The 505695-nt window shown below is 36.8% G+C and overlaps 67 protein-coding genes, 1 long non-coding RNA gene, 3 other non-coding genes and 1 pseudogene across 105 annotated transcripts; 33 read left to right on the forward strand and 39 right to left on the reverse strand.

Moving 5' to 3' along the window:
• Positions 1-5832: 5832 nt before the first annotated feature.
• On the reverse strand, positions 5833-6753 carry LOC117791077 (integumentary mucin C.1). Of its 2 annotated transcripts, XM_034630726.1 has the most exons (3): positions 6389-6753; positions 6037-6325; positions 5833-5949 (listed from the first exon to the last, which is right to left on the reverse strand). In XM_034630726.1, the coding sequence occupies exons 1-3, from the start codon at positions 6749-6751 to the stop codon at positions 5870-5872; spliced, it is 732 nt and encodes a 243-aa protein (XP_034486617.1). In that variant the 5' UTR covers positions 6752-6753; the 3' UTR covers positions 5833-5869. The 2 variants fall into 2 exon arrangements, with proteins under 2 accessions (XP_034486617.1, XP_034486615.1); XM_034630724.1 differs by having other exon boundaries at positions 5833-6325.
• Positions 6754-8576: 1823 nt separating this feature from the next.
• On the reverse strand, positions 8577-10482 carry LOC117792410. The gene is made up of 4 exons (XM_034632542.1): positions 10077-10482; positions 9791-10021; positions 9002-9400; positions 8577-8949 (listed from the first exon to the last, which is right to left on the reverse strand). The coding sequence occupies exons 1-4, from the start codon at positions 10446-10448 to the stop codon at positions 8617-8619; spliced, it is 1335 nt and encodes a 444-aa protein (XP_034488433.1). The 5' UTR covers positions 10449-10482; the 3' UTR covers positions 8577-8616.
• A 1910-nt stretch (positions 10483-12392) lies between these two features.
• Positions 12393-29555, forward strand: LOC117792725 (putative uncharacterized protein DDB_G0291608). 5 transcript variants are annotated; one of them, XM_034632967.1, is made up of 9 exons: positions 12393-12462; positions 14116-14663; positions 16259-16655; positions 21279-22611; positions 23117-23467; positions 23534-24762; positions 24841-25025; positions 25089-25201; positions 26005-29555. In XM_034632967.1, exons 3-9 carry the CDS (start codon positions 16372-16374, stop codon positions 26245-26247), a joined length of 3738 nt encoding a protein of 1245 aa, XP_034488858.1. In that variant the 5' UTR covers positions 12393-12462; positions 14116-14663; positions 16259-16371; the 3' UTR covers positions 26248-29555. The 5 variants fall into 5 exon arrangements, with proteins under 5 accessions (XP_034488858.1, XP_034488861.1, XP_034488862.1 ...); XM_034632970.1 differs by having other exon boundaries at positions 22062-22611; XM_034632971.1 differs by having other exon boundaries at positions 22311-22611.
• Positions 29556-31249: 1694 nt separating this feature from the next.
• On the forward strand, positions 31250-48729 carry LOC117791170. The gene is made up of 14 exons (XM_034630848.1): positions 31250-31269; positions 32545-32635; positions 41565-41956; positions 42032-42132; positions 42193-42361; positions 42989-43356; positions 43421-44585; positions 45476-46300; positions 46476-46619; positions 46679-46859; positions 46915-47031; positions 47092-47215; positions 47278-47432; positions 47500-48729. Exons 1-14 carry the CDS (start codon positions 31250-31252, stop codon positions 47722-47724), a joined length of 4077 nt encoding a protein of 1358 aa, XP_034486739.1. The 3' UTR covers positions 47725-48729.
• Positions 48730-52395: 3666 nt separating this feature from the next.
• LOC117792412 (homeobox protein Hox-A7) lies at positions 52396-57053 on the forward strand. Its single transcript, XM_034632557.1, has 2 exons — positions 52396-52858; positions 56507-57053. Exons 1-2 carry the CDS (start codon positions 52396-52398, stop codon positions 56992-56994), a joined length of 951 nt encoding a protein of 316 aa, XP_034488448.1. The 3' UTR covers positions 56995-57053.
• A 901-nt stretch (positions 57054-57954) lies between these two features.
• Positions 57955-64491, reverse strand: LOC117792342 (doublesex- and mab-3-related transcription factor A2). The gene is made up of 4 exons (XM_034632427.1): positions 64143-64491; positions 60523-60781; positions 58211-58753; positions 57955-58150 (listed from the first exon to the last, which is right to left on the reverse strand). The coding sequence occupies exons 1-4, from the start codon at positions 64193-64195 to the stop codon at positions 57989-57991; spliced, it is 1017 nt and encodes a 338-aa protein (XP_034488318.1). The 5' UTR covers positions 64196-64491; the 3' UTR covers positions 57955-57988.
• LOC117792340 (probable serine/threonine-protein kinase MARK-C) lies at positions 62732-81869 on the forward strand. Of its 2 annotated transcripts, none has more exons than XM_034632424.1 (6): positions 62732-63877; positions 77536-77715; positions 77774-78285; positions 78359-78581; positions 78659-78869; positions 79177-81869. In XM_034632424.1, exons 1-6 carry the CDS (start codon positions 63670-63672, stop codon positions 81548-81550), a joined length of 3708 nt encoding a protein of 1235 aa, XP_034488315.1. In that variant the 5' UTR covers positions 62732-63669; the 3' UTR covers positions 81551-81869. The 2 variants fall into 2 exon arrangements, with proteins under 2 accessions (XP_034488315.1, XP_034488316.1); XM_034632425.1 differs by lacking the exon at positions 62732-63877 and adding an exon at positions 69226-69408 and having other exon boundaries at positions 79177-81821.
• Positions 68034-68843, reverse strand: LOC117792345. The gene is made up of 2 exons (XR_004618163.1): positions 68420-68843; positions 68034-68328 (listed from the first exon to the last, which is right to left on the reverse strand). It is a non-coding gene; the product is annotated as an uncharacterized LOC117792345 (long non-coding RNA).
• Positions 81870-84747: 2878 nt separating the features above from the next.
• LOC117792341 (chloride channel protein 2-like) lies at positions 84748-90320 on the reverse strand. The gene is made up of 12 exons (XM_034632426.1): positions 90004-90320; positions 88629-88736; positions 88397-88568; positions 88215-88343; positions 87818-87951; positions 87595-87751; positions 87317-87527; positions 87143-87244; positions 86560-86794; positions 85516-86499; positions 85212-85445; positions 84748-85131 (listed from the first exon to the last, which is right to left on the reverse strand). The coding sequence occupies exons 1-12, from the start codon at positions 90178-90180 to the stop codon at positions 84889-84891; spliced, it is 2886 nt and encodes a 961-aa protein (XP_034488317.1). The 5' UTR covers positions 90181-90320; the 3' UTR covers positions 84748-84888.
• A 1797-nt stretch (positions 90321-92117) lies between these two features.
• LOC117792339 (chloride channel protein 2-like) lies at positions 92118-112252 on the reverse strand. Of its 8 annotated transcripts, XM_034632416.1 has the most exons (16): positions 100164-100817; positions 99188-99295; positions 98582-98747; positions 98379-98507; positions 97615-97748; positions 97332-97488; positions 97061-97271; positions 96893-96994; positions 95975-96209; positions 94811-95917; positions 94050-94094; positions 93910-93954; positions 93324-93710; positions 93094-93129; positions 92754-92987; positions 92118-92685 (listed from the first exon to the last, which is right to left on the reverse strand). In XM_034632416.1, the coding sequence occupies exons 1-16, from the start codon at positions 100428-100430 to the stop codon at positions 92377-92379; spliced, it is 3672 nt and encodes a 1223-aa protein (XP_034488307.1). In that variant the 5' UTR covers positions 100431-100817; the 3' UTR covers positions 92118-92376. The 8 variants fall into 8 exon arrangements, 7 of the variants coding, with proteins under 7 accessions (XP_034488307.1, XP_034488312.1, XP_034488308.1 ...); XM_034632421.1 differs by lacking the exons at positions 93094-93129; positions 93324-93710; positions 93910-93954; positions 94050-94094; positions 100164-100817 and adding exons at positions 108334-109635; positions 112036-112252; XM_034632417.1 differs by lacking the exons at positions 93324-93710; positions 93910-93954; positions 94050-94094; positions 100164-100817 and adding an exon at positions 102326-102658.
• Positions 112253-115227: 2975 nt separating this feature from the next.
• LOC117790053 (loricrin) lies at positions 115228-119653 on the reverse strand. Of its 2 annotated transcripts, XM_034629300.1 has the most exons (8): positions 119514-119653; positions 118842-119252; positions 118646-118777; positions 117692-117836; positions 116999-117138; positions 116649-116921; positions 115910-116403; positions 115228-115856 (listed from the first exon to the last, which is right to left on the reverse strand). In XM_034629300.1, exons 2-8 carry the CDS (start codon positions 119239-119241, stop codon positions 115539-115541), a joined length of 1902 nt encoding a protein of 633 aa, XP_034485191.1. In that variant the 5' UTR covers positions 119242-119252; positions 119514-119653; the 3' UTR covers positions 115228-115538. The 2 variants fall into 2 exon arrangements, 1 of the variants encoding a protein (XP_034485191.1); XR_004617950.1 differs by lacking the exons at positions 115228-115856; positions 115910-116403; positions 117692-117836 and having other exon boundaries at positions 116828-116921; positions 119514-119648.
• Positions 119654-119965: 312 nt separating this feature from the next.
• On the forward strand, positions 119966-120338 carry LOC117790054 (splicing factor 3B subunit 5). The gene has a single exon (XM_034629301.1). The coding sequence runs from the start codon at positions 120041-120043 to the stop codon at positions 120296-120298; it is 258 nt and encodes an 85-aa protein (XP_034485192.1). The 5' UTR covers positions 119966-120040; the 3' UTR covers positions 120299-120338.
• A 705-nt stretch (positions 120339-121043) lies between these two features.
• Positions 121044-126072, forward strand: LOC117789411 (E3 ubiquitin-protein ligase Kcmf1). 2 transcript variants are annotated; one of them, XM_034628427.1, is made up of 8 exons: positions 122280-122297; positions 122362-122589; positions 122754-123000; positions 123067-123491; positions 123890-124150; positions 124279-124548; positions 124613-124863; positions 124929-126072. In XM_034628427.1, exons 3-8 carry the CDS (start codon positions 122985-122987, stop codon positions 125557-125559), a joined length of 1854 nt encoding a protein of 617 aa, XP_034484318.1. In that variant the 5' UTR covers positions 122280-122297; positions 122362-122589; positions 122754-122984; the 3' UTR covers positions 125560-126072. The 2 variants fall into 2 exon arrangements, with proteins under 2 accessions (XP_034484319.1, XP_034484318.1); XM_034628428.1 differs by lacking the exons at positions 122280-122297; positions 122362-122589 and adding an exon at positions 121044-121196.
• A 119-nt stretch (positions 126073-126191) lies between these two features.
• On the reverse strand, positions 126192-127811 carry LOC117789413. Its single transcript, XM_034628431.1, has 3 exons — positions 127593-127811; positions 127347-127538; positions 126192-127283 (listed from the first exon to the last, which is right to left on the reverse strand). The coding sequence occupies exons 1-3, from the start codon at positions 127632-127634 to the stop codon at positions 126324-126326; spliced, it is 1194 nt and encodes a 397-aa protein (XP_034484322.1). The 5' UTR covers positions 127635-127811; the 3' UTR covers positions 126192-126323.
• Positions 127812-128183: 372 nt separating this feature from the next.
• On the reverse strand, positions 128184-129826 carry LOC117789412 (E3 ubiquitin-protein ligase Iruka). Of its 2 annotated transcripts, none has more exons than XM_034628430.1 (2): positions 129623-129826; positions 128184-129546 (listed from the first exon to the last, which is right to left on the reverse strand). In XM_034628430.1, the coding sequence occupies exon 2, from the start codon at positions 129526-129528 to the stop codon at positions 128440-128442; it is 1089 nt and encodes a 362-aa protein (XP_034484321.1). In that variant the 5' UTR covers positions 129529-129546; positions 129623-129826; the 3' UTR covers positions 128184-128439. The 2 variants fall into 2 exon arrangements, with proteins under 2 accessions (XP_034484321.1, XP_034484320.1); XM_034628429.1 differs by having other exon boundaries at positions 128184-129569.
• A 400-nt stretch (positions 129827-130226) lies between these two features.
• Positions 130227-131012, forward strand: LOC117790775 (proteasome subunit beta type-3). The gene has a single exon (XM_034630331.1). It carries the CDS (start codon positions 130325-130327, stop codon positions 130940-130942), a length of 618 nt encoding a protein of 205 aa, XP_034486222.1. The 5' UTR covers positions 130227-130324; the 3' UTR covers positions 130943-131012.
• Positions 130997-132233, reverse strand: LOC117790774 (UPF0160 protein C27H6.8). Its single transcript, XM_034630330.1, has 2 exons — positions 131846-132233; positions 130997-131784 (listed from the first exon to the last, which is right to left on the reverse strand). Exons 1-2 carry the CDS (start codon positions 132226-132228, stop codon positions 131046-131048), a joined length of 1122 nt encoding a protein of 373 aa, XP_034486221.1. The 5' UTR covers positions 132229-132233; the 3' UTR covers positions 130997-131045.
• An 846-nt stretch (positions 132234-133079) lies between these two features.
• On the forward strand, positions 133080-141300 carry LOC117792756 (facilitated trehalose transporter Tret1). Of its 3 annotated transcripts, XM_034633007.1 has the most exons (8): positions 135451-135469; positions 136523-136946; positions 137056-137195; positions 137440-137559; positions 137620-137705; positions 138302-138418; positions 139475-140848; positions 140913-141300. In XM_034633007.1, exons 2-8 carry the CDS (start codon positions 136906-136908, stop codon positions 141180-141182), a joined length of 2148 nt encoding a protein of 715 aa, XP_034488898.1. In that variant the 5' UTR covers positions 135451-135469; positions 136523-136905; the 3' UTR covers positions 141183-141300. The 3 variants fall into 3 exon arrangements, with proteins under 3 accessions (XP_034488896.1, XP_034488898.1, XP_034488899.1); XM_034633005.1 differs by lacking the exons at positions 135451-135469; positions 136523-136946 and adding an exon at positions 133080-133199; XM_034633008.1 differs by lacking the exons at positions 135451-135469; positions 136523-136946 and having other exon boundaries at positions 137056-137167.
• Positions 141301-141621: 321 nt separating this feature from the next.
• LOC117792759 (venom allergen 3) lies at positions 141622-142875 on the reverse strand. Its single transcript, XM_034633011.1, has 2 exons — positions 142307-142875; positions 141622-142236 (listed from the first exon to the last, which is right to left on the reverse strand). The coding sequence occupies exons 1-2, from the start codon at positions 142520-142522 to the stop codon at positions 141688-141690; spliced, it is 765 nt and encodes a 254-aa protein (XP_034488902.1). The 5' UTR covers positions 142523-142875; the 3' UTR covers positions 141622-141687.
• Positions 142876-142975: 100 nt separating this feature from the next.
• Positions 142976-145102, reverse strand: LOC117792758 (WD repeat domain phosphoinositide-interacting protein 3). The gene is made up of 4 exons (XM_034633010.1): positions 144904-145102; positions 144692-144778; positions 143301-144062; positions 142976-143225 (listed from the first exon to the last, which is right to left on the reverse strand). The coding sequence occupies exons 1-4, from the start codon at positions 144968-144970 to the stop codon at positions 143119-143121; spliced, it is 1023 nt and encodes a 340-aa protein (XP_034488901.1). The 5' UTR covers positions 144971-145102; the 3' UTR covers positions 142976-143118.
• Positions 145103-145722: 620 nt separating this feature from the next.
• LOC117792757 (zinc finger protein 891) lies at positions 145723-148053 on the forward strand. Its single transcript, XM_034633009.1, has 4 exons — positions 145723-145992; positions 146046-146868; positions 146934-146981; positions 147397-148053. The coding sequence occupies exons 1-4, from the start codon at positions 145807-145809 to the stop codon at positions 147828-147830; spliced, it is 1491 nt and encodes a 496-aa protein (XP_034488900.1). The 5' UTR covers positions 145723-145806; the 3' UTR covers positions 147831-148053.
• Positions 147976-155376, reverse strand: LOC117792755 (nuclear factor related to kappa-B-binding protein). The gene is made up of 4 exons (XM_034633004.1): positions 153935-155376; positions 150111-152727; positions 148841-149514; positions 147976-148775 (listed from the first exon to the last, which is right to left on the reverse strand). Exons 1-4 carry the CDS (start codon positions 155102-155104, stop codon positions 148239-148241), a joined length of 4998 nt encoding a protein of 1665 aa, XP_034488895.1. The 5' UTR covers positions 155105-155376; the 3' UTR covers positions 147976-148238.
• A 726-nt stretch (positions 155377-156102) lies between these two features.
• On the forward strand, positions 156103-161692 carry LOC117789660 (transcriptional regulator ATRX homolog). Of its 2 annotated transcripts, none has more exons than XM_034628734.1 (4): positions 156103-156330; positions 156750-158848; positions 159186-160070; positions 160139-161692. In XM_034628734.1, exons 2-4 carry the CDS (start codon positions 156790-156792, stop codon positions 161212-161214), a joined length of 4020 nt encoding a protein of 1339 aa, XP_034484625.1. In that variant the 5' UTR covers positions 156103-156330; positions 156750-156789; the 3' UTR covers positions 161215-161692. The 2 variants fall into 2 exon arrangements, with proteins under 2 accessions (XP_034484625.1, XP_034484626.1); XM_034628735.1 differs by lacking the exon at positions 156103-156330 and adding an exon at positions 156357-156502.
• Positions 161693-162500, reverse strand: LOC117789661 (mediator of RNA polymerase II transcription subunit 28). Its single transcript, XM_034628736.1, has one exon. It carries the CDS (start codon positions 162389-162391, stop codon positions 161825-161827), a length of 567 nt encoding a protein of 188 aa, XP_034484627.1. The 5' UTR covers positions 162392-162500; the 3' UTR covers positions 161693-161824.
• A 3746-nt stretch (positions 162501-166246) lies between these two features.
• On the forward strand, positions 166247-167432 carry LOC117791254 (neugrin). The gene has a single exon (XM_034630959.1). The coding sequence runs from the start codon at positions 166291-166293 to the stop codon at positions 167356-167358; it is 1068 nt and encodes a 355-aa protein (XP_034486850.1). The 5' UTR covers positions 166247-166290; the 3' UTR covers positions 167359-167432.
• On the reverse strand, positions 167372-169619 carry LOC117791253 (vacuolar protein sorting-associated protein 33B). Its single transcript, XM_034630958.1, has 4 exons — positions 169494-169619; positions 169324-169424; positions 168946-169273; positions 167372-168889 (listed from the first exon to the last, which is right to left on the reverse strand). The coding sequence occupies exons 1-4, from the start codon at positions 169548-169550 to the stop codon at positions 167438-167440; spliced, it is 1938 nt and encodes a 645-aa protein (XP_034486849.1). The 5' UTR covers positions 169551-169619; the 3' UTR covers positions 167372-167437.
• Positions 169620-171236: 1617 nt separating this feature from the next.
• On the forward strand, positions 171237-172648 carry LOC117792425. Its single transcript, XM_034632576.1, has 3 exons — positions 171237-171791; positions 171853-172381; positions 172437-172648. Exons 1-3 carry the CDS (start codon positions 171237-171239, stop codon positions 172610-172612), a joined length of 1260 nt encoding a protein of 419 aa, XP_034488467.1. The 3' UTR covers positions 172613-172648.
• Positions 172649-173022: 374 nt separating this feature from the next.
• Positions 173023-174539, reverse strand: LOC117791754. The gene is made up of 2 exons (XM_034631627.1): positions 173443-174539; positions 173023-173388 (listed from the first exon to the last, which is right to left on the reverse strand). The coding sequence occupies exons 1-2, from the start codon at positions 174500-174502 to the stop codon at positions 173207-173209; spliced, it is 1242 nt and encodes a 413-aa protein (XP_034487518.1). The 5' UTR covers positions 174503-174539; the 3' UTR covers positions 173023-173206.
• Positions 174540-175334: 795 nt separating this feature from the next.
• Positions 175335-176947, forward strand: LOC117792309 (annotated as a pseudogene).
• A 426-nt stretch (positions 176948-177373) lies between these two features.
• LOC117792307 lies at positions 177374-180035 on the forward strand. Of its 2 annotated transcripts, XM_034632381.1 has the most exons (4): positions 177374-177488; positions 178542-179076; positions 179135-179663; positions 179729-180035. In XM_034632381.1, exons 1-4 carry the CDS (start codon positions 177469-177471, stop codon positions 179905-179907), a joined length of 1263 nt encoding a protein of 420 aa, XP_034488272.1. In that variant the 5' UTR covers positions 177374-177468; the 3' UTR covers positions 179908-180035. The 2 variants fall into 2 exon arrangements, with proteins under 2 accessions (XP_034488272.1, XP_034488271.1); XM_034632380.1 differs by lacking the exon at positions 177374-177488 and having other exon boundaries at positions 178434-179076.
• A 1497-nt stretch (positions 180036-181532) lies between these two features.
• Positions 181533-183239, forward strand: LOC117792308. Its single transcript, XM_034632382.1, has 3 exons — positions 181533-182163; positions 182222-182750; positions 182816-183239. Exons 1-3 carry the CDS (start codon positions 181609-181611, stop codon positions 182992-182994), a joined length of 1263 nt encoding a protein of 420 aa, XP_034488273.1. The 5' UTR covers positions 181533-181608; the 3' UTR covers positions 182995-183239.
• Positions 183240-183663: 424 nt separating this feature from the next.
• LOC117792426 lies at positions 183664-187452 on the reverse strand. The gene is made up of 7 exons (XM_034632577.1): positions 187097-187452; positions 186528-187024; positions 186102-186465; positions 185854-186039; positions 184374-185224; positions 184094-184310; positions 183664-184024 (listed from the first exon to the last, which is right to left on the reverse strand). The coding sequence occupies exons 1-7, from the start codon at positions 187317-187319 to the stop codon at positions 183831-183833; spliced, it is 2532 nt and encodes an 843-aa protein (XP_034488468.1). The 5' UTR covers positions 187320-187452; the 3' UTR covers positions 183664-183830.
• Positions 187453-188462: 1010 nt separating this feature from the next.
• LOC117792306 lies at positions 188463-190050 on the reverse strand. The gene is made up of 4 exons (XM_034632379.1): positions 189781-190050; positions 189216-189718; positions 188787-189156; positions 188463-188722 (listed from the first exon to the last, which is right to left on the reverse strand). Exons 1-4 carry the CDS (start codon positions 189983-189985, stop codon positions 188496-188498), a joined length of 1305 nt encoding a protein of 434 aa, XP_034488270.1. The 5' UTR covers positions 189986-190050; the 3' UTR covers positions 188463-188495.
• Positions 190051-191007: 957 nt separating this feature from the next.
• Positions 191008-192870, reverse strand: LOC117789850. 5 transcript variants are annotated; one of them, XM_034628999.1, is made up of 4 exons: positions 192816-192870; positions 192231-192442; positions 191319-192152; positions 191008-191262 (listed from the first exon to the last, which is right to left on the reverse strand). In XM_034628999.1, the coding sequence occupies exons 2-4, from the start codon at positions 192433-192435 to the stop codon at positions 191075-191077; spliced, it is 1227 nt and encodes a 408-aa protein (XP_034484890.1). In that variant the 5' UTR covers positions 192436-192442; positions 192816-192870; the 3' UTR covers positions 191008-191074. The 5 variants fall into 5 exon arrangements, with proteins under 5 accessions (XP_034484890.1, XP_034484894.1, XP_034484891.1 ...); XM_034629003.1 differs by having other exon boundaries at positions 192231-192438; positions 192839-192865; XM_034629000.1 differs by having other exon boundaries at positions 192787-192840.
• A 1600-nt stretch (positions 192871-194470) lies between these two features.
• LOC117789848 lies at positions 194471-196160 on the reverse strand. Its single transcript, XM_034628997.1, has 3 exons — positions 195747-196160; positions 194833-195681; positions 194471-194770 (listed from the first exon to the last, which is right to left on the reverse strand). Exons 1-3 carry the CDS (start codon positions 195964-195966, stop codon positions 194583-194585), a joined length of 1257 nt encoding a protein of 418 aa, XP_034484888.1. The 5' UTR covers positions 195967-196160; the 3' UTR covers positions 194471-194582.
• A 1080-nt stretch (positions 196161-197240) lies between these two features.
• On the reverse strand, positions 197241-199021 carry LOC117789849. Its single transcript, XM_034628998.1, has 4 exons — positions 198872-199021; positions 198545-198767; positions 197643-198491; positions 197241-197579 (listed from the first exon to the last, which is right to left on the reverse strand). The coding sequence occupies exons 2-4, from the start codon at positions 198762-198764 to the stop codon at positions 197392-197394; spliced, it is 1257 nt and encodes a 418-aa protein (XP_034484889.1). The 5' UTR covers positions 198765-198767; positions 198872-199021; the 3' UTR covers positions 197241-197391.
• A 1807-nt stretch (positions 199022-200828) lies between these two features.
• Positions 200829-203958, reverse strand: LOC117792521. The gene is made up of 5 exons (XM_034632693.1): positions 203800-203958; positions 202192-202397; positions 201645-202135; positions 201218-201584; positions 200829-201163 (listed from the first exon to the last, which is right to left on the reverse strand). The coding sequence occupies exons 2-5, from the start codon at positions 202388-202390 to the stop codon at positions 200976-200978; spliced, it is 1245 nt and encodes a 414-aa protein (XP_034488584.1). The 5' UTR covers positions 202391-202397; positions 203800-203958; the 3' UTR covers positions 200829-200975.
• Positions 203959-205171: 1213 nt separating this feature from the next.
• Positions 205172-206677, reverse strand: LOC117792517. The gene is made up of 3 exons (XM_034632690.1): positions 206424-206677; positions 205486-206361; positions 205172-205425 (listed from the first exon to the last, which is right to left on the reverse strand). The coding sequence occupies exons 1-3, from the start codon at positions 206608-206610 to the stop codon at positions 205211-205213; spliced, it is 1278 nt and encodes a 425-aa protein (XP_034488581.1). The 5' UTR covers positions 206611-206677; the 3' UTR covers positions 205172-205210.
• Positions 206678-207612: 935 nt separating this feature from the next.
• LOC117792520 lies at positions 207613-209443 on the reverse strand. Its single transcript, XM_034632692.1, has 5 exons — positions 209328-209443; positions 209053-209297; positions 208510-208997; positions 208067-208433; positions 207613-207999 (listed from the first exon to the last, which is right to left on the reverse strand). Exons 2-5 carry the CDS (start codon positions 209249-209251, stop codon positions 207806-207808), a joined length of 1248 nt encoding a protein of 415 aa, XP_034488583.1. The 5' UTR covers positions 209252-209297; positions 209328-209443; the 3' UTR covers positions 207613-207805.
• Positions 209444-209745: 302 nt separating this feature from the next.
• On the reverse strand, positions 209746-211513 carry LOC117792519. Its single transcript, XM_034632691.1, has 4 exons — positions 211164-211513; positions 210604-211097; positions 210174-210540; positions 209746-210114 (listed from the first exon to the last, which is right to left on the reverse strand). Exons 1-4 carry the CDS (start codon positions 211360-211362, stop codon positions 209918-209920), a joined length of 1257 nt encoding a protein of 418 aa, XP_034488582.1. The 5' UTR covers positions 211363-211513; the 3' UTR covers positions 209746-209917.
• A 347-nt stretch (positions 211514-211860) lies between these two features.
• LOC117792427 lies at positions 211861-215859 on the reverse strand. Its single transcript, XM_034632578.1, has 8 exons — positions 215635-215859; positions 215073-215572; positions 214649-215012; positions 214388-214572; positions 213265-213454; positions 212706-213199; positions 212270-212636; positions 211861-212200 (listed from the first exon to the last, which is right to left on the reverse strand). The coding sequence occupies exons 1-8, from the start codon at positions 215807-215809 to the stop codon at positions 212004-212006; spliced, it is 2472 nt and encodes an 823-aa protein (XP_034488469.1). The 5' UTR covers positions 215810-215859; the 3' UTR covers positions 211861-212003.
• A 177-nt stretch (positions 215860-216036) lies between these two features.
• Positions 216037-219547, reverse strand: LOC117792002 (zinc finger protein 425). Its single transcript, XM_034631949.1, has 6 exons — positions 219354-219547; positions 218700-219274; positions 218398-218643; positions 217507-218347; positions 216883-217437; positions 216037-216823 (listed from the first exon to the last, which is right to left on the reverse strand). Exons 1-6 carry the CDS (start codon positions 219471-219473, stop codon positions 216296-216298), a joined length of 2865 nt encoding a protein of 954 aa, XP_034487840.1. The 5' UTR covers positions 219474-219547; the 3' UTR covers positions 216037-216295.
• A 176-nt stretch (positions 219548-219723) lies between these two features.
• Positions 219724-224450, forward strand: LOC117790010 (zinc finger protein 91). Its single transcript, XM_034629245.1, has 5 exons — positions 219724-219919; positions 219976-220292; positions 220346-220432; positions 220486-222079; positions 222140-224450. Exons 1-5 carry the CDS (start codon positions 219791-219793, stop codon positions 224393-224395), a joined length of 4383 nt encoding a protein of 1460 aa, XP_034485136.1. The 5' UTR covers positions 219724-219790; the 3' UTR covers positions 224396-224450.
• Positions 224451-225272: 822 nt separating this feature from the next.
• LOC117790011 lies at positions 225273-230220 on the forward strand. Its single transcript, XM_034629246.1, has 6 exons — positions 225273-225626; positions 225843-226303; positions 226361-226429; positions 226488-226836; positions 226898-229805; positions 229866-230220. The coding sequence occupies exons 1-6, from the start codon at positions 225479-225481 to the stop codon at positions 230074-230076; spliced, it is 4146 nt and encodes a 1381-aa protein (XP_034485137.1). The 5' UTR covers positions 225273-225478; the 3' UTR covers positions 230077-230220.
• Positions 230221-230446: 226 nt separating this feature from the next.
• LOC117790538 (myogenesis-regulating glycosidase) lies at positions 230447-232556 on the reverse strand. The gene is made up of 2 exons (XM_034630016.1): positions 230783-232556; positions 230447-230727 (listed from the first exon to the last, which is right to left on the reverse strand). Exons 1-2 carry the CDS (start codon positions 232539-232541, stop codon positions 230528-230530), a joined length of 1959 nt encoding a protein of 652 aa, XP_034485907.1. The 5' UTR covers positions 232542-232556; the 3' UTR covers positions 230447-230527.
• Positions 232557-233858: 1302 nt separating this feature from the next.
• On the reverse strand, positions 233859-394996 carry LOC117789427 (furin-like protease 1). 5 transcript variants are annotated; one of them, XM_034628455.1, is made up of 13 exons: positions 394412-394996; positions 342393-342447; positions 325826-325850; positions 304438-305292; positions 246483-246728; positions 246293-246421; positions 244907-245781; positions 244652-244825; positions 243541-243659; positions 242057-243388; positions 241245-241411; positions 238859-238934; positions 233859-234862 (listed from the first exon to the last, which is right to left on the reverse strand). In XM_034628455.1, exons 4-13 carry the CDS (start codon positions 305104-305106, stop codon positions 234078-234080), a joined length of 4572 nt encoding a protein of 1523 aa, XP_034484346.1. In that variant the 5' UTR covers positions 305107-305292; positions 325826-325850; positions 342393-342447; positions 394412-394996; the 3' UTR covers positions 233859-234077. The 5 variants fall into 5 exon arrangements, with proteins under 5 accessions (XP_034484346.1, XP_034484342.1, XP_034484344.1 ...); XM_034628451.1 differs by lacking the exon at positions 242057-243388; XM_034628453.1 differs by lacking the exons at positions 242057-243388; positions 325826-325850.
• On the forward strand, positions 247081-248841 carry LOC117789429 (NADH-quinone oxidoreductase subunit D). The gene is made up of 2 exons (XM_034628456.1): positions 247081-247307; positions 247368-248841. Exons 1-2 carry the CDS (start codon positions 247106-247108, stop codon positions 248765-248767), a joined length of 1602 nt encoding a protein of 533 aa, XP_034484347.1. The 5' UTR covers positions 247081-247105; the 3' UTR covers positions 248768-248841.
• On the reverse strand, positions 268073-269552 carry LOC117789431 (serine protease grass-like). The gene is made up of 6 exons (XM_034628458.1): positions 269449-269552; positions 269223-269386; positions 268965-269169; positions 268857-268899; positions 268602-268795; positions 268073-268543 (listed from the first exon to the last, which is right to left on the reverse strand). The coding sequence occupies exons 1-6, from the start codon at positions 269522-269524 to the stop codon at positions 268137-268139; spliced, it is 1089 nt and encodes a 362-aa protein (XP_034484349.1). The 5' UTR covers positions 269525-269552; the 3' UTR covers positions 268073-268136.
• Positions 280211-281901, reverse strand: LOC117789430 (toll-like receptor 7). Its single transcript, XM_034628457.1, has one exon. It carries the CDS (start codon positions 281833-281835, stop codon positions 280420-280422), a length of 1416 nt encoding a protein of 471 aa, XP_034484348.1. The 5' UTR covers positions 281836-281901; the 3' UTR covers positions 280211-280419.
• On the forward strand, positions 283322-284136 carry LOC117790056 (SH3-containing GRB2-like protein 3-interacting protein 1; the record flags this gene model as incomplete). The annotated part of the gene is made up of 1 exon (XM_034629302.1): positions 283322-284136. A coding segment is annotated over one exon (783 nt), but the record flags the coding sequence as incomplete, so codon positions are not given.
• On the forward strand, positions 353865-353935 carry Trnag-gcc. The gene has a single exon. It is a non-coding gene; the product is annotated as a tRNA-Gly (tRNA).
• A 591-nt stretch (positions 394997-395587) lies between the features above and the next one.
• Positions 395588-396892, reverse strand: LOC117790515 (adenosine deaminase-like protein). Its single transcript, XM_034629980.1, has one exon. It carries the CDS (start codon positions 396844-396846, stop codon positions 395830-395832), a length of 1017 nt encoding a protein of 338 aa, XP_034485871.1. The 5' UTR covers positions 396847-396892; the 3' UTR covers positions 395588-395829.
• A 779-nt stretch (positions 396893-397671) lies between these two features.
• Positions 397672-399614, forward strand: LOC117791995 (protein Red). The gene is made up of 2 exons (XM_034631943.1): positions 397672-399341; positions 399416-399614. Exons 1-2 carry the CDS (start codon positions 397737-397739, stop codon positions 399512-399514), a joined length of 1704 nt encoding a protein of 567 aa, XP_034487834.1. The 5' UTR covers positions 397672-397736; the 3' UTR covers positions 399515-399614.
• An 846-nt stretch (positions 399615-400460) lies between these two features.
• LOC117790443 (jmjC domain-containing histone demethylation protein 1) lies at positions 400461-412459 on the reverse strand. 2 transcript variants are annotated; one of them, XM_034629897.1, is made up of 6 exons: positions 412377-412459; positions 410663-410960; positions 407528-407688; positions 406055-407448; positions 404117-404865; positions 400461-403701 (listed from the first exon to the last, which is right to left on the reverse strand). In XM_034629897.1, exons 2-6 carry the CDS (start codon positions 410825-410827, stop codon positions 401956-401958), a joined length of 4215 nt encoding a protein of 1404 aa, XP_034485788.1. In that variant the 5' UTR covers positions 410828-410960; positions 412377-412459; the 3' UTR covers positions 400461-401955. The 2 variants fall into 2 exon arrangements, with proteins under 2 accessions (XP_034485788.1, XP_034485789.1); XM_034629898.1 differs by having other exon boundaries at positions 412337-412459.
• A 1063-nt stretch (positions 412460-413522) lies between these two features.
• Positions 413523-414767, reverse strand: LOC117792324. The gene is made up of 3 exons (XM_034632402.1): positions 414616-414767; positions 414307-414552; positions 413523-414243 (listed from the first exon to the last, which is right to left on the reverse strand). Exons 1-3 carry the CDS (start codon positions 414618-414620, stop codon positions 413685-413687), a joined length of 810 nt encoding a protein of 269 aa, XP_034488293.1. The 5' UTR covers positions 414621-414767; the 3' UTR covers positions 413523-413684.
• A 2709-nt stretch (positions 414768-417476) lies between these two features.
• On the forward strand, positions 417477-422571 carry LOC117792429 (nuclear factor NF-kappa-B p110 subunit). Its single transcript, XM_034632580.1, has 4 exons — positions 417477-418930; positions 419000-420993; positions 421403-422190; positions 422258-422571. The coding sequence occupies exons 1-4, from the start codon at positions 418049-418051 to the stop codon at positions 422380-422382; spliced, it is 3789 nt and encodes a 1262-aa protein (XP_034488471.1). The 5' UTR covers positions 417477-418048; the 3' UTR covers positions 422383-422571.
• Positions 422572-422847: 276 nt separating this feature from the next.
• Positions 422848-423708, forward strand: LOC117792325 (acylphosphatase-2). The gene is made up of 5 exons (XM_034632403.1): positions 422848-423015; positions 423077-423093; positions 423166-423275; positions 423352-423461; positions 423586-423708. The coding sequence occupies exons 1-5, from the start codon at positions 422961-422963 to the stop codon at positions 423588-423590; spliced, it is 297 nt and encodes a 98-aa protein (XP_034488294.1). The 5' UTR covers positions 422848-422960; the 3' UTR covers positions 423591-423708.
• A 651-nt stretch (positions 423709-424359) lies between these two features.
• On the forward strand, positions 424360-436242 carry LOC117792499. The gene is made up of 9 exons (XM_034632668.1): positions 424360-424634; positions 425964-427078; positions 427897-429223; positions 429871-430400; positions 431289-431759; positions 432015-432363; positions 432424-432540; positions 433738-434839; positions 434905-436242. The coding sequence occupies exons 2-9, from the start codon at positions 426082-426084 to the stop codon at positions 435580-435582; spliced, it is 5571 nt and encodes a 1856-aa protein (XP_034488559.1). The 5' UTR covers positions 424360-424634; positions 425964-426081; the 3' UTR covers positions 435583-436242.
• A 787-nt stretch (positions 436243-437029) lies between these two features.
• On the forward strand, positions 437030-438309 carry LOC117792430 (angiopoietin-4). Its single transcript, XM_034632581.1, has 3 exons — positions 437030-437035; positions 437092-437527; positions 437618-438309. The coding sequence occupies exons 1-3, from the start codon at positions 437030-437032 to the stop codon at positions 438307-438309; spliced, it is 1134 nt and encodes a 377-aa protein (XP_034488472.1).
• Positions 438310-439293: 984 nt separating this feature from the next.
• LOC117792493 (serine/threonine-protein kinase PAK 2) lies at positions 439294-449267 on the forward strand. The gene is made up of 2 exons (XM_034632660.1): positions 439294-442280; positions 448570-449267. Exon 1 carries the CDS (start codon positions 440215-440217, stop codon positions 441982-441984), a length of 1770 nt encoding a protein of 589 aa, XP_034488551.1. The 5' UTR covers positions 439294-440214; the 3' UTR covers positions 441985-442280; positions 448570-449267.
• Positions 449268-451229: 1962 nt separating this feature from the next.
• On the reverse strand, positions 451230-453280 carry LOC117792494 (methionine synthase reductase). Of its 2 annotated transcripts, none has more exons than XM_034632662.1 (2): positions 453109-453280; positions 451230-453044 (listed from the first exon to the last, which is right to left on the reverse strand). In XM_034632662.1, exons 1-2 carry the CDS (start codon positions 453232-453234, stop codon positions 451779-451781), a joined length of 1392 nt encoding a protein of 463 aa, XP_034488553.1. In that variant the 5' UTR covers positions 453235-453280; the 3' UTR covers positions 451230-451778. The 2 variants fall into 2 exon arrangements, with proteins under 2 accessions (XP_034488553.1, XP_034488552.1); XM_034632661.1 differs by having other exon boundaries at positions 451230-453054; positions 453107-453280.
• A 460-nt stretch (positions 453281-453740) lies between these two features.
• Positions 453741-454831, forward strand: LOC117792495 (tetratricopeptide repeat protein 1). The gene is made up of 2 exons (XM_034632663.1): positions 453741-454406; positions 454467-454831. The coding sequence occupies exons 1-2, from the start codon at positions 453847-453849 to the stop codon at positions 454753-454755; spliced, it is 849 nt and encodes a 282-aa protein (XP_034488554.1). The 5' UTR covers positions 453741-453846; the 3' UTR covers positions 454756-454831.
• Positions 454832-454879: 48 nt separating this feature from the next.
• LOC117792492 (protein CLEC16A homolog) lies at positions 454880-459562 on the forward strand. Of its 2 annotated transcripts, XM_034632657.1 has the most exons (12): positions 454880-455517; positions 455584-455723; positions 455782-455930; positions 455994-456136; positions 456195-456281; positions 456352-457148; positions 457324-457326; positions 457420-457536; positions 457660-458121; positions 458186-458738; positions 458797-459015; positions 459077-459562. In XM_034632657.1, exons 1-12 carry the CDS (start codon positions 455312-455314, stop codon positions 459414-459416), a joined length of 3216 nt encoding a protein of 1071 aa, XP_034488548.1. In that variant the 5' UTR covers positions 454880-455311; the 3' UTR covers positions 459417-459562. The 2 variants fall into 2 exon arrangements, with proteins under 2 accessions (XP_034488548.1, XP_034488549.1); XM_034632658.1 differs by lacking the exon at positions 457324-457326 and having other exon boundaries at positions 455312-455517; positions 459077-459416.
• A 2899-nt stretch (positions 459563-462461) lies between these two features.
• LOC117792497 lies at positions 462462-465578 on the forward strand. Of its 3 annotated transcripts, none has more exons than XM_034632666.1 (2): positions 462462-462866; positions 462937-463349. In XM_034632666.1, the coding sequence occupies exons 1-2, from the start codon at positions 462501-462503 to the stop codon at positions 463156-463158; spliced, it is 588 nt and encodes a 195-aa protein (XP_034488557.1). In that variant the 5' UTR covers positions 462462-462500; the 3' UTR covers positions 463159-463349. The 3 variants fall into 3 exon arrangements, with proteins under 3 accessions (XP_034488557.1, XP_034488558.1, XP_034488556.1); XM_034632667.1 differs by lacking the exon at positions 462937-463349 and adding an exon at positions 465314-465578 and having other exon boundaries at positions 462498-462866; XM_034632665.1 differs by lacking the exons at positions 462462-462866; positions 462937-463349 and adding exons at positions 464831-465243; positions 465314-465578.
• A 651-nt stretch (positions 465579-466229) lies between these two features.
• Positions 466230-468526, forward strand: LOC117792431. Its single transcript, XM_034632582.1, has 3 exons — positions 466230-466266; positions 468013-468191; positions 468262-468526. The coding sequence occupies exons 1-3, from the start codon at positions 466230-466232 to the stop codon at positions 468481-468483; spliced, it is 438 nt and encodes a 145-aa protein (XP_034488473.1). The 3' UTR covers positions 468484-468526.
• Positions 468527-470698: 2172 nt separating this feature from the next.
• Positions 470699-471506, forward strand: LOC117792496. Its single transcript, XM_034632664.1, has 2 exons — positions 470699-471079; positions 471150-471506. The coding sequence occupies exons 1-2, from the start codon at positions 470714-470716 to the stop codon at positions 471444-471446; spliced, it is 663 nt and encodes a 220-aa protein (XP_034488555.1). The 5' UTR covers positions 470699-470713; the 3' UTR covers positions 471447-471506.
• Positions 471507-473398: 1892 nt separating this feature from the next.
• LOC117791535 (28S ribosomal protein S33, mitochondrial) lies at positions 473399-473931 on the forward strand. The gene is made up of 2 exons (XM_034631323.1): positions 473399-473604; positions 473678-473931. The coding sequence occupies exons 1-2, from the start codon at positions 473482-473484 to the stop codon at positions 473897-473899; spliced, it is 345 nt and encodes a 114-aa protein (XP_034487214.1). The 5' UTR covers positions 473399-473481; the 3' UTR covers positions 473900-473931.
• LOC117791536 lies at positions 473923-475076 on the reverse strand. The gene is made up of 4 exons (XM_034631324.1): positions 474919-475076; positions 474690-474857; positions 474425-474633; positions 473923-474336 (listed from the first exon to the last, which is right to left on the reverse strand). The coding sequence occupies exons 1-4, from the start codon at positions 475025-475027 to the stop codon at positions 473950-473952; spliced, it is 873 nt and encodes a 290-aa protein (XP_034487215.1). The 5' UTR covers positions 475028-475076; the 3' UTR covers positions 473923-473949.
• A 408-nt stretch (positions 475077-475484) lies between these two features.
• LOC117792036 (protein farnesyltransferase subunit beta) lies at positions 475485-477136 on the reverse strand. Its single transcript, XM_034631991.1, has 4 exons — positions 476920-477136; positions 476610-476866; positions 475883-476554; positions 475485-475811 (listed from the first exon to the last, which is right to left on the reverse strand). The coding sequence occupies exons 1-4, from the start codon at positions 477016-477018 to the stop codon at positions 475607-475609; spliced, it is 1233 nt and encodes a 410-aa protein (XP_034487882.1). The 5' UTR covers positions 477019-477136; the 3' UTR covers positions 475485-475606.
• Positions 477137-477693: 557 nt separating this feature from the next.
• Positions 477694-479653, reverse strand: LOC117791098. 2 transcript variants are annotated; one of them, XM_034630754.1, is made up of 5 exons: positions 479517-479653; positions 479278-479465; positions 478785-479213; positions 478046-478477; positions 477694-477972 (listed from the first exon to the last, which is right to left on the reverse strand). In XM_034630754.1, the coding sequence occupies exons 1-5, from the start codon at positions 479641-479643 to the stop codon at positions 477763-477765; spliced, it is 1386 nt and encodes a 461-aa protein (XP_034486645.1). In that variant the 5' UTR covers positions 479644-479653; the 3' UTR covers positions 477694-477762. The 2 variants fall into 2 exon arrangements, with proteins under 2 accessions (XP_034486645.1, XP_034486646.1); XM_034630755.1 differs by having other exon boundaries at positions 477884-477948; positions 478023-478477.
• Trnat-agu lies at positions 478547-478620 on the reverse strand. The gene has a single exon. It is a non-coding gene; the product is annotated as a tRNA-Thr (tRNA).
• Positions 479654-485611: 5958 nt separating the features above from the next.
• On the forward strand, positions 485612-485685 carry Trnat-agu. The gene has a single exon. It is a non-coding gene; the product is annotated as a tRNA-Thr (tRNA).
• Positions 485686-505695: the final 20010 nt, after the last annotated feature.

A 505695-nucleotide genomic window follows, 5' to 3' on the forward strand; every position in this document is an offset into this window, starting at 1 on the left:
GGGGGCAGGGGCGTGGTCCGACTGAGCTGGGCGTGCTGTGTAATAAAAGCAAATAAAATATTCTTTAATATGCGACACTCGCCATAGTCAACCTAGCTCTTCACCCCGCCACCTCGCCACCCAGCAACCCTGCATCCTGACAGCCTTTCTGCCTTTCTGTTTTTCTGCCTGCCTGGCGTCGAGGCTGTTTGTGCAATTTGCATATATATTGGCTTGACAAGCATTAATATGTGTAATCCCGTAATTTTTTAATTAAATCAAATTGTTTTTTTTTTTTCTCCTTTTGCCCATCGGCTTTCTCATGGAATGACTATGCGAGAGGGGTGGAAGCTTATAATATTTACAAGAATTTTATTACATTTTATTGTGCATTTACTCTGTTATTACGTAAATGTCGATAGTGTTTCTAAATATTTTTAACGCTAGAGTGGTTAAATTTTCCTGTAAAGAGTAAAAAATAATAGCAAAGTGCTATTTGAATATTGTCTTTACAAAAAATGGATTAAAATCATACACATAACAAAATTTTTCTTTTAGAAAATTCACTCTTTCTTCCATACGAGTATTTTAATTTAAGAAGATTGCATTGCAATAACTGAAAAAAAATTATCCAATTTTGACGGAAATGAAAACATGTACAAGGAAAATGTAAATAAAAAATTAATTATTTTAAATATCTTCTTTGCAGATTGAATTTTTGTAAAATATGCTATTTTAAAGGAGTAAAATTCTTATCGAGCTCCTAATGTGTCAATTGCGTCATTTATTGCACAAATATGTAAGTACCAGACGAATCTATTCCCCAAATATTAAACCATATATATCAATTATATATTAGTAGGGGACTCAGCTATGTTGTGCCCAAATTTCGACCTTCTCGACCTTACCGCATGGGCGCCACGAATATCAGTCAGTAAGTCAGGACAAACAGTTTTATAAATATAGATTTGTAAATTTATTTTTGAGTCCTAAAGTACTTAAAAAAAAACTCTCCTCTGTAAAAGTTGTTAACGTGGTAAGGACTCGATATACTCCCTTATTGTGGCAACCCTTTTTTATAAAGACAAGGAATTGAATACGAGTAGAATGCTTGACATTATATTGGGCCAAGTGCAGAATATTCGCAAGTAAAGTAAGTATTTGATTTCGCCAGATATTTTTCAGATTGTCAAAAGATTGAAAATGTAAAAGAAAATCAACAGTCATTTCATTTTCAACTAGCCCCTATCAATCACGATGCCCCGATGATAACCCCATCAAAGATAAAAAGAAAAAGACAAAGAGAGAGTGAGAGAGAGAGAGAGAAACAGGGAGTTTAAGCTACTATAACTGTAGTCATGCTAACTATGCGTAACTGTAATAATTTTGGTGTAACTGTAACCCAATTGCCATCATTGGTATCATTGGCATCGCCTTCCGGATTTGAAACGATTAAGTGTTTTCGTGCACACTGCATGATAATTGGATTAATATGCGCTGACAGCGATCCCAGCCCAGCTCATCCCCGTTCCGAAGTCAATTCCATAGGATGATGGTCCATGCCACCACCACCATCGGGATGGAGAGTTGTCCAACTGGCGGGGGTGGGTTCTGGTAAACTGTGGGTAATGCCTTTTTTTTTGGAACTGGTTAGGCGGGCTGTTGCTCCGTTGCTCTGTTGCTAAATGGCAAATTATAAGACCACGCACTGGGAGAATGTGCTGGGTTTTTAAGTAGATCAAGTAATGCCAGAGCAAAAGTAATGCTCAGTGCATGCGTGGGTTAAATGCTCTCGTTATCGTCAGCATCTCTGTTACTCTCCCCTATCTTTCTCTCTCTCTCTCTCTCTCTCTCTATTAAGTTCCATTTATTCCATATATCACAAGCATCATCAACTGCTGAAGGGTGAAACGAATGCATAAACAAACTTGCCCTTTCCTTTTGCGTATGAATTTGGGATTGGGGCTTTCCCTTTGGCTACGGGTGGTTAACACCAACCCTCGTCTATTGTTGCTCTTGGTGTAAACCAATTTAAGCATCTTTGACGTGGGAGAAAAAAAACATATTTTAAGCATCACAAGGGTCTTGGCGAATGTTGAAGTTAGAATTATGATTACGATTTGATGAAGTTGCATTGATTTCCTCATTTTCTCAAAAGTCAACGCGGTAAGTCAACTCAATTTGTCTGCCAAATCGGAGGGACATACAAGCAAACAGACGGCAACGGCATTTTGATCAAACAACTGTTCGGCCACTTAGCTTTCCATTACCAATCGCTGCCGCTGGACAAACAAATTAAATTGATTTGGTTTGCTGGGCCACAGAAGCCGCTTCCGAAGTGCCCATCATCGTCATCATATTTGTCGGTGCGATCAAAAAAAAAACCCAAGAAATTATTTGACAATCGAATGGAAGAGGCAACAGTCAACAGTCAACTGTTGGCCAACAGTTAAGCAGCTAAGTGAAGTTCAGTCTCTCTGACTGCCTAATTTATAAAGTAAACCATAAGAAAATTAGCGGCCAGGTTAAAGAGCTTGTTGATCGTTGATCGGTGATCGGTGATCGTTGATCGCTGCTCGTTTGTCTCGTCTGCCGATTTTCTTATGATTAATTTTATTTGCCCAATGCCTGGACCGGGATGCACTCGACCGATCAATTGCCCAAAGGCGGCAACGATTTTAACACCTCCTAAACTGAGCTCATCTCAACTCATCTTATCGGCTGATGATGCCTTTTTTGTATGTATTTGGCTCCTCATTAGTGAACCTGCACTGTCTTTTGAACTGGCCGCAACGCGCATTTTAAACACTTGTTGTCTAATTACCAAAGCCACCCGCAATGGCACGTCCACCTCGCATGGCGTTCTCTTTTTGCCATTTGGAAGTGTGGCACTGGGTGAAATCGTCGCAGTCGCAGTCGAAGCGAAAGCCAAGAGTTTCACTTCGCGCCTGCTTGTTAATCCGCGGTGCTGATGCTTTGATGATACCTGGTGCTTGGTGCTTGGTGCTTGGACTGATCGTGAATCTAATGATTTGCTGTTGCGCTTGTTATACAGTTTTTGGATTCAGCCTCGCATTGTTTTCTTTCCATTCCGAAAAGGTTCAATATGCTCTGAGATAATAATCTCGTGCAATAAAATTGAAATGCGTCTGTTAATCGCTTCAAGATACATAATAATTTTCTGATCAAACATGCCCCAACGATACCAACGAACGACAACGATCTGTGATCGCAGTTCCGATGCTCTTCGCATATCGATCACTTGGCCTGAAGATCCCCGCCTTGCGAACAAAATACGCAAAAATCACAGCGGCAGATCGCAGGTTATTTGGGTTCGGTTCAAACCGAAGCTGAAATGCGCTACAGCTGAAAATTTAAAATGATGTCCGATAATGATAATTCGATATATCTTAAGGTTAAAACTAAAGATACTTTATTATCTCGAGTTGTTAAAATCCCTAAGCCAAAACAAGTGCGATCGTTGTGATCTTTCCGCAATATGTAGAGCATCGAGCATAATAAATCTTAAGCTTGGCGCAATTCCTGCTCTTTATTTCGCTAAGCACAGTCAAATCCAAATGCTAAAGGAGCTATTGTTTGCCAAAAGGGCCGACGAATGGAAGGCAAGCCCAAAAGCGCGGACAAATTCGGTTAACATAGGGTCATGAGAGGGGCAACTGAGGGGTTCTGCTTGATAAGCATCGACGGCGCAAGCTGCGGCTGCGGCTGCGGCTGCTGATCTTAACCGATCCGATCTGAAGCGAGGCGATCCTTTTAACGATCCCACATGCAATATTTATGGCAGTGCTGAAAAATGTCAACCGACTTGTTGTGGAGACTACTCGTAAGACATTTCCAAGACGCGTCTGCTTAGCTAGAAATTAGAGCAATTAGCTGTAGACGGACTACACTTGGCGATCACTTGGCGAGCTGTTCATAAAAAGGCAACTAATCAACCATCAGTTGACATGATGGTCAGTAAAAAAAAAAAACAAATTCAGAAAATACATATAAAAAACAAATGCTGATTGTTGCTGTGACCTTTTGTGTCTCCTCAGCGGCTACTGGGGGCGTGCTGGATGAAAGACGTAGCTTGTAAACAATTTCATTATCAGATGATTACGTAATTTATAGAGTCGAGGGCTACCTGTGCTACCGAGCGTTCTTGATCTGACCGGAGAGATAGTGAACGGGGCATCTGCACACACACACACACACACACACACACACACACACAAAGTATCTCTATGTGCAGCAAACATAAATGTCAAAGGGCATTTAATGAAGTTATTTAACGCTGTGGCCCGAACAGAAGTCGAGAGGCGGGGCAAGACACTACCGAGGACGAGTTAGAGAGCGAGGGCGTATTGAGACTTCGATACAGTACTGAAACGATCATAATCTGTGGAGTATCTACCGCTGTCTGGTTTGCATTGGGCCAAAAACTGGTTGGGCAATAAAAACGCTTGCTATAACGAGCAACAAAATTTGTAACGATTCAATTTAAGGCTATGTACAAGAGTCGGCAAAAGATGAAATAGTCAAATAGACGCAAGTCCCCAAAGGCCTGTGCCCCATTGCCAACTCCCCGCACCTTCTGCCCCATGCCCCATGCCCCAAGCCATGCGGTTCCCCAACCTTGCGGCAGTTGCAGACACGGAGCCGTTTTGTATGTTGGGCGCATGTTGAGGCCCGGCAAGCGGTTCAATTCAATAAAATTTATGAAGACATGACTGGCAATTGTAGTCCCGTCCCGACGTCGGCAAACGACCACAAAACTGAGTAAAACTCGGGGCTCGACGATCGAGACAGCCAGCGTCCTTTTCAAAACAGTTTGACGCCTACTTGCGCATTGAGGATGCTCAACACATGCAACAAACAACCAACATGCAAGTTGCAACTAACAACTCAATTGAGGTAGCTCCTCAACCATCCTTACTTGACATTTTCCCGCAAAATATTTCAAATTAATTAAGCGCAAAATTTGGTAACCTGCAACTGAAGGCGGTAACTCACAAAGGACACAAAGGACGCACTGATTTCTATACCTGCCTGCCATGGGTGTGGCAAGGTCATAAATACCTTTGCGACGTAAGGCAAAGGATTTTTAGGAGACTTTCATTGATATTTGCCCCGATAATCGCCATATCGCAACTATTATCTATTGTCCCCCTCTCTCTCTCCTTATTCCTATCCGAGTGTGTGTTTGTCGTGTGTGGGAAACTTGTTCGTCTTTTGTTGCCGCAAATTGTCGTAAAATTTGACATAAAAAACTAGTTAGTTTTAGTCTCAGTATCGTTCGTATGTGATTTGGGGTGGTCTTCTAAAATTATATAATATATTTGAATAGTTGGTAATAGGTGCATTTACATTTTAAACTCTTAAACTGGTTTTGAAATAGTTTAAAGTACATAGCAAAACAAATAAATATTTTGGTATCTAGCTTCTTTTAAATAATGTGATATGTTAGAATCTTAAAAGCGTTTTTCAATGATTTCCACATTTTTTTAGATATGATACAAATTCCACGATATATCTCCGATTATTGGCTATTAATTAATTAACATTATTGCTTACATATAATGAATGGAAATAAATAAATTATAATTTGTCCTTAATGACAATGGTAAGCATTTTCTCTAGCAATCCAAAGGACTTATTTATGTCAGCGTATAATTGTAGTTTCCTTAGACAGTACAACTTGCTTATATTGACTTAAACTGTCTAAATTTTGGTGTACGCATATAGTTTGCATTTTTATGAATAAACCTAAGAGAGCAACTTGGCTTAGTTGTTTTTTTTTAGTAAACCTATTATTGGTATTATGATTGGTTAGTATATAAAAGCCATCAATTTTATTTGAGCATATTTATTTATTATTTAATAATGATTACATTCTTGGAGGAGGAGGAGGACCATATATAGCAGTGGTAGAAGTAAACCAATCGCCTGTATTATAAGTAGGACGGGGTGTAGTAGTACGAGGTGTAGTAGTAGGAGATGATCTAGGAGTAGTAGGAGTACTAAACCAATCGCCTGTATTATATGTAGGACGTGGTGTAGTAGTACGAGGTGTAGTAGTAGGAGCTCGTTTAGTAGTAGTAGTAGGATAGGTAGTATAACGAGGAGTATAATTGGGTGTTGTCGAATGTGGTGAAACGTTGCCCATAAGGCAGGTGTGCAGTTGCTCGTAGTCTTTTGTAGCACTCTCAACATAAGTCCTCTCAGCATTGTTGATGCAGATTGTCTTTGTGGTTTCAATCAGCTGGTAGTATTCTCTCATTTCCGTAGCCAGTTGAAGGGCATTCGCAGATAGAGTGTACATTGCCCTGGATTGCTCAGCACCCTTTAAAGTAATTTCGTTCACTGTTAGATTTTGTTGTGTCTGATATGCACATGGAACACTTACCATCTGGGCGTAGCACTCGAAAGCTTCCACGTAGCCCACAATTGCGGAGCAGTCGGTAAGCGCGCGACAAGCCGAAACTGCATTCTCATCCAACTGAGAGTAACGAGTCTGCCACTTTAAATCCTCTAGAGCATTCTGCTCAGCAAATTCGGAGTTGCAGCTTGTGTACTCAACCTCATACTGTGTTGAGATACTATCCAGTTTTGGTCTGTAGACGGAAAAGCAAGCGGGACCATTTTTAGGATTCTGTTCGCTCAGCAACTGTGTCTGCTGTTTCAGGTGCTTGATCTTGGGTACTTCTAGACTTCCCGTTACCACAATAACCAGGCCCAAGAGCAGTACAACAGAGCACTTCGAAGACATTGCAAAGCGTTAAGTAAACTTCAATTGGTTTAACTTTAGAACGCACAAGCTTTTATAAGGCCCAGAAGTTAATTGTTTCCTAATGATAATGTTGACAATTGAACTATCTTCTTTCAGCGGAATTACATATGTTATAGATTACTTTGTTAATTACTCGTTAATTGGTCGTTGTATCGTAGCTGTGCCTAGGAGTAATTTATGATAATTGTTTTTTTATTGCAATGTAAACATGCCAAATGATTTTCTTTATCTCGACATATCCGTTATTTTTTAGTTACAGGAAATTGGAGGAATTTTTTTAGAATTAGATGATTATATTTTCAATTTAGAAGTCATTATATCCACTGTCCGTCTGTATGAACACCTAGATCTCAGAGACAATTAGAGCTAGAGACACCAAACTTGGTATGTAGGCTTCTCTATATTGCAAGCAGATCCAGTTTGTTTCAGAATTTGACCACGCCCCCTTTACCGCCTAAAAATTGACATAGAAAATTTCATAACCAAATTATAAGAACAATTTAAGAGCTAGTGACACCAAACTTGGAATGTAGACTCCTCTGTATTGCAAGTCAAGTCTTAGTATGAAAAACTTTTTTGTTTTTCGAGATATCGTAATAAAACTGATACATATGAATCTAACTTGGTTTTACATACCCTGACCAAAGTTGGTTCAAATCGGACACCTATATCATATAGCTGTCATATGACCGAATGGTCGAAAATCAAGTCTTAGTATGAAAAACTTTTATGTTTTTCAAGATATCGTAACCAAACTGATACAATAAGTATCTAACTTGGTTTTATATATCCTGATTAAAGTTGGTTCAAATCGGACCCCTATATCATATAGCTGTCATAGGGCCGAGAATGCATTTGTGATACTTTTCCACTTTTTTTTTTCTATATCTATGTATATAAGTAAAAATTTTGGAGCTCCAGAGGTTAATAAAAATGAAAACACCTGTTCAATATTCACAAAAAAAAACAACGAGCTCAATATATTTATTAAGTAACTGGTATAATGACGTCTACGTAGGTCAGTTGTTCATAAACGATAAGATTAGGGGATTCTATTTCATTAAACAGTTGTGCCTAACTAAAACAAAGAAAAAACTTTAATAACCTCTAAAAATAACATTTTAGTACGCGTACTACTTTTTAAAAATTGACAAATTGGTATGAATAAATATCGGTTCCGGTTTCTTTTGCGGTACACCATAAAACAACTATTTTGGTAACGCGTTCCATTTTGTTGATGTTCTTTCAGTTCTTGTGTTGGAACAAATAGGTACAGTTACAAGCAAACAATATTTATAATTTTAATTTGTTAAAAAATAACAAAAATATATTAGCATATATGTACATAAGTATATAAATATGTATTTTGTCGAATAAACCTAGTTTAAATTGAAATAAATTTTTTTAAATATGGAAACATTATAAACATTCAGAAAAAATCAATTTTTAGTTGTTCAACAAGATTTTGTTTCGGTTCTGGTTAGTTTCGGTACACAGTTTCGGTACCGGCTCCTATATTTTTTCCTATTTTCATTAGCGACTAGTCAATGCTGTACTGACATCTCAAGATTTTCATGTAGAATCTGTAGATTATATTCTAATACAAATATTGAAAAATTAGAAGATGTTTTGAGTAAATACAGGTAATATCTTTCGTTGCCGTCCTACGAATGCCAGAGATAGAATAAAATACTGCAATAGTTGCTGATAAGTTAATATTTTATTTTTGTTGAGTCGATCGAAGCGTAGGATTATTTATCAATCGTATCTTATCGCATTCGGGAATGATTACAATATTTATAGGCATGTGCGAATAGTATTGTTTTATTGTAATTTAGTTTCTATTACCCACTAGTTGGGGGTTGGGGGATTTTCGGACCATCTGGAACGGGGATTTCAGGAGCGACGCCCGGACTATATGGCCCCTTTGGTGGGGCGTTAACTTCAACGATAGGATAATCTGACACTAAAGTTGGTGGCCCAATTGGCTGGTTGCTAACCAGACAGGCATTCAATTGTTCATAGACTTTGGAGGTATTTTCAACGAATTTCCTTTCAGCCTCGTTTACGCAGAAGTCCTTTGTGGTCTCCACTTTACGATAGTCCGATTTGCTCTTAGCAGCAGCATCTTTAGCGTTTGCAGAAATTTCATAAAAGATCTTGGCATCGTCAGAAGCCTAGAAAAACATATGGTTTAAAAAGCTTTCATCAATTGTTTAAAATACAAACCCTGGCAGCGGCACACTCGATCTCACCGAAGAGTGTCTTAGATGACCTGTCGCAGTACTTCAAGGATTGGCAGGAGCTGTAGGCTTTTTTCTCCATTTCGACCCGAGCATCCTTATAAGTTTTGTCAACCGATTTGGTGGAAGCTTCGTAGGCACTAATACAACTATCATACTCTACTTCGAACTGATCCGAAATGGAGTTTAATTGAGGATTGTATATGGGAAAGCATTTCGATGAGATATCCTTATGCTCCTCAGCCAACACCATGCTATCTCTTTGGAGCTTATCGATCTCCTCGTCTGATTTCAAGGACAATTGTGGCCTGTAGGCCATTGCCATGCCTAGGCCCATCAGGAGTAAGGACAACTTCAGGCACATCTTTACTAGAATAATAACGGACTATCGTGTATCTGTATCGATTCGTCACAGCGAATTCTGTTTTAAAACTCTGGCAATTCTAGCTCTATTTATATCCATTCCATTCGAAACTTCATCAGTCTTCAGACAAACATTTATCTTTTAATTACAGTTGTCGCTGTTAACATAATTCGATACAGCGAAGTCATGAAAGTAATTTTTCTTACCACTAAGACATATTTTGTATGTGTGTCTAATCTCAGAAACTATAAGAGTTAGAGTTATCAAATTATATCGGTCGATTCCACAGAAAGTTGATAAAAACTGTTTTTCTTTTTAGATTGATTTGCAGTATTTCATATAATTTATTAAGAATGTTTTATATAAAGTTATATGAACGTTGGGCTATTTTTTTTATATATATATGATTTAATTAATAATGGCCGTTGGTGGCAAAGTAGGCGGGGGCGTGACTATATTGCCTTCGAGACACTTGCTCATCTCATCAAAAGTATCCGCGTAATTCTTCTGATAGGTATTTTGGGCTGTTATAAAGCAGCCATCACGAGTGCTCGCAACGGTAAAATATTTTACCTTAATACTTGCAGCTGCTAGATTAGAGCGGCCTGACATGCCTTGCAGAATCAAAGATTGAGTAGAGCCCTAAATAAAGCAATTAGTGAGTATGTATCTTGTAGAATTTGGTTTATTCACTTACTGTACTTCCGAAACACTCGAAGGCTTCGATATAGCTTTCGATACCATCACACTTTTGCAGAGATTGGCATGATTCCTTCGAAATTGCAGTAGCGTTTTGGCGTTCTTTTGTATACTCGGAGTCAATTTGTTTCACAGAAAAGTCGTAGACTTCTTGGCAACTTTTATACTCAGCTTCAAAGTCAGCCGTATGCTTATTTATGATCGGCACGTAACGATTGAAGCAATACTGCTGGACTGCCGGGTCAGTAGAAGCGGACGCCAACATCATGAAGTCCATCAGAGTGCGCTCAGTCTGCATCCTGGTCTCCATTGGAATCCCAGCCAAGGCTGTGCCAATGGTCAGCAACAAAGGTAGTGCTTTCAACAACATTATTCTTTCTCGAACTACTAACTTGGTATGTCTTGTCCAAGTCTTACCCATTGCTATTTATTTAGAAAACTCAATTCTGATATGCTTGATTTACGGTCGACGACTTATTCTGATTACCGCTTTGTTTATCAATTCAAACCTAAAGGTGCTTTTTGTTATATTGTTATCAAAACTGCACACTCTATCGCGATTGATTTACTCATGGGCGGAAATAAGCAGAAAAAAAAGTCTCTTCCTAGGAAATCTATAAAATGAAAGGTTTTTAGGCTCTTAATTTAGAGGTTAAGCAATTAAAGAGTATTAACCCTGTTATCTTACTTGATTCTATTATTAGTCTCACGATGGGTAAAAATAATATTTGTCTGGACAATTCTTAGGAACTTGATTAAATTATAAATATATTATAAAATATTTTCGCAACACCCCATCCAACAGAATTGAACCTTTTAAGTTCTATTTACTTTATTATTTACAGAATAAAGTAAGCGTAATTTTTTTCAAAGGGTTGTGTTTATCTTAGTATTTTTATTTATATGTATATAAAACATGCATAAATTATTTATATAATAGCTAAAATATAGTGCCCTTCAACATTCTAAAGAAGTCTTTTCCACCAATATGTTAACAAATTTAATAAAAAAAAAATCCCAACTCCTTTTCGCATTAAAAACTCTACATATTCAAATTAGGTACACAAGTAATTGAAATATTTGATAACCATTTTTATTTTTTATATTATTAATAGAGCCTGCTATCAGGGTAACTACATTAATTTTTACGTCATTTGGTCAAGTTTGGATTGTAAATCATGTAGAAAGAAGTCCCCGGCCAAGAAATTCGACTAATATTCTTGGAATCAATTATCAGCATTTCACGAATTCCATGTTTCTGATAATCAATATATGTTCTAAGTTCATTTCTACATGGCCGTTAAACATTTCACTTTTGAACACAATTAGAAAATTTCTAGATATTATTACTATTTACATATTTAATATAATAATATTTACATTTTGGCTTATATCATTATTTAGTACAATGGGAGTTCCAAAATTCAATGATATTCTTGTTAAATCATTGCCCACACAAACTCATTTCGAAGATAATTCCAGTCGAAATCCGCACCAAACTTATAAGCTTAAGCCGTTGCTTAGGATAAGAAAGTTGCATAATTTTTTTATTTTTTATCCTCCCATGTAATGTAATTTATTAAATTATTAACCAGTATTTTAAACTGTAACGGTTGCACAACGACGACACCTATCGGATAACTTTTGTACTAAGACGGGGCTAGCCGATGTATCGATAATGCAAATACAGGGCTGCTTTAATATTCGACATTGATATCGAAGACTTAAATATAAAAATCAGTTAGGCGCACAATATAAATTTAATATTAAATTTTTAATCAATTGCTAAAATTAGAACTGAATTTTAATTTTAGATTATAGCATCATATGTAAAGGTGATAATATTTATGAAAATTGGGTGCTTATCGGCTTTGGAGGGGTGTAATTAAATTAATTAGTTCTAATGAAAAAAATTATAAATTCAACCAAAAAGTCAAACCAAAGTCAAAGTTCAAGTTTTAAATTAAAATTTCAATGTACACTTTTAATTCGAAATAAAATAATATAAAGGGTTTAATTAAACCCGAATATTTAACAAAAATAATATGCATATTATGCGCTTTTGAGAATTGCCAGGTTGTGTGCACTTTTATTGAATGGAAAGGCTGCCAGACGTTCAAACTATCGGTAACTGCAATTTGATTTGAAGTTATATATATTAAATGAATTTAATTAATTTAAAAAAATTTTACAAAATTCTAACACAATGTATGCAACAGATTCTGGTACATTTCGGAAATTGATCACAATATACAAATGGGCATGAATCTGCAGGCCTGCCAGCCCGTTTTTAGTTGCTACATGACTATTAAAACAATCTGGCAGCACTGATACACATACACATACAGACAGCGCTTTTGTCAGGTCGAGCGAGAGTCGCAGAGGTAAACTCCCATAAAAAAAATTCATATATATTTAAAACCTAGTGTAATTGTTATCTAAAATGTAATTTTCTTTGAGCTTTCGTCTAATACGAATTGTGTTCGTCGAAACTAATGCATTTACGTTGTCGAATTATATAAAACGCAATTGTTTAATGCCAGTTTTTATCTGGATGGTGACGAAGTGGTTGTCATTGTGAATTCATATACATTTGTATGTGCGTATGTATGTTGCATGTGTACACACACGTACACATATATGTGAACTTGTGTTGACTTTAAATGCGCTATGACCAAAGGGGAGCGGTTTCAAGCCTCTGTGGGGCAGAGAGTTTCGATTTTTTTTATCCATATCTATGTATACTCGCAACGAATTTACAATTGATACGATTTGGTTCCCCACACAAAGAGATGGAGAGACATAGAGAGAGTGAGAGAGTAAGAAGAGATGTTTGGTGAGAGTTCAAGCAAACGGGGGAGCAACTAAATGGTCTTGTCTGAGCATTATACCACACTACCTCTTTGTCTGTTCAACCGAGCTCTCGTGCTGGTATTTTTCTCGCTCGCGTTGCTGTGTAAAATTATTTATTTTTCGTCGTTTTATTTTGCAATCGTTGGTGCCTGTGTAAGTGAGTTAGTGTGAATAATATTAACATATATACAACGCGATATTTTGGAGCGTAATTATGTGTACAAATATATGTTTATACAGTTAACAAGGCAAGAAACAATTTTATAGTATACATATTCATATAATCGATGTGTGTACATACATATGTAGATATATATGTAAGCATGTGTTGTGTGTGTGTGTGTATAAAGAGCAATCGTCGTTGAAGCCCGACTACCATGACTACGCAATAGCAACAACAAGAGACATTGAGACTCGAGACTTCGTTAGGTGGGTTTTGGTTTTCTCTTTTGCTTATCGTCGTTACTCTCGTTTAGCTGTGTGTTTGTCCGTCTGTTTGTTTTACATTATCTCTCGCTCTCTTTCTCTCTTTGATTATATATGGCTTTGAACTGTCGAGAGTAAAAGGCAAGTGATGTAAATATGTATATGCATATATTTACATATTATAGACTTACATACATATTTTCTTTTGATAATTTATTGTTTTAATTTTGAGAGGGTGGCAAAATGTGTTCAACTTTTTATGAGTTCCTGGCCCTCAGGCAAACACAAAGATACTAGCACACAAATACAACATAAGTGTGATATCTTTACATACATACATACGTACGTACATATATATGTACAAATGAAAGTATTTTGATTGTTGGACGTGTTTAACGATTCCTGAAAGCAAAATTGAGTCGCAGTTACAACCAAACATCTAATTGTTTATTTGCCGAACATACATGCATACGTACATATCTATACATATTTTTAACTGCCTGCTTAACTTAGACATTATATACACATATGTAAACAAATAATTTATTTTTATATAACGTGCATTATATTGGCAATTAAAACCACGCTTTTTAAACACATATATGTACTTGCGTCCAAACACTTATTACATACATACATTATAATAAAAACCTATTACTAATACAACACATACACAGCAAATTAACTAAGTAATTTAGTCTCAAAACTATGAATGTAATTGCAAATGTTTCTTTTACTTTTATTTTCTTTGTTTTTAGCATACATACAAATATTTTATTGCTGGTTTTGGTGGTAAATTTGCATTTGTTAATGGCCGTGGCCAGACGTGCCCGCTTTTTAACTCAAACAAACAAATAAACAAACACACGTCTCTCAATGAAAATCGATCATCAAGATACAGTGTTTTTCTATTAACTACTTGTATAAATCAAAACAAAAACAACAACAAAAGAATAAACAAAACAATGTACTGAAACTAAACCGAAATGTATACTAAGTACGATAACGATACCACATAAGATTGCCATTGCCGCGCGTGTATCTTGTATCTGTATCTTGTATCTGTATCTGTATCTCACTGACCAACTACTGCAAGCGCAAACTGCACACACCTCAACCTCAGCCTCAACGTCAAGCTCATGTTAAGAGCACTATCGCTCGCTCGCTCGCCTCCATATGCCAACTTATATATCTATAGTATTATTCCTCGTACCGCCTATCAACTACTACCAACAACCACAACAACAACAACTACAACAAGAACCATCAACATTCTGCAACTTGGCAACAATCTCGGCTTTAGTTTGTAAGCTTGTTTTTTTTTCTTTTTGTAAATTTGTTAAAACATACTATACTATCTAAAATATGTACTATTTTATTTAAGGTATGCGAAATGCAAAACGAACACTTGTCACATTTCTCGCATTCTCATAAAGTTATTATGTTATGGTCAAAGTTTTATAGAAATTGTTCGTCTTCCATTGCGCATATCTACTATTTAATCTCACTTGTAATATTTTGTATTTGTTCTACGTTCTTTGGTTTCAAAACAATGCTCTAACCCCATACCATTCAACTACAACAACACACTCATTGTTTGTTTTTGCACACACACATGCATATATGTATATTGATATTACAGTACAACTTTGATATATATTGTAACCTGAATCAGTAACCGAAAACGTAGAAATGAAATGAATATCTTGACAAAATATGAAATTTAAGAGATTAGATCGTACTGATAAGCATAGACATTATTGAGAGAATATTGTTGATAGTCCAAAGACGATGACTGATAAGTTCAGTACATTGAACCGCTTTATTTATTTTTTTAACCCTTTCATTTATCTTTTTTACTCAATTGTGAAACTAATTCTTGGGTTTTTTCACCTTTAAAAATTATACATTATTTTACACTGTAAAAAATAATATAAGAGAAAAGAGCTGTGCCATATATTCTATTAGTTATAAAAAATTTATTTAAATTATTTCTATTAAATTAACAATTAAGTATATGATCTAATATTAAAAGAACTAACTTCATAAAATTTGTGTGCTTACGATACTGAGAAAGTTTGTTGATACTGTGATAACTTCTGTGATAATTGAAAACCTATTGTACTAGCTTTACAATATCAAAGTTGGACTGTCGCATATATGTACATGTACGATAAGTGTTATTCTCCCCAATTAAAATTCTAGATAGTACTAACTTCCTCACTAAAACTGATAAGTACTTCTGTAATCTTTCTTTTCCAAAAAGAATATTTACTAATAATATTGTGTTTTGTTTATATTATTATATTATCATGTTTACATATACACAAACACACATACACATACAGCAAGCATATGAATATTATAACTATTAGCCATACATATCTGTATGATTATATATCTTTCCACATAAATATACCTTAAATCATATCACTTAGGCATATTGTATTCTCTATAAACTATAGTTCCCAGAGACTAACCATGCACGAATCTCATTCAGTTCCATTTATTATTGACAATCTATTAAAGCTACACTGTTACAACAAAACTGAAAATTGTTGCTGTTTTATTTATTACAAGAATATTATATTTCCTATCTACATAATACACCCACAAATACAAACACACACACATACATATACATTTATACATTTATTTCCCCCCTAAGTAAGTACATATGTATCTGCCTACTAGAGAATCCCATAAATGTTTTGTTTCGTTTGGTTTTATCATTAGTACTCTTTTTATTCTAATTTTTTGAGCATGTTGGCTTGTTGGTTGTTTTGCTTTCTGTTCTGGAACGCGGGCGCGGCTTTAAAGTACGAGTAACTTTAACATGGTTAAAACCCGCAACTTTTTAAAAACGCAAACGTTTCCATTTCCCTCTTGTATAACTTGCAGCTAAATGATTAAAACAAAACAGTTTGAATAACTAAGCCATATAAACAGCAAACAGTAAGTTTCAAGTTCGCCAAGTTTCCCTGAGCTCTGAGGGCAACAGCCGCAACCGCAACATGCTGAACTCCAATGCCAATCATTCTGGCAACAGCCGGCGGCCGTTTTCACGTAATTCCTCATCGGTTCGTTCCCATCGTGGCCGTATGCTCTACTCCCCGCATCCTCACGGGCAACAGCAGCAGCAACAACAACAACAGCAGCGGAACAACAACAACAACGGCCTTGTACCGGGTCATAGTCCCTGGTGCAATGTCAATCTCAATCGCCACAATAATGACAACGGCAACAACAACAACAACAATGCCAATAAAGATGCAATCGATGGCAGAAATTTAAATTGGTAAGAGCTGAGCTGTCTTTGGTATTTTCAAAGAGAAACAAAAAGCAGCCGAAAACAAAAAAAGAAACGTACAAATACAAATTACGTTAGATTTAAGTGACATAAAAGCGAATTTGAAGTACCCTACCAAAACCCAGAGACCCAAATCCCGCCGTAATCCTACACCGAACTTTGCCTCGATCTGCCATAATATATAACAACAACATCCTTGTAACTCGTTCCAATGCTCCCCACGACAAACTATAGAACAGTTTTATCTACTTTCTATCTTATCTGTCTCTCAATCAATATCTATCTATCTCGTAACTACACCTCAAAAGAATGATAATCGCTTTTAGGTTAAAGGGAGAATTTTGTAATTAATCGCGTCAATTTGAAAAGGATATGAAAAACAAAACGCAGCCAAAACTTTTAATTGGCCCCTTAACCGTTGAATTTTCGAAGCACTCAAACTTGCATCAGCATCAAAGCAGTTGCATTCTGCAGCTGGCAATCTCTTTAGAGCGAGCTTTTCTTCTCTTACACTTTCTGCCTCTTCGGATAATTATGAACATTCACAGTGTGGTTGCAGCTGCTTTGATGTTTACATTTTATATTCGTTTTCATTTGTAATTTTCGTTCTCTTTCATATTGTACATTATTTTTATGTTTGTTCTTGTCAATTGGCACATATGTATACCTTTACCTACTAATTATCGTTGTATCTATTATCTTTGCATTTACATTACATGAATACTTATTGAAAAATAATAAAACACAAATTTCTTTTTGCTCCAAAAATACATTGCTAAATGTATTGTATGTAAATTTTCAAAACGCTTCAATTACAAACATGTATGTATGTATACATAAAAGGCGAAAGTCCGTAGTAGATATTTACATCTAACAGAAATCAATTATCAGAATTTCTTAATTTTTAACCATAATAACTTTAAAGTTCCAAAAAAAAAAAAAAAAAAACTAAATTCTAAACCAATGAAATGCATGAAGAGCACTTGAAAATGGCGATCAAACTTTATACGTAGCAAATGTCCTAAGTTTTTGTAGTTGTTTTTTGTCTAAAAGCTTCTTAATTTACATACTTACTAAGTACTACTACATACATACTACTCGTACATATGTAAAGCGCGCTTAACGGATTTACCAAGCATGCCCATCATCAAACAACATTCTCAAATTGACCAGCCTATGTTTTGAAGATGGCCAAATTTGTTGCCCCGCTGGATTCAATGGCGAAAATCTAGCCAATCTCAAATCTGTGTATTCGTACTTGTAGATGGTAAAAAAAATTCTCGTACTCTTACAATTGCAATTGCATAAACCTTTTTTGCTTTGTTTAAAATAGTTTAATGCTACGTGTGTATGTAATTCTATTGTATACTTTTAACGGTTTTGGTTATAAATATTCAATCATTTGAAGAACCTTTGCAGAGCTACACGTATTGAAGCCATATGAACCAATCATTATTTTCGCTATTGACAACTTGTGGAAATTAATTGCTGTGATATAAAAGTAAGCCGACTTTGTTTATAAAATTAAACATCTTTATTTTTTTTTACAAATAAATCTTATATTTAATATAATCTCCGATCGACAAAATTGGCTTATGCCAACGCTTCTCCAATCCTCGAAACTTTCAGAACTCTTTTTTTTTTTTGGTAAAAGCCTTAAGAACGTTTGTCGATTTTTCTTTCCTCAATCATGAGGAAACGGTGTTTACGGAGCGACCTCTTGAATTTCTTATAGAGCCAGTTTTTGGCTTAAAAACACCTGCAATCGAATAACTCGAAGAATTCACTTTTGGTTGTTTCTGAAAGATGCAATTGTATAACATTCATTTTTACAGTGAGTCAATTAATTAATTTGACTAAGAATTCCTCATTTGTATATCCTTTTTTGTATTTGTTCCAAGAACCCTAACAATCTATTACCAAACAAGCCAAAGTTAATAAATAAAATAATATTCAACAAAAGGGTTAAATTTCAAAGTCTCCTTACATTTTGATCACAGTATGTAAATTTAAATAAATATTACAATTATGATACATGTGTACAATTTATTCACATCTACACTAAGTGACCAGTGTCATTTAACCATTTGCTAATACTACAAAAAAACATTTCAACACAATAGGTGGATTTTTATCCGTTCGCAATGCAGCACGAATAGTTTGCAGAATCGAGAAATAGGGGACTCCACAGCCAAAGTGCTTTTCATGCATATTTTCATATGAAGCTAATGCTCTACTAGTGATAAATTGATAATAACATTTGCACTGCATATTCAGTCGAATTGTGTTAGTTCCACTTGAAACTCAAACTTACTCTACTGTGAGTAACACGAACTAGATTTTCGAGTCCGTTAATGTATAAATGATAAAGCTCTTTTGGGCTGCTCTTTGAATTTTATTGTTTAAATTTATATATATATTTATCAATCTGTTTCTTTATTTTTTTCGCATTGTTTTGCTTCACATTTATGCTACATAAACTTAAAAAAAAAAAAACGAATCAAATAAACCAAATAATGCGATGTTAATCCATGTGAAAATAATGCAACCGTCAAAGTGCAAGCCAAGTATAAAATTTAGTTACAAAATTTCCTCTTTATCCAAACCGTACAGTAAAAACTTAGTTGTAATTTTTTCGATTTAACATTTAATGAATGATAATGCATTTTAGTTGAGTTTATTGATTATTATTCAATTGACATACATTTATAGATAGATTGGTGTATTTGTATTTTCGCTTAACTGCATTCTTGGTGCCGGAATTTATTCTAAAATAAAAAAATCTTGACAACAAAATAAAAAAATTTATGCCTAATGATCAAGAAACTCAGCTTAATGTTTTACTTATTTATTTGCATTATGCACACTGCGGCTTAGAATGTTTAATAAACAGTTTTAATGTACCTAACTAGAAATTCCAAAATGATAAAAAAAAAACAAAAAAAGAAAGCTTCTAAATATAAGTTCAACTCTTTACATATAGTAAATGCGTTCCTATATTTCCGAATATTTCTGTTTTGTTATCATAAATATTTTTAATACTAAAATTCAATATAGTGCATAGTATGTACATATATGTGTGCTTGAAGTAATGGCAATCATAATCTAAGCAAATCCAAATACAGTTAGTCAAGTAATTGTTTTGACAATGATATATATTTATATATTTTATTTTTACGTTGAAAATGTTGTTTCTTTCGCTTGGAAAAAGAAAGTCTGTCGAAATAAACACTTTACTAGCTGTATACATTTTTTGAACTTTGTCACACTCTTGAAATTTTAAATAGTAACCTACTTAGTATATGATTTGTCCTATTTGGTTTAGACACCACTGTTAAACGTTAACGTTTTTTGGCGCTTTGACACGCCCACCAACTGATTCCAACGTTTGTGTATATACATATATATGTATGTATGTTTCTATATATTATAATATGATGTATCCCAGCTTGATCACTTCATCGATCTGTCACGCAAAAATATTATCAAAGCTTTGTATTCGCATGCTGTTGAGCTTACGTTTAACGTTAGCGATTACGTCGTGCGTTGCGTGGTAAAGCTGATTCTTCAGAGCGCAACATTCACATGCTCAGGTCCGGTATTGACAAGCTTTAAAGTGCATTCTCCTATTTAAATAACGGTTTACGTTTTTGCGTTCTCTTTTGTATATTTTTGAGCATGTCCAGCACTTTCTATCTCTCTCTCTTTCTATTAATTTACTACATATATCTCTCTATTTCTCATGTTTAGCTAGTGAACGCGTTACGTTACAAAAAGTGTCCATAAAACAGAGATACTCGCATTTGTTGATAAATCCTTTTTTTTTGTTTGTTTTGTAAGCGTAGTGTGCATTAAAGCGAAAGCCAAACAAATAAATAAATAAAATAGCAAACTAACAACAATTTCTATTTAAAATGCATAAGTACAACAAAAGCAATAAGATCAAAAACAAAAAATATTATGTGCAAAATTAGTACGTATTTGTTTCTACTAAATGCATATTGTATATGTGTGTATATGTAGTCAAAATAGTTCATAATAATAATAATAACAGCAACAGCAAAAACCAAATCCAAAAAAAAAAACAATGAAATTAAGTAATAGCAACCAAAAATGTTCGCTACATATACACGCATTGCCATTATATTATTATATACTATATATGTGTGTATATATTGATATTATATAATTATATATATATATCTATATTAAACTAATAATCTAATTATTGCATTTTGCCATTTACATATATATTATTTTTATCTTTTTCGTTTTTCTTTCTTCTTCATATACAAAATAAAAAAAAAACCGAAAAAACTGCAAAATAAAAAAACTATATAAATAACGTATATGTGTGGCTACCACTCTGCATATATACACTACTACTACTACTACCTACTACCTGTACATGTATATGCATACAAAATAACTATATATGGGTTGTGTTTATACTACCACCACACTGCTACTGCATTGATTTGATTGAACAATTTTCAAATGTATCTCGTAAACCGAATATATATTTATACGTATATATTATATGTATTACATATTATCTAAAAACCAAAAAAAAAAAAAAAACGCAAATGCAATCCTAAATCGAAAATCCAGCGATGTACAAACAAGTAATTCTAGCGGAACTTGTATTTATAATAACAATAGCAAAACGCATCATCACAACAACAGCCTTAACCTTAATCACAGTCAAGAAGTCCACAGTCATCATTATCCACAAGTCCATTCCCATTCACAGTATAACAGTAACATTAACAGTAACAATAACAGTAACATTAACACTAACATTAACATTAACATTAACAGTAACAGTAACAATAGGTATCATCATCATCCAATCACAAACATTGCACACATCAACAATTGCAATGATAGCATTAGTAGTAATTTGAGTAATATGCGTACATCACAACAACATCACAATGAAAACCACAATCCCAATGCCAATTCGAATTCGAGTTCGAATCACAGTCACAGCTATCACAGCTATTATGATATTTGTCACAGTGCGCCATCTTCGCCAGCTTTTGGTTCCATGTCCGTGTCCGTTGTCAGAGTGAATCCAGCACGCTTATGTTTAACTGTTGCCACCCCCTCCTCGCAGCAGCGCCGATCCCCCCTCGTAGTGTCCTTTCCTACCAATCACAACAACAACCAGAACAACCTACATTATTACAGCCAATACCAAAGTTACAATCATAATCATCAATATCACAGCACCCATCATAACCAAAACTACCATCACCAACACCAACAACCACAGCAATTGCTACAACAACAACAACAACCGACTAATCGCCAATCCCTCCCGCTAACACGTACGAATTCAAATTCAACAACCGCAACAACTTTAAATTCAACCAATACAACAACAAATAGTAACCCTACTGATGTTGTGAATGTAAATTCTTGTACCGATATAATTCCTCATGGGTCGACTGTGCCACAACCTCAACACCAACAACTACAACAACAACAACACCAACAACAAATGTGTTCACAACGACAACAACAACAACAACAACGACGATCTCAAAATCATCAATTGTCGCCGTCGCTTCTTATGATAAACTACAACCAAATGACTGATTTTCATATTAACAATGCATCCAATGCACCTATCAATAGCCATAACCAGTGCCCCACTGGCCCCCAGCAGGGACCGAGTCACGGACACCACAATCAGCGTAGCTACAACAACAACAACAACAACAATCGCGGCAACAACACCATTAACAGTGCAAATGGCAACGGAATTGGAAATGGTAACCCTAATGGCAACCCTACGGATTATATGAATTACCGTCGAGCCTGTCAACACCACAATAATAACAACAACAACAATGGCAACAACAATAACAGTACAGGCAACGGCCACAACAACAACCGTCGTCACAATGGCAGCTACGATAGGAATTCCAACAATAATGTGAGTAACAAGTCAGTTCATTATTCAAATACCCTATAAAAATATCCTTTTACCAGTGCTGTCAACTTTTTAGGGGAAAATAGCTGTTTCTGGTAAAGAAGCATCAAACAAAAAGCTAACATTGCGAAATATGTATTTATAAAACTTCCAATAAAACTTCTACAGAAATAATATTAACAGCAAAACATAGCTAAAAATATGTTTATTTAAAATATTCAGATTTAATTTTTTTAAATAGTTAAAACTAGCTGTATAATAGCTAAATAGGCAACAGTGGTCAACACTGCTGCAGGAATTTGACCGTTAAAAAGCTACATTTGCAAAACGTAATATAAAGAAAGTAGCTTATAATAAAATAAAAAATGATTAAAAAAAGCGTAAGCAGCAATGCAGCCAAGTCAAAACAAATTTTTGATTTAAAAAGTTTGCTTGAATTTAAAAAAGAATATTGTATATTTCTGAATGCATAGCTACATACATAGTTATTTTATTGTAACTCTTGCAGCATTTTGGCAACGGCAGCTCGGAACAAGGTCTAGATCATAGATCTGATGGCGGCTATAATTTTACGCGCAATGGAGGAGGCGGATATGGTCGAAATGGATCCCATTATCAGCACATGGGCAATGGCTATAGCAACAACAATGGTGCATCCACATCCTCTGGTGGCCCGGGCTTAATGGGTGACATGCCCTCGGGCTCTGGGTTATCGGGTTCGACACTCTCGCTAAACAATGGACCCGGTCCCAACGGTCTCAACTCGGACAGTCCATCGCGCAAGCGTCGCCGCATTTCCGGAAGACCCAGCCAATCACCGCCCGCCATTTGGGAACCAAGACGCTCACAGCGTGTCATGGTAAGTTGAACAGACAGTAGTGAAAACCCAAAGTGTCATTCAATTTCAATCTATTATACGTTTAAGATGCAACAGGGAAGTCCACCGCTGCGTCGACCACGCCTACGTGATGTGGCCACATCCACACAGCAGCAGCATCAGCACCAGCAATATGCAGCTCAGCAACACCACTCGCAGCAGCAGCAACAACAACAACAACAACAGCAGCAGCAGCAACAGCCGCCCAGCTATCATCAAATGCATCACCATCAGCCACAGCCGCATTTTGTGTCGCAGCAACAGCAGGGTCCACATCCCCATGCCCATGCCCATCGATCGCCCTGGGATTTGACAGGCAATGGCTCGGCTGTGGGCAATGCCGGCGGCAACGGTGGCGGCCCGTCGTCCAGCAGCACAGTTGGTGCCTTGCTGCAGCAGGTGCAGGCGCCGCCACAAGCGCCAACTCATCAGCAGACCGTGGCTGCAGGACCACCGCCACCTCCACCCACCTCTCTAATGGTTGATCTAAATCTCAACCAGGTGCCAGTTAGTCTGGCTTTGCGTCACGAACCCATTTGGGCCTCCTTCTGCACGTATCCAACACACGTATCTTTGCCAGCTCAGGCGCGTCTGGCACCTTGTCATCTGCACGGCATCTACACGCAACCCTTGTCGGCGGCACCCGCCGGCTTGGCGGCCGCACCGCTCCAGGTGGCCCAAGTGCCCACACCAACGCAGGTGGCGGCAGCTGCTGCCGCGGCACAGCACATGATACAGCAGGCAACAATCACAGCACAGCAGCAGCAACGTGACGTGGCCGCATTTGCGGTAGCCAATTTAACACTGGAACCGCCGACACATCACTTGGATGGCCATCAGGCAGCCGCTGCAGCAGCGGCGGCAGCAGCAGCAGCTGCAGCTACAGCGCCAGTGGGCGCCCAAGCACCTCATCCACATCCTCATTCACACGCACATCCGCATCCACATCCACATCCGCATCAGCTGCCGGCGAGTCATATACACATCGCTTCGATGAGTGCCGCCGCAGCGGCAGCGACACAGCATCTACATTCCACGGCGGCAGCAGCGGCAGCTGCCGCACACGTGACCCAGATGTCGGCTGCACCACAGCAGATCATCATATCGTCGGAACGACGCACATTCCCGCCACATAGGCGCATACCGCGCTTCTGGCCGGCAAATCATGGACCTCATCGGCATGTGCTGCCGCCGCAATCGCTGGCCGCTCATCAGGCACCAGTGCAGATCCAAACCACCGCTGGCATCATCAATCCGGGCTTTTTGCTTAATTTCCTGTAAGTCAGACGACCTGGTATTGATTGTATTGTCCTGCTTCCTATCATAAACAATCTCTTCCTCTCCATCTGTTGTAGTGCCATGTTCCCGCTTTCGCCCTACAATCAACACGATCTTAACTCCGCGGACACCAATGAGACGGAGAACTATGAGGCGCTTCTCAGCCTGGCTGAGCGTCTGGGCGAGGCCAAACCGCGCGGCCTTACCCGCAATGAAATTGATCAACTACCAAGCTACAAGTACAATCCGGAAGCGCACAATGGTATACAATGCATCATCTGTTCCACTTCTGTGTTAGTTTTAACCCATGTCTTCCTCTTGCCAGGCGATCAATCTTCCTGCGTCGTCTGCATGTGCGACTTCGAATTGCGCCAACTCCTGCGCGTTTTGCCCTGCTCCCATGAATTCCATGCCAAATGTGTGGACAAATGGCTGCGCGTAAGTGAAACTATAATATTATGTTTAAGGCATATACGGGTTTATTCTTCAGAATTATAAATATGGCACAGTAAAGTATTCATCTTTATTAAAAGCATATAGGCATCTAGACTTCTATGAACAGAGATAAAAAATAATCAGTGCAGAGTCACATATCATATTTATTTTTTTTAATTTTTTTTTTTTCTGATAAGGTATCCTTTTTTGATAGTGCACATTCTCTTTAAATATAATTATAAGAAATTATTTCACTTATTTTCATCAAGATCGAAATTATAATACGATAGTTGCGGATGAATTTTTAACAGGGATTAAGACCGCAAACTTTATCCGGTATTAACCGATTAATATTGGTAACCGTAACTGAAACCCTAATCGAAACCGAAATAACCTATAAGTAATCGATTTATCATAGTTTTCTCAACTATATTTTGATTTTAAATTTATATATTGCTATTAAAGTTTAATAATTATACAGATCTTTTTATTGTAATAAAAATTTTTTTTTTAGTTATTAACACTTTTTTAATATTTTTACGAATATTTTTCGAACTTAAATCTTACCGGTATCTTAAAAGCTAAACAAACAAAAAACCAGTAAACGCTGCACACCGAAGATAATTAAATAATTTTCATAATAATAGCTATTAATTAATATTTTCATGTTATTTCAGTCTAATGCAATAAAAAAAAAACATTTGTAAATAATAAGACATATATTTAAATTTTGTAAGGAGTAATTTTACTTTGAATAATTTCCATAATAATAGTTATTATTTAACGTTTTATCCATGTTATTTCAGTCCAATCGCACATGCCCCATTTGCCGTGGCAATGCCTCGGATTACTTTGACAGCGCCGATCATCAGCAGGTACAAGCGCAGGCACAGGCGGCTACGCAGACGCAGGGAGTTGCCACCACAGCTGGTACAAGCAGCAGTATTGTTGGCAATAGTGCCACTGCCACTGTCAACACTGTCAATCCGGCGGTGGCAGCCACAGTGCCTGTTACAGGCGCCACTCAGCAGCAGAGTCAGGCAGCTTAAAGTGTTTGGCAACAAGCAATATCAACAATTATAGCAACAACAAAAACACAAACACTAGCTTTTGCCACAACGTCCAGAAGTACCCAGGATTGGAGCACCTATACATATAAACACACACACACACACACACACACACACACACACACATACAGAGTTTGCCTACATGAATAATTGATATAACGCGCAACGAATCCAACTGCCAAAATAGCTTCCCTTTTAACCAGGCCACTTCAATAGCTTGTTGTAGAATTTAATTAGGCGGTAGTTGTATGTAAGTAATGGTAACAGTAACAGTAAAAGTAATAGTAACGGTAACGGTAACAAACAATATCGTAACGATTAACTTGTAATCATAATCAAATATTCATACCACCAAGATTTCATATATTAAGTGTGCTAAAAATGAATGAGCAAAAAAACGAAACAAAAAAAAAACGTTAAAATTATCACTGTTGTTTTTTTAAGCCGTTCTGTGCAAAAGAGTCATTAAAATCAATTGTTGAACACATTGTGAGCACAACTGCCGCCTGTGCTTCTAGTTTCCTTGCATTACATGTAACAACTCCATAAAGAAACATAATGAGTGCATACTAAGTATATATGTACAAACATACCTATACTAAATGGTGTATTTTAAAATGTTGCTGTCCACACACACACATGCATACTACATACATATTATTAACGCTATATATGCAAATGAATAGAAAAAACAAAAAAATGAAAAAGAAATATCAAATATATTTGTACTTGTTTATGCTTTACGTTTTCTTATATATACATACATACACACACATATATATATATATAATATTTGCATTTCATTTTAATTTTTATACTTAACAAAATGTGTATATTATACGAGCTGAACCCACTGAAGAAGTTTTTCTTCTTTTGCACTAAGCAAACAAAACAAAAACAAACAAGAAAAAAATGGAAAATAATAATATGTACTAAAAGTGAATATCAAACTCTTTTCTATTTTGCGTTTCAACTGTTTAAACATTTTTAATTACTATACATAACTACATATATAATGAAAGCAACTAACTTTGAAACATATAAGCAATCTTTGAAATCGACTTAAACCACAAAACAAATGGGAATCGTATAGGAACAACCTACTACACACACACATACATACATCATGATATAAATTTAGTATAATACATACTACATAGTACATATGTACACACATAGATACATACAAACATACATACATAATATGTATGCTTATTGGTGGGCTTATTTAACTGTATTGTCGTAGAGGTGTGCGTTATTATGAAATTGCTAAAAAAAACTTGTATGTTTATCGTACATAAGTACACAACCAGCATTAACCAATATAGTGTGTCATATTCTTATATATTTACCCGGACACAAGATGCAACTCTTGATTAAGGGCTGGGTAGCTCCGGTAGCTCCAGTTCCGTAGTTTTATGCCTTTTCAATACAGTATGTAACGTGTTTATCGTGCTCTACTTAGACACACACACACACACACATACACACATCTAAAACCTCCTTGAATTTGAATCAATGTGACTTGTCTATTAAAAGTAGCACGCTGGCCGAGCATCAGATGCATATATATACATACATACATATATACATACACATATATATATATATATATACATATATCGATCTATATAGAGTTTTCTTCTATTATTATGGTGTATGCACTTAACTAGCCTATAAATCCGTACGTTTTTAACAATATACATTAAAATTAACAATAACTATGATAAACAATGACAAGTAACGTGTTAATATGTACGAATATACTTACAAACTTCAACAAAAACAAGTAAATTGAAATGATTCCTGCCCTCCATTCGTATCAAACCATTAAAACTAACTCAAAAAACAAAAGAAAAGTTTTTTATAGCATATATAGCATTGATTTTTTTGTAAAATGCATATATATATATATATTGAGCATAAATGCATACAATTATAAAATAAACTAAAATAGAGTAGCATTTTCAAAAAGTACATAATATCTACTATCACATGAGCCTAGAAGATGAGTTGCTTTTAGTGAGAACTTTTCCTGTATTGTGAGATAAATCTTTTAACTTCTACACAGCTCTACATTTTCCGGTACCCACCCAAAAAAAAGGTTTGCATTGCTATTGGGTCCGCTAAGCGGCTGACTTTAACAAGTATTCAAAAACAAGATGAAGAAGAACAACAACGATGAGCACGTTCTGATTGCCCAAATAACTACAATAATGTTTTCAATTCTTATTAAATGCTATGCATAAAGTGAAGAAATATAAATTCTTGATACCTAGTATATAATTATACATATATATATATACATATATGTATGTAAAATGTGTGTGTATTTATTTTTAATCTACATAAATGTAAATGGTATTTCCAAAAGACCATTATAAAGGTGTTGTGCTTTTCTAGAATTTTATTAGTAGAAGAAAATGTTTATTTTTTGTCACAATAAATACAAAAACTAAAATAATAAAACGTTATAATGCATAAAACAAAATGGTAAAAGCAAAAAATAAATTTAAAAAATATATATATATACATATATACATGGATATGAATTGAATACCTTTTATACGTGCACTGACATACTTACCTACAAGTATATAAATATATACATATATATATTTACAAAAAAAATTCAATCAACCAACTAAGAAGCAAACAGCTAATTAAACAGTTTCAAAATTATTTCTTTATAAAAATAATTTCAGTTTATCTTTTCCTCCTCCTTTGGTTTATTGCCACATTTTTCTGAACATCTCAATAATAAGGTCATGAATAAATGTGCCTAGTTTTTCTAACTTTTAATGGTATATAATTTCAAACACTTAAAAAGTCAAATGCTTATCATAAAGTGTAAAAAAAAAATAATAATATAAAGTTTTGCTGTGATTCGTGATGTAGATGTACGTTATATATATTTAATTATATAAAATGCAATAAAATTTCAAGCATATAAAAGCATAATTATTCCAAATTATTACAAAAACAAAAAAAAAATCAAAACATTTACGCATGACAAATTTTCAAACAATATGTACGTCATACTCTAACATCATTATTGTCTAGAATTGTGCAATTTTAAATGTGACTCTTATTTTACATTTTTGTAGACACAAACAGAGACACTCTTCTAGTAATTGTAAAATCAGTTAACCATAGTCTTAAACAAATCTTTTTCAATGACATTATAATGGTGAGCGGGCGTTTTTAATGTTTATTGCAATAATTTCAGTTTTCGTTTTTGTATTAACTCGCAAAATTTCAATAAAATTTGATGAACGTAAAATATAAAAAGATATTGTGTTTTATTGTTATTAAAAGTTTAGTGATTGTAAAGTTGGATTTCAACGTACATCAAATTTGCTTTGTCTCTTAAACACTGATGCCAATTTTGCTACTTAATGGCTAGTTCTGACGTTTTTCAGAGTTCGTTTCCTAGAAAATTTTCGAAATTGAAAATCTGTCTAATATGCGAGCCAATATGAACACTTCACTAAAACACAATTGCCTATCGGCAAATTTGACTTTATTCCCTATCATAATGTAGGGGATAGGTTTATTATTAAAGTTCCCGCCATTTAATTTCGAAATTTAATTTATTCATCTTATTGAAATTGAACAAAAACGAGCTTTGGTGCGGCTTCTTAAGAGCCAAAGAGCTGCCAGCCTGCGAAATTTTCAGATCTGCCAACATGTACCCTTTTGGATACAATGTAAAAATTTTATTTTTTTAACATTTCTAAATTTTGAAGCTATAACTTTTTAAATTTTTGCAGAGTTTTTGTTAGTAATTTGTGCGGTTTTTGATATTTTTTTTAGAATTAAATTTGTAACTTTTCTCCCCTTGGGGTGACGAGCTTCAAACCTTCATTAACATATTTTCCTTAATTTTATCTAATTTCAATCTTTAAAGTTTGATCAAATTAATTATTTATTAAATTTTTATAGCATATTGAATTTTGAGCTACTTAAAATTTACCATTTACCAGTGTGGCCGCACGTGACCAATAGCGTTCTTAATAATACTGATTCAGTATTTTTTATCGACTATGTACTCCTCATTATCAATTTACTCCTCACGCATCTGTAATCGCGCGCAGCTTAATTTTTTTAAACGTTTTTTATAATTTGTTGGGGGGATGATGCTAAAATGTTGACTAGTATTTTAGCTATTTTGCGTTTTAATTTCAGCTATTTTCGGATGTTCTCCAGCGAGAAACAGCTAATTTTGCCTTTTAAAAGTTGGCAACAGTGCTCTTAAATCAAAGCAATCGGTTGCGACTTTTAATTATTCATGATATAATCAATGCAAATCAATATCAAGCTTTGATAAGCCAATATTAACAATACAAGATTTTGTTTAATCTGTATGAATTCGAAGATAAAAAAATGGCAAGGATTTTTGGGTTATCGGTGACTTAACTGCTGTTAACAAACGAAACAGCTGATGACTGCTGTTAGTTAAAAGCTAACATCGATTGGAAATGTTATTCGATTTAATATGCTAATCGATTGTCTTCTCAATCGGGAACAGCTGACGTTTACAGTTTGTTAACAGCGTCGGCGGCGTGTGAATGCAAGGCGGATGAATTATTTTTTAATTATAAACACGAGCACATAAATAATTAAAAAGAAAATGCATTTGTGCAAGCGGAAAGCAAAGCGAAAATATGGCCTGTAAATTATATCATAAATGTGAAAGTATTGACCACGCGTCTGTGGCAAAAGCAAAGTGAAAAGGAGTGTGAGTGGGAGAAAAATCAATTGTAAAAGAAAAATTGCATTTCGCTGCCAGCCCCGAATCGGAAAATATAAGTGTAGTCGTAGTAGTGGAATATATAAAGTAGTTCGTGTGTTTGTGTTGTGCGCGAGTTTAGTGGGGTGCATGTGAAGAAGACAAGAAGAAGCAGCAGCTGCAGAAATAGCAAAAGGAGACAGCGACCGACGACAGCCAAAGCGGCCAGCGTAATAAAGCGTAGAAAAAATGAGTTCAAGTTGTGAAAGGTGTGTGCCGTTACACTCTATACCAGCACTGGAAACAATAACAACAAACACAGCAAACTAAGCAAAATTTTGAAATGTGTATACAATTTGTTAAGAAAAAAACCATCAACTAAAATAGCAACAACAAAAACAACAACAAGGCGCATTGTAATTTGTTTTGCTTAAGAGATTGCGTTGAAACAGAGCATACGACTGTCTGATTGTATGTGTGTGTGTGTGGGGGGGCGGGAAGTGCGAAAATTTGTAAGCAATGCAATTGAGTAGAGAGAGTGGAGCAGGAGCCCCTCCCCTTTAAGGCGAGCCCCATGAAGACAACGCAACTCGCAGCTGTCTATGTATGTGCGTGTGTGTGAGTGAGCGCCGTATGCGTGAGTGTGTGCGTATGGGTTGTATTGCTCCTGTTCCTGTTTAATGCATTTAAATCTATAGCTTAATTAAATTCTAGTTGGCTCGCAAATTTATGCATTTTGGTGTTTTTGCAACTGTCTGCAAAATCGATTTTCTTCCAAGGCGCGGCAACAAGCGTCGTTTTTGTTTGGCCCCTGCGACCCTTCATATACTCATACGAAAATAGAGAGAGAGCGAGAGAACGAGAGAACGCGCCCGTTCTCTGGATGTGGCATGCGTACATACATATGGATGAGCGCGTGTGTGTGTAAGGACAGCGTTCTGAACTGCAACTTCAAATAAGGAAAAACCGGAAAATGTTTGACAAATATATTCAAATATATATATGTATGTGTATGTGTGTGTGTGTGTTAAGAGAAAAGCCCAAAACATGCAATTAATGGGGGAAAACCAACTACTCACACAAATCCATACATACATACATACCTAAGGAGGGCGACAACTCACGCACTAGGCAATTTGGGTGGTATTTTTGTATTTTTGTGGGTGGTATTTTTTTTTGGGCGTTTTTTTTTTTGCAGCTTTTTGGCTGTGTGGTTGTGCATTAATGAATGAATGAAACATTGAATGAAATTCGTTTGCTTGTGCGCCAATTCTTTAAGTTCTTTAAGCTAATGCTGTGTCTGTTGTTGTTGTTGTTGCTGTTATTGTATTGTTGTTGTTGTTGTTTTTGCTGTTTTTTCTTGGTGCTCCCACAAAATGTGTTGTTGGGTGTAGTTTTGTACAGTGCGTGTGCTGCATTCCAAAGATGCCTTTTAACTTTAAAATAGCAGCACTCGCATCTAGCATTTTAATATCTTTATTTATGTTGAGTTCTCTTAGTCTTTCTCTATTGCTGACTATATATCTCTCTCATTTGACTTACAGAATAGAATGGGTGGAAATTATCGAGCCGCGCACCAAGGAGCATATGTACGCCAATCTAACAACTGGCGAGTGCGTCTGGGATCCACCCGAAGTAAGTTTGAACAGTTTTCGATATTAAAATAAACTATTTATTTACTCAGCCATATGCATATTATGCACACATACAGTTAGTCAACAAAGTGGTTTGACCAAATCAAAAGTTTACAAAATTTCTTTTGCTAATCTTAAATATTTTGCAGTGATTTTTAAGATAAAAATAATCATTTTTCATAGCATATAATTATTTAAAAACAAATAAATGAATTGTTATTTTTTTAAAACACTCTTGATTAACAGTATATTAACACTCGAACGTTAATTTCCAAATGTCGCAATTGATAATATAAAGGCTAATGAACCTATTCGATTCATCGTGTTTATTATACCCTTTGTAGGGTACATACAGTTCGTTAAGTAATAATATTGACAAAAACAAAAAATATCATTCAGCAAATCAAGAAACGGTCTTAAAATAAAAATCATATATGGATTCATTTTTTTTTTAATATATTTTTTTAATGGTTGATTTTTTCTTACTCCATGAAGCATAAAAATCATTAATAAACTAAAAAAAATAAGAAAAAAAATGTTATATTTTTGAAATAAAATATTTAAATCTGTCAAAGGAAAACAAATTGCATTTTATTATAATTCGTAAAAATAGAAGAACCCAACATATATCATAAACGAATATAAAAAACAAGATACAGAATTGTATATTGTTTTTTAGAGCATAATAAAATATGTAAATTTTTGTCTTTGTCAAAGCAATTACACGACTAGCTGGTCAATTGTTATACACGTATGATCACAAATATCAACAAAAGTTATTAAGGGCTTGTATAAAATATATTAAAATTTTTAAAGATATCAAATTTCTAGTTTAATCGGACTTCTATATGTATTATAATTTAATAGTTCCAACAAACCATTTGATTTGCAACTGCAACTTTAAGAATGCTTGTCGAATCGTAATAATTAATAATTCAACAAGGGTATTTAACATTCGGCATTGAAGTACTTAGTGTTGTCTTCTGCCTAATTGACATGGGTCACTTGTTTTGCAAATTTTACAACAAAATATACAACATGTCTACATACGAATATATGGCAAATTGTTTGACCCAGTTCATCAATGGCGTGAACAATGTTAATTAATTGTATTAAAAAAAATTGTGGAATTTTTGCGTAACATTTGTTAGGCTTGTCATAGGGCATGGGTCTATAAAATAGATTAATGGCAAATATAAATACGTTAATTAATACGTTAATTTATAAATAGCATTCAATTTTCATTAAATGAAACTTACAAATGGGCAATAAATGTTGTTAATTGAAAGTACGAGTATTTATGTATAGATTAATCAATAACATTGTCATGCATTTCTGCAATGGGATTTTTAAAAATGCTGACTTGCCTTAATCTAAAAAAAACTTTAAAAATCTGCTTAAAATCTGGACAAAAGTAAAATAGAGTGCTCTAAATAATTTCCATGTTTTTCCTATAAACACAACTTTTGCTTTCTGAGCAAATATGTTTGTATGTAAGTACATTTATATACATGAGACTGCTGCCAGTTGTGTGCACAGTTCCTTTGACTGTTTTGTCCATTCTCCTCGTCGCATGTGGCATGTTGGGCTAATGCGGCAAGACCAAAAGGTGTCGCAGACTAATAACTTTTGACGCCTTAACGACTGGCTAGGAAAAGCTCAAAGACAAACAGAGTCAACGCCAGCTCACGCTGCATCCTAACAAAAGCTCCTTTATATTCATAAGCTCAGTGCATGCTTTGCCTCTGCATTGCTTTGTTGCTTTTTCTGTTCGAGGTAACGGAAGTAGTGAAAATTTCATTGATTTTGTTGCTGCCCTGCAGTGTCCTCGACTGCGTCCTCGTTTCGATGTTTGCGTGTGTGCCAATGTATGTACATATGTATGTGCATGTGAGTGTCCTTAATGAAAAGGTTGGCATGCCCAGAGCATGAAAAACACGGCGCTTGCTTGAATTGCTTGAATTAGCTCGACTTGGGTGTTATTGTCCATTTTACGCGGTGATTTATTGCGACCCCTTTTTATGTAGGTATGTACATACGTACATATGTAACGTCAAGCAGTTCCACAGTGAAGCCTTCTTTATGCACTCTCTTTGAATGCGATCGTGTATGTGTGCATGTCTGTGAGCAGTGCGTGTTTAAGTTGCCGGTGCCAGTGTACGTGTGTGTGTGTGTGGTTTGTGCCTGCCAGCCATTTCGGTTTTTGTCACTCTCGCTCTCTTTTGACTCATCGCCTACACTTAACACACTCTCCCCCTGTTGAGTGACCGCGTGGCTCTGCAGGAAGTGAGCGTCAAACAAATTGACACTTGAACAGGTCGCAGACTTAATACTCCGTAAATTTAGTTGATTGATTTAAAGATTAATCCGTGATATTTATATAAAACAGTATGTTCGATAAAGTTAAATGAATTTTTAATTAACTTAATACATACATACATAGTTACGGATTTTCCTAACTCAAGTACTCAAGTAAAATACATGTAAGCACGATTTTTCTTAGCTATATTTAGGTTTTCGGGGTTCTGTAAGCTTTTTTTTAATTTGATCAAAGCCTTTTTTTGATTTTTCAAAGTCGTTGCCATTTTATCCACATATTGTCTTAATTTATCATCAACTGATTGCAGCAATACTGAGTACATGCTAAAAAAATGCATGCTAAAACTAAGAATCAATAATTTCCAACTTGAAATTGAGTGTGAGTTTATATTCATTCCATACTCTCCGTTACAGACCATTAGGTAAAAACGAATATTCCCTCCCTGATTCCAACTAGGGAGAGCATAGCCCTAACACATGCCCTAAATTCAACTGCAGCAGAGGCAGCAGCAGTGACGCAGCAGTCGGCGCCGACGCAGATGTCGTTACAGTTGTTGTCAAGTTGCTATGAGGAAGTGAATGAGGAATCCTTTTAGCTGCACTACATAATCTATTCATTTTATGCAGTAAAACGTGCAAAGGCAGTACAACAAAAGGAGTAATCTCTCTCTCTCTCTCTCTCTCTCTCTCTCTGTCTCCCCTCTAACCCTCGCACCATCCAGTCTCTCTTGGGACACCCACTTGCAAACGCGCTTTAAATTAGCAACAAATTTCTTTTATGTTTTTTTTTGCCCTCGCAGTTTTTTGTTTTAATAATGACGTCGTCGTTGCGCTTCTTTTACTTTGTTCTTCGTGCTTCTGCTGCTGCTCTTTTTTGGTGTCACCGGCAACAACAACAACTATGAAGACAAAGACAACAACAACTGCTGCGTTCATTGTACGTGATTTGAAATTTATGCGCAGCATGTTATACCCTGTACTGCAATTGTCACAAGGCATTTCGTTTATTAAAAATAATGGATAACTGGTTGCAGGATATGTGCATAATTCTATCTATGATACTTTTAAAACACATAAGTTTATCACATTTATTGTCGATTTATTCAAGCACAAGCCTTTGAATTATTCAATAAACCTTTAGGCATTACATTGAAATTAATTATTCACCTGCAGGGTATTTCATTGTATATTTTAGTGGATTAAATTGTATTAAAACTTTTTATTGTAACTCTTTGCTAACTTCCCCTCAAATGTTCGTTGGTGTGCTGCTTTTTCATACTTTTTGCTCATTTGCCTTTGTAAAACTTCCGGTTAAGAAAGAAACAAAAAAGCAAGACAGAAAAGTTGCCCACACGCTCGTTTAGTGTTACAAAACTTGCAGACGGGGAGAAGGAGGCGACGTTAATGTTTACGTGCGTCCGCCAGGCGATCCAACGGCCAACAAAGCCGGCGACGTTGAAAGGCTTTTGCTGTGGTACCCCAATGATAGGGTGGCTCTGGTGGTTTGGTGTCTATGGTTCGGGGCCATGCTATCGTCAAAAAATTTCAAATTGTTTTTACATTTTCTTTATATTGCTTACTATCGCTTAGTTATCGACAATGCCTTTTCGGGAGGTGAAGCTTCCTGTATTTTGCAAAGTGGGTTATTGCCTCTTGAAGTTGTTTTAGTTGTTGCATGGAGTGCATAAATTTGTTGGTAATTACAATGGCAATTAGACGCGTATAAATACCGTTAATGGATTTCGGTTATTAGAGGTAGTTTTCGGAGTTGGTAATAAATCAGTTACAGGCAATTTAATGACTTGTTGAATAAATATTAAGTATGATTAAAGTATGAACATAACTCGAGTATTGCAAAAAGCACTAGAAAATCTTCCTCACATGAAGAAAGAATTCAAGAATGACAAACAAAGCAAAATGCTATTGAACAAGTCATTTGTCATTCAAATTCGATTGCAACAGCACCCAATTCTCAGTTCCCATTTCCTTAAGCTAAATCAATGAATTGGTTTCGTATGTGAGGAAAGCTTACGACAGATTGAAACTGTATATGAGGGCAATGAGGTCTTAAAAAACCCATTCTATATAGTATGTAATAATGTAATAGTTCCATGGAAGCTTGGCCGGCTTTAATATTAAATTGTTTGCATGATGCACTGGGAATTCGTAAATTTTGAATCTATATTTAGCTTTCGATTTGTTGATTCCTTGATTCCAGGAAATTAAAATAAAACCAATAATAGTAATAATATTCCCTTCTTGATGCATTATTTTTATTAAATGTGCCCGTCTTTCAGTTACCCTTTAAAAAGGCAGTCAGGCAGTAAAGGTAAAAAAATGATCTAAAAATTAATAAACTAAACAGAAAATTATAAATATTATAAAAATCTTTATTTAAAACCTAAAATTAGAAGTAGAAATATCATAATTTTGAATGCTTGTAGTGTCATATTATTTATGTATAATTCTTTTAGTCAACACAATTATAATAAAAAAACCGAGTCATAAATCAAAAATAGTTTCTGAATTATATTCTGTCCTTATAACATATTTATCAGTAGCTCTTGTTAAGGCAGAGACCGATTAAATATTCACCTTAAACTGCATTTACATTTACTTGTGGATTTTATTACTGTAGCTTTTCTGTAAAAACATGAAATTCTTTGTAAGCTAAATATCCCCACTGATGACACATTTTAAATTAAATTTGCAATTTTCTTCAAATATGTAGATTATTCTTAATTTTGTCACAGTCAGATGTTATCGCCCATAGTTATTTTTGGTTTACGCGCATATTGGTTTTTTATTGTTTAATATAGATGATGACATAATTTTAAGAAAATCCACATTAACAAAAACCAGCAACAAATTGTTCATGAACATTTCATTACTATGTATCTATCTCACATAATGTATGTTATTTGGTTTGAGCATGATTCAGATGATGGGGATGAGGGAAGGGGGACTCCATTACTGACCTCGGCAATAGGCATCCCTGATAGGAAACCAGCTCTATTCACTGATTAGAATTGTGCGTGCCACGGCGTTCAACCTATATTTTCCACTGATTAAATGCCAAATTGTTTTTCTATAAGCAATGTAAAAAAGAAACAAGAGAGAACAATGCGATCTATAATAACCAATTTAATGAATTTATAATGACTATGGGAGCTTTATCCATAAGCCATCGCATTTGTGGCAAATAGATTTTTGGTAGCAAATGGAGTAATGGAATTTGAGCAGTTTTATTTATGCTTCAGTCATAAACCTCAGCTCTAAAAATAGTTTACAATTGAATTTATTGAAGCTTTACGAAATAAAGCATATACATACATTGTACTGTGGATTCGAAACTGATATTTAAGGTTTTAAATTTGAAATGTTTATGGGAATTAAATGATAATATTATTTTTCAGCGTAGAAAATTTAAAATATAGTTGAAATTCTTTCAATTCCTATAAGGATCTCATATCAAAGACGTATGCCTTGAAATGTATATATATCTTGTTCATCGGCTTTTGACTCATGTATATTTATGTGACGAAAAGAATATTCGTAATCACATGACTAATAATTATAAATATTGCCAGTTTCTCATATTTTTGCTCTATACATAAATAAATATAATTCATGTATATTATGTTTGACAGATTTTCTTCAAACATTTAGCCAATGTGCGCTGCTCTAATTTCATTTTCATAAATGGAGGCAACACAAATTCCATCAATGAGATAAAGATGTAGCCTCATTGTTTCTATTGCTGTTGTTGCTTTTCCATAATTACAAAATATTCAGTATATCGCACAAGGCCGAAATGAGGACGTGTCAGAGGCAGAGTACGGAGACATTGCCATCAGTCGATATATTTATTTATTATACTCTTACCTAAACGGGGGTATTATACATTTGTTGTAAAAGTAAAACCTTTGTTTTAATTTTTCTTTTACTGATTATTATTATTATATATCTTATATATCTTTCTTTATTTACTTCTTTTAGTTTAGTAATTAAAATAAAATCGAGAAAATAACATTTTAACTTACCAATTATTATATTATTTTATATTAAATCTAAAATAATAAAAAATATGAAAAGTTTTTAATTGATTTAACCAAGAATTGGTCAAATACTAGAAAAACTCAACCAATCAGAAACCAATAAAAATGGAGAGCATCATTAGCATCTACGTTATTATAATACTATTATTAAATAATTTGTATATTGTTAATGTTAATCAATTCCGACATGCAATTTATCAAAATTTGTACGACATTTATTCAGAAAGAGTATGCAGACTTTGCTATGCTAAATTAAGGGTTCTTGTTTGTGTTACTTGTGATGTGGCTTCTTCGTTTTGCTGCAGCATGTGGCACGCGCTGCAAATTAAAGGGGAAGAAACGGGCTAGGAGGGGATTTAAAGTGGAGGCCTCGCAGTGAAAATAGGCACATAGGCACATTTATTGTGGAATCTCTCTTTATCTGACTGTCCGGCTCAATGGATGAATGCATCCATGGCTGAATGGTTGACTGAATGAATGAATGACTGACTGACTGACTGACTGACTGACTGTCAGTAGCAGACGCAACAATGCAAAAAGCGTAACGATGTTGATGGCGCTGCTTTCAGCCTTGTCCCAATCCACGCTCTGCTCTGGGTGCGCCCACAAATTATGCAACTTGCTACGTAGTTGAAGCTCGATATGGAAATGGAAATGAAAACCAGAAATGAAAAGCAGCAGAGCTGAAAGCTTTCAACGTACATAGTTGCATTTGTGGGAGAGGGTGGGCGGACTGGCTTGTATTGTTACTTTTACTCTTATCAGACCACAAACACTAACAGCAACAACAACAACAATGTCACAGATTAAAAGAGAGAAAAATAGAAAGAAAAAAACAGCCTGGGTCAGGGCCTGTCTCGGCCCGTTACAACTGCAACACACAGAGTGTGGGCAATTTCCTGGGCGCAGCTGCAGCAAAAGTTCAAGGTCAGCGCAAAAATAACCCTGACTTCGCTATGTGACAGACAGAGAAAAGTAGTTGGCAAATCGAAAGAGATAACACGCCTGCGACGAGTTAGCTGGTGAATTAAGAACACGCGCGCTTGCAACTGCAACTGAGCCCGGGCAAGAGTAAACTTGAGTTTTTTCAAGCACTTTTCACAGATGATGACACACGATTATGGCCAAAAGATGAAGCTGATTGCTGGGACAGATTGCTGATTAAGCTAAAATCAAAGAAACGCCTCAATGTAAAGCCAAATACAATCTTTTACATATAGGAAGAACACAGTAAATATAACTCAAAACAAAAGAGATATTCTTTTGAGAGATTTCTTAATAAATTTCAGATATTGTAGAGTAATTTTACACTATAATATAATATAACATTTGTGTGTTAATGGCTGTAACTATCGCCACGATAACGCCATTGGTCATTTACTGCATATTAAAAAACTAGAAAATTTGTTAAATTACGCCAGGTGTTGAGCTATTAAGTATTGCTGCATATAACCAATTCAAACTAAATTAATATTTAATTTTTTATCTATGTTAGCAAATTCAATAGCTCTAGCTCTAATAGCCTCTGAAAACTTGGACGGTTGTTGATGCTGTGTGTCGTAGATTCCGCCTTCTGTCTGTTACGCCCATTTCCCTTTTGACACCTAGATACTTTTTAATTACATTAATTTGAAATGTTCTTTGTCGAAGACAAGACCTTTTGCTGTATCTTTTGGTGAAAACAACACTTAACTGAATTTCTTAAGTCCAAAGAGTAAATAAACCAGAAAACAGATCGCAAGGGAGACGGCACATTTACGTTATTTCTGTTGAAATCTAATATCGATATTTTTAAAGTAGAGAATCGCTTGAGAGACTTGCAAACGTGCCCATATCCAGAGATAACGGGTGCACCAACAAATATGCTTATATTCTGTATGCTGATGCTGAAAGTGCTATATGATATTTATATAGCTTAAAATTACATTCAACTCCCAAGAAATCAAATTATTGCGAAAAATTAATGTGTTTGGAAACAAATTTCAATTATAATGCATTTGTTGTGATATTTTCAAGGTTTGAAGATGGACAAATCCGGAATAAGCTGTGCTAGAGAGGCATGAAAGATTTCCACAATTGAATAGAATACTTATTTATGTACGATAATATAGAAAACATATATATAAACTCTTTTCTATAGTGTGTAAGAAGCAAAAAAATAGTAAATTAGTTTCAGTAGAAAAGATATTAAATGGAATAAACTGGAGTATTTCAATGTATAATTAAAAATATTGCTTTCGTTAAAATAATAAATAATGTAGATTCAACTGTCAATTAATTAGAATTAAAGAGAATATCTAACTGGCAATAAATTCTAATCTCCTTTGTATTCATAAACCAATATGAATAATTGCATGAATTATCTGTACTAGACGAATTAAAGTAAGCGCATAATGCAAACACTTGACAATTTCAACACACATAATTATTCCGAACACCTCCCACACACACACACACACACATGCAGACCGGCTGAGAGTTGATAAACCCACTTATATGGTATGATTTACTCATGATTTGCTCGTTTGGATTCGGTTCCATTTCTCGTTACAGGATGTGCCAATTAAGCGCACCGACTCATCACAGTGGTGGGAACTGTTTGATACAAATACACAACGCTTCTATTACTATAATGCGGCGACACAGAAGACCGTGTGGCATCGGCCGAGCAAGTGTGATATCATTCCGCTGGCCAAACTCCAGACGCTCAAACAGAATACCGATCCCAGTGAGCGACGGGAGCAGACAACGCCACAGAAGCAATCGTCGCTGCAAAAACATCCACAGCAACAGCTACAACAACAACAACAAGGTTCGCCCATGTCAGCGGCCAACAAAAAAGGGCGTGGCCAGCGAGCAAGTGGCGGCAATGGCCAAGTTGCCAGCTCTGAGGAGAAACTGAGCACCGATATGATCTCTAGTCCACGAGGCCGACAAAGTTTTCGGTAAGCACTTGTGTTTCTGTTTATAATTCGGCATTATTTATTTGTTTATATTCCACTTGGGGGCATCTTTTGCAGCGTCGGCACGGGTGACTCATCCCGTTCCATGGACATGCAACAATCGCCGCAACAACAGCAACAACAACATCAGCAGGGTTATGCCTGTCGACGTTCCCAAGGTAAGCATCTGACGTCATAGTCTTGTTCTCCTTCTTGACTCATCAACATTTAATTTGCAGACTCGTGCAATCACTACAAGGAATCTGGAAAGTCAAGCGATTCCAGTCTGTCCAGCGCTCATGGATATCGTCGCTTCAATGATGCCTCCAATGGTGCACCTTTGCCGAATGATGCACTGCGTCTGGGATCTTTGCAGAAACAACAACGCTCTGGCAAGGATAACGGCGCGTAAGTTTAATTAATTACATCATGGCAAAAGATTTTATTAAGGTTTTGTATTGCGCTTGAACAACGCTGCGTATGTGTAATATTTCCTAGAAATCTGCCGTGCTTATGGCTACATTCATGTTGTAGAAAGCTTAAGTTAGGAGTTATTTTTTGGAAATCGCAATAGCTCAAAAAAAGAATAAATTATTAATTTGGGTTCATTTAATAGTTGACAGTAATTTTTTTTCAATTGATAGTAAAATTTATCATTATTTTAAATTGACATTTCTTGCATAATTGAATTGTTCAATTCATAATTTAATAGTGTTTAAAAACGGAAAGTAATTAATGTAAGCTTTGTTGTAAAATATTGTCTTAAAGGTTTCATTTTAATGAATTATATTACATCTTTTTTTTATGAGTAAGAGTATTTTAGTGACACAGTTAAATCTTTAGGAAATTAACTTCTGCTAGGATTATATTTTTCACACTCTCACACATTTGCACACATACACACTCGCTTTTATGGCTTACATTACACGCCCACATGCTCAAAAACATTCACTTACTCTTTAAAAAGCCACCTCACATAATTATTCCATCTCTTTCTACCCTTATTTGGTGTCTCTCTCGCGATCTCGAAATCAGCTTTGAAATGTTGCAAGAAAGCACAAGCTCACATAATTTACCGCATGGTTCGTCCTCCTCTTCATCCTATGTTGGTGGTAGTGTCGTCGGTGACAGCAATAAGTACTTTGATCATCAGCTTCTGCCCAGCCACATGCAGGGCTATTGCTCCTCCAAGTCATCCGATATTGCCTCACCCACTCATTCGATACAGACGCCGCAGGCGCAGAAGAAGAAAATCTCTCCAGATGCCGAACGTCAGTACAATTACGCACAACAGCAACAACAACAGCAGCAGCAGCAACAACAACGCAATGCACAACGTTCGGCTGGAGGCGGCAGCGGAAGTGTCGCAGCTTCTGGCAAATCCTATGGTGCACCTATTGCAGGTGAGTTATACATACATTTATTCAAACGTTTCACCTTTTAATCAATTCAAATTTTCGATTACAGATCGCGAGTACAAGGTATCCTTGGCTCGCTCCGGTAGCTTTATGTCCTCGTCCATTAATCCTGCTGCTGCGGGACATCACAGCAAATCTTATCGCAAGAGTAGCGCTGAGGCAAACGGCAGCAGCGGCGGTGCTGGTGGTGGTGCGGCCAGCGATGATTCAATGCACGAAAAGTACTTTAAGTCTGTGGAGAATACTCCGCTGTCTCGACGACGTCACACAACCAATGCTAAGGGTCATGGTAATGGCGGTGGTGGTGGTGGCGGTGGCGGTGCAAGTGGCAGTAATACAGCCACCAGCACCGCCGGCAGTGGCAGCAGTAGCCACAAGAAACACTCAAGCGACTCCAGTCCGCAGAGTCCAATCAGTCCGCAGACGAAAAGTTCACGTCAGGCCAAAACCAGCGCCACAAATCCACCGCCGCAGCTGCAGCTTCAGCATTCACCTCGCATACAGGATCCCAATTGTGGTTCAGATCTTCTCAGTCTGGAGCGCATGTCACTTGTCAAGGCAGCACCAATTTCACCAAGCGGCTGTTCCGATAATCTTGGCATGATGACGCACTCATCTCGTGGGTCGAATGATTCAGCGGCTAGGCGTCAAAAGTCCAATAGCTCTACGGCAAATCGTTCGCAGTCTCATCACTTTCCTGGTCAGGGCTCTTTGAAACACAGTGCCAGCTCAAGTTTGGATAAACGTGGCTATTATCCACTTCAAAGTGGCAGTGGTGGTGGCGAGAAGCGTGATTCGAGACGCTCCAAGACGCATCATCATCATCAGCAGCATCTACAGCCGGACAACAGCGATGTAGAATATGATAATGGCAACATTTCACCATTGTACAGCAACTGTGGCCAGGAGATGCCCCATCTTCTGCCGCTCAAGCATTACATCATCGAGCAGGCCAAGCTCTTTAATCGCTATGATTATGGCGCTGATGGAGAAGGCGCTGGCGACTCGGATTCTTATCACTCGGATAGTCAGTCAGAGCATTCGCTATCTGGCCATGAGCCGGATAATGAGGACTCCGATGGCGGCTCCGATACGCATGGCGGTTACTTGGAGCACAACTATGGCATGATCGATGACTATGCTAACATGGGCGACAGCGTCTCCTACTATGCCTATCAGTATCCGCCCTACGATCCAGCAGGACGTGAGGATATGTAAGTATAACCTGTATATAGGTATTTTCACATTTATTATTCGAAATAGTCGCAAATAAGAGTAATGAGTTTAAAAAATGTTAAAATAAAATAAAAGATTTTTTCTTTAAATTTCAATGATATAAATTAATTTCTCTCATAAAATAATAATTTAATATTAATTTTTATTTAAAAATCATAAATGCATCTTCATTGTATATGCGAAACAAATAGGCAAGAACTGAACAGGAAATACCGACGGTGTTTCATTTCAGCAACAGTATGAACAACAATACAAAGATGAGATCAGGTTTTGAGCTTTTTGTTAAATTTGTTTCTTAAAATTTTTAACTGGCTCTAGCGGTAGACGGGTGACATTAAGCTTACTGATAATAGAGACTGACCTCTATTAAAACAGTTTTAAACCAAGCTCTGCTCCTAGCAATTGCAAATTTGTTTGGTTTTTTCACTATTTACCTTATTTATTCACGCTATTTAATTTTGATACTGTGCAACTTCAACTAGTTAACTGATAATATTGGCGGTGCTTTAACTCAGTAACAGCGACAACATAACTTGTCAATAATCAGTTTTTTCTTTCATCTTCGTTTTGTATGATTAAAATTTTATTTTATTAGTCTACTTCACCAACTCAAAATCTTCTTCTTACATATGTAAGACTCCACGAATAGATCAACCACCGCTTAAAAGGGCTATACAAATTGATATGCGCTCTTTTTAACGGAGAAATAGATGATTAAATATGAAAATATTAATGAAAACAGACAAAATTTCAGATAATAAACAATAATATGTGAATTTTTAAACAATTTTAAATTTTTTAATCACGGTGAAAATGTTAATTTCTATAATTGAAAAAGCCCTGCTAATTATATGTTTGCAATTTACAGTTCCGACAACGTGGAGGCTGTGCTGGAAGGTATTGGTGGCAACACGGAGCCAGCTTCAGTGCCCAAACCGAAGCCACGCTATCAGATCTCATACTATGACACCGTCTCGCACAGTCCATCATCATCAGTGGGTCAGGGGCATCAGTACAACCAGCATAATCAACAGCTGTATTCGAATACGCCATCATATCCGTTTGCCAGTCATGGACATGGCTTGGGTCAGCCACCGGCACCACCGCATCAGCAGCAGTTACATTTGGATCCCAGCGATGCGTCCACAGCCAAGCAGAAACAATCACAAACGTTGCCCTCGCCCAATCGTCAAATCTCTCGCCTAGTCGCCGGTCAGTTAACCAAAGAGGATACCAATCAACAGCAGCAGCAGCAGCAACAACAGTTGCCGTCTGCAAATGCAGCCCACTCGGCAGTCATCAGCAGTCTCAGCCGAGGTGGGAATCACAAACTGACACCGCCAACTCTTAAACCCACCATTCAGCAGATCTTTCCGCCCAGCGAGCGTGCACCGGCAACAACGCTGGCCTGCATGAAGGAATGTGATATTGAGAAGTTCGCTGCGGACAATCTGAATCTTCATTCGAAGGGAATCTTTCGTAAGAAGGCTTCCGTGCGCGATATGCTCAGCTGGACGGCGGAGGCGATTGGTAGGCCCATGTTAGCCCTATCACGTGACAAGGCAGACAAGAAGAAGGCCATTGATATGTTTAAGCTGGTGCAAATCTACATGGCTGATCGCAAGGCGCGCTTGGGCATGAACCTCAACTCGGTGGCCATAGACATAATCACCGCATCACTTCCCCAACAGCAGTAAGTAAACAAAAATACCACAAACACAAAAGTAACAAGAAAGAAAGCTAATCTTCAAAACGTGAAAGATTTAGTACTATTGATAAAGTTCTTGATCGTACAATATTTATGAATGCATTTCCCTTAATTCTGTGCAAATTTTAACACCTAGTTATATAAACTATTTTCCTTTTAGATTAAGAGATGAGCTGTATGTGCAGTTGTGCCGACAAACAACAGAGAATCCAAAGCGAGAGTCGTTAATTCGTGGATGGGAGCTAATGGCCATTTGTCTGTCATTTGTGCCGCCTTCGCCAACGTTTCAGCCCACGTTGCTCAAGTGAGAAAAACCAATTGTTTGCTTTTGGCCAGATGCAACTTAATAATTTAACATTGCAGCTATGTAAATCGTCATCGTGATCCCTCGTTTGCCACCGGCTTCATGGAGGTTTGCAAATGGCCCATACATGTGCAAATTTCGCACTATGCAACTGTTTGCTGTCGTCGCTTGGATCGCATTGGCAGCAGCGGTCGCCGTTTGGCCAAGAAACCGACCGTGGATGAAGTGGAACAGGCGCGGGTAAGTGATGGCATCCTGAATTTGAATTAATTGATTAATCAATCTATTTTTTTAGCACCAAATCCTGCACAATAGTATGTTTGGCAATACACTTTCCGAAGTGATGGAACTGCAAAAGGACAAATTTCCGTTTCGAAAGCTGCCCTGGATACAAACCACGCTATCGGAGCATGTAAATGTTGCAAAATTAATGCTAGACAATTTGTTTTTAAACATATTTTATATTTTGTAGGTACTTTTGCTCAATGGAAAACAAACAGAGGGCATTTTTCGTGTGTCCGCCGATTTGGATGAAGTCAATTGCATGAAGAATCGCTTGGACTATTGGGATGTTCCTGATTATAAGAACACAATGGGTGTGTTTGAATTTCTAAGAAAGATATATGCAATATACTAATGTCGCTTTACTTGTCTGTAGTTGATGCCCATACTCCTGCTAGTCTACTTAAGCTTTGGTATCGTGAACTGTACGATCCGCTTATACCCGATGATTATTACGAGGATTGCGTGAATACTGAGGATCCCGATAAAGCCAAAGAAATAGTTAATAAGTTGCCTCAAATAAATCAACTGGTGAGTATGCTAAAACGAAAGCAACATGTGCAAATTAATCTCGTTAATCTTTGATAATGCTTACCAGGTCCTAACGTATTTAATACACTTTCTGCAACAATTCTCCAATCCGGAGGTGGTTAGTTGCACCAAAATGGATTCATCGAATCTGGCCATGGTGTTTGCGCCAAATTGCTTGCGCTGCACTTCAGATGATCCCAAGGTGATACTGGAGAATGCGCGCAAGGAAATGTCCTTCATACACGTTTTAATACAAAACATGGACACGGCACATGTGACCAATCTGGTTTAAAGCTTTGACAGCTGCAGCTTAGGTGTAAACAAATTAACCAAAAACCAATGGAAAAACCCCTAAACATATGTAAACGTTATTAACCTATCCTAACTTACTTAATTACTTACCTATGCAATTTAACTTGACCTTAAATTTGTATTTATACAAATGAAATAATGTATTTATGTCAAATGAGTATCAAAGAGCTCCTAACTAACTCCTAAATTTAACTCAAATAATTTTGCTGCTCGAATTTTCTCACAAACTGCTTCGAAATTAATAAATTATTTTTTTATATATCTAGGCCGCTTATTTTTTTAACAACTAATACTCAGAATTGTAACGTGTAGTGCTTTTCAAACCAAAAAGATGAATCCAATACAGAGAAATGAATTTGTAATTGTTCAAGTCAAGTTAAAGTTAATAACTTGTAAACTTATTGTGTGCATGCCTAGTTACGTGTGAAATTGTAGTTTAATTTATTTATTTCGCATTTTAATTTATGGTATTTCACGCAGGAAAACAGCAAAATACTCAAACTCAAAGTAACTCTCAAAAATAAAGCATTGAACAACTTGTGAAAGATATAAATATTTAAATATATATACATTATAAATATAAATAAATGTACTGTAAGCAAATGCAATAACTGAATAAAAATTATTAAATAAATCTGCTTATAAATTACTTGCAGCAACTTAGTGCTATATATATATTTATATATACCTATAAATACAAAAATTTATTCGTATGCATTAAATATTTAATGAATAACAATAAAATTATTTATAAATTCGAAAGCTGCGCAACAATTTAATTAATTAGTAAACAAGTGTTATACTATAGTATTACACATATTCAAACTATAAGAACCAGCAGAGATATTTAAAAAGTTGAAGCGAAAACCCAATTGAACATATATAAATATGTACGTATGTATGTAAAACCCTATGGATATTGAGATATGAAACACGAGAATGAATAAAGTTATATAAATAAAGAGCCAAAATATTAATTTCTAAATATTAATGATTTGAACTTTGATGTATTGGGCACTTCCCTTCTTTCCCGATCGTCCAAAATGGAAAACAAGCCAATTATCATAGCATGTCCATCAATATTGTATGTCTGACGCTTCTTATCACACATGCCCAGCTCAAAATTGAGACATATAATAAATTGAAAGAGCTCTTCTTTTCCAACATGATTATTGGACTGCAAATGTATGCCCAATTTTAAAGTCGTTACGAACCGTTCGTCTCTGATAATTGCTAATAATTTAGTGTCACTTGACGATCTTAAGCTACCCTCTGACAAAACATTATCATTTATTTGCCAACTATTTGGGACACTGACAACGATCCATTCCCCGAATCGAGTGCATTTATCACGCCCCAATGTTTACTCGACTTCGTCGAATTTCGGTTTCATTCGATTCGATACAATTTACTCAGTTTTTTCTTTTAGTTTTTATCAAGGTTCATTATTTGGTAATTTGTTTAAGTACAATTTTGGGGCAATCTTGAAGGCAACGATTGTCATACCATTCAATGCCCATAATCACATTAAATATTAATTGTGATTCATGCGCTTCGAAAACAAAATGGCACCGTGAGCAAAATTGAGATTAATTTTCTTTTAATGAGATTTTCATTACCTGTTGAAATTTGTTAAATACATATGTGGAGTAGTTGCACAATTTATTCTATTTTTTTTTTTTCATCAATCCTTGTAAACTTGAAGACTGTATTTATCTAAATTTGTACAAGTATACAAACTTTTAACGACTAAAGCCATTTCATACTTTTCTGTTTGTAAATTTCTTTGGGAATTATTTAGTTTTGATATCACTGAAGCATATTATCATTGACATACTCGCATTCATTCATATCGTTAAGTATTCCACAATGAAATTATCATGCTTATAAGCCGAAATGCCAACAATTTCAATACAGGTACATACATTTGTTTATGAGTATTTATCATATTGTCAAATGAGCTGTTTATTAACTTAAATCATTAGGTTTTATTATTGTTCTACGAAGCAGGGAACAAAAAAATACCGAAAGCCTAGGGTCATTCAAAGAAAATCATTAGTTGATTTTTATAGTGCGAGTTTTATTTTATTATTGAGCACATTTGCTTTTATTATTTATGGGAACTAGAAGCTTATCGGGCTTGCTATTAATTGATTTGCAAAGACCCATCCAAAATATGACTCCTCTTTCGCACGTTAGTGTGACCATTTTTAAAAATTCAAAAAGAAGGTAAATATTTTAGATAATTGTTAGTTTAAAATTGACTACACTCATACAAAAAAATTTTAAATTTAAGATTTAGGTCTCAAAATTAAGAGTTTTCGTCTAAAAAACTTAAATTTCTTTCAACTAGAGAAGCTATATTGATGTGAAGCCCACTCTAGAAAACAATAAATTATTATTTACATATGTTTCGATTCTACAATATTGTAGATACAAATTCTAAGCTAAACTATATTTTTTGTTAATTTAGTCTTATTTTAGGGAAATTAATATTCAAGTCAAGTGTTCTCCATTTTGGAATACGTTTATGTATTCTGTTTATTTATTTAATTAATACACTACTTAATGCAGACGGCAAAGTAAAAAGAAATAAGACTAAAAATTATATTAATAATTAAATTATTATAATATTAAATACAAATTTTGAACTGAAACGAAAAAAAATTAAAATTACATCTGGGGTATGCAAAAATTATAAATGATCCAACATGTACAATCGAAACAATAAATATCAAGAATATTTCGTAGAAAGAAAATTTAAATGCACTCTATAGACGGAATAAATCGTAGGCATGTTCATGCATATTTGTTCCATGTTAGAGGTAAGTTCATAAGCCCAATTTATGTTAAACCTATTTGTATCGAAACCAACTCTCTTACGAAAGATCAATTTTCACTATTGGAAAGCACCCCCAAATTACTTGTATATCTAAAAAGATATAACGGCGACCTGAAAACAATATTAAACTCAGGTACCAAGTAAACAACAATAACAACAATTAGGCGCATTTATTTTGTATATTTTATCGCATACGCATTGCCCAAAATCAAAAGTAATCCATCATCTCAAAGGCTTTAAGGGGACCCCGAGTACGGCTGATAACAGACTGCTACTTCCTCAAGCCCCCCAAAATGCCCTCACCTCAGTTAAATCAGTTGTACAAACGCATAAATTGTTTCGAAAGTCCCCACGGCCAAAAATTGGTAAAAATGGTAACCAGAGGCTCAAATCATAACACCAACTCGATTACTCAATCAAAGCGTTGGTGATGACAACATTTCTGGATCGCGGCGGGGCGGAAAGTTTTGCGGGGCTGCGGTGATTCCTGCAAGCCAGTGAGAGCCTATTGGTGATTTTAATTTGTTTACAACTACAATAAATGAAAACGAGTAGAAATGTTTGTGCATTTAGTTGTTTGAATAGCAGATACCCTCAAGTATGTGTAATCAGTTAAAAATATCTTGAAGGATGTTAATTTTAAAGAAATGGTTTATGATCTATAGAAAACTGAGTAATATTTTAATACATAAGAAAAATGTAACAGTTTAAAAAAAATTACATTATATTATTAATTTGATTAAGATTATTTATTTTATAATATGCAGATACTCTACACAAAGTAAACATTCAATTAAGCAGAAAATGAATATCTTAATAATAATATACATTTTTTTTTTAAATTTACACAAATCAGTCTTAAAGATTACTTAGAAAACAAAAGAAATGCCTATTTTAGAAAATATTTTTATTCAATTAAAATTGTTAAAAATAATAATTATGGACTCTTTACGATAAAGATATATTTTTGATATTTATTAAGATTAAATATTTCAAAAACCATTGAAAAAATTTCATACAATTAAATTCCAAATTTTATATACTTAACATCTATTCTTAAGTCTATACATAGTGAATTGAGAATAAAGCGAACAGTAGTGGAATGTGGAGAAAGACGAGGATGATGAGAAGCAACAACGGCAACAACTCAAACGACAACAACGACGTCCGAGCGATACCGATAAGCGGGTGATTAACAATTACTCGATCAAAAGTACCGACACTGTGCGAGCGAGATGGCGCTAGCTTCTCCGTATATAGCGGTTACCCAGTGCTGTCTGGGTAGCTGTTAGCAATGTGTTTAATAAGCCCGGAGTGTTTTGATTTATATGACTGGTGGATCGGCGATTGGGCTGCAACGACAGCGACGTCGACAGCGCCAGCGACGCAGACGTCGACGTTGACAGCAAACCAACCGATTTGAAATTGGGAATTGGAAATTTGGAGAGCCATCGTACTGGATCGGAGCGCCTGGTTGACAGGCTGTTATAGTGGAGGGGCGACGGCGACGGTAGCGGTGAAGACCTTATCGATGATAGTAGCTCATTCATTATCTATGTACATTCATATCTACATATACCGCCGTTATATTATTGTTAATATAGATATCTTACCCATTAGCACAACATTATATGTATATGTACAATCTATTATATTCTGTGAAATCTGATTTAGTACAATTTATTGAGCCCTGCGACCAGCCAGCAATTAGTTCACCGTCTGCGCCCGTCGAAGTCGCATCGTTACCTTCCTCAGTTCGCTAACGTTTCCCGGCGCGTCTTGGGATCGTCGTGTGATCAGCCCACAAATATGGATAACAACAATACGATTAAAGCTAACAAATCATCATTCTCCATTGACAACATATTGGAGCATAAGTCACAAGCTAACGATACCAAGAGACAAACACCACAATCCCATGGTTCCCAGTCAAGTCCTGGCATTAGCACCTCACCATCCATTGGTCCAGGAACAGCCTTTGCCTCCACATCTACCTCACCATCCATCTATGATTTATCCCGCGAGGCGTTAGCTGCACAATATGCTCTTAAGAATCTGGAGCCCAGCTCGGGAACACTTTTGTCGCCGACAACACTGCGCTTCAATCCAGTTTACTCAGATCCCGCCTCTTTATTCTATCAGCAAATGCTAAATCTACACAAGAATTCTTCTCTCTTTATGCCACACTTTCAAGCTGCGGCTGTGGCAGCTGCAGCGGCCGCTCAACCAGCCGCATATTGTGATCAGTACAGCCCGTTTCTAGATTGTGAAGGTGAGATACTCATTTAAGATAATGAAGAAAAAATATATTCGGGATTCCGGGCTATAGGCTTCTTTGAGCGCATGTCATTTTATCCCAATATTGTCTGACTGTAGTTTTAAGGATTATTGCATTTGGTTCACAATTTCGTATTCTTTAGGACTTTTTAATTAAATTGAGATACTACCCATTGCATCATTATCATAAATTAAATTAAAACGAATTTTATTCTTTTAAAGTTAAACATAAATTAAAAGAGAGTTTCATTAATAATCGTTGAGCAACACCTTTCTATTTTCATCAATTATCCTTATGAGAAATATATAAAATGATTTATTAGCTATAATGTCATTCATATATTTTATTACGTAATTTACTTGTATAAAAGTATCAGAGTCTATGTTTTAATGGCGCTAATTATGCTGTCAACGAAAAGTATCATTTGATCATGCATAGTTACGAAATACCGGATGCGTCATACATAATGAACGAGCGATATAAATACAATCATTATTAATTAAGTACTCAACTCATAGGTAAAAGTCCAAACTAGAGGTTCAACAAAAGATTTGCACTTTGAAATTTAATCATTTGATGATATTCGAAAATAACTTGAATCAAAGGAATATAAAAGAGCTTAAATGTGATGGCTGGGCTTAGACTTTTAAGATAGTTTTAAAATCACAACAGATTTTATATCTTATATATATATTTTTTTTTTTAATTTATAAGCTATAGATATCTTGGTATCTAATGGGAACGATTTTTCATAGCTCATTCATTAATTAATAGTTTCTTAGCTTCATAGGTTCAATATTGCGATTTTATTTTGATCAAATAATATTCCTTCTGTTAAATTAGAGTATCGACGTTTATTTCCGAAGAGTTTTCTACTCTGTATGATATTTTATAAGTCTACAGAACGGCATTAAAGTCAATGAACTTGATATACAAATTTTAAGCTCTAGGGATCGTCTGTAAATCTAAAAAATTAAATGAATGACGACCTTGTTCTATGAACATTAATGTGAATATCCATATTCAAATATTACATCCAACAATTTCCAAGACTGAATATGCAGTGATCCCCAACATGATTAATGTGCATTGATGTTTGTCAAAGTCAAGTGTTGGCGCCAATGCCACTTGAAATCTCTTCTCACCTCCCATATTCCCCCTACACCCTTGTGTGCATTTCCAGTGCAATGTAACGGTAGATTAGCCCCTACATAAAAATGGTATATTAGAGTTAAGCAATGGTCCGATCCCATGAAATACCCAATAACCGAAAACCCAGAACCCCGAGTCGCTGTCGTTCTCACATAACACACGCATTATTTTCGGGGGCTCTTATCAAAATGACAAATATTTGAAATTTAGGTGAGAGCCTACGCTGGGGACTTGGAGTTAAAGGTATGTTGGTTTTGAAGTAAGGTCTGCGACATGGGAAAGAAACTAGTACATGGAAATGGATTATATTTCTCTTAAGCTACATTACTTAATTCCTGAGTCTATAAAAATTAAGAATTGACTACTAAGAAGTGTGAGAATACAGTTGAATGTTGTTTTCTATCTTGCTATAAAAATTCCGATTGATAAAATAATACCTTTATAGTTTAAACTTTAAAGCTAAACGTAATTTTAAGTTATTGAACTACAACTAATTTTAAACTGAAAAGTATTTTAACAATTTCAATGTGTCTGAAAGAAGCAATTATGATGATTGAATTAAAAATTATTTATACTTTAAAACTAAATCTAACGTTTGTTTATAACTTTCTAAACACTTGTATTCATCGAATTGAAAAAAAAAACACACAAACTAAAAAAAAGAAGATTTTAATTTTTGTAATTCAAGTTTTACTTTAATATAATATCCAATAAAATATCCAATGTTAAAGCATGGCATTTAATAGTCTAGAGCAGATTTGGGTAAAGAGCATGCCAAGTTCGTTAAGCAATCTTCAATTATATTTTAAGGCTTATCTCAACGAAAAATGCTATTAGTGGCGATTAATAAGCGCTGTCCATCATCTTCAGGCGACAATTGCCATTCGATTCAGATTGAGATAAGCTCGTCCGATGTCGAGCATTGGAACACTACTCGACACCTCAGTAGTGTCGGTTATGATGGGTACAGGTGTTGTCGCCTCTTCATTCAATATTTGAACGATTAACACCAAATTGTTCTCAAGTACAACAATCAAAAAAATAAAGAAAAAACAAAAATGAAAACAAAAAAGTAAAATAAAACTTAAACTGGTGGAGGTGAGAAGTGAGGGGAGATTCGATTTTGAGGCTTATCGCACAATACGCCACTTAATAAAAATAACCGTTAATAATTGTATTTGTACAATTTAAATTATGACATTAAATCGCGAGCGTTATTAATTTTTATGATACGAATAGCGAGCCATTTATTTATAATTATTTTATATTCTTGGATTTTTTGATTATTTCATACATGATGTCAGTCGCTCCCAGAATGAACAGTTATTTCAACGCATTTCCCCATAAATCGAATGTTCTTTTTTTTTTTTTATTAATATGACAAATCAGCGTAATTTGAATTGTTCCACTAAGTGCGAATTTCCGCTGCCAAATAGCTTCAGTGGTGCAGTAGTGTGGTTATTCGGTGGTTTGGTGGTTTCGCACTGCGAACCTTATCACTCGATCCACTCGACACTCATTTTTTTTATGAGCAGAGACCTATACTACAATCGAATTACTTGTTGACCAGCTAACTGATAACAATTGTGGCAATTGATTCCAACTCGATTGCCGTTCGCCAACTCTCAGCCCACAACCCGCCGAATGGGCGTTAACATTTGTCGTGATATGCATACGAAATATGTGCAGATGAGAGAGCGATACAGAGATAGCCACTGACACACGCCTGCCAAAAAGAGACACACAATCCAACTCGACCAATCAGAATTGAGCAGCAGAACTTTTACTTGCAATATTACGAGTAGTTATGATGTCAGTATCTGAGAGACTTTGGCATTTCATTTGGGGTTTCATGTTGTCATACTTGTAGTTTTTGGTATTTATGGAAAAGTTCAGATTTAGGCAGATATTTAAAGCATCATGTTAAAAATATCAAAATATGTTTAAAGGGAAATTGTGTATTTAAGAGATTTGAACTTATAAAAGTTGCATTTACTTTTATTTTGAACTTGTAAGCTCAGGAATACGGAGTTAGGATGAAAGTACAGCGTAATAGTCGAATTCAATATGTAAGAGCATGTGGTAATGCAATAGGTTTAATTATCTGAAAGTCTGAAAAGTATCTAAAAGATAATGAAACTTGCGTTTGTTTATATTATGGAAAAATCTTTAGATTTTAATATAAACATGAAAAATTAGTTGAATTTTTAATAAAAAACATTTAAATTTTACATTAAAAAAGCTATGAGTATATTTACAATCATTTGTCATTTTAGTTCATAAAAATTGTTTGAATTTGGAAATACTTTAAACAGCATTGCCAAAGTAATAAAAATATATTTTCGTATATTGATTGTCTTAAGAAAATTAACAAAATTCATCACAAATTTAAATAGTATTATACTGTACCGTAAATAAATAATCCAGAAATGGCATTTATGTTAAGACTGCAGAAAAATATAATCCTTCATACTATATTTTTATTCCCAGGTTTCAACAATCCGGCAACAGCTGCCGCGGCACTTTACTGCAATGCCGCTTATCCGGCGGCCAGTTTCTACATGTCCAACTTTGGGGTTAAGCGCAAAGGAGGCCAAATTCGTTTCACATCGCAACAGACGAAAAATCTCGAAAATCGTTTCTCCAGCTCCAAGTATCTGTCGCCAGAGGAGCGTCGCCATTTGGCGCTGCAGCTGAAACTGACCGATCGCCAGGTGAAAACATGGTTTCAGAATCGACGTGCCAAATGGAGGCGTGCAAATCAAACCAAACGGAGTGGAGCTGGCAATGCCGCAGCCACGCCCAGCAGCAGTAGTTCCGCCTATGGAGCGGGGAGCAATCAGAATGTGGCCAACAGAAATGGCCGAAATATGCAGCAGGCTCAAAGCGATGATGAGGATCGCATGTATCTGTCAGACGATGAAGAGGACGATGACGAGGATGATGCCGAGCGATCAGAAGATCCAGTCATAAGTTAATTTTATTATTTAGCTCATTACACATAGTTAGTTTAAATAAATTCAATAATTTTTATTTATTTTTAGCTAATCTTTTATTTCAAGAACTTACAAACAAAATATTAAATAATATTACAAATCAACACTTAAATTCAAATCAAAAATTTGTCTGTAAGCTGCTTCTTCAGCCAATATTCCAGAAAGTAAGTACAATTTGTATTTATTGAATTGAATCACAAACAAGGTTACATATAAGTGTTTTCCGAGAATTCTCCGGCCATGGCCAAAATTCTAAATTATTAGGCATATATTACAATGCAAAAAGTAAATCCATTATCCAATGCTTTCAAATAATAATAGAGGTATTTATTGACAGTTATTAAATCAAAAATTTCTTAAATTAAAGCCAAATTATGTCGTACAATGCATTTAACATAAATTTATTTATTTGTAGAATAAACAAATAGTTAGGGGCAGATTTTCAATTTCTAGTTAACTGATAACTACATATATCGGAGATATTTGGACGTTTAATGTATAGAAATTATTGACAAATTTGTAAGAATCCATTTTATAAATTTTAAGGAGACATTGTAAGAACGGCCCTTAGTGTTGTAAATCAACCTTACATCGAAAAAAAAATACAATTGTCGATTAATCGACAAAAAAAATGAATTTTTCAAATTTCATGCATAATCAAATTGGTAAAAAATTAATAAAAATTTACAATACACAAGAAATCGATTAAGTTGCTAGATCTTTCAAAATTAGTTTAAAGCAAATAGGATAATCCAATAAACATGCTATGATTATTATAATGAGTAACCTTACAAACCCGCTAATAAATATATAAAAAAAAATCAAAACTGGCCCAATCATCCACAATAGTTTTTCACCGATTTTCCCCACATCCGATGGGAAAATCCTATTCTTGTCTGTTAAGTCAGTCGGTCAATCAGTCAGTGTAAAGAGCTTTATATATATTTAGATGGGGAATAATAGTTTATTGGCTTGGCTAATGAAATTGGTAGCTCTCCAGGCAATTGCAATTAGGCAGCGTGCAACGTGGCGCCAGATTCGAAAGATGGCCCATGGTAACGGGAAAGGAGAGGGGCACAAACCACTTGGGATAGGCGCAAATGGCAGCCGGTGGTGCAGCGGATGATTTCTCGGCATACTGTAAGGACAGACACTAGTGATTCGTCTTAAGGCCCAATCTCGAAATGCTGCTGCTCACCTGCTCGGTTATAACCGGTCTAAAGGCGCTGCTACGTGGTGGCATGGTCAGCTGCAGGGTTTGTGGCAGTGTTGGCGGCAACAGCGGCAACTGCGGCAGCGGGGGAGGTAGCAACAATTCTTTTGCGGTCTGCTCAGCCGGCGGAGAAACATTCTCGATGGCCCGTATGAGATCCAGATCACAGCGTTTGAGCACCAACTCCAGCACGGATCGCTTACGCTGCGGGAATAGCTGAGAGAGCATATCGATGGCCGTTTGCGAGACATGCTCACGCCTTGGAGCACTCAGATCCTGTGGCACAGCCAGGGCTTCAGGCTCTACTTGTGCTTTGTGCTTCTCCTGCTGCTGCAGTTGCTCCTCACGTGTCTCCTCCTCGGTGGACTGCTGTGGACTCTGTGATTCTGCTAACTGCTCTCTGGGCTGTGTTACCGTTAACCCAAAGATGCTACCCGGCGGCAGGGTATCGATTTTACGTCCCGTCTTATTGGCCACCAGACGCAGTGCAATCGCATCCTCCACCGCCTGCTGACGCTTCAGGGCAACCTGCAAATGGCAATGCCAATTGAAATTAATATGCGACAAGTGTTGGTCGACTTTTCAGACACACTGTTTGACTTTGCCCCCACACAAAGCACACAGAGAAGACCAACTGCAATTCCTTTGGGTATCATTCATTGACGGATGAACTGTGTTCCAAATATCCAAATCGCCCAAAAATGGTTAAGAATTTTATGAGACAAATAACCATTATAATTATTTTTTATATTATACTCAATTTTTTTGTTATATATATTTAATACATAGAATGTTGTATTTATTGCAAGCTAACAAAATAGTTCAAAAATCAAAAAAAAAAAAAAAATCAAAACAAATTTTAAAAGAAATTTAAAGATTTTTAATATCAAACTCACATGCGCTGAATAGTCGCTAATTAAATAAATTAAAATGATTTGAGTTATTTCCATTTTTTTAATTGAGTCAAACTTTAACAACAGTTTTAAATTCTCTATAATTGAAAGTGAAGCGAAAGTTAAAGCGAAGTTAAATTAATTAATATGCCTTGATACACTTATTAAAAGTAATAATAATTAAAAATTAATAAAAACAATTAAATGTGCAAATATAAGATGTAACTAACTAATAGTTATTTTAGCTACAATCCTAATAAACATCAAAGTAGGAAAAAGGAATGTTGAAATTCAAAAACAACGGCGATTTCAAACCTCCAATTTAAAAGCAATCGGGAACACGCCAATAGTCGCAGTTCAGTTCCCAATCCCCGTATGTAATGCGAGTCCTGGCAACACTTGTGTAAACATTTGGTAAGCGGATATTTTTGGTCGATTTGTTGCTACGCTTTGACAACTTTCCATCATCATCGTCGTCCTCATCATTATTTTCATCGGTGTAGGCATTAACCCCGCCAAAGACCACAAATCTGAACACGACTTCGAATTTCATTTGCTTACATAGTCCACACCCGGAAGGGGGGCGATTGTGGAGAGAGAGTTACAAGGGAGTTGGTAAGTTGCCCAAAGGATGTTTGTCTTTCGAATAAGAACAATGCAGGAGGTTTATCTAAAGACAATACTAACCACAAAAAGCTACGAATATTATTTTCTTGGAAAGACCTCAACATTTCCGTATCAGTTTCACTAAATAAAAGGATGGTTTATGAATAATAACAGCCTTTCTTTGAAAGATTCATAAAATAATTTATTTTTAAGAAAATTTACAAAAACCTATATTTTGTAAAAAAAAAAAAAAAAACTAAGAATCACCTATCTTCTTTTTCCTAAATACAAGCAAATTTTTAGTAAATAATATCAGGGTATCAAACCGAAACGAATATCGGACTCAATTACGGTTTCGGTTATGTTTTCTATTTGTTTTTCGGTTATCGGCTACTCAACATCTTCGTTCGGTATCGGTTTCATAACGGGTACCGTTTTTTTTTGTAAGTTTAGGTTTACAAAATCAAATTAGATATAAAAATTTAAAAAATATGTTAGTTTTTAATGCAAAAACGTTTTTTAGTTCAAAATATAAGTTATTTTTAATGAGATCAAAATTTAACGATAATAATTGAAGTACTCTTGGTATTCGTGTAAAACATCATTATCTATCATTATCTATGTTGAATCATAGAAATAGTAGGGAACGATAGTAAATAGCCCTTTGTCATACTTTTGCAAAAAGTTAATAAGTAAAGTATGACTGAACATCAATTTGTGAAATATACTGCTTTACAAAAAGATAACTTTTTTCTTTTGAGTATTATTGCTGGGTTACTTTTATTTTCCCGGACTTACCTGAGCAGCCATAATGCGTTGACGCTCGAAAATCAGCACACATTTGGCACACTTGCAGATCTTGTAGGTGCAGAGCTTTTTATGACCACGTAATTCGGAAATGATTCCATGGTTGCGGCATCGTGCACATTTGGGAACTCTATTCGAAGATTTGGGCTGTTGATTGTCAACTGATTTGCCCATTTTGTTGTTGGCTGTTAGACGGGCCCGCTTTGCAGTAAGTTGACTGTCGACAGTATCATTGGCCATAGCTGGGAAACTGCAGAAAAGATTCAATTTAAACTGATAATTAATAAAAAGTTGCCGACGTTATCGTAGCTAATAGTTGCACTGTATTTGCCCAGTGGAAAGAAACTAAATTTTAGAAACACTTGACTGCATCCAGTCAATTGTTTCAAAGCTGACTTCTATTGAACTTTGTTGACATACGCAAGCGTATTGGCCAGCAGCCATTGACGCAAGTGCTCAACAATGCGATTGGTGGTTGTCTAAAGTAAGGCTCCACCTAAGAGGCGTGTCTACAATTGCGAGAATAAAAAAGCAAACATTCATAATTAATAAATTGTACGTTATATGTATTATACTATTGTATTTAAATATAAATATGAAAACAGCAAAAATAATCATGGCCGATTATTAAATGGAAAAAGCGTTATGTCCAATATAACGCACATTCCACTAAAACACTATCTATCGCCAATCCTCCTCTTAATTGTAAATATATCCCCTTTCAGAATTTAGGGTATTAATTTATTTTTTAATTGAAAAATCAAATTAAATTTGTTAAAATTGTCTCCTTATTTCCAACGCGTCTTATACCGAAGGGCTGCCAGAAAAAAGTTGTGAGTCCCAGAAAACAGTTTTCGTTCTGGCAAGCCGTTCCGTTCCATATTAGGTAATAAGCTAAAAATTACTATTTTGGAAAAAAAATATCTTTTTTAAATTTATTTTAATTTAAAAGCTAGAATTTTTAAGTATTTTCAGATTTTTTGTTAGAATTTGTTGATTTTCTGCTATTTATTGCATAGCTATTGCGTTTTGCAGTTTGCATTACCTAAAATTTAAATTTAATGTTAATGTGTCTGTTAATAACAGTCATGAAAATGGCACTCCTCATAATAACTCAGAATAACTTACATAATCTACTCCTCATTATCTATAATAAACTTATGACTTAATTAAAGAATATGCCTCAGTAGTGTTGAAGAACATTTATTTGGTAACAAAACTAATCTGTGAAACATGTCCAATTATACTCATTTAAAAATAAAATAACACAAGTTATTCATATATCAATTGCTGTAAATTAAATTTTAGTGAGATGTTAACATACATGTTTTCTGTTAATCGGCTGCAGAGTTGTTAACGCAGTTTTGTGACATTTTTGGTCGAAATCATCTGCAAAAAGTTCCAACAAGAATTATTTTTTTTTAAATTTTGAGTATAACAAATTATTTATTCATGAATTGAATTGTTATTTAAATAAAATGTTAACACTTTCTTTGGTCTGTTAAGTATATACAGAGTTCTGAACGCAAATTGTGTTCCCTTTTAGTATATTTTATTGGACAAATTATGAAATGGCTATGCAAAATAGCTGAGATACTAGCCAACTTTTTAGCACATACCTCTCGGCAAATTATTTATAAAAAAATAAAACATTTAAGCTGCCCGCTTTTGCTGATGTTAAGTGAGGAGCATATTGCTAATGAGGAGTAACGTCATTAAATTGTATATCTAAAATACACCAAAACATCTGGTAACTAATAAATACTGAATAGTTTTGTAAATTGAAATTTTAAAATTTAAAAATATCAAAAAATTTTAGCTTAAAAATTAAGAAATTGTTTTAAAAAGGTATACGATTTTTAAGTTACCATTTTTGTGCATTGTTCCCAAAATGGTGCATGTTGCCAGATCGGAAAATATTGCAAAGCTAAAACAGTGTATCCACACCAGTACTGCCAAGATTTTAGGGGAACAAAATCTGTTTCTGGCTGGAAAGCTTTTAAAATTGTTCTTGTGGGCACTTTTGCACAGTTTAACCAAAAATATTAACACCAAAACTTAGGTGAATATATATTTAAAATAACCAGATTTCCAGCTAACAGCAATTTTGAAATTTTTCTAGCAAACGAGCTCTGAAAATAGCCAGAACTAGCTATAAAATAGCTAACTTGGCAACAGTGGAATTCAACAGCAAAGTTTTGCTCAGTCGGAAATCTTCTTCGAACGTTAAAAGATGGATCGGTAGCTAAAAGAGATAATTTAAAGCGAAAAACGCAAAGAAAACGGCTTTTGTCCGCTATTTCAGCGATTTTTTTTGTGTTGTAATCAGCAGAAAAATTTTTACCAACAGCTACAACGACCAAACACCACCAGTTAGTCCCAGGCAATAACCTACAGCAATTTTACAATATCTATTAAATTTTACTGCAACTACACACACAAACCAACAATCAAGCCCAATAGATAGCCACACAAAGGAAAGGTGAAAAGCGAATTAGAAAATTATTTAAAACGGCAAAAAATAAAGAATATTTAAATTTTTGCTCGCTTTTCCAATGTGATGAGAAAAATCCGAAGCCAACAGCAACAACTACAGCCACCACCACTACCACTACCAATATCCGACCGACAGAGCAGCGCAGCCATCGTCAGCAGAGCAGCTGCCGAAAAGTATTTATGAGAGTTGTATTGGCCAAGTAAATTTCCTGCGACAATTTTTGATGCTGCTGCGCAATTTGCGACAACACCGACTGCACTTACAGCTACAACAACATCAAGAATTCAAATCACACAACTAAATTTCTTGGCAGAGCGGCAGCAGCGCAACAAAAAATCTTTAAACAGCCACCATTTTGAATGAGCGCAACAACAGCTAGCGCCACTCACAGCAGTAGAAAGAGCGAGAGCACAACGCCGCAGCAGCAGAAGTAGCAGCAGCGACGTTGACGTCAACGTTGTTTCTTATTAGCGCTGCGGAAACGAGACGCAGGAGACTAAGCATTGCAGCTGTTTGACCGGAAAAATTCTCAAAAGCTGCGTGCGTTTGTTTTTGTTGTAAGGAGCGTGAAGCAAATAGACTGTGTGAGTGCCTAATTCCAATTGCCAAAAAACAAAAAAAGTCGTACGCAAACGCCAAAAATGATGGTCGAACGCATTTTGGAGGAGAAAAATTCCAGCACAGCTGGTGAAAAAGAGCAGTTTGAGTCGCTGCGCCTCAACGCCGGCAGCGGTGGCAGTGGCAGTAGCAACAACAACAACAACGCTAGCGGCTCAGCAGACAGCGGCGTAGGCGGCAGCAATGTCTCTTGCAGCAACACCGACAACAGCTGCAGTCGAAGTCAATCAGGTGAGTGCTCAATTTCAAGTTTTTACTCCTTTCGTTCTTCTTTCTGACTCTCTTTCGCTCTCTCGCTCGTTCACTCTTTTGTCGTTTGCTTTCGCTACGTAAAAAGTTTTCATTGAATTCAAAACAGTTGTTGCCCCACTGTGCGAGCTGTGTGCATTGAGACTTTTTTGCAGCTGCCGCACACGCATAATAAAAAAAAAGAGAGAGAGAAAGAGAAGGAGACATAGACAGACTCAGCTATAGGCATCGCCCTTCATCCCTTTACCTTGTGGCTTGATGTCCTTCCAAATGCGTTCTCTGCTTCTTTATCTTTGACATTTCTTGCCCATCTCTGTTTTCGTGTTTTTATGTTCTGGAAGCGAACATTTAATAGCAATAATAGCTATGCACTTGCATCACTGTGCGCTCGCCTTTTCATTTCCATGTATTTTTAGTGATTCGGCCAAACAGCTGGCAGCCTGGCAACAATTCCGTCTATATTGCCCACATATTCCTAGAACTCTTACATGTGTCTGCTTTGGGTATCCCTCGAGGTCTTCGACATTATAAATCACATACTCAAATATACATACAATACAGTTAGTCAAGTAATAGTTTTGACAAGTAAAACAAAACAACTTGATTAATTTTTTATATTTTAGTTGAAAGTAAAGAAATCTTTTATGGTTTTCCCATTATTTGTAAATAAATTACAAATATCTCATTTTTAGTTAATCAAAACAAATACTCGGCTAACTGTATGTACATACATATGTATGAAACTAACAGATACACAGCGTGTGTTTATACAATTTTGGGATCATGTTGTTTGGTAATCAATTTAATACACGTCAAGTATTGATTTTCACACTCCAGACACGATAAAAATTCCCCACAGTGGGTTTCTAGAGGGAACATTCAAAAAGTCAAAACAAGTGTTTGCAACAGTAGAAAATAATTAAACCAGTAGTTTTCAAAGGTTTCTTTGATTTTCTATATATTCAAAGAACACAAAATTGTAACTAAGTTTATATTTGTATTTTGGTTTTTTTCCATACAAAGTGGGTTGTAATCTTTTCGTATTCCGTCTCAAGTGTTGCATTTGGATAATCTTAATTTGTATTTATCATCAGCTCTTTGGACTTTTCACTGAATTGAAATTGTCTCTTTTTTAATTTAGATTCTCAAGCGCAAGTATGAGTATATCTAAAAATGATTGGGTTATCTTGAAACGAATATATAGAAAAGTGTTAATGATAAGATATGAGAGCGCATTCCCCCTTTACAAAACATCTGGAAGCAAAAGCGCTCTCCCTCCCACCTATTATAAACAGCTGTCCAGATGAACCGAGAAACTTTCCCAGAATGTCTTCCAAGTCTACTCCTACGAATGGGATGGGGAAGAGGGGCGACTGATTCAGCGACGTGGGCAGCAGCGTGAAATGAATTATTGTTGTTGTTGCTACTCGTATGCTTGGGCAAGCTGCTCGTCGAGGCTTATTTCCGGAATCGACAAATTGACGAAATATATTTGCATTTATTATTCAAAGAGCGCGTAAAGGAGCAAGGGAGACACAAGCTATCTCAGTAGAAATTGTTAGAGCGAGACAGGCATGCATACGTATGTACGTATCTAACAGCTAACTTAGTTGAGTGAGCAGGCAATTAATACAAAAGTGATTCATTTGAGTTTTTTAAACTTTGTGCTGTTCGCAAAAGTAGAGAAATAAATGCAATGAACGAAACGGAGCATAGTGTTAATAAACTGCAAGCGAAACTAGTGCTGCAGCTGCAACAGCGACGCCGACAGCGCTGCGGCAGCATATAACCTTGATGACGTTTATTGCACTTTGGCGCTGCAGCAACAGCACCAACAACAACAACAGCAACAAAGCTGCAGTGCAACCCAAAATAGAACGACTGCCAAAGCAAGCGAGCAAACAAAATGAACGAACGTGCGAACAAAGACAAAGCGATGAGCGCGGCCGCCCGCTCTCTGTCCTCACCACCCCCGCTACGCTCCACTCTACTCCAACGCTGACCGAGTTCGAGCCAGCGTCTGCTGACGTGTTGCGACTGAGCAGCTGACTGCGCTGCCACTAGTGCAGCAGAAACAGCAACAGCAGCAGAGCATGATGATGACAAACCTAAAAAAAAATTGCAAGAGTGCTTTTAAAAGATTTGGCTGACTATGAAATACCCTGTTAACCAAATCTGAAATACACTACTTTGTAAATAAATACCTAGATAATGAAATAGATGCCACCATAGTACTAGCACGTTAAACCCCTTATTAAAACTATATTGAATGGTAGTTTGTACAGGGTATAAAAATTTGTTAGTAAATATCACGTTTACTAAGGTGAATGCATATAAATTGAAGCACAATGTGCATGGTGGGGGGAGGGGGGGTTTATATAGCAATTTACAGCTGTCCGCTGAATACACGCGCCTTGTCAAAATGGCCTGCGAAACGGGATTGGGATTTGGGAGTGGGATTGGGGCGAAGGCGTCGCTCTGTCAATAATTTATTTAGCAATTTTCTTGCCTGCAACAATGAAAGTTTGTCGTAGCACTGTTATAATAAACAGTTAGGCAACAAAGTGTTTTGACAAAATCCAAAAATGAACACAACAAATATTTTATTTTATACATTTTTATTTTAATTCTTAATTTGTTAACTTGTTTTAAACCAAGTTAAAAAATAAAGAAAAATAATTTTAATGAAACTTAACTTGTATTTTTAAAAAAATAAAAAACAAAAATTCTGAATTTGTATTTTGTCAAAACACTTTTTCTTGACTTACTGTACACAAGCATTAGTAAATACTATATTTGATACATATACAAACATGACGAAAGCTTTGTGGGTGGCTACTTGGCTAATTGCCACCATGCGTTGGTCTCTGCAAGAATTGATGAGCGTGGCAGACGGTATGGCAACGGCAACAACAAAATATAAAAAAGTAATAGTGTATCATCATTATTATCAGCCTCATGCACAGTGGTTGTCATTTTAACGTTTTAAGTAAACCATAAAATCAAATGTGTGTACGTGCAGCCGCAGCCTCACACACGCACACAATACTTTGCCCTCCCACATCATGGTATGGAAATTTATTTAACTCTGCCCTGAGCGCAACGTTTTTCTCGCATATGGCAACGCTGTCCGACATGCAGTGTAAAAAGAAAAAGAAATCCAAGTCGCACTCAAACACATTTCTTACGTTCAGACAACATACATATGTATGTATGTATGTGGATATTCGAAAACAACGCTCCATCAAAGTAATGTTTGTTTTTGTTTTTTCTTTTCATTTTGCCCTTCCACTTATTTGTTTTTGAACGCAATTCGCATATCAGGCGATGATGTTTTTGCATGTTTGTATATTTGTATTGTACTTGTGTTTGTGTCGATGTTTGCGTTAACCTCGTTTTTCACGCTGCCCTCCACAAAAGCACGTCAGCAGCCTACGTGATGTTGGGCTTGTATATGTGCCTCACACTTACAGTCAGGTATACAAGACAGAGAGAGAGAGAGAGAGAGAGACTAGCAGCCCCTTGTCTGTTTGTTCGGATTTGTCTTTTGTTCGTTCATTCGTTGGCGCTCTCTGTCGATGGCTGTTGCTTTTGCTGTCTGCTTTTTTGCGTGGTCATACCGGTCTTTTTCAATGCGCAGCCCAATGACTGTTTCATAGCCGCTCTCGGCTCTCTGGCAGTCGTCCCTCTCTCTAACTGTGGTGGGCCACCACTTGTCGCTTTTGTTGTTATTATGCTCATGTTGTTTTTGTTTAAAGCTGCAGCGACAAAGCGGGCTGTCAGTTTTTACTCAGCTGGTTATAGCTCTGCTCGTTTATGTTGTGACTACTTTCGCTCTTTCTTTCTCTCTCACTGTGTTTCGCTCATGTGTTTACTCGGGAGGCCAAAATAAAATCAAAATAACATGCTTAGCGATTATGTCAGTCTCCATCGATTCGTCTGTTATCGTCTGTTTTTCTCTCGTTCTCTTCCTTACGCTCTTTTTGTTGTTCTGCCAAACCTCGCTCTATGAATTTGTAATGTTGATTTCATTATTTTTAATAGAACGCAATTTAAATTTGTTAAACATTAAACAAAAGCCTCATGCATCTTCCGCTTCAACTTCACGCCCGATATTGTTAAAAAATGTTATTCGCTCTGCGGTTTCTCTTTATTTTTATTTTGTTATTATTTATATATACACACTATGTACACATATCTGACCCCACATCGGTTCTTTTAATTGAATCAAATTAAAAACTTTCCATGGCAGAACACATGCTTAGCTCTCAATTGTTATTGTTGACCCAAACTAGCGGGAGGTTAATCATATGATATAAAAACAAAACAACTGGCTTTTTTATTTGTTAAAATATACAATTTGCGATTATTCAAAATTTGGAATTTGGAAACCTGCTTCATTTCCGTTTGCTTATTTTGCTTCCAGTTGCATACTGAAGTTGGAAAAACAAACAAAATGAATATTAATTGCATAAATAAACTGATATCAATATATTTCTACATTTATGCATATTTATTCCATACCTTAAGCATTATCATGTGTTAAAAAGTCACGTAAGCACAAAATATGCACAAACATTTGCGACGTCAGCGTTTGTAAGCTTACATTCTCTTTGGCACGTGTAAAGAGCGCACAGCATAAAAAGTAAAACTTTCCTCCCCTCGCTCGCCCGCATACAAGACAATACAACAGCCTGGCGATAGTTCCAACTCTGCCCACACAGTAAATATCGCTCACATCGCTACCGCGACCTCCCCGTGCGATTGGACGTTTCACTCTTATTAGAAATGCGTTTGGCACTTCTCTATTCTGTTCTGTTTGTGCTTTTGTGCTTTAGCTCTCTTTCACAGGTTCTCTCTTCTCTTGACGCTCTCCCTCTCTTGTTACGTTAGTTTTTCGGCTGCTGCTGCTGCTGCCTGGCCGGGGCTGAGGCTGACACTGTTGGCTGTTCGGCAACGCGTGTTTGTTTCTTTCCTCGTTTGCGCGGCGCGACGATAGTCCGGCTACATTTTGTCCGTGTTTAAAGAATTGTTCTGTTTTAAATTTTTGTACTATTCGGTTTTATCATTCGCACACATGTACATGTAATGTGTACATATTTTCCGCAGTCGCCGCAGCACAAAACTCCACGTCGTCCGTCGTTACACACTTACAATTTCTAGAGAGTTTCCGCGTGTTTATTGGCAACGTTCGTTCCGTTTATTCATACATCGGACGATTCTAAATTGTTTACTGTTGTGTTTAAGATGACGGCTGCCTTTTTGCGCATTTAATCCAACACTTAGTCAAAATAAATATCAAAAACTATAAGCAATATAAAATATAATCACAAAAAGAGGGAACCGTTTTTATAAAAGCGTTTCTAAAAAAAACAAATAAAATTACCAAAAACGTGTCGGGCGTTAGCAGCGACGCCATCATCAACGTCGACTGAGAAGCGGGCATTGCTTAGACAAATTGCGTTGCGGTTAAAAGCAAAGCACAAATACAACAACAACCACAAACATGTTGGGTAAATACAAATACAAATACAAATAGAATGCAGCAACAACAATTGCCTATTATAGAAGCTTTAAGCTCAAATGTGCGATATCCCATAACCATATATTTATTATAAAGTGTGTGCTATAAAACTGAATCGATTTAAATGCCGGTTTTGCATTTGTTTTGCCTCTTAATTCATTTACTGCCTTTCCGCTATTTTTGTCACTGTGTGTGTGTGCGTCTCATTTGGCATTTACTTTGTTGTTGCTCATATAACATGTATTGCATTTCCTTGTTGCTGTTATGTTCTTTCACCTCCCATTGTTTCAGGAAAGAAAAAAAATAAAATAAAAAACAACAACAAATGGCATGTAATATTCTCTTAAATGCATATGCATGAGCAAAGCCAACGGTAAACAAGTTTTGCAATTCCAATTAGAACACAACAACTATAACAATTACCTGAGCATATTATAGTACATGCATTCCTATAAGCTAAAACAAGACAACCATCCTACCTACCAAGTCTAATAGGCAAGACGAATGAATACCTTAAGTATTTATTTTTGATTTTCTAACCTAACATGATCGTTTATATTTACAGTAGAATTCAAAATATCAACCAATAACTTTATTGAAAAACAAATACTAATATATTGTTAGAATTTTCATCTTAAATTTAAGTATGAACAGTAGGGTGTGTCGATTTGCATATCCAATTTCTTAATCTACGGTGAATATTAAGATGTTTTCAACAAGAAACCATAGTTCGGCGGTGCGAACAATAGAGCAAGACATCGGTTCGGTTCGCAAATTAGTTTGGGTTCGAACCTTGGTACAATTTCATGCAAAAAATATTTGTATTGTTATATGTACATTTTTCTCTACTTTTTGAATTAATAAATTTTTTTTTTTAAATTAATAAAATTCTGATGATAATTTAAATTTAATTGACTTATATGACTTTTTTAATCCGAAGTCTCAAATAATTACGTAATATTAGAAAGCCATCAAATTCATGTAATTTTTTGTTCTTTTAAACCGAAACCTTTTATTTTAGGAATCGGTTCGGTTTAGGTTCGGGCTCGCAAAGTAAATAATTTGAAGGGTTCTTCTACGTTGTTCTATGGGATCAATTTGTTTCTGAGACTAAAGAGCATGTCAAGGACTTGGTTTTTATTTACACCAACATGGCACACATTACATTGTTTCTTGTATTTTGATTTGTGTGTGACTACGTGCCGACTGAAATCCATGGAATCCAATTTACTCTATTCTTGCGCATCCCCATTATTTAGTCAAAGCATCTAGTCAGTAAAAATACAGAGAGATGGTCAGTTCCAATTAGAATATGCGTTGTAGCAAACAGGCTCAATGAGTGTGTAGTTGAGAGTGGGAATGGTGGTGTGAATATGTGAATGGAGTATCACTCTCCGCACACACCCACAAAATGCCCACCATGCACCTTTTCCCCCTCCCCCTAAGATTGACTAACGACGACCTTGAGCGCCAGCGTCGACAGGCCTATTCACAAATACACGCACAATACACTCATCACTGTACTGTGTGTACATACAATGTACATATGCATGTGTGTATGGTTTTGTTATTCATATTATAATTATGCATTTTGGTTTGTTGTTGCTTTTGTTTTTACACTCACGCGTTCATTTGTATTACCGCTTACCCTGCCGGGCGGCTTAGCTGCTGCTATTGCTGTAGCTGCTCTTGTTGGTTCGCCATTTTTATTCAACTTTTGCTTTTACAATTTCATTCGGCGGCGCAATAATTTTCTTCTTCTTAGGCGGTGTGGGTTTGTTGTTGTTCGTTCGGTATGAAGTAACAGCAAGAGATTAAGAGTCGGGCGGAAAGAGCGGCAGAAAAAGAGATTGTGTCGGCATGCCGTATGCTCGGTCTCTCTTTATAAATACTCTTTGCAGCCTTGCTCTCGATTTACCCGAATGTGTCGCATGTTTTCTTCTTGCTATTTTTCTTTATTAGCTTTTTTTTTATCGGCTTTACTTTTATTAAATTTGAGCAAAATTTTAAACATTTTAATTTGTTTGCTTCTGCGTATTTCGTTTTGTTTCCTGGTACGCCTCTTTTAATTTCACCTCAGCCAGGCTTTTCTAATCTTTAACAACTTATGTACGTACGTTGTTCATACATATGTACATATATTCTTCTCTTTTACTCTTTATGTTCCTCTGTCAGTTAGTGCTACTACTTAATTATTGCTATTACTGTTTATGACACTTGAATGTTTTGTTGTTGGATTTAACAAAATGTTTCAAGGTTGCTCTTGTTGTTATTTTCTTGAATGTTTATTATCATTTCATAGTGTACTGTTTTCTTTGATTGTTGCTTTGCTATCGGTTTCGTCGTTTGTGATACGAGGGTTAATTGATAAGAGGTGAAGAAGGTAAAGCTTCAATTACAAATTGGCACTGGGAGCTTTGGCAATAAACAGATAAACGAATCCGTTCAAATAAATCGTCTGAAAGGTTCAATTTCACTTTTAATCTATTGATTTGTTTGTTTTTTTTTTATTTTTATGTAAGGGACTTATGTTCTAATTTTCGTCTTGTTTTGCTTAAACAAATATTATAAATATAAAAAATTAAATACACGGAAAAGTGGAAAATAACTTAAATAAATTTTAAAAATTTCAAAAGGGATGTTGCTTTGATTCTCATATACATAAATATAATCGGGTTGTCCCAGAAATCCCTTTTGTCCAAGTTTCTCTTGAGTACCAAATTGTTTTGAGTTAAGACATCAATATTAAGATAGTCAACGAATTTGGTTAACAAAAAACTTACACCTTTGCTAGTCAAGTGAACGAAAAATGAAATCCCTACTTTATCTGTGTCCCGGGATATTTAACTAGGGTAAAATAGTGATTTTGCTGTGAGACCCCAAAATGATTGGGTTTAGGAAGATAATTCATCTTAAAAATATATGCAGATCGTAGCTGGTATTGACCAATAATCGAGTTTTTACATCATATGCATGAAAATTCCATCCTTTAATAATTTTCTTAAAAGCATTTCTTAACGGCTTACAGCTAATTTTTTATTTAACGGCACACATATTATGCGACCTATCCTAAGCTTGACTGTAATGCATATTATATACGCTTGGCTCTTAACTGAATCGCGAACTCCAAATTGTTCTAGACGTGTTGCATCATCAGAAGGAACAGCGGGCGGGCTTTACCAACAACTGTTTCAGTTGGCAAGTAGTCAGTCTTGGCAAACACATGACAGCAATTGTGCTGTTATGTTAAAGCGTATTTATGGCGTTGTTTAAACACTCGCATATCTGAAACGCAGTTTATTATTTCTTGCATTTTATGAACACAATCTCTGTGCAAATATTTGTTGCATAGTTTTGTTTATAGAGTTGTTCTGGCAATTTAATGCAACACGAATAAAAATAATAAACAGCAGTAAAAACATTATTTATTTTCGGTGGGTCTTTTATTAATCAAACAGTCGGAAAAATTTGCATACTCTTACAAAAAAAAAATAGCTGAGGGTAATACATATCTGTAAACAACTTAAAACGAGTTGAAAAAGATAATTTTTTCTTCAAATATAAATAAAAAAAATATTTTTGAAATCGATTAAAAATATTTAAATTACTTAACTAAATAATTAGAAATATGTAATAGGATAACGCTTATGGTATCTTGAAGTCGATCATAATGCTGTTTACTCCTGTCCGCTTTCATTTGTATTTGTGTAAACATTTACACAAATTACGCGATGCAATGATGCCTCCAGTGACTTATTCTCGCTATTTGCCCGTCATTTTGGGTTGCTTGTGTCATTCTCAAACTTTTGGTTATTCTTTGCCAAATATTTTGACTTGCTTATGTGCTTCTTCTCCTTCGACTTGGGAGAAAGAGAATGAAGTACGACGCAATTAATTTAAATGAGCCACAGCCCGTGACAAATGTCAAGTCGCGCCATCGAACCAGAACCTGATAGTGGTTAAAGCCGCAATCCGCTGGAAATCTCATTTGACCGGCCGGCAAACACGTCAACGCTAATCTGACTCAAAGCTAAAGCTCATGAGTTTTTTTTTTGTTATTTGTTTTGTTTACACTTTTTCAAACACAAAAAAAGCAACAACAAAAAGAAAACTATTTTTAAGCTTGTTTTGGTTTCAGTTTTCTACGGCTTCCAATTGGCGTTTAAGGGAAAAATATTAAGTGATTAGGAGATACCCTGTTGCTTTTAAAGATTTTAATTGTCAGATCGTTATGAAATTTATGTGCTAATAAATAGTTGTCCTTGAGATCGACTTTGCTATTTTGATTATTTTGCTATGAATGATTACGCCTTCTTGGTATTGTCATACCCATTTTCAACAGGTGCAGGGTAGACAAAATAACAGGCTTTTTTTTCCAATGTTTTCACAGTGCGGTCTATTATATAGTATTAGGAGGCGTGTGCTGTGTAATACTGTGAAACACAATCTCACAATCAAGTTGATTCGGTAATAGTAACATGAGAATTTGAAAACAAAACTGTAATGGCAACAACACTTCTCATCTGACTTAGATAGATAAGCTAATCCAATCATGGAATTCACTGTATTTAAGCTTCATTTACGCAAAATAGACAAATAATATAATGGACACTTTTGAGGGAAATATGATGATGAAATAATCATCAGATATTTCCATTTGCGTCTGTATTTAAAATAATTATGGTATCAGGAGATTAGTTGAGTTATGACTTCTGAAATGTCAAAGGTTACAAAATTTAATGAAAATGTATAAGAGTGAATGACGAAACATACTTGTAACGATTTTAGCAATTGTTTTAACTTTCTACATTGCAATATTCTTCACTTAACAAAAGTCACATATGATTTGTCAATATTTTGACTCTGTTTTTATCGCCACAACAAATTGCCCGCAATTAATCATAATTAATTTCTTGCGACAGCAAACTCTGAAACAATTTTGAGAAAAATCTAGAACAACAAAAGAATGTATTGAATAAACGAAATGATTTGCAAAAATCTATAAAAGAGATGCGCAAAAAATATCGTAAGAGGCGCCAAAAAGCAGACGGCAGATGCCTAACACAAACAAATTAAAGCAATAAAAATAAATGAAAATCCAAAATGGATATTTATATTTTTTGTTTTTGCTGCACGCTTCTTTGTTTCTTTTAAATTTTAATTTACGTAAGTGATAAGAAAATAAAAGAGACGCACTAAATAGGCCAAATTTAAATTTAGATAAGAGGGAGTGTGTGTGTGTGTGTATGTGTAAGAGAGACTGGGTGGGCGTAGAAACGTGTGCGAATCTGAGGCGTGGCGAAGGATGACGCGTTGCGGGTGGTGGGCTGTTGGCCAAAAATTCTTCGAGCCATTTAAAAAACCAAAACAAAAACAACGTTGAGAATTTTATATTGAAAATGTGTGCGAGCAACAAATGACGTCTGCACAAGATGATAAAGTATAGGATGGGGCTGCAGAGGTTCGAGATTGTTACTTGCACCGGAACCAAAAAGAACCCAAAATTAAATCGAAATCTTGTCTAAACATTTAATACGATAGTGTGTGTTTGTGTGTCTGAGTGTGTGTATTTGTTTATCAATCTCCGAATTGCGTTCTTAAGAAATACCCAGTTGTGTTGCCAGAAGGCGGAAGAATACAACAAATGTCTAGAGAAAATGGGTCAACGAAGAAATTATGTGATTGGCAAGTGGATTATAAAAGCATTTAGAATACATAGATAACGACTGATTGATCGCTTTCAGTTAGTACAAAAACGACTTTGTTTATTCGTTTTAATAATAATCCAGATATGTTAAAATGAACAAAGGCAGCAACTTTTAAAATTATCTGTCTCTCCTTTCCTCAAATACATATGTATGTAATTTTAAAACAATGGAAATTATAAGTTCTTAAGATATTATCTTCAGGAAACATGATTAAATTTAATGATGATACAGATTTCTAATTATAGAAAGATTTCTTAATTTATATTTATGATTAATTGTTTTTTTATTTTAAATTTTATTTAAAGATCAATCAACTAAATCTTCTCTTTTCTGTTAAGCACGAATTATGTACTGAACTTGGTTAATAATATGAATTATTTGTTACATTTCTATTGTTCGATGCTGATCATGTGATTCTCCACATTGTTGTGTCTATTATACTTGAATAGATTGTCTAGTCCGTCGTTGATTTATTTTATTTTATTATGCGTATCATTGCAAGCCATTCTCATCAGTTGACCAGAGGCCAATTACCTCTCGCTGAAAGTCCAACAAGTGCAACGATGCATATCAGCATTAGATTTATTACAGACAAGGCTCCTCGTCCCCACTTCTCTTGGTTCTACAGCACTCTCTCCCGCGCCTAAAAACTCCACTATACTTTGTTCCACTCGACTCTACGCTATTCTACTGCAATATGGGATTGACTGTCTGTCTGTCTGTCTTTATTGACTGATTACGGCGTTGCATTTGCAATTTGCAGCAGAGCCAACTTCGATTGGCGATTGGGTGGGCCAGCGATCTGCTCCAGGCTGGTCGAATGCTTTCGAGTAGTCGGACCGAAAAACATACAAACAAACGGAGAGACAGACTTGTAAGTCCAATGGGTTCTATAAATAGCTGGGTATACTCGCCCGTGCCTGGTTTATGACAACAATTAAAAGATACAATAATACGTATACGCTTGTGTGTGCTGTCGTCGTCATCATGATGATCATTATTATGATGATCATTGTCGGGCTTCAATCGCTTCAGGGCGCTCTCTCAGCCCGTCTTTCAGTCAGTGCCCTCTCCTCATCGGTTCTTCTCCTTCACGGAGCATTTCCACAATAAACTTTTAAATTAATATGTGTGTGTGGACTTGCATATACTCGTACATATTTTATTTTTACATATTTTATTCAACTTACTCGTTTTTGCATTGGGGCGACTTGTTTACGACACGCGATTTGCTTTCTACGCAGTTGAGCTAAATTATGTGCTCGGTTCACACACATGTACATATTTCGTATCTGAATGTTTGTGTGTGTGATCGTGTATATTTATATTATTATTATTATTGTTTTTTTATGCATTGATAAAAGTTGAAAATAGGCATACAAATATGGCAAGTGGTCGCCGATAAATGTGCGCAAATATTTATTGTGTTGAAGCATAAAGCCAAAGGTTCAGTTCTTTTGTAGATCGTACGAATCTTGGAGGGCGTCTTATACTTGGAGTCACTCGATAAGCATTGGCTGCTGTTGTTTTATTTGTTTAACACTCTGTTGAGTTTCCAATTATCGCCAGCATATGAAATTGAAGGCTGACAAATAATCTTCTAAGCAAAGAATTAAATTATCACGCTATCAAATTTGAAGATTTGTTGATTTGAATGGACAACAGCAACAGCTATGGGTAAAATTTCACTAGGTTTCACTAAGCTATATTAAAGTAAAATATACACATAAGATTTGATTTGGATTGGGTGTATTTTACCATATAACAAATAAGGGGAGCTGTATTTGGTTAACTAAACCGCTTTCTTCTTGACTGATTTTTGATTCCTTGATGTACTTTTTCATATTGCAGATGTAAATCAACACTAAAATTGTGCAATTTCCTATTTAATATTTTATCATAAAGCTGTGAGAGATTGCATCAGTAATTGTAAGCAGCTGACGATCCAAGTGTTGAGTAGAAATACCTTACCGTGACTCACACGATTTAAAACACACTTCTAACTGACGACATGTTTATACGACCGTTAATATTATGATTATTAAAAGTTACTCACGATAGAATAAAGCTTTCAAATTTAATTATAAATTACAATAAGAACATAAAATGTTAAACTTTAATTTAACTCTTTAGCAATAATTTTTTTTAGTAATATGTATCATGGTATAAACTGTGTTCAATAAATTCTTTGTTTGGGGTTATTGTTGCCAATAGTTGTGAAAATGGTTCAGTTCGCTTCCATACGTTGTCCAAAACAGTTGCTCCTAAAAATATTCAATTTCTATTTTCTAACAGGAGCCAATAACTATTGCTCTATAATTTCATCATATTTTTCACCATTGCACCGCAATGTTTGTTAATTTAAAAAATCTATCAGCATAATAATAACAAATTGTTTTGTTTTGCAGACGGTCAGAATGAATTGACACGCTACAGCAGCGAAGATGTGTCTGGAAACGAGTCGAGCGAGGCGCCCAACATGACCGAGGTGGAGCGTCAGGCGGAGCTCAATCGGCACAAGGAGGAGATGCAAAAGAAGCGACGCAAGAAACGCATCAGCTCATCGCTGCATTCGTCAACTTTTCAAGGTATTTCATAAATTATACATTGATTTCCATATGTATATTAATAATGCCTGCATTTTAGAACTGTACAAGTTAACTGGCGAAATACTTGGCGAGGGTGCGTACGCTTCGGTGCAGACGTGTGTGAACATTTACACCGATCTGGAATATGCTGTGAAGGTTATCGATAAGATACCGGGACATGCGCGTGCGCGTGTCTTTCGCGAAGTGGAGACATTCCATCACTGTCAGGGACATCCGGGCATCTTGCAACTGATTGAATTCTTCGAAGATGATGAGAAATTCTATTTGGTGTTTGAGAAAATCAATGGCGGCCCATTGCTTACCCGCATCCAGGAGCACATCTGTTTCTCGGAGCACGAGGCGGCGCAGATCATTAAGGAAATTGCGTCCGGATTGGATTTTCTGCACAAGAAGGGCATTGCTCATCGTGATCTCAAGCCGGAGAATATATTGTGTGTCAAAACGGATTCGCTGTGCCCCATTAAGATATGTGATTTTGACTTGGGATCCGGCATTAAGTTCACCACGGACATCTCATCACCAGCCGCAACGCCGCAGCTTCTGACACCAGTAAGTCTAATTGGAAGATTGCAAAGAATTTGGCCTAGATTATTAATGGTAAATGTATTGCTTGTAATTGCAGGTCGGCAGCGCCGAGTTCATGGCCCCCGAAGTTGTTGATCTATTTGTGGGCGAGGCGAATTATTATGATAAGCGCTGCGATTTATGGTCCCTGGGCATTATTGCGTACATTTTGCTGTGTGGCTATCCGCCCTTTTCCGGCAACTGCGGTGAGGATTGCGGCTGGAATCGTGGTGAAAACTGTCGCACTTGCCAGGAGCTGCTCTTCGAGTCCATTCAAGAGGGTAGGCATTCAAATTGATTAGACTTAAATTTTAAATAAATCCATCTTATATTTTTATTATTTATTTTCTTTGCCTAGGACGTTTTTCATTTCCGGAGGCTGAGTGGCATGATGTGAGCGATGAGGCCAAAGATTTAATATGCCGTCTGCTGGTAAAGGAGGCATCCAAGCGTCTAAGTGCCGAGGCAGTGCTTAATCATAACTGGATACGGATGTGCGAGCAGGAACCGCCAACCAACAAGCAAGCGCGCCGTCACAAGGCGCTACAAACCCCAAACAACATTCGCCGGTAAGTGTACGGGCATTTAGAGATGGGCACGACGTCGTCTGGAAAAAAGTAGAATAATGTTGTCTGCTAATTAAACTGATCCTTACGATCCTTAAAAATTGTATCTTTCTATTCAGTAAAAAATTATAATTGAATACATTAAGGTACCCTTACAAATTGAAGCAAAGAAAACTAATTGAATTTTGTTTTTCCCTTTTTGCTAAATTAAATTTGAAACCCTGCTACAAAAAGACTAGTGCATGCCCATCTCTAATATCATTAGCTAATGTTAGTTAACTTTAACTTATTTCATTCCTACAATTTGCAGCAATCATCAGTCGGCCCGTGAGATATCACAGTTTGCCGAATCAGCAATGGCCGTGAAACGTGTGATCCTGCAACATTTCTCGATGCGCTATGATTATATGAAGGAGCGTCCGAATATTTATCAGCCCTCGCAGGCGTACATGGATGCATATAGCGATGAGAATTACAATCCAAAGCCACCGGCACATTTTACACGCAGCCGGTCCCAGCGCACGGCAGCCGCAGCCTCAACCAGCTACGGCGGACGCTTGTCAACGGCTCAAATGCAACGGAATGCCAGCACTCAGAGTCGTCAATCTTCGCGAAATGCCTCGAGCATTTTTAATAATAGCGGTGGCTTCAAGACGCTTAATGTGCACGAGGAGGACGATGACGATGAGGCTCTGGAGGCATTTGGTCGCTTGGATGAAGGTGTTGACGATGAGTGGGCGCAAGCGACGCGTCGCTATGAACAGGCACGGGAGCAACAACAGCAGGAACATCATCGAGCAGCCAATAGCAGCTTAAGCGAGGCTGAGAATGAAGATGATAATGGTGATGGTGATGATGAAATGGGGGGAAGAGAGGCCGAGGATTATCAGCACTATAAGCATTATTGGCGCGAGCTGGACGAGGATGAGGGAGACGATTACTTGTATGAACAGCAACAGCAGCGTGAGGATGATATTGCCGAAGAAGATGAATACGACGAGGAGGAGGAGGAGAAAGAAGAGAAGATGGGAGAGGAGAAGGATGAAAGGGAGGAGAATAACGAAGCCGACAATCGAAACAAACAATTGAAAGCTAAAGTTGAACAATTTGGCGTTGAGAAGGCCATGAATGGGGAGCAAAAGGTAGAGTGGGAAGACGAAATGGAGGATGTGGAGAATAAGACGAAGGAAAAGGAAAAACTTATTATTGATAATATGGAAAAGTCAAAGCAAAGCGAATTTGCTAAACCAACAACAACCATGCGCAAAAATGCGCAGGAGATGGAGATAGAAAATGTTAAGATGGATGAGGCGGATCAGCAGAAGAATGAAGAGAATGACGATGTTGATGGGGCTCTAAAGCAACGACCAACATCAAGTGATATTAGTGCTACCACAATCACCAATACCAACAACAGCATCAACACCAATAAAATGCAAACAACACCAGTTACAACTGCAACACAAATTAATGGCAACAATGGCGATCAGCAAACTGGCGATGATAAGGATAACGATTATGATAACAATGTTAATGATGATGATGTTAATCTATTGGATAGTATTAGTGATTTAAATGAAAAGCTACCTGAAATTTATGAGACTGCAAAAATTGTTGTCAACTCAGCGGCAGTGCAAGCAACCACAACAACAACAACAGCAGCAGCAGCAGAAACAACTACAACATCAAGTGCAACAACGTGCCCACCAAATGATAAAGTAATTGATAACGAAAATGAAGAAGATGATTTAAATGCGTTGAAGAACGCACCGACAACTGCAGCTGAGGAGACAACAATGCGAACGACTTTTGGCAAACAACAGCAACAACAGCAACAGCAGCCACAACAACTGGCACCTAATAATAATAAGCAGCAACGCAATGTTTACTTTGCATTGGATGTATATCAGAATGACGAGGACGCCGACATAGACGAGGAGGATGACAACTACGATGATTACGATGAGCCTGAGAATGGGATAAAGCTATCGGAGAATGGATTTAAGCAACCGACGCCGGCAATATGCAATGCGTATACACGCAAGCAACGCAAGCAGCAGCAGCAACGCTACATTGCGCCGCGTGGAGATTCCATGGAGAATTGGCGCTATCGTAGCCATCAATCCGAACAGCCGCAACAGCATTCAATAGCTACCGGCGGATATCGGAAATATCGTCCGCCTTTTAGCACTGGCGGCGGTGGTGGCCACTATGGCAATCAGCAGCGCAACTATTTGGGCAGCTTCTCACACAGCGGCGGTGCCGCTGGCTACAAGGTGGCACCGCCACCGTCATATCCTCTGCCAATGCTTAAACAGCAACAGCAGAAGCGTCACAATAGTGCTGGCAGCAGCAGCAGTGGCAGCGGCGGTTCGCCGCCATCCGATGAGCAATCGACATTGCCCGGAACGCAGATACGCAATTGGCGTCAGGATAGCGTTTATCAGCCAATGCGCAGCGATGGCGTGAGTCAACCGAGAGGCATACACCGCTCACTCCATCAACAACAGCCAACCCAGGGTCGCATTGGCTCCGGTCGCTTTGTGCACTCATCGCAGGTGCCACCGCATTTGTTGGAGGAGGCACCCAAGCTGGGCATTGGCCTGTCGTCGCCCAGCGAGAGTCTGTTGCTGCAGCGGCGCATGCGCCAGCAGCAACTACCCGGTGAGGTGGCAAGTGGCTAATCAGTCCGATTGTAGCGAGTATAACCACAGCAGCTGTGAGCAGACGCCTCAGCAAAGCTAACAGATTGTTTTGGCCAACAAAATATGAGCCAATCATGGAGAATTCTTGCGCTTGCGGCGTCCTGGCCAATAACGATTACAAAAATGTTTCCTTTTTTTTTGTATAATTTTTTATATATACACACATATACACACACATACACCACAATCATAAGCAAACTATAAATCATAATTTGCAAAAATTGTCTCATTTGATACACTTACAAAAAAACTGTAAACGCAAAGAAACTACTTAAAATTCCGTCTTATTTATAATGCAGATAAAACATTGTGTAAAAAGGTTATGAATGAAGATGCTGTTAAAATAACAACAACAACAACAAATACCAAACAGTCGTTCGAAAACAAACAAAAACCTTTTTTTATAAAAAAGATTTAAAAAAGAAAACATGTAATTAATCGCTATAATTTTTTATTACGAAAATAAAAACAAAAGTATGAAAGGAAAGAAAATTGTGTTATAAGCAAGTTACATACTCGTGTTAAAAAGAAACTAAAAATTATATTTTTGGATAAACTGAAATTGCAAAGAGAATTTCTTGAGCAAAAGTTAATTCAGCAACAGTTGCCGCCAAAAATGTGTCTTTTTTTGTGCTTTTCTGTTAACTAAGTCAAAACCAAGTTGTTGCATGTTTTTTTTGGCTAAATATCAATTAATAATTTAAACAATAAGGAATTTTGCATACCGAAAAACCAAAATGTACAACAAAAAGAAAAACTGTTGAGAAATCGCATTATTTGATTAATTTAAATTAACAGAAATTGTTACAAAAAAGAATTTAAAAAAATGAAACAATGTAATGATCAAGTACAGAAAGTTGGACCCAAAGTGAAAACCGGGTCAATAACATAAAAAACACACTTAAGCACACACACTTTATACACAATGTGTGTTTCAGTTGGTCCAAAGAAAATTTCTTCTATTTGTTAAGCAATTGAAATTCAAACAACAATTGATACATTTTAATTGTAATTGGAATTGTAATTGCATAACAAATACTTGGTAATTTTTTAAAACTTCTTAAACACATTTACTCAATGTGCGTTTAATATTTATGTTAAACAAATTAACTTCTCATTCCTTTTTCATAAATGTTAAGCACATATTGAGAGTTCTAGCCTTAAACTGTCAACTAAAATTCTCTTCGCTTTCATTTCGTAACTTCTTGCTAATCAACTTTTCAAATATACACAGATACACTCCCACTTTTCTTAAAAAGCAGAGAGAATTCTTGACATTACACATTGCTCAACAAAATTTCTTGCTGGGCGTAAATATATGAAAATTAAAAGAAAAGTGAATGGGTTAATAAGAACATAAAAATAATAATAATTATAATAATAACAAGAAAAATTGTGATATAAAATGTAAATGTAAACTGCACCTGAAGAAAACTATCAACTGACGCTGTGCCATCAACAACAACAACAACCGCAACTACAACAAGTTACAACAACTACATAACATTAATAATAAAACCGACTACAATCAATCGAAGTTGTAGTAGCCGGAAGAAGAGTCTAAAGAAATTCGTTTTATTATTATTATTATACATTTCTTTTTGTTTGTTTGTTTACGCCCCACAAAATCAAATGTCAGAATGCTTTGCGCCTAAACATATTGAATACATACGTACATAAAACATACTTCTATTTTTCCAACAAGCAAAACTAACAAAAAATATAAAAAAAACCTGAGATAAAAACAATAAAAAAAAACTAAACAAATACAATTTAAATACTTCCACGTAAAGAAAATATAAAAGAGAAACTATTGCTATGCATAGAATAAAAAAAGAAAAGAAAAAACTACAACCTAATTATATCTAAATTCTAATAAATGGAAAACATCCAGAGACACAACATTTAAGTGCGAGACCCAGATAATTTAAATTTAATTTTTACGAATATGTATTCCTACGACAAAACAATACTTTTGTTTGCATTGTAAACAGGAACTCAATCATATAATGGCAAAACTAAGGAACGCTCTTGTTTTAATTTGTAAAACTGTGAGAAATGTTTCGCAACGAAACAAAAAAAAAACATTTATAAGATGTGAACTAAGAAAGAAAAAGTAGAAGCAAAAGAGAGAGAGAGAACTTGTTAATCAAGCAGCGCTCCAAAAAGAATCGTATACTTCACACACTTCTTTTTACTACACTATACACACACACTTCTACACACATATATATATGTATTTATATATGTAATCTATAAGTAAACTTTAGTTTTTTGCAATGATCGTTAAAACTTGCGAGTAATCTAAGCCGTAAAATTTATTGAAAAACGAGCTGATTTACTCGGAAAGACAACGAGAGAGAAAGTGTGAATATCAAACGAGAGTTCGAGAGCGTTGTGTAAGATCTGTAACGAATGCAAATACTGTTTCACATAATCCGACAAATATGTTTGTATGACAAAATTGTTTTTAAATTATCAACCACAGCAAATAAGAAAACAATCGAAACGATGCGAAAACAAAAAACTAAAAAACCAAACAAAAAAAATAAAGATGAGATATTGTTTTATACATAAAAACGAAAAAAAAGTCAATAAAAATGCAAAATATACAAAATGTTAAACTGCTCGACTTTTATTTAACTTAGCTTGTATCCCTATTTATATCTAATTTGAAGCAAAACTCTATAACTTAAACGGGGATAATTGGAAAGCATTATCTCGATCTGCTGCGGCATGATTCCTATTAATCAGGTCCATCAATTAAACTAACCACATTTTGAATATGGAATTAAAAGTCTTCAGACGGAAGTTTTTAAAGTTCAGATGAAGTACAAAAAAGATGTTGCATACTACCAGGGGTGGCAACTTTGACTAAGAATCGTCAAATTGTATATCATAAGTAAATTATAATTTGAAATTTGATTCTTTAAAATATTAGCAATTTTTTTAATAAAACAATTTTATTGACATAATCATTCAAAAAAAAGAAAACAATTAAGAATACAACATTTTTTTTTATAAATTTAAACCAAGGTTCAAGCATCAAAGCTGTAGGTTCAGCTTTCCGCTTTCGAGAGTATTTATAAAATTTCCATCTTAGTACTCACTTTTAGTATATAATATTTTGAAACAGTTCTTAAAAATTTCGCTTACTAGATAATGTCATGGTGTACATGAGGTATTATTATTATTTTTAGTTTCTATAGATTTTGTATTCCAGACAAATGTTTATTGAGTCCTGCTCTATGCTACTATTTAAAGCACCAAAATAAAACTGTTAATTATAGCATTTTAAGCTGTAAAAGATTGTAAACCTATTTTGTTTTTACGTGCTCCTCAGTTTGGTCAATGATAACATTAGTGTGAGCATCTTGGGGAGCTGTGTTGCTTCCTTGTGCTATTTTAAGAGCAGATGCCATTGAGTTGACGGAAGTAATGGTGCTATTAACGCCTTCGTCACTGGAACTGGCTGCTAGCAAGGGCTTCACATCAGCGGGTTGTTGCTGAGCTGATTCATCAAAGCTCTGACTGTTGATGTCCTCGATAGCCTGACGCAGCTATAAAACACGAGAAGGAAAAATAGTTTAAATATAAATGCTTGTAGTTGTTGGTTTGGAGATGAAGATGGCTAACTCACCTCTTTTAGGCTGACAACACCCACAAGGCGACCGATTCTGGTCACATATGCATGATTAACTCCCATCATGGAGAACATGGAGTGTACTCTTAAAAGAGATGTGCGTTCGACCAGCTGGAACGGTGAGGGATCAATGCAACATGCTACTGCCCTAAAGTCAATGGGTTTCGCCAACTGATCGAGCTCCCATTGTTTCTTGCCCTCAGGTGACATGTCCACAACACGATCGCCGCACTGAAAGTTGGCAAAGTATTAAGTAATTAAATACTTGACCACCTCATTAATATCTCTAAGCAAGATTTACCAAATGAACCCTTTTCGAGACACTCGTCGTTGGCTGCAGATCTTCATTGGAGCCCGATTCCAGATCAAGCTCTGGATCTGATGATTTCTTGAACGCATTTTGGAACGCTGAACGAAGACGCCACTCCGAATTGCTGTTGGTGCTGTTCAGTGAATCGTTCGATTGCTCTCGAAGACTGAGGGAACTCTTCTTTAAAATGGACTTGTGCTGCTCCAGAGCATCAGCTCGACGCTCTGAGGGCAACATTTCCTCACTTGCCATATGACGCAGACTTAAGGCTTCTTGTGCTGGAATAACCTCAAAGCGGGATGGACGTCGGCCGGCCTCTTGCTCCTTCAATTCCTCTTCGCGCCATCTCACCGCCATCTCCATACGCTTCTCACGTCCAATTTGCTGCTCAATCAATTTGACCAACTCCTGACGCTGCACAGATCCCAAGAGTATCAGGTTCTCTGGACTCTCTACCAAGGGAAGTGAGCGTAGCTTTCCATTTTTTCTCAACACCTCCTTCAGTTTCTTGTAGGAGATTCCCTGCCAAATGTATTTGACATCTCGAACCATAAAGTCCTCCACACATTTCTTGTATAAGCCCGAGTTTGTGTAGAGAAGATCGGGCAAATAGGGCAGCTTCTTGATCTGGATGACGCTCTCGTACATGGAAGGCTGTAGAAGTGAAGACACCGCATTGGCCACCAACACCGCCACCAGGACGGGAACCACAAAGGCTATTTGTCCTGTTATCTCGAATACCACAACCGCAACGGAAATGGAGTGGGTCACCGATCCGGAGAAGGCAGCGGCACCTACAATAGCATATGCAGCCGGCATAATGGGTGACATGCAATCCCCATACCGTACTCCTAGAGGAAATGTCCAGGCAACAAATTCACCAACCAAGCGTCCAAAGCCACTACCAATCTTAAGGGCTGGTATAAACATGCCGTGTGGTACGGCCATTGTGGAGCCAATGATGGAGAAGAAGAACTAAATGGAAGTGGGTTAAATGACTAGGGTGTAAGCTAGCTAAGATCATGGGCTACCTACATGGAAAAGCGTGTAGCAAATGAGATTGCCAAAGATGCTGCTATATTTGGTCTTCCAATGCGAGACGATTTCAGTTTGTTCTACATTCAGATCTTTGCTTGTCCAGGTAAAGTTACTAAAAAGATGCGTCAATTGCTTTTCAGTTTCCAAATCACCACCGAAAAACATTCCGGTGCCCAATGGAAAGGTGAGTGTTGATATAATAAGCGCCAGAATTCCAGGGTACAATAGAAGACTGTAAAAGAAATTGATATGTTAATTGTTTATAAGGTAATTGAACTATCAGGTGTGTTCCAGAAATCTCTAGAGATTTTAAAGTGAAATGTTTTAAAAAAAAAAAACAAGAATTTTTTAGACATTTTATAGCAATGAGTTCTTTTTTTCAGGAAAACCAACAATTGCTTTTGTGTTGCTTTAGCGCTGTTAAAAATTTGTAGAGCAGCATGTTTAAGATTTGAATTTTCTATTCCTTACCACCCTAAAAATTATAAATAAAAAGAAGAAATAAGAAGAGAAGGGCCTAATTTCAAGTTTTGGGTTCGTGTTTTTGCTCACGACTAGAGATTTCTTACTGCATACTCACTTTTTTTGAAGGAATTTATTCAGAGCTTTGCTGGAGCGTATGAAAAGAACATAATGCCGATGAATCCAGACAAAGGAGGCGCCAAGCATACCACATAGAGCGCTGAAAGAATAAAGGATATACATAGCATATAAAAATCAAGAATTTAAATGTGATGGTAGTCCGCCGGTTTACCCCGTTAAGGCAAAGAATACGAGTTCCCTGGAATCGAATGGAAATTCCGTGGCGATGTTGGTGGGATACACAGCGTGTACTGTATCTGCACCCTGGAACCACACGGCTATAAGTCGCACCGCCGACGCACCCACCACACAACCAAAGAAACCACGCCAATAATTGCGAACCGCAAAGTATGTTGTGGTCACCTCAATACTGAATAGAACGGCTGGCAAATAAATTAAGTACATTAATTATTTGATTCTTTAAGATCATTAATTTGTCATCATTCTCACCTCCAATGGGAGCTGCAAAGCAGGTGCCCAATCCCAAGGCACAGGCAGCTGCCAACATTTCAGTGTTGCGGGACTCATTTTGATAGATGCTACGAAATGGAGCTGCCATCTTGCTTAGAAGACTCGCCACAATGCTAGCTATATGCACATAGGGACCCTATCGAAAGTAGACATGTGTAAACTAGTTGCGAATTGTAATTTCAAGATAATTTTTAGTACTCACTTCCTTGCCCAAGGGCATGCCACTGCCTAATATGAATGTTAGGCCGAGCACCTTGGCCACCAAGGTCTTAAATGTTAGATAGTTCTTCAACGTAACGCCACGCAGAATTGTCTTCATTTCGGGTATTCCAGAACCTGAAATAGGAAGGGGTACAAATGAAATATAGGACTGAATTGCAAAGAGACAGACTTTTAATTTTACACTCGAAAAAATAACATTGTATAAAAGTGTTTAAAGATTTACCGAAATCTACCTACTGAAGAATTTCAGTCTCTTTATAACCTCATTACGTTTAAAAATATTTTATATGGACAGAGATGTATATGTATTTCCCCAAATGTAAATGTAAATGTACAATTATTTCTAAGAGTTTTTTTTAGAAAATTCTTTGATTTACCTGCAGCTTGTGGAGATATACGATGTACAAAGAATGCCGTAAATACGACCATGCAAACCGGCAGTAAGACCCACATGAAATACTGCACAAATGCATCTGAAGTGATGTTCTTGTAGAACCAGAAACGAACTGTAACAAACATGTTTAGCATTTAAAGAGTTTAAAGGGCTTTAAGGACTCACGTTCAGTCAGCAAGCGAATGCCTTCATCCATTCCAAAGGAGATTAGAGCCATTATGATTCCGCAGACAGTGAGAAAGATCCAATCCTTGCCCAAGCGATTGGCAACATGATGGCAGGCCCAGGATGAGATGCACTGCAGTCTCGTGGGTTCATTATTCTCCAGTTCCAATAGCTAAATAACATAGACAGTGTGTTAACTAAGAATTCCTTGGGTCTATTCCATTTATCAAACCTTGCTCCTAAGTTTGTCCTCTTGTTTGCGCAGTTTGGCAAGTTTGCGCAATCTTCGGGCTTCATCGCCTGCAAACTGCTGAAGATCCCTCGAATATCGGCCATACATCTGTGTGTATAAATGAATATAATACTCAGTTAAAAGTGTGAGTCATAAGCCATTTTTAAGATGGAAGGACAAATGTACATACAGACAGACAAACACATACAAATTGTCACATGTCTGCAACAGATGTGCTAAAAAATTAACATATTTAGATTGTCGTTCAATTCGTGTCATATCTCCCAGTTTGACTTGTGCCACACGAATTTATATGAACAGGTATGGGTGTCTGTATCTGCATCTGTATGTAAACAACGTATATAGAACTCGAATTCGTAACCAAAATAATAGAATTGTAAATAAAAGAGTCACATTTTTTTCACATGCGCAGCGAATTAAACACTTTAAGCAATGCTAATTAGGTTCAATTAACGCAGCTCCCCGGAAAATAATCGCAAAAATAAAGGTAAAAAAATCCCCAACAACAACAACAAAAAAAGATACAAATACATATAAAAAAGGCGTCAACCGAGCGGTGACATTAATCAAAGCAAAAAATATTTGCATAACTAAAAAGCAAGGCAAACAATTTCAATTCAAACCTAGACCTGCTGCTGGTCCGAACTTATGTCATTATGGTATCAAATATTAGACTAGATAACTGACAAATTATCACCACATATTTGCCAATTAGTTGTTCAATCCTAAGCTCTCATTCCACAACAAAAAAAAAAGTAAAATGCCCTGAGCACAAATAATTGCCTATGTAATTTATAATTTATTGTAAATTGTAATCTAATTAATTTTTACTAAGCATTTAAATTCTTTGTTAGATTTGGCGCTTATGATTCAAATTAGCTTATTAAAAGCGTTTATTTCAAGTTGAAAGCTTCCAACTGGTTTGTGTCTTTGCTTAATGTAAATTTTATATTGATCTTTGACGCACTGAGTTTTTGGGAATAATTAGCTGTTAGTTAATTAAGTTTTCCTAAAAAAGAACTATTATAAGGAGTTATTAATGATACACTGAAAAAATTTTTTTCGTTTAATACGAATACTCTTGATTAGTAAAAGGTCTATTTTTTCAGTCTACAGCCATTTTGATAAAAACTGACCAGTTTAACACTAATAATAATTATTAATTAATTTCTGATATGCTAAATAAAATAGTAGTGAATAATGTATGGGCAAATAAATCAAAACTTTTTTCAATGTGTACAACTCCAATTTTGTTGTTTATTGTTATCGCCAGGACTTAAGAAATCATTGCTTTAAATTCCTAAGCCAATTTCCTATTTATTGCTCATTTTAGATGCACTTGCTCAAATCTCACCAGAGTGTGCGTATAACCCAAATCCTCTTGATCCTCGCCAGAGATTTCGCGTTTCTCTTGCTCCTGTCGCATATTAGAGCCATTGGAATAATTATCAGCCGATTGAATGCTGGGTGCGGCCTGCCGCGAGGATGACACAATAGGTTCCGAGTCCTCAGCATTACTGTGGAGTTTCATTGCGCAAGAACTTAACTTATTTAATAATTTAACTTTAGATTTTCACTTTTGTTAATTGCTTTAATTTGTAATTTTATTTAATAAGTCCTTCTAAATTTTTATAGTCAATACTGAATTCACTAGCGGGAGACATCCGTGCACCACCGCAATCAAAATGGGTTTATCAATCTAAGCCAATAAATGTGATGGAGTTGCCGCAGCTGCTGCCCTCACGCTGCCGACTGCGACTGCGGCTGTTTTCGCAGTCGACTCAGAAGCAGATTATAATCGTGAGAGTCAACTGGCCAATAAGCCTACTAACTGCTGCTCTCTTTTTCCACTAAGTTGCGATCGTAGTAGTTTGTAATTAAATGTCCACAGAATTTGTTTTTATTAGCCAGAGAACAGTAGCTTTTACTAAACTAAATAAATTAATCTTGGCGGAGTAGTTGCTAGTCTTCAAATGTATAACTCAGCATACACAAGGGCTAAAGAACTGTTAACACGCTTTAATATATCTAGATTCTAGAATGTTAGTGCAAGTTTGCTTTACAGCTACTGTTAGTTAAATCAAATGTATCTTTACAGCTACTGTTAAATTTACATTTTCTTCGCATATGCTGTTTGTTGAGCTGAAATGCTGTAGAATAAATTTAACAGTGCTAATCAGTATGTCTGTAAATCTCGTACTTAGCCTGTAAAAGGCGCTTTATACCTTGCATAGATCAACTAAATTAATTCTGAATTTGTAATGATGGAAAATAACAATTTCAATATAATGATAAATCCAGATTTAAACTCTTTTAATATAAATACTAAATATAATTATGCTTCGATTTGGCTTGTTTAGTTCGATTAGAGTATAACAGGATTTAGGAAAAATAGTATTCCAGAAGTTTATTATATCGAATAGGTGGTCCTTGTACACTTTGTTAAATATGCACAAATATTTTTACAAAAATTTAATGTTTTATCATGCAAATCTCGTCTTGTAAGAAAATATAAGTAAGAGAAGTAAAATGCCGATAGCAATCATAGACCAACTTATTGAATCACCAAGGAAATGAGCGCAGCTAGCTTTATCGTAGTATTGAGTCAAGTTTCTCTGCATGAGTCTATCTATCATTTGATTATAATGCGGGTAGCTAAGTATCGTCTGTCTGGCAGACACGCCATATTTTCTTGTGCATTCTTCGACAATTTCCTTCGTAAAGCGAAATTTGTATGGTAGACATGTCATGGCAGATATTGATTCTATGATCGTATTAGAGCCTGGTACCGCAAATTGTCCTCTATTGGTGAGCTCCACTCGTTGTTGGCCCATGATTGGACTATCTCCCATAGATACTAAGAACTGGTCAGCATCCCCTTGAAATATAACATATCTTTCGCCTAGCATAACCAATGGATTGCCAAATCTAAAATGAATATCAAGTGAGTATTCTCCACTGCAAATTTTGGTCCATGTTTTGCCTTCAAAGAATTTACAACGATCACCCATCAAACCCATGACTTATTTTAATTTTAAAATAGTTTAAGTATTTGATTTTTATAATATTTCCAAAAATATGACTTATAACTCAGAAATATCTCGATATTACCTGTAGACATTAGATTAAGGTTGTTTACAGTTTGAAGTATTTGTCCATCTGTGACTCAAAATGTCTTGATCCCCTTATTAGCTTGTTCAAAATATAAGTGGGCCATAAATTGATTTTTATCATTAGAAATATTTTATAACGCTCGAATAATTTAAGCAAGAATTTGGCTTGGTTTAGTTTACTTGAAATTGATTGATTGGTGAAAAGTCGATTATAAAACAAATTTCACTCATTGATAAATATCAAATGTTGTCAAAAAATCCAATTAACAGCAATATTAGATGTTATGTTCACTAAATGTGTAAACAAAAGTTAATCACTTAATTAGAGCAAAGTTCAAGTTTACGAAAGGGTCGATTGGCAATGTACAATTTTAAACTTTTATTTCGCATTGATTTCAACTTAAATATAGATCACGATATCTTTGACTTTATGCACTAAAGAGATATACATATATATAAATACATAACAACTTGATATTCTAATTAAAATTATGACATAACTTAGATAAGTATTAACTGATCTTTACAGACTAGCGACAACTAAAAATATGCAAGTGTTGTCCAAACTAACGAATCGATATACATATAGTACAAACATAAGATTGATGCCTATTTTAAACACTTTTGTTTATATTCTGTGTATTTTTTGTGTCTGTTGTTGTATTTGTTTCTATAGGCGGCATTGTGAGCGTTACTTCCGGCGTATCCAATGACTTAATGTGTTCCATTTCAATATCGGAGCAATTGTCCGAATTCGACAGCGCCGAGTCCATCGAAGTGATTGTAATATTCACGGCCTTGTCACTGGCGCTGGGTGAGAGTAGAGGCTTCTCCACAGCTGGCTTAGTATCGCCATCGATCTCATCGTCACATGTATGTGCCACAAAGCTATTGCTGTTGATGTCCTCGATGGCCTTGCGCAACTGTTAATTCGATTAAGATACTTTTTAATAAAAACACAAACTATTTAAATAATGAGTGATAATCGAACCTCTTTGAGTCCCACAACACCGACAAGTCTGCCAATCTTCGTAACATAGGCATGATTTATGCCCACCATCGAGAACAACGAGTGCACCTTGAGTATGGAGGTGCGTTCGACCAGCTGAAATGGTGAGGGATCAATGTGAATCTGTGCCTTTTCCAAATCGATCGGTTTCAGCATTTCCTCCAGTTCCCATTGCTTTTGATCCTCTGGTGACATGTCAATAACACGTTCCCTGGGCTAAAAGATGCATTGTAATAAAAGATAAAATACAACATTTATTTAAATTTTGCATTTTCTTGTAAATTTAAACTATCAATAGATATTTCAATTCGTTTCTACATACCAATTGCACCGATTTCGTCTTTTTAATGGTCGTATTCTGTTTAATGGATGTGTTTTTGTGTGTGTGCATATAGATGTGGATATATGTATGTACATATTAACAAGAACAGGGTACGTTTGGACAAGAGAAAATAGAAAATGTTATTGTTAAATGTCTTCTAAAAACATTAGTTCGATTAGTATGTGTTATAGTACAGTACACAGAATAGATATAGAGACAACTTCACTTACCCCGTCTGAACTTTCTTCAGGGTCAACATTATTGGATTTACTCGTATCATCGACATCTTCTATCGTATAACCCATTTCATTTGCCTCTGACTGCTTGTCGCAAATCCTATCCAACGTATAGCTATGATTTGGCGAATCTTTAACTTTCACATCGCTGCTGAATTTTATTTTTTTCTTTGGCCTTTTCTGCATGTCTACGTGATTCTCGTTAACGATGGCAAGAACTGCAGGTTCGTGTATCTCATTAAAATGGGGCTGTCTATTAATATCTGAAACTTTATTTGTTTTGTATTTAATGCAGGGCTTATCAGTATTGGCTTCGGAGAGCAGCATTTTATTTGGTTTACGCGAATCTGTGTTATCTGTTATTGTATCATCTTTGTCATCCTTAGCAGGCGGCATTTACAAAAGCGTTAAATGTATAGACACACAAATATTAAACAAATAAAGAATCACCTGATTTTGAATCTTTAAACAAGCACAAAAGCAAACCAATTACACTCAAAAGCCTGGCAAAGTACAGTAAAGTCTCAAAACAACTACGAATACTACGATTATATTGATTAATCAAGTTAAGAATTATTACCATTTGTATTGTGGTTTCCACGTCCGTTGAAATTGGGTTTACTTGCTTGCAGATATGGAATGGGATTAGTGATATGCCACACACAAAGATCCATTAGTACCAAATTGGATTGTGATATGCGATTTGAATGAACTACTTACCAGCATGATTTGATCGGTTACAAAATTCCAATTGTTTTGTGCTTGCTTGGAAAGCCAATGTTAACAAATAAGAAAGCGTTTAGTCGAAATTTCCGACATTGAGATACCATGCGCCCAGGAGCTTAGAAACCCAAAGGCTAAATCCTCTTAACACTACACTTAAAAAAAACTAAGGAAAAGTTTTAAAAAATACAAAATAATATGGGAAGGAAGAAAGGAAAAACTCTCTATTATTAATCAAATACTTTTGATTTTTAATCAATTTTTCAATTTTTTTTCCAATTTCCGCCATCCTAATTTATTCTTATAACACTATTTTTTATTTTGGTCTCCAAATTACTGCCTTCCTAGTTTTATTTTCCCAATTTTGATATTCTGAGAAATTTTTGTCAAAATTTTAAAAGGGATCCTTATATGCACATTTGGACATAAATACATGGATTTTTATTAGGGTGCTACCAAACTTTTGTAGCTAAGCCTTATAGTAAATTTTTCTTAAGACTTTCGATTTTCTGTCTTTATACATAATTTGGTGATTTCTGTTCAAACAGACAGACGCACTCGACTCTTGATGCTGATCACTTTCTTTCTGCCCATTACTTTGCACAGATTTCATGTAACCTCGGCACAGGGTATAAATGTATGTAATCCCAACATAGAAAGCACAAAGAGGAGCTTAACTCCATTAGTTGTTAAGTTAAGTAAAGCCCCATTGACTTGGAATGTGATCATAGTGTATAAGGATGGAACCGAAAACTTACCAGCTGAACCTTCTTGGAAATGCCAGGTGTACTGGGCACACTAGGTGCACGCTGCACTTGTACCTCACTGTCGCTGGCCACAGCCGAGATGGAGCCCATCTCCGGATCGGGTTGGACGTCCTGCAGGGTTGTGGACTTTTTGAAGATGGCCTCGAAGGCGGAGCGTATACGAAACTCGGAGTTGCCGGTGATTGTTGTGTAGGGTGTAATGCTGGGGCTGTGTGGTGAGGCGGGAGTGTAGGTCTTTAAATTGAAGGAGTTGGTCTTCTTGAGTATGGATTTGCGTGGTGTCAGCGAGCTGTGCATTGTTTCTGCCCTCTTTTTGGGAGGCAGCATCTCGTCATTGGCAATTTGCCGTAGACTCAATATATCCGGAGCAGGCAGCACCTCGAAGCGGGAGGGACGACGCTGCTTTAGTTCCGCTTCCATCTTCTTCTTCTCCTCCTCTAGGGCACGCTCCTCGGCCTCCTTGTGCCACTTTTGGGCCACCTCCATACGTTTCTCGCGTCCTATGTGCTTCTCAATAATCTTGATCAGCTCGTAGCGCTGCACGGATCCCAGAAGTATCATGTTCTCCGGACTATCCACTAATGGCAGCGAGCGCAGCGTCTTGTTAATCTTCAAGACCTCCTTGAGTTTCTGATAGGAGATGCCATGCCAAATGTACTTGACATCCCGCACCATAAAGTCCTCCACAAAGATGCTATACATGCCGGAGCTTGAGGGCAATAGATCCGGCAGATAGGGCAACTTCTTTATCAGTATAATACTGTCGTAGATCGAGGGCTGCAGCAGTGCGGCCACCGCATTGGCCACCAGCACGGCTATCATCACGGGCACCACGTGTGTTATCTGGCCCGTCATCTCAAAGATAATCACGGCCACGGACACAGTGTGCGTCACCGATCCGGAAAAGGCGGCTGCTCCCACAACAGCATATCCACCTGGCATAATGGGTGACAGTCGTCCGCCGTAGCGTACGCCATGGGGAAACCAGGAGGCCATCAACTCACCCACCAAGCGACCAAAGGCGGCACCTATCTTAAAGACAGGAATAAACATGCCCGAGGGCACGGGTATCGTGGACGCAATGATCGAGAAGAAGAACTGCAAGCAATGATTTTAATTATAAAATGACTTTGTATAATTTACTTAAACACTCACTGTAAATATCGTATAGCACACGAGATTACCAAACACGCTGGTTAAGTTGGTCGTCCAGTGTGTTACAACCGCCGCCTGTTCCACGGTCAAATCTTCACGGGACCAGGTGAAGTTGCTGAAGAGCTGTGTCACCTGCTCATGAGTGCTGAGCTCACCTGCCAGGAACTGACCCGTTCCCAAGGGAAATGAAATGCTGGAGACCAATAGTGCCAGAAATCCAGGATACAAAAAGCGACTGCCAACAAAATGAGAATATCAAGTTTAATTATAACAATTTTTAAATTTATAAGTGTTACGAGAGTGATTTTAAAAGGTAAAAAATGCTTATTTTTTACATGGAAATTAATGAAAAAAACATTTTTTATCCTCACTCAAAGTTAAAACTGGTGCTTATTATTTCAGAAGAAGGACAAGTAATAAGCAATTTATGCAATAAAAAAGAAGTAGTTCTTGATAAGAAACACGATGAAGAAATACAGTCTAAAGGTGTTCTTCGGGTTCCATCGGTAATACTTATAGTGAAACCGTTGAAACCGTCAGTTTGGACAATCATAACTGTAATTAAAATATTGATCTAAATAAATCAGGCACCATAACATTCATACTTTCTTAAAAAAAATAGTTTAATAAGAAATTTTTTTTAAATTTGTAAAAAAAAAAAATAAATAAATAAAGAAATAATTAAATTTTTATTATAATTCAGAAATCATAGAATAACTCATTTTTGAAATACTTTAATCAACACCGGCTTTAATATAATGAAATTGTAAATCTTAAGAAGCCATCATCTGATGGGATACACTATAAAATAAAATAATAATTTATTTAATAAAAAAGATGCGTTTCGTACTTGGGACTTATCAGCACATCCTTGTACATCAAATGTACCTATCGAATTTAATTGGAAATTTTACTCACTTTTTCTGAAGAAATTTGTTCATGCGTTTGTTGGAGCGCATGAAGAGCACATAACGGCGATGTACCCAGACATAGGTGGCGCCACCCAAACCACAAACGAATCTGAATAAAATTGAAATATGTGTTAATTAATGAACCACATATGCAGATAACTATTTTTTAAATTACCCGATCAATGCGAAAACAAACAACTCCTGCGGATCGAAGGGGAATTCGGTGGTGAAATTGGTAAGGAAGAGCGCACGCACAGTATCGGCATTTTGGAACCACACGGCAAGCAAACGAAATACCGTTGCACCACACACGGCGGCAAAGAAGCCACGCCAGTAATTGCGCACCGCAAAGTAGGTGGTGGTGACCTCAATGCTGAACAGGACGCCTGCAAAGGATTGTGGCTCTCTTCAAGCAATCAACTAGATGCGGATCAAGGTACACTCACCTCCAACAGGCGCTGCAAAACAGGCGCCTACACCGACCGCACAGGCAGCCGCGAGCATTTCAGAGTTGCGGGATTCATTCTCATAGATGCCTTGGAATGATGTGACGAGTTTACTTAATAATTGTGCTACAATACTTGCTATATGTACGAAAGGACCCTAAAGATAAAACGTTTATGGTTTTGATTTTTTTTTTCTTTTTCGTTTTAGAGTTTTCCAAAATTGTGATTGTGTCTGTGTGTGTGTGTGTGTGTGTGTGATTTGGCATCAATTTTTCATACTTACTTCCTTTCCTAATGGCATACCGCTGCCCAGAGTTGCCGTTAAACCAATTACCTTGGCCACTAATGTCTTAAATGTGAGATACTCTTTCAGTGCAACGCCACGCAGTATGGTCTTCATTTCAGGTATACCGGAACCTAAACACAGTTGGTATATAATACAATATGTATGTACTTATTTAGATTGATGCATTGAGCATACGCGTCAGGCATTGGGTTAGTATATAACTAAATTTGTTTGTTTTTTAAACGAGTATATAACATATAGACACAATGTGTTAGAATATAGTATATTGGAGGTGCCAAGTGCGCTTGGTGCGGGCAGCTGCCGGAGTGCAGTGGTACAATCAAGTGTGGGATAATCAAATGGAAATTATTAAGTATAATCGAAATAATTAATTTGTTGTTTAGGAGTTCTTAGTCCTCAATTTAAGCCCTTTGCAATGCTTCATCTGAAGATCTTTGTAAGCTATCTAATCCCTGATTTGATGTCAATTACTTCCTAAACAACCATCGAAGTAAGTAAGTAAGTAAAAAAATTAATTTATTTTTATGTTGTGGAATTCTTTTTGCTTTGGAAAACTCAAACATCTACTTTAATGATAGTTAAAACTACAAAAACAATAACAAAGGTACTTGACTATTGTACACTATATAGTTCAATACTTTAAAAGTCAACATTATTAAAGTTAGGGTTAGTTATAGGGATAAACAGGTACACATACATTCTACACATAATATAATATAATAAATTTTTCTTTCTCTTACCTATACTTTGCGGTGCGATGAGATGAACAAAGCCGGCTGAGAATAATATTAAGCAGACCGGCAATGAGACCCAAGCAATATATTGTATGAAGGGCTGTGAGGTAAGGTCGCGATAGAGCCATATACGAGCTGGAATAATACATATAATGTCGATATTAAAACAATATACAGTAAAATGGATCATAGTTTTGGAATGAGTTTACCATTTGTACATATCGATATGCCTTTGTCCATGATGAAGGAGAGAAGGGCCATTATGATGCCCAATAGGGCGAGGAACACCCAATCCTCGCCCAGCCGAGCCAACGTATGCCTCCAGATCCATGATGAGATGCGTTTTATTCGCGTCGCTCGTTTCCCAAGCAATTCCTGTAAATATTTCCCAGCACTGCTGCTTTATAAACCGATGCGTTCAAAATTCACAAAACATCTCAAAATTCTCTCAACATTTGCTACTTTTAAATAACATACACGTACTCGTATTTATGTACAGTGCAGACTGTCTATGAAAGACCACAAAAGAAAGACAATGCTATTGACAATGGGATTGGGATCTATGCCAAATATTTTTGCAAATCAAAAATGGCGAGCAAAAGTGTATGAATACGAGTACTCTGCATAATTTGTTGCCATTGAACATGAATAGCAGCATTTGATGTCAAGTGAATTTCATTCGGATTTCATTTGAATTCTTTACCTTAAATATGTATATTTTTTTCTCATTACGTTTGCATTAAATGTATATATAAATAAAATAGTTTGTCATATGATTATCAATGTGTATTGTTGAAAACACTATTCAAATTTACCTTATTCCTTTGTTTATCTTCCTGCTTTCGTCGCTTTTCGAGTAGCTTGAGCTTTCTGGCTTCATCTTTGGCAAATTCTCCTAGATCTTTTGTATAACGACCATACATCTACAAATAAAGAGAAATACATTTAATAATATGTATTTATTATGGTGCAGTTATCACTTCTCTTACATGAATATTACTTTTTTAAAATTTCTTATATTGCCCCTGTTTTACATATAGAAACTTAGCATGAATATAAAAAATAAATAAACTTTGTCCACCATCCACGTAGAAGACAAAACACTTACTGATGTCTTCGCTTCACTTGTTGATCTCATGGCATCGGCCACAAGTCCAATATTCATTATAAATATAAATAACATAAAAAAAACTCATCTTTTAAAATAAACAAAACAAAATAAGAAAATATATAATAAAATAAAAGAAAAACAATTATTCCAACAGGCAACAGTTTTCACGCCTGAGATTTTTCGTCATGAAACGATTTTTTTATATACGGAAATTCCCAAAATATTTATAGATAGGTGCAAAAAGCGACAAGAATTCGGAGCATAGCAACGAAATAAAAGCATAAATAACATATCAAAACAAATGGTATAAAGTTGTCAAAAAAAAAAAAACAACATGCGAATTGAAATAGAAAATGAAAAGCTGTCAATGCGGAAGCTTAAAAGTGTTTACTTTTTAAAATAAAACCAATATATATGTTAATGAAACTTAATTTTATTATTTTTCATTAAAACTAATATTCAATATTCCCTGAGAAAAACGTATTGAAAAGAAAAACGTGTCACGGTCAAAACAAAGAAATATATAAATAAGTACAAATTTTTCATTTATGTGAAGGGGCAAAAAAATCAAAAGGAAATGCTAAAGACAATAAGACACAAGCCAAGAGCAGGGTTAATTTCCCAGAGGTCTGGGCAAAGGTCTGTGACGGTGTTGGGGTCGGTGTTTTTCTTTTGCTTACATAGTAGAAAGCCTCGATTTCGAATTCAATCTGATTTTTGTCATCGTCTTGGCTGGTATTGTCGGCATTGGCTTTGCGTTTCTGCTTCTGTTGTTGTTGCTTCTGTTTGGCAATGGCCTCATCCCAGCGAAGACGGACGGGGGTAGAGGGTATCTTGTGGGCACGCTCCTCCTCGCGTAGATATTCCTCGCGATTGATCAGTAGCTCCGGCTCGAATGCGTATTCGCGAATGAACTCATCCTGATGAGTGCGACTGTTATTGAACATGAAGCAAGCGATTTGTAACTTAGACAGCGATTCGACTCGTCTGCGATTTGTTTCGATTCAATTTCAATTGATTCGATTTGATTGTCTTTGATAGTTAAGCAGCCGTACTCCGTGTCAGTCGCATAAATCCGTATTACGGCCTTTGACATGCCTGCGCCTGTTGGCCGAATTTCTGTTTCGCATTTTGTTGCCAATTATTTTTAGTTTTCGGCCGTGTTGCTCTCGTTGTTGTCGTTGTTGTTGTTTGTCATTGCAAGACGTAATTACATGTCGCTGCCCTTGAGACCCGTCTCGTCAGCACAACAGTTGTAAATATCATTGCAATTTATTTATAACTTTCTACACCGCTGCACGGCCTTTATCACAATTATTTTAAAATAATTTCAAATATTTTAGTCATCTACAAATCAAAATCACAGCACACATTTTTTTAAACATTTTTCTATTCTTTTCACATAGGTTATAATTTCTAACGATTTTAGATGTTTATTGATTTTTTCAACATTTCTCCGACACTGACACAACGTTCTAATCTTTGCAAAAACTTTTTTAAACTAAAACCGACGCTGTCGAGCTTTCAGTTTGTGTGAAAAATTATTGAAATTTTCTTTCGTTTAGGCCAACGACGCTCTATACACTGGCCAGGGTAACCAGCTGTGCCGAATTCAACCAATTGCCGATTTGGCCAACATATAGAAAAATCGCTTAATGTGTTTTAAAAGCTTTCAGAGATCTTGCCAACTGCTAAATGGCCGAGGTTAAAAAATCTCAATTAAAATGCAATAAATTTTAAATCGGATATGGCAAAAAAAATATACTAATCAAATTATGTATTTTCAAATTTAGAATCTAAAAAAAAACTTGAAAGTATAACATCATTTAATTTGATATCGACTCATATTCAAAGATGTATACATTTTATTCTCAATGTTCTTAAAGTTTTCAAAAAAAAAAAACCATTTCCTTTATACAATAGTAAAAATTCTTTGATCAACTTGATTACCCTTTTCTTTGCAGCCTACTACCTTCTTCAAAGAAATAATTTCTTAACTTATAATAAACACTAAATACCATTCATTATAATCCGATTAAAAATAGAAAACAATTTTTTCCTCACTTGGCTATTTACACACTGTTTCTTATTGTTTTTACACCGGAAAGGGAAAAGGAACAAGAATAAAAACACTAAACAAAACATGAAATAATGAAATAAAATTTATTTTTGATAACTGTGAGCTATATACCCTACATCTTAAATATACATAAATTTAAAAAGCTCTTGGATTACCGAGATAGTAAAAAACATATTTATTTTTAAGATTATTTTTTATAGGAAACTATCTCCAACAAAATAAATAACTTGTATTTGATGGCAATAACTTTTCATAGAATAAATTAGACATTCAGTTTAAAATTTACAAAATAGTTCTTTATTCTCATTCATCTATTTATGTTAATCTCAAAAAATAAGATAAGAGTAATTTACATTTTTGGCTATTACTGTATGTATGTAAATTTTAATTTGAATATAATAAATAACCAGAAATCAAAATCAATCTCTGAACAAGGAAATTATGGTTCTCTGCTTTATACATAAATTCCGATAAGAGAATTATACAAATCGCTTAATTGGAAAGTTGATGAGATCAATAAAATAGCTAAAATCAATAACCAGACATTTTTGGTAATAGGTTTTTACGATCTATTGGTCATTCATGTCAGATATAAAGATAATGCTGTCGTTGAGCGCGTTACCAAGTCACATATGTATGTGAGTGTGGAAAGAAATCTTATCAATAAAATAGATTATTACCAAAGTACTCTCAGTGCTCTATTTGGTAAACTAACTAACTAACATTGTAAATAAATATATTTGTATAGACTTTTTTGCTTACAAGTGTGTCGATATATCCAAATGGATCGTCATCGTCGGATGAGTCAGAATCAGGTCCATTTTCCGTTGCAGGGCAGGGATAAAAGGCCTGTGATTTGACTTTTGGATGTCGCTGGACATGGCGCAGTTCCACCTCCATTGATATGTTGCTGCTGCGTCTTTGGCGCAACTGACGAATGAACTTCTCGAAATCGGCCCACTCGGAGTCGACCAGCTCGACATTCTCTTCGCCAAACTCTTCATCGTGTATGATCCGTTCGACTTTTTGTTTGGCTTTCCCATTGCGATCACGATTATCGCGGCTGGCAAAGTACACCATTGTGCGTTTTATAAAAGGGAATCCAGTGAGAGCGCGGCACGACCAAAAACCGATCAATATCTATACGAATACGTTAAGAACTTATTCTCGCTGTTATTGACTTTGGTTTTGCCAACTATCAAACACAATTTGACTTTGCAATTGCCATGGCTAATCAATGTTTGATTTTTGGCTAGACGAGAGCTAAGTCGAGCATCTAAATTCTGATTTATGCAATTGAATTAATTAAGCTCTTCCTTTGTCTTAGTAAAATCAACTGCACTTGCTTGTATCCGCGAGATGCTTTCCTGCGTGCGACTCGCGCAAAGTTTTAAGCTCAACTGAAAATGTAAGACACTCGAATTGTCGTATGCATAGACCGATATTGTCTCGTTTAAGCTGAAGATTCTATAAAATTTAGTACACCAATACCAAGACAGATGTCTGTGACCCGGGTTCTCATCCATTCACAAGTGCTTAGATACTTTATAAACACACACACACACACACACAGACAACCATCAACACTCGAGCGGTCAAAGTTTGTGTGTAAAACATCAATAAAATTTCATAAATTTAATAATTTGCCGCCTGTTCTAGAGAAAAAGTGAAAATGCTCGTCGCTTGGTTGACAACAAGCACAGTGAACAGTGTGACAAGTACTATTGACTAAGCAAAGTTAATATGTCGCACGGTGCACAGTGTCACTTTGATTGACTTGCCCCACTGTGCCGTGTCACTTAAGCAACTCAATTTGAGCCAGCTTTTTGACGACATCATCTTACTTTAATCTCTTTAAGTGATTTCTGTGTGTGATTGTGTGTGTACTGTGTGTGGAGGTGGGAGGAACATGCTCACGGCACAGAGTCACATGTTTGAGGATCTATATGCAGCATTTCTAAGATACAAATGTATATTTTTTTCGCCTTTGCTTTCTAACTGGGCAAAGTTTCACTTTGATTGGATTGCTCAATTTAGGCATTCGACGCCTTTCCAAATGACGGCATTAATATCATTTGGCCCAATACTTAAGCCTAAATTGGTTTAATATACTGACGGTGATTTGTGGCTTATCAATTTCGATTGAATAATCAAAGCTAACAAATTGAAGTCATTCTTCAAATAGCTAATGAAAAAAATATAAGGATATAGAACAAAAAAAAATTTTAAGATGCAAAAAATACTACCGAAACCGTTAATTCTTTCAATCAAATAAAGTAAACTACGGAAGTACTTGTTTAGAAAGTACGGATACTTTTATTTGTTTCGGTATTAATCGCTGATTTAAAAAAAATGTATAAAGATATAGAAAAAAAGAATGGGAGAGATCGAAAAATATAGAGCTCAGATAGATAATAAAGCTATAACTAAGACATGGTTACTCAAGAAATTACCTATAATAATGATACATTTCACCGTAGTTCCCCATGAATTCAAGTCATTATTCTAGAGTACTTAAGTTTCGGTTTGTGCACACTGTCGCATCGTCATAAATTTAGATTAAGCGGGTTAAAATTGAATAGCCTGTCATTTCTGTTACATGGATAAATCAACTTGTGCTCATATCAAACACATAATGTACACAACCCACAAGATTTTTTCATTTGATGGGTTAATGAATATATGAATAATTCATAATACTTAAATTAATGTATATTAATGATAATAACATAGATTGAAACAATGTTCTTATTGCTAAAAATCCTATGCCTTCGCTGCAGCTAAATACTAAACATTTCCTAAAGTAAGAGAGCACAAATACCGATGAAGAGCGCAATTCTGCAAATTTTATTGATAAGAAATTCAAGAGAGAACGATAATGTGTAGTAGTTTAACGCTCACTTCAAAATAATTCTTTAAATGATGAGAGGCATAGGCAACTTATTTATCATGATATACTCAAACACGTACTTATCTATACATTTAGCATGTCTACAGATGTCTATAAACTTAAGAGAGAATTTTAAGAAATAGCAAGACGCGTTCTCTTATCTTAATCACAGTGAGAAAAAAAGTTAGCTTTTTAGAAATAAAGTAGACTTAATAAGTAGATACAATTAATATTGTGATAGTTTAAATAATAAAAACAAAAAAGTCGTGACCGAACTCTACCCCTATTTTACAGGCTGGGAATCGAAATGCATTGTTACCTTTTTAAGCTATGTATAATAATGGTTTCATACAACATTTATTTTAAAGTTTTTAAAGAAGCCTACTTTTTCTATGGTCTGGATGATATTGTGTTCCTTTGGCTAAACATATTGACAAAATCAAATTTTTAATAATATTGACTACGTTACAAAAAATCATAGAAAATTTTTAGAACTTCACGTATACGTATGTAGTAGAAAATAATGGGTTTTATTTTATCGAATTCTAAAATAGTATTTAAATCACACTCAGTTGAGATTTCTTTCCATATTCTAATATAAGATTTAAAGAATACATTTACAAACCTTAAGATTTCGTTTATACATAATACAACTTTTGTGTGTTAAACTTTTATACGTGCCTTTTAAAGTATAAAATATGGCGAAAAGACAATACGAACTTGGCAACAATTCCAGGGCAACTGAGGATCGCAGCATCAACAGCCACAGCGTCAGAACCAACCCCAGACAACTTTAGCACCCCAAAATCTGGCCAAGATAATGGCGTGAATTATAGCAACAATAATAACAACACCTGTTGGACTGTGCAAAAGTCTAAGAGGCGAGACAACATGATTCGGCAAGTACAAGAGAGTGAATAAGAAAGAAAATTAATTAAAATTCAATGAAATCGCTGTGCAAATATCGAATGCCTGTAATATTTGCATAGATTCCACAGATAAATTTCAAATAGGGAATTATGTAAGAGCAAATAGCACGCAATTAAACAAATAGATGATTGTCTTAAATACAATTCATTTCTATAACCCGACCAACTGTTTGGAATCCGAAACGAACCAAAACAGTTTTAGCTGTCGGCAACTTTTAAGGCCCATAATAAAACGCATTGTTAATTGTATTAAACAATAAACCAACCATAAACATTCATAATCAACGAGTGCTACCAATCGGGTCCTCAATTCAAAGCCAGAAATCAAATCGAATAGGATTTTTCGCTTATCTGCGCCACTAAATCAAAGTGATTGGCGATAGCGAAGCCCCTTTGATTGATGGATCATTCCTCCACTCGATAAGCCGGTAATCAAGTCTATCGACTCAAGTTACCTCTATTCAATTATACCGCTTATGGAAACGAGTTTAGGCCTCGCATAACTCATAATTGCATATTCACAATATTACAAGGCTTTCACTTCGGATATTTTGATAAAGGTGCAAATAAGCGAGTATTTACATGTATATATAGCTGAAAATATTTATACTGTTCACAACAGGTGCTAATTACATATGTATCTCTTTTTGTGTTTTTATTTGAATGTATCTTGTATACCCCTTAAATATATGTGAAATATACTGTCAATAATGTGTTCGAATTTTTACAACAGACAATCGAAGGAGATTTATAATCAAACCATTTTGCTGGAAATGTCACTATCCAGATATGCTGGAGTTTGAAATATTTACCTTAAACATGTTAAAACCTATTTAACGTTGTCAGATTTTAAGACGAATCTACCGATTACTTGAATATTACTCATACGCCCAGTGAGTTTGAGCATTTACTGAACTGCACTTTGAAATAGTAAGTAGTTAAATGGGATGTTTTACAATTCTATTTTCTTCCAATAGAAATTAAAACAAAAGTAACTTATTTAAACAGCTTTTAGACCTGATCATAATAACAAAAAACAGTTGAAGCTCATTAAAGCGCTTGTTGTTTGTCGGCAAAATTGAAAGAAGCGTTTAATGCCAAATAGAAACGATATCAGAGTGAGTCAGAATATATATAATTCCAGAAAAACTAGAGTCATTTCAGAACAATTGAACACCAATTTGGGTTTTTCAATTAATTCACTGACTTTAACTGAATTAATGACAAATGAGCTTCTGTTATCATTTGTGCTTATAACAAATAATATATAAATATTTGTTTATGGCTTTAGTTTGATTGCATGACTGCTAATTGGAAGCCCGGTAAAGAGTTTTGTTAGTTCATTGTAGTTTTCAAGGTAACAGCAAAGTAAATTTGGCTAATTTAGTTTATCAAAAAGTGATGAATATAAAATATCAGTCATTCGCTTAAAGCGATCAATCATTTGCAAATCAATCGGTAGGCATTATAAATTAATGAAAATGATTAAAAACAACACCACAGAGCTTGTGCTCTTTGAGTAGCTAAAAACATATGCATTTTATAGTGCAAAATGTGTGAACTGAAAGTCTAAAGACTTATTTCTTGTTTATTTATATTTTTAATACAATTCTGTAATATGACATTTTTATAATATCACATTAAACAAGATTAAGCCACGAAATGTGAGTAGATATATGAAGATACCAGTTATCTTTCAGTTAGCTCGTGCCACTTTATCTATGAGTATATTAACATATCTGCCTCAGCTGACAGTGAAAACATCTTGAAATGCCTTTGAACTGTAATGTAGAGCACTGGCAGCTTTCAAGAACCATCAAAGATGGTTTAAGACCTTGCGTAAATGTTTGCATTTAAAATATTGTGGGGTTTAGGGCAAATCTCACATGCTAATTGCTTCTTATCACACGCAAAACACTCAAGAATAATTCTTGAGCAAACAGATAAATTTGTGACCCACTCACATTTATAACAAACAGAAGCTGCAAAGGTCAAGCAACTTCAAAGCGGCGCACACAAGCATTTAAAATTGATAAGAAAATAATGTATACTTTTCACTTACAGTTGGTTCGATGACGCAAATTGAAAGGTATATAAAATAGGGCAGATACCCTGTAATCATACGCAAATGTTCTTGATTTTCATTAAAGTAAGTTTAAAGCGTAAGAGATTTAAAAAATTTTAATGTACCCTTCTAGGAAATTTCAAGAGTATACAAGTAAAACTAAGGGGTGACTGCGAAGCTGGCAGCTTGTAGAAGAAAAATGCCGCAAGATCTAAAATATCAACAACAAAATCAGCGAAACCTTCCGTTGATCAGACTTAACGTTAGACAGAGACAAATTTTATTTTAATTTGTTTTGTTTTGCTGGGGAGTTCCCCTGTAAATCCAAAACAAAATTAAAATTTGAATCATTGCGCATTGAGTTTTTATTAATAAAGCCTATTAACAGGTATGTAGTCGAAACCAGACTGTCAAACCGCAAAAAAAAAAAAAACGCAGATCTGCCCACACCTGTCGCAGTAGATGCATACTACACATAGAGATTTGATCCAACTGGTTGGCCTGCGGGTCTAGCCTGATCATGTGTACAATCTGTGATTAAACATATGATCAGGTAGTCATGTGATACTCGTGTGCGATTTACAAATTGGTGTAACAAAAAAAAACCAACGAAAAATCAATCACAAAATAAGATTGCAATTAATTAATTATTTGTATACTGCATATAAGGAACATTGAGCCCGCCTAATAAACAGATGTCGGAATACTCAGATACTCGGAAACAGGAATGCTTTTATAATATAATATAGTTATTAAGAGGTTGATTATCTATCTATATTTGTGATAGAAAATCAATACTTTTTTGTTTAATTAATCTCTAGCCAAAGAACTATTTTTAACACTAGTAATAACTGCTATTCCCTTTACTTTCCCACATTTAACTTACCAGTGTGTGTGTATAGCCGAGACCCTCCTCGGCATCGTCGGTATTGTCGTGATCGTGACCCATATTGAAGCGCAGCGAGGACGCGTTGGAGCACGTGCGCACTGGAAACGTGTGATTCGGCGAGGGCACGAGGAGCAGAGATTCGCGTCCATTTTTGTTTATCTTCATGTTGATTTCTTTTTTTTTTAATTTTTTTGCTTAACAAGTTGCAATATCACAATAATTAGCTGATGACTTGAATATTAAATGGCTCTTTAATATATTTATTTACATATACATATGCATATTTTGTTTATTTAGTGTTATTTATTGTGTTGTTGTTTGCTTTGTAATTTAAGTATAATTTTGCTTGTCTTTCACTTAAGTCGCGCTTATTATGCGATTACTGTTGCTTCGATTGTCACTTGCACTTTTCCGCATTGCTTTCGCCTCCGCTAGGTACTTGTACTTTGTATGCGTCACATGTAAAAATGAAATCAAATTCCTTTTGCTTGTGCATTAAATTCAATTAGCTGCACTTTTGTTGCACCAAGTCACAAGACTGACTTCCTTTCCAGCAGCCGCGACAGCAGCAGCAGTCACAACGATGATTATGATGATAACGACGCCAACGTCAACGCCAACGCCACTCTCTCAATGTCCAGCAAACACATCCCAAAGATGCTTGATTTAAAGTATAGGTGAAGTTGGAGCAACGCGGGAGTGTGGAAGATGTCCAAGCGCAGTCGCAGTCACGTTTATGACAAAAACAAAATATGCGTTGCTGCTGCGTTCAAAGCTGACTGCGACTGTGACTGCGACGACAGCAGCGACGCGTTGCGACGGCAGCGCTGTTTATGCTTGGGAAATCTGCTGAAAGCTCTGCTGCTCTGCTCCTACCGCTGATAACTTCGTCAATGTACAATTGTTACTATTTTTGTTCTTCCTTCTCTTCTTCTTACTGCTCTTTTTATATGTGTTGGCACTTTCGGCTGAGCAGCACGATAGTGGAGTGGGTGTCTGTGTGGAAGGTGGAAGGTGGGAAAAGCGCGAGAATGAATGTGTGTACTTTTTCAAGTGGCGCACTTGAGCGTGTGAAGGCTTAATTAACAACAGCGACAACAAAATCGCGAATGTATCACAGTTTCATTATCGGCTCTATCTATTTATGTATACTTGTATAGACACACACACACACACAGTCTGACGTTGGATTAACTGTAAATACTCCGAAATTAGCACCTGTTTTCCACGGCGATCTCCAAACTAATTAACTACGCTCAATATTTGGTTCTCACAGCGGAAATTTATTTATTGCGGTGCCTGAAATTAAGTAAAATATATAACCGTTATAAATAACTGAATATGAGTTGCTTTATTAGCTAAGCTAATTAAATTATGCATGAACAATCCCCACCGCAATTCAAGCCACGCAACAACAACAACCATACACCCACGTGGCGTCCATAGTATGTGAATGAAAACAGGATGCAAAACAAGTTTGGCGTTAGTTGGTGTGAGATGCATATACTGGGAGAGCATTTCATTGAAGGTCGCCACGCAAATGGAGCTCCCAACAACAGAATGTCTCATTTCTCTCAAGTGTGTTTATCTAGGAGACGTGCAATGATAAACAGGATGATCTATTAAAACCACAAAGATATTTAGAGTAAATACAGATGACAGACAGTCGCAGGAGTACTGTTGAGTAAGAGAGACTGAGATGCAGTTTGGATTTAAGTGTAAGAGTTCGGTTGTGCAAGGAGTATGGATTATTATCCCTAATTAAAGATTTATTATACTTTTTCTTGCATTTTAATATCTAAACTACATTTTAGTTTATTTTCAAAAGCCGAGGAATAATAATAAATTTAACATCATTTTCATTATCATTATCAAATATAAAATCATTATCTCAATTCTTAAAATGTTGGGAACTCTTTTATTCTTACTACATAATTTTATAGCTATAGTCGAGAAAAATCTAAACACTCAGTTTTCAGAAAACTTTCTTAAAAGACCGGAAAGATACAGTACAACACATACGAAAACTCATCAGTTAAATTCCGCAATTAGCTTTGTACATAATATTTTGGTTTGAGGGCCATTTTAAACTCCCGAAATTCTTATCATAATGCCAAGGCTGAGTAACCTAGAAACCCCCAAGAAAAGCTCTCTAATGCGATCTAATTTATGTATTTATTACGACAGAGTTGGTTCGTACGAGGGACACCTTCACTTTATACGATTTATTAATTTATTTTAATCTCATGTCAGAATTATGGCGCCGATTCGAAAAGATTTATGAAACTAGCGTTTTATTTTTGCAATGATAAACACATTTACTCATATTTACACTTATCAGAGAAACTTTCGTTAGCGAGGAATTTGCATATACAAATTCTTATAGAGTTACAACAAAAACCTAGTCAATAGCGGTTTTAGCCGGTTTTTTGTTTTTCAGTTCAGCCATGCTCTGATAATGAACCGCATACTCGTATTATATTCGATTGTTTTGCTATGGATGTACTATATACTCGTCAGCACATAACTTAAGCAAGAAAGCTGCATTATTCAATTTATAATCTGTACATAAACGTATATGTAAGCGTTATTATTGTTTTGGCGAATTCGCGATTCCATTAAGTTTTTATTGCACTGCAAATTAACGCTTTTAAATCGCTCCCTAATTATAATTGGCTATCTGTTCCATTTCTTTTCAGTTTTTTCCCGTGTAACAAGGTGCTAAATTTAGTTATTTTGATGGTCTTCACTGCAAATCTTTCCATTTACTCGGTTTATTTTTGTACCGAAATGTGTCACAGTTATTCTGAACACACCCTTAAAATGAAAATTATTGTTTTTAATTCAGTAATCTGTAGAATATTAATGAATTTCTTTTGGTATTAACTGCAATGTTAATGTTAATTTTTATGAAAGCCTGTTCTTTTTATGTATAGTCTTCCCAGATAACTAAGTAGGTGAGTGCTTGCTTAAGTATTTCTGTGGCTTATTAAAGTTCTCTATAATTGTATATGCCTCCATTTAGCCACTTCTTAACTAAATCGAATTTTAAGAGGCAAGCTTTGTACTATTAAGTACTTTTACAAGTTAAGTGTTTGATTAATAACGTAAAGAGCTGGGTTATAAGTTTGTTATACTGAATTTTGTTACTTCGAGTTTCTACTGTAGATGCGAGAATGTACATAAAAAACACATTACTAAGCACAAACACAAATGCGAAACACAAAGGCTGCCAAAAATACATATTTTCGAAATAATTCACAAATGAAAGTGCAAACAAAAATTGAATAAGTGAAATATTTGTTTTCGTTATTCTAAACAATGTATGAATACACTCAAAAATACACGTTCATTAAATTGTGTATATTCATTACTGCTATTGGTATTCCATTAATTACATATATGCTTATTTGATTATAGTAATTGCGATATTTAAATTCAAACGTTTAAATAGGTTGAAAATGGCAACAAAAAGAATTTTAAAAAAAATTTGAATAAATGACAAATACACGATTTAAATTCAAAAGAGAACAAAAAGACGGCTAAAAAGAATGGAACACCTTCGCCCCGCCGACGCTTTGACACGTCGCGACGGCAGGTGCGCCCGCCACCTGTTTCACTGTGCACTCACACACTCTGAGCGCGTGTTTTGATTTGCTTGTTACGGTTGTTGTTGTTGTTGTCACTGTTGTCACTCACACTTCTAGTTGTTGTTCGGATCGAATGTTGTTGCTTGATTGATCCAAGTATTTAAGTTTGATTGACGCTTTGATTGACTCGTTTGCCGTTCCTTTACCGCATCAATTGCAACGTATACTCCAAATATGTGAATTAACTACAAGGCGGGCAACTGAAGAGCGATTCTAGAGCAGCTCCGTTGTCAACGCGGCCGCTTCGCGTTCTGCCATTGACTGTTGGCGCCGTCGTCGTTGCCGTTGCCGTTGTAGCTGTCGTTGTCGTTGTCGCTGTAGCTGTCGCTGTTGCTGTTGTTAGGTGTTTGGAGCTCCGGACCCGGTTATCACCTTCGGTCAGCGTCAGCTATGTTCCGTTCCGTTCCGATTGATGACGTCGACCAACTAAACGGGAGCTTTTCGCTCGCCACGATCAGCTGATTTGCATTTTTCAGTTGTGCCGCATCAAAGATAGATTTGATTTCTGATTTAGTTTCAGAGTGCGTCGCAAATTTCTCTGTTTTACTGCAAATTTCCATTGGCATTGGCCAATTCTATGGTTATTGTTTTTACGATCAATTTTAATTTGCTTATAAATAAAAGATGCTGATCTTTTGCATGGTAGACCACTTAATTATAAATGTGACATTAGGGGAATTTTTAGCCAGTATTTAATAATAGCAACAATTTCACACTGTCGTTATTAATAATGCGCAGTTACATTTAGTTTATCCATAAATTACCATACGTATTACCTCATTTTCCAGCGCAATTATAATTTGAAAATCAAAAAGTACTCGTAGATATTTTTTTTGCACATTTTATATTTTATATCATGACACATTCACGCCTGTTATGTAAACATTCAACAATTTTACTGTAATTATTGCCATAATAAATAAATAACTACCGTACGTGAATTTCATTAGCACCTTGCAAATCGTATTAATGGCGATGAAAAAATCAATTTAAATTAATGTTAAGTTTTATGAATATTTCGATCGACAAATTTTAATTTTCCTAAATAACTGCAGCTATTAGTAGAACCAAAAATTCGTAAATAGATCGTTTAACTAAGAAAAAACTCTATTAATCTTAAATTTGTAGAAATTTCGTATACTAAAATAATGATTTACATATTAGTTGATTAAAGCACACGGCTTCTGTTTGCAAAATACAACATCGTGCTTCCACATATTTAGTAAAATTGCAAATTTAAACACGATATGATTTGATTTATAAATTACGAGCACTTTCATAAATAATTTCCACACACGCCGACGCAATCAGATTAAAGTCAACGCAAAATTCAAATTTTAAAAACATTGTTGAACTATGATCTACCCTGTACTGAGATACCATAATACAATGTTTCACCTACATATCTAAGCACAAATAATATAACAAGTATATTTAAGCTTAAAGTTCAAATTCTATAATGATGGAATTTAATAAAAATCAAAAAACCTATATAATTAGCTATTCTAATTAAATTGATTGACTCTAACACTCGCACCTGCCGACCTGTATCAACTTATAATATCTATTTTACGCTTTATATACCCCTTACAGGGTATTAAACAGCACAACTCATACCAGTTGTAAATTTTTCCGTTGTTTTCTCACTGAGAAGTGAATAAATAGCTCAACAAATAGGTGCAACTGATTAGAACGATATAATTTTTGACTCGCGTAAAGATCTTTTGTGATTTGAGAGCCTAGCGGTATATATCTTTCAAAAAGTCATGATAATTTATTATGCCCACAACTTAAATGGGACCCATCCCTCAGACTTTTGTTCTATGTACTTATTATACTCGAATAAGATTGAGAAAATGGTATACAAAATTTATAGACGCCTTAAAACCGATTTTACGTAATAATAATGTGACACCATCATTATCTATTTTGGGCATGTTCTACAATATGTATTTTATTGGCATAATTAGAAAGAATTATCATTGTCATCCAAAACTTATCTATCAGAGAGAGAAAGAGAGAGACAAAACCTGTCGATTTGCTTTTGAAGGAAAGTGAAATGTAAAACCTGTCAATGCCTTATGACAGAAATGCCTACTTTATAAGATGTATGTTCATAAAACAATCCCAATTGACTCTTGCTATTTATGTAATCGTAAATTATGGCATAGATGATGACAGCAATTTTAAAACAATTATCAAAGTTATAAATAACTTTAGAACGATTGAAAATTACACCAGTTGATGGATATAGTGAATTTTAGTGAATGGGAATGAGTTTTATTAACTTAATTTACAATTTCACAGGAAATATTGATAGACCGATATTATGGGAAATTTTTAGGTAACATATATTTCAGAAATTACGTACTAACATATACGAAGTCATTATATTCTGTTATTTAAATAAGCACCTGTAACTACCTCAAGACTTTCGGTTTAACACTTCGATTCTGTTATGTTAACCAGTTTCACGCTCAGATAGCGAAAAACAACCGATCTGAATTCACACATTGTCGAAGTGCAAACAATGTAACGATAAATATTCTATATTTATCAAATATTCCACACAATGTGCATTAGGTAAACTTTTGCAGTTTAAGCTATTGTTTTTACTTGATCGCAACTAATTCCAGAGCTGCTTTTAACAAAATTAAAATCTATCACCTCACCTCACCACAACACTCCCTATTCCATTCAACCATCCATAAACTTAACTTCCACAAATAAATATACATTTGCGGAATTTGCGCGCGTTCATCACAGAAACAAAAACAATAATGCAACTGTGATGGCGTCTGTTGACCAAGTCTATAGTATTGTATGTATATCTATTGCTGATCTAGACGTCTATATAGTATAACCCTATAATTAGTATTGTCCGGAAAGTACAGGCAGCTTGAAGTCGGTCGTGGACTGTGAAAGCCCCAAGCACATTTGGATCTACTCGATTCAATTATGAGAGAATACTGTGAATTAATAATTCAACGATATTGCATACTTACATATCGAGTCTAAGAAAAAATTTATATACTCGCAAATCGAAAGTTTGATTACTACAGACAATTGTTTGAAAAGACAATGCTCATTTCGTCCAGAAATCTAATAATAAATCTAATAAAATCAAATATTTTACATCGCATCCTGTTATTATTCTTTATTATATTATTAATGCTTACAATTTTTGTTTTGTCATGTCTTGGTTGTATTTGAAATAAAGAAAATTGACGCTGCATACATGTATATTATTCTGGTTTTTCTGGCCAATAAAGTTCTTTACATTTGCGATTTCCATAAGTACAAGTGTAAGCCGTTTGAATTAAGTGATACAATTTTGCTTAAATTAAATAAAGTATTTATTTATGCGTTATATGTATTTTTTTATGCGTTCAAAATGTTTTATTCTAAGCACTATCGACATTGTCAATCTCTGTCTCGTATCTGTAGGTGAGGTGTGCTACTCGACGGATGTGGATGTGGTCCACAAACTTATGAAATACTTGCGTTTACATTAACGTATGTGAATGTAAGGAATTAAAATGAAGGATGCGCTCAAATGCGACGTGAGAAACCTCCCCCGCCGCCGCCGCCATTGTTGCCGCCACCGACTCCAACTCCACCACCAACGCCGCCGCCGACGCCACCGCCACCACCTCCATTACCTCCTCCACCGCCGCCGATGTTCACACCGCCACGCGTCTTGCCATCATAGAATAGCTCAATATAGCGGGAGCCCATCTGCTCGCGGTGGCGCTTCATTGCAAGCTGTGAATCCTCAAATGTATCAAAGTAGGCGTCAGCTGTGCCACTGTGCAGGCCTTTTTTATTGTAATTGATGCGCACGTTTGCAGGGCGAATGGGATCAAAGAACTGCAAGGGAAACGATTGAAGATTGCGAAATAGATTTGCACATCTCTACTCACCTTGAACACATCGTTTTCAAATGAGTTATAGGGAAGACCTCGCATGTGGATCGTACAGTACTCGACATCATTGTTTCGACCGCCACCAATTGGACCGAAATTTCCGCCCGCCGATCCAAAATTGCCTCCGCCATTATTAAAACTTCCTCCACCATTGTTGAAGCCACCGCCGCCACCTCCTCCGTTGTTAAAACCACCGCCGCCGTTATTGAAGCCACTGCCGCCTCCACCATTGTTAAAGCCGCTGTTGCTAAAGCCTCCTCCGCCGCCGCCGGAGTTGTTGCCAAAGTTTCCGAAGCCTCCTCCGTTACCACCATTGTTAAAGCCTCCACCGGAGCCACCACCATTATTGAAACCACCGCCACTTCCTCCATTATTGAAGCCTCCGGAGCCCCCGCCGTTGTTAAAGCCACCACCTCCACTGCCGGAGTTGTTACCAAAGTTGCCAAAGCCACTTCCACCACCGCCGTTGTTACCAAAGTTTCCAGGCATATCTGCAAAAACAGAGAAAAGTTTTTTATTCCAAGGGATAGAATTAATTGAATAGTTTAAAATCAGAGCGATTGTCGAGAAATGTCAAATAGATAGTGAGTTACTCTGATCCTAGCTTCATCCGTAGCACCTTCTGCCCCTAATGCTTGATATATATTTGAACCCGCCAATAAAACTCGTACGGAATTGCTTGATTGGAGGTACTTGGTTTCACTTCTCTTAAGAGCGGGGTGGTGTTGCCACTTACCGAAGTTGTTGCCATTGTTGTTGTTGCGATTGTTTCCGAAATTGTTAAAATCGCCAAAATCATTGCCAAAATTGCCAAAATTACCAGAGTTTTGACCAAAATTACCATTGTTGCCATTGCCATTGCCACTGTTGCCGCCGCCACCACTTCCACCGCCGCCTCCTCCTCCACCCGAATTATTGCCGAAATTACCCGAGTTCATTAAACTGGGCAAGTTATTAAAGCCCAACATATTGTTTGCGCCCACACCAAAGTTGCTGTTGTTGCCCCAGTCTGCAAAGAGATGTTCCAGGTTGATAATCAGTGATTGACAATCATTTAGAATCGATGGTTCTACCAAGATCACTCACCATTTCGTCCGCCGAAATCGTTGCCTCCACGATTAGCGCCACGATCACGTATATCATACGGTCCCGGACGTCCACCGCCCCCTCCGCCGCCTGTGGCACGTTTCATCTCAGCAATTGAGCTGCGGAAGATTTCAATGTACCTAGGAGCAAAGCAGAGGACAAGAGCATAAATTATTACTAGGTGCGCTTTTTAAGAAATTAACATCCTTATTGTGAGGGATGCTTATGGCCAGCGGCGTTTGATTTATGGTTTAATTACACAATAATCCACAATAATGTGTATCCTTGGTTAGATTAACAAACAAACAGTCAATTCAGAGACTTTTGTTAAGAATATAATAAGGTTAAAGTTAATGCGTGTTTATATAGAAGTTATCAAAAGGTTTTCTTCTGTGGTTAATATGCAATTCAATCGCTTGAAGCACCCAACCAGACCCATAGCCTGTGCTATTATATACTTATTTGGACAATTAAATTGTTGCTTAATAAATCAATTGATCGATTACTGAAATAGGAATGTAAATATAAGTTAGCTTTGTTTTAATATGATATGTACTAGTTTACTAATATAACAGCAACAATTTAAAAGTATATTGATATTTTGTTTGTATTCATTTTACCATTGAATGTTGAATGTTTGGCTTGGCTGATGTTGTAGCTTGTAGCTGTAAATATGATGTGTAAGAGACCCACCTGTGCCCAATTTTTTCCCGATTTCGGCCCAAGGCTTGCTCAGTGTCGTCCTGGCTTTCGAACTGAACAAAAGCTTCCCCAGTAGCACGACCCCTTCTGTCCATAACAAAAAGTATGCCCTCCCGATCCGTTTTGATTTCCAACCCTGCCCATGACGATAACCAACAAAGATTTATACAAATATATAGAGACATATATATATATATATAGATATATAATGCAAGGTTAAGGATAGATACAGAGAAAGAAAGGTCGATATTGATATATATATATATATTTATATAGAAAGGTTGTAGTGTTTAATTGTCGTATTGTTGTTCCTGCTGTTCGCAAAGAATTGCAACACAATTTCAGAACGCCACCTACTTTCAAATCTTACACAAGACTTCCAATAACAACCATGAAATAAATAATGTTTGTAATGATTTTCAAGGTAATGTGTACATTTTAGGATTATAAATAAAAAATCAAATTCATCTTTAATTTCTATTTAAATAAAAATGGTATGTAAGAACAAGGAGATAGATTGAAAGAAAATAATAATTTGCAGATACAAATTTATACTTTAATTTGTAATATGCAATGCATATCTATAATTATTAACAATCCAAAATACAACAAAGAAATATGAATATACTTTGTTAGAAAAAAATAAAATTAGAATAGTGTGTGTGTGTGTACGTGTTGCAAATGATTTGATAATGCGCTTTGTGAGAGCATATTTGAGTGACAGCGATATCAAGCCCTGGTCTTTGGATGCAACAAACCCAGACGTGGGTCACTCAACACAAACGGAGCCCAAGACTAACACTCACATTGTAGTATAGTAATTAAGCGCTCAATATGAGTTTTAACATGCATTCGAATCGGTACAAACAATGGGATTTTCCTTTGCCCGCTAAATACGTTTAAATTGAATAGACACACACACACAAGGGCAGTCAATTGACTTACCGGCAAAGAACTCCTCGATTTGTTGCTCCGTAACCGCATAGGGAAGACCGCGCAGCTTAACAACAAACGCTTGACCGTGACCGCCGGTTTTACGCATGGCTTCCTTAGCCTCCTTTGGTGTGGCTGTGAACACTGTAAACACAAATTTTATGTTAAATTTATGGCTTTCCGTTTGAGGATCTGTTATAAAAGTTACCCTCGATGTAGCGATGACCCATGCTAGCCCTGTTAAGTTTGCGTGCCTCCTCGACGTCTTCCTGGCTAGACACCTCAACATATGCCTCGCCGGTGTTTTTGCCATCCACACGACTGGTAACCAGATGAATGCCTTGCGACCCATTGATGACTTCAACATTGACTAAAAAGTCGAGAATTTCCTTGTGTGTGGCCGACCACGGAAGACCGCGCAACCGAATGAATTTAGGACTCTCGCCGACGCTGCCGATCTTCACATTGGAGTCATCATCGCCATCGTTCTGATCATTATCGTACTGCTCGTCGTCGTCCTGCTGCTGATCATTGTCATCGTTATAGTCATCATTGTTGTCCTGCGACTGAACAAAGCCCTGATTGTACTGCACGTCCGCGTTCGACATTCTCGTTGTTGCTAATTGTGGATTAAAATAAAACAATAATTGCCTGTTTCCATATTTAAATTGACCACCAAAAACCAATATGGATTTAAGTTTGAATTGATTTTATTTAAGCCGCTACGTTTTGTTTTTTTTTTCGCCGCTTACGCCATTTTGGTTTTTGGTGCAGTCTCATTTTCATGTAGGCGGCAGACTTTTAACACAATATTTACCCAATTTTTACAGTAAAGATTCGATTGGGTACCAAACACGAAAACGCAGAGATTGTAAATTACCTATTTGGAGTGTTTAGAATTTGTATTGAATTCTTTATTAGTTTGTTTTCGCACTTTTTGCACAAATTTTCTATATGAGCGCAGCACGCGTCAAATAATCGTTCAGAACAAGTTCATTTAATGAACTTCATTAGAAAGACTCACTTTGCTGGTCGAACAGTGTTGGAAAAGCATCCCAACAATAGCCAAATTTCACCAAAAAAAAAAATAGCCAACTTTTTTATAAAATGTATAATATTTCGTTTAATCCGACAAAATGAATATATCGATGTATAATCAAAATTCTGCCAAAATTTTTAAATATTCTAGCTTTAAAATTATGAAATTGTTAAAAAAAAAGAAGGTAGACAAATTTTAAGTTACCAATTTTGACAATTGACCCAAAATTGTACATATTGCCAGATCGGAGAATATGACAGGTTGGCAGCTTTTCGAGCGGGTGGCAATATTTGGTCCAGGTGGCCAATTAACCGCAAACGTTCTAAGCAAAAAGTAATAGCAAATAAAAAATAAATTTAAAAAAAACAATGGGTGAACGTTATAACATACACAGTCAATTGGAGCATCTGCAGAGCAAGTATATTGGCACTGGACATGCGGATACCACCAAATTCGAGTGGCTGACAAATCAACACCGCGATTCACTGGCCAGCTATATGGGACATTATGACATGCTAAATTATTTCGCCATAGCCGAGAACGAATCGAAAGCAAGAGTACGGTTTAATCTCATGGAACGCATGTTGCAGCCTTGTGGACCACCGCCAGAAAAATTAGAAGATTGAAACAATAAATATTAAAATATAGGCATTTTCTATATGAAAACAGAGTTGTTTATTTCATTAGAGATGGGAAGCATTTTGGGCTTATCACGATTATTTTAATGCGATAGCCATATTTATCCTTATGCAGCAGCACTGCTGCCAACTTAGCTAGTTCTGTCTATTTTCTGACCGCGTGCGGCCACCCTGAAAAAATGTAAATTTAAGTTATTGCTAACTTCAAAATGCATTAACTTAGCAAAAAATTAGTAATTTGATGAATATTTAAAACTCAAAATTGGATCAAAGGTTGGTAGTGCGTCACTCCATGGGGAGAGAAATTAAATATTCAATTCTAAAAAAATTTTAAAAAAACTCTAGTAAAAATTCTGCAAAAATTTATAAAATTCTATCTTCAATATTAAGAAAAATTACAAAATAAAAGAGAATTTTCGTAGTTTCAACTGTACATTTGATTTTTGGTACATGTTGCTAGATCGAAAAATTTTGCAGGGTGGCAACCGTTGGATCGGGTGGCAGCTTTTCCCACCAGTGCTGCCAAGCTTATAGCAGTTGCTGGCTGGAAAGCATCTGCATTTGTTTTTGTGTGCATTTTTGCACAGTTTTACCAAAAATTTTAATAGCAAAACTTACCTAAAAATGTGATTTAATTGCCAGATTTCCAGCTAATAGCAATTTGAAATTTGTCTAGTAAGCGAACTCTGAAAATGGCAAGAACTAGCTATAAAATAGCTAAGTTGGCAACAGTGGTCGCACTGCCGATGCAGTCGGGAAAAGCTTTCAACTCGATATAACTTATTTTCATTTCAATTATATATTAATTTGAGTACTACTAGTGTTTTATTTAAATAGTTAATAACAAAAAACAAATTAGTCAATGTTGCAGCACAACAGATAATATGTACGTGTTCCACCAAAGTGATGTTAACAATTTAAGTGAAATGACAAATTAAAAGAGAACGTGTAAAATGTATATATTCGAATGAATGTATGCATGTATGCACAAGCATGCGTCAGTGTGTAATGCGAATTTGCTATAAAGTGCAATAGGAACAACAAAAAATCTACGTCGACTGAGCAACGTATTTTTATATATACAACAATGAAAATTTGCGGCGAACAAAGATTTCATCTGAAATCATTTGCAATTGCGTAGATTGTATACATATGTACAAATGTTATACATACACTCATATAAATTTACATAAAGATGAATGTGCGCCGATGAATGCATCATAAAACGCAAAATGCTTAAAAATATCGCAAAATCCTACAACAAAACGACATTCATAGCCGCGAAAGCTGTGAGTGTGTAAATGTCATGGTTATTTAACATACTAAAAAGTATAACAATTTCTTGACATCTGGACAACTGAATTTTCACCTATGATTGCACATGCAGAAATAGTCGAACGAGCCCAGCACCCCCTGTCATAACTGTGTTTCGAACACTGCAAGTCATCCAAATAAGTAAAGTGCGTTTATCAGCTGCCAATCAGCTTGTCAGCCCATCCGAATTTAGCTCGCAGTTCCTATTTTAATATCGAGCATCGCTAGTGCTATACGAGAAAACAGCAAAAAGCTTTTGCATTTGGATTTAGCGTTGCCACGTTTTGGCATATGAATGGCAACGCCAGTATGAAACACAGATGCGATAGCATGCATATATTGCGCTGAATGAAAATAAAATAATAAAAGTGATACAAATGTTTACAATCAATTTGTTTATGCATACTACAAAGAGCAGCTGATGTGTCTTGGTAAATTCAACTTTGATTGTTGCACCATCTTTTTGGCAAATGTGGCAGCACTTGGCATAGCATTAGTAAGAAAAGCAAGTGGGGGAGGGGGACAGCGCAGCGACACACAAAAGCACACGACGACGACGGGTCGAATGAGTTGAAAATTTTCGCGAATCGAAAAAGTTAAAAATAAATGTTTACTGTGCATGGTTAAAATATGTAATATATAGTGCTAAAATATTATTGTGCACTGTGTTTATGTATGTATCATATTATACTGCCCGTTTGCCTTCAATTGTATTGAAAAATTTTATTGCTCTTAAGTTTGTGGTAGTGTGCGCTGTCAATATATGGTTGGAGAAGGAGGTGGGGAAGAGTGCGATTTATACCTTCTGCCTGTTTCTATGCATTTCATTTTCGGGCGACAAACGCGAAAGGTAACACCAAAGAGAAAGAACCGTAATCGTCTTCTGTGAGCTTTGCAAAGAAAGGCGAAAAGAAAATCGTAAAGAAGAAAAAAAAACTTTGCATCTGCGAGGGCGGGCTGCATTCGTGAGTGTATATATATATATGTGTGTATGTATGTGATTGTGCATTAGTATGTGAGTGGTGCGTATGCGTGTTAGGCTTGTTACTTAATTTCGCCGTTTTCTCCTTTGTCGTCATCTGTTTACATTTGGTGATTGTCAATGTCTTTTTTCCATTTCGCCTTACAGCTCTTTTTTTTGCATTCTACACATGTGTACATAGAAATCTCCAACACAAAACAAAGTGCGAAAAACGAATAAATACTAAAAGCTCATCCGAAAATTTATTAAAATCAAATCAAAACGAAATCTCCAGTCATCTCGTCAACGGTAGATTGCTCCTAAAAGGGAACGGAGTCTATCGAGTGGACGTGAAGACGTCGTTGCTGCTGCCTCTGCTGCTGCCGCTGCTGCTAAATAATGAGTCGTCATGAAGGTAATTCGCAACGTTTTTATAAAAATTGATTTACTTTTATTACATATTTGTATTTTCATATTTCAGGTGTGAGCTGCGATTCATGTCTAAAAAGTAACTTTAATGGACGTCGATACAAGTGCTTAATCTGTTATGATTATGATCTGTGCGCCGATTGCTATGAGGATGGCGTCACCTCCACTCGCCATCTGGTCGAGCATCCCATGCAATGCATACTTACCCGTTCTGATATTGAATTATATTTTGGCGGTGAGATGCTAACAACGGATCAGCCCCAATCATTTACGTGTCCTTATTGCAAAAAGATGGGCTTCAGTGATGCAACCTTATTGGAGCATGTGTCCGCTGAACATACGGAGACTAGCTTGGAGGTCGTCTGTCCCGTTTGCGCCGGATTGCCAGGCGGTGAGCCGAACCTAGTCACAGATGATTTTGCTGGTCATCTAACATTGGAGCATCGGCAAGGACCACGAGAGTTAATATCCTTTTTGATATCCATTCTAAAACACACACAGAACATTTTCTATGTTGATTCTATTTCAGTTATTCGTTAACAAAACAACATTTATAAAAGTTGGGAACACAAAAGATATTCCAAAGAAGTTTGAATAGATAAACAAAATCAAATTGCTTGAACTTTAGTAATAGGAGTATCAAGACAATCTTAAATATTCAACATCTATTCATAAATCGATTAATTTGCTTATTTGAAACTTGACAATCTATACATAAAATTGGCAGGTGCTAGCTTACTTTGAAATTCATTATAAGGTGTTGTTTTTAGAGCGTAGAAAGAGAGTATATGAATCTTCTGGCTCTCTTCGTTAACTAATGACATTATTGTATGATAAACAATAGATTTGGGATTGCCTTAACCTTTAGACTATACGATGAGCCCTCAGCCATACGGCATGGAGGTGGAGTGCGTCGCATACCTGGACGCACATTGGGTGGACCTCGAACACGACGCTCCAATATGCACTTCAGCTCGTCGAGCGGTCTGTCGGCGTTGTCGCCATCGGGCCGCGAGTCTGTCGATCCCATTGCGGAGCTGCTCTCACAGCTGTCCGGCGTTAGACGTGGCGGACCACCAACATCGCAATTGCAACAATTGCAGATGCAAATGCAAATGGATCGACAGCAGGCAACGGTAAGAAGCGATTATTGCTTAGTTTGTTTGTTTTGGTTTTCTGATCATGGTGTATGGTGTATATGCATTGTATAAGGGAAACTATTTTACAATTTTGCTTCTACGATTTAACGTTTTCGCTATTTTAGGCATCGCGCCAAATTGATCGACTGCCAAGACGCACGCATCCCATAGTCTCAACATCGAATTCGAATGCCACCATGGCCGAGGTGATCAGCGGTGCAGGTGGAGGTGGCGTTGCAGTTGGCAATGGTGGTGGCATGAATGCCAGTGGTGTGAGTGGACATCCCAACCTGCGCACTAGCGATTGGCCGGTGGGCACAAGCTTTGCATCGACCAGTAGCCATCAGCAGACACAGTCGAGCAGCCTGGCCGCCAATACCCTCAACGCCAGAGAAGTATTGACGATGTATTTCGATCATTAAATGAATATCTCAAATTGATATCTGATCTTTCTTGCAGGCGGTCGGCAACAGTTGCATCAGCAGTGGCAGCGGAGTCAGTAACAATGCCCTGGGCATTAGCGTCGGCTCTGGCACTGTCGGCGCTTCAACGGCCAATGGCAGCAGCAGCAGTGGTGCCTTGGCTAGCCAAGCTGGCGGCCAAGCTGCAGCTGGCGAGTCATCACAATCCCAGTACTTGCTGGCCAAATTTATGCAGCCCACGCTGACAGATGCCGAGTGGGCGGATGTTGAGCGTAAACGCGCCAACCGGTAAGTTTGATAGAGTGAGAGTTTTCCATGGCATACATTTTATGAATTCTCATTTCTGTGGCCAGCTCCACGTTTGTGCAGTCGCTGCTCTTATCGTTGCTCTGCACGGAGGAGCTGGACTTGAATGCGGCCAATGATGATGGTGAATGCTTGGCCAAGAGTGATAATGTAAATAAGGAGCAGAATAGTGGCGATAGCCAAAAGCAACAGCAGCAGCAGGAAGAACAGGAGACGCTGCTTAACAACAATGCAGATGAGCAGCAGCAGCAACAACAGCAACAGCAACGTGCTGTGGTACGACAGGTGAATCAAATGCAACAGACCTCACCAGAGGACTTCGTATGCGATGAATATCGCTACAAAAATAAAAAGGCCAACAATACATCAGCAACAACACAAACGAGTGGCACGGCAGCAACAGGAGGCACTGTTGGTGGTGGTGGTGGTGGTGTCGGTGGTGGTATGGTTGGTGCAGGAGGTGGAACTGTAGCAGTAGCGGCAGCTGCAAGTGCAGCTGGTGCTGGCGGCAGGCCAATAGCAGCTGATCGAGGTGGCATCGAAAGACGAGGCCGGCCACAACCAGCAGAGACTGCCACGGGTTCACAGCAGCAGCAGCAGCAGCAACAACAAAAATACAAACAAAATGCAAATGCGAATGCGGCGGCAAACACAAATCAAATACCCGATACTAGGTAGTGTCTCAGTTGCTATACAACGGCAAAAAAAACCACAACAACAAAAAGAACAACCACAACAACAAGAAGTTGCAGCTGCTGCAGACTAAATAAAATCAGCAATATGTCAACACCAGTAGCAACAACAACAACTGGAACACAATACCAATCACAACAACAACCACAATACCACATTGTCCACCAACACCACAGCAGCAACAACAACAAACACAGCCGTAAGAGTAACAACAACAACAAAAGTAGCCGCAGCCGCCGCCGCAATTTCGTCAAAAACTATATTATATGTATCGTTTATTAAATATATTAAAATTTATATAATTATAAAAAAAAAAAACATGAACAGAGATGTGCGGAGAGCTAAAATTATTGTAATCATTGAATTAATTATAATTTAAACAAACAAAATGCAAAATAATCGCTAGTGTTCTATTGATGTAGCACAATCAATTCGAATTGATTGAATCATTTTTATCGAAACCAATCCTAACCAATTATAGTAACAAATCTGCACGAACTCTACAATTATTAAACTACAGGTGAAACTAGACATTCTATTTGGTTATATTTATACGTAACATTCTGAATCTTTTGGATCGATTCGTTCTTTTTTTTTAAGTATACAGTAGATTGGAATTACTGGGAATTATACTTAAAACTTTATTGCTTATCGTGGATACAATACTATTTCGTAATGTTAACTAATTTATTGTAAAGATCTCTAAAATGATAGGAATAATTGGATTTGCAGGCATAAGATGACCTCACTCAGCTATCAAATCTATCAACAAACACTGATGGCAGAAATTCGAGATCATTTTCGCTTTGAATACCTTTGGGTTGAATGCAGAACATTTGTTCGACGGCCTGTTTTACCTGCCGTTCACTGGCATATGGATTGACCAGGACAATATTATTGGCAAGCATTTTAGCCAGCTTTTTGAATAGAAATCGATTAGCGATTAGACCCTCTTGCAGTGGACGCATCAAATAATGCACAATCCAAGGTCGTATACGTAATATGCAGCTGGCCAGCAGCACCTCATCGACTAGATCAATGCTTGGACTAGATATGTGCGTTGCAAACTCATCATCACTGTCCTCCCCAAATAGCATATTGAATTTATATCGCAGGGCATCCTCACAGCGCCAATCCGCATCCAACAGACGCACCAAACAGGCGCTAAGACGACGTCGTTGAGCATACAACTCACAGGGCCAGCGACTATGCCTAAGATCTGTCTTGTTTTCGTTGTGGAGAACCGGCTGAGTTATAGACGGCGATGTTATTGGCTTTAGTTGTTTTGCTTCTGCGCAGGTAAAGTCTGGATGAATATCCATGGCTGAAGTGGTTTCAATGCCAAACAAAGCATTCAAATCGGTTGGTTCATCGTCAAATAACTTGGCCAACTCCTGAGCTACTGCATCTTCAGTGCTAGACTCGGGAGTTGTTGCCTGCTGCTTGACATGGACTTCAGTTTCGCGCTCCGATTCATGCTCAGCGAGTCTGGTCTGAAACAAATCGATTTTTTGGCCCAGCGTGTAGTTTGTATAATTGTCACTATGCTTCCCATTTGCCGTTGATGTTTGTGTGAATTTATCCGCAAACTGTGGGGAAGAGACGGCGTCAATTGATGCTGCATCCTCGACCAATTGCTGTCGCTGCATGTGGTCGAAAAGAGCATCAGCCAGTCGGCATTCCTGTGTGTTACGTCTAACGGCGGCTATCTGTATAATCATCAACATCATTAAATAACTGACTGGGAATATACGTTATATACAATACGTTACCATCTTGACCATGGCACGTTGATATAGTTGTGCAGCCTGACAGGCTTTAATCGCCCGCATCTCTAGAGCTTCCAAGCTATGGGCAATGCATGCCCAAGCTGTGGCCTTGTGATGATTCCTGGAAGTGGACGCCCACATGGCAACATTCTCCTCCAGCTGGCGCTCCAGATAGCGAACATATTGATCTCGCACCTGTGTGTCTATTATAGATTATTGAAGTTAACGTTCAACATTTTTGGTTCTTACCACATCTGTGAGCAAAACAATATCGCTAACTGCAGTTGCCATGCTCTCTAATCACGCTTAATTACTCCAATTTCTTCTGCTGTCTATAGCATTCTTTGCTCTCGGCTATAAATAACTTGGTTGGCTTAAAAGTTGCGCCTTTGTATAACAACAACTACACGCACACCGACAACAATAAAAACTTTGCTTATGGCGTTGCCACACTGTTCCGAATGATTTCAGCTGACTAATTTTTGTTTTTATTTCTTTTAATATTATTGTTATTATAACATACATATTTAAATGTTTAGCGTAGCTAAAAATATTAAATTATACCATCATTTTACTAAATAATTAATTGTTGTGATTTATGATTTTCAGCACTAGTATCTAGTTGCATTTTGTTTAGTTATTAATAATTATAAATTGTATGCAAAACAACTTTTATACATATATTAAGTTAAGCGCAAGTACAGTGTTTATATTTCAGATTTTTGGAACAATAAATATTTAATTGAAGATATTTATACATTATTTTTTTTATAATATCCTATAAAAATGGGTAATAGTATTACTACTTTTACAAAATTTTTATTGAAGGAGCCAAAAGAATGAGTAACAATTTATATATATTGTTTACCAGCCCTTATTGAACAACATAAGAAAAGCGTGTGTCTACATTATTGTATTCCTCTTGTTTTGTTATTATTTTTTTTTTTTGTTTATGTAAATTTATATAAATATTTTGCAACTGCTTTGATTTTGTGTGCTAATAGCTCAACGCTTAAGATGCGTGGGCTTTTTGAATTTTGAATATGCAGGTTAAACCAAGTTAAGCCATGTCCCGTTTCGTATCCACCTCGCTAAATTAGTCCAAAAACATATTGTCATCGTCAAAGGTGAAGACGTTGTTGCGAGACGAGGGTGCAGCTGTTGTTGTTGTTGTTGGCTCATTAGTTGGCTGTGTTGTTGCCGATTGACTAGATGCATTAGTGGGTGCAGCAGTCCTTGATGTGTTGGTACTGCTGCCATGTCCCCCGATGCTGCCATTCCCTTCTACAAATCTGTTAAGGAGCACAAAGTCCTCATCGACATCGTCGTTGTCATCATCGCTGGCCAGCGATTTGCGACAGATGGGACAGGTGCTGTGTAGATTCAGCCATGGCACAATACAATTCTCGTGATACAGATGTGAACAGGGCAATTTGCGCACGGTTTCATCCAGTTTGAAGTCATCCCAACAAACGGAGCATTGCATTTTGCGTTCCACTTCTTCGGCGGTGATTTTTACATTTGGTATTTCATTGATACGCTGCGAGGACAATGGCGGAGGACCCGATGTCTCCATTTGATTGAGCATCTGGGTGACAATCGTATCGAGACCCTCTCGACCCCACGCATAATCGCCGGGATTACCCATAAAGAACATATGAGAGTTTCCGCCGGTGCCGGGACCAGTTACAATTTCGGTGGATGCACCGGCCAGCGGCAAGCTCTGAAGGAAATCATACAGCACATTGTCCAAGCGATCTAGATTTGCCGGTCGCACACGTCCTCCGGCAATGTTGCCGGCTCCAGTCATTGGGGTGCCGGGAGCACCCAGATGCATTACACTGGTGTGTCGTCGATTCGGCTCAATGGTGATCTCCAAGTTGGGCACATTTCGCATGCTAAGCAGCGATACAATATCATTCCGTAATGATTCCACATTAAGGAGTCCACTGCCACCGGCTCCACTGCTGCTGGAGCTAGTGCTAGCATTGGCCGTATCATTGGATCCACTGCTGGTGGACGCTGTCAGCTCGGGTGCATTCGCTGGCAGCTCCTCGACAAAACCGTTCGAGCACAAGGGGCAAGTGTAGTCCGTGTTCGGAATGTTGATCTCCACATTGCACATGTGACAGAAAAAACGTTTGGGCGCTGTGGAACGCTCCTCCACGACCATTGCCTCAGCCATTTGAATGTTGCTTGGACTCTGTGTGTGCGATATTTGTTGCACTGGAAATTTTCACTAATTCACTATTGTTGTTGTGCAAGCTTAGTCGGCTTACCTATCGCTTTAGTGGTTGCTTCTTTATTTATCTTTTGCAATAGTATTAAGCGCGAGCAATGGAACAATGTTTGCACAACAGTCGCTACTTCAAACATTTAGTGTTGTTGTTTTTTTTTATGTAGAATTTTATAATTTTAAGAGGACATCGTGCTGCTGTATATTACTCGATTGTAATGACAGTCGTCGATATACACTTATCGATGTCGATAATAGTTCTTAAAATAGTGTCGGCTATTTCAATGACCAATTTCCTAGTTGAATTTGTATATTTTACTCTATAAATATCTTTTTTAGTTTCAAATTGGGTTTAATTTTAATTTCTAATAAAAAAATATTGCGGCAATTATAAAAGTTGAAAATACCATAAATACAAAATTGAATCAGTTATGAAATTAACGAGTTGCTTAGCAAAAATAAATAGCTGCTTACTAATTTAAAAAAAAAACATATGAAATCAATTCAGGATTTTCTATATTTTTTTTTTTATTACTTTTTAAGTTATCTACGTCATTTCGATAACTTTTTTCAGTGTTACCAGTCGAGCCCTAAATTTGTCGTTTTCGTTAGTGCAATTTAGAAAAAGCTGTCTGGCAACTTTGACCGTACTGGCAGAAACAAAAAGTCATCTTCGAAGCGGCGTTTAGCATTTTCCGAATTTTATTCACGTTAAATCGTTATTAAACATTAACGCAAAGTAAGAATGTCTATTCTGGCATATAATGGTGGTTGCGTTGTTGCCATGCGTGGCAAGGACTGTGTGGCCATTGCAACGGATCATCGCTTTGGTGTGCAGGCACAGACCATTTCCACAGACTTCAAGAAGGTGTTTCACATTGCCCCTCGCATGTTCCTGGGACTAACTGGACTGCAGACGGATATATTGACGGTACGCGATCGTTTAATGTTCCGCAAAAATATATATGAAACAAAAGAGAATCGTGAAATGGCGCCCAAACCGTTCTCTGCCATGTTGTCCAGTTTCCTGTACGAGCATCGCTTTGGACCGTACTTCATTGAGCCTGTGGTTGCGGGTCTGGATCCCAAGACCATGAAACCGTTCATCTGTAATATGGATCTCATTGGTTGCCCCAATGAGCCCGATGACTTTGTGGTTGCGGGCACCTGTGCTGAGCAATTATACGGCATGTGCGAGACACTATGGCGCCCTGATCTGGAGCCGGATCAGCTGTTTGAGGTGATTGCCCAGTCTATGGTGAATGCTTTTGACCGTGACGCAATGAGTGGTTGGGGTGCCACCGTCTACATTATTGAAGCGGACAAGATTACAGAGCGATCGTTGAAGACTCGCATGGATTAGGTACATTTTGTAAAAAATATTCAACAAATCGTAACAAGAAAGAAACAAATAAAATTTGTAAGGTCCCAAACGATTGCTATTTATTATGCACATATCTAAAGTATTACTCGTCAGTGAACTCGATGCTTTTTAGAGCCATGGCTAATGAAGCCTCTTTGGTCTTTGCACCGCCAATGAATCCAGTGTGATGCACAAATATCAGGCCTTCAATACCCGCTATTTTACTCAGCTCTTCATCTCGTAGTCCGCGCCATGGTGTGGGCAAGAACTTGCGACCAAGATAGCTACTTGGCGTTACAGGAACGCCGGCAACACGCCAACTGGAGCCATCATTGAATACAACCAACTTGGGCACACCTTCGAGCTTATATTCCTTTTCCAAATCGAACAAATGTGCTTTCCAGGGGCAAAAGGTGTCCAGTAACAGAATTTCTCCACTAGGATGAATGGTTTTTGCCTGCTCCAAGGCCTTTCGCACATGATCCCGTGCAGCAATCCAGGAACAAGCAACTTCGATGACATTCTCGACAAACTCATTGCCCGCAATGGCCATGGCTTTATGGAACCGTTGATCCGTTTCAGAATTGGAGTCCTGCCACGATGGATTCAGCTTGCCAATGCGCGCCGAGAGATGCGTTGATATCTTATAGCGTGGCTCGCCACCCTCAAACATTTGGACACCATTGTCGATGGCATCGAGTTCGCTTATAAAATTGCGATAGATTTGCAGAAAAGCCAATTTCAAATTTGATGGCGATAATTGCACATTTCGTTCGCGTTTCAAAATACTTTGAATCACCCGTTCGCCATAATAACAGTAAATGAGGCCAGCACTGCTCAGTCTGCAATTAATTAATAATAATTATAAACTATTTAATTCATTCTTTCGATCATACAACTCACCTAATATCAAATTTCTCTGCGAATTCCGGCCGCAACGTGTTGAACGTATCCTGGAAAGTCAGTTGATGATGATCATACCATTTCTTGGCATGATCAAATTCACTTCCAACATCCACTATGATATCGCATTTCTCACGCAGTGCTTTATCATCACGACTGCGAAAAATATCAGAATTCTCGTATTCCGGCAACTGCTTTAACATAAAACAAGCAACAACCTCGTCACAGTGGAATGTGCCGTTGTGAGTTCCAATTGTGGGTGGCGTACTGCGCTTTGCCGGTGTTGGTTCTACATTTCCAGTGCTCATCCTAAGCTGGTTAATTTCGACAAAGTTTGTGAAGACTTTTGGTAAAAAACGCGGTAAGAATAATCGTGTTACCATCACTGTTGCCAACTTAGCTATTTTATAGCTACATCTGGCTATTTTCAGATTTCGTTTGCTAGAAAAATTTTAAAATGGTTATTAGCTCGAAACTTGTCAATTTAAATATATTTTCAGCAAAGTTTTTCTATTAATATTTTTGTTAAAACTGTGAAAAGTGCCTACAATAACAAATTTAGATGCTTTCCAGACAGAAACAGCTATTGCTCACCCTAAAAACTTGGCAGAAATGGTGTAGAAGGCTGCCATCTGGTCCAAAGATTGCCATTTTATCTTATTTCGAATTTTAAATTTTCGTCAAATTATAAATTTATTTCAAAGTTATTGCATTTTGAAATTTGCAATAACTGAATTTAAATTTCCAATGTAGCCACACGAGACCAATAACGCGTTCTAATTAATTCAGTATTTATAATTACCAGGTGTTCTGGTATATTTTAGGTATACAATTTAACGACGTTGCTCCTCATTAGCAATTGCTCCTCACTTACACATAGTTACACACTTCATGTAACTATTGTGAATTGATTTTTTGCATCTGGTAGCACTGTGGATTAAAAATGGGCGCTAAATTTAAAATGTAATTTTTGTAGCTATTTCAATTTGCTGATGCATTTATATTTAATTAAAGTGCACTAAAATGATGATTTATACTCTGAAAATATATTACATTAGCTAAAATAATAATGGTAAGCTCCGCTACGTCACAAAACACCATCTCCGCAACTCTGTACGTGCGTTGGTATTCTTCTGTGCAATTAACAGTTTGTAGCTAATTTGTTATACAAAAAACTTTATTGGTTCACATAATGCGATTTTTGGCCGGTATTCCAATATCTTACAGCTATTCAGTTCGCCGTGGAAGTTCAAGAGCGACGTATGGATATTCTTCACTTTTAAAAATCTAAAATCTAAAAAAAAATGGCGGAAGCTCGACTGCGTAGAAATATTAGTCGGCAAGCTCCCATGATGTACGTAAATAAGCACTTATATAAGATTACATTACTACAATAAACTGAAAGTCATGCCAAAATTGTCTATTGGCAATTAGGTACCTACAACATTACTACAAAAAATTTAACTGCGGGTGCTAGCTTATATAATCGGCTGCTGCCTTAAATTATTTAAATTTCGCATTTCCGTTAATTGTCCAGTGGGAAAATTTATCATTTTAAAAGTGTGATTGATAAAGCATCACACAATTAAAAAAACACACTGATTTTGTCTCAATAGCACACATGCTAATGCAAACATAAATCACAGCGAATGATCACGTGTGTGCCGTATCAAAAAACGTTTATTTGAAATTACTTGCATATTTGTTAAATATGTACGAATATACATGCTTATAGTGTTTTTTGTGTCTCCCATGACCATCGATTTGCATGCCAGTTTGAAAATTGACAGCGATTTGACACGTTTGTATAGAAAATATGTGTGTAAGGTGCAAATAAAAAAAGACAACAAAAAATGATGCACCTGGCTTGCAAGTTGCATGCAAACCCGTTTCAAACACTTTTGTAATTGGAAGCAAAGCGCAAAACATCTTTCTAATTCCGAAGGCAACGATGAGATTTTAATTTGGATAGTAATATTAGTCGATTTCTTTTTTTGATTTGGCATCTACATGTTAAAACAAATAACTGCACTAAACACCTTTAACATTTTAGCTATGCCCATATTTATCTCAAATTAGCAAAAGGGTATTAAAACTGAACTACCCAATAATTACTTAAAATAATGTGTCAATACAGATGCGACGCAGACCAAATAAGTAAGCAAGTTATTAAAAACGGAATGTTAATAACTTTTAGTTAAGTTTTACAGAAGTTACGAGTCAACTTCGCTTCCAGTTTACTGCTTTTTAGATCGAACTGTGTATGAGCTTTTAAATTAGATAGAATCCGGTTTAAATTTCTCGCGTTCGATGTCTCTTCTCTCTCTTTATAATAGCAATTGAATTCTTAACATGAAGTTTTATTTGTAGATAATTGACCATTTTGAATCTGTTAGTTTGCGTCAGTTTGGCAGCATTGTCTGTGGCTGTCACGTCAAAGCTGCGCTGCTTTGTTAAACAACAATAACATAATACATACTATATGTATGTGTATCTTTAGAAGTGGTTGTATGAAGAATGTGTTGTAATCGTAGCTTTAATTGATTTTATTTTTTTGATTCTATGTTTAAATGGGATAAGTTTCCGTCTATTTGCAGCGCTATACAACTGGTCAACTAATTTTTGGACAAGAAAAATCACATATTTTATTTTTTACTTTTATAAATAGCTTTCCCAGTGGATCTCAATAATAATTTTTTTTAACTTTATGGTATAATAAAAAATCAAGATATTTGTTTTGTTGTCAACACAATGGCTTGACTAACTGTATGAATTTACGAACAGTTTTGACATTTGCAGTTGCATGCATTGTACTTTTATAGCTGATCATAAAAGCAAACAACAAATCGCTCTAAAGTACTGCTGTAAGTGCAGCAAAAAAGCTGTCTTAGGTTTATACTAGTAACTAACTATCAAGGTGAATTAAATCTGATTCTTTTGTTGGAATCCCATTAATTAGAACTGCACAAGTCACAATAAAAGCTTTTCAGTGATAGCAATTACAATTTAAATTAAAGTGAAATAAATTGGATTTACATGTGGAGAGCTCTTTATATTTATACATTATATTTATTTATTCAGTTGTACAATTTTATCCTAACGTTTTCGAGTAATATTATGTTTATCTTATATTTAGTCAAAATATGCTTGTTCCTTATACTTATCCTTTTATATATTTTTTACATTCACGAGGCAATTTATTAAGTATCTTTCATTACTTTCATAGCACTTCAAGTGGATTAAATTCCTGCATGCCTGTACTTAGTATTAGAATTATACTAATACTAGAAAGTTTTGTGCACAAACTAGTTTCGTTAACCAATTCACAATAAGTGCGAGGCAAGCAGCGCTGCCGGCAGCATATGAGTATCGTCGACAGCTGCGACTGTAGAGAGTGAACGAGACTGCGGAATTGTTTTGTAAGCTGCGTTTGAAGCAAACATATTTGTTTTTGTTTTTATTTATTTTTATTTTGTATTTTTGCTTTTCGCGTTTGCTGTAACTGACGAGTCGAGTCGAGCTTCGGGCTCGTTTGGTTTTGGTTTTAGGTTTCCGTTTTCAGTTGGGTTTGACCGTGCGTCGCGTAAAGATGTTGGCTTAAAGCGAAGCGCACAAAATATCGGCGTGAATAAAGCGTTAAAATTAGAATATAACGGCACATTAAAAACAAGTGCAAAAAACTGTGAAATGTGTTACACCGATTGGAAACTTAATAATTTGAAATCAAAGTGTAACAGAAAAATATTAATTAAATTAAACTATGACAAATTTTATAACAGTTCAAAGGGTTCCAAAGAGTTTTGCTTCCTCTATTTGCATTGTGGCTTAAATATGTGACTTCAAGGTTTCTTTTGTAGTTAGAAGTATACTTACAATTCCGGTTGCGGATTATGACATTTGCATTTTGAATTCACTTTGCATTCCCGTTTGAGCACGTATGTACATACAATCATGTACTTTTGTCCAGGTCCGAATGATGGTCAATTTGTCGGTTCAAGTATCTGCAACTCTCCCTAAGACAATTTATACAAACAAAATACGCATCAGTTACAAACCAGTTTTGATAGTCAATAAGAGAAAATGTGAATATTGAGTAATTTTGCTCACTCTTCTTTCGATCACTTCAGATAGCGCCAACACCTCAGGGTTCGTGTCAACTGGTGCAAAGTACCATAAATAGCTATCAAAATATCCCGGCGGCTTTAGAAAGAAATGAAAAAAAAATATACAAAATACTTGAACCCGTGATTTACTCGAAGTTAACTGGTAAACATCTCCTAAATGGTTGCCTGCTCAAGATGGGTCACAATTAAGGTTGGCTTTCTTCCTGACCTATAAATTATTTACTTTATAGGATTCACTTAGAGAGTTCGAGATAGAGCTGGTTCTACAACCTGATTTTATTGTCCTAAGTACGACGAACTTGCGATATTAACAGGTTTAAAAAAAACAAACAACTGATTTAAGTATCACGCAATGTGCTGAGCTGCTGATATAATATATATACATACATATATGCAAATTTTCTTTGTTTCTCAAAAAAGTTACCGCTGTTTAATGACGCGCAGTGAAATGTATAAACAAAATTTGTATGGTATATTGCAAGTTTTCTTTAATTAATATCAAGTCTTAATTAATTAATTGATTCATATAATATTCAACGCCTACAAGCCTTAGAGCATTGAATTGGTAAAAAGAAATTAAGACAATTTAAACATATTAACACGTACTCGAAGCAATAAATTGTGTCAAAAAATTCGACGCTCCCAAGCGAATACTAAAATAAAACAAAAAAAAAAAAATATGCGAAAGAAAGTTAACAACATCAAGAGCATAATAACAATATCAGTGACGAACCCTTTTGAATTTTGAGTAATTAGCTCTCGAAAATACGACAAATCAAAATATTGCGTTAAGTTTGATGTGTTAAATTGGGGACATTAAGTTGAAGAAAATGTTATCTTTTTGGTTAGTTGTATGAAACAAAAAAAAAAAACAATCGTTAACAATAAAACAAAAACATAGAGAATATTTTTCAAACAAATCAAGTATACGCCACGATGTTCAATGGCAAGACAGCAGTGCCGCCTGAGAAAAATGGGTAAACATAGCTTATATAAAAACTTGAAAATTAATATAAAAAGTGAATAAGTAAAGATAATTATCTATGAATAATTATAATTGCTCTTTTTTATTATTATCATTGATAGCGCGCTGAACGACCGTCCATTATTTATGCAAAATGGTAACAACCGACGCATTTCCGGTGTCATCGATGTGGAAGTGAGCAACTTTCGACGGGCCCTGCCACAGTTTCTAGCTGTTAGTATTAAGAACATATTGCTATTCGGTAAATAAATTGTAATACTTTAATTTGGAATGTATTTAAAGTTATATCCAAAATTTGTAAGCAAGCTATGAAGTTGGATAGCTTAAGAAATTTTGAAATTTTTTTTTTCAATACGATAAAATATTGAAACTTTGGTTAGAACAAATTTAAATTATTCTGAAAACTACTGACTTCATTCCTTGCCTTTGGGAACTAGACAAACTATGGCGAACCTAATGATAAATCTCTTCATTTTCCTTTATAGGTTATGGCATGACTTTGGGCTTCCCCACAATTGTAATACCCGCCATACAGGGCGGCGAAGGACGCAGCGATTCTCACAATGGCGAAATAGTGCTTAACAAAGACGAAATATCATGGTTCAGTAAGTTAAGGTCAGCAAAATTTAAAAAATTATATTATTAAAATTTTAAATTTTGCAAAGGTTCGATTAATTTAATCTGCGTACCGCTGGGTTGCCTCTTCTCGGGCCTACTAACTCAACCGCTGGGCAAGCGTCGAGCTATGCAGGTGCGTATTCCCTAAAAAACTTGATTAAACAATTGAACAGGTGTTTTATAAAAATATTTAGCTTTTAACGGTCTTTTATTTCATAACTATACAAACTTGTAGTCCGGTTTTAACCAAATTTGAAAGAATGTATACCATTGTACACACAATTTGTGGGAGATATCTCAAGAATAAAAAATGTTGTCATAGTATACTTTGATTCTCGACCATAAAACTATTTGATTAAGTAATTTGATCCGTCGCGAACAACGTATAAATTATCTGATGTGAAAAACGGATCTAAATATAATCAACGTAGCTTTTCAACTGAGTTAAAATTGAATGGAAACTTACTGATCAAGAATATTAATACTGCTTACCGCTCCTTAATGCGTTACTCGTTTTATTGCCTTCACTAAAAAGTTAAAATATTGTAGCTACATCTGGATAACATACCTATCACCAATAATAACATTGACATACTGAACTGGAAAACCAAACAAAGTCATTTCATGCGATTTGTGGGATGCGGTATTCCGCGTGATCTCTTGTTATTATTATGTATCCACAAATATGAATGAATCTGTATCTGTATCGTTTTGTGGTATCACTTTCAGTTTGTCAACCTGCCCATACTGGCTGCATGGCTAATGTTTCACTTTTCAACGCGCACGGAGCATCTGTATGCAGCTTTATGCTTGGCTGGTCTTGGCGGCGGTTTGATGGAGGCACCAGTAAGTGATCATAATAAGCTAACAATAAGCTAACCCACAATCAGCTAGACAACTAACAAGCTAACCAACTTAACAATTAATTGTATATTTTGTGGCATATCTGAAGTCGACCTTGCCGAATGCAATCTATCCGATTTGTAATTCTTCCCCTGTCACCCTTTTGCCGTGAGAAACAAATTTTTTTAAGCTCAACGTGACTCATAAAATCAAATTAGTCAAACATCTTCTTATATACTATTGCTGTATTTCAATCTATTCTCCTAAAAAGTCCCATTCAGTTAGTTCATTGTAAACACAGAAAAAATGTGTACTTTTTCTCAACTATTCAATTGATTTGTGCCGATTAGCACAAAATTTACATATTTCCCAGAAAATCTTTATTTAATTACGGATTTCCTTTTTAAGTCGTTTTATATCTGTTGGACAAACAAATATTCGAATGTTAAAAACAGGGAATATTGCCAGGAAACACGTTAACCGAAACCTACTGTTACGTTACATAAATTTTTTATTAGAACCGAAAAGTTTCGGTTACGGTTACGGTTTCGGTAAATATTTTTAAAAATAATTTATTGTTTTCTACATGTACTATACATAGTTAAGCTTAATATTAAAAAAAACCTTAAAATGTAAGTTAGGCTTATCTTGATAAAACATGCATTAAATGTAAAATGTACATATTTGTTAATAGGTATGTTTTTGATTTAATTAACCATAATGTGATTAAACCTTAAGGCTTTGAGTACATGTTGCACAAAATGGCTCGCAGAATGTTAATCAAAATTAACTTAATGAACTCCTACCTACGTGCTTATAATGGAAAAATGTAAAAATATCTTAACTAACGAAACTTGCATCTTTATTGATCCAATCACTTACTAAGAGTATCTTTAGATACTCGGGGCTTTAGATATGTAATATGATCTTTGATCCAGTTGCTAAAAAGTATCTTATTCCTATTATGTATATATGCAACGCTTGTACGTGTTTTTTAACAAAAAAAAAAAAAACAAAGAAAAATAGTAGTAAATGTCAGATGCTCTTAACCTTTTGCAGGTGCTCACATATGTGGCTGAGATCACAGAACCAAAGTATCGGGGCATCTTGTCAGCACTTGGAACCACGTGTGTGATCACAGGCGTTTTTGTGCAGTTCATACTTGGCTCTCTGATGGATTGGAGGAGTGTGGCAGCTGTGAGTGCAGCCTTTCCGGTGTTAACTATTGTGATGCTGTGCTTTGTGCCCGAGAGTCCCATTTGGCTGATACGGGAGCATCGTTTCCACGAGGCGGTTAAATCACTGCAATGGTTACGTGGTTGGGTCCCGGAGCACATGATTGAAGCGGAGTTCAATCAGCTGTACGATGAGCTCATCACACAAAAGGCCATCGAGGAGGCTTCCGATGGAGGAGCAACGTCACCAAGTCTGTGCAGCAGGCTTAAGAGGCGTCTGCGCATGTGGCGTAAGCGCACATTTTTGGCACCATTCCTGCTGGTCTCCTTCACCTTCTTTACGGGTCACTTTTCCGGTAAGACGCCGCTGCAAACGTACGCCGTACAGATCTTTCATACGCTGAAGGCTCCCATGAATAAATACCATGCCACCATACTGCTTGGAGTGGCAGAGATGATATCCACTATACTGGGTGTAATCCTGATACATTTTACGGGCAAGCGGCCATTGGTTCTGGTATCCACAGTGGGCACAGGACTTTGCTTCCTCGGCACAGCGACATATGCCCATTTTCTTAACGAAGTGCCTGGTTTTGGGGTTAACAATGTGGTGATCAATGCCTCGGCGATTGTTCCCAAGGAGAGCATCATATCGCAGGCAAACATATCAAAAATATTCGAGAATCAACGCCAGGATGAGCAGCAACAGAAGCAACAACAGTTGACGACCATGTGGCCAGAGCTGGAGTTGGAGTTGGACACAACAGAGTCATGGAATCGTAGCAAACGTGAGCTGGACACCACCTTACAGCCAATAGAGGAACAGGAACTGGAGATCACAACGTTGCTGCCAGTTCCGGCTGCAATTCCAGCATCAACAGTTCGTAGCGAACTGATGCCCTCGAAGCCGCCAATAGTGGAGGATCTGCTGCTGACAGTTCCCAAGCAGGAGACCAACTATTTAGTCTGGGTGCCTCTGATACTCTTGCTGCTGTCAGCCTTCTTCTCGCATCTGGGCATACGCATGATACCCTGGGTACTCATTGGCGAGGTCTTTCCCGCTGACATACGCAGCAGCGCTTCAGGATTTTCCGGTGGCGTTGGTTATGTCTTTGGCTTTTTGGCCAATAAACTTTTCCTTTTCATGCTGACGACATTGACGTTGCCGGGCACATTTGCTTTCTATGCCACCGTCGCCTTCATTGGCACCATTGTCCTCTACTTTACTCTCCCCGAGACCGAGGGTCGCACACTGGGCGTAAGTCAAGACACACACATTAATCCATAGATTGTTATTCATATTTCATACAAATTTGTTGCAGGAAATCGAGGCACATTTCTCAAAGAAATCGGACATGAATCTACTGCGCAAGCAGCCATCACCAAAAGAAATCGAAAAGCAACAGCAACCGAATCAGTCCAATGCTATACACCTGGATAACCTACAGAACCTCCATGTGCCGATCAGCTCGCAACAGCAATCAAAGATAATCCATCTGCAGCAAAGCGACTTTGCGCCTCAAACAAACCGTTCTCTCAGCGGTACCGCCAATCTCGCCTTCGAGGAAAGCAGTAATACTACGCATCTATAATTAGAGTACTTTAGACACATTTGTAATTTGCAACTTTCACCCTTTCACTTAACTACTTGACAATCCAGTGATATTTATAAGCAACAAAGCAATACAATACCAAAAAATTTAATTTGAATTGAACCTTTTTTTCATATCATGTCTTAAGTGTTACAAGCTTATGCAATTTGGTCACTTACACTGATTGGCAACTTTCAGAGAAAAACAAAGATATTTCTGGCTGGAAAGCATACGAAAAGTAACTGAAATGCGATGCTGAACCGCGATCGTTTAGTTAGCCGAAAACTTGATATAGCGATGTAATGGTTTTTAGACCTTAAATCACACTAAGTAGGACCTCCCAGTTTCCCTTAGTTACCTTACAATGAATTACTAATGCTTAAAAGAAACAAAAGCCAATTCTTTAATATATTTAATGGTAAACTTAAATACGAAAGTGTACAAAGGACATTTGAATAATTTATTCAGATTTGAATTATACTAATATACATTCATGCGTGATTCTTTACACAATTTCGTACAGTTTTTGTCCAGGCTTGACACTTTCATTGAACAGACAGGTAAAATAAAAAGCCTTATCCTTGCCAGACCCTTGAACTAACATGCCGCAGCCGACATACATAACATTTTTATTAATTAAATTTGCTAATGCATAGTCCTTAATTGAAGCACTTGTTGGAAAACTAGTTACGAACGTTGGCTCTACAGTGGCAGAATGATTAAACCATAAGTCTCTGATCACATGCACCACAAAAGAGCTCGCGGACATTGTAACCGCCTCAGATTTCAATGAACTCCTCCCAACATTTAAAAAACGTGCCGTGTTTGCACATTCACTGACTTTGTCGTCATTGCAGAAGTTTGTTATCCGCATCGCCAGAATGGAGAGTTCATGATCCCAGCTTACCTTGGGCAAGGGCTTGGCTCGTGGTAAATTTTTAAAGTACGCTGGCTTAGATAAAAGATTTCGCAGATTGTTAAAAAGATCAGTGATTGAAATTTTTAATTTATCCATGTTAACGCCTTCCCGTGGTTTCATACACTGTGGTCCCCACTTGATAAGCGATTGATTAATTGATTGTATTGAATTGATTAATATGATTGAAATAATCTTTTTAACTTACAAACGGATTCTTACAGGCGATGTGGTTCACACCTGGCGGACAAAGTCCTCTGCGGCAATAGTCCTCCGGTGGACTAGGCGTACGCAATTCCCCACGCATTATATATCGTGGCCTTTTTGTCCTAAACATTGCTTCATTGAAGGATGTCGCATACAAGTATAACATGCTCATTATAATTGAAAACTGTAGGAATATCTTAACTAACGAAACTTGCATCTTTAGTGTTTCAATCACTTACTAAGAGTATTTTTAGATAAACGGCGACAATCCTTGTTAGATATGCAATTCGATCCATGTTCCACGTGCTGAAAATTATTTAATTGGCGGCACTAATTTTTAATGAAAGAGTTTCTCTATAAGCTACTTTTATTATCAAAGCTGCGGGCTGGCTCTGAACCGAACTCTCAGGTTTTATGTAACACACTGCACCCATTTAAAAATCGCAAATATAAGCCTTCACCGAATCTGTTCGTCTTTATAATCGCTTTGATCGGTCTACAATGTGGTAAAGACTCCAATGTTCGAATTTTACTGGCAAAGATGATATCAACCATACTGGGCCGTTGGTTGTGGTATCTATAGTGAGCACAGGTCTGTGATTCCCCGGCACAGCGACCTATACGATGCGACGAAGTATCCGGTATTGGGGTCAACAATGGTGGTGATTAATGCCTTGACAAGAGCTTTCGACTTGTAACGTATTTATGTTTAAAGCATGCTTAAGTATAATTTTGTATAACACATTTTTTCATATATATAGATATTAATATGCATATACAGGACAAACCGTCACAGAGTAAAATTGTTCAACTTTAAGTTTCGTCATCCTGGAGCTCCAGGAACTGCGTGCAAACATCGCGACTGCATTCGCCCTTGTTATTGAATAGGAATTTATAGTAATGACCATCAGCGCAAATGGCTAAAAACGGAAAGAAAAAAAAAAAAATTAAATATTAGTCTGTTATTAAATGTGTGTGTGTGTTTGTGAACTTACCCACAACCGAATTGGAATCGGCGCCAAAGGCACATATACAGCGAGGTCCTTGTGGTATGGAGAATTTCACAAAGCTCCATTGACTTGAGAAATACTTGGGTAAAATCGGAAGCGATGATTGCTGCTGCTTGTTGCCCTCCAAATTGAAGACGTGTATGGTGCCATGATCAGAGGCCACAACAATCATAGTCGATTGATGATTGAAATTAATGCAAAATATGTTGGCATGATTGCTGCCACGTCGCAGCTCTGACACCTTTTTCCCGTTCTCCGTATCGAATATGCGTATAAGTGTGCCCTTTTCACCGGCGGTTGCCAATCGGGTGCCCTGCAAATTTAATGCAATGCAACTTATTGCCGCCTCATGAGCAATCACCTCCAATGGTGCACGCTCCGTATTGGCAAGATCAACGATTTGTACATGACCGGTTCGTCGACCCGGGAATGCAAGTAGACTTTTATTGCTATGTGGACATAGCACACATAGTCCGTTCGGATTGGCGCTTGTCTCAAACACATGCAACTGTTGTGGCTGCTGTGTGAATGTGTACACCTTGATTACACCCTCGAGCACAACGACAATTCGATCCCGTCTCAGGCGAACAGCGCGCACCGGCTGATTAAAGTCCAATGAAATGGCCGGCGACTTCTTTAAATCGTCCCAGACAATCACTTTATTGGGCGGATACAGGGGTCGAATACCTCCACCAACAAGCGCCAGATAATTGCAGCGAAAGAGCATTTCCACATGGCTGAGACCACCTGTAAAGTGCAAAAACAATGCAAAAGTGAAATATTGTAATTGGAACGTGGAAATAGTCACTCATTGTTAATATGTGACCATACATGAAATATTTCAATAAGCACATTTCTTTTTCAAAATTCACATCAAAAACGAGAGCGTGGAAGACTACAGCAAAACTAGACTATTTTAAACATTAACGGTCGCTTTGATAATCAATAATAACATCTCTAATCTTAACGTTTGTACAACATTAATCACTGTTCGATAACAAATTCATCTCACTGAGACCAATAAAGAAGAACTGCATTTAAGTGAATGTCTGTATATAGAAATATTTATAATAGAGGCTGTGCAATATAATTAAAACTTCATGCAAATACGTGTAAATTTACATATATTAATTTGATAACAGGTTGAGTGCTGCTTGCTGTCAACAAACAGATTTACATGCATGCTAATACATATATTGAATACACATTTTTTGTAAATCAAATATTGCTTATTCATATAACTATAATAAATTTAAATAAATTGTAAAAGAATAAGTATAGTAAATCATATTTAGAGAATTTTTTGAAAGTTGTGCGATAAATATGCAGGCAGACAGCAAGTAAATAGCTTTACACACACAAACGCACACACTCACCTTCAGGAAAGTATTGACGTTCCTTTTCCTTCAGCGGATCGCAATTGTACACCCGAAATCCGGTATCTGTGGCACAGGCAAAGCATCCTGCGGCGCAATTAGATTATTAATCATCCCATTGAATTAATATATAGTATATTAAAAACACGTTGAATATTCATGTTATTGAATATGTAAACAACAAACAAAGTACATACATATATTATACATACCCTGGTCCTGGTTAAAGCCAGCATAGAGCAGGCCGTTTCCGTACGGATTTTGATCCGTTAAATTCATATTTAATTGTTCGAACTCACTTCCTCAATTCTTTACAATTTGTTCACGCCTTTTTAACACCCAAATTTTTATCTGCGTGATGATTCTATTTATTTTTTGTACATTTGTACCAGGGCTGCTGAAGGTTGCCCATCCAATAAAATTTCCGATCTGGTTCGATTGTTTTTACCTAAAAAAAATACGTACATTTCCGAAAAAAGGTATTCTAAATTCTTGAACAATTTTTCAAATTTTTTTTAAGCTAGTTTTTTAAATTTTTGCCGAATTTTGGTAGAAATTTCACGATTTTTAATATGTTTTAATTAAATTAAATTTTGAAACTTTATCCTCGAGGGCTGACAAACTTCAAACCTTCATTAAAATGTTTACCTTAATTTTGTCTAATTTCGTATTCTAAATTTTCATCACAGTTATTCAATTTTTATTGAGTTATTGGATTTTTTTGTACATTTGTACCAGCGCTGTCATCTACAAGTAATCCCGTCTGTTATTAAAATACCAGTTAAATAAAAGGGCGAAGCGCGCAATTTAAATATTTTATTAAGCAAATGATAAGAATCATTAACTTTAAATCACTCAATTTTAATTTAAAATTCTAACTTCAAAAATGTCCTAAAGATGCTTATTTTTCCCAAAAATATACTTTTGGAATTCCAAGCTCTGGCAACATTCAAATAAACGTTGACTTTTCTTCTACCATGTGGCAGCGCCTTGATTAAATGCAACTCTAATATGCAATAATCGAAGCGTTGTGAATTTACTTTTTTTTTTAGAATTTCCGAATTTATACTGATGTATTTGTTGTATTCAATGCCCTAGGAATTAAAAGCAGTAATATGGATTGCACAGATCTAAATGCTTTCGAAGATGACAACAACATTGAGCCTTGTCGTGCGTGTGGCATTTTTTTCATATCAGATGATGCTATTATTCAGCCAATATTTACAAAAGTTGGAGCCGGCGAAAATTGCATTGGAAACATGCCAGAAATAGTGAAACTTATGAACGAATGGAGCCTTCAGGTCAGTGTGAAAATAGTTTGAGAGATTGCATTTTAATACATTCAAAATTGCAGGTGGAAGAGAATGACGGACGACCTCAGAACATGTGCAGATCCTGCATAGCTGAGTTCCAGAAAATTCTTAAGTTCAAGCGAAGCTGCTTGGAGACGCAGGAACAATTCAATGTCCTTGATTACAAACGAGCTCACAATGGTATTATAATTAAGAAGGAAATTGAGCCAGAGCAGACATTTTGCGGATTCATTTATCTCGATACAGACGATGAAGATGGTAGTGAAGAAGACGGCAGTAGACGAGTCTGTGCTCCCTTGGATATACCACATGTGCCCATTAAGCTGGAGCACACAGCTCGAGTACCACAAGATCCACCATATCAGACAGCAGCAGATCAAGTTGCCAATAATCTGCCAGAGGAGGCGACATTTTCCCAAGTCAAGCCACAGGACTTGGCCGTTGAAAATGGCTTAAGTTCCACACTATTTGAGAGTTCGCATAATGAGAGCCAAGATAGTGAAGATGAAGTCATAAAATTTACTTATGACGATGACTGCGATGGCGAAGAGCTAACCACGTTGCCAACGCCAACTCAGGAGGATGGTGTCTACTGCAAGCTATGCGGACATGCGTCTCTCACCCAGGAGAAGCACACGGAGCACATGAATCGTATGCATATGCTTAAGGATTGCGAGTGTCATATATGCGGTAAGAAGTTCACTAATGCCCACGAATCCCGTTTACGCTTCCATATGAAATGGCACAAGCTGCAAAAGCATCTCAAGTGTCCTATCTGCGGCTTCTTCTGCAACTCCAAGGATACACTCAAGGAGCACAAGCTCGCGGTGCACACACGGGCCAAGTGTGAATTCTGTGGCAAACGTAAGTTGCTTTCAAGCTGCTCTATCCCAAATAATTAATTTCTTTTTTTATTCTTCAATTGACAGAAATGAAGCAGCAGCAGCTGCAAGCGCACTTAAATCGGCATCTTAAAGGTAAATCTAATCGATAGTATAACAATTGGGGTATTCCTGAAACAGATTTTGGCATATCAGTTCACTTTACGACACTGCACACTGATTTGAATAGGGAAACTGGAAAATACTGAAAAAAAAAGTGTGAAAACATAATTACTCTAAGACTTTTAAATAGTATATTGATTGCAGAATAGTATTTTTTTAGACTCAATTCTTGTCTAATCTGTTTCATGCTTTAGCTTTGTCACATTAAAAGATTTAATAAATTTATCTATCTAAATCTTTTAGCCTGATCAGATTTCCCACACCTTTTTTATGAAGTAGCTGTGAACAACCGAACGCGAAATCTAAAGCTAATCTATATGTGTTTCAGGATTATCCCATGTTTACATGTAACTAATTGTGGATTTATTTTGTATCTTTATCTGTTCAGAACGCGAAGAGGAGCTGGCGCTCAAGTTAAGATCCATGCAGACTACAGAAACGGTGGAAACGACAAACACAATCCAAGAATCTTGCTTAATACAGTGCGCCTTTTGCGAGCTCACCTTTAACGATGCCGAGCAGCTGGAAGGTCATGTCCGGGAGACGCACACAACATCGCCAGCGGCGGCGTCTCCAGTGGAGCCCGATCCAGATCCTGAGCTGCATGAAATTGTTGATGTGTCAACAATTTTTCCAGACACTTTCAGCACGCTACTCTCCAGCACAAATCCAATTCAAGATAGTTCCAATATCAGCATACATTCCGACACATCGAATCGTCACAGCGTGGTCATGTACAAGTGTCCGTTTTGTGCTAAATCATTCAATTTGAAGATCAAGCTAAATCGTCATCTTCAGCTGCATACTAAGGACTCGTTTTGAGACACAGTTCAACTGGACAGGAAGCACCCACAGAAGCCATGCCAATACAATATGATATAATTGTTAAAGTTAATTTCATCTTTTCCCTCGCTCTAAACTGCAATCGTTGAAGCGGTGCAGTAAATAAAACGAATATAGCTATAAGTTTTGGTACAATTCGACTCATTATGTTTGTTTCGATGATATAATATTAGATTTCCAATAAATTCATCAATTCATCTAATTTATAAGAAGCAAAATATTTATGTTAAACTTTTTGCTTAAATTACTAATATATATATAAAGTTATATGTATAAATGATAATGTTAAATCCAAACAACTGATAAAGTAAACAACGTAGTTAACAAGCCTCTGCCTCCTCTGCCTCTACCTCTTCCTCCTTCGTCTTCGATTCCTGCTCTTTGCATCTAATTGCCATGACCTCCACTTGCCGTTTTAAGCACAGCTGTGGGCAACAATTTGGTGTTCAATGTTGCTGTGGTTGTTGCCACATTATTCAATTTAACGCCGCTGTTGACGGCAACTGTTGATGCCGACGACGACATGGGTATCACTTTCATGCTGGACAGTGGTTTTAAGTTGACGCCCTGCAGTCCGGGTGAGAAGAACAATTGCCCTCCATTGCCCTGGACAGCAAATACAAGATTATTGGCAGGTGTTGCAGTTGTTGTCACTGCTGTTGCTGTTGTTGTCGTGGATGCAACATTGCTGGTAGCCAGCAGCACATTCTTGCCAAGACGCAACGTCTGTGCCGCTCCTGCGTTAATGAGCAGCGTTTTGGGTGAACTCGCAATTCCGCTCGATGTGCTGGGCAGGCTATTACTGCTGGTTGTTGTGCTATTGGTGTTGTTGTTGCTGCTGCTGCTTGTGGCCAGTCGGAGCAGCTGGTTGCCCATGATGACAGTCTGAACGGGTGCACCTGCCGCATTGCGCGCTGGAATGGTCTGTAACACAAATTCAAATGACATTTAATTGAGTTCTCAAATTGGATATTCTTCTAAACACTTACCGCTCCCTGAATTTTCATCGTTTGACCTCCAATTACAATACTTTGTGGCGTTGTCTTCATGGCGCCTGTGGCCAGCGTTGTCGCCGCCGTCGTTTGTGTAGTTGCCCCCGAATTGCTGCCCAGTTTCAGGGTCTTGGCATGCAGCAGCAACGGCTTACCAGGTACAACTGTTGTCTTACCAATGATCTTTGGCACCATTGTCGTAGCATGTCCGGTGGTCACAATCCGCGCCGTCGCTGGCAGCTGCTTGGACAGCTGCTGCTGTGTTTGACCATTGGGCGACATCGTGATGACATTGCCAGTGGCTGTCGATGTGGCCAGCTGGATGATGTTGTTGCTGCCAGCGGTTAACAGTTTACCCGGCATTGATTTCTGCAACAAACTGTCCAGTGTTATTATGTGACCGCCTTGTGTCGTGACTGTGGGCGTGGCACCGGATGTTGTTGTCGTTGACACTGGCGTTGTCCGTATGATTCGCGTTGTTGTCTGCGAGGCAGCAGCTGCTGTTGCCGCCGGCTGCTTGAAGCTTTGCAGCACAATCCGCTGCTGCTGCGGCGAGAGATTCGCGGTGGCCAACGGCTTGGCCTGACCCGGCATGCTGCTGAGTATTTTGGGCGCCGCTTTTGGCAGCGCCTGGAACACAATATTTTTGTTCGACGATATTGCCGTGTTGCCTGCAGACGAAAGAAATTCAAATAAATTAATAATGTGCATAAATTGAAGCGCGCTCCCAGAAACACACACACACGCACTGAAAAAGCGTAAGAGCTGCTTTGATCGAATGAGCGCGCTCTTTGTGATGTTTGTGTATAAAAGCTTTTGCATGCTCTCATCAGAAAGAGTGCGAGAGTTAGAGGCTGCGACGCGCGCTGCAGTCAGTGCCTAAACGTGTATGTGTGTGCGTAGGCAGAAGAGCAAGGGTAAAGAGAGCGCTCCTCCGTAAGGTAAGAAACGAGTAATTGGTAGAAATAGAGAGGCCTCCGTGAGCAGCTGCAACAGAATTACCCCGCTCTTTCACATGCTCTTGTCAAAAGAAGTGCGAGAGTGAGAGTCAGCAAAGAGCGCTGCAGTGCTGCCGAAGCGTGTATATGTGTGCGTGGGAGAGTGAAAGCTGAAGCAAGACAAAGAATTCATTCACAGCAGTCGGCAGTTGTACGCAAAGCGAAGTTGACCTGCGAATTGATTCATTCACCTACTATTTGTGGCTTATACTCATCTAAAGCTGTTATAGCATTTACTCTTATACTATTAAATTGATATCTTGACTTACCCACGAGTATCCGCTGTTGCTGTTGTTGATTCTGGGCGGGATTAGCTTGATTCGCCTTTTGCTTGAGCTGCTGCTGTTGCAGTTTTGCAAATGCCTGCGGGGACATCTTAACGATGGTGCCGCTTCCGGTGCCGCTTCCGACTGTGGCATTGACAATGGGACTGCCACCGATCGTTGCCTTGTTGTTGCTCACAATGGAGACGGCGCCAATCTTCTGATGCAACGGACGCACTGTGGTCTGAGCGAGCATGCGAGGTCCAAGGATTTGCACAGTGGATGCAGTCGGTTTAGTGGCAACTGTGTGTGGCAGCTGTACAACGGATGGCTTCGTTGCCACCGTGGTAGTTGATGATGCAGTGCCTCCTCCAGCTGGCAACAATCGTATAATATTTTTGGGCATTTGTTGTCGAACTGGCGATATCTTGTTTCCAATTGAATGCAGTTGTGGCTGCTGCTGCTGCTGCTGTTGCTCCAGTGGCACAATAAAGCTGCCACCAGTTGCTGATCCTACTGCTGCTCCTACTCCTGATCCAGCTGCAGATCCCAATGAGGAGGGTGTTTGTGAGGGGGAATTGATAACAATGGGCTTCTTGATAGCCAGCTTCTTGTTGGGCGTTGCTGCCACATGCACCGTTTGCAGACCACTTGGAGTGGACACCAAAATGGGCGTGGTATTGCGGGTTGAACTAAAGTTGTGTCCCAACTGCGGTTGTGGTTGTTGTTGTTGCTGCTTTGGTGAAGTTTTCATCAGTTGCACAGTTGCTGTGGCAGCGACTGAAGCTACTGAAGCTGTCGAGGATCTGTCCACAATAGTGACAACACCGCTACGCTGTGTGGACTTCAGCAGCGATTTCTGGTGGGGCATGACTGTAGTAGGAGTAGGAGTTGGAATTGAAGTTGCAGCTGGCGGTGTCCCGATATTGTTGGGAGGTATGTGATACTTGAGCGGCGGCACTGGCGGGCACTTGACCTGCAGCATCTGAGGATGCTTCTTAATAAGTGTACCAGTTGCAACTGGCGTTGGAGTTGGTGTTGGAGTGGCCACAACCAGAGCTGGCAGCTCTTGTCCCGCCTCGCCTGCTTCGTCCTTCTTTGGCTTGTTGTTATTGTGCCTGCGCTGTTGTTGCTTCTGCTTGACCATCGATTGATTCTGTCGATGCATCCGCTCAAAGTCCGCCTCATTGCGATTGCGATGCAAATAGATCCAGATCTTGCGGCGTGCATCATAGCGCACACATGGATCCACACCGCCATGCATCCGATCCAAGGCCCCGCTCACAATCGTCTGCAACACATTCTCCGCCGCCTGCCGATTGATGAACTGTGAGCACTTCAACAGCTCGGATATTTCCGAGCGTGTTCCCTCGCCGTTGGGCAGCCGGGCGGTGGCATCCCGCACTAGCGTCAATATGGTCACATACGGTGGTCGATCGTCCACCATGACAGCATGACCACGTGCCTTGTTCAGCGCCAGACTCTGCGTGTAGATGCCCTTGACGGGTCCGACGACACTCTCGTATCCGTGCATCCGGTACGTAAAGGGTCGATGTGGTTGCTCGAAGCGCAAACGCTCCTGTCGCTGGAACTCCAGCATTTCCTCCTGTGTCGCCACACGCACTGTCCAACTGGTGGGGCAACGGGGCGCGGGTGTGGGCGTGGCATCCACAGCAGCAATTAACGGGCTCAACTGTTGCTGTTGTTGTAGCAGCTGTTGTTGTTGCTGCTGTTGCAGTTGTTGTACTCCAATCTCCTCCTTGCGCCGCTGCAACCAATACTGACACAACGTTTGGAGACGCGCATCGGAATCCCGGCCAGCTCCAATCCATTGATAAATGCCCAACTGCGTCTTGTGCTCAATATACGGCACATATTCCGCTGGCAGCGTAACAAAGTCGCCGGACAGGAAGTTGACGGCGGATTGCAGCATCTGCGTCCAGTCGGCAGGCAATAGACGCAGCCAATCTGGCAAGCCCGACTGGCAACTCTCTGCCCTCCACTTGACCAGTTGCGTCTGCAGCTCCGGATAGGTTAATCGATGCTGTGGCGTCGCCACAAATTGATCCCGCAACAAGGAAAAGTAACAGGCATGGACACGTGGCGTTGATGTCGATGTTGCTGTTGTTGTTGGTGTGGATATCGATGGCGATGACGATGTCGTTGTTAGATCCCTGGTCGGACTGCCTGTGATATGTGCGCCAGCTTTGACCAGCGCTTTGGGTGAGCTGCTAATCACCGTTCGCGCCGCAAACGGTTCCAGTTTGGGCAACTCAACGATTCCTGTTGTGGGCGCAATTATCTTTACCGCCTCCACCCTCGCTCCTGCCACCGCCACCGCCCCCGCCTGCTCCTGCAGCTCTCGTTCCAGCTCCTCCTCGTCTGGCTCCAGGGCAGCGCGGCCGTACAGCTGCTGTGGCTCATCCGTAAGCAGTTCCGCCATTGGTTCCACTTTAGCTGCATTGCCGCCAATGGGAACCAAAGCCGGCAACTCATTAACACTATGATTCAAGCGCGCTGTGAGCGCCTTCGGTTTCCGTCCCGGCTTGAAGTTGCCCACGAACTGGGCTCGAGTGCAAATATCCCGCAGTCGAATGTCAGCCGTGTCAAAGTCCGGCAATTGCTAAAAATAAATACAATTATTATATTATTTATCGGTTTTTATTTATTCTAAAAAAAAAGACTGTGCCAGGAATCAAATTAGTTTACCAACCGGTATAAGTATCGATAATAGTGATGTGAGCAAGCAAGTGATGCAACATCGAATCTTAAAATCGACAATGGGAAATCGGTCTCAAAAAAGGCAAATTGAAATGTTTGGCATTCAAATTGAAACATTTATGTATTGAAAATATATTACATGCGACAATATTAGGAAAAAGTCCTGCTCGTATCTGCAATTGATTTTTGTTTGATAAGAAATTAATACAAATTATGATTACATGTAATATTATTTTTTTCAGTCAAATATTGTAAATTGATTACTGTCAGACTTTTAAAAATATTACTCAAAAGTAATCAGTATCATTGTTAAAACCCCATAAAATCTTTTACTTGTATCTTTCGTCCATGTCGTTGATTTTTTGATTTAAAAATAAAAACGAAAATCATCGTTATTTGTTACACCTGATGATTTTACAGCACTGTGGAACAAATCAAAACATGTCCAGCTTCCGATATATCGTCGCAACTATTTTTATTTGGCGACTTTTAAATTCGATTATTCAATAAATCGATCTTTTGCGTGGACAATACTAATTATTAATCAATAAAATTTTAATAATGATCAATGTAAACAAAGGAATGTCAAAATATTAAAACTTACTTTAACAGTTGTTTTAACACAGACAAAATTCATTTGTTTTTAGTTTTTTAAAACAGCTTGACCAAGTTGGTCTCATAATAATTTACATACATATATGTTCTAAGAACCAGAAGACACATAAGTAAAAAAAAAAGAAGAAAAGGGTAGTTACTTAAAAACAAAAAAAAATTTGAGTTTTTCTAAATTATGATTTAACTTTGAAGAATGACGGACAGTTGGAAATCTATTTTTTTTTCGATTTTGTTGGATTTTCTCGACATTCAATATAAAAAGGTAATACATTTGGACTTCACTTTATAAAATGACTGAGTAGGCCAGAAATTTTACAAATATTTGTATAGTAGGCTTTGAGCCTGTCTAAATTATTTTGTAACTTTGGAAGAATGACGGACAGTTGGAAATCTATTTTTTTTTTTTAGATTCTGTTGGATTTTTTTGCCATAAGTATACGAAAAATTACAAATTCCAGAATATCTTGATATTTTTATAAGTTGGTTGTACTCACCGGTTGCTGCAGTTTCCGTCGTTTGTAGTCTCTTAAGTATTTCTTGAAATTCCTCTCGTTGAGGGGCTGCATCTTATCCGCCTGCATGCTGCGCAGGACGAGTTCATCCTCGAGGCCAGGACGACGCTTGAAGAAGGTACTGTAAATGCATTTCTTGTCAGCCGCATTTGATGGTCGAGTGGTTGTATCCATTTTCAGCTGCTGCTCCTCTGCAATGATTGCCAACTGTGCCGCTTCCTCGTCGTGCTCATCAGCACTTATATCGCCGGGCTGCAGCTGCAGATCCCGTGTCAGCTCCACAAGCTCCTGGCAGTAGCGTTTACGTGCACGCTCCACACAGAACTTGTTCTCCCTGTGCAGAGTGGGCGTCTTCCGTTTACGTGAGCGTGACTGCACCTTAAACCTATCGAAGCCGGCGGCATTCGGCGGCGGTGCCATGGCATAGACCTGCTGCAGCATCTGTTCCCGGGAGAGAAACAACTCCTTGGCCAGACGACTGAGACGTTCAGCATGTTGGAAGCGACGTTCCCGCCGCTGTGATCGCTCAATGCTGAGACGCAGCTGGAGTACATCTGGTCGCAGACTGCCCTCCTCCAGCTGATGCTGCAGCCGGAGTAAAGGTGACTGTCCAAAGCGTTGGAGTCCACCATTAAAGAGTTGCAGCAAGGTGCGCTGCTGCTCAGCTGCTGCCTGCGGGGGACTGAGGAATGCGGCATAGCTGGGTAACAACGGCTGCAGTTGGGCCTGCATGTTGTTGGGCAACAGTTGCCAGGTCTCCACGGAGAAGAATTCGTGGAATATGCTCGCACTCTCGCAGAGACCACGAGGCAGCCGAAATAGGTGACTACTATTGAGCTGAGCCAACTCCAACTCGTCCGATTGCGTGGTGGTGCCATCATCCGTATCGGAATCCGTACGCATGTCCTGATCAGAGGCATCCTCGTCAGCATCCTCATCCCCGTCGTCGTCATCGTCGCTCGAGTTGGAGCTGCTGGAACTGCTTGCCGTTTTGCCGCTGCTACTGGAGGCGCTGCTGTTGCTGCTGCTGCAGTCGCTCAACTGGTTACCATTTTCATTGATGTTGTAAGACCCGCTGAGCTCCTCCTCCTCTTCCTCGAATTCCGGGTATAGCATGCTGCTGCTGTTATTGTTGTTGTTGCTGCTGTTCATTGCTTATTGAGCTTTATCCCCTTTTTACTCAATTAATGAATGCAACGTTGCCTCTCTTCGCACACTGGGCAAATTTTTTCTCTACACTAATTTATAATTTTTGTCTCTTCCGCTGCCTCGTTATATCAAACATATTTGCTGCTTGTTTTCCTCTTTTTTTTATTGCTTTTGCTTCTTCGTAGAGTTGTATTGAATCGTTCAGATTAAGTTCGTTTGAACTATTTACGAACTAAATCTCTGATTGTAGGTCATTTAGTTCAGTCGTTCAGTTCATTTGCTCACTTTAGCCAGTTTAGCTATTTTACAGCTAGTTCTAGTATTTTTACAATTTGATTGCTACAAAAATTCCGGGAATTTAACTATTTTCACCGATTCTTTTTTGATTAAAATGAGCAACTTCAAGAAGTCGATTGGAAAAGCTGAACTTTATGACGTATTAAAAATAAAAATAACTGACGATAATTCAAATATGACCTTTAAATTCATGAATTCTAAATTATTACCATTAAGAATTCTTAAAATTCATAAAAGTAAAAATTAAATAATTAAATACAACTGAGCAAAAAAGGAAAAACTGAGCAAAACAGAGCAACAGAGCAAAAAAAAGAAAGTGAGCAATAAAGAACAACTTGGAAGGAACATGTTCACTTGCTCACTTCAGTAAGCACTGGGGTGACCAAATGGCGCAAATAATTAAAATAAATGAAAACGAATAAAATATAAGCATGAATTCCAATTTCAAATTATTTTTGGCTAACTAAATTTTTTCAATTGATAAAAAAAAATTTGTAGAACGATATTGGGCATTCCGAAATCTCAGTAGTATTTGACTAAAGCGTAAGTAATTTTTAAAACTATTTGAAATTAAAGTGTTTTTTTTTTTTTTGGAACTAAATAAAAAGGTTTCTTAATTTACTTTCGTGTTTATCACAATTTATTTAATTATTTTTCAATCTATCCCAGTAACATGTAAGCTTACATTGCACATCTCTAGTGTCGGCGCTAGAGTTGCCTTTGCCATTAACAACATCTGTGTGCTTGTGTGCTGTGTATACCAGCAAATAAAATTTTAAGCGGCGGCGAAGGCAGCGAGCGGCGCGCTGCTTCTGGTTTTTTAAATGTATTATTCTTATGTTAACATACTTATCAGATATAATTAATAAATGTAAAGTCAGTACAGTGCAACTGCTTGGCGAAATGAAAACGCAAATGAAAAATCGCAATAGGTGAGTGGCACATCTGTATGTGTATGTAAATGCGTGCATATGTACATATGTATGCGTGTGTGAGTGAGTGGTACGCGTCTGTGCCAAAAAGCGCGGCGGTGGAATGTTGAAAAATTAACTAATTTAAAGTGATTTAATGTTGAGCACATAAATTATAACATAATTAATGAAAGTAAGTGTTGTAATATACTTAATTTTGGCTAATATCCAATGGCCGATAGCATACAAATAACGCCGTAGCATTTTGCGAAAAATCCTCGGAAAGAAGAAGAGCGCAACAAAAAAGCCGAAAAACGAACGCGCGGCGAATACACCTCAAAAAGAGGGAAGATAGTTGTAACTAGAAGACAAAATACAGAAAACAAAGATAAATTAATGAAAATTTGTGCTTCCCTATTTTTTTAAATGTTATTTTTTAGTTTTGTTTGAAATTGGGTCGCGGCGCAAACAAGCACGTATATGCTGTTACCTATGGGAGAGGAAAAGACGGAATCTCGGGAGACAATTGCTGCAACTTCTTTGATCAATCAAGTGGACGCCAACGCCGACTACGACGACAGCAATAGCAGTAAAAGCGACGTCGACGGCAAAAAGATCAAGCGTACAACAAGAAGACAAACTAAGCAACCAGAGACAAACGAAGAAGAAGAATGTAACAATGTCAAAGAGAATTCAAGAAAAACAAACGATACAGCTATTGATGGAAACAGCACAGGTACAAAAAATAGTGACGACATTAATGGAAACGGAGATGCAGCCAATTCACTAACCGAAGCTGGTAGCTCTGATGATCAAACCGTTGCAGGGAAGCCGGCATTCAAAATAAGTATTGTGCCCCTGGAGAAACTGTTGGCCCAGCCAGACAATAACAGCAACAACACGAGAGCAACAAGAAACTCGAACAACGCTAAAATTCAAGCAAAAACTTCAAATTTACGAACTGTCTCTGCTCGATCGTCGTTAAGAAGCCGGAACAATAACGTTTCCATAGTCGAACTCAGCGATAGTGAGCAGGACACTGACGAAGAGGATATTATAGTGCGAAATCCAATTCGCAAAGCACGTATCAATTCATCATCATCGTCCCACTCCCTTCAGGAGAAATTGAAAGGGCGTCCAGAGAAGCAGCCAATTAAAAATAGTTTGCTTTCCAAGCTTCTAATTGATAGCGATAGCACTGTTAACGAGGATCCAATCAAGAAGGTTCGTCGTTGTGTCGTTCGTGTAAAGCGTGCTAAGCTGCCCGCAACAGCAAGAACAAAAACTACAACAAAGTCAACAGCAAAATCTGCCGAAAAATCGACAACTGCTGCAAACGACATAAAAGTGGAAAAGAAACGAAAGATGAGCAGCGACTCTGAGAAAATGGAAAAAGCGAGCACTTCGAAGCGAAGCCGGCGCAATAAAAGCGAAAGCGAGAGCGATAGCGATTACAAAGATGCCGTTGAAGAAGCGGAATCGGAAAAGGAACAAAGTGATAACAAATCGGATGCCGAAGCTCAGGAGGATGCCCATAGCAGCGGCAGTGAGGTGATGCCACAACGAAAGCGTCGCAGTTTTGTGGGCAAAAAGAATGCGGGATCGGCAAACGATTCGTCCGATTTTGAGCCGGACGATAAGAAGAAAAAGAAACGGCGACGCATTAAAAAGAATTCCAGCGGCGACAGTGATGATGATGAGAAGAACAAGAACAAGCGAAAACACATTCGTAAAATAATCAAGACTAAAGATTTAGACTTGACCACCAAGGAGGCCGCCAAAGAGGAAGATGATCGACGCAAACGTATCGAGGAGCGTCAGAAGCTCTATAATCGGATCTTTGAGAAATCCGAGAGCGTTGAAATTAGGGAGCTGGTGTTGGACTTTGATGAGGACTCGAAGAAGGCGCTGCTGCAGGTGGACAAAGGATTGCTGAAGAAGCTAAAGCCACATCAGGTGGAGGGCGTCAAGTTTATGTGGGATGCCTGCTTTGAAACGATAAAAGAGAGTGAAAAGAGCGCCGGATCCGGTTGCATTTTGGCCCATTGCATGGGTCTGGGCAAGACACTACAAGTGGTGACCTTATCGCACACATTGCTGACCAACTCTCGACGCACGGGCGTGGAACGTGTGTTGGTCATATCGCCACTTAGTACCGTCAACAATTGGGCACGTGAGTTTGTCCACTGGATGGCATTTGCCCATCGCCGGGACATTGAGGTCTATGACATTTCACGCTACAAGGACAAACCGACGCGCATCTTCAAGCTGAACGAATGGTTCGAAGAAGGCGGCGTCTGTATCTTGGGCTACGATATGTATCGAATTCTGGCCAATGACAAGGCCAAAGGTTTGCGCAAAAAGCAACGGGAGCAACTGCAGCAAGCCCTCGTCGATCCAGGCGCCGATCTAGTCGTCTGCGACGAAGGACACTTGCTAAAGAACGAGAAGACATCCATCAGCAAGGCTGTCACCCGTATGCGGAGCAAGCGACGCATTGTGCTCACTGGCACACCGCTTCAAAACAATCTCAAAGAATGTAAGTGGTTGATTGGATAATAATAATTATTATAATAAGTAGTACTAACATATATTAGGATCATTGTTAGAATTTTTCTAAATAATGTACAATTTTAAGCTAACATTTACATTGTCAATCATATATCTATAATTGAATTTTCCAAATGCATTTAAAAAGCAACCACTTTTTATGCTATACTATGAAATATTATCTAGCAACATTGTTGAACTTTCAGTTTGATTAATCTCTCTTAAACTAGTTCCAAAATTAGTCAAGTTTAGAGTTATATGTATCTTAAGAAAATGTCATCACACCATATAGACTGCTTTGTAATCGATTGTTTTTAATTTCCCAGACTATTGCATGATACAATTTGTGAAGCCAAATCTGCTGGGCACATATAAGGAATATATGAATCGGTTTGTCAATCCAATTAGCAACGGACAGTACACGGACTCCACAGATCGCGATTTGCGTTTGATGAAGCATCGTTCGCATATTCTACACAAGTTACTTGAGGGCTGCATCCAACGTCGGGATTACTCGGTGCTGGCACCCTATTTGCCGCCCAAGCATGAGTATGTTGTGTACACCACATTGTCGGAGCTGCAACAGCAGCTGTATGGCTATTATATGACAACGCATCGGGATCAGGCCAGCTCCGATATCTGCGGCAAGGGGGCACGTCTGTTTCAGGATTTTCAGGACTTGCGACGGATTTGGACGCATCCAATGAATCTGCGCGTCAATAGCGACAATGTCATTGCCAAGCGCTTGCTCAGCAACGATGACTCTGATGAAATGGAAGGTTTCATATGTGATGAGTCCGACGAGGAGGAGGCCGCATCTAATTCATCGGATAGCGCTGAATCATTCAAATCGGATGCTAGCTTAACTCTCGCATCAACAGATGCCGCTGGCGGCAGCAAAGTTAAAAGTCGCAAGACACGCAATGGCGTACGCTCTGGATTGGTGGATAGCGATTCGGATGTTGAACTTCTGAGTGGTCCATCAGTGCAGAAGGATGATCCCTCCGAATGGTGGAAACCGTTTGTCGAGGAAAAGGAGCTAAACAACGTTAATCATTCCCCCAAGCTGCTCATGCTGCTGCGATTACTGCAACAGTGTGAGGCCATTGGTGATAAGCTGCTCGTCTTCTCGCAGTCTCTACAATCCCTGGATGTCATCGAGCATTTTCTCTCTTTGGTTGACAGCAATACCAAGGGCTATGAATTTGAAGGTAAGTCTAAGAGTAGGATCTCTAAATTTTTTTATTAAAGTAATCATATTTGTTTCCTTTTCCATCAGGCGATGTTGGCAACTTCAAGGGCTGCTGGTCACCGGGCGAGGATTATTTTCGTTTGGATGGCTCCTGCAGCGTGGAGCAGCGTGAAGCCATGTGCAAGAAGTTTAATAATGCCACCAATTTGCGTGCAAGACTCTTTCTCATCTCGACACGTGCTGGCGGATTGGGCATTAATCTGGTGGCAGCCAATCGTGTGGTCATCTTTGATGTCTCATGGAATCCCTCGCACGACACTCAAAGTATCTTTCGTGTTTATCGCTTTGGACAGGTTAAACCATGCTACATATACCGCTTAATTGCCATGGGCACCATGGAGCAAAAGGTTTATGAGCGTCAGGTGGCCAAGCAGGCAACTGCCAAGCGTGTCATCGATGAGCAGCAGATCTCTAGGCATTACAATCAAACGGACTTAATGGAATTGTACACGTATGAGCTAAAACCGAGCGCTGAGCGTGAGATGCCGCTGTTGCCCAAGGATCGCCTTTTTGCCGAATTGTTGACGGAGCATGAGAAGCTGATATTTAAATACCACGAGCATGACTCATTGCTCGAACAGGAGGAGCACGAGAATCTTTCCGAAGAGGAGCGTAAATCCGCCTGGGCTGAGTACGAGGCGGAAAAGACGCGTGCTGTTCAAGCGTCTCAGTACATGAGCTACGATCGGAACGCTTTTGGTGCGCAGGTGGCCAGCCAGTTTGGCAATGCCTCTGGAAGTGTTACATCAAATAAGATCTTTGGCTTCCGCTCGGATATTTTGCTGCAGTTGCTCAACATGAAAATATCCAAAGATCATCCGGAGCTAACACAGAATCAGGTCATACAGCTGGTACCCAACTATCTGCAGCAGCTATACAATGAGATGAACAATGGTGATCCGACCATGTACAAGGATCTACTTCAGCTCCACACGCACATTGTGCATCCCAGCGGCCTGTACATGAATCCCTTGCTCTATGCCAATCAAAATCCCTCGGCAGCGGGTTACAATCAAGCCACCGGACAGCCGGCAGATGGCGCTGCCGTGCCCAATGCCAATCCACCAGGTTTTGAAGCGGATAAGGTATACGAGATTGACTAGATCAAACGAACTTGTGTGGAAATCCATCATGCGCACACTGTGACTGGTGAGAGAGAATTGAATGGATCGTGAACGAGATATCGATGGCCTCATCCACATAAATATATATGTGTTTTATTTCAATTCGGATTTAATGTTAGTTAATTGATAACTTATTTTTTCATTGGAATCAAAGTGACGACTTAATCGTTTCGATTTCTCACATTTATACATAAATATAGCCCAAGCATAAGTTTATATAGTTTTTATGCCTGAATTAAATTTAAAACTGTCCTAATACATTTAGAATTACTCTAGATACCGATACCAATACCAACTTACAGACAAAATGAAATAAACACACAAGCAAACATATATTGAGTTATATATACATAGATATACAGTAGCTATTATACGTGATCTTTCTCATTAAAGGTCTACAAAATCTAACTACACACGCAGAAAAATAACAATAAATGGCACAGAATACGATAAAAAATATTGCTGTCTTGATGTTTTATTCATTATTATCATTAAATATACCATAACGCATATTAATCTTCGATATCTTGAGGGTTTATTTATAAAATATGTTAATCTTAGGAGTTGGTTATTATATACTATCTGGACGTCACTTGGGCGGCAGTTTGCCCATCATCCTCAGTTGTTGCATTTGCTGGGCCTGCAATAAATGTTGTTGTCCTGCTGGTAGTTGACCCACAGGTGGCATTCCTCCTGGTGGCATACCGCCCATTAGGCCAGGACGCGGTCCAGGGCCACCCATTGGCTGCATGCCGGAGGGACACGGACCTGCCAGCATTGGTGGTGTGGGCCGATTGTGTACTCCCTGCTGTATATCTGATAAACACGCTTTCCACTCTTCCAAACGATTATAGTGCTTTTGCAACAACGCCTCCTTCCGTTGAATCTCAATGCTGAGGTCTTGGTTTTCATCCTTAATAAGCATGTAAGGCTTCAGTGTTGAAACTAGAAACCGTTTTTGCAGAAAGAACGCTTCCATTTGTCGAGCAACGTCGATAAAACGATTTGTTGTCTTTTGAACCTCCAATTCGATTTCCTCCTTGTTGGTGCCGGAATTTGGTTCCTGTTTGGTAAGTGAGAGCAGACAGGCCTGAAATGCTTCTTCGAATTCATCCATTAAATTGCCACTGCCGGCTTCGTTATTAGGTGTCGACATGTTTTTATTTAAATTACTTTATTACGCGTACTTTATCAATTGTAAACAATTCTATAAACTCGCGAAGGCGTCGTGCAGTTAAGAAAGTTACATACCACTGTTGCCAGCTTAGCTAATTAAAAGCTAGATCTGGCTATTTTCAAAGTTGGTTTGTTAGAAAAATTTCTAAATTGGTATTAGCTCAAAATGTGACAATTTAAATATATTTTCAGCAAAGTTTTGCTATTAATATTTTTGGTAAAACTGTGCAAAAGTTCATACAATGACTAATTTATATGCTTGCCAGCCAGAAACAGCTATTGATCCCCTAAAAACTTGCCAGCACTGGTGTGAAAGGCTGCCACCCGGTCCAAGGACTGCTACCCTGCACAATAACCCTATCTGGCAACTTGTACCATGTGAATCAAATTGCAAATTTGGTTGCACTACTAAGCAAATAAGCTATTATTCGGATGCTTTCCAGCCAGAAATAGCTGTTAATTTCCCATAGTTACTCAATTATCGATAAATTGAACGGTAACGTCAAATGCTATTCGTTCTACATTTATTAAAATACTTCAATGTTTGAATGATATATGCGTAAAATGAACAATTCCATAAATATAAAAAGCGAGATATCGACTTCTATAAACGGTGACGACGAGAACACTCCTTTGCGTGAAGAAAGGGAGTATTCACCAGAGTTAGAAGTTTGCGGTAATTTGGACGCTGGATGGAATAGCGATGACGATAATCAGGCCACTCCTCCAAGATCCCCGGCTGAACCTACGCCGACACCCCCGCCAGATAAGATTTTTAAGGAAGAGCCACAGGATAATATTGAAATGGATTTTCTCGATGAGATTTCGTATGAAGAACTTGAAGCCCTTGCAAATGTCCAACACCAAACGGCGCCTGGGGTCACAGCGGAGCCAGAATCGACAGCAAACGAACGGAAAATTCAAGAAACCCAACCAATAGATGAAGAAATGCAAAGCTTTATTAAACCTCAGAAAAATCGCGAAGTTCGTCAAAGTCGCCCAAAGAATGAGTCCTTCAGCAGTTGTGACTCCCCATCTACAATCAATGTTAAGCCCGGTGAGCTCGACAATGTGATATCAGAGGACCAAGTGGTAACCGGCCAACAAAGTAATGTTAAGGTGCACCCTGTCATTATCTCCAACGTTGAGGATGCCGACAGCATTATCCAGAAGGCAATAGAAGCAGTGGGTCGTGGAGCCTTTACTACCAGTGTCACTCAAGGAAATGGCATCCGCTTTCAATGTTCTACGAAGGAAACACGTGGCGCTCTTTTAAAACTCTTTATGGACCTATTGCCCAGTGTCCGCACCGAGTGGGATAAGAGCAAGTATAGGTTTAGCATTGTCATCAAAGGACTTCACTACTCCACGTCGAAGGACTGGATATCTCGGCAGCTGGCCAGTCTCGGTCACATCGTCTGTCATGCGGTAAACGTAATCGGTAGCATTTCTGAGCTTCCAACAAGTTGCTTCAAAGTGGACCTGCTGGCAAGGAAAAATAATCACGATGTACTGAATGTCACCATGTTGGACACATACAAAGTCACTATTGAACAATCTATTGAGCAACCTACCAAACTTTACCAGTGCTACAGATGTCAACGTTTTGGCCACATATCTGTAAACTGTGATTTTCAGGGTTTTATCTGCTTCAAGTGTGCTGGATCCCACTACTATACTGATTGCCCCAAGCCGAAGGAGGCAATGGGCAAATGCGCAAATTGCCAAGGGAATCATGTGGCCAGCTATAAGAGCTGCCCTGCCTATAAGGATGCTCTGCGGAAACTAAAATTGAACAGCTTGCCTAAAAGTGCTGCCCAGGATCCGCCAACAAATGAAAAGGAAGGCAAAGATGTTGATGAAGAGATGCAAAATCGTAGCAAAAAACGGAATATACACAAAACATATCACAGTCAAAGTGAAAGTCTTACTGCAGAACCAGTTCGAAAGCAACGGTGCGTTGAAGGATCTTCCAACAGCTGTGTGTCCACACCCACAGTAAGAGAAAACCCCGGAGAGCTCAACTACGCACCAACGGAGGTGCTAACGTCTCCCGCCCAACAAAGCCAGGCTAAGGTGCCTCCTATCTTCATCCCTGACGTAGAGGACGACAACAGTATTATTCAAAAGGCTATAGAAGCAGTGGGTCGTGGAGCCTTTACTACTAGTGCAACTGCTGGAAGGGGCATCTGTTTTCAATGCTCTACGATTGAAAACCATAGAGATCTTTTAAATCTCTTTTTTGACCTAAATTACAGTGTTTGCTCTCAGAGCGATAAGAGCAATTTTAAGTTCAGGATTGTCATCAAAGGACTCCGCTCCTCCACGTCGCCGGACTGGATCTCACGACAACTGACTAGTCTTGGCCATACCGTCTGCAACGTGGTTAACGTCATCGGAAGCATCTCTGGGCTTCCTACAAATTCTTTCAAAGCGGACCTCCTCCCAAATAATAATAATGAAGATATACTGAAAATCACCAAGCTGGACACATACCAAGTCAGAATTGAGCAATCGGGGGTTTACCAGTGTCACAGATGTCAAAAATTTGACCACAGTTATGAGAATTGTAAGCTTCAGGGATTTATCTGCTTCAAGTGCGCTGGATCCCATTATTATACTAAATGCCCCAAGCCGAAGAAGGCAAGCGGTAAATGTGCAAATTGCCAGGGAAATCATGTGGCCAGTTATAAGGGCTGCCCTGTCTATAAGGAGGCATTGCAAAAGCATTGGACAGTGAACAGATTGAATGAACCGGTATTAAATGACTCCCTTCGACATGAATCGAGTAAGGTCAGCTATGATCGGATGCGTATGCTGAAAAACCGCCAATTACCATCCAAAAATCCTATCACGGAGACTGCACAACCTCCAACTCAACCCTTTCAGTTAAGAGCTCCCAGGAATGCGACTGTTGCACCTTTTAATCGCCTATAAGCCAAAACAATTCTATTGTACCTACAAGCAAACGTCATAAATACCTTGTTATACATATCTTTTGTGATAACCTCACTTAACAAACCACTAACAATACTCACCATGAGACTGAGTAAAACTATCAAGTATTAATTAAAGTATATTTACTACGCCATGACGGCTGTGTCGACTTTGTTTGACTCCATTTTATTTATTGCCATTAACCTTATACTAGCGTACCAGAAAAGACATATTTTTCCAAATTTATGGCTTTTAACATGATTTTATTAAAAAGGACCAGATTTTACAATTTGAAAATTTAAAAGTGTGTCATCGATGTATCGATACTAATTCTTATGCATATCGATGTATCGATACTAAACGCCAAAAATAATGATCTTATTTAAAATGCCATTTCATATTTAAACGGCAATAGTTTTTTATTGTCCAATTTATTTCAGTTTAATTTGTGATTTTTAAATGTATATATTTAATGCAACGACATTTAAATAGTTGGAAAACCAAATTCTGTCACTTATCGATAACATAACTAAAAAAAAGCATTATCAAATATTTATCATTTAGTCATTTAGTTCAGTTGTTTATGAACGATGAGCGATGAATGGGTTGTTATATTCAGTTATTAAATCGTTTTGTGTAGAGATCAGTGGACTTGTTTAACAAAAAATTTATTTATAGTAAGCTTTTGATAGGAATGAATGGCGAATGATAACAAGTTTTAGGATTTTCTTTTTTTGAATTAATTATTCAAAATAATTAAAACTCGAATAACAATGTGGCACTTCATTGATATTTGTAATAAAATAATACAATATTAATACGGAACAAAACGAATGATATAGTTCATGAAGTAATATATAAGTTCATTCGTTCACTTTGATGATCCGTTCAATTGAGCTTATTCACAACGAAACGACTCAACTCTATTAAATAACAAGTATAATGAGTGGTGCAGGACTCATTATACGGAGTATATGCACAGCGCATTGGGGTCTCCTGGCTCGAGCGCCACGACGTGCCAATCCGGGCATGGGCTATCAACTTCAGGTGCTGCAACAACAGGGTGCCGATGCCCGGGAGGATTATGCTGACATGGAAGCGGACTTTATGTCCGTTAATCGAACACATCGTCAGCACGAGGCTGAATCCAAGCAGAGCCGTGATCGCGTGCGCCAGTTCATGATCAAGCACAAATACTTTCGGGATGCCAAATTGCCAAACTTGCTGCTGTACGCGGAGAAGGAGCAAATGCGCCTGCTACATGAACGCGATGCCGATGAATGGACCATTGAGAGATTGGCTGAGAGTTTTCCGGCCACACCGGACATTGTGCAGAAGGTGTTGCGTTCCAAGTGGCGGCCACAGAGTGTTGAACGCATCCGTTCTCACGATGCCAGCGTTATGCGCAACTGGACGCAGCTGCAGGCTGGCAAATTTTCGGATATATCGCCGGAGATGTTGCAGCACCTGCAAAAGTTCGCCCAGCGTCAGTCCCAGGATCTCCAGCAGTTGAAGCCAGAGAAATGGCCGACGCGACCGGAGCTACCAGTGCCTCAAAGAAATGAGTTTCGCGCTTTGCTTGGCACCTCTTCCAACAAGCAACTGGCGATAGGAATGCCCGCACAGCGGCCAGAGAGACAACTACCACAGCCGGTGGGGGATGAGGAAACCTATTTGCTGGACAAAGTGAAAAACAAGCGAAAAATGCGTTTGCAGGAGCTGAAGGAGTTGCAACTGGTGCCGGAGCAAAACCAAGAGCTGGAAAGGCCATTGCCCAATCCCGGTGGCACTGGAGTGCTGCCCAGTTTTGTGCAGAAATTCGAGCGTACTGAAATCGTGGTGAGTGCAGCTGATCAGCGGAAATATGAGATGACCAAGGTGAAGGATCGTATAGTTATCCCGCGCAAATTGTACCGCACCGGAGCCACCTATAAAGTGGAGGACGCTTATTACGATGACGACGGGGAGTTTCTGTATCGCGTGCCGGGTATGACAGGCACGGATAGATAGTGAAACGGTCAGGTTAATTTAAATTATCAATATTTTATTATACAAAATATTAAAATATATGTTTTGATTTGTTATGGATTCAGTTATTGAAAGCAGCTGCGATTAGATCGCTGCCAGCTAGAAGTGCATCGGAGGCGACAGTTATTTGGGAATTTGTTAGCTTGGCCACGAAATCGCAGGCGGCAATCTCCGCATAGTTGGCACCGCCCACCACAAACACAAACAAGTTGCGGAGTCGCAGAGGAAAGAGATCGGGAATTTCAGTTGATCCTGTTTTGAGCTGTGCCGCATAAGCTTTGGGTGTGGTGGACTGTCCGCCTACATGCACCTGCAAGCCCTCGATCATAGCCAGCTTGGTGGCCAATTGGTCGGCACTATTGGCATTTAGCAGAATGGAACATAATTGGGCTGCCAGCGGTATGTATGTCCCGTTGAATACAAAGCTGGGACAGGACTTTAAGGCAGAATTACTACTGGAGTCAGCAGCAGCAGCTTGTTCCGCGTCTGCACAGGAGGTCAACAGCTTGAGACGGTTGGCGTTGGCCTGAAATTCGGTTTGCTGGAATTTGGGCAACGGCAGATTGGACAGCAGCTTGGCGGAACTCTTGCGCTCCGGCTGCAGTGCAGGCAACAGGCCCGCCTGTGCCAGCTGCTGGAATACGCACAGCTCCCGATGCCCAAACATGTTGCAGTAATTCCGGGCAAAGTTTTGCAGCTCATCTGGCGCAACACCGGCGCACAAGTGCAACAGACAGAGTAGGCGCAGTGTGTTAAAGCGTTGTCCGTCCGTTGTCAGCAGCTCATCGATCTCCGAGAGCAAGCGTTTGCGGGATACATTATTCAAGATGTCCTCTTCCAGTGTTTGCAGATGGCGAAAGTTTCCAAGCATTTGTATGACAATCTCTGAGGCATTTAAATGACGCAACACTTTGGCCTTCAACTCCGTTAACTTGGGCAACTTGCGTGCCACATAGTCGTGCATTTCCTCCAGCTTCAGGTCATTGAGCTTCTGCAGCTCCAAACTCAATGCCTTCACCTGGCCACGCACAAAACTGCTGGCCTGTGCGAAGTGTTTATAGCGATTGCCAGCGTAGATTTCATCACAGGCGGAGTTGAGGCGGATGCAGCTTGGCTTACTGTTGGACGTGCTTGATTTTGGTGTGTACTCGGACTTTCCCTGGAGTAACTGCAGCTTTTGGCTGCGTATTTTGTTGTTCGCATTGTCAATTACAATTTCCCCGGCACGTAGCTGAAACACTTCCAAGAGCAAGCCCGCATAAATGGCGGGAGTGAGCAACGACGAGGCGTAATCCTTGTCCCGGTCAATTATTAGCCAGGCTCCAAAGTCTGTCGGGCTGTTGGACTCTGGCACGGGTCCCAGTGCCTGCATTACTTGACATAACTGCGCTGCGTGGCCGCCAAAGGTGAGGATCAGTGAGGGCTGACCGCAAATCATTTGCAGTAGACGCAAACTCTGGGCCATAGCAGGCAACGCTGAAGTATTCCCCTCCAGATAAAGGCACTCGTACAACTAGACACATACAAATATATAGACATGCCTAGAGAGTCCTGCTAATGCGTACTCACATTTGGTAACTCTAGACTGAGCACGCCATGATCGAGATAAATGAAATCCCAGTTGTAGTGATGCAGCTGAACGACGCCCCATAGACCAGCCTGCTCGAGATGAGCATGGAAATAGGCATAGCAGCTGGGCACGCAGATAATATGGAACATGCGAAGGGCAAGATCAGGTGACTCACTTGGCGTTGACACTGCCAGAGGCTGCAATTGGCGCAACAGTGTTTGGAATGTGCTCAGCACACTGCGAATCATGTAGATGTGCACCTGATCCGGAGCACGGGGCAAACGTTGTTTTGCATCATGCTTGTAAATCCGCTGGATTCCCTTTAACCTGAAAGAGCATTCGCTTAATAATTGTTCACCCATTGGATTTACACTCACTTTAGCCAGGAGGCGGTGCAAACATGTTCCAGCGGCTTGATAAGGTCCGGCTCCAAGATTAGCTCCTTTTTCCCCGGTATTGAGCATAATATGGCCTGCAACTGCAGTAGACAAACAACATTGGGCAATTTGTATTGTTAATTAATTAATGCTCACACACACTCACACACCTTTTCCTGGGCCACCAGTTGAAATCCTTGTAACTTCTTGTCCAGCGTCACATCCATTTGATACGATACTTATTATTTCAAGAGTATCGATTAATGCATCGTGTCGATGACAGTTGCCGATATATCGATTACAGCAATAAAACACAAAGTACGTTTTCTGACCAGATATTCTTAAGTTAGTTTTTTTTTCTTGGTGTAGCACAAAATTATTTGATTTATTTATTAACACAATACAGTAACACACATTAAAATATTTCAAAGACACAGGCGAATCATCCAGCGATCGCTTGAAGATTGAAGACTTAAAGCGTCTTGAGGGCATTCAAGATACGATCACAATCCTCATTCTTGCGCAGACCAATCTTCTCGATAAGATCAATATGGGATTTCTCAAATTTATCCAGATTTCTCTCGAGGCCAATCGTGAGCAGGACTTCCTGGCATGATTCATGACAGCTGTGGTTTGTTCCACTGTCAGCGATGTTTCAATGTTGGCAATTCTTGAATCAACCAAGAAGTTATCCAAACTGTGATTGTTGTCCTCTTCCTTAGGCGGCATCTTCTCGCCAGACACTTTAATCATCGGTGGCGCCACCTGTTGCTGTTGCATCTTCTCTAAAGGCTTCCTAAAGCTCATCGGCGAGACGGGACTTTTTAAGCTCCGCATATTCATAATGGGTGCCAAATTGGGCGAACGAAATTCACCAAGAATCGGCGTTAATCAACGCACATTAATGGAGTTAACGTTGACCATGTTAAAACGATCTCCTTCTTCACCTTCGGAAAGCGAATAAAGCTTAGTTTGCGCCGATTAATTGGAGTGCGATTAAAGCACAGTTTGCGCCGATTTGTTTGAGTGTGTCATTCCGCAATTATAATTAAATAAATTTTCACAAAAAAATAAATATATATACGTGTATCTCTTAAACAATAAACTAGACACGTTTTTCACAAATCTTATCATTATTGCGGGTATAAAAACAGATGAGAAGTCTGGTTCGTACCGACTAAATAGCAAGGGAAAAGCCATGAACAAAAATATATGTGGTTGTATCATTTTAGAAATTTTTGGCTTCTATCAGATCAGGAATTAAAGGCCTTATCTCAAAAATAATTTCCTTAGATACCTTATCAGAAATAAGTGATTACGACCATTTTTGATTTGGTATAATATAAAATGCATAATCAAACACGAAACATAACGTATTAGCAATTAATATTATTTTTTTAGGTGATATAACAAAAAAAAAAATATGAGCACGATTCTAGCCTCAGAAAATTAATATCTTTTTGATGAGTAAAGTACCATGTCGGAATATCTCTAGATATTCCATAATACACAAAATTAATAAATACTGTCTACTATAAAATATCACTATACTTCTAATGAAGGATTACCTATACAATATTTACGGATAAACTAATGAAACTTTTAATAAACCGGAATATCATAGTGATTAAAGATTTTATGACTTTTCTCCCATATTACAAGATATATGTATTTATTAAATTCGGAGTCAATATCATATGTCATATGTCAGACACCCCATTCTATTATTTTATTTTCACAATAAACAAAATATTTTTTATCAGCTAAATGGTAATTGATAAAGATGACGCACACATGTATAGTATTAAAATCGTATAAATATTCGGGTACTCAGAAGGAGCCTTCATAACAAGTCGAATCTCCGCATTGACTTCTTCGTTAACTCTTAGGACCATTAAAGAATACGATTTAAGATGGATTCGGAATCGAAAAACGACAAATATAATGCCGATGAGCTTGTAGTACCAAATTGGTTAAACGGTGAATTCTTTCGCGAAGTACTCAGTAATGTTGAAAAGGAACCAAATATAAGGATTATTGATATTCAGATGTCTCCAGCTACTGCCAAGGGCGATCACTATGCAAGTATCATGTTTCGCTCAAAGATTTCGTATGAAACTCGAAAAGGAAAGTTCTTCAAGTCATTGATTATCAAGACAATGCCCGAACAGGAGGGTCACAAGAAAGAAATGTTGAGTAATTCCCCCATCTTTGAGACCGAGATTGGCATGTATACCAAGGCATTGCCTAAGTTTCAGGAGATATTGCGAAAGTCGGGCGATAATACAAGGCTATGTGTACCCTGTTTGTATCACAGCTTGGAGCCCCGACAGGTAATGATCTTCGAAGATCTTGTTGAGAAAGGCTACACAGTCATAAGGAATCGTGGTGGTACCATAGAGGAACTAAAGGCAGCCTATGCCAAGCTGGCTAAAATGCAAGCGGTTAGCTTTCATATTCTACACGAAGTAAGTAGTGAACAAACGTTAATCTTATTTAATGACTGTTAACAAGACTCATGACTTCCAGAATCCTGAGTATCTTCAAGAATTTAAGAATGGTATAAATGCTATGCCTAATTTAATGAATGATCCTTTTATGACAACGGGAGTAACTAATCTCCTGGAACTTATTGAGACAGTTCCAGAGTTATCAAAGTATAAACCGTATTTTAAAAGCATTGAACAAAATTATTTAAAAAGCTTTGTAGACATAATGGAAGAGTATCGTTTAAATCGACGAACCGATGGATATTACGTCTTGTGTCATGGGGACTATCATCTGCGAAACATTATGGTCAAGCATAACCCAGCTGATGGAAGCTTGGAAGATTGTATGTTACTGGATTTCCAAATGAGCCACGTTTGCCCCATATCTACTGATTTGCTCTATTCGATTTACTTGCTCATGGATGCCGAGCAACGTCGACACAACTACAAGGAATTAATAAAATTTTATTTCTCCACTTTCGTGGAGGCTTTAGAAAAAATTGGATTTAATGGGGAATTACCGAATTGTGTGGACTTTTGGAGGCAGTTGCACCGTCATAAGATTTTTGGTAAGTTTTATAAATTTATGATATAAAATGATATCTTTACTATATATACTTTCAGATATATTTTATCTTACAATACTGCCAATGGTTTTTGCAATTGAGTCGAATGCTTTTGACATCGGTGACGTGGTAGCAAACCATGAAATTCGTAAAAAGCTCTTCTTTCAAGATAAATACATCGATGAACTTAAGTATTTGTTACCCAGATTTGAAAAATTGGGATACTTTAACTAAATTAATAATAAAATTTTAAATTTGATAATACATGTATACAGGGGTATCATAAAAACGGAGAAAATCCACTTTATTTATTTTGTTATTTCATGATGAGATGCAGTTTTTCAAGGCAATAAACTTTTCTAAACTAACTAGGATTTTTGCCTATCATCTACACTATCTTTTTATTATTAAGATAAGATTAATAAGTTTTAGTTGGGATGTTTACTCACCGATAGCTAATCTTAACAATCGTAGCTATGCGCCCTCCACTCTGAAAGATAACATTCGAAATAATAACTTACATTTAATGTATGATGAAGTATTGCAGATTCTTTATTAATTAAAATCTTACATACTTGATTGAAGCTTTATATGGCCTTTACTCAGTATATAAAAATGAATGTTAGAGAATATCAATTAAGAAATTGTGATTCTCGATACTAATTGAGCATTTGTCTGAACTCTATAGCCTAATTCTCATTAAGATGCAACTCAGCAGCAATTACAACACTCACTGAATCAGCTACAAAAATTACTAAAAGGTATGCTAATTATATGTGTATATATATAGTTATGCAAGCATCCAAACAGCTTATTTACAATGGAATTTTATAGATGCTCAAAGTAACCTAGATGCAGCATTCTGGGTAAAATATATTCCAATTCCTTTAGCAAATCTTTCTGATAACACAATTGACTCATTTGTTGCGTATCCTCTACAATGTCTGCAACGTCTTCTCCATTTCGCATATAAATTATGGCAGGAAGAAACGTGGTGAGCAGAAAGAAGTCTAAAAAATTAAAATAGTTATAACCTTTTACATTTATTATATTGATAAGTTTACCATTATATCTTTTATCAAACAGCTGTCGTCTAAACTCTATCAGACTTGGTATCTTTCCCACGAATCCAATATTTTCGAGTGTTTCTAAAAAGGTTTTAAAGTAGTGGTAGATGAGTTCATTACTTTGTTCTCCGAGCTTGTCGGATCCAAAGAGCATGTAAATGGCATAAATGATATCATTGGCCATGGATCCCACGTATGACATCTGAAAGTCAAGGAGCATGCAGTCCAGGCCCTTGAACATCATGTTTCGAAGGTGAAAGTCTCCGTGACAGAGCACGTAGTATCCATTTTGTTGACGATTTTCTCTGAATTCTCGTATTATGTCGATCCAGCGATTATTTAACTTTCCGCGCATCGACTCAAAGTATTTTTGATAGGGTTTTAAGCTTTCTACATTTCCAAGCATGTCAATAAAGTTTGGCAGGGATGTGAACATAAAATCCTGCTCTAAAAAGTTCGGCAATGTGGTTATATCATATTGTAACTTTTCAAATAGTTCGGGTTGATCCAACAACAACTTGTGGCTTACTGCATGCCACTTGGCTAGCTTCTCCAGGCCAGATTTGAGCTCCTCTATGCTGGCCGATCTATTGCGAATGACGACGTAACCCTTGGTTACCAAATCCTCAAAAATCATTACCTGACGTGGCTGCAAGCTGTGATAAATGCAGGGTACACAGAATGTTGTTTCATCACCCACCTCTCTGAGTATAGCCTCGAACTTGGGCAATATTTCCGTGTACATGGCAATCTCTGTCTTAAAGATATGAGAATTATCTAGCAATTGCTTTTTGTGACCCTCCTGTTCCGGCATTGTTTTGATGATAAGCGAAATCGTGGATTTTCCAATTTTTTGCGTTGTATACTCAACGGCAGCTCGGAACATGACACTGGCATAGTGATCTCCCTTGGCACTCGCCGGGGATAGTTTAATTTTGTGTACTTTTAGTCCTGGTTCCTTCAGATAACCATCTAACACTTCCGTGAAGAATTGCGCGCTCAGCCATTGTGGAGCTTCTAACTCATCTGAGTTGCAACTGTCATTGTTGGACGACATGCTTGATCTGTAAGGCCTTTCGGTACTAACTGAAAACTATTATAGTCAAGCTCCCAATATATACAAACTGGCCTCTAAAATGTTGAGCTTTCAGAGGTTATAATGTGATAAGTGAGAGTAAGAGAGGTGCTCTCTTTGGAGAACTTAGTATCAGTTGCTTTAGTTGCTCGGTGCACTCAACTATACATAAATGTATGCAAAACGCGTGCAATGATGATAGAAAACAAAACAAAAGCTAGGGAAACTTAACAAGCTGAATGAGTACAATCTGTTGAAGGACCACAATGTAGATCTCAGTGTTTGTCATTTTACGAGAATTTGCGAATCAACGTAACTATTTGCATTCATAGTACACAGAAAGAAAATAAGGGCTTACTCAAATAAGAAATGTATTAATTTTAGCTGTGTACCTTAAATCTGAATGGTATTAAAATCACTGCCTTTTTTGAGGCGCCGAAAAAGTTAATCCAGTCTAACTACAATTATATTTATACGGTCTTTAAATATATAAATAAAATAAAATAAAATTACAAAATAAAATAAATATATCTTTAGAACTTTTGTGTGTGATTTTTTTTGAATGTAAAAAGCTTTAAATAACACCATAACACACTTTACTTTTTGTTTTTTTTTATTAACAACTTTTAAAAGCGATTTAAAGAAACTGAACGAAATTATTACTGGTAGTTTCAAATACATAGATAACATTTTTTTATTGGGTCTAAATATAAATTCACAAAGAAAAAAATTGTCGTCGTCATATACAAATTTTCTGAGCATATTGAGCTTTTAAAAGCTTGAAAGCTTGGCCCAATAAAATAAATAGTTGACCATAGAAAAGAGTATATTCAGTAAGCTGTGATCCGTTGAAGAGTTTACATTCAACTTCACTGACAGTACAACTAATTAATTTAACTAATTTAATCAAAATGGAACCGACTGCAAATAACGATAAGTTTAACGCTGATGAGCTTGAGGCACCCGACTGGTTAAGTGAGCAGTTCTTTGCGGAAGTACTCAGTCGTCATGAAAAGGCGCCAGATCTCAAAGTCATTGAAGTCAAGATGTCCCCAGCAAGTGCCAAGGGAGATCATTATGCGAGTGTCATGTTTAGAGGGGAACATCACGTATACAACAAGCAAAGGGAAATTCTCCAAATCGTTGATCGTCAAGACAATGCCCGAAGAAGATGGTCATAAAAAAGAAATGCTCGGAGACTCGAAAATCTTTGAGACGGAAATTGGAATGTACACCAAAGTCTTACCCAAGTTTGAGGAGATATTGCGTGAGGCGGGCGATGAGACTAGGTTGTATGTACCGTGTTTATATCATAGCTTGAAGCCGCGACAGGTGATGATCTTTGAAGATCTGGTGCCACAGGGCTATTCCGTTATAAGGGATCGTGAGGCAACAAAGGAGGAAATGCAGGCAGCATTGACAAAACTGGCTAAATGGCATGCAGTTAGCTTTCACTTGATAAATGAGGTATGCTTTCAATATCAGTGCCAATATGACAGTTCTTAAAACATGTTATACTTTTTAGAAACCAGATTACCTTGAGGAGTTTAAGCATGGATTATTCGATATTCCGAATTTTGCTGATGATCCCTTTGTGACATGTGGAATGAGTTCATTTATGGCCATGCTAGATAAAGTTCCTGAGTTGTCAAAATACAAACCGCAGTTCAAGAAGTTGGAAAATGATTATTTGGACCGCTTGAGGGATGTTATGCAGGAGTATCGTGAAAATCGTCAGCCTGATGGTTATTACGTCCTGTCTCATGGGGACTTTCACTTGCGCAACATGATGTTTAAGCACAGTCCAACTAATGGAGCTTTCGAAGATTGCATGTTACTTGATTTCCAAATTAGCAATATTTGTCCTATTACTGTCGACTTGATCTATGCCATTTATATGCTGATGGGACCTGAGGATCGTAAGAATAACTATAAGGAACTTATTGACTATTACTTCACCAGTTTTGTCGACACGGTTAAAAAAATTGGCTTTAAGGGGGAAATTACCAAGTTTAGCAGAGTTATGGAATCAAATTTCGAAACATAAATCCTATGGTAAGTGTCAGATATAGTGTACTTGTAATATATATCAAAAATTACTAATGCGCTAATATTTGCAGATATATTCTTGCTAACCACCTTTTTGCCAATGATGTGTGCACTTGAATCGAATGTTTTTGATCCTACTGAGGCTCTAACAAATGCTGAAACACGTCAGAAGCTGTACTTCTTAGATAATTTTGTGGAGGAAGTCAAGTATTTGTTGCCCAGATTTGAGGAGCAAGGCTACCTTGAGTAAATTCTAAGTGTTTTTTATATGTCTTCGTAAGTTATAATTAACGATTTAAAGATTTGACCCAAAAATGATCGCTTACTTTCAGATAGCATTAAATTTATTTTCAAATTGGGAAATAATTTTTAAACAGATCTGCTGTCTATTATTTTTCTTTAAAAAGGGTATTGAATATATCAATAATTTCTTGAATTACAATGACAATGACAATATGGCTTGTAAGCCAAATAAATGCAGTGTATTTATATATGCAACAAACTGAAATCATGAATTTAATCTGTTTTCAAAAATGTTCTCTCAATATGCTGGGGTGTGCGATCTTTTAATCAACATCCGGATACACAATTGTAACCTCCTTTAAATTGAATTTGCCTTTATAGAAGTCCTTGCATTTGCTTTAACTGAACTTCGTTGTTACTCAGGAAATAACCAGTAACCATACAATTGCATTTGTAAAAAGATGAATTGCGTTGTCAATGACATCTTATCATACATGAGCGAAATGAGCTTTCAAAAGCTTGAAAGTTTTAACCAATAGAATATATTTTTGATAATAGACAAGAGAGCATTGTCAGTAACCAGTGTTCCGTTATTGTGTTTACATACAAATTATCTAGCAGTTAATTGAGTGTTTAATAAAACTAATTTTAATAATATGGAACCGACGACAAATACCGACAAGTTTAACGCCGATGAGCTTAAGGCACCGGACTGATTACAAAAAAACTTCACATTCATTATGCATGAGCCAATATGATCATTCGGATTTTGTACTAAAATAAAGTCGACATTCGGGCCAAATGATGAAAATGGCGTCGAATGAGCCAAATGTGCTGTCGTGGAAATAGGCTATTAGTATCAGTTGTTTTTTTTGCTCGGTGCACTTAACTATGCATAAATGTATGCAAAACGCTTGCAATGATGATAGAAAACAAAACAAAAACTAGGGGAACTTAACAAGCTGAATGAGTACAATCTGTTGAAGGACCACAATGTAGATCTCAGTGCTTGTAATTTTACGAGAAATTGCGAATCAACGTAACTATTTGCATTAATAGTACACAGAAAGAAAATAAGGGCTTACTCAAATAAGAAATGTATTAATTTTAGCTATGTAATTTAAATCTCAACGGTATTAAAATCACTGCCTTTTTTGAGGCGCCGAAAAAGTGAATCCAGTCCAACTACAATTATATTTATATGGTCTTTAAGTTGGATAGTTGGTTATAATAAATAAAATAAAATAAAATAGCAAAATAAAATAAATATATCTTAAGATCTTTTTTGTGTGATTATTTACGGATGTAAAAAGCTTTAAATGGTAAAATAAAAAAAAAATTTTATTTTTACTTTTTGTATTTTTTTATTAACAACTTTTAAAAGCGATTTAAAGAAACTAAATTTGATTACGAATTTAAAAGCATATTCAGTGAGCAGCACTTTGTGAACTAAATTATTACTGATAGTTTCAAATAGATAGATAACATTTTGTTATTGGGTCTAAATACAATTTCACAAAGAAATGAATTGCCGTCGTCATAAACAAATTTTCTGAGCATATTGAGCTTTTAAAAGCTTGAAAGCTTGGCCCAATCAAATAAATAGTTGACCATATAATAGAGTATATTCAGTAAGCTGAGATCCGTTGAAGTGTTTACATTCAACTTTACTGACAGTACAACTAATTAATTTAACTAATTTAATCAAAATGGAACCGACTGCAAATAACGATAAGTTTAACGCCGATGAGCTTGAGGCACCCGACTGGTTAAGTGCGCAGTTCTTTGCGGAAGTACTCAGTCGTCATGAAAAGGCGCCAGATCTCAAAGTCATTGAAGTCAAGATGTCCCCAGCAAGTGCCAAGGGAGATCATTATGCGAGTGTCATGTTTAGAGGGAACATCACGTATACAACAAGCAAAGGGAAATTCTCCAAATCGTTGATCGTCAAGACAATGCCCGAAGAAGATGGTCATAAAAAAGAAATGCTCGGAGACTCGAAAATCTTTGAGACGGAAATTGGAATGTACACCAAAGTCTTACCCAAGTTTGAGGAGATATTGCGTGAGGCGGGCGATGAGACTAGGTTGTATGTACCGTGTTTATATCATAGCTTGAAGCCGCGACAGGTGATGATCTTTGAAGATCTTGTGCCACAGGGCTATTCCGTTATAAGGGATCGTGAGGCAACAAAGGAGGAAATGCAAGTAGCTTTAAAGAAACTGGCCAAATGGCAGGCTGTTAGCTTTCACTTGATAAATGAGGTATGTTTTCAATATCAGTGCCAATTTGACAACTCTTAAAATATGTTATACTTTTTAGAAACCAGATTACCTTGAGGAATTTAAGCATGGATTGTTCGATATTCCGAATTTTGCTGATGATCCCTTTGTGACATGTGGGATGAGTTCATTTATGTCCATGCTAGATAAAATTCCTGAGCTGTCGAAATACAAACCGCAGTTCAAGAAGTTGGAAAATGATTATCTGGACCGCTTGAGGGATGTTATGCAGGAGTATCGTGAAAATCGTCAGCCTGATGGTTATTACGTCCTGTCTCATGGGGACTTTCACTTGCGCAACATGATGTTTAAGCACAGTCCAACTAATGGAGCTTTCGAAGATTGCATGTTACTTGATTTCCAAATTAGCAATATTTGTCCTATTACTGTCGACTTGATCTATGCCATTTATATGCTGATGGGACCTGAGGATCGTAAGAATAACTATAAGGAACTTATTGACTATTACTTCACCAGTTTTGTCGACACGGTTAAAAAAATTGGCTTTAAGGGGAAATTACCAAGTTTAGCAGAGTTATGGAATCAAATTTCGAAACATAAATCCTATGGTAAGTGTCAGATATAGTGTACTTGTAATATATATCAAAAATTACTAATGCGCTAATATTTGCAGATATATTCTTGCTAACCACCTTTTTGCCAATGATGTGTGCACTTGAATCGAATGTTTTTGATCCTACTGAGGCTCTAACAAATGCTGAAACACGTCAGAAGCTGTACTTCTTAGATAATTTTGTGGAGGAAGTCAAGTATTTGTTGCCCAGATTTGAGGAGCAAGGCTACCTTGAGTAAATTCTAAGTGTTTTTTATATGTCTTCGTAAGTTATAATTAACGATTTAAAGATTTGACCCAAAAATGATCGCTTACTTTCAGATAGCATTAAATTTATTTTCAAATTGGGAAATAATTTTTAAACAGATCTGCTGTCTATTATTTTTCTTTAAAAAGGGTATTGAATATATCAATAATTTCTTGAATTACAATGACAATGACAATATGGCTTGTAAGCCAAATAAATGCAGTGTATTTATATATGCAACAAACTGAAATCATGAATTTAATCTGTTTTCAAAATGTTCTCTCAATATGCTGGGGTGTGCGATCTTTTAATCAACATCCGGATACACAATTGTAACCTCCTTTAAATTGAATTTGCCTTTATAGAAGTCCTTGCATTTGCTTTAACTGAACTTCGTTGTTACTCAGGAAATAACCAGTAACCATACAATTGCATTTGTAAAAAGATGAATTGCGTTGTCAATGACATCTTATCATACATGAGCGAAATGAGCTTTCAAAAGCTTGAAAGTTTTAACCAATAGAATATATTTTTGATAATAGACAAGAGAGCATTGTCAGTAACCAGTGTTCCGTTATTGTGTTTACATACAAATTATCTAGCAGTTAATTGAGTGTTTAATAAAACTAATTTTAATAATATGGAACCGACGACAAATACCGACAAGTTTAACGCCGATGAGCTTAAGGCACCGGACTGATTACAAAAAAACTTCACATTCATTATGCATGAGCCAATATGATCATTCGGATTTTGTACTAAAATAAAGTCGACATTCGGGCCAAATGATGAAAATGGCGTCGAATGAGCCAAATGTGCTGTCGTGGAAATAGGCTATTAGTATCAGTTGTTTTTTTTGCTCGGTGCACTTAACTATGCATAAATGTATGCAAAACGCTTGCAATGATGATAGAAAACAAAACAAAAACTAGGGGAACTTAACAAGCTGAATGAGTACAATCTGTTGAAGGACCACAATGTAGATCTCAGTGCTTGTAATTTTACGAGAAATTGCGAATCAACGTAACTATTTGCATTCATAGTACACAGAAAGAAAATAAGGGCTTACTCAAATAAGAAATGTATTAATTTTAGCTGTGTAATTTAAATCTCAACGGTATTAAAATCACTGCCTTTTTTGAGGCGCCGAAAAAGTGAATCCAGTCCAACTACAATTATATTTATATGGTCTTTAAGTTGGATAGTTGGTTATAATAAATAAAATAAAATAAAATAGCAAAATAAAATAAATATATCTTAAGATCTTTTTTGTGTGATTATTTACGGATGTAAAAAGCTTTAAATGGTAAAATAAAAAAAAAATTTTATTTTTACTTTTTGTATTTTTTTATTAACAACTTTTAAAAGCGATTTAAAGAAACTAAATTTGATTACGAATTTAAAAGCATATTCAGTGAGCAGCACTTTGTGAACTAAATTATTACTGATAGTTTCAAATAGATAGATAACATTTTGTTATTGGGTCTAAATACAATTTCACAAAGAAATGAATTGCCGTCGTCATAAACAAATTTTCTGAGCATATTGAGCTTTTAAAAGCTTGAAAGCTTGGCCCAATCAAATAAATAGTTGACCATATAATAGAGTATATTCAGTAAGCTGAGATCCGTTGAAGTGTTTACATTCAACTTTACTGACAGTACAACTAATTAATTTAACTAATTTAATCAAAATGGAACCGACTGCAAATAACGATAAGTTTAACGCCGATGAGCTTGAGGCACCCGACTGGTTAAGTGAGCAGTTCTTTGCGGAAGTACTCAGTCGTCATGAAAAGGCGCCAGATCTCAAAGTCATTGAAGTCAAGATGTCCCCAGCAAGTGCCAAGGGAGATCATTATGCGAGTGTCATGTTTAGAGGGAACATCACGTATACAACAAGCAAAGGAAAATTCTCCAAATCGTTGATCGTCAAGACAATGCCCGAAGAAGATGGTCATAAAAAAGAAATGCTCGGAGACTCGAAAATCTTTGAGACGGAAATTGGAATGTACACCAAAGTCTTACCCAAGTTTGAGGAGATATTGCGTGAGGCGGGCGATGAGACTAGATTGTATGTACCGTGTTTATATCATAGCTTGAAGCCGCGACAGGTGATGATCTTTGAAGATCTGGTGCCACAGGGCTATTCCGTTATAAGGGATCGTGAGGCAACAAAGGAGGAAATGCAGGCAGCATTGACAAAACTGGCTAAATGGCATGCAGTTAGCTTTCACTTGATAAATGAGGTATGTTTTCAATATCAGTGCCAATTTGACAACTCTTAAAATATGTTATACTTTTTAGAAACCAGATTACCTTGAGGAGTTTAAGCATGGATTATTCGATATTCCGAATTTTGCTGATGATCCCTTTGTGACATGTGGGATGAGTTCATTTATGTCCATGCTAGATAAAATTCCTGAGCTGTCGAAATACAAACCGCAGTTCAAGAAGTTGGAAAAGGATTATTTGGAGCGCTTGAGGGATGTTATGCAGGAGTATCGTGAAAATCGTCAGCCTGATGGATATTACGTTCTGTGTCATGGAGATTTTCATTTGCGCAACATGATGTTTAAGCACAGTCCAACTAATGGAGCTTTCGAAGATTGCATGTTACTTGATTTCCAAATTAGCAATATTTGTCCTATTACAATCGACTTGATCTACGCCATTTATATGCTGATGGGACCTGAGGATCGTAAGAACAACTATAAGGAACTTATTGACTATTACTTCACCAGTTTTGTCGATACGTTAAAAAAAATTGGGTTTAAGGGGAAATTACCTTGTTCAGCTGAGTTATGGAATCAAATTTCAAAACATAAATCCTATGGTAAGTGTCTGGTAAAATATACTCGTAATGTATATAAAAAGTTACTAATGCGCTAATATTTGCAGATATATTCTTGTTAACCACATTTTTGCCAATGATGTGTGCACTTAAAACGAATGTTTTTGATCCTGCTGAGATTTTAACAAATGCGGAAACACGTCAGAAGCTGTACTTCTTAGATAATTTTGTGGAGGAAGTCAAGTATTTGTTGCCCAGATTTGAGGAGCAAGGCTACCTTGATTAAATTCTAAGTGTTTTTATATGTCTTCGTTAGTTAAAATTAACGATTTAAAGATTTGTCCAAAAATTATCGCTTACTTTCAGATAGCATTAAATTTATTTTCAAATTGGGAAATAATTTTTAAACAGATCTGCTGTCTATTATTTTTCTTTAAAAAGGGTATTGAATATATCAATAATTTCTTGAATAACAATGACAATATGGCTTGTGAGCCAAATAAATGCAGTGTATTTATATATTCAACAAACTGAAATCATTAATTTATTCTGTTTTCAGAAATGTTCTCTCAATATGCTGGGGTATGCGATCTTTTAATCAACATCTGGAAACACAATTGTAACCTCCTTTAAATTTAATTTGCCTTTATAGAAGTCCTTGCATTTGCTTTAACTGAACTTCGTTACTCAGGAAATAACCAGTAACCATATTTGTAAAAAATGAATCTGGAATGAGTTCATTTATTGCTATGATGGATAAGATTACTAAACTGTCACGGTACAAAGCTCTGTTTAAGATATGGGAAAATAATTATCTGGACCGCTTGAGGAATGTTATGCAGGAGTATCGTGAAAATCGTCAGCCTGATGAATATTACGTCCTGTGTCATGGAGACTTGTCAAATGGTCGCTAGCTATCAGTAAGCATACTATTTTTCTATAATAATGCTTTAACTATGTTTTAATCGATATAACAAACGGAAATCAAGTATTTATTTGTTCTCTCTTTATACTTATTTAAATTAACGGCTGTAAACTCAAATTTTATATCTTTTAATACTAATTTGTCGGTTTGGAAGCCCTCGCATTTGATCGAACTGAACTGTATTATTTCTAAGAAAATTATGTGTCCAAAAAACCAGATAGTTCAAACTCCTTGACGGTACGTTGTAAAAATGCCCGATATTTGGGATTTTCAACGTTTTCACGTCGAAAACGATCGCCAGTCTCAGTGCGAGAGTTCAAATCCTCTAGGTTGTCAAAACCAGCCCCTTCCCTGAATATCAGGGGAGTTAGGCAAGTTGCTCCAATGACACCTAAGGAAAATATGAAATTTTTGTTTAACCTCTATGGAAGGGAATATCAATCAAAGACAAACAACTTACCAATTAGGCTGTTCTTGATCAGGTCAATATGGATCTCTTTAAGTGTGGGAATGTGTCCCTGGTACTTTAATTTTTCTAGGGTTTGTTGGAGCACCCTGTGGTACTGGTGTATAACATACTTATAATGCACCTTGCGAACATTTTCATTGAATGAGCCAAAAAGGAAGTAGTTAAGGTCGACAGCTGGAGAACCCACATAGGCTAACTGGAAGTCCAACTGGAAAAGATTCAATGATTATAATATCATGTAACATCTGATCATAAATATATGTTTACTTACGGCAACAACGTTGTCGGGCTCTTTCGTTTCGTTGTTGATGTGAAACATTAGATTGTTAATCCAAATATCTGCCATGCTAAAGACCTTGAAGCTCTTCTGCTGCTCCTCGTACATGCTGATTGCACTCTGGAGAACATTTTCGGCCAGCTTGAACATTTTCTCGGTGATCTCTTCGAAGCCCTTCCAGTGAGCAATCTCCTCAGCAACGCAGCGAATGTTTACCGGGAAGAAACTGAGAAAGTCACGTCTATCGGGGTTGCGAGAAATGGGCGCCTCGTTAAAGAACTCAAGCACTTCTGGATTCTCTTTGGCAATGACGGCACTGCAGGCATGTAACTTGGCCAGCTTCTCGATGGTGGGCAGCACATAATCCAAGTTGAGCAGACGACCACGTTCAAAGTTCTCAAATCCACTTAACTGCATGTCCTCCAATATGAGAAAGGGCTCCGGACTCTCCGTTGTATAATAACACTTGGGAGCGATTTGCGTCTTGTCGCCAATTGACTCGAGCAGTGACTGAACTCTGGGTAGCACCTCTTTATAGGCTAATATTTCGCGTTTGAAGAGCTTGCTTCGCAATGCAATGGCACCCGTCTGACCCTTTGGATGATCCTTGACGAACACCGAAAACTTACTCTTGACATCTCCACGCTGCAGATTGAAACACGCCCGATGCATTTCGCTCGCAAATCCGACGACGACATCTCCCACATTGGCACTCTTCACCAGCAAATCGCTCACCGTCAGCTGCTCCTCTTTGAAGTGCTCCTTAAGTACATCTTGCAGGAACTCTGCTGTCAGCCACTCGGGTGCCACATAGTTCACATTCTTACCAGTGCCCATTTCAATTTCTCAATTTTTTTTTAATTTTTTAAGTCAGCTGACTATGGAAAAAAACCGCAGCTGAGCAGCTAAGCGCTTTCAACTGTTGTGTTCGTAAGTTAAACGGAGAGTGACGTTCCGTGAGAGAGGCACCCGCATGAAAAGCTTTAGCTGCCATCTGCTCACGTGCCTTTAGCATAAGCTACGAGTGTGTGTATGTGTGTGTAAAAAGCTCTCTCTGTTTTTAGCTTTTGAGTGTCAAGCTTATCAACTGACCGCCTCGCTGGCGGTTTGAATGAGACGTGACAAGTGTGCATTGATAAGAAGGTAAATATTCCGGCTAGTGTACTATGAAATACCCTAGATCGCATTAATGTAAAAAGAAAATTAACTATGTAATACCCTAAATGAAAAAGCTGTTTATTTGTACATGTTTATTTGTTTCTGATGTTAGAGATGTGAGAAAGTACACTTATAAGTACAAGTATAAATATAGTATAAATCAGATCTGTTTAGGGTATTTCTTGGCTTATCAGTTTTGACTCGGACGTTTTGACTTTGCCGCAGCGTAACAAAAGATAATCATTTAGATAGTCAAACTCACTGATATTTACAGAAGGAGGAAATTCGTGAACAGGTAAGTCAACAATCTAGAATTCTAGAAGGCCACGCCGATGCAGAAACGGGAATATGCTAAGGGCAGCGCGTACATATAGGGGATTTGTATATACCTTGGCGCGAACTCGATCCCCATCCTCACCAGGTTGCATGAGTTTTGGCAGACTGGCATCCTTGTCCACAGGCAACAGAATGAGCACCAGATGCGTAAATGTAGTAAAGTATCCTAGAAGGCAGGGAATACATATGAGTTGGTAAATAGATTAGTTGATGCCAGAACGCACTCACCCCAAAATCCATATTTGATCATACTCATGTGCAGTTCCTTGAGTAATGGCAGAGGTTTGGCATAGTTGAGTAGTTTAAGACTTTGGATAAGATGAGTGTGATAGATTCTAATGAAGTAATCAAACTGTTTAATTCGAATACCGTGATGGGAGGAACAGATTATAAGTTCCCAAAGATCTTGGGCGGGAGAACCCCATCTACAGCGCTGGAAGTCAACAAAGCGTAGATCGTTGATATCGCAGGCTAAAGAGGCATTTAGTAGAATATTTCCAGACCAAAAATCTCCATGATTAAGTACTTTGAATTCCTGAGGATCGCTGTTAAAGCAACTTGCTGCGCATTGCACAAACTGATCCGCTGTGGGCTATGGACCAAGTGGCAGATATATAAGTTAATGATAATAAATAGGTACTTGAGTTTACTTACAATACGACTGGCATATTGCTCAGGATTCGTAAAGCCCCAGGAAGACATTGCTGTCTTATAGCTCTGAATACGGGCCTGATAAGTCTTGGATTTATTATAGTTTGCTGGCAAATAAACACGCTGAAAGTCCTCAGGAAAAGAACCATAGAGTTGATGCCACACAGCACTTGCTGCATGAAATTCAGCTAGTTTTTCCAGAACACGCTGCATTTGCTTCAAATTGAAACCCTTAAGGCGATTGATATTGACAAACTTTTTGGTTCTTAAATCCTCCAACACAAGAGTGATGCGTCCATTTACATTCTCCGCCAAGTGACATTTGGGTCCAAACTTGACAGTCCTGCCATGCTGCTGATAGAGCTGCTCCAGTTGGGGTATGATCAGCTCGTACATCTGTTTCTCTTTGGGAAAGATGTTCAAGGTATTGATAAACCCAATGCCCTCGGCATCAGTCAACATTGTTTTCAAAATGTATGACTTCTGTTGTGTGAATCCATCTATAGAATCAGTACATAACAGGGATTAGGTCAGCTTGGTTAACATATACCCTGCTATTTACCTTTGCTCACCTTTCATTTCGATGTCGATGATAATGCGCATTAACAACGACGTGGAGGTGGAGCACTCACTCTCGCCCGGAGACGTTGCTGGTATTATCGAGAGATTCAAAATTTTGCGAAAATCGCTGAGTTCACGTTTGAGCAACTTTTTTAAGTATGCCTCATTGATCCATCCCGGTATGTTTACGCGTATATCATTTGATTCACAAAATTTGTTACTGTTATCGGGCATTCTGGCAAGAGATCATTAATTCAATTCGTTCTGTTATACACTGTGCTATATTGTTCAATTCTATTATATGAACAATCGTACTCTGTTCTATTCGGTTTCCTCAGTTCTGTTCTGTTCGAAACGAACAACGAGTCGCAACTGTTTGCATTCTTATCAAGCACAATTTAAGGCCCCTGTTTCTTGGCTCCGTTGCACGCATAATAGTATATATACTTAATATTCTCGTTAAGGTGTCACTGCGACTACCAGGGAGGGAGGGAGTTAGCGGCTCCCACTTAAAATCTTATCACGTATTTCTCGCTGAACGAGTTATCATTCGTTCAGCTCAATCGTTTCGTCAAGTGTTTGCTTAATTGGTTAATATTAATAAGAGAGCGGAAGAGCATGAGAATGCTTAAGAGAGCAAGAGAGAGATACAGGGACGGAGGCGGAGAGTGTGTGAGCGAAAGGGAGCATCTTCAAATCTATCTAACTATTGATGAGCACGATAATTCAATGTATGTACATACTACATCGTTCAAAAAGTCCCCGGATTGACACATAGGGAATGCCACAAAAATTATGAAATAAATTTCTTTTGACAGACTGCTGTCAAAATTTGAACGCAATCGGACTTTTCGTTATCGAGTTAGAATTTTTATTGTGGTGTATCATTTTAATTTTTTTGAAAAATGGTAAAAGCTGAATTTCGTGTTTTTATTAAACACTGTTTTTTGATGCATATACCTATTTATGAATTCCCTAAAAGCTGTTCTCTATTATTAACTTCCCAGGGGAATTCTAGTTATGTAGCAATATATTTAGTCTGGCGGTAACGATCTCATAAATTATATATGTACATTTGCATTTCAACCATCTGCCTTTTGGTCACTTTAAATGTTACAAAGCTAATAAAAATCACTATATTAATTTGCTAATTATATTACATACATATTAAAGGCGCATTTTTCTTTAATTTTACTTGCCATTTCTATTTCCTGGTAAAAACAAGTTAAAACTGGATTCAATATAATCATGATGATGATGTTTACATGCTCTAAGAATAGTTGGTACTCTGTTTTATTCGATTTTGATAAGACCTGTAAATTAGTTATTAAAGTTATTTTTATTGGAATTTATTTTATATACAATTATTTTATATAAAATGTATAGAATTATATATAGATTTATCGGTTATCATGAATTAATATTTTTAATTTCATTATAGTCTTCGAAATTCAACAATCCGCGATTATAGAAAAATGGATATAAATCTTTCATGACTTTTCCATAATTGGGATTTGACGTAATGCGAAGTCGTAAGTTTTCAGCCTCTTTGGTGTCCGCCATTAATGAGTGAAGATTGCTATCCTTATCGCTTGGGAACAAAATGACAGGCAGATGATTCATCAGCGCAAAGAAAGCTAAATATATGCAATGACAAGAGTTAAATAATATTTTGTTAATAATACCGTTAATTAACCATACCGTAGAAAGAGTTGTTCTTCTTATATAGGGAAGTCTGCAGATCCCTTAATTGGGGCACGGGCTTTTTGTAATTTAAAAGTTTCAAGCACTCTATTAAACGCTCCCAATAAATGCAAATGAAGTAATCGAAGTCCTTCAGGCGTATATCATGAGCAGCCGATAGCGTGATAAAAAATAACAGATCTATGGCGGGACTTCCCCACTTACAGATCTGAAAGTCGACCAATATTAGTTGATCTACTTTTCCATTGGGCAGATAGTTGCACATTAAGTTGCTTGACCAAAAATCTCCATGGGTTAAGGTATTAAAGTCCTTAGGATCAACATCTAAGGAGTTGACGCACTGGTTCCAATACTGATCTTCAGTTGGCTAAATAAAGCATAGATTATTAATAGAATTTTTTGTTTATTATCAAACATTTAACTTACGAAATTGTTGATATACTTCTCGGCATTCCTCATGCCCCATGTTGCCATTGATTTTTTGAAAGATTCCTCTTTAATCCTAAAGATATCTTTAAGAAACTTATCCGCTTTCAGTGTCACAAATCCCTCATCGAATTCAGAAGGGTAAGGTCCGTGTTGCTCTTGATAAACAGAGCCGGCTGCATGGAACTCGGCCAGCTTCTGTAGGGCACATTTCATGTGGTCCATGTCTAAGCCCTTTATGCGATCCACATTTTGAAACTTTTTCACCGCCAGATCTTCGAAGATGAAGTGAATCTTACCCTCACGCTCCTCTGTATGCAGACACTTGGGTGCGAGTTGCACCTCCTCACCGGCTTCCTTATAGAGGGCCTCAAAGGCCGGGAGATAAGTATTGTACATTATCATTTCCTTTGGGAATAATCCATACAAATCGATCTCTTCGCCACCTCTATCATTGGGTAGCACTGTCTTGAATATGTAGGTCTTTGACTTTGAACTACCATCTAATGATACAGACAGTCTTTAGTCAGAATCGAAATCAGTTATCGGGAATATAATTCCGTACCTTTCATTTCCAAATCGATATGTATCCGTAGCATTACAGATGTAAAGTTCTCGCCGGGTGGAATCGCCGCGACAGGAGTAAACTTGAGCACTTTAACATGATTCGGTTCATCCTTGTCGAGCACTGATTTGAAATACTTTTCTGTTATCCAATCGGGAATAATTAGATGTTCATTTGGGTTCACAATCTCAATTGAGTCGGACATTCTAATATTACTTCTGCTCCGGAAAACGACTGATCTACAGAGCGTCTACCTTGGCACTGAATTCCAATTTGTGCGACTAAAAAACGTTGTTCAACTGATTAGCCTATTTTTTATCAGCCCATTCAAGTGTGTTACCTACCAGTATATATACACATGTAGTCATTTACGAATATGTCTTATTAGTTTTTATATTATAGTTTTTATGTCTTGTGCGGAATTTAGTCAGTCATATTTAAAATATGCGATTTTCCTCTAATTTTTTTTTATCTCGTATACTTTTAGTAAAATAGATTAAAGTATACGTATTTCATAGCTATTAAAATTAAGAACAGGCATGTGTTTGTAAAAGCTTTACCTATTTTCTCGTCAAACATATTAAACAGTAAACCCTTTTGGTGTTGTAACTATAATAACGTAATATAAAGTTTTATTGTTTTATTTAAGACGCAAGATAGTCTTAGTGTGCGATCTGTATGAGTTGCAGTAATATCGCTGTGTATATCTTATAGAATACTGACGGTTACTGTGCACTCTTAATGTGTTAAATCTCTGATAAGATAACACATATAAATTCGAAGAGATTCTAATTCTGTTAATTTAAGTATTAATGTTAAGTATTAACTAGAGAATGACATTTAAAAAACAAGATTTTAAATAAAAATAAAATTTAAAATTTGAATAACTTACAAATTCTATCTAAAACTGTAAAGCTTAAAAACAAAACATGTAGATAGTGTTTTCAGCTGTTGATGCTGATAAAGAATATAAATATTTATTTCTGGGCTCTGACACGAGTCGTTCTGTCTGTCACATACTTTTTTTTTGTAAATTTAATAGATCACTTGTTACTTTTTAAATACTAAGTCTAAAAAGTCAAAGATCTAGAAATTTGTTAAAGTTTTTGCATTACGCTGGAAGATAAATTACAGTATCTAATATTATATTTACTGCTTACAGTGTTCTTAATAATGAGGTTATTGAATTTCGGAAATTTACCTCTCAAAATGTGGTACAGAAAACAATTGGAGGATATAGAAAACTTGTTTATTCAGTTTGACAGTTTAAATCTCGTTTTTAGTTTTCACGCATTCATAGAAGACCTTTGTTATAAAAGAAAGGTAACAGTTGGACCATAGTTTTGATGTAGTAGGGATTAACGAACATCTTATACCGAACAGCGTCGCCTTCTAAGCTCAGTGCCCATACCATATCTAAATTGACATCCGTATCAGGGGGCATAAGTACGACACTTAAAACACCAGTCGCCGTCATTAGACCTGAAAAAATTATGTTTATACTTAAGCTGAAAAATGTCAATAAACGATTAACTTACCCCAATCGCCGTATTTGATCATCAAAACGTGCAATTCCCTCAGTGTGGGAATGACCTTGGAATACTTAAGCAATTTTAAACATTCTACCAAGCGTGTATGATAGATTTGAATAAAATGATCGAATTCCTTGACCTTAATGTCTAGCGATGGCGATGTGGTTATAATATACCAAAGATCCTGGGCGGGAGATCCCCACCTTCCAAGTTGGAAATCAACGAACAGAGTCCGATCTTCAGAGAACATGATATTATTACACCAAAGATCACCATGATTAAGGCAATTAAATTCGTTTTCATCCACATTGTTCAGTGCCAGTCCGGTATCGAAATACTCTTTTGGAGAGCGAACTTTCGCAATAAATTTCTCCACATCCGGAAGTTGCCATTCTCGCATTGCCTTTAAGTACTGAACGTTTCTTGCTGCAAACACTTCCTCGAATATGGGACGACTGCTTTCTTTATACAGGGTTTGAGAGTACATCTCGTCATAGGGTCCATTCTGCTCGTAGGTTACCGCAGATGCGGCATGCAACTCTGCAACCTTACGTAGCACACGACACATATGTTCCATATCAAATCCCTTCAAGCGATCAACATTCTCGAATTTTTCGTGTTTCAGATCCTTTAGCACAAGGGTTATGCTATCCGGACTTTCGTCAATATGAACACATTTGGGTGCTAGTTCAATGTCCACGCCTGCCTCCTTATAGAGCCTAATGAAGTTGGGTATGTGATCCTGGTACATCTGCTTTTCTTTGGGAAACAAACCTTTGTTTCCTTTATTCTTCTCGAACATCGTCTTCAAAATGTAGAACACGCTTTGTTCACTGCCATCTAAAAAACAATTGTCCAATTGAAGTTAGTTAGGTTAAGTTGAAGAGGAGAGTCTCCTCAGGAGACTATCTAATTTACCTTTGAGTTCTATGTCCAAGATCACCCTCACCATAACTGAGGCGAAGTTATCACCTGGTTGTGTTGCTGCTACGGATGTAAACTTCTTAATGCTTGCAAACTCCTGTACATCTTTTTGGACTATAGGATGAAAATAGTCTTCATTTATCCACTTGGGTATGCAATTCTCAGATTTAGCTGAGTCATTATTGTATTTGGAAGACATTTTCTAACTAAAAAAACACGAAATAAATATTTGTACTATTGATCAATTGTTCAACATAAATTACAGATTTATTAAATGTTGTCGTGTTAAAATAAAGTCCTTCACATTGTATTCAGAGGTACACAGCAGAAAAAGTTTTCCGATGTTTTCTGTGACAGCTCACCGCTTAGTGCGAAGTGTAGTTATACCACTAAGCAAATAACTTATAGAGTTTTCATTAATACAACGAAAGTGTTGTACATCTGGTTTAAAGTTTCAGAGTGCGTAAACATATATCGATAGTTTTTGAAAGTATTATAAGTAGGTTATGTTTTATTCAAATAATTTAAAAGAAAATAAAATATTGCGCACTCTATTGTAAACTTAATTTATATAAAAACTTTTATGAACAGCTGATACTGACGTGCTAAGCGTTCATTGAGTACTGAATGTAGACCAATTCTCAATGTTCGATATCCAAGAGAACGAAAGCTTTCCTCAGTTTGTGAAGAGAACGATGATAACATTTGCTGTGAGTATTTTTGGCTTTAGTTCAATAAAAGCTCTCATTTGAGTTTTTAACAACTTAACACTGTAGCGTTAAAATTTAAAGCTCCATTTAAATATGTGTGAGTGAAGCTTTTTCACATTTGATCTCTCTGAGAAAAAAAATGCTGAAAATATTACATACACACACATCCGATTCTCATCTTCTTATATCAACAGCAGTACTTTATTGTATATTGGATACAAAATAAAAACGATTTGACACATATCCACAAGAGTTTATTTACGCTTTGTAGCTTGTCCGACCTTGATTTTGCGATAAACAATTATAATATAATAATTATAATTTATATTTACTACGATAAAGTAATTATCAGATCCCAAAATATCAAATTATACCTAATTTGAAAGGAATAAAGCTAAATAAAGTTTTGTGTTAGGAATAAATTATAGTACCAACAGTGATGAAATGCGTCAAGTGAAACCCGAATAGCATAGACCCATTGATAGTATGCGTAGCGATAAGAATTTATAATCATTGTGATTCAAGGCATTATATTCAACAAAACCTCGTGCCTAACATATTTTGCAAGTCATCCTTATTATTATTTTTTTTTTTTTAAGTTTTGTTTGGCTATATAGTAAACAGGTTAATTACGTTTGTATGAGAATAAATAACGTCAATCTTTGTACGATCATAGAACATAGAACAAAAGCGGAATCACTTTCTGTATGTGCTCGAATTTGCCGAATGTTTTTCATATAATGCGCTGAATATATACAACTTTGCAGTTTTCTGATTCACAAACAATTATTTTTATTTTACCTAATCGATGCAGATAACATTTATGAATAAAATATAATAATAAAACACCAATGCATATGTAATATGCCAACTTTTTTGTAAACTAACAAAATATACAAATTATCTTCGGTACGCCAAAGATTTGATACACTGCCAATACTTTTAGAAAGAGAATATGGGAACTAACACATAAAAACGAAATGTGTCAAGCAATAATCTAAACCATTGACGTCATAAATAATCACAAGTCATTAAAAACTGAAAGTCACAATTACCTAGTTAATAGACCACCTAATTCTGATATAGCTAAAATATTTTTTTTTTTACATCACGTTTTAATAAATTATGCTTAGATGCAATTTAATTGCGTTTATTAAATTTGTAGCATATCGTTGCGTTGTCACTTTATATTTATTTAAAGAATCAGCCGATTTTTTTTATAAATTCCAAGGTGATAAGCGTTGTTTATATTACAAAGATAACTACAACTATGAAATAGTATGTAGTATAAGTTAAGGATTTAGTAATTAACACATAAAACCAATTTATTTTAATTCATACACTTAAACAAATTAATTGGTTTTTCCAATTAAAACATGTTTCTACAAAATTTTAATAGTCTTCCCATGAGGTGTATGTATCGATTGGCCGCATATACTATTATTATCTGTGGGCTTAAAATGCCAGTCATCGTTAATACCTGTTTTGAACGATTTGTTTGAATTTATAATTAAAACAAGTTTATTTAAACAGACAATTTGTTATATTTGATTCAGATGATATAATATGACATTAATATGTACAATGTTAAGTTAATGAAATCGAAAATAAATTGTAACAGTCGTATACTATACTTTTATACAAGACCTTTGTTTCTAAGGAAAGGATATAATTGGAGCATAGCCTTGACATAATATGGATTAGTCATAACCTTATAACGAAAAGCGTCACCTTCAGGTCCCGGTGCCAGCATCATGTTTATATTGGAATCTTTATCAGATGGCATCAGTACGACTTCTAATACACCTGATGCCGTTATTGTACCTTAAATGGAATTTATTATTTTAATCATACTGATTTTTCAATGTGAAGTAGTACTAATTTACCCCAATCGCCGTATTTAATCATCATGACGTGCAGTTCTCTCAAAGTGGGAATAGGCTTGGAGTACTTCAGCAATTTCAGACATTCTACCAAGCGTGTATGATAGATTTGAATAAAATGATCGAATTCCTTGACCTTAATGTCCAGCGATGGCGATGTTGTTATCATATACCAAAGATCTTGGGCGGGTGTTCCCCATTTTCCAACTTGCAAATCGACAAGCAGAGTCCGATCTTTAGAGAACATTATATTGTTACACCATAGATCTCCATGATTTAAGCAATTAAACTCGTCTTCGTCGACTTTGTTTAGATTAATTCCTTTATCGAAAAATTCTGTTGGCGATGGAAGATTTGCAATATATTCCTCCACATCCGGAAGTTGCCATTCGCGCATTGCCTTAATGTACTGCTCTTGTCTCATTTCACCCATTCCCTCGAATAATTTGCGATTGCTTTCTGTATGCATGGATTGATAGTACATCTCGTCATAGGGTCCATTTTGCTCGTAGGTCACGGCAGATGCGGCATGCAATTCAGCAACTTTACGAATCACACGACGCATATGCTCCATATCGAATCCTTTGAGACGATCAACATTCTCAAAATTCTGCCGTTTCAAATCTTCCAACACGAGGGTTATGCCTTCAGGACTTTCATCAATATGAACACATTTGGGTGCTAGTTCAATGTCCACGCCTGCCTCCTTGTAGAGCCTGACAAAGTTGGGTATGTGCACCTGGTACATCTGCTTTTCCTTGGGAAACAAATTCATTCCAGCTATAAGATCACCTCCCTTATCTGATTCCAACATCGTCTTTAGAATGTAGGAAAGCTTCTGCTCACTGCCATCTAATAAAACATTTATCAATTGAATATTTTTTGTATTTCGATGAACAGGAAGTTCCCCGACTTGCCTTTGGTCTCTATATCCACAAACACACGAACCATGACAGATGTGTAGTTATCACCTGGATGAGTTGCAGCGATGGGTGTAAAATTCTTAATGCTCACAAAGTCCATTACATCTTTCTCAATAATAGGACGAAAATATTCTTCATTTATCCACTTTGGAATGGCGAGAAACTCGTTAGGATTTTCAGGCTTATTTGAAATACCGTTGTTGTTGGGTGACATTATCTGAAGTAAACACAAAACTTATATTTGTATTCTTGATCTTATATTTCTTAATTCAACACGAAAATTAATTTAGACGATTTATGTTTATGTCGAGCTCGATTGCAATTACGAATAAAACCAGTAACTGATATCTTTAAAAAAATTTTAATTACCACGAGCGAAACGAATCAACAACTGGTCTCTTCGATCACTATAAATTTACTAAGCACCTGTGGCTGTTGAAGATATACTACGAACCTATTGCAAATGTGCTCGCATATAAAGCAACTGATAGTACCTGAAAGTATGAGTATTTCAAAGAGGTATGTCCGTATGTCGTCATATAAGGCCAAGTGATAAGGGGAACGCTGTATAAGAGCTGCTTTCATAGGAATTCTTTTATATAATAAACTTTAGTGAAATGAATGTTGTAAACTCCATTAATGTGGCATTAATTATAATAAAAAAAAATTTTACCAAAAGACTCCAACAGCCCCATTAGCTGCAATAATTAAAATTTTTCCCCTCCCACTTACACCCCCGTATTTCATGACCCAAGTTGGTTAGAAAAAGTTTTAGTATGCTATTTTGTAAGTTAAGACTAAACCTTTCGATCGGTATATAACTCGATCTGATCGGACAGTCGTAGCAAATTTTCCAACTAAGCTGTATATATAGTTAGTCGCCTTTCGCACCCTTCGTGATGCTTTCGTCACTAACGCGAACTGCCGTCCGCAGTGATACATTAATATAACTAAAACCTCTAAGACTGATTTGTGTTTATTTGTGGGGCTTAGTTGAATAACATCTTTACATGGTATTTAAAAACATTTAGAAAATTAAGCATATTTTTTTTGAATTAAAATCAGGGACCATAACTGTTCGCACGCCATGACACTTTCCGGTCCCAGTGCTCTTTACGTTAGACTTTGGCAATTACGCCAAATAGACACACAAACACACGAGTGCACAGGTTTATGGAGTGCTGTTGCCACTTAGAGGCAAAAGCTGAACCTCAAAATAATCACATTCTACAACGGGATCGCATTTTTGTGGTCAACGGGTTATTTACTGCGTATTAGAAATTGTTTTTGAGTATGAAAAATAATAAATGATGCTGAGATAAACACAAAACGTTTATAACAATAAAATAAGCAATAGGACTTCGGAACTTGAAGTTACATAGGTCAGTATATACATAGGTACATATGTACATATGTACATTCATACAAGTGTAAGCCCGCGTCAATAAACCACATAACCACAACCACAGTCATAAATTATTTCATCGGTCTATTTTGCCTGTCATCGTTAAAGTTTATTTTTATCGAATTGTTTGCAGTTAAAAAGACGTTTGGTTATATTTGATTCGGATTATATAATATCACATATGTACAATGAAAACTTAATATATACGTGTTATATTATACAATTTTGATGTCCTTATATAATACCCTTGTTTTTAAAGAAAGGATAGAGTTGAACCATAGCCTTGACGTAGTAGGGATTAATAAAAGTCTTATAACGAAAAGCGTCACCTTCTGGTCCCGGTGCCATCATCATATTTATACTGGAATCCTTATCAGATGGCATCAATACGGCTACCAACACTCCTGACATCGTTATTGGTCCTGAAAGCGGAATTTATTCTCGTATTATTTCCAGTTCCGGAACTTAAATTGTTACTAACTTACCCCAATCGCCGTATTTAATCATCATGACGTGTATTTCTCTCAAAGTGGGAATGGACTTGGAATATTTCAGCAATTTCAGACATTCTACCAAGCGTGTATGATAGATTTGAATAAAATGATCGAATTCCTTGACCTTAATGTCCAGCGAAGGCGATGTGGTTATCATATACCAAAGATCCTGGGCGGGAGATCCCCATCTTCCGACTTGCAAGTCGACAAACAGAGTCCGATCTTCAGAGAACATTATATTGTTACACCATAGATCTCCATGATTTAAGCAGTTAAACTCGTTTTCGTCCACACTGTTTAGCTTAATTCCTTTATCGAAAAACTCTGTTGGCGATGGAAGATTTGCAATATATTCCTCCACATCCGGAAGTGGCCACTCGCGCATTGCCTTAATGTACTGCTGGTGTCTCATTTTACCTAATCCCTCAAACATGTGACGATTGCTCTCTGAATACAAAGATCGAGAGTACATCTCGTCATAGGGTCCATTTTGCTCGTAGGTCACGGCAGATGCGGCATGCAATTCTGCAACTTTACGAATTACACGACGCATATGCTCCATATCGAATCCTTTGAGACGATCAACATTCTCAAAATTCTGCTGTTTCAAATCTTCCAACACGAGGGTTATGCCTTCAGGACTTTCATCAATATGAACACATTTTGGTGCTAGTTCAATGTCCACGCCTGCCTCCTTGTAGAGCCTGACGAAGTTGGGTATGTGCACCTGGTACATCTGCTTTTCCTTGGGAAACAAATTCATTCCAGCTACAAGGTCACCCCCCTTGTCCATTTCTAGCGTTGTCTTCAATATGTATGAAACTTGTTGTTCGCTGGAATCTAATAAGCAGTTGATGAGTTTGAAATTTTTGGGAGAAAGTTGATAAACCAACCTTTGAGCTCTATATCAACAATCACACGAACCATGACAGATGTGTAGTTATCACCTGGCTGTGTGGCAGCGATCGGCGTAAAGTTTTTGATGCTTCGAAAGTCTTTCACATCTTTTTCGATTATAGGACGAAAATAGTCTTCATTTATCCACTTAGGAATGACGAGAAACTCGTTGGGATTCTCGAGTTTTCTTGATTCGTTGCTGTTATTGGGTGGCATTTTCTATAGAAGACAACAGTTCAGCTTCCATTATTATTTCATAAATTTGATTTGTATTGTTGATTACAGACAAATCAGTCTTCCTCCTTTAAAAGGTATTCACTTACGGCTATAATTTGTTTTTTAGGAGTTTATAATTAAAATTTCGACTGAAGCGCTCAACAACCAGTGTACGGCGTTTTCAAACGCGAAACTAACACTGAGCGATCGCGTCAGAAGTCAAAGTATATGTATGGAGAATACTACGGACCGAGACTTAGATTTGCGACTCGCGTATAGAGAAAACTAGTTATGGCTCTGAATGTGAATATTTCATATGTGTATACATACATGTGCATGTGAATATGTACATATTCATGTAAATTTGTATACACATAATAGCTTAACTGATAGTATCTATTGTGTACAAAAGCTTTTTCCATATATAGTTATTCTAAAGAGTGTGTGGGTAAGTTTCGGATGGGGCAAGGGTGATCGTCGCCCCAGTTTATCAATTGGGCGCGCACGGAATTATTTGTGGTCTGTCGATTTATTGATAATTACATTTAATTAATGTGCTTGTGTATATATATATGTATAACGTAACATTTAAATTGCTAAGGTCATAATTCTCTAATAAAGTACAAGGCGGACCTCAACTGAAAATTATAATGCATTATAAACACAATTTGATAAACAAACCTACGAATACCGACAGATTAAATAGACTTGACAATTCTATTAAGTCAGCCCTTTAAATTGCAGTTTATAATACTTCTGCTAATATTATGTATGGAAATTAGCGTATTTTACACGTGATAACAAGAAGAATTATATAGTCACACTATTTTATTTATCTATAAAATATTCTGTAACCCGGGCATCACACAAATTTATTGATTCTTAAATTCGGTCATATTAACGTGTTTGTATGTAAGAATAGAATAAAAGTATAATAGTAAATAAATTGCAAGTGAAATTATTTCAACTGCAGTTTCTGTCACTAAAGAGCATAGGGTCGTTTTTTCAATATTGGGTTTATTCGGCAGGTTTTTTAATCAGTAATCCCTTCTTGACTTCTGATGGATCAGTAATCAGTAGCTGCTAAATGGCATGATACCTTCTTATACATTTGTACTACTACGTTTTTCACCGTTCTTACGAAGCAATTATAATCAGTTATCAATTAATTGAGAAGAATTTACAATTTTTTGTTGTTGGAAAATTTCTTAATGTTATAAGTGGCAACAAATTTATATAATATAATATTTTTTGTAAAAGAAACGAATAATTGTATTTGGCAATGAGGACAGGAGGTTACATACTTAACGATAGCACAGATTTTTCTATAAATGTACATTAGTGAGGACAGGGCACAACAATACGATTACACATACATATGTTGCATAATGAAACTCAAAGAAATTAAAATTACTAGTTCTAATTTACTACTGTATTTAATTTTTGGTTGCATGGCGCCAATTTGAAATTACCACCATTTTCAGTATTTGCCGCGATCAGCGCACAATATTTAAAATCTCTGTAATATCGATAATCGTATTTTAAGCCAGCAATAACTATTGCAACGTTCCTGTTTTATTTACAAGATAAACATTTTTAAATTTTCTTTATGGAGAAAATGAGTCTTTTCACAGCAGGGAAAATTGGGCATTTTGTTCTTTACCTGCTCGACTGAACTTTAACTAATTTTTTCAATTGGAATGGTCACGGAAATGCTTTATTACATCATCGCAATGCCCGAACGTAATAAGTATTTTCATTAAGCACATAACCTAGAGAGAACTTATTTCATACAACGAAAACATTAGAAAGTGATAAAAGTATTAGAAATAAAGAGTTAACGAATTATATAATTTATTATGCGGGTAAGTAAATTATTCAAATATAAATAGTATATATTATGATATAACAATTTAATGACAACGAAAAGAAGGTACTGCTTTGTCAAAATAACTTTAACGTCCAGTGTACTTCTGTACCTACATATTTAAAAAAAAAAAAATTCGAATGTATAATTTATAATATATCATTTTTTGGGAAATCATAATAAAAACTCACTGAAAGTTTGATTGACATTTTTCCACACATTTATTTCGTATAGTGATATAATGATATACATATAGCGTGACCAGAACTGAAGTTCATTAATAAAGTTTGAATACGTAAAAATAAAATTCATATTCATTTGCTCTTGATGGGGGTAATTAGCATTTACTTCCAGTCGAGTAGACCGCGATTATCCAACCATGGCAACAGGTCTGTCATTATCTGAACATATTTCTGATTCGTGTACATCGCAGCCTTCACTTTGGAGTCATCGTTTTGACAGTTCTCCAGATTGCCATTGTCGGTCTTCTCTAGCATAACAACTGGGAGTACCTTAGAGACAACCATGTAGGCTGAATAGGAGATATTTAGTAAATTTGACATTGGAAAATTATTTGAATTATTACCAGCCAATCCATTGCGCAATAAGGCCGCATGTAGGTTCTTCAATTTTGGCAATGGACGATGGTATTGCAATAGCTTAAGATTGTCGATCAAATGATCAAAATAGTATCGCACGAGATAATCAAACTTGGCTATTTTAATATCTGGAGCTGCCGAGGAAAGAATCAGATAATACAAATCATTCGCTGGGGAGCCATATTTGCCAACTTGAAAGTCAACAAAGAGCGTTTCCTTAATCTTGCCAAACGCATCATATTGAAACATGATGTTATAGTTCCAACAGTCGCCATGGTTGAGTACATTGAACTCTTTCATCGAAACCTGCTGATTCTGCAGCAGACGATCCACCAAATACTCATCACTATTGGCCTACAAGAAATTACGATTAAGAGATGGATTGATAAATACATAACAACAACATGTGCTTACCAGCTTATCGTAGATCTTTTCGGCATTTTTCCACTTCTTGAGCTGCGCTAGAAATGCTCCCGAAGCATTAAACTCCTGCAGCAGCTGTCGGTTGGTCTCACTGAAGACACCCACTGTGAAATCCTCACTGAACATACCATAATGCTCCACATAGCAAGCAGAGGCAGCATGGAAGGCAGCCAACTTCTCCAGCACCTGCTGCATATGCTCCAGATTCAATCCAGCCAAGCGATTGCCGTTCTTAAAACTTTTTGGATGCAAATCCTCGAGCAACACGTAGTCTTCGCCCAAATCTTGATCAATCTTAAAGGCTTTTGGAGCAAACTGAATGGTTTTGCCCGCATCCGCATAGAGTTTCTCGAATTTGGGCAATATGTTATGGTACATTTGCTCCTCCTTCTGGAAGAGTTTGAGCTTATTAAGTATGGCGGCCATTACCTCATTGTTATGTTGAGTCTTCAAAACAAAAGACACACTCTTTGCGCTGTGATCTGTGGGGGTATTCCAAGAATTACTAAAAAAACCGTCATGTAGTGATTCTACATACCGATCAGCTCGACTTCCACTAGCAAACGGATCATCAGTGTGGAGTAGTTGTCACCAGCACTGCTGCACTGAGGCGTTACGGAGAGTATCTTCTCAAAGTCGCCAATTTGGGCGCGGACAGCATTCTCCAACGAAATTCTAGGCAACCAAGGCGGCAGATTTGAGTCCTTTGACTCGACGTTTCCATTTGCTTGCGACATTTTGGTTCTGCAAAACCCGAAATGAAAATGAAATCAAATCTCTAAAACTAACCTAACTTAATCTCTTGCCATAAATTATTGTCTTTTTCAATTGTGACTAATATTCTGTCGCGATAATCAAACACTTAAAGTATTCAATGCGACAAAATTGGCAGAAAAGTTTGTAAATAATCAGTTCTATCAAATGGGTTACTCAAAAGAAGCGATAAGTAGTAACACTCTTTATATCTTTCTCTCTCCCTCACTCTCTATTTTCTACTCTCTGAGTTTTACTTATTTGTCAAAGTCTCTATCTACGGATCTATCCCAGTGCATACAAATATGTCACACCCTTATGTTATTTAAATAAATCTTGTGTTTGACATTCGGCTCCACCCATTTTTACTGTACTAAAGGAATTTTTATGATCTACCAAGACGTCAAAATGTTTATGATCTGTTATTTACGAAGAGCATTCAAATCTATATAATTAAGGTCCCCGCCTACTTTCATTATAGTAGATATACCGATTTTTTGACAATGGAATACACTTACAGACGTTTAGAATAATAAATATTGATTTCAATACTTAACTTTACCACTTTTTAATTTGTAATTATTAAAAGACAATTGATAATGTCAATCATAAATAAAATATAAACATATAAGTTTTATTGTAAGTAGCTTCAATTAAAGATTATATGAGCTTAAAGCTTCAACTAAAAAGTTTAGAATCATTGTCATAGTTATATATTCATCAACGTATTTCTCGGATCTTATTAATGCGCTAGCCTCTTCTTAGAACAATCCCAAGTAACCTGTATGGGGTATCTCTATTTGAACTTACTCGACTAAATTATCTTACTTGTTTATTCCATATTATTTTAAGTTTAAAGTTTAAACTTTAAACTCTTATTAAGTTTCCAGATTTGTATCCCAAAATTCCAAGAATTTGTTTCCAAGCCAAAAGGGGAATTTCGGGCTGTCGTTATTATTAATTGGGTTCACAAATCATCGAGTATTGATACGGTCATTATCGATGTGTTTGCCAATGCCACATAATTATATCGGACACGAATGTATAAGTTAAGTCACATGTCAGATATTACAACATTGCAATTGAAATCAAACAAATATAAAATTATAAATTTAAAATAATAATAATAAATAATAAAATTAATTAATATACCGAAATTGCAGCTGTTCTATAAAAAAGTTTATAACGAATTTGACTTATCAAAGTGATCTTTTAGTTAAGTTTTATAAGCATTTTTCTCTTGGAACCCAATTATTTTTTTATTTTGAAATATTTCGCCTTCATAATAAGAACCGACACAGAACATCACTAACTAAACAAAGTAACTGAATATATCTTAAGTTCAAGCCATACGCGCCGACATGTTCATATACTTGTTGAATGTGAGACAAACCTTTTTACTTAATTGACAATAAGAGACTGAGGCTCAAATTGATTGAACTTGTGCGAACGGTTGAATGCAGTTCGGTCAACGATTAATTTCAAATGATGGCAGGTGTGATACGTGTGACTTTCTGCTGTCCCGATTTGGTATTAGCCACCGAGAAAATTCTTATCGCTTATGTTCAATTAAAGTTTATTTTGTAATTTTATTCGCCAAAACCGGCAAAAAGCGTCACTCACACACGAAAGTAAACTCTGCGAGAATGAGTTTTAAATAAACATTTGATACGTACCGTCGACAATTGTTGTCCATTGATAAGGTTGGGTAGGAGGGTAGGGTTTCTTCCGTGACACCTTCCATATGAGTACTCGAAGTACTCGTTCTTTTGTTATTTTCCTTTGCGCTCTAATTATTGTGTGATTCTTTATTAATTGCTTCTGCTCGTGTCGCCACTGTGATTCACCTGGTCATGTGATAGACAACAATATACAAAATATTGAAAATTTATCTAGAACACGAAAAAACAGCCAAGAGAGAATTTTTAGATTTTAAACTTTTTAAAGACAATAACAACTTTTAATTTTTAAAGATTAAGCTTATATCGTGATGAGATAATTTTTTAGATAGGGGTTAGTAAAGCTAGATTTTATTTTTGACCCACTTGAGAAAACGTCTCTAAATTAGAACATCAATTGGTATCATTTTCTCCTGGGACATCGTATATATCAAATATATTTAAAATATTTTTAAGCTTACCACCGCCGAACTACAAAAGTGAAGAGTGTTTCTTGAGCAAAAAATATTTTGCATCGCCCACATGGGCACTTTAACATTAGCTTTCTCTGCCATTATGAGTTTCATTATTTTTTTCTAATTATCTTTCCAAATGTGCAAAGTTTTAATTATTTCCTGAATATAATAACGTTCGAGTGACTTGTATTTTTAACTTGTTTATTCTCTAAAGCTTTCGAAGCATAGAGTATAAGATATTTGGAGCTTTTAAAAGCTATAATGTGCTCTCGCGACTGACATAAAAGATAACTGATTTCTCTTTTTTTCTGAACGTTGAATTTGGATTTCACCATAAGAGCAAATGAAAGTGAATTGAAATATTATTATATTCTATTCTCATATTAGGCAATGAAACAATATATATAATCGCAGCTTATATTAAATAGCAAATGATGATTCTAAATGATTCTAATTTACAAACGCATGCTAGACATGTGAATGATTAGTTTATTAACTATAATTGTGTTTATGATTCGTTAAGTAAAAGTGAAGAGTGCGAATTTTACAATTATTTTAAAAATTTAGTTAGGAAAATATTTACCACAAATTAAATTTGTTCTTAATTTTTTTTATTAGTATTTAAATTAAGCTAGAAAATTTGTTTATTTGTTAAATCCATCTTATATTTTTAAGTGGAACCATTCGTAATACGTAGTTGGAGTGCTCCTCTATTGTGAAGCCAGGGCATGATTACCTTAAGATGCTCTTTATAAATTTTGCCATTGAATAACAGTGTTCTGAACTCATCTCCAGCTTGCGTATCGACTAATAAATTTTCAAAGCTTGCAGTTTCCGTATTTTCCAACAGACAGCCCGTTAGGACACCACACGAAGTAACATATCCTGTAAATGTACGAAATTTAATGAAAAAAATTATAGGTCACTAATTCAATTTATACGCACCCCAAATGCCGTTCTTCAAGATGGAAGTATGTATGTCAATAAGACTGGGCAGTTTTTGAGTATAATTCAATAATCTCAGATGTTTTATCAGTTGATCGTGATACTGTTTAATGAAGAATTCAAACTTGTTTAGTTTGAGTTCCAATTTAGGTGATGATAGTAAAAAATACAGCAGGTCAATTGCTACGCTGCCATATTTACACATTTGATAGTCGACCAGGCATAATTCCAATAATTTGCCCGTTTTCTTATCGTGAAGGAACATCATATTGTTAATCCAACAATCGGCGTGATTCAACACATTGAACTCATTGGGATCAACAGCTCCGACTTGCACAGCATTCTCCATAATGTGTCCTTCCATATTTTTAACATCATCGTAGTAGGCCTCGTGTCCCTCGATCGTTGATAGAGATTTTAGGACGTATCCTATTAAGCCATCAGTAATTTTTTCCATGAAGAGTTTGCCATCCTCAGAGAAAAGTCCTTCCATCTTCTGTGTAGGATAGGGACCAATTGTGGCAACCCGGACTGCCGATGCCGCATGCCATTGGGCCAATTTCTTGAGCACAGCTAGAGTATGCTCCTCATCGAGACCAGATAGACGATGTTCCGACTGGACTGGTTGAAAACCTTTCGGCTTGAGATCTTCTAGCAATACGTGCTCATACGGAACATCTAACTTATAGCACTTCGCGCCAAAATTTACTTCCAAGCCAACTTCGCGATAAAGTGTCTTAAACTCTTCCACATATATCGTAAACATGTCGCGTTCCAAATCAAATATGTTGTTCTTGTTATTCCCCAAGGTTTCTTGATATGCCGCAGAATTGTGAGGTATTTTCAACATGTACGATATAGACTCTGATGTATTATCTATAAGTATTAACAGTAAGAATTACAAATCGTTTCATATCATACCATATTTTCTTAAATACCTTTCAGCTCGATTTCCAGCTCAACTCGAAGCATAATCGTAGCATAATTGTCTCCTGGTTTTGTGCCTGGCATTGCCTTGAATGTTTTTATTTCCTTAAAATTCTTATAGGTATCTTTAAGTACCTTTTCAAATATATCTGCTTTCAGCCAATGAGGCAATCTACAGTTTTCATCGCTTGTAGACATTGTCACTAAGATTATCTTGAACAAATAACTTAATTGTCTTCAAGTTGGTTTTCCTCATACAACTGCTAAAACGTACCCAAAATACCGGTATATATAGCTTTTGACTTTACTCAAAACAGCTATCAGAAAGCTTTTCCCACTTGTGTGTATTTCATAAAAATATTAAATAGCACGATGTAAGAAAAAGACGGCAATATCAAAACCAGTAAATTTTGCTATAGGGTATCTAGCTAGCAGTTCATGCAATTCATAATCTCAAATCGAGCTAATGTCATTTAATATATTAGAGTCAAGTCAACATAACGTGTTACTTTCAGTCGTTCATCAGTCGGAAATTTTTCTTTAAATTATTCTTGAATATATTTTATTATTCGTCGCAATGAAACTCTCAAAAAAAACTATACTACACGTATACTATATTATATAAAAAGAGTATTCTGTAGCGAGTAAGCTTCAATAAATATTTTTTTATTGTTTGTTTTGATATGGTGATTCCGATTCTTAGAAATCATATATGTATATACACTAGGGCGTAGGCAGATGGGAGGACAGCACTTGCCCCCCCTACACTCTGGCTAACAAAGCACAATTGAAACTCTGGATCTTTCATTGATTGAAAGTTGAAAGAATGAAAGCAATGCTTTCAAATACCAAAAATATTTTTGAGAAATTAAGGTAAATTGAATGAAATGTATTTTGAATTATTTTATTAATTGTATAAAACATACCTAAAATAACACTTATATAACTCGGAAATTTTCAAACAGTTTGTTTAAAAATCTCCATAGGTTTTAGACAGGGTTTGTGGTGATATTATAAAAAAAATTTGTTTGGCCCCCCTTTCGCTCAAAGCTGAATGCGCCCTTGTATATTCATATTTATGTTCTCTGTTCAGCTCTCAGTCTTTCCTTCTTTTCTGATGCCTTCAACAAACTTCGTTGGCTATAGGAAATAAATTGTATAGATTTTGATGGTGTGACTGAACTTAAAATAATCAACGCATTGAACAGTCTATCGCTTGTTTATTTATTTATTCCCCAGCAAATAAATTCGTTATCATCTTCAATGCAGTCTACACGTAACATTAGCTTATTAATACTTGTGAAAATAATCTTGAAGTGATAATAAAGTGTTTGATTAGGTTTTGCGCTACCAACATTTGGAGCATAAAAGCGTATAAACAAATTTAACTTATTTACGGTTCCAGAGCACCACGGTTTAACAGCCATGGCAGGACGGCTTGGATATGCTTGCGATAACGAGGATTGGAGTAGAGCAAAGTCTTGAAATCGTTGCTCTCACTGGAGTCACTAAGAAAGTGGTCAACCGAGGCATCTTCAGTGGGATCCAGTAAAATGCCGCTCATTACACTTGTTGCAGTCATATAGCCTGCAAGTAGTTTGAAATAAAATTGATTAATATAAAATTAAAGAATTGATACAGATGAGGTACTAACCCCAAAGGCCATGTTTGAAGAGCGATAGGTGAATGTCACGAAGAGTGGGTATAGTTTTTGGATACTTGAGTAGTTTTAGATGTTGTGTAAGGTTTTCGTGATAAAACTTGATGTAATAGTCAAATTTTGTCAGTTTATCCTCGAACTTGGTCGATGACAGCAAGAAATAGTACAAATCTTGAGCTACAGTTCCATATTTGGGCAGTTGAAAGTCCACCAAATAAATCTCTTTGATTTTCCCAAAAGAATCATGAGAATACATCATGTTGTTACTCCAAAAATCACCATGATTAAGTACATTAAATTCATTTGGATCGACCTTAACCAATTTAAGGACTTCATCATTAAATTTGAGTTGAAGAGCTTTCTAATTTAAATCACAGAAAAGAAATGGATATTTTTTAGTATTACAATCGATTAAATGAATTCTAGAAGAGACTCACCACTTGCTCAATGTATTCCTCATTGCCCTCATACGTCGCACAGCACTTAACAAAATTCTGTCCCAATTGTTTGTTTACCTCGACCATCATAGCGCGGTTCTCCTCCTTATAAAATCCAAAAATAAGATGATCTGGATAGGCCCCTTTTGTGGCCACACGCACAGCGGAGGCTGCATGCCATTGGGACAACTTTCGCAATGCCGATTCAGTATGAACCTGATCCAGACCTTCTATTCGATTGCTGTTCTTGAAACCCTTGGGAGCCAGATCCTCCAGAAGTATATATTCAGTTGTAGCACCCTTCAATTCATAGATCTGGGCACCAAATTTCACCTCCACGCCGGCATCGCGATACAATTGTTCCATCTCAGGAACAACTGTCTTATACATACTACGCTCCGCAGTAAATATATCATTTTCCATCTTTTGAAACATTTCCAGTTGATGTGGAACCTTCAGCATATAAGATACAGACTTTTCCTTTCCATCTACAGAAGATTGTGGGTTAGCTGAATCTACAATTCAGTATATAAAGTCACTTACCCTCCAGTTCAACATCTATAGTGACTCTCAGCATGATCGTTGCATAGTTTTCGCCTGTTGCCGATCCGCTGTTGGTCTTAAAGCTCTTGATTTTCGAGAATCCCTTGACAGACTCTTTCAACACATCTAAAAAGAGCTCAGCCTGCACCCAATTGGGCACTTTGCTGGCAGGTGAATCTATTTTTGCCTCGGTCTCCATAATAATTTAAGAAATCAAAAATTTAAATAAAATTAACAACACTCGTGCTTTCTATTTAAATAGTTGGCTGGTTGGTTTGACGTGCTATTCGCGATTGTCAACTAGCTTCTAATGGCTCTCCAGCTTTTTCAGCTCTAGAAATTAAATTTCAAATGAAAAAAGCTTTTAAAGTTCTCTCAGAGTTAGCTTTCTAGCGTTATGCTTCAAAAAGCTTACTGTCTCTTAGTCTGTCTCTTATGTGATTCGCAGAGAAATTGTTAGATATGTTGGGTGTGTAAGCTGGGTTATTTAAAAACTTTACTTAGAGAATCTACAAATTAAGATAGCTCCAGTCTACTGAAAATCGCTGTTTAAAAATTTCATCATTAGCAAAGTTACATTTGCTGCAGTTTCAAAATAATTTAAAATGCACTGCAATTTTACTTAATTCACTCTTCATTTTGAAAATGGAATATATATTCCATCCTTCCCCCAACAATAAAAATCAGTTTTCCTGTTTTCAAAATCATTTTAATGCTTATAACACTTGAACATATTTATCTTATCGTTATTAAACTATTAGTTTCGCTATTGAACTTATCAAGTATGACGCATCAGAACTGATAATGATAAAAACTTATCAACAATATACTTGTGTACCTGAAAATATGAAATTCATTGTGAATGTTAAAGATCTTCCAAAACACCACGATTTAATAACCAGGGCATGATGATACTTATATGCTTCTGATATCGAGGATTGGAGTAAAGCATCGTCTTGAATTCGTTGCCCTCAGCTGAGTTACTAATAAAGTTTTCCATACAAGCATTTTCTGTGGGATCTACCAGAACTGCGCTCATGACACCTGTTGCGGTAATGTACGCTGCGAACAAACAAAAAGGTAATCAAATATAAAGCCATTAAGAAACGTTCCCTTCTTACCCCAGAAACCATATTTGATAAGTAAAATATGAATTTGTCTTAGAGTTGGCAATGCATTTGCATACTTCAGAAGTTTCAGATGTTCCACAAGATTTTCATGATAGAACTTGACATAATAATCAAACTTATTCACCTTATCCTCTAACTTGGTGGATGTCATCAAAAAATAGTACAAATCCTGGGCTACACTTCCGTACTTTGGAATCTGGAAATCTACCATATATATATCTTTTATGTTTCCAAATGAATCATGTGAAAACATCATATTGTTACTCCAGAAGTCGCCATGATTTAATACATTGATGTCAGAGATATCTAGTTCGGACATTTTAATAACCTGATCGGTGACCTTGGATTCTACCGCTTTCTAAACGATAGGTAAAACAGAGATAATCTAGAAGTCTGCTTAAGGAGTGCGATATACACTTACCACTTGCTCGATGTATTCCTCGTTACCCTCGAATTTTGCACAGCATTTCAAAAAATTATCTTGTAGCCCTTTATTCATCTCTGTTATCATCGGACGGTTTTTCTCCGTAAAAAATCCAGCAATATAATTATCTGGATATGGTCCTTTAGTTGCCACGCGCACAACGGAGGCTGCATGCCATTGGGACAACTTTCGTAGTGCTGATTCAGTGTGAGCCTGGTCCAGTCCTTCTATCCGATTCATGTTCTTAAATCCCTGGGGAGTCAGATCCTCCAGGAGGACATATTCCGTCCTGGCATCCTTCAGTTTATATGACTTAGCGCCAAATTTGACCTCAACTCCGACATCACGGTACATTTGCTCCATTTCGGGAATAGTTGCATCATACACATTGCGCTCTACCTCAAAGATATTATTATGCTCCAACATTTGTCGATACATTTCCGACTGATGCGGAAGTTTTAACATAAAGGAAACAGATTTGTCTTTGCCATCTAAAAATTCGTATAGTTGTTTGTAACAGATAAATAACTTCATGACGATAACAATGACCAAATTACCTTCCAGTTCAACTTCTATATTCACTCTCAGCATGATCGTCGCATAGTTTTCACCTGCTGACGTTCCGCTGTTGGCCTTGAAGTCCTTGATTTTAGAGAACCCTTTAACAGATTCTTTTAACACATCTAAAAAGAGATCGGCCTGCACCCAATCGGGCACTTTGCTGGCAGGTGAATCTATGTTTGCTTCATTCTCCATAATAATTTAATAAATGGAAAATAATATAATTTATAATTGACCGTTTGGTGTTGATGTGCTTCTTGTAGTCGTCAACTGGCTTCTAATGGTTCTCCAGCTTTTTCAGCTTTATAAACCTAGATACATATGAAAAGCTCAATTGCAATATGCTCTTCAGAGCTTACTGTCTCTTATTCTATCTGTTTCATCATTAATGAGCTTTGCACACGAAGAGAATTTGTTGGACTTCAGCTTTTAATTAAATTTTTAAAAAAATTTACATATTATTGTAGTTTTTGTCTGCTAACACTTTAAATTATCGATCGCTATTAATAAATTGATTAGTTATTTAAATTTTTTAAAATTTAATTAATTGTAATATTATAATATTTACGATGCACTTTCGGAAAAAATCACTCTTTTTCTTGAGGGCGCACTCAGTATTCGTTCATTCCACCCACAATAATAAATCATTTCGCAATTTCTAAACTCAAAATTAAATTAACAACACCTCAACAGTTTTCTGTTATCGGTTTGAAACTATTGGTCACGCTATTGAACATCACATTAAATTTATCAGGTATGACACAACAGAACTGATAATGCCAAACATTAATCAATATTTATTTGTATACTTAAATATATGAATTTCATTGTGCAATTTAAAGGTCCTCAAATACGCCTCGATTTAGTAGCCAGGGCAAGATGATACTTATATGTTTCCGATATCGAGAATTGGAGTAGAGCAACGACTTGAATTCGTTACCCTCAGCTGAGTCGCTTATAAAGTTGTCAAAACTAGCGGATTCCGTAGGATCTAACAGAACAGCGCTCATGACACCTGTTGCGGTAAGGTAACCTAAAAGCAATAAAAAAAAAAAATAATCAAATATAAGTCCATTAGGATTAAGAGTTATTTCCTTCTTACCCCAAAAACCATATTTAATAAGCAGAATATGAATTTGGCGTAGAGTTGGCAATGCCTTTGCATACTTCAGAAGTTTCAGATGTTCCACAAGATTTTCATGATAGAACTTGATATAATAATCAAACTTATTCACTTTATCCTCTAACTTGGTGGATGACATTATGAAGTAGTACAAATCCTGAGCTACACTTCCGTACTTTGGAATCTGGAAATCTACCATGTAAATATCCTTTATGTTTCCAAATGAATCGTGTGAAAACATCATGTTGTTACTCCAGAAGTCGCCATGATTGAGGACATTAAAGTCAGAAGCATCGATTGTGGCCATTTTGAAACACTGATCGGTGACCTTTGACTCGACCGCTTTCTAAATGATAAATAAAAAAAAAAAAAGTGATTAATGCCTAAGGATATTGTGATATTTGAGTACACTTACCACTTGATTTATATATTCTTCGTTACCCTCAAATTTCTCACAGCATTTAATGAAGTTCTGTTGTAAACCTTTATTCATCTCCTTTACTATCTGACGGCTTTCCTCTGTGAAAAACCCTACAACATATTTTTCTGGATATTCTCCTTTAGTGGCCACACGCACAACGGAGGCTGCATGCCATTGGGACAACTTTCGTAGCGCTGATTCAGTGTGAACCTGGTCCAGTCCTTCTATCCGATTCATATTCTTAAATCCCTGGGGAGCCAGATCCTCCAGAAGGACATACTCCGTCTTGGCATCCTTCAGTTTATATGACTTAGCGCCAAATTTCACGTTAACTCCGACATCATGGTACATTTGCTCCATTTCGGGAATAGTTATATCATACATATTGCGCTCTACTTCGAAGATATTATTTCGCTCCAACATTTGTCGATACATTTCCGACTGATGAGGAAGTTTCAACATAAAGGAAACAGATTTGTCTTTGCCATCTAAAAATTCGTGTAAATCTTGTTACAGATTAATTACTTCATAACAATGACAGTGGTCAAATTACCTTCCAGTTCAACTTCTATATTCACTCTCAGCATGATCGTCGCATAGTTTTCACCTGCAGCCGATCCGCTGTTGGCCTTGAAGCTCTTAATTTTAGAGAAACCCTTAACGGATTCTTTTAACACATCAACAAAGATCTCGGCCTGAACCCAATCGGGAACTTTGCTGTTTAATGCATCGGTCGCCATTATAAATTATTAATTTTTATTCAATCAATTAAAATGACTTTCACAGTTATTGTTGATGTGTTTCTCGCGATTGCCAACACGATTCTAATGTATCATGGGCTTTTCCACTATATTTATTTATACTCATCGGTCAGCCAACAATATTCGGAAATCTCTTTAAAAGCCCTAGAGCTTTGTGGGTCTCTCTGTAAATGGTGAAATATGCAAGCTCAATGAGCTTTCTAGCTGATTAAACTCTTGCTGAGAATTGTCAGTCTTCAAATAGTGACTGGTAGTTGTTAAATATCGAAGCATATAGAAACTTCAATATTCTTGTTGCACTTGGCTAAAAATGCAAATAATTATTTTAAAACCTTTGAATAAGTATAAACAGCAAAGAAGATTTTATTTCACAATATTAAATTTATAATCTCGATTAGACTTGGTAATTAGTTACGACCATACCATATTTGGATAGTTTTTTGATTTGATAAGCAAGTTTAAACTTCAGTTTTTTAGTCGCTTATTGAGTTCAGTAGAGCTTTCTGTCATCAGCTGGAAACCCAGTCAAGAGTTTGTTTTGTCAACAACGCAGCTTTTCTTTTTAGCCACATCCTCTCCCATTATACCATATATGGTATATAAATGGGTACAAGTATTGAAAAGAAAACAAAAGCGTTATTGGCTGTTCTCTTTTTTAAAATTACTCACTGTTGTTATATTTGTGTTTCTCTCGTCGCTCTCAAAATAGCTAAATTACTCTCTACGAAGCAAAAAACCAAAACAAAAAATGAATATAATGAATGATAGATAATTTAATAAGAAATTCATATGGTAGATATCTCATCTATTTTTCTTTTGTATTTTTTATTTAGAATATATTTTATTGTTCACATTTCATAAAACCTTTAAACTTTTTCAAAAAATTTGTTGTTTTTTTTTGAGATATAATCAGTTTATATAGCCTCTCTCAATAAGCCAGGGTAATATTAGTTTAATTTGCTTAACATAAGTTGGATTCATTAGAATGTTACGCTTAAATTCCATCGCCTTATCCGAATCTCCCATGAAATTCTCTATATTGGAATCCGAGCTGACAGGGTAAAGTGACACGGGCAGCATTCTCTGAGCGCATACGAATGCTAGAATTAACAGAACGAAATGATGAAATCATTCAGTGTCATAGTATAGAAATAAATATTAATGTGCCGAACCTACCCCACAGACCATGTTTATGAAGATTCGTGTGCAATTCTGATAGTGTTGGTATTTTGCGCTCATATTTAAGTAGCTGGAGATGATATACAAGTTGTTGATGATAATACTCAATGAAATTATCGAATTTCTCCAATTTAATTTGAATATTTGGTGTTGTCATCAACAAGCACAACAAATCATGGGCTGGAGTGCCATATTTGGGAAGTTGATAGTCCACAAAGCAGACGTCTTCAATCTGCCCCGCATTCAATTTGAAAAGAAAATTGTTACACCAAAAATCTCCATGATTAAGTACTGAAAAATCAGTTTTATCTATTCGACCGAATTCCATATACAATTCTGTCATACGAGATGTATAATTGGTCTGAAAATACATATTTTAATATAATTAATTACACGTAACTCTCTGTATGAATATTCTTACTATCAATTGCTGTTGTCCCGGATCAAGATCGTAATGCTGCATACAGTCCATGAAGGGTACATTGAATGTAATATTCGATTGCTCTATCCATTTGTAGTGCTCGGGGCAAATATAACTCTTCTGATAGTGTTCCTCATAGTCTCCCAAATCGGAGACCCTTCGAGCGGAGGCAGCATGCCACTGGGCCAATTTTTTGAGTACGGCATTCATTTCTGTTTGTCCCAGTCCGAACATACGATCCAGATTCCTGTAGCCCTTGGAGCGTAGATCCTCCATCAATATGTAGTCACAATTGGGCGCAGATTCAGTGAACTTCAGGTGCAACGGCTTAAACCTCACCGAGATTGATGCATGCTTCTCATACAGGTTTTCCAGTTCTGGCACTAGACGATCGTACATATCAGCCTCCGTTACAAATAAATCGTGAAAGTCGTGCTCATCCCCACGATCGTTCACCAACGGGATCTTTAATATGTAACTAATCTCTTTGTTGCTCTTATCTGTTGAACAAAGCCCAAGTAATCTCTTTCTCTCCGTAAATACGTGTCACAGACAAACCCACCTTTCATTTGCATTTCGATTTCAATGCGCAGCACAATTGTCAGATAGTTTTCTCCTCCACTGATCGCCGCTGCACAACAAAACTTTTTGATTGTTTCAAAATTATCATAATTGTGCTTGAGTAATCCAGTAAATAGCTGTTTATTAACCCAATCCGGTGCATTAACAGTCGTCATTTTGCGAACTACGATCCGTTGCCAGTGAACGCGGGTGTCGTATCCAGAGTGATAAATGCAACTGAGCGAAAGTTCAAGCTTTGAGTCTCTACATCTAGTAAAAGCTCATAAAGCTTGAAAGATACATTGTATATTCGTACTTACACTTATACACTATGGTATTATGTTTGTATTCGAATTCATCAATCTCAAATTAACTGTATCTCAGTTATATCCTAAGTGTCTAATTTGCTGATCAAATTAAAGAAACTTTATTCCAAGTTTTAGTTGTGAGTTGAGCTAACAAATTGGTAAACTGGTTTGCAATGTTTAATGATCAGATAATTGTAATGTCTGAGAAGATCTACGAACTATGCTTATCTCGCAACTAACCCAACTCTAGCCTAGACAGCACGGAAAACACTTGAACATTGAACCAAGTTAGTAAATTTTTGCATACAATGGTTTTTCTATATTAGATACATTTTTCTACGAGTTTGTCTTAATTTAACGTTTAACGCTGTGCATGTAAACGTGCCGTCTAAGCTTATCCGGACGTGCGAAATCCTTTGCACAGAAAGTACATTGATAGGGTCGTTCGCCTGTATGTTTTCGACGATGAACCTTTAGTTCATAGTAAACTGTGAAGGACATGTCACAAAGATCGCATTTAAATGGTTTCTCGCCGTTGTGACGACGCATGTGGATGTTGAGCTTGTTGGGTGTGAGCGATTCCAGGCCGCATAATGAGCAGAGATATTTCTTGCCGGGATTCTTTTTGGCCACATGCATGTCGCGTATGTGCTTGTCCAGACTGGGTTGCACCACAAAGGAACGCCAGCAATGCGGACACTGATATCTAAAACGTCGACTTCGCTTGGTCGCTACGGGTGTCTGGTTAGATGATTTGGAATGCTGGCTGGCCATATGCTGTTCCAGATTTTCATTCCACATAAATTTGTAACCACAACGCAAACACTTGAATTTCTTCTCCTGGTTTAGGCACTGTGTGCGCAAATGATGCTCCAGCATGTTCTGAAATAGTCGGAACTATAATAAGACTACATTTGTCAACGTGGATGATATTTACTCACCTTATCAACTGTCTTGTAGATGCAATGCTCACAGGAATATGGTAGTTTATCGAATGTGTGCAAGGAATACTGATGTTCGCTCATGTCCCTACGACGCTGAAAGGCCATTTCGCATAGATCACACCTGTAGGACCTGCCAGCAGATCCAGTGGTCTCATCATCGCTATCGTCCGTCTCGTCTAGCTGCAGTTCGAATCCATCCTCTGTGCTTATCATATAATTGCGAAACTCATCGCTATGTGCCTGCATTGAAATATGTCTTCGCAAATCGGCAACACTAACGAAATGCATATCGCATAGCTTGCAAATAATCGTCTTTGGTCCGGATGATTTGGCGGCATCCGCCAGCAGTGTCTCAGCCAAGGGCAGATCCTCTCCACTGAAGCCATGACGCTTTACATGCTTATGAAGCAGGGCTGGGCGATAGAAGGTCCGTGTGCACCAGCGACAAGGTATCAGCTCATTGCCGACATCGTGGTGCATGAGTTTGTGTTTCGTCACGGCACTTTTATCCTGAAAACTGCGAGAACACTGATCGCATGGGTAATTTTCTTGCTGAAAATATTAAAGAGTTATAGTTATTAAGCTTTTTCATTGGTCAACATAAAGAAAAGGATGTCCCACCTTGTTTTTATGCTCCACGAGATGTGCACGAAGATTACGACGCCAAAAGAACCGTTGCGGACACTTGTCGCACATGAAACGCTTTAGGGTATTCTGGCAGAGCTTCTGAGTATGATGGTCGAGCAGCTGGGCGCTCAGAAAACGGGAATCACAACGCTGACAGACGTAGGGCGCCTCCAGCCAAGTATGTTGCTGACGATGATGCTCATGCAGCTGAAATTTACGTGACCAAATGGCGGAGGGCGAGTCACATAATTCGCAGGCATAACTACGACGCTCAACAACACCTGCCTCGCCATCACTATCCGTGTCCGAGCTGTCCAGATTCATCTCGTAACGCGCCTCATTGGTTATGGAATAATAGCGGCCATACATGCCAATCTTGAGATCATTTAAAATGCGCATTTTCAAACCGACAGCCGTTGATTCCACAGCGGTCCGGTAAAAGCCTTCAGCAATTCGTTCAATGGGCTCAGCGTGGGAGTCGAATGTAAAATCTCTGGGATGTGCTCTGAGATGATCACGCAGCTCTCTCAGTTTAACAAATCTTCGCAGGCAGATCATGCATTGAATCTCTTTGGAACCATTTGGCTTGCAGCGATGCAAATCGAAGCCCTTGACCCTTCGATCGATGCGGGAAGGCTTTGACATTGAAGCTGTCGCTGTAGCATATGTCGATGAAGATGCTTCGTCCTCATCCTCATCGGAATCCTTGTACTCATTGTGCTCCTTATGTTTGTGCTTAATGAGACTCACAATATATTTGTAGGACTTGTCACATTGATCGCACTTGTAATAGTTGTCGGCACCTGTGTTATCTGGGTCATCCTCCTCAGGTGTTCTATAGAAAACCAACAAATAATTAATAGTCTACTGTGAATATTAACTTACTTTATCTCTTTGATTAAACTATGCACCAAAGAATCTGTGCTGGGGACTTTTAAGCGCTGACGCTGAGTTGTTCTCACATTAGATGTTTGCTCTGAACTCGATTCGCTCCCTCGAATTGGCCTTGGCTCTGCTGGCAACTGGTTGGCCCCGTGAGCCTTGTGCTTATGCTTAATCAGAAGCATTATGTACTTGTAGGATTTGTCGCATTGATCACATTTATAGTAGTTGTCAGCTTCATTGTCCATGCTGAAAATGGTTCAGAGTCATTTTATGTTAATCTCTTAAGTGCACTTTACACTTACTCGGAGTTGGCGCTGCTTCGGTCCACCGTCGAACTCTTTATAAGGTTGTGCAGAAACGGCACTGAGCGCTCAGCACCCGCATTTGCCACTCCTGATTTGATCTTTGGCTTGCATGGAACAGGACTGTGATCTCGCTGCTTGTGCCTGAAGAGATTTGTAACATACTTAAAGGCTTTGTCGCATCTATTGCATTGGTGAAGCATTGACAATTTGGCGTGTTGTGCTTTGCGTTGTTTCAGCGGCACATCGTCATCGTCATCGCTAGCATCATCCATATGCTTCTTAATTAAAGGATCAACAGAAATTGCTGGGTCGGCTGGGGGCATGGCTGGCTCGGATGGCTCTTCCATTTTAATTGTCACTCCCTCAATCTCCAGCAATTGTATTGGTGTCTCTCGCAGGCATTCTAAAGTGCCCTTTTCAGCATCATCCAGAGCTGCTTCTGTTCCCATTTTCTGAATCCAAAGCTCATGAGTTTTACGCGCTTGCATGACAAAATCATATGCATTTTCCAACCTTTGAGCACAGCTGCGACAAAGCCAGGGCGGAAACCTGTCGGCCTGATCCAAAGCGACCTGAAAGCAATTGATTGTCTCTTATCATTTTGTCTTTTTGCAATAGTGCAACTGCGGTTGGGGGTGGGAGTGTGCACACCTCAAGTCTGGTTAGTTCTAACAGCAGTTGGTTGAATGTTTTCTCTGCGTATTTATCGACAGGCGTCTCAATCCAATAGCGTCCATCTGCGCCACCGCAGATTCTGCATGTCCTTGTCATTGTTCAATTAGATTTAAAAAGTAAAATCTAATTTTCAATCGACTCCCCAGACGTCAATCAATTTACCAAGTACACAAAACAGAGCTAGTATTTCTGTGTGGTCACACTGTACACGCAACAGCTGTTCGATGCACAGCTGTGCTAAACTCTATCGATAGTAATCAATGGTACAATATCTGTGGGGTTACACTGTTCAAACAACAGCTGTTACACTGGTCTATCGATATTTTTGTAAGTTTATGATAATTGGTTCGCGTTTGTAGTGCAGAAAATGTTTGGCAATTAAAAAGATTATTTAAAATAAAGCCTTTAGCAAAATGTTGCCGACCGATATCTGCCGAACATGTGCATTACATGATGTAAACTTGTTAGCGCTCTCCACGCGTACTGGCAAATATGCAAATAAAAGTTTTCATGACATGTTGCATGAGTTAACACAAAACGATGTAGGTGTGTGAAATATGAAGTCAAAACTCTAATGTCTCATTAATATTATTTTTAGCCCTTAATGGAACAATCCGAGGATAGTCTGCCTCAGTATTTGTGTACCGACTGCATTTGTAAGCTGGAAGATGCCTACGCATTTGTGTTGCAAGCACGTCAGGTGCAGGAGCAACTGTTGCACAAAGTTCGCAAAGGATTGCAGTGTCTAGATGAGACACCTATAGACATTGCCCCGCAGCACATAAAGACGGAAGCAGACATTGCCTTGGTGCAAACCAAGGACGTCGACGATGATAAAGTTGCTACTGGGACTGTTGCAGCTCTAAAGATGCAACCGGAGAGTGAGACCGACAGTAGCCAGGAAGAAGGGGCTGAGTGAGTAGTTAATTTGTATGAGCTATTTTGGCCTATACTGATTCAATTTCCAGTGATGATGTGTTAGACTTTAAGCCCACACAGCTGAGACGTAGCTCTCGGAAGACCAAATTTGGCACAGACAGCGAAAATGAAGTACAGTAAGTAACTAAATTAATTTTATATTTTGAATAAATAAGAATTTTTGTTGCAGCTCTGAAAAAGTAAACGCATTGCCTCCCAAGCGTCGTCGCGGCCGCCCTGCGCGAATTCCCAAACAGGAAACCATCAACAAGGACGGACGTCATGCCTGTGGGGTGTGTGGCAAGACGTTTTCCTGGCATCGCGACATGCAACGTCACGCTCGTGTCCACTTTGAACAGGCTTGCTACGTGTGCGACAGCTGTGGCAAGGGATTCCTCCGCAAGGACAAGTACATGTTCCATTTGCGTTCGCACGAGAAGCGCCAAGCCAAACGGCAGGCTTTGCAGCTGGGCAACGAATGGCGCTTTGCGGAACGCCTGTACAGTTCAGGACGCCTCAAGCGTGTCGAGTGTAAGTTGTGCGGCTTGAAGTGTCAGCGGATTCAGGAACTTCGTGAGCATCTGTCCATGCATGTCAGCATTGAAACATTGTCGAATCTCAGCGCTAATAGCGATGTTATCGTGGAACAGTTTACCAGCCAGTCAATGGACTTGATGCAGATTAAGCAACAGGTGTGTGAGGACATAGCCAAAGGACGTAAACATCTGGATAAATACTGTGTGGTAATCAATGCACATGGCTACGAACTCTGTCTAAGCGACTCGGACGAAGAGATACCAGGAATGCCGCCTCCATACCGATGCCTAGCTTGTAACACTGTGTTCTCGCGCAAACATCGCCTGATGCGGCACACGTTGGAGGAGCACACTCAACCTAAAGCTGAGACAACTCCCTGGCAACGTTGCAACTACTGCCATATTGGCTTTGTGTGCGTTAAGCTGTTGGAGCAGCATCAGCGCACACAGTGTCACAATCAGCTGAAACGTTATAGTTGCCCCACTTGTCCAGGCAAATTTATTTGGCGGCAGAATCTTAAGCATCACACGTGCTCCCATCGCACGAGATCTTCAGAGGCCAGAGATCAGGAGAGAAGTCTAGGACGACAGATACAGTGCTGCCTTTGCGATGAGCAACTGGAAAGTATGTCAACACTACGTGCTCATCTAGTCACACATTGCGATGGAGTAAGCGGCATTGATCCAGAGCGAGGATCAACCTTCTTTCGTTGTAATTATCCAGAGGGTTCTACCTGCAACCAGACGGAGCTCAGCACACGAATTGCAAGTGATTTCGCGGCAGAGGATTACGGTCGCTACTTTAATGCCTGCACAGACAGCGGCCAAGAACTGGATTTCTTTGACTCAGATACGGAACTAAGCGATCAGTCAGCCGCTGCTGTGCATTCGTGTGCTTTGTGTGGCCTGAGCACAATACGTCTTGCCCAACTCCTGAAGCATCAGCAGAATCATCACAGTGAGGTGATTGACACATTGCCTCATGTGTGCGACAAGTGTGGATTGGGATTTGTAGCTGAATTGCTGCTTCAGCAGCATCGTCGACGCATCTGTGCGAAGCGGCATGCAAAGTATCATTGTCAACATTGCAATCTACACTTTATCTGGCAGTCCAACTACGAGCGACACATGGAACTACAGCACGAGGCGGAAGCAGAGACAGATGATGTCTCCGACCTTGTGCCCATCACCAGGCTAAGGAGCAAACGTCAACAAGCGGCTAAATTGCAGTGCAATGAATGTGAAAAGGTGCTTCTAGACATTGTCGATAAACTTCAAATTATATTTAACAATATATTGTATTTACAGGTCTTCATCTGGCCAAAGGATCTGACGCGTCATAAGCGCATTCATCAGCCGCAGGCATCGGCACAGTACGAATGCAGCTACTGTGAGCGCAAGTTCCATCGCAAGGATGGCCTCAAGTCCCATATGCGTGTTCATGGAGAGTCGCATTTGGATGCGACGGCTATGACCAACAGCGATCCGGATCCGTCGATGCTACAGCGAATGCCAATGGTGTTGACGCAATTGTGCCAACCGAATGGATGCAAACTGATTCAGTGCATGATTTGTCTATCGCAGCACTCGAAGATCTCTGACCTACGCACGCATTTGGAGAAGCACCAGTTTATTGTGGAGTTTGCGGAGGAGCGAGCGAAGCCGGAGAGCATTGTGAGTATTTGTCGGGCCCTATATCCGGAGCAGGTTACTCCTCTGGATAAGCAGCAATTGATTGAACGCATCCAGAGAGATGTGGGTATGGGCACTGAGTTGGAACGATTCATTTCGATTACCAACGAGGCAGCCATTGAGCTGAGCCTTGATAGCAGCGAAACTGAAACTGATTCGGACTCAGCCGAGATGGAAAGGATCAGCAGTGGACGACAATACAATTGTGATCTTTGCAAGTTGAAGCTACCGCGTAAATATCAACTCTATGCTCATCAGTTGGAGCAGCATACATGGCAACAGGCCACCCACATTTGCACCCACTGCCAGGCCCGATTCATCAATGACCAGTTGCTGGAGCACCACTATCGAAGTCTCTGTCGCAATGTACACAAGCGTTTCCTTTGTCGGAAGTGCCCATTACGCTTTCGCTGGCGTGACAACCTCAAGCTGCATACAGACGTGGCACATCAGGAAGCCACTGTAGAGCAGACGAGCTTGGGTATCCAATTGAATGGGGCAAGTATTGTTCCTGTTGTCAGCTACGATTGCAGCGAGTGTAATCGCAGCTTTAAAATGCAAAAGGATCTCACACGGCACACGCTGATGCATGCCCAGGAGTCGAGCATTTATCGGTGTCGTTGGTGTGCCCGTCGCTTCTATCGCCAGGCTAATCTCCTGCAGCACATTGAGCGTCATGGCATCAATGCCGCACAGCTACCCTATGCCGAGTCCCTGCTCAATGCCAGCCGTCATCCAAATGGTCAGAAGTGTGTCCAATGCAAGGTGTGTGATATACGCTTTCCCACAATTGCCGCACTGCGTTCCCATTTGGCGTCCATACCGAGCGGGAGTCATCATGAGATTGGATCGATGCTCAACTACTCGATTACCAATCAGCTGGGCTATGAACTGCACTTGGAAGACTCGGAAACGGATGAGGAGACCAAGCCGCCTGGTGTACCCTCACACTACACCTGCGGCATGTGCCAGCTGCGTTGTGTGCGTAAGTATGAGCTGCATCAGCATCAGCAGGCCATGCATCGATTGGAACGGATTACTGAGGGCTGTGATCAGTGCATCTTTAAGAGCGTATGCCCGGATCTTATCGCCTATCATCAGCGTGTGCAGTGTTGCAACACGGAGAAGCAATTCAAATGCGACAACTGTGGCTACAAGTTCATGTGGGAGTCGAATCTATTACAGCACATTCAACTTCAGCACCCTGGCAACAAAGATCAGGAGGCGATGGCAGCGGGGCCACCACCGGAAACAGCCGCTGTGGAGTGCCAGATCTTTCAGTGTGGTCAGTGCCCACGCAAATACAATCGCAAGGATCGACTGACGGCCCATGTAAAGAAGTGTCATGCACCAGGTGCAGTTGGTCCTGCTGAGTGTCCAACGAGAACATCAACGTCTTCAAGCGTCGCCAAACAACAGAAAAGTTTTCTCTGCGCCTTTTGCGGCAAGGCGGTGAGCTCCTCCTCTAATCTCATCATACACATACGTCGTCATACTGGCGAGAAGCCCTTCAAATGCGACTATTGCGACATGGCTTTTCCCCGTTCATCCGATCTGCAGTGCCATCGACGCACCCACACTGGCGAACGGCCTCATGTTTGCACCGTGTGCCAAAAAGGATTCGCCCGCTCCTACAAGCTCCAGCAACATATGCGAATCCATAATGGCGAACGTCCCTACAAGTGCACATACTGCGACAAAAGCTTCACCCAGTCCAATGACCTGACACTCCACATAAGGCGACACACCGGCGAGCGACCCTATCAATGTGACACCTGCGGGGAACGTTTCATTCAGGGCACTGCCCTCAAGAATCATCGACTACAGAATGGGCATTACGAGGCAGCGGATGGCCCAGCAAAAGTTAATTAACTAAGACTACAAGTTGTATTAAATTAATAATAAATATTTATGTACATCAACTTAATGAACGATATTGAATTTAATACTGCTAACTAAAATATCTGTTTTGCGTGTCAATTTATTCAAGCAAGGCGTCACTCTGAGATCGTCTATCAATTCGGAATTGCTTTTAATTCAGTTAAAATAATTATCAAATTCGTAACCCTGTAAAATCCTAAATCGAGTTCAGTTATTCATTTATACTTGGCTAAAGATGTTGGCCCTGACTTCGCCTAATTGTGTGCACATTTTTAACGAGCTGTTACTATTGCTGCTTGAAACATTCTATACTTATTCAATCTTCTTGAAGCCTGGATTTTCTCAAATAAATTATCTCAACGATGTCGTTCAAAATGTAATTAGTACAAACATTGGATTCAAGTGGATTATCAGAAACTCATGGCATTTATTCCCAAACAAAGTCCAACAGACAGTCAGGATAATGCCTCGTTATCTTTGGAAGACTTAAAATGGTTATGGAAATTAATTGGATTATCTTACTTGTCTGCTGGATTATTATTTGTTGTAGAAATGTGTATAGCTTGTTTTAACATATTTACTACAGTTGTCATTGTACATTAATAAAAATAATAATCACAGATTATTCTTTTAAACAATTGAAATTAACGATTTATTTACTTATACATTCTAATACTTTCCGAAATTTTTGCTACACTGCTCCATTATTGGGATTATAAATATTAGTTTAGAAGGGTTTCGAATTACGAAAATATTCCTTTTTGGATAGGCATATCGAATACTTATCAAGTATCGATGCTTTTACACATCACTAAAAAATACTGTTGCCATGGTAACATTTTTGTATCATAAACAAAGTAAGCCGGGTGTTTTTAGTACATGGTAAAGAATATATGTGAAGCGACGCAAGAAAAACAATATAAGCAGTCTTAAGTTATAAATTATAGATCAGCAGCAAACACATAAATATAAGTTAAATTCCAATCAAAGTTGAGTGCATTGTTAAAAGTTTTGTTTTAAGTTTGAAATTGTTTAGTTAATTGGTACAGTGCAAATTTCACGAATCTTTTAAACATGGTCAAAACCAATAAGCAGCAGCAGCAGCAACAACAACAACAACAACAGCAGCAGCGTTCTGTGGCTGTCACAGATCGGAGCAGTACGAACGCCAGTGCCAATTATGGGGATAACACATTTTGTGTGGTCCTCCATGTAGTGGAAGGTGAGTCTTTAACTAGACATTAATCAGATAAATAATTGAACAAAAATAAAAAATACAAAATAATATAAGCAAGTATAAAATAAATATATGAAAATATGTGTAACTTATATATACACATAGTAATTTAAGGGCTGAACAATAGTTTATTAAAGTTTAATTGTGACAAGGAAGAAAGATATTAAAACGTAATTAAATTTTTAATTTCTGAAATTACAGCAATTAATTTCTATGGCCGCGAGATGAGAGAAGGTGAGCGGGATCAGATTATAATGAATGCCGCACTTAACACGGTGGACTTTGAAGTGGAGGGCACACCCTCAGTAACAACCGAAACGATCATATTCAATAGCAACTGTATCTGGGAGTGCGATATGGCGGGCATCAAGCGGATCAAGACCGATCATCGGCCCGTCAAGATCACCTTCTTTGCCTGTAACAGCGGCAGCTCGCAGAGGAAGACAATTGGCTCGTTGCTGTTGCCGGTTCGAGGAATTCCTGTGCTGGGCATGGGCGGTAACAACAGTGCATTGCAGTTGAAAATGTTCTGGCACAAATTGATCTGCATTAGCAATGAGTTTCGATCCCACAAGCCGGAAGTATTGCTCATGCTGACCATAATCAAGAAAACCCTGTTGCATACCAAAGAATTCAAACATTTAATGGTCTTCAACAGCGCAGTAAGTAGCTATCTTAATCCTTATATTGATCCTTAATTAAAACATGTCCCGCAGGAGAAGCAACCGCGTGTGCCGCCCCTGCAATCGCCTGGCCATTCGATCACTGCCAACATGTTGCAGTCGCAGGTAAGAAAATAAATGTGATTCGATTAACCTGAAACTAACAACTCTTTGCTGCCTGCAGGCCAATGTCTATGTACAGTCCTTGGTTCAGTTGGGCTTGCTGCAGGTGGGCAATAATCCTCTGGTCGACTGTGACATCATTGAGGTGGTGCTGCAGTTCAAGCAGCTCAAGAATCTCAACAGGTTTGTCAAATCTCTCTTTCACGGCAAGGAGGTAAATGTTGTGCTCCTTATGTTCGACTTTGTTGGCAACGTAACGAACATTGAATTGAAACTTAATGATTCCGATTGCTATAAGCTGGACGATGTTCTCGGATTGCGCTTCAAGTCATCCCTTCGCAGTATTCGTCTCTATTTCCAGCGAATATTCTATTTGCCCATCAACATGTATATAAATGGCACCTCAATTGGTAAGAATCGAATTCTATAACCACACAAATCATAATATATCTATGCTCTATCTTGAAACAGCCAACTATCGAATGGATTTTGGTAAATTGTTGCCCTCGGATAGATACTTTGCCGAGAATCGAAAATTTACTCAAAGCGGATCTTTTGCCTTTGAACGCTTTGGTCGAATGGGAAGCGCAAGGGAGCTAAAGCCAATAATGGAATACACATTCACAGTGGACATCCAGGAAGTGTGTTGGCACCAGCAGGAGAAGACATCCGATGTGTCACAGGTGTCGCATCAACAGCAGCAGCAGCAGGAGATTCAGGATCAGCTCAGTCTGAATTGTGTGGGCAGCAAAGCTGTTATACATGAAGTGCCCAAGGATCGGGTCAATGAGAGCGTCGGCGATTGGTCAGAACTCAACCCGAATGAGGATTGCAAGGCGGAGAACGTCTCCATCAACAGCTTAAATGTTGGTGCCGAGTTGTCCGACTCAGATGAACGCGAAAGCGTTGTAGAATCGCACCTTAGTGATGCCCCTGACTCTGATGCTGAAGGAGCTGATCAAAAATTCCATGTGCGCCGTAAGAAGTTCACCAGACTTTTGGAAATGGAGCAGCAGGATGCCGAACTACATAATTTGCTAGAGGATGCCGAGTCCGAGGCTGAGCTGTTAGGTATCTATAATAATAGCAAATTCTGTCGAGATAACTCAAATGCTGACGATGATAACACAGACCATAAAACTAAGCAATATTCCCAAAAAATTGTCGAAGACTCCATAGAAATAGTTCAAGTGAATCGTAAACAGAGATCAGCAAGAGAAAACAATTCAAACGATCCTGTTATGGAAAGACAATCTCTCAAATTGATTAGTAATCGCAGTAGAAACAATCACAATATTCCTGTCAACTATGACCAAATAGACGAAGTGCCGGCTAAGGAATGTATACCTAAAAAAAGCGATAGAAAGTCAATAGTCAATGCAGATGTTGATTATGAAGGAAATGTTGATGACTCATGTTATCACCTAGAGCCGGATGATGAAGATTTATCTCAATTAACCAAGAATCGCTCCAAACGTATAGATAAAGAAACAACAGCTCATGTAGAACCTAAACCTATATCTAAAACGCGTAAATCCAAAATATTGGCAGCTTATGAGATGGATCCTAATTTACATGAATTTTCAGAACAAGACAAAAAAGGACAAAGAAAAATTCTTCCGACAGTTAATTCATTAGTTGTTGAATCGAAGGTTATCGACAAGAAGAAGGGTGTATCAAAAAATAAGGAATTTGAGCTTCTGGAAGCCGAAGAGATGGCAAAAATCATAAGGAAATCTGAGAATGTTTCAAATTCAATAACTCAAAATAGATATCTGATGACAGATGATAGTTTTGTAGAGGCTGAGAATAATATTGAGCTTGAACTTCAGGCACAGAAATCTGTAAAAAAGCCAAGAAAGAGAATTGTTGAAGAACCTGCTGAAGATATGGATACCACAACTGATACGGAGAAGCAGGAGAAGTCGAATGCTCGAAAGAATAAATCAAAGCTTCTTCTTCATGTAGAAGCTGCTGAAGTTTGTGAGACAGTCATAGTTAAAAAACCACAAAAATCGAAGAAAATTGCAATGTCGAAAACTGATCTCTGTTTAAGTGCTCGGTGGGTTGAGGTTAACAGGAGTCAAGCCAATGCCTTGCAAGAGACTGAAAAGTTTATTGATGAAACATGTGGAGGAGGCCAGAATCTATATGAATCCTCATACGAAAAACAATTGTCAGACAGCTCCAGAAGATCCTCCAGGCAAAAAGTGGAGCGTATTAATGCAGATGTTAGCTCGAAAATAGATAATGATGATTCGTTTATAGAAGAGCAAGCAAGGGAATCAAAAGTGGAGCGGAGAACACCTAAAAAGAACAAAGTAACCAAAGAGGTATTGGATGAAGTAGAGCCTCGTGCAACGAAACAGTTAAGGACAAAAACTAGAATAACTAAGGCAGTTGAACATTTTGAGAATGTTCTGTCTGCAGAAAGCGAAATTACAGAGCACGAAGAATCCAGTTTAGTTCAAAGTCCTGCAATAAAGTCAAGGCGAGTTACGAAGAAATCTTCAGCACAGGATACACTGGAGCTGAGGCACATATATGATGCAACTGCCTGGGAAAAGCCCGAGGAGAAGAGATCAGTGAGGACAGCAGCACATTACCAACAATCAGATGCAGACTCCAGTGAACTGGAGGCACGACGGAAACCACTTAAAAAGAAATTGCCTAAAGCAGCAGCTAAGACAGAGGACGAGACAATAATTAAGAATCTTAATAGTAAATCACAGTTGGATTTGGATGCACAGGTCTCCCGCTTGGAGGTCACTGTCCACATGTATGACCAATCGAAAGCAACTGAAGGGGAAGCAACTACTAAATGTACGGATACCAGCAATATGGATGAGAGTATTAAACAGATACTGGCAGTTAGTATGGAGCTGAAGGATGATATGCAGTTGAAGGCGTTGGAGTACCTGCGCAGTCTTGGCCAGGGAAAAGTGCCGACTCCACTGGATAAGAAATCGCCAAGTGAAGCTAAGCAATCGATCAATGTGGATGCCAATTATGAGTTTAAGTTTAATGAACTGGAACAGCACATAGTTGTGCTAGAGGATCATTTGCGTCAATTCGAAAGCCGCACGCTGGAAATGCAGGAGGAGAACTCCAAGCTGGCGCAAGAGAAGATGCAGCTGAAGCAACGCATCAGTCACATGGAACAGCAAATCTTAGAGCTCCGCCAGCACACAACCAATGAAGGTGAGTTTAAGCAGGTGCTCACCGAGATGCGGCAACAGAATGTGCGTTATCACGACATGTCCAAGGCCAGGGATCGCTACAAGAAGCAATGGAGACGAGCTGCCAAGCGCATCCATGCCTTGAAACTGGCCATGTATGAGAAGAATGTGCAGCATGAGTATCAGAGCGTGGAATCCAAGTAAGTCTCTTCCCCACTCCAATTTAACCCAACTGAAAATCCAACTTCGTTCATTTGCAGCGTTCTTAATCTAAAGAGTATACTAACCAAGGATGCCGATGAGTTTGAGCGTGAATATGGACGCTTCCGTAAACCAAACTCTGCGATTAGTTTTTCCGGATCTGGAGATTCCTCGGAGCCGCTGCTCAAGGATTATCTGCGCGTATTGTCTAACCAAACACTGGATAAGCACAAGCCAGTAAATTCCGTTGACAGCACTCGAATGCATTAGTTATTTTCTGTTTGGCGAAATTAGCTGTGATATTTACAAATATTTCAATCATTTTTGCCCTAATCAGTTTTAATTTATTATGTTTTGTTATGTTTTTTTTTTGGTTTGCAAATAAAATTTCTGTTTGATGAAAACATCTTGTGATTCTGATTCGTAGTTTGCTTTTTCTTAGGCTCTACTCTTATATGGAGCATCTTTAGATTTATTAGAAGCCACATGGTTAAGTGGGCTTTAAGATTCTTAAATGATTGAATCTTTAGTATAATCTTCTGGGATTTCAATGATCTAGCTTTTATCTAACGATTAAATTCTGTAGTCATAGAGGTTTAGGAATATTCTACTCTGATCTCATTGATTTAGCATAAAAATATTTATTTGTGTGATGATAAACTGATTTTAATAATCTTTAAAGTCTTTAAACTTAAATGTTTTGAAATGATAATTATGTAAACTAATCCAACTGGAAGCCAACACGCACAAAGTAAGGCAGCGTGTCCAGCGGTGCAGGGTACTCCATGAGCCACACATGACCTGTATAGACATCATTGCCATTGCCATCAGTCCACTGTCCCTCCGGCAGATAAATGTCACGCTTGGTGGCACCTTCTGTAACAATAGGCGCCGCAATGATGTCGTCGCCCAGTAGGAACTCTGCAAAAAGAATACCAGTTAAAGAGTGCAATTGAGATCGTATTGGTTAGTCTACCATCGTAGATGCTTTGAGCAACTGCATCATTGGGGGCAATCCACCAGAGTGGTGCATTGACGGGTTCGCCGGTTGCCGTGGCCCGTTTGAAGAGCTTCATGATATAAGGCGTATAATCGGCATGCAACTTGGTGAATGTCTTGCTTATCTCGATGGTTTCAGTGTCAAAATTCCAGGGCACAAAGGAGAATTGCAGGCTGGGCATGAAGACGTTGGCCTGCAGCCAACGGAGAAAGAGTTCCTTGTTGGGCGGCCTCTCGTTGTAGCCATTGCCTCCGATCATGTCCGGCAGCACAAATGGGTAACCATTCAGATTCATCTGCAGCAGCGATGTGATTAGCGTGACGAGACCATTGTTCCAACCCCACTCGGAATCCTTGTCCACAATGCGCACAAAGATGGGTAAATCCTGTGTGCTTTGGGCAGAGCGCACCTCAACCACATCTCCAAATGCAGCCACCGTGCGCACATAGTCGCCAGAGATCTGGAGCGGAGTCTGATGGGCATCACCTTGGAGCACGGGATCAGTGGGCAACCAACTGGTTTCACCGGCATCAAACTTGAAGCTATCAATGCCATCTTCCGTCTGAAGACGCTTCAATCGTGTGGTGAACCACTCCTGCACCGCCGTCTTTGTAAAGTCCAGATAGGCGGCATCCTTTGGCTTGCTGTTCCACCACTGAGTGTCAGCACTGCCCTCATGATCCACCACAAGGTAACCCAGTTGCTTGGCCGTCTCATAGATGGCCGTGCAGTTGTTGTTGATGAACGGATGGATCCAAAGAGTTACCCGAAAGCCCAGTGCCTTGAGGTCATCAGTCAGCTTCTTGGTATCCGGAAACTTATTCTTGCGGAAAGTGAGTGCACCATAGCAGTCCTCCCAGTCATCATCAATCTCCAGCTGACTGTTCTCAAAACCATTGTCGATGATTTGTTGGGCAAAATCGCGGACGACCTGATCGGTGACCTCCGCCTTGTACAACGCCCACGTCGACCATACGGGATGCTGGACCATTCGCTCGTCGGGATAGCCAGTTGGCTTTCCCAGCAGCGTCTGCACCGCGTACATGTGCGCCGCCTTTGCATCCTTGGCAAATGCCAGTTGATAGCTGAACTTGGCATAGGACAGGCGTGGATCATAGGGCAGTACACTGAGTGCACTAATGCATAGTTGATCCTCATATCCGACTGCATTCTGATCGATGAACAGTGGCGTGGTGTTATCCACGTACAGGAAGAATCCATCACTGTTCACCCAGTAGCGCTCGGCCACGCCCATGTTGCCCAGCTCCTTGGGAACATATGAGAAATTGCTATAACGCTGTCGCTCCACAGGCCAATAATGCTCCTTCTGTTCCGCACCTCCATACCAATGAGTGCGACCTGTATTCAGTGCCAAGCAATCCCTGGGCTGTGTGCCCTTCACCACCTGATCACGTGCCACACGGATGTGGGTGACACTTGTGGTGGACTTGACCAGTGAGAACTCAATGCTCGTTGTGCCATCGCTCAACTTGTAACTGCCCGTTGTGGTGGCCTCCAAATTGCTGCTGGTCACAAAGTTATCCAATGTGACCGTCTGCAGACTACGACTTCCTTTCATCACCTCGTACTGCAACTTATCCCCGCGTCGCAGCCTTATGTAAATGTCACTGTTATCAAACTTGAAGCGCTGCTCGATAGCCTGACACGCCTGTCCCGTTTGCCAGAGGCAGCCGAAGCCGAAGACGGCTAGAATCAGTGTTAAACCCGGTTGCATTTTGTGGAAAATACTGTTTGACGAGCTACCAAAGCGCCGCACTTATATAGTCACAAATAAGGCCCTTGACCATTGTCAATAATTCCCGCTATGTACACTTATATGCACTTCACGAACCCACATGATAAGCACCTGATAAGCCTCAATTTTTTTAAGCTAACCATACATGTATATAGTCACAGGAGAGCGGGACTCGTTTGTTGATGAGAGCTCCTTGAATTATCAGTTCTACTTACGAGAACTACGTACGTACACGTACTTGTACTCGTAATAACAATAATAGTTCAATGATTATTTCATTATTTAATAACATTGTTTACCAAATTACTGACAACTTACAATATTTGCGGAAGAACTTCAAAAAATTGAACACCAATACACCAAATTGAACAATAATACAATAATTTATTGCAGCTATGAGTACTAGCTACTACATCATCGACTAAAATTGCAAATATACTGATTAAAAATGCATATGCAAACAATTAATTTATTTAAAGCACGCCACATGCTAATTAAAGCACTCTCGTGACAGTGCAGATCTATGAAATGTAACTAAATTGGTCTAGCAACGGTTTCAATCGTATTGAAAAGAAAATAATTAAATAAAAAAATAAAAAAGCTGCTATTCAGGGGTGCTTCAAAATTACAAAACAACTAAAATCCAACCATAAAACCTTTTTTTTTTTTTTGCCTATTTTTCATTTGTTTTACATTTCTGGAGCATCTCTGATTGTATATGAAGGAACATTTAAGGTCGTATTTTCAATATTTTATCAAGTATATTTGCTAGACAATCTGTCAAATAGAGGTGGGAAATTCCCTAATTCTCTATCATATAGGGTTTTATAATATCGACGCTTATAGAGCTTCGAAAGTTTTGAACAAAACGTGATGAACTTGGCGGATTACGATTTAGCAATATCCTTTTGTATGCAATGCACATTGACAAATGATTTTACGTGACTTCCTAAAAGTATGCAATGATTTCTACACTGAATCTTTTTAATTTCATTTGCAGCCCCAAAGTATACAATAACTTTACCAAAGTGTTCAGGAAATGTATCAAACTATACTCGCAGTAGTGTATAAATACCCTAAAAGATATATAAGTGCACGTAGTCATAACGGTTTTTAAAAGTTTTTTTTGATTTATATAATTTTCATATTTTTTGATAGGTTCTTATGGTTCTTAAAACATGGTAGAAAAAAAATATAAAACTCAATGTGTTTACAACTTGTCGTACTGTAATTAAAATACAAAGTTTAAGTGATTCAACACAGAACACACAACAGAAAATATAAGTTATAGGCATTTGTATTTTATTTGATTCTTGTTTGCTTAAAACTAGGATAAATACATTTTAAAAACAATTTTACAAAAATCGAAATAATTTAAATGCTTGTAATCGCAGCAAATGTTATGAAATCTTGAATGACCTTTAAATAAAATCAAGAATATCGAACTAATTAATATTCATCCGAATTTAAATTGTTGGGTTGAGCCGTAATCAATGAGATATATCTAATTGTTTTTTAAGAATGCGTTAATTTCTCCTCATTTGCATTACTGTGATCGTTCGGATCGAGGACCTCACTGGGCTCCCGTGGCCAATAGTCGTGATATTCAACCACATCGAAGGGAGATTTCGTACGAGCCGTAAATATGTCCACTTCGTGATCCTCATCGCTCTCGTCTTCGGCCATGAGCGACACACGAGTGTACGACTCGTCCTTTGTAGCTTGTCGATGGTAGATCATGGCGCCGGCGACAGCCACGCCCACTAAGGAAACGATCACGGCAATCACAAGCAATGCTGTGGTCCACTGCATGTATTGCATCTTGTAATTACCCTCCTGCTGTTCATTATCTGACAGGTTGGAGCCATCAATAGTACTGCGTACAACGTAGGCATAGCAATAGGTCTCGTTGGTCTGGGACAACTTGCGGAGTTGGCTACCTGGAGGACAGGTGCTGCACTGGGAGACATTTGGTCCATAGCACCGCAAGCAACTTGGATCGCAGCTGGCGCAGATTTGATTGTGCTGTGGTGTCAGCGACAAGATCGAGCTCGGTTTTAGAGTGGATTCAGTGCGACGTCGACGTTCCGATGCCTGCAGTGGATCGTCCTTGTCTATGAGACCACTGCCATTGCTAGGAAGTTCATTGGTGGAATCTGGCGAAGAACTGGCTTCAAGAGTCCCCAACTCGTTGTCAGCATCGAATTCATCCAGTATATCTGTATTAACCTTGGCGTATGTACGCTGTGGGCACTCGTCGTAGCAGAAATCCTTGTAGAAGTAACTGGACTCCCGGCACTCTGTGGAGCAAATGTGGAATGATTTTAAAATAATTTAACAAATACATTTTTGATAAATCTACAGCTACAAAGAGGAGAAACCATTTACCTCCAAAAAAACAGAGTCGAGAAATGGAAAAAGAGTTTAAAATTACGATTAGTTAGTAGAGTAATAGACAGATAAAAAATAAATGTTATACAAAGTGTAACAAAACAAAGGCAACAAAAGAATTTCTGTTTATTTGTTTACTTTTGTTTTTCTCAATTTTCTTTATTGAATAAAATGAAAATCTTGAATCAATAGTCAAGTCTCAACTGAAACTGAAACCGATCTATTAACAACAAAAAGTTCAAAATATTTATAAATATTTAGTCAAGCGCAGTAGTCCAAAAAACATGCTCGAAAAGAAAAGAACAAAAAAATAAAATAGTCAGTGGATGTGCATGGGTGTGTACTATACCGCAACCAGTGTTGGAAAGCAAACATGGCATAAGGATGAACAGTGTGCGATGTACGATGTGTGCGACGTATTGAAATCGAGTGTGGGTTAAATAAAAAATGTTACAAGAAGACCAATTACATGTTGTTAATATCAATCACACAGCAACCATAGATCAAAACTAATTATAGAAGTACGAAATGTACTTGGGTTAAAACAAAGCAAAAGATACGAGTATACAAGACAAATGGTAAATACTTTACTTAGAAATTGCATAATTTGTTTAGCTAAACTCACCTTTTATTTAAGTTACTTCTACGAGATATGCGAGTGTGCGAGTATTTGAGGGAAATTCAGTTTTGAATTTGGAACTGTCTAAAATGTTTTTGGACCACATTTGACTTGCTGCTCTACTTGTTGTTGTTGCATAAAGAAGTTTCAGCTCGATTTGTAAATATGTTTTCAATGCATTTATTTATTACTCATAGATAGTTCATATTGATAGATATAGATATATATGTATATATACACAAAACATACATAAAAAATTGTTTGATCTGAAAGAGCGGCCATCGAATCTCATTTACAGTACTAAGACTTAAGTTTTTCTCATTTCATTTTTTATACATTTAAAAAGTTGATGTTTCGCACAAATATACTTCCTAGTCACGAAATTTTTGAAATTTTTATAGGTTTACTTTTATTTTAAGTGTAATTTTAATTGTAATTTTTAATAGCTACCCCAGGCCCTAGTACCAGTTGTTCTTTTATTGTAAATTTATATATCATTATTGTATAGACTTAAATATTAATTTGGCTTTACTCTTTTAATTAGGTTTTTGAAAAATATTTAAGCATAAGTACCGCAGCCAGCACTGAGAGAGGGTTAGATTTAATTATAAATTGAAAATCATAAAAATAATTTACTTTATTCGAAAAAACGAATGGAAAATCTTTAGATTGATTGAAAAATATTGCTGCTACTATATTTATGGTAAGTGTATGCTTGAAGACTTTTAGTTTTTCAGTGTCTAATTTATTATAATTTTTTTTATTTTTTTATTCTTTTCGTTTCGATTATGTTTTTTAAGAGAGTTTGCTAAGTACAACAACAACAAAAAAAAAAACAAAACAAATAAATTATATTTTCTATGAGTAAGTTAGTGTTTTAATTTCAGTATTTAATCTTCTTTTGTTTTGTTTATTTTGCCTTTACGATATGATTATTCATTTCAACAAAACAAATCAAATTGTTGACCAATCAAATTTGTACCAAGTTTTTAATTAAAAAACGAAAGTTTATACAAAATGATATGTTACTTAAACCAACGAATTATTATTGTTGTTTTGTAATTGTTGTTGCTTATGTTGCAGTGTGAGATAATTAGAATTTATTATTGCACTCGAGTTGCCGTTTGATTTTTTCTTCTTGTTTATTTCTAATACAAACACAATGAATTAACAAAAGCTTAAAAACTAAGTTGGAATTTTGAATACGATTGGTAATTTTCTGCCAACCATTTTTTGGGTCGATAAACCTTGTAAAATAGCGTAATTATTTATGCATTGCGGATAATAATAAACAACAAATATTGTAACAAAGATATGTGTGTGCGTGTATTTTTCCTTTTTATAAAACGGTTCGATATGGAAATTAACTAAATCTTTATTTTTTGAATTTGTATTTATAAAATAGTTTCTTTATTTTATTTTGCTCTTATTTTTTGGTTTTTATTTATAATTATTATTCTTGCTTGTTTTTTTTCATGTAGCGCACAAAATAATAATATTATGACTAGAAGCTTGTTGCTCACTTCTGGCATTTGTTTAAACTTTTATATATTTTGTGCGCTGGTTAATTGTTCATAATTGTTCAGTTATTTCCTAAGCTCACTAGAAAATTATCTAAATTAATTTTTTTTTTTTGGTTTTTTTTTATTTTATGTATTTTTGAAATGTTTGCTTTAGTTATATTGCAACTTTGTTCAAAACTGCAGGAACTGTTTCTATATAAATTGTTACACTTATTGAATTTTTATTTTTTTTGTTAATTATTTTTTTCTTCTTGCTGCTGTCTAATTTAATACTACTCGTACTCGTACCCTACACCCTAGAGCTTCGTTTTCGTTTATTTTTGCTTTTATTGTATTTTTTTTTATTATTATAATCATTGTTATATTTCTGTTAGTTACAGTTACAAGTACAGTTACAGTTGCAGTTTAAATACAAAAATTTGTCTGCTTTTGCTTTGACGCCTTAACAATACGAATTTAATGCAATTTTTCCATTATGCTGCACGCTAAGTTTTAAATTTTTTCGTTTTGGTTTTTTTTTCAGTTATTCATTAAGATTTAAGTTTAAAATTACGAAACAGTCTTTTACTATGAATTCTAAACTGTTGGGTTGTTATCAAACTGCGAACGCGGCATTTAAATTAAAAGAAACGCGATAAAATTAATAAGTTTTTTTTTACAAAATTATAATAAAAATTTGAAATTGAAGCAGGCAGTGCTACTCAAACTGTGGCTATTTCGCTGGTCTGGCAAGAGAATCTGAAATGCATATAGTACACAGCACATAAGTTTCATGGAAGCATTTAAAACCAACGCATGCAATCATTGCCAAACTGTCAGAATAAGCTTGCGGCAGATAGGCAGTGCTATGAAAACTGTAGCTAATTGTTGAACCAACAACTGTGACAACTGTTTAAAATGCATAAGGTATCAAAACGGTTTAGAAGGCTCTGCAAAAATGATTTGATGTATTTCAAACTGCATTTGACAGGCAATACTTTTACAAGCAATGCCAAGGCGCAGTGCATGCAAAACTTTGAAAATGACTTTGGCACGGGAATTTTGATCGAATTTCAAATGTTATAAAAAAAATGTATAAACAAAAGAAAAACAAACGAAAACAATGAATTACATGTAATTAAAAACAAATTCAACTAATTTCTTAACAACTAAAGTATATGTAAATTTATATATTAAATTATTGCTGTTGTTTGTGCGAATCAAAAAGTTGAAATGTGCTAACAGTTTTTTTAAACAACCATAGATTTTTGTATTTTTTAATTTGTTCGTTAATTTTCTGCCACGCCTACTTCTCTTCTCCGTGTGTGTAATACTACATTTAACTACAAAAAGTTTTAGTATATATATTTTTTGGACTTGCAGTGTTTTTGTATTGTTTCTTTCCTATTTGTTGTTAATAATTATATTTTTTTTTTGCTATTGTTGTTGTGTTTGTTGCTTATTTAGCTATTGTTCAATTGTTTTGTTTGTCAGCTTAAAAAATGCTTAAATAAAGCATTCCAATGCGTTTTTTTTTCTTATTGTTGCTGTTGCTTTTGTTTGTTTATCTTTAAATTGGAATTGTAGTTTTCATTATTTTTTAGATATTAGTTTTTTTACAGATATTCTTATTGTTGTTGTTGTTTTCATTTTAAAATAGTATTTGTTGAATTATCTAAAGCTTTTGTTGTTGTTGTTGCCCTTGTTGTTGTTGTTGTTGTCGATGGCGTGTTTAAAGTTTAGATAGAAGATTTGTGTTATGAGTAGAAAGATTAAAGACAAACCTAAACATTTCTGATCATTCCACTTGAGGCATGCGGCAGAATTTCTACGATCCTGGGTTACGCCCACTTCGCCCACCTGCAATGACAAACGAAGATTGTTAATGATTAATAAATATGCTACCCTGCGTATGCGCAATATTTATATTATTAATACGACTAATCGAACAAAGAAGTAATTTTTAGGTAAATCACATATTAATCTTAATTAAAATTTGAATACTTCAATGGACTTTCGTTAGCAAATCTTAATTTAGATGAAGACACAGCATGCAACATTTTAGAGGCATTGGTTAGGCCTTTTTTTATCCTGTGCTCAGGGTATAAGAAGTTGGTGAAAATGTATGTGAGAGGCAGAAGCCTTTAGGTTTTCTGGGCGCAGGGTATTTCGTAGTCGGTCACGCTCTGAAAAAGCTGTCTTACTTGCTTGAGTTCAAGACATGGTTTACAAAGCTTTGGTATAGGCAATTTCAAAGAGTCAAAGTTCTATGTGTATTTATTTCTCTCTTTTTCTCTCTCTCTCTCCTTGTCTCCCTCACTCCCTCAGTTTGTCTGACATCCGCTGCGGTTCATTGCATGTTGCCGCGCTGTCTGGTATTTTTGGGCAAAAGTACTTAAGCATGTATGTAAAGTTGTTTGAATGTGTGTGTGTTTATTTATAGCTGCCCTTACCAAAAAGTGTCTGTCTATAACTTTGTGATGTAAAGTCTCTCTTTCGTCCATGTTCTTTACTCTATATACGCTTCTCTCTCTCACTCTCTCTGTCCATCTATTTCTCCATCTAACAGTTGTTTCACATGCGATGACGTCGCGTGTTGCCAGCCAAGAGCCAAAAAAAAAAATTGTTGTTATGCAAAAAGTTTGCTGGCAGTACTACAAAAAAACTAAGGTCGTTGCACTTTAAGTTTATTACACGGAGTACGAGAAAATGAGAGCGAAAGAGACAGGGGGAGAAGGATTACTTGTAGAGATTTCCAAATAAAAGCGAGTGAGAGGCGCAGAGTGAAGAAAAAGTGTTTCAGGTCATGCAGAGACTTTTAAGGCAACAATAGGTGCCAAAAGTCGCGCCAAAACAGGCGCAAAAGTGCACTTGAAAAATGACAACAGTTGCAGGAGCATTGAATCTCAAACTGTGCATGCAAAAACGGCAATGGCTGCATTTAAGTAATGCACCACTCTGCAGCTGACAAGGACAAAGAAGAGAAAATAAAACAGAAAAAGAGAAAGGAGTCAGTAGTTTGAAATTTTGGCACATTGCCCGCTCGTTGAGTGCCAAAAATTGAATTCGGCAAAGTGCAAATCGGACATTTTATATGACTTTATGCTAAGTAAGGGAAAATTTATGGGCAGCATTAAATCTGTCTTAGTTAGTTGAGCTAAAAATGAAACGAAATGAAACAAAATCATAATAAAAACCCAAGCATGCCAAAAATAAACTCAATTTGTAAGTCTACCTACGCCCAGCTAACAGTTTGCAAAGCACTGATCGAAAGCATTTGCATGTGGTACGACTAGTTAGGAGGTGAATGGCCTTATCTTATCATTCGCATCATCTGTTATCATTCACGTATCACACAACTCAAGCTAGCCACATGCAAGCACGCGACGAGCCGTCGCCATTTTGACGCTGACGCAGATGGACCCGGACACTGCTAATGTCCTCGTCAATACCATCATCGCCCTCGCTCTCTGGCAAGCCGCTTGCGAAGCACTGCAAACACCCAAAGATTACAATTGAAAATAGTACAATCAAAATAAAAAAATCATACAAACACAAATTTGTATATTACACTTTTAAACTTAATATTTAGTTTGTGTGGAATCGCTTAATGTGTAATAAATGATAATCCTAAGTATAGTACTTAGACATACATCCATATTTAATAAATCTAAGGTAACTGAGTGCTTGTCATATTAGGATTATAGTACTATGCACAACTACAGATTGAAAATAACTTTAAGCTTCTCACTCGATATGAATCTCGCAACGTTTTTGACTTCGCTCTTACCAAGAGCTTCAAAAGCTTTTGCTATGTTTCTCAATACGATTTTTTTTTACATTTCGTTGCTTTTCTTACTTTTTAGGGATAAAGCTTTCAAATAAAATAGCAATCTTGTAATAATTTCCAAATTTCGATTTATAAGTTACGAAATAATTCATATTTTTTTTATTTTCTATTTAAAAGTTAAGAAATAAGAGTTTTATTTTAAAAATCAAAAATAAAATGTTTATTGAATATCCTTTAAACACTTGGTGCATTACCAAAATCAATACCTTTCATTAAGATGCTTCACATGTCCCTTAAGGACAAAAAGCAGGATACAATACTTATTTATATATAAAATGATATGTTGATGTGTTTGATTTGTTATTAGAAATTCAACTCACTTGCTGCATGTTGCGCCATTGGCCGCTGGCATCGTGCTCGATATCATTGTGGGCCATTTCGTCGCCATATAATTGGAACTGGGATGGTTGATTGGCATGGGCCTCGTCATCGGGTTGGGCGGGTGTATCAGTACCATAGAGAATCATGTCCCATTGTGTAATTTGAGCTGTAAGGCATCGAAATCGAAATCACATTAGATAAGAGTGCAAATGTTTCAAAATCAAAATCAAAATCGAAATGAAATTCCAAATCAATATCAAAATCAAAATTCAAAAGCCAAAAAGGAGAGTAAACAACCGAAAATGTTAACACTTTTGATTCATGGCGTTGGGTAAACAAGGCAAGTGAAGAGCCAATAAATCTGCCAGAGGAGAGATGAAATAAAACAAATGATGTGACAAAAAGCTAAACAAAATTTCCACTTCCGACGCCATAAACAAAGATAAAAAAGAAAAGTGCAACAGCAAAATGAAAGATGTGCTGCAATATTTTTGGATGCTGACAAACAACAAAAATGAAAACAAGGATTTCTTGTAGCACGTTGCACTTTGTAGCTTGATTAATGAAAGCGTGACAAACTTTCGAAAGAAAATCATAAGCAAATGTTAAGGCTGAGCACACAACACTGCACAACAAATTGCGACCAAGTTTGAGTAATATAAAAAAATGGTAGGTGCAATTTGTTAGTTGCTTTCTGCAGGCTTAAATCAATAATGAAAACTGCACCATTAATTACAATTTTCAATGCGCAATTTTGTAGTGCAGTGTCACAGTGTGTATTTTTGTTGTTGTTGCACCAAAAAAAGGCTACCATTTGGTCTGTTGGTCTGTCGAAAAGTGCCCGCTGCAGCCAGTTCCAAGTGCTCCACATCCTCATCGTCATCATCATCATTGCCATTAGCAATATCATCATCATCATGAACATTAACATCATCGGCAGCAAGCACACCAGCGGCGGCCATCAACAGTTGCTGCTTTTTAAGTATACGCTGATCGGGCAGAAAACTGCTGCCGCCCGCGGGCAATGCCGGCAGTGGTATGAGTGGTTGCGATGGCGGCGGCGGTGCAGATGGTGACTTTTTGGTATTGCCAGGCTTGCTGTTGCCACCGCTAGTGGCACTGCTCATACTGGAGATGGGCTTAAACAGTTCCACCTCAAATTGTTTGCCCTGTTTGCGAGATTGCTGTGTTTGCTGTGATTGCTGGGATTGCTGTGATTGCTTTGACTTGGCCATATTGCTGCTACTGCTGGTCTCGTAAGGCTCCAACTCTGGGAATATGGCCTGTATTTTCTCGTAGCGCTCAAATAACTTGGGTATGCGTGAGTCTGAGTTGTTCTCTTTCACCTGTTTCGTTGCTTTTATGGGCAGACGTTGTACTGCCGAGTTGTTGTTGTTACTGCGATTGTTGTTGCTGTTTTTGTTGTTGTTTGAAATATCACCAATTACTTTGCGCGTTTTTTCATCGTAGAACTTTTCGCCTGAATTGATCTTGGGGCGTGGCGTTTTCAGTTCATTTGACTGCCCCTTGGACTTGCCACCACCTCCACCTCCACCGCCTCCTCCTGCCTGTTGTTGTTGTTGCGATATGCGATAGTATTTGTTCTTATTTGTGGTGGTGCTGCTGGTGGTGCTCTGTGTGGTTTGCTCCTTTTTATTGGCCTTGCCGTTGCCATTTTTATTACCATTTTCTCCCGCTTTATTCGATTTGTTAGCCTTGTTGTTGCCCTTGTTGTTGGCCTTACTGTTGTTGTTATTGTTATTGTTATTGTTGTGAGTCTTGCCCAAAATGACACCATATGTGGCTGAGATTTGTTGATATCCCTGCTTGGCTGGTGGTGCTGGTGGCGGTGGCAACATTGGATTGTTGGTAACAAAACTTGATTTATTTGGTGATGTTTTGCCAAGTGGCAATTTAGCACCACCCGACGGTGTATTGGCAAAATTATTGGGCGAGATGCGTGGATACTGTGGTGAATAGAATTGATGTAGATTGCTGGTGGTGCTGCCAGTGTTGCTGCTACTTGAATTTGGTGTGGTTGCCTCGGCGCTATTCGAGCGTGGCACAGAAATGGGATCATTGGGATCAATACTTAATGTGGTGCCATAGAAGATTAACGACCATTCCCGTAATAAAGCATGGCCTGAGTTTTAGGTAATAATTAGTATATTTTAAAGTGTAATTTGCAACAGGTGAGTCAATGATTCGATTGGTGTACAGTTCCACAAAAGCGCAGCATGTTAAACGTTTGGTTTTCTTAGTTGTAGTTAAAATTCTTGCAAAATTTCGACTTACCCATATATCGACCCTCGTTATGTATCTCCAGCTGCCAATTGCCGTGCGGCGATTCTCCCCAGGTGTGCACCGACATAAAAGGCCATTGATTAAATCCAGAACGTGAGTTATCATGTATGCTGTGGGGAAATGGAAAAGAAGTCAAAATATTAATGACAGTATCAATTATAATTAATACATACTTCTCCCATAAATAATATCCCTATTTTTTATTAATTTTCTATATAGCTCATCTTATACTTATACAATAAGCATAATTTTTTGCCTAATATTTTAAAATCAATTCCATGCTGATTCGATTAACTCCAGTTGCTCATAAAAGTATGCTTTAGTTTAAACATGAAATTTTTGTATAATTTTATTACTTTGAGAATGAACTTTAATAAATTAGAGTTCAATCGGAAAAAATATAAATGAGCTCAAGTGATATTAACTGACTAAAATGAGCATTTTCAGTAGTGATGTAACTTTAGATCGAGTTTTTTATCGAAATAGAAAATCGCAAAAAAATAAGTATCGAGTATCGAGACATCGAGACATCGGAAAATAGTAGATAGAGTTGCAAACATCGAGCTTTCTAAAAAAAAAAATTTGTAATCAATCGGTTTCATACCTAATTCAGACTTTGACAATTTAGTAGTTTATTTACTGCGTACGTTCATCAAAAATTGAACGACTAAACTTAATTCTGCAAATTAACTACGATGAACAAGCCCCAGTTAGTTGTCGATTTTTCATGTAAATCGATCAAATCAACTCGATAGATCGTCAAAAAAATCATCGAGTTAAAGTACTCGATAAACGTTTCCGTGAAAATCGAGTTGTCGATATTTCGATATATTTTTACATCACTAATTTTCAGTTTTCCGTTTACAAAATGCATGCTCCAACCGTAATCTGTATATAAACTATTTAAAAACCGAACTGAATTCAATGTTATTTTTTCCGTGAAATGATTTCAAGGGATCTCTGATTATTAAAATAGATGCCATTTAAATATAGTAATTTTTCTTTTATACTATTCATAAATAAAAAATATTAAATATTTTAACCAGTGGAAATGTATTGTTAATTTCTTGAAAGCTTTGTCACATTCCAAAGCTGAACTTACCGCGAGGTGAGTAACGTGACTTTGGTGTTGGCTGGTGACTTCAAGTAGAGTTGTATATCGCCGCGTCGCTGTGAGGTGAGTGTGATCTTAGCCTGCACATGCTCCAGATAGTTGACCGAGAGGCAATGATTGACTGTGAGCTGGAGCGTTATATGAGTGCGAGGGGGAATGACTCTACAGTAGAAGAGAGATGGAGAAAGAAAGGAAGAGAGAGTTAAACAATTAATATCCAGCAAAAATTGATGTGGTACTCACTTATCGACATGTGGCGCATTAATCTCGCATCGCTGCTGTTCGGGCACAGCTTTCCAGTTGCGGGCAACTTGAACCATTTCGGCGGCATCCATGAGACCATAGCCAAAGGAATGGCTCACACGTCGGCCCACACCGTTGCGCGACCAAGTGGAATCTCTAAGATTCGCTGGCTTTGCGGTGCGCACCACAATGTGCTGCAGATCGCGCCAGGTGAGATTCTGATTCGACTGCAGCACCAGGGCTGCAATGCCCGCGGCGAGCGGTGCCGAGGCCGAGGTGCCCGTATGCGATACGGTGCATGAATGATGCAAATCTGTGGTGACCACCTGCTTCTCGCTCTGCCCGCCGCTGCTGTAGGTGGTGGCCAGCGTGGAGCTACATTTCTCCGAATACCACGGCACATGGCCCTCCTCGGTGGCACTCGATATGGACAGAGTCCATATCGAATTCGTATAGCCATCGCAATTGCAATTGTCCATCTCTCGCCCACCATTACCCGATGCCCAGATGAAGATGCTGCCCTTACCGCCGCGCCCCTTTGTCGTGCCCTCGATAAAGGCACGCGATGCCAACTCACCGGGGCCATCCACAGTTTTACCATCATCGTCGGGACCCCACGACGCACTATAGATGTCAATGTGCTGCGGATTGAGCGAGAGCGAACGCGCCTCCACAGCATCAGTCACATCACCATCGAGCATCCGCACACCGCCCACACTTGCCCCATATGCGATGCCCACCGCACAGAACGTGTTGTTCGCCGTGGCAGCCACTTCGCCGGCACATCGTGTTCCATGTCGATTCGAGTCAGTCAGGTCGTAGTGCGGCATGGGATCGTCATCATGGCTGTTCACATCATACGACGCTCTCGGATCCTGTTCATAAAAGATCACTTTCGATTAAGACTTGATCTGAAATCACGACTCTAAGCCTCTTTTCTCCATAATTCACATACATATTCTAGTTTTCTGTCTGTCTGTTTTGTATTTTCCAATATCAAATCTACATTTAACGTGAGTCAATCGGCCTGAACCAATTTAAAATTGTTTAATATATTATAAATACAAATTTTTAATTTATTGAATTAAATTAAATATAAATTTGATTAATATTCGATTGTTTTGCATTTTTAAAATAAGATATAAATGTAATTAAAATTTAATTTTTGTATGATTTCAAATTGTAAAAAGAATATTGTGAATTGTGTTTTTTAAAACATCTTAATTATTTTTAAAATCGTAATTTAAATCTTTTTTCTTACTAATAAAATTATTTTAGCAATTTAATAACAAAATATATCTCAATATTGCAGAAAAAGACAGAAAAATAGAGAAATATGCGAATAGTTGCCGTAGCGGAAAGAGGCAATAAGTTAATATCACTTACATAATTCTGCTCGATGTCTGGATGATCTGATTCCAGACCATCGTCCAGGATGGTAACCACAACACCTTTGCCAGTTATTCCCTGCTTCCAAGCGGGTATCACATTCATGTCAAGGCCACTACCACGATTCTAAATAAGATTATGAACATAGATAAATTCTATTGAATGGAGTTTACTTTTTAGCACTTACCAGATACCACATTTGTGACCATTTGGGATCATCGAAGGCCACCGAATCCATCCGCGACATGACACGCGATGAAGTGCGGGATGGACGCATGCTAATAAAGTCACGCTTGGAACGCGACTTGGCCCGTTGCTGTTTGGCCCAATGGACTCGCTCGTCCAAGTCGAGGCGGGTCTGATGATGTGAGGCGGGCTGCAGTGAACGCTTCGACACCTTGTGATGCGCAAAATGATAATGATCATCGAAGATCTAAAATGGTAAGAAAAAGTGAAATGATTAGCTATACTATTATTATATTATATTTAAAAAAAAATCAATAAACAAATTTTACAAAATATTGTAAAGTAAAATAATAACATTTTTATATACATTAATTTTGTTTATATTAAATAATAAATATAAATCTATGTTAGTCTGGGTGCCCATTGTAAGGCCTTATTTAGATTTACTTAAGTAAAGAGCTGATTCAATCAAAAACTCAACATTGATTGCAGTTTCTTCATTGAAAACTACTTGGATCTCAATATAGCCGTGTGACAAACTTCATTTATATTTGATATATATATTTTATAACATCCAAAACATTTATAAAGTCATCAGGTTGAAAGAGAAATTTTAATTTAAAAATGTCGCGTCCTATGGAAAAAGTTCGTCAACTGGCCGGAAAATTGTTTACCGAATCGGAAATAAGTCGGTTCAATGCCTTTCGACATAATTTTCGTAATAAGTATTTCAAATTGGATGCATACAGCTTCAGAATGCCCTTTAAGAGGCCCACATTAACCAAGTGGATGGGTGGACGTTACTTTTCAGCTGGCGATTGTGAAAGTGCGTCTACTAATACTATTATAAACTTTGTTATTTAAATGGTACTCCCTTTTATTATAGAAACCTGCGAAGAGTGCTGTAAAGAGCGGCCGGATCATTTGCAGCCCAATTGTGATATCGATTGGGATTCATTAAAGCCACCAGGAGAGCCTTACGAGCCAAGGAACACACACTATTGGAATCCGGATCCGGAATTTTATAAGCAATTTGAGAATGTTATCATGATGCCACCGGGCAAAGAATGGGAGCATCGACCCATTTCAAATGGTCGATTATTTCCCCCAGTCGATCGAACATTTCGCACGAAATTCATTAACTTTGGACCGGCACATCCTGCGGCACATGGTGTGCTCCGGATGATCCTTGAGCTGGACAATGAGACGGTACTGTCAGCCGATCCTCATATTGGTCTCTTGCATCGCGGTACCGAGAAACTGATCGAGTACAAAACTTATATCCAGGCATTGCCATATTTTGATCGACTCGATTATGTTTCCTGCATGGTCTGTGAGCAGGCTTACAGTTTGGCCGTGGAGAAGTTGCTGAATATTGAGGTGCCACCACGGGGCAAGTACATACGAACCATGTGCTCGGAGCTAATGCGTCTGACCAATCATACAATGGCCATAGCCACATCTGTGCTCGATTGTGGCGCCATTACGCCGCTCTTCTGGCTCTTCGAGGAGCGTGAGAAGCTTTATGAGTTTTCCGAACGCTTGTCGGGAGCACGATTGCATGCAGCCTATATAAGACCTGGTGGCGTCTCCTTGGACATGCCACTGGGCTACTCCGATGACTTGTACAACTTTCTCGTTCAGTTTAAGGAACGCCTCGAGGAGGTCGAAGATGTTGTCACCGACAATCGCATTTGGCGTATGCGTAACATTGGCATTGGCAAAATCTCGGCTCATGATGCACTCAACATGGGTTGCACGGGTCCTGTTCTGCGTGCCACAGGCATTAAATGGGATCTACGCAAGCAACAACCCTACGAGGCCTACGCAGACATGGATTTCGATGTTGTCATCGGCTCTCAAGGAGATTGCTATGATCGTTATTTAGTGCGTTTCGGTGAAATGCGTCAATCGATAAGTATTATACAACAGTGTCTCGATCGCATGCCTCCAGGTGAGGTCAAGACTGATGATCGCAAAATAAGTCCACCTCGACGTGCCAAAATGAAAACTGACATGGAGGATCTAATACATCACTTTAAGCACTTCTCTCAGGGCATCTTTGTGCCCCCCGGACAGACTTATACGGCCATTGAGGGACCCAAGGGTGAATTTGGCGTCTATCTGGTGTCGGATGGTACCAGTCGACCCTATCGCTGCAAGATTCGACCCGCTTCGTATGCCCATCTCGCTCTCATGTCCAAACTGGCTCCACAATTCCTATTAGCAGACATTGTGGCTATCATTGGATCTCTCGATATTGTATTCGGTGAGATCGATCGTTAGTTATTTCAATTGTAATCATAACTCTAATAAAAAAGCAACTGAGAGCCTTTGTGACTCTCAAACCTTCAGAATGTGATGTGATGGAGAGCCTACGATCTTCCGATATTATTTCGAGAGAGATAACCACAATTTTAATAAAATTAATCAACTGATCGTTAGTTGACATTTCACTCAAGCTAAAGCGAGTCTGTGCTCACAATCTCTAGATATTATTTAGGGTGATATCGATATTAATTTGTTGATAAAGTTTCCGGTGAGATCGAACATTAGTTCTTACATTTCCAATCATATTTCTATTACAAAGACACATGTTATTTTCTATCTTTCAGTGTGTTGCTAACAAACTCACAGGATTTTCAGTGTACGCATGTAGCTTGTCAAATGTGAAATACTCTTTGACATTTGATTACACGCACAAACAACAACAGTTGAAGGCTAAAATGCAAACAACATAAACTATAAATAGCAACAATAGCAACAGCTAAAGCCCATAATTACAATAATAGCACGTCATTTCAATTAAGCAAACAAATTGAAAGCAACATTTTGGGTGACTGTTTTAAATAACTACACACGCACACACACACACACTCACACTTACACACACATACACACACACACTCACACTTACACACACATACACACACACGCACGCACACGAGCACTCACGTCTATGTGACAAATTGTGTGTGCTTGTTTGTAATTATATTTTGTGTTCATTATGTTTGAAAGTTATGTTATTTTCACGCACGTTTACTCCTGTGACTCTCAAACTGTAATCTCTGAGAGAGTTACCACTCGCACACACACAGGCATACGGCGAGCCTGTGTGTGCGAGTTTACTCATAATTAAATTTCATTGTGTTAAATTCTTTGGCAAATTACAATTTAAATGCTGAAAGCCAACTATTTTGCAATTACTTTTCGTTATGCTCCAAGAATTTCTTGGCCCTGTGTCAACTGGAATTTTTGTGGTCAATTTATTTGTTTGTTGTGGTCTATGGATTCAGCATAGTAGTATAAAATTACAACATTTATATACATATACACATAATTACACATATATGTACAAATAAAAAGTAAAGTTTTAATTGCGGTTTTCAAAGGATTTACTACAATATTATAGCACTTGGCTAAATTTTTGGGGTGAGCATTGTCTTAATATTCAATTAAATTTAAGTTGCAGTTTGACATCAAAATGGCAACACACTGTAAGTTAATAGCCTTATAAACTCTTATAGAAACTCTTGCAGTTTCAAGGATATTACTACAATATTCTTGCAATTGATTTATTTATTAATTTTTTATACCCTGAGCCCATTGAAAATGGGCAAAAAAGGGTGTAATGTGTTTGGCAGAATGCATGTAACAGGCAGAAGGGAGTATATATATTCTTGCTCAGGATCAACAGCCGAGTCGATTGAGCCATGCCCGTTTGTCTGTCCATCTGTCCGTCTGTTTGAACGCGTCAATCTCAGAGACCATAAGAGCTAGAGACTTCAAACTTGGTAGGTATCAAGTTTTTTTTTTTTTTTTGTATCGGACCAATATATCATATAGCTGCCATAGGAACAATAGATCGAAAATGAAGTTTTAGTATGGAAAACTTCTTGGTCTTTTGAGATATATCAACCAATCTAACACAATGTACATCTGTGAGGGTAATATACATCCTGATCAAATTTGGTTCAAATCGGCCTACTATATCGTATAGCTGCCGTAGAGACTCTCAGTCAAAAATCCAGTTTTAGTAAGAATTTTTTTTTTTTTTTTTTGAGATATTTAACTAAACTAATATAATATGTATATATAAGTTGGTGTTATATATCCTGGCCAAATTTGGTTCAGATCGGTTCACTATATCATATAGCTGACATAGGAACAATCAATCGAAAATCAACTTTCAGTACAGAGTACCTGGGCACAGGGTATCCTACTGTCGAGCGTGCTCGACTGTAACCGCCCACTTGTTTTTTTTTTTTTTTTGATGAGGATTACTTAATATTCAATTTAACTTTAGTTCTACAATAAAGTTTGTGTTAATATTTAACTAAATTTTATTTGCTTGTAATAAACATAAAAAGGAGTGTGTATATGTAATTAAAGTAAAACTTTTCTGACCAACTTTTGATCACATGTCTTTAGTCAAATTATGACAAAATTGTTTCTATTTTTTTTTTTTTGCATGAACAGAAAAAGCTTTTAACTGCTAAACATAAACTTGGCAACCCTGCCAAGTTTCTATTGTGTTTCACAGTGTTGACATTTTTTTTCAAAGGCAAATTACGCGCGCTCGTGTGTGTGTGTGTTTGAATGTGTGTAACATACGCTTTGTTCGCATGCCAAAAACTTGTACATGGACGCAGCTTGATTGTTATGTGAAAAAGCCTTTGGATGTGTGTGGTGTGTACAGAGACAGACGCACACACTTACACGCATCATTAAGCGCTTTACAAATATTACCAGTGACCAAAAGTCCTGCGCGCAGGTACAGCACACGCATAAAAGTATGCAACACAATTTATTTATGCCCACAGCAGGATGTCGCTTTCGATTTGCAGCTCTGCGGAAGCGGTTCCTCTCTGGGTGTGTTCGTATACTATATGTTTGCACGGAAATTTGAGTACTTGAACATCGGACGTACGTGTCACCAACGATTCGCCTACTACAACTATACACTGAGAAAAAAAATGGTATATCGTACTTGAATTGCAATGCTTTCGTACTTCGTATTCATTTCTGAAATGCTGGATCTTGATTCAGGAATCCTTTTTTTATTGAAATTATTAGAAACTATTCAAGGAATTATCATTTTTATCTTCGTATTCATTTCTGAAAAGCTAGAAATTGATTCTGGATTCCTTTTTTTATTGATATTATTAGAAATTGGTCAAGGAATTATTATTTTTATCTTATTCAGGATTTCTTTTTTTTAATTGATATTATTAGAAATTGAACAAGGAATTATTATTTTTATCTTCGTATTCATTTCTGAAAAGCTAGATCTTGATTCAGGATTCCTTTTTTATTTGATATTATTAGAAATTGAACAAGGAATTATTATTTTTATCTTCTGTCATTCGAAGTTAACTCAAATATGAATACTAAGAAAAACGAATACCTTATTCGAGATCATTTGAACTTAATTTTAGTACACCTTTTTCATCTCTGTGAACATTTTTGCTTTCTCCTATGCTTCCTTCTCTATCCCCTCTTGGGGGCTCGTTGGGAGAGTACTAAAATTTTAATTGCAGCCACTCTCCGCGTACGTGTCGACCAGTGTTGAAACCTCGTTTAGTTTTTATACAGCCTGCTCCTCCTGCTCCTAGTCCCACACTCACTCGCCTGCCGGCTGCTGCTTTGGCAGCTCTATCAAGTTTATTAATTTATGCAGCACAGACAACAGGATATACATACTAGTTAAAGAAAGTCCCTAGCATAGGGTGGAAAGCATACATATGCAGTTTTTATTCAACATTTTAATTGAGTTTGGTGTCAAAGTTAAGTTTATACCCAACAGTAAAAGCCAGTTCGAGCATGTCCCTATGAACCGGGCTTAGTTTTAATTGTTTTGTTGCGGTTTCAATTAAAATTGACTTATATGCAGACTCCACTCTCTCTCTATCTCTCGCCATGAACCATAAAATTTAAGTGCTAATGCGCCGGACGTTGATGGATTAATGGGTATTCCGTGTTGTGTGTCGTGATGTGGCACTACTATGTACATATATATAAGCCATTAAATGTAGGCGACTCGTAAATGTAAATGAGAGTTTCGAATGTTTATTTATATGAGATACTTTCAGTCTGCCGGAATGTTAACTAAAGTATCTATAGCAATTAATAGTTATATCTACTAATTGCTGAAAAATTTATTAGTTTTTATAAAATATGCCACATGTAAATTACTGGAAATTTCATAAAGTACAACTTGATAATCCATTTTGCAATTACTCAGTTATTTATTAATTTAATCCATCATCCACATCAAATAGTTAAGTTTCAGCTTTTATTTTTGCAACAAAATTTGAAGAAAAAAAATGACTCCATTTGCGTACATTTTCATAGATGAATTCCCACAAATTTTCCGGTTCTCTTTTTCAAATGCAAAAGAAGCCAATTTTCTAGTGCATTTGTCACATAGAACAAAATGGACGACACAAAAGCAACAGCAATAAAACCGCAACAAATTACAAAAGCAACAAGAGTAAAAAGCGAGCTTAAAAGAGAAAGTGTGCGTGTGTGGGAGAGAGATACATAGAGAGTAATATGTTAAGCTGTGAATAATGCGAAATGTAGAGGGTAGGAGGTAGGCAGGAAGAGCAGCAGCAGCAACACGAGGCAAGCTTTTAAAATTGTCAACAATTTAATTAATCAACATGGATGTGTGTAAACGAAGGGTAAGGGTAGGGGGATGAACTGGAGTAGGGATTGCAGCAGCAGTTGATAAATGTAGAGAGGGTGTGAGGGAGGTGACAGATTAGCCATTGGCTGACTCTGAATGTGGGTTTCAATAGCTCGCTCGCCACGTCTGCCTCGCTCAATTGCCACCTCAACTGGTAAATTTTTAAGCCGGGACTGCCAGACAAGGTGGCAACGCCACGTAAAAGGGAAGTCCAATATAAATATGTGCACCGTTTAATTAGCTAATAATTAATTAAGCTCTAAGGTAGACGCTCAGCATCTGCGCATTGTCTTTACCCTCGCTTGTGGGTTTTAGATGTTGCATGCAACTTTGATATTCAATTAAGTGAGTGGCATTTAAGGTAGATTACACCTTAATATCCTGCAGTCATTGGCCTGCTTCTCCAAAATCCTTCCAATGCATACATTGATATCATTAAGGAGAATTAGAAAGACAAATTGAGGCATATTAATAGCTAAAAAAACAATGCAATAAACTCTGTAATCATCAATCGGATTATTCCCGTAGCTAATAATGCCAAATATATTCAAATTAAATTATGAAAACGTGTATTTGTTTAAACAAGGCTTTATCAAATATTTTATTCTTAAATCTCTTAAATCTAAAACCGCAAACAGTGTGACAGAATTCTGTGTTTATTTTTGTAAAGTAAATTTTTTTTCATTCATAGATTTATACATAGATTTTAAAACGAACCCCACATATTCGCTTGACCTGCGACACATATCATGTACCATGGTTGGAGAAAAAAATGAAAAACAAAATTGTTAACTTTGGCTTTTCTGAAAATGTGTGACAGGTGCAAGACTTTTGACGCGGAAAAGCTGTGAAATGTGGCACAAAAAGTTGCGTAAGATGTCAACTGCAGTTGACAGTTTGCATTTTTGTTGCAAATTTCATACGGAATTCGTAACAGAATTTACACTTGCTGCTAAAAAATAGGTGGTAAAAATCTATACAAAATGTAAGCAAAATGTAAAAACTTAAAGCTTTAACTTAAGTTGATATGATTATGTTTGAATACATAATTATGATTTATAATTGACCGCCTATATAAGCTTTTAGTTATTTCTTGAACTTCTGATAAATCTTAACATATTTTAAATGATTTTCAAAGATCTTTCCATAGAAATTTTCCGACGCTCTTAACAAATATTAAATTATTTTTTTGGCCTTGTTTACTAGCCTGTTTCTTTTTTATGTGAAAGCGATAAAAATAAAAATTGTTTATTTTTCTTGCACATTTAGTTTCTCTTTTGTTTTGGCTAACATATTTATAGAAACTGGAAATGTTTGACCCACCAGAGTTTTCAGGCACCCACATGAAACCACAAAAAGGCGCAAAAACTTTGCATGCATGTTTATGGCTTTTTGACTTTTTATTTGCAAAAAGAAAATAATAGATTGAGTTTATTTATGCTTGACCACGCCCACTTGCCTCAATATTTTTAGAAAATTTTCGTTTTATTCTTCGTTTACAAACGAAATTCATTGGCATTGAGTTGGGTAATAAACTAATTTCTAGGCACAGCTAATAAATAGTCTGGGCATAGCCTTAAGCTAGTTTTATGAAAGATAAACAAGACTATGCTCCAGAGCTGTGCATATGCCAGCTTTCCACAAGCAAACTTCTTAGCCCGAGGGAAGGAAAATCTACCCTTATCTGCAGTCGCTTAGAAACAACATAATTGTTTATATGGAAGCCACGCTTGGACTGGGATTTTTTGCAATCAGGTAGGCTGGCTTACCCTCAAGACAACGCACAGGTCTGAGCAACCCTTGGCCTAGCAAATGCATGTCAAACTGTCCCCTGTGGGTAGCGAGTAGCGTATCATGAGGGTAACACAAAGGCAAAAATTTAATAAACCAAAAGATCAGCTGCTGTAAATTTGGCTTGGGTTTCGTCTGAGGTTCTATTTTATGGCAATTGGGGAGCAATATCTTAGCAAACGTGTCTTGCATCTCTTTTGAGGGTTGTTTAGGGTTCACTTTTGCCAAAATAACGAAGCTATCTTAGAGCTTAACCTTTTTGATAATGGTATGAGCTGGGTTACAACGCGAAAAAAATCACATTTTTACTCAAATAACCTCAAACTACTCGTACTTGAAAGTTAAGTTAAAACAGCATCAATTTATTCATTTGCTAAACTTGTCATTTATGCTTTAAGCTAAACATATTTAATATTATTACATTGTATGAGGTTGCTGCTTTTATATAATAGTTTATCTAAAGTTTTTACTTGAACAATTAGAAATGAAAAATAATAATAATGCTAATAATTTTGAAAATATATCAGGGCTAATTTATTTTACAAAATTTGTGTTCAAATCCATATACACTGCAAATTAAAATTCGAAATCCAATGAGAAATTCATATTGTTACTCGTAGTTTGTACGTGAATTATTATCGCAAATTATTCACATTTTACTTTTATAGAAAATAATTCAAGTCCATATGCAAAATGCTTTTTATAAACAGTCAAAACCCCTTCCTCCCTTTAGGCCTCTGAATATAACCGATGCTACTGGAAATTATAATTGAAAATTTGTTAAAAATGAAATTACATATTTAATTCATGTAGTGTCGTAAAATATGAATGACAACAGGAGCAGCTAGAAAAAATGACTGACGAGAAGTTACTTCGCAATATAACTGAAATCCTTCATACCTCTGAGCATTATAAATTAAATACAATGCAGAATATAATGGTATCGGCGTTGATTAAGCAAATTAATATTGCATTTGTACATTTTTATTGATATTATATTTTGATTAGTATAGTTCTCAAAATTAGGTATGTTGTATATAGGATAAGCGCGAATAAAATATATGTCGCATGTGTTGCATTTAAATTTCAATTGATTGAAGGTAATCAATTCAAACCACATAATTTTACAATTAACGATCCATCGAGGAGACTTTTGTGTGAATTTAAATCATTTATTTCGGCCCTCAATTATAGCCCTGACTGAATTTCAACAATGTATTCATATTTATATTCATATTTGTACGCATATAGGAAAATGAATATACAAAATGCAATTGTAATTTCATACGCAATTAATTGCAATGCATTCAATTTTCCATACGACTGTCGCATGTGTAATCATTAATTATGGTAAGGTCTTTTGCCCTGTATTCTTTTATCAAATTAAACTGCACACAGGGGAGCTGTAAATGTCACATCGTCGCGCACTATTAAAGCAACCCTCGCTGTGGCCTTGCCTCTCGTTGGAAACTCGATATGGAAACAATTTAATGGCAAATCATTTGAAATGGGTCTGTCATGCATGGCCCTTAGTTCAACAGCCAGTCAACAACTTTGACACTATTTGGACTCAAGCTCGAAGGCTCCCGTTCTTGGCTTTGAATCATCAAACACACATCAGTCAATCGTCCACTGAGCACTTGTCAAAATTGGCTAAGCAAAAGAGTCCCCAGTTCAGATACTGACCCGGGTAAAGCGACAGCTGCGCAAAAATGATTTACGAGCACAATTTTGACAATCATTTTTGGCAAAGCAGCAGCTCTTCTCGAGTCCAAACAAAATCGAAATAAAATCATTTTTAAAGTGCATTTTCATTGGCGATCCTGAAGTTATACGCATATGCAGACTTAATAGGCTGCATATAGGATGTAAAAATAGTTGAAATGAGACATTCATTTTTGTTGGATTAACTGCGGGTATTTGCGTTGCTCACTCGTCTGGTCATTTGTTGGATTGCCCTTTGCCCTTTTATTACGCAGGCTACTGGCATTCGGCACACACAGTTGCCGCATGTGTGTGGAGACATCGCATGAAATGAAATTTATTGACTTTTGAAATGGCTGCACCTTTGCACAGGTTGTTTTATTATTTGACCTGAAAGTCAATATGACTGCAAAAGTTACGCTGGTTGAGAAAAGAATATAAATTTAATGTGAAACTTTTGAAAAAAAAACGGAAACAATAGCGATTTTAAGAAATTTTAACATATGTATTTTAAAAGCATTATATATAAAATAGTTGTATCGTTTTAATTCCTCAATTACTTAATTAATTAGATATAATATAAAGGCGATATAAAATTTTGAAGTAAGTAATAGTATTCGGGATTTAACCCTCAATAGTAATAATAGTAATATAGTTGATAAAGCAGGAAAGTATATAACTTAATTAAATTGATTTCAATAACAATTTAGGTTCCATTTTGAATACCTTAAGTTCGTTTTCGTAAACTGAAGCCCTAAAACGTGTTCCAATTATTTTCTTTTACTGCCTTGAATGAAACGTCGAATGATTTAATGCACATTTTCATGGTGCTGTACGGAAATATGCACAAATATTACGCATACGCAATGTGTGCCTTACCGAGATGCAAATGTATTGAAGTTTGCCATGAGCATTGAAGCGAAAATAAGAGCAATGAAGCAAAGTAAGCTAACCAAAAACGAACCCGTATCCAACCATATCGAAGCATGCTGCAATGAACCCCAAAGGGAGGAGGTAGAAGGGAGGTGGTTGCTACTTCAGTAACAATAAGAAAACCACTTAACCAAATACTGTTATGCCTGCCACAAGACTATATCTACTTGCATCGAGGGAATGCTTCATGTATTCGCCTATATACATATATACAATATATATGCTTGAATTCTTTTGTATTACTCGCAATATGCTGATCATTCTTCTCATTAGCCGCAAGTGCATCAAGTTTGTTGTTCATCATCCGCATTCTCATGCTCATCCTCGTCGTTATCATCATCAGTTTGTTCGGCTGTGTTAAATGCCAACGCATCGCATCGGCTGCATTTTGGGGCATGCCTCTTGTTGCCTGGCAAGTTCCATGCAAATTTCCAAATATTTTTGCATTTCAATTACCAGCATCAGCATCAGGCACGTAATTTTCACCCACAATGCAGTTGCATCAACTGATAGGAGCAGCCCAGCGAATGCTGTTGAGGGTTGAGGGTTAAGGGGTGATGGGTGATGGGGGTGGCCTAGTCGTTTGCTTCGTTTTGTGGCCGGGCCAAATTGATTGCACTTGTTGTCTGCTTGGAGATTGCAATGTCTATGCCTGGCTCTTACTTGATGCTGGTTGCTTCATTGGTTCTATGGGTGTGGTCCTGGACTTTGGGCCATCGTCAATGGTTCATCTCATCGATGCTTTTGCTGATGATGACCCCATTTGCTTGAGTAATGATGCCACTTGCTTTCGGGTGTGTCTGGGTCTGCTCCAGTCTTTGTACTTAAGTCGCTTTTCATGGCGTTTAATGCTTGCAAACACAAATCGATTTAACTTGCTCTCTCTCTCTGTCTATCAATCGAAAAACCTCGCACTTAAATTATCTGGCATATTTAGATGATTTTTGGGTTTTGTCATGAAGTGCAAAACTTTGCTGCCGTCGTTTCGCTTTTGAAACTGCAATTGCAATTGTCTTATTCAGCGTATTTTGTAGATAGTTTGGAGTTTAACCTGCTCAGCCTTTTCTTTGCTCTTAGTTTTTATTGTCTCGGTCTCTACTCTCACTCTGTCTCTCTTTGTGTCTCTTTTGGCAATCGAAATTGATTCGTTAGGTTTGGCAATCTGTCGCTTGTTAGTCACAATTGATTGAAATTCGGTTTAGTTTCCTTTGTTGCCGCATTAGAATTTGTTCTGTAATTGGATGTTGTATGCGGGTTAAGCTCATTAGAGTTGTCGCTCTCTCTCTCTCCCTCTTTTCAAATAAAAAATAGATAATACTCTTAAGCATTCTTGATTAGTTGCATAAGCAAATGCATTTCGTAAGAGCAGTAGTCTTTGTTGGATCACATTTTATTCAAGTGTTTGGAGAACTGTTAATGTGAAGCACATAAATTGTTAAGCAGCAGCAGCAGCCGGCAACTGACACTTTTGTGTCAAGCGCTTTAAGTTATGCAATAAAATACGATATTGTGATGGCATGCAAGAAATGTTGCATACTTCAAGGCGCACACATGACATCACATAACGCACAGTGTGGAACGTGAAACACGCAACAAACAACAATAAGGCATAGATGATATCAAAAATGCCTTCGAGCTAGCAAAAGAGCAAAGCGGCATTTGGTATGGGGCATGCCATTCATAAAAGAAAAGTGTGCAAATGAAAAGCTAGCATGTCAGCACGATAAATTTCCAAATAATGTGCACAAAAAGTTTGCCAAAGAAGAGTAGAGGAAGGCAAAGAAAGTGTGTGAGTCACATATTATGAGTGTGTGAGTGTGTGTGTGTGTTGTTGTTGCCTCCAGCAACGGAAACTTGACTCGGAAGCTGCCTATGCCGCAACTCAATGCATTTTCAATTTCCGTTTGTGGCGTTCGCTGTGTAATTGCCAGCACGTGTGAACTGCTACGCGATAAGGAAAATCCGCCAATCCCCCCTACGCACACCCTCACTCACACACACACCCATGTAGTTGCATTTCCTGTTGAGCTTTTTTGAGTGGCGTCTCCGAAACGGCAATGGCATCCATTTGATGACCGTGACACAAATTGACTGCAACTGGCAGAAGAGGTTGAAGAGAGGGAGTGGGGTAGTTGCAAGGCAGATGGGAAAGGCAATAACTGGTGCATGGGTGAGCAATTTATATGCACATACAATAACAATAAACATTAATAAACAACGCTTAAGCATTCAAGACATCTGCCTATAAAGAATAAAAAATATAATTTTTTATTTAACCTGTTTCATTTTTTCATTAACTCACTTTGAACTGTCTTTTATAATGTCAAAATATGTCGATTAATTAAAAACTTTTTAATAATTGTTTGCAGCTAAATTTCAATCAACAATTACTTTAAAATTTAACAGCAAAAAATTGTGTAAGTTCTTTACCTTATTCCAAAAAACTTCATACTAATCCCATATTCTTAAGCTGGCTATCACAATTCTAGCAGAAAACTTATATTATTTCTTAAAATCGTAGCTTAGCAACTTTTGTTATATTCTTTCTCCCTTCTATTCTATTTCCTTTTGCTATATTTCAGCAATAATTTTTTCAAGTAATTTGCACTTGATTAAACTTTTTAGTTTATAAGTTGAGCACCAGCAATTTTATAACGATTAAAAAATGCTGCTTAAAATGTTGCATTAAAAACTTTGCAAGTTTTTAATTTTAAATGCATTTTTTCTATAGATCAAAAGAATGAAAACTCGCCAAAAAGTTAAATTACGTAAAACTTATGCACGACGTAACAGGAGAAAGAAATAAAACTATAATGAAAACTTTTTAACAGAAGGCCAAAATTCAAAGAAAGGAATCGAGAAGTAAAGTATGAGAGAAGCTGAAATATAAGTTTCTTTAAAGGTATATTTAATAAATTTTTTCAATTAAAATAAAATGCCTTTTTCAATTTATCTCAATCATATGCTTAAATGCAATTTAGCAACATGATTTGTGCAAAATAAAGGAAATCCATAACAAATTTCAGTTTTAGTTTGATATTTTGATTCGTTAGAGAAATAAACAGACGTTTGGAGTATATTGCAACTCATGTAGCACGAGCAACATTTTCATCCCTCGACTCTTTGTATTGCCCGTGGCAACATCAGCAGCACATCAAATGAAAGCATTAAAGTGCAAATGTGAAACGAATTGCGAATTGGCAGCTGAAAGATGAAAGATGCTGAAAAGGGGAATGGGAATGGGAAGGGAGCAACGAGGCAACGACTCAACGAAACACGAAGTGACTTGGCACAAGCATCAGAAAAAACAACAGCAACAATAAAATTATTATTGAAATGCATTAATCAACAATTTTCGAGGTGTGTGTTTATTTCTTTTCCCACTTCCCCTTGGGGGTAGTTTCTAATCTAGAGGGTACAATAACTCAAAATATAAATGCAATTTGAAAAAAAAAAACCGTGATTAAGGCTGACAGTTGTGGGTGGTTGGAAAAGCTGCACTTAGGGGCTGCTTTTATTTTATATTTCATAATTAGAAATATGAAACTATTCAAATAGTTTAAAATTTTTGGAAAATTTTTATTGGTTTCTTAGATATTGCATATTCCGGGTCCCCCCCTCACCACAGTTCTCTTCTCTAATATCAGCTTAAGCATTTTCTTGGATTCTCAATGCGCTCAATTTCGATTTCTATTCATGTGAAGCTTTTAAGTTTATGGGTTCTATTGAGGGAACTCGGAAAAATCGCTACCACATCACATAAATTTGGGCTTAATGTTGTTGGCGTAATTTAAAGCCCACGCGGCAATCACTTAATACCTTTCAGCCAACTCAACCGACAGTAAATGCGAGTGAACCCAACAGTTAATCATGTTGCCGTGTATTAATTTGATAGCGACTACAACCAAAAATAGTGTTAAGCTATAAGCGAGTAAGCGAAGGAAAGGTAGCCAAAGATTTATGAGATACAAATGTATCTACAAGTACGTTTAGCTGTGTTCTAGCTCAACGTTTCGAATGCAAAGTAGGTTTAGCTGAAGCTAAGGTCGTTGCCATAACGAAGCCTTTACACGCACACACACACACACATACACACACACACATTGCATGCATATCATGCATAGCATATGAACTAATTTCGCGTCAGAGTTTTTCGCTCGTCTGTCTGTTTGTCTCCTCCGCTCAGAGCTCGCGGCGACGACAGACGGCGGCTTCTGTTTTAATTTCCTAAAATAATAAAAAATTAAAATGCCTGGGAAATTCAATTTGAAAAATGAAAATGGCATGCACGTGTCAGAGGAGGAAGGAGGAGCGCATCTATGTGATGTGAGGAGTGATGGATTCGTTTGGGAATCTTTACGCTTTCCGCCGGCGGAAATTTAAGCACAAACATCCGGCAAAATGGAAAACTTAAAAAGAGCTCAAGCGATACATAAAAAGAATAGCTCGACTAAAAGATACTCTGATAAAACACGCTGACTTAAGAGAATATGAAAATTGCATTTGAAATATAAGCATTCGCCTCATCATAAATATAAAAAACTTAAAATCATCGTGGAATCGATATAAATTTACCAACCAAGCTTAACTTAGGTCAACATGCAAACGACAGGCTGAACTAAAAGACTTTCGACTTTGGCTTGTTTTATGACCGACTTACAAGATGCAGTCTTTCCCATTTCGATAGTTGCAAACTAAACAGGGGAAGGAAGTGAGGAAGGGGACTTATTATGTGGAAGTCTTGGGACTTTAAGCATAGGAAACATAGAGTGAAAAAGAAAGAGAAAAACTAAATTGTTGCATACTTACAGGCTCTGATGTCAGACTAAGCTGAAGTGAAAGTTGTGCGTGCTTTGCAAAGCTGTGACACGTTGCAGGTTGCAAGATGTGTGTGTGTGTGTGTGTACGTGTGCGTGTCTGCAACTCTCACTTCACAGACAGTTAGTGAGTGGGTTACTTTGCACTTACTTAGGGTGACAACAACTGAGTCAGAATTGTTGGGTTAAAGCACTCGTTGCTTTCAGACAACACAGGTTAAATAGCTTTAAATGTTTCGGTCTGGAATGTAAAGAACTTGCCAGCCGCAACGTTCTTTCAACAGTCATCGAATAGTACATAGGAGGCCAACACTTAAGGACTTTACATGTCAAGTTCTTGGCAAACGCCGATTGAAACAAGCTTAATGCAATTGTTTAGTTAGCAACGAGCGAGCTCAAGACTCAATTAAAACAGGTGCCCTTAAATTTTTTAATTAGTTTTATTTTATATGCTGTTGCATCAAATTATCTTACTGAATCGCAGCGAGATAGGACAAGTAGAACGGCAGTAATAGCTAACCAAAGTTATTATTTATTAAGGAAATACAAGCACCCAAAAGTATATATATTCAAATAAGTAACGGGTATTCTATGGTCGGAATCTCGACTATAGCCTTTCCGACTAGTTTTTATTTGTTTATTAAAATTTTCACTAGTCACTATACAAAGTTAAGAATGTTTCTTATACTTATTTAAAGGAAAAAAATAAAGGATAAGAAATGAAACACAATTTAGAAGATGAAATTGTATTTTGTATAAAACTGAACCGAAATTCGAGCTTTCCAGAATGTTAAAATTGCACAGACTCTATTCTGATTCTTGGTTGCAGCTCTTCAATCGGATCTTCACTACTTTAATCAGATTTTACTCACTCTTTTGTGAATGCCAATTCAATTGTCTGTGCATTGCATAGCTAAACGCGTCCGTTCGCCCAAGGCTCATTTGGCCTTCCAATTTTCCGTTTTATGAAGGTGTGAAAAACGTGTGCTGGTTCATTCAAAATCCCCTCTTAGGAAAAAGAAAGATACGAAAAACACTGCTGCGGATCGTTGAAATGTATTCAACGAAAATGCAATGCTACCCAGTTTCCCTATTGTGTGCTATACACACACACACACACACACACACACACACATAGTCACGCAGTTGGTTGCACAAATTTTAGCGTGTCATATTTTGTGGCGCTTGAAATTTTTATGGCAATTTGCCAAGCAAGCGATGCTTGAACAGCGGGAAAAACTGTAGCAAAAGTGTGTTGCAACGAAATTGTTGCGCTTAAATGCGGTCACAAACGCACTAAAAAGTGGAAGAAATCTGCTGAGAAAGAGATGGAGAAGGAAAGACAGAGAGTAAGAAAAAGTGTTGGTTAGGGGTTGCACGCGTTTACCTGTTTCTAGTCTTAACGTGCTTGATACCGACTTTATGTTGTGGCTTTCGCCTTGGACACACATTTTTCACACATGTTAAGTCGCATTCTCTGTTTTTCTTCTCACTCTATCTCGCTATTTTACTCCCAATCTCGATTTTATTCTGTATACTAAAATTACTGATGAAAAGCAATTTCCCCTGTTGCCCGTTTTGTTGTTAAACAGAAAGATCTTTTTGCTTTTAACTCTTTTACTTTCTTTGTGTCCATAAAAATACCCCAAAATGTTGCATAGATGTTGCGGCTTCTTCTCCTATTACTTTTTGGGCAAACGTTGGATGTATCAAAAAACATTTCATGTGTTTTTTACGGCACTTTTCACTCAACTCTTTGCACAGGCATAATTTGATGGCAAATTGTTGTACCGAGTACGAGGTTTTGACGAGGGGCGGGGAACTGCGGTGGCAGTGCTCATGCAAAATGTTGCACATACTTTGTTGCATACATGAAGCATCCTTCGAGGGCTGACCAGCAGCATAAGCAGACTTTCCATTTGGCTACTTTTAATCGCTTAAAAACTTGACTCGAAATAATGCTACAAACTTTATGGTTTGTGATTAAGCGGAGCGAAGGGGCATTTTATCTATTTCTCTTTCTCTTTCTCCGTCTCTGTCTCTCTTCGTGAGTGTGTGTTGCAAAAATGAGCTTAGTGCTTTGTAGCATGTTATCAAATCTTTTAATTCACACAATTTTAAAATAAATCTTAAGCCGGATTGGCTGCTGGGCTGTTGGCATAAAACTAGTTGAGCAAATGAATGCCATTATATCATTAGATTTAAGTCATGTGGTCCCGTTTTGTGGTTTATGCAATTGTGGTTAAGCAAAGGTATTATGAGAAAAATTTTGTGCAAATGAATAGTTTAGGTGTAGCCTTTCAACTCAATTAGTTATTGCGATTCCTCTTTGTGAGCTATTTTTAAGATATGATTTCATGTAATTTACTATCCTTACGACTTGAAAAAGAAAGTTAAATTTTCTTAACTTATAGATAATTTTACAGTCCCGTACTTAAAAAAAGTACAGGGGTGTATTTGTTTTAACAGGCAGAAGGAGGCGTGGCAGACCAGCTAAAGTATATATATTCTTGTTCAGCATCAATAGCCGAGTCGATATAGCAATGTCCGTCTGTCTGTCCGTCGGTATGAACAGCTAGATCTCAGAGACTATAAGAGCTAGAGACACCAAACTTGGTATGTAGGTTCCTCTATATTGCAAGTAGATTAAGTCTTTTTCAGAATTTGGCCACGCCCCCTTTATCCACCTAAAAATCGACATATTAAATTTCATATCCAAATTATAAGAACAATTTTAAAGCTCGTGACACCAAACTTGGTATGTAGATTTAGGTAAATATCTATATTAAAAAAATTTGGAAACGTTTTTAAAGCTTATTTTTTTCTGTCTAACTGACTGCTTGCCAGTTTTAGCTGGTTATGACGTAAATTCACTTCATGAGCTGGAAATTCTTAAAGTATCACTATTTTTGCGTTTGCCTGCTGTGTTCACATGTAAGCTTAACAGATTGCACTGAGCGAATCAATTGTATCTCGTATCTTGTTTCTCCTATCTGCATCCACCTGCAGTTTGAATGCCCACAAGGACTTTCAGACAATTTCAACTAACTCAACAACTCTCGTCACAGTTTGGGTTCAGTTCTCGCCTCGGGGGAACACCACTGAGTGGGTCAGCTTGCTGGAGGGCTTATTCCATTTATTTCACAACGTGCAGCGGCATTTCGGTTAACCAAAAGTTACGTGTTTTCATATTTTCCATTTTTTTTCTTTTTTTTTTGTTTTGCATTTTGATTTTTACTGGTAAAGTATAAGGGTATATTGTTTTCGTTGCATAGTTTGTCAAATAGTACAGAGGTGTGACAGATTCTGTAAGTTATGTATATTTTTTATTTGCCGAACTAATCTAATTTTATAGCGATTTTATAAAATATAGAAACTAAATTTTCTAACTAAAGTTGTGGTTCAACAAAATTTGATACTTAGATTTCTATGAATCTTAGTTTGTTTTAATTTTTTGACACACGTTTTTCAGCTCCCGCAGTTTAATAACATGTCTAGTATCTGATGATGCAAAAACATCGCCTAATAAAAAAAATGTTCTTTTATAATTTAAGCCCCACTTTGGCGTATAAATCACTAAAATCAATCGATATTTTTTTAAATGTTGCTCTTGTAGCGGTGAGATCATTATTTATTCGCCCTACGACTTCCTACGTCGGATAAAAATTCCACCATGCCCACATTTTATAATATTGAAAGCTCTCTTTGTTGTAAACCGATTTTATAATAAAATAAATATTTTTAGGAATCGATGTATGGTAGGCAATAGTTTTGATAAAGCTAGAGCTTAAAAAATAATCAGAGAGTCAATTTATATGTTATTAAATGAAGTATCTCACAGTCGGGGAGTCGACTATAGCAAATTACTTGCTCTTGAGTTTTTTTTAGTTGTACTTAGTTCTTGCTTTTGGCCATGAAACAATTTTGAGTGGCGCCTCGGCGGATCGCAGGCGCCGCAAAGCATGCAACACACATTATTTGCCTTGTATTAGCGCATGTCCTTGCGCTCCTGGCTGCCTGAGTGTCCCCACAATGTCATATAAATTAGCGGCAATGAAGAAACTGCAAAATTTATGAGTCTCCCAGGAACAGGCGAGAAACGTAGCTACATGAGAGAGAGAGTGAGAGACAGAGGAAAAAAACGAAACAATCGCGTGAATTTCGTCCTTTTTTAGTTGAAAGTCTTTTTTTTTTTTTGGTTTGAAATGTCTGGCGGCCATTCAGCCAAAACTGAACTTTCGCTACATATATATTTATATATCTATATATATGTGTATTTGTGCGTGAAAGGGACCAGACCAATGTGTACCATTTTTTGGCCTGTGGCTTGGCTCGTTATGGCCTGTTAAGCTTCACTGAATTGAGTTGTGTGTCCAAGAACGTGTTTACTTGTATATTTTGCTAGGCTTGTGTGTGTATTCCTGTGTGTGTGCCAAGTGTTGTTGTTTCGAGGCTGTGTCTGTTTTCCCTCTTTTTGTGTGTGTGTGAGTGTCTTATAATATCTCTCTTTGAGTTTGGTCTTAATTGAAAGTCACATTTAACAGCTATCACTTTTTCTGCTTCATCGGCGACACTTTTTGGGGACTTTTCAGCTGAGCAGTAATCAAAGTATGATCTCTTAATAGTTATGAATAAAGTGATAAAGCATTGCATTGAACATTGATACAGAATAAAATTAGTTTTGGTTGACAATTGACTTGAATTTGTATTTTTGGCTACTCACATTTATAATTAAATATTCCTTTTAATAACTTAAGTTATTTATGTATACATAAATAAATTTATATACATAAATATTGTATTAAGGTTGCTAAGGGAAATACACTTGCCTTGAAGTTCTTGTCCTACTTTATGTAATGGCATTAATTTGCCTGTGCTTAGTTCGGTCCTTAACATCCCATGCAAGTCAATTAAGCGACTTACGACTATGCCTAGTTACCTGAACTGTCCAGGACAGAAATTCCCCATGCCCTCGCATATACATTTATTAATTTCCATTAGCGTGGCCTATATATATATACACACTTTGCTCTGCTAGGGAAAAAGGTTTATGATACTTACGTTTTATGCCTTCAAATAGAATGAAGCCGCTTCCTTCACACTCCAAAATTGTTTCACCAATTTTGACACAGAGAAAGTTGAGAGGGGCAAGTGGCCAAGTGGCAAATCTAATTAAGCAGCCATGTAGCTTTCTACGAAATTCTACGGCATTAACGACAAGAGCCATAAAATGGCACCCAACGCATGGTGGAATGACAATGACCGGGTTCAATTGGCTTTTTGTTCATTAGGCTTGACGAAAGCGTAAGCAAAGTTTTTACGACCGCCCCCCAAAAACATGCACTTAAATGTTTCAAAACGTATGCCGACAAAGTTGCAAGCGAGCATATTAAGTATACCACATGTTGTGCTCAGCTCTAAGCAATGCAATAAAATTTACAACGCCCAGCAATTCTTCTACACGCCACTCGCTTAATATAAAGCTAAAGCAGTGCAAATTGTAATTAAATATCCTCTTATACTTATTTTTCTTACTGCCGTTCTCAAAATTAAAAAAAAATTGTGTTTAAATTTATTATATTTGTCCAACAAAAAGTTGAAATTATTTTGTTTTAACCCATATAAATATATTATAAAAAAAAAAAAACAGAGGGATTCAGCTAAAATTGCATGCATTATACATTTATTGTCGAAATAACATATATATTTACAACTCAAGCTATTTGGTAGCTATTTTATAGGCAATCCAGGGAATGTAGCTACCAACATTAGCATACACACCTGGGGTACCATCGCCACAATGCCCTGAACCATAACTGACGATTCCAAATTGTACAAAGCGCTGTTGTCCATTATATATATCAACAAATTGCAATGGACCACCAGAGTCACCATTACAGGAATCCTTTCCGGGGTCACCAGCGCATATTTGAGTTGGCACTATTTTACGTTCGTAGGATTCTTGACAGATTGTACGATTCTTAGCAGTAACAACTGTTTCTAGTGGAACTAGAGACCCATTTGTGGTTTCGGTGTATCCCCAGCCAGTTACAAGGAATCTTGGCATTGTTTCCACATTTTGCTGAAGAGTTTCGTTTACTGGCAAGCAAATAGGCTTAATGTTAGCTGTAATTAGTAAAAAAGTTTTAAATTTGGCTGTAACTCCAATCAACATTCATCTTACGTATGAATTCTGCGTCGCTTTTGAGTTTCACTAAAGCAATATCATTGTGACGAGATTCCTGTGAGTATTGTTCGTGTACATACACCCGATCAACTTCAAAATCCTGAGCTTGCGGTGCACATACTACCTGCCCCTTTGTGAATTGACAATACATTGGCAAGAGTATGTTGTGTTCTCCCAAACGCACTGATAGCCTTTGGCAGTAAAATATACGTAGAATTGGAAAAGAAGATTTTACAGTCAGATTCTACTCACAATTGTTGGCCAAAGAAGCAATGAGCCGCGCTTAGTACATAGCCTTTTGGTATATAGAAATGCGATATGGAATTAGTTATCAAATAAATAGTTGTTTTATTAACTTACGTTTGTGTATCAGAGTCCCACCACATGTAAACCCTTCTTTGCCGTCATCTCTTCGGAATTTAAGCAGAGCCATCCAGGGTCTTGACATTATCTTAATTTCTTTACCTCCAACCACTTTATCTACTTCAAACTTACCACAATCCTGCGACGGCAATTCCTGAATTCCTTGCAACACTTTATCTTTACCTTCACAGCACACATATCCCTGAGAAATGTATGTATTTAGTATAATAAGCTTAACTCATCAAATCACTCAACTTTCTCGTGAACGGGGCATTTTGAATTCCTAATGTAAGTTATTTCATCAGAAGAAAGTGAAATTCCTTGACTTTGTCGCGCAATCATATTGGAAATAGCTGAACAGTTACGTAGATGCACACAGTATCCTGTTTTTCCATCGTTTCTGATACAAATTTCATCCGCTAAACAATATCATTGCTTAGTATATTGTGGATGAAACAATTTTACGGATTTTATACTCTACCATTTTTTTCAATTGGGATAATTGTGAGAGCTGAACCCAGGCTCAGAGTCAAGATTAATAAAATTATTCTGTACATTGCGAGTAAAGTTGTGAAATGGTACTGAGGGCCAAGATCAGATGCATGCGTATTTTATAGCGTTGCAATATATAGGGTGTTTACATAATGGTGCATGTATTTGTATAAATTTACTAGAAATGATAACACCCATTTTTGCTTTATAAATTTACTACGAAAAATCATTGCAAATCTATAAATCTTTACAGATGTTGATAATGTTAGTCAAGTAATCTTTATAAAAACAAAAACAAGATCGAAAATGCTGAATGTACTATATTCTTTATATTAAATAAGTTTTTTTATCTATCATTAATTTGTTTTGTATTTTATATTTTGTTTGAAATAAATATTATTTTTGAAATTCTTTAAAATTATTGATAGGAAACTAAATTAGTCTAATACCAATCTTTCATATAGGTCACCACTTATTTTCGCGGTTTTTTTCGTATGCTTAGTGCATATTGTACATTGAAAATTAAAGTTGTACTAATGCTCCATTTGCGATACTCGAGATGTCCATTAGTACATCAAGGTGGGAATACGAGGTACATAGATTATCTAAATCTATGTTATCTTGTTGTCGTGCCCTCTCAACTAGACCGCGCTTACTTGGTATAGTTTTTTTTTTTTGCTTTAGGCCGCGATCCAGCTAATTTCCACATCTGTAATAGTGCGGGAATACGAGCTAGGTTATCGAACGGCCTGACCGCTGGTTATCTCTTTATACAAAGTGATTAAGTGACTAACCATATAAAATATATAGATCTTCTTAGAAGAATAATATAAAAATGTTATTTAAATTAAACAAGTATTTTAAGTGCTGCAATTTAGATTATTATTAATGTTGACAGAAAGGTGAACCCGTTTCTAGGGAAGTGTTTTTACTGGTAAATTTAGTTTTGCAAGCCGACAGTGACTAGCTGATAGCTATATTTATATAGGAGTTTTTCATAACAAAAAGATTGAAAATATTTCCCGGTCTATATTATTCATTGTATTGAAATTAAGATTCTTAACGCTTTGATACCAACAAACAAGCAAGGGAACTGACTTGTTATCTAATTTGGGAAGGCTATAATTAATTTTATATTCGAATATCTTTCGAACCAGTTGTTTATTTGGGATGATCGAGGTATCAATCGATGCGTTTTTTACAATAATTCTAAACGAACTAAATTAGTTTTTTTATCAGCTTTCTTAATTGGGGTTCTTTGGTTTACCTACAAAATGTATAATTCATAAGTTTACATATTATTATTCCCATTCTGGTTTATTTGGTTTGTTTTGAGCATAATAATGAACATGCAAATGAAAATTAGTGCCTTTTATATTTTATAATGCAACTTTTTTGATAGTTGCCAGCAAGCTGAAAGCAAGTCAGTAATAAGTTTGGTCAACAGTTTTAATAACATGTACTTATGATTTGCGAAAGTGAGAGAAAAAAATGTTTATCACGCTCTTAATGCCATTAGATGAAACCATTAATACTGGTCATCAAAAATGTCACATGTGAAGTAATTTAATTAGCTTTTTGCCAGCCCAAAAATCGACTCCCAAAAGGTTTTCCAGCAACTTTTGGCTAAAACAATGAAGCCAGAATAAAAAGGAAAAGAACGCAACATAATTCAATTTATGTGGAACAAATTGACTGTCAGAGAGAAGGAACCTAAAAGTTGAATTCCCAAGTGGACTCAAAAAAAGGCCAAGCAAACTGGAATGAATGTGTAGTTGGGAGTGTGTGTGTGCGTGTGTGTGACAAGTGTGTGAAGCATATGCAAATTGAGAAATCGCTTATGGAAGTACTTTTTGTGTGGGTGAAAGTAACTGGCTCTTGAATAATTTCTGCGACATGTGAGAATTGGGTGAGTATACTCTAAGTAAATCATAAAGATATTTGCAAATTTCTGAAACTCAAACATTGCGCATTTGGCAACTGAACTTAGCATATTAATTTAAACATACAAATGATGCCTGGCAGTTGCAGTCTAACATTAATAAAAATTTAAAGCTAAGAGCTGGTTTTTGCTGGAAAGACCACAATCTAAAAGAGAGAGTGCAAATGCCCACAAATCAGTTGACCCCCTACAACAAAAGCATCTAAATGTAGGCTTGGAAAAAAGCTACAACAATACCAAATGGTTGCGTGTCTGTGTGCTGAATTATTTATGCGCGCACGACAACAAAAATAATATAAAGAAACAATAGAGGCACAACAACAATGAAAGCAGTAACAATATGGCCAAAGGGAGGAATAGGTTAAACAAGGAACCGTGTAAAGGGACAAATAAACGCAGACAGCAGACAGATAATAACAGAAAATGCTGCACTTTAATATACTCTGTAGTGACAGTTATTATCGATAGTATGATCAATATTTCTAATGTGTTTTCCACAAGATATTTAAAATATTTACATATTTACATATGTACAAAGAAATTAAATTGAGAATTAATATAAACACTTTCTAAACATTCACCGTTTTCGTGTTATATTGAATACAAAATTTTTTAAAACTTATAGGGTTCATCAAATACAAATAAAGTTTCTATATTTTCAGCACTCCGTTGAAGCAAAAATATTTTTAAATGCAAAAAGCATTTTTTAACCACATGTAATATCATGGGTGCCACAGAAAACGAAACCAGCAGAAAATCACTCAAATCTCCATACATTTTTGGAAGATTTTTGGTTGCTTTCGATTTCTGTTGCAACCCTGTATATACCGGTTTTATGTGGACTGCATATTATATTATGTTAGCTGAAAAAAATTTTCAATCGCAATACATATCGCAAAACTTCTCACTCTTTAAAAGGACCAACTTTTAAAGAAACTTTCTTTCCAGGTAAAGCTCTGTTTTTGTATGCCAGAAATTTGAAATTTATTGTATCAACAGATACACAGAAATCAAAATGATTAACTTTAAGAACTTGATAGATTTGACAAGGGATGCCTTGCACTGACATTTATTTTACAGGGTATTCGAGAGACGCACACACACACACACACACACGTTTGTTACACCCACTCACATACAAAGTCATACAGAGATACACTCGCACATTCGCATACATCCGTAATGGCCACATGGCGCGACTGTAACAAAAGCCAGTTTAGTTTTTGACTTTTGCCTGCCGCATTTTGTTGTTCGTCTTGTTTCAATTCTTTCTCTTTTTTGCCCTTTGGATTTTCCTTAGTGCTGTTACCCCTTTTTCCGCCCTGTTGGCTGAACAACGCCAAGGGGGCGTGTCGCCGACAACGCCACGCTGTCTGGCTCAAGCTTTGCGTTTGGTTTCTTCTCTCTCATTTTCTTTATTTTTTTTTTGTTCGAGCTTGGCATTTGGGCGACTTATAAATTATGAACAAAATGCCGAGTTGGTCTTTGGGAATGGTTTCTCCCCCCTTCTTTCACAACATAATTGCTTGTCTGAGTATGTCTGTGTGTGTGCGTGTTTGACTGTAAATGTTAAATGTAATATGTGAGTGTGCGTGTGCTTGGTGTACTGGGACAAGTGCTTGTGGCATCTTTGGAGTGGCATATACTTAATATAAATGGACTTGAAGACTTCTTTTCGATTGTCAGTTGCCTCCAGTTACTCGGGTTACAAAATGAAAGCATTCAGTTTAGCGACAACTCACCTGAAATGAAATGGAAAATAGAAAAAGGGGATTCACATTAATATCAATTTTAGATTGACAACTTACTTAGACAGTAAATTTACTCAGTTCTTAACGGCGAAAGCAAAAAGACCAAAAGACGGCCCTATCCAACACAATCAGTGTCAATTGCAGAGCCAGTTGAAGAAGAGGAAGACAAATAAGTGGCAATGGACAGTTTGATTTTAATATGGCAAATGCATGTGCAAGTTGTTGCACTGAAAATATTTCTATTCAACTAGTCTTTTGGTTTAAATAGTAAAATATTTTGTATATAATTTCGATAATAATTTAAGATTGTTATGTTTCGTTATTTTTAACTATATTTTAGTTATCTATAATTGTTGATTTTGAGCAGTGAATTATTCATATATAACTTTTTTTCATGTTAAGATTTTTTTGTATTTATTAACCTAATTTACTTAATAAATACCATTTTTTCCTCTAAGTAGATATGCGCATATCTGTCGATAGACTGAGAATAAATCTGTGTAACAAGTTTAATTTAAATTTTAGATAATTTTAAAGAGAAATGTACTTTAGTAGCATTTCAAATTTAGTAGCTTAACATCAAATAAAATATTTACTTTTATGTCAGTTTTTCATGTTTTAATCAACATAAGCATAAAATATTTTTACGATTATTCACAATTTAGTAGTTCGAGGTGTTTACAATTGTATATTAAATATATTATAAATATCTATTTGCATTTTTTCTTAGTGTAAGCTCAGTGATTGGTCAATGTACTCAATATCCGCTCTGTGCGCCTTGATGTTTATCGTTAAATTCAATTTGCAATTTATAAGATTTCATGCAACAAGGCAATGCTTGTTATCATACACACACACACACACACTCTTTAGTCGGCCCCATGGCACCTATAGATATGCAATAAATTGTGCAAGGCAGTGGACAAACAGCAGCTGCGCGCATTCCATCTGAATGCAGCACAATGCGGGAATAATACAAGCTAAGTCTTGTACGGGATTGAGAAATGGAGAATGGGGAACGGGTTTGATAGCAAGCATTGTCCATTGAACTGAAATGTATATATACTCGTAAATGTGGCTTGGTCAGATGCCATTGACTTATTGACATATTCACAAGAGGTAAGTTGAAATTCAACTAAACAGAGAAAAAAAATGTTAATATGTAGATTATTATCTAATCTTTGTACTTTTATCATGTCGAGTGCAGAAATGGTTTTCAAATGCTATCGCAGCATGGCAAAATAAGTCATGTTAGCGATAGTTTATGTTGAGATTCCTATACTTAAAAAAGACAGAATGAAAATAGAAATTCAGTCGAGATATGCAAAGCAAGAGAAAGCCAATGTCAATTCAAATGCATTCTGTTCTTTCTTTATTGTCAAGGGAACCGAACCAAATGCCAATTTGAATACTCATACGAGAACTCGTCGAATATCCTCCCTATAATGTTAGTCGTTTCCGTCATCCGTTTTTCGTTTCCCATTTTTCGTTTTTCCTCTCTGTCTGTTTCATTTGCTTAAAGAGTTTCATTACTTCTGTAGATTTCATTGATTTTATATGCTGACTAAGTTTTTCTTTAATGTAACAGTTTGATTTCTACCAAAAAATTAAACAACTGAAGTCGAAAAGTTGTTTAAGAATTCTTGTTTTCAAAAGTTAATTTAATTTAATTTAATGTATTTCAATAATTCCCAGTGTTACAAGTATTTTGTAACTTATAATTTATCGCTCTAGTCACTACAATAAAAGTATAATGATAACTAAGCCTATTCACAAAGATTGCTTAATCCCTAATTATAAAAATTGATTTTTGTATTCATTATTATAAATTGTGTTAGTTTAAGTTTAATTTTAGTTTTTAATTTTATTGATTTAATTATTATTAATATATAAGGGTTACATTTTATATTTTTTATTATTATTTTTTTTTTACTTAATATTAATTAAATAATAGGTGTTAACTTTAAATTAAAAGCCAAATTAAAATAAATCCAAGACTTATTTGAATATCAAATCGACTTTGAAGGCGGACAGTCAAGAAATATGTTTAATGAGGTATCTGTAAGCTCTTACGCGGCAAAATGAAACTTACTATTGTTTATCTACTGAATTTACTTATAATTAAAAATTTCACATTTCTAATTTCTAGATTTTGAATAAAACTAAAATTATAATAAGCTTTCTAAAAGTTTTAAAGGTAGTAAACATTTTTTTCTAGCGAGTGTAACACAGCTGTTTGAATGAAAATTTAAAAAATGTGTGTGTGGCACATACATAGATGCTTGCATCCTAATGCCATTAGGTTGCGTCAAGCAGTGTGTGCATTGTGTTGCGTACTTATGCGATTTTACTACTTAGTTAAACAATTTGGCTAAAAGTTGAAAAGCACACACACTTGGACGGATGTTGCCAGTGGAAGCGTGCGTGCAACACAAGCAACAATCAACGGCTTGAGAGCCGAATGATTCCCACAGCGATGGCGAAGACACGTACGTAAAATGTGCTATAAAATGGGTGTAGTTACCTGGTAAAATGGGGTTTGAGCTCCTGCAGATGGAGGAGTTGTTGTTGTGGCAACTTAATTGCGTCAAAAAGCCAGTTAATAAGGCAGTGGAAATCACAAACGTGGCGGCGCATGGCCAGAATTAAATTTGCTCAAAGTAGTCAAAAATAATTTCAACATTTTCACAAACGTTTCTTTTGACTGCCACAGAGTAAATTTTACCTGTCTGCCCACTCACACATACATAAATTAAATAACACATTTAAGCAAGTTGCCAGCCAACACTAATTAGTCCCGCTTACCGCCTAATACCCATATACATATATCTATGTAGGTTGGGCGTGTCTGCTTGTTGCTAATTAAGCGTGAATTTATGCATATACATGTTGCGCATACGCCTCGTTTGCCGTAAACTAGCGACATTTTCGAAGCATTCAAACACATAACTACAACCACATTCATATACCCATTTACAAACACACACACGCACACATACACACATATATTATTCATGTTGCCCAATCATGAGTCCTACAAATGCTGAGAAACCATTGAGTTTTAATGCAGAAAGCACATTACGAGTAATATTAAGTTAGACAGAATGTGGTCTGGCAACTCATTGTAATAGTTTTACATAGTGGTGTAAAAATATATCGAAATATCGACAACTTGACTTTCGCGGAATCGATTATACTTCAACTCGATGATTTTTATGACCATCTATCGAGCTGATTAGATCGATTTCCATGAAAAATCGACAACTCACAGGGGATTGTTTATAGTAGTTAATTTGTAGTATTGAGTTTGGTCGTTCAATTTTTGTTCAACGACCGTAATAAATAACCTACCAAAAAATTTTTTTTTGAAAAAAACTCGATATTTCCAATTTGATCTACTATTTTTCGATATATCGACAACTTGATACTTATTTTTAGCGATTTTCTATTTCAATATAAAACTCGATCTAAAGTTTGGATTTACATCACTAGTTTTACAATACTAAACAATATTATTAGAATTTAAAGTGTTGTAACTATGTTTATTGGATATTTCATAGTCGCACTTCTTCATCTTCACTTTTGTTTTTAGTTTAACTGAACGGCAAAGCAGCTGTTTTTTTGCGGTCATTAAATTTAATTTATGTGCTTAAACAAAACGCCTAAGAGCCAGCGTAATACATAATATAAGAGAAAAAGAGAAACGAATGCTAATGTGCACATAATTGCATGCGGTATGCAACTGAGCAGAAAATGTCATATAATTTGTGAACCCATTAAAAACATCCTTAGCAGCTTAAAATAAACAATCCAATTGTTTATGCTGTAAATACATTTTCTTTTCGCCGTTATTCTTCGTTTTGAGAGTACCTAAACAAGCTTATTTAAGCATCAATTACTTTCGCATCTTATAAGCCATAATAACGTAATACGAGTTTATTTATGAGTCAGAGTAAACATTTCAACAAATAAATAAACAAACACTTTATTCCTCGGGTTGCTCTTGAGCTCCTTGAAGGACAAGAATAAGTATATAATATAATAGAATTTATGGCGAATTAGATCAACATTGAAAGGGTATTGACAATGTAATAGTATAAATAGATTGATTTGTTGGCTGTCGTTTTTTTTTTTATAATATTCATAGAATCTTCCGATTGCCAACAAACTATGTAATTCACTTGACAGTTGAAGTTTTGCTGGAAAATTGAGCTTCCACTGCATTAGACCAAGTCAAAGTGACTTAAATTACATAAGCATGTCCTTAAGAACAAGCAGCTTTGCCATTTATGAAATGTGACCTTTGGTCTTGAAGCTATTAGGAACAACTTTAAGTTTAAACTCTTGAGTCCACCTGCATTCGAGCTGAGAGCTGGCAGTTTTCGCCACAAGTTTATCCAGCATAAAGTGTGGTCAACAGCTGTTGCCAGTAACACGGCGACTTGTAAAACAATATAATTAATAATTCAAAAGCGCAAAAGTTCAATAAATGTTGAACAGGGCCAGACCATAATCCTTATAAGAGACCTACAGACAGAGTGAGTGAGAGAGGGGAGGAACTAAGCGTACTTGTAAAATTTCGGGTAATAAAATCAACTTAATTATAACAATGGCAATAAGCACACGAAGAACAAGACAAAGGAGTGCTCGATATGGTAAATACCCTGCATTCAATAATTATTTTCAATCGTATTAAGCTTTAATAGTTTCACAACTCCTGTCGTATGCTTTATAAATACCCTGCATTCTGTAGGTCGAGTTTGACATGCTGCTACCCTTTGTCGCTGCCCTTCTACGATTTTCAGTTGCCGTTTATTATACCTTCAAGTTTTTTTCTTCTTCTTCTAAGGTGTAGGGTATTACAATTAAGTGGAAGCGAAGTACTGAAACTTTTGTGTGCAGCTTTTGTTTTCCTAATGAGCTGAGACAGCAGCCAAATAAAATCAACAACGACAACAACAACAACGACAACCATAATAATAACAACAATAACAACATTTTCATAAACTTGCCAAAATGAATTTCGTTGAAGACGCACACAAGACGATGCGACATGAGGATGTCTGTTGGGGTATCTGCAGGAGGATAAATTGTTGCGCATATGTTGCATAACGTAACGCACGTTAACGTTGTTGAGGCAACGCCAAATTTAACTGGGTAAGCAGCTGCCACAGTTGCCACAGTTGCAACAATGCCAAAAACAAACCATGTCGACGATGTAGACGCGTCGGATAACGGAAACGGAAGTTGCTTACAAGCGTTTCTACTAAAACCTAACAGACTGAGAGTCAGAAAGCAGACGGACAAGGACGAACACAGCGAACAATGGCGAATATCAAGGCGAATCGCGTTCTCATTCTAATAGCATAAGCTTTAAAATCTGCTTTATACTTTATGGCGCTTTCAGTTTAAAATTTCTTTTGCATTTAAATTGTTGAAAGTTGCAAAAGACTCCCTATCTCATTCTTTGTAGAATACTTTGATTAAGACAAATAAATGGTTTGTATTTTCAGCTCAAGCATAAAATGTGAAAATCTAGTTTAGCAAAGAGAAAGAGAGAATATTTTAAAACTCATAATAAAAGACTCTGCAGACTCTCAAGGGTGTTTGCCAAATACAATTTTGAAAATCAAGTCGTATATCTTTTCAAATAAATAAATATTTCGAAAGCTAATTAAAGAAAATCATATTGAGATTTGTTGAACTAAAGCAGCACATTTATGCATTTTATTCCGAGTTTTGAACTTGAAATCTATAAATATTTATTTATAAGTTTGGAAGCTCGATTATATGTTACTATTGAAACCGTTTAAATACCACAAAATAAATATTACACGAGTATCATCTGAGTGTCATCATAGCCTGCAGCTTATAAAAAATGTGATATTAATATTTCTTGTTTATATTTAAAGCAGAATTTCGTCTCTGTGGAGGTGTGTGTGTGTGTATGTGTATTGTGTGTGTCTGCATTTAATTAAGTTTCATCGGTTTTTACTGTCACATGCCCACTTTAAATCTCTCTCTCTCTCTCTCTCTTTTCTACCCCATCTCCCTCTTTCTCTCTGTCTCTATATATGCGATTATCTCTGTCTTTCATTAAACATTTTTTTTTTGCGTTATGGCCAAGTGTTTTTTGTTTTAAATGCTCGTAAAATATTTATGGTGCATTCAATTGAGCGTCTGCAAATTTTTATACTCTTTCAGAGAATATTTTACGAGAGTCATGCGACATGTTATTTTATTATTTGAGTAATTCTTTTATATAGGTACTGCTTAAAAAACACAGAGTCTTTGATCCAAATTGAAATAGTGAATCTAAAAACAAAAATCGACTTTAAATTAAGTTGATTTTGAAAGGAAATTAATGTCTTACAGATCTCTTAAAATTAGTTGAATTGTCTAAGCGATCTGTTAGAGTATTCAGCCATCGGTTAGCTGCAAATTATCCATTTTTATTTTATTGCAGTTTGTTATAACGTTTTGCGTAAAATATTTGGCATGATAAGCTTTTTTAAAGCTTATGTTGTGTCTGTCTCTTTGTTTCTCTCTACATGTGTGTGTGTGCCAGTATATGAAAAATTTTTGAAATGTTCATAGAGTTCTTTTTTAAAGGATATTAATTCAATATGATATTTACAAAATATTATCACTTTGCAAAAGAATGTACTTTTTGGGTTCATCTAATATTAAAAAGGAAAAAAACGGAAAAACCAGCAAGTTAATGCGAGAGAATTGAGAGTTAAAGGATTTTTTGGTTGGTCATTTAGCGAAGTATTAAAACGTTTCATTAGTTATGCATATCTTTTCAAATCAAATTTATAAATTTAAAGTTATTTTTTAAGAAGATACAATGTATCAATTGCAAAGAATAGAAGTTGAAGCCAAATTCAAATAAACAGAATATTTTTTTATGAAGACAAAGGCAATCGAGCTCATTAAAGTTTCTAATGAAATTAAAACCAGAGTAGAATTGAAAGAATTTTATAAAATTGATCAGCTTACATATTTCAGCGAAATCTAAACCAAGATCAGTAGATTGAATTAAAGATTCAAAGAAATTTGGTTGCCAAAGTGTGCTTTGCGCTTTATTATAAGTTGTAACATTAATTAAAATATCTATCGGTTGCTTGCTTGTGTCAATTAATTCTAGTTCTTAATGCGATTAAATATATAGGATAGACATTATGCGATCTATCCATAAGATATATAGATTATTTAGTTTGAATACATATTGTTTGATAATATTTTGAAATATTAGTAATATTGCTTAGAGTTTCAGCTTCATTTCATCCAGCATGCGATAGACTTTAATAAATTTCTTTTCGACGAGCTCCGTGAAGGCTTTAATCTCGTTCCGCACTATGGATAGCTCGAGAGCCGAGTCTGAGTTTCCTGTACTTCCGCCATCGCACTTCTTCGAAGGCTTATTGCTCTCGTACCAACAGGCAATGCCATCGACATAATCATCAACGAGTTCCGGTGCAGTTATATCTTCCATAAAGGAAATATCGCGACGCTTCACAAAGGAACTCATCAGCAGTTGAAGAAAATCGCAGTTCCAATTGTTTTGCTGAAAGTAGAAATACTGCAACGCCTTGAGACTATCGAACATGGTGATCTTTAGAGAGTATATGCCATTGGCCGATATGTCCAGCATTTGGAGTTGGGTTTGCTTCTTGAAGAGACCTTCGGCTAGCTCTTGAGTGTTGGTCGATGAAAGATTCAGACGCATCAGCGCTGTAAAACGCCTGAAAGGATTTCCCTGCAAATTGCCCAAGGGATTTTGAGATATATCCAAGCTGGTCACATTACTAGCCACTGGAATGTGTGGAATATCCAATAGCGAATTATTATGCACATCCAAATCCTTGACGATCCCGTAGACGGTCACACGACGCAGATCGCAGCTGTGTGCCACGGCTTGTTCCAACAGTGAAAAGTTCAGTGTCAATTCTGGCATAATGTTGCCAGAAATGTCCAAAAGCATTAGATGTGACTGCAACTTCAACAGCTCCGACTCAAAGGTCACAAAACGATTTTCCGCCAGATTGATGCGTGTTAAATTCAAATTTTTATCGAATATGCCACGTGGTAGTGCTTGCAATCGATTCCCAGCCAGATTTAGGTCCACCAACTTGCGCAGACCTGAAAACACGCCTAGCGGCAATTGTTCCAACTGATTGCCTGCCAGCGAGAGCTCCTTGAGCTCCTTTAGAGCATGGAAGCTGAGGTTGTGCAGCACCTTAAGCAGATTATTCTGCAAATGCAATGTGGCCAGATTATCAGCACCGAGGAATATATTCTTCGGTATATCCTTCAAACGATTGTAACCCAAAAAGAGGCTCATCAAATTGCTGGCACCCTCGAATTGCGGTTTCTCAAATGTGTCCAGCGAGCAGTTCTCCATGCGTAGCAGCTGAAGATCCGGAAATGTGTCAAACATTAGATGCGGTATTTTGGCAATGCTTGAATTGATAAACGTCAGCATCAATTGCTTGGCAATGGGTGCCTGTGACAAAATGACATAATCATTGCGTGAAATCTCAACGCCAGTGCAAATGCCGGCGTTGCAATGATCCTGCAACCAAATGCGACGCAATTGACCCGCACTGGGTGCAACAGAGCCACCACAGACAATAACTGAGCACGCTACAAGCGTAAGTAGCAACTGCGGCTGCCACATCCCGAACCGAGGACTCGAATTCGGATTCGAAAAGTATTCGAGAAGGCGACAAGCGCCCAACGACGCGCACGCCACGGCGCAACTAGCTCAACTGTTTGCAACTCAAAATTCAGATCATTTTAGTGGACACACAAGTGGCACTTTGGGATGCGGGCTGTTGCCAGTTCAATTATTCCACACCACGGCAACCCCAAGCTGTGCTTCATTCATCTATCCAAACCATTGCTCATCCTATTCTTCCAACTCGTTAATTCAATTCAATTAAATGCATGGCACTTTTTTCTGTTTTTCTCTTTCTTTTTTTTGATTTTTGTTTTAAGTGTTTGCCTAGTTTCACATATATATATAATACTTTTAAATATATGCATATATGTAAATTATATGTACGGCTTCGAGTTGATAAGTAGTACAGTAATCTCATCTCGTTTGAACTTTCAGTTTCATTGCCTGACTATTTCACTATATTCACATTGTATTTTTTTTCTATTCCATTTCTGTTTTATTATTATTTTTTTTTTTTTTGTTTTTTTAGTTGTCTGCCTGATGAAAATGAATGCTTTTTAAAGTAGGAAATGCCAAAATACTAAAGGGGTGACCATTGCAGCGTTTTGATTCCATTTCAAATTAAGCTCAAAAGGTATATTTATAGTTATCAACTCTTATTTAATATGTCTTCAATTATTCAGAACTTTGCACAAAATTTTTTTTGGGTTGAATAACTTCCGCACAATTCTATATTATATTCTTTTCAATATTAATTTGTTGAAGAATTAAATGGTTTTAAAGTGATTTGTGAAATCTGACAACAAAAGATGATCTACAAAAGAACTTCATTTGCAGGGAAAGAAAATATTATTTAATATATGAATTAATTTTTTTTTTTTCTATGTCGATATTTTTTATCTATACCTACATATACGAAAAATATCAATTTTTAAGCACTATGTACTCTAGTATTCTTAAAATTTAAAGTCATTGAAGAATGTCGCCGCTCTATGACCTTTTTTCTTAAGATACGAATCAGAAAACATAAAAAATTCTAAAACAAGCTCAATGAAGCTAGAGGGCTTCTAGTTAAATGCCACTCCCGTGGATCACTAGAAAGATTAGCAATTGGATAAAGTTAACTAAACTAAACTGGGCATTGACACAAGTGGAACCCGTTTGTGACTAGTGTTCTGACCCAGTTATCAACTGCTTTGTTAGGCAGTTGAAATTGATTAATTTTTGACTGAATAAAGAGTTTACTGAACTAAGACACAACAACACAACAAATTAATGTGAGCGCAAAAACTGGGAACCCTTTCTGAGAATCAATCACTTAATGTGATTATTATCATTAAAGGAATTTTGGTATAAAAGACGAGAGTTAATCTACTATTAGCACAGTTAGCTAAAATGACAGGCAGTGTTAAGATACTTGGTGAGAACTCTTTATAAAAATACCTGCGGAGAGTTTTAAATTAAAAATTTCTTCTTTCTCCAAATTCTAGGAATACTTCTTGGCCTTGTTTGCCTTACTCAGGCGCATATTCCTGGACTGCGTCGAGTTCAAAACATGGCTCGCAGCACAAACTCAGATGTAGACGAGGCAGCTACTCCCCAATTGGTAATTTATACTCCTGGTGAGCAGGTCAAGACAAATAATGAGAATGAGGCGAGTATCCATGAGCCACAGATAGTTGAATCGGAGCCCGATAAGGATGGCAGAAAGGTGCCCGATTATTTGTACTCGAATACGATTCCCATGTTGAATGAACAAAACATCAAATATCAGTTACCTCAGTTAACTGCCCTGCCTGTGGCCTATGGCCCACAGATCATTTCCAGCTCAAACAGAATTTCCAACAATAACAATGTTGGGTCAAATAACTTGCCATATGTGGTAGTGCCACGCGTCCAACTCGGCTTTAATGTTCAGGGTCAAACGGGCATTAACTGGCCGGGCTTCAATCTGTTGCCCGAGAATTCAATTTCACAGAAGGAGGATTCGCAAACTACTTACATACCGATACCAGTGCCAGGTCCACCCGGACCACCCGGACCACCAGGACCACCAGGACCCCCCGGACCACGGGGATATACCGGAGCAACTGGACCACGTGGTAGAGATGGTCCACGCGGCCCATCCGGTATTACAACAACGGGCATTACAAACACAGCGCAGAGTCCCCAGACAATTTGGTATGCCCAAAGCAACGGCAACAGCAACAGCAACAGCAACAATAAGCCACAATATGAACATTTTTCGAATGGTTATCACAACTGAGAACATTAAAAATTAACAGAAATTTAATCACAGTCGAAAGTTGAATTTAATTTAGAATGGTTAATGTGACTTAAGTGCGAAATTTACTATAAATGCTAAGCATTTGTAATTCCCAAACGCACATCACATATCTTCATATAACATATAATCGAAAGCTATCTGCTCGTAAAATAAATGTTATAGCTTTCTAATATTAAGGCAAATATCAGACAATATTAAGTTCAGTTTTTCAAAAAATGTTCAATTCATCAAAATTAGAAGCATTTTCTGAAATCAGTGAACGTGAAGAAATTATTATTCAGTCATAAGTTCCTTCCGTTTTTTACTCACTCAATTTAAGTAAAATCTCACTTCAATATAACGAAAATAATAACACGTATGTAGATACTTTATGAACATTTGTACATATGTGTATATAATACATATAATATGGCATGTTGTATATTTAAGAGCATAGTGTTTGGTGTCATTTTATGGCATACACACACGTAGACACACTAACACATATTATGATGATTGTATGTAATTTACATAGATTTTGATACGCGCTTGATGGAAGCTACAGTTCTTATTTTTTTTTTTGTTCTTTTTTTGGGGTGCCCCATTGACGGGCATTCAATTGGCGACAGTTTACGGTTGTTACTGTTGTTGTTTTTGTTGCTGTTGTTGTTATCGTGATTGTTGTTGTTTTCTGAGTGACACCTGAGAACGACAATGTTTTTCTCTACTTTTCTCTCTCACTATTACTTTCTGCTATATTCTAACTATGTGACACACACGTAAATGGTATCACATTTACACACTATACAGGCACACACACACAAACAACACTCACAACTGTGTTTCTCATGTTTCATTCGTTTGGCATTTTGGGGTCTGCGACTGTTGCCTCGTTGATGGCAACAATCTGTGGCACAGTCTCTGATCTTATTGTTGCAGTCGTTAGTTTTTATTGCTCTTTACACTACACAGCATTTACAATAGTTATACTATGTTGCTGACTTGTATTATTGTCACTATTGTTGTTGTTATTGTCATTGTTGTTGTTGTCGCTCCTCTGTGCTGCAGTTGCTTGCCCCGTTTTACTTAAATTGATACGCAGCACGCATTTGTTTCAATTAAATGAAAATGTTTTATCTGCTTCGTGTCACATTTACAACTGTAAAACACAGGAAGGGCACTTTAGAAAATGTCTCTGTATCTGTGTGTGTGAAAGAATTATGTGTTTCTAATTGTATAAAATAGTTGAAGGGCTTAGTTGCTTTATTCGCTCTGTAAATCACTAAGAGCTTAACTAATCCTTTGCTCTTTTCCCTCTTAAATATTTCATCTCTAAAGATCAACTATTATATGATTAAAAATCCAAGTATGCTATAAAACTGTATCAAGAAACGTTCATCGTTAAATTCATCTGATCACAACTTCAAAGATTTAATTTATGTATGATTGGCATTTAACCAAAAGCTTGTTATGAAAAAATTGGATTGAGAAAATCCACGACCTCGGCAGAAAAACGAGGATTAAAGTCGAGTTAATCTTACGAATCTTAAAGAACTTAATTTAAAATATTTCGGAGTGCCTTTACCTTTAAACTTCCATCCACCTTGGTATCTGCAAAGCACATTTCTTATCTGTTAATGTGATGCAAACACAGGTCTTTAGCCAGAAAAAAATATAAGTGAAGGAGCCTTGGAAAAGACATGGAAAAACATGATGTACAAAATGAAGGCAGGGCAAAGTTGCGGCTATGCATAAAGATCAAAATATCTAATGCAAATAAAAAAAAAAAATCTTAAAAGTGGCATGAATATCTGCCTGTTTATAAAATGTATAAAAGTGAAGAAGAAACATGTGTTCAAGAAATATGAGAATTAAGTGAGTTTGCAGAAATGCATGTGTGTGTTAAATGCGAATACCCTTACCAACAATTATCAAACTGTGCAAAATTTTCAAAACGTATAGTGTGCTAAAGCTAAAGGATATATAACTAGGTAAAGAAACCATAAGTATAAAACTTGACACTTACGAATACCATCAGACTTTGATATTGGCTACAGTTTTATGTTATTGCTCTGCTAACATCAAAACCAATGTCAAAAAATTTTTTTGTTACTGTTGTTTTACGTGTTGGTTTTCATATCGTGTTAAATGTGTGATTAAGTTAAAATGTTAATAAATATAATTAGCGTGTCGCTTTTCTTGCTGTTGCCTCGTTGCCATTAACATGATTACATATTTCATTAAATAATAAAGTGTTGTCCCCCACTTTTCCCGTGCCACATGAAACCTCGAAAAGGTCGTTTTTATTTCTCCACTCATTTTATGAAAATTTAAGAATATCTACACTTTGGGAGTGAATTTAATAATCGAACTTTGAAATGAGTCTGCCACGTGGCGTATGCGTAATATGAAACATTGAAAAGTCCGTTCACTAAATAAAAGATAAAAAATTGGTCGTGTGCTTTACATCGAGATACCCTCTATCTGGACAATCTAAAAAATAAATTAACAACTTTTTTGTTGCACAACTCTATACATGGTTAATGAAAAGAACTTTTCTCAAATAGTCTAGAGAATTAAAATGTAATAATATACTAACTATGTCGACTGTGGGTGCTGGGTGGGAAGGGGAGAGTCGCATTAGAACAAAAGTTGTCTGTAATTTGCAAACAACAAGTTAGCCAAGTCAGCGAAATGAACACTGGACGGAACTGTGCCGTTTTGCGTGCAAAACTAAACAATGTTACAAAAAATAAATTTAAAAGAAAGATGGAGAGAAAAATTTATAAATAATTCAGAGAAATGTTGGGGAAAGATAATAGGATAAGACAGGCGGTCGCACCGACAGACATCAGGCAACAGTCGGCAGGCAGTCGGGTTGGACATTGCAACAAGAAACGTCGCCATTTTCATGCCAGCTTTTTTCTTCAACTTGCATATTTCATGACTCATTCAAACAGAGCACGAAAATTGCTGAAAATGAGCGAACCATTTGCCATCTCACAATTCTTAGGGTTTAAAACGAATGAGAACTCAATTCCCCTTTGAATTCAATTCGAATCGATGTAAGTCGAAAAACAGAAAGTATTTGTCATTTAAATGTAACTTATTCATTTCCATTCGTTGTATTCATTGTACAACTTGGCACAGTTTCAGCATCCATTATAATAAAGTGAGCGCTATTTATTAATTTTTTATGACAAACTTAACAAAATGCTGTCGTTGTACACTTCAGAGAGCTTAAATGTTTAATGAAACTCGCTAAATAACTATGGCATACTTTTGAGCGCCTCTGTTTTCAACTCTTCTCACTTTACCATACGGCCTCTTGGTTTATTAAGTTGATTTATGGCTCAGGCATTGCGTTACGACACCAGTTGAACGAGTTTCATTTTGAGCACTCATTAAATTTTTATCTTAATAACATCTAAATACTTACAGAATACGCTGTTAGGTGACTTTTGTTTATAAATTGAGAAGAACATGTTGCTTACCTGGTAAAGAAAAGAAAGATTAGGTATAAGTATATTATAATTAAATGTATATTGAAGGAGGAGCCTCATTTTTATAGCTAATTCTATGAGAATTTTTATGCAATAAAATAGGCCTTGAAGCTATACAAAATTATAACAAACGTATGGGCTTCTCAAAAAAACTAGAAATCCATTTAAAAAATAATTTTATATGGGAACATTATTTTAAAATCATAAATAATTGAAATATTTCAGAAAATTCGAATCATCTTTTTTTAATAAAATTGCTGCAAGGTTCGAACCATTGATTTGGGTTGAGGTATTGAACATATTTAAATAAAAAAGTTTAATTATATCAGTTTAAAATTCCCTTTTTACTTTGCTACTCTATGCAGCAGTGTTCAAAGATTTGAAATATTGCCTGGTATAATGTCAAGTAGACAAACCCCAGTTGTATTTCCAATTATGTTCATTTAACCTGACGCTTTTCTATGAAAATTTCTCGTATCTTTTAACTGATTTCTCCCTCTTACAATTACTGGCATCTGTAAGCCACGTTTATACCGCTTGGCATTTCGTTTAGCTGCAATTATGGCGCACACTGATGACTTTTAATTAACTCTCGAGATTTGTATACCGAACGCACATGAGGCATAATGCTTTTCCTTTTCTTATCTCTAGACTTGTGGCTCAGGCTAATACCTAGTTACCTTTATGAGTCTGTGTATGTGTATGTGTGTGTGTGTGTGTCTGTGTAAGGACAGCAGACGCTTTTGCCATTTCATTGCACAGCTTTGGACATAAAAATAGCCCAAAGCGGCGCCATTTCAAATGCAGCCAGAACTTGCCTAAGCCAAAGTCCAAAGCTTAATTACGATAGTCCACACACACACACACACACCCCCACACACACACTGACATACACATTTAGAGTTGGCCATTGTTGTTGTCGTGATTATTCATAACTTGGCAGACACTCGCTTTTATTTATGTGGCCATTTACTATACACAACTGCCTCGTTGACTTTTCCTGCTTTTCCTGCCATTTCCTACTTTTCTTGTGTGTGTGTTTCCCACCGTGTGTTATGTTCCTAATAGGTGTTAATGCATTGAATTGTGTATGTGTGATTCTGCTCTCAAGGCTAACAAACTGAAGTATAAGCCAGAACAAGAAAAAATTAACTTATTTTCTGTGTTGCCTGACACGAGTGTTAATAAAATTCTATGGAACTGAGATCTCTGCGGATGTGTGTAGCTGTGTGTAAGTAGCATGTGTGGTAACTGTGAGCTTAGCAATTACAACAAAAAAGGCCAATGATAATGCTATTGATACATGCAGGTGATTGTGCTGATTGTGTGAATGAAAATGTAATTGGCACTTGCTTAAATAAAATATTTAGCATCATTCTTCAATGTCTAGTCATAAACTCAATTAGATAATTGTACATAAAATGTGTAAATTAAGCATTGGATTTAAAAGTTTTTGAAATATTTTAGGCGAAATCAAAAAATATTAAATAACAGAAAAGATAAAATGTATACATAAAATATTAATAAATAAAAATTTTGAATATTAAATTTAAATTGTGTAAATACTTAAAAAAAAAAAAAAAAAATGCAGAAAAATACAGAGTCAGATGTAATACAGTCAAGAAATATTGCAACATTAATTTCTGAAGTTTCAAGATAAAACCAAAAAAGAGAAGACACATATTAAAATCAATGAATAAGAATATAAGGCTATAGTCTGACTGTGTTATTCACTAATTGCATAATTTACTACTCATTGAAACAATATAAAAATTAATAATATGAAGAATTTTAAGAATAAAAAGTCTATAACATTACTTAACTATATTTATAGCTATTTATTTGTTTTCCTGGGAAGTTTAATATCATTGTTGTAATTTTAATAACTTTTATTGAAATATGTATTATTTGGTGGCAACCATTATATCTTGAAATCTGGTCACACTTAAGTTTACCTCTTCTGCATTGTTCTTATTCTTTTATGTATACACTTGAACTCTCTCTCTCGCGATCGTCGCTTTGAATAAGACGCACACGCGTATAATAAATGTAAGCCTAAAAAACCATTGCTTGTTTTACTTTACACAAGCTTCCTGAAATCTAACAGGTTATGGGCCCAGGGCCTTGTGTGTGAAAAGTAATATTAATTTAAAATAACAATCATGAATGGACACGGGCAATATGCCATCGATAAGTTGGATGGTGAAAACTATGCGGTGTGGTCGGTGCAAATGAAAAGCGTCTTGGTGCAGAACGATTTGTGGTCAGTGGTATGCGGCAGACTCATTAAAAACGAAGGTGACACTGAGAAGCAGAAAGCTGAGTTTGATAAACGTGACGAAAAGGCATTAGCAAGTATATTGCTGGGTGTAAAGGCGTCACAAATCAACTTTATAAAAAACAGTGTAACAGCAAAAGCAGCTTAGAAGCTCGCAGCTGTGTACCAACCGCGTGGACCTGCAAGAAAAATATCGTTGTTCAAAAGATTACTTCGCTTAAGCTTATCTGAAGAATCGGGTGAAAGAATACGTGAATCAGTTTTCGGATTTGGTCGATAAGCTGAAAGAAATTGACATGGAAATTTCTGAAGACATTCTCTCAATTTTGTTGCTGTCGGGGCTCAGCAAATCGTTTGAAGGTTTTGTTGTAGCCATAGAAACTAGGGAAGAGTTGCCGTCCTTGTCTGATCTGAAGATCAAAATTATTGAGGAAGGAGAGAGACAAAAAGTGAGCAACGATGCAACGGGCAACAGTGTACAGCAAGTTTTTGTGTCGCGCACGAAGAACACGGGCAAAAAGAATTCGCAAGAAAAGAAAAATTCAAAAAAGTGTTATAGATGTGGCCGCGAAGGTCATTTTATTGCGCAGTGTAAAGAGAAGGAAAAGAATGAAGAAGGCAAGGATAAAAGTGCTGAAAAGAAACAATCGTTTGCTATTCTCGCGAATGTGCCGAAAAATGACAATATGACAAAATCAATGTGGTGTCTAGACAGTGGTGCCACTGCTCACATGTGTTGTGTAAGGTCATGGTTTGTGGATTTTAAAGAGCACAAAGAGAAAATATTGCTTGCTGGAGAGAACTTCATATTTGCCGACGGTATTGGCACAGTGTGCTTTAATTCGGGAAATTATTGCATTGAACTAAAGAATGTGTTGTATGTTAAAGAGCTGCAAGCTAACTTTGTGTCAATATCAAAAGCTGTTGAAAAAGGTTTCAAAGTGATATTTGACAAAGAATGTGCTGTAATAAAGAACGGCCAAGACAATAAAATACTGCAGGCAAAGAAACGTAGTGATCTGTTTATTGTTGACGCGAGCATGAACCGTTGTATGTTCTCAAACGCACAGAGCGGTGATTTGTGGAAGTGGCATTATCGTTTTGGCCACTTAAACATGGCAAGTTTAAGAAAAATGGCAAATGAAAATATCGTGTATGGGCTAAAATCGATCAATAAAAGTATTGACTTGAAAGGCGATATTTGTGAAACTTGTGCGAAAAGTAAACTGAGTGTTAAGCCATTCCCAAAAGCCGCGGAGAATCGTGAGAATGAAGTATTGAGTTTAATACATACAGACATTTGTGGACCAATGAATAAACAATCAGCTGGAGGAGCGCGTTACTTCGCTACATTTATTGATGACTATTCGCGATATACATTTGTGTATTTTTTAAAAACACGGGACCAAATATTGAATGCGTTCAAAGATTTTGTTGTGTTCGCGGAGAGGCAATGCGGAAAAAAGATAAAAGCAGTTCGAAGCGACAATGGCCGCGAATATGTGAGTCGCGATTTTGAGAATTTTATGTCAGAGAACGGTATAAAAAGACAACTGACAGTACCTTACACCCCGCAACAAAACGGCGTTGCTGAACGTGCAAACCGCACACTGGTAGAAATGGCCAGAAGTATGCTCGTGCACTCTGGAACTAACGAATCACTTTGGGGTGAGGCAGTACGCACGGCAGCGTACTTACGGAATCGGTCAGAGACAAAGGCATTAAACTGCAAAACGCCGTATGAAGTTTGGACTGGCAAAAAACCAATTGTGTCACATTTACGCATTTTTGGCTCTAAGGCAATTGCTCTAAATAAAGCGCACAAAATGAAATTTAGAGCAAAGGGTACCGAGTACGTTATGATTGGTTATTCGATGACAGCAAAGGCATATCGACTATACTGTCCAGAGTCAAAGAAAGTGATCGAAAGCAGAGATGTCGTTTTTCTGGAGAATGATTATGGTGGCTGCGCAAGCGACGTAAAGGATATGTTCCTAATTGATGAAAGTGAGTCAGTTCGTCCGCAGCAGACAGTCGATGAGGGTCACGAGGACGTCGAAGAAGAGGATGTTCAGCAAGAGTCAGAAGCTGAGGTCAACGAAGAAGATTGCATCACTGAAGGTACCGATACCGAGCACTATGAGAGTGCTGTGAGCGATGAAGCAGAGCCATCTACACCAAGTGAAGCTCGTGGTCGAGGACGCCCAAAGATGATTAAAACCGGCAAGCCTGGTCGACCCCGTAAGAAATTCAACATGCTGAACTTGTTGAAGGCAGAGGACGTCGTAATCCCAGCAACTATAAATGATGTTAACAAGTCCAAGATGAAACAGGAGTGGTCAGCCTCAATCCAGAAGGAGATCGACGCACTTGAAGCCAATAAAACATGGGAGCTTGTTGACTTGCCAGAGGGCAAGAAACCTATAGGCTGCAAATGGGTATTTGGCATAAAGGTTGACAAAGGCGGTTATGTGGAGCGCTTCAAATCCAGATTGGTGGCTAAGGGGTGCACAACTTTATGGTGTCGACTATTTTGAAACATTTTCTCCAGTTGTGAGATACTCGTCCGTAAGAATGATCATGGCACTGGCTGTGAAGAATAAATTGTTTCTGCATCAAATGGACGTGTCATCTGCTTACCTAAATAGTGAGCTCTCGGAGGATGTATATATGAAGCAGCCAGATGGATTCGTGAGTGACGAATACCCAAATAAAGTTTTGAAGCTGAAGAAATCTCTATATGGGCTAAAGCAGAGCGGTAGAGAGTGGAACGTTAAACTTGATTCAGTCCTGACAAAACTGGGATTTGTTCCATGTGTCAGCGAGCCCTGTGTTTATACGCGCAATGGGCAAGGTAACTTTAATATAATTGCTATATATGTCGACGATCTTTTAATTGCTAGCTCAACCAAAGAAGACCTACTGGACATCAAGGCGTCAATTGCAAACGAATTTGACGTAGTCGATGGAGGCCAGCTCAATCATTTCTTGGGCATAGAAGTTGATCGTGAAGGCGAGACGGGCAACATAAGCATTGGTCACAAACAGTACGTCGAGCAGATGCTACATGCTTGGGGCATGTCAACGTGTAAGCCTGTAGCTACACCTCTGGAGGCCGATCATCAAGTCAAGTGTGATGACCCCAATTGCGAGACTGTTAATGAAAAGAGTTACCAGTCATTAATAGGCTCTTTGATGTATTTGGCAATAACCACTAGGCCAGATATACTACACTCTGTTGGTAAGCTGGCGCAGCGAAACGCCAATCCACACAAGGAGCATGAAGTTGCAGCAAAGCGCGTGCTGCGATACTTGAAAGGCACAGCTGATCTGAAGATTCACTACCAGGATAATGGAAAGCCGCTGCACTGTTACGTCGACGCAGACTGGGCAAACGATTCTACAGACCGGAAATCGTACAGTGGTTACGTGTTTCTTGAAGCAGGCGGAGCTATTTCGTGGAGTCAAAAAACAAAGTCTGGTGGCCTTAAGCAGCACAGAAGCTGAGTATATTGCCTTATCTACTGCAGCGAAGGAAGCAACATACCTGAAGAAATTGTTACATGAAATGGGTTTTGATAAAATTAAGACAGTCATATTATACTGCGATAATCAAAGTGCACAATGTATAGCTAAGAATCCAACTTTGCATAATCGCAGCAAACACATTGATATAAAGTATCATCACGTAAGAGAACTTTATTCTAAAATGAAATTGATATTCAATATATTTGTACTAATGATATGACTTCCGATGTATTAACTAAGAACTTGCAGAAAATCAAACATGTTAAATGTATAACAGAAATGAATTGTTTTAGTACGTAATGAAGTATATAATTGTTGAGAAGGAGTATTGAAATATGTATTATTTGGTGGCAACCATTATATCTTGAAATCTGGTCACACTTAAGTTTACCTCTTCTGCATTGTTCTTATTCTTTTATGTATACACTTGAACTCTCTCTCTCGCGATCGTCGCTTTGAATAAGACGCACACGCGTATAATAAATGTAAGCCTAAAAACCATTGCTTGTTTTACTTTACACAAGCTTCCTGAAATCTAACAACTTTAATAACTAAACTTTAGTCTAATAAAAGACGTGTCTTTCAAAGTGAGTATAAAATTATCTTGATGCACCTTTTAAATTCTATTTCCATGCACTTTTCACTCAGTTTATAATCTTAAATTCATACGAAATATGTTTGTGTGTGTTGTCCGAGATTTGTGAACTATAAATGTGCAGACAAGTGTCAGATGTCGCACACACTAAAACTAACCAAGTGCAATGCTGCATCTCTCTCCCTCTCTCACATGTATGTTCTTTCTCTGTCTGTCTATCTTTATGCATGTGTTTGTGCTTGTGGCAGCAAATGCTTTCATTACGGTTCAAGTGCAACACCGAGTGGGCCACTTGATGTTGACGTTGAACGGCTGACTTTGCTCTGCTTGGCTCGACCATGAACGAGATGCACACGTGATGCGGCAGAGGCAAAGGCAGCGGCAGAGGCAGCGGCAGAGGCGGCGGCAGACTCAGCGACAGCAGCCTAAAAATATGCAACACATTTTTCTTCTTATTTCTCCTGAAGTGCCACTAACAAGTAAATGGCGAAACATGTAAGCGCGTTCTAGTCAAAAGTGCTCGACTGCGAGATACCCTGGCTCGGTGGTGTAAATCGCTAACGTTCCGAACGTAAATCAATGTTAATTTTAAATAACATTGTATTTACTGCATTATTCGCAATTTTCTTAAATGATCATTTTAAAGCGTTGCCTTCTGATCTTATCCTAAGATATTTAGTTTAACTTAGTTATGTTTTCGGCTCAAATAAAAATAGCAAGTCAGTGTTTAAATTGAATTTAAATATTATTATCCAAACACGTGTCCAAGATCTAAAGTCGACTCCAACAGCCTGCACATAAAAAAAACGAATACAATATACCCTTCCACGCTATGAGTACCTGGTATAATGACTGCAAGCGTATTTCATTCTGAGTGTATATATGTGTGTGTGAAGCAAAAATCAGGCTAAGGTCATAGGCTAAGTTCAATACACACAAACACACACACACACACACACATAATTGCAACGGTGATTGGCAACCTTTTTCAGCTTTTCAATGCCAGGCAACAGCATGAAAAGCTTTTGTGCTGTCAATTTTTTTTGAAAGCTTGCCAAATGCCCAAACAAGGCTTTTAGTGTGTCAAAAACAATAATATAATTTCTAGCCAGATTTACAGAAACCTTTTCAAATGCCATCGTCAAATTGATTACAAATTGAAAATGTTGGCAAAATTTGTAACCTAAATAAAAGTGTATGAATAGAAAATACAATACTGTTATGCCAAAATTTTGCATCGATTACACATATAATTTTAAAAATTATTTTTGAATTGGGTCTGTTGATCAAGGAAATTGTATATTGATATGATTGCCAAATCAATGCATTGCATGCAAGACTCATAAATCAATTTTATTACTTAGAATGCAGTTGATGTTATTTCAGTGTAATTGCAAAAGTAACACAAAAGGATGTTGTAGCCTGCAAATGCCTTTAATTTGTGAAAACGTCAATCCAAAGTCAGATTTCAATTCAGTATAAAACTAGACGATAGATAAAATGAATTATTATTGCAGTTCTTGTTCTTGTTGTTAGGTGTTGACAATGAATTTTGTTGCATCTTCTTCCTGTTCTTAACTGATTCATAATCTCGTGAGAGAATCAACTCTATTATAAAATTTTAATATGTAAATCCAAACAAGCAAAATAAATATATTTATGGAATTTTATTTGACTATGAGTAACATAATTTTCCATTGTAAATGTGTACTTTAAAATTGTGTTAATTATATATATTACTCTGAGTGCTCGTAAAAGTTATTCAAAGTCTCATTCAGATCACACTTTTCTTCATTTTACAAGTAGTTCAGTATCAAGTGGGAATTTCAATTGCAGAGGCAATTAAAATGTCAATCCATTCTCAAGAAGCCATGATATATGAGTGTGGGTCTAATAACTCAGTGAAATATTCAAACTGGTATTTCACTCTCTCTCTCTCTCTCTCTTTCTTTGTCACTATACCCCTCCTCTACTCTGTCTGTTTCTGTATAGATTTCTCATTCTGTGTGCATTGCCAGAGGTACTCAATGATTTATGGTCACATTATGCTTGGCTGACACCTCGTCGTCAGACAGAGCACTGAACATTCTGACGATTCTCCTTCTGTTTGTTTGCTGACCAAAAACACAATTTGCAATTGAAGCTCCTGAGAATGTTGTGGTCAATTAATTGTAATTTAATTACATCGAAGCTACAATAAAGCAAAGGCAATATGAAACATGTATTAAAGAGCACACACGGCGTATGCTCATTAATATCGACAAAATGTCAAGTATACGCAGCGCCAGATTTGTCATAAAGATAGTGCCAAGAATTTATGTGAAAGGCAGCTGACAACTTAAACATTAACATTTTATGGAGAGTGTGTGTAATTACTATTCCGACATCGTTTAAAGTTGACTGGAACATGCCTTATAACAAAAAATTACTTAATGTCCTTAAATATTTCCTGCACATTTACTGATAGCTTTAATCGTTTAAATTGTCCAACTTTTAATTAGTTTTTATCGCACATTTTTATGAACATTTTTATCACATTGATTAGTTTTATTGACCATTTTGGTTCATAAATTTTAATTGTTTTAAATGCATGCAAAAATTTGATTTGAAATTCGACATCATTTATACATAATTGATAACGGTAGCTTGTGGCAAGTACGACATTCCGTTAATCAAGCGTAAAGCGATGATTTGATTGCGCAATCATCGGTTCAGATTTTCAAGCTAAAAAAAATACTATAGTCGCTAACGATTTGTTTGACTAAGCGCAAAAAATACAATAAGAAAAACAAATACAAATGTTCTACTTGAATATGCTCAGCTAGAAAATACCCTGTAAGCAGGACTAGCGAATAAAATTCCAGCAGATTTTGGTGAAATAAAACGAATGCTGCGCGACAATAGTTTTGCATACCCCATAGGCCATTGGAGTACAGGGTGTACAAATATGGCCAATATTTATGCAGTCAAAATATTTGCAACAAATTTTCCAAATTTTCACTTTGACTTGTTGTGTGCAATAAAGCTGTCACGCTTGATTGAGCACTGCATAAATTTCCCCATTCAGCTTGATTTTCATTTTCTTTTCCTTTTACAATTTTTCTGTTTTTTTTTTTTTCGATTGGGAGTCAATTAAAGCGGCCCTAAAATCAACTGAGCTTTGACTTTGCCAAATGGTTCGATATTATGTGCACTCACTGTAACTGGACTGGCGTAGCTCTGGACTTTGGGTCTTTTAATTAAAATCACAGAGCGGCAATTTACTGGCGCAGGCACTGTCACAATTTTAAATGGAAATAAGGGGAAGTGTTGGCCATTGGCAAAGCTTTGCGTAAGGCCGACGCCGCCTATTGACCATTAGCAATTTTTCACTTGAATTGAGCCGACAGCGAAAGGGAGGATATTATCAACGCGCCTGTAGTAATCGGCGTGGTCAAAGAAGAAGAAAAAAAGGAAGAAGAAGAATATAAAAAAGAAAACACAGCAAAGTTGCTTCTAAACTAAGCGAGCTAAAAGGAGTTTGAGGCACTTGCAAAATGCAACGAAATGTTAAAATAATCTTGCACGTATCTCAGTTAGACGCCCATTTATTTTGCTTAGACTTTTGGGCGGGGCCAACGCACAACATTTTTATTATTTTGCCATTTTCCATTTTACGGAAAAAGCTTAAAAAGAAGTCTGTCAGTGCTTAAAACAAAGAAGAAATGGAAGCTAAGTAAAAACCCAAAAACAAAAGGAATGTTTAAAGGAACAAATTGTAGGTAAAATTTCAGTCATACAAGGATATCGTCTTAATGATACCCTGTGAAACATTTCTAGTCAGCAGTATTCAATGACTGCCGCTAAAGCTGTGGCGAATATAATACGAATAGTCGTTCAGTCCCTGAGTTAAATAGAACATATAATACTTTTAGGGTATACGACAAAATATTGAAGGCATTTTACGAGGCGTTATTCATGTTCTGTTAGTCTGTTAGACTTTCCTTAATTTCTGTTATTTTTGTTTTATCAAGAATGCAACATCTTGGACTATGCATTAAAAAATGCTCAAATCGTACTCCTTTTTTTTTCTTTTCCATATTTCACCTTCAGCATTTACGTCTATAAGCTGAAGCAGCTTCTATCAAATTGGTTGCATTCTAGTTAAGTATCAGAAAAGCAATAAAATCGAGTAATTTAAAATGTATTATTGAAACTAAAATTTTCTGTGTATATGTGAAGCTTTTAGTTTCACTTCAATTTAATTTAGCATCTGACAACTCGTCCGTCTGTTAAAAGATAACTTAAAACTGTAGCATCTTTTTTAAATTATATTAATTTATATTTTTTGGACATATCTTTTGTAAGTGTTTTGAATCTAGTTTGAATAGCTGTCAATTAACAATAGGGCATATCGCTGTATCAAACTCTAAACCAAATTCCATAACTTTCCGAAATTTGAGAATAGCTAATTAATTGAACAACCTGTTTGTCCAAATTTCTTTCTTGCATAAGCAATGTCTTCATTTTTAGCATGATTATTATCATTATCAACTGGACGAAGATGGTCGCTATCAAATAACAACAATGAAAACGGTGTCATCAGGCTGTGCAAATTAATTTACAAATCGCAATTTATGGAAATTGTTATGGACGGAAGTGGGCCATCAAATGAGAGTTGACCAAGTTAATTGAGCACTTTCGCCCCAGTGGCTGTCAAGCTGAAACAGTTTCAGATTTTTGTTCACAAAATAATTTTAAGTAAAATGGTTGGCGCTAAAGTTGAAATGAATTTTTGAAATATTTATTAGGCAACTGCAACTTTTGCCAATTGGCCATGCAAAAAGTTAGCCCACATACATGCAAGTATTCGTAATATATTCGACCTGCCTGTGGGTACATTCCCTCATTGATTCACTCATTCATTTGTGCCACAAAAGTAGTAAACTTAATTTTGTGCCAAAGTAAAAAATTTCTTAGCTCTTCGATTGAGTTTCATTTGTACAAAACTTTTCCCTCTGCCAAAAATTCAGTTGCTTCAGACTTTTCTATTATATAGGCATGGGTGTGCGTGTGTATTTGTGTGTGAGTGGATGTGAGTCACTCATTTCACACTCAATCGCATTTCGGGTTTACATATTCAATTAGGTACAAGGCTCAATAGAACTTGCCAGCAAATTGCACTGAAAACTTTGACATCGTCAACCAAGTCATGGATCAATGACAGAAAATAGAAAAACTTGTGATATTTCTCTACATGACATGTGATTAAAGTTTTACATGCCCCGCCGACTACACTCTTTGTCATTTCCTAGGCATTTGACAAAACGCAGAGTAAGCAAAAATCCTTTTTACTATTTGCATAAGCGAAGGATCCAAGTTTTCGTACAATTCTGAATGCCAGCCTTACAGAGCACAAAAGCCGCTCCAGCTTCGGTGAAATATAAATGCCATTGCATCTATATGAGTGTCTATGGCTGTGTGTGTGTATGTTAGTGTATAAGTGTGTACGTGTGTTTGTCAGTTGGCGTGCGTGTTGCTTTGTTACTAAACAAAAGTTAAGTCATAAATATTTTCCGAGTTTTTGACTTGAAATTTATCAACGATATCCGCCACACACACCCACACACACATACAAACCTCACACAGATACTAAGCCCACACGACAGCAAGCTCGTATGCAACTACAGCTACAACACACACACATTTGTATATATACTCTCTCAACTTTTGTTTAACTTTGCCACATGCAAAAAAATAAATAAAACAAGAAATTATATAAAAAGTGTCACAATTTCTCGGTTTTGCATATGTCCCAAGATAGCTCAGTGATGCTCAAACTGCAAAAGTATATAATTTATTGCAATATCTGTAGCTTATTTAAATGTCAATTAATTAATTATTTCTATTGAAATTTTACATTAACTTAAAGGAGCACTTTAAGCATTTAATATATACAATATTTAAAATAAAAATACAATTTTGTTTTAATAGCAATATATCAATTTTTAAGTGTGGATATTTGTTTTCAATAATTCAATGGCTCTAAAGCTTCGTGATAGTCTTGACATTGACAATGATTCTTAAACTGTAACACATAAGCTCTATTAAAAAGTACTTTCCTAATTAACCTAGCTCAAAACAGGCAAGTGGAAAGCTGTAGTGCTGTTTGTGCTGCTGCTTAAGATGTCCCAGCTTTTTCGTCCTTTGACATGCAATCCTCGTCGTTAATGAGCTGTTGACCTTTATCAACATGCCAAAAAGGTAATATCCGAGAAGCCAAACCTTTTGTCAGGCAAAAAACGTAATTTATCAGCGAAGGAAAGACAAAGTGGGAGGATGAACTGGAATGCGAGGGACAAGGATAGTCGATTTCTTGCTTAACACATCATTGACTGTGATTTTAATTATTGGAATGCAATAAAAGTGACCAAAAGAAGGCAATGACTGAAAATTGCAGTTCTGCTGTGAAAGGAAAAAGCCCATCAGGACTTTCAATAATCAAAGAAGCGGCAAAGTTAACCCGACGATAAGTTTAAGAACCGACAAAGGAAAAAATGAGGAAAATTAATTAAAAAGCGAAATAAAGGCAGAAAGCCGATGGAAAATAACAAAGTGAAAGCACCGACGAGTCCAAGAGGCTTTTCAATTAAAGTGATGAGTGGAGCTAAAGGCAGGCAGATCCTACCAGACAGACAATGATAACATTTATCACGACACAAACAATAGAGACGAGAGAGAATGGAATGGAAAGAAGGAACTATATGGCTGCCGTGTTATGTAAATACGTCTATACACAAAAGCCACGTGCAGACCTCACTCCTACACATACAATGGCCTAAAGAAAGCTGCCGGCTTGCAGACACTGATAAGCAATGACAAACAGCAGCTGCCGGGATGGAGAAGGAAGCTCAGCTTTACTCAAGGAGCTCAGCTGGGAGAACACGCTGCAACTGACAGGGAGACGCACGGTATAACCCTGGGACAGGACTGGGGAATATTCTTGCTTGTATCCTGTTGGGTGTGGGGCAAATTAATGCAGCGCATAAATTGCCATTCTCTTATCTTTTAAACTTGTGCGCCAAAAATGCATTTGTCAGAAGTTAGTTAAAAGCACGACCATCCGCCATTTTTCTCTCACTCCTCTGCCTTCCTCCAGTCAGCGAGAGTGTTCGCATTTAATTGGCAACTCAAATAATGCCATGATGACATTGGCCAAAAGCGCGAGCAGATTAATCTTACAGTAGAGCAAAGAAGTACTTAGTCGAGATTTCGCTTTTAACTAAATTAATTTACAACAATTAAACTTAACTCTAGTTGTTATTTTATTAAAAGCAGTGTATCAGAAATATTTCTTAAATATGTATAATTATCTAATGTTATTATCTAGGCTGCAAGAAAAGTTCCAGCTTGATGAGTTGACCCATTTCTCATTTATTTCGTCAAATTTAACACTTTTTTTTTTTGAAAAAAACCTTATTTTATTTATAAAATTTATATATGAACAGTATACAACTTAAGCAATTTTTGTTTTTTCTAAATTTGTAAAATGTGTTATTATTAAAAAAAACTTAATATTATAAGCAAACTAGTCGTTGTTAATTTTGGAAAAATTGTGCAAATCCAGCTTATATGGTTGTTATTATTAAAACGGAAGTGCATTCCTTTGCTTAGTTTGGGAATAAAAACTTTTGATGCTCCCTGTGTTATCATCATAATTGCAGCGCAAAAAGTTTATACACTATATACACACACATCCACACTATGCTACATAAACAAACACTCTATAGAATTCATTAAAACTTTGAGCACAACATCAGATGAAAGCGCCGTGTGTTTGACAGAGTTGGTTGTGCAGATAGTGTTGGAAAACATCACAAGTTGCTAGTCTTATGGCACGCCCAGTGATAACTAAGTGTAACAAAAACAGAAAACAAAAAGACAAACAACAGAAATATTCGCAACAGGGAGTCGCAATTCACAGCAAAAGGTAAAAAGTCGCGGATGTGGCGAATTAATTAATTTGTTTTGTTGTTTTCCTGTTCTTGTTGTTGCTGTTGTAAGCTAGTACTAATGTTTCACTTGTAACTTGTTTGAACAGTTAGTTGGGTTTAGTTCTGCACTGTATGTCAAAAGGAATTTGCAGCAAAAATAGGAATAAAAAAAATAGTCAACACCAGAAACATAAATAGTACTAATATTTACAGAAAATTTCCTCTTTTCGTCATTTTTCTTCTACAATTCAATATTTCGACTGGACTTGAAGTTAATCAATGTAGTCCATTTAATTATTTATTCTACTAATATTCTATAAACAGGCGTTATATATTTGTGCTATAACCGTAATGAATTAGTTATGCAAAGTCACCTATAGCTGTGGTCAAGTGATTTTATATATAGTACATTTGTAGCAGATAAAATGTAGCACTTCAGCTCTAGTTTCCGCTGTCCGGACAAATCGTTACAATTTTACAGTCATTTGACGTTGTCTAATTATGTAAATGTGCCATTTATTTGAACACCAGCTACCGAGCGTTGGAAAAGGGAAGTGATACCCATGAACAATGCTATTTAAAATTAATTTTCAATTAACTTGCTGCCAGCTCAGCTGTTACAGAAGAGAAAAGGAACTTCAATAGAAATTCCGGTTTCCAAAGTAAAAAGATGCTAAATGAGTTGGCCAACAGAGAAAGATAGAAAAGTTTTACCCGAGTGCACAATAAATTAAGTTTTGGGCTTAAGGTATCCAGGCAATGAATACAATGGGATCTGTCAATGGGCCTATTGTGAATGATACTAATTTCATTTTGAGTACGCAACTTAAGTAAGTTTCGAAGACAATAGATTCCGTGACAATTTCGCCACCTGAGTTCGAGTTTCAATTGAAAACTCAAATGCCAATTAACCAATTTTACAAGTTAATCCACAAAAGTATCTGTCAAAGCGTATTCAAATTTTAAATGTACATCTACAGATATACTACATATATTTTTATGTATATTATTATTGACTGAAACAGAACTCTGTTTTCGATTTGTGTGTAACCTGACAGATGCCTTAGTGGTTTTCTAATTGTGGGTTAAGGCGCTTCGCAGTCTTATGGCTTGACTGATATCATAATAAAGTTCGCCGAAGCAGTTGAAGTAGTTGCAACACCTGCGGCTCTTTCTACTGTCCAGACTTGCCTCATAAAATTACAGTAACCAGTAAAAAAGACATTTGTTGAATTCCCGACTTTAAGATACCCATTACTCAATTTTATATTGAATCTATGAAATTTGATCTGCAACGGTGTACAAAATATAGCAGAGATTTAGACGATCGCGTTAATTGCAAACTTAAAACACAACTACGGTTATATTTAGCCGATATAGAATAAATCAAGTAGGATGATTGAAAATTATAAAATGAAGTATTTCCGATTCTTAAAAATGTGGGTGTAGTTTTTTTTTCCATTTGTTAATTTGTTAAACTCATCCTTTCTTTCATTATATCCTAAAAACTGTGTGTGTAGTGCTTTTTTTTCATTTATCTATTCCTTAAACTCATTCTTACTTCAAATACTACTGCATTGTCTAATTTCTGTCATTTAAATTCATTCAATTTTATTCAATGTGAGTAAGCAGACAGATAGATGGATTACGAGACAAAAATGACTCCAAACTAAAAATATATATTTAATAATATTACATCTGATTCAGCCGTTTAGGATTACCCATGAAAATGTATATACCCCTCATCAATTAGTATAGAGTAATAAAAATTAAAGTTTGTCAAGAATACACCAGGAACTCTTATATTTACTGCAAATACCGAGTGTTACAGCTGGATTCCCATAGCGAGAAAGTTACTCAAAATGTGCTTCGAATAGATTTCCATTTGTGTGTGTCTGGGACAAAGTTTTAATAGTCACACATTTGAGTGTCCTAATGATATGCTAAACTGACAAACGGCAGGTCCAGGCCCTGCATCTCCCTCTTTGTCGTTCTTATCGCACATGTGGACCAAATTGTTGAAAATTCAAAAGTTCGGCATCCACTCAAACGGGACTGCATTCAGTACCTATACAAGAGTGGGACTGAAGGTTGACTGACAAGGCTATTTACTCTATCAACCAAAACTAAAATGGCTTGTGGGCAATGTCTAAAAAGTGCTCAACGCGTACTTCAGTTGTCAATGCTAACGTTGAGGTGTCAAATCTATTAAAAGAGTCTCACGTGTTTCTAATTGCGACTGAAACAATTTAATAGAATTTATTTATTTTCTCTATTAAATCGAAAAGAGTTTTAATTAAATAGCAGACAAATTATTCTTATTGAAATATATGGTTAAAGTTCACTCCATAAATCAAGCTTCAAGTATTAACGTATCTCTAATTTAACTCAATTTAAAATTAGATATTAAGTTAAGAAATGTATTTAAACTGAAAATTACAATTTGGAGTACTCACCTTGCCCAAATTGACGAAACCGTGTTCCTTGGCAACGGCATCAACGATGCCATTGTTATCACCATTTGGTATGTGGACCGCCCAGGTGTGCGTGTAATGGCCAGAATCTCCGCCAGCGCCAGATGAGCGTCCACTGTTAGCGGTTAACTGGGCGCTGCTGCTGCTGCCGCTGGAGGTTTCATAGTCCAGGACGTAGGGTGGCAACAGTGGCGACTGTGCGTGGCCGGTTTCCACTTTGGGAGCAACACTGGCGACCGCGAAACCGATATTAATATTACATAAAAAAACTACGAAACTAAGTTGCAAAATAAGCAGCAATGTAGTCGACGCAGACGTTGACGTCGCCGTCGCTGTCAACGTTTTAGAATGTCTGCTGCGATTGCATTTCGTTTTGTTGCGTTGCGTTAAAAATCTAGTTTTGAATAAATTGCAATCGAAATTTAAATTTGTTGTAATATCACATTCAATGATTGTTTGTTGTTGTTGTTGCTGTTGCCACATTGTTTCAGCAACAAGTGTTGCTTTTGGTTGACAAGTTCTTTTGCTAGCAACATGTTGATTCAATTGTGCGTTGCGTTTCCGTTGACTGTGTTTTGTGCTGTTGCTTTTATTGTTGCTGATGTTGTTGCTATTTGGCTGTCTGCTCCATCGCACGACGTCGTTTTTCATTGTGCGTTCGATTTGTGTATTATTGTATTGAAGGTGTGGCAGTGCTGTTTATGTGTGTGTGTTTGTCTGCCTGTGTGTATATGTGTGTTGTAATGTTCTTGGTATATAGACTCCTTACTGCTGCCGTCGCCAACTTTGATCCTGACGTTGAGTAGCTGTTGTAATCGCTTTAGTGTCGCATCGGAGCTGCAAATAGGACACATGATTGAGATTTACATTAGCATTTCATGTAATTGATTTAATGTTAAATGCTTAACAAGTATTGTTTGCGAAAGGAAGAAAAAATGGAAATTCCCTGTCAGCAGTTGTATAAATAAGACGAATGAAGATATGCAGATACGAAGATGTTATTATGACTTCAAAGTAATACAAATAATCAACTGCCTACAAATGTGAACTACAAATATGAACAGTTAATATATTGCACATTTTTTTATTATTACTATTAATAATAAAATGTGTTCAAGAGATAAATAATAAGCAGATGTAGATAATTAGTAATCTACAAGTATTGCATATAAATGCTTTAAAAATACTAGTAACAGAATAGTAGCAGAATATGTAGTTGTTCCTGGCAGTAATAGTAGTAGTAATAGTAGTAGTGGTAGAAATCGTATTGAAAATAATATTAGTAACAGCATTAATAGTAGTAGTAAAATTGTTAAGTAGTAGTAATTAATTTGTAGAGAATATTAATATTTAGCAAAGCCCAAACAGCATGTTGCTAACACAAGCTTAAAGGATACCTGAAGTAATTATTCATTAATATACCCATCTCATCTATTTATTGCATACAGGGTATACAAAGTTAATTGCCTGCAAATGACACATCCGATTTGTTAGCAAATGGTCCGAAAAGAACTCAAAGTCAAGCGAAATAGCTCAACAAACAGTTCCAACGAAACTGTCCTCATTAGCAGCTGTCGTCCAAGAAAGAAATGAATGAAATGAAAAAAGAAGGCATCAATTTAGAAAGAGCCTCGGTTATGGCAATAGAATGAAAGCCATTTCAATTGGTTGGTGGCAAATCAAAGCTCATGGCAAAAGTTGTCAGGCAGTTCCGACAGATTTTTGGCATTGGCAACCGTTTAGCTGGCGGGCCAAATCGCATTGTTTGTCGCCCGAGCAAACAAGTTCGCATTGCAAATGAGGCTTAGAGATGGGGGCAACTGGCTTTTGACTAATGCCATTGTCAAAATATGCCCATGACTGATGATGCCCAGAGGCTAGCAACAACAACAACAACAACTAACACAGACAGCCATATTTCAATGCTATTGATTGAGTATTTCTGGATTTGCAGTAGGCGCGTAATTAATACCAAATGGGAGATATCGGAAATGCCCAGCAGCAGTCACAGTACAGCAAGGACAGATCGGAAGTTCTGACTCACAGTGTGCAATGTTGGGGCATGGTAATCAATAGCCAAGTGAATAGGAAATTGAATTTTCATACGACAATGGCATTATGCTGAGCTTAATAGCATGGCCTGACAATCAGATTCCCCTTTAAATAACTCCTTTAACCCGGCCATTGCTCGTGTGTAATTTTTTTCCATTTCCCACCCTATGAGGGTGCAGTTTTAAAACTAGTCACAGGTCGATTCTATTTTGAAATAGATCTTTGAATGAAAGTCTATTCGCAGCAAAGTTTGCAAGATTGGAGAAAGTCCCCAGATTGTGATTGATTGATCTATGTCGAAAATTAACACGTGGCTTTTAACTCTTAAGCTTATACTAGTAACTCTCAGCTTACTTTTACTTGTTATAACTATAGTTAAGGACATGGTGGGTTAAATAAGCTGCAAATGTTTTGTGCTTTTGTTTTCACACTTGCGGATATATTAGAATTATTAAAAAATTTATTATTTCCAGGCATGTGTATATTCCACACTTACAATCTAATCCTTTTCCCTATATCGGACTTAAACTCACTAACGTATTTATTCAAAAAATAAATGAGAACTGTTTTCACTTTCGATAAATCTAGCCGAAAGTGAGAACCGGAACAGGTGATAGTGAATGATTTGAATTGTTATCTGAGATAAATTGAGACCGAATTTATATATATACATCTGTCTTAATTGCTGCACTCCAGTTTCAATTAGACAATTCTTAAAGTTGTGCGACAAATTAGACTAAAATTGGTATGTGGCTGTTGGCAATAAATAAAGTTTGGCCTTTTAAAGAAGTCATTAAGGACTTGAGCAAAAAGTTTTTGGGGCCAACTCGAGAAGCAGTCAAAGCCCAATTTCCAATGCTCTCTTATCGGTTGCAATGCACATGAATGCACACAGACACACACATGCACACACGCACACACGTTTACACAAATACACACTCTTAATCCAAAAAGGATCTATTGAGTTTTACGTGCAGATTGCATCGCTTGCGTCTTTTGTGCGCGACTTCCGCATTGGAGAAATCGTTGTCATGGGCAACAGTCAGACCAACCCTCGTACATACAACTTACTGCTGACTGACACGACTTTTGCTTCCATCTACAGCTGGTAAACTTTCGACATTGACTGACGGCATTTGTCAGCGGCAGACACAAAGTAATCATTACTTGGCGAGCGCATTACGTCTGCACTTCACTTCCATTTCCACAGTGTGCAGTTCACGGGCCAACTAAGCGTATACTTAATAATAAGAAAATAAGTGCCTGTCAAAGCGGGTGGCACCCAACATGTTAGTGATGGAACATTCAACACGCCCATCGCACCCTCACATGCCAACGAAAAGTGCAAAACGGTGTCAAAGTCAACGACAAAAGGGGAGGAAAAAGGAATTCAAGGGAAAGGCAGAGGCAACTGCAACTGGCGATGACGTCGCAGCGTCTGCAACACTCCAAGTGTAAAGTGTTTCAACGTTAACTTGACAACTTGAGACAAATTGAGACGTTGTTTTCCTTTTTTGCATGAGAAGGACGCAGACAGAATTGATGCGGTCTTCCACTTACAGCATTATAAATATATATATATTGGAAAAACTTATTCCTCTAGTTTTGTGTGTCTATTTTCCCTAATTTTTTAATAGCTAATCGATGCGGTAACACAATTTCAATACTTAATTAGGGCTTTACTAATAAACAAGGTAGAAACAGGCTGGCTTTAAATACTTAAGCTAAAATGGACAGCTAAAAATACACTACGATGTAAAGTCCATGAAACTTAAAAGTCAGTAAAGGGTGCAAGTTATGAATAAGATAGGACTTGGAAGTTGTTGATTAAAAACTAAGACACTTGGCCTATCAATTGAGCATTCACCAATACCATCATACCATAACATTATCTGACCCATAACAACAATCAAATCGGACACAATTCAAATCCCAATTATGCCAAGTGTAAGCTTTCTACAAAAAAAAAATACACCCAAAGAACTGTATAAAAAAAGTAGTTAAAACAAGACAAGAAAGATGGTAACGAGAATAAGAACGAAATGAAGGAGAAGAATCAAATGTTGAACTGGTAAGAGCTGCAGGCAGTTCTGGTGAACACAGTCTGACACTTGGTTGCTTTTGTGGTTGCCAAAGGCTTTGTGGGCCAACACACAAGCCGGTGATGTCAAATACAGAATGCAAAAGCTTTGGCTAGGGACTCGACAACCTGCACTTTGAAAACCGATGCCAGAACACATTAAGCTTATGCCTTTTGAAGACGCCTGCAGCGGCAGTTAGCAGCTTAAAAAGGCAACAAGAGTCAAAAGCCAGTAGTTAAAAAAAAAATAAAAATAGAAACAACGGGGGAATAGAAGAAAGTGGAGCAGAAGAGAGAGAGAGAGAGAGAGAGATTGCAACGCCTTTTGTTGATGTGTTTGCTGTGTTTTTCTTAGCATTGCTTTTTAGTGTATATGGTGCTCTTAACCGACAGCATCCTCGTGTGGTCGCTTTACTTGCTTAATGATAGTTTCCACAAAGCCAAATAAGCAGTTTTCTAACGCAAGAGGCTGCCATTTTTTGTTTTTTTTTGGTTGAGTTTGGCTTGAGCCAAGCCACAATCGCGGCTGCTGCAACTGGAGCACAAAGTCAACAACAAACGAGCCCGGTTAACGCCCGCAGAAAAGCGGCTATATCTTTTTTCACTCTCTCTCTCTTTCTTTCTCTCAGTGAATAGGCAGGAACGAACATTAAGAAGAAAAGTGCAGCTGTGGTGGAGGGTCAGGGGAAAACAAACAGCATTCACGCAAAGTGTCAGCACAGCAACAAGAAGAGATGCAGCAAACGCCAAACAAAACGACAATTTCTAGTATACCCAGTACACAAAATTTAATGTGTATACCACATACCTATCCTATACCCTTATTAAAATGATTAAACAAGTCTGCACATTTTATTAAAATACTTTTTTTAAATAAATACAAGAAGCATATTTAAGCAGTTTCCTCAACAATAACTTTAGGGTATTTCATAGTTGTGTAATATTTAGTTTTATTTTGTGCTTAAGTGCTTCCATACAAACGAGAAACAAAAACTGCTGCATACTTTTGTGCGTGACTGTAAAGAGACTATACATTGCAAAATGCCTAAGCAAATCAGCTAATGGTTAACCTAAAAGCGAAAATGATTTATTGTTGTTTCCTTGAAAGAAAGTTTATAATATGAAATATAATGTAGTATATTTAAGTTTTCGTATCTGACCGAATTCTTTCAGTTCAAAGAAATGTCATTATTTGTACACTATTTTAGGTGCATAAATATATACCTAGATATTTTTATATTGAATCTCGAGTAACTTCATAAAAATTAATATATTTCCATTTATAAATACATTCGTTCAGCTTAAAAAAATTCTAAAGATTGTCTTCGATTTAATAACAATTTATTTATTAATTGTGCATATGTTAATGAATTCTGCAATATGAAACTGCATTAAGGATTTCATCGTTCTCGTCCCAATGATCAACAGAAATGTAATTATTCGCCCACAAGCTTCACTCAGTGCATATATGAAATCAACTGAGCTCAGTCTGTATATATCCAGATTATATTGTTAAGCATCTCGAGTAATTTCATTGAAATGAATATTTTCATTCGGCGTGGATTTCTCTTTTAATTTGCAAACGCATTTAATGATAAACAAAAAAAAAAAAAAAATCAAAGGAAAGGAAAGTAAAATAACAATGGAAAAGAAATGAAATTTTTGTGGAGGGCAGGGTTTCTCCCTGGAAACAGGAAAATATGCAATGCCACGCAAGAGAGCTTAATTGAATTTCCATGGTCAGGCATAAAATGAATGAAAAACAACGTGCAATGTTTTACAAGTATAAAATGAAACCGAAAGAATTGGAGAAATGTACCCAAAATGGGAGAAAGGTAAAGAACGTTCTTTCATTTGCTAAATTAACTCCAAAGATGGTCGACAGTTACTGTTAGTACGTTGCATAACGCTTAATGCAAGTCTTTACAATAATGTATGCAAAACAAAGCCAGCGCCATCAACAATAAGAACAACAACAGCATCTGCTCCTCTTTGCCTCAAGTGCAACCTGCAAAGAGCCTCTCAACATCCATCACTCAACTTTACTTCAACTCGTTGCTCACATACAACAAAAGCAGCATAATTATTACTTGACTTCCTTTTTTTACAATTTAACGCTAAAAGCCTAGTATAGAAGCGAATCTTAACGGGACAAGAAGTTTCAAAAATACTCTATCTTTAAGATAAATGGGTGACATAAAATATACATTTCTAAATTAAAGACTATTCGACTTAAAAATATATAAAATGTATGCAATTATTGCAATACATAACTATTTCTCACAGTTTGTACTTAAACAAATATTAATTAGATAATTTGTAAGATCATCAACTGCATAAGAAAGCTCAGAGGCCTTCATTAACAGGGTAAAAATGTCTCTCGTAGGAAATGTCGTTGTCAAGTTCACGTTGCGAGTTGCATGAAGCAAGCTGGAATGGCTCTGAAAATAAAAAACAGTCACTTGCTGCTTCTACTTGCCACTCTCTACCTTCCACCTGCCACTTGATGCAGGTGACGCGTTATGGCACTTTGGGTGCTTGTGGCATTGAGGAGCCGACACTTGGCAGCTTTTTTGACTTTCACGTGCAACATAAAACGTGACAATCAAAATTAATATGTTGTCAGTTGACGTTGCATTAATTAGGTTTGCCACACAAAATCTAAACCAAAATCTAACAAAATACTCTAATTTTCTACATCATACAACACAAATCACATTTCTTATGGCACTCATTTTGCGGCATTTTTTGTGAACGAAATGTAAATCAACAAATCAACAACTTAATATGCGCACATTTTGTGTCAGCAACAACAACAACCATAGCAACAGTAATAGCATCAGCAGAGCATCAGTTACCAGCGCAAAAACCAAAGCTCAAGACACACAAACGATGCACGACTGTGGCATATCCTGTATTCGAATTGAATGCCATATAACATTCTTAGAATGTACATTTCTACAGTATACTTTTTGGCGCTTCTTTTATATCAGCAAGATAATTCAGCAACTGTTTACATTTGTAGCACCTACAGGGTATATTTTGCATGGCAACACTGACAAAAAAAGTAGCAAAGTTATTAGTATGCACAGCATGCTGCATACTACTATGGGGCCCCATGAGTTGTTTGGCTGAAATTTATGCGTTTCTATTCATTGCTTGCTCTAGCTGCCATTCAATTTTCCAGTTTTTTTTCTATCTCTCTCCTTCGCTCCTGCTCCGTTTTTTCTGTGGCAATTTACACCTAGCAGAGTTTTTGTGGCGCCCCGCGTCTTTCTTTCAATCATTTTTTTTTCGCTTCTCTGTTCGATGCACTTTGACAAAGCTGCGCTGATTTTTCAAAAACTTGCGACTAGTGCATTGAATTAGAATTATGTGTAGGCTGTTGAGCCACGATGAGGAATTTAATAAATAAAAAATACATATAAAGTATATTCTAAATATTTATAATGCCTAGTTGCATATAAATTGCCAAATGAGCTTGCATCTCATATATTACATTACTTCCCCTCTACATATCAATATCAATCAATGAATGAAGTAAGCAAAATTAAAAAAATTATTTTAATTCAAATTTAATTTGTTGGTTTTTTATAAAAATTCAAAATGTAAATAAAAGTTTTTAATAAACAAATTAATTCTAATTTAAAAATCAAATAATAACTAAATCTGCATTCCAAAAGTACAGCTAACTGCATTATAGGTATTTTTTGTATTTTTTTTTTTTGTGTTTTTGTATGTTTTGTGATTTTTGACATTTTAATTACATTATTATTTTCAATTTTAATATTATAAGTTATAAAAATTGGAAAAAAAAAAATTATATTTGTATTAAATGCAGTTTATTGATCCAAAATACTATAGCTCAAGCTAAATTAGTTAACAAATTATTCATAAATATATGAAATATTTTATTTAATAGCACCGACGAAATCTAACTAAAAAGTTTTGATTGGTTTTGAAGTTTTATCTTACCCGTCGAAATACCACAATCGAATTGTCATAAAGTTTATACCGTTGGCTTTTCGAGTTTGCAACGTCAATAAAAACTCAACCGAAAAGCCAAAAAGCCTCGTGTAAGGTTGCGCCACAACACAACACATACGCAAACACTCACACACAGAGAGGTGTGTGCCTCTGTGGGTGTGTGTGTGTATAATTTAAACAATTAGAAAGTTGGTGCTTGGTTTGCTGTTTGCTTCATAGTTCAGAATGTTGCACAAACTTTTCGTGTTGCTTGCTGTAATATTTGCATGACAAATTGTTGTTGCTGTTCTTGTGGCAACCTGTTTAGCGATGGCAACAACTATTGAGAAAGTTGCTCTTGTTGACATTTTGACAAGCAACTCTGTTGTTGCCCTCACTCTGTGTGCATGCAGGTCTATGGCAATGTTTAGCTGTTAATGAGTTGCATGCCACATTGCCACACCGCTCCACCACCCACCTCCCAGCTCCCACTCTCTACAATCTAACTCCACTCATTCAGTTGCTCTTCAGTCACATATTTGCACAAAGCCTCATAAGCAGCTGCATCCTGCTGCTGATGCAGCACAATGCACAACTCAACCCTCCCCCTCTCCGCCCTCTTGGTCACTCTTTCCCTTTTGGTCCTTAACCCTTAAGCTCGTTCGAGTGCAAAGCTTAGCGTCGCCATGTTGCATGAATCTACTCGTCCTGGCACATACAGTTAGCGTTGCAGCCTGACATATCCTGTCGTGTACAGTAGAACCTCATCCATATGCAAAAATCCTAAATTCACATTTTGCTCACTTCGTGTGACGCAAATTACACTAGTCAACAACTTTGAAGCTTATTTTAACAATGCAACAAAAAATCCCCATTCCCTATTCACAGGTTTATATTCAAATAACAACAAATGTATGCTGACAAAAATTGAAATATTCAATGTACTACTTATTTATACCCTAGTATTGCAATTGCTCAGTTATTTCAGTTTTTTCGTTATTCATATTGTAAGGTTACAGCTTACAGCGTATCTGCGTATTTGACTACTCTCATCTTTTTTTTATCCTTTCATTTGTCCGCCAATTTTCCTTTAAATTCCCATGTTTTTTACATTTTTTTTATAGGATTTTTTGTTGTTGTGGAATTTGGAATCCCCACTGACAGCATAAAATACTAGTTTTCGGTTATTAGTAGAATGTCAAAACAAATGACAGCGACAGACAGAATTATTCAGTTTTACTTTATTCCACATGCATTCCAGTCTGCATTTAAATATTTATTCAAAATATTTTTACTGTGTAGCTGCTTAATAGGTTTTCACGAAAAACAATTTATTTTTTTAATTTTTTAATGAAAATGTTTTTGTAATATTCAATGCAAATTTAAATGTTTTGTTTAAAGCTAACAAAAATAATAATATTATTAATTTTCATGCATAATTATTTATTAAAATCAGTTCACCAAATAAAAAGATTGATCGAAAGGTCTGATGCCTAAGAAAAGAAAATTACAAGTTTAATTGGAAGCTCCAATTCTACCGAAACAGAATCATAAATATCCCTTTCTACAGCAAATGTTAAGTAAAACTGGAAATTAAAAAGCTATCAAATCTTAGCAAGAGCTAAACAAAACTATATGAAAAGCTTTTCAACGGGAAAATTAAAACGCGACCAGAAAATATTACTCGTTAGGCCAAATATATTTTGAAAATATTTTTTTTAATTTATGATAATGCCATGAATTCTATAAATCAAAGCAAATTTTAGATACGAAATCTTTTGCCTTCTGCCGCCATTTGTCATCACGTTAAGCACACCAGCAATAGAAAGAAAATAATAATGGGCAATAAACAAGTCAGCAAAATGTTTGAAAATATTTAATGAAAAAAAAAAACATTGGCTAAGGCCGAATCGGAGAAATTTGTGAGCAGACGTACAATAACACAAAAATAACAGTGCAAATTACACACAATGCACAAAGCACTCAGCGCCGAAAAGTATGCAACGACATTTGCAAAGAGCTGCAAATGCAGCGGAGCTTTAAATGAAACGAATGAAACAAATTGATATGCAAATGTGCGCGCGGCGAGTGCCGCACAAAAAGAAATCGTAATAATAAAATATACTAAGCGACAGCCAAGGCAACAACGAGCTGAACGAGGGAGGTGCAAAGGTGCAGAGGATGGGGCGATAGAGAAAGCTGCTTGGATAAGCGACTTCCACTTCCGTTAGCTATTGTGTGTGTGCACTCGCCTTCACCCAGCCTTTTTCTTTCCCTCTCTCTCACCCTCTGGCAGACTGACAACTGCAACTGGCAGACAGCTGGCAAAACATTCGGCTGCAAATCAGGTTCATAATGTTTCCGGTACAGCTGCTACAAAAAATATTACGTATACGCCTACGACGCGCTATCAATAATTTTACAGCAGTTTATGGTTACCCCCAATAAAATCAAATTCAATTTCAGTTTGCTTAAAAAAATAAAACTGAAAAATACACTGTTTCAAAGTGTACGGCCAACAGCTACCCTATAAATATATTACGTATACGAAGTGGAATTTATTACGCATTTGTTGAGAGCTCAACGAGTACATGCCCTATAATTCTATGTTTATAAAAAGCAAAAAGCAGATCAAGGAATATTCTTTTCTGGGATTAGCAGAAGTGTCTTTAGATATTCATCGGACCCATAACATTATTATGCTAACAGTGTAGGGTATACGAAAGTGAAGACGTTGAAAGCAAAACGAATGCAAAAATTTTCTGGCCAGAACAAAAAGCGTAAAACTTTTGCACGAAATTCAATTTGGCGTAACTTTTCGCTCGCCTTTTTCCATCATCATCTGGAGGACTTTTTAGTATGCGGCCGAAAGTTTTTACATTGATTGAAATGTGACGGCAGCATACAGGCACACACACACATACACACACCAGCTTACATAAATACACTTATATATATCTAAGATATTAGGGTGTGCAAATTCAGTTGTTGAACTAATGAGCAGCAGTCGCCCTCGAGTTCAAAATGCTGGAAAATGCTTGAAAGTCGTGACAGCCATAAGAAAACTTTAAATGATTTTCCGGGGTCTCAAACTCGCCAAATGTTGTGGAAGTTTTCACAAAGCATTTGAACTGAACTTAAACTGGCCCACGTTCAAAGCGTGGCATAAAATGTGCATAATGAGGCGTATCAAATGTCAGTTGAAAAGGTTGGTCAGTCCAAAGATAAAAGCAAAAAAAAAATGAGTCAAAAACTGTTTTCAATGATCTATATTATATCAAGACATAAATTACTAATTACTAAATAATGTATGTTTATATTTATGATATCTCCACTGTGAAGAATACTTACAAATCTCGAATTTCATTCGAAGCAGCAAAGGAATGATTTGTGAACTTGTTGGCACTTTGGTGATTGTGGCTCAAAAAACGACATCAATGAGGCGTAAATGGCTTCAAATGCGAAAAATTGAACTCGAAACGATTTGCTACACTCAAAAATGCACAAAAGCAATCAATGAATGGGGCAGAAGCAAAGAATGAATGAACAACAAGGTAAACAGCAGGCATTAAAATGCCCAGAAAAAAATCAACAAGCAGGACAGCTATAACAATGACGATGATGATGATGATGTCGATGTTGATGATGCTGACGTTGATGATGATGTTCGAGATATGAATGTGTGTGACTCTGCGAGGGATCAAGCGTTCAATTTTTTTTTTATTTATTTATTTTTCTGTGTTTTCCTTCTTTCTGAATGGGCTGCCATTCAGCATCATGACTTAATAAATACGAGGACAGGTGAAGCGAATGGACAGCTTGGCTAGGTGTTAGCTGCCTGCTTCAGCTGAAACAGAAGCATTTGCGCTTGATTGCTCACGAAATCGACAAAAATGAAGTTGAAAATCTATTGAAGCCATTTGGTCCTTCTTTCTACCATCGTCCGTCACATCCACACGCAAAACTGATTGATGCTTCTGATTGAATGAAACTCCCGAGTCGAGCACAGACAATATAACGGATATAAAAAGACCCCAAATTGTGTTCACAGCTGAAGCAATCTTTTCTCCTTTTTCGGAATTTTTTTTTTTTTATAACACGCTCACAACAATCACAATAAAAGGCATGGGCACCTCCTGTCTGCTGATTTCCGAAGCCTGCCTGTCGCCTATTCTTCCAGTTCATCCTTTGCAGCCTTTCCGCTTTAAACAGTTTGCCGGCATGCACAAACATGTCTGCGCCGCCGCCATTTTTATTTGCCATTAAAACATGTCTGCCACACCGCTGTGGCAACAATGGCGAAATATGTTTCTAATTGCCATGGCAAAAAAAAAGAATAGCTGGGCAAATAACTTTTCCACATTTTCATGTTGTACTTTTTCGAAAAGACGTGCCATGATTTTTAGTGTCAGTTTTCTCTTGCGTTTTTTCATTTTTAATTTTTGAATTGGTATAAAAGATGAGTGTAATCACATTCAACTGAAACTCATGTTATGCATATTGATAAGCTCTTCTCCGACAGATGTTGAAATTGATATGTGCATAAGGGAAATGAATTCAATTGTTTTAGGGTTTGGATATTACCTGGTTTTATTATAATAATAATTTTGTAAGATCAATGATGCCTACCTGAAAAGAAAATATATTGAAAAAAGTTGATTAATACGTTTTCAAGTGCAAGTAAGTAAGATTAAGTTCCTTACTTTTAAATATTTTTTTAATAGAAAAAATAATTCTTCTTCTAGAATGTACATTCTACTGAAGTAAAAAAAACAATGATCTTCCGCGAAATTAAAGAAAAATATTACCGATTTAGACATAACATAAAATTTCCAGTTTGAAATGAAAAATTCAAATTGGAAATCAAGTTGACAGTTAATGGAACTTCAATGGGAAATAAATATTTGCATAGCAAATGACAGGCAGAGACAGAGGGAAGAATACATAAAATTATTTAAATAAACCAATAAACGGCAATAGATTTGCATTTGGAAAGGCTTACGACTATGTTAAACAGTAGTTCGAATGCTAAAGGACAACGCAACAGCAACCGGCATTGCGCATACGCCGTGTGGTGTACATTCAATTACAAGCTAGCTTTAACAGCTTTCCACGCCCACAAAACAACGTGAATAAGAATGAGAATCCGCATAAGAATGCGATGGAGAAGCACTGATGACGCCCCTGGCATTAAGAGGCGCAACTTTTGGCGCTCAAAAAGATAAGTATTGATTTAGTCAGGGTTTTTTTGTGCCTCTTGCCAATGGATTTCTCAGCTAATGCTTTGTCATTGCTGGGGATTTCGGCCAGTAGACGCTTATTGAAATGTCAAATGTCACTGTGTCTTATTTATTTATTTTATTTTGTTTTTTTGTATTGCCATATCATCTACATTTAGATAATATACAAACTCGCATGCCAAACTCGTTTGCATCACAAAGTGCTGAGCTGTCAAGCTTGAAGTCTTATATTCCTTTCAACTTTTTTTTGGTATACATACCCTATGGGTGCACAAATTGATTAAGGGGTAGTTCTAACATCTGGTTTTTATTTGTGTATAACAAAATTGACAAAGAAAGTACTTTATACAGAGCTGCGATTAGGGTATGCACAAGTTAAACCATCTCGTGACTATATGAGTACAGGGTAGTCGCGTGTACAGCACAACATTCTTATTTGTTTGTCTTTGTCTTTGCTTTGCTTTGCTCTGCCCTGGGGCCCTTTTTCAATTTCGCCTGCTCCTCTGAGTTTGTGCTCGCTCTCTTTCTTCTATTTCTTCATCCTCCTTTCCTGTGTCTCCTTTTCACCATCTCTTTTCGTATTGATATTTGTCTTTTGCCGTTTGCCACTAATTCAACTGAACTTGTATGTCTTTCCACTCCATTAATTAAATGCCTAACATTTCGTTTGAGTTTTACTTTGCAGCCATATTGTGGGTTCAGGTTGAGTTTTAATTTTGTGTGTTTGTGTTTTACCTCCTGCAGCAAATCTGTTTTGATTTCTTCTTCGTTCTGCAAATTGTAAATTTATCACTGCGGACGGCAGAATCAATTAAGAGACCAAATAATGATCAATACGCATGAAAATCGGGCTACTTTTGACAAAGTTATGCATGTAAATTTTCTCAAAATTTTGCCAGAATGTGTCGAGTATTTCACTTGCGGCTTCTTGTAGAATAACCCACTTAATTGAGCTGAAAAATTACCACAACCGCAAAATGATTAACTGAAGCAATCCCGCCCGGCACCGTTCTGAAGGAGAAATGTTAAATATCTCATGTTTCCGCTGGAAAGGCAATAATTGAAAATAATTTCCTGGTTGGTAAAGCGAAAATCATTTTAAATAATGCATGAAAAAGCGTTAAGGCAGACACCTTTAACCCAGAGGATAAAAAACAATAAACCTTGAATTACTCCCCTCGGGTGTACCATTTTCCACGCAGCCGTATGAACAATAATGTCACCTCGCATTACTTACTTTGCCTCATGGTTGCCCACATAAAACACAACTTGTTTATTTTATGTCTGAGCAAAAAATTATATAATAAATTATAAAAAATAAAAAACAGAAGAACATACAGACAGTTCTGTTAAACTCGCTAATGAAATAAACGCCGTAACTTAATAAAAATCCAATGACAAAACGATTACGAATACAGTACACAGAAAAAGTGCAAAATACGCTCTCGCAAGAGAACAAACGCACTATAATTGCTTAACCTGTTTAATTATAAGTCGATTTCGGGGCGAAAACGTAATACGGAACACTGGAAATTGGTTGACGCACAAAGTGCTACAACAGCAAAGACACGAGACCCAATTTCACATAAACACACGCACGCACAGACATACTATCATATATGGATGTACATATACATAAAGTGATAAGCAGCCGCAGGGTCGACGGCAATGTCGTTGTCTGTCTGGTATGCAAATAAAATTGCGTATACGCCATGTGTTTTGCCCTGGCCCTGCGTTTTGTTTTCAGCTTTGTGTGTGTCTGCGGCTGTCGCCTTCAGCTCAAGTGTGTGTGCGTGTCTGGGACTGTGTGTTATGTTTGTGTTTGCATACTTTTTGGCGATAATATGTATATAGGAAATTGTATCTCGCAAAATTGTTTTTTAAAATGTTGCGTGCCTGGCGGCTGAAATAAAAATATAAGGAAACCAAAAGAAAATTTATATGCGTAGGTAATAAAAATGCAATATAATTCCAATAAAAACGTTTCAAGTTTTGAAACAGAGAGAGCTGGAGTTAATCTCAAAGTTTGGATTGCAGCAAGTCGGGTCGGTTTAGAAAAGCGTATCAGAAACAAATTGTTGTATAAAATTTATTTCAACAAAGCTAGGGGTAAATTTGTTCACAAAATAACAAAAATTTAAGCTTGACAAATATTCAAATTGAAATAGCTAAATCTTCATTTGAATTTTATTTATTTGCATTGGCAAATAAATGAATATTGGTTTTGAATGAATCAAATAAATTAGTTTAGCTCAAATCAATCTAGTTTTATTTAAGGGTGTGTTGTCTTCGACCACTCCATTCATTTCCAGTAATTTTCCCCCTCTCCTTCACCACCGCCTGTTTATTACTCTCTTCCCTTGAATATAAACATTTTGGAATGAGGTTGCATATGCTTGAAGCTGATAAACTTTAACGATATCTGAAGCTCTGCATGTTTTTCATATTTTGTGCTATTAAAAGACCAACGCAAAACTTCGCATCGACATCGTTAAAATATTTGCGTTATGAATATTAACTGACTGACACACACATTAACTGAGTGAGTGTGTGGGTGTATGTGTGCTGGCAAGCTGTTATTAATTTATTTTTATGCTTAATAACAAGTGCTATGCAAAGCTCGACGCGTTCAAGTGGCGCCAATGTGATAACCATAACAATATCGTCAATGGGGTAATAAATTGTACAAAAAAATATAACACAACTTGATTTTGATCCAACAACTAAAGTCATATCCCACACACACATTTGCAATGTGTACACATACGGTTATCGCATAATATTTTCGTACAAAAGCTGAACTCTTATGAACTTTTGTTTAAGTCGGCAAGGTTTCTGCCTTGAAGGATACAACTTAAAGCAATTAACGTTTGTGGGAAAGGGCTTAATGATATGAAGCGTACTGTGTTTTCCCACACAATTTCGCACATTTCCTCATTTACGAATTGTGGTTGCTTAATTAATAGCAATCTGATTAATTAGTGTTTGTGGCAAGAAATCCAATATCGAATGCCTCGTTTAAATTGTGCAGCAATCCATTAAATTATATCATTCAATGTACAAAAGATTTTATTGCACATGAGTATATCACATTATGTAAAAAAAAGCCAAAGAACCACAGTGCTAGTATTGATAATTTTTTATTTTTTTTAATTTCTTACGTTAATAAAAAGCACGAAAAATGTTATTTTTTACCATCTTGTTTTAAAGAGGAATAGCTTCAAAAGTTTTTTCTTTAACGACTAATAAATAGTATCATTTAAAGGTTTCTATTCATCATCTCACATATTATTTATAATACCGTGGCTTTCATCACAAGATATTCGGAGGATACAAAGAAATTCAAAGCCTTGTCAATTTAATTAAGTAATTATGACATGAAGTCTTTTACAAATATTTCCCTTCATTTCGATATACAGACTGTATCAGATTATTAGTTTATAAGTAGCTTGACAGTAAAGTAATACCCATTTGTGGTCGTGCCAAGCTCAAGTAAACAAAATTCTCATTTATTTTAATTAATTTATTACTGTCGTGCACATAAAATCAATAAATGGACACAAGACTTGGGAAATAAGCGACCCAACTATCCCAAAAATACCATAACTGCAACCCATCCTACCCATTTCACATAACTAGGAATACTATCGATGCCATCACTTAATTAGACTTATTCGGGCCAGAAGAGTTGCTTTAAAATAAGAAATATTTGCTAGTAACTGTCTGGCATTCTAAAATACCAACCAAAAACAACATAAGTGGATATGATGGACTGAAATATACCCTCTGAATACATTGATTTAAATCCAAAAATTGTTTAAGCAATATACGTTTCTGTCTTTACATACTATGATATATATTTTATAATTTGTGCTGCTAAAATTTTGAAATAATACTTAGGGCCATTTTTAAAGTGTCTAGTTAAGGGGTTGTATAACTATAAAAGAGATATTTTGAGGCATTATTATTAGAAATTGTGTTAATGCGAAATTTTAAAATATCTCATTGAAAATGTTTAACTGAACTCTAAAAAAAACCGCCTTTAACTTTTCTTTCTGTTATTTTTATTTAATCTCAAATAACAGGGTATAAAATTTCAGGAGAAGTTTTCAATATGGAAAAAATATGATAGCATTCAGTTGGCATGTGTGGCAAAAAGGTTAGAAAATAATAACAATTTCATTCGTTGTATTCATTCTGTGTTCTCATAGCCATATTTGTGTGGTGCACACTTGTGGAAATTGTTGGGCATCAAATGGGCCCACCCTCAAACTCGGAAATTTACCAAAAATGTCAACGATGCAAATTGGAAAAAGCGAAGGGTAACCTTGTGAGCTATATGCATAGATACATACATTCAAGCAATTGTGTGTGCGTCGGGTGAAAGAGGAGCATTTGAATAAATGCAAATGAAATGTGAAACTGATAAATTTTCAATTAAATTGCTGCTTGTTGCACAAGAGCCAAGTCAAGTGGCAAGTCCGGAAAGACAGGATGCAGGGTCAAAACACTGAGGGAAATATACATACATTCAACTGATCATTCAATTACGAAATTAAATTTTTGGAGTGCCAAATCCAATGAATTAATACTAAATGGAAAAGCTTACTCCAATGCTCAGGCTCTATGCAATTCGATAGACACCTGAAGTAAAAAACAAACTCACAAGTTGTATGCATTCTCAAATATATTCAATTAAAATTGTTGAAAATACCTCTATCGAGAATTGTCCCAAATTAGGTTCTGCTTATAAATAAATAAGAAATATGCTATATTAGAAATTATTCGTTTTGTAAATAAGCTTTACCAGTTATAATTTTATGCAATGACCTTATCAAACAACAAATTAATACTAATTCGAATCAAAAATTAATAATATTAGGCCTACCAACATTCACAATAATAAGTACAATAATATTTTAAGTGATCAGCCTAAGAGTATGCCCCCAAAACTGTATCAGTATTTTGAAATATGTTCATTTTAAATTGGAAATTGACAACTGGAGTTAATTTCTAATTTATCGGACGGTTGACAGCATTTAATTAGCAATCTACCTGATTACTGTCCCCTTTCCCGCTTTTCCTCTTTTTAATCTTTCCCGCTGGCAATCAATTTTGATTGGAAACTATAAAACGCATCGATTTTAAAAGTCAATCAGGCATTGAAAACGAAACAGAGGACGGAGAGAGAGAAATTGAAAAAATGCAGAAACTAATTTATGATAAGGGGTCGAAATTCAGTTACCTTCTCCCGCCCCTCAGCACACCTCTCCTTTTCTCGTTCCGCGCTCAATTGTGCGTAAAAATTATAAAATTTAATCAACGCATGGAAATTGAACCGCTAAAAGGGGTTGAGCAGCAACAAGTTGCACGATGGGATTGGCGATTTCACCGGGTAAAATGGGGGCTGGCGCTGGGAACATCCTGGCATTGGGTAACCTTTTTATGCAAATTAAATCACAGCACCTTTAAAGTGTTGGCATTTCGGTTGAGTCCAAATATGATGAGGAAGAGTTCGTAGGCAGATGGAAACGTGTAGCCAACGTATCTGTAAAGCGGCAACAATTTAACTGACAATTGTGACCAGTACTTAAATGGGCATCTATCCACAAAGCACCCTTTTCAGTGGACTGCACCACAGCCACTTCCTCGGACATCCCCCCGTCAAAAGCACAGCAAGGCACATCAATTTATGCGTGGTTGCGTCAAAATTTTAACTGCCCATTTGTGGGTTTGCTCTAAGGGAGAGGGGACGCTGGGACTTGGAACATATTGTGACTGATTATACAGAGGAAAGGCACTGTATACATAATTTAAATCAATTAAATTAGCAGCGATATATACAAGCTCAACCACACAAACATGAAAATGCTAATTTTATTTAATTGAAGTGCTGCCAATATTATCAATGGATTGAATATTTGTAACTTAAATATTAAAATAAACATGTTAACAAAAATGACTACGAACAACGATAGTGGCAGAAATTAAATTACGGAATCAAAATTATAGAAATTCGTTCAAAATGACACGAGCTGCTCTAAAACTTTGAAACATGTTTGCTAAAGCTTTCAAATATTTCTAAAATAGCAAGCATTCGTTCGTTGAAATTTGCACATTAAAGCATCTATTGATTAACCTTTCCAACAATGTCAGTTAGTTAGGCCTACTGCGAATTTCTTGGCCAATGCTCAATGCACCATTTGCAATCAGGCAATGTGAATCAGCAAAAAAATGTTCATGTTCATCTTCTAATCGAATAAGCAAATACCACAACGTTGCACTTGCAGCTCGGAATTTTCAATGCAGGCTACCCAAACACATACACACACACACATAAACATTTACGCAATCAAAGACACACACACACACAGAAACACAGATCAACATATATATCAATGTTATCACGCTCACAAACGCATTAATTACTTGCTTGAATGCGAAACACAAACTGCAGCTGTACCGAGCACTTTAGGTGTAGGTGAATTTATCCGTGTGCATGTGTGTGTGTGTGCGTAAAAGTGCTTGTAAGAGCTGTTCGTTTGGTGCAAGTGGGCAGGGAAGCGACGGCAACAAGGCAAGACAGAATTAACGCTCGTTGAGCTGCCACTTGCAACGCAGTTCGTGGCAAACAAGTGCCACAGATATCGAGTGTCGTTTCCTTTCACCTGCTGAAATCTCATGCACCTCCTCGCCAACATTCCCCCTTGCATAATTGGCGCCAAACAAAAGCGGAATTTGATGCAGCCCACGAAAGTATGCAATGAAAAATTCGCGTTAGGCGATTCAGCTGCCTTCTCTCTCTCTCTCTCTCTCTCTCTCTCTCTTTTCCAGTCTGCCTCCCATTCTGTTTTCCGTTACCGTCTTATTTTTTCGTTGTAGGAGTACTTAATAAAGTTATGATCAACTATTTGAACAGTTAATTAAGCTTTTATGAAGCTATATTCGATATATAAAGTTTTGTCACCTGTCAAGAACCATATGCGATTTATTGATTTTGCTTTGAAAATTTTGTCAATGCCAAAAATCCAATCAAAAGTTGGCTATCAATTGCGTTAGCAAAATTTTTGGTGTTTAATCAGCGAGCATGCAAATGATATGCGCTCCAAAATAGTCCAGAGACTGCTGATATTAAAATTTTAAATACCCTGATGTGATTTAATTGTAAGACATATTTATATATCTGCATTAAGCTATTAAATTGTTTTTTGAACAGCTTTCACAAATAAGTTAATATTAAATATTAAAGCAGTTTAACACAATAATGCACATTATTTTAATTAGATAAATAATGTTAAGTTTATCATTATGCACCAGAATGCAATTTTTGAATTGGAATCTACTTTTGGACTTTTGGAAACTTTTTTAAAAACATATAGTTTAAACCGTATTTTAAAAATAATCAAACTGCATTCAAAATTTATAATACCCCTTTTATGGGGTATAAAATTTGTAGAAAATTGCCCGACACCGTGACAGAAAAAAGTTCGAAATTACATTTCGTTTTGCGCTTGACGCTGCGTTTTCTTAGCAAGCGGTTGCAAGGTTAGGAACCGTGTGGCATGCTTCATTGGGCAGACAAATTTAGTGTCAGGCAGCTGCAATTAGACGGAAAAGCGTTGCATATTCTGTGGCGTTTAATTTCGTGTGCAATTAAAATGGTTAGGGCAAGAAATAATTCGTGCTAGTTTTATGTACTGTGCCTGAGAGTGTTAGAGGGTAAAAGAGTAAGACAGGCAATTTTTAGCCACGTTAATGAGTTGGTGGCTTACTGCGGCCGCACTAAATGGCACAAAACTTTTTGAAACTCTGCCATACATTTAGCATGAAATCTTCTTCTTCTTCCTCAAATCGCTTTATTTTATATTTGCCACTTCTACTGCTCTGCTAAAATTTAAGAAATGGAAGTCTTTCTAAAATTTTATTACCTTAAGAAAAAATAACGTAAGATTTAAGTTAACTGACTTTCAATAAGCAAAATAATCTGAGGACTTAATTAAAATTAATTAATTACAATTTGAGATCCACTTACCTACAACAATTTCAATTAATTGGTTCTGAAATGTATAAGGAAAAGAGAAAACTTCATTAAAATTTAGTCGTCATATTAAAAATGCATAAGAAAAATTTTTCTGGCACACAAAAAACATATTTGACTCAGCCATTAAATTATGCAGTCGTCCTGCTCTTCATTCTTCTTTTCTTTTTGAAATTTCCCAACAGAGTGGAAAACAACTTAACATTTTAAGTACATTTTTTTATGCATTTTTTAAGAGCATAATTACGAAACTGTTTTGCAGGGATACAAAAACCGACAGACAAAATGTCAAATGGCCGCCCCAAATTGGGCAACCATTTTATGGCTAATGGCAGTCGAATGGCATATAAAACGGGGCAGCCCGAAAGCCGCATTTCTCCCATCTCTCCCACATTGAAATATGCGCCCAAATATGCCGCACAAAGTGACAAAAAGTATCCCAATACCCGTGTATCTATGGAAAATGTCGTGCATATTAAAAATGACAGCAAAACAAAGCAAAAGAACGCGGACAAGAAAAAACAAAAAGGAAGACATATATTAATGATGGAGTCGAATGCTGCATATCCTTTGAATGTGATTCACAGCATGGTAATACGATATAGTCATAGGCTTTAGTACAAATATATAGAGTATATATTACGATATATTTTTAAAAGAGAAAAAGTATGTTAAAAATACAATACGATCTTATCATAACACAATTAATGCAATATATAAAGAAGCGACATTGTCAAAACAAACTGAATCATAATGCATAAAATCGATATAGTCATGGGAATTAGTGAAACAAGAGTCAAAATCCTAGTAAGTCAAATGAAATACTATATTTTGATTCAATTTTTTACTAAGAAAAGATAAGGTATAAAGAAGAAAATTGTATTACTACGATATTGCAATGTAATAAGCCATAACTAATAAAAATTGAATAGCTTTATAATATAGTAATCTGATTCATAGAAAATATAATTAATTCGGTATTAAATATTGAATGCTTTACAAAATACTAATATTTTCCATCTTTATCATAGCTTAACTTATTTTTCACAAATAAGATTACAGCTTATTTTAAAATTCAAAAAATATTCATGATGCCAACAATGCATTCCGTTAGAGTATTAAAATTTGGCAGCCAAAAAAGCGCTGACAATCCAAACAGAATTCATCAATGACATCTTGAAGGATGCAACGGATATGATGTTGATCTGACATGTTGTATCCCCCGCTGGATGATGGGTGAATGTTGCTGATGTTTTGGCGACAGTGAGGAGGAAAAAAGTGTCACTACCTTCATTTTTATTCACAACTTATCCATTAACGTTCATGGAAATAAGGGGAGAGGAAAAAACATCGTGATCGATGCTATTCATAGTCAGCTGCAGGTAACTTATTTTTTGCGACGGCAATTGCTTTTGAATATAACAAAAATAATTGATTATTCGCACTTTTTGTCGAAGTTCCTTTAGTGTTACAGAGACATCGGCGCTCTGAATGATTTCAACTACTGTACAGAAAGCATAAAAGCACTTCAATTCAACAACACATATGATATAAATAAGTATTTAATACAGGATTCTCAGCACATTTTTACTATCCACATTTAAGTATATAGTTCCATATGATTTAACCGATGTAACCACAGATCACGGATAACATGGTCAGTCAACTCAAACAGAAAGTTTGGCTTTGGCTATGGCAGAACAAAGGAGTGCAGGATATGCTGCTTATAAATGTCATACACTTTCAGTTTAGTTTTGAAAATATAAAAAGTCAATAATCTGGTATGACGCGGCATTGCCTCTGTTATATTCTTTTTGTGGGGTGGCTTTTTCAAATTCCAAAATTTGATTAGATTACTTACACTGGAAAAATTAATTTACTAAATAACGAATAAATATCTAACTGGATAGTTAATAAGTCTTGCGTTTGTGAATTTTCTTATTTCGCTCTGCGTACAAATTTATATGTGTTGTTGTATTATAAATTTTGTTTGTCATAATTTACTACTTTAGTAAAGTCTTGTTTGTTGTAGATTATGCTATGCTTCAACGTAAGGCAGTCAATTAAGCTTCACGTTTTGTCTTGAGCTAAAACAGTCTTACAATTGGCCCATTCATATTCCAGCTGCCCCCCATTAAACATCCCCAATTTCAATTGCCTTAATTTTATATTAAGCATTTCACTTCCACTTCCCGTTGTGCCACCCACTGGGGCGAGCAATTTGGCCTGATGTTTGCGTTAATGTCACACATGCATCATAACCGCGGGGTGTATGTCATTCACCACAATTGCACCCTTAAGTGGTGAGGGGAAGGGAACAGTCTGCAGGTCGGCTAAGCTTTGGCTAATTATGCATGCAAATTCATTTAAATGCCATTGTTAAAATGATATTTGCCACGAGGTATTGTCATGCTGATAGCACAAACAGGTGGTACATGGGAATAAGAGGGAAAATGGACAAAGTGGGGAATTCACATACATATCACAAATGATAAAACTTAATGGATTGCAAAAGAAGATCATTGAGCAAAGTGTTTTGTTTAGCTGCGGGACAGTTGCCTTCGAGCATTAAACTCTCTTTAGCTCTTTAGTACCATTAAATTTAAATGCTGTTAATTCCTTTATTTTTTTTTAATTGTTTTATTTTAGACCTATTTATTTGGTACAAGGGAACATGGGCTAGTATTTATTGTTTTATCTTATTATTCTATTTTGTCTTATTTTTATACCGTTTCCTTTCGTTTACTGAAAAAGACATATATTAATGAATGTTTTCAACTTAAAATATACGATTAAATATAGCTTAAGATTTCCAAAAAGAACACTTATGCAAATCTACCTTTTGTGGTACTTTGATCTCTTTTCGTATCATTTTATTAATAAATTTGCATGGAAAAAAAAAATAAAAACACAAAATGCAATAAATCTTCTAGTTATTGCTTCACGACCCGCTTTCAGCCGAAATCCTTGACAATAAAAGTTTAGAGCGAGGGAGGATTGAGAATTTCAATTTCTTTCTTATACCTTGTATGGGAGCACAATTTAAACTGATTTTTCAAGTGTTTGGCCACTTCAAAATGTTTCAACATTTACTCCAAAAAAGGTAACGAAGCATTAAATTAAAACCTCGAAAGCCCACTCACATCTAAACCTCCCCTTGACCTGCTCCGCCGTTTTCCATTAGCAACAAAAAAAAAGTTACCTTAGCTTCAGCTTCACTTATTTTTACTGTATTATTTGCTTAAACTTTTGCTAAAGCATTATTATTATTATTATTTTGTTCGCATTGTTTCTGGCTGTTAGGGAGCGGCGGGCTTTAAAATATGGCACAGGTAAAAGCGTTGAAAACAACTTCAACAAAATATTTCACAAAAAACATTATGCACGACTAGATGATGCTCTCTACCTAGTTGTAAAGATTTCTCGAAATTATTTGTACAAGAAAATACGTGCACTTAAAGCAAATATATCTTATCGCAGAACTTTCGTACTTTTTAGTCTATAATAACCCTCAGTACATTCAGCCAATGACAGGGTGTACAGAAAAAAAGTTAAAATGAGTCAAAGTTACAACATCATTTTTACGAGCCACAAAACTTCTAGTAAGTTGGGGTAATATTTTCCAAGAACGTCCGTCAGCATGTCTTTCACATATTTAAATAAATATATCTGCTTTAATTGAGCATTAAAATGCAATGCCTAAGGCATCTGTCAGCGGCCAAAACTTAAACGGACGGAAAGACAGTTTCAGCTGTGGCCAAAACACAGAAACCAATGACAAAATTGACAAAGGCAAAGCCACAGGCAATTATGCTGGCATTTCTCGGATTGCTCGACCAGCACAAAATACATGGCTCGTCTAAATAATTATTTACTGTTGCCTAATTTTCAGAGTAAAAGCGCATAAGCCTCAACAAACCTTTCGAGTACAACTTAATATCGAGACCTCCTTCATTGAGGGGCTTTATTAAATCTGCTTACTGTGTTTACTTTCGACAGTGGACAACCACATTGACCAACGAGCCAGAAGCTGCAGCTGCCACACACCCCAACAAGTAATAATAATAGTAATAGTTATAATTTACTACGAGAGAGATTCAATTCCACAACCTTGTTGTTGCTGAACAAGACAAAGTTGCTGGACCAGAATGCAACCCCTTCATTAAAGTCCTTAAAACAAAAACCTCCAACTCCAACTAGACCTTAAAAATGTTGACTAATTAGCTGCAGTCGTTTTCTTGTTATTCTTTTTGTTGCAAGGCAGATGGTTATATTAAAGTAGTTTGTTTTGACAAATATTTGCGGGAAATGTAGTTGCATTTTTATATATTGAAATAAACTTTTAAAATGTGTTAGTTTAACCAGTTTTGAGAAACAAATTTATTTATACCAGTAATGCTTATTATTTTGAAATTAAAAATAATCAAACGTAAATTAATTAATATAACACAAATTAAAAAAATATTTTTTGTATCTAACTAAATAAATTAGAAAACAGTAGTTTAACATAAATGTTTCCTTCATAACTCTTGCAATCGCTGATTTCTTTAAAAAATTGTCAATAGATTTTGAACTAATTGTGTTTCATACTTTTACCACATACAAGTTTTCAATTAAGCTATTCATTTTCCAAATATTTCTTATGATTATTATGGAACTAGTTTCAATTTGAACATGTTCATTAGGATAAGGCAGAGACCGCAACGAAATTCTCACTTTATATCACAGAGAAAACTATGCAGGAAGTTCAATTAAATGCCACCCGACAGCCTAAATCATGAATTTGCCACAGCGAGCGATATGTGGCAGGCAGCATGTGGCATGCAGCATGTAGCATGCAACCAACAAGCAAGTCATGGCCTGACATAACTACACGGACAGTCAAGTCAACTTAAATTTGATTATGTGCACAGCAATGCAACCTCAAAACGACACGATACAACACATACACACCCACTCTTACTCGCACTTACACGCACACACACACATGCAAATCTGTTGACGACGAGTTGAAAATGATGCTGCATAGTTTTAGGCGTCGTTTTGCTGGCAGCTGCTGCTCAGGCAATTTTCTTGCATCTCATGCAAACAAACCAACTAAACGAAGAGTTCATACCACCTCCCCCACCTCCTTGCAACAGTGCTCTCTCGTAGCCCTTCAACGTAGCCAACAGTTAAATGTTTTAATTTTCATGCCTTCATGGCTTCTTCTTTAGCCCCCTCAATGCATTTTGCCGCAGTGTTTATGACAAGCAGCGCAAACATACAAAATTTATTTAATTAAAATCTCTGTGCGTGCCTAAGTATTTTTCTGTTGGTGTGAGAGTGTGACTGAGTATATGACTGTGTGTGTGTGCTGCACTCGTTTTGGGCTATAATTGAATTGCTGGCAGTGTCGGAATGAGTAGACTAATGTGTGTCTATGCACTTCTTCTTCGGCTTCTACAACTGGCATCCAGCAGTATCTGCAACTGCAGCAAGTGTCAGGTGCTCGCGCCACGAATTATGCAATGCAAATTCTTTTCATTTTAATTAAAAACTTCCGTATCTTTCTTTTGTTTTGATGCAAACAACTAACTGACAGCAACAGCAAGCAGATTGTGATAGAGTAAAAGACACTAATGATATGCAAAACAAAAAAAAACAAAAAACTAAAAAAACAATAACAATAACAAATAAATCCCCCGAGCCGAGTCTGCTCAACTTTGAGATACCCTGTTACACACATATGTACATACGGGCCAAAAGATATTACTACGTACAAAAGTTTTTTGATTTTATGTCACCGACTGAGAAACATTCTGGACTTATTTTGAATAATAGTCAACAATGGTAAAAATAAAATATAATGCAGCCATCCAACATCCCATATTTAGAATATAAACAACTATACTCCCGTTACTCATTTGTTTTATACATTTATTATTTTATCTATTAATTTTAAACTCCGAAAGTATACAAATTATTGCATACATTTCGCTCAATGCGTGACTTACAAACTAAAAAAAGCTATAACAACCGTTTTATTAGCCAATATTGATTCTATTAACTAGGATTTTCCAAAATATTGAAAGACAACGTCTATTATCAAAAATAACATTTTATATTTAAGTCTTTAAGTCATTCACCATACAATTGTGCCCTACGATTAACAGGTATAAAAACAAAAAAAAATATTATAAATAAGAATAAAGCGTGTTGGAATCGCATAAATGTATTTTTAACGATTTGCATACACACACATACAAACATGGAGAATTTTATGCTATTTTTCTTGGCAACAGCTGTCAATTAAAAATTGGTGTTATTTTGTTATTATTGCATCGGTCATTTAAATGCAAACGATAACAAAGTGACACATTTCAATGACAATGACACTATCAATTACAAAATATTTTACATATTGCAATGCAACATGGCGCCAGGAATTTAATTAGTATTTACATGGAAGTACACTGGACTAACAAAAGTGATTGACAGTTGAAAGCTATGCACAAATGTTAGAGTGCTCTGCCAACAAATACATACCTATGTATATGAACTCATTTTCAAGGTAGACTCTAAAATAAACATAGTCCTTGTGTGGAAAACAACGTCTTAATAGATATCTGCATATTCTGCAGAAAGAGAACGAGATCATCATATGCCTAATATATTTATATACGACTTCTAAATTTCGATTATGCAATCGAAATTAGACCATCGATTTTGTTTTGAGCTCTACTTGGCAAGTAGTACTTGCTGAATTACTTTTCTTTTTAACCGCAAAATAACATTTTTATGAAATTTTCGAACTCATTTGTTAAGAATCTTATGTAGAGTATGAGGAAATTTCGGAATATAATACAACTGACATGACTGAGACACCTTTCAGGTTTCATTGCAGACGCAAAGTGAAAATAAGTTTTTTTTTATTTAAAAACATCCTTGCGTTGCATACATTAAGTCTGACACAAGTTTCACTAGGCAGACGACAGCTAGACTGACAGGCAGACGGACAGGAGGACTGTGCCTGGCCAGTTGAGGCGTACAGTTCTACAGTAGGCAGGAGGCGGCGAGTGGGCGTGGTCAGTCTGCTTAGGCAAACAAAATACCAGCAATGCATGCATAAAGAATTTCAATTTGTGCGTCATTCCATTGTCTGACTGAATCTTCCCTTTTTCTCATTCTCTAAGAGATTCTCTTTCTGTGGCGTTGCCTGTGCAAAAATATTGTTGCATACATTTAGGTGTTGCAGGCACGTACGCATGCAGCAACGCCCTCAAAGCACATAGTACAGTACACACTATTTATGTTTAAATGGAGGCAAAACAAAGAGAGAAAGAGAGACAAGCTACTGCAACTAAAGTCCTGCAGATTAATGTCGAGTCACGCAGCCTTCTGACCAGACCGGCAATCCGGAAAGGCCGCCCAACCCGACTCATGATTTTATTTTTATTTAATTTTTAAGATACAACCAAGCTCATCAGATTTCCGGTTTCCAACAGATGATCCAAAGGCTTGCCAAGCTTTCATACATTACTTGAATAGTTTTTATTTCAATTAATATGACATATTTTATGGTTCTATGTAATTCACCCATTTGAGAGCCATTTCTGAAGCCATTTTGAACAATATTAAACTCACAAGTTTTTTATTTAAATGTACAGGGTATCTCAGTGTGAAACACATTTGTTCTTAGTTATCTCTTAGTACTTTATATGCAACGCGTGCGCCATTTTAACGATAAGCGTAAAAAGAAACAGGAAAAAAAAGGAGAGTATGATAAATTGTTAAAGGATAAGAATGAAATCATTAATTGCTGTACAATTTTCTCATTACGTGCATGGCACTCAACCACAATGGGGTATGCTTGATAATAACTTTAATGAATTCAGAACTCCAACTTCGATTAGATATAGATGTCGATAAAACTGTGGAAAAATCTCATCAACTGCTCATTACATTCATGATACAGTGTGAAAATTTAAAATAATGTGTGTTGTAAATGGGGGTGTTTATTGCTCTGGCTGGGAAAAGTCTTCGGACCGTGTCAGCAGGTGAAGCTATTTACGTGCAAACTGCAGTGTAAAGCCATTTTTATGATGATTGCCCAGAGAAAATAGGGTGTTCCAACAAGTAAAAAATTTGACTGTAAAGATGGAAGTAGAATTAGTTTTAAACTAGTGACGAAAGCAGCACGAAGGGTGTATCAATAACTAGAAAAAGCTCAGTAAATTGATAAAAAATAATAATTTGAGCACCCCTTTTGTTAAACAAATATTCTCTTCATGCTGAGTAAGAGATTGAGAGAGAAAGAGAGCGAGATAGACAAAATTAAGTTCAAAGAAATAAGGTCAACAGTCCGACGGTAAAGCGAGATAAAGGTAAATGTAAAAATATGACTAAGAGATAAGCATAAATCAGCGTATAACGCAATTACGTGAACTGAGCAATAAGTGGAAGTCAGCGACAGTTGGCCAAGTTAGCACTGAAACACTGGACGACCAAAACCAGACAGAGACAGGATGAAATCGTGCCAAGTGCCAACATTAATGAGACTACTCAGCAGCATATTATGATTGATAAACGGTAGAAGGACTGTAGGGGCAACAACAAATTGCTGCAATATTCGCTTTAACAAAATTGTGACAAATCTAAGCGAATGAGGGACAGAGAAACAACATACAGAATGAGAGAGAGTGGAAAAAAAGAGCATAATGTGCATGTCAGCGTTAGATAAGAAACAAAGTCTGGAAGTTCCTTACCACGCGGCAGCATCGGGAGAAAAAAATGAATGTAGCAACTGGAATGGAATTGTTTTTGCCCAAAGTCATAACCAACAGAGAAATGAGTAAGTTATTCAATTATTTATGATTCTGCAGAGCGTAAAATGCTTTACTTACTCATTTTAATGCCACATCGTGTAGCCTAATTGGAAATTATGTGCGGCAAGTTAAAGACTGCGACGCAACAATTCAACAATGGGCAACCACAATGAAGATAGATGCCAGATTATGGATATACCCTGTAACTAAGATATGTAAATTCCTTGTAGACTGTAAAAGTTAGGTGCACATAAATCTATTAACATAATTATTCTTATCATGGATGAGACCTGTAGCTAAGTTTTCGACCGGCAAGAAATTCTCAATGATCAAGTGTATATTACGCAAGTTTTTTTTATAATATTTTGACATTTTAATGACAAATGAATGAATTTTAAAAACCTATAAAAAAGTATTATTATACTAATATATTTTATTATAATACATTTCATAGCAACTGACAATGCTTTGTGGGCGAAATTGTCATACATGTCAAACAAAATTCGTTGCTGTAGCAAAGTTTATGCCCAAAAAAAATATTTATTTCAATGTAATGTCTAAATAATTTATATCGTGTTAAAAAATATTAGCTTTAAATTGTCCGAAATTTTTTTGGCTAATTCAAAGCAAAGTGTTTACTGTAAAATTTGGTTATTGACAACTCACATCTTATTTGTCGTATTATTCTATTCCATCCCTCAATGTCCTTTCTCACGCATTCCGAGGGTATTTATTAATGCAGTAGGGCCGTAAATAAAGTAATTTAAATATACGAGTAAATATTCAAAGTATCTTGATTAAATGTCGAATACAAGCTAATTGAGTGCAAAATTTGGGAATTAATTTAAAACTTCAGGAATTTATGGCTACCCATCATCTAACACTGGACCGTTGCGATTCCTGACCTTCTTCCCTCCTCGATCCTGCGGTTCCCTATGCCATTTACCATGGCTTTACTTAACATTTTCAGCTTGTCATGCGGTCAAGGTTTGCAGAGCAATAAAGGCTGTTCATAATTTAGCAGTTGAGTTGTATGCTTAAGATGAAAGTGTTTGGTTGGGTGGTTACGTGGTTCGGTGGTTCAGTGGTTCAGCTGTCAAGTATAGAACAAAGTGCTTGCTAAGACCGCAAAGTGTTGAAGTGGGTTCGGGGTCCGTAGTGTGACATGTTATTGAAAAGGCAAAATGCTTATAAATTATGCTATAGAGTGTCTTATGTATAAAGATCTTAGAACACTTTAAAAATTTGTTTAAGTCCAAGATATTTTAGTTTAAAGTAAAAAATAACATAAATTATTGGTCATTTTTTATTTTGCTTTCACCCGAAAGTATCTATTTTCCGAAATAGCAATTCAATTTACTGGTCAAACAAAAAAAATAGTTCGCAAAATTCTCTCGACAAAACCTGTGCCAGTTGTGATAAATTGTTTTGCTCACCTTTTAAAACAAAGCGCGACAGTAAAAAATATAATCTTTACAGCCTGAAAAAATAAGTCATTTCAATAAAGGAATAAATGAAGAGAATGAGTACAAAATTTCATCAAACACATCAACCAATGACATCGACGACAAATAGTGCAATTTTTGTACGTACGCAGCAATAAAAGTTGAGGGCCGAGGGCCGAGGCCGAAACGCAATTTGTTAATGGAAGCTCAATTGAAATGAAAAACTAAAAAAACACGCATTTGCCAACTGCCCACGCACACAGTTAAATAAATAAACGCCAAACGAGCGCATCAAATAAATAATAAAACATATATAAAAACCATTTTCTTGTTTACTCCACTTTAATTTGTATATCCTGTATTCTAGCACTATTGAGTATGCACGATTATCTACATATAGCCCCAACTCAAAAGAATTTTGAAGCTTCGTCAAAATTATTTTTTTATGCTTGCTGTATGGCATCTTATAAGTCCATTAGTTTGCAATAAGAAATACTCCACTTGTTATAAATTGGTATTCATCGTTCTTTTTAACTTGCAGCTAATATCTCAATTGATTTGTAACAACAAAGTTTTATCCTATTCCTTTATAATCGTTTTATTAACAGAGTTGCCATTAGCTAAGCTCAAAGCAACTGCACTGTGAGTAATAGTATAATATATTTGTTTAATTTGTATTTATTTATCTATCGGCGAATATACAAATTCGGAACATTTTTTTCAACGGGTTTATGCAAATAGCCAAAATGTTCCGAAATGCGATACACATTGAGCATTTACGCATTCATTCACAATCCAATGCATCAAGTGAACCTCGATTCGTCAGAGTAACATACACCAACATATTTATCCAATAAAGTAAACCTTCATCTTAAATTCGTGCTTATGTTTACTTTCCACACAAAGAAAAAAAACCACTTCAGTCAGTCATTCAATCAGTCAGTCGATCAATAGAAGTAAGCAGCAGCTGCCTTCGGGAAACTAAAAGGATACTCAGCAAAATTTCGTGTGACTTTTTCTATTGCTATTGTTGTTGGACCAATACTTTTCAATAACTCTTACAGTAAAACGAATTTTATATGATAAATACACATACATATAGTCATACTCATGCATATTGGCTTGCACAAAATGCATTCCGTTTTACCAATACCATAAAACTCGTTTATTCTTTATATTTTTTCAAGAAATTGTTGATTGTTATTGTTTTTATTGTTGTGGCAAATAAATAGTTGTTGCCATTGTAGTGCTCACGTAGTCGTCAAGAGTAAAGCCTTCAGCCACTTGCGATAATAACTATAAGGCAATAAATAAAGCCAAATTGTGAATACCCTTAACGAAAACAAGGCCAGAAACCAATAAGAATTTATTTATTAATTTCACGTACAAAAATCATTTTACTTTCAAAATAAAAAAACATCTTGAACAAATAAATAACAACTAGGGGAGTTCCAAAAATGTAACACATCTGAATATTATATTTTTTTTTTAAAGTTTAAGTAATTTTTATTAAGACCTCGTCTCACCGCAGCTGTTAGTAATTTCTCTGCAGTTCTGCCATTTTTGGTATTTCATTTTATTTGTATATCGTTCAGAAAGCCGCAATCTTTCGTATAGTCTTTCAACTCGTACAATACAATATTTTATTTATTTGCCAGCACGTTTGAACTATGAAATAACCACGAGAATGTTTGCCATTTCGTGGTCAATATATGGTTGACCCACATGGCAATCGCAACGAGGTCGCAACAAGGTACAACCATACAGAAGGAGATGGTTGCCAACCAGAATGTCAGCTAGTTGCCATATTTTTTGTTATTGTATAGTAGTGCACAACAAAATGGCCGTCAGTATTTGTGCTTGTTTTACCTTTGAGTTCACAGTGTCTGGCAGCAAACCAGAGGTTGTTTAATTATACCCAATTAAAGTGCAAACCCAGGTATGAAAATCATACATCAAACTAACACCAGACCCACAAATATTTGACTTAGGACGTTTGCTTAACGACATCAAACACAGAATCCGATCTTCAATCAATTATGCAAATTAAATTTAACGAATGGTTGATTGGCAAAAATAAATCAGAAAGTGCTTCACTAAAAAAAAAAAAAAATACGAACACATATTTTACCTTAGGAACTGGAAAAGAATGTAAATCAGAAAGTAATTATATAATTATCTATTTAGAAAATCAGAATTATATTCGTTTAGTTTAATAGTTATGCTACCTCATGTACAGGGTATAAAAAACACTACACTGATAGAAAAAATGTTCTAAAAACAAGATTTTGGTCTCAGAACTAAGATTTTCGGTCTAAAAAATGCGTCGAGAACATCAAATTCTTGAATTAAGAGAACACATCTTGATTTTAAGAACATTTTAAATAAGACCAAGTTCTTATTTTAAGAATATATGTTCTTAAAATTAAAATCAAAAAATAAAATAAATTAAACTTATTTTTTTATATTTATATTTTTTTTTATTTTTAAATTTTGATTTATTTATATTTTATTCTGTTTTAGTAATTTTATAAATGTTTTTTTAATTTTTTACGAGGGGGATTCGAACCGCCGCCTACTGCTTCACAACTGAAGCGGTCTCTCTAACCAGAGCGCCACGGTGCCATAATTTGTTTGATGCGAAATAGTACCTATTTATACTTTCCTAACAATTTAAGATTTTTATTCTTATATTAAGATTTTAAGATTTTTTAGATTAATAATCTTAGTTTTAGTAATTTGGTCTTGATATAATCTTATTTTAAGAACAAAATATTTAAGATGAATGTTCTTGATTTTAGAACTTGGTCTTTTTTTTCAGTGTATATACACAAATCTATCCGATGAGATGCGTGCCACACAAACGTCAACAAAAAGTATAAACACAAAATACGAAAATAAAGGAATGACAACATCTAGCTTCTCAACTAGCTCGGCCGACTGACTGCAGCTTAACATCCTTTGAAATTCCTCATGTCTTGTTTCTATGCTTTCTATATTTGCTGAGAAAACATTTATGTAAACTTTATTTTATTATAAAAATCGCATTGGCAGAGCATTCTGCATTGCATTCTACATTTTTATTTTGTTTTTGCAACAGTTGCAAGCATACAACATTTGCCAATAGATTTGCAGGTTCAGAGTTGCCGAGCTAGGTTCTGGCTTTCCTTCTCGCCTTATCTTGGCCACACAATTTGTGTGTCGTCGATTGAATTGCCTTTTATTCGCCTGCTGTGTCGCTTTCAAGTTTATCGTTCCTCCCGCTCTTTCCTTCCAAGGTTCCATTACAATATGTTTTTTTTTCTTTCTGCACTTAGAAATGTATTTGCTTGGTCTTAAACTTGGCTATAGTAGTATGAAGTTGTTGTCATTATTTTATTTAAATATAGATCTATAAAATAACTATTTTACTTTTAATGCATTTCACATTTGATTTGAAATCTTTTATGCTTTGCATATTGTATCTGCAGGCAATTCACATTATATCTTTTTTCAATTCCAATTGCTCTCTGACTTTATCAGTAATTTTTGTGGTCCGCACAGACTACAAATCTCTTCTGGGTTAATTTCCATAACAGCCTTTTCAAACAAACAGTGCGGCCTGTTTGCAACTATCCAGAAAATTATTGGGCTGCTCTGTGCAAGGATTTCCATAACAAACATCAACCTGGGACAATTTTTAGCATAGGTTTGCCATTTTCATGTGCTCAAAACCCCAGGACTGTCTAAAATTTATTGATAAGCCTGATGTGCCCCAGTTGGCAGTATGCAAGGTACACCGTCAACATCACCACACAATGCCACCACACCACCACACAGCACCACCACATTACAGAGAACCACGATATTCCCGTTGCCTGCTGCCAAGTTAACTTTTTTGGCCATTTCACCTGGCCCTGGCTAGATGGCTGAATGGGTGGATGGCTGGCTGGCTTCAACCAACAAAATATGTGGCCAATTATAGCAAAAACAGACGTTTTTACGTGCAGTTTGTTTCGGTTCGGTTCGACTATGGTTTTCTCTCTCCAATGTTTTGTGTGAGGACCAACCTACTAACTGGCTAATTTATGGCTAGAAACTGCTGCGGGCACTCTTTTAAAGAAGGGCAAGAGATGGGCCTTTGTTGTTTTGTCTAATCATTTGCCATTATTCAGTAGCGATACGCTTAATCGCTGTCGGGTTTGCCTTCTTGAAATATTACGTATACGTAACATTTGCTTTCTAAATTATATTTCAAGCCGAAGGGCCGCAATGAATCAACGTAGAAAAATATCATCTATTACATTCTTGTATTTATGCTCGCAAGAGAGCATTCGATTTTGGAAATTTCTCCTTTTAAGCCATTCGTAAACGTTGCTTTCTTACATTTTTTTTAAATCCACTTTCAATTTCAACACGAATAATGTCACCGACATTGGCATAATTGAATCTATATAAATTTATTGACATTGTGATATACTAAAGCCAAAACCTAAGAAAATAATGCATTTATAATGTGACAAAAGGGGATTTACGCATTACGTGATGCTGAAAGTAAAACAAAAGCCCTTAATGGCACATACTTTTAGTATAGCAATCTATAAGTTTACAACCCATGACTAAAAAGATACCCTATAATCAGAAGCTGATAATGACAATCGAAGATTCACTTAGATACCCTTTTAATTTGTTTAAGTAATCATTATCTTGAGCATTGGTCTTACTTCTGCCGTTCTGCTAAAAATTAAGGATCTTTTCAACCATTTCCAAATATATTACGAGTCAATTGTTGATGGCAATATGAAGTTGTAGTAATCTTGAATTTCATTGGTCCACTTTAGTCATTTTACAGGGTATATAACAGGCAATAACAACCGCAGTGCAAACGCGTTGGCGGAAAGACAAAAAACTAAAAATCGCATTTTCATGTTTATTGTCAAACAAACGAACATCACAGACATGGAGGGACAGAAAAGATAGACAGAACAGACAGACAGATAAACAACAAAATGTCAAATGTTGTTGTTGGTTGCCATCGTACGTTTCTTGGCCTTCGCTGTCAACGCCATCGTTATTGTTATCGTTATCGTTGTTGTTGTCGTTGAAGGCAAATATTTGTGCAGCCAAAAATATAAGCAAAATAAATTGTCGGAAAAAGGAATTTGATTTGAAATTGAAGCTGGTTGGCTGTCAGTCTGACATGGCAAAAATATGTACCTCTTGGTCTCCAATATGAATATAATTTAGCCTTATCCAAGACCAAAGCAGCCTTTTACATATATATTTAAATGTATTTCCAACTATATATATATATATTTTTTTTTTATGATGTGTTTATCAACTGTCAGGCAAACACTAACAATAAGCCAAATGGCTTTGAGGCTGGCCAACGTAATACTGAAAATAGTTCACTTTATTTGCATTTTTATGTAAATCAAGCACAAATAAGTTGATGTAGTCCTGCGAAAATCCCCCACTCAATCTGAGCGTGAGATCCTTTAGCGTAAAAAATGTGCACATTATGCATAATGAAATGGATTTCTAAGGTCTAAAATGATAAGGACACTTTACATTTTTCACTTTTTTCTTATTTATTCCCCCAACAATTTATATTTTGCTTTGATTTGCTTTTAGTTGACAGATATTAAATGCGTCGACTGACAAAGCGTTTTAATAAATGGAAATCATCATAAATATGTGTGTTTAAATTTATTCTGTAAATCAATATTAACCTAAGAATACAATTATTTATGTGAAGTTTTCTGATTGGATTTAGTTCAAGAGTTTTCAATATACCGTATAAATATAAACGTTTAATCTGAAGTCGATTTCGAAAGAATATAAATCAAACTCAATTAAATGCAGTCAAGTCAAAAATTACAAAAAAAATTGGGATTTCACAGAGATAAATAACGGAAAAAAACTGAAATTAATTAATTTAATCAGATTAATGAAGGAACGGAGAAGCATTTCATTTTACCGCAATAGTTATATAAATATTCTTGCAAGCTATTTTCTATGGAATTTGTATGCATTGAATTATTTGAATTTACAAATGTAATTCAGATTTAGTGATAGAAACTTGATTATCTGCTTAGCATCAGCCTGCTCATTAATCTTTAGTTTCTTGTTTCTTTATGTCAATCAAATGGAATTCCCGTGCCTAGATTCGAAATGGCATAGAATATTGGCGTGTCCAAATGTACAAATGCTCATTGAATAAACATCCCTTAAGTCTATATACCAGATATACAAATACATATACATTTATTTGCTTTTTATGTGTGGTCCAACGCCAAAAAGTATGCTAGAGCATAAATTAACACTCACATTTTATGTGAACTTTGCAGACTTCAGAAACCAAGAATCCAGACGCCAGACTTAACTGTAAAGATAATAGATACAAATAGAAATAAGTACGTAGTATATAAGAGAAGGGAGAGTGAAGTGTTACAGCGGAAAGTAAAGCTAAATAGGAGAGACTCAATTAGGTATATTTGTGCTTTGCTGTGTTCTGAGTTCAAGCCCAAAGGCGCCGCCAATGAGGCAACTGAGTGCGTCGTTGTGTCCCTTCAAAAAGTTAATGTTTATTTTGATTGAGATTTGCCAGATATTCAGGATATTTCAAGCTGAAATTAACGCACACATTTCGAGAATTAGTTTGTCGGTCTATTTGCCTTCCTGTTTGTTTGTTTATTTGTTTATCGGTTTACTATCAACTCAATGTAGTTTAGCACTTAATTTGTGTGTAGATTTTGGGCACATCACCAATGTATTTTCACCGAACTCCAACTTATTTTTATATTTTTTTGTAAAACCTTTTGATCAAAGTTTTAAATGAAATGCAGTCAAAACGTGACGACAGACGGCACAAGAGAATTTTGTATCAAGAACATGGACTTAAAGCTTTCAAAGTTTTGTACCAAAAGCCCGGCTACACTCAATAAGCCGCAGTCGCTTAGAATTTAAATGCCAAACATAAACAAGAACAAGTAAGAACGCTTTGGGTTAAGACAACTCGTTAAACTGATATCCTACATATTTCGCACTGAAGTTGCTGGTTTTCAGCTTTTTGTTAAAATTATTCTGTGATTCCGATAAACTTATATGAGACAAAAATATATTTTATACCAAAAACAAACTTTCAACAAATAAATTGAATATTTTATTTTAATCCGCCAATATTTCAAGTTTACATTATTATGTAGATCTAGAATTCAACTATTTCGTGGTAAATAACCTCTCTATTATTTAAAGGGTATACAAAAGGGCGAGAAACCAAGTCGAAATCTGTGCCAAAACCAAAAAAATAAAATGCACTAGTTTGCGGTGAACGATTTTATCTGCAGCTTGGAAAATCCTTTTTGCTCAGTCCAAATAAAAAAAAGGTGTTGCCCGCAACCGGAACGCGACAGACGAACGCCAAGAGCACCACAGACCAGCTCACACCCAACATTAAGTTCTCACCCAAACCCTTGCGCATTGTTGACTTGCCGTCTTCAGAGAGCGAGAATGGGAGGGAGAGCGAGAGAGGGTGAGGGAGGGAAGAAGGCATCCTTACGATTATGTGTGTCAAGTGGACACCGCTTGGTTGCACCCGCACCAGAGCATTCGGGTTCGGTTACCTACTTGCCCCCAAGTTGCTTCTCCGTCCCTCTGTCTGCCTGTCATTCATTTGGTTCGTCGTGTGCCAGGTCAAAAGCAAATCGCTAAAGTTTACGCTGTGCGTGGTTAAGTCCTCGGTGGATGTTTTAAATAAACACAGAGCTAAAGGTTTTCAACGAAAGGGATAGACAGACACACAGTCAGACAGAAAGCAGCAAGGAGAAGCATGTTTTGAATATGATTTAATTACTGCTAATTGCTGCCTATACTAATTAGTAAAACTCAACTCCTTCTCATATTGTGTTCATCCTCTCATCATGTTGTTGTTTTGTTAAATGAAATTAGGCATGAATTGAATAGCTGATGCGCCTAAAGCGGAGACTTTGAATTAAAGCATACACACATAACGGCTATACTATAAGGTTCCGCAATTGCTTTTGGACTATGACACGATTTCACTTTAGATGAATTCAGTTTCAAGTCAATTAAACCAAACTCTATTGAAGGCTCAATTACAAAATCATCCTAATTATTGTCGGCTTATGAGTTTGAATATATCATAAGACTTATTAATTTTGATTCTTGTTGTCAGAAAATATGCTTTCCTGCTGCATATTTGTTTATTCTTATTGATTTCATATGATGACAACTTCACATCTGGCAATGGGATACAAACTAAACTTGATTCAAACTCTTGTTGTCACAAAAAATGCTTCCTTCATTCATATTCTTAAATTAGTGGCAACATGGCGTATGATTAATATACTACAAAAAAACAGTTTTGTGGCATGATTACTGGAGAAGCATGCAATCAGACACGTATTTTGGTTAATTTATAATCCCCGTAATATTTCCTGAATGCTCACCAACCCTTATCATACTTATCCCGGCAATTTGGCCAAAAGGTTAATAAATCACCATCGTGTTCTGTTTGTGCGCTTAGCACATTAACGATAAAAAAAGTAACTGTATGTATGAATAGAATAGAGAAACGGGAACCAAAACCAACGACACATGCTGACAGGAAGATTGTCAGAGTGAAAAGTTATCCAGGTGGCATCAACAACAATCAAACAACAAAAACAACAATAGGAGCCACACTTTATGGCTGAGCATGTGGAAAACAATAAATCTCCATTAAGCTGAGCGCCTTTCATTAACGGTTTTAGGCACTACGATACTATATGCATAAAAATACGTATACGTATATTACGTATACGTACTGCTATAACTACATATGACAAGTTGACACTAATACACACACTGCACACACTCATACACACATTCGCACTTTGAGCGTTTCATGCACCTGTCATATAAATATTTGCGCACAATATTTTAAGCCGCATTTTGATAAAGGACTTTGCCTGGTCTGGTCTAGTCCAACAGCTCCCCTATCTCCTGAAAACTGCTGGCGGTCCACAGGACATCGGGACTCTGTAAATATGACAGCCATTGTTACAGTGACCCTGGGCATGGAGCTTATCTCAGTTCGGGCCTCGACAACTCTGTTGTTATCTAAACAAATAAGTAAAGCCCGCTGCTAAAATGGATTATGCAAAAATGTTGCAACAAATGTGTCCCACAAAATAGTGGCAAAATATCAAAATTGTGTGTGGTTGGCTTTTAGGAACAGCAACCACATGGGAAACTATAAAATCATAATACTCGTAACAACAATTGCAACACATTTCGCAGCCAAATTTTAATCAATTTTGTTAAATATTTATAAAGTTATTGACGATTAAAGTAGATTAAAAAAGTGGTAAAGATAGTAAAAATAGTAATGAACAATACTAAATAAATATTTCATACTTTGCTAATTTATCAAGCTAATTAAATATTTTTAATAGGCTAACATAATTTAAAGTGTTTGTGTCCTCCGTGTTCATATGTATTAAGACTTTCACTGATACCAACACAGTTTTAAGATATTAAAATATTGTTAAATACTATATATAAATAATTGTAAATTTTAATAAATTAATATTTTGTCATTCGTTTCAATTTCTTGCTTTCCATGGCTTTAAGTGATATTGTAATTAAGCAGATCATGCATTTTTAATAAGCTATAGAAATGTATCTGAATTAGCAAATCATTTACAAAATGCCATGTTCAAGTCTCAACCCATGTTTATTAAGATACCAAAGTACTTGAATGGAATGATAAGTATGTCGAATCTATAGTCCGCATTCTAAGCCCCAAAAGATTGAATGACAAGTGAGAAGTGCCGCACAAGTTTAAACATGTCAACGATTCCTGGTGATTATGGAAATAACACCCTCTCACTCATTCTGTCTCTTTCTCTCTCTCTCTATCACTCTTAGTAACTCTCTTCAAACAAATAAATGGTCTGGCCAATGCATATGCAATTGACAAACCAATTGACATGGCACTTAATTGTGACATTAACCGCAAAACATTTTAGCATTAAAGTGCAGCAACAGTCAGTGCAACATGGTGATGGGTCATCAGTGGTAAAAGGGTGTAAAAAGGGGGTAAAAAGGAGTACAAGGGTTACAAAATACAAGCCAACCCCATTTTGAATCCCACACGGAAATTCACATTAAGAGCATTTCTTTCGAAGAGTGAAATAACAATTAGGTGAGTCGAAAAGGAAATTTCTTACAGGGGGTTGAAATTAAGTAGGCCGGAATGGGGGGTGTAAAACTGCCTGCGACACAATTATAGGATTTATGCATGTTTGTTGATTGACAAACAATTGAATTTGGCTTTAGGGCACAAGTTAAGGCCACTTGGTATCGTCCAGCCAAATGCATTCAATGCAATTCTGGCCCAAATTACCCCCTATGGGGAGAGGGTGAATAAGAGTTGAGGTTTAGCCTGTTGTTGTTGTTGCTGTTGTGTTTCGGTAATTGCTTCACACATTTCCACATGTATGCTAATTTGCCAGCCTGGCGAATGAGATTTTTTGGTTTAGTCATTGTCCATTTGTATTCGTTGCCAACGCCAGCACATTACAAAAATTTTTGGATTGGGTTGAGTTAAGTTGAGTTTGGTCTATGTCTGCGTCTGGTTTGGTTTGGAGTTTGGTTTCAGTTGGGGGACAGCCGTTATTAGAAAGCAGCATTGTGTATTGTGTAACTGCGTTGAAAATTTGGCACGCATTATTTTCATATGTCTGTCATTGGGAATGAATTTGCGGCCATTTTTGGGGCTCCTTTGGTTTTGTCTGTTGTGGCTTTTATGCGAAATTGCTTTTTTGCCTCTCAGAGCGTATGAGTTTATTGTGTGCGACAACAAAGTACGGATCCTGTGGCAGCATAACAACAAATGGATGTGGGTGTGTGTATGTAACTGCAGTAACCTTATCAACAGCAAGCTATAACTCCATTTTAACAACACATAATCGCTGGACAAGATATGAAGTTTCATTTGTGGTGCGTATCTTATTTACCCAGACTTAGTGAGCGCCACACAACAGTTTCATGAAAACCCATTTCAATTTATCTATTTAACAATGTGGCAGGATTATTATCTCAATATGATTGGAACTTTCTTTTTAATTGTTTCAATATTAAGATAGGGAGTTCTTCAATATAATAGAATTTGGCCAAATTAAACGTTTTATTATCAATTGTTATTAGCTTTTTAAATAGTCTTGAGGCAGGTTTAATTTAAATGAAACTTTAAACCATAAACCGCTTAACCGATTCTCTTCCGCACAGAGAGCCTGCATTTTTAAAATTCATATTAAATTTTTCTCTTTCAAATTTTGAACTTAAATTTTCGATAAAAAGTTTAAAACTCCAATAGGATGCAACTAATTTTAAGGTTCAACAATTTAATCATTTATTTGCGAGTTTTGCATTACAAGACCAAAAGTGAAAGTTAAATTTATTTCGACACTTCATTGACAGATGAAACTCCCAGAGCTTCAATTGAACATGGCAATCTTACAGCTTGTATGATTGCCAATTGAGTGCAAGTCAAAGAGTCTGCTGCATTTGACTAACAGAATGGCAAGACTCGGTCACTGTAACACCTGAAGTGCTCAAATTTTCATTACATTTCACCTGAGAATAGGCCAAAGAAATAAAGGGAGAGAAAGAGAGAGAAAATGGCATGATGAGGGATTGTGTGTGATAAAAGTGCAAAAATCGAACTCAAATGAAGGCATCAAAGGCAAGCAAAAATTAGAAATCAAGCACACAGGCAGGTTGCACAAACTAAGCTCGTTGGCCGCATTTACAACATGCCACATGCTACATCCCCATGCCACATGACTTATGCATGGCTTAGGTGTTCATAAACTCATCTGTTATACATATGTATGTTCGTTATGCCACCAACACCAACCCCAACCTCAACTCGATTAAACATCGTTCAGAATCGAGACACAAAGTAAAGCAGGTCATATGGAAATATCTGAGACTGGTATTCGTTTGGTTCTATTTCAAATTCATTTCTGGTTTATTCCATGTTTCTTTTAATAGGTTTTTTTTTATTCGATTTAATGCAATTTTTCAGCTCAATGTACTCGGCATATTTAAGGAATTCTAATAATAATCAATTTTATTCTTTACATGTTGTATTTCAGAACTCATTTATTTTATTTGAAATTAAAAATAATTATTGAAAACTAAATATTTTAAATTCAATACAATGGAATTATAGAAATATATAATAAAACAAATAAGACAACTTTATTAGCTTCACTAGCTGCTTCAATCAAGAGGTAAATCGACATTGCTTTTGGAAATCAATAAAAATTAAAAAAAAAAAAACAAATTTTCATGTGATCGTCTTAAATCTAAGTACAAATTACTAAGTACAAGTAAATTAAATGAACAACATGTTCTCATGTGCAGCTGAAGAACTAAGATCTGGGCACTCGAGAAATTTATGTTCTGTGATTAGTCAAAAGATCAAAGGCTATGGTCGATGGCTACTTTAGACAGTCAATGAACACAACTCAAAGAAATACCGACAAGACGAGTATAATTTGACTCAGTCAACTTCAAAAAGCCAACAAACATCTTGAGAAGCTTCGAGTTGCCATGAGGTTTGTTTTAATTATATTTAAACATTTTCAAGTTACACAATACAATTGAGAGAGACAGACCCACTCAATAGCTGACCTTTCAACATGCTCATATAAACAATATATATATAGGAACTATAACTATCCAAGTGGCATCAGTTTTCAGTGAGTTGTGACGTTGGCACTTGAGTTTTATGTACAGTTTCATTTGCATGTTCATTGACATTGAAATAAGTTTCATGGTCCGCTCACTTCTTCACTGAGTTTAATTATTCTCGATTTCAGTGAGCGCATCGAATTTATTTAATTTAAAATTTAAAAACTTAATACAATAACAAATAACAACCATTTCGACACTTCGATTGCCAAAAATAAACTTAACATCATTGAAGTGATAACCTTGAATTGTTCAACATTTTGCGTGGTATTTTTAATATAAGTTTCCAATTGATTGTCAAGTGGCACGTGTCCAAAAGCGGAAGTTGTGTCTTATTTGTATCTTTGCCTTCTTTAATATTCCTTTTTTCATTTTAGTTTCTCGCAATATAATTGTTTTCATAGAGAATTTTATAAAATTTATGTAAATTTTATAAAATACATACCCATAAGTATCAAATATAGTGATCTATTTATAAATTGAAGAAAATTAAGAGGTCTTCTAAGCTAGTAAACAAAATTATTAAAGCTTTATATAAGCCGCTTTAAATGCAAGTTTTGCTTTGATATGTTCCTTCATATTAATAAGAACTTTATGTAGTTTCTAGTTGTTACTCACTTCATTTATTTGGGTCAATGAAACGGAAATGGTTCTAGGCCTAAAGTGCAAAATAAACACAACAAAAATATTTTTGTATTCTTGAGAAATTTGTGCTGAGCTTTAAAAATGAGTTGCCCTTTTTTTGTTTATAACATCTACACGTAGATCATACTTAAGTTAAAAGTACATTATAAACTTTTTTATACTTTTATTTACTTTATTCATTGCCTTGAGCCCTAATGCTACTAATTAGCCGAACCCGTTAATATATATTTATATTTTGTTACATATAACTTGTGTTTTTGCCAAAAGCTGTATCAAAAATTTACCCTTAACTATAGGCAAACCGTCAGAGCGAATCAATGCACAACTGAGTTCAGCAATAAATGTCGACTGAAATAATTTAAGTTATTTATATTTATAAAATTTCCTGGAACATTGGAGCATTCTGAACAACAATAGAATTTCCCGATAATCAATTGTATTTAATGTGGAATTTGATGCTATTGAAGCACGATTGAAACCAAAGAAACTATACCCTGGGGTCATTACGTAATCGGGTAAAGCCCCGTGCAAAAAAAAAAAATATATATATATAATTATAGTCAGTAAACATGTCCACAGATCTGAGGCCCAGTAAATTGCAACTGTACGGTTATATATACAATACATTTTCATAACAACAGCTGTGCAGTTTATCTATTTTATTATAAAACCTGTTAAGGCATTTAATGCCATCGTTTAATTGCACTTAACTAGAGAACATCTAAGCTTATCTGATTTTTTGTCTGATGAGCTAAAAAATCAACCAAAAAGATAAACAATTGTGCAATTCAAACTGTTGTTGTTTTTATACAGAAGTATACCCAAGCTTATATATCCAAAAAAAAAAAATTTTACTATCTTAAACTGAATTTGGGTTTCCTTTTTCAGTGGGTAATAACAAAATACACTCAAAACTCAAAAAATACACACAAATATGACTTAATTAACTATATCGGTTTGCAAATTTCATCGCTGAACAATAACTGTACTACACACCACTTTTCTGTAGATTATAATAAGTAGTTTACATATTCTTTGGGTTGCTGAACTTTCTGAAATCGTGCAACGAATGTTGTAATCAGTGCAATTAACACAGTTATTCATACAGACTGGAAGCTGAAAATACGTGAAATATTTACGGTAGGCCCATTGACCAAACACTTTAGCGTAATGCTAATGAAAAACACAAATTATCACCGGTCGCTTGGTTTAATTTAGCTGCAGGTGAACTTAAGTGTCAGGTGCAAAAAGTATCTTATAGATACAACAAATAACACACAATCAATTGACTAAAAAGAAAAATATTCAATTTACGCGCAAATGACTTGCTAATGAGCCATATTACGTTCGAGATTTATGGATAATGATTCTGAAAAGACCATGTCAAATGCAGGAAGAAACAACCTTATGAATCTGGGAGAGTTTCGATTTATTTTTTTTTTTTTTTATAAAACTGGAGCAATTCAATTAACAGGTGCCACGCTCATCAACAGTTATGTGCACTCAATTGAACGCTAATCGAAACAGTTTTTTATACCCTAACACAGTGTAAAAAAAAACAACCAACTGACTGACAGACTGACCTTTTTGTGTTTAAAAAAATTGTCAGCTCAGTTAATTTGCACTTACTGTAAACATTGTCAAGAAGAGTATTTTATATTCGTCATTTCCTCTTCTATTTGTTTTATCGATATTGCGCACTCATCTGTTGAATACACTAGGAAATAATGTGCGACTTATATTTTTTGTATGTATAATTACCGCTGGGGAAATTATCACATAGCAGCTAAGTTGTTTTGAGCGTGACTACAGACTCTTACTCCTCTACATTTTACAGTTACGACACATTTATCATAGAACGTAACAACAACGCATTTCAATATGGGCTTAGAATCAGTTCGATATAATTATATATGCTTACACATATTTCTATGGAACGGGCCAACAAGTCTTGTGACGAATTTGATAAGCTAACAGCCTTGCATGTATTTGATGTACTTATTACGTATTTATAGAAGCAAAAACACTAAGAAGCAATAAGCTTACTCAATGAATTACATTAGTTATTAAATTGAAAAAAATTTTAAGGTTCTTGTGTGTTTTGGTTTAATATTCTGTATATATTATTATCAGTAAATTTTGTTTAATCTTACTCAATTCCTTCGATTTCTTAATCGTGGAAATTTAATTTTCAATCTAAAGTTATATTTCTTTTAAAAGTCTCTTAGTTTTTTAAATGGTTTTTTAAAATGGTCATACTTTCAAATATATTCCAATTTAATTACGGCTTTGTCAGTATTACTCCCCACACTATAAATAAAATAGTAAGATTAAAAATTACCCTTGACAGTTTAGCTGCTATGAAAGGTTATCTGTCACATTCAATTTACCTGTAAATAAAACAAAAGTTTAATATAATTAAGTTTTAAATTAATCATCGATGCAAAATAGGCTTTCAATGTTATACCTATTAAGACATTAATTTAATTTAAATCCGAATAAATATAAAATATTAATATAAATGCCAAGCCTTTAACAAGAGAAAGCACTGATAATTTCTGTAAATACTGTGACTTATTTAGTGTACTTGTTTAGTGGGTTCTCTTAATTACATGTGCACCAAACTCATCCGTTGAGTGGTGCAGCTCTTTAGTTGAGTGCACTCTCTGTCATTCTGTCGTTTCCAATCTCAGAATGAAAACTGCAAATGGTAATGACAAACAGCATCTAAGGGTCCATTACTAAAACTAAATTACGTCGAAATATAAAAGATAGACTTGACTATAAAATACCTCTTCTCTATGCATTTGACAGTAATTTATATGTAGATTTTTAAAAATAAAATTAATGTTTAGTGTGAAAAACACAAAAAATTATTAAGATAGCAGCACTTTTAATAGCACTTATTTAAAGATTATTAAGCGACAGTTATTCAACTATAGCTAAATTCAGCACAGCTATTGTGTTCATAACTCAAGATACTTTCCAATACCCTACTATATATACCCAGACTTGCTTTTAGATAAGGGTATAATTATGAATTACTATATGTATATGCAAGTTGCTGCATACATTGACAAAGAGTGACTCAGGTTTCAATTTAAGCTCCAGCTCGGGCTTGTTTTCAATTCATTTTGCTGATGCATTTGAAGATTTTAATAGATTCCCCTAGACTAATTTCAATTAGACTGAGTGCAGTTCTACAGATGGGGTTATTCTCTATCTGTTTGATATGCTTACGATTGTTAATTACCCAATTGACCTAACAACAACGACAACAACACTTGAGCTAGTTGTTGTTCTCTTTGCTGTTAGCCTTTTTGGCTTTGACAACCAATTTGGATTACAAGTCTGGGGACAAACAGACAACTAAACGAGGATTACGTATACGTAATATGTACATATGTGATAATGATAGGACATCTGTCATTATTACGCAGATTTCAGTAGCAAATTTTTGATTTGATATTTAGGCCAGACCGCAAACATTTTGTATAATCACCAAATGTGATCCGAAACTTGTTGGCCAGTCGTCCATCGAACTAATTAAAAAGTCACATACAAATTAGCAAAAACAATTTTGATGAATACAAAGAGATTTCTTCCCACTAGCACTGTTGTGTTATCCATTTGTCCTCATTTACATTTAAATTAAATTCTTTTGTTTGCATTTATTTCTTTAATTTTGTTGTTGCTGTAATTCACTTTCATGTTTTTATTAATTTATTTGGTCGGAATTTAATTACTTTAATCTTTGTTCTCTTGCATTTTTCTTTGCATTTTTGTTTTATACGTTACCCGTCTCTACGACTGTTTCCTTGTCAGATTCATTCTCTTTCTCAGCTTCTTATTATAATTCTTGCAATTAAGTTGATTTTTCGTTGTTGTGCAACATCTGTCGATAATATTAGCGAAATTCATTTTAAATAGGATAAACGTGCGCAAAATGATAAATTTTTAAATATTTTTGTTTAGTACGAATTCAAAAGTATCAAAATTCTGAAAATGCTGTTAGTTTCTGCATATAATAAAGTAAATCACACCCAAAAAATAATTAATGAGCACAACATTCAAATACTGAAAGTCAACATTATAATCATGATATTCTGAATGTATTAACTCCAGCTGTTTATTGAATTCTCTTAGAACCATATGCAAACAACGGTCAAGCTTATCAATTTATTTATTTTTTAGCACAGATCTGATGTGCTCGTCTGACCGCTAGCTGACTTATCTTATCAGCTTACTTACTTTATATACTTGGAAATATGATTTGATTATTATAAATATAAGTTGTCCAAAGACAACCAGTTTGTCGCCAATCCTAAAACAAACTAATCAAGTGAAAGACAATACTTATTTATGCTTTTCAAACTGGAAGTCAACACAGCATCGGTGGTTCAGTGGTAGAATGCTCGCCTGCCACGCGGGCGGCCCGGGTTCGATTCCCGGCCGATGCAGAACCAACTTTTTTTTTATTGTGGTATAATGCTTTTACATTATTTTATTTACTACAATCGACACAACAATTGAAAAAAAACATGGGGACACATTTTTAATATATAAAATTATGAGGCTATAAACTTTTTTATTAGCTAATAAATCTCCTAAGTTTAGCTACATTGATAAAATAAGAAAGGTATTAAAATCAGAACTAAGAATTTTGATTTAAAATAAACATAAAATTCTTAAATTTAAAAAGCGTATCTTAGTTTCAATAATATTTCAAATTAAAACAAGTTCTTATTAAACGAATCAAAATTTCTTATGCTTTGAAGAACACATATGTTCTTCAATACCCATGACAAGAAAAAAAAAAGATTTTACATTTCTAATGTTTTTTGTGAAGAATGTTCTTAATTTTAGAAGTTGGTCTTTTTTTCAGTGTTTAAAGTGAAGAGTCAAGTGGATTGTTGTTGTTATTGTTGATGTTGTTGCTGCTGTACGTTTCGTTGTGGCTTATCGCTTGCTGTTGTCTAATTGCTTTTGGTTCGCTGGCTTCTTTGCTTACCCATGCTTCCACAAAAAAAAAAAAAAAAAGATTACAATAATATCCCAGACAAACCCCCAGACAAATGTACCTTATATCAGTGGACCCAAACAATGCAAGTGTGTAACATGTTTCCTCCAGAGTGATAACCAGTTATGAATTCCAACGCATGTGTGAATTTAACTCTTGTTATCCTCCCAAAAATAAAAAGCAAGCAATAAAAGGAACTCTCAAGGGTGAAATTAATTTCATGTTGTCAACAATATTTTTGCATACTCCGAAACACACACTAAAAAGACATCAGAAATGTGGCAAGAGAATAAAGGAAATGTGAAAAATGGGAGAGATTTCCCTCCATATTTGGGGTTGTAACTTTTAATTAGAATCCCCTGCCAGCTGAGGTCTTTAGGCGTTCTTTCTGTCTCCCCCTCTTTTCCATCTCACTGTAACGTTTTGGTCAGGTTTAATTTGTGTAATCGTTATTTATGTCGTCTTTGCGACTGTCTAACTGCTTTTATATGACTGTCTGTAGTCATTATATCATTTGACCTGATAGTTTTATGTTGTTCATTGCCCAGTAAGGTGTGGGTCAAGTGTGTGTGTAAATGTCTTTAAATGTTTTTAGTGAGTCTCTAAAGGCTATGTCAAAGTTCACAAAACTACAAAAGTTTAGCCCACAATGAAAGCAGATATTTTCATGTGTGCGTATATGTGTTTAGTAAATTATCATAAAGTTAGAGGTGAGAATTTCGGTATTTGGAAGAAATTTGTAAAGTTTGTTAAATTGTTAAACAATTTGAGTTAAAAAGTTTGATCTTTTGTAAAATGTTTTTGTTTTTTAAATGATTTGTTCCTCTCCTGTTAGACGAATAACTGCGACAGAAAGGAAATGTTTGAATTAATGCTTAAATTAAAAGAAACTAAACTTATGAAATTCTAATATAACAACTTCCCCACAATCTTAGATAAATAATAAAAAATGATGAAGTGAGTTTTAGCCCAGTACTGTGCATCTCTGCGCTACAAAGTGTTGCAAGCAGTCAACCAGCCGAAAGCGCTTTAAATTGGCACTGGCCGCGTTTTAATTACGAAACTTTTGTCATGGAACTTGCACATCTTCCGCAGGAGGACCTACCAAAAAGGACAGTCCCAAATGAACAGAGACCAGAGAAGGATGACCAAATTTAGAGAGCAATTCGTTGCGGCAGTTTGTCGTTGTACTCGTATTTATTTAAGCTTCGATGCTTCAATGCTTCTTCTTAGCCCATCAGCACACTCTTTTTTATACGTTTTCACAGCCCCCTAAACTTTTTTTTTTTTTACTCTCCCCTCTTATCCCGTTGAAGTCTACTTTTAGTGTTTTGGGGGCACATCAAACAATCATTAGCATCAAGAGCAGACGAGAAAGTTTTCGGCAATTTCCCATACCGAGAAATGGGTTAGCGTGCTTTTGACACTGGTAAAGTCGAGAAGGAAGAAAGTTCATTTGGCGGGAAAAAAAAATTTTAAATAATTAAAAAAAAATAAATAAAATAAAATTAAATTAATAAGAATTCTAAAGAAATAGAGCGTACATCTCAAAGATGTTCTACATAAAAAGGCAATTTTCGCTGTACGAAATTGATCGCAAGCTGCAGCTCAAAGCTTTTTGTCAATTTTTTATTTGTTTGTCAACATTTTTAATGTAGTGCTCTTAATTAATCTAAAAGTCCAGCTATAAGTTGAAATGGCTTTCTTACATTTGTTTTAAATATTGCAAGGTCTGCTGCTCCACTAAGAGCAGTCGCAAAGTTAAAGACGGGTTATTTTATATACTTTTAATATTTTAACATAAATAGTATTTAGTATTCGAATTGTTTCTCTTCAATGCTGTCTCTTTAGCACATGCAAATAATCTGATTACCCTCAGATTTGTCTGACCTTCGTTATGAGATTCATTTACATTGTTATTAGCACATTTATTTTTAGCCTGGTTTTATATTCAACTTTGTTTTATGTATATGTATTTTACTGGCATCTATTGATAACCCCGACGACACTTTTCCCTCCTGTTTTATATTATTTATCACACTAATGACAATTAAATTTGCATTTCTGGATTTTATTGCATTTCATTAGCAGCAATTAGGTTTGTTATTCAAATGTATGAAATGCGGCGTAATAATTTGACTTTGCTATTTGTGTATTCGCATTTTGAATTGTAATTATTTGCTGTGCTCATGCGATATCATATCAATTTGCATTCGAGAATGTTTATAGTATTTGCAAAATATCTATAACTAATTGAAGTTTAATATGCAAATAATTATGCGCACAATTTCTTGTAATTAATTTTAAACACAAAAATTTAATTGATAAATTACACGGTTTATTGGTTAAATCAATAAAAAAAAATCGTTTAAATTCTAAATAATAATTTCTTTAGAAATATTGCAATAATATGGAAATTATAATATACCTATATGAAAACAATAATATAAATTATTTTTATTATCCATAATTGTCCCCAAATTGGTAAATATTGTAAAGAAAACCTTTTACAAAAGCTGGTATAATAAGTTTCTGCAATTCCTTGCCATTTTTGACCCTTCCCATTACTCTCCAACTGTAACCTTTTTCTTTTCAATTGCATGACACTTTTTTAGCAAGGCAACAGGCCCATCTCTCAGACAATTTAGCCGGTTTAAAAACCCTAGCCTTTTCATAAATCCTTATGAGCATTAATAATCATTAGTTTATACATACATATTACTCGGTTGTATTTCTTTCTATTTTCATGGGTCATGTGTGTGCTCAAAGCTGTCCCAAATGTTTTCTCTTTCTTTTTTTTGTCCATTTCCCTTTGGCTTGTGCCATTTTACGATTTGTCAAATTCACTCAGCTGTATGACCAAAATACTCACACACCCACACATACCCATAAAAGTAAGAGAAATATGAAGTTGAAACAGAAACAGAAACCGAGAAGCCCAAGATGAAGGCTAAGGCTTAAGCCTAGTCCAGATCCAGAGACTGGCTTCAGTTTTCAGAGCCTTCAGCCAAATAAACATAAAAAGCAAACTTAGAATTGCACATTTTTCACATTTCCCACATCATTTTTGCTATTTTTCTGTATTTATCATTACCCTATGAAGTTGTTAGAACGGGTAAGAAAACTATTGTACATGAAATAAATAAGATTGAAACTAGATTACTTTTCTCGTTAACTTAATAACAGAATTACGAAAAATCTTCACTTTTATTTTAAAATTTAAGAAAAAGGGTTTGTTAGAACAAATTAATATATACTAAACAACATTGTTTTGTATGTTATGACTGGTTAATAAACCTAGAAATTATTTTAAATAAAATAACAAGGGAGAAAAGAAAGCGAGAAAAAGTGAATATCTGTTATTCTGGATGGATATATATGGTATCTACTAAAACAGCACAGGAGAATTTTTCCTACAGCACATTTTACTTGCTTTGTAATACATTCCTTGCCTACACTAAACAACAAAATTAGGGTCACTTTTGAGGCTAATATGGAAGTGTGGGTGTGTGAAATATGCGTATTGTGACTTTTTTCGCTCTGCCATTTTTATGGCGGTGTGTCGCTTGTAATTCTTAACCCTTATCAAATACATTTTTTTGGTCTACTGATTGCAATATTATTTTACGTTTTTGCGAGAGTCTGAGTGTAATTTATGAGTCTGTGTGTGTGTGTGTATTGTTGCAGCAATGCCCCCCACTTTTAACCTTCGATCTTTTTGTTTCTGTTCCATGCTCATGAGGGAATTTCATTTTTGTGTTTTTTTTCTGGTTTGTCGCAGTCACAACTCAGCAAACGATTTGCAATCTTTCGTATTTTTTCTCAATTTGCATAAGAATGTGTTTGGGTTTTGCTAATTTCATCGGGCATAAGCTACAAAATAAATCCCAATTTAAATGTAATTTGACTATATATTTATTCCTATTTTCTTTGTGTAAGTTTGTTTGTATCTGAATTTGTCTGACATTTCCTTTTCCTTGTGGTTTATCTGCTTCCCCGAAGTCACGAGTGCACTTATTTATGTCAAAGTGGAAGAAAAAGTTTTTCGCATGCGCTTGAAGCACCTGGTGCAAAGGATTTCCAACTCGTTCAACTCGACAGATTGCCCTAACTCCCCTCACTTTGCTTGGTGGTTAATTAATATCAAGCCCGAAAGAAGAAATAGTAGTAGGAACCACACAGATACAGATACATTCGCATCTATCAATGGACTTTGCTGAGAACTTTCAATTGAACTGAATGAAACTTTTAAGTTGCATTTTATTGCACTTTATCTTTGAGTTATTTGCATAGGCCCTGTAGTGATTTATTCTCTTCAATCAATTGAAGCTTAAGCGGGTTAGAATTTTTTAAAGAGGGTTTCTTATTTGATGTATCAGTCTCTTTAAGCAATACTACTTTTAGTAATAGTACTTAAAAGGACCTTTTCAACTAAAAGTTTTATCCTCACATATTTATAAACATTTGCATTTTATTATTTAAGTAAAGTAGCTAATCCATTTTGTTGATATTTTATTTAACTAAACAGTTTGTTGGTATATGTTTTCAACACTTTCTGTGCATTACAGACTAATTTCAAGTGTTAATCTATATGTTTATTGCCCATAACCTATTAAATGTAAGCTGTTAATTGAGATGAGCTACCATAAATGTCACATGCTAATGATTCTATTGAATTCTCAGTCTCTGTCGCAGTTAATGGGACGATGATGCCCAACGGCTTCCAAAAACACAAACAAAACCAAGACTCTGAAATAAATAAATAAACAAACATTTCAATACGTAAGGCGAACACACACACACACACACACAAAACGCATTAAGTTCACCCTATTCCAATGAAAATCCCATGAAATACAGCAAGAGATAGAACAATAAAACAGTTAAGTAAATATATGTACAAAAGAAAATTACCGCCTTTCATTTGCGGGACAGGCGGCATTAAAAAAATCTTACAATCAGTGCAACAATTTAATAAATAACAGAGTAAATTGCTAGACAGAAAGGGCAAGGGGAAATGCGAGAGAATTGGCTAGCCAACTATCCAAGTCTGTGTGTGTGCTTGTGTGTGTGTGTGTGTTTTAAGGGGCGTGGGAGGCAGTTGCCGAGGATGGGGATGTTTGTCTGCTGCTACTGAAAATGACAAGTCTATGTACACAGTGTTGGCATGTGATCAACATTAATGTTGCAGAGGGAAAAGCTGCTGCATGCTGCATGCTGCATGCAACGACCACAGTTACCAGACGAATACATGCACATATGTATGTATCACGTATGTATGTGTTCACGACACAAACAACATCCCAGCAGTACTCAAAACTAATGAGGAACTACTAAGAATCGAGTGACTTCCGCATAATATAGTAAGCGTCAGTTGTTTGCTTTGGTAATTCGTCTTTAGCTCTCTCTCTCTCTCTCTCTTTTGCATTCGTTTCTTAATCTCTTAAAAAAAAAATGCGTTTCTCTTTTTGTCAATCTGTTGACTTATTGTCATGGTATTTGATCTCTTTCTATTACGTTTTTAACCCACATATCTATCTCTACTCTCTCATTTCTCTTTTTGCTTCATATGCCGTATCCAGTATTTATACAAATATACCTTACTCGTCGGTCTCTGTTATCATTTTCTTACTTTTTCTGCACACTCGCTTTTCGAACATAAGTGAATCATTTATAAATACCGAAATTTGTTCTCCAAAAATGAAATAACTCTCTTTCATGATGATATATTTGAAAAATAATCCAAATCTTTTCAGAGTGCGTACTGCAGGGCTTAAAATCGATACAAGGCATACACGCACAAATACATACATATATTGCCACCCACACACACGAGCTAGTTGAGTAAACAGCTGCAGCAGCCACATTTGCAGGATCAACAGCAGCAGAAGCAGCAGCAGCAGCAGCATCATCATCATCAGCTGCAACTGCAACATGAGCTGGTTGCTCCATCACTAGCAACATGATTACAAACATGCGCTTGGCATTGTGGTTAAGGCTATGCACCCAATATCTGACACACCCTTCTCCCCATCTCAATTCTTGCCGCTTTGCAGCAGCAGCTGCTGCTGACGCCAACCGCCACTTGTCTGACTGACATTAATAAATCGCTTTTATAGCATCAGCTCAGACTCTACTCAGTGTCTGCGAGCCGAGTAAACTGCAGTCTCAACTGGAAGCATTTCCACGCCCCTACCCTCTCACTCTAACTCTCTCTTTCACTCTGACACTCACATGTGTCTGTATTTGTTGTTGTCACTTGTTTGTTCTACGCTTTATTAATTCCACATCACTGCTGGCGCTTGGACGCACAGTTCAATGAGTTCATCTGTCTCTCTATCTCTCTCTCTCTCAGTCTCTCTCGCTCTCTCAGCCTTACTAAGTCTCTGCTCCCTCTCTCTCTTTTCCCCGACTCTGGTTGTTTTTCCTGTATATTTTGGTTGTGTGACCCATAAAAAACACATACAAAAGCTGCAACCGTTTCATTGTTTACATGCCAGGTCTAAACACACAAACACAGAGGCGAACACACACCCACACACCGAGATTTTTGGAAAATCTCGTAATCGCTGCAAATGTCAAATTTAACCATAAAAGTGATGACAGCTCAACGGCAAATGGTCATGATCTTCAATTGATGCCAGACATGAGATGAAGACATAATGGATTAGGTTTCATTACGAGTGGCCTCTGTACAGAAGTGACTATATAAATGCAATTGCAGCAATATCTTAGAAGATTGAGATGGGCCGAGATATACAAAAAAGTATCAATGACAATTAATTACTATAATAAGACGAAGAAAAAAGACTAGAAGTCAAGATTCATAAATAAACTGTATTAATGAAAAAAATTAATGATTTAAAGTAACGATAGCTCTGCAAATCGCGCATAGAGTTTTATAATTTTAATGCAAATTCAAATTGGTAGTCAAATAATGATAACAATTAAACTCCGCAAGAAAATCAGAATTTGTCAAAGTTAAAGGCAAGTTGAGATTTTCATCTCAATAAAAGTATATGCTCAATGAAGACTATTCTTGATGTAAATTTAACGAGTAGTAGTATTACAACGAGAAGGATCAACGCCTATGAACTAATAACAAGTGGAGCTAATGTGTATAAATAACAAGTTGTAGCAACCAGTCATAGTAACTTAAAGTATTATTTTTAGCTTTAAAGCTATTTGTAACTAATTGATTATATTTGATCTCGGATTTTCCATAAACAGACCACCCGTCATTTAATATTATTATTAATTTCATTTTATTAATTTATGTTTGTACGCAAATACGAGTAACATGCAGCCGTCACATGATGTGTTTGTGTTGTTCAGAACTTGGTGACGCTATGCAACAACCGCAAGCTAACAATGTACACACATTCATAACACACACTCACAACACAACAAACCACATAGCCAGATGACAAGGCCGATCTATTGAAAGCACACTTGGGAGTTTTTGGTTTTCATTAATCTCTGAGGCGTCGCCGCATTGTGGAATACATTAAATTGTGAACTCGCATTAACATTTAAATTTGTTTTCAATTTTGTCAACCAAGATTTATCATTATTATGTAGATAGGATAGGTCCCACATTCGACTCGTTTCAAGTGAATTTGGCACCTCTAGAGACAACAAACCCATACAGTTTGAGTTTATTATGTAAATTAACCAAACTCAGTTACTCGTCTGCCACCGTTGTCTGATGGCAGCTAATTTCTTGATGCCTTTCTAAATGCATAAATCTCTTGTGGTTATAGATTGGGTCAATAATACAAGTTCCAGTTGATGTTGTTGCTATTGTGATGGTACTTTTAGCCTAAACGGTGTTAAAAAGTGGTAAACAGAAATTCCGAGGTAAGTCAATTTGAAGCAAACATAAGGACATTGAAGACAACAGAAATTTATCTAAATTACTACTAGTATTGAATTAATTTAAAAAGCAGAAAGTTATTTACACAAAAATCAGATTAATTTTAAATAAATTATATTTTTAAATAAAATTGAACTATTGTAGTTATAAAGAATTACAATACAGGGTTCAGCTTAAATTTATACAGTTGAAAAACAATGAGAAATATTTACTTAAAAAAATAACAACCATTACAAAATTAAAACAAAATGTAAGCCTTAGAAATACTATCACACTCTTCTCAAATCAATACTGTTTTTAATCGATTTTTTTTCATAACACTTGAAACCGTTTTAAAATTGATCCGATTAACTACTCGATAATCTTAACTTCCGACACATTAAATTAATTTTTTTTTCTCGTCATGAGCTTCTCGTTAAAATTGCGGTTGCATCATTTCATATATATAAATCGCATTCCATTTGGTCGACAGCTGGTGCCGATTTTTAACTCAGCTGACTCACCGGATTTTAGTTTTCACACGGTTTTTGTTTGATGAAGAATTGAAATTCGAACATCGCACTTATGTTAATGAAACGAACCGAATGACACAAATATGCACAAAGATATGACGACAATTGACGACTTTTGTTCGCGCTTTTTCAACTGGGTCAAGTTCAGTTTGCAATTTTCATTCTGGCGCTATCTAAATTTTAAGAGCATTACAAAACGTAAATGCGAATTTTGTTATATTCAAGCTGGTATAAAAATAAAATATATAAATAAAATAAATAAATTATATAAATATATAAAAAAAAAAAATACAACAAATGACTATAAATTTGTTTTATTTATATACTTAAAATTTAATAAAGGGAAAAGAAGGGGTATTTTCTAGTCCCGTATTGCTTTATGGTCTGCTAATCTCAAGAAACAAACTCTAACAAATAAATTTGTTATTTATTCAATCTGCAACCAACAAATGTATAGTATTTGTACAATTCTTTTGCTTTTCTCGTATTTATGACGAAAATACAAATTTCAATATTTATTTGCTCAAATGGTAACCTTCCCCTCGCCCAGAAAACAGATAAATATTCGAATGTGCTTTTATACTTACGCATTGACAATTGTGAATGAAAAAGTATCAACAGAACCGTACATACCTGCAAGTATACAATGAAATAAACTTGGTAAATAAAATAAAATGGTAATTGCTCGACAAATATTTGATTTGAGTGAGTGAAAAATGTTTGTTTTTTCTTTTTGGTTTCAATTTGACTCTTGATAAAGTGTAGATTGTCAATAATAAATGAATGTTGATTTTTATAGAGATCACTATACAAACAAATTTCTTCACCTTTATTCTATTTATATTCAATTTAAACTAATTGCCAATCGGAACTGGACATTTTATTATAAGCTAACTCTAGTTAAATCTGATTTTCAAATGTGTTATATTTACAAATATATTTTTTAATTGCCACTTTGTTGTAATACCCGTTATTTAAAATATAAGTAAAAGGGTATATTGTGTTCGTTGGAGTGTATGTAACAGGGAGAAAGAGGCATCTCCGACCATATGAAGTATATATATTATTCATCAGATAGAGATACCAAACTTTCACACGCAGATTTCTATAAACGCTACGCAGGTCAAGTTTGTTTTTTTAATTTTTGACACGCCCCCTTCCTCCTCCGCAAACCTCGAAAAAAAAAACGTCTGTTCGTCTGTTTAAACAAAAGGATCTCAGAGACTAAAAGAGATAGAGTAATCAAAATTGGCCCACAGATTTCTTTAAGCCCCACGCAGATCAAGTTTGTTTCATATTTAAGCCACGCCACCCTCCGCCCCCGCAAATTGCTAAAAACCACCACACTCACAGTTTTTAAGATAATACGTTTTTTATGAAAATTAACATTATCTAGCAATATAATCTATTAGCTCACTTAACCGCAGCAAGATTGGACAAGTAGAATGGCAGTAATAGCTAACCAAAGTTATTAATAATTAATTCAATACAATCACCTAAAAGTATGCAGTAGTTTTTATTAGGTAGCAAATTTTATAAAGTGCTTTAATATATATTGAAATAAGTAACGGGTATCCTATGGTCGGGATCTCGACTATAGAATTTTCGATTTGTTTTTTTATTTAATTTTTGAGAAATGTGAGAAAATTAAGCACAAGTTTAGACTAAAGATTTATATAAATTTAGTTTAAAGTTTGTATTTCAATTCAATAAATTTAAATTAGGTCTTGAATCGCTTGATATTTAAAATTAATTCAAATATAAATGTATTTACAGAATCTATAGTCTCTTTGTTCTTTAAGAGGGACTTCCTCAAGCTGTTCTCTAATTTCATATCTGTTTTGGTCAGTTAATTAGCAATAATTCTAAATTACTTTTCCATTTAAGCAGCAGCACATTCATCTTCTATCAACTGCAGTATTGATAAACAATTGAAAATGCAAGTGGAAAAGCAATTAACAGTTGCACAATGGTCACAAAATTTGACAGCAATTACAAAGTCGGCAAATGCGATTTAAAGTCAAATGCTGAAAACTAATCAGTAAGTTTGCAGCAACCACAGAAAATTTCTGTTACATTGTTGTGGCAATTCAAAGGTGTTGGCTGTGGTGCACGCTGAGCAAACGGTAAAATCAATTAAAATGGCCAAAAAGGTTGCTAGTCAGGCTGCGTGGCAGGGTGATTGGGCCGTGTGGCAAACGACACGGCCACTGCAATTGGCACCCGACAAACGTGAGGCAATAAGCTTAGTGCAACTGCAGCACAAAATTGTTGAAAGGCCAAAGGCGGCAGGTGCTGGGCAGTAGGAGCCACATGGAACGTGGCAATGCCAGCAAATTGTAAAGCACTACGCACATTATGCCGACTCTTGCGGGCTGTTGCAATGTCATGGATATGTTGCAGCTGCACGTGCGTCAATGGAAACTGACCAAACATCAACTTGAGGCGAAGGCACCATAAAAAGTTGCAACAACATTTTGAACGCCACAGTGGCAACAGTTATTAGTGCCACATGTTGCAAGCGTCGATGCCGCTGACGATGCGCATTGTTGCCATAAAAAGCAGTCAGCAGCAGCAGTTGTGCACCAAAACATAACTGTTAAGAATCCATGGCACAATTAAGGATTACTGTTGCATATGCCACAGCAAATACACTGAGAGAAAACCGATCTAGACTTAATTGACTTACAGGGTATTTTAAAAATTAAGCCAATTACCATAACTTCACCATAATATTTTTAGAAAACAAAAAAAATAAGGATCACATTTTACTTAAGTGTATACAAAACCTTTTTTGCTTTGTGTATCAGCAAAGAGTTTCAATATAGACGTTGTTAAACGCTGGCAAAACAGTTTTTTAATTACCAATAAATGTAACACTTGGCTTTTAAGGACTTTCAGCTATATTAACGCTTCAAAATATACAACGTCATTAAAACCATCAACAAAAAGTAAACTTTGCATTGACAAAGGTATTTGTTTTTGTTGATTTTTCAGCTTATGATGTTGTCAGGCTATTAAAAATCACTTAACTACCCGTTTAAAATGGCAAGCGAAAAGTAAACTCAAACATTTATAGAAATATTAAGGCATACATTACATTACGATAATTTTATGACGTCGTCGTACCTTTAATACTAAACTAAATAGTTGAAATATATTTATAAATACTGTCGCCGTTTCGAAAACAATACGATAGAGCCCGCATAGCACACATTCTCACATTATTCTGTAATTACCTTAAAAACCTTGATGTATTCTACGAAAAAAAAAAAAAAAAGGGAATACTAAGTACTACAAGTACGGGCGTTAGCTTAAAAAAAAATAGCAACCCGCAATGCAAACTGGGAAGGGAAGGGCTTTCCAACAAAGGCAATGGCCCAGTCTAAACCGAGCTGAGTTACGCTCTACTAATTTCCAGCTTAATTATTTTCAATTTTGCACAAAGTAACCGCGACAGCGACAACAACAGCAGCAGCAACAACGTCAACAAACATGCACTTGACAAGTAGAGAAGCAAATGTGCAATTCAAGTGCAGGCGGCAAAAAGTGTACGTGTCAATGGATAAGCGAGTGACAGAGAGAGAGAGAGAGAGAGAGAGCGAGAGACCGGGGGAAAGAGAGAGAAGGCAAATTGCATGAAATTACTAATTACGCTTAAAGTAATTATGCAAACATTTCAAACTTAACAACAATAAGAGTAGGTAAATAAATTTAGTAGAAAATAATTAAAATGGTTATTAAAATGCTTAGTACTTAATAGGTCTGTGCATGTATTAGTAAGCTTTTTAAAGCTCTGTATATGTTAAGGCAATGTTAATTACAAAACAGCATAGTTGCAAATCAACATAATTATGTATATTATTTATTTATTTATATTTTTTTAAAAATACTTAATTTTATAATAAATATTTGTATATCTGTATATTTCTGAATAAACCTTAAGCTTAACGTGCATCTATAAAATCTGAAAACGGCTTACTATTTAAAAGTTGCGAGTAGTTATAGAGAGTATCCTTAGGTTTAAATAGAGCACATGACTATAAATGTTCTCTTTTGGAAATTTCTACATACAAGAATGTTTCCTGGATTAAAAGTCCTTATGCCAAGCCATTTCAAGACTATCCCTTAATATAATTAAGCCTTAGTAACTATCATTATTTACACACAAAATTTTATTTTTATCAGTTCTCGGATCATTTACAAAACTCTAAGCGAACCTTATACTTAAACTTATAACACTTTCCTCTATTAACTTCCAAGCTACACTTCAAATATCTGAGAACGTTTCTTGACTTCAAAGATTCCCCAGTTCTGAATAAATCGTTATACATATAATATCCAAGTTGTTATGCCAAATGTCAACTATTGTTACGGGAACTTTGAGGACTATGTTTTTATAGTTTCTAGCACATTTTTTTGGTTGAGTAAGTTAGGTGTAGAGTGCGAGTGTAGCATGTGGTGCAGAATGTTGTAGTAACAATCCAATTGGGTTTTACTGCAATGTACGCGACATTTACAAGAGGGCGTCATCAGGTGTGTGCATACATACAGACACCACACATTCTGACACACACCCAAATGTAAACAAACAGAAATGTGTGTGTGTGTCTGTGTTTGGCCAATCGTGCGCTCGTGGTGCAATAAAAACAATTTATGTAATTGTATTTGCTTTGCAACTTAAATTAATTAAAACCAGACATGAGTAAAATAATGAAAATAATAATGAAAATAGAAAACACATAAAAATTGGCAGACATAAGCAGCAAATGGGACACAACACAACAAGCCAATTAGCTGGCAATTATCAATTCGTGTTAAATAATTAATAATAGTGTTTAATAAACTTTTATATTTACTATGGAAACAAAATGTGCAAGCTTATTAATTATATTATCGATGAGACTGCTGGCTGGGTGGAGCAGGTGATTGGCTCAGGTAGTGCACACACATGATCTTATCTTATCTCAGCTATTGGTCACAACATGTGAAATCAATTGAAAAGCGGAACCTGCTGACAACTAAGTAAAATGATCATGACTCAGTGCAGACACATAACTCAGTTGACGTGTCGGAAGACGCCAACAGGAACCACTTTAAAACCACTCGAGACTTGCTGAGCTGTGAGCCTTGGTGGTTTGGTTTGGTGGTTGGATAGGTAGGTGGGTGGGTGGTTAAAACAACCCTTCAAGACTTCAAGCTAATTAAGTTAGGGGTAAGATTGTTTCTGTTCGTTGCAAGTGCAACACATAAAAATCAGTTGTTAAAAGTCTCCCTTTCCAAATGACAATGAATATAATGAAAATGACAAGAAACAACAACAACAAAAAGCAAGCCAGCCAGACACGTAAGCATCATTAATCAAATGTCCAGACAAGTGTAAAGTATAAACAGGCGCACGACAACTCCTGGCCAAGAGGAACACGTCCAGGACCCTCGCCTGGTCGGCATCATTTCTGTGAATGAAGTGCCACGCCCAACCATCCGAAAGCCTGTCCAGGTGGGGCAGGTGATGGTGGTGCTGCACACGCACAGCTTAAACGTTCAACTGGCTGACTTGGACTTGGAATGGCGCCTAGGCAAGGAAACACGTACAATCTTCAAGTGGTTTGTGCCCCTAAGCTCCATGACCCACTCGACAAGCACTTGAGGCTACCAACTCTGCCTGTTGACAATAAACATTGCGCTTGCCATAAGACGACGAGGACATTTTCAGAACACGCACAACCTGGAATCTTCCTCTCTCTTTTTCTATCTATTTCTACCTATTTCACGCTCCCTCTTTCTCTCTCCCTCTCTCAATTTCTTCTGTATGGCCCAAATCTAATATTAAGCGTCTGAACAAACCGCATTGTTGACATGGATGACAGTGCTGACATTTTAGTTCCCAGGTGTGATTAATTTCAACCATTGTTGTCAAACTCCGCCACACGCCGTTTGCTTCTTGGTTCTACATTCTGCTATTATTTTTTCTGTTCTTTTTTGACACTTGAAAATGGGTAATGGAATTTGTGGAATTTCTCCTCTAAATGACTATCCACTCGACAGCAGTACAACACATGTGGCTCATTGTGATTTTAAATTTTGTTGAAAACTATTCCAAGTGTAGTTTAAATATACTCGAAAATCATCGAACTAAAATTGAATTTAAATGAATAGTGACTCTAATTCAAGCATTTATAAATGGTATATAAGTGGGCATGTGATTCAATCAATTACCAACACTATATATAAAATTATCTTATATTTTTGATAAACAAATGATTTTTTTTTAAAGGGCTCACATAAATTATCAAAACTCATTATGATTATATACTTTCTATATTGAAAACCAATCGCTTTAAAATTATATTACATAAAAAACTGTTTTTTAGTTATGTCTTCAATGCGTATTTAAGCCTCGAAATTGTAAATGATTTAAGCCCAGAGCCAAACCCAAGGTAAACCATCTTATCGTATACGATTATAAAGTCATTCCACATTTGGAGGCACCGAAACAAAAACCAAAGAAAAGAAAACAAACAACAAGTGGCGCCCATAAAATTGATAGGCACAAGTGTTAGATCAACAATGAAACTTTATATAAAAAAAAAAAAAAATAACAAAAAAACAAAAATAGATTCAAATATTGTGTATACATAAGCACAATGCATGTAAAGAAATAAGTGTGATATAGTCGAATTTACCCATCATCATGCAAGGCACAAATCATGTCAAGGTTTTTTAGAGAGATCCGACTCGAACCACAAATGATTTAGTTATCACATTTCATTCGTGTTTACACTGATAAGCAAGGCCTTCACTTATCACTCAAACGTAACCCAATCGAGTAATTAATTCAATATTAGATAACGCATTGTATTTTTATTTCTCTCTCTCCCTCTCTCTCTTGCCTCCCAAGGAAACTATGTTTAATATCAAGCAAACACCTACAATTTAAAATGATAGATCATAAACGATCACAGTTTCAATGAGAAATATATATAAAGAAAACCAAACAAGTCAAATGCAGTTGTATGTACTGCTTCTCTGTTCATTCATGCAGTCAAAAGTGAAAAATCAATTTCGTTGAAAGCAAAATGAAAAAATAAAAACATCGGAGATTTCACGACATAAGTGGATAAAATGCAAGTAAAAAATATTTTAAAGTATGATTGCAAGGGGAGATTAAAGATTTAATTCTATAAATTTTGGAATATGAATTTAATAAATTTTTCTTATATTCAGCTCGCAATAAATAAAAAGCTGTATACATTTTACTGAAATTAATAAGCCTGCTTCATTGATATAATGTTTCTCAAGTATACTCAATAAATTCAAAGAGATTTCTCGCAATTTGCTTTATATTGCTTTCAAAACAATTGAAGCATGTTTCCAGGCGCCTCATTCTAATACCCCATAAACTGATCCATATCCATGAAACTTTTAGTCGGCAAAAAACCAAATGAAAAGACGAAAAAGAAAATGCCGCTCATTACGCACGTCAGAATCCAATTTGTTGGCACATTTTGATGAACATAAAAAAAGAAACGAAATGAAACGAAACCTAAGGAAATCAGAGCGCGTTGTGAAACACGCAATTTCAAAGATTAAATCCCGAACATTACATCAAATAGCTGGGGCTATCCTTATCCTTTTTATTATACTCAATCGCAGCTCCCGTTGCTTCTGGCTTTTTCTTTTTTTTTATATATAGTATATCTTCTGACCAGTTCATCTTTATCACATAACAAAATAACATGAGCTGCCTTCGTTGTCATCGTCGCTGGGCAGCCAACAACTTTCGACATAATAATAAAAATTTCATGCCTGCAAAGTAAAGTAGAGTCGAGGACATTCCCTTAACCATAACAACACCCCCACAAGACAAACAACCCAAATTCCCACTACCTAAACGCGTAATGCAAGGGAAAAATGAAGAAAGGAAAAAAGCTGAAATAATATTAAAGCTGCTTAAATTCATGATTGCATTACATAATATGAAATGACAATGTCAATAATGGTTCGCTGCTCATATGTCTATACTTATAGAAACCACAACAATGGAGTAACACTATCAACAATATAAAACATTATATTAAGAATGTGCTGGATGAAGTGCGAAGTGTTGACAAAATTACAATGAACATTTTGATGCACGAGAACGAGCTCAGCATACTCTAACTCGAAACTATTTTTCCGTTTACAAAACTGTCATAATTGAAATCAGATTCATACATCTAAGATATACAACAAGCTGATGTACTGTTATTCTCTATATAATTTCCATTTCTGAATCTGTGATTAATGTTTATCTATGTAAATAAATGAATATGTATGTATTCAAATCTATATCTTTTTTTTAGCAACTTTTTTTGTTCATAAAACAAAATGGCATACGTTCTAAAAATATTAACATTCATTTTAACAGCAGTCAATTGAAGTTGTCATGCTTACTAGATATACTCTGTAGGTACAAGTATTAATACCAATATTATTATTAGGGAATTTCCGATAGCTGAAAAAATCAAAATTATTCGGCTTATCAAGTTGTGTTCCCAACTATTAATTTAATTGATGACTTTGCTATACTCTACTAATCTCTCACATGCGCAACCAACTTGATAAAATTATATACTTAAATTCAAAAGTAAATGTGTGCGTTAAATGATATCAAAACGAGTGCTGGGAGCTGGCCAACAGACGACCCGAAAAGTCTAAGCAATTATTGGTTTAATATTGTCAAAGTTTTGGATCAACATCGCAAAGAGTTAACGTAACTTGGTATACGAGTATCGTATATCAGTTGACGTTATACACATATGTACATTCATATGAGAGTATTTATTTATACGAACTGCTTTCGAGCTAGCTAGCTTGGCTTTATTGTCCGTTGACCCGGTTATCGCATTTGTTATGCCATTTCAGATATTGTTGTTGCTTTTGTTTTAGTTATTTATTCGCATATGCGAAAGTTAAATTGCGTAGAAATTCAAGTCGCGTCATCTTTGGCTCTTATCCTCATACTTTTCCTCCATTTTCTACTTCTCCACTTGCTCTCAGCTAATCTTAAGTCTATATAGTTATTTTATGATGTGCATGTTGTTGGTTTTTATTTTTATTATACAATATACAGATACAGCCCCCTTGGGTTAAGTGGACTAAAGTCTGTCTCTAAAACCGTCGTCTGTCTGTTTGCTCGGAATAAATTTCGAGTATTGCCCATAAATTACGTTATTTTTCACAATTTCTTCTCAGTTTTATTTGGCCAAATTAGTCGAGATCTTTAAAAGAAGAAGAAACAAAATCAAACTCATGGTTGAGGTTGCATATAAAACAGTTTCATCGGCATCTTTTGTTGCTTAAAGGATTTTGTAGTTGCCTCTTTTTTACGGGATTACAAATTAATTTTAAGCGTGATTTTGTGATTTTCTTTTGGATTTCGTATAAGTTAAAGCATGCTTAGAATCTTTAATGAGTTGCCCACTGACAAGTTGCTTTATGTGAATCATTTACATTCGTAATATTTTAAGATGATTCAATGTGAAATGAAAGTTGTTTGGAGACATAACTTAAATAGTTGTTGAACTAATGATATGAAGATACATTTCCACTTTTTTCTATCATACCTCTAATTAATATGAACTAGTATTCTGATTGACAACCAAACATAATTGGTTCTTGCTACAAAAATTTTATAGTAATTAGCAAAACAAGCCCAACCCACGTTTCCTACATGCGTGATAAATCTTTATCATTCCATTATTTTTCTTGCAGCTGTTACACTTCATTTGTTAAACGAACTTCTCCACTTTTTCTCTATCTTGATGAGAGACTAATCAAAGGGACAAACGATTAGGCGAAGTATCCATCAGTAGGACATCAAAAAACCAAATAGAACCCTGGCAATTTCAATCAAACAATCCACACCCACACACTCGTACTCGCACTCAAACTCGCACACACCCTGATAACTGTCTGAGTCGCAAGTTCCGCTCTTACTCGTCCAACAATTGTAGTGGCAAATTGTGCAGGGCTTTTCTTTTTGGCACGCAAAATCCTTAATTACATCCGTTTGCAGTCAGCGCGTGTATCCGGCATACTAGCTGGTGGAAAAGCGTTGGGAAAACCGCAACGAATAACACGTGGATAGTCGAACCACAGTTGGCATCTAGTCACGTTGCCAACTAACCAGCCAGACGCAACCACCCGCTCGCCCGCCAACCTTCCCCTCTTCCTTATCCACCTACACCCTCATTTCGTTCCTCAACAACAATTGCGCTTGTCACCAGCTGTCCACAGTTTTTCCACATTTTCTTCTGCTACATTTTTCGCACGTATTGTCCGGACTTTGAGTGGCTGCTGCTCGTCTCAGAGTCGTGAAAAGAAGAGAATCAACCCCGTACCGCACCCCCGCATTTATGTTGTGCCCACTCATCCCCTGAACACCACTCACACAATGCTGTTTTTGTCACCTTGTACTCATTGCTGGTCAACGTTATGACTGGGGATTGTTCTGAGGGATGACAAGGGAATAAAGAAGAAAGATAGCGACAGGGAAAGAGAAAGAGACAGAGAGCGAAAGGTTAGTGCACTCGATCCAACTATCCGCACTGTTGTTAACTATCCACAAGGGCCCACTGACTTCATATGATTAAATTGCTTAATTAGAATGCACCCGGATGGACAGTATGAAAATGGTTTTATGGGGTTCTTCCGTTGCTCTGTCGCGCAATTCGTTAGTTTCATAAATTTTATTCCATTGTTATCAAAATCGATAGTTAATTGAATTTGCTGATAACTAAATGACATTTTGATGTATTTTTTGCGTCAATGGGCTTGTTCTTATCAACTAGAATTGCATGTAAATTTCGCATACACGACAGATATGTCAACCTGATCAAGCATGTATATGTAAATACTATATATATTAAGTACATGGAATTCAAAATGTCCCTTGACAGCTATTGTAACAATACAAAATTTAATGATTTTGTAATAAATTTCTATTACTGATTACCACATTAATTATTTAAAATAATCTGAAATGTGTTAAGTTCACATTTATTTGCTATATGTAAATTTTTCGCCAAGTTATTAAAATATTTGTCTTTTACTGAGATTTATCCATGTGATACCAGCATAAATCACAAACCCAAATAAATAATGACAACATATAATAATAATTATACATACATGTTTATAAAAGTGGGTACATTAATTCGAAATCTGTTTGCTTGCTTTAAAAACAATGAATTGATCTTAGCTTTGAGTTATTTGTAAGATCAACATAGCTTTAAAGGTTTTTATAAATTAATATTAAATAAAATATTAAAAATAATATTGTTCCTTTTTTTTCACTATTAAATTATCGGCTAAGGGATACCCTCTTCCTAATGTGAATATAATAATAATGATTGCATTTATATTTAATTATGTAAATAGAATCGAAAGCTTTACAATGTTCAAGCGCATTCAATTTAACTAATTTTTTGAGGCAATAAATATCCAAATCAATTTCATTGATTAATGAACACAAAAAAATGGAATATTATAAACAATGACAAATAAAACAAATTAATAAAGTTAACGGAAGATTATGGAAAGTAAAAATAAAACTAGTTTTACTTATTATTGTTGAGCACATGCACATTTTCCGGTTAAGAGTTGGCAGTTCATTAATTAAATTAAAGCAGGGGAAAAACTTTTGCAACAAGCAAACAAAACAAACAAAACTGACAAACCAAAAGCAAAAACAACAAAAAAAAAACTTACCAAAAGCCACATAAATTAAGCAACGACCCGCAATGAACCCGCTAAGCGACCCCACGCCGACCCCGTTCATATGATTTACAGGCCAGCCTGACAAGTCTCACTGACCTCCTCCTCCCTCGACAGTTACCCCATCCTCAAACTCTCGAGAAATGGGTTGTTTCTGATACAGAGAACTTGCGTCTGAAACTGGGCACGGTGAATGGAACGAGGAATGCGTTGAGTTGCCGACGGCTGTTGATGTTTTCATAAAACCTAATAAAGCTTTCATTAAAATTTTTGTGGCTAACTTTATTTTGAGTTGTGCATATTAATAATGTGCCAAGGAAATGCGCCAGACAACCCGACGCGCTGTTGCCATCCCATAGATGCTGATTATAATTATACCCTGCGACAATTAGGTGCATCCACTGGGTATGACTGTTCATCTATCTATCTATTGTATGTTATAAATATATTCCAGGTAGCATACATATATTTAGATAAGAACTTTGTATAGACAGATTATATAATCCGATTATTGTTCAAAGTGTAAAGAGTATCTTTGAGTTGTGCACCCCCGACAATAATATACTTGCTGGTATTAATACAAACGGTGATGATAATGATAATGATGATGCATTTGATGTTGCTGCCTGTGAGCGAACATCTAAAGTCCAAAACGGGAAGCAGAGTCACGTTATTAATTTTGTCTATTTGTTTTTGTGGCCTTTGAAAATTTTCCAACTGCCAACAAATCGCTGGCAATTAATGGCAAGCGGAAACGCTAACGTAATTAAAGTTGACCAGAGTTGCCAGCTGTGATTTCAATGTTTCTATATTTTCGTTAATTTCGCATCATTATCAATACCGCAACTTTTACTGCCGATAAGTGCAATTGTCAAGTGCAAAAATGTTCACATATAATTAATTTTAACGAGCGGAAAATTATCATATACATATGCAAATTATTCTATAGTAGAGATTATAAAAGATTTGAGGAAGACTAATTAATCGAACAGTTTAAAAGAGTTTCGCCTTTGTTATTTAATTTTAAACAGTTCGCTTAGCTTTTATTGAAGAATAAAATTATTTTAGTAAAAGTAATTTGAAATATTAAATAGCTAGAAAGATTTTTGCAAAAAAAGATAGGAAAGAGACTCAAGCCTTGTCTTAGCTGTATTTAATTTAAGTTTAGCTTAGCATTAACAAAATTTGTGTTAATCGAAGTTAGGAAATTGTAACGTCTTCATCAAAAAGGCAGTTTGTTTCTGTCTAAGTAAATTGACCGGAAAAAGTAAAAAGCTATATTTTTCTATATTATTAAATTTCCTCTTAATATCATGTTTTTGTAACGCTAGCCCCTAAATTAAAAAGACTACCTGACTTTTTCAATTACTTAACAAATTGTTACCGTGTGTGCTGGAGCTTATCGCCAGATTTCATTGTCTTTATAATTTATCTCTTCTGACCTTCGCCTTGCCATTGTGTTTAGCTAAAGAGTACAAATTATTAAAACAACCAAAAGCCAAGTTGAGCTAGTAAATTATATGGTCCAAAGAAACAGGTATTTTTGGAGCGCATTCAACTTGACTAGATCTGTGTGTGTATGTAAAGAGATATATAATATTTTCATGATATGTGGTTACTTAGCAGCCATATGTTAATTGCTACTGCCTGATCACAAGTTGACTTGCGGCATTTTACAAACTGACAACCGGTAAACGTCTCGAAGAGTCGCCTTTAACGTTAACTGATTGCATTATCTGGTGAATGGAGTTCAATAGCATCATTTATTTTTGACATGGGACAAGAAATCAAGTGCGATATTTGACACGTATTTTTCTCTCTCTCTCTCTCTTCTCTCTCCATCTGTCGCTTTCTCGGCAAGTTAATGACTCCCTCAGCTAAGATTGCTGATGTTAATGATTTTGCAGTTTCACAGATTTCTTTGCAGTTTGCAGGCAAACAAATTGCTTCTTTTTGCATAAAACATAAAGGAAGTTGGAGTGGGTGTGCGTGTGTGTGGACACACAACATTTTAAACCAAGTAGAACAAATATCATTTACAGCTTTTGACCCACTTTTATTTTGAGGCTGCCTTTTCATATAGCCTACAGCCAGCGGCATCTCTTCGCGACGTGTGCAACCATTTTTGTTGCCTATGAATATAATAGTTAAAGTGAATGAGGTTCTTGCTTCTTCTTCCTTTTTTTGATTCTGCTCCTGACTCAGACAGCTCCCACAGCTTGTCAGCGCCGCGGGCAAACCACAGCCTCAGCCGTTGGCGGCTTTTTGCAACTATTTCTTTTATGACGTTGCCTCTTGTGGCATGGAAACTGCGGCTGTCGTCGTGGCTATTAAATTTCAATTATTGTTACATTTTTCACACACTGACTGCAACGCAGGCGAGAACAACCGCCATGCGAAATGTGAAATGGCAATGGGAAACGGAAAATGGCGAAAATTGTGGAAATGGGAAATGGAGCAAATGTCGTTCGGTTAACGCGAATGTCATAAAGTTTAAATTCATTGATGACTTTTGACATTTGCATATCGTTGTCACTTTGACATTTGTTGCATGTGTTACTCACATATGCCAACGGTTCGGGGGTGTGAGAAGGAAGAGAAGGGGGGCGTCTATTTTGTTGCAAACTAAAAGAAAAAATATGTTAGCGCTTAACAAGCTGCTAATAAAGAAAGCTTCTTTAATTGGTGAAACGTGTTGGAATGCAATTACCATTAAAGTGCAACAATCGTTAATCGAGTAATTATCGAATGTGTTTATCGCTTTAACGCTTATTAGTAACGGTTATCACGTAAACAAAATGTCAATTTATTGAGAAGGGTATATTAAATTCGTGCAACTGTATTTAATCGATAGAACAAAAGCATTTGCGACCCTTTAATTTATTTACCCAATATTGTAAAGAGTATCTTCAAGTCAAGCACATAAATACTAATAAATACTAAAATTTAAAATAATTTAAAAAAAAAAACTAAAAGAGTATTTCAAATTTGAATGCAGAATAATTAAATCAGCGGACTTTCGAATATAATTTGATAGATCATCGCTGGAAAAGAATGAACAGCTAAAAACTTGTTCAAACAACTTTTGTTGCTCACTGTCTTTGAAAGTAACATGGCCCAGACCATTAGCTCATTAAAGCCAGTTGCCAAGAAACAAAACACAAAAGCTAAAGCATCAACAAACAGAACACCTCAATGGCATTTTAATTGCAAAACTTTAACGACAACAATAGTAGCAACAACAATAGCAATAAGAACAACATCAAATCAGTGGGCCAAGCTGACCGCTAGTTTCCGTTTTGGCCAACTCTTTTGCTAGCTTTTGCTTCAACTTCTACTTCTGCTTCTACTTCTGCTTCTACTTCTGCTTCTACTTCTGCTTCTACTTTTGCATCTACTTTTGCATCTACTTCTGCTTCTACTTCTGCTTATGGCTTATTGTTGAGCTTGAAATTGATTTGCTGTGTAAAGATAAGTCAATATTTTATTGTTTTATTTGATGTTGCTGAAGTACGAAAAAAGGCTGAGCTTATTTCACATTTATTGTTTCGCCAGACGAGCGTCTTGTTCTCAGTTACCTTCCTTATTGCATCGCCTCGTCTCGTTTCTAAAGTTCTTCTTCGTGTTGTTGTTAACCGATCGAGCGTAAAAAGGTGAAGTCAGCCAAAGCCAAAGTCATAGTAAAAAGCAGTTAACCTATAAAACGAATACTTGAACATGTCATCTACATCTATATACATATAATATATATATATATATATATCTACTCGAAGAGTCATACAATAGCAGCAACTGCCGCCCGAAATGCAACTGAAAACTTGCTGACATTTCGCTTAACCAATTGACGACGATGCAGTTGCCGGTTTAGCATGGATTTTTTCTCTTTTTCTCTCGTTATTTTATTCTTGATGGTTGCCTCATATGGTCAGAAATTGAACGCTAAAGAAGTTGAAAATTTTTACGAGGACTCTGGAAAAGGTCTTCAAATGCATTGCAAAATTAAATCCAAGTTTTTATTGCTTGTGCTCAGAATATTCAAAAGTCTGATTGACCAGTTATTTTTATGACCTGTAATAAATGAATTGATTTTAAGTAACTTTCAAAAATTATCATTGAATTACAAGTAGAAAAGTTCAAGTATTTCATTTATGGTATTTTCCCAATCATTGTTCCCCAATTAAAGCTTATGTAATATTAATTTATCTACTATATTTGCATACCAGTTAAGTCAATCAGTTTAATAAACAATTAGTTGTTTATCATGTTCTTCAATAACTTGTGGGCTTGTTCAATTTAGTTAACCCTTTACTCATTTTCATAATCTGCATTATCGTGAATTACAGAATTTATCGGAGGATGCGATAACATAAAGCTCAAGTTGAAGTTAAAAATGAAGAGCTGACAAGCACCCAACAATTTGAAATGAAAACACTTAAAAACTTCTTAGAAAGGTAAATATTTACCTAGTTAAAAAAGATGTTACAGCCAGTGCTTAAAAAACTGCCGTAAGTTTCATTTCATTGATTATGCTTCTGCTTGCAGCTTGCAACTTGCGCTGTCCAAAGGAAATTGTTTGCTCACCTGTAAAGAAAAACCAAAAAATATAAAAGTAAGAAAAGTGCTTTTAATGCCAGTCGTATAATTTCAGATAGTGATAAAATATTGAGGCGTAGGCAAAACCTGATTGCCTAATTATGTACGTTGCTAAATCTTCACAGTGATTTTCTTGGAAAACCACACCAGCAACAATACACACAGACACAAACAACTAATTAGTTTAAAGAGGCAACTTCAAGTTGCAGTTGCAGGAGCTCTGATGCTGGATTGGATGGATTCTCGGATTGAATTGGAGTCTTGATCGTCTGGCGAAGCTTATCGCGAACATGTAATTTAACTAAATATGGATGCATGAATAAATTCAATGGCATAATAAAGATAAACGCACAAAACCAGGACGCCAAGATGATGCCAAACGAAGCAACAACAAAGCCAAACAACAGAGAAGTAGTTTAAGCTTTTAAGTGTCATTGCCAGACGTCCAAATGCCCTATAAACAGAACCACATAAATTTCATTTAGTAGAAACAATTGTTAATGCTTCAATTGCAATTGTATTTAGCAGGAAATAAATAAAGAAATTAAAATAATTTTTTCAATCTTTAAAAAAATTTGAAATTAAATTTTGAGATAAAATAAAAATAGACAACAGAAGTTTGTTCTGTTTCAGGAAAATTTATTCAATAATCTAAGACTTTGCTATTCATAGAGATCATTTTTTTCAGATTTGATATTTTTACACTCATAGCTTTTATTTGCAACCTCTGGTATTTAAATTCGAATATAAAAAACTACACCACATCTTAAGCTTTTCTAAATTAAATTCCATTGTAAGTATACCCATTGTTAAGTTTAGCTTCGGCAGGGTACATAAATAACAAAAACAAGAACCATAAAGTGGCAGGCCAAAAGATTATCGTGGAACGCAGACGATGGGCTGAACTGGCGGCAACTTTTGGCCACGACAAGCTCATTTGAGCTGAAAATCCAAACAAAGGCATATTTAAATGTTTGGCAACATTTCGAGCGAAGGGGACAACAACACGCAATGCAGCAGCAGGAGTCGAAGAACAACATCAGAAGCAGCAACATCCTCAACTTGCAACAGCTCAAGTGTGTGTGTGTGTGTGTGTGTGTTGCAAACTCCTTTTCGCTGTTAATTTGCCAAACAATTGGCAGATAGCCAAGGCAAGCAGGACGACCCTAACCAAAAAAGAAATAACAAACTAAAATGCAACAACAACAAAAACAACTAACAAGTCAACCAAAACATTGCTAGACGGAATGACGACGCGCCCCAAGGCGATTTTGCCCCATTGTTGCAAGTTGTTGTAGTTGCTGGAGCTGCTGCTGTTGCGGTTCTTGTTGCAGTTGCATATTTTGGCGTGCACGTTTTGCTTGTTGACTGTTTTTGTTGCTGTTGCAGTTGTTGGCCAACAAATATGCCAAGCAGCAAGGCAACAAGACAGCCAGAACCAACCTCAAGACCAAAAACGAGTTGCGCCACGTCCCGCTGAATAACAAACATCGCAGCGCCAACAACTTCCAAAGCTGCAAACTTGATTTACAAAAACAAGAAAATTCCACTAAAACTATGCAAAAGTCGAACGCTTAATGCTCTGCAAAGGTCAGACTTAATAATATTTAATATTCTTTCTGAAAGTTCATCTGCAAAAAAAAGAAAGCATGAATACGTACCGTGAAATTTCTTAATTGAAAGCAATAAACATTTTATTGAATCTTGTACATGACATCCAAAAAATACAATGAATTCTTGAAAAGGCTAATTAAATAAAATATTTTTAGATATTTTTGTTACGAACAGTCAAATTTTTAGTTTTTGTTTTATATTTATGACTAGTGAGAAAGAATAGATAGACTTGACCTACTTCACATTATTTTTAAATTTTTCTGTAATATTTATTTGTGTGAGTATTTCTAAATACTTATGCCTTTTTTTAATATTGTTTTAAAAGTAAATGTATATTTCAAATAATTAAAGTTAACTTTGAACTAGGAACCTTTGTCAAGAAAATCACTTAGTCTCTTCATTAAATAGATAACAAAGTTTTTGACTACTTCCCCTATGTATCTTTATATTTTGAGTGGGGAAACTACACTCTACTGTTTTCTGCTAATGAATTAGCGTGTCATAGTGCTATGTCGAGGGTATCAACAAAAACAAACGATAGTACAAGTATTCCATTTGCCGGCGCTCCAAAAGAAACTGGTTCCCCTTTCGTGGTTAATCCCGGCATTCTTTTTGGCCAGTTCGTGATTAACTGTGGACAGTTAAAGGCAGAAGGAGTTGAAGGAGTTGAAGTTGAATGTGGCTGCTGCGTCGATCTCCACAGATTTGCTACATGTAACTCAATCGCTGGCGCTGATCATTAGGCTTTTATGTTGCGGCTGTTTGCTTGCCTGCCTGATTCTGGCCAAGTTAACTGCCTGTGTGCCTGTTTGCCCGCCTGCCTGCCTGCTGTGTATTCTGCTGTTCTGGTCTGCCTGACTGTTTAAAAGTCGATTTCAAGTTCAGACAATGGCAATGCTGATTGATGCGACTCATCAGGCAGACACAGAGCCAAGAGCCAAGAAACTGAGTCAGAGTCAAAAGCAGGCACAGAATTGTGGCGCTATTGCAGTTTAAACAATGCCACATTCACGTCTCAACGGAACTCAACTCGAACATACTCCGCAGTATACGGTCCTACTAACTTGGCTATTTAGTTTGATTCGTGGTCATGAACTTTACGCCATACACGTATAAGAATTCCAATTTTTTGGCTTTTGTTTTCTTGTTTATGTTCTTTTTTTTTTTTTTGGCTTGCCAAAACTAATGACTACAATTTTTTGGGGCGTTTTCCATTTTGATGGGTCGAAGAGAGACAAAGATTGATTTTTCGGGTTTTGTGGAGTAGCAAAATAAACCTTTTGGCATGGCGCCGCTACTATATTATATGGAACGTTGAACGACGAAGTTGATTTGATTATTTACTTGCCACAAAAATCAATTTGATGGCGAGGGCAATTTTTGAATTTTGTACGTGACTCTAAAGCCGAAAGAAAGATAGGTTAGTTAAGACAAGGCTTAAAGATGTCCGGGGTGTAAATGCGGAGGAAGTTGCCAATTTTAGTTTTAATAAGAAAAACTGACGAAAATATATAGAAAGAGATTATTCGATATTTTAGTCATGGTGATGGATTTTTCATGTTGTAACATCATTTTTTTAATATTAATATTAATTGAACTTTATTTAAACGAAAAAAAAATGTATATACAACAGTTGTCAAGCCATTTTTCCCTAAAGTGATTCAAATCTCGCATGCAATCAGTAACAGTTTTTAATGTTTTCAATGATAAAAGATTCGTACATTCGTACAACAAAATATAACATAAATCAGGAAAAAGCTACATTTTTTAAAAGTTTTTTTATATTTAAGCAGCAACTCAGTTGGACTATATATAGAAAAAAAAAGATGAAAACAGCCGACCTTTCCAATTAAAAGATATAGGCAAAAATATGCGGCGACGTTACGTTACAAAAATATAAGTTGATTTTGAGTTGGAATTGAAAACCCAAGACTCTCCGAAATGGGAAACCTTTTTGCATACAATTTTTTTAATATCTTTTGAAATAATTTATTGCATTTAGATTAGTTTTTGTAGCTGCGAGAGACATTTTGTCAAATAATCGGTAAAATACATACTCTCCATTTTAAAAGTAATTTTTTAAGGGAAAGGGCAATAGTATAGAAAAACTTAATTTATTCGATTACGCAAAATGTGGAAATGTCCATATTCAAATTTAAAGCCCAAGTTAATGACAACGTTAAAACTAACAATGACAAATTACAGGAAGTTCAACAAACCCCCAAAAAAAATTTAAATTAAATGTACACCCAACAACAAAAAACTTAATCCATAAAGAGAACCACAACAAAAACATACATCGAAATAAAAATAATGCACATGAGAAGATATAGAAAGAGAGGTTTTTTTATTGTATACTTTCTGGTTTTTACTTTTTGGAAAAGCACGTGGAAATTGCTGACCAGGGACCGTAAAGAGAGCCAAGAGATACTCGTATCTGAAATGGGAACTGCTCTGTCCATGCTAGGTATGAACAAGGTAAATCACTGACGCGCAAACAGAAAACAAGCAACGCAACAAATTTAACACATGGAGCTCCAAAAAAGAGAATTAAAAAAATGTTAAAAAAAAACAATCTGTAAGTGGGGTCAACAGAGCGGGTCACAGTCTGTGGCAACTACTCGTACTTAAAATATTTTGTTTGGTTGAGTTTCAACATTACTTCCGTCATGCGAAGAAGGAGGAGTAGGTGAATTGGGAGGATCCAACGAACCCAAAACTCTTTCGGAATCAACTAAAATTGCTTATGACTTCTTCATAATTATGTGTAATTATGTTGATGCATACAAATTAATGACACTTCAATTAGACAGCAGCAACAATAAAAGCGACAACCGCAAAAAGCAATTTTATAAAGCTTCCACAACAACAACAGCAACGTGATTAACTCCAATTAAATGCAGCAGGAAAAGAGTGCAATAACAATGAATTTATTACTAAAGCATCGAAACAATTCGAAATTTTAATACTCTTTTCACCCCATCTTTTCAGAGTAAGAAGAAAACTTTCAAGTATATGGAATGCAACTTAACTTGCAATTCGTAAATATTTTCATGTTTAAAATATAATCGAAATTTACCTTTATAAGAAAAAAATTATTTATTAAATCTATTTTTCTATTTATTTAATTATTTAACTAGTAAATTATTTTAATATTTTACTTATATATTTCTTTAAAAGTTAAAAATAAAATTTTGATCTAGATTCTAGAAAACCCATTTTGAAATATTAAAAATACAAAAATAGATTATTTAGAATAACAATCTTTCAAAATAATCATTTTTTAACTAACTTTAACTCATACAGAGAGAAAATTGTCAAATTTTAAATACATTTTTCGGTGCGGCAAACATAATAAGTGAAGCGAATATCTCAATTTTTGAAAGAGTAATAAAAACTATAAGCAAAAAAGCCGACAAAGTGGCAAAAGACATGTCAACTGACAGGCCTCCAAACAAGAAAAACAGCAAAGAGGCTGAACCCAAACATTGAATATGTAACATATACACAGAGGTGGTTTTCAGAAAGTCATGTTGTTCGTCATGAGTCGAATTGTCACTTAATATTAACTAAAAAAAAAAATAAGGATATTTATTTAAATATTTTTTATATCTGCGAATTTTTAAATTCATGTTATATATTATATTTGATTTTGAACAATGACCCTGTTCCTGTTGTGAGTGTATACAAGAACGATCAACTCTATATTTACAAAAATAAAAAAATTAAAAAAAAAAAAACTGACAGCTCTGTTGCCGTTGGGAGTACAGAAAAAGGGTCAGACTGTCATAAAAACGTTGCGAGTAAGTTGAATTTTCCTTCTTTCTCTCTTTTTACAAACTTTCCTTTCATTGTTGCAGTTTTGCTATTATATAATTTTTGCAAGTGTTAAGGCAGTCTTTTGTTGTTGCTTTTACTTCATCTTTGAAGCACATTATCGTTCATTATAATCGACTTGGTTAAAGTTTTGTCACAGAATGTCGCATTAATGTCAATAACTGAGCACTCCATTTTTATAGTCATATCACAAGCACAAAAATGCTATTAGAAATGTTTAAATTGCTTGAGGAACTTAACGGTTCATTTACTTTAGAACGCTCTATAAAAAATCAAAGATACAGCAACAAAAAAACTGTCTGTAACCACTTGAACTTTTCTTGAAATAGGAACTAAAGAGTTAAACTTATTTTAAGAAAAATCAAACAGTTAACTGTAATGTTTATTACTTAGAAAGTATTTTTAATCTGAGGTAATTAAAGTAATTGATTGCAACTGTTTTTAAATAATGCAAGAATACTAAGTCTACTTTCAATTCATTCTAAAAGTAATTATACCAAGCACTCTTAATAATGTCAAGAACGCTTCTAAGTGAAAACAACTTGGAAAACAACTCGGAAAATTTAACAATCTGCCATATTTCAACTTGGTATTTTTAAAATACTGACACATGCAGTGAAAACTATTTGTCTTAGTCATCAGCTCTCAAAGTTCTCGCGCTTTTGCCCCCATCGTTAGCCTAAATACGTGAAGGAAAAACTCATCAGAGATTTTCAACACTTGAAAATCGAACTGCCCCCACCCACTTCCACCACCTTATACTCACGCCTGACGCTTTACAATGGGCATTTTTCAAGTTTATTACTTGAACATTTATCATTGTATAGCCCTAACAAAATGTGAAGAGAAATGAATTGAAATGCACTCAAGTATTTCAGGAAAAATATATAAAAGAAAACATCTACATCTAAGTGTGCTATGAGATACCCTGTGATTCCTTATGATAATGCAATCTTGTATAGCTTTTCTGTTCAACAACCGATCGGTTTTGAAAATATTCAGGACAAAAAAGTGTTTTACGCAAATTCAAAATTTATTTTTTAATTATTTTTATGTAATTTTAAATATAAGTTTAACATCTTAATTTATAGTGCTTATTGAAATAAATATTTAAGTTAAATTGATCTGTGTATGAATGTAGGTTATTTCATATTAAATTTAATATCTCGAGGGTCTAGGATTTGTTTTAAAAATATTCAGGACAAAAAAGTTTTTTACGCAAATTCAAAAATTCTTTTTTGATTATTTTTATATAATTTTAAATATTTGTTTAACATCTTAATTTATAGTACTAATTTAAATAAATATTTAATATTAAATTGATCTGCGTATGAAATAGAGGTTATTTTATATTAAATTTAATATTTCTAGGGTCTATACATGCTGAAGTTGATGAAAACTATTATTTATAGTGACGCACAATTGTACAAACCTATGAAACCAATATTAATAAGAGTACAGGGCATCCATTCGTAAAGACATATGCCCCAAAACGGAATACCACAAACAAAATAGAATTCTAAGTTCAATAAGAGCAACAAGAACAAACCAAGTGGTTTTTCAATAATATTGCAAATGGGCTGTCTACAAGAGAGTACGGGGGGAGAGGGGCTCACTGGTCGGACTCTTTGATTGTAAACTACAACAAAATCAGTGTAAACAATTCGCACACAAACACACAACACAAGCACAACAAAGGTGTGGGTGAGGGTAAAGCTAGGGGTAAGGAGTAAGGGTGTTTCGATATGTAAGCGAAAACTAAGAACAATGTCATGCAATCAACTTTAGGCCAAGTGCAGTCAGCCAAGCAACAAGAAGAAAAACAGCAACAATAACTCAACCAACAATCAGAAACTAAAACTGAGCAAAAATAAAAATCCAAAGCAACAAAAAATATTGTAAAATGGGAGAAAAGAATAAAACTAAAAAAAAAAAAAAATAATATGAAAAAAAAAAACAAACAGTATAATGAAAAATGTTCGTTGAGAGCTTTTGTATTTTGTACAACGTCATAAGGTGCTCAATTTATTGTTGCACATTGTACGTTGCACTTTTTCTCGCTTCGCACACATTTTGAGATATTTATTCGTGTTTCCGTTTACACTCCACCCGCCCCGCTTTTTATCGATTTAAGTCACGAGATTAATACGTATTATGTGAGTGTTTTGCCCCAAGTTTCGTAATGCAATATGTCGATTGTTGGGTGGATTTCCCCGTGTGGTTTTCTCTCTGTGGTTGCTTTGTCTATGTCAGTAAGTAGCTTTAGTCAAGGTTACTTAGCGTTGGGATACGATAGCGTGAGGTAATGCTAAAGACTGAGGTATCAGTTAGTAAACTTGCAATATATAATCTACATGTATTGATCATTTTAAGGAGTATCCATGTATTCACAATCTTTTTCGATTTTTAAAATAAGATATTATAGCTGAAAATCAATTAAAATGTCATCACTATATCGATATTAGCAATTTTAATTGGCTTGGAAAAGGTTCAGTTTGTTAATTTACAATAACGATATTCTTTTTATTAATACTAAAGATGACATTATTTTTTTTATTAGTAACACTATCGATAAAATTCATTAGTGTGTCACATTTAAATTTATCATTATCAGTCACAGAATATTGATAAATAAGATATTCCGTTTAATTTTTATAGAGCATATAAGTAGAAACTCAATCAAACAGCGCATAAAATGTTCTCAACTTTTCGCAAAAGTAATTCGATTACATTTTCCATGCCAGTAGGCTACACTCTAATTAATTACATGTATCTGTGTTTGTGTGGCATGTCTGTGCGTATACATATGAAAAGATACTTTATATGTGCTAGATACAATTCCAATGTTTTGCATTTCGCGTCACTTTGCCTTTTTTCCATGCCCAATTTTCACTTTCTCTGCTGTTGTCAATCGAGTTTTGCATCTAGCACAGATTTTTTTGTTTTTCTATTTTATCGCTTTTATAGCTTTGTCTGAGAATTCATCTAATTTAAGGTATGTATGTGTACTCAGATGTGTGCAGCTTTTGTGGTTTATTGGTTATGGATTGAACACAGATACACATACAGACAACCCATAAAAGCGGTGCCATGCAATTTTTTTTCAACAACAATATTTTTTGGTTGGATTTCTTTTGTTGAGCAACTGAAATTGACTAACGGGTCAAGGTTGACAGAACGCGCAATGCTTTTATTTATAAAACCATACATGAACGCACACATATAGTACATACATATATACAGTACAGTAATACCACGGTAGGAAAAATCATTTTTCCTCATATTGCACTTTCTTGACATTTTAAGCCAGTTGCCAAAATGTACTGAACAGCAAATATTAACTATGACATTTATGACACACTTTTCTTTCAACTTGGCTGCAAAATTACATAGAACTTGCAAGTAAGTTTAAGCAAAAGAAGTTGAAATAACAACAGCAACAACAACAACAAATCAACAGCAGTGCAAGCAACAACAATTTATTGTCACGTGCCAAAAAGTACACACAGCATATAAAACACAGTGTATAACTTTGCCAAACAAGCAAAGTAAGTGCAAAGCGAGAAAGCCGAGAACAGCTTCTTTTATTCTCAATGCTGAATTATAAATACTCTATTAAAAATGTAAAAGACACAATTTTTAATACACCTAATTATTTATTAAAATAATATTAATAATATTTTTATAAACTAACTTTTAAGCAGGAGACTACAATAATAATGTCAAACAATATACTGATAATTTAAAAAAATATATTTGTCTAAATTCATAGGGCATTTGATCGATATTTTTAATTTATCCTGCTTAAGGATTTTTACCATTTTTATAATTATATTCGTATCGACAGTTGACCATTTCAATTATCCAAGCTTAAAAAATATAAATATAATATATATAGAAAGAGCATTTATATATTATCTTATATACAAATATGAAACTTTTTGGCATTGCTCACAAAAGTTGTTCATCCAAAATAAAAATGAAAGGAGAAGACAGGGAAAATACATGTAAGAAAGGAGGCAAAAGACGTCACTGAAAATGCCATAAATTTTGTGATTTCACATAAATTTTCACACTTTCCCCCCTTAACCCTTCATCCGAAGTTTGCATTGTTCATATTTGCATATCAAATCAAGTGTTATAATGCAGAAGCTTTCGTATTTCACATTTTGTGCAACGTTTCTTTGAAAAGGTATCGAGTGAAAGAAAAGTTGATGCGAAGGGAATGAAAGGGAAGGAAAGGGGTGTCGACTGTTTGTGGAGTTTGTGTAAATAAACAAAATGTTACAACCCTATATTAACGTGAATGTGTGAGTATATTTAGTAGCAAATGTGAACATGCATCGATTGATTTTTACATCTTGTTGCTTGTTCTTTTTTATTTCCTATACTCTATATAAATAAGGCATATTTAAATAGCCAATAAGCCATTAATATTAAAGAATTGGAGAGATTAAATCCAAATGTCAAAAATAACTCAACTTTGGTAGCTTCCAAATATTTTATTTTATATATTATATATATATTTTATTTATAGAAAGATTTGACAACATTGTATATCAATTTAATAACAACTAAAAAATTTATTGAAATTTGCAAAATATTTATGATAGCCATTTATTTGACTCCGAAAATATATTCGAACAATTATATTTTTGAAATATCAGGATTTTGCTTCATTTCGTTTCCAAAGTTAATTATTAAGTATTTATGTAATTTTTCTGTGTACAGGGAATCTCAAAGTCGATTTAAACATTCTTATTTGTGCTTCATATTATTTTTTCGACTCAGTTGCTTGCCGGTTAACTTTTGTGTTTGGCAACTCAATTGAAGATGTTTCCATGATGTGAATAAGGCACTTTTAAAGTTCCTCTTGTGCCACAGATTGTCAAAACTGATTGTCGATATGCTAAAAGTCAAGAGAGGAAAACACAACAAAAATTTTGAAAAGTGACGAAAGATAACAAAAAATTGTGGCATAACTTTTACTTTAAGTCTGTGTTCAAAGTTAAAAAAACTGCATTAAATTAATGGACATGCATAAGTACATTTAAGAATGACTACAACATTTTTAAGTACATTTTGTATTATTGCCAAAGTGAAAACGAATATTTCCACTACACGTTACTTAAAAGCATTTCATTTGCATGAATGATTATCAAATGTTACTCCTTTGAAACAATTCCTAAGCTATTTCTCTTGTTATCCCTTTGACATGGTCTTCACATCGTTGCAAAGTGTGAAGAACTTCAAAGGAAATTTCAAGAAAATTGCTAAAGAGCAAAATTTGCAATATCCGGTAATTTAGATGAACAGTTTCTAATTTTGTTTCATTAGCTTTTTTTCCAGTTGCTCAACAAAAGAAATTGCTGCGTCATCGCGTCTTTTCGCTTTCTCATCCTCAAAAGAGACTTGAAACTAGACTAACTAACTAAATATGTATGCATGTATGTATGTACGTACAATATGTACATAGTTGAGTTCCGTTTTTGGGAACTGCCAAAGGCAAACAATGGCGATGTCAGACAGTTTTCCGGCTTTTCCATTGCTTTGCTATGCACCGCACGTCGAGGACAGCTCAAAGAAAAGCCGCCAAACGTTGGCAAAAACGAAAAAAAAAAAATAAATAAATAAAACAAAAAACAAATAGTAGGAGATGCTAAGAAGGTGAGTTTAAAAAGGCAGGGCGATTGTTTGAATGAAAGATTGAAAACATTTTTGTAATTTGCCGTCTGACTGAGAAGTGAACGTGAAAAGACGTCGAGACGTTGGCTCAGTTTGTTTGTCAATGTCGCGTGCGTGACGCATTCCATGCCGAGAAAAAAGAGAGAGGCAGAAAGAGGCCACAAAGTTGTCCAAATGAATAAGCCATAGTTAAAATTAAATAAGAAAACGAGATCGAACGAATGTTCGCCACGCTGAAGATTTTATATTCTTTTCTTTAATCTCCTAATGATCGTTCCTATGGCAGCTAGTAGTTAGATGTTTAGAAAATATTATCAGGATGCAAGGATATAAAAAGCTATCTAAATGACTAAAATATATCTAATCTATCTCATACGTATAGATACAAGCATTTCATGTACATGTAACAATTGCTTATTTACATTTACTTATTTGCTCTGCCAGCGCCTGCTTTTTGCCATTTAGTTGGCCACGTGCCAAAACTAAGCGCGCCCCTTTAGGCCGATGAGGGCGAAGGCAGGGAAACGTCTACAGTCACGCCCCAATCCCGGCCAGAGGCCTCTTTCAGTCTTTCAGCTAAAAGCAAACAGCACACAAATGTCTTCCACATCCCGTCGGTTCACATTTTTGTTGGTCAAGTCAACAGACAAATGCAAGAGGAAAAAAGTAACAAAACGAACAAAGATGTTGCCTGCTGAAGTGGCAACAGAATCTATTAATTTTTACTGGAACAAAAAGCGAAATGTTTACGAATAAAACACAAAAAAGTATTGACAAAATTCCACTCACAATAGAGAGGAAGAGAAAAAAAGTTTTATTAGTTTCCATCATATTGTACTACAAGATCTAAATGGATTGTCCAATATTTAAGGTTACCTAATTTCCTAAGTAAAATATCTTCTAAAGACCAAGAGTTAACCATTAAACTTTTATATACTGCACTTAACCTTTTATCACACATGTGCATAAATTTAATCAATTAATTGACGGCCTTAACTTCATTTCATAATGATTTAATTCCAAGAAATGTTTGTTTTTTCCCACTTGGCAACGATGCCTCAACCTCAAGTGCGCTGAAAAAACGCAGCTGGTCAATAAAATATAGTATTATATACGCTTTTCTTGGTCAGCAATAGCACATACATAATAATTTATTTGAAAAATTGAAGAGCATGTGCATACAAAATAAACAGTACAATTTTAAATCAGACAGGTGCACAGCAGGAGATTTGCGAATTTCCCTATTGCCTGTACTCGTAAAATGGCTAAGGTATGAAGAAAGTTCAAACTATATAATCATCAGATATCCCGGATTGCCATAATTGCGTTAATTTTACAACTGCTTACAGGGTATCTACAAGCCAAGCACTCGCGGTATAAGCTTGTTTAAGCAGGAAATTTGTGTGATGGCCAAAACTAAACAAAAGTTTATACAAAAATTCAAATAAACATATATTCTTTAGCAAATTTCCAGCATGTTAAAAACACTGCAAGAAAAATCATTGACGCCTTCTTTTGATTTTTGTGGAGGCGTGTGAAATTTTTATTGGCTTGGTTTCTATTTTCTAATTACACATTTAAAATTGAATATTTACTTATATATAAAATGTTTCTTTAAGTTAGGTTAAACTAAATTTATATATGTATTGTTGTACTGTATTTAGCAAATGTGTAAGTACATAAATATAAATACATATCTAAATTTACTTTTTCAATTAGCTCGTTTTTTTCATGGGTTCTCATCACTTATTGTTGACAATAACAAATTTATATAGAGCTTTTCTTTAGCTAAAAGTGTATCTTTTTTCAAAAGATTCCCATATATGGGATTAGAATGTTTCAGAATTAGCTCGTTACTTCCATGTATTAAATATTATTACTTCTATTTTTTTCATTGAGATCTTTAAGGATTTTTATATCAAAAACAACCTAAATTATGGGCATCAATTCCTCCAAATTGATTGGCAATAAATTTCAGTTGTTTATACTCAAGTCAAGTATTAGAAAAACGAGAAACTATTAATAGAACAGTTCTCTTTTACTTTTACTTTTTTTCGCACATTTTAATGTCTATTTTTGCTGTTTGTGAACAATTTCTGCTTCTCATCGAGACACACAATATGTTTAATATACTTATAATTGGACATGATTTATGTGTCTATGTATTCCAGCTCGATGGAAGTCTCGAGAGTCTAAATGCTGCGGCTTCACGTCAAATTACTCAATGCTAAAAAATAAATAATTCTTTTGTTATGTTTTCGTTTATTGCACACATTCTGTAAGCAGAGTATAAGCTCTCAATTATTTACACAATATTGTCGGGTTACTGAAGTATATGTTTATACTTAATGCTTACAAGTCACGTTCATTATTATTGTTGTCTAATGTCATTTAATTCTCAGAATATTAAGTCTTATTCAACGTTTACCTTTGCTTATAATGGAATTTCTTGATTATATTCATTAAATCGAATGAACCCCATGGAAATTCTATAGAATTATAAAGCAAAGATTTATGAAAGTCTTGATTTGCATTTTCTATTATCAGAATATAAATATTGCAAATTTTATCGCTCTTACAGTATATTTTTATTTATACTTATAATAAAAAATAGTATTGCGGCAATTCCTGGATGATAAGTAGACATTATTATTCATATATAAATACATCATATTTTTTACATACAAACAGGTCAAAAATATTTTATGAATTTTGCCTTTTTTAGCATTTTATCAGAGTTTCGTCCAGAGGAAAACGACAATGTTTATACAAAAGAAAAACAATGGAAAAAATTTTCATCTGCTTGATTTTCTCAAATCGTTTAAGGGATTCCAGAACAAAAAGAAACAAAAAAAATTCAGAACAAAAGCAAAATCTTTATAAAATTGTTAAAATTGGCAAACGATTTCAACAACAAATGGGAACAAATCTTCTGAAAGCTTTAAAAAATTCATTAACAAAGTTTAACAGCCTTGGCAACAACAATAAAATACGTATTTTAAAATATACAAAATGTGAAACAAATAAATATGTATAAGAAAAAATACCAGAAGAATGAAGTGCCCGAACAAGAAATGAAAATGAACTTTTAATAGGCGGGCAAAAGCCAAGGCGAACGCAGAAATCAGAAATCAGATTAATAATTGCTGAGAGCAAATAAAACATAATTAAGACAATGCAGAGGAGAAAAACCAACAAAATCAAAGTAACAGCAAGAGCAACAACAACATGAGCGGTGAATACGCACAGAAGCACAGAAAAGAAATCTAAAAGTAAACTATGAGCACCAACTACCTGTACAGCAACAAAAACAAAAACAACAACAATATCTAGAGAGAGAGAAGAGCGCGTGTTTCAGCTGAGAGCAGGAAGAAGAGAAGGAGGAGAGAGAGCAAAACCGGTATCACAAACAAACAAAGAAAAGCAAAGAAGACAACCAAATACCCAAGCATGCATACACCATCATATGTTTACTTGTATGTGTGCGTATAAGAAAATGATGCAGCACGGCATAATAAAACGACGCTGACGTCGACGTCGCGTTGGCGCATGCAAAAGCAACAACAACAAGAATAACAACAGCAAAGGGGGCAAACCAACCAAAAAAATGCAACAATGAGAAGACACACAAAAACGCAAAAGCAACAGAAAATGTGCACGCTGACAGGTTCAAGCAAAACTGGCGACGAAAATGAAATGAAAACGGGAGCTAAATTGTCGTCGCCGTCGGCACCAACGACACTCGATGCAATGTGATGCGAGTTGTGTTGCATTCAACAAGCGGCGGCAGCAGCAACATCAACGTATTTTTACCCATTAGCGCAAATATTTGAATGATTTTTTCTGCTTCTGACGACCGCAATTCGAGTTATTTAGCAAAAGTAAAAGCAAAACAATAACAAAAAACAAAAACAAACTCAAATGCGCGCGCTCTCTTACACCCACACACATTTACACAATCACACAGTCTCAGTCACACACGCATGAAACGGTACTTTTATCATTTTGTGATTTCTCAACATTTTCTTGCATTACTCACCTTTTATCTGTAAATGGTGGCGACTTTTTTTATTATTATGATTCTGTACTTTAGCGTAATTTCATTTGTTTATGTTGAAATATTAAATTATTTATATTTGTTGTGGAATGGGAGGGAAGTAACAATAACATGAAATCACAAGCACATGCTCTTTCGCACGCACACACACATTCACATACACTAATACACACACGCCTACACTAGCGGTAATAAAGCACTTGTGTGCACTTTGTGCTTTTCGACTTTTCGATTTAGATTTCTTTGTTGTTGATGTTGCTTTTGTTGTTGTTGTTGTTGTTGATATTGCACCGTTGCTTTAGCACGCAAATAAACACAAGCAATAATATTTGCTATCAAAGCGCCACACAAATATATATAACGCTATATATATTCATAAGTATGTAACGACATACATATATATATTTGAAAGACGTTTAATTGCTTTGGCTCATTATAATTTTGTTGCTGATTTTAAAATTGTTTGACACTTTACCATTATTTACGAACACACAGGCAACGAAACAAAACACCAGCAAACAAACCGACACAGCGACGCGTCCACACGCACGGACAAGAGAAATAGTACTGGTCAGAAACGCTGTTAACTTTTCTTATAAGAGCGCATTGTTAACATAACAGAGATGAGAGCGTGTACCAAAATACCACGACAAATAGTACGCAAATATCATAACACTCATAATGTGTATAACAACGTAATTAAAATAGGAAATGTATCACAGAAATGTTTAGAAATTTGTAAGATTCCGTTTTTTAGTTAATAATTGAGGTAATACGATCAAATATCCAGCTGGAAATTTTGTGTAATTTCTCGTGCACAACACGAATGAAATCACGCATGCATCTTTGGGGCAGAGCCTGTTATTTAACATAGTTCTGATTTTTATTTAACAGTGCAGTTTCAACTAGAGATGGACCCTTTTTTGAACGTGGCTGAAACAATAATTGTAAAACTATAAATTAGTATATTATTGCTTAGCCATAAAAAAAACTTAAAAGTACATATTTAATTTAATTTCGGACTAAAAATTGTGTTAGTCGAGCAATTTAAGTAAACAATTTTTAAATAGTTTTAAAATAAGTTAAAAGTGTAGGTATATTTTGAAAATACTCTTTACATTATGCTATAAATTTATAATCGGTATCCAAGTTAAATAAAATATATATATTAAAAAAATAACAAACTGTTAATTTAACAGGCATTAAGTTAACATGTTGGAGAAACAACATTCAAAGAGAAATAGCTTTGCTCTTCAGCTGTTAAACAAGCAGTTAAATATCAAGAGAGAATGATGCCCGCTAATTTATTCTATTTAAATTGGAAGTTTTGGCTACTTTATTTATAAATTAATTTATAACAAATTAAATGCTGAGAGCTGGTAAAATTAGTTAAAATTAATTTAATTCTCATGACGTCGGGTGTATGAATAAAGCTGCATTTTCATCTTTAGCTTCTCTTGTGGTGTGGCAAATGAATGCTGAATCGCCTCCATGGTCAGACCAATGCATTGACTCTTGGTCAGCCCAAAAGTTTCATTTGCCAATATAAATTCGTCGGATAATGTTGTATCGAAAACGCCACAATCATCGGTACAAAGAACTTTGGGAACATCAGCCTCCATAAGCTCCTTTAGGTGATGGGCACTAACAGTGGACACAGTGCCAGATTTTACGTTGCTCGTGAGGCAACATTCAATGGGTATATTGTGATCCTTCATATGGGCAAAGCCGGAGCTACTGAGGAATGTGCCATGACCACAGCGTGACATTCCAAATTTAAGCATCTCTCGAATTTCTGTTGGATTATCAATTTCCGCACAATGCACGGCAAGTTTTAGGCCATGTTTTCGTGCCAATTCCAGTGCAGGCATGAAATCGGAAAACTTGCCTTGACTTGGATTGCCACTAAAATCGATGCCAACAACAATATCGGGATCATTTTGGCACAACTCTAGCGACAATGCGACAGTTTCTTCAGCAACTTCCACCGGCTCACTGCGATTTATGGAGGGCAATAGTTTTACTGTTATCGCATACTGGTTACAAGCATTTTTTATAGACTCCACAACTGTTTCCAGATAATCCCGTCGAGACATATTGGCGTTTGACTTTGGTGTAGTTCGCAGTTCCAGATACATGACATTATCCTTGGCAAAATCGCGTACGGCCAATTCGGTGGCATACTGGAGTCCTTTGCGTGTCGATGTCAGTTCGTGGACAAATCCAAACTTTTCAAAACATTCATTCAGTTTGGCGCCCTTCTCAAATGTTATAAAGCGTTCACACATCGCTGTAAACTCCTCCGCCTGCTTTCCATAGACATTCTCCGCCAGTTCCCTTATGCTGTCGATGCATAGGCTGCCATTCAAGTGCGCATGCAGCTCAACTTTAGGTAATTCACGCAAGAACTTAATCATTTTGTAAAAATATTTATGTTTTAAATTATTTGTGACTATCTCGGCGAGACAGCTGATTTATAAATATAGAGCTGCAAACATGATTTAATAGTCATGTCACAACAAAAAAACAGGCTGGCAGGCTTTTCCATTTTCATATTGTGATCAATTCTTGAAAAGTATGAAAATATACAACTTCTTATAATTGTAAAGCTAGAATTGGGAAAATTGTTGCACATCTTTTTTTTTTTTAATTTTGCCAAATTTTTGCTTAAAAACTAACAATATTTAAATTGTTCGCCGTTCATATTATAATAATGTTATGTGAGGAGCAAATTGCTAATAGTGAGTAGAGTGGTCGCGAATCTGACACTAGATGGCGCTGCGTAGCTGTTAGGCTTACAGCTTATATCGAAGGGCTGCCACCAAAGGTTTCTTGCCAAAAATATTAACATGAAAAAAATAGCTTTTTTGTAATATTTCTTAAATTTTCAGCTAGAATTTTTTAAATTTTTGTAGAAGTTTTGTTAGAATTTCTTTCCGTTTTTTGGTATTTTTTTAGAATTAAATTTTTAACGTCACCCAAGGGTTGATTAACTTCAAACCTCCATTTAAATGTTGATATATTTGCATGTAATTTCGAACTATACATTTTTTTCAATTGTAAATTGTAGTAGCTAAATAATTTTCGGAAAATGCTAGATTATTGCTAATAGCAATTCAACAATTTTTCTAGCTTTTGCTATTGAAAAAGTTCTTAATCTAGCAATAAAATTGCTAAAATGGCAACACTGCTGTTACCGACATAGTTTATATCGATAATATCGATTAGTAAACAACTGTTATCGGGCTGTAGAGAAAAGAAAAAACTTTGTTTTTAACAATTTCAGCTGAGTTAATTTGTAATTGCCATGTCGGAGGCGCATTTGGAGGCGCCAGCGTCGGTGCGCCTAACCAACGATGACTTCCGCAAGCTGCTCGCCACACCACGTGGCCCGCCTCCGGGCTCCTCGACCAGCAGCGGCGGCGGCGGAGGCAGCGGTTACTTGGCCACGGCGCAGTTTGCGACGCCTGCGGCAGCGAGCGGCGAGAAGAAGAAGAGCCAAGGAGGCAGCAGTGAACGCACCGATTTGCGCCGCAAGAAGAAGAACTTCTATGCGGCACTGAAGAAGCAGGAAGATGTCAAGCTGCAGGAGCTGTCGGAGAAATACAGAGATCGCGCCCGGGAACGACGCGATAATGCGAATCCCGACTATCAGAATGCCAGCAGCAGCACACCTGGTCATGGCAGCAGCACGAATGCATATCGTGCCGTGGCGCCCGATATGAAATCTGGCATTGATGCCGCCGAACGCAGGCGTCGTATTATACAGGAATCCAAGTTCTTGGGTGGTGACATGAAGCATACGCATTTGGTCAAGGGTCTCGATTATGCGCTGCTGCAGAAAGTACGCTCCGAGCTGCACTCCAAGGAGGCGGAGGAGGAGGAAATTGCCGCTGCATTGGCGCGCGAGAAGCTGGCGGAAGCAGCTGCTGCCGCCGAGCAACTGGAGGCGGAGCGTCGCGAGGCGGAGGACATAAATGCGATTAATGGTCAAATGGCGCGCAACATTTACAATCTGATACAGGCACGTCGCTCCAAGGAGGTGGCTCGCAATGAACTCTTTGCGCCCGGCCGCATGGCCTATGTCATTGATATGGAGGATGAGATGGACATGGACATACCGACGACACTGAAGCGCTCCAAATTCGAGGTGCCTGTGGCACGCGAAGACATTGCCACCTTGACCACCAATGATATTGTCATCAATAAACTATCACAGATCCTCAGCTACCTGCGTGCCGGTGGACGCAACAAGAAGAACAAGAAGCGGGACAAGGATAAGCCGCTTTTCTACGACAAGGAAGTGGAGCATGTCCGTGGTCAGCAGCATAACAACAGCAGTGGAGGCGGCGGAGGAGGAGGAGCAGCAGGCGGAGGAGGAGGTGGAGCTGACACTACTGCTGCTGGCAATAAATCCAGCAAAGCCATGGGTGACAGCATCTACGATGACGTTGGCGACTATCAACCGAGCGCCACGCGCGGCGATCGTCATCCGTCCAAGCCCGCCAGTCAATCGTACTTTGGTGATGCTGCTCCAGAGGCTGCGGAGCCGGTGATAACCAGCATACCGCCACCACCAAAGATATCCAAGGCAATGGCCTCCCGTTTTGCCAATGAACCCGAAGGCTATGCCGAGTGCTATCCGGGTCTGGAGGAGATGAACGATGCCATTGATGATTCCGATGACGAGGTCGACTATACCAAAATGGATTTGGGCAATAAGAAGGGACCCATTGGTCGCTGGGACTTTGACACACAAGAGGAGTACTCCGACTACATGAGCACCAAGGAGGCGCTGCCCAAAGCCGCCTTCCAGTACGGCGTCAAAATGCAGGATGGCCGCAAGACGCGCAAAAACAAAACCGAAAAGAATGAAAAAGCAGAACTCGATCGAGAGTGGCAAAAGATTCAGGTGCACTTTCACATATCACAAAACCTACCAAATTTTAAAGCTGATACTAATTCCAATCATTCCTCATTTTACAGACTATCATACAGAAGCGTAAGTTGCCCAAGGATGGCGGAGGAGGAGGAGGAGGATCTGGAGGCGGCGATGAACCTGACTATAAATCTGCTAAATATTAAAATGAATCAAATGAACATGCAAATAATTTTAATTATGCGCTTGGCAATACAAACTCTAACCATAATTTTCATTAAATAAAGTTCAATTAGTTAAATAAATATAGATTTATGGTTTACCTCTTAAAATAGGTCGGTCTAGAAAATATATACATATGTCCTTAATCAACAGAATGAGCTATACTGATACATTTTGTTTGTCAATCTAATTTTCAATTTATAAATTTAGAAGCTATTTGGTTAAAAAAAAAAACATTCTTGTCAGAACGAACCACTAAAACAAAGGTAAGAAGATCATTTAAAAAATGGGCTTTTGTTCAAAAGAAACCTTCGTCTTTGCATATATTTCGTTATAGAATTTATGAAACTAAAGCACATTCGGTTTAGATTCAATTTTTTTCAGCACTTATAATTTCCATAATTCCAACTCTAATAAACTTTGCAGAACTCTATAAATTATTATTTAAGGTTCAGATTTTAAACATTGCATTTAAAGTATTTCGATTATTTTCGTATTTACACCTTCCATTATTTCAAAGTCTTCGAACTATAATATTTTTTTTAAAAACATTTGATATCGAAAAACTGTCTTTTAAACATTATATGTCCTCAAAATTCGTTTATCATCTACATTGCGTACACATTGTTTTAACAAAACTTAGTAAATTTCGCCAATCTATATTGATTTATTGTTGAAAAATAAAATAATATAACCAGGTTGTTAATTTTCCCATTTTCATTAAAAATTCCAAAAGATTTTTTTTTTATATATATATTTTAAACGTTAATCGCTATTTAATATAATTTTTGTAAAACATTAAATATAATTATGTATGTATTGTAGGTGTACCATGTATAATTCTTAATTTGCTCACACAACTATTCATATATAATATATATATTTATTTTAGCCACGTTATCACTATGCTTATATTTTCTTTTCATTTCATTTGTTGCCATAAATGTGCCAGATTTTTGAGCTTCTACTGGGAATTGCGGGGGAATTACGAGCCATGGAACGGAGTCGGGGGGCGGACTTATCGATAGATTTAAAAGAGATTTGTATTTAGGTTTTAACTCTTATAATGCGTAATGGTTAAATAAATACACACAAATCAAATCAGTAGAAAACTAAACATATGCAGCAATACAAGAATTAAATAACACTAAGCTATTGTTAATTCCCTGCTCTAAGTATCTCTAGGTGCTATGTGTGCTATCTCTCTCTTTTTTCTCTCTCTACGAGATTGCCTATATATGTTAGTATGTATATGACACACTGATGCCTGGGGGAATGCTAAATACTTACGTATTCGTATCTATTTAAGTGTGCATGCATGTATATATATATATAATGTAAGTGTATCAACTATCACTTCATATTGACAAATATGTTATGCATATAAGAAACGACAAAAATATATATATACACATATGTATGTATCTATATTATCAGGATTCAATATTCGGCTACACCGAAATCTCTTAATACCCTTCGCATCTACTTTTAATATAATATTCCAGATCAGTTATGTGGCTGGTCAGATAAATTGCACGTATTTCGGATGCTGCCAAACATCCTCATAGGTCACTGATGCCACAAATGCGGACACTCAGACAAATCAAACAGCAAATTAAAAAGGCTCAAATATTCCTTAATCATGCAGAACAAAAAAAATAAGTGCAGATTTTTCAATGTCATCTTAAATTTTATCAAATAGATATTTACAAATTTCACATAAATTTCTATACGTTTTACTTCAAAATATCTCTGATATAGTTATCAAACCCCTTTACTAGCGATTGAAAAACCGGTCCTTAACGTTTTAAAAGTCAACTGTGCTCTATATATTTATGAAGGTAAAATTATTTAAACTTAAAGTGTACAAATAAATGTTTGTGCTGATTAAGGTAAGTAAATACACTTTTCTCTTTGCAACTTATGGACTTTAAAATTACAAGAAGGAGACTCAACAATAATTTTAAACTTTAGGAAATAACTTGATGGCTTAAAAAGTCACAATCTTTGAATAAAAGCGCCTTATCAGGATAAACATACGATTAAAAAGCATCGTATAAACGTCAGATTACTGCTATATATGCTATATAGTATCTTCTAACTGATGCGAAGGGCAAACTCTCATTTGACTGATGATAGAAACAGATATTCTTTGGTTTTGTAAACGGGCTATTAGTGCATCTTGTGGATACGAATTCCGACTGAGTTTTGGGAGGAGAATTGTGGCGAAATTGCAATTGGGAACAGAGCTTAAATTAAAGAGTGTTATTTTTAGTGCGTCTGTGACTTAAGAACTAAACGAGACAAGTGTTGTGTGTGTTTGTGTGTGTGATTGCCGCTGCTTTCTTCGTCGTCGTCGTCGAGGATTAAGGGGAGTAGAAGGCGGAGTGGGAGGAGGAGAAGCTGTTGCTGTTGTTGTCGATTCTCAGTCATGCCAGTTATTGGTCATCGAGAGGCGACGTCGCTCCACCAGTTTAATGTCCTTGACGCACAGATCATGCTTGGAATTGCTGGCAAAGCGTATTACGGACTGTGTGCTCACTTGTGGCACATGCCGCAAATCCAACCACACGAGACTCTCGCACTTGGACAGATGCTCCAATGAGTTCTCCGAGACCAAACGACATGCGCTCAAATTGAGCTCAGCAAGGCGACCAATTGCCGTTGGTGAGGTGCCAATTTGGGCAACGCCCGCGTCCGTAATCCGCTGGCACGATGAGAGATCCAAGTGTTTGAGATGTGGCAACGATTGCATTATGTAACGCACAGCCACATCCGAGATATCGGTGCCGGCGAGCTTCAACATCTTGAGGTCACGCAATCGCGTCTTGGAATCACTTAAGCCCGGACGCGAATCCTTTGGCGGCGACAGAATGTCCCGAATGGCGGCATCATTCAAGCCGCGCACAAAGCTCAAGTCGAGTATCTGAAGTGGGGGGCAGAGGCATGTGTGCAGCGCCAGCACCGCCTGTATGGGACAATTCTGCAGCGAGAGATTCTTCAGAGCCGGCAGACGGGCGACCAGCCAGGCCAATTGCCGTTTGGCCAACTGCGTCCAGTCCAATATCAAATGCTCCGGCTGCCGGCGCACAATTGCTGTCAAAAGGGATGCGGATATTTTGAGTTCGGCGCAATTCATGCGCTTCCAGAGATCGGGATCAACAGCAACATTGGACCATGCCTTGCACACCGAACAACATGTCACGAGCGTCTCATGGGGCAAGTAACGGAAGATGATCTTCAAGATGGTCGGATCCAATGCGAGATTATGTGAGCTACTGCTGCTGCTATTGTGATGCACGTGATGGTGCTGATGATGATGATGATGCGGCTGCTGCTGATGATGATGATGATTATTGTGGTGTCCATTGGCTCCATTGCTGGGCAGCGTAACGCCGCCAGTTGCAACTGTTCCCACTCCCGTGCCGGAGTTAGATCCATTATTGATGCCATTGCTGGCGCCATTGCTAACACCTGATCCGCCCACAGAAGAGGAGCCCGTTGTTGGCATCGGACGCACCACATACTGTGGCTTCTTCAGCACACGTGTCGATGAATTGAGCATCTGTTGTGCCAGCTGGGAGCGTATTGAGTTCTTCTTGCGTGAACCACCACCACCACCACCGGCACCGCCAGCACCACCACCGTGTCCAGTGGCTGTTGCATTTGCACCACCACCTCCACCAGCTCCGCCTCCTCCTGCGGTGCCACACTCCATGGAACTGGAGCAGGGGGCATCGTTACTCTCCTGCATGCTGCTGCTAACACTGGTGCCATCATCGCTCTTGCGACGCTTCACCTTGTCACCCATGAGACCATGATGATGATGATGATGATGATGATGACCAGCTGCTGCATTCGGCGATATTCCTGGCGAGGGAGTGTCACAGCTGTTGTTGCGCTCCGTCTTCACCTCCAGCTGATGATGACGCTTCAGGCCGTGCTTCCAGTGTGTCGTATGCATGCCACTGCTGCCCGTCTCCATTTCCGATTCGCTGGTAAACACAAAGTCATTATATTGTCCCACCGGTGGTGGTAACAAATTTCCTCCTCCACCTGATGCAGAGCCTCCACCTCCGGCAGTGTCGTGACCCTCACCAGCATTGTTGCCATGCGACACCGAAACGCGTCGTACTTCCGATGACTTTTGACGTGCTCGGAAATGCCGTGGCTGCAAAATATACGAGAGGAAAATCAATTATTTTAAAGGAAATTCAATTGCACTTTCATTAACATTGCTATGTTATGCTAAAAGAACCAACAGCACGCTGCTAATAACATTCGCATATAAAGAAAGAGCATTTCAAGCGCTGTTAATAACATTCGCATATAAAGAGAGAGAGGACTTCAAGCGCTGTTAATAGCATAATAACGTGAGCATAGCCAATTAAAGACACTTGCTCACTGTTCATAACATTTAATGGTAAATTTAACAGCTGCTGCAATTTGTACAACTGCACCAAAACTGGGTACATAATTTACTTGCTGTTACAATAAATAGCTTGAGTCATGCAGTCTGTAATGATTACAGCTAATAAAGCAATGTTATTAACATTTGGATGTCTGATGATGTTAATGTTACTCACTTTGTAGTCATAGTTTTTGCCAGAGCGACAGCAACTGGGACACTCCCAGCTATTGGGTAGATCCTCATTGACAATACCCTTGGCATCGGCTGCATCCTCGGTGCCATCCAGCTGCGAGAGAGCGCAGTCGGGATGGGCAATCTCATAGCAAACGGAGCACTCCATCAACGCGGAGGGACCTTCGAGTGAGGCGAGTTGTTTGGTTTGTGGCGACACTGGCGTCTGTCGCCAACCATCCAAATGACAGTAGACACACTGTGCCGTCACTGGGAGCATCGGCGACAGGCATTGTCGCATCATGCACGTCTGTTTGGCACGCCCGGGACCACCGAACTTCACCATGTCCATGCAGAAGGGGCAGGTGCCACAATCGGAGCGTTGACATGCCGCACAATTCTTGCAACGCGTTCGCCGTCGCCTCGGCTGTCCAGTTCCCGTCAAATGTGGTGACAACTTGGCACCAGCTTCACCTGGCGACGGACAATTGTCCAGATTGGCAGCCATGCCACTGCCACTTCCACTGCCTGCGGCATCCACAAAACCAGAGCCGGAGCTCGAACTGGAGCATGTGGCAATCACACTGACAGCATTCGGATTGCCAACATTTGTGGGACTGTTGCTGTTGTTGTTGCTACTGTTGTTGTTGCAGTTGCTGCTGCTGCTGGCGGCAGCTGCCACAGCATTTGCCAGGTGCATCTTCTTTGGCGGACGATACTTAAGTGTGTCCGTGGGCAGCACAAACGTGGCTTCTGTGGAACCAAGAGGCGAAGGGTTAATAACGCAATCTACGGCACAACAATAATTAATAAGAGCTTGGATAGGTAATTAAATTAAAACAATATATATATATATATATGTATCTTTCTTTTTGGTGGAGTTTTTTCAACAATAAACAATTATTTAATGTTTCCAACAAATTATTGGTTGTCTTCTGTATTATAAGGAAGGAACCTATTTTTTTCTCAGCAACAGCGTCTCTATGGCAGCTATATAACATAGTGCACCGATTAAAACCAAATTTGATTGATTTATATAAATATATTTTTAAAAACAAAAAAACTTTTTCATACTAAAATATGATTTTCGACTGAGCATTTCTATGGCAGCTATATGATATAGTGGTCCGATTGGAACCAAATTTGGTCAGGATGTATAATACCAGCCTAGATGTATATTGTGCTAGATTGGTTGAGATAACTTAAAACATCAAGAAGTTTTTCATACAAAAATTTATTTTCAAACTATCTTTCTTATTGCAGCTATATAATATAGAGATCCGATCCTCAAATAAAAACCTACATACCAAGTTTTAAGTCTCTAGCTGTTATAGTCTCTGAGATCGACGCGTTCAAACAGACGAACAGACAGACAGACAGACGGACATGGCTAAATCAACTCGGCGGTTGATCCTGAGCAAGAATATATATACTTTATGGGGTCTGCCACGCCCCCTTCTGTCTGTTACATTCACTCTGCTAAACATATAATTCCCTTTTTGCACATATTTAATGGGCACAGGGTATAAAAAGATTAGTTTCCAATTCCAATTTGACCCACCCTATGTTATGTTAAATTTTCGCTATATATTTAAAAATTACTATAAATTTAAGTTTGGCTTATCTCGATAATATAAAACACGTACACTCATATCTGTAAATATATTTGTTTCTTAACATTTTAAAATGTCTAAATATTTAAATTTTGTACCAAATGCAAGTCTTTTACCGAAATCGGAACGTACCGAAACTAAAAATGGAACCACTATTTGTTTCGGTTTGTATTCGCTGATTTTATTTGCTTAAATTTTATCTCAACTAATTTGAATTTTTTGAATTTTAGTTGATTTTTTTAATAAATTTAGAAATAAAATTTAGTTAATTTTTTAATATATTTTTTCTGCCAGTAAAATTGTAGCTGAAATGTTTGAATTGGACTCACCTGGTTGCGTTCCATGTGCAGTTGAGGTGCCATTCTCCAGCTGCTCCTTCTTGAGCACTCCATTGCTATACTCCACACCTGGTCCGCTGTTGTTGTAACTGTTGTTATTGTTGTTGCCAGTGTTGTTGCTGTTGCTGTTGCTAGTGGGCAGAGCATCAGATTCGGCCTCCCTGGCGGCCTCCAGTTGCTGTTGCTCCCGTATGACCTCAGCATTCTTGCGTGCAATCTCCTGTTTGATCTCCTGCTTGACCCGCGTCCGATCGTACAGTTGAAATTGTTGCGGATGCTCGGTGGCGGGCCGGAGCACGGACATGCCAGTTACAGCCATGTCCTGTTGATCCTTGCAATGCCGTTCGACCAATGTGCGCACATCCTTGATCAGCGCAACGGGATCGAGCACCAGACTTGGTACATTCTTCTTTTGTGGCTGCAAATCGTACAGATACATGACAATCTCCTTGAGACCAAATAGCTCATAGTGTGTGAGATGAGTGTGTGGACGGGCGGCCATTTCAGCCTCACTGGCCGATGGTTCACCATCCAGATGCGAGTGTCCCAGCAGTGTGTACACATATCGGGCAAGGACATACCACAGCATCTCCGTGAAGAAGGGATAACGAAACTTTTGCGGCACCTTTGTATTGTCCTCCACACTTGCCGTCTTCAATTGCTTGACAATGCCAAAGGAGTGCAGAAAATTGCCGCCAAAGACAAGGGATTGGGTGGGTGTATAGACGGCATGTATCCAGCCGGTGGGTATAAAGAACGTATTCCCAGCTGTCAGATAGACACGTGCACACTTCTCAACCGTATCGCCAAAGAAGACATCCGCCTGTTTGCCGGACAGCACCCATTTCTCGTACAGCTGCAGATTGCGATCGGTGGGTGGAATTAGCCAAAAGACCTTGCTACCCTTCAGTATGTGATACCACACGGATGTGCCACCGAAATCAATATGGAAATCTGTATAGCAATTCTTCACCGACATTAAACAATATTTTTGCACTTTGGGATACATCATGCCGCCGAGAAGATTTGTGCCCTCCTTTTGTGCATCCTTCAGTTGTTTGGGCCAAACAACATCGACCCAATCGATTTGTCGCACTATCTCTGGACTCTGGACAAAGTGATCGAGTCGTGTGTGCGAGAATTCCAATGATATAACATTCAGCAATCGATCCTTTTGTGGATTATCATAGTACTGTTGCCATTCCTTCATTGTCATTTGTAGATTCTTCTGTGTGTTGACATCCATGACATCCAAGAGGCGACGCGATCCAACGCATAATCTCACATCGTTCACTGTGAACTCTTGTGGATCTGGCATCCGTAATCCCAAGCCGCTTTTCTCCCTAAACAGCAACGGTATATTGAATCCGTGCTGCTGCAGGAAGCTGGAATTTATCGATGGATTGTTAGATTGTTAGATCAATCGATTGATAGTTATTCAATTTATTTTTTTTTTATACTTACGCGACTGTGAGATCGCTGCCGCGCATTTCCCGCACCATTCCAGCCTGTGCGAACTTGGAGGACTCGAGCTTTTCGGCAACACTGAAGCCGCGCGTCCCCTCCCCATCATCATCACCCAGTGTCCATTCCTCAAGGTAAAGTTTGCGCTGCTTGCGCTCGCGCTGTAACAGTGAAGAGAGTGGAAGAAACAGAGAGAGAGAGAGAGAGAGAAAGGGAACACATTAGTAAACGGCTTGCCGGGAGACGGAACATCGGATAAATGCCTAAAAATATACACAGAGGGCGGCGTCAACGCTGCTGCTTCTTGCGCAGCTAACGTCGCTGCTGCTGCTTTTGCTGATGCCATCAAATGAATCACAGTATATTGCTGGCTCATGCTCGCTCTATTCACCACAGCAGCAGCAGCAGCAGCAGGCTGTCACTCGTATTCACCACTACGACTAGCACTCTCTCACTGCCGCTCTTACTCTCGCGCACCTTTCGTCAGACGATTGGGGCTCGCCCCACTCGTTTAAAGTTCAACGTTTATATCATTTCGTTTTCATTCGCTCGCACGCCGCTGATGGCGACGCATTTGCTGGGCAGTCCGATGCGTTGCTGCGGCGTTTTTAGTCTCATGGTCGTATTTTTTCTGGTGATTTCGGCGGTAAAGCTAAACAACCACCACCCGGTCACAATTGATGAGTGCGCCTTGAGGGGCAGCAGCTTTTGCATGCACTTTGTAAAAGGGCAATTGGATTCGTGTTGTCGGCAGAGTCAGCTCCTGTTGCTGTCTCCTTTCTGTGCGCATGCACCGGCCTTGCACTTTGAATATTGTATGATTTGCATGCGTCTGAGTGTGAGTGTTTGTACATATGTGTGAGATGTTGCAGCGCCGGCTGGCGGGTGGTAGCCAAAACGACTGTTGCGTTTTATGCTCAACTCCATCATCTCATTAACAAGAACAACGACAACAACAACAACAAGAACAATTGCAAATGCAGATACATCTGTGCATGTGTGAGTGTGTGTATGTGTTTGTCTCCTGCTTTGAGTTATTTTCGCATTTCTGGCCGTGCTGTAAATCTCAGCTGTGGTGGACTTGTATCGAAAAAATCTATAAACGTAATATGCACATATAAGTATGTGTGTTTGCGCGTCTCTCTTTTTGTGGGCTGTCCTCATTTAGTTGCTTGTGTTTGTGCATTTGTGTGTGTTCTGTTTGTTTTATATCCTTTTTAAGCGACTTGTCTCTTTTCCCCCTGTGATCGCGTTCCACAAATGCAGAAACTTGTTTGGCGTGTTCTAAATGATTTTTTTTGTTCAATGGTGTTGTTTTTGTTGTTGTTCTTGTGTTGTTGTTGCTGTTGCTGTTGTCGGGGCAAGTAGGCAGAAAAAGCTTGTTTTGGCTGTCAAACGTCTGGCAACGCCAAAAGACAATCGACAGGTAGAAAAAACAAAAACAAAATAAAATAAATGACAACGCAGCATAAAAGTGCGTGTCTCTGTATCTGTGTGTGCGTGGCTGTGTGACTGTATTGGTGAGTAAAGACGGCAGTCAAGTGATTCGATATGTTGTTATTGTTATTGTTTTTGTTGTATTTGGTGTGGCGTCACCGCGTAACGTTAACCGGCTGCCAGATTGCCGTTCACGTAAGCTTAATGTATTCTATTAAGGTGCTAATTGCGAACGGCTGCCACTGTCAACTGCGGAAGGGGGTAAAGAAGGAGGGGGTGCCTTTTTAAAGCGGTGTGCTACAATTCGCTTTTGCTATGACAAGCATGCATACACACACACATACATATACACACACTGAATTAATAACAATCTGCGATAATTGTGCGTTACCAGCGGAATGCTCTGTGTGGACTCTGTTAGTCATTTCATTTAGTTATTCATTTTTCATAAGCTACAAAAGTTTCAACTTAAATTCGAGCTAGAGATGGGTGTGATGCGTGCTTTTAAATATCGTGCCAGCAAGTATCGTAAGACATAATTACAACTTGTGAGACTTTGATTTTGACTATATATTTTAAATGACATTCGTATTTATATATTTCATGTTTAATTAAGCCTACTTTTGCTAAATAGATAGATACCATATAATTGAACAAATAATAAATCTATTTAAATTCGCAAATATTTTGTAAATATTAAATACTATCCATAAACCGATTACAATCCGGAAATGTAGCGCTGTAAGCTCCTATCGCCGCATCTCTTTAAACTCTTCTCCTCTTTTCCTGCCTAAATGAGAGAGTGAGAGAGCAGCGTAGATTTAGATATGCGCTACTGAAATATTCATGAATGTGTATGTCTGTATGTGGATGTGGATGTGTATGACATTGCCAATGGACATAATGTGGCAGATGTGTGTGTGTGGGGGGGGGAGAGAATGGTGGTCACCAAGCCCATCAATTGTTGTTGGCCTGGCCAACGACGAGCAGCAACAGCTGCTGTCCCAATTTGGTGCTAATCAAATGCACAAGCCATGTGAATGTGAGATACAAAAGCACACACAAAAAGAAGTACTCAAATAATCACTAGAAATGTAGTGTGACCGTCAGCACACACACACACACTCACACGGTCACAAACACGTATGTAAATATGCTACGGCTGTTATCTGCAACGATACCAGCTTTACACACACACAGAGAACTCACACGCATATACAAATTATGAAAAGCAAATTGAAAACGAAATGCGAACAGCAACAACAAACAAAATGGCAAGAAACTGCTTTTGGTCATGCGGCGGGCATCAGTTGAGCTTGAGTGCTCAACGGGCGCAGTGTTGCTGCACGCTCTCTGTGCTTTAGTGAGTGAGCTTATATGCAAGAGAGTTAGTGTGAGTGCGAGTGCGAGTGTGACTGTGATTGTGTAGGAGAGGTAGAACTTGAGCTTGAGAGAGCGAGTGAGCGAGAGTGAGCGAGCGAGTGAGTGAGTGAGCGTGCATTTATTTATATAGATTGCTAATGATGATTTACGCTTGCCAATCACAATGACAACGACAATAATCGACTGTCGACAGTTAACGGCCTCCAATCGCTGTTCTAAGGGCTTATCAATTTTACTTCGTGTTGTTGTTGTTGTATCTCTTGTCAATATTAGTTAAATAAATACACATGTACATATGTAGGTTGATTTACTTACCAATTGCCGACGCTGCACACCTTTCGGATTCACATTGCCGCTGCCTGCAGTGACGCTGTTGCCGTTGCCGTTGCCATTGTTGGTGCTGTTACTGTTGCTGTTGTTGTTGTTGCTGCTACTGTTGTTGCTTTTGCCAGGCGACGACCCCGTTTCCGCGGTGGACATCGCCACAAAATCGGTTATATTTGCACTTGTACTTGTAGACGCTCTAATCAGAGCTGCTTTTTGATTACTATTAATATTATTATTGTTGTTGTTCTTCTTCTTCACTTTGCGTCGTTTCACTTTTAATTATTTGCTGTAATCAGACAGAAATCAACTTAAGGATGCATAAAGAAAACTTGCAGTCAGTGCACTTGTTTGTTTATGTTTATATATTTATTTCTCTTTCGCTATAACAGCGCGCACTAAAATACTAATTGCAGACAGCGTTTATTACTTCAGACAAATTGAGAAGCCAGCGAAAATGTACATACACACACACTCACACACACTTATATACAGATACAGAAGCGCACGCAAAGTTACGGGCGCTAAGAGCGCACTGCGGAGCACGCGTTTAACAGTTGTGTTCACTCCCACACACGACGAAGAAGACTAAACGAGCGACAGCGTCAGAGCCGCAAGCAGAGCGTGCAGCCAAGGCAAAACCGAATGGAATTCAACAGAGCTCTTGTTATTATGTGTAAAATTCACCACGATTCTGCCTGCCTGCTTGCTGCCTTGCCTGACTGCTTGACAGGCAACTAATGTGCTACGTCAGGGGCTTGGCTTCAATCTCGTTGGGGGTTTCGACTAGTGCCCACGTGTGTGCGCAGCTACGCCACTGTGCTGCTGCTGCTGCTATTATTTCACAGGTCAACGAAAAGAAAAAAACAGTGGTGTGCTCAGTCGCAGCGCAGCGTCGGGCTTGTTACCTGCTTGCATAAAATTATGCGGATGTGGGTTGCATCTATTTGACGTATTTTTTTTTGTCATACGACAGCAACAAAAAGCTTACTTATCACATTTCCCCTCCAGACGCGGACGCAAACGCACACACACATGCACACCCACATCTCGCGTATTTGTCATTTCACATTACTTTCCCATGAACTTGTAATAAATATTCTAAATTTGCACTTGAGCATTTCGTACCGAAAGATACGCGTTCGCTTTGTAGATACTTTTTGTGTTGCCTATCTTGCGTTTGTGTGTTTCATATTATTGTTGTCGTTGTTGTTTTTGTTGTTGTTGTTGGTGACTATACCTCTGGTTAGTTTTATTTTTTGTTCTGTGTAAGCGTCACCACGCGACACTGAGACTCTCAGCCGAAGCCGACACTATCGTTTCGGTTGCGCCTCTTTAGTTTTGCGTCTTCAAATTACATTCATTTTGCCTAATTATAATTAATAAATAAATATTCTGTCATGTACCTATGTACCTATATAAATATATATATAGGCATATACACAACGACCCGGCCGTACATATGTACATCATACATATGCCCCGCACTGTTCACATACACGCACACACATATCTACACTCGTTCATGTGCCATACATATGCATCATGCATGTATGTATGTATGTACTTATGTACATATGTGGCTTATAATTAATTAAATCTGTAAACAGTGGCACTCAATTTGTATAAACGTAACGTATCTACAGCTATAAATTCAATTTTTACACTTGGCCAAATTCGATGAGACGACAGATTATATTTTTACCCATTTTTAGCACTTATCGAAGTTTTTAATACGTAGTCGCAACACGTCCGCAAAACACACCCGCACCTGATGAAAAATGAACTGCTACTAAGTAGTGTGGCCCACTGTTGCCAACTTAGCTATTTTATAGCTAGCTCTGGCTATTTTCAGAGTTTGCTTGCTAAAAAATTTTAAAATTTCTATTCTGAATATCTGCGATTTTAAATATATTTTCAGCTAAGTTTTGCTATTAATATTTTTGGTAAAGCTGTGCAAAAGAGTCCACAAAGACAAATTTTAATGCTTTCCAGCCTATTTCTGGCTATTGTTCCCCCAAAAATCTTGGCAGCAATAGTGTGGAGACACTGTTTTGGACCAAAGGCTGCCAGCCTGCAAAATTTTTACGACTTGGCAACATTTTGATCAAATTGTATAAACAGTTGCAACCTAGAAAATTTACGTTTAATTTTTAATTTTTCTTAATATTGGAGATTGATTTTTTATTAATTTTTTTCTGCATTTTTGTAAGAATTTGGATTTTCATCAAATAATTAATTTATTGCAAAGTAATTACATTTTAAAACTTAAATTTACATTTATTATTCCAATTAATACTGATTTAGTATTTATCAATTACCAGATGTTCTGGTATGTTTTTGGTATAAAATTTAACGACATCACTCCTCATTGGCAATTTGCTCCTACCTGCAAACGCGATCAGTTTAAATTTATTTTAGTTTTTAGCAACAATTTGCCGGTGGTTGGCTAGTATTTTAGCTATTTTACATCGAAATTTAATTTATTTTTTTTATGCCTTGCAGCCATAAACCACTATTTTTTCCTCTAAAAAGTTGGCAGCATTGCACAAAATACTCTGTTACTTATTTATACGTGAGAGCCCGTTATTATTTGACTTTATTAAACTCACTTTTTTTTTGTAGTTTTAAGCTTGAAAAAAATTTTATCCACCAATTAGATTTATTTGTAGGTCGCCCTTTCTGATAAAAAATAAAGTTGAATACGATCAGTTGATTACGCTATTTCGTGTTATATCAGATAGCTTTTGATACCGTGCCCAAAAACAAAAAATCGCGTTAAGAAAAAATTAATTTGATAATTATACTGTGGAAACAAAAGTCCCAAAAGCTTCAAGTAAAACCAAATGAATATATTAACATTATTTTTAATGTGAATTAAGTGAAAACCCATGCATACAAATGAGTACATATGAATATAATCGTTATGTAGAATTAATAAAATGATAAATCGACATGCTGTCGCCTTCTGCTCCTCATTCTCCCACTTTGTCTCCTAGTTCCTAACTTAGCGCTACAGGTCTTCATCCATTTGCTCATCAGACTTATTTAAATTCACATTGCATGTATTATTATTCTCAAAGAACTGCAGGTCATCATCATAATCATCGAGATCCACAGCAGCAGCAGCGTTAGAAACACCTGATGACTGTGGAGCTCGCGGTCGAGGCTGCTCTTTGGGTAGCGGGATCTGGAGCGGAGATGGCTGCCATGGCACGAGGGCGGTGCATGGCCTTGGGATTGACTTTAGAAGCCACTCCGGTGGTATGGCACCCGCAACTGGGACTGGACTGACGCCCTGCTTTAATTCATCACAGATCACAATACGATTCGCATTGCGTAGTTTCTGTTCCAATTCCATGGCTGCCATTTGATAGGCTGGATTCGGATGATGCGTTTTTCCAGTGCTAGTCGAGGGTATATCATCTGTGGCCAATCCTCCGTTCACATTTGTCACACTGTTGTTGTTCCCAGCACTTCGACCAGCGCCGACGCCATTCGCATCTCCAGAAATTTGCAGGCCACTGAAATGCGCAGTTATCCGCTCCTCGGTTATCAGCTGTTTTGGCGGACTGCATAAGCGTAAGATTATCAACATTACAATTTTGATTAATCGATTCAGGATTCAGACTTACAGTCCAGATGCCTGTTGCTCCAATGATTTGCGCTTTTGCTGCCACTTGCCGCATTGCACCTCAGATTCATTATTATAGTTGGCATTTGAGCCGAATTGCATGACACCGCCCGGCTGTGGGGCATTTGTTGTGGCCAGCATCCAGGGCATCCCATCGAGCAGCCAGGGATGCGTCGCTGGATGTGCAAAGACCGCTCGTTGCTCCGACTTGTGAAGGTGGCTCTGGTCAGCGGGGCCACCGTACGACCTGCAAACATCAAGCATTCAATTCGTTCAATACCTTAACAACACGAAAATATTTCTAACTCACTGCATTTCACTTCAACCAGCGAGCTGAACTACAATTTTTACAATTTTCTCTCCTGTTGCTAAAAGTTTTCCGCAGTATTGTTTTCTTTTTGTAATGGTTGCCCATCCAGAAAAAATTGACGATCTGGTTCGATTTGTATTCGTTTTGTGATGGTGCTGCCACACGTGTGCACGATAATATGTTATCGATGGTCGTTTTGCTACTCAAGTCGAACTATCGTCACAGAATGTGCTAAAAAATACCACAGCTGGCATTATAAAAAGCGCGCTGACGATACGTTTTTTAAATATTTAACATTTAAAGCGACCAGTGATCAAGTGAAATAATTGTGCTCAAGCAAACACTTTAAATAAAACCGAAATAAATAAAAAGTTTAATTGTTTTTACCATACAAGTAAAAAAGCTACACCTTCAAAATGCGATTCACAAGGTAAGACCATTAATTCTCAACTTCATTCCTAAGATATATTAAAAAAAAAATACATTGATAAAATATCAATAATTTATATTATACTATTTAATTAACAAAAAAAAATGTGAGGATACTTTAAAGTTTTCTTTCGATTAAAGATAATGCAAAACTATAATAAAAATTTAAAAGAACATTTTCCCAGAAAGTGAAATGATAAAGATATATAGCTTGTTATTTAATTTGTTCGTCTATTTTGATACTGCTTCGGGGGGATCTTTATTTTATTGTTTGAATGTACTAGCATCAAGAAAATTGAAAAATCAAATGACTGAAAAACACGGGCCCTAATGCTTTTCCAGTTTTTTTCCATGCATCATCATCAACTGACATTTTTTCAATATATATACCACTCACACTTTCCTGTGCTTATCAGGCAACCTTTTTAAAATAACATGTTTTTCAAGCCAATCTCATAATCGATTGTCTTACCCTAGAAAGAACAGCATCCTCATCAATTCGGATGACGCTTGCAACGTGTAATGTTGTTGTTTTTGCCTAGCTTAGGAAAGTGTCAGTCTCTGGTTACTAGGCCCCATTTATAGAGCATGAGGTTGAGGAGCATTTGAAAGGCTTATCGCCTCAAGACAACCGATCGATCCCCTGGCAATTTATTGACGTCACAGTCCAGACAGTGTTGCGATGCAATTAGTAAGCACACTTAGCGATTTCGTCATTCATTACAGAAAAATAAAATGCTGGAAAAATACGCTTATAATCTGTTAAATCTAAATATATTTTGAGTATGCATTTATGGAAAATAACTTTTCGAGGCGCGTGTAAAAGCTTTGACAGCGAAACTTTAAAGTCACGCTCTCTCCCTCTTACTGATATGGTGAGCAAGAACGCTTTGGATAAAAAGCTTTCATGATTTGGCGTAAAGCGACGACCAACACGTGTGTGGCGTGATCTTGGATAGCCGAGACAGTTATTCAGGAGCAGACAAAGAGAGCTGTTTGCATTTTCCATTTGGGAAAATTTAGTGCACAAATACAGGTCACAAGGTGAAATAATAAGCAAGTGTATTTGTTGTAGCGAAAACAAGTCAGAATCTCGCCAGACGAATATACGTAAATAAGTTTTGCATGTGCTGCGGCTACGATAATTGTTAATCAAAATAAACAAACGTTTCAATTGATAACGTTCACCTGTCACCCTCTCCCTCGCACCCACCACAAGAGAGGCTTGGCGTCAGCGAAAGGGGTCGACAGTCAAGCCTCGTGTTAAATAACAAAAGCACACTTTAATGTTTCCGTTTTTAAGTTTTTGGACTCTGATTTATAAATAGATTCTAAGCGTACTTAACTTTTGCGTGCTTGTGTGTGTGTGATTGTGTTTGTGGATATAACCGACGTGTGGGTGTGTCATTCAAACCAAGTTTATGCGACAGTTTAGGTCGGATCAAATGAAATCGAGTAAAATATGTTATGTTGATTTAAATTGTAAGCACTTTTTGCTTTGAAATTTATTTAAAATTTAGTTGATTTGCATATTACAGCACCATATATTTAAAAAGAGACACTTTAATTGGCATTAAAAGTTTTCAAACAGATCTTGATTAAATCAGGTATTAACTGTCTTATAAACTTGATGTATGTCTGTCATTCAGTTAACTTGACTCTCTCTGCTTCTTTATACAATAACTAGTACAATAATAGTGTCAATTTTCTTTAAGAAATTTATCGTGTTCATATGTACATGTTTATAAACATATACATATATATATTGTGAATGAAATATGCAATATTTATCGTGATTTTAGCAATCAGTTGGTGAAAATATTATTCAAGTTCGGAAGCTTTCTTTATTGCTGTGCAAAACATAAATGTGGAATCGTATTGTCAACACTTTTGTTGTTGCACCGGCGCGAATCCGCAGCAAGCAATGTTTGCCACTCATATTGCAGCTACGTACAGTTTCCGAGAAATTAAATATTAAACAAAACAATTTAGTCAAAGTTTATGCGTAAGTTTACATTAAGTTTTAATATATTTTGTGCGTATACACATGTGCTCAATAATATGAAGGACGTCTGCATACATATATCAAATTAATTATTTTGTTTGTATTTCATTGCAAACTCAAAACAAAACAAAAAAAAAACATTTCCATTTTCTACCAAGTGCAAAATATATACGTATGAACACGTGAGAAAGGTAAAAACAGCTGATGCGGGTTGAGCGTTGCCACAGTCAGACAAATATTAAAAAGGCTGGCAAGCTAAGCAACTTCATTATTTATCGTGTGTTAGGTGTACATGTCGATAAGAAATCGGGTTTTGCGCGACTGCCTTGAAAGCTTTAAGCAGAGAGCTTAAACCTGTTATCAGTCGTGAGAGAACTGATGTGTGCTTTAAAAGGTAATTACTTGTATTCGTTCGCTCATTTTAATACGCGCAGTGGAGAATAAAAGTTCTACGAGCCGCGCTCACTTGCTAATTACGTATGCAATTTGTGTATATAATATGTAAACACAAGTAGATAACTTTCTGTAATACATGCATACATACGTACATATATAAAGTTTTATTTGTTTTTGTGCTGTTTTGTATAAACAATTTGTTCACACTGAGAATTCTGCGAACGACGCAGTCGGCCTGCTGCTGCATAAATAAGAGAGACAGAAATAAATAAAATCACACTACGATCAGAATAACCCGTGAGTCACAGAGCGACATTGCTGCGCAGCGAGCTGATAAATACACATGTATTTAAATATATATGTATGTATAATTTCCAGTCGTCCAACATCGGGGAAGTACCTATAACGAACGACACGAGTTCAGTTCGATACGAGCTGCACACGATCTTCTCATTGTCGCTTTGTACGAGCAACGGAACGGTTATCGAGTCTCGCGTGAATTGTTGAAACAACAGTGATTCAAAATAAATAATAACTACAACGAGTAATCAATTGAGTTGGGGAAATACACACGCTCACGTCGAGTTTTACAAGAGCTTTGGAATGAGTCAATATTTTGATTTGGATCGAGGCAAGAACGTTGCCTACGTTAATGATTGCTCCAGCACGAGCGGTTATAGCAGCGCCAATTCACCAACATCGATGTCACAGTCGCCCGCGCATTCACCAGAAACGACAGCGTTACAAAATGAATTTGCAAATCTCAACTTACCCGCAATGTCGAACTCACCATCACCACTACATCAAATGCAGAACTCACCATACTCCCAAAATCAGCTGCTAACAAATGGCAACCTTTGCATGGAAATTGATGGCAGCAATAATAATTTAATAAACGGCAACGCAACCTTTGGCAACATCATGTATATGCCAATGGATCATTTCTATGCAACACCAAGTCCACAAACTGTTGGATTTGCACCAGCCGAACCAAATGCTGGCATTAAAAATGAATATACAGCAGTTTTGCACATTGCCGAACAACCTGTGGAGAAATTTCGCTTTCGCTACAAATCGGAAATGCATGGAACACATGGTTCGCTCAATGGCATCAATTCAAAGCGGACGCCAAAAACATTTCCCGAGGTGATATTGCGCAATTACAAGGGACCGGCGATCATACGCTGCAGTTTATTCCAAACCAATCTGGACAGTCCACATTCACATCAGTTGGTGGTGCGCAAGGAGGAGCGGGATGTATGTGATCCACACGATTTGCACGTGTCACAGGATCGCGGTTATGTGGCACAGTTCATCAACATGGGCATTATACACACGGCCAAGAAATATATATTCGATGAGCTGCTCAAGAAGAAACAGGATCGTTTGGTATTCCAGATGGGACGACGCGAATTGTCGACAAAGCAAATCCAGGAGCTGCATCAGGAGACGGAACGTGAGGCCAAGGATATGAATCTAAATCAGGTTTGTAGTGTTGAACTCTTGGAACTGCATGGACTCGTAATCATTGTTTGTTTAACATATATGTTTTAGGTACGCCTGTGTTTTGAGGCTTTCAAGATTGAGGATAACGCCACATGGACACCAATTGCGGCACCGGTGTTCAGCAATGCAATAAACAATCGCAAATCGGCCCAAACCGGCGAATTGCGTATTGTGCGGCTGAGTAAACCCACTGGCAGTGTTATGGGCAACGATGAGCTCATCCTGCTTGTGGAGAAGGTCAGCAAGAAGAATATCAAAGTGCGTTTCTTTGAGGAGAACGAAGATGGAGAGACGGTGTGGGAGGCATATGCCAAATTCCGTGAATCGGATGTACATCATCAGTATGCGATTGTGTGCCAAACGCCCGCCTACAAGGATAAGGATGTTGAGAAGGAGGTTCCCGTATCCATTGAGCTAATACGTCCGTCCGACGATGAGCGTTCATTTCCATCGTTGCCATTCCGCTACAAGCCGCGGGATGCGATTGTATCACGGAAACGACGACGCACCTGCTCCACACTCACCAGCAGCAGCAGTAGCAGTGCGGGAAGTGGACACAACTCCTTTGAGTTGCCAAAGACAGTGCCGCAACAGGGCTTGCCCAACTTATCGTTTCATGATCAGACCATCAGTCAGGAATTTGGACGTGAAATTCATGTGGATCAATTGTTGCCAGAAGCGTGTCGCAAGATTTTGGAAATTAACTCGTCAGAGCTGGAGAAACTATGCACACCGATGATTGGCATGCTTGAAGAGGATGGTCATATGCAGACCGACTCTTCCAGTTCCAGCTTCAACCTGGCCACTGGACACAATCGGACCAGCAGCTATTTGGGTGAAATCTTCAAGACCTTCGATGCGTTAAGACGGTCTAGCGATGATCCCGAATTGTTTGAAGCCTCACGCAAAAAGGTCAAGGATCTGTTCACAGATCATGCACTAAAGAATGAGACCAATGATACGCTTCTCCACGAAGTCATAAGTCAACGGAAAGATAATCTGAAGCTGGCCATTAAGACTTTCCAAGTGATTAACTACTTCAAGCTGCAGGAACTGGCCAATAGTGTGCCAAATGTGGAAGGCGATAGCGGATTGCATGTGGCCTGCCAGCAGAACCGCGCCCACTACATCCGCCCACTGCTGGCGTTGGGCTGTAATCCCAATCAACAGAATCACTTGGGCAACACCGCTTTGCATTTGGCTGTCAAGGATGAGCACATCAATTGCATTGAGAGCTTTCTGAATGGTGGACCGGCCGTCAAATTAGATCTAACACTGAAGAATGATGACGGTCTGACGCCGCTTCATATGGCAATCAGACAGAATCGTTATGACGTGGCCAAGAAGCTAATCAATCACGATCGCAGCTCCATCAATGTATCCAACACGAAAGATGGCAACAATGCTCTCCATATGGCCGTGTTGGAGCAGAATGTCGAGCTGCTTGTCTTAATACTGGATGCACAGGATTTGACGGATATTCTGGTGGCCAAGAATGCAGCAGGCCTTACACCATTGGACTTGGCTCGGGACAAGGCCAATGATCGATGCAAGCGATTGCTGGAGGAGGTGTATTCGGATAAGGGTGACTTGGCCATGACCTGGATACCGCTTAATGTCAAGGAGGAGATGGACTCCTCGTCAGCCGAAGACGACGAAGAGAGCAATCCAGAAGCGCCAACCATTGAGATTAAAACGGAAGAGGCTGATATGGATTTCAAATCCGAGGACGACATTGAGATATCCAACGATGGCAATATTGAGGAAACGTGTACAGCTGCCAATAGTCAATTGGAACTGCTGCTCAATAATAAAACAGAATTTGACAAATTGGTAGCACTGCTTAATGAGCCAAGCAGCCGCAATTCAAAGTGTCCCAAATGGCAGGAACTTGCTGAAAAGTCAGCAATGAATCAACTCGTATTCCTCTGGTCCAACTCGGAGGGTATGCTCAACTATATACATCATAAGTCTAGTATAGCCGAGTACAAATCGTTTGCGTTAGCACTCCAAGAAATGGGTCTGCTCAAATGTCAGGATTAAGTTCAATTTATGTTGAAAACGGAAAAAAAAAATACAAAAATATATTTTATGTATATTACATTTATGACTAAACTACAATTTACATGCATATTTACTATATTATGATGATCAATAAATTTTACATTGCATCTCTCTGAGAAAGGGGAATCACTCAATAAGTATGCAAATGTGAGTATGTGCGAATAGAGGGGAATTACATGGGCGACAAATGGGTGAATCACCGCGAAAGCTGATTGGAGGGGGAATTACCTAGTGATTTGCTCAGGTTCTTCCCCTGCAGCGTCGAGTTTATCAATTTCATAACGAATCTATGATACATACAGAATGCAAATTTATGTAATTTATTTTTATTATATTGTAAATTAAAATAATCTTTTTTTTAACAATTATAAAATAAATGCATTACAGCAACATGGCTCAAATCATCGATGGCAGTGGCCTTGCCAAGGACTTACGCTGCGAATTGCGCAAGGAGCTGGAACATTATGTGGCCGCTGGCAATCGTGCTCCCCACTTGACAGCCATCATTGTGGGCGAGGATCCGGCTAGCAAGACATATGTGGAGCATAAGATGAATGCCTGCAAGGAGATTGGCATCACCAGTGACACTAAGGTGTTGCCTGCATCGACCACCCAGGAGGAGTTGCTGCAGATAATCCAGGAGCAGAACAATAATCCGAATGTGAATGGAGTTCTGGTGCAATTGCCAGTACCAGATCATATGAATGAGCGCGACATCTGTAATGCCGTATGTGTGGAAAAGGATGTTGACGGATTCCATGAGATCAATATGGGACGTCTTGCCCTCGATATGGATTGCCTTATACCCGCCACTCCGCAGGGCATTAAGGCAATGCTGGAGAGCTATAATATTGAAACATTTGGTAAGAACGCCGTTGTCGTTGGACGCTCCAAGAATGTGAGTCTGCCCATTGCCATTCTATTGAGTTCCGATGGCAAGAATGCAACCAAAGCGCTGGACGCCACCGTAACCATCTGTCATCGCTATACACCGCAAAAGGAGCTGACCAAGTTCTGTAAACAGGCTGACATTATTGTCGTGGCCGTTGGCAAGCCGGGATTGATTACCAAAGATATGGTAAAGCCAGGCGCTTGCGTTATTGATGTGGGCATCAACAGGATCAAGGATGAGAAGACCGGAAACTTCCGTCTAGTCGGTGACGTCGACTTCGATGGTAAATCTGCAATCAACGTCAATTCACAACATTGTTCTCATCATATTGCTTTTCTTTTTCTTTGCAGAGGTTTGTCAGGTGGCTGGACACATTTCTCCAGTGCCCGGTGGCGTTGGTCCCATGACAGTGGCCATGCTCATGCGTAACACCATCCAAGCGGCTAAGAATCAAGCCGTCGCTCGATCTGATTAAATCCGTTTTAACTTTGCCATGAATTTTTACAGAATTTACACATGATTTCTGCTGCCCAACACAGCGGTCCATAGTATTTTGTTATTTAAACTAACCATTAGTAAAATAGATTAAGCAATAATCCGCTAACCTTGACGATCCCATAAATAGTTACAAATAAATAAACGAAAATCAATACAAAAAACTCAATTTAAACTGTTTATCTTTTATAATTGCCAGCTTTTTGAAGGAAACTTGGCCAGTGCTGCCATATCGCAAAGTTCAGTCAGCTGAGACGATTGCGAGCTGCCCAATCGTTTACAAGTTGTATTATTTGGAATGCTGAAATTTTAAAGTTGATGGACTTTAAAGCGCTTTCACCTGGCAGATAAAAAATTTTTGTTGCTGAAAAAACCAAGAAATTCATATCAGAAAATTACTGCCTTTGCCACTGATAAACGAAAAAGTAGAGTCAAACACGCTGGCAACTCTGTTCGTAGTCGGTCGTTATGGTGTTTTCATATAAATCAGATTAAGTTCTCAAAATAAATATATTATTAACTGTGCTCGCACCATCATTTCAATTTTGTGGAGATAAAATGTCGGCATACGCAATATATGGATGCAGCTTTGAAGTCTTTGGACGGGTTCAAGGTAATAATTGAACCGATCGCAAGCCACATTGCAAATTTATCATTTCTTGTCAATTTTTCAGGTGTCTTCTTCCGCAAGGTAAGTGTAGCATTCATTCACTGGGACCAATGGGATGGACCAATAAAGAAAGTATACAAACATATATTATAGTACACTGAGAAGCAGGCCAATAACTTGGGAGTGCGCGGTTGGTGTATGAATACCGCAGCGAACACGGTTAAGGGTGAATTGGAGGCACCTCTCGCTCCGCTAAATGAAATGTATGCAAGTTGTGCTTCAAATACTAAGTAGATTTATATTTGTCTCCTGACTGTCATAATGATTGACTGATTGCAGGAAAGAATGGCTGAAGACCAAAGGTAGTCCCGCCAGTAGGATTGAAAGAGTCGAATTTTCACCAACGAAGGAGATTGCCAACTATTCTTTCAATGGCTTCACCATAAGAAGTTAGTCTCATACGATTTCCAAGAACTAATAATTAAGTATACATACGCATATGTGCGTATGTAATTGCGAACAATTTAATTCAGAATCCTGTAATCAAGTTAAAAACCCTTTGCTTTATTTCAGAATAAGTTACTGTAAATCCAGAACGCTTGCAGTTTGTTTATAGTGAAGATTACAAGAGGAGATTAAAAGATTTCAGATATATCAAACCTAAATATGCAAATAAAATACTGATCACCATCACCAGTCGAGATAGGGTATAAATAAAAAACAAACAGGCTATGTGCGGAAAATTATTTAGAGCGTACTTATGTACCTTAAGTACAAAAAATCAAACCAGATCAGAAAATTTTGCAGGGTGGCAGCCACACACAAGTGCTGCCAAGTATGTGGCGCTTCTGCCGTCTCATTTCAGCTCAAAAGTCATCATCACTGATCAAAAAATTTGACATCTCTGATAAAAATTGCAAAATTAATAACGCAAAAAACTCAATAAAAATTAATAAATTTGATGAAAATTACAATTTATAAATTTGACAAAAGTGGCTACAAAACAAATTTATATGCTTTCCAGCCAGAAACAGCTTTTGTTCCCCCTAAATTTAATTAAACTAAATTATAAAACTTCTTCCCCCAAGGCATAACAAACTCGCAGAATTAATAAAGAATTCACATTTATTTGATCTAATTTCGAATTAAAAATGTTTTGCAAATTATTGCTAAAAAACTAAAAAAAATAAATAAAATAAATTGCGCGCTGTTAGCACATTTTGATCCGGAACTAATGCAGGGATGTATTTTAAGTAGTAACGTGTATTCACGGCTAGGTGTTGCCATTTGTGTAAAAGTAACGATTTAAAGTAACCATTTGTAACGACATCTCACTTACACGCATTGCAACACTGATGCGGAATTACCTATGTAGAACCATATGTGCGAGCGTGACAACCATATGAACAACATGCGTACTTTGATCTGGCAGCACAGAAACGAGTACAGCTCCGAATACACGTCGTTTTGCCAAAAGCGTAGCAGGCAGCAAATGAAAAAAATATAAATGAGGAAAAAATTTCGTGAAATAAGAACGACAAATATACCAAGCGCGACCCACGCCGCTATAGTGAAAATCGTCAGATTTAATAATTGCGTGCATTGTGTAAGCGTATGAAATTGTGCGTATTAATAAATAAATAGCAATAAGTTTTTAAGCAATTACAAATTCTTGCGTGCTTCTGCTTCTGCATGTCGGTGTGTATGTATGTGTGTGTGTAGTGCACAGTTTGGTTACTTTCGCGCTGAAAACGTTTTCTACTACTTTTTTTTCTCGTTGAAATGAAAAATACAGATGTATGTGTGTATATACACATTGTGATTTGCGATAAAAGCGAAACTGTTTAATATACTTAGTAATTTTAAGGCGTTTCAGTAGGTGCCTATTATGTGGTGTGAGCAGAATATACTGAAATTATTGTGTAAATAACTGAGAATAGTGCTAGGCATACGTATGTATGTATGTATGTACATAACACACATACATACAGACATTCAATAACCTCATGCATGGGCCTGTATCCATATGTACGAATATATATATATGTATATATTTTTTGTGCGTGTGTATGTGCGTTTTATTTGTTTGTGTGTGCGCGCATATATTGTAAAGGCGCGAGGCACTTAATTGCCAACGATGAAAAATTCAATAAACCAAATTACATAAAAACATGGAAAACAAGACACCACACAAAGCAATTTCCCGCAAAACATCTATTTATTACGTGATTCGCATAATCTGTTACAGATGCATAATGAAATAATTTAGATTTTCAACCGCGCAGCTTACGATTTCGTCAGTAGATTTTTCTTCTTTCCCATTTGCATTTGTTAAACGGTCTGTGCGACGACTGCGGCCGCAGTATTCTATAGTTTTTTTTATTGCGCATCATTGTGAATGAGCAATAGCAATAGCGCGCGCTCTCTGTGCTCTCCTCTGCTCTCACATTCGGCACGCATAGGCGCGTTGTCTGTGTGATTGTTTCGTGTGTGTGTGTGTGTGTAAGTGTATGTGTGAGCGGCACACATACGCACGCGGTGCCGGAAAGAAGACTTCCTATAGGCGATGTACACCGAATAGAAGTAAAAATCGGCCATTGAAAATATGAGCAGCGGCTTTTGTTAATTATTATTATTGTTAGTGTTGGTGTAATTTATTGTAATCGGTAAGTCACAATATGCAAAAACACTGCATTTGTGATAAAACTGGCTTCTCTCGTTAATGTTCTCAAAAAAGCTTTTTGGAATTTAAAGCAAAGCAGGCGGCTGAATAAAACGTGACGAGTTTTGCATGTGCGTGTGTGTATTGCGTGTGTGTATACATATGTGTGTCTGCGTGTGAGAGAGTTAAAGCACAAAAACAAAGTGTGCATCTGTTCCGTGTCAGTTTTTCGAAATAAATTATCAAATTTGACTTTTGAATAATTGTTTCTCTTCGTCTCTCTTTGAAGCGACCACCCCCCTTGAACGCGATATAGCCATACATATAAAGGAATCAAGTGAAGTAATTGCAACGGTTACAGTGGCCAAATTGTAATGCAGCTGGTCTGGCAGTAGCGTCCAATAAGTATGGCACCAGCGCTAACAGCGGAGCCACTGAGTCCCAAGGAGAAATTAACAAGCAACGCCTCCCCCGCCACAGGGACACGAAAGTCTGTCCGCAAACTGGAGTCACCCAATGTCAGTGGCGGCGGCGGCAGCGGCGGCAACGATACGGCCAAAAAGCCAACAACAGCAACTGTTGCAGCAACAGGAGTAGCAACAATAACAACAATAACAACAACAGCTGGAGTTGCTGCGACGACGACGACGCGAGTGACACGCTCCAAGGACGCAGCACAGCGGATTGGTTCGCCTGTTGTGCCCGTGACGGCGAATAAGCGTAAATCCAGCAACAACAACAACACACACAACAACAAGAACAACAATAGTAGTTGTAGTAGTGGCAGTGGCAGCGAAGTTAAACCAGGTAATGATCAAATGGGCCTAAGCGCCGCTGCAACACATACAAGCACCGACGGCAACGCAGCTTCCACCAGCAACAGCAGCAGCAGCGACGCGACAGCCGCAACGTCAGACGCCGCTGCCGACGCTGCTGCCGCTGTCAACGCCGTCGACGAGCACAACAACAACTGCAAGGATAATTCAACGGCTGAGCTGCTGGCGAATCTGACAAACGACTTTGAGGAGGCAATCACAGCAGAAATTTGCCTACGTAAAACACTGCCCGAGGTGAGCCTAAGCAAGGAGCAACCAGCTGCAGCTACAGCGACAGCTGATCCAGCCCAGCTGACTGAGCCCATGTCCATGTCTGAAGCTTACTCCCAGTCGTCGACGAGCAGCGCAGCAGGAGCAGCATTACCTCAATCCCTACCAGCAACAGCATCATTACCACCACCACCACCATTGTCAAAAACAGCAGCAGCTACAGTCACATCGGAGTCACCACAGTTGTTGGAGCAACAGCAGCAGCAGGAGGGATTCCCTGGCAATGACATCAGCAGCTTAGAACGGACATCGGTGCCAGTCGAAGAAGATGCTGCCAAAATTCTAGACAATATTGAGGGTAAGCTGCTTAACTGTAAATTCTTTAATCTTCGCGGTCCGCATGGATCAAGTTGCTCAGCACTTTGAGTCTCAGGATTTGCTATGAACCAACACGGTCCATTCCACGTAAAATCGCTTATATTGTTTGTTTTATTTTTGGAAAATTAGTCTAGTTTTTTTCTGACATGTTTTCATTTATTCAAAGACCAATCGAAACTGAAGCCGGAGATATTTATTATTTTATTTTATTTTTCGTATTTAGGCAAATGTTAAAATGAACTTTACATTGAGCTGTTAACAGATTTATGTTAATTTTATTCTATTAGTGTATGTTGAATATGAATATATTTAAATGTAATTTTAAAATAGGATAAAAAGAGTAGGATAGCTTTGTCACCTGTCCTACAATATATTCTATGTATATATACTTGATTCGCGTTAATAGCCGACAGACAGAGACTCCTTATTTGGTATTTAGGCTTAATCGTTAGCACTTCCAAGAGCATCTACAACAAAAAACAGCATAATAGTCAATGGTTCAATATAAACGTGACAACAATTCGAGCTGTATATTAAATTTACTTTAAATTTTGGATGCTACGAAGTCTTCCCGGCAAATAGAAAATAAAACCAATATATAGAAGCTATTTTAAAGCTCTGACTTTGGTCAAGTCATAATGTTTTACATATGGGATATTTAAGGACCTGATAGTAGGAAATGGTTTTTCTTTTTACATACATTTATTTATAAATCTGCTCTTAATTGCTAAATAGTCTTTAAGATTGCTGAAATTTAAAAGAGAGTGTCCTAATCGTAATGTATTTTCTGTTACACAGAACGCCTGAGTCAACTCGATGGAAGTCCCGTCGCACTGCCGCCGATTGTGGATATTAGCGCTGCAACGCTGGAGGCCAGCGTTGAGTTGCCGACGACACGCTGCGTGCAGCAGTTGCCGCAGCCGGAGCAGGCACAGTCACTGCCGCAGCCGGAGCAGGAACAGCCTCAACAGGAGCAGTCACAGCAGCTGCCGGAGCAGGAGCAATTACAGCAGCAGCAGCAGCAGGATATACTTGCCTCACCACAGCACTTGGCTATCCGACAGCCAGGAGCGGTACTAACGCCACAGAGCACCGCCAGTTCGATTAATTTCCTTAAGGATGGCGCTGCTGGTGCCGTGCTGGAGGATCAGGATATTGAGGAAGTGCTGAAAGCGCTCAAAAATCTCGATGGCACTCATGTGAATCCGGATATCTGTGATTTTAATTTTTTCAACGAAGTCTGTTTCCTCAACAATGAGGAGGAGACAGCTGCAGCATCTGGTGTAGCTGGAGCAAGTACAACAGCGCCAGAAGGAGGCAGCATCAGCATGAGCAGTAGCAGCCTCGTTGCCCACAATCTCGACGTGGAGGAGTCATCACCCAAGGCAAGTTGCAGTAGCAGTAACATCAACATTGTTGCACCCAAGCCACGTCCCTGGCAGGAATGTCATGCCGAATTGGAGCAGCAACAGAATGTTCTGGTTCGCAAGATTGATTTTCTGCTGCGGCGCATGCGAAAGTTTCAGGTGCGTCAGATGTGTCGCCATGCCAGCGATGAGGTGGCCGGCATATTGGAGTGGTCGGCAAGGTATTCCAATAAGGCATCGCCAGGGGCACCGGTACGAAGTGCAAAGCTAACCGAACAGGAGGACACAGTGCTATCGATTGTCTCCGGACGGCCGGGCAACAGTTTCTGGGAGGAGCAAACCAAACAACCACTGCCCGCCACCCAAATGAGCAATGTCATCCGTCACATTGAGACGGCAGCGCGTAAGCAACAAATCTGTCATACAATTGGCGGCGGCTCCGCATCGCTGGCATCTTCCTCATCGTGGTACAGCAATGCTGCCCAGCCGGGCAAACGTTCCCGCAAACTGCAGAACATGGATGCCATTGCCGGCAGCAACAATACAGATTCAATTGTAATGCCACGTGCCGATGAAATCGTGCCCAATTATGACAACTATGTGACCAGCGAGTTAACTCATGTGGCGGGTCTCTTGCATACGGAAATGCGTGAGGTACAAAATGCCATCGACTCGGATGCCACAGAGTCGAGCTCTGGCGGCGAATCTGCCGATGAGATGGTCAACTACAATAATTCCCAGCAGTTGTCCTTGTCAATGTAAGTTCTAAATGACAAATCACTAAAAAATAATGCTTCAAATGTCATTCTATTCTCTCTGTGATCTAGTAATGTATATGCAAACTGTAAATCAAGTTATAAATTGGATTTTAAATAATTCATCTTATATAAACAAATATTTGACATCGATTTATAGAAGATCATAATTCTTGGCTTTATTTATGTATATTATTTATATGCAAGTTTGAGGACTCGTTAAAGTTAGGTTTCGTTTCATGTGAAACATAACAAGATCAAATTATATATTCATATAACATGTTGTTTGAATACAACTTGAATTACTGAATAAAATGACCGACTTAGTTCACGGCTCAAAAATTACTGAGTTTCGTCGATTCATCGACCATTAAATCTAGTTAAATTCTGAAAGAATAACTACAAAGTCGATATATGTATGATTTCTTATATTTAACATATATTTATTTTATAATTTTTTTTAATGGAATTTTATAACAAGTACGATTACAAAAGTAATTATTCAAGTAATTAAAAGAAGAATTTGGATTTATACTAAATTAATGAAAAAACGAACAGCAAATATTAAATTACTGAATAGGTTTATGCTTTGAAAACTCTTCTGGCTTTTGTATAAAACTGTTGCTTTATTAAATATGCTTTATTTTTAGAACGCGTCGAGCCGTTTGGCGTTATTCGAGAGATCGTGCCGCTATAGCGCTACGCTGGTCCTGGCTGTGCGCCCAGGTGGCCGATCTGGACATGAAGATACGCCAGCACAACGATGTGTACAATGATTTATGTCGCACCAAGGGTGATGTAATGTTGGAATCAACAACAGCGCCTAAAAACGGCTACAAGGAGACACAAACACAACCGCCGTCAGTTGAGCTGCCGCCTGGAGCTGAGATGGAACAGCAGCCGCCAGCGGATTGGCTTTGCAGTCGCACTCGTCCCTTAGTGCTGTCCGAGTTTCGTAAGCGTAAACTCTTCCAGACAATCAACATGCACACAATATCAAAGAAGGCGGCACGGCCGAGCAACATTAAATGCGGTTGCCAATGGCCGCAGGTGCCATGTACGCTTTGCACTGGACGCCCGGATCCGACGGCCCCGCGAGAACTGCCGGAAACGTTGATGCCACAGAATCGTGTTGCGCTGCTCGATGCCAGCTATCATCCGGTGCTGAGCTTTACCGATGGTAAGTGTACACTCAAATCTAGGGATCTTTGGAAACATATTCTTAGAATCGCCAATTAAAAATATCCAGTCAATTAAGCTCATTATCCCCTTACTTAAAAAAATAAGTAAAAGGGTATATTGTGTTCGTTGGAATGTATATAACAGGGAGAAGGAGGCATCTCCGACCCTATGAAGTATATATATTCTTGATCAGCATCAACAGCCGAGTCGATATAGCCATGTCCGTCTGTCTGTCCGTCTGTCCGTCCGTGTGAGCACGTGCATCTCAAAGACTATAAAAGATAGTGATACCAAAATTTTACACGCAGATTCGACTGTATGAACACAAGGATCTCAGAGACTATAAGAGGTAGAGTAACCAAATTTGGCACACAGATTTCTATATACCCCACGCATATCAAGTTTGTTTCAAATTGAAGCCACGCCCCCGCAAATCGTTATTACTGTTATATATTATTATTATCTATTATTCTACTGAATCGCATCATGATCGGACAAGTAGAACAGCAGTTATTGCGAATTAATGTTTTCAAAGTAATACCAGTAAATTCTTTAAAGTACTTTTATATACATATATTGAAATAAGTAACGGGTATCCTATGGTCGGAATCTCGACTTTAGCCTTTCCCACTTACTTTTTCATGAATTAATTGATGTTTCATACAAATTTTCAAATGTTGAAAAATAAAAGTAAAAGACGAACAAATTAATAATCCCAAGTCTAGCGAATTCCAAAGATGAAAATTTGTTATGAACATCGATTGATACATAACAATTTATCGAAAAAAAAGAAACAACGTAAATACGGATACAGTAATCGATATTTCGATCTTTTTATTACAAATATTTGTATTTAAATGTTAAAAACTAAAATCTCGTTTTTCAGATGTCTGTCAATCGTTGCACCTGGAGGCAATTAGTCGACAGCCGGATTGGCAGTATCGGGTGATGCGTAGCCAGGCCAAGGCGATTGTCAAGGGTGTTTGGAAGGCGGAACGCGAGGCGATTGCATTGAGCGGTGGCGGTGGTGGTGGTGCTGGTGGTGCCGGTCGTCGTCCTGGCGAGACAGTCAAGCGTCGTTATGTGCGACGCAAGGAGCGCAATAACAACAACAATAGTAATAGCAATCGAAGCAGCAGTAATATAAACAACAATAATAATAATAATAACAACAACAACATTAACAATAATAACAACAACAAAGAATCAACAACAACAACAACAGCCCCAACAACTGCAACAGCAACAGCAATACAAAGTGGCACTGGAGGTGGTGGATTGGATAGCGGAAACGGTACTGGTACTGCAACTACTTCTTCTTCTTCTACGCCTACTACAACGCCACTTGTGGCCAACAGTAAATTATTGTAAACATTTGACAAATTCGATAATTGTTTATTAACATAAAACAACAACAATTTTGCATCTTTCTTCTTTTCTCTTTTCTTTTTTTCCTTTCGCAAATTTCTTTTCCGTTCAACATGCACAAACACACACACATTTACACACACACAATTCGCACAACACCAACAACGAAACAAACATTTTGTTTTGATTTTGCAAATTTGTTTTACGTTTCTTCAACTTGGGTCAAACTTCTTGTGGAATGCAGCAGTGGCAGTCAAAAGGCAACGTCAGTCGGTCAAGACGAGTGGGAACGGAAGTTTAAACTCGCCGTTGTCTGATCCCCAACAACAACAACAACAACGCAACAACAACAACCAGCAAAATAATCCCTCACTGATCTCCAGAGGCAATGGCAATGGCGCTAAAAAGCCACGTAAATCTGCCTCAAAGCAACAACAACAACAACATTCAGCACATAACACTAACAACAACCACAACAACAGTCAACCAGCAAGTGGGGCTGATAGCACCACTCGATTTCCAGCTGATTCCCAATGGGAACAGTCACAAAGTCGCCGCAATTCCGCCGAAACTCACGGGCATCGTAATGAACGGTGAGTTAATTGAGTTATCTATATTTGAAGCTAATTCTTAATCCTTATACTGTCTGACAGCACTGCAGAAAGACGTAGTCGACTCATCTATGACATTGATAACATCGTGATACCCTACAGCATGGCAGCACAGACGCGTGTGGAGATCTTGCCCTACAAGGAGATACCAACGCCTAAGTAAGTAACAACTGAATTTCTGAAAATTCGTGAAGCCACTGCCTCTTAAAACCATTAAAAAGAATAAAATGATATCTTTTACTAAATAATGCAAATCGAATATGGTTTGCAATATTTAAATAGGTATATTGATATAAGTTATATAGATAAAGAAACCAAAATTACGAGGGAAAATTATAAACACAAATCTAAAACACATGTAAATATTATATTTTGTTATTATATTATTATACCACTATAAAGATATGTCCCGATGCACAATTTGCCTTTATGTCATGCCTTGTAATTAGTAAAACAAAATTTGAAAGTCAAAATTAGGAATATCTCAATTTAAGATATAATTTTTACAATAATAATTAACTAGATAATTTTTCTAAGTATACCCATACTATGTAGTGCTCATTGCATAAGAGGATAATCAGAAACTAAGATCTGGAGACTGCAGATAAAGTTTACAATTCTTACGCCACCCTTCGTCCTTTTAAATGGGGAAAACTAATTTATAATCCCAGTTAAAACAAACCCGTTTATTATGATTCATCATCTCACTTAATTATACAAATGTAGGATTAATACTTCGTTTGTTATGGTTGATTTCAGTTTTTAAAATTTATCGAAAAAAAATATATGATTAAATACACCAAAAAATCATACAATAATATACAAAATATTGAATATAAAAATCAGGTGGCGGTCATTAACGTAATTGTTATCGTGAGAGTGTCACTGGACAGCCTGAATTTTTCTTTATAAAAGTAATTTTTGGAAGGGCTAAAAATCAAGGACCGTAACAGTTATAAGTTTTAAAAATAAAAATTGCAATTTAACAATTATTTCCAAACTTTTATTTAAAAGTTACGAAATAACACTTATTTTTTATTTCAATTTAAAAAGTGCAAAATAATAATTTAATAACAATTGCTATATTAAAGTTTTAAAATACCACTTATTCTTGATTTTTTCAATATAAATTTTAAAAAAGTGTTTTTTTTTAGATAAATTTTTTGAAATGTCACAAATAAGGGTTATTTAATAACTTTTAAATTAATATCAAAAAAATAAATTTATTCAACCAATTGGTGTATTGAAAAAATTTGAACCAATTGGTTCAACTTAATTTTTATTTTTTTGATATTTATTTAAAAGTTATTGCTAAAGTTTCATTAACTAATTTCTCTGTGTGTTCTCTCCTTGCAGGTGGCGCATTGTGGACAGTGATAATAAGAATAAGCAACAACATTCGACGGATGAAAAGCTGAGCAATGGCTGTGCTAACCAAGCCGAAGCGGAAACGGAGTCGCCTTTAAGCCGGGAAGCCGTGACGGCAACAATGCCAGCCGATGAAGTAACAGCAACCTCAACACCCGCAGCAACAACATCGAAAGAGAAGCAGGAGGCTGTAGGAAAAGTAAATGGCTTAACAGCAACAACAACTTCACCCGCAGCAACAACATTAAAGGATAAGCAGGAGACTGTGAGCAAAGTTAATGGCTTAAAGCAGTTGAGCAAAAAGAAGTCACTGCCAGAGATTGTTAAGCAATCGGATCAATCACTCAGTAATGGATTGGCTAATGGAAATGCACAGCAGGCAGAGGCTTCAGAAGAGGAGCAACTGAGTCAGCCGACAACAGTCAATGGCAAAATCCAAAGGAACAATAATAAAATCTCTGTGAAATCTCTTACGCCTGCTTCCGCTGCAGCTATTACTTCTACTCCCGCTACCATTTCCACTCCCACACCAACTGCTGCTAGCCAAGATGCAAAACCATTAACTGACGAAGTTGAGCCGCCCAAGAAGCGACCAAAGTTGCAGCTAAAGGAGAAAACAAAGCCATCAACGTCACCAAAATCAATACCGACAGCAGCCGAAGTTGCAGTCGATGCTGATGAGGAGGAGGAAGTGGAGGACATTTCGGATGAGGCGTACATTGTGCGTCATCAGCGTGCGCTCATCGAGGAGCGACGTCGCTTCGAGACATACTTAAGATTCCCCTGGAGCACACGTTCCCGCGCCAATCGACGTGCCGACAGTCGAGCAGAGTCGAGTGGCGCCAATACGCCAGATCCTGCGTCGCCGGCAGCTCCACAGCTAGCTGGACCGACCGGTATGGACAACGAGAGCATTCCCTCACCCTTGGCACAAACGATGCTGCAGAATCCGCTTGATGGAGTCAATGCTGAAGGTGAATTGGCAACGACAATGACAACAACAAAAGGAAAACGTCAAGAGCGTCGTCGTACCACTTCCAGCAAATTGAAGGATCAAGATCGACGCAGTGCAACACCAGACACTAGAGAGGTGAGTGGCAATGGCTGGGAATCCATCTTTGCATCGTAATTAACATTTTATTATTATTTTTGTAGTTGCCTCAACTTCCTTTGGATCCACCACCGTTTGAGCCGCTGCAGTTTCCGCTCTCCAAAGACGTCTATCAACGTTTGTTGGCCGAGATGAACATCGAGCCAAAGGCGCCGAGATTATCGCTCCCGGTAACTGTCAATACCAAGCGCACAAAAAGTAAATCGGTATCCTCCAATGGTGGCGATGGCAACACAACAGCAACAACAGCAACCAACTCGAGCAGTCGACGCAGCAGCAAAGCCAAGGCCACAAATGCCAGCAAGTTGGCACAGACAACGACAACGATGTTAATGACACAGCGTCTAAATGGTGGCAAGAATGCACAACGTGCAACAGCACAATTAAATGGTGGCAAGCATGTTTATGACAATGGCATTGTCTATGGGCCAGAGGATGATGACGACGACGAGGACGATGAGGAGGAGGAAGAGGAGGAACTGCTGCTTGAGGAGGATGATGATTATCATTATCTGGCACCGCCGGAAGATGATCAATTGCCATCTGGCATTGGCGATGATGCGAATCTGTACAATGCCAGCATCGATGCGTATTTGGGCGAACAGGAGGGACTCGACGAGGAGGAGCTGGCCGATGATCCGTTCATGGACGACGATCCCAATGATCCGGAATGGAAGCGCAGTGTTGCCGTTCGCAATGAACGCATGCGCAGGAGAGTTTAGGCGGAGAGAGAGAGAGAAAGAGAGCAAAATACGAGTAGCGAGTGGAAAGCAGCGATAATAAACATAATTGGCGAGTGGAGAATAGCGAGCAGCAAAGTGAAACCAGTTAACTAATCCAAAGTTATTAAGAACGTTGTAAAATGAATATCAATACTTTTTTTTTAAAATAATTCGTCAACATTTTTAAAGAATTCGCTTCAAATGCCAACACAAATTTTAACTTGTTTTAAACGATATTTTTTGTTTTTATTAAAACGCCGCAACGAGTTCCATAATTCAATTCAAAACTGAACTCGGGAACGCATATAACATTGCAAACATATTTTGTAAGCAATTTCTAAGTTATTTAGTTATAAAAGAGAACAGAGAAGATAAGAAGAAGAACACAACAAGCAACACACACACACCCACATCCACAAATAAACACATAAAACAAAAAGAAAGAAAAACTCGTGAAAATATTCAATGTAAATACAAAATTAGGAGATAATAAGAGAAGTTATGTATGTATGAAACTAATGGATAAAGCTAATGATAATGATAATATTAATAACATAGTTTAACACACACACAAACACATAAGTTTCAAGAAGGAAAACAACAACAAATAAACAAAAACTCACTTGGGCTACAAGTCAAAAGTGCGCAATGTTTTAAATATATAAATATATTATTATTATATAATATAATGATAGTTATTACAGAGATCAAAGGATATTAAATATGTTAATGTTGATTTCGATATGTATTTGCGCACCTACAAACAACAACAACAACAGCTGTACATTTACGCCGTTTTTTGAATGTAATTTCCCCAATTTATTAATAATTAAACTATAATCTTTAATATCAAAAACAAAAAAAAAAAAAGAAATCAAAAAAATAATACACCGATTAAAAATGCGCCTCCAATGAATTCATGTATTTAGTTTCTTAAGGCGCTTTAATTTTTAATTATACTTTTTAAACCAACAAAATAGCTGCTAAATGTAGACATTAAAAATTAAATACTTAAACTTTGGTAAACACATACACACACACAGACACGAAAATACATGGCATAATTTTGTAATGCTTATGCAAGTTTTATTCTATTGTTTCATTTTCTTTATTAACTTAATGTATTGATTTGGTGGTTTCTTTTTTATTATCATAATTAAAAGCAGCCTCAACTTTATGTAAAGTCCGTTAATTTTTTTGAAAAAGTAAATGATGTGTATATGCAAAAACTAAGAACAGTAAAAAGGCAACAAATACAAATAAAAACTATATTCGTAAAAAGTAATTAAAAACCATGCAAAAAAAAAACATAAATCATCAGTTGTTTTCATTTAATTTGCAACACATGTTGCATATAAAATAAAATTGTATAAGTACTTCGCCACATTGTCAACACTTGCTTCAATTTCCATATTAGTTTCAAGTTAAACGTTGACAAAGGAACAAGATGCGGGTAAAGCGCTCAAATGATCAAATCGAAAGCTTACTGCAATCATCTCCCCTCCACAGCTATCAACGGCATTTCTGCTAGCGTTCGTCTCAATTATGTATGGCTATTCGCTGCCCCTGGAAGCGGAATCTAAGAGAGGCAACTTAGCATCCAAGCAACTGGATGTCATGGATCGTAAGTTGACAGTAATTCGAGGAGCACAGGAAGAGCAGCAGCGCAAGCTCATTACCATGGATTTCAAGCTCAATCAAGTGCTCAGTAAGATGATTCATCTTACTCATGCTAAGCCTGCCAAGGAGGAGCTTTCTTTCAACTTAAGCATGGCACTAGACAAGTGGCAAAGCAGTTCGAATAAATTGGAACAGCAAATAAATAAATTGCAGATAAGCTTAGAACGAAGAAATGAGCATGACAAGCAACTGGAAAAACACTCTCAGCAACTGGAATTATTAAGTGAGGATGCAAAGTTGGAAATTGCCAATGGGAAGGAGTCAAGTGAGAGCAAATTATTTGAACACGGTAGGAGAACTTGGGCCATTGTAAAAATTACAGTAAAACTCACCTGTTCCATTTAAAATTCACCAGAGTACGTGCAGCCAGCAAAGGCGGATTGCTTTGAGCTGGATGTAGAGCAGCGTGTGGATGGTGTCTACAAATTTTTAGAGCCCGAATTGAATGAGAGGCAACGCGATATCAATGAACGATACTGCGCCTTTGCAACCGATGGATCTGCGTGGACCGTGATACAAAGAAGACGCACCAACTGGAAGCAGAAGGAGGAAAACTTTCATCGCAATTGGGATGAGTATCGCACTGGATTTGGTGACTTGTCAAATGACTTTTGGTTTGGCAATGAATTCATACACAAAATTGTTTATCGCGACGATTATATACTGCGCATCGAGCTGCAGGATCACAATGGCATTGAGGCCTGGATCGAATACGGCCTGTTTCGGCTCGATAGCGAAAGTTACAATTATCAGTTGGTGATTGGCAAACTTAATGAAAATAGCACCACATCCGATGCACTCACATATCACAACCGCATGGACTTTACCACATATGACCATCGTTATGATGATACCACTATTGATAATGATAATGGTAATGATAATGGTTGGTGGTCTGTAGCCAAATCCAACTTAAATGGTCACAGTATTTTATGGCACAACGAATATTCACTGAATGCATCACGTATGCTTATACGTCCACTCAACATTAATCCACTGCTCATCGCCACTGACGATTCTTACGACGAAGATACTTCCCTAGTTTGAAATTCACAAGCGATAAATCTATATAATTATTTATATTCCACGTACAGGTGAAGTTTCCGATCCGGTTTGATTTGATAGATTGGGTATTTTTTATTTTTGTTACCCATTTTCATCATTGCAACAAATAAATAAACAATAAGAAATTTTTTTTAGTGTAACTGTTTTTTGAAAGACCTTGCCACCTGGCACATTTATTGCCATTTATTTTAAGACCTAGAAATCTAAAGTGAAAATTTTTATCCTGTTCTTATATGAATCTGAAAATATTATGCGTATTGAGTTCCCTTTGCGTTGGTGAATTTAAGTCCAAATAAGGGATTAAAAATAATTTTAAAATGTATAGCCCAAATGCCCAAATCCGATAAAATAGGAAGTAAGACCCGGAACAAGCCTGAGAGATCAGTTTTCATATGTTATCATTTGTTATCATTTTTGAGCCAGAATTTAGAATCTTGTGCAGAATTTTTATAAGAATTTTGTCGATTTTTTGATACTTTTTTAGAACTTAATTTAAAACTTCTCCCCCTGATGGATGTAACGACCCTCGTACCACCTTTATTTTTATCTAATTTCGAATTTCATGTGATTTATTTTTATTGCTTTTATTTTATTTTTGAACTAATTTTTTGTGTTTTAATTTGTGAAATTTATATCGTGATCTTTCGAATCGGAAATAGCTAAAACTAGCTATTTTTATGACTACTCGACTTTGGTCACACTGAAAAGGTCATTAATAAATACTGAATTGGTATTAATTAGAACGCTTTATTGGAAAAAGGAAAATTTAAGTTAATGCAAATTTCAAAATGCAATAATTTTTTAATAAATTAAAAATTTGATGAAAAGTTAAAAATCAAATTTAAATAATATTTAGTGAAACATTTTAACTAAGGTATAAATTGTTAAAAAAAAAAAAGTAAACAATTTTTAAATTTTGGCTTTGTTTCCAAAGTGGTGCATGCTGCCAGATCCGAAAACGTTGCAGGGTGGCATCCTTTGGACCGGGTGGCAACCTTTGGGCCAAAACAGTGTTTCGCGAGCAGTACGGCCGAGTGCAGCGCGACTTGCAGTAGAGAAGAAAAATTAAAAGAAGTAAATTTACAAAGAAAAGCTTCTGCGGCAGCATAAAAATCCAATATAAAATAGTAAAGTTATTTGTGTATGAAACAGAAAATGGCCCAAAGGAATGGTTAGAAACAAAAGAGGAGTTTTTGCGGCACAGGAAAATTAACAACAACAAGAAAGGAAAAGAACAAGACGCTGCTGCGGCCACTCCTTTTGTGCCCGTTGTCTCGTTCCAGAAAAATGTGTGCGTGTGAGTGCTTCCGTGTGTGTTGTAATTGAAAAATTGTGATTAGTGCATAAATTAAAAAGTAGTAGATATAATTGCATTAATTAAACAAGTGAGTAGGCAATAAAAAGTGAAAATTCTACGCTGCGTACAAAAATGGGAAAGAGGTTTTTATTGTGTCTGCAAAAGCTCAAGCAAACTTAACTAGAGAGATAAGCGAACGAACGTTAAACATAGACACGCATACATACATACAAGCACATACACGAACACACGCATATAGCGAGTACAGCGTGCGTGTGTGTGTTTATGACTCACGGCTGGCCCTGTGAGTAGTGAGTGAGCGCGCGAGAGAGCGAGAGTAAGAAGGTGCAAGAGTAAGAGTGTGTGCGAAAGAGATAGAGTTGCAGAGCTCTACCTACGGCAACAAACACATAACAAAAATAAAAACAACAACAACAAATCCGCTGCCGCGCTTCAATAGAATTTCCCAAGTTGAGCGCGACTAATCGCATTTGAAGAAAATTCCAAAGTACGAAGCAGAGAAACAAAGAATAAAGATTGTAAAAAAAGGAGAAAGGGAATAGGGGAAAGGAAAACAAAATATTACGAACATGAGTTTCGCCAAATGGTTCAAGAAGAAGGAGCAAATCTCCGAGATCGGTGCACCGACAAATTTCAAGCGACACCTTCATGTATCCCTGAATAATGAGACGGGCGATCTGGAAGGACTGCCCCCACCATGGGTGCGTCTGATGAACACACAAATCACAAGGGATGAGCAGGACAAGAATCCGGATGCGGCATATCATGCGGTCAAATATTACAATTACTCCATCAAGAAGAAGGAGCAGGAGGTGTTCAAGCCCTTCATTACCGAGGATGTGATACACGAGGAGTCCAAAGAGATAGAAAACTATGTCCACTACAAGAACAAGCACAAATCCCAGGACATTGACAAGTCCGATGACGATGGCAGCGGCAGCGGGAGTGGCAGTTCAACGGCCACCGAGAGCAGCAGCGGATGTGGCAGCTCCACGGCGAACAGCAACAGCAGCAGCCTCAACGACAGCAGCCAACAGACGGTGATACCGCTGGATGCCCTCAATGAGGTCATCAAGGAGCTGGAATCGAATTTGGGCCGTGAAACGCTCAAGCCAATTAAACACAACAACGGCGTCAGCGGTGGCGGCGTCGGTTTGGAGCCGCCACCTGTGCCGCCCAAGAAATCGTCAAATCAAATGCCGCCCAAGCCACAGATAAAGCCAAAGCCACGTAGCGTTACACAGCAAAAGTTCCGGGGTGTCTCGGATCTGAGGAGCACCGATGGCGATGATGACTCCAGCACGGGTCACAAAGTCAACACAGATACCATCATCATTAAGCCAGCGTTGTCGGGTAATGCCATTGCCAATGATGACAGCAATGATCCCGATGCACCCGAGGAGACGATACTGCGGCGTTCCAAGGAGAAGCGGACACAGAAAACCGACGAGCAGATCTATGATGAACTGCGGGCCATTTGCAATCCGGAAGATCCACGGGAACGATACAAGACCACCCAGGAGGTGGGCAAAGGTGCCTCCGGTATTGTGTTCATTGCCGGCGACAATCAGTCGGAATCCCAGGTGGCTATCAAAACGATCGAGATGAAGAATCAATCATCCAAAGATCTCATTCTCACCGAAATACGCGTCCTCAAGGATTTCAATCATAAGAATTTGGTGAATTTCCTCGATGCGTATCTGCTGGAGCCCGAGGATCAGCTCTGGGTGGTCATGGAGTACATGGACGGTGGTCCCCTCACCGATGTCGTCACCGAAACGGTGATGAAGGAACGACAAATCGCCTGCGTCTGCCGTGAGGTTCTATACGCCATCAGTTTCCTCCATGCCAAGGGCATCATTCATCGGGACATCAAGTCGGATAATGTGCTCCTTGGCATGGATGGTTGTGTTAAGGTCACCGACTTTGGATTCTGTGCCAACATCGAGGGCGACGAGAAACGCCAGACAATGGTGGGCACGCCCTATTGGATGGCGCCCGAGGTTGTCACCCGCAAGAAGTACGGCAAAAAGGTGGACATCTGGTCCATTGGCATAATGGCCATTGAGATGATCGAGGGCCAACCTCCGTATCTATATGAGACGCCTCTGCGTGCCCTCTATCTGATTGCGGCCAATGGACGGCCAGATATAAAGAGTTGGGACAAACTGAGTCCCAGTCTGCAGGACTTTCTCGATCGCTGTCTGCAGGTCGAGGTCGACCGACGTGCCACCGCCGATGAGCTACTCAAGCATCCGTTCCTCGACGACTGCAGCGAGGTCAAGGCCCTGGTGCCCAACATCAAGGCCGCCAAGAAGGTGCTCCGTCGCAATGTATAGTTAATGTGCAATCAACATCATCGAGCGGCCAAAATGCTCTATGCGTGATGTGAATCCCCTGTACCCTTCCATCCCCCTTCCACTCCCCCTCCTAGTTATTGTATGTATATTGAAAATGGAGTATTTCCCTCCAATCTGTGTAAATTATAACTGGAACAAAATGCTGATTAGTCTTGCATCATTATAAACAACAACAATGCAAACAACAACAAACGTAACAACAAGTCGTGGGATAATTAACAACAAATCCGTCTCATCTATTGTTGTTCATCGCGGGCCGATAACATCGTTACTTGGTAAGTTAAGATAAATTTTTAACAATAAGTTGTCAATATGGGAATATTGTTTCTTGGAACACTTCCAGACACCGAATCAGCTGTTAGTTAGGAAGCTTGCGATCCACAACTAACATAAGTTGTATTACGCTGCTTATTTCAAATAATATGAAACAAGAACAACTATTTATTTTAAATTAATATATCGAAAAAGAAGTAATAAATATATGAGATACTTTTGAAAACAGAGTTAGCTTTAAGTTGCAAGCATTTCCAGTGGAGTGCAGGTGGGGAGCTTGCGATCCACAACAGAACATACAGCTATAGTCACATAAAAAGCACACAATTTAATAAATTGTAATCAAATTTTGCAACATAAAAGTATATTGGCCTTTTGTAACATAACTAGTAATTTAAATAATAATCATAATAATAGCAATCTTAAAAAAAAAACCATTAATTATTACAATTGTTTTGGTATTTGGTTGAATATCCACGATTTTAAATTATTGAAACGCTCGTAAAATAAAATAATAAGAAATATTTGGATTGAAAATGCTGAGCTTATAATTAATAAAAATCGGCTGAGAAATATAATTGATATAATCGAACAAAGTTCTGATTAGATTTGTGCTATTTAGCTGTATATGACTGTATAGCAAATATACAACAATAGTCGTAATTTGTACAACATTGCTAATTTGGAGACAACAAATTTAATGCAATATTGTCCCATCGACTCGAGTCATCGTTAAATGTTGAACTGGTTTTCTGCATTAATGAAAATGCGGCAATTCAAATCTTTTTGATCGGTGAATGTTCGTGAAGGGGGGAATTGGACACACGCACATATGTAATGACTTGCCCCATAATCGATCGGCTGCTGATCGATAGTTGTGAAACAGTAACCTATAAAATTCGATCAAGGTCTCGTTTCTTTATGACAAACACAATGAATTTGCATCTGAATCATCCCACTGTACTTTTATATTTATAATAATTTGCTTAGTTTGCAATAGTAGAAAATAATCATATGAAATTTGTTCGATAATCGATATCACAACGATGACAACATTTGCATTTTGTTAGAGCATCAAAGCTTCGAGTTGCACTTGTTTTGTAGTTGAAATAGCAAGGCCCATTGAAAAGTAGTACTCACACACACACACACTTATAAACATAGAATGTGAAGCAACAACAACAACAATAACAATTAAAACCAACGCCATTTCATACGCTCGTTCGCATTTCCTGTTGGACAGCAAAGAAAAGACTTGGAATATTGCTTTGTCTGCCAAAAAGTTAAAAAAAAATACTCATACATAATAATAATAAAAAAAAAACTTCAATTCACACACTGCGCACATACGCGGACAGCAGCACAGCAACACCGTCACCTACACACACACACATGTAAATAAGCTCAGTATTTTTTTTGTCTTATCAACAAGCACTTCACATGTTTGTATATACATACATATGTATCTATATACAAACTAAGCTGTCATGAAACCCCCGCAATGAACGTTGCTTTTTCTTTTTATCAAATTCCTAGAACATTTTTGAAGAATTTAAATTCATTTTGATAAGAGTAACTGCAAAACTTGCTGCGATCTTTGTCTGTCTGGGACAAAAACCAGTGTTGCTGTGCAACTAATTGTAGTTGCAGTTGCAGTAGTGAATGCCTCGGCTATTGTCTTTCTTTATTTCTTTCATTCTTTCCGTTTGTCTGCATTTTTCTTCACTCACCGCCTTCCACTTATTGAATTTAATTGCTTATGCAGTGGCGACGTCGCTCTGAGCTATTTTTACGCTCTCACTTACTGTAACTATGCGACTCTGTCTCTTTTCTCTCGCTCTCTTAGTATCGCTCCCTTTTTCACTCCCACTATGTGTGTGTGTGCGTGCACTTTTCCTACCGGATCTCTAGCTGTTTATTATTTGTTTATATTAGCGGCAAATACTTTTGCTTTCCTCCACGAAAAAGGGGGAAGGCAGCCGGCAGCTGTTTGTGTACATATGTACATATGTATGTATGTGGAGAGTGTCACTTTCTGATCGCAAAGTTTTGTTGTATTGTTACATTTCATGCGGATACATTTTGAACTTTTGTATGCCAAATGTCTTAGTGACGGCGATAACAAACAACAACAGTGACAGAAGCACCAGCAGCAGCGTCAGCATCAGCTCAATGAATAATCATTTTGCAAATATGTACATGTTTAACTCAGGAAATCAATATGGGCATTTAAATGGCCTGTGCCATGCATACATACATACATATTTATATACTTGCGTATGTGTTTTCTTGCATGTATACATGTAGAGATGTAAGCATTTCCAGTTTTCTTGCGGCGTCTGCTGCAGTTGCATGCTGCCTTTTTGCCGGCTACTGCTGGGAGTGGCGCTCTTGGGGCCAAAGTACAATTTCAATTTCATTCGTGTGCGTAAATGCAAGCCCTATTGCATGCATATGTATGTACATTCATGCATGTGTGTTAGTATGTATGAACTTGTGAACAGTAGAGTTGTGTCGCTTCGTTCGGAATAAGTTCATATGAACGGGTCATTAAAAGTAAATTAATTAAGGAATGCACTTATCCAGTTTATGGTGAAATTAAACGAAATATGGGCTTATTTTTAACATATGATCACTTCACTTATGAACTACTTACAGTTAGTCAAAAAAGTCTTTTGATCAAATAAAAATTAACATATTTGTAATTTTATACATATTTAAAATAGTGAAACTCGAAAAACATTTCTGTTGTTTCTTATCTTTTTCTAAGAACTACAAACAAGAATTATAAATAAAAAATTAAATTTTAACAAAAAATATATGTAGATATCAGGGTTGTGACTAATTAACCAGTTTTGTAATGCATTGGACATTTCATTAGAATTGAAAAAAATAATGTTTTTTAAAATACAATTTCACTAGAATTAAAAATAATATTCCTAATAATATAAAATTTCAGTAGCATTTAAATTTTAAAATGCTAGTGCTAATGATATAAAAAAAAAAAACAAAATATATCTCAATTTCAATAGATTTTCTTGACGCTACATCGTTAATTTTGTTCATATGTAGGTCAGTTTGAATTATTTTTTAATTTTGTACATGAACAACTAAACGAAATGACTAATATAGTTTCCGACTCAGAAATGAACCATTGAACATATTGAACAAATTGAACTAAATATTACAGCTCTCTTACACTTACAGACATCAAATTTTGATGTTTTCGCGAACGACATTGAACGGCCGCGATTCATGTCTGCATGTGTATCGAAATGAATTAGTGTGTTGTAGTTGCTGTATTTGCCTAAAACGCCAAAAAAAAAAGAGCAAATACGAATGAGTAATGACTAAAACCCCCTTTCCAAATGTGTGTTCGATTTGCGAACGTCGGGCGCCCCAATGATAATTTCACCTTGCGCGCAAAAGGTTTTATATTTTGGTCTTTCTGTTTCTGTTTTGACTTTGTTTCGTTTATTGAACCGTACAGATGTATGTGTGTATGAGTCTCATGTCTTTAGCTGTGTTGTTCTTGCTGTTGTTGTTTTTGTTAATACGCGGAATTGAGTGTAGATGAATCACTCGCTATATGTTTGGGGGGTGAGGGGGATCTTCGTGTGGTGAGCTCGTTTTTCATAACAAACATGGCAGCCGACCGACCTTCCCACCCGCCGACGCTGACGTTGCCGTTGTTATATTTGTGCGAGATTTTGCATATGCATCACGCAAATGCCCAACAATATAATAATTATATTCGCTGACTTGATAGTAGGCATTACGTATGATATATTACACAGAGTGTAGGGCTTGAAGTTTCGAAAACACACACACACTCATCATCAATTGCACATTGTTTTATTGTGGTGACTTGTTGAACATGTTCCACATGCACTCCACATGACACAACAACGACAACGACAACAGTCAATGAGCTTTCATAGCGGTTTTTAACTTTGCAATGATAGTTTTTTTTTTGTGGATCTTGGTGGGCACTTTCGCAAACTTAAAACTGGAGCATGGCGCCGTTTTTAAGGCATAAATCAGCTGCCACTGCCGCTGCCTTCTGTTCTCATTTGCATGAAAAACTACAGATAATTGCCGACATAACTGTGTTTATACCCTACATTAAAAATATATTTATAAAGGGTATACTTCCAGATAGTAAACACAATTACATGTGTGAAATTACTAATTGCAAGTGTGAGAAAAATGCGTGTGTTTCTCTCTCTCTAACTCTGTGGACTCTAGTTTGTGGTACAAAGCTGAGCTTACGAAACTGATGTACGAGTGAATGGTACGTGAGTTTCAACTACATAAATACAAACATACATATATTTATTGTGGAATGTGTATGTTGTGCCGCTGTTTCGATACTTTTAAAATTAAACTTAGGATATGTAAATCACGTAGATCCCATTTGTTGACAGTAAAATGAGAATATGGATTATGCACTTCCGCAATGTTCTGTTTTTTTTTTTTGTCAATGGAAAATTGTGAGGAAAGTTGAATTGTGTGTTTTTGAAGTACAAGGAGAGCGCATCGAGTCTTATCTGTGAAACTATAAATAAAAATAAAAAAAATACTTGTGTAACGAACAATGGGAGACGATTGGAACGGCCAGAAATGTCGCTGGGATTTTCATTGAAATTTTAGCGTGACTTCACATGCCGATAAATACGCATACACATATATGCATATGTACATATGTATGCACAAAAACATTTCTGTATACATATAAACAATTATTGTTCTGATAATTGGCTGACAGCAAGTGACGTGCTACAACAAAATCAAAAACAAGAAGAAGAAGACAAGAAGAATAACAATAACAAGGCAACTTTGTGTTTTGTATGCGATACCGTACACTTGCTAATAAAACAAACCTGTTGCGCTTAGCGACCTACAAACAAATAATACAAATAAAATAAATATGTACATATGTATGAGCATAATAAACACAAATTTATTTAAAGAGACATTGTTATAATTATGCAGAAAGTGGGCAACGCCATAAAACTCACCATAACTTACCATAACTCACCATAACACTGCCCAATTAAAATGCACCCACAATTCAAATGCCCCATTCGCTCTAAATTAAATACAGTTTTGCATGTGTTTGTTTTGTGTACTTATAGATACTTACAAATGCATCAAAATTTTGCATATTTTTATTTTTTAAATAGTTATGTTTTATGACAAAAAAATTTTTTTTTAATGTTAGAAGAGAACCACAGCCAAGAATAATAAAAAAGAATTTAAATAAATATACATAAAAATATATATTTGTTGAGAAAAAGTGTAAATGTCAAAACACTTTCTTGACTAACTGTATAGAGTTAAATTTCAGGTACATGCGATTTTTTTCGGCTGTGTCAAACTAATCAGCTATCGATATCGTAATCACACTGATAAAAAGCGGCAATTGATTAGACAAGCAAAATGAGTGGTTGATTGGGCAAGTTGAAATAGTTGCTTCGCAATTTATAAAATTTGTACTACACATGTAGCAAATGTACATATTGTATGTATGGGTGTGTGTGTGTTTACTCAGGTCTCATTGGAATTATGCAATGCTTATCGCAATTAATAAAGGTCAAAATGTTAATTGAAATAAAGTTCAAGTGTAGTGTGCACACGTATGTGAGTACATACATACATACATATGTATATTAAAGTATTTTAAAGTGTATCTCACTTTGTTTGCACAAGTTCGATGCTCCATGGAAGTAATTTTGTTTGTGCAGACATCGATGCAAATATTTACCCTGAAGTTGTTAGAGTTGGGTGAGTCACAAAAACCGTTGTAACCTGTGCATCCAAAAAAAAAAGAGTCTAGCATTAAATTCGAGTGGGAGATATGAATCAGAATCATACATTTAAATCGGCTTTCGTTTTGTTTCTGGTTTGAAATAAGACAAACCGAATAATTTGAAAGACTAGATATTCATTTTATCTTTTATCTATTAACAAAGTTAGAAAAGAATACAAAAATATGCAGATAAGTGGGGCACAAAAAAATAAAATAAAACCAACCCTCTACTTATCAGAATTTTTTTATATAAGATATGCTACGCAATATCCAAATATACATTTTTTAAAAAATTGCATCCTTGGTACTATTATTCTTTCCCTAACTGTAGGTATATTTATTTGTCTTTGGTATTAAAATACTATAAAGTGAGTCATATACAAGTTGTAATCGATATACACAGTTTAGTTGCAAACACAGAATTGCTCATCTCTAATTAAAACTGTTTTGTTTATTTGTTATTTTTGTTATATTTGCAGCACAAGGCGCAGTGAAATGTGACCAGAGCTAATCACAAACAACTACTATGTACACAAACAAAAGGAAAAGGAGAATGCAGAAGGTGGACTGCAGTGACGTCGCAGCAGCAACAACAACGAGAACAACAACAACAACGAGAACAACAAGAACAGAAGCAGATCACATAAACGTTTGTTTTGTGTGTAGATTAGGAAGCGATCTACAGTTGCTGTACTGTATTGCTTACTATTTTTTTTATTTTGCCTGAGACATACGATATATATACATACATTTTGAATACTTATAAATATATAAGTATACGACTGGCTGAGAGTGCCCACTGTGTATACCTTAGCGGTATATACTCTTACAATACGATTTAAATTACAATTACGATTATGATAACGATAACGGTAACATACAATAGTTTAATTATGTTTCATCGCATGTGTTTTGCCAGTTAGGATACAAATACGGACACATACATACACACACATATGATATAAATATTGTATTGTTAAGTGAACATTAGATGGATAAATGTTTTCATAGTCTATATACATATACATAAATGTGATTTAAGCGATTTTATCAAAGCTGCATTATGCAATTCTACATAAAATTCGTCGTAGTCTCTAAGTGCAACTAAAAAAAAAAAAACAAAAACAAAATAAATATGCAATACTTGTTGTAAATTACCAAAAAAAAAAAAAAAAAAGAGAATTGAAAGCAACGTTAAATGTAACAAGTGGAAATGAGTGTAACAAGTGCCATTAGGACTAGCTAGCAGCAGTGAGTGACACATCATCAACAACAACAACAACAATAGCAAAAATTAACAAGCAACAATTCCGCAGAAATACGTATTACAAATCTTAACAGTTAGCAGCATTATCTACCCAAAATTGTATTAGAGATCAACAAAACTGACAACAACAAAATTGTATTAGAGATCAACAAAACTATATCCACAAATTTTCTAAAACAAATGTTGACAAAAGTTCTATATTCCATTTAAATTAGTACAAAACTATCATTAAAATCAATCCTAAACTATAAACTAACCCCGATACAGTTGTCGAAATTCAAATTTGATAAGAATTGCCCAAAAATTTACTGCCGTAACAAATGCGCACAAATTATACATAAATACAATATCAATTGTATAATTGAACAAAACAAAAAAAAAAAAGAAGAAAACAACATAATTAGCGCTGTTATTTAACGGTAATGTGTGTGTCAAACTGATGATAATTCTACTATATAGAGTTAACTGTATACAATATTCTAGAACAAGGCACATAACTAATTAGTTCCAATGGAAATTTTTGCGCAGATGCCAAATACAAAGCGAAGAAAAACATATAGCACAGATCAAGAGAAGAGAAAGGAGTAGTGAAAAGTAAAGATGTGTAATTCAATACATAAATTAGAGTTTACGTTTTGGCCTTTTCGATTTAGTTGAAATATTTTATACTCTTTCCGGTCTGTCAGCTTTCGAATTACAAAACTAGCTTTGTGGGAATCCCCTGGAAATTAAATGCTGTGCAAAGAAAGAACTGTGCGAGACATATGGAAAGAGTATTGGAGATCTTCGGTGTGCCGATGCTTAGCTTTCTTTACTTGTTAATATACAAATCAATTATCAATTATATACACTGATATTTTATGTAGTAGCTTAGTAGTGATCGGTTTTACTCGTTTCCCCCAAACACACACACACACACACTGTGCCGGCTGAGATTTCTTATTGCGATATTAGTAGCCATCGACTGCTGCTGCAGAACGGTCGTAGTTAAATTTTTAAAGTCCTATTTTAATCTAAATAATAGTACGTACCAGGTAGTTAGTTTAAGTAATGCGAGAAAAATGTTCTTAAATTCTTATCTTTTTGATATACTTTCTAAAAATGTCGATGTTATTTTGATATACGACTTTATTTCAATATCGCTGACTTTTGGCCTTTTAGCATTTTTCAACTACTTTTTTTCCCAACTTTTCTTTCATTACTTTTATGGAGCGTACTGGCTTTTAGCTATTCAATATAATGATATGAGAAACAAAACAAAAAATACATTCAGAAATTAAGTACGTAATGCATTTTTGCATAATTTAGAGCTTAAACTAAAAAAAAAAAAATTGAAAAATTTATTTGGTTATCGCTTAGGACAGTGTATTATTATTATGTTATTAGAAATGAACGCAAGTATTTTGGATATTTTGCATATAGGAAAAGTATTCTGAGCCAGTTGGCACAAAACGGAGACATACCCGAACATACATAATCGCAAACGCATTTAAATTAATAAAGAAAGATTTGTAAGTTTAAAGTTTAAACAAAAGGCAATGAATACAATTAACGAAATGCAACGTAACGAAACTTAAGTCTATAAATAGTAGCATAAATTTTTTATACGCAATTTTTATTGCAAATTGTAAAAATGGAAACTATGAAAAAAAAAAACTGTATGTCATCCACGAAATTTTTTATAAATCCTTAATCTGTTGTATTCGTATCTTATAAAAACATAAACAACAAATGATATATACATACATAAAAATACATACGACAATTGGCGCTATTTCGATTAAATGTAGTTAAAAATACTTAAATATTATGCATATACATACATAAAAAAAAAGAGTAATGCAAAACGGAAATAACGACAAATGTGTTTTATCAAAAGGGGTTTTTTTTATTATTATTAAATTTTGTGCTTTGTTCAATTTCGTTTTGCACATAATTCCACAAAATAGATTTAATTGTTTCATGCATTTTTGCAATTTGCTTGCATAACTAAGTCGTAATCGTACATTACATACAAATATTATATGTAATAAATGTAATTATTCTTGCAATTTATTATTATACATTTATTTTTAACATTTATAAGCTGATAGTATGCATATATTTAGTTATAATCCATATAGACACTATACGCACACACACTACGATAAATAACCGACGTCAGATCGATCGTTGGGTTATATACAATTTTATACGCACATCTGTATGTATTATTTTAGTTTGCACTGTAATTTTTATTTTGTGTTGTTAAATATATCGTTATTTACTTATTCGACCAAAGCACCTTATTTCTTTATTGCCTAACAAATATCATTTATGAATTCCACGTAAATGAATCTGAATGTGTTGCCATTTTTTAATCGTTCAGCTTAAAGATTAAAGACTTTTATGGGTGCCTTATGGAAAGCAGTTCGAATGATATTATAGCCAGACATCTTCTCGGTATTTGCCCTGCGTTCGCAGCTCCTTGAGCCGTTTTACGGCCTCCGTCTCGTCCAGGTGCAAGACACGTTGCATGCAACGTCGCAAGCAATCATCTATGGACTTGGAAATCTTGGCTCCGTCAGCACAGACATAGAGAATTGTTTTCGGCAGCAGCAGAAGTTCCACAAGCTCCTCTGCATCCTGTTCCAGCAATTCCTGGACATGTTTCGGTTCATCATCCGAGGACGATCGGGAATAACACATTCGTAAACGTTGCAATACCGAAGATTTCTGCCAAGCGATCAGTTGCTGTTGCTTTAGCATGGCTTGAGAAGTTTTGGCACCCACATAAAGCCATGTTTGGCCAGTAGCTTGCTGCTGGCATAGCTCCTTATGGGCCAGGAATCCAAGAAATGGTGCTAAACCCGTGCCAACGGCTATAAGTATTTGATTGCCAGGCAGCTCAAGATCTGTATAATGAAATGCATTCTGTAGGCGTGGGTAAACAAACACTCTGGCTGGCTGCTCCTTAAGCTTGACCTCCAGCATGCTGGTCGTAACACCCGGTTTGCGAGCACGGATAGAGTAAATAATTCGTAGCTGCTGCTTGCCCTCCAGTGGACTGTTGGATATGGAATAGGGTCGTGGTAGCAAGCGAGGTAAGTGTTCTATTAGCAAGGCTAGCGATGGCTTACAGCTGGCGCACAACTCCAGCAGGTCCAGCAAGCCCAGGCCACGCTCCAAGATAAGCGTTTGGTAGTGGACAGCTCCCTGCTTCGACGAGAGACTGGCCAAGAATGCTCGCTCCCTGACATCACTGGTGCAACTTGCCAATGCACTTAAAAACTGTTTCTGTGGCACGGAATGCAGAGCAACACAATGAGTGAATATCTCGCGCGGAGTCGTAGATGCCGGTATATGAGCGGGCACTTTGGCGCTCTTCTTGGTGCAATTTGCGGCCAATCTCACATGGCAGGCACTGTCCGCCTGCTGAGTCAAGTCCAGGCGCTGCAACAGCTGTGCAACAACCTTGGATGCATTGCTAGGCAATATAGCCACCGTATCACCTGGGTCATAATGAAGATCGCCCAGAGCTGAAATATCCAGAGTCAACTCTACAACACGTTTTGTATCTGTGACTGCATCAGCGGATACAAGCTCCTTGTCGTCTAGTATGGACACGGCTACGGGAGAGTAAGAATCGCGCGCGAAAGGGAATTTTAGATTCTCGCCACATTTCAGCTGAGCACATGGTTTCTCCTCCTGTTGCGAAGCCCATAAAACAAAAGTTGTAATTATTAAATCTTTAGGCATTTGACAAGCTTACATGCTCTGTTGTGGTGAAGAGCACTTCGAGATTGCTTTCCAATGGCTTGGCGGACACATATTCAGTCAGTGTATAAACGTCAATGTCCACAAGTGAATTATCCAGCTGGTCAACATCAACAACCATCCTAATGTTTTTAAGTTACACCAGTGTGCACCCAATTTGCATTTCGGTTTTCATCTATTTCTTTCCTCACTCTCGTTGCCACCCAGTAAAAGTTTCCGATCTGGTTTGATTTTTTTTACCCAAAGAAATAGGTACATCTCAGAAAAAGGTACTCGGAATAAATATATCTTTTTTTTAATTTTATCGAATTTAAATTAATTTTAAAATTTTTATTTATTAAATTAATTTTCTAACTTTCCACCCCGAGGGGTGACGAGCTTAAAACCATCATTAAAATTTTAATCTTTATTTGATCTAATTTCGAATTTTATTCAAATTTAATATATTTTTTTCGGTTGGTTTTGCATTCTGTGGCACCAATGATTAAATTTGCGATTTTTATCGGTGCTAGCAGATTGGCCGTCAGTGTTGGCTGAAATTTGAACTTGCACAGCTGATTTTTAAATGTTGTTTCAGTGGTGCCAACTTGATTTAATAGACTTGTCGCTAAAAACCTCAAATGAGTTGGCAGTGCTGGATACAACTCTAACCTGCAGACGCACAAAATTACAAATCATTGCAAAATAAAAAGCATTTGGAGTAATAATTAAAATTAAATACCAGCACTATAACATGGCAGAGAAAGCTAGTAGCGAGGACGAGTTCCAGGACGCACTTAGTGACCCAAATCCACCCATTGAAAAACTATCAACGACTACGTCAGAAAGTGATAAATTAATCGACGATATTGTAAAAAGGAACAGCGATTTGCGACTGGATGATGATGGAGCGGGTGCCGTTAGTGCCAAAGAGGATAGCGATAATAGTGACGTCAACGATGACACAAAAGACGATAAAAATGAATTGTTACAACCCGATGGAGAATTGACTATTGAGGAATTGGTTGCTCTGGAAAAAGACTTAAGTCCCGAGGCACTAGAAGCCAACAAAGAAAAGGCGGACAAGCTTAAGCTGCAAGGAAACGAACTGTTTAAAAACGATGATGCGCTACGTGCTGTAGAGGCTTACACTGAAGCGCTCAACATTTGCCCATCCACGAACAGCAAGGAGCGTGCAGTGCTATTTGCAAATCGTGCAGCGGCCAAAATGAAACTGTCGTCCGTTAAGTCAGCAATTGACGATTGCACCAAAGCCATTGAACTCTATCCGGAGTATGTGCGGGCGTTATTAAGGTGAGTACTTGATATGACTAAATAACTAAATAATAATCATTCATTCTTGTTCGTTAACAGACGTGCAAAGCTTTACGAACAGGACGACAGATTGGACGAAGCACTGGCGGATTATAAGAGAGTCTACGAAATCGATCCGGGTCAGCGTGAAGCGCGAGAGGCACAGGTGCGGCTACCTCCCCTCATCAATGCTCGCAATGAGAAACTCAAAACCGAAATGATGTCCAGCCTAAAGGACTTGGGCAACATGATATTGAAACCTTTCGGACTCTCCACAGCGAATTTTCAAATGCAGCAGGATCCCAATTCCGGCTCATATTCCATTAATTTTAATCAGAATAATAGTTAGTATAAAATACTGTGGTGTCATGTTTGTTAAATGCTGAGAATCAAGATGATAAAGTGTAGAAAAAAACAAACGCTTATTGCAATGTGTTATTTTTGTATTGAACAGCTGATTGACTCGGTGTGGGTGGGGGACGGCCAGTGTGACCAGTTCGACCTGTAGGGTGACGCAGTGTGACCGACCGGACGATTGAAGCAACAGCTGATTTTGACACCTGCTTTCGTCGCTCTGAAAACGAAAGAAGAAGAATTCGTTTATTGAAAATTAAAAATATTACATTTTGCCAATTAACAAAATTTATTTAGTTTAATTGACGGATCATTGTGAAAGCGTACCACATAACGTGTATTCACATTGTGAGTTCAAGAGTCGCAAGGGAAATACCAGGGCTCCAAAGTGCCAATGACGTATTGGAAAGTCTTTTGTGTGTGTTGTGATGAGGATGTCAATATAATTATATGGATTAACTTATGCTAATCTATCGTTAGCATTGAATACACTCAGTTGAAGTTGATGTGGACTGTTTAGTAATATATGTATATTTACTGCGCTTGAGACAATGTTTCGCAGTCGTAGCTGGTTTGGCGGCCCTTGGGGGGGACGTCCCAAAAATCGACTGTCTCTGGAGCACTTAAAGTACCTGTACAGCATTTTGGAGAAGAATACAACAGTATCGGAGAGCAATCGTGGTCTACTTGTTGAATCATTGCGCTGCATTGCTGAGATTCTCATCTGGGGCGATCAACATGATTCGCTGGTTTTTGAGTAAGTACTCCTCCATGAAATTGATTATGACCTGTTACTTATAAATTGATCTATTCTGCTTTACAGTTTCTTCTTGGAGAAAAACATGTTATCATATTTCCTGCACATTATGCGTCAGAAGAGCGGTGGTTCCAGTTTCGTTTGCGTCCAGTTACTGCAGACTCTTAATATACTCTTTGAGAACATTCGAAACGAGACTTCGCTGTGTAAATATTTATGATTTCATATCTTATAACAACTATCTTAAATTTGTTACTTTTTCAGATTATTTGCTGAGCAATAACCATGTAAACTCCATAATGGTGCACAAGTTCGACTTCTCCGATGAGGATGTCATGGGCTATTATATACTCTTTCTAAAAACGCTTAGTCTCAAATTGAACACACACACCATACATTTCTTCTACAATGAGGTGGGTCTTATGACACATAATAGTTGCATTCAACAATTCATGTTTATTGATTTCATTTATCAGCACACAAATGACTTCCCCCTCTACACGGAGGCAATTAAATTCTTCAACCATCCAGAGTCGATGGTACGAATAGCTGTGCGTACGATTTCTTTAAATGTTTACAGGGTGCAAAATGCGAGCATGCTACGTTTCATTAGGGACAAGTGAGTAGGACATCTAAAAGGTATACAGCATTTCATATAATCAAACAACAAATTGCAGAACTGCTGCGCCCTACTTTAGCAACCTGGTTTGGTTCATTGGCAAGCATATCCTTGAGCTGGATACCTGCGTGCGCACAGATATTGAGTATGTAAACACAAATCTAGTTAATATGAGACTGTTATCATGTCTAACATCTTACATCTCTCTTTTATAGTCACCAGTCAAACCAGAAGCTATCCAATTTGGTTGCCGAACATCTCGATCATTTACATTATTTAAGCGACATTCTGCTGCTGGACATCAAGGACCTGAATGCAGTTTTGACCGAGCATCTGTTGCACAAGTTGTTTGTACCTTTGTATATATTTTCATTGACACCGGCGCCTCCGCCGCCATCTCTGGCGGTTGTCACACAAAATCTGGCAGCCGTGCTCAATCGGAATGTGGACATTGATATACAAGAGATACAGCATCCGCGCGTTAGTTCCATTGTGGCACTTTTCTTGCTATCTTTGGTGTTTCTTGTGGTGACACATGCACCACTTGTACATGCTCTGGCCTGGGTCATAATGAATGGTGATCACAGCGTTTTCAAGGAGGGTGCCGCCGAGATACTCAACTCGTATGTGGAACATCGCGAGGTGGTTGTACCGGGCTTTGGTGAACCCCATGAGAGTCTCGAACAGGCGCTGGATACGGTCATTGGCCAGACGACAAGCTCCAGTTCGGGCGATGCTGTCAGTGAAGACAGCGGAGTCGAATCAACGCCAGCCACATCATCTTCCCCGATCAGCAAGCACATTGAAACAGTGGCTGAAGCGGCAGCAACCAAGTTGCGGAACATCACAGACGAGGAGAAGCAGCGACTGCAGCAGTCCACTTCAACGCAGGCCTATATTGAGATGGCTAAACCGTTTCTGGACACCGTACTCCAAGCTCTCGATTGCACAGAGAATGATTATCTGGCATTATTATCCCTGTGCCTCATATACGCCATGTCTCATAATCGAGGTGAGTTTTGTCTACATCGATTAATTCATTCACTCACCACATTCAGCTTGGTTAGCAGCTAATTCTCCTCCTGTCTTTCTTACAACTCTCTGTTCATTTCAATGCTTTTTGTCCTTGGTCTACATAAATAATATGCTTAACCACAATGTGTGTAAATTATGGCACCCTGTACCAGATGGTATGTAACTTCCCTCCATTCCCCATACTAATTGATTCCGTACAATATTTTCTTAAATTTTAGTATACAACAAATTTGTTTCTCATTTCACAGGCATGAAAAACGAGTGGTTCGAGCAGGTGTTATCCAAGTCCATGCATGGATCCTTTAGCTATAGGACGGCTCTAATTGAGCATTTGCTTAACATCATCACGCAGTCCAGTCAACCATGTAAGCATATAATAGATAGTTGGAAGGTCTTAAGCAACGGAATTCTATAATTTATATAAAGACTACCAAAATATCAATACCAAATATGCCTGAGATCTTTCACATATTTCTACACCCTTGCAGCCTGCCGGATTCGCCTGATTACGGCTGAGATCGCACTGGAGTTGCTGCTGACCTTCACCAAGTCCGCTGCGGATGAAGCGCCGTGTATAACTCCAACACAGCAGGGTTTACTCTTTGGAGCGCGCAATCAGTCGATGGTTGTGCTGCGCAACTTTTACAAGTCGGAAGACATATTTCTGGATCTGTTTGAGGATGAGTATAACGAGATGCGCAAGTCGCAGCTAAACGTTGAGTTTCTGTGCATGGATTCCAACATTTTGCTGCCGCCCACGGGCACACCACTGACGGGAATCGGTTTCACCCGGCGCCTGCCCTGTGGCGAGGTGGAGAAGGCTCGTCGCGCCATACGCGTCTACTTCCTCCTGCGGCGCACATGCCAGAAGTTCTTGAATGAGAAGGAATCGCTGCTGCCGCTGACGAATGTTGTCAATCTTGTCCAAGTGGAGAATGTGCTCGATCTAAGTTAGTAATCCATTTAATCATTATTGCAACTGTGAACCGCTTTTATTTACACTTAATTTTGTAGACAATAGCGACCTGATTGCCTGCACTGTTGTGTCCAAGGACAATGTCAAACAGAGACGTTTTCTGGTAATTGATGCACTGCAGCTTATACTTGTGGAGCCTGATGCCAAGCTGCTAGGCTGGGGAGTGGCCAAATTTGTTGGCTTCCTGCAGGACGTCGAAGTGCAGGGTGATAAGGACGACTCCCGATGTTTACACATTACCGTACATCGCGGCGGCGTAACTCACAACCGTACACCGTTGCTCTCCGCCAAATTTCTATTTGATGACCATATTCGCTGCATGGCTGCCAAGCAACGTCTAACAAAGGGACGAAGCAAGGCGCGACAAAAGAAAATGTATCAGATAGCACAGCTTATTGAGATTCCTGGCCAACTGGATTCCCCATTGTATCCGGTCTGCGGCACATCAACACATTGCAGCAATACGCGTATCGTGCAAAAGGGTGCAAATTTGAGCGCGAATCGAGTTCCAGGATTTGCTGCCGTCCTTCGTAGCAATAACAGCGCCGGCATCAGTCGCACCCAAATGGCACACAATCGGTCACTTGATGGGTAATCCTACTGTAGTTATCATAATGCTCATTACCATTAACACGCATTCAAATTTCAGAATTCGAAATGAAAGCGCTGGTCGCTCACGACGTCGCAGTCCAAATGCTGGCTCCAGTTCACCATCGACTCTGCGTCCTGACACCGCATCATTCGATCGAGATCGTTCTCCCAGCGTTAGTGGCGGCAGTCACTGCTCTTCGCAGTCGAGAGAGAATTCCCAGGCGCGCAGTTCCGCTAATCGATCCAGGGAAAACAGTCCACGTATGCCAAGACCACGGTGCGTATAACATAAGTCAATTAATTTCTTTGTTGCTAATGCATTTTTGTTTCTCTTGTAGCTCGGAGGAAATTCCTCTAGAGGATTTTCAACACTCACGCAACAACAGTCCGCATTCGCGCAGTGGTTTGGGTAATCCTACTCCGTCATCACGTTCTCATACTCCCTCTCGGACGCTGCACTACGATCAAATATCGGTACACAGTGCCTCACCGCGGGAACCGTCCTTGTTGGGTGGCTCGAACGCGATATTGAACCAATTGAATAGTGGTGTGTCCATTGCCAGGGAAGTGACGCCGGCTCAGAGCTCCGAGGAAACATCTTTTATTGGCACTGATAATGATGCTGCAACTTCTGCCGACGGTAGACGAAAGGGCAGGGGCACAATTGAAACTGTTTAAATATAAATTCCTAAATTTAGTATTGCGATGACGTTGTAACTAAATGTGCATAATTTGAAAGTTTAATTGTCGCTATAATTTTGTTACTCCAACTAATGTTTCCCCTTAGTTTTCATTTAGCAATAAACGTTATTTTGACGAATTGATAAGGTGGTAAATTAATTACATTTTTAAAACATGTCGCATATGGTGTAAATGCAAACGGAAAAAGACTTCCATTCATTTTCACATGCTATATCTTATGTTTAGTGTTAATATATTAGAGATCTCATCTCGACGGATTCTACCTTTTGCATCAAAATAGTGCAAGTTTAATAGTAACGACAAATACGAGTTAGCTTATCTAAGGGCTTGGGCGCAGGTTATCTTGTAATATAATATATAATATAATGTATAATATATATATACATCTTTTTAGAAAAATAAAATAGAATGTTGTTATTTAAAATAAACAAGATTCAATTAAATTTTTAAGATACAACACTGCTTGGATGTTGCCCAAGATGCCCGCGCGGATGTCGATAGAATTTGCACCCAAACTAATGAAGCTGCCAAAGAGGCCTGCTTAAGTATTACCAAAAAAGAAGAAAATTAAATTAAAACGATTTTGTCGAGAGGACACGACTACGAAATACCCGGGGCAGTTATATACCCTAACTCAAAGCCCATATCACTCTTTTTGTCCTCATTTCTATATGAACTTTATTCTATACATTAATTAAACAAAGAGCATTTCAACTGAATAAAAACACTAAATGCTTCCACATTATATAATACTATAATAAAAAATGTTAAAGCTTGTAATATATTTAATAATGGGTTTTAAGAACTTTTTATATGCACATCATATGCACAGCATTTTATTGGTAAGGTAAGCTTTTTCATCATCGTATGCATGCTTTGGCTCCTTTTTTTTAAATTTCTCAAATACTCGAAGAGTGAGCGCAACAAAATACTCCTAGGAATTGCCATGTGTTATTGGTTTTATTCATCGGAATTTTGATGAAAATTGTATATCCATCAGGTAATAATTTGAGAAGTTAACTTAAATTAAGCACGAGTCTAAGCGTGTGGCACTTGGTTAAGTCAGCGTTCTGAGCAGGTGACCCGTGACGTATTTAGGTTATATATCTTTTTTCTTTAAAATTTCTTTGACTTTTAATTAAGTTTGTATTTCATTTATGGTAATTGAATCGAACGGTGGCAAAGATGTGGGAACTGAGCTTCTTTAACTTGATTAATGTTTTTATACCCGGTTCTTAAGAAATAAGTGAAGTATTTAGTATTCGTTGAAATGTATGAAATAGGAAAACGGAAGCATTTTCAATCCTGTAATGAATATAAATCTCAGAAACTATTTGGCTATAGACTTCAAATTTATTATTTTTTTTAATTTTTTTAATCTGACAGAGCATGCATTTATGTTAAGCTGGTGCTATATTGGTCAAAATCGGTTTGATATATCATATAGCTCTTATTGGAATTCAAACGAACATACACTGAAAAAAAGACCAACTTCTAAAATCAAGAACATTCATCTTAAATATTTTGTTCTTAAAATAAGATTATTTTAAGACCAAATTACTAAAACTAAGATTATTAATCTAAAAAATCTTAAAATCTTAATATAAGAATAAAAATCTTAAATTGTTAGGAAAGTATAAATAAGTACTATTTCGTATCAAACAAGTGGTGGCACCGTGGCGCTCTGGTTAGAGAGGCCGCTTCAGTTGTGAAGCAGTAGGCGGCGGTTCGAATCCCCCCTCGTAACAAATTTAAATAACATTTATAAAATTACTAAAACAGAATAAAATATAAATAAATCAAAATTCAAAAATAAAAAAAAATATAAATATAAAAAATAATTTTCATTTATTTTATTTTTTTATTTTAATTTTAAGAACATTTATTCTTAAAATAAGAACTTGGTCTTATTTAAAATGTTCTTAAAATCAAGATGTGTTCTCTTAATTCAAGAATTTGATGTTCTCGACGCATTTTTTAGACCAAAAATCTTAGTTCTGAGACCAAAATCTTGATTTTAGAACATTTTTTTTATCAGTGTACACCTTAAAGTCTTATGACTATTAAAATAGGAACTTTAAGTCTAGTATGTAGGTTCCTGTTTGTTTTTATATTTAAATCGGCCTATATCATATAGCTGCCATAGGAAGGATTGGTCTCTAGTTACAGTATAACAATTTAGTTTTGAGATATCTTAACCAATCCGAAAAAAGGCATTTAAATTGGTCTTATACATCCTGACAAAATTTGCTTAAAATTGGTCAACTATATCATTAAGCTGCCATAGAAACGCTCAGTCGATAATCAAGTCTTAGTATGAAAAACTTCAACCAATCTAACAGTTTAAGCATTTTTGTTGGTTTTTTATATCCTGACCAAATTTGGCTCAATTAGGTCCTCTATATCATATAGCTTTCATCGGAAAAATCAGTCGTAAATGTAACACAGAGTTAAGGGTATCAAATTTTTGGCGTCCCGAGCGGCATATAAGAGCCTAGGTACAGGATATCCTACTGTCGAGTGCGCTAGACTGAAACGCTTGCTAACTTTAAAGTCGTTAGAAATTGCGCTCTCGATCCTGGGATTGCCCATGTGTGTATAGTATTAGAATGGGAAAAACGGGATAGGTTAATTAAGGGTGTGGGCAATATTGTAGTCGTGTCCTCTCAACTAATGCGTGCTTAGTTGGTAATAGTTTTTTTTAAGTGATCAAGTGATGCCCACATGTGTGGGTTATCTACCTCGATTCGTAATGTTAAGTGGTTACAATATATGTATACAAATCTTCTTAGAAGAATAACATAAAAAAGTTGTTTAAAATCAACTAGATTTTCACGAGAAGCAATTCAATTTCTAAGATTAATCTTGTTGTTGATAGAAAGGCTAAGTTGATTCTACGAAAGTGCTTTTCACCGGTAATTTTTGTTTGCTAGCCGACATTGATAAGGGAATAGCTACCTATAAATACGGAAGTCGGCAACGTTGAACTTTATAACAAATCCGACGGTCAAGTCAAACAAATCAAAGTATTCAAAATAAACAGTTATTTTTTATTTGAATATGTATTTGAAAGTGTGTGTGTTGCTTATGGCCTTAGTCCTGAGCCAAGCTAATCCCCAAATCGATTTGTCCGAAAATCGCCTCATGACGTTAATGCTAGAGGATGCGATTTCTAGGCAAGACCCACAAAGAAAGAACGATTGCTTCAATTACTATATGCCGCTGATAAATGAATTGGGTATTCAGTATCAAGGGGCCTACCAACACTGCTTGCATATCAGTGAGCAAGCCCACGCGGAAGTCGATTGTACCATCCAAAAGGATCGCACTCAAATTGATGATGTTGCCAAAGAGATCTGCGGAACTACTAGCACTTGCAGTGAGCATACCAACTCAATTGAATTCTTCGAGTGCTACCGGAATGCAGTAAGTTGTAATAGCTCGATGTGATTCTTAAAACACAAACTTAAATTTTAATTGTGACCACCAATTACAGAGTGTCGCTGGTGAAAAATCCATGCTAAGAATCAAAGAAAAATCGGTGGATCTGTTGGCTGAGGTGCGTGAGCAATACCGTTTCATCGACGTCGATCAAGACTTCTGTACCACCAAAGCGAAACGTGCCAATAAAGAGCAGCTTGACAATATCTATGCTGAGTTAGAAAAGTGTCTAAAGGGAGTGATCCCTGTGCCCACGACCACCACACCAGCTCCTTAGGATCTCTCTCAAATGGAAGTCTTAAAAGTATACACAAGACGAGTCTTCAAGCATTAAAAAAATCAATTAAAAAGGATCCAGTCGAGAGGGCACGACTATGAAATACCTAGCTTTAACTTTTATGTCCTTCTTTTTAGATGAACTTCATTCTCTAATATAATTAAATAAAAAGCATTTGAATTGAATAAAAACAATATCTTTTGTGTTGATCTCGTTGAAAATTCACCTGAATAACTGAATTTTAGTTTAATATAACCAAGGGCGTAGACAGCGTTGTGCGATGGGGGGTGGGCCTTAGAATTTTTTTCACTGTATATCACACACCACGAATCTCTAGAGGTTTTTCAAAGAAATGGTTTTAAGAAAATTTCGGAGTTCATAAAATGTCTGTGAATTACTTTTCGAAAATATGTATTTCTGAAGTCTAAATTATAGATTTTAATAAATTCATTTCAAATTTAGATTTAAATTTAAAATTCATTCATTCAATTAACATTTTAAAAATTATTTAATTTAGGGATGCTCAGAGCTGCCTTATGGATGTGCACTCCCCAATACAAATTGGGTTGATTTGGTTTTTGGTAAATGGGGACAATTAAGGATAAATTATTGCTGTATCAACGGTCCAAAGTATGGCTGATGCCACAATCATAGATGAGGTCGAGGAAGGTATTGTTTTTAATGAAACTTGTATTTACTATTAGGTGATGTCGTCGATGTGCTAAGGTCCGATAAATTATTTTCATCCCGCTATTTCGGCAAGCACTAAAATGAGATAGCAAACGACGTTTGCCTGCAAAAGTGCAAACATTAGCGATTTTCAAAGTAACCAACTATGGTGAAGACATCACCTATAGAAAATTCACCTTGAACTCAGCTGTCAAAGAAGACGTCACCGTACAAAAATATCCCTTGGTCTTAACCCCAAAATAAACAACATTTCAAAATTATTGAATTAAATAAAATTTATTTAATTTCTACATTTTAAATTAAATTTTAATTTTAAAATTTTTTTTCCCATATATGTATTTCAATTATTAATAATTTTGTTCAGATTTTCTGTACATTTTAAGAATAGTACCACAGTGACATGTGTTATATATGACACATTGAATAGGTCCATCTCAGCGGAAACGGTTAATAAACTGAGAACTCAATTAAGAAAAGATTATGCACGAACCGCACCTCATTGCGAGCGAAGCGAGCAGGGGGCGCAGCTACCTGGTTTTAGCTTAAAAGTCGTACGAATGTTGCGCTCGCGAACCTGGGATTGCCCATGTGTATATCCTATTAGACTGGGAAAAACGGGGTAGGTTAACTAAGGGTCTAGGCGTAAGTTATATTGTAGTCGTGTCCTCTCAACTATCGCGTGCTTAATATTTTTTTGCCCACATGTGTGGGTTATCTACCTCGATTCGTAAAGTAAAGTGGTTACAATATATGTACACAAAACTTCTAAGAAGAATAATATATAAACGTTATTTAAAATAAGCAAGATTTTCACGAGAAGATTTCTAAGATTAATCTTGTTGTTGATAGAAAGGTTAAATTGATTCTACGGAAGTGTTATTTTCCGCTAATCATTGATTGCCAGTCAACATTAATAAGGGAATAGCTACCTATAAATACGGAAGTCGGCAGCGTTGAACTTTATAACAAATCCGACGGTCAAGCCAAACAAATCAAAGGATTCAAGAAAAAGTTATTTTTTATTTGAATATGTATTTGAAAGTGTGTGTGTTGCTTATGGCCTTTGTCCTGAGCCAAGCTTATCCCCAAATCGATTTGTCCGAAAATCGCCTCATGACGTTAATGCTCGAGAACGCGATTTCTAGGCAAGACCCACAAAGAAAGAGCGACTGCTTTAATTACTATATGCCGCTGATAAATGAATTGGGTATTCAGTATCAAGGGGCCTACCAACACTGCTTGGATGTAAGTGAACAAGCCCACGCGGAATTCGATGGTACCATCCAAAAGGATCGCACTCAAATTGATGATGTTGCCAAAGAGATCTGCGGAACTACTAGCACTTGCAGTGGGAATACCAACTCAATTGAATTCTTCGAGTGCTACCGGAATGCAGTAAGTTGTAATAGCTCGATGTGATTCTTAAAACACAATCTTAAATTTTAATTTTGATGACCAATTACAGGGTGTCGCTGGTGAAAAATCCATGCTAAGAATCAAAGAAAAATCGGTGGATCTGTTGGCCGAGGTGCGTGAGCAATACCGTTTAATCGACGTCGATCAAGACTTCTGTACCACCAAAGCGAAACGTGCCAATAAAGGTCAGCTTGACAATATCTATGCTGAGTTAGAAAAGTGTCTAAAGGGAGTGATCCCTGTGCCAACGACCACCACACCAGCTCCTTAGGATCTCTCTCAAATGGAAGTCTTAAAAGTATATACAAGACGAGTCTGCAAGCAATAAAAAAATCAATTAAAAAGGATCCAGTCGAGAGGTCACGAATATGAAATACCTAGCGCTGTTAGATACCATTTACTCTTTTGTCCTTCTTTCTAGATGAACTTCATTCTCTAATATAATTAAATAAAAAGCATTTGAATTGAACGAAAACATTATCTTTTGTATTGATCTCGTTGAAAATTAACCTGGATAACTCAATCTAAATTTAATATAACCAAGGGCGTAGAGTGGGCCTAAGAATTTTTTTTCACAGTATATCACACACCACGAAACTCTAGAGATTGCTAGATAAATGCTTTTAAGAAAATTTCGGAGTTCATAAAATGTCAGTGATTTCATTTTTCGGATGAATGTATATCCGAAGTCACTAAGTCGACTGTCATAAGTTAATTTCAAATTTAAACCAAAATTAATGATTTTAATAAAATCATTACAAATTAAGATTCAAAAATTTTAATTCAGTCATTCACTTAACATTTGAAAAATAATTTAATTCAGGGGTGCTCAGAGCTGCCTTATGGATGTGCACTCACCAATACAAATTGGGTGGATTTGGTATTTGGTAAATGGGGACAATTAAGGATAAATTATTGCTGTTATCGACGATTAGACGGCATGGAGTGGCTCAACGGTCCGAAGTATGGCTGATGCCACAATCATAGATGAGGTCGAGGAAGGTAATGTTTTCAATGAAACTTGGCATAATTTATAAATATAGTAAGCTTAATATGTAAACAAAATTTGGACTTCATTTGACCACTCCTACCCTGACCGCTCAGATAAGACCACATTGCGGATACGTAATTTTCACGTATTAAGGAAATTGCCAAGGTAATTGAGATTTTTAATTTTTTTTGTTAATGTAAAATAGTGATAAAAATGAATACATATTAATACATATTAAGTGAATTATGACTAATTTTTAGGTGATAAAAACTACATATATGTTCGAATATTGTAGAACAATCGTTCAGCAGCGTTGCGTGAGAGAACTCAAGCTTACCTGCAAATTGAAAGTACCGAAAATACCGCAAAAAGCCGTAAAAAGCATTACAAACATTAATAAATAGACACTAACTATCTTATTTTAACATACATTAAAGATCACAGAAACCCGCAGAAAGTTAGTTTTTACTCCACAGAAAACGAGCATTTTTCTTGAATTTTCTTCATTTTTTGTCAAAATAGAACAATACTAATAAATGACAAATAACAATTGTTAACAAAATATTTTTTTGTTTATCCATTCTACATTCCCTGACCTTCAATATCCAATATTAACAATTAGATTTGCTCCAAAAGTGTTCTGACTTTGAAGCCCGATAAAATTTGCACGGTTGCAGTAATAGCGAAAATAATTATCAATTATTCATAGATAAAGTATTTTGATTACGTTATACTAAAATTTTTGTTTTATTTTCATGAAATTATCAACTTTATGCCAAATATTTCGTGATTTGGCCCAGTGTGCAGTGTGGTGAATAAAAATTGGCTCCTGTGGTGAGTGAAGACTCCACCTTGTATAATATAATTGCATCATGGTCTATGCCAAGGTGTATTAATATAAGGTGACGTGGTTGACACAATTCTCTCTGAGAGTCGATTCACTTTTGACAGTTTAAATACCTCAGCCCAAGATGTATTTACTATTAGGTGATGTCGTCGATGTGCTAAGGTCCAATAAACTATTGTCATCTCGCTATTTCGGCAAGCACTAAAATGAGATGGCAAACGACGTTTGCCTGCAAAAGTGTCAAACATTTGCGGTTTTAAAAGAAACCAACTGGTGTGAAGACATCACTTTGTAAATTCACTTTGAACTCAGCTGTCAACGAAGATGTCACCGTACATAAAAATCCCTTGGTAATAGTTTTTTTTTAAAAATGATCTATGAAATGCCCACATGTGTGGGTTATCTAACTCGTTTCGAATTGTAAAGTGATTACAATACATGTATAGATTTTCTTAGAAGACTAATATAGAAATGTTATTTAAAATAAGCAAGATTTTCACGAGAAGCAATTCAATTCCTAAGATTAATCTTGTTGTTGATAGAAAGGTTAAATGGATTCTACGGAAGTGTTATTTTCCGCTAATCATTGATTGCCAGTCAACATGAATAAGGGAATAGCTACCTATAAATACGGAAGTCGGCAGCGTTGAACTTTATAACAAATCCGACGGTCAAGCCAAACAAATCAAAGTATTCAAAATAATCTGTTATTTTTTATTTGAATATGTACTTGAAAGTGTGTGTGTTGCTTATGGCCTTTGTCCTGAGCCAAGCTTATCCCCAAATCGATTTGTCCGAAAATCGCCTCATGACGTTAATGCTCGAGAACGCGATTTCTAGGCAAGACCCACAAAGAAAGAGCGACTGCTTTAATTACTATATGCCGCTGATAAATGAATTGGGTATTCAGTATCAAGGGCCTACCAACACTGCTTGGATGTAAGTGAACAAGCCCACGCGGAATTCGATGGTACCATCCAAAAGGATCGCACTCAAATTGATGATGTTGCCAAAGAGATCTGCGGAACTACTAGCACTTGCAGTGGGAATACCAACTCAATTGAATTCTTCGAGTGCTACCGGAATGCAGTAAGTTGTAATAGCTCGATGTGATTCTTAAAACACAATCTTAAATTTTAATTTTGATGACCAATTACAGGGTGTCGCTGGTGAAAAATCCATGCTAAGAATCAAAGAAAAATCGGTGGATCTGTTGGCCGAGGTGCGTGAGCAATACCGTTTAATCGACGTCGATCAAGACTTCTGTACCACCAAAGCGAAACGTGCCAATAAAGGTCAGCTTGACAATATCTATGCTGAGTTAGAAAAGTGTCTAAAGGGAGTGATCCCTGTGCCAACGACCACCACACCAGCTCCTTAGGATCTCTCTCAAATGGAAGTCTTAAAAGTATATACAAGACGAGTCTGCAAGCAATAAAAAAATCAATTAAAAAGGATCCAGTCGAGAGGTCACGAATATGAAATACCTAGCGCTGTTAGATACCATTTACTCTTTTGTCCTTCTTTCTAGATGAACTTCATTCTCTAATATAATTAAATAAAAAGCATTTGAATTGAATAAAAACAATATCTTTTGTGTTGACCTCGTTGAAAATTCACCTGAATAACTGAATTTTAGTTTAATATAACCAAGGGCGTAGACAGCGTTGTGCGATGGGGGTGGGCCTTAGAATTTTTTTCACTGTATATCACACACCACGAATCTCTAGAGGTTTTTCAAAGAAATGGTTTTAAGAAAATTTCGGAGTTCATAAAATGTCTGTGAATTATTTTTCGAAAATATGTATTTCCGAAGTCAAAATTAAAGATTTTAATAAATTTATTACAAATTAAGATTCAAATTTAAAATTCATTCATTCATTTAACATTTTAAAAATAATTTAATTCACGGATGCTCAGAGCTGCATTCTGGATGTGCGCGCACCAATTCAAACTGGTTTGATTTGGTTTTTCGTAAATGGGGACAATTAAGGATAAATTATTGCTGTTATCGACGATTAGACGCCATGGAGTGGGTCAGCGGTCCAAAGTATGGCTGATGACACAATCATGGATAAGGTAATGTTTTAAATTGAAGTTGGCATATTTAATAAATATGGTAAGCAAAATTTGGACTTCATTTGACCACTCCTACCCTGACCGCTCATATAAGACCTCATTGCGGATTCGTAATTTTCTTGTATTAAGGAAATTACCAAGGTAATTGAGATTTTTAATTATTTTTGTTAATGAAAATAGTCATAAATATGAATACATATATATATTAAGTGAATTATGACTAATTTTTAGGTGATAAAAACTACATATATGTTCGAATATTGTAGAACAATCGTTCAGCAGCGTTGCGTGAGAGAACTCAAGCTTACCTGCAAATTGAAAGTACCGAAAAGACCGCAAAAAGCATTACAAACATTTATTGATCGACACTTACTACTTTAATTTAACATACATTACAGATCGCAGAAGCCCGCAAAAAGATAGTTTTTACTTCACAGAAAACGAGCATTTTTCTTGAATTTTCTTCATTTTTTGACAAAATAGAACAATACTAATAAATCACAAATAACAATTGCTAACAAAAAATTTTTTTGTTTATCCATTCTACATTCCCTGACCTTCAATATCCAATATTAACAATTAGATTTGCTCCAAAAGTGTGCTGACTTTGAAGCCCGATAAAATTTGCACAGTTGCAGTAATAGCGAAAATAATTATCAATTATTCATAGATAAAGTATTTTGATTACGTTATACTAAAATTTTTGTTTTATTTTCATGAAATTATCAACTTTATGCCAAATATTTCGTGATTTGGCCCAGTGTGCAGTGTGGTGAATAAAAATTGGCTCCTGTGGTGAGTGAAGACTCCACCTTGTATAATATAATTGCATCATGGTCTATGCCAAGGTGTATTAATATAAGGTGACGTGGTTGACACAATTCTCTCTGAGAGTCGATTCACTTTTGACAGTTTAAATACCTCAGCCCAAGATGTATTTACTATTAGGTGATGTCGTCGATGTGCTAAGGTCCAATAAACTATTGTCATCTCGCTATTTCGGCAAGCACTAAAATGAGATGGCAAACGACGTTTGCCTGCAAAAGTGTCAAACATTTGCGGTTTTAAAAGAAACCAACTGGTGTGAAGACATCACTTTGTAAATTCACTTTGAACTCAGCTGTCAACGAAGATGTCACCGTACATAAAAATCCCTTGGTAATAGTTTTTTTTTAAAAATGATCTATGAAATGCCCACATGTGTGGGTTATCTAACTCGTTTCGAATTGTAAAGTGATTACAATACATGTATAGATTTTCTTAGAAGACTAATATAGAAATGTTATTTAAAATAAGCAAGATTTTCACGAGAAGCAATTCAATTCCTAAGATTATTTGTGACGTTGACAGAAAGATTAAATTGTTTCTCCGAAAGTGTTTTTCACCGGTAATTTTTGTTTGCCAGCCGACAGTGATAAGGGGATAGCTACCTATAAATATGAAAATCGGCCGAGTTTAAGCTCTATAAAAAAATCGATGGTCAAGCCAAACAAATCAATCGATTTAAAGAAAAAGTTATTTTTTTTTTAAATATGTATTTGAAAGTGTGTGTGTTGCTTATGGCCATTGGCCTGAGCCAAGCTAATCCCCAAAACGATTTGTCCGAATATCGCCTGATGACGTTAATGCTCGAGAACGCGATTTCTAGGCAAGACCCACAAAGAAAGAACGATTGCTTTAATTACTATTTGCCACTGATAAATGAATTGGGTATTCAGTATCAAGCGGCCTACCAACACTGCTTGGATGTTAGTGAACAAGCCCACGCGGAAGTCGATGGTACCATCCAAAAGGATCGCACTCAAATTGATGATGCTGCCAAAGAGATCTGCGGAACTACTAGCACTTGCAGTGAGCATACCAACTCAATTGAATTCTTCGAGTGCTACCGGAATGCAGTAAGTTGTAATAGCTCGATGTGATTCTTAAAACACAATCTTAAATTTTAATTGTGACCACCTATTACAGAGTGTCGCTGGTGAAAAATCCATGCTAAAAATCAAAGAAAAATCGGTGGATCTGTTGGCCGAGGTGCGTAAGCAATACCGTTTAATCGACGTCGATCAAGACTTCTGTACCACCAAAGCGAGACGTGCCAATAAAGAGCAGCTTGACATAATCTATGCTGAGTTAGAAAAGTGCTTAAAGGGATTCACCCCTGTGCCAACGACCACCACACCAGCTCCATCCCCAGTTCCAACTGATACGACAACTACGCCAGCTCCTGATGTTCCTTTCATATGTCCCGTTTGTCCCCAAATATAAAGGGTTAAAAGTAACACACAATAAACCTCTACACGAGGTAAAAGTCTATTGACGAAAGCATATTCTAGACCAACAATTTCTGATATCCAATTTGCGCAGTGCCGAATGCCAATTTTAAATTTTAATATTAGACTTAATTTTGTTCATCACAAAATTGAATCTCAGAAATTTCGGGGCTAGAATATACTATTGTCACTAGACTTTTACCTCGTGTAGAGGTATTTTTTGTGTGATATCAGGAATTTTGGCCATTGCTTTTGACATTGTAACTCTTTATTAATAATGCAGGCAGATAGTAAAATATGTAATTTTATTTGTTAAATTTCTTTCTTATTTAAGAAAAAATTGTTTCTTTAGTAATAAAGAGAAAAATACCACATAAACTTATTATGCGTTGCAGAAAGGCACAACTAATTTAAATAATTTAAACTAGTTTAAGCCCGAATTAAAAAAAACGGTCTGACAACACTGGCTAATTTTACAACGCAAAACAAAACTTTCTGGTAGCACTGGTTATTTTTGCCGCGCAAAAGCTGTCTCCTACACAGGTTTGCTGATAGGACACTTTTTGCCGCTGTCATATTATATTACAACTCTACGTAATATGTATATATACACTTATTTGTTAATATCTTAAGATAGCAAATCTTAACAGATATTTGTAATATCAGACACCCAATCAAACAAACAAACTGAATTTTCATTTAATTTTGAGAAGGCCACTAAATATTTCAAATTTAATTATCTTTTGAATCAGTTGTCGGATTATAGTGATCAAAATTAAAATTTACCAAAAGGCCCCAACCATTATGGGGTTGGCCTTTGGTAATGAGGCCATTAGTTGCGATTGTTTAAATTTTGTCCCTCTCACTTACACCCCCTTATCTAATGAGCCAGTATACCGTTCCGTATCATGAACCGGTATATAACTCGATCTGATCGGACAGTCGTAGCAAATTTTCCATATTAGCTGTATATATCAGCGACAGTAAATAATGATTATTTTGTGTTTTTTTTTTCAATCACTCACTTCTAGTAACTGTAAACAAACGTGAAATATACCAAAATTTTTATTTAAAGGTAATCTATGCAATTTAACAATGATCTTAAGATTTATGATTTTTATTATTTTATTCATGAAAAAATCATTATTTTTGGGCAAAAATAAAACTTAAGAAATAGTCATTATTTTTTATAAAAAAAAAAATAAAACTCATAGCATAATATTTATTCGAAATAATAAATAATTTATTTCTTGAGTTAATAATAATTAAATTATTTAATTTAATTTTTTTTTTTACAAGTCAAAATAACACCTTGAGCTTTATTTTGTTGAATCAAAAATAATGATTATTCCTGAGTTCAATTTTTTGCTCTAAAGTAATCATAAGTAAAATAATAAAACTCATGGAATAATAATTATTTCTTTAGTTTTATAACAAAACTTATAATGATTACCAGTCCCTGGCAGTCCCCTGCTAGTCGCCTTTTGCACCCTTCGCGCTGCTTTCGTCATTAGCGCGAACTGCCGTCCGCAGTGATAAATCTCTTAAAAACGTTCTAGTTGAGAGGGCACGACATCGAGATACCCTGAGCAGTTATATACCCTTTCTACAAAAATTAAATATAGGGCGTTTGAATGAAATCTTCTTTTGTGTTGATCTCATTTAAAATTCACCTGGGTATCTATATCTTCATTTTATTAGCAGCTTCGTTTAAGGTACATTATGATAATTATTCTAATAAGATTTTATTCATATTCAGTCAGGACAAAGAGTTTAATATATGTATATCGAGCTTTGTAATCGGCATTGCGCGAAAAAGGTACACACACTTAAAACAGAATAATTTAACTTTTAAGTCCTCGATATCTTTCTTAGCTGTTGTTATCGTTTTAAAACGATGAAAAACGCTAGTGGTCGTTATCGATTGCACGTTGTTTCTATTTCACAGCTGTTTTTTGTGTGGCGGGGCAGTGACATAACCCCAACACTTGGCTTTTTTTTTATAAAACAGTTATTTATTCTGACATAAAATGTCCTCCTTTAAATACAGTGAGCTGATTAAGCTCGGCACACAGTACGCACGTCGTATGAATTATCTGTCGAATCGCATATTTGGCGAAGTGGCGCGCACAACAAACGACAAGTCTATGAAGGTGAAACATAATTGATTGTAAAATATAAACGAATAAACAACATACATAAATATTAATAAAAAACTGCTTGCAGGTTGTTCGCATGTTTTCGGAGGAGCCAATACAAAAGCGCGACTACGTTGTTAACTGGTATCCGCGGCATGTGGAAACGCATCTGCTTATGAGAAACCTAAGGGATTACGGTCTCTTTCGAGATGAGCATCAGGACTTTAAGGAGGAAATGAAACGTTTGCGGAAGCTGCGTGGCAAGGCGCCGCCCAAGAAGGGTGAAGGCAAACGTGCATCCAAGAAATAGACATAATAAACCACACTATAATATATATGATAGATATGTATGTATATTTATTATGAATAACTACGCGTCAACAATTTAGCATTGCCAGCAAACACCACATCATCGTGTTGTCGACACTCGTACTCAACTGTGGCAATCTTCCGCGTGCTTAGGAGTCGCACAGTTACCACGGTGTCCGTTTCAATGCGACAGGGTTTCAGAAATTTGAAATTTTGCTCCAGCACTACTGTGCCCGATCCGGGTAGTTTAGTGCCAATAATGCCGGCAACAACGGCATTTAGCAAGGCGCCGTGGACTCGACGTTCCTCAACCGGTATGTCCTTGGTGTGTATATAGTTGTAGTCACCAGTGAACTGTGCAAATGTCTCCAGATCCAGCTGTGTGAAACGTTTTATCACTTGGACCTGCTGCAGTTTCGCTTTAGCTTCGCTGCATAGCTGGCGGCGTAACTGTTGGATCATTGTTTAGCTCGGTCACTTCAATGCGACTGCCAAAATCCTCGAGAAATACTTGGCACAGCTTGACAATGCGATCGTCGTTAGATTCGCGTCGCCAATGTTGCACACGCTTGAGTAACTCCGGGTTTATAAGCAGCTCCTTGCTGCCCAATCCTGCGCATAGAAGCTGGTAGTGGAGTGCTAGGCTATGAAGTACAATTTCAGAGTGCTCGGTGCGCAGAAATAATCTTCCGATTTTTGTTATATTTTCAATTATGAATTTGGACGCGTTGTTGTCTGTCAATTGTAGGAAATTAACGGAAATCTTTTCATTGCTCACTTGAAAAACTTACCTAAGCAAAAATTACACAATGCGGCTACGCCGTGAAGTTGCAGATTGTGGTTCTGTGTGTCCACGGATGCCACGAAGACGTCCAGCGCATCAGCTTCGTGCAAATGTGGCCAATTAATGGGATCATACGCGAAGTTGGCCAAGTTCGCAGTCACCTGCTCCAGGGCCTCTAAAAGATCGATCCATTGATAGTGAATGAGACGATGTGCACTATTTTTTTTTTTGCTCACCAACGTTTGTAGAGGTGTAATACTCATCAACCAGATGGCCAATGTATTCACGTCGATCTATGCCCTCTGAAGGTGTTTTTCGTTTTAAATGCTTATGACTGGAAAACATATAGAATACCAAATGACGATTAAAATGCAAATTTCTATTCTTCTCAACTCCTTATAAAAAAAAACCCGGTGAAATACAGAGAAGAAGAAGAAATTGACAATCAGCTGTTGGTTTGCAGAAGAAAAACAGCTGATTGTTAACAGTCTGTAGCATTACAGTATTTTAACAGCTGCTGAATTCAAATTTTAGGTAATGAAAGTGGCAAAGTGCAAAAGCTTTGCAATAAATTAATAATTCAGTGAATATCTTAAATTCGATATTGTACATTCTAACAAAAACTCTGCAAAAATTCGAAAGATTCTAGCTTCAAAATATTGAATTTGGTCAATAATGACGACAATATTGGTAAAATTGAAGTACAATGGAAAATGAAATAAATACTGCCCATGCGCTCCCCTTTTTGAAAAATTAGCCTCATTCAAAAATATTAACTATTAACTTTATAAAAGAAAACAAATAATTTGCATTAAGAAAATTTAGTTTGAAAAGTGTACAAGTTTAAAAGATTTGTTTGCCAGCTATCTTTATACATATATGTACATTATCCGTAGCCCGTACTGATCTAATGCTGTCCAAGTACTAAAGTTTGCCATCAGAGTTGGAATTGTTTGAAAAATAGCTTAATGCTGCCGCCACAGACTTCGGAGGTATATTAAAGAGCGGATGGGTGGGTAACAGCTCGTTGATCATGTCGCCAAGCACCTGCGGATTTTGCGCAGACTCCGAGTGCTGTGCAATAGAAACGCCGCTCAGTGTGTAACAGGTGTGATAAAGATCTTGGGGCCTGAGATCATGGACAGAAATGTGAATAAATGAATAAATCCAATTAGATCCAACAATGATTTATACACATACTTGCCGGGCTTGTCAATAAGGCCACCATTTGCTTTTTGACAACAGAGTAAAATGTATTCCTGTAGTGCTTCGATATCGAAAAATGTCTGCTCCATGCTTTTGTCTGAGCCAACTAGTGTTGCTTGCGTTATAGGAATTGTAGCTCCTACCCAAAATGAATAGCATCCATCTACCAGCTTATTGGTGCGTCCTTGAAAGCCGCCTTCGTAGCTCATCTGACGACGCAGTGTCCACTGAAGCAATGCCTTCTTGTCGCACTTGTCCGCCTCGTTGAGCAAAGCCAGGCTAGCAATGCCACAAAACGTATAGCCACCATGAGCTTCCAAGTCGGGAGCACCACCAAAGCCGCCTTCGTATGTCTGGCAACTGGCAATCCAGTCCCCAGAGCCAGCAAACAAATCCTTAAGCACAGGCTCAGGTATATTGACCAGCTTTGCACAGGAGATGGCACAATATGCGCCTCGCACATCCGTTTCCCCGTCGACATGCAGACGAAAGGAGCCGTCCGCATCGCGTACACTGAACAAGAACTTTATAAGTGAATCCCGGTCGATGGCGCGATATGCTTCCTTGGTGCCAATAATACAGAGACTGTTAACGGCAGCGTATGTGGGCGCCAGGTGGGCATATTGTCCCGGTCCGCCGCCAAATCCTCCCGTGGGTGCACGGCATCTGTAAACATTGAAATGAAAACATTATGAACAAAGTTAGATTGCTGTTCACTCACTTGGTAAGAAACTGCACGACACCGTTCAGCGTCTGCTCATCAAACGTAAAGCTTAGCAATTGCGCTGACTGTAGGATCCAATAGACACACCAGGGACGACTGCTGTCCAGGCATTGATAGTGTGATGGCAGTGTGCGCAACATTGAATCCAGATATTTGTGATGCTCAATGCGTTTGAGTTGCGAGACACGTGGATTCAGAAATTGTGTTTGCTCGAATCGATCGTAGCATTTTTCCACCGAGTCTTCAGTTTTTTGCTACAAATTCCATGGTTTTTATTTATCACTTGGGTCAAAATTGAATTACTCACCTGCTCTCTGGAGCTTATCGTGGAGACTTTCTCATCGTCGAATTTAAGGTTTTTGATCTGTTGAAAGTTGCGAAACAAGAGCTCGTCTGATGACCACATGATTTGGATATCCGAATTATAAATTGTACTATTTAATTTACTTTTAAAATTTATTTAGTCTCTGTTTGCCACACTGTTGCCAACTATTTAGAGGAAAAATAGCTGTTTCTGGCTGGAAAGTATCCGAAAAATAGCTTAAATTGCGATTCAAAGTAGCTAAGACAGAGACGGCACAGCTGATTTCCAAATGTAGTGCCAATGCTGCCAACTTTGTTTAATACAAAACAACAACAAAACTAATCGAAACAAAAAACTTTTTAGAGAAATAAATAGCTGTTTCTGGCTGGAAATCATCCGAAAAATAGTTGAAATTGCAAATTGCTAACGATATAAAATTATGTACCTCATATATACCAGAACATCTGGTAAAAATACTGAATTAATTAGAATGGTGTATTGGTCGCGTGTGGCCACACTGGAAAATTTAAATTAAGGTGAATGCCGATTTCAAAATGCAATAACTTTGAAATAAATTAATAATTTGATGAAAATTAAAAATTTGAAATTAGATAAAATTGAGGAAAGCATTTTAATGAAGGTTTGAAGTTCAGGCACAAGGAACCCGCCATATTCATTAAATTTCAAAATTTTCATCATATTTAATCATTAATTGTAAAGCCATTGTAAATGTATTATTAAAGCTCCGTATCGAGAAGATCCAAAAACGTTCTGGTAGGTCTTATTATTTTTTGAGAAAGAATAGAAACTTGAATACAAAAAATAGAAATTTGAACAATGTAACATTCATTTCAATAGTGACATTAAACTAGCTGAAGTCATAACTTCATGACTTGATTCTTTATGTCGAGGCGTCAGCTTTTTACCTATATGGGCACCGCTCACAGCGTACGGCTTCATCGTGGCTATTAGTTCCATTAGGCCGTAGAGGGAAAGGCACACAACTACGTAGGTGACTGTAGTGGCTAATATCTGAAATATAATGACCAAAAAGAGCTGAAACCAATTACCGATTAACAATTCTCTATACTGATATATGTAAATACCTAATGAATCAATATCAACTCACAATGAGCAGCATTTCCAGTATTAGACTGATCCATTCCACTAGGTGTAGACCGCCTAGCCTGCTCCATTTTGACCCTGATCCTGACGAAGGACGCTCTTTTGTAATTGTTGTATTTGCCTCAGTGGATTCATTTTCGCTCTCGCTCTCGATCTCCCTTTCTGCTTTCAATGGCAAGTACCAATCGTAGTAGAAACTCTTCAGTATTGAAGTTATTGTTGATTTTTTCCTAACTTTGTTATTATCAGTCAGATGATGTTCTTGAGCTTTTGTATGTTCTTCTACTTTCGGGTCGTTTAAGTGCTGAAAGCAATTGTTGAAATCAACAAGTGACAGTTTTGTCCCAATATTGCACTCTCTTGGTTGTTCTTTGGTACTTTCATTTTTCGTATTAGGCACAGACTTTTTATTTAATTTTGCTTGTTTTTGTTCATTCTGTAAAGTATAATTCTTAATCGTTTTTAAAAAAATTAAAAATACAGAAACACATTGATCTGTTTCTATAGGCCCCGGCGAGATTCGAACTCACGATCTCCTGTTTACTAGACAGGCGCTTTAACCAACTAAGCCACGGCGCCATTTGCGCAAGGTGAGAAATTGTTTGAACTAAAGCAAATCAAGCAGTCAGTTTTCGCATTTTGAATTAACGTGAAGTTGGCTGCGTTAGTAGGTATTAAGATTGAACCGATAGAGGGCCGTAGAAACAGCGTATTATTTTTGTTGCATAGATGGTGCTACTTACCGTTTGGCTTGTTCTATATTCGTGTAGCTCCATATAATTATTATCGAATTTGCCCTGTTTAAGCTGCTCAATTTCGTCGTCTGTTATAAAATTGTTTGTGTCCACACACTCGTTGGCATAAAAATCATATTGGATGCCATCCCCAATGCAAGCTGGAGCTGGTTCGCATTGTTCCGTTGTTCGATTGTAATAGCTCCGCTTGCCAAAATAAAGTTCCTCACAATTAAGCGGAGTGCAATTTCGGAAATAATTCTTATCCCAGTTCTTACAATCATTAAAGTCCTTGCGTCTACGCAGCGAATGGTTACCCGGATCCAATGTCTCGAAACGGGTATCAAAGTAGAGTATCTGTTTCGTCTTATTGACCTCATTCAGATGATTGACACTGCTGACGACGATGGGGCAACTGCCGACGCGATTGTAAAGCGACTACACAATGGAAGCAATCAGTGTATTAAAGATGGGGATAATACCAGTATCTGTATCTACTGACCACAGTGGGCCACACCAAAGAGACTGTAATGCTGCTGCCCGGCTCAATGGAGCCAAAGTCTCCCCCAAAGATGTTACCAGCCAGCACCTGCTCTCCATTTGTCGTGTTCAAGGTGCAAATCTCTTCTGCACTAACTGAAAAGTCCAGCACTTGCGATTTTTCTGTTTTTCTATTGAACACTTTTAGATCTGAGAGTGTGTGTGTGAGTAGGAGTAGTAGTTGTCGAAATTGGAGCTTACCAAACAATAGACCTATATCATGCTCTCGGGGCACACGCATAATGATCCTTGTAACGCTGCAGGATGCAAAGATGCTGCGTATGTTTATTGCCAAGAGGTACAGCAGCAGCTGTTGTATCATTTTCATTGAAGCCTACGATATATATATATATATATATAAATAAAACTGACGCAATTTTCTTAGCCGTCCCTTTACATGATGGGTCTATACAGAACTAGGGTAACCTCTTTCAGTTTTAAATGAAAAAAACGCTAATGTCTTGTTGTTTAATTAAGTGTAATTTTACTGCGAGTCAAGCAACCCCTTAACTACCCTGCATACTATAAATATGTAGATATACATATGTGTATGATGTATCCACATATCATGCAAGGGGTTGGCATTGCAATTTATGTTTTAATCATCAAATGCGAGCCAATTGATCAACGTTGTTGCCCTCTTAATTTATGCGGCGGAACAATGTTTTGAAGTAACCAGGACTGAGGCGACAGGTGACACTTGCAACGAGCTCAGCTCAGAGAGAGGAGTCTGTTGCATATTCATCTTTCGAAATTTCCAAAACTAATTTGACAGGAAATAATTAATTTGGCCTCGATGAAAGAATTAATGCCACAGCGGTCCCAATTAAAATTATTTCGCTTTCATTACCCAATGAACCAGGCGTAATAATAAAAGAAATCCCAACGACAATAACAACAACAGCAACAACAACGTTGAAATCAAGTAACAACAGTCTCAGCACCACGGCTTGAATTCGAGACAGAGCGACAACAACAACCATAACAACAACAACCATAACAAAAAGAGAAGTTTAAATAATGAAATCACTTCGCACCATCTCGAAATTGCTCATTAACATTTTGTGTTTGCGATATCAACTTGTGAAAATCGGAGAACAGACCAGCCTCCGGCCAACTCGCTAACTTGGCCAACTGACAACTTGGCCAACTACCAACTTGCATTCGTAGTCAGATGGTTTACACGATACTTTTTGCAATAATACCCCAAATTTAAACACGTTTTTGCAAGATGTTTATTCACTTCTTATTCTTATTCTCATTTTCTTTTCAACTTGTTAAATTTTTAATTATATAGTATGCTTTGGGCCCAGTGTCGAACTGTTGTGAATTTATCAATTTGGCGTTGCATTTTACAATTTTAACGACTCTGAAGTTTGTTTTGTGATTTACCTTTTTTAATGCAATATTTTGATAAGCCGTTGGATTTGGTATGCTTGGGTATTTTCTTATTCAAAACATCGCTGTATTCCTCTAGACTTGAAAAAGGTTCGCTAAAAGCCATTTGGATCCCAAGCAAGATTTAAGAACCCCTAAACCCAAAGTTTTGGTTCGAGTCTAGGTTTATTTTATACAACAAATTAATTTAATTTTTTCAATAGTCTCAGACTTTTTCCTTGATTTTCTTTTAAATTAATGTATGTTTCATAAAAAATATGAAAAAAATATATTATTTTGAATTTTATCTTAGCACTGTTTCAAAATCAAATAGGTTTTAATATATAAAAAACTGTGTAAATTTTTTAGTAATTAAATTACTCGATATGTTATTGAAATTGATTTTGTAAAATAATCACAATAATTGTTCACGTGTAAACGTAGCTAAGCGACATCAGCCCAGTGCTTGGACAGATTCAGAGGCAGACTCTAAGGCAGCTACTTGGCTTTTATTTATTATGCCGTGTTGTTGTTGTTGCTGTTGTTGTTGTTGTGGTGTCTTCACTGTTAGCTGCAGTTGCTTGGCTTATTAGTTGGGTCAGCTTTGCTTTTGAGGTGTGAAACTGTCCCCCCGTCCTCCCCCTTACACACCAGCTCCATGGCAGTTGTCCAGGGTTGCTTGGACTCTTGTGGCAAATGACAGTTGCCCTCTGCTTGTTTTCGGGTCGTGATTTGTCTGCGCTGTCTCCGCGTTGGCTATGCAATATTGTAAAGGTCGTTTGGTGGCTTTACTCAATGAAAATTGGTAGAAGAAGACTGCAGACTTGCAGACTGTGGCAGAAAGTTAAAGATAAGCTAACTCCAGAGTTGGACGTGTATTTCAGTAGCCCATTCGATTTATGTTAAATAAGCTGGACGCAAGCGCTGTTTGTTGTAAAATACCAATTGCTGAACGGACCACAGCTCGTGTGATTCACGTTTCTGCATTGTAAAACGAAGAGACAACAAAAAATAAAAAGAGGACAACGAGATGAAAAAAAAGAAAGAGGAAAAGAATCATTGGCACTGCATCAGATTTCTTAATTTAATTGGCTTTATGCAAGAAATTCTTTGGGCTGGGCCCTGTTCTTAACTTGGCTTTTATAGACAAACTGTCTGGGGCTGTCCAGGTGCTTGGATCCGCCTGAAAACGAGCATTGCTCAAAAGAAAAACAAACCAAGCCATTTTGATATCATCTTTTTTTTTTGCGTTCTGAAACGTGGGAAATTCCACATTTATTTGGACTGGTTCTGCAACCCTTTCTGTTTCTCCTTAACCTAATTCTTAATTTCTGTTTTCAATTCACAAAAATTCAAATCAATAACAATTGCCGCAAATAAAAGTTGAAAACGTCAAAATTATCGTAATTTTAAGTTATGAAGAGAAGCATGAATGTTCTAGTTAAATGTGCTCGACTAGCAAATATCCTGTATATTCACACATGCAGTTTTTCTCTGTGCTTTATTAATTAATTATTGCTTATATTTAGAATATTCGACTAGCATATAGCCTGCAAATGTCGATTTCGGCCTATAAATGTTAAATCTCTGCATATATATTTTTAAATAAATTTTGAGTTTATTCCTTTATTTTAATAAAAATGTACAGGGTATCACTAAGATATCTATCCAAATCTGTGTGTATATATAAAAATAGGCAATTTTCTGATATTCGAACTATGATAGTCTTAAGACTATTCAACTTTGTTATACCCCTTGAAGTCAGTTATAAGTAGAGGGCATTAAAAATGAAAATCGTTGAAGTTTTCCATCATCGCGTGCAGTGGCTGCATTTTAGGAACAATTGCAGCGCATTTAAGCATAAATGCAGGCGAAAAGTTCAGACCAAGTCGACAGTGAATAAGTGAATGGGTGTGAATGCGAGTGTGAGTGCAAGTGTGAGTGTGAGTATGAGTGTGCGACACTTAATCATCAGCGTGAAATGAAGTACAAGAAATGCAGCTCAGTGAGCTGTTTTGTCCCTGGCCGAAACTCTGGCAACTTGGCTAAGGCGCACATACAATACTCTCATTTGTACACTCTCTCATATATGCACCTACATTCTCTCATCTATATGTATATAATTAAGCCATAAATTCAGTTTTTATGATTTTCCACAAAGTTATGAATTTATGGCGAGCGCTTGCAACAACGTAAAAAGCCAAGACGCCCCTTAACACACACACACATGCACACACACCGCAATATATACCACAAACTACACACATAAACAATAATTTGCGAAAAAAAAACGGAAGTGCATTTAAATGCGCGCGCATGCGAAATGGCAGCTACTTAGGATGGCTGCAAAGGGGGAAGGGGGGGTCTGGGCCACCAATCCGCTAGCGACGCCATTTTTTGACCATAAATGTCGAGCGCTTTTCAGCCCAGGCGTCGTAAATTTAACGCTTTTCGGCTTTTACTCTCGAGATGTGATCGAGGTAAATAGGGCAGAGGGGAACAGGGGCAGGACACTGTACAAAAATTTAAATATTTATTATACTCTATATTTTGTGTCCTGCCATTGCAATTCGTTATGCAAATTTGTGTACACTTACCAAAAAAAAAAAAAATAATACACAAATTTTTTGTATTAATTGCAGCAAATTGTATAGAGACCTTACAACTTATAGGAGGTACTGCACTTTTGGGCGGTACTCTCTTAGATGACCCTTTTGTGCCACTCTTTTCGTCAGTTGTAATTTTCCTTACTTATTTTGGTAGAGATGCACCCTTTTCATTAGTGATGGACAAGGTAAAAACATAATAATCGTATTCTCATATAAAGTATGTTGGATATATGGTTTTTTTTTTTAAATTAAAATTATATAAAAAATAAAATTTAGCATTTAAGAAAATAATTTATTAATTAATGATTTAAATAAGACTTTTCTACTGTTTCAAAATCAAGTTGAAATAAAATAATCTCTAGCTGTGCTCGGTTAACGATGCATCTTTCACTCTTATAGTCTATGGCTTTTAATGAAAAAGTTTTCGGCTTATTTTGTCAAGTTTTTGTAAGAGATAACATCGAAATAAAGATGAACAACTAAACTCATCTTTAGATTCTTTACATTAACCTTAAACTATATACCTCTTTCCTTGTTTCTCCGTCACCCTCTTCGCCTGGTGCAATCGGTTCGTATAGCTGTCTGGTACAATTAGCATAATCGCTCTTAAAATTGCCAGTTGAACTGGAGGCGCTGCAACTGCCGCACATATCTGACATTGTTAAACGCGTTTTGCGATAACAAAGGGTTGGAGGGTTGACTTTACAGCTGGGGCCAGTAATGGGTATGCTACCAAGGAGAGGGGGCAGAGGGGAGTTGTTTGGTCTCAAAATTGAATACTATAATTACGGCAATTAGGCAAAATGCTCATGACTGCTCGTGTCATGGCTGCTTCCTAATGCGAAAATAACGTCATTAATTTTTGGCGCTCAACGAGAAGCGAGCGATAAGGTGCAATCTACGACAAGTAGAGCTGAAATGGATCTGCATCTAGTCTAGCTAGCAACCCCCGAGACTCATGCCACACGTCATAAAACTGCATGCTTTATGCAACAGTCGATTCATTCTCTGGGACATCAGCGAGTAGCCTCGCATATCCTTGCATATCCTCGCGTATCCAGGGCCAACCGCTAATATGGAGCAGGTGCATTGCGAAATTCCGCGACGCGTTTCATAAAAATTGCACAATTTTAATGCAGAAAAATCTTTTGGGGTGCAGCTCATGTAGAAAAGGGATCAAGACTTTACTTACTTATTACATACTTTGGCTTTGGATGCAATTACCATGCAGCTGGTCCCCTCACCCCCTCCAACTACCATTCAACTACCCTCCCTCCCCCGGAATAGTCCTCCACTTGTTGTGGCCATGCAATAATCCGCTAGCTCTGGCTTAGCCCGCGAGCCGTGGCAATTAAATGCGATTAAATCGCAAAAGCGCAAACTCTTCAACTTCAAATGAAATGCCAGAAAAGCAGCCGCAATTATATTTGAAAATGCATGGAAAACAACGACAATAAAAAAGTATGGCAACAACAACAGCAACAATAACAACAGCATAGCGTAATTTGCATAAATATTTGTAGCAAAAGAACAGCAGCAACAATAGCAACTAAGAAAAGCAGTATTTACAACGCAACTAGAGAATATCTTATAGGTTAACCATACTCAAATATGGATTAAAATATTTCTTCTTCAGACTATCTAAAATAATTCTTAAAGTATTTAATTTATACCTGAGTTAATTCGTTATAAGAGTTTCAGAATTAAAAAATCCAGAATCAAACATGTATTGTTTCATTTTAAAAGATTTAATTCTAATTAGTGCAATTTTTCATTCGGTTTGTTACATACGCTTTCTTCTGTTTGGCATACCCCATTTCATAGTGATTTTTTTGTACACATTGTATATAACAACAACTAATGAAAGCCAACAATGGCGAGGCATAAATTACACTCATGGCAAGGCAACGAGGTTGCTGGCTTATCTGAAAGGCGAAATTAGCTGATAATATGCAAAACATGGCGAGAAATTGCAGCCTGAGCCAAATTTTAAAAATTATTACTTTGCACAACTGCACACAGATACATTTATACATATACTTATTTATATTTACAATTATTCTTGTATATAGACTCACGTTTTTACTTATGCTCAATAGCAAGTAAACTCCCTTGAGTTTATAATTATCTTTATAGGTGCCACTCATTAAATAAATTGATCAAATCAATATAATTTTCATTCGTTATCAGTCTATTAGCACTATCTTTATCTATTTCGATCTATTTTAATTTTCAATCACTAAATTAAAACTGGAATACATTCGATGAGGCGATCTTCAAACAGTTCCATCTGCGGTCGTCAGATATGTGGGCGCCGTGGCTTAGTTGGTTAAAGCGCCTGTCTAGTAAACAGGAGATCGTGAGTTCGAATCTCGCCGGGGCCTAGCGATTTCTGAAAAAAGCATTTCGCGTTGAAACTTTTTTTTTGACTTTTTGAAAAATAAATAATAAAAAAAAGCATATTTAAAACAAATTATTTCATAAGAAAATTTATTTTGGTCAAAGTTGTAGGTGTTGGATTTTTATCTTAATAAAAATATAACTTACATCTTTTATAAAAGAGTTTTTTATTTTTTTAAATTTGACATTAAATTCAATGCATTTTAGTGGAAATTTATAAAACGAGCCTTAAATTATTGAAAAATGTAAATTTATATGTATGTAAGTATTTTTCTCTGCATGCTCGCTTTTTATGAGTGTGCGATTGAGATAACGGACTAAAATTAGAGGGATTATCTACGTATTAAAAATATATTAAGAGAGAGCGAGAGCAAAAGCTAAAGAGATACTCCAGTAAGCTAAGGATAGTTTTGCAGTTTAACGGAAATATTTGTTAGAATTATATAAAAAAATCTATTATGTATAAAGAAATCGAAAAAATAGAAGATCTTATTCGGGCAACAACATTTAAATGCTTACATAAATTAAAGATTATATTGACGCACCGTATAAAATCGGATTAGTTCTGAAAAAATTTATAACAGTTTCAATAGTATCAGTATCAGGTGAGAGTAAGTACATACATATGTATGTACATGCATGTGTCTTGTTTGAACATAAAATCGCTTCTGATTTTCAAATTAGATTGTCAATAACAATTTGTGTAGCTGTCAGCTATAGAATTGAGAATTCTAATGGAATGATTGACTGCTGGCACTACTACTATTTGATTAGTGCGAGGCCAGTAGCAACGATTTAACAATTTTACAAAGCCAACAAATCAAAGTAACAACAACAATGCAAATGGCTTTTACCAAGTCGTTCTCAAGCCCAAAAACAAAAAAACAGCAGCGGCGGCAAACGTCGATCAAATGTCACGATAAAATGCTGCTGCCGTTGCCGTTGCCTTGTGCAGATCAATCGATAGACTGAATGATCGTTGTATATCGATTCGAATCGTGTGGGTAATTACTTAAATCACGCAACCAGCTTGGCCAATAGTTGGGAGTAAGTGTTGCCGTTGCTTTTGCCGTTGGTAGTTGCAGATCCTGCACTTTCGCTTGACCTTGCCTAAGCCTTAAAATGGTCAAAAAGTAGTTATTGTTTCCCAGGTCCTCGTCCCCGTCTCCGGTTCAAAATGCAGCTGTGTCTTTTGAACTGCACAGACGCATCAATGTCAATGTCAATTGTTTGGCAATTGTCTAAAGGGCGTTGCCTTATCCGCTGCTTAGATGGGATTAACTTCTTGCACTCGCTTCCAACAACTGCTGCAAGTGCATCATCGACATTGATGGCAACATCTCATCCGGATACAATAGGCAACACATCAAGAACAACATTGACAGGGGAAACAGCCGGCCACATGAAATTATGTTGCCAGATCCGCCGCAGAGTGCAGGCAATTATTTATTATCCTGTTTGCGCCCGAAGCCATCGCATCACATCGCATCGCATCGCTTGCATCGCCATCTTCTTTGGTTTACTTGTCTGCACCGTCTGCTGTTTTGCCTGTCGTCATAATTCTCCACCTCAGCCAGCTCTCTCCACCCTCTTGGCTACCTTTTCCGCTTACGCTCTCCTTGCTGCTCCAGTGCAAATCACCGTCGTCGCCATTGCCGACTGGGCAACATTTTAAATTCTTCTTTTCCTCCACCTTTTTGTGTTTCATAAATTTTGTGGTTGCTTTTTTTGTTGTTGCTCTGGGCTACGCTTTGACTCCCTTCCCTTTGTTGTTGTTGTTATGGCTGTTGTTGTTGTTGTTATTTGCCAGCCTGCTGTGGCTGAGATTCTTTTGACTACCGTCTCAGTTACGTGTGCAAGCGTCTGTTTGTATGTGTGTGTGTCTGTGTGAAAGCGAGCACGTATTTGTATCTCCTCCCCATATTCCAGTGGCCAGTTGCAGCCACTCGTCCGTTTCTTACTCGCCTCCTTTTGAGTTTGACTGAATTGAGTGACTTTGTTTTTGAGTGAAAGTTGAACTGCTGCCACTGCTGCTGCCGACTGCAGTTCCATTTCCAGTTTGTTGCTGGACAGTAGCAGTTGACAGTTGACTTACGTACTTATAGTCACTGTCTATTAATATACGAACACTTAAATATTATGTAAATATATTTACATAGTTATGGGAAAAATCCAAAACTTATGAAGCTTTTAACTTTTAACCTTCCCTTTTATTATTCCTAAAACTTATAGGTATATTACTTCCATAAAAGAAAGCTGTATCTAACTTTATTTTTAGGAAATTTACTATGTTTAAAATTTTGGATATTCAACTATTTAGTTAAACTAAAATATTTAAAAGATTGCGTGAAAGAAACATTTCATTATTGTGGAAACTAAACTAATTTTTTTTTAATATAAGAGCTGTTATACATATGGAGCATTTTACACAAAAGAAATGTTAAGTTTTAATCTTTCTTGCTTTTTGAACTCATTTGTGTTTCCTGAATATTTTATAACTTTTGTGTAAAGGGTGTAAGGGTGTGTTATAATCATTAAACTTTATTCTATAAAATGAAATGTTTCTTCATTCTTTCTAATAAAGGTTTCTTTTTGAATTGAAATGATTCCTAAAAATTTGAGATATACTTAAAAATGAACGCTTAGTTTTTTTTGTTTTAGATAATTTGTTCACTAATCAGTTTTCGTAAATGTGGAAATGTATTAACTTTATCAAATATCTATGTGCAGCTTTAACTTTTAAACTTTTGCACTGGCAACAAAGAATTAAATGGCGAATCTTCACTATGTAAACTGCAACTAAGTATCAAAGATTCCCCCTTTTAAGAACGGTTTAATCGTGACTCCATAATTTTCTTTTTCAACGATTTTCTATGTGAAGGTTGCATTGTCGTTGTGCCCAGTAGGCGCCTCCCCTTCCCTTCCCCTCCCCTCTTCTATTCTACCGCCTTCGGCAACGTTTTATTGCGTTGATTTAGAAAATGACAACAAACTTATGTTGTTATTGTTTCAGTTCCCCTTTCTATAGTTGTTGCCAATTACGCGCACTCTCACCCACACACGCACACACACATACACATACAGCAGCCTATGCATGCATATTCATATGCATGTGATCTCCCCGCCCTTCGTCTACCTTGCATCTTTGCATTGAATGCATTTTCAATGGCATTTTGATTGCAATTGGCCAATGTAATTGCTATATTTAGCTTAATGGCAGTCAAGAACACGGCATTACGTATACGTAATACACGTATTTACCTGTGTACACATGTGTGAATATATGTACACCTGTCTAAAGCCACCCACACGCACATTGAGCTTGTTTAACTTTCGGTTTCTATGTCATTAAAGCAGCAACTCGGCTCACTTCTCAAAGTGGGTTAAATTCCAACTCAAAACGCATCCATTTGGCCCATTGACAGACGTTGAACTTTGCTTTGGTTATGGGAAGAAGCCTTGGCATATTGTCAGATCGTAAATCACAAACTCATCGACACATTTTTGCAACAAAAAACCATAAATTTTTGTTTAACGTGTATGCCCTGTAGCCTTCGACAATGTGTAGAAAGGGTATTTTATCTTTGTATCTCTGGGTTACTGTTTTTTTTGTTTTTAAATTTCAAGATATTTCTATTATACTAAAGGTTTTCAAAGTCAAATAATAAAATAAATAATATTTTATTGGGATTGAATAAAAAACTAAGAAGTTATATGTATAAGGAAGGATGAAAAGTGATTTTAAAGCGATGTATGTGAAGACTAGATTTGACGTGATTTAAAATCAACTATCAAAAAATCTAAAAAAATTAGAAAATCATCGAGAATAAGGCAATAAGACAAAAAATAGAATTTAGATTTGGTTTATTCAAATTATTCATTAAATAAAACCAAAAAATAATAAAACATATTATATTAAAAAATAAAACAATTTTCAAAAAACATAGAGTAAGAAATAAATACAAATATTTCAAATAACCTTGTAGCGCTAGGATGAATAAAAATAAAAATTATAATCTGGCAACTGGCTTGTACGTATTTCTTTGAATTATATATCTGTGGTAAAGAGCCTAATACAGGATATCTTTAAGTCCAGAACTCACGATTGTATCAGTCTTACGTATTTATTTTTTTTTTTTGGCAGGCAAAAACAAATTTTCACAGCATCGCATTGTCGCATTGTCTTGACTTGCCCCATGTCAAAGTTCCCGCAGCGGCGTTGCAGTGCCAACAGCTCCTGGGCAACAACAACAGCCGCAGCAGCAACAACAACAACAGCAGCAGGAACAGCAACAGCAAAAAGAAGAAATGCCCTGGCAACAGCACGAGTTCTACACATGTCTGGTATCCCCATCTTCGTCTCCGTCTCCTTATCCATCTGCATCTCCATCTGCCATCCCCATTACGATCCCCATCCCCGATGCACAATCCCAAGTTGCAACAAGCGCCAGTCGTCGCCAGTTTGTGACTCTGGCGCGGCATTTTACCTTGTTTACGCTAAGATGGCGTATTGTATAACATCATTATGTGGACTTGGTTCATGTTCATGTCATAATTTTGCAATGCACTCAGCCCAGTTGGCCAACCAGTCACAGTCGCAGTCACTGTGTGCACAGCATTCCATTCTGCCAGCAGCGAGTGTAGCGCCAGTCCAGCCGCATCTCCAGCCGCGTTCTCTGCTCTGATCTCTCGGCTTGTATATTGGCATCGGACATCGGGAATCGGGCATCGGGAATCGAGCATCGGGATTTAGCCCAACACAGTGTATCAGCATCAGCATCAACATCAGCATCAGCATCGGCATTGGCATCAGAATGTTGTGGTCGCTGTTTGTGCCATGTTTTGGGCTGCGTAATTAAAAATAAATTTTCGCGCGCTGCGTCGGACAGGAGCGTGTAGAGGGAAGCTATCATAGGAATATTGATAGAACCTAAAATATATTTATGAAAAATAAAATATATATACACATATATGCAATTTCGAAAATATAGATATATACATATACCATAGGTATTCTTTTTTTTCCTATTTAGTTAAGCTTGGAAAATCTTTAGTATATTTCAAATATTTAGAGTTCCCTTTAAAAAACATTAACAAGCCAGCTGATAAAGTTTTAAATGCATATGTACTTAACTTTTCAACCACATTTAAAAACAAATTTCAAGCTTAGAACTTTTCATTTCGAATTAGATAATTGACACTAAATGACTTGTTTTATAACTTACTTACTTTACTTAATAGTCTAGTCTTAATATTTAACTAGGAATGTACACGCATATTTTAAAATTTAAACTTACATCTTACTTAAAATTTGCAAAATAGTTTTTGTTTGAGGATTTAATTTTCATTTTTTCAGTGAATTTTAATCATTTTTTTTACAATTCAGTTAAATTTAAACTGTCAGCTATTTTTGATTTTGACATTTATTTTAATAGGTATAAAAAATCTTTCAATTAAAAAGATTTACCATGTAATATTAACATAACAGTTCGCTGTCAATACTTTTTTCAACTAGTTTAGCTTTGTTTAATCAAATTTTCATCATGGTTATGAAATTTATTTCACCTGTTGCGCCTATTGCGTCTTATGGGCCCCCAACTGCCCGTGAACCGCACCTGGCGTCAAAAGGAACTTGCAGCACAATTTTGTTACTTTTTAATTTAATGAATATTCTGGGACAATTTATTAGCCAGCATATTGATTTCAGCGTTTGTGTGTTGTCTCTGTTTTGCATGCGTTTTGTAGTTGTAGTTGTTGCTGTTGCTGTTGTTGCAAAGTTTATACGGTAGTTACCAACATAAATAGCAGCAATTTGGCCAGACACCAGCCAACACAGGCACAGGCCCAATCGCAGACTCAGACCCAGACCCAGACTCAAGACCAGGTCCAAACCGTATCGAACCGGGCCAACCCAAACCGAAAGCTTGCTGAACAAGCTCACAATTAATATGATCAGCCCGCCGCCCGCTCCACAGGAGGTCGTTGGTACGGTCAGAGGTTCGGTGTGTCCTGTTGTGGGACCTGGACCTCAATCTGAACCCTGAGAGACTTTTTTGCTGGCCGATAGCTTCTGCTGTGTGTCGATTTATGGCTCTTAGCAAATTGTTAATAAATATTTTATTTATATTGATGAGACAACACGAAATTATTCACAATTTGTGGCAACTTCTGGTTGCACATTCATAATTGTCTCCCATTTTTCCAGCTTACGAGTTGATGAAATAATTTCCAACAGCTGCGCATTTGTTTCAATTATAATTCAAAACAAAACTGACCAAAAGCTGACCAAATGCTACATCGTCCATCGTGTTGCCGCTATATGATTGATCTGTATCTGAATGTCCATCTTTGTGCGTTGTGGCACCCTGTAATTAGCGCGTAAAATGTTCTGCTTAATACCCTATGCGGTACAGCTGAGGGTATGCTGAATTTGTAAGCAAGCCAACGATAAAAATGTATATGGTACATGTATAAATTCTATTTTAAATTATTTATTTCCCAGTACAATCAGAATTATTAAATTATTTAATCTGATTCTTACTTATGTTAGTATGAAATAGTGTTATTTCTGAAAATTCTTATATGTTGAATTTTAGTATACCTCTGCATTGTGTATATTTTAGAGCTCTGAATATTCAATCCACCAATCCTTGTCTCAGTTAGTATTCATTTAGTTTTGTATATGTTTCTTGATCTCTTCACCATATTGCTGATTTTAAGTGGAGTATAGTTAGGGTATGACATAGTGAATATCTCTGGGTTAAATGATCTTTCTTATTTCATAAGTTTTGGACAATTGAAAGTGGAATTTTAATGAGTTTAGTTGCGGGTATTGCAGCTACCGCTCCTGCCGCACGTCTTTCTCTACCTCCTTTTCCTCCCAACGGCCTGTCAATCACAATGATTTATGTCGCCGCCACAGAGAGTAAGAGAGAGCGAGAGGGAGATTTACGGAGTGAGAAAGAGAAAGATGGTTGTGCTGTTTGTATCTTTGTGCATTTGCCTACATCAACGCGTCAATTTATCTTTCCGCAGTTGCAACGAAACTCATCAACGGCGGCGGCTTCTTTCTTCCATAATGAAACACCCGCAAGACCCCCATCAGCCTCCCGGCGCTTATGAATTCTTCTTATTCTTCTGATTATTTCATTTGTTTTTTCTCATTTTCATTTGAATTTCATTTCATTTGTTTCATTGCTTAATTGTCGCAGCTTTTGATGAACTGTTTGTTTGGATTTGCCGCGACAGTTTTCATGGTCTTCTCACTTGGATACGGATCTTCCGCTTGAGGTGTGGCCTGCACTTTGTGGGGGGAATACAACAGCTGCATACCCTGTAATTTGGCATCAATTTAGTTGTTTTTGTTTTCTCGTGACAGAGTCGCCATTTTGGGGCTACCTATTGAAGCCATTTACATTCCGTTCCATACTCAAACGCAGACCGAGATCCAGACAATTGTGTCTGGAACTCAATTTACCAATCAAATAACAAATGCGCCGCCAAAAGATACTTATTAATGGCGGCCCCAAACGGTGCGGTTCATCTTCCAGCTCCCCAAACCGTGTGTATACTTATAATTTCCACGAACCTCTCCCCATTGTCGATAATAATTGATTTGATTGATGCTTCGACGGCGGCTGCTTTTTCCTCTGTTGATTGGTTCGCAGTCGATTCGTTTTCTTTGCCCTCTCTTTCCCTCTACATCATTTTATCTCTATATCTCTTTCTCTCTCTTGCACTCAGCGCTGTGGTTTGAGAAACTGAGGTTACGCAGCTGAGAACCTGACGTCACAGCTTGCAGCTTTAATCAAGAATCTTTGGTTTAGATTTTGTTTAAGTTTAGAATGTTTTTGGACACAGATCTATCTTTTTTTTTTTAATTAACTGGACTTTTATATTTAATTATAATTTATATTTTGGGAAATTTATTTTTTAAATTGTATCAGATTTTTTAAAATTTCGTATTTATAATTTTTGAAAAATATTTAATCTAAAATTTAGTAATATTTTTGAAAATTAATTAGTATGATTTCATAATTGGTGCCATACTTTTCGACATGTAGAAATTTATGTACAATATATAACATTTTTAGTTATGATTGATTACTTGCATATACAGCTTTTTGGTTTATAACGAAATTCAACATTTATAATATTCTACAATCTACAAAATTCCTAATTTCAATATTTTCCTGGAAACTATGAAATTAGGTTTATCGAACTTAAAATTGTCTTTATCATGAATCTAAATAAATAATTATGTCGCTTTATGATTGTTCTGTAAAAAGTTTAAGGAACTTAGTAAATGAATTATCCAACTGTGACGTCACACATAAAAGAGAGGGTGACAAACCTGTATAATTCCCTTTATAAACTGTGCTTCTTTTCATTGTGGTCCGTCTTTGAGGCATTAAAATGGCCACCAAGTGGAGATACGCAATGCACTAAGCCACGAGCTTGTTAACAAATTAGGAGGATAAATTTGCATGCCACTCAGATTACAATCGGCAAATGGACAATGCACAATGCACAATGGACGCATCGCTGACCTTAAGCCCTGAGTGTAGTTTAAAGGGGGAACAACAACAGAAACAAGTGTAAATGTTGTTTGCAAATTGAGTTCATGTTAAACGCTGCGGCGTTGAGCATCACTGAGGAGTTAAGACTGTGGAGTCCCTCTTTTGTTTAGGGGAGTCTCGGATCAATGCGGTTCCTTAAATCGTTGGTTTAGTTTTCGCACAGCAGAGAATTCCACTTAATTTCAGCGCTATGCTTTCAAAACGAAATTAATCTTCATTGGAAGCCATCGACAGGAGTTGTGCACAACATAAAAAAAAAACAGAAAAAAACTTAACTGATATGTTTTGGTAGAAGGAACTCCAGACTCCAAAGACCCGCTGGCCAAGACCGGGGCCAAAAAGAAAAATTAGCGCAAATGATTGACAGCCTAAATGAGAATATAATGGAGAACTGTTTTTTTCCTTGCTGGCGCTGTGGGGCCCACAAGGAGACCTACTTCTACCTCCTCCCTCTTCTACTCCCCCCGTATCTCATCTTCCCATCCAACTCGATTCACTATAATTTACTCAGCCCGACAACATTCGAATCTTCCTGTAAAAGTAAAAGCAAATTGTTTCGCCAAAAATAAGGCGAAATTGATACGAAATTGATGCTGGGACGAAACCAATTTCCGACTCCACAGATTCGTATGACTGAAGTTTAAAGAATAACTGTTACAAAACAGTTGTGGATTATACTCGTACAAATTGGTTAAGGGTATTCCCTCATGAGAGACTTCAGCTATAGAGCTAGTTCATTTTAGTTTCTGGACGGACAGGATTTCCTCCAAGGGGACAAGAAGTACTATATATTTCTTAATTAGCAAATATATTTTTACGCTTTTCTCGAAAGAGAAGAATATATTCTTCTAGCAGGTATTTCTTTCAGTGTTGTCAAACTGCTAACTTATTAGAAGTTTGGCATAGAAAAGTTTATTATCTAAAGGACAATGTAATTAATTTAATTCACACTGATAAGAAAAAGTTCTAAGATCAAGATTTTGGTTTCAAATCTTTTGTTTTATATAAAATAGTTCATATTTATACTTTCCTAACAATTTAAGATTTTTATTCTTGTATTAAGAACTTTGATTTTTTAGATTAATATTCTCAGTATTAGTAATATTTTTGGTCTTTTTTTCAGTGTATACTTTTAATCTATAAACTTTTTTAAAAGAGAGAAAAAAAGGAAAATTTTGAAAAAAAAATATTTTTTTTCAATTTAAAATTAATTGTATGGTATATATCTCATTGTTGGGAAGAATACTACTTCAAAGATAACAATTATTTAAATTAGAGAAAAGTTGCTAAGGCTTTCTTAACAAAATGGGTTAACTAGTCTTACTGAAGCATCAGTTATCTGCCCACTCTCTCTCTCTCTCTCTCTCTATCTGTTCATCCCCTACCCACTCCTTCCCTTTGTGTTCATCGCTATCTGTTTGTGTTGTGCATTTGAAATGTTTTATTTGCATTCTGATGCGAATGCGACGAAAAGTTTGCTGCGTGCCTCCGCGAGACGTCAGAAGTGCATATTTGCACGCGATCCTTTTGGACTCCTGCAAATCCTGTCTCTCCCTCTCTCAGCCTAATGGACTGGCACTGGCACTGACTGACGTCACTTGGCAGCAGACAATTTATGCGCCCAGGACCCTGAGCCCCCCCGCCAGACACTCAACTGTTGTCCCGTCCCGACTATTCCAACTGTCCGACTGTTATCGATACGTCGACGTTCATACGTCGAGGTAACATACGGGTACCAGTTACCAGGTACCAGTTACCAGGTACCATGTGCGTGTCATCAAGTTGGCCTAAAGTGACAGTCGCGATTTAATGGTTGCGGCCAGGGCAAAGTTACAAATTAATAAAGCAGTTCACTTCGCTTGGTCACTTGCAACCATTGCAATGAATAATCAATCGATTTCAGTTCAATTAGCACCTTTTAGTGTGCAAAATAGCGCGCCCAATCCACGGCCCACATTGCTACCCGACTGCCACCATCGTCATGACGTCTTGGCCCTGTCAAAACTTAAGTGGATTTGAACTGCAACTTGTTACTGCGTGGGCCTTGCCCAGGGCTGTTTGTCTAGTTTTGCCATTCATTCCCCCCAGTGACAACGACTCTTATATCATATCAACTGACAACCTTACAAGCTGCACTTCAGTTAGAGATGGGCGTGGGCCAAATAAAACAATCGCAAACTCATATAAAAGTCGCTCGAAGTGGTACACTATTAGCTGTAATCTTAAGTCAATATTTTAAATAATTATATTTAAATATCTCTGGTTAAAATCAATGGGCACGTTGACCAGGAGTTAGTCTAGTAATCGTTTTATTTTTGTATTAAGAACTGCGATTTTTTAGTTTAATATTCTTAGTATTAGTAATATAGTGTTAAAATGGTCTTATTTTAAGAACAAAATATTTAAGATGAATGTGCTTGATTTTAAAAGTTGGACTTTTTTCAGTGTTAAAAAACTACACTCGCCTGTTTTGCTTTCTATTAAACAGCTTCAGTCAGAGAATTTTGATTTTCTTAAATATAGAAAACATCTTTTTAAAAATAATAAAATTTGCTTTTAGTATAAATTAAAAAAATGGTTAACTTAATCGATAAATTGAAAGCTGAGATAGAATCACGCACGAGTTGCACTTCAATTGGAAGACACGACTTGCTCGCAACTCTAACTAAAGTTTCGTTCAATGTCAGTTAGTCGCACAATTTAAGCGCATAACTGCAAATTATTTGCCATTGTAATAAAAATTGACGCAGTTTTTCGTTTTTTCCACAATTGCCGCAGTTGCACAACAACCTTCACATAGAAAATCTCTCAACAAGAAAATTACACACAGACAACACACAGGCAGACATTGAGCGGACCACGCCCCTCTGGGAGTCATCGAAAAATGGGCGTTAAGAACTTTGACAATTCCTCGGAGAGGGTCAAGGGATTAGAGCTGCGGTGAACCACAATTCTACAGTTCCACAGAGGAAACCAATTAAGCGTCAAAAATGATGGTTATGATGGTTCTGTCGGGTCGAGTGTAATTATTGGTATTCCATCCGTCGAGGAAATTGAGGTACAAGGAATAATTCACAGTTAAAAAAGAAGAAAATAAGAAAAATAAGAAGATGATGAACAACAATAAACATTTAAATGTTGCGGTTTCCGTTAAATGTAGAATGTGGGCAACCCACGTCGCCTCAGCTGTCAGTCTCCGACTTCTTCCAATTCCAGAGATACTTTTAAACCTAATTAATAAACATTAACGCGGCCTGGTCTGGCGCTTTTGGCTGGCATTTAATTAATAATTATTTACATAACTAATTGAAATGAGCGACTATAACATGTTCATGCCTAGTTTTCAATAGTCAGAAGGCGTGGAATGTCTCGAAAAAATGGCCATTAAATATTATCTAGGAAATTGTGCAAGACTGCACCTCAGACAGACTTAAAGACTCGGCAGACAAATTTCATTAGTGATTTGACTAATCTAGGCTGTAACTAAATCAGAAAACCAGAAAATCTATGCCGAAAATGCAATGTTAGTGTGTGTTGAAACGACTACAAATACTCTACCCTACTGTTCGTTAATATATTAAAATAATCTTATAAGAATCTTGTGAGCAACTTTAGGAGTATTAGGATTAAATTAAATTAATTAAATGCGGAGGGAGAAAATTTCTTTATTTTTTTTATTGAAAGATAGTTTAGTTTAGGGTAACGTAGGGTATTAACGGGGTCATATATGATTAAAGTCTTATAAATATGGTTATGTCGGGCGCCGACTAATTGCAATTAATTATTTAAGTAATCCATCATAGCAGCAACCGCTTGCACTTGAAGTTGCTTCGAGGAGGGAAGGAAAGCGGACTGGGAATGTGAACTGGAATGGGAGTGGGAAATGGGGTTGGGGATCGTCTGCTGAAGTTGATGGCGGCGGCTTTTTGGCAAAAAACTTTGGTGCTTCGAGCACGCGAATGTCGTATAAGCCATGTTTTTTTTTTGCGATTGTTGTTGCTGTTGCCGCTAACTATAATGCAAAATGCAAATTAGAGCAAGAAAAGAGAAAAAAAGCAAGGAACAAAGGGGAAGGAAAGGGAAAAAACTGTACGTCATATTGAATTAAGCTTACATCATGAAAAAGACGTCCAAATAAAGTTGCCTTATATGGGTGTAATTTAACTTTATGGATTGCTTGGCTTACTAAAACCACAGTCAAGTTTTATATAATAGCCTAGTCCACATTGTTCTCACAACGCCCTCTCTTCCCCGCCCAAAAGAAAAAACTCTGTGGTTCAATTGCGTGTTTTTCGAACAACAATTAAAGACATTTCAATTAGAGCTAAACAAATTGTTAACTTTACGATTTAGTTTTCAACTTGAATATTTAGTTTTTAAATGTGAGAAAGAGAGGGAGACAGAGTAAGAGCTTATGTTGTGACGTGTGAGCCTAAAAGCTCAAATGCGCTATTTCACGTTGTTGTTCGACAATTGTCAAGGCTTAATTATTTACTAATTGTTGTTGAATTATGAAGAACTATGCCGCTTAATTACCCACCAATTACAAATTGTTTGCTCTTTTTTTGGTAAACTTTTTAGGTGCTCAACGAAAAAAAAGCGATGCGAACTCGTACTTGCATACTCGTAAAGTGGAAACCCCCTCATTCCATCCCTTCCCTGACTCAAAATTGAAGCTTCCGAAGCTCCGCCCAACAAGACGAAACGTTTCGTTTGCTGACTGCGTGTGAGTGTGTCTGTGTGTGAGTGAAACAACCACCTTTTGGCAGCTGGGAACAACATGGCGTGGTTTCATTCCCATTTCGTTCCGAGCGTAGCGACTCGCTGGAAATTGAGTGAAATGCAAACAAATTTTCAACGCCTTCGAAGTGCAGGCACAAACACCTCTCCGCAGCGAGGTCAAAAGAAAGGAAAAAAAGTAGTGGAAAAAGAAAGAACAGAGAACGAGCTGAATGCATATTAATAATTCTTTTTTAGTTTACACGTTACACCTTACATGGTTCTGGTTCTGGTTCTGGTTCTTGGGTAGTAAGTAGCTCATTTGCTTGCCTTAAAGCGATTCACAACAAATGCCATTTGAGTGCACAGCTTAGACGCACTTAAGATGGCCAACTGCTGATAAAGCCAACAGCTCTCATCATCCCTCCACTCACCTATTCCCCCATCCACATGTCGAGTTAATGCGGCGCAAATTGCTCGTGTTCTCCGACAAAGACAACTTACACCTTACACCAACAAACACAACGAACAACGAACAGCCGACAAACAAGACACGGCCATTAAATCTACATAAATGAAGTATTCTCCTTTGGCTTTGGCTTTGGCCAGCTCCATTGAACGCCTCCAGGTGTTGGCTCTTTGGGCGCCAAGATTGGCCAAGAACGGTGAGTCGAGACTTTGTATCTTAACTGTATTTAAAGTAATTTCAGAGTTAGTTAAACGCTGCTATTGTCTATAATTGCTACTGTTTGTAATTGACAATATTAGAAGGGCAACAAAATTAAAAGGAGTCTTCACTTAAAGTTAGTTCTATTAACATACAAATGTTGATCATTTTATGCTGCTTATAAATTAAATTACAATTCGAGTAAGTTTCTTAATAAATCGTCGGTAAGTCTAAATGAACAATGAAGAATAAATATAACTTGTAATAAGCGAAGTTCTGAAATATCGGAATTTTCAGAAATTTCTTATCAAGTATTTGTAGCTCTTATATTTGAGAAGAAACTGGCTATTCAGATAAATACAAATACTTTGTAGACATGGTTACATGATATAAGGAGACAGCTAAAAAAAAATTTAAAAGAAAGCTTTGATTTTTTAGTAAGATCGTACATTATTGGCTTCTTTGCCAATTTATTGTCTTAATTTAACAAAAATATCCTGAAGACTTTCTTAAATAATCAAATCAAGAATTTTAAGCTTGAATTTTAAAATAATTTTTTTCTGTGTGTTTTACGTTATTGTGTCTCTTTGACGACAATTACTGCATTGGCATTATTATTAGTAGAGACAAATATTGAAAACATTTACTAATCGACATAAAATGTAAACAATTCAAATAAAGTTTGTAATGTCTCTAATCAATTATATTAATCTTCCCTCCTTTGTTGTCCCTTCCCCTTACTGGCCTATTTTTTGGGAGTGGGTCGCAATTAATATTTCATTTTAATTCACATAATTTGTTTACGATTATTGGTAAACAAAAAGTTCTCCTTTTCTTTTTGGGTCGAGTGGAAAGTCGCGTGATATCGAGGGTCGTCGTCAGGTTTAATGACATTATTGATCTAAGTGTGAGTCGATCCAAATAGTTTCTTTCATTTCGTCAGTTTCAACTGTTGTCCAGCTGTGCGATTATCTTGATGGATACACTATTATTTTTGGTTCTTGCCACATGCAAATGAGTTGCCGCCTGTTCCCAGCTAATTCTCTTGCTCTTGCTTCGTTTGCCCCATTTTGCGATGAGCAAAGCGTTAAAAACGCATTTAGCATAATTTCATTTTGCGCAAACATGAATTTTGCATTTGCATTTATAATGAGTTCCACTTGCCCCCCCTTGATCATTGCCCCTTCCCCTCTACCCTCACGCTTACGCTCGTGTTCAGCTCAACACAATTAAAAACTCATAAAAAATATGCATAATAAAAATAACATTTATAAAAAGAGAGAGAAAAAATTATACTTGCAGACCCACCTGAACGATGGAAGGCGACGTGGCGCACCTTCTTCACCTTGTCTTGAAGCCCCTCTGCTCTTCCCAACTGTTCCCAACTCTTCCATGTCTCTCTCTCTGTTCTCTTTGAAAGATACATAAATAATCAAATAATTTGTGTATAAAAATGCGCGCAAAGCAGGCGCATAAAATAAAGTCATAATTTCAAAATGATTTATGAAATGCACTCGGAAACTCTTTTCGCAAATTTCCAACATATCATCGGGTATATTAATTCTGACTTGAGACGGGGTGTCTTTCGATAGGACTGCAAAAATGAAAGAGTTTGACAAATTTATCTTTAAGTGCTTACAACTAAAAAGGGTATAAATGAGAAAATTGATATATCGCTGTTTTTTTTTATTATGAAATACAAACTTTTTTGTGAGTGACACAGGAGACACTTTAAAATCCTACAATAAGAAACACCATAGTAGGATATAATATAACGTTTTCCTTAAAATTCTCAAAAACATTAAGTAAGTATGATTTCTTTTGTTGATATTTTTGATGGGAATTAAGATAATCCTTTTTTAAGTTCTAAAAGTATTTTGTTTAATACTACGTATGTTTCGATGATATACGATAAATATGATATGTATAGTATATAGGGTATTCTTGACTTGGTCTCAATTGAACAATAAAAATTGTCTGAGTTGTTTTATTGTTACACATTTTAGATTATTTTATTTAATTTCTTAGCTTAATGCAGCGCCTTTTTAAATTAATTTCGTGTGCTGCATTCGAGCTTCCAGATGGTTTTTATATGCTTTTTCTTGGCATTGCAAAACATTAGCATAACCTGGCACGCATGGGGCCCTCGGGGCTACCACAAAGAGCAAAAGAGTAAGAAGAAGAGAGAGGGGGACTGAGAAAAGACTGAGGAGAGCGATTTAAAGACTGGGTTCAGGACATGTTCAATTTGACATGGCCTCTTATGATTAGCTGAATTATGCTCTCCGTTCTTCTCTCTTTTTTGGATTGCATTTGCATTGCGATAAGATCGGAACTGAAAGACCCAGATGGTAAGCAAATTTATAATACCTATATACGAGTACAAATAATATAATACGATTATCATCGGGCGGCGTGGAAGTGGAAAGGAAGTTAGCAACGAGATAATCATGCCATTATATCGCCTCATTGCTTTTTCTTTGCATTTCTAGACGCTCTGACCACTGATTTCCTCCCTTTCCATTCCCCTCCCATCATACATTGTATGAACAGCAATTAAGCGAAAAAAGTAACATTTTTCTTTGGCTTTCAACAAAAGAGAGGAGAGGGAAAGGCGTTGCAGGTGGAGCAGAGTATGAGGATAGAAAAGAGGGGGACGGAAGGTATGTAGAAGTAAAGTATGTACATATGAATTTGCATTTTAAATTGTGCGCTTTTAATATATATTTCTTTTTATTATTTGTTGCTAAAGTTGCAACAAGGTGTATGCTTAACTTTGTTGATAATTGGAGTGAGAATAAAGCATTCATTATTATACATTTTTCTTTCCTTTTCTTATTTTCTTCTACTTCTTCTTCTACTTATTACTTTTGTTATTATCGTTGGTGTTACTGTTTGAAAACTAAAAACATGGACGCTAATTATGGTATTGTGGCCATTTAAAATATTGCGGCCAATTTTTTTGTAGCTATGAAATTTCAATTGTTTCTTTATGACGACATACCCTGTAAATGAAAGAAAGTTTATTATAATAATAAGTAAATAAAATAATTATTTATAAATTTTCTTTCCGCCCCCGGGATTTGAAATAAACATAACACACTTTTATTTATGGAACATTGTTTTTGATGGTTCCTTTTTCTTTTATTGTTATCAATAATTCTACTTAATAAAGCGTCAAGATCGGATAAATATAAAGGTATCTAATTAAAGTTCTTGACTAACTTTAGCGCCTAATAGTATGCAGTCATTTGAAATTCCCTTGGAGATGAAAAGTCTTAGAGATTTATCATTATATTTTAAATTAATTTTAATTTCTAAATAGTATCAATAACAAGTATACTGCTATCATATGGCAGCTTAAATTTTTTATTTTAAAAATTTATTAATTACTTTTTTTAATAATTAAAAACAACCACAATAACATAACAATATACAAATACTGACAAAAGAATACTTTTTTAAATTCATCATGGTATTTATTTGGAACTGGACTCTGGATTCTGGACTCAGGACTCTAATATACTACATCTACATTAAGTAATTGGTAGTACAGTTCTTTCTTTTATTTGTTTTATCTATAAATCTAAATTTATAAATTTATATCTATATATCATAAATACTATCTATATCTATTTATATCTAAGTACAAGGTATTATTAAGTGTATTGTTATGTTTTTATATTTTGGATAAAAGGTTTTTGCATGGCGTTAAAAGGGGCGTGTACAGTTAGAAGGTTAAACCCTTAAATCACCCCAAGAGTCTCTATCTGAATGTCCATATCTACCCTGCCCCGTTATGTGGCAAGCAGTCGCCTGTCGTGGAGTTGTGTGTTTGCAACTCATTTTCTTTAAAGTGTGGAGAATTGTTTGGTATAATTTGCTATTTTAATTTGTCATATCGAGGGATTCGCAGGGGGGCATGAGGCATCCAGTGGCAGAGGGAACAGTTATCAGTTGCTATTGCAACGTGTGTGGGCGTCATATCGATTACGAAACCATGGAGGGGCATCCCAATGCTTCAGAGTGAAAACCGCAATTCAAGAGTCGATTTCCATTTGAGACGTTGAGCTTACCTCTGGGACTCAGGGGGACTGACAATTGACTTGACAAGTTGCTAATCGGTTAAATTAGCCATAAAAGAATGCACAAGTCATCGGGTTACCTGTGGCAGCCGCAACGTGCAACACCCTCGCAACGTGAGAACGTGTCGGCGTTGCAACGTGTTGAGGCTTGAGGACTCCAACTCGGGGCAAGACTCGATCGACGGCTTGATCGAGGGCTGATTTATGATAGACGTGTGCCACATTCAACCTGTGGCATGTGTGTGTGTGTGTGTCTGTGTAAGTGAGTACGTGTATGCTGTTGTCTTGTGGTTGCCACAGTCACTGAAGTTGCACGTATCAATATCAATGTCAACAGGTTTCGCTTGTTACTTTGCCCGATCTTCAGTTCGAATCTTGATCTCGAGTTTCTGCCACAGCACAGCAGCAACTCCATCGGCGACTCACTTGCCCCATTCGACTTATCGCTGTTTTCTGTGCTCTGCTTGCCTTCCCTTTTTGGTTTTGTGGCATCTTAATCATTGTTATTTGGTTCCATTAGTCGCGCCACCACTTTGCTGCTGGTGTTTCGCATTGCAATTATGTTGACAATTCGGCAGCTGTGCCACAAAAACAGATTACAGCGATGCCTCCGCCTATGGGGCTTATCATTAAGCGCAGTTTATTGAAAAACTTTTTCGGCCTGATTAATGGGCCCAGTGTGGCCGACAGGTGCGCCTCATACGCTCTGGCATCTTAAACACTGGCATTTTGAGCAACAATTAGGCTAATGCCAATGCCCGCTATATACTTTAGATAGCGAGATCTTATGTCGTTCTCCTCTTCTCTAGTGTTGCCCCTCTTTATCCAGTGTTATCCACAGACTCGTAACAGGAAGCAAATCGTTTGTCCAATAAACGTCGCCCCAAAATGTTGCATATAAATTCTCAATTATCGCCCACGCCCACCTGAGGCCCCGAAGGAGTCTGCAATTTGCCACAGTTTAAGAGGCGCATAAATAAAATGTTGCACTGGTTCCTATTTAGACATCACAACAACAAGTCGAGAGTTTAAAGCTAGATGACGTTTGAGCCGTGCTTCAAATACCCTGTAAGAAGTTATTGTTGCAAGTTATTTATTAGTCATACATAAAACTAAGCTCATTTCAAGCAGAAAGCTTTCGGTCACTCTAACGATATATAAACTTAAAACTAAGAGCTTTGAATGCTCATCAAAGCCATCTACAATATATTAAAAGTAAATTGATTAATATATTAAAAAGCATTTTCTTCAGTACTAATCACTTTTCTTTTTGCTTGTGTCTACCTCTTATACTTTTTATAGTAGATGTAGAAATATACACTTGTAGAGATTTATACAAGCATCAATGAATTATTCTAGCATCAATGATAATAATAATAAGAAAATAACTTTAGGAAATCTACAAACCAACCGAAAATCACCCAAAACTCCATACATTTTAGGGAGATTTTCGGTTGGTTTTGTTTTCTGTGAAAATGTTTAATGAAAAGAGAATATCTTCAATAAAAAAAAAACCCAATTTAAATTATTTCTACATTGTAAGCATCAATGAATTATTCTAGCATCAATGATAATAATAATAAGAAAATAACTTTAGGAAATCTACAAACCAACCGAAAATCACCCAAAACTCCATACATTTTAGGGAGATTTTCGGTTGGTTTTGTTTTCTGTAGCACCCCTGAAAATGTTTAATGAAAAGAGAATATTTTCAATAAAAAAAAAAACCTAATTTAAATTGTTTCTACATTGTAAGAGATTATAAGATTCGTAACATACCCATTTGCTTGTGAAAATATAGGGTATAAGGGCAGACAGAGCCAAGGCAACCGCAGATAGATTGAATCGTCTAGAGTCAAAACCTTCTGCCAACCACTGACCAATGTGGAGCGGAGCTCAGTGTCCAACTAACGTGGCTACAATATCATTACTATTTGCTTTTTT

The sequence above is a fragment of the Drosophila innubila genome (genome assembly GCF_004354385.1).
Source record: "Drosophila innubila isolate TH190305 chromosome 3R unlocalized genomic scaffold, UK_Dinn_1.0 2_E_3R, whole genome shotgun sequence".
NCBI classification, from domain to species: Eukaryota; Metazoa; Arthropoda; class Insecta; order Diptera; family Drosophilidae; genus Drosophila; species Drosophila innubila.

Bases quoted from the DNA above. Each gene is read 5' to 3' on its own strand.
- LOC117792427 (XM_034632578.1), bottom strand. From the start codon at position 215,809: ATGACGACTGTTAATGCACCGGATTGGGTTAATAAACAGCTATTTACT. The intron at 213,200-213,264 runs GTAATTTGACCA...ACGAATTTTTAG, and splicing joins TATAGAAGTTGAACTGGAAG to ATGGCAAAGACAAATCTGTT. The intron at 212,637-212,705 runs GTAAGTGTACTC...TTTATCATTTAG, and splicing joins AAGAATATATAAATCAAGTG to AAAGCGGTCGAGTCAAAGGT.
- LOC117789411 (XM_034628428.1), top strand. The intron at 124,151-124,278 runs GTAAGAAGCGAT...TCGCTATTTTAG, and splicing joins TGGATCGACAGCAGGCAACG to GCATCGCGCCAAATTGATCG. The intron at 124,549-124,612 runs GTATTGACGATG...TCTTTCTTGCAG, and splicing joins ATACCCTCAACGCCAGAGAA to GCGGTCGGCAACAGTTGCAT.
- LOC117791536 (XM_034631324.1), bottom strand. From the start codon at position 475,027: ATGTTTTCCAGTCATAAGCATTTAAAACGAAAAACACCTTCAGAGGGC. The intron at 474,858-474,918 runs GTGAGCAAAAAA...TCGATCTTTTAG, and splicing joins TTACACCTCTACAAACGTTG to AGGCCCTGGAGCAGGTGACT. The intron at 474,634-474,689 runs GTAAGTTTTTCA...TACAATTGACAG, and splicing joins ATTGTGTAATTTTTGCTTAG to ACAACAACGCGTCCAAATTC.
- LOC117792307 (XM_034632381.1), top strand. From the start codon at position 177,469: ATGGAACCGACGACAAATAC. The intron at 179,077-179,134 runs GTATGTTTTCAA...TATACTTTTTAG, and splicing joins GCTTTCACTTGATAAATGAG to AAACCAGATTACCTTGAGGA. The intron at 179,664-179,728 runs GTAAGTGTCAGA...TAATATTTGCAG, and splicing joins TTCGAAACATAAATCCTATG to ATATATTCTTGCTAACCACC.
- LOC117789413 (XM_034628431.1), bottom strand. From the start codon at position 127,634: ATGGCAACTGCAGTTAGCGATATTGTTTTGCTCACAGATGTG. The intron at 127,539-127,592 runs GTAAGAACCAAA...ATAGACACACAG, and splicing joins TTGTTTTGCTCACAGATGTG to GTGCGAGATCAATATGTTCG. The intron at 127,284-127,346 runs GTAACGTATTGT...ATGATTATACAG, and splicing joins AACGTGCCATGGTCAAGATG to ATAGCCGCCGTTAGACGTAA.
- LOC117789850 (XM_034628999.1), bottom strand. From the start codon at position 192,435: ATGTCTTCCAAATACAATAATGACTCAGCTAAATCTGAGAATTGCATA. The intron at 192,153-192,230 runs GTAAATTAGATA...ATTGTTTTTTAG, and splicing joins CTTGGACATAGAACTCAAAG to ATGGCAGTGAACAAAGCGTG. The intron at 191,263-191,318 runs GTAAGTTAATCG...TAATTTTTTCAG, and splicing joins GATCAAATACGGCGATTGGG to GTCTAATGACGGCGACTGGT.
- LOC117792494 (XM_034632661.1), bottom strand. From the start codon at position 453,234: ATGGTTGTTGATGTTGACCAGCTGGATAATTCACTTGTGGACATTGAC. The intron at 453,055-453,106 runs AAGCTTGTCAAA...TGTTTTATGGGC, and splicing joins TTCACCACAACAGAGCATGT to TTCGCAACAGGAGGAGAAAC.
- LOC117792425 (XM_034632576.1), top strand. From the start codon at position 171,237: ATGGATTCGGAATCGAAAAACGACAAATATAATGCCGATGAGCTTGTA. The intron at 171,792-171,852 runs GTAAGTAGTGAA...CATGACTTCCAG, and splicing joins GCTTTCATATTCTACACGAA to AATCCTGAGTATCTTCAAGA. The intron at 172,382-172,436 runs GTAAGTTTTATA...ATATACTTTCAG, and splicing joins GCACCGTCATAAGATTTTTG to ATATATTTTATCTTACAATA.
- LOC117790010 (XM_034629245.1), top strand. From the start codon at position 219,791: ATGTTGCCGACCGATATCTGCCGAACATGTGCATTACATGATGTAAAC. The intron at 220,433-220,485 runs GTAAGTAACTAA...TTTTTGTTGCAG, and splicing joins GACAGCGAAAATGAAGTACA to CTCTGAAAAAGTAAACGCAT. The intron at 222,080-222,139 runs GTGCTTCTAGAC...TTGTATTTACAG, and splicing joins AGTGCAATGAATGTGAAAAG to GTCTTCATCTGGCCAAAGGA.
- LOC117792756 (XM_034633005.1), top strand. From the start codon at position 133,150: ATGGCGGAAGCTCGACTGCGTAGAAATATTAGTCGGCAAGCTCCCATG. The intron at 133,200-137,055 runs GTACGTAAATAA...TATCATTGATAG, and splicing joins AGTCGGCAAGCTCCCATGAT to CGCGCTGAACGACCGTCCAT. The intron at 138,419-139,474 runs GTAAGTGATCAT...AACCTTTTGCAG, and splicing joins GCGGTTTGATGGAGGCACCA to GTGCTCACATATGTGGCTGA.
- LOC117789427 (XM_034628455.1), bottom strand. From the start codon at position 305,106: ATGAAAAACGACGTCGTGCGATGGAGCAGACAGCCAAATAGCAACAAC. The intron at 243,389-243,540 runs GTAAGTCGAAAT...CCTAAAACTCAG, and splicing joins TAACGAGGGTCGATATATGG to GCCATGCTTTATTACGGGAA. The intron at 241,412-242,056 runs GTAGCCTTTTTT...GATGCCTTACAG, and splicing joins ACAGACCAACAGACCAAATG to CTCAAATTACACAATGGGAC.
- LOC117790011 (XM_034629246.1), top strand. From the start codon at position 225,479: ATGGTCAAAACCAATAAGCAGCAGCAGCAGCAACAACAACAACAACAA. The intron at 225,627-225,842 runs GTGAGTCTTTAA...CTGAAATTACAG, and splicing joins GGTCCTCCATGTAGTGGAAG to CAATTAATTTCTATGGCCGC. The intron at 226,304-226,360 runs GTAAGTAGCTAT...GTCCCGCAGGAG, and splicing joins TAATGGTCTTCAACAGCGCA to AAGCAACCGCGTGTGCCGCC.
- LOC117790443 (XM_034629897.1), bottom strand. From the start codon at position 410,827: ATGTCCACCGCGGAAACGGGGTCGTCGCCTGGCAAAAGCAACAACAGT. The intron at 407,689-410,662 runs GTAAGTAAATCA...TCACTGTTACAG, and splicing joins GTGTGCAGCGTCGGCAATTG to CGCGAGCGCAAGCAGCGCAA. The intron at 407,449-407,527 runs GTAAGTATAAAA...GATAAATTCCAG, and splicing joins GGCAGCGATCTCACAGTCGC to CTTCCTGCAGCAGCACGGAT.
- LOC117792430 (XM_034632581.1), top strand. The intron at 437,528-437,617 runs GTGAGAGCAAAT...AAAATTCACCAG, and splicing joins TGCCAATGGGAAGGAGTCAA to AGTACGTGCAGCCAGCAAAG.
- LOC117792342 (XM_034632427.1), bottom strand. From the start codon at position 64,195: ATGTCAAAGATAAAGAAGCAGAGAACGCATTTGGAAGGACATCAAGCC. The intron at 60,782-64,142 runs GTAAAGGGATGA...TCTTTTCTGCAG, and splicing joins GAAGGACATCAAGCCACAAG to TTTCCCAGCTATGGCCAATG. The intron at 58,754-60,522 runs GTAAGTCCGGGA...TGCCATTTGCAG, and splicing joins AACGCATTATGGCTGCTCAG to GTTGCCCTGAAGCGTCAGCA.
- LOC117792519 (XM_034632691.1), bottom strand. From the start codon at position 211,362: ATGGAGAATGAAGCAAACATAGATTCACCTGCCAGCAAAGTGCCCGAT. The intron at 210,541-210,603 runs GTAAGTGTATAT...CCTATCGTTTAG, and splicing joins AGGAATACATCGAGCAAGTG to AAAGCGGTAGAATCCAAGGT. The intron at 210,115-210,173 runs GTAAGAAGGGAA...GTTTGTTCGCAG, and splicing joins TATCAAATATGGTTTCTGGG to CGTACATTACCGCAACAGGT.
- LOC117792517 (XM_034632690.1), bottom strand. From the start codon at position 206,610: ATGTCTACAAGCGATGAAAACTGTAGATTGCCTCATTGGCTGAAAGCA. The intron at 206,362-206,423 runs GTATTTAAGAAA...TAATACTTATAG, and splicing joins GCTGGAAATCGAGCTGAAAG to ATAATACATCAGAGTCTATA. The intron at 205,426-205,485 runs GTGCGTATAAAT...GTACATTTACAG, and splicing joins CTTGAAGAACGGCATTTGGG to GATATGTTACTTCGTGTGGT.
- LOC117792036 (XM_034631991.1), bottom strand. From the start codon at position 477,018: ATGTGGTCATCAGACGAGCTCTTGTTTCGCAACTTTCAACAGATCAAA. The intron at 476,555-476,609 runs GTGAGTGAACAG...CAATGTTTACAG, and splicing joins GTCGTGCAGTTTCTTACCAA to ATGCCGTGCACCCACGGGAG. The intron at 475,812-475,882 runs GTATGTGTATAA...CCATGATCTCAG, and splicing joins CTTATTGACAAGCCCGGCAA to GCCCCAAGATCTTTATCACA.
- LOC117790775 (XM_034630331.1), top strand. From the start codon at position 130,325: ATGTCTATTCTGGCATATAATGGTGGTTGCGTTGTTGCCATGCGTGGC.
- LOC117792324 (XM_034632402.1), bottom strand. The intron at 414,244-414,306 runs GTAAGTCTGAAT...ACGCTTATGCAG, and splicing joins GAGCAACAGGCATCTGGACT to TCCGCCAAAACAGCTGATAA.
- LOC117792495 (XM_034632663.1), top strand. From the start codon at position 453,847: ATGGCAGAGAAAGCTAGTAGCGAGGACGAGTTCCAGGACGCACTTAGT. The intron at 454,407-454,466 runs GTGAGTACTTGA...GTTCGTTAACAG, and splicing joins TATGTGCGGGCGTTATTAAG to ACGTGCAAAGCTTTACGAAC.
- LOC117789660 (XM_034628734.1), top strand. From the start codon at position 156,790: ATGCTGTTACCTATGGGAGAGGAAAAGACGGAATCTCGGGAGACAATT. The intron at 158,849-159,185 runs GTAAGTGGTTGA...TTAATTTCCCAG, and splicing joins TCAAAACAATCTCAAAGAAT to ACTATTGCATGATACAATTT. The intron at 160,071-160,138 runs GTAAGTCTAAGA...CTTTTCCATCAG, and splicing joins CAAGGGCTATGAATTTGAAG to GCGATGTTGGCAACTTCAAG.
- LOC117792521 (XM_034632693.1), bottom strand. From the start codon at position 202,390: ATGTCGCAAGCAAATGGAAACGTCGAGTCAAAGGACTCAAATCTGCCG. The intron at 201,585-201,644 runs GTAAGCACATGT...AATTTCTTGTAG, and splicing joins AAAAGATCTACGATAAGCTG to GCCAATAGTGATGAGTATTT. The intron at 201,164-201,217 runs GTAATAATTCAA...TCTCCTATTCAG, and splicing joins ATTGCGCAATGGATTGGCTG to CCTACATGGTTGTCTCTAAG.
- LOC117789849 (XM_034628998.1), bottom strand. From the start codon at position 198,764: ATGCCACCCAATAACAGCAACGAATCAAGAAAACTCGAGAATCCCAAC. The intron at 198,492-198,544 runs GTTGGTTTATCA...ACTGCTTATTAG, and splicing joins TGTTGATATAGAGCTCAAAG to ATTCCAGCGAACAACAAGTT. The intron at 197,580-197,642 runs GTAAGTTAGTAA...TTCCGCTTTCAG, and splicing joins GATTAAATACGGCGATTGGG to GACCAATAACGATGTCAGGA.
- LOC117792341 (XM_034632426.1), bottom strand. From the start codon at position 90,180: ATGAAACTCCACAGTAATGCTGAGGACTCGGAACCTATTGTGTCATCC. The intron at 87,952-88,214 runs GTAAATCAAAGA...TTCCTATTTCAG, and splicing joins TATATCTCCACAAGCTGCAG to GTTCTGGAATACCCGAAATG. The intron at 86,795-87,142 runs GTGAGTATGCAG...TTTCTTTTACAG, and splicing joins AATAAATTCCTTCAAAAAAA to TCTTCTATTGTACCCTGGAA.
- LOC117792758 (XM_034633010.1), bottom strand. From the start codon at position 144,970: ATGAATTTAACGGATCAAAATCCGTACGGAAACGGCCTGCTCTATGCT. The intron at 144,779-144,903 runs GTATGTATAATA...ATTGCGCCGCAG, and splicing joins TGGCTTTAACCAGGACCAGG to GATGCTTTGCCTGTGCCACA. The intron at 143,226-143,300 runs GTAAGTTCACAA...TTCCGTTTTTAG, and splicing joins CGATTCCAATTCGGTTGTGG to CCATTTGCGCTGATGGTCAT.
- LOC117789430 (XM_034628457.1), bottom strand. From the start codon at position 281,835: ATGTGGCAGCCGCAGTTGCTACTTACGCTTGTAGCGTGCTCAGTTATT.
- LOC117792429 (XM_034632580.1), top strand. From the start codon at position 418,049: ATGAGTCAATATTTTGATTTGGATCGAGGCAAGAACGTTGCCTACGTT. The intron at 418,931-418,999 runs GTTTGTAGTGTT...TATATGTTTTAG, and splicing joins AGGATATGAATCTAAATCAG to GTACGCCTGTGTTTTGAGGC. The intron at 422,191-422,257 runs GTAAATCTGCAA...TTTTCTTTGCAG, and splicing joins CGGTGACGTCGACTTCGATG to AGGTTTGTCAGGTGGCTGGA.
- LOC117792757 (XM_034633009.1), top strand. From the start codon at position 145,807: ATGGATTGCACAGATCTAAATGCTTTCGAAGATGACAACAACATTGAG. The intron at 145,993-146,045 runs GTCAGTGTGAAA...TCAAAATTGCAG, and splicing joins TGAACGAATGGAGCCTTCAG to GTGGAAGAGAATGACGGACG. The intron at 146,869-146,933 runs GTAAGTTGCTTT...TTCAATTGACAG, and splicing joins GTGTGAATTCTGTGGCAAAC to AAATGAAGCAGCAGCAGCTG.
- LOC117792759 (XM_034633011.1), bottom strand. From the start codon at position 142,522: ATGCAAGTTTCGTTAGTTAAGATATTCCTACAGTTTTCAATTATAATG. The intron at 142,237-142,306 runs GTAAGTTAAAAA...TCGCTTATCAAG, and splicing joins TCGCCTGTAAGAATCCGTTT to TGGGGACCACAGTGTATGAA.
- LOC117792492 (XM_034632657.1), top strand. From the start codon at position 455,312: ATGTTTCGCAGTCGTAGCTGGTTTGGCGGCCCTTGGGGGGGACGTCCC. The intron at 455,724-455,781 runs GTAAATATTTAT...TTACTTTTTCAG, and splicing joins TCGAAACGAGACTTCGCTGT to ATTATTTGCTGAGCAATAAC. The intron at 455,931-455,993 runs GTGGGTCTTATG...TTCATTTATCAG, and splicing joins TACATTTCTTCTACAATGAG to CACACAAATGACTTCCCCCT.
- LOC117792339 (XM_034632416.1), bottom strand. From the start codon at position 100,430: ATGTTCAATAACAGTCGCACTCATCAGGATGAGTTCATTCGCGAATAC. The intron at 98,508-98,581 runs GTAAACTCATTC...GTATTATTCCAG, and splicing joins CATATCGATATGTACAAATG to CTCGTATATGGCTCTATCGC. The intron at 94,095-94,810 runs GTAAGTTTTCGG...TGGCTTTCCAAG, and splicing joins TTTCCAAGAAGGTTCAGCTG to CAAGCACAAAACAATTGGAA.
- LOC117790054 (XM_034629301.1), top strand. From the start codon at position 120,041: ATGGGTGAACGTTATAACATACACAGTCAATTGGAGCATCTGCAGAGC.
- LOC117792306 (XM_034632379.1), bottom strand. From the start codon at position 189,985: ATGTCCGACTCAATTGAGATTGTGAACCCAAATGAACATCTAATTATT. The intron at 189,157-189,215 runs GTAAGTTAAATG...TGCTTTATTTAG, and splicing joins AGAAGTATATCAACAATTTC to CCAACTGAAGATCAGTATTG. The intron at 188,723-188,786 runs GTATGGTTAATT...GCATATATTTAG, and splicing joins GAAGAACAACTCTTTCTACG to CTTTCTTTGCGCTGATGAAT.
- LOC117791995 (XM_034631943.1), top strand. From the start codon at position 397,737: ATGTCGGAGGCGCATTTGGAGGCGCCAGCGTCGGTGCGCCTAACCAAC. The intron at 399,342-399,415 runs GTGCACTTTCAC...CTCATTTTACAG, and splicing joins GAGAGTGGCAAAAGATTCAG to ACTATCATACAGAAGCGTAA.
- LOC117792520 (XM_034632692.1), bottom strand. From the start codon at position 209,251: ATGGAGACCGAGGCAAAAATAGATTCACCTGCCAGCAAAGTGCCCAAT. The intron at 208,434-208,509 runs GTGAGTCTCTTC...GATTTAAATTAG, and splicing joins AGGAATACATTGAGCAAGTG to AAAGCTCTTCAACTCAAATT. The intron at 208,000-208,066 runs GTTAGTACCTCA...AACTACTTGCAG, and splicing joins CTTCAAACATGGCCTTTGGG to GCTATATGACTGCAACAAGT.
- LOC117792431 (XM_034632582.1), top strand. From the start codon at position 466,230: ATGGCTGATGCCACAATCATAGATGAGGTCGAGGAAG. The intron at 466,267-468,012 runs GTAATGTTTTCA...TTGGGTATTCAG, and splicing joins CATAGATGAGGTCGAGGAAG to TATCAAGGGCCTACCAACAC. The intron at 468,192-468,261 runs GTAAGTTGTAAT...GACCAATTACAG, and splicing joins TCGAGTGCTACCGGAATGCA to GGTGTCGCTGGTGAAAAATC.
- LOC117792308 (XM_034632382.1), top strand. From the start codon at position 181,609: ATGGAACCGACTGCAAATAACGATAAGTTTAACGCCGATGAGCTTGAG. The intron at 182,164-182,221 runs GTATGTTTTCAA...TATACTTTTTAG, and splicing joins GCTTTCACTTGATAAATGAG to AAACCAGATTACCTTGAGGA. The intron at 182,751-182,815 runs GTAAGTGTCTGG...TAATATTTGCAG, and splicing joins TTCAAAACATAAATCCTATG to ATATATTCTTGTTAACCACA.
- LOC117792002 (XM_034631949.1), bottom strand. From the start codon at position 219,473: ATGACAAGGACATGCAGAATCTGCGGTGGCGCAGATGGACGCTATTGG. The intron at 218,644-218,699 runs GTAAGTGTAAAG...AACCATTTTCAG, and splicing joins CGAAGCAGCGCCAACTCCGA to CATGGACAATGAAGCTGACA. The intron at 216,824-216,882 runs GTGAGTAAATAT...CGACTATTTCAG, and splicing joins TCTACAAGACAGTTGATAAG to AACATGCTGGAGCATCATTT.
- LOC117792499 (XM_034632668.1), top strand. From the start codon at position 426,082: ATGGCACCAGCGCTAACAGCGGAGCCACTGAGTCCCAAGGAGAAATTA. The intron at 429,224-429,870 runs GTAAGTTCTAAA...CTTTATTTTTAG, and splicing joins CAGCAGTTGTCCTTGTCAAT to AACGCGTCGAGCCGTTTGGC. The intron at 431,760-432,014 runs GTAAATTATTGT...TGTGGAATGCAG, and splicing joins AACGCCACTTGTGGCCAACA to CAGTGGCAGTCAAAAGGCAA.
- LOC117791170 (XM_034630848.1), top strand. From the start codon at position 31,250: ATGAGTTCAAGTTGTGAAAG. The intron at 46,860-46,914 runs GTAAGTGATGGC...CTATTTTTTTAG, and splicing joins ATGAAGTGGAACAGGCGCGG to CACCAAATCCTGCACAATAG. The intron at 47,216-47,277 runs GTGTGTTTGAAT...ACTTGTCTGTAG, and splicing joins TGATTATAAGAACACAATGG to TTGATGCCCATACTCCTGCT.
- LOC117789412 (XM_034628429.1), bottom strand. From the start codon at position 129,719: ATGTTTGAAGTAGCGACTGTTGTGCAAACATTGTTCCATTGCTCGCGC. The intron at 129,570-129,622 runs GTAAGCCGACTA...GAAAATTTCCAG, and splicing joins AGCAACCACTAAAGCGATAG to TGCAACAAATATCGCACACA.
- LOC117791754 (XM_034631627.1), bottom strand. From the start codon at position 174,502: ATGTCGTCCAACAATGACAGTTGCAACTCAGATGAGTTAGAAGCTCCA. The intron at 173,389-173,442 runs GTAAACTTATCA...TTAATTTTTTAG, and splicing joins GTTTGATAAAAGATATAATG to ACTTCTTTCTGCTCACCACG.
- LOC117789429 (XM_034628456.1), top strand. From the start codon at position 247,106: ATGTCGCGTCCTATGGAAAAAGTTCGTCAACTGGCCGGAAAATTGTTT. The intron at 247,308-247,367 runs GTGCGTCTACTA...CTTTTATTATAG, and splicing joins TTCAGCTGGCGATTGTGAAA to AAACCTGCGAAGAGTGCTGT.
- LOC117789848 (XM_034628997.1), bottom strand. From the start codon at position 195,966: ATGTCACCCAACAACAACGGTATTTCAAATAAGCCTGAAAATCCTAAC. The intron at 195,682-195,746 runs GCAAGTCGGGGA...ATGTTTTATTAG, and splicing joins TGTGGATATAGAGACCAAAG to ATGGCAGTGAGCAGAAGCTT. The intron at 194,771-194,832 runs GTAAATTAGTAC...ATTCCATTTAAG, and splicing joins GATTAAATACGGCGATTGGG to GTACAATAACGGCATCAGGT.
- LOC117791077 (XM_034630724.1), bottom strand. From the start codon at position 6,751: ATGTCTTCGAAGTGCTCTGTTGTACTGCTCTTGGGCCTGGTTATTGTG. The intron at 6,326-6,388 runs GTAAGTGTTCCA...ATTACTTTAAAG, and splicing joins TCGAGTGCTACGCCCAGATG to GGTGCTGAGCAATCCAGGGC.
- LOC117790515 (XM_034629980.1), bottom strand. From the start codon at position 396,846: ATGATTAAGTTCTTGCGTGAATTACCTAAAGTTGAGCTGCATGCGCAC.
- LOC117792496 (XM_034632664.1), top strand. From the start codon at position 470,714: ATGTATTTGAAAGTGTGTGTGTTGCTTATGGCCATTGGCCTGAGCCAA. The intron at 471,080-471,149 runs GTAAGTTGTAAT...CACCTATTACAG, and splicing joins TCGAGTGCTACCGGAATGCA to AGTGTCGCTGGTGAAAAATC.
- LOC117789661 (XM_034628736.1), bottom strand. From the start codon at position 162,391: ATGTCGACACCTAATAACGAAGCCGGCAGTGGCAATTTAATGGATGAA.
- LOC117792493 (XM_034632660.1), top strand. From the start codon at position 440,215: ATGAGTTTCGCCAAATGGTTCAAGAAGAAGGAGCAAATCTCCGAGATC.
- LOC117791253 (XM_034630958.1), bottom strand. From the start codon at position 169,550: ATGGATGTGACGCTGGACAAGAAGTTACAAGGATTTCAACTGGTGGCC. The intron at 169,274-169,323 runs GTGAGTGTAAAT...ATGCTCTTTCAG, and splicing joins TGCACCGCCTCCTGGCTAAA to GTTAAAGGGAATCCAGCGGA. The intron at 168,890-168,945 runs GTGAGTACGCAT...GTATGTGTCTAG, and splicing joins TCAGTCTAGAGTTACCAAAT to TTGTACGAGTGCCTTTATCT.
- LOC117792340 (XM_034632424.1), top strand. From the start codon at position 63,670: ATGATGGTCGAACGCATTTTGGAGGAGAAAAATTCCAGCACAGCTGGT. The intron at 63,878-77,535 runs GTGAGTGCTCAA...TTTGTTTTGCAG, and splicing joins CTGCAGTCGAAGTCAATCAG to ACGGTCAGAATGAATTGACA. The intron at 77,716-77,773 runs GTATTTCATAAA...CCTGCATTTTAG, and splicing joins GCATTCGTCAACTTTTCAAG to AACTGTACAAGTTAACTGGC.
- LOC117791098 (XM_034630754.1), bottom strand. From the start codon at position 479,643: ATGAAAATGATACAACAGCTGCTGCTGTACCTCTTGGCAATAAACATA. The intron at 479,466-479,516 runs GTAAGCTCCAAT...ACACACTCTCAG, and splicing joins TGATATAGGTCTATTGTTTG to ATCTAAAAGTGTTCAATAGA. The intron at 478,478-478,784 runs GTAAGTAGCACC...TATACTTTACAG, and splicing joins AATATAGAACAAGCCAAACG to AATGAACAAAAACAAGCAAA.
- LOC117792755 (XM_034633004.1), bottom strand. From the start codon at position 155,104: ATGAACAGCAGCAACAACAACAATAACAGCAGCAGCATGCTATACCCG. The intron at 152,728-153,934 runs GTGAGTACAACC...ATTTATTTTTAG, and splicing joins GACGGAAACTGCAGCAACCG to CAATTGCCGGACTTTGACAC. The intron at 149,515-150,110 runs GTAAGTCAAGAT...TTTCGTCTGCAG, and splicing joins GCAACAGCGGATACTCGTGG to GCAACACGGCAATATCGTCG.
- LOC117790538 (XM_034630016.1), bottom strand. From the start codon at position 232,541: ATGCAACCGGGTTTAACACTGATTCTAGCCGTCTTCGGCTTCGGCTGC. The intron at 230,728-230,782 runs GTAGACTAACCA...TTCTTTTTGCAG, and splicing joins TGCTCAAAGCATCTACGATG to AGTTCCTACTGGGCGACGAC.
- LOC117792412 (XM_034632557.1), top strand. From the start codon at position 52,396: ATGGATAACAACAATACGATTAAAGCTAACAAATCATCATTCTCCATT. The intron at 52,859-56,506 runs GTGAGATACTCA...TTTTATTCCCAG, and splicing joins CCCGTTTCTAGATTGTGAAG to GTTTCAACAATCCGGCAACA.
- LOC117792325 (XM_034632403.1), top strand. From the start codon at position 422,961: ATGTCGGCATACGCAATATATGGATGCAGCTTTGAAGTCTTTGGACGG. The intron at 423,276-423,351 runs GTATGCAAGTTG...GACTGATTGCAG, and splicing joins CTCGCTCCGCTAAATGAAAT to GAAAGAATGGCTGAAGACCA.
- LOC117791254 (XM_034630959.1), top strand. From the start codon at position 166,291: ATGAGTGGTGCAGGACTCATTATACGGAGTATATGCACAGCGCATTGG.
- LOC117789431 (XM_034628458.1), bottom strand. From the start codon at position 269,524: ATGTACAGAATAATTTTATTAATCTTGACTCTGAGCCTGGGTTCAGCT. The intron at 268,900-268,964 runs GTAAGTTAATAA...ATATACCAAAAG, and splicing joins TGGGACTCTGATACACAAAC to GCTATGTACTAAGCGCGGCT. The intron at 268,544-268,601 runs GTAAGATGAATG...TACTAATTACAG, and splicing joins AAGCGACGCAGAATTCATAC to CTAACATTAAGCCTATTTGC.
- LOC117791535 (XM_034631323.1), top strand. From the start codon at position 473,482: ATGTCCTCCTTTAAATACAGTGAGCTGATTAAGCTCGGCACACAGTAC. The intron at 473,605-473,677 runs GTGAAACATAAT...AACTGCTTGCAG, and splicing joins CAAACGACAAGTCTATGAAG to GTTGTTCGCATGTTTTCGGA.
- LOC117792426 (XM_034632577.1), bottom strand. From the start codon at position 187,319: ATGCCCGATAACAGTAACAAATTTTGTGAATCAAATGATATACGCGTA. The intron at 186,040-186,101 runs GTGAGTGCGTTC...CCTGCCTTCTAG, and splicing joins GATCAAATATGGATTTTGGG to GATACTTTACTACATTTACG. The intron at 184,311-184,373 runs GTAAGTAAACAT...AATCTTTTCCAG, and splicing joins AGCCCGACAACGTTGTTGCC to TTGGACTTCCAGTTAGCCTA.
- LOC117792725 (XM_034632967.1), top strand. From the start codon at position 16,372: ATGCTGAACTCCAATGCCAATCATTCTGGCAACAGCCGGCGGCCGTTT. The intron at 23,468-23,533 runs GTAAGTTGAACA...TATACGTTTAAG, and splicing joins GACGCTCACAGCGTGTCATG to ATGCAACAGGGAAGTCCACC. The intron at 25,026-25,088 runs GTATACAATGCA...TCCTCTTGCCAG, and splicing joins CAATCCGGAAGCGCACAATG to GCGATCAATCTTCCTGCGTC.
- LOC117792497 (XM_034632666.1), top strand. From the start codon at position 462,501: ATGTATTTGAAAGTGTGTGTGTTGCTTATGGCCTTAGTCCTGAGCCAA. The intron at 462,867-462,936 runs GTAAGTTGTAAT...CACCAATTACAG, and splicing joins TCGAGTGCTACCGGAATGCA to AGTGTCGCTGGTGAAAAATC.
- LOC117790053 (XM_034629300.1), bottom strand. From the start codon at position 119,241: ATGTCGAACGCGGACGTGCAGTACAATCAGGGCTTTGTTCAGTCGCAG. The intron at 116,922-116,998 runs GTGAGTGATCTT...ATCTCTTTGCAG, and splicing joins CGATTTCGGCGGACGAAATG to ACTGGGGCAACAACAGCAAC. The intron at 115,857-115,909 runs GTGAGTAGAGAT...TTTCCCTTGCAG, and splicing joins TTGAAAACGATGTGTTCAAG to TTCTTTGATCCCATTCGCCC.
- LOC117792410 (XM_034632542.1), bottom strand. From the start codon at position 10,448: ATGTTGTTGAAAGCACTACCTTTGTTGCTGACCATTGGCACAGCCTTG. The intron at 9,401-9,790 runs TAAATCATATAT...GATACACGATAG, and splicing joins CACCAACGGCCATTATTAAT to TCCGTTATTATTCTAGTAAA. The intron at 8,950-9,001 runs GTTTGTATTTTA...ATGTTTTTCTAG, and splicing joins TCGAGTGTGCCGCTGCCAGG to GCTTCTGACGATGCCAAGAT.
- LOC117790774 (XM_034630330.1), bottom strand. From the start codon at position 132,228: ATGGTAACACGATTATTCTTACCGCGTTTTTTACCAAAAGTCTTCACA. The intron at 131,785-131,845 runs GTGAGTTGTATG...AATTAATTGCAG, and splicing joins GCAGAGAAATTTGATATTAG to ACTGAGCAGTGCTGGCCTCA.